Source organism: Microcebus murinus, chromosome 7 (genome assembly GCF_040939455.1).
Source record: "Microcebus murinus isolate Inina chromosome 7, M.murinus_Inina_mat1.0, whole genome shotgun sequence".
NCBI lineage: Eukaryota > Metazoa > Chordata > Mammalia > Primates > Cheirogaleidae > Microcebus > Microcebus murinus.
In genome coordinates, this window is record NC_134110.1 from 46,755,231 (window position 1) to 47,200,486 (window position 445,256).

The 445,256-nt window shown below is 39.2% G+C and overlaps 1 protein-coding gene across 4 annotated transcripts; it reads left to right on the forward strand.

Moving 5' to 3' along the window:
* Nucleotides 1–6,161: 6,161 nt before the first annotated feature.
* SAMD12 (sterile alpha motif domain containing 12) lies at nucleotides 6,162–431,252 on the forward strand. Of its 4 annotated transcripts, XR_012920166.1 has the most exons (6): nucleotides 6,162–6,324; nucleotides 47,967–48,145; nucleotides 159,532–159,661; nucleotides 218,926–219,066; nucleotides 420,173–420,263; nucleotides 430,711–431,252. XR_012920166.1 is itself a non-coding variant. In XM_020289001.2 (5 exons), the coding sequence occupies exons 1-5, from the start codon at nucleotides 6,312–6,314 to the stop codon at nucleotides 382,076–382,078; spliced, it is 456 nt and encodes a 151-aa protein (XP_020144590.1). In that variant the 5' UTR covers nucleotides 6,162–6,311; the 3' UTR covers nucleotides 382,079–390,589. The 4 variants fall into 4 exon arrangements, 3 of the variants coding, with proteins under 3 accessions (XP_020144590.1, XP_075861175.1, XP_020144589.1); XM_020289001.2 differs by lacking the exons at nucleotides 420,173–420,263; nucleotides 430,711–431,252 and adding an exon at nucleotides 382,056–390,589 and having other exon boundaries at nucleotides 159,532–159,631; XM_076005060.1 differs by lacking the exons at nucleotides 420,173–420,263; nucleotides 430,711–431,252 and adding an exon at nucleotides 382,056–390,586.
* The last annotated feature ends 14,004 nt before the right edge of the window (nucleotides 431,253–445,256 follow it).

Sequence of the window (445,256 nt, forward strand, 5' to 3'; positions counted from 1 at the left end):
TGTTTATTATGGGCCAAATACAGTGTCAGTGGCTGGAATGTCAGAAGTGAGCAAAATCAGAGTCCATCCTTGCTCCCATGGAACCAATGAAGGCACTGATACTATTTAAATGAAAACAACAATAAATGTATTCCTACAAGCTGATGTGACTGCTATAAAGGAAATATTCATAGCTCTATAAGAACAGAGAAAACTAATCTGGAATGGAAGGCCAAGGAAAGCTTTTGTAGGGCTTGTAGACCTTAACCAAAGAGCAAAGGATGCAAGCAAAGACTTCAAAATGGAGCGAGATGATTAGATTTGGGTAATATCTGTTCGCTGACAGAGAAGGGGCTGCATAGGGGAAGAATTGTATGGCAGATGGGCAATTAGTAAACTATTGCAGTAGTCTCAGGGGGAGAAAAGTCATAGCGTAGGCTTGAAGAATGTTGAAGGTGTGAACATCTTACAACTAAAATACTCTATTAAGACCATTGTACTTTAAGCTCACTCAAGGGGAAGTTTCACTCTTAGTGAATTATTTTGCACAATTAAGGTAGAGTTTTATTGAAATATTCAATACCAAGTGGGATTCTTCATATAATAACACATTTTTATATATTTTTAAAGGCCAGTAGAATCAGGTGCACTTTTACACCTGAAGTGATACTGCTGGAATGAAAAAAAAAGTACTGTATTTGGAAGTCTCAAGTGTTGAAGTCAGACTTTGCCTGGTTGTACAAATTTGGGCACATCATCTGTCCTTTCCCAACCTCTGTTTCATGCCTATAAAATGAAGTAAATAATATCCACTCACAGTCAATGTAAGGATAACATGTAACTTTATGTAAGGATTAAAAGTATAAAAGATTAGATAATTATTAACAAAGAAACAAAAGGGGAGGGAAAGGAGTAAGAAAATATTAGCAGTAGCCCGTCAGCTTTAGCATCTCTGTCTAGCAAAGATTTGTGGTTCCTTCGGGGGTAGTGGCAAAAGAAAGTCCATCAAAGCTTGATTATTCACTCCCTAACATAGAATAGTTTAGCTGTGAAAGTCAGTTGCATCCTTTCTAGTGTTTTGCTGATGTGCACAGATGACAAGTAATTCCAGATAGCTGCTCTGATGCTGTTAAAGACTGTTTACAGTTTCCGCTAGTCGGGGAACAACTCTGCTAAGAAGAACCACAGCAGATTTATTTCAGGGTGGGAACTGCAGAGCACAAAAAGTTTGTCTGTAATCAGCCATTACAGCCCACGATAATCCCACACTCTTTTCTATCAACAGAATCTATCAAAAGAATGGGCAAGTGTCCAGTACACTGCTTTCCCACAACACAGCCATGTTTTCCTGATCGTCTGGAAGGCTTTGCACTGACCAACTCAAGTTCATTCTGTGACTTAACTACACATCAGACTGGCAGACTTGGTTCAGCCCCCACAACTAGCTTGGAGGCTTGTGTGACCACTTAATAAGATATATCTATGTCTTTGGGGAATGATTTCTGAGGCTTCCTTGAATGATGATGATGAGGGCAAACACCTACTAGGTGTCCAGTATGTGCCAGGACCAAACTATGAGTTAGGGATATATACATTGTACATTTAATAAGATTCTAGTGCACAGAAATGTCAAAGAACTTTACCAATCACCAACATCCAGTAAGTATCAGTCAGGATTACCACCTTGTTCTGTACATCTATGAAGTGTTGTGAACATTTCAGTCAGATATTAAGGCAACCACAGTTAACAAACAAGTAGATTCTGTTCCCATTTTGGAAAGATAATTTGAGTCTTTGATTTTGAAAGTATAGTTTAAAACAAGGATGCTATAGAATCTCACCAACCTATACAGACAACACACAATGTGATTAAATCACACATAATGTGATTTAAGCAAAAATAACTAGGCTTTTGCTTAAACCATGTTTCCTGAAATACGCTTACTTCCTCCAACAGAAGCCTGATATGACTTGAATAGTTAGCACTTCTGTTCATGACTCAAGGATTAGAGTTATTATTTTATATTGTAATAACAGAAAATTATTTTTCCTTTAAGTTCCATCATGTCAAAAGTTTTAGTCTTGAGGGTTTGAATCTTTCCGGTTAGATTTATAAGATATCCTTGGACAGAATAGAAACATGACCAATATATTCACTTTTGAGATTTATGAATATTTTCTATGGAGATTTGTGAATATAACAACCTAGTTAGAACAATAAATACAGTAAAGTACTTACATACACTATTTTAAATCTTGGGATCTGGTGAAATCTCTAGTCTTGTCTTAATATTTCTTTTTTTCATTTACATCACTATAAGGCAAGGGACTTCTGTGCTTTCTGTGCCTTCTGATGTATTCAGAAATTATTGAATCATTCTAAATATCATATTTTCTGATATTAACATGTTTAAAACCCTTCATTTTAATATTATTGATAATTTCTAGTTAGTCCAGAGCTCATGAAATCAGATTTGTAATCATGTAATCAGTATTGGAATTGAGATAGAGTGATACTACAAAGTTCTACACTCAGACCTCAATCCCCTTGCTACTCTTTCATATTTTTGAGACATTGAGAAAATTACTTAACCTCACTGAGCCTCAATTTCCTCATCTGGAAAAGGGTGGTATCTGACAATACTACAGTGATTTAAAGGAGATAATGTATGTGAAAGTGCTCAGTACAGAGCTTGGGTGCTTGTAATCACTCAATAAATGCTACTGATAATAACAATAAAAATAATGGCAATACAAGTCAAAAACATTTAGTGTGGAAGATATGAAGCATACGGCTCAGTCCCAGCACTTGAGGTGCTTATATACCACAAGTAACAAACGATAGCATAACAATGAATACAGAATTTGGCTTATGAGAGTCGAGGGAAGAAAGCTGGACTTTGTTCCTTATTAAAATAGGGTGTATCAGTTAAGAACTATACTTGGCTGCTGATGACAGATACCAAAAGTAACAGTCATTTAAACAACATATGATTGCAGTCTGTGAGATACTGAAGCTGCAGAGGACCCAGCTAAGATGTGCCCCAATTACTGACCCACAGAAACTGAATAAATAGGTATTTTCTCAAGCCACTAAATTTTGGGGTAATCTGTTACGAACAATAGATAGCTAATGCATGTGTTTCATCCATGTTGTTGTACACAGTTTTAATTCATTCATTCTCGTTACTTTATAGCAAGGTTTGGCAAACATTTTTTTTTTTTTTTTGTGCAAAGGGCTAGGAAGGAAATATTCTAGGCTTTTCAGGCCAAGAGGCAAAACTGAGAATATTATGTAAGTATTTCTGTATAATTTCCTGTGTCACAAATATCATTATTTTAATTTTTTCCCTCAACTATTTAAAAATGTAAAAATCAACTTAAATGGTGAGCTATAAAAAAGTAAGCGACAAGCCATATTTTTCTCACTTGCCATAGTTTTTTGACCCCTGCTATATAAGATTGTTCAATTATACCATAATATATTTTTCCAATCTATTGTTGATGAATATTTGGGTTGCTTTCCATTTGAGGCTATTAATAGGCAACCATAAATATTCTTGTACATATGTTTTGAAGAAAATAAATAAAATAAGGCAGCCATAAATATTCTTGTACATGTTTTGAAGAAAATAAATAAAATAAGGCAGCCATAAATATTCTTGTACATATGTTTTGAAGAACATGTATGTATGGGTGTGTATATATATGTTATACACCTAGGGATAGGACTGCTGGGTCACAGGATAAGCATGAACTCAGCTTAATATGTCAAATGGTTTTCCTAAGTGGTTGTATTAATTTGCTTACCACCAGCAATATATGAGTCCTTATTGCTTCACAATTTTGCCAAGAATTGGTATTTTGTGTCTTTTTCTTTGGGCCATACTGGTGGTGATTTTTTTTCTTCAAAGCTTCTCAGGTGATTTTCATATTCAGCCAGACTTGAAACCCTCTGCTCAACTGTTGTACTTTTTAATTAGGTTGAACCACATGATACTGCTTTATTTATAGGTTTAACAAAAAGGTCCAATAACATTGGCTATTTCATGTGATTGAAACTAATATTTCCTTTACATATCTTATTTATATTTATGTGAAAAATGAAACTCAACTAGAATATACATCATTTGGGAAAGATATTAAATACTTGAGCCAAAATGAAGTTTTTGAATTAACAATGGTTTTCAGTGACTTTTCTATTTTAATATCACCCATATTTTTAAAAGCTTGAAAATGGACCAAATGGTTTTCATGTTCACTGAAGATTAGAATCACCTGTGGATTTTGCAAACTTAACTGTTCCTACGCAAACCCCCAGAAATCCTAATTCTATGAGATTAAGGTAAGGTGTAGGAGTATTTGTTTATAAAAGGCTGATGCACATTTAAGGTGATCAAAGAGGACATTGATACTGCCTGTCCTACGACTTTCTTTTTTCATTTATTAAATTTCAGAAAAGGCTAAACACTTTGATGATTTTTATACATGAGGGAGCAGGGACCAACCTGAATTTCAGTTCTTTCCAGATCTTAGAATGCTTGGCTGCATACTAGGTTGGAATTTTTTTTTTCCCCAAGGAAATTGTACCTCACTAAACTGGTCTCTCTTTCCTATACATAGGATGGGAGGGATTTGCACACAGCTCCGTGGACTCGGAACTAAAGTATTACCAAAAGCATCTTGGTTACACACAGGCATTTATTTATTTATTTATTTCAGGATATTATGGGGGTACAAACATTTGGATACATGTTGACTTTGCCGCACCCAAACCATGATTTAGGGTGTGCCTTTTCCCCCTTGCAATGCTCTCCGGGTCCATTAGTTGTGAGTTTATCCACTCCCAACCCTTTAATCCCTGGAGAATATTACTATCGACACACAGGCATTTTTAAAAGCACCTGTACACAGTCATTATTACTCAATAGGAAGACTAAACACATACTTAGTGACCAGAAAAACAGGTGAGCACATACATACTCAGAAACAAAGTTGTTCTGAAAAACGACAACAAAAATTCCGATGGCCAAGATAAAGAAATGACTAAGTAGTCACCACGGGAAGCATCAGAGTTTTGTACTTCTTTAGAGCTATTTTACAGAGTAGTTAAAAAAATATGTATGGGGGCAGGGAGATGGGTGCTGGGTGGATGTGGCATCACACGCTTTTCTAAGCTCAAGGCCTTTAAACGTCTTAATCCAATCCTGAGACAGATTTGTCCCCAAGGCCATTCCCTTACCCCTAGCAGCCATAATTGTTACCTGTATTTCCATATGCAGGAAAAAAAATGTTTGGAAACTTAATTTTCTCCAATATTTACCAGCTCTGGGATTCTATTTCCCACGTGATTCCCCTTCATCTGCCTGCTTACAGCACCTCCAGTACCCGGAGTTAGGGCATAGGTTTAGAAGTTGAAAGAACACTGCTTCTTAGGCACTTTTAATTATCAGGCCCTATCACAGGCTGCAGCAGGTTCCCAGGAGAGGCAAGCTGAAAACTTCCTACCCCAGACATCTGACATCCTCTGGTGGAACTCTGGTTCCTGGATTTGCTTCTAATAACCCGTTGGGATGTTGCCTGTTGGGGAATTTTAAGCCACCCTTACCACCCCATGCAAAGTAGCCACCAGAACCACCCAGCAGGATCAGAAGACAGCTGTATCAAATGGCAGGATTCCCAACAAACCCCACACACCCTGGGGTGCGAAGGAACACATTTCACCTGCGCCCTGTGCAGCGAGTCTCTGGCCCAGGTGAACCACAGGCGGCCGGTGGCTCAGGAGGCCGGGGGTCGGCGCGGGCGGCTGAAGCCAGTGGACAAGCTCACAAGAGCCCATCGCCAACCCGGCAGCCTCCTGCCTCCCTCACCACCGGAGCTAGGTGCCTAACCCTTTCTAATTGACAGGGAAGGTCTCAATCACGGGTCCCTACTCCTAGCGCCCAGAGAAACCCAGCGCACAGCTTCCTGGGAGATGTAGTCCCTGCCACCTCCGGGACACCTGTAACTCCATCCCCCGAGACCTCGGGGCCCTCAGCAGACCCCCAGGAGAGATTGTTGGGTTTGGGCGCCTGGGAGTGCGGCTGCGGGGCGGGGCCCGGGCAGGACTGGGGGTGCGCTCCCGGGTCCCCACGAACGGCGGGAACTACACTTCCCAGGCCGCCCCGCGCCGAGCCGAGCCGGCTGCCTCGCTTTGCGTGACCGCGGCAGGTTGGTCCTGGAGCAGATGAGCGCAGAATATTTAGGCGAAAGCGAGAGGAGGGGGGGAGCGCGGGGCAGGAGGAGTACCTCGGCCAAGAAAATTATGCATGCGTTAGGGAAGCTCTGAAAGAATGGCTGTAGAAGGTAAGGGACGCTTGGGGCGTTTTAAGCGCCGTCTTAACCCGCGCACCCCAATCCACACATCCCTGATGAAGCGTGGCGATCGATCGTAGGGAGGAGAGGGTGGCGGAGAGCGGGCCCCTTTCTCCCACACCTTCTCCCCACTCACCTGAGCCGCGGGAGGCCAGCAGGCGCTTTATTCAGTGGCTCTGGAAAGACCTGTCACGTGCGCGGCACTTTGGGGTAGGAGGGGAAGAAAGTGTCCCTAATGGGAAACGATATCCTGGAGGTGTGGGGAAAGCTGGGGAGTCCTGCATGAGGTTTCAGCCCCGACGTGCCCCGTTTCTCTGCCCCCTTCCGCCAGGTCATGCTGGGTGGCCACGGGGCTCGGGATGCTCGGTTTGCCCCAGACACACGTGGGAGAGGACCCTGTCGAGGTGCGTCATGGGGAAGCTAGGGTGGCGGTTGGGTCGAGGCCCCTCAGCGTCTGCACCCAGCAGTGGCGGCAGCAGATGTCCCCAAAGGGCGGAGGTGTCCCTACACCTGTTTCTGCTTATACAGCCCTCCCGGGCTCAGCAAAGTTTACAGGAATGAAATGGAAACAGCCAGGGGGGGAAAAGTTCAACAAACTCTTCCATGGGGTTACTCCTTTTCTTTGAAGACCACCTTCCTCATCCTCTTACAATTCTGCGTGTTGGCATTCCAGTTTGGACCGTGCAGTCCTGCCTCCTTTGAACTTCCTGGTTGAAAGCCGGGTCCAGCGGGTTGTGAGAGATCCCGAGAGTTTTTCATTTCAGTTTCTCTTACCTTGTAACACAGGCTTTTTTGTTGAGGGTATTTTCTGGGGAGAAAAATGTGGACCAGAAGTGTTTGTGATGTCAGATTAAGAGGTCAGACTGTGCCTGGATGGTAAAATAAAATGATCGTGGGACTAAATGGGAGCCTCCATTCGCCTACAGAATTATGGTTCCTGAATGCGGTTCGGGTCAGAGGGGAACTGAGGTAGGAGCAAGAGGGCATGCCTGCCCACTGCACCGGGCTCCTTGCCAAGGGGAAATGAGCCTGTTCCTTGTAGGCTGGAGACAAGAAGGAACCACACGGGCTCGCTTGTTTTTCCCTCCCTTCCCTGCCCCAGGAGTGAGAAACTGAACTAATCTGACTCTTGGTCTCCCTATGATTACTGTCTTAACAACATGAAGTAGCAACAATCTAGCTCCTACACTTAGCACCCATAAACTCATAAACTATTGCTTTGAGGCTATCTCAGGTTCAGAGATCCCCAGCTAGCCACTTCCAGTTTTTCCAACTGTATTAACAAAAGTAAAGTCCATTCTTCTCTCTTCTTTCTCTGTGTCATTAAAAAAACAGCAACAACAAATAATTAAAGACTTTTTTAGGTTTTATTTTCTGTGCAAATGCTCAAGATAAAGTTTATCTTGAGCTTAAGACCACATCAAGTTGACCTACTGCTATCCCTTGTACCTCACCCATCAGATGACATTGATTATGATCTCTTCTCTTTACCACTTTTATGTGTCCCCAAGTGAGGGACACTCGTACTTGTTGCCAGTCCACAATATTCTTGAAAACAATTTCCTGTTCACTGCAAGAAATACAGGATTTGCCATACTTCTTGTTGGATGGGTGATTATACCTGTAAAGCCAGATCTTACAAAAACAAAGGCCTTTGAAGGAAATACATGAGAACTGTGGACAGTTTATTTTATTTTATTGTGACTTAATTCACTTAAAGTACCTTTCTAGTAAACAAAACATCTTGAGTATGAATCACAATGAGATCGCAACTTGAAGAATGGAGAAAGTATTTTAAAGTTTTGCTGCAAATATGATTCCTATCTCTGGTCTTTGCAAAGGCCTCATGCTGGACCAGGCCTTTCCTGGTTACTCCCACTGGGTCTTTTAAGTCTCAGGGAAAACTTCACTTCCTCTGGGAACCTGTCCCGCCTCTCCCTTTTCCTCTGCCCTCCCAGTGCTCTGTCCCAGTCTATGGGAGGTGCCTCCTGCACTGAGCTTCCCTAGAACCCCTGCTTATATCTGTCCTAACAGAGCATACTTCATCTGCCCCTCACCCCTTGGGGGTCGGGAGTATGCGCTCTTTGATTTTGTATTCCCAGCCAATAGCGTAGTACTTGTTCCCTAATAGGCACTGAGTAAATGCTCTTGAATTGCATGGCAGATACATTCATGGAACTTTTGTAACTGCTTCCATAAGGATGCATGGAGTTTTCTCAAGTGCCTAATACTGTAAAATAAGTGACTTCTGAACGATTTGAAGGTGGGGGAGACTTTTAAAGGAAGCACCCCTCTCTTTAGTCTTTTGTCTTAATGCTCAAAGCATCTTTTAGAGCAGTAGTCTTCATCTACTGCTGAGTGACATTGTCTTCCTTCGGCACGTCTGGAATATGTAGGAACTGCTACTGGGGGCTGTTATTGGTATTTTGTGCCCACGTTCCGTGCCCATGTTCCGAGATGCTAAATATACGTAGTGCATGGCCATCTCATACAAGGTTTCCAAGCCAAGACCAAGTAATAACCGGCTTACTCAAGCTCGTTGAGAAACGCTAATTTGGACAATAAGGAAATTTACCAGAGAAACTGAGGTTACTTAACATCTGAGCTTTAGTTTACACATCTGGAAAAAAAGTGGGGTCACTACTGTTTACTTCCTGGGAACACTGAGGATTAAATAAATAAAGGAAGGGCTTATAGAAGGGTTCCTGGAACCCGGATCCTTGGTAAATGTTACTTGTATTCACACCTATTGCTCTCCTTTTAAGAAGCATACTGTGTGGCATGTGTTTTCTATCCTGAATTTTCATGTATTCCTGCCAGCCAGTCTTTCTAATTAGTAACAAATTAGAAGGTTTTTACTATGTGTAACACCTTTCTTAAGTAAACTTGAACTTGTAAAAAGTGTTACTAGCAACTACTTATTCATTTTGTTGAACCTTCAGCCTTGCATTAAAGATGAAAAAGAGGTGCCCCTTTGTTTATTGTTTTTTGGTTACCTTGGGTTATGTTTTCTTCTCTGAATTTAAATACAGGATCTTATTTATGTTCCTAGCCTGGTCGGGACCTGTGTTTTGCATTTATGGGCACCTGGGAAGCTTAGAGGTGTGCTTTCCAGCCATAGGACAGGGTAGTACCTTATGATCTGCATTTGCATTAGGATGATATTGGCATCCATTGTCTTTTTAAAAAAACTGTTGTAATAAATTACTTCAAATAGCTGTAGAACTAGAACCTCTATAAAGGAGGTAGCGGGAACCACAGAGTAATCCATTCTTTATGGACACACTGTGTAGATGGTTATGTGTATTGATATATTTTCCAACAGAAATTTGTTGCAGTACTATTCAGGGAGAATAAAAAAGTGGATTCATTAGGGACAGTGTTATATTCATCTCTGTATTCCTGGATGGTGCCTGGCACTTAGGACCACAGTAATTGTTTCATGAATGAAGTATAAACCCCAGAGCTAGAAAATGGTTTTCTACTCCTTATCCCCAATTCCTCTCCTTCTTACTTCATCCTCAAAACTTTATAAGAAAAATAGGGTAAATGAATATTCTATTCTATTCTAGGTCTAATAGACTAGCAGCTCTTATGGCAGAAAAATTATTTCCAATAATCAGCACTCTCCTGAAAAAAGATTTCAAATGGAAGGCTATATGCTCCAAATAACATCTCTATTAAGGGGTATCAATTTTCCTTCCTAACTGAACAAATTGGCTTATCAAATAACTTCTGATAAGTCATTGAATGCTCAGGTTCTATAGTTTTTCTCCCATAAAAGAAGGAAAAACTGCCCATCACTAACATATTGTAAATCTAAATAATAATAACTTTAGAGAAACCTGGGAGATGAGATAGAGTCAAATACTCGTAGCAAAGAGAAGCAGTTGCAGTCAATGCTTGGCTTTGGGGGTCTAGTAAATGATGACTCTGTACCCAACTCAAATTCAGAACTGAGTCACAGAGAGTCAAAGAAGTCACAAAGGGAGACACAAACATCAAATTTAATATAAGGCTACAATGGACTATTTCTTCTGGTTTTGTGTTGGATGGTAAAGCTGCCTTGCTGATATCACACCCCAGTGTGATCACACCCAACAGTGAGCATACTCCTAGCAGAGCCTCCCTCTACACCACTGAGAGCCCAGAGAGCAGAGAACATGGGCTCCTGCAGGAGGCAGGTCTACCTACAGGGAGGGCGGGTAGGGCCAAGGCACCTGTGCTTTGTGCCTTTTCCACAGACTTGCATAATTGGCTTTTCTCCCGAGAAGGATCCAGAGAGAGAGAATGCTACTGCCATTCTGATGGATTTTTCCTCATAGGACACATGAAGCAAAGGGAAGATGGCTCCCTTCTGGTAGCCCACCGATGCTTTTCTAACTACCTTTTCTGTTGAGAACAGCATTTGAATGCACCTCTTCTACTTGGTGGTGCTTCTGAGGGCGAGGACTATGTCTCCTGCCTGGCTCATGAAGTTTGAATGAATGGAAGATGAATTAATGGGTAGGATCATGGGTGCTTTTGATTTCTTCAGTAGCCACCATCCACACTTACTGAGAACTCCCAACTGTGTTCATCTACAGAGCAGATTTGAAAGCAGCAGGACTATGGACTCTCTACTAGGTACTTCTCTCTGCAGCAGCTTCATGGTGTGATTAATCAACTAACTGCTCCCCAGTCTCTTCCATTTCACTTATACTCAGGGGAAATTGTTTTCTTATTTTTATTCTGTTCTCTAGCCCATCAGATCTGGCTCTGCTGCACCAGCAGCCTCTGTTGGTCACTCTGTTTTAGAGAGTGAGTGGAGAATGGTGACTAGAAGTCCATCATTGAAAATTCCTGTCTAGTCACTGTGCATGAACAAGAATCGGGGCCTCAAACTCTGGCTTTAAACTTGCTGTGGCGTTGGCTCCTGCCACTCCCATCTCTTCCACAGCCCTCTTAGCCAGTTCAGACAGGGCTTCGCTCTAATCATACTGCATTGTCTAGCCCAGCCCTTCCTGATTCCTTTCATCCCACCCTTTCTTTCTCATCTGTCTTGTTCTCTTATGCCAGAAGAAGCAAGGGCTGGTGCTAAGAAGGGGAGATTGTGTGAAAACCTAGCTGGGTTAGCTGTGTTCTGTAATGCTGAGTCACAGTAGATGCCGTACTGACATGTTAAAAGAGGGGCACCTGGGAATCCGAAGCCCGTGCTTGAACTCCGGGGAGTGTCAGATGTTGTATATTAGGAGAAAGAGGGGAATATTGCAAATGCTCATTCACTGGCACTCAAGCAGGTTTTGCATTTTCTGTTGATAAGTAACAGAGTGCTGCCCATGTGCAAGGAACTCGAGTAGATTTGGTGGGGAGTACAATGAAGAAGGAAGCTTAGCCCACTCTGCCCCCCTTGCCAACTCCCCCAGCTTCCACTTCAGTGAAGGAGACACAGAGAAGCAGATTAGGCTGAATGATATAAGTGCTAAATAAAAGTACGAGCAACATAACGTGGGAGGTGGGAGGTCTGAGAACAAATGGAGCATTTAGTTCTAGCCGGATGGGGACAGCCTCACGAAAGGGGTAGCATGTGAGTGATCTTTTGAGTAGGATTTTGATGGGTGGGGAGGGAGGGAAAGGGATGAAACAGAGTAGCGCATGGGTAATGTGTGCTTCCTAGTGGATTTCCCCCAAGTCCTGGTGGTGTGGTGGTTTAGCCCTTTATGGGCAGGAAAGTGAATGAGGAGGTTTCTAAAGTCATGTCTGGTATAGCTCATTTCCTTAGGGCTATATTGTCTCTTGGCCAAACCTGCAGCACTCCCCACGGCCCAGTTGGATTTTGCGGATGGTCCTTTTGAAACCACCGAGAGCAAGGGAAGCGAGTTGCTCTCTTACAAATCAAGCTGATTCCTCCCCAATTTTCTGAAGTGCGATGTAGCAGCACCACCCGCTCCAAGCTGGCTCTTGAGAGCAAACGTGGCTATATTTAGTCTGGTTTTTCTAAAGTGTGGGTGCAAGAAGCTGCTTGTACCGCTCGCCTCCCTGCATGAAGAGCAGGAGCAGGACGGGCGGCAGCTGTCGGGTGACAGGGTGGCCGCCTCAGTGTCTTCAGCAGCCACCTTCCCAGAGTGCTGGGCAGGGAGGAGCCAGTTGGCAAGTTTAGTTCCTTTGCTGCTCTCTGCTTCTTGGCTGCCCTCACTGCTGTAGAAGGTGTTTCTGGTATGCAGCAAACCCCAACTCTCAAGTGATTTGGCAGATATTTGTGGACTGGTTGTGGGGTGTGGCCCTCAGGAATACAGCTGCCCTTGAGACCTGGGGTATGGAATGGGCACAGGCCTGCTCATGGTTCATCATTTCCTCCACAGTGTGCAGCTCCCCCCTTGGGGGTTATGGTGCTCACAGTGTTGTCTTTAAGTATGCAAGGTCTGCAGCCAGACCAGGTGTGAACCCCAGCTCTGCCCAGAGCTGCTGGGTGTGCCTGGGTAATTCACTGAGCAGGTCTGTGACTCCTTTGCCCATCTATCAAATGAGAATGTTCATGGTAATGACCTCATAGGCATGTCGAGAAGGTTAAATTAGTATCAAGGGACCTCTTAAGACCTGGTCTGATAGGTGCTCAGTAAACACTCAGTAAAATGTAAACAAGTTGATAATAATGATCCTGTTTCTCCCTGTCGTTCTGCCACATTAAGAAAGCATCTGAGCCATTTGTATAGCATTTTTTTTGGCTCTGTGATATAGAGTCTGGCATAATAGTGCTCAGTGAAGGGAATGTAGGTTCTCAGAGTTGGGAGATCAACAAAATATAATTGATAAAATATAAGGCATCCTCAGCTTGAAATGTATTATTTGATGTAATATCTGACTCCATGCAGTTATAAGGCAACAGAGGGAAATAAAAGTTATCATAACAAGAGTATATTCACTAAACACTCATTACTTAATTTTTTGTTACCAAAAACTTGCCACATAACACCAAAAATTTTGTAGGCTAATCTCTTTGATTATCTGATCAGCATTCAACCATATCATATATATGCAAAGTAAGTTGATTACCAAGATAAATTTCAGATCTTGCAAAGAGGAAAAGGTTCATGGACTGTATGAAAATGACATTGGAAAATGGCTGGATCATACAGCCATGGCCCAATTAACATCTGAATGAGTTAAGCCAGATAAACATTAAAGAAGAGAAAAATTGATTGAGATTTTGACTTGATAGGTACCATAGAGAAGTATTCAGACCCTGGTAAGATTAAGAGAAGTCGTTGGTGAAAAGAGATGCCCTAAATATTTTAGGGGAAAAGATAGTCTCCTTGACAATTGGGCTATGGAAAGTCAAGTGTGAAATGAAAGATATTTTCTTCTGTTGACATAAATCCTGTTTTAGAAGTTATATAACAAATAAAAAATGGATTCCTTTTTTATGTTTGAAGGATTAACATATATGTTCAATTACAACCTGAATTTGGTTAAACAGAAGATAAACTTCTCAGATTCTCTTTTTAAGATAAAGTATCATTCAAACTGTTTCAATATTCAGTTTGAAATTCCAGTCCTCATTTCAAGTGTACTGTCTTTCTTCTTCTCTCATTTAATCTTTCATGCTTTTTTATTATCTAAAAAATTTAAAAATTGGGGTTATTTAGGCATAGTATACATATAATAAAATGACCTTTTATAGCTTTTTATGTTTTGGCAAACATATACCGTCTTGTAACCACAGTCAAGATGCAGAACAATTCCAACACCCTCAAAAGCTCCCTCATGCCCCTTTGTGGTCAACTCTTCCCCCATCCACTGCCCCCACCCACTGCCCCTGAAAACTGCTCTGAATTGTCCCTATCCTTTGGCCTTTTCTTTTTCTTTTCTTTTTTTTTTTTTTTTTTTTGAGACAGAGTCTCACTTTGTTGCCAAGGCTAGAGTGACTGCCATGGTGTCAGCCTAGCTCACAGCAACCTCAAACTCCTAGGCTCAAGCAATCCTGCTGCCTCAGCCTCCCGAGTAGCTGGGACTACAGGCATGTGCCACCATGCCCGGCTAATTTTTTCTATATATATTAGTTGGCCAATTAATTTCTTTTTATTTATAGTAGAGATGGGGTCTCGCTCTTGCTCAGGCTGGTTTGAACTCCTGACCTTGAGCAATCCACCCGCCCCAGCCTCCCAGAGAGCTAGGATTACAGGTGTGAGTCACCACGCCCAGCCTATGCTTTGCCTTTTGTAGAATGCCATATAAATGATATCACATGCTATGTCACCACTTGAGTCTAGCTTTTTCACTTAACACATTGGAATTCATCCATGTTGTTTCATGTAGCAATAGTTCAGCCCTTTTAATTGCTGAATAATATTCCGTTGAATGGATATACCAATGTTTATCCATTCACCAACTGAAGTATATTTGGATTATTTCCGATAATTGGTGATTATGAATAAATCACTATAACGAGTTGCTTATGGGTTGTTGTGTGAAACTAAGTTTATTTTTCTTGTGTAAATAGCTAAGAGTGGGATTCACAAGTCATATAGTATGTTTTACCTTTATAAGAAACTGTTGAACTGTTTTCCTGAGTGTGCCTCATGTGTAGTCTTCTTTATTTTCTCTGTGCTAATCATCTTCTGTTAATGAGGACCTCACAAGAATAAGAAACTTAGATTAATGGACCTATGCAGGTAGTTGGATGGGATTAGAGGGAAGATTAGTGGACCTATGCAGGTAGTTTGATGGGATTAAGGAGAAAGTCTTCTAGAGGTGAGTTCCTTGAGCTGCATTATACAAGATTATGCAGTATAGCTATTATAAATACACACCCGATTTCCAGGTCAGTCCAGACTTCAAGCACGGACATAATCTGGAAAAGCCACTGGTTTGAGCACAGAAAAAAAAGCTTCTAAATTTCATTTTATTAATAAGAGGCATGAGAATTGGTCATTAAGTTCTATATAATGATTATATTGTGGAAAAAACAATTGGATAAGGAAAACAGGCCACAGAGGGCTTACTTTTGGAGAAAGGTATGCAAGAACACAAAGGCAGGAAAAGGAAGACCAGGTTTGAGAGGCCACAGAAGGCGAGTTTAGCTAGAGTATGAAAAACTTACCTGTCCCTGAAGAGAATTGGTTTTGCCTGCCAAGATCGGTATCGACTCCATCTGTGAAGCCTAAGAAGAGGTTCGTTGACTATTTCTAGTATTAAATTTTGAAGCTGGCAGGGTCCAGGTGTACATTTTGTAGCCCTGTGTGATTCTAATTTAGCATTGGGTCTTTCATCAGATATCCATTTAAACAGTGTGACCAATGCTTGATTCACCTGCAGAGACCACATTTTTACTCAGCCAAAAATTGGGTATGGAGCCTGACCGTGGAATTGTTTCTTAAGTGCTAAAGATAGTCTTGGAGATGCTAATGTATAGGGATTTCTAGGACTTTCCACTGATCTCCAGGACCATGAGATGCAGTATTTGAATTTGGGGTTGCTACAGAATTCCTAGACATATGGTCTAATACTGCTGTTTGAGGTCATGAAGTGCAAACATTTCAGTCAAGGGTTTGTTGTTTTTGGAGACGGTGCCTGTGCCATTCCACAGAGGTAAAAAAAAAAAAAAAAAAAAATACGATGTTATTGACCAGGCTTCAGGAGGTGTACCTTGTGCTTGATTCTGTCTGGATTTTTTTTGCCCCCTTGATGGTTGGTAGTTTATTGGTGGAGGAGAGGAAGCTACAGGTGACCAAGAAGAGGAGATGGGTGTCTACCTCTTGGCCTCAGCCAAGTCATTACCTTTAACTTCCACTTGCATCTGTAAGAGCTGCACCAGGTGCACATAAGAGCTCTGTGATGCCTGAGCTCTTGCCTGCTCTTTCTTTTCTGCTTCCTGAGAAAACATAGCTTTTTAACATTGTACTCATTTAGTAGATATCTTTACCTGAATAAACTGTAAACTGGGATTGATATTTTGTGTTAGTCATCCATGAAGTATATGTGGGTATAGAATTCATTTCCTGTCATTTACTAGAATATTTTTCCTTTTCACAAATATTTATTGAATACCTATTATGTGCTGGGATGTAGAAGAGTTTGGCTTATGTAACATGATGAGTAAGCTTCATAAAACCAGGTGTGCTTAGGACTATGAGATTTTAAGCAGTGTTTTATTGTATGACAAGATTCTCTTGGGGCACTCGGTAACATCCAGAGTCCTGCTTCCCAGTTTTGGGTTGGTTTTTTTGGTGAATCATAAATGGATCCCTGAATCTAACATGCACCCTGAATCATTCTTACTAAACATTTTGAGAGACACTGATCTAGGGTATAGGCTTCTTAATCTAAGGTCACAAGAGGGGATTGAAGGATTTCATGGGATAGTTGAGCCCCTTACAACTATAGGTGCAATTTGTATGTGGACATTATGTGTATTTTTTATGGCAAGAGGAACTAGAGCTTTCATCCTATTCTCACAGGGACTAAAGATGAGTAATCTCAGGGCCATGAGAACGTGCATTTGACTTTTTTATTCTCTGATACATATTTCCAGTGCCTACAGCCATGGCTGGCTCAGAGAAGGCACTCAACTATTGTTGAGTAAACAAAAGAACTAATGTTATTTTGTGCCTTTTCTGAGCCAGGATACTTACACTTGCTCTCTAAAAATTAGTTTTCATAAGGCAGTAAGATAGGTGGGCTTTCCCCCCACTCTAATAGTTGAGAGAATTTAGATCTGTAGAAGATAAGTAAATTTCCTAAGGCCACACGGCTGATTGTAGTGAGATTGGGCTTTTTAGCCAAGTTTGACATAGTCCAGAGTCCTTGGTTATTATTTGTTGTTATTGTTTTTAAGACACTATCTTGTTTTCTGGTTTGTCCCAGTTTGGTTCTGATTAACTAGTTTTCTTTTGGAAACTTTGGTAACTTAAGAAAAACAGCATTATAACAAAAAAAAAAAGCATTTCTTAATTTGACTCTGCAATGAGGAAAATTCTTTCAGGTTTTTGGATCAAATCTCCAGTAAAGTGTTTATGTTGGTGTTAGCTTTGTACGCTTTTGCTTGCTTGCTTGCTTTGTAGGGAGCCCCAGGCCTCAGGGTTTTGGTGGTGGTTTTTTCATGCTGCCTTCCAAAGTCACCTGTGTCCCCAGCATGCAATTCGTGTAAATTGCTATTTTATTTGGACAATAAGTATTCATTGCACACTTGCTACAAGCTCAGCAGCACTGTGAATGGCCTGGGAAGTCCAAACAGAAGCTGAGGCTATGGAACCTACTGTTCTGGGAACTTAGAGTCCAGTCCAAGATGCAAGACTCATATCAGAAATGTTTCACAGCAAAAAGGGTTCAGACGTGGGCGGGGAGGCTGTGCAGGGGCTCTGCTCTCTATCAGAGGGGAGCCGCCACACCCACAGCAACCAGTCCTCATGCTGCCCTGGACTTCCCTTGAGAAGTCATTATAGGGTTTTGTTTTGTTTTGTTTTTAAATAGAGCAAATTAACTGCGATGGAAAGTTTGGTCATAGTCTGGAAAGACTGAGAAAACAAGGGAGAAGCCGAAGTAACGTAATCATAGGGTGATAAGGGAAAGAAAGGAACAGAGAGCAGATGTTAGAAATGTTTCATAAGGGGAAACAAATATAGGATTTGGGATTGTTTATTTACAGGGAGTGGCAGATACATAATTGCTCCCAAGTCTTCCGGGGCTCTCCACCGCCAATGGAATAAAGTCCAAACCCCTCCGCATTCCGGGCCTTTCCCGGATGGCCAGGCCTTCCTGCTCCAGGCTGTGCTCCACTCCTTCCCTGTAGGAATCTTCTTTGATACTCAGTTGAGCTCAGCTATCAGCTGTTTCCTGGGCTCTCGATGTACTTGAATAATGTCCTTTCATTCAACATTGTTTCTTTATAACATTGAGAGAGAAAAAAATTGATTCCTGGCTGGGGCCACTGTCTGTGGAGTCTGTCCGTTTTTCCCAGGTATGCATGGTTTTTCTCCAGGTTCCTCCCACATCCCAAATGTGCCCTTTAGGTGAACTGGCGTGTCTACATGATCCGGCTGTGCGTGCGTGTGGGCGTGAGTGCGCCCTGACACGGGGTGGCGTCCTGCCCCGGTCGTTCTGCCTTGTGCCCTGAGCTTCTTGAGACAGGCTCTGGCCACCTGTGAGCTTTAAGTGGAACAACCAGGTCGGAAAAGTACAAATGATTGTTAAAAATTTGTAGAGTAGCTGACCATCCTACAGGTGCAAGACAATAAACGATTCAGAATGAGAGCTCTCAGCAAGCCCACCCTGTTTTTCATTGTTTTTTTTGAACTGTGTTGTGCAAAGAGGTGTGTCTGATAACTTTCACATGGCAAACATTTATTACTTGATTTAACCCACCACTGCTGTGACTGCTCTCACTCACTGATTCACCAAAAATTGGGTAAATGGTTACTTGTTTTTATTCATCTTTCTGAAATGTATGTAGAGTTCACGTGTATTTCAAAGTGAACATTAGAAGTGTTTGGGGTCTTTATTTTAGAACTTTGGTGATGTGTTTGTTTTTTTTTTTCCGGCATATTATGGGGGTACAGATTTTAAGGTTTCAATAAATGCCCATTTCCCCCCTCCCCCCACAAGTCTGAGTCTCCATCATGACCATCCCCCAGATGGTGCACATCTCACTCATTATGTATGTATATACCCACCCCCCCTCCCACCTGCCCAATACCCTATTACTGTAGTACCTATGTGACCACTTAGGTGCTGTTCAGTTAATACCAATTTGCTGGTGAGTATATGTGGTGCTTGTTTTTCCATTCTTGGGAAACTTCACTTAGTAGTATGGGTTCCAGCTCTAACCAGGAAAATATAAGATGTGCTATGTCACCGTTGTTTCTTAGAGCTGAATAGTACTCCATGGTATACATATACCACATTTTATTAATCCATTCTTGGATGGATGGGCACTTGGGCTGTTTCCACAGCTTTGCGATTATGAATTGTGCTGCTATAAACATTCGAGTGCAGGTGTCTTTTTTGTAGAGTGTCATTGGATCTTTTGGGTAGATGCCCAGCAATGGGATTGCTGGATCAAATGGTAGATTCACTTGTATGGCTTTAAGGTATCTCCATATTGCTTTCCACAGAGGTTGAACTAGTTTGCAGTCCCACCAGCAGTGTAGGAGTGTTCCTCTCTCTCCGCATCCACGCCAGCATTTATTGTTTGGAGACTTTTTGATAAAGGCCATTCTCACTGGAGTTAAGTGATATCTCATTGTGGTTTTGATTTGCATTTCTCTGATGATTAGAGATGTTGAACATTTTTTTCATATGTTTGTTGGCCATTCTTCTGTCTTCTTTAGAAAAGTTTCTGTTTGGCCGGGCGTGGTGGCTCACGCCTGTAATCCTAGCTCTCTGGGAGGCCGAGGCGGGCAGATTGCTCAAGGTCAGGAGTTCAGAACCAGCCTGAGCAAGAGCGAGACCCGGTCTCTACTATAAATAGAAAGAAATTAATTGGCCAACTGATATGTATATAAAAAATTAGCCGGGCATGGTGGCGCATGCCTGTAGTCCCAGCTACTCGGGAGGCTGAGGCAGAAGGATCGTTCGAGCCCAGGAGTTTGAGGTTGCTGTGAGCTAGCCTGACACCATGGCACTCACTCTAGCCTGGACAACAAAGCGAGACTCTGTCTCAAAAAAAAAAAAAAAAAAAAAAAAAAGAAAAGTTTCTGTTCAAGTCCTTTGCCCACTTTTTAATGGGGATATTTGATTTTTTTTTTTCCTGATTTTCGTGAGTTCTAAGTATATTCTAGTTATCAGTCCCTTATCGGATGCATAGGATGCAAAAATTTTCTCCCATTCTGTAGGTTGTCTGTTTACTTTCATGACTATTTCTTTGGCTGTGCAGAAGCTTTGTAGTTTGATCATGTTCCATTTATTCATTTTTGTTGCTGCTGTGATTGCCTTTGGGGACTTCTTCACAAACTCTTTGCCTAGGCCGATGTCTAGGAGAGTGTTTCCAACTTTTTCCTCTAGAATTCTAATAGTTTCATACCTTAGGTTTAAGTCTGTTATCCAGCGTGAGTTGATTTTTGTGAGAGGTGAAAGGTGTGGGTCCTGTTTTAGCCTTCTACAGGTGGCTATCCAGTTTTCCCAGCACTATTTATTGAAAAGGGATTCTTTTCCCCAGTGTATGTTTTTGTCTGCTTTGTCAAAGATTAGATGGCTATATGAGGATGGTTTTATATCAGGATTCTCACATCTGTTCCACTGGTCCATATTCCTATTTTTGTGCCAATACCATATTGATTTAATTACTACAGCTTTGTAGTATAGTTTGATATCTGGCATATTAATGCCTCCCATTTTGTTTTTGTTGCCTAGAATTGCTTTTGATATTCGGGGTCTTCTTTGGTTCCATATGAAGTGTAAAATTATTTTTTCTATATCTGTGAAGAATGCTGATGGGATTTTAATAGGTATTGCATTGAATCTGTAGATCAGTTTGGGTAGTATAGACATTTTGATGATGTTGAGTCTGCCGATCCACGAGCATGGTATGGATTTCCATCTGTTTACATCCTCTGCTATTTCCTTCCTCAGTGTTTCATAGTTCTCCCTGTAGAGGTCTTTTACGTCCTTGGTTAAGTATATTCCTAGGTACTTTAATTTCTTTGTTGCTATTGTGAAGGGAATTGAGTCTTTGATTTGGTTCTCAATTAGATTGTTGTTGGTGTATATGAATGCCTCTGATTTCTGTGTATTGATTTTGTATCCTGAGACTTTACTAAATTCATTGATCAGTTCCAGGAGTTTCTTGGTTGAATCTTTGGGGTTTTCTAGATATAATATCATATCATCAGCAAACAGTGAAAGTTTGATCTCTTCTGCCCCTATTTGGATACCTTTAATTCCATTTTCCTGTCTGATTGCTGTAGCCAAGACTTCCAGCACTATGTTGAACAGAAGTGGAGATAGTGGGCAGCCTTGTCTGGTTCCAGTTCTAAGTGGGAATAATTTTAATTTTTCCCCATTCAGTATGATGTTGGCTATGGGTCTGTCATATATGGCTTGTATCATTTTTGGTGATGTTTTTGTGACCAGGAATGCGCTGTAGAAATGTAACTCTTGTTTTACATCAGTTTTACATAGTAAAACCGGTTTCATTATAGTTGTTTCACTTAAAGTCTCGGTTTCCAAGAACCTATGGAGGACGTTGAGGATTTACCTTACTTTGAGTCCCTCCTCAAGTGCCTTCCTCACACATGCTCACACACAGTGATCCTCACGTCCTTATACGTGCACGTCTAAGGCAAGAGAACAGGTGGCAAGAGCAGGAGATTCTCTAGTGTCCTGAGGGCCCGACTCACAGGTAATGCAGTGTTGAAGGCAATGCAGCCAGTGGTAGCAGGCATACAGTTTCAGAGTGGAGCATGTCAGCATCATCTGGTGCACAGACAGCCAGCAAGGTGTGTGCTGAGAAGTACACACTGGGCTTGGCAAGTAGGAAGAGGCATTCAGATGAAATGGAGAGGCAGACACATATCATAATGATTTAAGGATTAAATAGGAGATGCAAATGTATGGAAATGGAAAGAAGGGAGAAATAGCAAAAAGAGATAAAGGTCCAAAGGTCTGTAAATGTGGCAAGAAGTTGGAAGAAGGAAGACAAAGGGCTGTACTTACACTGGAGACAAGTTCAAAGAAAGCTTGTTGTTGTTGTTAAAGCTGGGACATATTTAAAAGTGTTTATAGACTATATGAGTTGACTTAGTGGAAAGGGAGAGTTTGGAGATACAAAGGATAGAAGAGATAACTGATAGAGCAAGGGCCATCAGGAGTTTAGATCTATTTGCCCTTAGAGAAAGCACTGTTCTTTCTGGAAGGTGTAGGTGGTGGGTGGGGCAGATAAGGAATGTTATTACTGTAAAATAAAGACAGAACTACTAAAAAAATATTAATTCCTGTACTACACGATAGGCACCATTCTAAAAGCTTGTCATGTAATCATTATTATCTTCACATCAGTTCTATGAAGTATCATTATCATCCCTATTTACAAATAACAAAAGGGACACCGAAAGGTTAAGTAACTTGCTCATGGTCACATAGCTAGAAGCAGTAGAGCTGGAATTTGATAAAGATGTTGCCCAAAAAGATGTTCATCCGATTTCCTAGTTATGACACTTTGGGGAATACTGGATCAAGAAGACATTATCCTCTTCAAAATTTTCTTTACAAATTAGACTCTTAAAGGATGCTCTATAAGAACATGTAGGTCTTTGACAATTTCTTGCACATTAGTTTATTTTGTAGTAACTCTAGGTAGGACAGGAATGAAATAGGAGAAATTCTAATTCTCAAATGTTCAGGAAGGATATAATTTTCAGAGCATGAGTCATTCTGGAGAGGTTAAACCTTGGTGGGTGCTTGCCTGTGGAATAGGGGTTGAGTAATGCCAGTCAGCCAGGAGGTACCATGAGGTGCTCTAATTCTACAGGTTGGGGTTGGGGTTTTAGGAGACAACAGAAAGTAGGGGTAGCATCAGAAAGGAAAGGTGAAAAAGATGCTGAAAATGAACTTGGTCAACTTCACAATTTTGCCAAGACACAAACATGATCTCCATTTTCTTCTTTTATCTCCTGCCTCCTTCCTGCTCTTAAGGGCTTTAAAATATAGGTTTCCAGGGTGTTCAGGCCATTATCCCCAACTCTAAGGATAAGGGAGAGTGATTTTCCCTGGCTGGTGGTTCTGGTCTATTGCTTGCTAAGTACCACTATACGACCTTATGATGCTCCTGCCTCTTTCTGACCTGCTTTGCCTGGCCGTGGTTTCTTAATTGAAACTCAATAGCTGGTAGCTTTGGCACCTGTGTGTTTGCTGGGACTCAGCCCAAGGCCATCATCTTTGAAATCATACCGCCCTGGCTTTACACAGCACTCTGTGCTTTCCAAAGCACCACTGCTCCTTTGAGCCACAGCTGATCCACCAGCAGTTGAAACAGGTGCTCTTATCCCCATTTCACAAATAAAGATGTGAAGACTCCCTTACCGAAGGTCACATAATTCATTAGTGGCAAAGCTTAGATTTACAGCTTAATGTCTTGGGTCCTTTTATTGTGACTTCTATCATTGCTGCCATAATTGGAAGGGATGGCACAGGGCCTACTTTGAAGGGTTTTGCAAATGGATATTCTAAAAGGGATCCAGAATTTTTCTTAAATTATGGATGAAGGCAGCCAGAGTGGGGCCAAAGGTTGTGTGGTTGTCTAGAGGTGCCAGGCATCTCTCTCCATATTTATTTCTTCCAAGGTTTTTTTGTTTTTGTTTTTTACTTTCTATTTAATCATTCTGGTCTTCTTTCATGTTAAATGTTAGGTTCTCTGCTCATATTTGAGTGGCCCACTTTGAAAAGAAATTGAAAGCTCTCTAGGTATGAATGGGGCTTGTTGATCATAGCCTACTGGCTCAGTGTATTTAGGGTAAGGGAGAGGGTCTTCTTACAGTGGAATGTTTAGGTATTTTTTATTGGGCTGGATAATTTCCCAGAGAAGAGCCTGTATTTGAACTCCAATATCTGGTTGCAGAGTCTGTGTCCTTATCCACACATTTTATTAGCTTTCAAATAAGGTTCAATGTCTGTGTATATTTTATTGTCATTTCTAAGAAAGTTAGCAATCTAAATGGAGATTACATAGGCATTCTCATCTCTGAAGATGATTCCTTTAATCAGAAATTTCCTTCCACTGCAAGTGTAATCTGTATTTTTTTCACTCTTGTATTTGAGCACTTAGAAGAATACCTAGTGCCCTGGAAGTGCTCAGAAATAATTGTTGCATGAATTCGGATCTTGCACACACTATCAGACTTTCTGAACAATATGTGATTGGGTGTAGAACAGGGGTGAGGAACATTTTCATGTTGGAAAGCCGCATTAATTTAGCTGTAACAAAATAAGGCCACATTCAAGAAACATATATATTTAAAAATGTGCATACATTATTTTATAAAAATCTAAGTACTACATACTTTCAAAAAATGAAAACTATTTATTTTTAAAGTTAACTAACCTTTATTGTTGAAAATCACTTGAATATTTATTTGGTTGCAGCATGGAGGTCCACAGTTTCAGTTTGTCCTCTAGAGGGGTATCAGTCATTTATGACCTTAAAGACATCTTGATTTGGGTTAGATAGGAGAATGCAGATTCAAGAAATAAGTGGTTGAAAAGAAAGAAACTATTTTTTTCAGAGATGTTGCCAAAGGCATGGGTATTCTGCATTTTTCCATATTGCAATTGAATCTATCTTAGCATCAAACAATGTCATCTGCTGAGAGCTCAATCAGTTCCATCTGTAGTTCTTTAGGTGCTTTGGTGATATTAACTAGGTGAGGCTGAAATGCTAATTTAAGTATGATGTCATGATTCTCAAAGTCAGTGAACCTTTCATTGTATTCTCCAATTAATAATTCTGTAACAGCTGCATATTTTTCAAATGATTCTCATTTATCATCCTGCTCATCAGTGACCTTTGCCAAGTGGGGAAAATGTTCATCCAAAATTTCCTTTTGAAGAAGCAGTGCTTTGAAAAATGATAGCTTTTTTTGAAATGCTTGGATTTTTTTTGCCACGTATTATATACAACTTAGTTTTACCTTGCAAAGAAATATTCAAGTCATTTTGATTTGAGATGATATCACACAGAAATGCCATGTTCCTATAGAAATCTTCTTTCAATAACCCACATTGCTGATTCTGCTTTTCATAAAATTTAACTGTCTGTCCTTAGATCTAAAATGTTGGCTAACACCTGTCTGTGTGATAGCCAACTCACTTTGGAATGATACGGCAAACTACTTTTAATATCTAATGGTTCAACATTAGCTTGTTACAAAACTGAAGATGCCATGTTGTATTTGCATGAATATAGTTAATACTTATAACTTGTTGCAAAGTGTCACTTAAAATAGTAGATTCAGCACAGAGATTTTGCTGATGTAAGATAACAATGAAAAGAAATGAGAGAATATAGATCTGTTAATATGTTTTTTATCTATGCAATAAACTCTTCATGTTTTCCTGTCATGGAAGGTGCACCATCTCTATACATACACTCAAGAAATTTACCAAATTCACTCCAACTTCATAACATTTATCTTGAAAGTTGTTGAAGATATCTATTCCTTGTGTTCTGTTCACAAAAGTGCCCAGAGTGAGTAACTCTTCTCAATAAAGAAAATCTTATGACCTGAATGAAGTATAAAACCTGTGTTGTGTCAGTAGTATCAGTTGATTCATCCAAAACAATTGAATAATATATATTTTCCTTTTGAAGTATTGCATGAAGTTGTTCTGTTAAGTTGAAGGCAAATTCATGCTGTCAATCAGTTATGGTTTTCCTTGGAAGAGGCAGTTTGTGCTGGTCTTGCTCTTGCTCAAGCTGGTCTTGAACTCCTGAGCTCAAGCGATCCTTCCACCTCAGCTACAAAGAGTGCTAGGATTATAGGCATGAACCACCGCCTAGCTTTGTTTTTCATCTCTTAATTTCTGAAATACAACCCTTCTTGCCTCTCCCTCTAATGTAAAATATTTGTTGTCCTTATGCGTGTTATAAGGCTGATGGAGAACTGAATTTCTTTAATGTTGATATTGTTGTATCACAAAGCAAGTAAATCATCTTATCTTTAGCTGAAACAAGATAATATTGCAACTCCCAATCCTCATTAAAAAATCTTTTTTCTTCCTTCAGCATTCTCTTGGTCTTTTTTGACATGATGGGCTATTAAGCAGACAGAATTAAAAAATACTGTCAAGCTGTGCAACTATTTGAAAATTCCACTTCAAACAGAAACACAGTACAGCATTGTCAAAAGTTGATAACAGACTGGTGTACTTAACCTCCCATTAACTCTTGCCAACCAGCCTTGTGCAGCAGTGGCGCCAGTCAGGCTGGGGAAGTTAGAACTAAATAATGAGCATAGCAGCCATCAATTTAGCACTTATGACTTACTAATGTTCTAGTTGTGCTGGTCAATCTGGGAGGATTATTTTATTGCAACTTATTTTATTCTTTGGCATTTTAAATAAATTTGTTTTAAAAATAAAATATAAAAGATGAACAAAAATGTATTAATACAAATAAAAGGATTTGTTCTGTAAAATTTGGATTCCGTTAAAAGGCCATAAACTTAAGGACCTAGAAGGCCACAGGTTCCCAACCCCTGGTGTAGAAGAACGCCCGCCCGTGTTTTCCCATTCTATTAATAGTGCTGTAAGTGCATGTGTAAACACTCAGACTTGACAAAGGCAGTCATGCACACCAAAGTGGGGTTTCTTGTTTATGGAATTTCTTGGGGCAATGGTGTTTTTGTTTATATTTGGCAGTGGGAGGTATTATTGAGGTGGCACCAAGTGGAAAAAAGACTGTATTGAATACAAAACTACTCCATTTAGGAGCTCTGGGTGTGCTTGTGCGTTCAGATTGCAACATTTTGGATCTTGATTTAAGCATACAATCTGCTGACTGATTCTTGGAGACCTTCCCATCTGTTCTTTTCTGCTGAATGGGTCTTTTTAAACTTAGCACAGAGAAATGTCCCTAAGGGCCACTCCACAGATGTCTCTTTCCTTCCCCATTAACTTTCTGTCCTCTTTCTCTCTGCTTCTGCTCACTAGTTCTTCATCATTGGAGAAGGAATGGGGGCAAGAGCTTGTTAATGCTGACCTGGACTTTTTGGAAGGGCCAACTGTCAAACCAAATGGGCTCAGTACTGGCATGGCCATTTGCTCTGTCATATTGCTTTTGACATTGGGCTTCCATTCTCAGTAAGGGATGAGTGGGGTAAACCTTCCCTGAAAGAAGCAAGAAGAGAGAAAGACCACAATATTTCTAAGATTTTGTTCCTGCTGAGAATGAGCAACCATATTTAAAGATAATTGTCTAAAAAAAAAAAACCTTGAACTTACAATACCCAGTCCACCAGCCAAGTGGGGTTTGTCAGTTGATGAGAAAAAGGAGTTGTACTAGAAAATAGAATAATAATAAGGAGGGTATGGTTTCTGGAAATATTTAAATGAAGAAGAGCCATTCACTAGGCATGAAGAGAAAAATAATTTATCCCATTTAAAGCTGTACCTAGAGCAAGACATTTAGACATTTAAGAATTTTTAAAAATATGCAACATAGTAACATTTCCCTACCTTTTAAATTAACCTTTTAAGATAATGATAATTACATGCTTGTTATATATATCCTTTGGAATGTACAAAAAAATTATCCATGAATTCACCTTCAAAAGACAGCTACTGTTGTATTTGGCATATTTTCTTCTAGCCTTTTTCTTTCTGTATAGTTTTTGGTTTTGCATAACAGTCATAAGGCATTTTACTTGCCTTTTAGTGGGATTTTTTTGGTCTTCAATTGGAGTTGACTGTGGTTATGTTCTGATAATAAATGTCTGTGATTTATTCTTGTCATGAGACTAAATAACCAGTGTGTTAGTTCTTGTCTTGAATAAATTTTCTATATGCTTTTAACATAAAACATTGTTCAGATTAGAAAGCACATAATCCTTAGAGCAAAGAATTGTGATGTATGTTTCACAACCACTTTAAAAAATATCAGATCTAAAAAAAACCCCACCAAAATGGCTTGGGTGAAATGTGTATAACAAAGATAAGACTTTAAGGTTCTTGAGATGGGAAACAGTCTCCCTCTCACTGGTCCTAGGACACATTATTGATGTCTAGTAATATTTATTAAATGTACAATAATTTTTGTTACATGTAACATGGTGGTCTCAAGGCTAAGAGAGAAAAATCTTTTCATCTAGAGGCATGAAAGAGAGGACTATAGTACAATAGAGTCGCTACTAAAACCAGAGGCACTACTGATGTCAAAGCTAGAAATTTTGATCTTGTATGCCCTACTACTTGCCACTTCATATACAGCTGCCTAATATCATCACTAATAAACTGAGGCTGTTGAACTATATAGTTTTAATGAGTTTTCTTCCTGCTGTGACATTCAGTGACTTGATGAATTTATGATTCTGGGACCATAATGCTGAGAACATAAAGATTCAAAAACCTAGCAGTTATCTTGACTCTTTTTTCCCTCATCTCTCACATCTCATCAATTATCAAGTTTGACCCATTTTGACTAAGTTAGGGGTTGGCAAATGACTACCTGTTTTTATAAAGTTTTATTGGAACATAGTTATGCTCATTCGTTTATTGTTTATACGATGGCAGAGTTGTGTAGTTGCAATAAAACAATATGGTCTGCAAAGCCTAAAATATTTATTATCTGACCCTTTATAGAAACAGCCAACCCCTGATCTAAATGATCCAAAACCCCAATTCCTCTCCTCATCCTCACCACCTGTGTCGTGGGCCTTCATCTCTGCTCACCTAGAAAACTCAAGAGACTCTAAACTTAGTTTTACTAACTCCAGTTTTTAGCCTCCCAAATGTGTTCTGTACAAAGACAGTATCATTTTTAAAAATCTTGAAACACCGTTTTCTTAAAACCTTTTCGGGCACCCTTCTGTACTCAGGAAAAAGTCCAAGTTCCTTACCTAACACACAAGGCTAGAAAACCACCACCTTTTACTGATGTCTGAAGACCCAGTTATAAGAAATTAGGTTTTGTTTCACATGATATATGCCATATGAATTGCAAGTTTCAGAAAACCCAGTCCAACTCTACCAGGCCTATGTACAAAGGAGCATTATGTTGTCTCCCTTACCTGAGCTATCCATGAGTAGATTCAGCCTTGGGAAAGTCTTGATCCATATTTCTAGTTGAGTTGCCTGGACTCTGTTTCTTTCTGTTGGCTCCTCTTCTGCTCTTTTGGTCCTGTTTTCATGGAGGCTTTCCTCTTGAAAGGTCAAGACTGCTACAGCAGTCCCTGCCTTGTATGCTTCTGGGCTCACACACAGCAGGAGAGAGAATAAGTCTTTTCCCACCAATTCCCACACAAGTTCAGGAGTCTCTCTGATTGGACTGTGTAGGTCATGTGATCAAGTAACAGAACATGCTGATTGGCTTAGGGCCAGTCCACATGCTGTAGCCCTAGAGTTAGTGGGGAGATCCCACCTGAATCATAAGGACTTTATGCCCAAGCAAATATTGAGCTGCTGTGGAAGCAGGATGAATGGAGGTGGATTGGGAAAAAAACTAGTAGTAGTCACTGTGCATACAAAAGTGGGAACGCTTTGGCAGCCAGAAGCAGTAATAGCAGGACAGCAATAGGGATATTTGTTACTGCCCACCATAGTCTTGATGTTTGTTCTCTTGTGTGCACATGGTCATCACCAGGTTCTTCTGCCCATGCGAGAGAACTTTAAACTCAGAATGGTAGAACTGAAAGGAAGTTCACATGGCATCGAATCTATCTCCTCCATTTTACAGGAGAAGAACATGTGGTGCACAGAAGGGAAGGGCTACCCTTGTAAAACCTGTCCTCTGCAACTGGGAACCTAGACACGTTGCACCTACATTGCAAGGCGTGCACATCATGCCAGACTCCGTAGTTCATGCCATCCATTTTCAATTCAAAATAGAATTGGGTGGGTGCTTCTGCTGGCCAGGAATTTGAAGCTCAGTCTGGATGTTAGAACCTTGTTCTTCAAGGGTGCTTAGTAGGGTCTTTCCCAGGATAATTAAAAGAAAGGTAAAATCACCAAGTATGATCTCCTTTTCTTCACTGACAGTTTATCCCAAGGAAATGAGACTTAAATGAAGTTTGGATGGCACTTTTAGACACATGGAAGGTCACCGTTTGGGGACTGTGGGTGCCTTACTCAGTTGTTCTTAATTCTTGCTGCTCATTGGAATCACCTGATCCCTGGAATTTATGAGGCCCAATTAACTTGGGATCTCTTGTGATTGGCCAGGTAAAGGGATTTTGCAATTCATCCACTGGTTCAGTGACTTTGGGTAAATAATTTAATGCCTTGGAGCTTCAATTTCCTCATCTGTGAAATGGGAACAATTGTATTCACCCAGAAAGATTGCTGGGAGGAAAACATGGAATGATGTGGGTAAGGTATATAGACCACCTAGGTGCTCAAATAAATGGTAGTTTCTTATCATTGGTTCTTAACTGTATAGGGATAGTGTGTTAGTCTGATAGAGCTGCCGTAACAAAATACCACACACTGGTTGTTTTAAACAACAGAAATTATTTTCTCCCAGTTCTGGAGGCTAGAAGTCCAAGATCAAGGTGTCAACATTTTCTCCTGAAACATCTCTACTTAGCTTGCAGTTGGCCTTTCTTCTCTTTTTGTGTTAATACATCCCTGGTGTCTCTTCTTCTTGTAAAGACATCATTCATATTGGATTAAGACCCTACCCTTATGACTTCATTTAACCTTAATTAAAGGCCTTTAAAGGCCCTATCTCCAGTGATGGCCACATTGGGGATTAGGGGTTCAACATATGAATTGGGGGGACAGAATTCTGTCCATAACAGATAACAGAGAGTCCTTTGATACTGTGATGAAAGCTAGGGTTCCTTTAATTAGAAAAATGCAGGCACACATGTGAGTATAAAACCTTGCATATATTTATAGGGCCTTAAAGAACCTAGTTAAACAGGAATACCTGAAGCAGCCTTGCAGAGGGAAACAGATACCAGAGAGAGGGATAAGGAGAATGTGTATAAAAGAGGAAGGGCATCTCATTTTAATTTATTCCTTCCTTCAGCAGTTTACAGAGAACTGCCCATGTGCCAGCCACTGTGTTGCGGTTATCAAACTGGCAAGGCCCCTGCTCTTAAGACTGACAATTTTTGTTGGGGAAGATAGATGGCAAACAAACACATATGCCATTCAGTAGCAGAGAGTACCAACTGCCATGTAGAGAATCAAAACAGAACGATGGGGTGCTGTTTGCCTGGGAAGCAACTTAGATTGTGTGGTCTGGAATGCACCCTTACTGAGGAGACGATGCTGAGGTGACTGACAAGGAGTCAGCCATGCAAATGGAGGCATAGGGCTTGTGGCTGATGAAATTCCTGGTGTTCTCTGGTTTATTTTAGTATCACTTGGCAAAGCCACCTCCTCTCCCACTAGCTGCTTCCCAGATTCAGTTCTGCTGCCTGCAGATGAGGCTTCAGGATTTGCTTTGTGATAGGCGTGGCTATTGTGGATTGTTTCCCTAGCTTTGGATGTTTTTCTCTTATCCTGTCTTTGCAATGTCTAGGCCATGTGTTCAAAGGGGCAAAACCCATCAATTCACACATCTTTCTGAATTCTTACCAGAGTGTAGTTACTATTGCCAGAGTTTACTATTGTCTTTAGAATTAGAGCAATCATATGGGTGGGGGGAGTCCAGCATTGTGGATGGTGTGACAAATGCTAAAGCAATATTTTCACTGCAGTATATGATTCTGTAAGGGTGTGCTGGGGCTCTGAAGGATATAGAAGGATGCCAAACAGCAGCTGGTAGGACAGGAGGACTTCTAGAAGCTGAGTCCTAAGGAGCCACGATTGGCCTGAGGATAAAGAGCAAAACCATTCCGTGGTGGGCAGGCTCCTGCATGTTTATAGCCTACGACCCTCAACAGCCTGGTGTGGCATCACCTCCCACACTCTGAGCGCCATGCATGCTCAGGGCATGACTGTGTCACTGTCCTTCTAGCTTCAGGGGATTTGCACATGTGATTCCACCCTTCTAGCTGACTATTTGCCCAGCGGATTTCCACACACTCTCAGGAAAACTTTTCTAGACCCCTGGACTAGGTGGAGTTTTTCCACTTCTCAACCACTAACCTCTCTCCACCTCCAGCATACAAGCCTGTCAGTGCTCTGTGCACTTTTACAGTCTATAGAACCTGAACCCATTTCTGATGTTCTGTTTGTGTGATGTCTGCTGCTCTGCTGGGTTCACAGAAATGGATCAGGTCAGATTGGCTTGCTAATCACTCTCCAGTGTCTAGCAAGGTTCCTGACCAGTTGAAGGTGCATAGTAAGGAAAGAAGGGGAAGAGCAGGAAGTTGTCTGACAAAAGAAAAGGAGAGTAGAGAAAGTGGGGCTGAGAATTACAGGCAGACATAATAAATAAGAGTCAGGGAGGTAATAGAGAAGGAAGAGGACAACCTAGAGAGGTAAAGTGTCGGATGCCAAGGGAGAGAGAGTGTGGAGGTTACCTGTGAACAACAATGCCTAAAGTGGCTGAGTTGCCAGGAAGGCTGAAGGCTGAAACCTTCCTCTGGGGTTAGCAATTATGGGATCATTAGTGGAATCAGCCACAGGTGGAAAAGCCAGATAATAGTGGATTGAGACCTGGGTGGGAGGTGGGAATTGGATATAACAGGTGGTTAGCATTCTTGGGAAGGGAAGGATGGAGTGCTTACCAGTACAGGCTTGTTGTTGGACTGCTTATTTCAAATGTGGCCTCTGCCACCTATTAGCATGTGAGTTGGCAAATTACCTTAACTTCCTTGCCTCAGTCTGTTCATCTGTAAAATGGGATCCTAATTTATCTAGTTCCTAGAATTTAAATGTTCTTTGCATCTGTGTCAGCTACTACTGTGTGACAAATCACCTCGGAGTCTGACCAGCTAATGAGGACACACTTATTTTCTCATACATGGTCTTCAGGTTGGCTGGGCTTGGCTCCAGGCTTCTGGTCTGCTTTACTTTGTGTGTTCCATTCTGAGGTCTAGGTTCACAGGGAAGTTTTTTAACAACCACGCTGGGCATGCTCTTCCTTTGGTTATCACAAGTGCCTAAGAGGCTAAACCAAACTCTCCTGCTCATGTCTTGTGCACTCACATCCATTGGCCAAATTAACTTACATGGCCAAGGCCAAAGTCACCTATTTGTATGGGGACACACACTCTGCCCTAAGGGGAAGGGAGTGAATATTTATCAAACAGTAATTCAATGTACCCTAACACGTAAAAATGCTGAAAATAGTGTCCATAGGGGTCTGTATACACTATAAATGATAATGTGTTTTCAATAACCACCCTGTGGGGAAGGAGGGAAAGATGGGAGTAGGTTTTAAATGGACAGCAGATTTGAGGGAAGATTATTATATAGAGGGCAAGACTTCAGCATTTTAACAGACTTAGGAGAGGGAGCCTGTGGGCTGGTTGAAGATAAAAGAGCAAAGCATGAGAACTCAGCTGAGGTTTGATAACATGAACTTAGAATGGTGCTGTTTTCCTTATGGCTTTTGATAGCAGCAGCAGCCAAGGAGGCAAATGGTTGGATAGATAGACTTTCTCTGATCTGAGCTTCGTGCACTTGATTTTTTCCCCCTGCTCCCTAATCTTAAAGAGAGAGTCAGATTGTAACAGTTGGTGTTTACAATGTTTTAATGGCTGTCATATTGAGAACTGACTGGAAGCGTCTTTAGAATTAATTTACACCACCATAAAATGAATTGCTCATCTTTCAGAGTGGATTCTTTAGACTTTTTTTGTTTGTTTTTTTCTGTATACCACTCAATAAGATCTAGACCAATGAGGAAACTGTTAAAATATTTTAGAAGCATTGTCTGATTTGAAAAGCTAAGTAGGAATATAAATCCTTTCTTAAATATATAATCACGCACACTGCCATTTGCTTGTGGTTCTGTTTCTTTAGTTGTTGCTCAGAGCAATGTGCACGTATGTGATTAAGATATACGTGGGATGCACGCCCACAGTGCTCAGCTGTAGGATGCGTGGGTGGGAACATAAGGGCTGTGGAATGCGTGTTGGCTTGAACCAGCAGTCATTATTTAGCCTCATCATGGGCCCAACAGTTAAAGGGACACAGACAATGATGTTGATTAACAGCAACCACATGACTTACTGAATGCATAACTTTGTGGTAGTCGAATTGAAGTGGTGATGCACTACCCTAGCTAGTGTAGATAAATGCTTTGGGAGTTCATATTAAGAAATATAGATATGTGTTGGAATAGAGGAGAAGGTTTTAAAGACAAACTGCATCTTGAAGGGTGCTCATGTACCAACATGTGAATATGTTCATTGTGTTTATTCACCCATATTACTGAAACAACACAGGCTAAGTCTCTCCCTGCTTGAAACATTTTATTGACTTTCCAATTGTTTAGTGGAAGAAAAGAGTCCAAACTTCTCATGCTAATACCCAGGGCCCTATGCACTCATTGTGATGACACCCAGATTATTTTGTTTCTTGTGCTTTAGATTCTAAATGACTTGCTCTTCCTTGTACATGCTCCAGCCTTTCAATCTATGCCTTCTTTTAAATTGGTCCTTCTACTTAGAAACCTTCTTCTGATATATGGGTGGAAACTTGACTTCTTTTCCAAGGCCTATCAAAAATACCAGGCTTCTAGAAAGTCTATCCTGATTTTCTTGGCTTGGAAGTAATAATTTCCTTTCTCAATTTTGTAGCCTCTTATCATTACTTTCTTTGCAGCTTTTATTCCCACCATCCTTTATGCCTGTATCATCTGCAACATAACTATTGGCTAGCTTATTTTTGGTTTATAGTGTAGAAGTACTTAAACATTTAGTTTTCATAGATAATTTTTTAATGAGGCACACTTACATAGTGTTTGTGGTTTTTTTAAATTTTGCTAACATTAAAACTTACATACACAGATGTGTATATACTCCCCATCTCTTACCTAATTTCATAAAAGCCAGTTTAAAAAAAGAAAAGAAAAATTGCAGGGAAAATAATATTAGAATAAAGGAAAGGCTTTTATACTGAGAGCATTTGGGCAATGGAAAACTCATGAGGCTATCTGTTTTTCCATTTTGCTGAGGACCAGTGAGAGCTTCCTCACATATTTCTCTCTTCTCTGGAAAGGCATTTGGGAGCCACTATTTTAGTAGACTGTGAGGTTTACCAGAGCTGATTTATTTCTGAATCCCAATTTATCTGTATCTCCCTCCCAGATAATCTGGGATCTCTAAAAGCTTGTAACAAGAAAATAACTGTGATTTGTGACACAGAAGCAACCAGGTTGGGGGATAGATTATTCAAAGATCTGACAGTTGTCTAAAAAAGCAGGAATTCACTTACTTTTACAAAACCATTACTGGAATGTGTATGAAAGTCAGAGCTATGGACAAGTTACAAAAGTTGTTTATTTTCAAAGAGCTAAAAATCTTATAAAATCCCTAATTATGACATTGTTTATTTTTTTCTTTATTCCTAAAGTATAGATATAGTTACTTAGATCATCAAAAGCAATTAACTATAGAAAAGGAAATAATTTTCTAAAGTAATTTCTCTCCTGTTTTCTAAATTTTCTAAGTTCTTTTTAAACACTTACAGAGTAAATTGGCTTTAATATTGGGAAGAAAGACACTGATTTTTTTTAAAATTTGCATTATCTAATAGAACTTGCTGTGATAATGGAAATGTTCGGTAATCTGCACTGTCCAATATGATAGCCACGCCCATGTGTGGCTACTGAAATGTGGCTAGTGCACCTGAAGAACTAAATTTTAAATTGTTTTTAAACATAATTTACAATATCTACCTGTGACTATTGACCCTTACATTGGACAGTGTGATTTCAAAAGATTGAGAAATATTGTGCTATGATTTATAATGGCAACTTTGATGGCATCTTATCAGTTTTCTAAGTTAATCTAAGATATGTGAAAAGGAGCATTTTTTTTTTTTTCAGTTGAAGAGGCTTGAACAGGTTGTATATCTATCAAAGGCAACATTGAACTTTGAGTTACTCTTAGCCCTTGGATCACCACAAGTTTTTAAAGTACTGATTCTCAATTAATGAACTAAGATCTGTCCACTTCCTTCATCATTTTGTCTCTTATTTTAGGTAATATGATCTTTGATTACATATGCATATATACACATTTGTGAAGACCAAGTGAAACAAGGGATAGAGTTTGTTAAACTTGAATGTTCCTTTAGTCTGAATGTTACTATGAATAGAGTGAGCAAACAAAATTTCCTGCTAAGATTATCTTGCTATACCCCCTCTGGGAGAGAAATGTTCACATTTATTAAGTCAGACCAGAACCTCTCATGCTTTTTCATGTTTTTATGGTTTTATGGGTACTTATGTTTCTGCCTAGAATATATATTTTTTCTTGTTTCCAGGATAAAACCTTCAAGAAAACTTTGTTCTCGTTTTCTTCTCTGAAGCCCTTACCTGACCTTGTATACTCCTCTACTTCCCTAACAACGCTGACCAGTTGCCTCTTTCTTGTTTAGTAGAGTTGTATATATAGGCGCATGCAGATGTGTATCCAAATATCCAGGGATTTGATCTTGGGGAAGTCACTGTCATTAAGATGATATTAACAAGAACAAAGGAAGTAACCATTATAGCCATGGTTAAAATTTGTTGAGCACTTACTATGTGCCAGGCATTGACTGAACAATCTAAATATGTTTTCATTTAATTCTTCTAAAATATCATAAAGATGTTATGATGATTCCAGTTTTATAGGTAAGACAACCCTAACCTAAAGGGAAGCCATTTGCCCAAGGCCACACAGTCAGTCATCGGTAGAGCCAGATTTTTTGACTCAAAAGCCCTCGAGTTTACCTACTAAGCAATGATTAGCAAGTAGAAGAAAATCTTGTTCCCAAGAGTAGCATAGTGTGGTAGTAACTATGTGATATGAAACAGTCTGATTTTCATTTCCCCTTTGATATTTTCATGGTGGCTTTAACCCTTTGCACTTGGATGTCGAGTGTGGATAATGTCGAGTGGATAATGAGAAAAAAGCAAGCGAGTGCAAAGGGTTAAACATGTTGCTTAATACCTCTAAGTCTTCCCCTTCTTTTTAATACCTACCTTAGTAATAGAGGATGAAAAGGCCTTTGTATATGTTAGTGCTGTACATCTTCCTTCTCCCTTCCCAAGATACCAGACTATAATGTATAAAGTCTTCCTAAATGATTAGGGTCATCTTTTTTTCATTAGCTTCATTTGACAGAGAATGCAGTCAGCTTGTCAGTAGAAACTATGTTACAAGGTGCAGATATTTACTTTTATCTTTATTTATAACCTCATTCCCCAATTCCCACCCAGGCTGTTTTTATGTTTAAAAGGCTATTCTTTTTTACATCTTGCTTTTCTACTGAATTTCACTTTAGTTTGTCTTTTTCACTTAGGATTGAACTTTTCAAGTCTATGCTATGTTTATCTTTTAAAAGTGCATGGTTACTATTTTATCTAGCAGTTGTTAAAAGTGTTAATGCCTAATGTCCCTTCACAGTGATGGGGGTGGGGGGATACTGGGGTAAAAATAGAGAATTTATGTTTGTTGAACACATGGTAAGTGTCAGATGTCTTATGTATTATCTCTCTTTAATAGCACAACAATAGTGTGAGGGTAAAAAATAAGGTAATATTAGTATTTCCATTATACAGAGAGATGATATAACTTGCCCATGAATCTATTATCACAATAAAGATCTTTATTGAATATATTATCACAATAAAGTAGCAAAGCTTGGACTTAAATTGGTGTGTACTGGTTAGGGAGAGGAATGTAAAGGAAAACATAAGTAAAAAGTAATTTGTATACTCTTTCTGAAAATAAAGTATATCTAATCTCTATTATATTTATTATATTTTGAGATTATTTTATATACAGTAAAACATATTTTAAATGTTCAGTTCAGTGAGTTTTGATAATTTTGTAGCATCATGTAATCAAAGGCAAGAAAGTGCTCTCTACCCTTTCCAATGAAATCTTCCTTTGCTTTCTCCATTTTGCTATTGAACCCATTTGCTGAGCTTTTTATTTTGGTTATCACGTTTTTCAGTTCTATTGTTTTCATTTGGTTGTTCTTTGTCATCTTCTTTGCAGAGTCTTTCTATTTTTGGCTAAAGCTTTTTATATTTTCTATCTGTGTCAGGTGTAATTGCTCCTTGAAGCATTTTTAACATAGCTGCTTTAAAATATTTGAGGGGTAATTCTGACATTTCTGTTGTCATGGCGTTTGCATCTATTGATTGGCTTTTTTCATTCAGTTTGAGATCCTCCTGATTCTTGATTATGAGTGATTTTTCTATTGAAACTTGGATATTGTCATTGTGTGTTAGGAGACTCTGGACTTTATTGAAACCTTCTGTTTTAGCTGGCTTTCTTTAATGCCACACTGGCTAAGGAAATGAGAGGATATCACTTAGTTACTGCTAGGCGGAATTAGAAATCCCAGATCCCCACTCAACTTCAGTTGATACCTGAGAGAGGTAGGGCCTCTCCTATGGCTGGATACTGAAGAAAGTTCTGACTCCCCACCGGGCGTCCTCTGACTCCATCCCAGGAAGGAGTGCTCACCTCTTATTACCTGGTGGAGGTAAAAATCCAGCCTTGATACATCATCTTAATTGATATTGTGATGATAAGGAGATGATGAAAGTCTGAGCTCCCTACTTGGCCTTCTGTGACACTATCCTTCTATGTCCTGTCCTCTTCTATTGGGATACCTAAGTACAGCCCAGTGAAAGTGTAGACTTTCCACGTAGCCTTTACTAGTGTGATGGTTGGGTCACATTTTTTTCTGTCATGTTTGAGTGGAGCAGCTATTGTCTAAACATTTTCTATCTTGCTAGGCTACCCCTTTCCTGGTCCTTTGGCTAGACAGCAGGCTTTTGTTGTGTCTTTTTTTTTTTTTTTTTTTTTCTGTGCCCTCTGGTGTTCCAGGCTGTGGGCTTCTTCAGCTCTAAGTTTGGGATATATTAAGCAAAAATGAAGCCTAAGGAACTCACCACCATGTCATTTCTCAAGTTTCAAGGTCCTTATATGCTCTTCCTTCTCTTTACCATCCAGTCTTCTTATGTTTGTCTTATATATGAAGTCTATCATTTTTATTTTTACTTAGTGGGATGAACTGAGAAAAGTATGTCTATTTCGTCTCAGAAGGATCAAAGAGGCACTACTTTATTTACAACAAATAAATAAGAAAAATATCAGAGTAGATCACATGTAGTAAAGGAAAATAATGTTTCATAAAAACTTGGTTCAGTTCATATACATATAGATGTGCTTGGGCGTTGGTTTACAATATGAAATCTGTTTCTTATGGTATACATGGTTAAAAATATTTTAAAGTCACCAGTGTGGACCACTTACCAATCTCTCAACCTGATACCTGAAATCCCTCATCTGAAGTTTCATATAGAACCTGCCCTTGTATTCTCTTCATAAATGAAAACAGTTAATGTTCATGCCTTGGGATCATCCAAACCCTTGCCCCACTCTACTGATGTTGAAATATGTTAAGCGCTATTTTAATTTCCAATATATTGTCTAGCTATCAAGGGAAGGATGAGTAAATATTTGATGTGATATTTGATATGGTGACTAAACCTAAGTAGTCTTTGGAAAATGAGATTCCCTTATAGCAAACTGTTTTACAAAGATGAAACTGTGGACAAGTAAAGCAGAGCGAGTGTGCATCATGTGGCTTGGAGCAGCCCGTGTCCTGACACAGCTGCACGTGGTCTGAACATCTGGCTGGGGTGAACAGTCATCTGGGCAACATCTAGCTTGGGCAACCACACCATAGTCGTCAGGGCTAATATCAGGCAAACTTGTGAGGACAATAGAGTGTGTTTTGCGTGTTCAAGCCTTTATTTTCTATGCTGTTTGTTCTCTTCTCTTGTTGTAGTGACTTCCTTCTCCCTGTCTCTTCCTGCATGGAATAGGGGAGTCTCTCTTACTGGTCACTTAGGCTTGCTGGGAACAGACATGCTCACCTTTTCATGTTGCTGAATTACCCACCTGGAAATTTGCATTTTACCCCTATTTTTGATAGTGAGAAAAGAACTTCTACCTGTATTTAGGAATTTTAAGCTTTGGCATGTATATGAAAAATAAAATTTAGCTCACTTAGACGTTTTGAAATTATATTCTGTCTCTTCGTAACCTGACCAAAATGATAAAATTGAACACAATTTAGCTCACTTAAGTTGTCTGGGAGTGGGAGAATGAAGAATAAGTTAGAGGACCTGTAAGTTCTTTCTTGATATGGTTGGGGTGAAGAGGGCTGGGGTTCTCAGGTCCCAGTGTCCTTCAGAGCATGGTTGTACTCTACCCTAGAACAAGCGTCAGCAAACCTTTCCTGTAAAGGGCCAGCTACTAAATGTTAATATTTTAGTCTCTGCAGGCCACACAGTCTCTGTTACAACTCCTCACCTCTGCCATTGTAGCACAAAAACAGATATAGACAGTATGTGAATAAATGCGCATGACTGTGTTCCAACAAAACTTTATTATGGACATTGAAATTTTAATTTCATGTAATTCTCATGTGTCATAAAATATTCTTTTTTCTTCCAAGCATTTTGAGATATAAAAACTAATTTTTGATCATAAGCCATATAAAAACAGGCAGTAGGATGGATTTGGATATTCTGACCCCTGTCCTAGCAGATGTCTGCTGGGCAGGCTCCTTTGTCTAAGGAGGTCTTTTGCTCCCTTCCATTAGCTAAACCCAAGCTTCTGTTCCCATGACATACATTTATAGTACATTTGTTGTATTTTCATGTTGAGTCATCAGTGATCTCATACTCATGAACACATTCCCATTCATTCATGTGAAACTTTTTGTAGATGATCTAGGCACTTTTCTGGACACCTAAGGTCCCCAGCTGAGCAAGGGAGTCTTTTCCTCAGGTCTTCACAGTGTCATCTGGATTAATTCTACCTTTGATAAGTATTTCTTGGTAATAACATGTGTTCCTAATGCACATCTTCCTTGCTAAGCTATTACTATCCTTCTTTAGCTTACTAAGTCGTAATGGGTGTTATGAAACCTAGAGCAGAATGTGTTGCTAGGATTTCAAGGGTATTTTTCTCCCTTAAGAAGAGCTAAGCAATCATGTTATTGGTTCAAATGGAATCATGCCACTTTGCAGTGGTTCGCCTGAAAGTTACAGAAGACCTAACAGTGGCTTAATAAGCAGGAAATTATTTTTCTCACATAGTATCAACGCCAGAGGTGGGCAATTAAGAACATGGTTTGTGTAGCCCGGTGATGTCAGAGCTAATGTTAGCCTCTTGCCTTTCTCTCATGTTTGCAGCTCTGTAGTGACAGCATGTCTGTAGCAGCTCTGGACGTCACTTCTGCATTTAAGGCAGAGAGAAAAGAGAAGGGTGGTATCAAGATCTGTCCTCCTCTTTTTCAGTTCCAGAATTGTTTCTTTCTTATCAAACTTCTGTTTATGTCCTCTAGGGAAGACTCTGTCCACAGCCACTTGTAGCTGCAAGGGAGGCTATAAAATTGAGTATTTGGCTTTGTAGCCATATTGCAGGAGGTGTCAAGGAGGAGAGTATTGGCAATGTGTAGCCAATCAAAAGTGTCTCCTACAAAGCGTTGCAGGCTTTTGTAATGCTCAGATGACTTATGGAGGGTAGTCTCTGCTGAATTTGAATCCAGAACATAACGATTGAGCACCTCCATTAATTAAACAGATACTTGGAGAGTGTCTGCTATGCATATGTTATGTGAAGGAGGTTTGAAAGAAGGGCCATGTCCTCCAGGAATTTTGTCTCTAGCTAGAAGCAAGACATATATATGAAATTTTAAACAACCTGTCTCAGTTCTAATAACTAACAGTGGGGATTGAAGTATATTTGTTTCTAAGGTCATTAATTCTTTTAGCAGCATTTATTAGGTGTTGCATATATGTGCAACTATTTAGGCTTTGCAGGTACACAGATGAATAGGACAGTCTCTGCACATGGCAGTCAAGTAAATCAGTAGTTACAGGACACCTCTATGGTTCTGTGATTGAACATATTTTTGGTGAATTACACAATTAGATTGGAAGCAACTTTTATTTGCTCTTTGGAAAAATATGTTACAAGAAGGGAATGGCAGTGAATAGGATTGAATCTCAGTATCTTTCCATCATATGTATGCTTATTCTATAAACAGTGATTGAGCACCTACTGTAAGTTAGTTACTTGGTTACACACTAGGTTTGTAAAGTTCAATAAGGAGTAGTCACTTGCTTCCAGGGGCTCCTAATCATCTACTAGGAAGATATGTTAATAAATATTGCAATGCATGGTGAATTGTCAACATTGCTTAGGAGGATATATTGGGTGCAAGATTAGTTAAAGCTTCATGGTGGGGGGGAGGGGAGAGATAATTAATATTCCTGAAGGGGTTATCCATGCAAATAAGGGGAGGGAAAGGTATATTATTTAAAAAGATGAGTTCTGTCAAAGCAATGAAGCACAAAACGCTTTAGAGATCTCCTAGCTATTTCTACATGATAGCAGTGCATGTACCACCTTGCAGAAGCCAGTTCATCCTAAGGGGCTATTGGGAGTGTTTGCACAGTGTCTTTATTCAAGGTATTGCTCAGAATAAGGGAACATTCAACTTGAACAAGGCTCCATCCCTTGTTTCACAACAGAGTGTGGTGTGGGCAGGGATTGGTAGGACTGGAAAGTTGGGTGACTTTCTGGTGAGTAAGACCCGCTTGTTCTTTAGAATGAATGTGGTGATGCCAGTGCATTTGCTCGGGTCTTTTTGCATCATGGTGGAGACAAAATAAGGCCTGACACTTTGTTCCTGATAGTCTGTTACTGTAAACTGACTCATATGAGAATGGCACCCCCGCAGAGGCTAGGCCCAGGAGGGCTGGGCTCACTTCCAGCACCCAGCAACCAAAGCCCTGCTTCTGCCCATCAAGCTGGGAGCTGTTTTGGAGAACATTTCCTTTACAGGAAAATTCTGAAGTAAGCTGACACTGTCGAGCTATCATTATTATTCCTTTTGGGGGAAAAAAATTTCTAGCTGAAAATTATGATGAGATTTTTGATAAACTTTCAAACCATTATCTTTTTCTTTAAACCACCAAGTAAAGTAGAGGAAGAAACCCTCAAATCTTTAAATAAAAATATCTTTTGGAACTACACTTTCTATTATGGAGGTGGTAGGGAGTTGAAATGAGAGGGAGTGGGAGGCTTTTGTTTTTAAATTTTTTTTTTGATTGTGGTAAAATATATATATAAAATTTTAACCATCCTCAAGTGCTCAGTTCAGTGGCATTAAGTGCATTCACACTGTAACCATCACCACAATCCCTCTCTAGTGCATTTTCATTATCCCAAACTGAAACACTACCCTCATAACTAACCAATAACTCCCCATTTTCTCTCCTCCAGCACTGCCTAACCACTGTCCTATTTTCTGTCTCTATGGATTTGATCGCTCTAACTACCTCGTATAAGTAGAAGCATACAGTGTTTGTCCTTTTCTGTCGGGCTTATTTCACTTAGCATAATGTCTTCAAGGTTTGCCTATGTTGTAGCATGTATCAGAATTTCATTCCTTTTACAGGCTGAAAAATATTTTATGTATCACATTTTGTTTATCCACTCATCCATCCATGGGCATTTGGGTTGCTTCTACCTTTTGACTATTATGAATAATTCTGGTATGTACATGAGTATACAAATATCTACTTGAGTCCCTGCTTTCAGTTCTTTTGTGTATTTATACCTAGAAGTTGAATTATTGCATCAAATGGTAATTCTGTGTTTAATGTTTTGAGAGCCCACCATGTACTTTTCCACAGGGAGTATATCACTTTGCATTCCCACCAGCAATACACCTGGTTTCCAACTTCTGGGAGGGTGGGGTTTTATACATGAAAAAAAAAAGATGATGCCTTCAAAAAATCATCTTAAAACAAAGCTGAAATTGTGCGTTTGCAAAGAAAAATTTCTATTACATTTTTAAGAGCAATGTTTGTGAAATCCATTTTGGGTTTTAACTCTTCATTTCAAAAAAATTCAATATTAGTGACATTCAAATTAAATAAAAATGGCACTTCAGTAAAGACCACAAACTGCCTGCAGTGTCAATTCAATAACTAGAAATCTGTCAGGCACAGAAATGGTGGGGAAGAAGGGAAACAAGAAGAGGGTCTTGAAGCTGACCCATAAGCTGCTGAGTCCATTAAATTGAGTAAATAACTTCAGTGAAAGCAGGCAGGGGTAGTGATGAGGGTAGAAAAGCGACAGCAAACAGGGGCACCTTTTACACGATGAGCAAAGAGATGGAGGTCACACCTTATAAGAGGTCATTGGAAAGTGGCTTGATATGTAAATATTAGGGACATGAAATTTCAGGGAAAACAAAGCAAAGCCTGTCAGAAATTGTTTTAAATAAATAAGCCCAAGCACAAAAACCTAAATCAACTACTGGCTTTGCAGTTGAAGGAGGGAACAGCTATGGAGGATTAAAATATTTGTGTGAAGAATAAGGGCTACGTGTATAGAAAGTAAAAAACCTGGACGATGTCAGCTGTTTATAGATAGCTTACATTTTGAAAGCCAAGTATTTACTAGCATAAAAAAGCTTCCTTCTGGTTTAAGGTTAGATCAGGTAAAAAGAGGAAATTTCTGGTTCATTCTGCAGCTACTGGTTTATTCTACAGCTGAACAAGTGTTTCTGAAATGTCTATTATGTGCCAGTGTCTAGACTCGGAAGTGGAGGTCATGGATATGAAAAAGGCATGGTACCTGCCCTCCAGGAGCTTACAGTGGGGCCGGGTGACGCAGACAGATCTATTAGGTCATCATCCTCGATACCATGAGGAAGATAAAGAACGAGAGGACTGTTTGCATGAGGGGGGCATAGACAAAGGGGTTCTTGCTGTGGTAGCCAGAGATTGCTAGAAAGCTTTCTTAAGAAGAGATCTGGGGCTGACACAGGGTGAGTGGGAAGTTAGCTTCTCAAAACGAAAAGGTAGGACTGAGTGGAATAGAACTTCTTTCTGGGTTGAGGGACCAGCATGAGCAAAAGCGAAGGCAGTATGAGAGTCTGATTTGGTAAGGAGGTGATGGGGGAAGAGAGTACAATGTCTTGGCAGCTACCAGCAGTTCAGTGGTCTTCCTAGGCCATGAATTCCAAGTCAGGCAGCAGCAGAGGTAACACTGGAGAGAAAGATCAAAGCTACATGTTTATCTTCTCCTCATTAATGAATCCATCTCATGCCAATCCCCCACCTTTCTGCTGCAAGATGAGAACCAGAGCCTGTAGCTCTAGATGCTACAAAGAGACCCAGGTTTAGGATAAAGGTGATATTATAGATAGCAGAATGGAAAGATTAAAAATATTCAGGGTACTTAATGACACCATTGCACTGTGAAATCAGCTAAATCTGAACTTTTCCCATTACAGGATTTCCTGTTGTGAAAGCGAATAATTTTCTTTACTGTTTAATCAAGTTTGGATTTATCTGTCTGTAACCTGACATGAGGTGCATCCTGAATGATCCATGATTTTTGGTACCTTCTACAGACACCTGTATGACCCTTTGCAATTATAACCTCTTTGAGCCTCATTTTCCTTATCTCTGAAGTGAATATAAATTATGCCTCAGTTTTTCATGAAGATTATTTGAGATCCAGAACAAAGCCTGAAGGAATAGATATGAACATGTTGAGTGGCTACTGTGCACCATGAAATAGGTTGGTCCTTGGTTGGCTTTAGGAAATTTAGAGACTAGAAGAGAAATGCACCATGTCCAGATAAAATGTCAGAAATAAGATCACATGCATATGGACCTCTGTACAATCAGTGTGTATGGATCATTCAATATTTTTTGGACACATACTATTCCAGACACATGATCTGATGTGAGGTAGGTACAAGGTGGGGATCAGAAAGGGAGAGGAAAAGCATGTTTTGAAGAACTGGTATTTAATCCAAAACTTGAAAGTGAGAAGCTGTTAGGTGAAGAATGGGGAAGAACGCTGCAGGCAAAGAAACATGTACAAAGTTCAGTAGGTGGGAAGGAACTTGGTGTATTCAAGGAAGAGAAAAGGAAATGTGTGGCCAGAGTGTCATGAGCAAAGAATAACACAGTGAGAGATGAAGTTGGAAAGGTAAAAAGGGACAGATATTGCAGAGCCTCCTTGGCCATGTTAAAGACTTTTGAACGATCTAAATGTAAAACAAAGCCATTAGAACGTCTTAAGCAAAAGCCTCATATATACATTTAAATGGGACTTGGGTAGTCAGGTGAGGCGAGCATTTGATGAGTCTGGCTGGGGGATGTGGGTAGCTTGGGCCAGGGGGTGGCAGTGGAAATGGAGAATAGTACATGGATTTAGCAGTATTTTGGGTTGTAGAGCAACTGGATTTGGCGATAGATGGAAGGAACGTGATGAATCATGGAGAGAGTGATTTCAAGGATGACGCCTCAGTTTCTGAGTAACCAGGGAAGACTGGAGCAAGCAAATTTTTTTTTTTTTTTGGTAGGAAAATCAACGATTAGTTTTGAACATGTTAAATTTGAGGCCTCTGTTTTGCAATGAAATTGGAATGTTGAGCAGCAGTTTTACTTCTTATATTCATAAGAAAGCTCTGGAGTTAAAATGTGAGAGTCACCCACCTGTTGGTTGGGAACACAGGAATGGGTGGCACCTGTGTTAAGGAGGGCGCGGAGCGTGGGGAGGAAACACCTCACTTCTTCGGAGAAGGCTTCCCTCATCCCTCAGGTGTAAAGTATTCTTCAGAAGCCTGACAAAGAAGAGGGGAAGAGAAAACCATGGCTTAGATGGGGTGAGAAATAGAGGGTAGGCTTTTTAGAATCACAGAAGCTGGCAGGAGGGGAAGAACATTGACGCTGACAAAGGGGAAAACGAAAGATGTTGGGCAAAAGAAGGTCATTAATGAAGTGGGGTACTGAAGGAGATGGGGGCCAGGTGGTAGGTATCTGACCTTAAATCATCTGAGATCAAAGGGAAGGGCATGAAGATAGGAGTTTAACTAAATTTGAGGGGTTAAGATCACAGAGAGGTGAAAGCATTCACTACCAGAAGAGCCAAAATACACATACCTGCCATGCACATATGCATGCACACACCTGTGCATATGTTCATGGGAGCTGTCTAGGTGGAATGCGCGGTTCTCCTAACATTCACTGTTTATGAGATAATAATGAGTACATAGGAGGGGCTCAGTAAATATTTGTTGGATTAATAAATACCCCTAGAAGAGTGAGCTTTAGATTTCATTTGTGGGCGTATCTTTGTTAAAGGGCATGGAGAGAGTAAGATGGGAAAAATTGGAAGCCGTGGAGCATGACCCCCTTGAGCTATCCACTGTGTTTTTTCCTTCTTTTCCATGTAGAAGTGAACTCGGTTTTAAAATCATTAGTTCTTTTGTCTTCCTCTTCTATTAGATTGTGAATTTTTTGAAGGGTTAATCTGTCATATATAAATACATGTTTCCAGAATATGACCCAGGGATGGCACATAGTAAGTGCTCAGTAAATACTGGTTGAATGAACGTGAGAGCGTAGACTTGCGTGAATGCGTACAGAATGGAGAAGATTCAGAGAGGGGAAAGGGAGTGCTGTTTCAGATGGAGGCAGAGATACAAGCTAAACTGCAGGGGTTGAAATAATTGCATGTGTGGGAAGCAGTAATGGAGTTGCCTGATTTGGTATTCTCATCTGTAATGTGCCAGATTAGTAACTTGCTCAGAGTCAAGCAACTTGGAATTGATGGTTTCTGGATTTGCACTGAAGTCTTTCTGATTTCTGAGCTCAGGGTTTCCCACCATGCCATGCTCCCTCCTCACCATATTATTTCCCGTAGTTATCACACCACCTCTCCACTCGCAGATGCCCTGTTTCTTCCCACTTAGGCCTGATGAAATATTTTCTGTCATGAACACTTTCTTTCTTTGATTTGTTTTCTGAGTTCTATTCGTTCCTCTTTTCCTAGCTCTCCACTGCGGTTTGAATCCACAGGGTATTGATCACCCTGCCCGGGCTGAAGGTATTAAATTGCAGATTGAAGGTGAAGGTGTGGAATCTCAATCCATTAAAAACAAAAATTTCCAGAAGGTGCCTGACCCTAAAGGAACCCCCAAGCGACTGCAGGCAGAAGCTGAGACGGCGAAGGTGGGTAATTTTCCAGTTGATTAAGGAGATTCTAAAGCCACAGCTTTGATACGCTGTGGTCCAGCCACAGAGAAAAACTGAGAATACTTTCACTAATTGCCATGTATCTTGGGTTAAGTGAATGCTGCCTTTTGAAGATGAGTTAGAATAAATGAAAATATTAACTGCATTCCTTTTTGGCATGCAATTGAAACACGTTTGTGGCCAGTCTTATGGCATGAGGCTTTGAGCTATGGGTAATATAGAACACCTTGGACTTAAAGAGTCATCTGCCAGGCTCAGATTTACCACTTTATGATGTTGGGCAGATCATGTAACTTTGAGTTTCAGATTTTTCATCTACTGGATGGGAATCATAAAAATGAACCCCCCTCATTGTTGAGTAGTGCAAATGATTTCTTGCATGTGGAAGGAAGCATTTTGTAAAAGCCCAAATACTACATGACTATGAAAGGCTTTTGCTTCTGGACACTGTTAATTAAGAATAGCTGATATTTTATGAAATATGTATATTCCAGTTCCTGTTTGAAGGACTATTGATATTCTGGCTTTTTGTGTCCCTGTAACAATCCTCCTGAGGCAAAACATAGTAAGTAGGACCCTAATTAATGGACGATAAAATTGTTCTATTTTGCTGTAGGATATTTAGTTCTCTTTGGTCTTTAGCCTAAATGTAGATAACATGAAACTGCCGAAACACTGGTAAACATACACTGAAACATGGGTTTAGGGGGGGTTAGGTAATTCATTAGTAAGGACAGCCTTTTATAAAGGCTTTCTACAGTGGCATTGGCACTATATAGATTTTTGTCTGAAATCAGTGAAGATGTTCATGTTGGGGGCACAGTGTGGAGGATGTTTATATTAGTTTTCCTCTTGGAAATTAAGGAAACGAAACTTCACATGGCATTTGGTTTTTCCTCCTTTGTGTATTCCCTGCAAGAGAATTTCTTTTCAAATGTTTGTTGAGTGAATGAATATATGCAGGCCTTAGAAAGCAAATGTAAGCACTTAAGAAAAAATTTAAGGGAAAAGGTCACTTTGCTGTTATACAATAACCACCTCCTTTCTCCTCCAAGTAATGTCTTCCAAAATCAAATGTGAACTTTTTTTGCTTTATATTACAGTTCTGAATAATTACCATGATTGCTTCTCTTCTTTAATGTGAATAACTAAACATTGTTGACATTGTGTGTGTGCGCGTGTGCGTGTGCGTGTGTGTCAATGGGGAATGATTACCAAGGAAGATATTGTAGGTATTTTGCACTAGATATTTCAGCTGAGAGAAATTGCACTTCATAGGAAATTGGTTGATGATTGTTGAAGTTTGGTTTCTGAGAACAGTTGGAAACAAGTGAACCCTGTTAAGATATCTAAACCTGATCAATCTGTGCTACCACACAGGCAACTTGAATGAGCCAGGAAAAACACCTTAAAGGTCTTCTTTAACTAGGAAGATAAATAGTTTCTTTGAGTAAGCTATTTTCAAAAGGGTGCTTCAAATATTAAAAATTTGAAAATAAAAATTATATATAGTAGAAAATAAAAATTGATGTATTTCTGATTTTTAATTCAACTTTAAATATTTCCAGATTATATCCCCTTTATTTGTGCATAGATTGGTAATATAAACCATTTGATTCAAATATGATATTTGATTACTTCTGAATTATTTTGAATATGTGATATTGTAGTAGATCCTGAATTTTGATGTCAGTTGCACTTGCCATGGCCTTTGGATCACTTTACAGTTGTTTTACGGAGAACATATTTCGCTGAGAATACAGATGTTTATGATGAGCCTTTCTTCAGGACTAGATCACATATTGGAAATCAGGTTCATCTGAGTTTATCTAAATCATCTGCAATGAGCCCTCCACCCCAAACAAATGAGGTCGAAAGGGAAGATTCTGGGGCTTTTCACACTGCCATCCTATTCAGGGGTGAACGGACCTAGAAGCTTTAGTAAAGCTTAGACAAAGCATTCATCCACTTTGCCACAGAGGACTAGGTGACATTGGTGTTGCAAGGGGGAACAGGGCTAAAAGTACTGTATAGTGGTTACTGTGGATGTCAGAAGTGTCACAGACCCTGACATTTCTGTGCCTCAGACAATGTGAACTTGTTTTTTGCATGTACAAACACATTTACATTTTCCCTTCTGTTCCATTTATTTAGAGGGCTAGTGGAGTGGTGAGCCATCTTCTCCCCCACCCCCACCCCCCCAACCTGGGTGTATAATTGAAACTTGAGTAATTTCATCTACTCTAAACTTACCTAAAGAGGAAAACCTCTCTGGCTGGAAATGCATGCATTTAAAGCCATTCAGTAATGTAAATTGGTACAGCTTTTCAGGAGGATTGTTTGATAGTAGTTATCAAAATTTTAGATGTGTGTAATTTGATAGCCAATAATTCCCTCTCTAGAAACTTGTCTTAAGGAAATAATCCATCCAGATGTACAAAGATGGCTGCAAGAGAAAACATTGGAAATAGCCCAAATGTCCATGTATAGCACACTGGCCAAAGAAACAGGGTATATTAATGAAATGGAACAGAATTCTTTCTCTGTAGAGTTGTATGTGACCTATATGTATGCATGTGGGAAAACCAGGTAATAATATTTTAAAGTAGTGAGGGGAGGAAAAGGACAGGTTATGGCACAGTGTGCATAGTATGTTCTCATTTATGTGAAAATTTCTTTCTCAGTATAAAGGCACCAGTGACTTTGGGAGAGTTTACTCCACAATTTTAGCAACGGTTTATATCTGGAGTTGAGATCTTAGGGAAAAGTTTCACTTTCTGAACTTCTGTTTTGTTTGACTTTTTAAAAAGATTTGCATTCTTTTAAGTATATTGACTTTAAAGCCCTTTTTAGATCACCCTATTAACTTTAGTAGCTCAATCATGACTTTTCCTATTTAGGGTTAGTATGATTCCTTTTAAGGTGCTGAATTTCCTTTCATGACTTCTAATTCTTACTGCTGAGTTTATTTGCCAAAGGATGGAATTATCCTGGGGTCTTTTTGCCCATGTGTGCCTTGGGTTGGGGAACCTATCTGATGTGGTGCTTTTGCATTTATCCCTACCTGAACTCTGGGATTCAATAGCTCCAACCAGGTGTTACTTTAATGTTTCAATTTAACATTCTGTCTGTTTACTTCTGACTGGTTATGCAAATCAAGTTCCCCCAGTTGCACTTTCCTGTTTGCAGACTTCACACAGGGAACCTGGTTCCAGCTCCTTGTTGTGGCTTTGGGCCCTGCCACTTTAAGTCTGGCCATGGAGGGCTTTGAAACCAATCCCTCAGCTCACCACCTGTTCCAGATCCCCAACAGGCAGAATGAGCTTTGCACCTCCTCACTGCCGTAGTTTTCTGACATCTAGTGAATTCTCTTCCTTGATTTAGAGTTTGGTCTTATATAAATTTAAAAATGTTAAATATTTTCTAGTATCTTTAAGCAATAATAGAGCTTGAGGAATGATTGTATCATGTGCTTAATCTACTATGTTGACCCTGAAATTTGTGTGCTTTCAGGATTACAAAATGTGTGTGTTATGTATCCATATCCATCCTGGGAAAAATAATTCTTGCTTCTCTGTCTTAGAAAGTGATATTGTGGGACCATTATCCCCAACTCCTCAAAAGACTCAGAACCCTAATTGCAGATAGAGGTTGTCTCTGCCACTGGTTGCCTCCAGCTCTTTTAAACCAAAGAGAAACCTATAGAGGACCCAGATCACTTTTAAATCTTATTATTGGGCAGCATTCAGTGTAGTTGAAAAAAAAAATGAATCCATTTGAAATGTGTGTCTGCAAAAGATTTTTACCAACATGAGTCCTAAATGTCTGTGAGTGTTTGGGAGTCCAGAGAGAGAATATGAGTGTGCGCCATGCCACAGCTGTAATTACAAGTGCAGGTGCAAGAACTGTGTTTACTTAGCTTTACAGGAGAGTACAAGGCAAGAGATCTAGTAGGCACCACTCATTTCCATCTCATTGGAGGCCCAGAAGTTATCCAGGTATACAGCTTCTTTTGACTCATCACCCACACATGGGGCATGTACAGCTGCCACCAACAAGAGTCGAGGTGAGGATGGGTCTCTTTGACACAGAGGAGGCACAGCCCCTTTTTCTCACCAATCTTCTTTACCATTATAGTCACATAGGTGCAAGGCCAAGTCACAGCTCCTATAGAACAGGTGTAGGTCCACATAGCAGCTTCCAAAGAAACAGCCCTGTGAGAGACTGAGGTCTTTCTCAGACAGGCCGAGCCCTGAGGTTAATTAACCTTTTACTCACAGAGCAGTCAGGACAAGACTGCGAGAGAGGGAACTCCAGCATGAGTGGAACTCTACCTGTGCTGTGAAGTATGGGTAAAATTCCATTATGTAGCACTAAGAATGGAGGGTACCCTTAGCAGTGAAGTCTACTTATCTTGAGCCAAACGAGAGCAGCGGAGATGTTCAGGCATGTTTGACATCAGTTTCTTAGAGTCAAGGTTTCTGTTGTGGAAATTGAGGCCAGAAGAGTAGGTTAGGCCCAAACTGTATGGGATTTGAATGCTGGGATAAGTAGCATGTGTTTACTTTCTACCACATTGTTCAATATCACATAAGGCTATCTAAATTTATTAAAATTTAACAAAATGAAAAAAATACTACTTTGGTCATAGCAGCCACATTTCAAGTGCCCAGTCACCACATGTGTCTAGGGACTACTATTTTGGATAGCATGGACATAGAACACGGCTGACATGGCACACAGTTCCATTGGATGGCACGGCTCTAATTTGGGGGAAACCATTGACGTTCTCTGGGTACAGGAAAAAGATGGAAAATGAAATTGTGTTGATGTTGTCTCTGGTCCTTGCCCTTGGGCCTGGGTAGACATGTGCTTCAGTCATTAAAGAAAAAAAAAGTCAATGTCCTGAGAGTGTGTTGAAAGTGATGTTCCCAAATGCTCTGATGGTTGGAATTTATGTTTCCATGGCAACTCTGGCTATGGAATAAGATCATCCCATCATTCAGCAGTATCCTGGCTGATTCCTATCTTGGAATTCTGGGTTGGGTCCTCACAAGGGGCCTAAACTTGACATTGAGAAATTAGAAACACTTCTAGACTTGATTTTTCTAGGTGCTCACAAGGAAATTTCTCCTTGCTGTGTTTTTTGCCTGTTAAATAAGGGTTTCATAAGGTTGACAGCCCTTCCTTTTTCCCTGCCATCATGCTAATTCCTGGAGTCAGAGCTCTTTGGGTGTCTCCCCATACCTCTCCTTTATAAAATCTGTTTTCTGATAAAATAGCTGAGAAACCTGAGAATTTAAGTGACTCAACAAAACTTACTTTCTGGTTACTAGCTGGAGGAAGATGTAACTCTAAATCTAATGGGCTCTAAATTCAGGGTTTTTTATTTCCCTAACATGAAATGTATAAATGATCTATTTATTTGAAAAGAAAATATAGTCTGTTAACACTGAGAAGCTGGCCAACTAGGCGAAAAAGAAGAGGTTAAAATGCTGCATGTATTCTTTACCCCTAAGGGAGAAACACAGAAAATCTTGATTGCTGCATTATATAAGGGAGAAGCAATGCCAGCTTCTGAAACAGTGAATAATTGCCTGCACTTGGCTTTGGGCTGCATTATGTGAATCTTTGGCAGCAGATAGCCTTTTCTCATTAGGCTAATATTAGATTTAGTTTGTATTTCTTTGGCACAGAGTTAAAGGAGCTGGCCTGGAACTTGGTGCTGGAGGCAGGAGGAGGAGAAAGCTGGGAGCTTCGGATAAGCCACTTGCGGATAAATGAGAGTTGACTGCAGGGCAACTGGTGGACATTTGTAACAATGAGCAGGAGCCATTAATCTGGGATTAAAACAGAAAGCTAAAAGGACTTAGATTTAGGTAAAAAGATGAAGGGTGGATTGTACTTAACCTTGATCAAATTACATTGCTCAGCTGCCTCTGAGAAGCTCTGTGGCAATTTGGGGATAGAATGATCTAATTCTTGGCTATCTCTGTTTCTTGGCTCGAGGAGCAAAAGTGTCTCCAAATAAAGCTGCCAACCCAGGATAATGTCACCAATGATAGGAAAGGACATAATGCATGAGAAACATAATGAGCACATACTTTGTTAAGAATTCTCATAAGGGTCAGAACGAGAAAATCCAGCAAGAGTGACTTCATGCTATGTGCCTTCCAGGGCCCCAGTACATCGACATTGGGTACTTGGACAGATCTCAGAAGAAACTACAGTAAATTTATATTTGGAGAATAAACATTCTTACTAACATATCACTCTGAAAAGTGTGACAGTAAATAGGGTATGTTTAAGCTATAGATGTGTCGTATAATCAACAAAGAAGAAAACCCTAGGGAGTATCTGACCATCTAATTTATTCTACAGGTAAGAGAGATGAGATTAAATGAGTTCTCCAAGATCTTGAGGCCAGTAGTGTCACAGTCCAGCCTGAAACACAATTATTCTATTACATGATCCACACTTTTCACTCTTTTGTGCTGTCAAATCTATATACAAGCACAAGTGCTTGGAGCCATTTCGTTAATGGTGCTTTTCTGGTGGACTGAGCCTTTGTGTGTGCATTTTTAGGATGCAAATTAAAGGGTGGGATTCAGGGAGGTGGATCAGAGCCTACCAGATTCTTTTGAGTTTCCCCACTTCAACTAGTAAATTTTTAAGGTCATTCTCTCTGGAGATTATGCTATCTCTTCTGCCTGTAATGTTCTTCCCCTCGATCATTGTGCAGCTGGTTCCTTGTCCTTTAGGTCCCAGCTCACATGTGCCTCTTCAAAAGTCCTTTTCTGACCACCCTAACTAAATTAGTCCCCAGTCACGCTCTCTGACATCTCTTGTTTTGATGTCCTCCATAGAACTTATTCTGGTCTGAAAGCATCTTGTTTATTTTCTGTCTACACTGGAATTCCAACTCCTTGAGAACAGTGATCTCATCTGTCATGTTCATTGCTGTAACGTCAATGCCTGCTGTTGTGCCCAGCACATAATAAAGATTAAATGTTTGATAAATGAATAAGTTAGTTCATGTGATAGAGAATCCCCTTTCCCCTCTGGGTTTTCTTCTTTTTTGCCTCATAGTTATTTCATTATCTTCAGCTTCTCTATAAGTAAGCAGAAGGGTGAATCCTGCTGGGTCCTATGATGGTCGACTATATCAGGGGAATGCTTTTTTGGACTGGTGGGTTCAAGTGGTACATCGTCCACAGGGTGAATGAGAGAGACTTCCGTAACTGCTCGATCACCCTTCATCTTCAAATGGTCTAGGTTGTCCCTGAGTCCAGGCAGATACCTGATTATAATTTGTGGCAGTAATTCCAAACTTCACTTAGATTCGCCCTCCAGGTTAGGGCCCCGTGATCTCTGCTACCCTCTAGGGTTAGCCAAGACTTCAGATGGTGACCCACCTTCACCCTCCTCTGCAGCTCTGTTCAGGGACCTTAGTGTAATCATCAGCTGACTTCCCTGATTTCTCCATCTCCCTGATCTAGTCAAAATTTGAAGGAAATGGAAAGCAGCTTCTTCTCTTTAAATTATTGGGAACTCCTGTCTTAAAGTGAAAAATCAGACTACCAGGTAAAACCTGACATATTATTTCCAGGTCTGTATGAAATAGAAATAGTTTTCAGATGTTGCTTTCACACCTGGCCATAGATATATACTGACTTAGCTCAAACTGCTGTAACAAAGTACCATAGACTGCGTGGGTTAAGCCATAGACATTTACCTCTCACAGGTCTGAAGACTGGAAATTCCCAAGCTGATTTGGTTCCAGTGAAGGTCCTCTTCCTGGCTTGCAGATGGCCACTTTCTCACTGTGTTCTTACATGGCAGAGAGTGCTCAGGTCTCTTTTCCTCTTATATAGATGCTAATCCCATCGTGAGGGCCCCATCCTCATGATCTCATCTAAACCTAATGACCTCTCAAAAGCCCCACTTCCAAATACCATGCTACTGAGGGTTAAGGCTTCTACCTATGAATTTTAGGGGGCACGCACATTAAGTTCATGACATATACACATTGAGGATCCCTTATCCAAAATGCGTGGGACCAGAAGTGTTTTGGATTTTGGATTTTTTTTTTTTTTGGATTTAGGAATATTTGCATAGACATAATGAGATATCATGGAGATGGGATCCAAATCTAAGCATGAAATTCTTTTATGTTTCATTTATTCCATATTTACATAGCCTGAAGGTAATTTTATGTAATGTTTTTAATATTTTTGTACATGAAACAGTTTTGACTATGCATTGACTACAACCTGTCATACGAGGTTAGGTAGAATTTTCTCCACTTGTGGTGTCATGTCCGTGCTCAAAGTTTCACATTTGGGAACATTTTGGGTTTTAGATTTTCAGACTAAGGATGTTCAACCTGTATCAAATATGCATTTTGGCCAAATGCCAAATGGCTGAGTATTAAATCACTATTTGGCTGAAGTTGAGTATCACTATCATAAAATGAATGTTTGGCATACAAGAATGAATCTGAAATATTAATAAGAATCGCTATTTATTATAACTTAATTAAAATTATACCGAGCATATTTTTTTAGAAATTGGCATAATAGAGCAGTGGTAATAATTTCTCAGAGCCGTCAGCTCCTGTGGTTTTTATATTGCACATTTATGATTTTGAAAACATGCTCTTTTTCAACTGAGGTTAGTGAAGGAGCATATGCTTTTGTCAAGCTCTGCCATGACAGTGATGGTGCTAATGGTGTTATTCCCCCCAGTTCATTAAGCTTTCCTCCTCTCCAACGATAACTGACTAAAAATAAAGACGTCACTCCTGGACTTGCCATCTTGTTGAATGCTGTGATGCAGTTTCACTGAAACAGTCTCATAAACTAAAGCTTTGGGCTGTATGTGAAGAAAGTGATTAGTTAAAATTCTCAAAAATCAAGCTTATTTTTGCTGCTATGCCTTGTGTGTGTGTGTGTTTTTTTTTAAATCCCTAAGTAATATTTCACAATATCCATGTAAAACAATACTCTCAACCCAGCAACCAGAATGATCTTGTTAATGTGTTAGTCAGATCATGTCATTCTTCTCAAAATCCTCTATCCGTTCCCCCATTTTCCTCAAATGAAAGCCAAAGTCCTTTCGTTGCCTGGCCAGGCCCTGCGTGATCTGTCCCCTGGTGAGTCCCTCGCGTCATCTGCTGCGATGTTCTTCCATGCTCAGGCTGCTCCTGGTTCCAACGCGTCTCCTCCCCGCCTCAGTGCCTGTGTACCAGCTGTTCTCTTTGCCTCCATCCTCTTTCCTCAGGGAACACAAGCCGTGTCCCTTCATCTCCTTCAAATCTGTGCTCCTGCATAATCCTCTCAGGGAGGCTGAAATGGGCAATGCTATCGAAACGACAACCTCTTTCCCAACGCCCCTGCTCCCCTGATTCTTTGCTGTAATTTTCTTCTACATTGACACTTATCACTTTTTAAAACAATATGTGGTATTCCTATTTATTATGCTTATTTTATGTCACCATCTACTAGAGTGTACCCTCGGTGAGGCAGGGGCCCATTTTGTTTAATGACATATACCTAAGACTTACAACCATGCCTGGAACCTGAAAGGGCCTCAGCTATTTGTTATTTGAATGAATTCTTGTAATAATTAGTATACATTTAGTCTTCCCCTGGCTAGTAGGCTTGTAATACATAAAACCAGAAGAATTTTACTGTCTGTGTTACATCTGGAATATCTACTTTTATTAGAAAGGTAATTTTCATCAAGCAGGAATAAAACCCAAGGACTGCCAGCTGTGGTAGCTTGAGCCTGTGGTCCCAGCCACTTGGGAGGCAAAAGGAGGGTCACTTGAGCCCAGGAATTTGAGCCTACCCTGGCAACATAGGTAGACCCCCCCTCTCTTTTTAAACAAACAAGCAAAGAACAAAGGACCTCCTTGTTTGTGTTATTGATAATGTTATAATGAGTTAAATATGTCAACCTATATGATCAAATGATCAGTCATTGCACACAGTTTGGGGTTGCCAAAAATATAGTTGAAATGGCATTTAGCTACTTGGCCTGCCAAAAACCAAGGCTGAAGCCAAATTTTAACAGCATGTTTTGGCCAAATGACATAATTAAAGCTGAACTTCAGCACTTCGTTATGTAATTGAGCAGTTTAGTTCCTAAATATTCACACATCTAACTTGGGTACTGTGTCACTAACCTATTTTGAGGGAATATAATACCAGCCTCTTCTCCTGTAATACTAAATATACAAAGAGGGGTTAACCCTACACATGCCTCAGTGGTAGTAACCTCTTAGCGTTTGTCAGCAACAGGCCAGAACTAGAACAAACAGAAGATGCAAAAACATCAAAACCTGAATTTGTTATCAAGCAGACAGTTTGTATAGAGGAGATGTGATTTCGCTATTTTTTAATTTATTTTCAAATGATGGTAAAGAACACAGGGTCTGGGGCCTCAAGTCTGATCTCTGCCCTGCCACTTATTAGCTGCATCACCTGAGGCCAATTTCTTGACCTCATCTTCTGTCCAGTAGGAATAATAATAGTATCTACCTCATGTGGTGGTGGTTAGGACCAGTGGAATTTATATATAAAGTGCTTAGAATGGCACCTGGCATACTGTAAGCACTATGTAAGTTGGCTATTATTCCTATTATCATCGTTCCCCTTAGAAAACATTTTGGCAAGTATGTTGGGAATTATGTGTGTTATAATTAGCAGAGGGTCCAAACTGGCTGCCTGTAGCCATATTGAATACACCAGCAAGTTTTGTTTGCCCACAGAAACTTAAAGTTTAAATTATTTTTCAACAGTGGAGAAGCCCCACTGTTGAAGCTTTTAAAAATTTTCATTTAAAAGCTCTGGATTTCTCACTTCTCTTAAAAAATTAACAGATCTGGAAATGATAAGCCTAAATTTGGAGTAGTCTAGAAGCTGCCCCTTTTAGATGGTTTTAGTTTGGTTCTGTCCGTATCTGGCTTTCTTCATTCATGTTTCTTTTTAAGCTGCTGTGGGCAGTTTAATTTATGACCCTTGGTGTATAGGATCCTGACATATAGTATAAAAGGAATCAGTAATCCTCTTTTCTATAGTGAGAGCAGCTCTTATATCCTTAAAAATATATCATTCTACATGAGAAAGTACATGTTATGCTCCTTCTCCGGTGATACTATATTGAGCAAGACAGAAGTGGTCCCTGCCTTTATGGAGTTTCTATTCTACTTGGGTAACTGTATTGCAAACAAGTTTTACTGTGCAAATTCTAATATGTATTTAGAAGGAAGCCAACTGAGGTCTGAGAAGCTGAGATGGAAGATAAAGATGGAGTAGAGGACAGAGGAATGAGGGAAGGAAGAGAAGGGAAGGGTGTTTTCTGAGATGAAATCTAAATGTTTGAAAGGAGCAGCCATGCCTGAAGATGTAGCAAGAAGATTTCATGGGCCTGGATCCTCCTGTGTAGAGACCCTGAAGTAGGAAAGAATATATCCTGCTCAGAATAAAAAGAAAGGCATTGTGGCAGGTTCTCAAATGGCTCAGGGTGATATTGGAGAGAACATGTGGTTTCATCTGAATCGTGGTGCAATGGAAAATCAATGAAAGGTTTTTCATAGGAAGGGATTAGAAAGACCCATGCTGCTGCTCAGAGAGCTGATTAAAATCTAGCAAGAGTGTAAATGGAGAGAGTAGAGGATTAGTGTAGTTCATACAGTTGAGAGATGATGGTGTCTTGGGCCAGGATGGTGTCAGTAGAAATGGAGAGATGTATTTTGAAGATAGAATTGGTAAGACATGATTAGGTGTGAACTGTGAGGAAAAGGGAGGAATTAAGGATGACTCATAAGTTTTTGTTTTGGGAAGCTAACCAGATGCTGCCGTTATATAGTGAGATAGGGGAGATTAGCAAGGAAGAGCATGGCTAGGGGAAGCTTTGGAGTGGGTGGAATTGAAATTTCATTTGACCATGTTCATTTTGCAACTTCTGAGTTATATCTAAGAGAAGATGTCAAGTAGGCTGTTGAACTTGTAAATCCAGGATTCCAGGAGAGATCTCAGCTAAAGATATGGATTAGGGGTCATATTTGTCACACAGGGGTGTGTGTACATGTGTGTGTGTGATAAAGTGTGTAGGAGCCAAGGGGGTTCCATTGGTCCTTCCTCTGGGAGGTGGTGTCCCTTCCATTTCCCTGCTGCTGCCACCTGTTTGATGACTGTTGCCCTTGCTTTGTCATTCTCGGACTGTGGTGGGCCTCAGGGCTCTGGCTGTTCAGTTTGAAAGGCAATGGCACTAAAAAGACTTGGAGAGAAATAGCTTATCCTGGCCTTTCTCTTTTCAGTCTAATTTTGATCCCACTCCTCAACTGTACTTACCTACTGTTAACTGTTTTATGCCTCTAGTGAAAGGAGACCAATGGGTTGCATGGGCAGTTGGAAAGTGGGAGGCTAGGGTTGTTGGGGATGAGCTGACATAGTGTTTTGGCTTTAAGGCTTACTAACTTACTGTAGGGAAAGGAGGGTGTATCTACACCTCACCAGTGCTGTCACGGTAGATGTTGCTAGCATTCACCAATATCCACGTCTCCTCTCCTCCTGGGCTCATGGGAGACTGCATTTCCCAATCTCCCAGAATGACTAGTTCTAGAGTGAAAGTGCATGCTGCACTAACAGGCTAGGCAGCAAAAACCCCAGTGCAGTCTCCAGCTCTCTCTTTCCTTTGGGGAGCGAGGTGGCTGCACGTTAAGACAGCGGAGCCCAAAGGCAAAGGAACTTTGATCACCAAGTCACTGCATGGAGGAGAGCTGCCCAGGAGCTGACTTATAGCAGCCTTTGTATAGGCAAGAAATAAACTTTCATCGTGTCCCTAGATTTTAAAGAATGTTTGTTACTGCGGCATCAGCCTAGCCTAATTAGATTAATCCAAGTGGTATCTAAAAACAATGCAATATGCATACTTTTAGACTGTCAGCTCTTTGTAGGCAGGGATCTTGCTAAACCTCAGGCCAATTGCAACTGCCAACAAAGATGGGTATGCTTAACTATTACTCTAAAGTCAGTATTGATCATGACTTTCTTTTTAAGAGATGAAGATATCAGTGCTCTTTTTACCCTGAACTACTGAACTGAAGTTAAATTGCCATTTGAAGATTTTAAAGCTTTCCTCCTGGGTCCCAGCGATTGTTACCAATGTCAGGACATTCTTGGGCACGCATCTCCCTAGTGCCCCATTTTGTGTGTTTGTATGTAAGTGGCAGCAATTAACCACTGTTCCATTTCATTCTGACACTATGATTTCCTTTTATGTGGCTTGTGCTTTTTTCTGTCAAGTATAGCTGAGGGTTCCACACCTGTAACTGGTCTTAGTTGCTGGGGGTGAGAGTTAGAGATAAATGTTTTTCTAGTGTCATTTGTTTATGAGTGTGTGTATGTGTGTGTGTGCTTTAATCTGCTTAAGCAATTATTTTGTTTTGGAGAAGCTGACTTATTTTTACCTACTGCATGCAAATCTGGCATGGATCATTTACCATTTACACATCAACTTTCTGAGACGCAATTGCTTCTCCTTGAATGACCCCTCCTCCTCTTGGGCTTACTTGGCTAATATTTATCGGCAACATCTGGGCTCTAGCGTAATGAAGTTATTTACAGCAGTGCTTATTAGTGCGCCTCTGTGAGTCATGGCTGTTTCTAGCCAACTCTGCCATTGTGTTGAGGGTGACACCCAGTGGAGCCCCCGGATTTGCAGCCATTTCTCAGGAAGCAGGGGCTTCCTGGTGTGTGTTGTTGAAAAAATCACAGATAATATGGGGAAAAGAAATGATTATGCTTGGAATGGACATGAGAAATGATCTCATCCAACCTGCTTATTTTACTTGTGAATATATTGATGGGCAAAGAAGTGAAACTGGAGAAGCCTCCAAGAAGTGAATTACAGATATGCAATAGGAATTAGAATTTTTGTTTCTCAGTTTATCACTGTACCATGTCTTTTCTTTCTTGGGACTTTATGCAATACTTTATCCAGGATGCTTAATTTTCTCATACTTTTCTTCCCTGAAAGAAAACCTAAGTTGTGCTTGGATTAGGATTTTTTAGTGTTCTACAGGTTTCTCAACATTCCTTCTGGAGCTCTCCTTAGAGCCATCACTAGGTTAGGGCAGGACAGGTTCCTTTTAGCTTTATGTTCTGGGTATGGATGGTGGACGGCTCCTACTGAGAATGGAATGAAAAGGGACTACCATCTCTGACTGCCTTCAAGAGTGATTCTCAGGGTCATGCATTTATTTCTACTCACTGCTTTTAAAAATATATGATATTTGATACATATAAAACAGCATATAAAATGTTTGTATGACTAATAGTAAAATTAAACTGGTGAACCCATCACCAAACTTATGAACTGGTCTGTTCTCTCTTAAATTCATCTTCTCTTGTGTTCTCTGGATGTGATTGGCTCTCTTAGCATATTCTTTTCGTTGTTGCATTTTGTCTTTCTATAAAATGTTGCTACCTAAACTACTAAAACATAACTACCTAAACTACCAAAACATAACTAAACATATGTTTTGTACCTAAACATATGTACAAAATTCCTTTGTCTTTAAAACAGCCATAATTACAACAACCTCTCTTTTATTTTTTTAATGTTGTTCTTCAAATATAGTGATTTCTAAGACTGTCCTCAGCCCTTGTCTGGTGTTTGTCACCATTCCCCTAATCCTTATCTCTAGATAGGACTTCTCTCCTGAGTCCTTGATAGACAGTTCCACTTGAATGTCCTGCAGTTATATCAAAGGACAACATCAAAAGGAGCAAAAGAAATCTGCTCTCTCCTTTGGCCACCATCCTAATTTTTTTTTAATCCTAAATAAATCCCACTTACATGCACTCCCTGCATTTATTATATCATACACACTTCCTCGAGATTTGGTCTGTGGCTACATTGCTGAAACTATAGTTAATAAAGTCAATAATGAGTTATATTTTCTCACCATTGCACCCCTCTCCTCGGTGCTTATTCTTACTCACTTTTCTGAAGAGTTTTACATCGTTGTTCAAGTCCTGTTTTGTTGGTTTTTGGAAATGCACTCCCCCCAACTTGCTCTACAAGTTGCTGCTGTAATTGTGTTTTCTGCCTATCTTCTGGCTTTCTCTTCTTTTTTTAATGGACTCTTTTATTTTTCTTTATTCCCCAAATAGTGATTTCTGAGCTTGCCATTGGCCCTTTTCTGGCCTTTCTTAACATTCGCCTCCTTGGCAGCCTGATGCAGATGGCACCAGATCCTTATCATAGGGCCTGACCTCACCTGAGTCCACCCTCCTCCCCACCTTGAGCCGCCTGGTGGGCATTTCCACTTGGGTGTACTGCAGTTATGCCAAGGGCACAATGAAAGGAACATAACAGAGGAAAGTCTGCCTCCTTTAGGAACCCTTAAGCCTTTGACCAAAACAAAACAAAACAAAACAAACAAACAAAAAAAATCAAGGAAGAAAATCTAACTTGTATGAAATTAGATGGCAGTCAAGCTCATTTCTCATTCATCTTGTCATTTTCCAGGAAGCTATTTCTTTTAGAAATGCTGCACACCTGAATTATTTGATTAACATTACTTTTCTCAATTTTTTCTTTTATCCTCAATTACTGGGTATTGATTTCTATATTGTTGGACTGAATAGAAATTTATTCTTATATCTCATAGCTTTCTGAACAACATATATTAATTAGATAGTCCTGTGAACCATAAAATTTAATACACTAATTTATTTTTCCTCTAGTCAGGTTGAGAGTTGCAATTTAACATTTGGTTTCTCTTATTGAAGAGCAGTTTTAAGACAATAATAAAAGTTAAAGTTTTGGATATTTATAAATGGTTTTAATTCCTATTTTAAATTAATCCTACAGAAGAACAATGTAGGTGTAACATAAGCTACAGAGAGGTGCTTTTCTTAAAAATTTGTTCTTACCAAATAGATATATTTGCTATGCATTATAGAAAGTTCAGATTTTTATAATATGATGGTCAAATAACATTATTAATTCATTAAATGTGCTCATTTTTACTGTAGTTCCTTCTGTTTTTGTTTTTATACTCTGGGGAGATCCAGGTTTTGTGGAATCTAAAGCTTTATATAGTTTTGGAAATTTTGCTACAAAGTTTGAAATATAAAAATTAGTATAGTATGAGTATTATTTTAGCATAATTAATAACAAAAATACAAATTTTAAAGATCTCAAAATATCACAAAATACAGAAAAATAAATTTTTATTAACTGATTGCCATACCTCTAATATTTTTTTTGCCTTCATATTTTATCTGTTCATTGATTGCCTCTTTCTAAAACAATGATTTTATAATTTTCCTATACCAATAATAGACAGATAATTCAGTATTTTCTTGGTGTGTTTGACCAAAATTTCTTGGCATTATTGATATTTGAATTTATATCATTTATATCATTTACATCACACATACATAGTTACTGGTTGTACTAATACTATAGATTTGCGCCCTAAAAAGGGAACTATTTATACATTCTGGTTCCTACTATTTCTATAAAAGGAAAAAAAGTGTGTTTATAATTTTACATACTATATTGTCAAGTCTCTTCCATACTTCTCTTTTGACTTGGCATCTGTGAAAACTAGGTTTTCTGCTTTCAATTTTCCATGTCTAAATATTGGAAGCATTTCTCAAAGGCTCTTCGCTCCTGCTTCATTACATTTCAAAGCTTGCTTCCTCCACTGCACATGTGCTTCCCGAGCCTTAACGCCACTGCCTCTTTACTCTGAGTGAGTCCACGTGGGTGGGACAGTGGTGTAGGAGTAACTGCGGAAGTCATTGTTACACTGAGGTAGCTCATGATAACTGCACATGAAGTAGGTTGACTATAGAAACCATATCCAGGGGTGGGGAACCTACAGCCTTGGGGTCACATGTGGACTTCTGGATCCTTGACTGCAGCCTTTTGACTGAATCCAGCTTTTATAGAACAAATCCTTATTAATCTCACTAAACCCAAACTAAATGCGATTCTACCTCAACTCTCCCTTAGCTGGATCCCCAAAATGTCTATGGATACTCTAGAACTACCTGACAAAAGGAAAGTGTGACAGAGGGGAGTGGGAATTAAGAGGCAATTATCTTAACTGAGTATGGATGAAATATCTCACTGTTGCAAATAATCACAAATTTTACCAAGATACACGATCATGCGAATCCACTGGTAAGGCCCTTTCTTGGCCCTGATAAAGCTTAAGCTCCCCTAGCCTCACAGTTCATTTGCCCCCAGGTAGCCTAAATGTATATAGTGGTTCCTAAATATTATATTTTGAATCAGTTTATTATCTAGTGGTAGTTTTACATTATCTCTTTTTGAGATTTTAAAATTTGTATTTTTAAGTGTATTCTTTATTGGAAGCCACTCTCCTCAGCAAAGATCATATAATTAATTTCAACCTGAATTCTTACAAAACCCACTAGATTTCTATGTAGAAATGTACTTTAACATGCATAGTTTTGTGCCGTCATTTGCCAAGTGCAACACACTAGACTTTCCATGTGTGTTAACCTAACTTCTACACAAAAAAGGAGAAGAGGAGAGAATGTTTTTAATTGCAGCAAACACTTGTAGCAGTTATCACAGGCCAGGTGCTGCTCCAAGTGCATGTCATTCATGTCACCACCTCTCGTTCTGACAGAACTGCACAGTAGATAAGCAGAAAGCCCTCCCACTACAAACTCAAGGAATGCTAGATAAAACAAAAATTCTGGTAAATATATGGCAGGCTTTGTAAGTAAGTCAAGCAAATCACTAGATGCCAGACATAAAAAGGGAACTGCAAACCAGAGAGCTAAGCATGTGGGACCGCCCTGTCGTTAGCTTGCTAGAGAACTGACATTGGGTTTTAACACTCACTGTGGTTAGAAATGGGAGAGTTGGAACTACCACCCATGCATAAAATAGGAATCCCTTCAAAGGCTGAATTCTGTGGGAGAGAGTGACCTAGAGTGTCTTCCCACTAGTACAGGGAAGGAAAAGGAAACTTACCTGTCTTAATCTGCGTTCTAAGTCGGGGGTCTTGTGTTCCATGTACCTGTATTCCTGTGTGTTTGGGATCTATAAATACTTCCAATGTATTTCAGTAGCTAAAAGCTGAAAAAATTAATTCCCCGATTATTTTTGTGTTAATGACAGGCGTCAGAACCAAAATCCACTGTGGAACGAGTCCTCTTGAGATATTAAGGAATCAGTAAATAACTCTTCTTTCTTTTCACTTTAACTGTGACCCAACTAAAGTGTAAAGTATCAAGTCAGGCAGATATGAATCAGAATTTCTGTTTCTGACAAATGTGTTTGGACAATGTGCAGTTTGAACTTGTTAGCACTTTACCTTCAAACCTGATCAGCTTCTTTATTGCATCTTAGCTCAGCATCACTGCTGCAGGACACCCACGTGGGATAGGCCATTGTCAGCAGTCCGCCAAAGATTACGTATGGTCTAGCAGTCATCGTCATCAACGTGTAATGATAAGTGTTATCAATATGTCATATGCTATAGAAAGATGTAACAATTCTAAAGTTGCATGCACCTAATAAAATAGCTTCAAAACATATAAATAAATTGAATGGAGAAATTGGTAAGTTAAAAATCATAGGATAAGGTTTTGACTTTCTATTTTTAGTATTTGTGACCCTAGGCAGACCAGAGTTAGAATGGATATAGCAAATGTGAACAGCACTGTAAAGAATCTTGATCTAGTGGGAAAAGTTAGAACCTTGGACTAACAATTAAAAAATATACATTCTTTTTGTGCATATAAGCCAATAAGATACAGGTGACAAAATTAAAGATGCAGATGCTATGACCTAGAGATCCCACTTACATAAGGAAGAAGACATTCACAGAAATATTAGTTGTAGGATTGTTTGTAATGGCAAAAATGAGAAAGAACCTCACATTAAATTCATACAAGGAATACTAAATATTAATTAAAATGATTGAATTAGAGTGACTCAAAATGGGTTGGTTTCATAATGGTGGGTGATATAATCAAGCTGTAGAATAATATATGCAGCATTTTTATGTTACATTTAAAAATATAAAAATATTGTTTATGGGCACATATATATTAACAAGAGTCATAAAACACGTTAGAGTTTATAAACAATAATATTAGGTTATTATTCTTAGAGGTGGGGTCAAATGGAACAAGTGAGAATCAGGCTTTACAAAGATCCTTTGTGTTTGGAATGTTTTGTTTGCTGTTTTTAAAAGATCTTTAGTTCAATTAGGCATTTCAAGATGTAACAAATTTGAGTGAAACCACAAAGATGGATATACACATACCAGCTATGTGTAAGTCTGCATACCCCCAGAACTCAGGCCATGTGTTGAGATATTCTGTAGTTTTTCTCATGATGTGTCCTTGGACTATAAAACCCTTTTTGCCCTTCCTACCTACCGTGGTTATGATCACCCTTAAAGACTCATTTCAGATGTTCTTTCTCCATAAAAACTGCTCTGATCTACCCCAACCCAATCAAAATTAAGTTTCTGAAGTATTCCCTTGCTTTTTGCTTATTCCTCTAGTATGGACCTTACATCACAAGTAGCTGGGCCCACGTTTGTCTCTGTCTCTAGATTGTGACTTTCTTGAGGACAAACTCTGTGTGTATTTGTCATCCCTAGCTATCAGCGTATTTACACTTGATTCTAAAAATAACATTAACAAATGATGTAGACAATTGCTATTTAGAGAATCTTGGTGTCCAAAAATTATTCTTTGGTGACAGCCCTAGGGACTTAGGTATACATATCATTCACCAGTGGGCGAAAGGAGGTCGTTGAGATACCTCAAATGTTGTGACTCATGAGTGAGAGTTACTAATATTGGTCAGTTCCCTTACATGAGTCCTGAAGAGTGCCACGTAGAATTCTGAAGCTTTTCCTTCAATACAACATGCCTGTATCAGCCATTCTAGACGACCATGCTGAGAGGATAGGGACGGCATTTTCAGTTCTAGGATATAAAAGGATGAATGTTGGATCTTTGAGAATATCAAAGATCATACCCTAAGTGGGATTGTTTCCATTTAAATCTTTAACTTCTCCTTATAAGGTGACTGGTAGATAGATTTTTGTTGCCTACGTTTTAACAATGAGGATATAGGTAGGGCACAAGAATGAAGACTCCACATCTAAATTCCCTGCCTTTTGCTTAGTGCTCTCTGTAAGTATTTTGCGCTGACATTTTCTAGTGCCGGCTCTCAGGATGTGATTTCTTCCTCTTCTTTTTTTTCTAAGCTAGTTTAGTAGAACATCATCGCTTAGGATGCTCACTGGAAAGCATCAAATACCAGGGATTGGTAATTGTGACTAAAAATCATTTTAGTAAGTGCAAATTGACACACTGCTCAAGGATCCAATCCTACTCATTACTCAATATCATGTTGCAATGAGAAAGGGGTTTCATTGGTTGTGGCTGGGCCGCCTACAGCATAATAAATACTTTCCTATGGTTTGTTTTTCTGTTCAGAAAGTATAATAATAAACATACAGTACAGTCAGAGCTGGTCTGTACTTCATTGGCACTACTATTTAATAGAAACAGAGATTTACGATGTGCTGATTTGCAGAGTAGAAGAGACCTCTTACTTCAATATTTTAAAATATTATATTATAAAATTTATTTGGTTGCCACTGTGGGCTACAAAATTCATTCACTTTTCTGATTCATTAACAAAAGGCTTTGTATGTTGTGTCCGTGGGATAGTGTAGAGGAAGATAAGCTTGTTGTTACATATCAGAGATACAAAGTCATACACTAGAAGAAATTCTACTGGCTTCATTGTTGGAGGTGGGGGGAAATGAAGAAGAGGAATATTGTTGTTTGAGGGAAATAAATTTAGTATCTTTTTTCTGGCATCCATTCAAAAAGAGAGAAAAATACCATAAGCAAACTGTGAAACTTGGGTAGGAGTGTTTTAGTTGTTTTTTATTAGTGATTTAACAAAACAAAGAATGGAAATCAAGTGTAAAGATAAACAACATCAGGAAAGAAATTCTTCAGTATGTGCCCTGAAAAAGTTTTGACAAAAACTAATTTGTCATTCATGGATTTGAGGAGGTACTCTGTGTGTGGCTTACTTTCCTTAGTTTTCATATTTGCTGCGTTAACAAACAACAGATGAATGTTAGCTCTTTTGCAGTTGTTTAATTATTATTTTCCTTTATTTCTGTTCCAAACTTCTAATTGGCCATCTTTATAAACCTCCCTCCCCCAAATGCTCAAGCATGGAAAAATATGGTATATTACTCAGGGCTTTCCAGAGAAACAGAACCAACTACAGATCTAAATCTAGATCTATCCACCGAGAGACTGATTAAGGAATTGGCCCATGTGATTCTGATGGCTGACATGTCTGAAATTCATAAAGAGGGCATGTGGACTGGAATCTCAGGCAGGATTTCTATATTGTAGTCCTGAGGCAGAATTTCTCCTTTGGGAAACCTTTCTTTGCTTTTAAGGCCTTCATCTGATTAGGTGAGACCCACCCTTGCTGTGGAGGGTTATGTGCTTTACTTAAAGTCAACTGATCATGCACGTTAACAAAAACCTTCACTGTAACATCTAGACAAGTGTTTGACCAAACAACTAGACACCATAACCTAACCAAGCCGACACATTAAATTATCCATCACATATAGTATATTGTTTATTATAAAGTTACTGTGACCACCTGGGAAGTTATTAGGAAACTAGGAAGGAGAAAGATTAGTATATCCATTACCCCATCAGAACTTGTTTTATTTTCTTCCAGTCTTTTTAAATAAAAGGGTATATATATATTTTAAAATATTTTGAACATAGTTGCAATAATACTTTAGTTATTTGAAAGCTTTTATCTCTTGCTCATATTTGTCCCAGTTGTCAGAGCAAAAACACTACGATGGAAACTCGAGGCACCGGGTGTTTGTCTTGTCTCTGTCACTCACTTAACTTCTTCAGTTGAGAAAGAAATGGGATCTTCCTGAGCTATGCTTTTCTTATCTGTTTATGAACAGTTAGGGGTTGGTAATCTCTAATGACCTTTTCAGCTTAAATATTTTATTATTCTAGGATTTCTTCAAGTGGGTTACATATACCACTCTATTACAGTATGCCAGAAAAATGGAGGTGGTATACAGATGGACAATGTTTGATTTAATAATTTAATATTTATCGTATATTTGAACGAAATATAATTAGCACTTAAAAACCATGCTTTTCTGGTTATTATTGCTTAGAACAAGGTGAAAAGTAACAAAGGGAATCATATTAAAGAACATATTAAGAAAATACATTTATAGATTGATAGGGAAAATATTGGAAATGACTAAAGCTTGGGACATATACTGTGTTAATCTATGAATCTAACTCAGTGTGCTCTCATCCTTCTTCTCAAGAAACCCATGAAGATCACGGTTCTCTTAGCAGACAGCAGTGTAGATTGTTATTCGGTTAATACTTTGCTCAATCTGTATTGTCTATAACCATGTGCTGAATACTGTGCCAAGTGCAAGAGTCTTCCGGTAAATGGGATATGGGTTTGGCTCTTGCTTACAGTCTAGTAGGGCATCACTAGACATGTAAATGGTTAATTATCCAGTATCATATCTGCAGTAAGAGAAGTATGTTCTAGGGACCAGGCTGGGGATAACACAGAGAGGAGAGACTAGCCCTACTTTGGGGACATCACAAAAAGCCTCATTGAAATCATTCTTGACCTGGCTAACAAATTAGGGATACGGATTCAGGTTCAAGGAATGAGGAATAGATATCCAGAGAGCTTCAGCAGATGCAGGTGTTTGCTGATATATTTTTTCTTAAAGGAAATGTATGTCAGCACCTGTGGAAGATGCTGTTTTAAAGCTTTCTCTCTGGTCCCAGGTGACAAGCCTGAGCTAATCTTTCAACATTCACCAATTAGATTCTGGAATATTTGCCATCTATGAGCTTATCTGTTACCTGGCTTGGGGCTTCTATTTCTTTACTCCTGAAGGAGTCCCAAACAAAAGTCTGTATATTTTGTAAACATTCTTTTTCAATATGGCTTTTGTCATTTAAAAAAAAAAAAAGGAGGAAAGAAGAAAAATGGTTTTCAAAGATCTTGGATAAGGGAGAACTTTGTATCCTTAATTAAATGCCTGAGTTTGGTCTTGTGTTTGCTGGGAGCCTACTGTAAAGCAAACTGATGTGGCCTTCTGTTCTGTTCCAGGCGCCAAGAGCTTGCTGGGCTTGGTTCCCACTGAGTCTGTGTAATGCATTCCTTCTGTCCCACCCCATATTGCAGATCTGCGGAGGCTGACATCATCACCTTGAATAATAAAGCTATTCCCAAGTGTTACAAGTAGAGCTGCAGAGATGGAGGTTTGGGGAGGTACAGAGAAGCTTGCCAGTGAGTTCAACGTTGTGAAGTTTTTTTCACCTGCTTTAACAAAATCTCTTTTGAGACATTCTGTAGAAATGTCTCATTGTAATTAAGAAAGATTACACATTTAAATTTGAAGTAGTTTATAGGGCTAATTTATTGCTCTGTTGCCGTCTGCCCTGCAAGCAGATCTGTTCATCTGTTCCCTTGACAGCTAGTGGATTTCAAGTTTGCTTCCCCTCCCGGGGAGCCCCATCTGGACCTTGGGAGCTGATGAGAATCCTATGGACAAAGTTTGGGGGGAGGGCGCCAGGTAGAATTGTTTGATTCAGCATTGTCTCCGGTTGAGAATAGAAGAGTGCAGAGCTCTTCTTTCCAGGGCTGGGATTTACAGAAACCTCTGCCATTCCACCCCTTGATTTGATGCTATGAATAAATGCTATGCAACACTGTTCGGTCTCAGCTTAGATGTTAATTGGGCCAGGAGCCTTCCCTGACATAAGGCTTGGTTTAGTCCTTTTATTCTGTTCTCTGACAGTACCTTGTGTTTCCCCTCTCATCACGCTCAGCTCCCTCACTGCACTGCAAGCTGTGTGAAGGTGGAAAGGATGGCATTTGTGGAGAGCTTACTTTGTGCCAAACGCTGATCTAAACGTTTTACGTGTGCTCCATGGAGAGGCGCACGGCAGAGGTTAAGAGAACCGGTCTTGGAGCTCAGCTGCTCATGTAAAAGCTCTGTGGGGTGACTGAAGGCGGTACTTGGGCTTGGCTCTGCAGTTGGGAACAATCTTAGCTCCGTCTCTTACTGGCTGTGAAACTCAGGGGTCTTAATCTCGGTTGCCATGCATGAAACCACAGATGAACCCTGATTGGAGGGGGACCTTGACGCATGTTAACTGTATTTCATCAATTCAAAGATGCACATTTTAAAACCTTTTAACATTTCTGAAATTGGGAGGCTTCTTAGAATTGCTTACATGTCATGATTTAATTGTCAGTGTACTTTTTTTCTTTCTTAGTGATATATAAAATAATGGTGCATCTTGGGTGCATTAAGATTCATTGAAGTATAATATCTCTCACCCTTGGCTCCCCTTTGACAAAGAGTATGGGGTCCAGAGGAAGTGATAAATAACCTAATTCAGGAAGTCTAACAATTACCTCTGCACAGATATCTGTGTGGTATTTAGAATCACCTGGGCTGCTTGTTAAAAATGTGTTTATGTGCATGCTTACATCTGCATGTATGTATATTTACATATACACACATATATTTTATATGTATTTATATATTAATAACTGTGGGCCTCATCCCAGCTCTACTGATTTATAGTTATATGACTAAGGTCTGGGCATATAATTTTTCAGTTTCTCTAGAGAGTTCTGTCACAGCTAGCATGAAACAGTTTGAGAACCAGTGTCCTCTTGCATTTGCTGAAGGATTTAATCTACTTCTGGTTATTGCTGTGCCTTTTCTATTTAGTTTCTTTCTTTCTTCCCTTCTTTATATGTGGAAGCACCTAGCATAATACTTGGCAAATAGCATGTTCTCAATAAACCTGCCTCCTCTCTTCATTCTTTCCCCTTAATGTTTCCACGTTGCAAGGAGGCAGGGGTGGAGGATGTGCTGAGGAAGCAGTGCTGCCGTGAGGTGAGAGCTACTGACTGCACTTTCTCCAAATGGTCAGCAAGGAATGAAGTTTGGGAGAAGGGTGAAAGCTAGAAATCTCTGCTCGTGTGGTTTTCGGCTTTCTCTGTATCATGCTGTTTTTCTTCCCTTGGTTCTCTGTAATGTGCATCAAGTACTTTAGTTTCCATTTGATTTTTTTCAAAGTGTCTAGCCTGGGCTGAAATCCCTGGAGCAACTATATACCCTTTTTCACTCTCAGTCCTCACCAGTCTAAACATCATGTGCTCAGAAAACCCAAACTGTAGGAATTCCTTGTGATTTTCCTGTTCTTGGTTGTAGATAAGTGACTCCTACCTCTCACACCTGGAAACACCTCTCGTGTTCTCTCACTAACTCCCAAGCTGCTGCTTCTGTTTGGCCTTACTGGGCATCTTTCAGAGCACCTTTCTGAAGGTTTTCCTGGGGGCCTGCTTCTGTCAATCAAGGCCCCAGAGACAGGAAGGGATTCCTCTTTGTTTCTGGCATCTCATGGGTCTTTCTACCCAGTGTCTGGTCCCTTTTTAAATATAAATATAAATACACACACACACACACATACACACACACACACATACTTCTAAATCTTGTATAGCTAATATGTTGTACTTAAACTATTATGTATTGTGAAAGTGAAATAGGACCTATTTTTGTGCCCCCACATGTGTAGCACATAAGTAAAAAATTTTGTGATATCTAGTTGAATATCTGATCAGGAAATGGTAAGAATAAGTATTGTCATTTGGGGAAGAACTGGTGGACTCACCTAAGCACAGGTTTCAATCTGGGGGAGATGGGAAAGGCAGGTCAGGAACAGATAGTGAAAGACCCAGGACATCAGACCCAAGAGCATGGTGACATGCTGGAGATAAAGGGATGAAAGATGAATATAAAGCCTATTCTAGAAATTTATGAATGCCTAATGTTTTAAATGATGTCAGAAGGGATGGAAAGGGAGGGATGGATGTACAAATCTTTTCTGAAGGAAGAGTCTTTATTGCTGAAGGATGTGGAGTCAAGGTCCCTGAGGTGTCCACTGCAAACTGAAACAGGGATGTGGGAGAGGTAGGCTGACTTAAAAAGAAGGTGAGTTTTTATTTATCACATTAGGATTTGAAATGAAGGTAGCTCTTCTCAAGGGAAATATTTGTCAACAGTGAGAGACTCAGAATGAGAGAACAGGAGATAGATCAGTGGCAGAGATGAGAGAATTGGAAGTTGTATATACAAAGAGGTATAACAGGCATTATGAGGATGAAAAGGTGAGTTTAAGACTAAATGCATGGATGATGGGGAATGCCCAGAGTGAGTAGGTAGAGGCAAAGCAGCAAGGCCATAGGGCCCTAGGCAAGGAATAGAACTTTCAAGGGTCCATTTCCTCTTAGCAATTTTTTCAGGGGCAGGGAGGAACTAGACCTACAAGGATAGCCCTTTTTTCCTTAATCCCTAGAATGTTTAATTCTTTTTTTTTTTTTTTACCTTTTTATTCTTTCATCCTTTTTACTTCTTTCCATTGTCCTCTTCCTTCCTCGCTCCATTCCTTGGTTTTTTTTTTTTTTTTTTTTTTTTTTTTCTGTCTTGTCTTGGCTTCCTTTTCCACACTCTAATGCTGAGATGCCTGGGTATTTAGCTGTAGGCTAGGGACATCCTTGGATGTTAGAGGGGCAATATAGGTAGAAAGGAAAATACAGACAACCTTGGGAAGTTCATGCTTCTGTTTTTTATATTAAATACAGGGCTACTTTGTCTCTCAAGGGCAACTCATTCCTCATAATAGAAATCAAATGCATTTTGTTAGATGGTATTTACAGACAGCTCATCATTACCTGAATGTGTGTAGGCTTGGAAATTAACTTTCACTTGGATCTAGTTATAAGTAATCTCATAAAAGTGATTGTCATAAAACTGCCTTTCCTTGTTCTCTAATTTCTTAGTTCTGGAAGACCTGGGACAACTCCCTCATATTCTGTATAGTGATGTTGGGAGTTGAGATCAGAATGTTCTCTCCCTCTCCAAATCCCCTTAGAACAAGACTCCCTTAGAAACCAAACTTTAAAAGGTATATTTAAGATTGTATTTTTTAGTGCAGTACTTTAAATACTCATTTGTAGCAAGTACTATAATCTCATGGATATTTTAATTTGTATCTAAAGCAAATTTAATTATTCATTAAGTTATTTTTTAAAAAATCACTATTATTTGGAAAATTAATGGAAATGGATATATCTATTTTCTCACTGAGAATGAAATGATCTGATCATCTTTATAGATCTCAAAGAAAGAAACCATCTTTTTGATACTCTTATCTTGCTATTTGGCTTTCTTCTCCTGCTATTATCTAGAAGTCCCTGACACTTATTCTACATGCAGCCAGAGTAGCCTATTTCTCACTGGCTTAGTAGTTCTTTCATCCTTGCATGAAGTTAAAATGGACTGCCCTTTTCAAAGAACATTTGCCTACTTGCAGGATTGCCTGTTCATCTCAATTTTCTTGGGCTTATCCTCAGTAAGGTATTTGGTACAGTCCTCTTCAAGAATCAAAATACTCAAAATCACCAGGAATTAACACATTTACCACCTTGATCAATGAGTACATTCATATATTTTGTCAGTTACTGAAATAAGTGTGTGTGTGTGCGCATGTGTGCTCATGGGTAAATTATAAAATAATATAAAATTTTTTAACATACAGAATTTGTCTAAAGAGTTTACAACCTAATTGCCTAGCAAGTAATCGCTTAGAACAGCAAATTATTACTGAAAAAACAAATCCTGCCTCTTCCTGTTGCTGATTTTATAAATAAAGTTTTATTGGAACACAGCCACACACATTCACTTACATACTGTGTATAATTATTTTCATGCAACAATAGCAGACTTGAGACTTGAGTAGTTTGGCCTTTCATAGACAAAGTTTGCTTGACCCTTAGCTTAAAAGCACTGAAGGATAAGTCAACTGATGCCCAGATACTTGCCCAAGGTCTTGTGGATAGGCAGTTTCAGGTTAGCTACAAATTCCCGTAAAACATTTTGTGCCTATCTGGATGAGGTGGCAAGCCTTAGAGCCAGAAAAACATAGGTTGAAATCTTTGCTCTTCTTTTTGCTGATTACATGAACTTGGACAGTGAATTAAACTCAGAGCCCTAGTGCCCTCAGGAAAGTGAACTTAATAGCTAGCTATGTTCTGGGTCATAAAGATTTAACGAAATATTACACATATAGTACCTAAACATACCACTGCATGGTAGTTTCTCTAGTTCTGCTTCATCCTCTGGGAAAGACCAGGTCCCTGTAGCTCCAAGTTTATGCAGTTCTGCCAGTGGAGATTTAAGTAGATCTTTTTCTTTCTCCCAACATCAATTCAAGTTCTGGAAAAGGATTCTGATTGGCCTACTCAGGTCACATGCCCACCTCTGGACCAATCACTGTCCTACCAGGATCCTACAGCCCGATGGAAGGATATTTCCCATCAGAAAGGATGTAGCCAAAAAGTGACATGTACCCAGGACTGTTCTTACCTTTGTTTGGTCTCATCATTTGACTTTTACCCAATCTTTGTGTATATATGTTTCGGCTTGAGATAAAATGTTTCAAGGGCTAACGCCTAGAGAACATGTTGTAAGCACTTTTTATGTGGCCAATTGCAGGCTTAAGGAACAGAAAGGTTCCTTCCTGCAGCATCAACAGTAGCAACTGCAGCAGTTTATTGAGTTCCTGTGGTATGTTTAGAATTCTGTGAAAGAGACACTCGCTATCTGAGATTCTTAACTTTCCATCAACCTTGACAAACAGTAGGGATAATTTTCACTTATCTAACATGCCCCATGCCCCTGTGTACACACCCAGGGTTATGCACAATTCTCTGCATGCTGGTATATTAGATTTCTCTTCCATTGAGAAAGCATATGGGAATGCAAACGAGACGGACATTTTTATGGATGACCTTGAATCTGCTCAGGAAAAAATAAAACGCTAGCCAACTTTAGCACTTTATTATAATTAAAAAATTAATAATGACATACCTCATCACTGATCACAATACACCGGGGACATTTGCGAACCACTACCCTGGAAGAACTTGGAGTCACCTTAGGATGATGGAGAGACTTATAAAATGAGTGACAATACAAGGTTGAGTGCATACTAAATGGAGCTGGCATCTGGAACAGTTTTAAAAGTGTGACACATCCCACAGAGAGAAGATTCTTTTATTTGTGGGCCTCTATTAGTTATAAATCTCTTGTTATCAGAAGTAGAAACCCCTGCCAGTTAGCTTAATCAAAAAAATAAATGACCGCTTAAAGATGGAGTGGTATCTTACAGTACTCTGTCATCTCAAATAACGACTGGCACATATTAGGTGCATAGTAAATATTTGTTGAATAAATAAGAGACCCAAGTAGAAAGTAGCCCAGACAGTATTCTGTCACCAGCTTTTTTCTCTGCTTCTCTGTGCATACATCCCTTCTCCCTTTTCTTACCTGCAGTTGGTTTCTCTGCTTCCCAGTCTACATGATAGCACATGGCTACCCGCAGCTCCTGACTTTACACTGTCCAGTTTTAGCTGTGTGATGAGGCTGACCTGACTTCCTCATTCCCACATCTAAATTCTGGGAGAGAGGGAATCCGATGGCCCAGGGTGAGTTAGTGGTCCATTCTTGGCAAGTCACCTGTGACACAAACATGGTGACTGGCAGTTCTTCCCCAGGACCCTATGGCTCTGGGGCAAGGGGATGGGGTGCATTCCCACATGCAAAGAAATTCATTATAAACTAGGAGGACACTCCCAGCAGTGTTCACTATGGGCCCCAGTGGATAGAAGAGATTTTAAAAAATAATAAAACCAATTCTTTGCATAGCTTACAGCTGGACAGTATTTGCTGGGGATTGGTAGTTGAAGCTAGAGTCAGAATAGTTCACCCTCCTGGTCTGGGATAAAATGTCAGCCCTGCTCTTCTTCTATAGTTATTATCACTCAGCTTCCATGCCAGCCAAGAGAACATAGAATTGTCTTTTGAGAAAGTGTCAATTTGAGGCATCCTCATTTTCATGATAGCAGCTAGTTGGTGATGAATAATAATGGAATTCTATTCCTGGACTTCGTGATTCCATCTCTGAGCAAATGCAAAGAAGATCTTGGCAGGTATATCTATATATGATCAGCATTGCCAAGGCACTTCTTGCTGCTAAAGCAGTGCAGCAGACGTGAGTGACATTTTTAGGCTGTTTGTGCTAAATGTAATAATGTTTTAATGTGGAATGTATCATGCATTACTCTTGGGAGGTGGCTTTGTTTGGTAGAAAGGGTCGATAGGTTTATATCCTAGTTAGGTCATTTGTTACCTCTGAAATAGCAGGGAAATTTCTTAACCTTTCTGAGTTTTAGTTTTGTTATTTGCAAAATGGGGATAATGACATTTTGGGGAACAAAAAGAATAGAAAGAGATACCTTTATGCAATACACAAAAGTAAATTGTGGTTGGGTTAAAGATCTAGAAAGATGAAACAAGTCTTTAAGACTTTCAGGAGGCATTATAGAAGAAAGACAATCTTAAGCATTGTAAAATTAAATATTTCTAAATATAAAATCACTCTGAATACAGTTAAACATAGATGACAGTGTGAGAGAAGATATTTGTGACATATTTTAGTAGACATGGAATTAGTATCCATAACATGTTAAGTAAAACAAATACCCATAACAAATCAGTGATACAAACTATCAAATATATAACTAGGCTAAAGGCATGAATAGACAATTCAGAGAAGAAATTTTTATGTGACAATAAACTTATAGAAATACTCAAACTCAGTGTTAATCTAAGAAATTAATTTTTAATTAAGATTTTTTTCCATAAAATTAGCAAAAATTAAAAAGCATTAAAATATGTGATACTGACAAGCAGTGTGAAACAATGAGCACTTTTATACACTGTTAATGGGAGTATTCTTTATTAAAGCTCTATATAAGTTATTTTGGCATTAATTTCCAGATATAAAATGTGTATACCCTTTGGCCCAGCAATTCAACTTGTAGAAATCCATCAAGAATTCTTTAATTGTGCACAGATGTATGTACAAAGATTCTTATTTCAGCACATTTTGTTGTAGAGAAAGAAATAAAAGCAACTTACATCAATAGGAGAGTAGTTAAATTATGATATATCCATCAGAGTAAAAAACTGGAAACAAATTAATGCCTATCAATAAGGGGGTAGCTAAATCAATTATGGTATATCTGTTCAGTGGAATATTATGCAGAGATTTAAATGAATAAAGTAGATGCACAAATAGTATTATGGAAACTTTTCAAAGACCCTTTTTTAGAAAAATATTGAATTGTAGAATAAAAATATACTGTGATTAAATTTATATAAAAGGCACTTAGATTTATGTACATATATATAGAATAAGGACAGCAATGGTATATACCAAATTTGACAGTACTGGCCTTTGTGGAATGAATAGATGTGTAGGAAAAGGATGAGAATCAGTTTCCTATATTATTATATTAAGGTGAACCTATGTCAATTTGTTACTTCTGAAACATAAACTAATAAATTATTTTTTCAGTGGAATTAATACGAGGATAAAGTATAAAATAAAAGACAAATAGGTCCTTGATACATTTAAGTGGCTTTTCTTCTCTAAAGCCTATGCTTGAATGGATAAGAATTGTATGAATTAAAAAAATGTTCAATTAGTACCTATAGTATACCCTGGGGAGAACTTGTTTGTAAGGACCTTTCACTCTACCTATGAAGATGACAGATACACTTGAAATGTGAATTTGAAAAAGAAAATGATCATTTATTTAAGTGACTAGTTACAAATAAAAATTACTCGGCAATTGGCAGGGCTGCTGTGAGAGGGTGTGGGTTGGGCAATGCACAGCTGCAGGCAGCAGAGTGAGTGGCACCTCCTGGAGGTGTGCACTGCTTCTCTGCTTAGCCATATGCAAGCCGCTGTCGGGTGAGGTAGTAGATTGCCAGTGTGGAGTCTGCTCAAGGAATAAGCTATGGGAAAGTTGTAATTTAAATCCATGATTGGGAATAGGAAAAACTTGAGTGGGAAGAGATGTAGCAATGTGATATTCCTAATGGTGGGAATGGAAGGAGCAAAGGCTTGGGAAGGGCATGTTCAGGGCAGAGAACCCTGCCAGCCCAGCATGGCTTGTGCTTATTGTTTCCATGTGCATTTGCTTTTGTTCCCAGGTTCACTTCCTCTGTGGTTTCTGTAGTTGTCAGGATAATAAAGGCATGGTTTGGACTCCTAATGTTTCAAGATTTTGGAAACCACATGTTCTTGGTTTGAACAGGTTCTGGGTTGTTGATTTACACTAATCAGCCACATGAGGGACTGATGATGAACCAGAATGCAAAATCATTAATTTACCAGGGTAGATGGAACTGGAACAAGATTGTCATAGATTGGCCCAGAGAATTGGCAGCCAACCAGATCATTGCTTGATGAGGACAGAATGGGGGCCAAAGGAACCAGCAATCTTATATTTCCAATAGCAATTTGGATTGGTTTATCCACTCCAATTATGTGTTTGCCTCAACTCTCGTACCATTTCTTAGAACCAGGTATTTTATTCCCCACTGCCTTATCAGTGGTTGATGCAGACTAATATTCTTTACAGTCCAACTTACTTTTGTTTTTGCAGTATTCTTAACCTTACCTAAGGGTTTATGGTACAATTAGTCTCTATTATCTCCCCACACCCTTTTATGAATTGGCTCGTGTCTTTTTACCCCTATTTTAAAGTTTCATTATACTTATATCTTTTGTTTTAAGCTTCCTTGACTCCTTTTTTGAGTAGATAAGCATATGATAAATAAATGTTTCTTACTTATGAGTCATCACAAACTTCTACCATTACTGTATCTCTTTCCATTGAACACGTTACAATTAAATTGTTGATTTTCTTTAATTAGCTTCATTTCAAAGCATTTTTTTCTTCCCTCTCCAAGCAGAACAAACTCATCCTTCATTCATGTCCTTTCCTACTTTCCACATACTTATCTGCGAGAGCATATCTTATTCACCTGTGTATTCATAGCTAGATATAGGAGTTCCAGAGGGATCAGAGATGATGCGTGTTTATTCGTGGTCGAGATACCATGCTAGGTGCAGAGGCTACAGAGTGGTTTCCTCATGGCATGAACATCCACATGTTGAAAGCACACAGTAGTATGGGAGTATTCAGGAAGGACGTGAAACCAATAATGATGCTGATGGATGTGAGTGAGAGATTGAGGTGAATAAGGTAGAAAGTGTAAGCAAAACAGCATTGCTATCATCAGGAAGACAAAGAGAATGCATAGCAAACTATGTCAAAAGCCCAGAGTGAAATAAATGGAAAGTTGAGAGAGATGATGCTAGAGAAGGCAGGAGCCATATTAGAAAGACTTTGGGATGCACCTGGGCAAATGGTGGCACAGAATCAGATTCCTGCCCTCCTCCTACCTGATTGCAGTCCAGTTGCCTTCTGTGTGTCCTTAGTGAAGCAGTTATGGGTTATGCAGGGAGGACCTGTGGATCTACTGGAATCCAGAACCAGAGGGCCAAGTCAGGAGCCAAGCTCAAGCCTGGGGCACAGTGATACAGAGGCCCTGGGGAACCTTACTTCCTGGAGAGAGCTTGATCTGCAGAGTGCTGGGGGCCCTGGGACTAAAGGCAGCACCAGTCCCAAAAGTGGCTCTTGGAGGACTTATAGAACTTCCTGACCCCAAAGAGGGCAACACATTCTGGTGAGTTGCCAGAAGTGATGATCACTGTGTTTCAGAGGAGCAAGGAAAGGCCTTATGGGAAAATGAGCCACATCTTTACCAGGATTGTGGGAAACACTAACTTTAAGACCCTACTAAGCAAAATTCCTCCCTTCGATTCCATTCTATCTCTTTTTTTTTCATTCTTCTCATTAGTAGACCTTAGACCTGTATTACAAAAATAATACTCAAATTTTACTGTTTTTTAATTTAGCCAAAAAATGAATTTATGGAAATTTGTTCTTTCTCTTATTACAAATATACCTACATAATAGTCTCAATTTTGCCTCTTGTCCACAAAGCCTGAAATATTTACTATCTGGCCCTTTACAGAAAAAGTTTGCTGCCCCCTGAATTGTGCTCTGAGAGTTCTGTGGGAGACCATCAGTAACATTAATGAAAACAATGTGAACATTTACGAGGTTAAGTAACAACATAAAAAAACCTTTGTGTAAATAAAAAATATAATCTCCCCCTGACTTTTAGTATGAAAATTTCAAACATACATGAAATAGTAAAGAGTGGTAAAATGCACCTCCAGGTAGCCAACAGCCAGTTTCCACAAATATCTATTTCATATTTTGCCCCAACTATGTAATATCCACATACTGGGGTACTATAAACAAAACATCCTAACATTTCATTTGAAAATATTCCAGTATGTATCTATGACAGAGGAAGAGGATTTGTTTTTTTTTTTTGTTTTTTTTTTTTAGTGCATAGCCATAAAATTATTATCATACCTCACAAGATTAACAATACCTTAAAGATATCTAATATTAATACCAAGTCCATGTTAAATTTTCCCTAATATTCTCAAAAATGTTCTTTTACAGCGTGGTTTATTTTTAAATTTGTAATAGCTATTCCTCCCCACTTCAAATGTGTTAAAGAAAAAACCAAAACAGTTATTAATCTTGTAGAATTTTGCATATTCATTATTTTGTCTGTTTGTATCCTCATAGTTTCATTTAATGTGTTCCACTCTCCCTGTGTTTTCTGTAAACTGACAGTTAAAGCCAGAGGCTTAATTATGGTCAGATTTTATTTCTTGGAATGATTTCTTCACAGGTAATGCTGAGTACTCCTCTATCACATCAGAAGGCACATAAAGTCTGGTTTTATATGTATATATACATATATATATGTGTGTGTGTGTATATATATATCAGTTTATATAGCTAAATCTAAACAGATAATGTTTGTGATAGGAATGTTGTAATATAATACCAGATATGTTTACTTTATTATAGGGGTAACTAAAAATAATAAATAATATCAGTAAAACCAAAGCTAGGGAGAAGGACAAGAAAAGCATTTTAAAGATTTCGTCTTCTATTGGGAGAGAAGGAAGCAGCAGGGCCGGGGGAACACTGATGGAGGGTGTGTGGAGGTCACATTTGTTACTCTATTTTCATCTAATAGAAACATACCATGATCATATCATGATCATCAGGAAAGGGAAGAGATAATCACTGGTAGAATGAAAAAAACAAAAGTAAAACTTAGAAATCAACTAGGGTACAGCTAGGGAAGGCAGTAAAAGGTAACTTGATCAATCCAGGAAAAAGAAAGAAAAAGAAACAACAAAGTAAAATCAATAGAAAACACTGGAAGATAGAAAGAATAAATTTAAGTATATCAGTTGCTTCATTATTATGAACATGCCAAGTTCCTTATTATTTTATACAAATTCAGTAAACAAAGTCAAGTAACATGAAGCACTTTTAAATCAAAGAGATGAAAAATGGTTTAAATTAAGGAAGGTACAAAGAGATAACAAGAAAAATAGAGTACTAATATCAAACTTATGGGAATTTAAAATTAAAAGTACTGAACAGGATAAATAGTAATAATAACAGGCACAGGGTAAAAAGATATATTAGTCATAAGCATAAATGCACCAAACAAGGGTGAAAAATATAAAGCGAAACCTATTAAAATGCAAAAGGAGCTTGGTATCTGTAAAACTTTAGTGTGAGATCTTGGTATATGTCTTTCAGAATCACCCAGATCCAGCAAAATATGTATTATAATATACAAAATTGAATATATTTAACTTTGACTTCTATGAAAGGAAAAGTATGTATATTTTTATATTTCTGGGAATAGTTTCAAGAATTATGTTCTTAGCCCCAAATTTTCATAAGCCATGTTTTCTAATTATAATCTAATAAAAACAATTTTGAAAAAGAAGCCATAATATGGTGATGACCACAGAAGTCTTAATTATGTGATAATAAAATTCTTCTTAATTATTCTTGGATCAAAATAGAAATTAAGGCTTGAATTATAAATTATCTAAAAGCAATTAAAAGGAGAACATTTCATACCAAAACCTATGGGATATATCAAAAGCTGAACTCAGGAAAATGTACTGCTTAAACACCATTATTTAAAAAGTAAAATAAAGAAATTTAAAATGTACCTTTTCTTTTTTCCTTTTTTTCTTAAGTTCAGCATGACCAGATAAAATGTATCTTAAGAATTTAGAAAAGGAGCATAAAATAAAACATATAGGCAATGATTATTATTAAAGAACTGAAATGGTTGAAATTGAAAACAATGACTTGTAGAACAGTTAAATGAACCTAAAATTTGGTTCTTTGAAAAGACCAATAAAACTGATAAACTCTTCTTGACTATAAGTGAGAAAGAGACAGCAAAAATGTATATAATTAGAAACAAGAAAGGAGATAAAAATCTTAGAGAACAAATTAAAAGAATTCTAAGAGAATGCAATGTAAAAGTCTTGTGAGGGTAAATTTGAAAGCCCAGAGGACGTGTTTGGGATCCACATTATAAGTCATTTCTGGTACTGGCCAAGACAGAGAAGGTTACCAAGGTGATTTCTCTGATTGCTTATAACTAAAAGTTCTGGACAGAATTTAAAAAAAACATCTGAGGCCTCTGAAAGGTAAATAGAATAGATAAATTGGGAGGGAAGCCAAAACTTGAAGAAGTCCTGGTACAGTGTGGTAGTTCTTGGTTTTCTCTCTCTCATCCCTGGCTGGGGCTGCCCATGTGTCAAAGTGGACATTTCATAAACATCATAAAGGATGCTTATCAAAAACAAGACAAAACAAAAAATAATGACTAATATTTAAATGGCAAAACACTCAAATCATTTCAGTTAAAAATCAAGAAGTAGGCAAGGATAGCTACCATCACCAGTATTATTCAGCATTGTTTCAGAGATTATAATGTAGTAAGGAAAGGAAATGTAGTTGGTATAAACAGTAGACAATAGAATACAATTTTATCATCTTTGTTGATTATAAAAGTGCATGCCTGGAAAACCCAAGATAGGCTGATAAAGTACTAGAATTAACAAACACTTGGCCCATGGTAAATACATAAAAATCAATGACTCTTGTCTGTTAGCAAAATGGTGTAGAAATGGAAATGAGGAAACAGCTTGCCTTCACAGCTGGTGTCTGCACTTTACCTGTATGCTGTGGGGAGCTCCTGTGGGTACTAAGCCTGGGAGAAATATCCTCAGGTTTGCATCTTTGGGAGAAAAGAAAAAGGTTTGGCAGCCCGAGGAGAATAGTTTGGAGGATTGATAGTGGAAAGATGGAGACCAATTATAAGGCTCTTGCAATGATCCAGGCAGAGGAGGTGTGGCCTCAAGTCATAGCAGTGGCAATGAAAATGAAGAGAAGGGAAGCATCCAGGTTATCGAGAGGGGAGAATAAAGGAGGATTCACAATTAACTGATGGAAAGGAGGGAGAGGAAAGAGTTACAGATGAGTACCCACACTCTGTCCAGGAGCCTGGGAAAGGGTTGCTGTCCATTGAATAGGGATGCAGGATAACACACAGGTTCCGTGTGTGCAGGGGTGCAAGAAAATTTCATTCAGGCATGTCTCATATGCAGGACACAGGTGTTCAGCAAGCAGGTGATTATATATGGTGGAGCCAGTGTTTCTTTCCATAAGAAATGGATTCTCAAATGCCTGATCTGTGGGATGTTTTCCGTTTAGCCCTTCAGATTGTTATTTCTGTCCACCCTCTTTTTTTTTCCCTCCCCTCTGTGCCTAAGAAGGTTGTCCCATATTGACTATATCAAGACTCCCTTGCCCTCTGGCTTCTGACTGCCTTTGACCTTGACTGAACATTCAAGATCCTACCAGGCAGTCTTTTCCTGAAGCCGTAGCTACTCTGCGCCTTGCGATAACTGCTCCCTCGCCTTGTCCCTTTCCACCTAGGGTATGAACAGCGCTCTACTGGTGCTCCACTTTACCTAATCCCTGCCTGCACCTTTCTAAATAGTCTTTTCATTAAATTCCTCCTACTCACCCCATCTGATGTGTGGTTTCCTGCATGCTACACCTGGTCAGTGAATTGGCTGCAACATAATCACCTGTGGTGCCTATTAAAAATACAGATCTCTGGGCTACATCCCAGAACTACCAGAGCAGAATTTCTAGGGGTGAGAACAGTGACTGCAATTTAACATCTCAGGTGGTTCTGATCATAGCCAGGTTGGGGATCCTTTCCTGGTTTACTTAATGACCCTTGTGAGATTCCTTAATATTATAGGCCAGATGGTTGAGGTTAAGGAGCTCTGCCATTTGCCATTGTGTGACCTTTGGCATAATTATTTACCTGTTCAAACCTCAAGTTCCATAAATGTAAAGAGAGTTAATAATTTCTACCTCATATTGTTGTTCAGAGGTTTAAATGAGGTAATCCTCATTTAGAACAGCAGGATGCTAATAAGCTTCTAGTAAGTGTTATTTGTTATCTAGTGATAGTATGCATTTAATCTTTACACACTCAAATTTTACTGGTTTCAAGGCAAATAAGACTTGGTCCCTGTAATCAGTCTTGTGAAGGGCACAGAAGTAAAATTACAGTAAAATGCAATTTGATACTTCAGTATTTGTAGGCTTCAAATTTATGAACTTCCAGTGATGTTAACAAAGTTGAGTGACAGATGTGTGTCAGCTCTGTCCTCCATTTATGGGGTAAGGCTAGCAGTTGTGTGTACAGTGTTGATTTGAACATATAAACGAATGGACTTATGAATCTAACTTGATAGAGAGATTTTCTTATAAACTAGGAGTACAGAAGAGGTTGGGAGAAGCAGGGCAGGTTACAGAGGTCAAAGACATTTCAGGATTGTCCACCCATTGGAAAAGGAGGCAGGGGAAGTGATTGAGTCACAGGGAATAGCATATGGAGTCCATGGAATGTGAAAACATGCAGTCTCTGGGAATGGGCAGTTTGGTTTGATGAGAACACAACACAATGTGAGAAGTGCCTGATGAACTTTTGGGCCATTCTTTCCTTCAACTAATTTTTGTTGACCTTCTAGGGGGCCAGGCCAAGTGCACACAGCTGAGTGCAGTACAGTCAGTGTCTATCCTGATAGTGCTTACATTCTAGTAGGAGCTTTAGTCAATGAACAAACAAGTAAATGTATAATGTGAAATGATGATGATTTGCCATGCAAAAGTATTATAAAGCAGGCTAAGGGGAAAAGGGTGTGTGGGGCAGGGTGGGTGGATGGGGTGCTCAGGAAGACCTAGTTAACAAGCTAACATTTAATCAGAGACCTGAAGGAAATGCAGGAGGTAGCAGGTGGCTATCTGGGGGAAAATCATTCCAACAGAGGAAAATAGTACGAAGAGCATGTTTGATGTGCTCGGGAAACAGCAAGAAGAAAGAAAATGAGAAGAGAGTGTAACCCATGCAAAGCCTGGGAGGCTATTGTGAGCATTTTTGCTTTTACTCTGAGGTAGTAGAGCATCTTTGGGTTTTGATATAATCTGATTTAGCATCTACAGAAGTGCACTCTGGCTGCTATGCTGAGAATAGATGCTGGAGGGTGGAGGAATCCCACTCAGGAAGCTACTGTAATCAGCCAAGGGAAAGAGAGTGGTGGACCGTGTGGCAGTGAGGAGGAGTGGCCAGATACTCACTATTTTGGTGGCTCACATCAAAACATACACAAGGGGGATATACACAAGGGGGATATACACAAGGGATGAGGAGAAGTGAAAACTGACTCAAAGTTTTGGGGCTGAGCATTTGCAGGGTCACAATTATTAACTAAGTCAAAGAACTTAGTTTTTTGACTTAGTTAATAATTGGAGGAATAGGGTTGTTGTGTGAAAATAGAAACCAAAAACTCTCTTTTAGACACTTTTAGTTGGAAATGTTGAGCAGGCAGCTAGGCAGGTACGTCTGAAGTTCAGGGGAGACGTCTAGGTTGCCGGTATAAATTGGCAGAGCCTGAGTGATCTCATTCATGGAGAGAGAAGATCAGAGCTGCAGGGGGGGGGGGGTGAGAAGGAAACAGGAGCCAGAGAAGAGGCAACCAGTGAGGTAGGAAGGGAAGGAGGTGAGCTATGTCCTGGATGCTATAACAAATTGCTTCTAGCAGGAGATGGAAGAATCGGATATTCCTGATATGTCAAGAGTGGTGACGGAGAATTGCCCACAGGATTCAGCATCGTGGAGTCCTTGGTGATCAGGGAGAGCTGTCTCAGCTGAGCGCTTGTGGGTGAAAAGGCTGATGGGACTGGGCTTGGTAGAGAACGGGCTGGTGGGCTTGGAGAACAAGAGCAAGGGATGATCTCTCAGAGAGGGAGAAAGTGAGGATGTGGGAAAAGTGTGGACACATGCTGGACGGTTTGACTTAAAGGAGAGCCCATAGTTACAAGAGGCAAAATAAACAGGCCCAGAGACCAGACAAGTTGGCGGCAGAGATGGCAGTGGGAGGATTAGGGAGCTCTCTTCTAAGAGAGAAATAAGAATTAGAGTTTCCATTCCACAGTGAGGTTACAGAGCATAAGCTGGAGGGAAGAGGGTGAGTCATCGGATTAGAGACAAATAGGGGAAATACCTGGAACACTAAGGTCCTCTTGACTTGTCCCAGATTTCAAGGGAGACCAGTCAGCAGGGTTGTGTATTATTCTCTGGCCTCTTTCAGCCTGGAGGCTGTAGGTTATTGAGGAGAGGGAGCTGAATTTATGGAAGGTTGGGGTTTTGCCATGTGGGTATGTCAACAAAATGAGAGAAGCAAAAGTATGCCGTGTAAGAGGTTTAGCTTTATTCTTTAAGCACCAGGAGTCACTTCTTATTATATATGGGAAGGCAATGAAAAGGAGGAACAGTATTAGGCTAGATGACCAGAACTTATTCACAACTGTGTCTGTTTCAGCCACTCTGACATTGGTGCCCACTTTCAAGTTCATGGACTATACTATTCCAAGTCTAGACCTATCTGTAGACCTGTATCTTTTTGTCCACAAGCAAATAATGACTTCTGTTTCCACAGGAGGTTGAGGGAGCACCCTCTGGCTCCCTCCTCCCTGTACTCTTCAATAAACTATGTGCCTAGTCAGCAGTCTCTGAAAGGTTTGTGGCTCCCAGAGCTAATTTTCAAACTTTTTGTGAATCACAGGGCACACATGTTGTGCTGCCCCTTTGGTTCAACTGTGCTATTTTCAGGTATAAAATATATTTTATGAGTTAGATATATATCTAAAAAGTACATTTTGTAAAGCCCGATAAAATTACATTTTCAGCTAGAGAAATATCAAATATTGGAATGACCTCCAAGGACCAAAACAGCCCAGAACATTGTGTATTTTATTAAGTAGAGGGATCTAAACAAAATCCATTGTGTGGGTACATATAAAATGTCTTTACACCAGAATAATCTATCTTATAGTTTTCTCTTGGGATGACCTTCTCGTGGCTACTTGTTTATGTCCTGAGGAACAACAAGATGTCTTCTTTTCTGTTTTTTTAATTTGTGTAAATAAAGAAACCTTTAAAAACTGCTTGTTCCCTTAAGCTGTGTTGGGTTTGTTCAGATGCTTTTCATATCAGATGATACATTTGTTTCTCGATGTAACAAATCTGGAAAGACATGCTGACAAGGTTTATAATTAAACTGGATATTAAATTCTTTAATCTGGAATTGTCACAAATAGATTAAAAGTTCCCAGCAACTTTGTGAAAAACTGTCTCTTATGAAATGATTCTTTCCTGTTTCTCTTTGATGGAAACTTCGTTAAAGCTCAGGTTTGCTGACAGCATATGATTATTTAGTACTGAACTTTGCAAGTGGGATGATTGCTTGGATTCTCTCTAGCTCATTCTCTCTCTTGTTCTCATTCTATCTTTCTATCCCCTCTGTGCGTGCGCACGCGTGTGTGTGTGACCCAGACAACCAGTAATTGGTTACTAAGCAGTCACCACTGCTCTGGACACTGTAAGTAGTGCAAAGCTATGGAGAGACATGATTCTTATCCCTAAGAGTTCACAATTTGGGGAGAGCTGGACAAATTGTGGTACGTTGATTATGATACGAGCTAGAGACCTTGTTAGTTAAGCAGTACTTCCTTGGCACGTCGTATGTTTGGTTGACAAATATGTATACTAGCTCACTGTAAGATTCCCTAGTGAGTAATCAATCCAATGTGAATTTGAAAAACTAGGCAAAAAATACACCCCCACACAATGAAGCTCTGCTTTTGCATTTGCTCCATAGCTTCTGAGTGTGTCTGAATGCCCACAGAATCAGGTGGCTACAGGGATATGACATTTAATTACCTGGAAAAAAAGAAGCTTAATAAATTCTTGGCCTTATCACTTAGCATTATTATTACCATTAAGGAAAATAAGGACCTGCATGGCGATCGTCAGCACAGCCCAAACAGTCTTAGACGAAGCCCGAATGTGTGTATTAAGCATAGAAAGCGCTGAAGGTCACACATCATTCACTTCAGCCATACGTGTGCATATCTGGTAGTATAACACTATCAGCAATGGCATTGTCAAATATGCAGGCGGCTGGAGGATAAATATGGAAGTAGTGTGAAAGGTAAAAGCGAGAATGGAAGAATAAATGACAGTGAGTACTTATCTCTCAATAAGAGAAATGATTTCAAATGTACCCTCCTTCAGGCCAGCTCTGACAGGTCTCTAATACGAAATCCTGCATATAACACAGCACCTGTGAGCGAGAGACCTGGTGCTCAGCCACCTCTGCTCAGCAAAGGGATGAAGGAAATAGACATGGCAGCTGGTGTTAAAGGAGCTTAGCTTAAAGGGAGGATCAAGGGAAATGTGACAGACAGTGAGTGCTGGGTAGAGATAACAGCTGCATGATGGATGTTTAGAAATGTGTGAAAAATTGGTCAATGCAACAAACAGAATGGGGGGGGGGCAATACAATTTTTACATCAGCATGCACAAGGATGCTAGTTTAGACTAAAGGGGAAGAATCAGACAGGTATTCTCACAGGCACAGGCTAGGTAGCATGAAGGAAGAGAAACGTATACATATACATTTAATATACATTTTAATTATAAATCTACCCAGTCCAAATCTTTAGTGCCTCAGCAAATACAGATTGACAAGACTGATGGCAAATCCGTGCTACGTAATAGGTTTACCCTTGTCCTAATTATTTTTTATGGATCACTACCCAGAATGGATATAAAAAAGAATGGCTTTAACCTTTCTCTCAGGCTGATTGGAGTTTTACTATCTTTTTGCTCTTCTCCTTTCTAAATCAATGAAAAAAAGTTTGTATAAGAAACAGTAAATTGAGCCACTCTGACCTTTTGATATTTGGATAAAGCAAAAACGTAAGTGGTTGTCTTTAGACATCTAGCTTATTGATGAGTCTCCCAGAGAAGAAACATAAGTCACCTGGTTTTCTGATTACTTTTTCTGGGTATTTAATCCTTTTTCTCTTAACATTTTACCATTGAGATCCTGCATCTTCATAAATGGGTTATGTTTTCAGAGACAATTAATTCATGTACATTTCTTGGGCCAAAGCTATCAATATCTAGATTCCACTGAGCATTTATATATTAAAGTTATCTTTTTTTTTTTTTTACCCCTTCTATCCTCATCCTAGCAGTGTGGAGAAAAATAGACTTCTGTGAGAGTGTTTTTTCCTTCTCTGACAGTAATAATGGCCATGTTTTGAAGTATCTCACACACATGCAGCATAATTTGCCATGCTTGCCAGTTCAGACATTCCAGGTGTTAGATTGTTCAGGTACATATCTAAATGATTTAAATTGACTACATTTTCTGAAAAGTCAGGAATTTGAAGATAGAAGGATAGTTTTATATAAGTGTTTTCTTCTTCACCTAAAAGCTGGTGTTGTATTTCAGAAGCATAGGGTTTTCATAAGGTAATTAAATAATTATATTTTAATGGCATTTATTTTAGAGAATAAACCAAGCAAGGTACAGTAGGAATGAACTCACTCTTCCCTACCTCAGTTCCTCTGTTGGCTCTGTAATGCTTTCCCTGGAGTATTATCTCATGTGGGACCACAAAGAGCTCTTTCATATTGATGACAATTACCTGAAATTATCAGTAATCATGCAAGAGGTAATTATAACTTATGGAAACACCAACATAATTATTACATTTTTTTCAATACTCTGAACTTAAATGTACTGTAATAGCTTGATTACAAACAATGTTGTTGTGGCTTTATTAGCCAAATTATCTAGAATACACAGACTAGATGTTAAATCATGTTATTTAGTTGTGACCAGTAAAAGCAAGCATACAACTTTAAAAAATATATGAACCTCTTTTTTAAAAAAAAAAATTGTTAACATGTTTCTGAAGGCCATACCATAAAAGTAGATCATCTTCAGACAAAACTGTGTTATCGTCAGGGATGCATACATGATTATGCATCAGCATCCCTCAACTCAGAGATACAATTATCCAATATTGTATGTCACTTAAAAGCAAAGGTACAGCCATTGTACCTCCATGAATCATCAAAACAAGTAAAACTGTGCTCCATGTACTTTAGACTGGGCATAGATATATTTCACTACATTCATTAGGAAAGTAGCCCCAGAGGACTTTACATCTGCAAGGGAAAGATGGCAAGAATGTCAGCCAGACCTGCTTTGAAACTCTGGTATAACTTAGACTCACTCATTCTTAAGCTGTAGCCATTTAGAGTTTTCTTTATTAACTATTAATGTAATTTAAGATGCTCAGTGCCTGGCAACATGCCTGGGATATAAAAGGTGCTCAGTAAATGGTAGCTCATGTTACGTGTTGAGAGTTGCTGGCGGAGTTTCCCCTAGTTGGGGGAGCAGAAATACAACTTAGGGTGTGTAGAGAAACACAGATTTTGCCCAAATCCAGAAGGGTGTTTATCTACAGGTTGTAATTGAGGAGAAAGAGGCTGGTACTACCCTGCAGTTGTGTTTCTTTCATTCCCACATGACAGGCTTGCCTGTCTGTTAGTATAAATCAGGCTGGTCCTTGGTACCCAACAACTGTTGACCTTTTTTTCCCCACTTTTGTGATAGTTATTTGCATGTCTTTGTTTCCTGCCTCTTAAATCTTGCTCTGTTGTACAACAGTGCCATCTCAAGCCCTTGGTTCATGCATCATCATTAAGAGCCCATAATTTTCTTTTCACAAGTATTTCTCGAATGCATGCTGTGTACCAGTCCCTTGTGCCTGACACTGTGGATACTGAGATAAAGACAGCTGTGCATTCCAGGAACATGTGTCTCAGCTTATGAGCCTTGGGAAGACCTGCTGGTACTTAATGATGCTTGAAACTAACATCCTTCTGCGTTCTTCAGGAGGTCAGAGGTACTCGGCATGATGGTGGTGTGGTGTAGGGTATGAGAAAACTTATTCCAAGGAATGCACTATGTAGTAAGGGCTGAGAAGGGTGATTGAGGCTTATGGGTGGGGTGCTGGGTGATTACCCTTTACTCCCAGTTTAACACAATAAAATTTATTGATAACATTGAAAATCTTAGGCACTGTGCTTGATGCTTGAAACGAGCTAAATAATAGTCTTTGTAATTTTATAACCATTTGGCCATGGGGTATGGGGGAATATTGGAAGAAGGGGTCAGATAAAAGAGGCTACTATCTAATGTATCAAGATACAAATACTAGCCTCATACCTAGCAGGGTGTAGATTTTTAACTGTGAAAGGATGTCTTATTTTGTTACTTCCCATCAGAGTTCTTGCTTTGCAGATTCTTTGCCTGCAGATTCTTTACCCATTGTAAAGGACCTCTCTTGGCTTATCTGTCTGCCACACTTTATCCATTCCTTTAGTAACACAGGCCCTCAGCCTTATAGGGAACCCCTTCCATATGGCTTGGTGGAGCCAAGTGTGTGGCATATGACCTATGCCTGATCCTTCAAAGAACACCATCCCTTTGACCACAGTGATTAGTTCTAAAGTGGACATGAGATCCAGGCTGGGCCAATTAAGCAATCTGTTCAGGACTTTTTGCCAAAACTACTGAAAGACAGTTGCCCCTTTTTCCTTGATGTCGCTAAGTTGGTAGAGAAGGAATTTGAGGCTGCTGTTGGCCGTCTTATTTACCTGTTAAAGAGGAGGAGGGAAACAGAACCTGAATGATGTTGTTTAAGGTCCCAGATTTAATCATGAATGAAGACAACGTTTCTAGTTATGTGTATGAGTCGAGACCTTCCTTCCCCAACCCATTCTGGGATTGGTACATATGAGTTACTTTAGGGTTGGCTGAATTGCAACCAAAATATTTGTTACAAACTCACTCATTCAAAATCTCAAGGCATTATTGGTAAATGCTGGTTGATTTTATAACACTCTACAAATCTCTAGGCCATATTGCCTTTGAAAACCAGCCCATATGTATGTGGTTGCTTCTGATCTTTGCAGTGACAGTTCACATCCTCCCATGGGCAGTGCCAGCAAGTTACATGGGCCTTTGTGGTTTTGTTAATAATCCCATGTTCTGTAAGTTATTGGATGATATATCATCTGGAGTTCCTACAGGTCATCCTTATGGATGAGATATACATACTTCTATTTGTTGTTTTAAACATTTCCTAGTCACTTACCATGTACCAAGAACTATTGTTAGCCATTAATATTATAACCTTTACCTGCTCCCTAGCCCTCTGGAGGATGGTACTGTTATTACCTCCACATTTCAGATGAGGAAATTGAGGTATAGAACAGTAATTTTCCCAGTTGAGCAGCTAAGGGCACTGAGATTGACCCTTGAACCTGATGTAACCACTGTGCAATGGCATCTGACTATCCACCCAAAGTGATAATTGTTTTTGCTTATTTGGAATCCCTTCAAAGAATCTTACCCTTTTATTCTTGGCTACTTTGTTTTCCCTGGTAACTAATATGTCCAGTACTTCCTTTGAGCTAAGAACCATTCAGAAGTTAAAATTATTTCTTCCCTACTGATTATTTGAAGGGAGGTGTATGTACCCAGGTAAAGAAAATATGAGTCAGGCTAAAAAAGAAGGTTCTAGATTTTCTTGGAACTGTCTTGGAATATGGAACTTGTAGAAATATAGCCTCTGCACAAATCCTGTTAAAATGTCAGTAGATTTATCTGAAACAAACAAAAATATCAACAATAGGAAAGAACCACAGGTTAGATTTAAGGAAAATCAGTCAACAGGAAAAGATAACTAGAACCAGAACATTTGTAGTCCAAGGAAAGATAAAGTTTTGAATGCTCTTAAGAACCAAGCTGCCCCGCTATACCAAGGATAGCGTTCCGTGTCCCCTACCCTGAGCCACTACACACATTTAATGTGAACAGCATGTTGTAAACAATATAAAACATCTGACTTAAATATTTATGCAAAATTTAGGTGTCATCGCAGTAGCCAACACCAGCATAATGAAACAACTAGAGAACTATTACAAAATACTGTTTAGAGTATATAAGTAATACCCTCAGGATAGAGGGCAAGAACCAATAAGTACGTGATAAGATAAGGAAAGGCTGGAGAAGTCAGTGACACAATAAAGATCAAGTAGGAGATGGCTGTGGAGGTGTGAGTTGCTCGGCATTTGATATTTTTTTGCAGCATCCTAGGGAGCTCTTCTAGAAAATTCACTGGTCCCAGAGTAAACAGGGAACTGGGGGAGGCCACTGGGAACCACAGTTCTCTTATATGTCTCCATGGCTAACGCTTTACAAAAGCAGGACTTTGACACTGCTAATCCTTTCTTAGAACAGCACCTAGGAGCAGGATTCCTTATTTAAATAGCTTCGGGAGTTAGCAGATCTTGGGAATGACTGCTGCAGGAGGTCCGGGGGCTGTGATTTATTAGAGTCCAAATCTTGCATGAAGGCAATCAGAACACCACACCAGTTAAACAAAACCTCCAATGGGCTGGGCTTAAGATTTGACAGTTGGTGATGGCTGCCTAGAGTCATCTGTGGATGAATGAAAAAAGGATGGAGATTTCATAAGCCAGAGTGTAGGGGATGGGAAAAGCTGGGGTTAGAAAACAGGCTCATCAATGAGAAAGGTGTCCAGAAGGGGGAGCTGGAGAAGCAATGCTCTATCACCAGATCCATCCACCCACCTCTGCTGGGTGCAGCTTCAGTATGTCTGACTCTCTGGCGCTTTTGAGTTAGTACCCATAATATTAATATTTTTCTGCTCTGTGAGCTGGTGTAAGCAGCTGACCCTATATATGTGCACCCTTTTCTCAGTACAAATACAGACTAATTTGATAATGCTATTTTCAAGTGTTAAGGTTTTTCTCTCGTAAACTTGCCTGAATCTTTGTTATCTATCAATCACCACTTATCCATACTGCAAGCTAGTTCAAGGTAGGCATCTAATAAAACCCATAATTGTCTCTGTTTAATTGTCTTATATTGACTAAATCAGTATTTCATGTGCAAAGAGCATAATGATTCACAGATGGTACACAACCTCAACAATTTGTGAGCTAGTTTAAATACATTATAGATAAAGGGATAATGAATAATCTTTGACAATTTGTTAGCCTTCCCCATTCTATAGCAGTAAAGAGAGTCATGGAATGAGGATGTCTGGCTCATAGACAGTGCTCAATAAATATTTACTGTGAATGAATGGAAGTAAGGCTATGAATGACACATGGGACTCCCTTTTGCCTTCTCCAGAGCCTGCTGTAAAGCTAATCTGAAAATGAAAATACTACTACCATTCTTTCAAAACTGCTCTGAGGATAAATTGAGAGAATGTATGAGAAAGCACTTTGTAAACCTATGGCACTATATAAATGTTTAATGTTTCTACTGTGGTCCCTCCACTCATCTTGGGGTACTTGATAGCCCATTAGAGAGTAGCATGGGAACCTAAAAAAATAGTTTTAAATGCCTTGTGACTGGGGAGGGTTGCTGGCTTCAGATAGTTTATATAGCATAGGCTACACCTTTGAAGTTTGGCCAACAAGGGTGTTTATTTGGCTTGCCCAATGCTTTAAAAGTTTTATATAAATTATTTGCCAGAATTTTATGATGGAAAAATTCATTTAAAATATGAAGTGTTGTTTAAAAAGCCGTGTTTTCTGGAAACGTTGGACCTGCATTCTCACATAGAAATAATAGGCTGGAATAAAATAGTGAGGGCTCCCTGTAGAAGGGGTATTCTTTTTTGGTTAGCTATGATCCTCATTACTGCCCAGTTTCCCTGCAAAACTGACAGCAAGTCATTTGCTATTGATATCAGAGCTTTGTTTTCTCTTCTTCAACCGTCTCTGATCATTAACATTGCCTGCCCAGTCCCCTCAGAAAGTTGACTTTGTGACCTCTGCCAAGTGGCTCTATCACCACTACATCCACCTAACCCCACCCCATATCTCCTTCACCTCCAACTGTCTGTACCTGTGTTATTTGCCTTAGAGGAACTTTTTTCTTTTCTCTATGGAGCAACCAAATCCTATCCTTTTTATAGCAGAGAAACTGTGCTATAAAGGCTTTGCTCTATGATTGACTTTAACACACGTATAGGAATATGTGTGTGTGTGTGTGTGTGTGCGTGTGTGTGTGTGTGTGTGTGTGTGTGTGTGTGTGTATGATGGTTTGTCAATTGTTGTCTTTTGTTGAGGGAGGACTGTTTTGGGAAACATCTTTATTAACATAAAGCTTATAATTTTGTAGTTTAATATGCACCCTCTTAGCCATGTTGGCCTTTGCAATTCCTACAGCCTTTTCTACATCCTCTAATTTTTAATATTTTGTGATTGGTATGTTCAAACACTTTTTCCTTTTAAAAAGTTTTCAAATCTATTCATCTTTACTGGATTGTTTTAATATTTTATTTCTGAAATATCTTAAATCTCTCTTCTTGGGCAAGTTAAATTGGGATGGACAGATTATCTAATTTTTATGGGCTCTGGTTTTGCAAGAGAAAAATCAAGTGATTAGTACTTGTCTGAAATGCATCAACTTTTAGTATTTATTTTGCCAAGATAATTTACTAGGCTGTAGGAAAATAAAAGATGGTCCCTACTCACAAGATGTTCCTAGTCTAGTGAAGAAGATACCCATGTATATTAATAATATAATTATAAGAAAAAACTGATGTAAGTGCTCATTAATATTAAAAATCATTGACCTTTGTATAGCTCTCAATAATGCACAAAATGTTTTTCACATGTATTACTTGATACAAGCAAAAGCTTTGCAGAGGAGGAATAATTATAACTGACTGGAAGATGGGGAAAAGTTTCATGGAAAAATGACATTTAAACTTGGCTTTGAAGGATAGTCTGTAGTCTGAACAATGGAGAAAGCGGTTAAAGAGCACATTTCAAGCCAAGAGAATGATGTGAGCGATGTCAAAGAGTTACCAAAGAGCCAGGTATGTTTGGGTATAGTCAGTAGATAAGTGTGAATGGCTCTTAGAAGGCAGGGAATGATGTTTTGGATGAAACTATTGGAAAAATAACTGGGACTAGATCATGAAGAACTTATAATACCATGCTAAGGATTTAAGCACTAAAATGGAAAGTTCAGTGTTTCTAACAACAGTCTGGTGCTCTTATTATCCTTTGTTGTGACCTCATAAAAATATTGAATATCTAGTATAACTCTATTTTAGTGCAAGCTGATATTTGTTTAAATTCTCTAGAATTTGTTCAGTTGTAAGTGACATAAAAATAACTCGGACTATTTTGTGCACTTAATCAACTAAATAATAGGGTAGGTGTTTATTGGCTCACAAAACTGAAAAAGCCAATCAGAGCTCAGGAATGGCTGGATCCAGGGCTCACACCATGTCACAAACCCCAACTCCTGGTTCTGTTCTGTCTCTTTGCTTCACTCTCTGACGTGATCTCTGCATATGGCAATGCCCAGCCTCAAGACTGGCGGGGAAATGTCTCTTTCCTGGAAGTTCTGCCAAAGTCTTCTGAATTAAGGAAGCACTTTGACTGTATTCACTTGCCCAATTGTTATGTGGACCTAGGAGTGCTAAGTGCTCCAAAGTCAATATAGATCCTGTTTCCAGATAAAGGAGAATGGAAACAGAGTTGGAAGGTCAAAACTGTCCACCATAGTGCTCTATTCTCCTCTCTTAGAAAGGTCCAACTACTGATTTACTGATTTACTTATTATTTAGGATCGGAGGCTCAGATTTCATTGATTAAACAGAAAGGGCAAGTTTGATTTGTCCATTCTAAAATTAGGAACAGGTGTTTGGTAAAGCCTGGCTCTTTGTTCAGGGCAGATTTGGATGTGTCCCTGTTGTGTGCTTTTACACAATAAAGAGGTGCCTTTAAATTCATCACAATGGTAAATGATTTAACTACAGCCAAATTGTGTCTCTTTAATTTCCCATTAAATGGTCTCTATGCCATTGTAAAGCTCACTGCAAACCTTCATTCCATTGTGGATTTTGTGTTGCATAGCGTGGAGAAATGTTTTAAATTGTCTTTTTTTCTCTCTCTTTACTTTAGAACTTGCTATAGAAGCTTGAATGTAGGGCTTTAAGAAAGAAAGTGCCTCTTCAACCGGAACTATAGAGTTGCTGGGGCCCCGCCATGATAATTGACACAGCACAGGTTCAGCAAACATTGCTCTAAAGTTTGCATTATCAAATCTACCCAGACTTTCCAATCCATAAAAGTCTATTCATGTACTTTTTTTTTTTAAACATTGAGAGATTTCTAAATTTGTCAATTGACCTGCTAGACACTGCATATTATGTTGCCTAAAATAACACTGTAAACTGTGAAAAAGTGGAATTGTCAAATCACCTACAGTTTTTAATGGCTTTCCCTTTCATATGAACATTTCAATTTCAATTGCTGTCAGTTCCTCTAAATAAGAATCGATCTTTTTTCCCTTCCTATTCCCATCATTCTGAGTGCTTTCCAGGGAAGTAACCAAATTAAATTAATCTCCATAGCTTTGAGTTTTTGTATTTATTTGTTCTTTTCTAACTTGGTGAATCTATTGCTCTAAGACATCCCTTTTGTTAACAGTTCAATTTCCTTCTACTGTTCTAGATGAGTTGTCAATGATAAGCAAAGTAATATTTGAATTCCAGTAGGTTCTTTGTGAAGAAAAATATAATATCCCAAACTGTCACAGTCAGTTTACTTTTAAGTGACAACAGTGTTGTTACACCTTTTAACTTGAATTTCCTGAGAAACTTCAAGCTGTAATCTCGTTAAACTAGGGAATAAAGTGACCCCATTCACAATTTCTTTGCTTAGAGGAAATGCATTCTATCTACTTAATATTGTGAGTCATTAGCACTTTTAACTGTTGACCCAAGCTCTTGATAGAAACTCAGCGAAGAATTATTAAATGAATAAATAATGCTGCTCTGTCTCAACATTTTTTAGGGTAGTTGGAAAGAGTTGGGGCATTGGGTACCTAGTAGAACTAGGCTGTAATATCTTAACCTGACCAGTAGGTGCCACTCTCCAACATATGCTCCTGGCAGGGGCCTTGCAAAGTGGGAAGGAGTGGCTTTACATGATTTATGATATGAATGGCCCCTCCAAATAACGTGTCCCAACCCTATCCTCAGAGTTCAAGATCAAGTCACATAAATGAAATTATCACCCTACTTCATAGGCAGTAATAGAATATTATAAAAGAAACCTCCATAACATCTGTGTAGTTCCCTTTCCTGATTTTCATACTGAATAACTCAGTGAAATAGCTTCTCATTTCTCAGAGTATGATCAGCATCAGAATCACATGAGGTGCTTGTTCGTGAAGGTTTCTGGGCCCTACCCTAAGCCTACTCAGGCAGATTTTATTTATTTATTTATTTTTGGTGATGAGAATGGTGACTACTAAGCTTCTCAGAAGATTCTTTTGTAAAGTGGAACTGAAAATAACTGTTATAAAACATAAGTGATATCAGCTACGATGTACACTATTCGGGTGATGGGTACACTAAAAGCCCTGACTTCACCACTATACAGTTTATGTATGTAATAAAATATACTTGTACCATCTAAATCTATTGAAATAAATTTTTTTAAAAAATAAAATATTACTGATGATTAAAAAGTACTAGCCCAACACAATTAGAAAATGGCTTTTCCACTAAAATGAAGGGAGAGTGAAGAGGGAGGAGAGAAAGAGAGAAAAAGTGTGTGTGTGTGTGTGTGTGTGTGTGTGTGTGTGTGAGAGAGAGAGAGAGAGAGACTACTATAGCTAACACAGACAACTTTCACCTTCAGTATTATTACACCATCTTTAAGTATCAATTGCAATATTATTCACTTTTGAAATAATTTATTATGCTTTAGAGTACAATCATGCATTATTACACAGATACCACCCATCCATCAAAATTTATAATCTAAGACAATAGTCAGTATTTGCTATTTAGGACATATACTAAGGACAAAAAGAGAATTAAATATTTAAATTATGTATAAATATGGAGACAACTTAAAGCTGTTGATGATATTAAATTTTAAAATAATAAACTAACCATAATCCAGACTTCACCATAGAAAAGAAATGAGGGATGGGGTGTTATATATGTGATGCTCAGTTTTGAGTTTTGGGGAAGTTGTGTGTAGGATTTTACCAAATCAGATACTTCTACATTTCAGAAATAGAAGCATTTTAGAAACAGAACATGGACAGATATGTCTGTTCCTGCCCTCAGAGTCAAAGCCTGTTTCACGAGGACATTAGACAATTTTGTTTCTGGGAGAAATGGTTTCTGAAACCCTTGGGCAATTTTGCTGCAATACTGGAGCCAGACAATCAAGCTTACCCCCTACCCAGTCTGGCCTGTGGGTTTATTCAAGATAGACATGGTGACTGTTTTGGCTATGAGTCATTCCATGATGGTTAAGTAATATTAAGCTTTGGAGAGCTGGCCAAATCCATTCACACAAGAACTTTTAAAATTTTAATGCAATTATTTGGCACTTATGGTATACAAACACACAGACACACATTTCACTAGACTCGTGATCTTTTTGCCTCTTTGCTAAAGATCAATTTGGAATCGCCCAAGAAAGTGATACTTTTCTTTTGCCAATTATTGAACCTTAAGGGGAAAAGGTCTAATATTCTTGGTATATATTTTTATCCTCCTCTTGCCTCCCAAGTGCCAACTTACTGTAAATATTTAGACCAGAGTGTTATTAAGAATATGAAATGTTATTATAGAGCAAATTTTGTAAGAAATTTGATCCATCACTTTGGTAGGATACTAGACTGTCAAACATGTTGTAACATTAAAGTTTCATTTTTAAAGTTGCCTTGGCCTAGAATTACATTTAAAGTTGAAGAATAAAATGAGTTTGGGGAAAATGCATTCATCCCTTTCATATCCTCTGTCATGATCTGTCTACCTTTTTGACTACTCATAAGAATTTGGTTGAAAATAAAAGTACATATTGATTGAGCACTTGCTGTGTGCCCAAAACTGCTCCCCATACTTGACAATGATGGAAATAAGCACTGCCTGCTAAAATAAGGAAAACCAACACAAATAAGCAACAATTGTGCAAGAGACAAGGTGAGAATGTAAGATGACATGAAGATGTCTTTTTTGCTTTATCTTCTCAGACATCAGAAATCATAGGTAAATCAAAACGGCATTAACTAGTTTGTTATTAATTGTGAAAATGGTGACTTCCTAGAAATCCAAAACAAAACAAAAACACACTTAAGAAAAAGGAGGAAAGTTAACTATCTGGAAGTTTGTTCAACCAATCAGTCATTACCTTCCTTTTGAGAGCAAATAAGAACTAGCCATGACTATGTACAGTCATCCCTCAGTGCACATGAGGAGTGGTTCCAAAACCCTCATGCATACCAAAATCCACGCATACTGAAGTCCCTCAGTTGGCCCTGCAGAATCTGCATACATGAAATGTCAGTGTCAGCCCTCCAAATCTGCAGGTTTGTATCCCATGAATACTATATTTTTGATCTATGTTTGGTTGAAAAAATCTGCATATAAATGAATTCCTGTTGTTCAAGCCCGTGTCATTTAAGGATCAACTGTACTTCTCATAAACTGGAGAGAAGTTTAGGTTGTTTTCCATTTATTTCTAGGTGTAGGTCTATACTCTGTACAATAGCAAATATATTATGGGTATTATAGCTCAGAATTCAAATCCCAATTAGCCCTGGGATCTTGGACAAATTACCTAGCCTTTCTAAGTCTCAGTTATATTTTTTTTCATCTATAAACTAGGAATAATAGTAAGATATGGTTATATCATGCTTGGCATCAGGCTTGATACATAACCCTCAATATGGGCTTTGAGGTAAATGTCTGTATTACATACACTCTGAAACAGTTTGCAATCTAGTACTTAATATGGAACATGTATTCATGTGGTTATAATTTAACACAAGGTACAGTTCAGTGGAGGGAGATATCACCTCTTACCCAGAAGACTCTGATGAGCATGTGTTATTGACCTGAGCTTTGAATAAAATGAGCAATATTTCTACAAGCAGGGAAGCCTTTCTAAGGGGAAGGAAATACACATTCAGAGCTGGAAGAGTGGGAAAATACAAAACACCAATGAGATGCTCAGCATAACTGCATTGCAGAATTTGTGAATGCAGCAAGGTAAGCCAACACTGGGGAAGAAAATGAAGTAGGTTATAGTTACACTGATTATATGAGGCCTAGGATGACTTAGGTTACAAAGTTTGATCTCTAAGCCATGGCACATGGATTTTCACTCTAATCATTGAAGGATGCATAGCCAGTTTATTTATAACCACTATACTCACCTGTGCCTGAGAGCCTGCCCCTATACAGCGTCATGGTGGCAGATGATATGTGGCCAACAGTCCAGTGGTGGAAGATTCCTGATCAGCTCTGGACTTCTGTATTATCCATCTGGTCACATGTTCCACCATACCAATGTAGTCATCTAGTATTAGACGACATATTAAAAAAAAATTTTTTAGGTTATACAAGTTAAAGGCTAACATTTTCTAAATTGACTATGGCTGATGTTTTTTTGTAAATGATGTTGGCCTAGGAAACTTTCAGAGGAATGTGTCTCTAATGCCTGTCAGCCAGGCTTGGTGACGACACCAAATACATAAGACTCTTCATGCATCAAGTCATTAGCAAGTGCTTTTTTGTATCCATTTATGGTTTAGGAAACCCAGACAAAGAGATTGTGTAGCTTTTTCTAATTCTTGTAAACATTGTTGACATAGGTGAATCTATCCCAGTTTCCCTTTTCCCCATAGAAAATTGAGAAGTAATGCTAATACATGGAAGACCTAATACATATCAGCCAAACAAAGGAGAGAATGGACCCCTTCAAAATGGTCCATAGTTTTAACCATATTGGGTTTCGGGAGATGTTTTACTCACTAAAGGCCAAAGCTAAGTAGAAGCTCAAAGCTCTTAAATACTCAAGTATAGAAAAATGAGTGAGTTATTAGGTTTAATGAATAATCAAGATACTAAAAAGCTAAAGTTAATATAGAAAACTCATTGATTAGTGAGTAGATATATCAAGAGTAGATTTTAAAAAGTTAGGAGTTCTGGAAATCTCTAGGACAAACGAGATACCAACCTTCAAAGCTGGAGCTTGGTCTCTCTTGTGTTGGTGCATCCTCTGATCCATCCTGCTCATGTGTAGGGACCAGTGTCCTGTTATCAATTGACCTAGACAATAGATGTGACCACTGGTATGCGTACTGAGTTCTGTTAGTGACTAGAGCAGTAAGCAAGAGAGCTAACTTTCACTAAAAGGTTCTTTTTAGGGCTGGCAATGAGATTAAAGTGCTAATAGATATTATGCCCAGGGCACCAAGGGATACCCAAATCCTATTCATAGGCCTGAAGAAGATATTCCAGTAACTGGAAAATGGGAGGCAAAGTAATTTATCGTTTTTGCACGTGGCTTCACCACAAATCCTGACATGGAGAACTCTAGTGATTGAGTGAGTTCATGAAGAGTATTCTGTTTTTCTAAGCTGGTGGATATATTAGGACATATTACATCTGGTTGTGAGTTGCAGAAAGCCCAATTAAACAGTGCCTTAGATATCTCACATTATATGAAACCCAGTCTTCAATGTCACAGGCTGCTACTTTCTCCTCTGCCTTCCTTAGCATGAGGCTTCTTTCTTTTCATAGTTTCATGCCAATGCATCATATTTGCATGCCATGTTGGGAGAGGGATAAGACCCAAGGGTGAATGCCAGAAGAATCTTCCCTCTTTAAAAATGATTTTCCTAGGGGCCCACCTAACAACTGCCATTTCTCCCTCTCAGTGAAAACTCAATCACATGGCTAGTTGCAAAGTAGCCTGGGATGTGTATGCAAAGTAGCCTGGGATGTGTATTTTCCATGATGTTGCCTTGGAAAAAAAAAGAGTTCTGTTCATAAGAACGGAGAGAATGAATATTAGAGAAGCCAGTATCACCAGTTGCCAATGTTAAGTCTGAGTAACATCAGAACAAAGAAAGCAGGGCCCTGAGACTTGCTCAGCCTCTGTCACTGCTCACCAAAACCCAATCTCAGATTGTATCACGGTGCCACTCTATTCCAGTTAGTGCCAGAATCAGCAAAAGTTGAAACCAGAAATAGCTTCCCCGGGCCACCATTCAATCCACTAATACCCTCTTATGCCCTCTGCTAAGCACTGACTTTGGCCAAGTCACCCTAAGCCTTTTAGAAATAGCAAGTAAAAGGCATATCCACCAGACCATCTCACCAGCTGTGAGAAAGTGATTAACAGCCAGGTCCCCATTGTGAGTGGTCCTTGTAGGGTGGTTTTGAGGATTAAATGGACCTGGCACAAAATATTCTCAGTAAAGAGGATCTATCCATTATTACTGTGTTACTCTTCTCTGGGCTTTTCTATAATGCCTGGTCTAGGAGAGGAGGTCACAGAGAGGAGTACGTTGTTTTGTTATGGGATGAAGAGGCTAGTGCAGAAGTGGTTTGTGGGTGTTGAGCTGTTCTTCCCATTCAACTGTGGCTTCAGGATATAGGCGTTAGTGAATATGAACTTCATAATACACTGACAGGAAAAGGGGGGGAAAAGAGGGACTACGAAATGGCTGATATAAATGGTTGTAGGAGTAGAGATGATCTAAGAAACCGCAAGATTTAGCCTTTGAGACACCCCTAAAAGATCGTTATATAAGCGTGTTTGAGATGCAACTTCCACCCAATATGGCCAACTTGTACATTAGTGTTACTGTGCCTCTCAGACTCTCTAAAATTACCTCAGGCAACCATTTTGTGATAGGATTTTCTTTCTGTTTCTGCTGTAGGTGTTTATTTTAATTGGTAAAATATTTTAATTGGCATTTTCACCTGGTAGTGGTTAAAAAAGAAGTTGACATAGAGAATGAGAGGTAGAAGAGCCAGGAGGAGGGACACGTTGGCAATGTTGTGGTTCCCCGTCCTGCCTCCAGGTGGCGCTTGGTTTCTGACTAACGTTTAGCCTCAGAAAAGATGAAAGGCAATACATTTTGAAAGAAGAGGCCAACTACCTGTGGATTCTTTATCCCCAGAGGATTAATTTCAGCCCTATTCGAAGTTTTCTAGAGGGTTAGAAGAAGTTCTTGGCAGGATAGCCTTGGAAGTACTGTCGTCTGGTGAGAAGGGAGCCCTGAGCACAGTTCAATTCTTCATGAATGTTTGTTAAATGAATGGATGATTCTAATACCTTTCTATTAAAGAACCTGCCCCATTAAAGACCCATTCCCAGCCACAGAAATAATCACTTAAGTTTCTTAATTTCCCTTTCATAATGCACTACTGGTAGGAGAGATTATTTTCTAAGTATTAAACCCAACTGCAGTACATGATACATTTCCTTTTAGTTGCAAGAAATCCCCACAGATGGCATTAATGGATTTATTTTAAATTGCTGTTTGTAAAATGAAAGCAAACTCCAAATAATTATATAAAATTGTTTTTTAATGTTTGCATAATTTTTTCATCATTAAAAGCCACCAAGCTCTTTAATATTGAGGCAGAATCAACCATTTAACATAAAAAATTGTTACCTTGATGCTTTTAAAATTTCTGCCTCTCACACACACACACACACACACATACACATGCACATAAAGAGGCATTCTTTGCTCTGCATGTTTATTTATAATGCTTGTCACATTAATGCCTTATTCTGGCAAATGTTTTGTTTTGGCATGAACTTCAATAAGAGAGGGGAGTAAATCCTTATCCTGAAACTTCCTGGAAACCATACCTGTGTCGTTGGCTTGCCTTAAAGAATTGGGATAAGGTATTACTCCCATTTTATCATTTGAGACCCTTGCTATACTTACCCATTCCTCCCATTTTCAAAATTATCTTCTGCATAGGCCATAACTGAATGCTGCTAAAACCTACAAAAATCTACTTATTATTAGGATTGGGGTGTGATTTTTTAAAGGTGTTTTTCTCAAAATTGTAGAGATGGCTGAGGATTTCAACAGATGTTTGCTTTGAATTTAATTTTATATTTTTATTCACTGAAGACTACAGTGAAAATGTGCCCTTAAATATATTCCAGATTTAAATACACTGGACACCATAAGTGCTTTAACTTGCCCTGACTTTTACACAGTTATTAGAAAAAAGCTTTTTCTGTCATTTCTATTGCATTAACACCTAACCTAAGATTGTAAGACAAGCTGGCAAATAGTTGCAAATGGTTATTTTTTTGTCTGTACGAAATCAGGACATTCATTAGGGAAACAACATGTAAAAATAAAGTACGAATGCTAATAAGATGTATTTGTCTAACATAACCCATGATTTCAAATTTTTTATTCATCAGAAGTCTCACTGGTCTTATGAATTGACTGATTTTATTATAAAGAGATGTTACCTATTTAAATTTCTATTTATATATTCAAGCTAAAAGATTGCTTTTTTCTATTATAATAGAGTCACTGGGAAATACAGTTTTAAAATAGCCTCCTCATGAACAAACTAACAAAACAGTTAAAAGTGTGGTCATGCAGCCCAAAGTGATGTCCATATACCGACAGTTTGGAATCATGTTATTAAATGAAATGCATAAGCTTGGTCCCTGCACCAGACCTTCTGAATCAGAATCTGCATTTTAACAGGATCTCTAGGTGATTCGTATGTCTGTTAAAGTTTGAGAAGCTCTACACTGGACTAAACAATAAAAGTCTTCGCTAATACGCTTGTAGTCTATAGGTGTAACCTACTATCATGCATGATAAAGGAGCTTTCCAAATGCTGCTCAGAGGGCCAAGCTGGATAGATTCCCAGACCTCATCCACAAAATGATGACTTAGTAGGTCTCATGGAGATGGGAAATCTGTATATGTTTTTAAACTTTTTAATTAATTGATGAAGATTGTAAATGTTTATGATGTACACTGTGATTTTTGAAGCATATATATATATATTGTAGAATGGTTGAATCAAGGTAATATTTTTAATCAAGTTAATTAACGTGTTATCTTACATACTTATTTTCTGTGGTGAGAACACTTAAAATTTACTTGAATCTATATATATTTTAGAAAGCTTCTGCTATAATTTGGATGTGGTTTGTTTGACCCCTCCAAATTCCATGTTGAAATTTGATCCCCAGTGTTGGAGGTGGGGCCACATGGGGGTGGATCCTTTATGGATGGCTTCATGTTGTCCTCACGGTAATGACTAAGTTCTCGCTTCTTTAGTTCCCAAAGAGCTGGTTGTTTAAAAGAACCTGGCACCTCTTCTCTTTCTTGCTCTCTGTGTAGCCATGTGATGTCTACACATGTTGGTTCCCCTTCGCCTTCTGCCATGAGTGGAAGCAGCCTGAGGCTTTCACCAGCTGCCCAGTCTTCCAGCCAGCAGAACCATGAGCCAAATAAACCGCTTTTCTTTATAAATTACCCAGTCTCAGGTATTCCTTTCTTGCAACACGAATAGATTAAGACAGCTTCCCAGCCAATTGGGGTGAACACCTAGTTTTGTAAAAAGCAAGGCATTGGGAGAATGGTATCTAAAACTGAAAGTTTTTTTAAAGTTTGGGTGAAGAGAGTATGGGTAACGGGAAGGTTCACACGGAGAAAAAGAGCTTATGATAGATCTGCTCTAGGGCACCCAATACTAATCTGTGAGGGGCTGCTTTAGAAGAAAAATAAGAAGTGGAAATGACAGAAAAAAATGGCCAGAGGGGCATTCCTACTTCCCCACATCAGTCGGGTTGTCTGTTCCATACAGATCACCATGCCAGGCATTGCCAGACAAGAAGAACTAGACACTCTCTCTGCCCTCCAGCACTCTCTAATTTCCTGGGGGAGACAATAATATTAACTCTAGTAATAAGAATACAAGGTAAAATAATTGTATTTTGACCATAGAGGAACAATTGCTTTAAATTAAGATTCAGGAATGACTTCACAGAAAGGCACTTAAATGTCTGTAATCTAGGCATCCATCATCATCGTCATCACATTTGAGAATAATTGCTATGGAAAGAAAATATAGGGGAGGAGTTTCAAGGACTAAAGCAAAGTTCAGGGGCATGGAAGGTATGCTGGGGACAGATCAGCATCTACTCTGATGTGGAGTGAGATGGCTTGAAATGGTTTGTTGTCTCAGCATGGAAAACCATTAAACCATATTAAGGACAGTCTTCTTTGGGTGCTGGATATCCCTGACAACCCTGTTGATTCTCTTGAGAACTCAGAGATCAAGGAAACCAACATCTTTATTATTATTTTTCTATTACTCAAAGGGAGAGATCCTTGAAGCTCTTGATCTTTAACTTGGGAGTCTTGGATCCTGTGGCCAAGATTTACATTATTTGTGCTTTTAGACATGTGGCTTTTAGACGCAGGCTTTTAGAAGCCTGCAGTTTTTACAATATTTCACTAGCCCTGGGTAACTATGTCTTCCCTGAACATATGAAACTCGTATCCAGTATTATTTTATATTTCTAGAGCATGTTTAGGCTTTCAGAACAGTTTCATATATCATTGCTTCATTAAAGCTGCCGATCCACCATCTGAAGTAGGCAAGAGAGGCATTATTGCCATATAATTTTGGCGTCAGGAGGTTAAGTGACTTTGTGGGCATGTGGCTAATTAATCTTGGCTCTGGGAATAGGTCGAGTTAATTGATCTTTCCATAATTTCTCACCTCCTCTTATTCCTTACTGAAAACCATTGCGGTAATCATTAGCTCTAGGCAACAATATTTGGTCCTCCTCTCCTTTTAGGCCTTTGGGATACTGACCTTTGTGGTTTCCTACTGGTTGGGTGGTTCTGGTATATGAGATTTGAGTGGCAGTGATGTGTATCACTTTCAGACTGAAGCATTCAGTTACTAGTTTGAGACCAAGAACCCCCTTCCCATGTTTGTTGTCACCATGGAAGCCCATGTTAGGATGAGCCTCTGCCAGTGTAAGTCCCTGTAACTGTGATAAGTTGAGCCTCTGCATGGACATGTATACAGGCAGGAAACAAACTTCTGTTAGGTCACTCAGATGTAGGCGTCATTTGTTACTGCAGCATAACCTAGCTTGTCCTGACAGATAATAGCCTCCATCAAATCCTATCTAGATAAACCAATATGTACTCACAGGAGGGGGGTATAAAATGAATTTAGTAGAGTGACAAAACATGTATCTAAATCACTTCATAGTATAAGACTCTGCACTCTCTGAGGGAAGGCAGAGTTTGTCTATCCTCTAGTTGTATCTACCATATCTACCGTTTCTGCTATATACCTCATACTTAATAGGTGCCATGTCTATGTTTATTAAATAAATGAAAAAACATATACTTCTATTTTACAGTGAACTCTATGAATATGTTCTTTCTATCAAGACATATCTTGAAAATATCCTTTATATTAAATTTCATATTTTTATGCTGTATACCATGAGCCATGGGAATTCTAGGTGTGAACACTGACCTTTGCCCAGGAATTTAGTTTGGGTAAGGTATATCTGCATCACTACTAAATAGCAGCATCATAGGCTTTAGAGGAAGAAGAAAGAGATGTAGTAGGGATGTTATTAGAAATTCAGAGCCATGATTCCCTAGTTTGATTTGGTGATATGCCTACAGCGATCCATGTACCTCTAGCAGTGTCAAGGTAATAAATGTTACAGGCACAACATGCCAAGCTAGCAGATCTTAAATAAAATATATTAGTGTATATTAAGTTTTTTATTTTATATTTCATTGCAAACACAATCTCATTCTTCTTCTCTATCTTTTATATAGCATACTAATGGGCCTGTCTTCTAGGGAATGGCATATAGTTGTGTAAACAGGGTCCTTAAACAGAGACTGTTTCTGTGACTAGGTGATCGTTGAAAAGATTAAATGGATTGTGAAATGCCCTCTTTAAAAGTGAAGGTAAATTTGTCTCAGCTGTAATCAGAAGCGAGCTGGGCCTGAGGATGGCATCTGTGCCCACGGTGGTATACCCTGTTACGGCACACTCCCCACCTTGTTTCGGTTCATTACTTACCTGCTTCCTGGTCTTCTGTTTAATCACTCCAGTGTTGTTTCAGTCTCTTCATTTCCTGACTTTCCTCCTTTCTTTCATATTCTCCATCTGTTCCTGTCTTTGAAAATTTCATTTTGGTTTTTAAGCTTAATTGATGTCTCCTCTGACATTTCAGATTTCATTAGCATTTCTTATCAGATCTGTTACATTCAGTTTAGCCATTTTTACATGTCTGAAAACTTCTAAATTCTTGACTAAGTATATATATCCTCAGAAAGGCATTTTTTTGGTAAGTGTTCCCAAATACTTGTGATTCTTACAAACATTTTCTATACTTTTAAGTCTAGAGTAGATGGCTGGTATGATCTCCTTGATGTTATTATAAATTGTATTATTTCAAAACAGAATTTCAAGAAGATTAATCAGCCAACATCAACATCAAATGAGCACTTAAATGTATCAGGATACATTATTTCATTTACTCATTACTAAAACCCTAAGAAAGTGGACACTATTATTATGCCCATTTTACAGATGGGGAAACTGTGGCACAGAGAAGTAAGTATCAGTAACTGTGAAGTCCACCAAGCAGCTAGATCCAGGTCTCTATTTTCTTAACTATAAATTAAAGAGACATAAATTAAAGCAATTAGTTAAATAACTGGTCAGAAACGCACACCTTTGAAGATGATCTTCCTGCAGTATCAAAATGTATTAACCAGTTTTCAACTAGTCATCACATACATATTTATTTATTTATTAGCTGAAGTGATCATGGTAAAAATCATACCCAGCTGAATTTGGAAGAAAAGTATTTGGCCAAGTCAACATTTTTGGAACTGCTGTTCAGACTATGAGAGAAAGCGAATGTCATGATGTCACACTTTCCCAAAGCTTTGGAATTTGGGCCTTTGAGACTCATGTACTGTGGCTTGCTTAATGTCCAAGATTCAAGTCAGTCCTATTTTAACAGGGGCATAGCATCCCATGACAATCTGAGGATCCCAGCTGACATACTTGGTTCTCTTTCAATTTAATACATTTATTGCCTAAGCTTACCCTGCATTCTTTAACATCTTCCACTAGTGACAATAATGACTACAGCTAACATTTACGACAAACTTACTGTGTGTTAGATACTTGCGCCCTGTGCTTTACAGGGATTTTTTTCATGTGATTGTTATAAGTACTACATAATGTACAGACCATCGTATCCTGAGCCTATAGATTAGGAAGCTGGGCTTAGGGAAGTGTATGTGACCTGCTTATGACAACACAGGTGAGAGATGCAGAACTGGGTAACCCCTGTTCTCACCATGTGTTATTTGGGGTAAATGGAAGATGTTCATTTGTAAGACATCCATTACACCACACTTTGTGTGAGATGTTGTGCTGAGCACTAGGAGGAAGGAAATGGTTTTTGTCCTCACAAACTCATAGGGTAGACAGACATGCACATGAAGAACTGGAAGATAAAGAGGTGAAGGGTGCTCGCGAAACACAACAGAAGGATTGACCAACTACTTGGCAAAAACCGGAAACAGAGTCAAGACATTTGATGATTAGGCAGTAATTAACTAGGTGAATAAAGGAAAGGTATTGAAGACTGTGAGAGAGAGCCCTTCATTGATTGATTCAGCAAACATTCTTGAGTCCATACTTCAGTGATGACACTGGGGAACGCCCCTCATGGACCTTATGCTCCAGGCATACAACATCATGGAATGCAGTTGCATGAAAGTTTATGACACATTTAGCACACAGCAACTACTAGTATTTATAAGTGAAGGCGAGTGAAGCTATTGTATTATTTTTCTGTTGCTGCTGTAACAAATTACCATGGAAATAGTGGCTTAGCACAATACAAACTTATTATCTTACAGTTCTGGACGTCAGAAGGCCAAAATGGGTCTCACTGGCTTAAATCAAGGTGTTGACAGGGCTGCATTCCTTCTAGAGGAAATAATTCATTCTTTGTCTTTTCCAGCTTTTAAAGACACATTCTTGTAGATTCATTCTTTGACACATGGCTCCTTCCACATCTCCAAAGCCGGCAGTATAGCATCTTCAAATCGCTCTTGCTGTGACACTTGTGATCACACTGGGCAAATGCAGATAATCCAGGATAATCTTCCCTTCACCTTAATCACACTTGCAAAGTCCTTTTTGCTGTGGAAGGTAATGCGTTCACAGGTTTCCAGGGATAGAATGTGGGTATCTTTGGAAGCCCGTTATTCTGCCTATAAAGCAGGGTAGAACCAGATTATGAACAGCTTCCTTTGACTTATGAGGACCTGGGCTTTGTTTAAAGGAATCATGGGAAATAAGTAGAAGCAAAATGAAGCCAGAAAAGAGCAAGAATGTTGAGAGGTGTTTGCTGGTGAGAGTTGATGAGGTCTACGGCAGTATCAGTGGGAGTGAAAAGGATAATCTACTTGAGAGAAATTTAGTATATATGGCACTTGGCAATTAACGGGATAAGTGGATGAAGGAGAGGGAGAATTCAAGGATGACCCCAAAGTTTCTCACTTGATCAGGTGGCTAAAAATATTCTTAATTTCTGGCTTAAAATATTTTTTTAACTATTTTGGTGTCAGCATAAATATTCAGGTCAGTAGCAATCACTGGTATTAGGCCATTCAGCCAATTATTCATGTCTTCCGTTTTCTGTATTTTTTTCCTCTGTTGTAGGCTCTTGTTTAATATGCTGGATACACATTGGAAGACAGAGATGTCTTCTCCACTAAATTTCATTTTAGTGTGGTATCATTGATTGCAGATTTTAAGGTGTTATAATGCTTGATGTACATCACTTTCTTTTGGCTCTTGATGCATTTAGAGAAGTAATTTTTATAAGTATTTGTTTTAGGTGAATAAATCAATTTGTATAATCTACTAGAGGTAGAATATTAGCTGTCATATGTGTTTTATACAGCATGATTTGAACATACTAGTCTCTGAAGGACTCATCAGAATTGATTAATTCAGAATATTCAAGTTCCCTCTTTATGTCGAGTATCATGTTACATAATTTCGTAAGGTGAGGAAGAAGTATATGCTTCTCCTCTCAAATAACTCAGGTATGCTGATGCATCAGGCCCACTATAATAATGCAAGTGAAAGAGCTGAAGACATATACAAAAAGCATTAGTCATCCAGGAACAGATGTCAAAATAGAGCATTGGCAGATGGAGATGGCATGAGGCAAGGCATGGCTTGTTCAAGTGAATGAATCCCCCCCATTACCACCTAGTCAAGTAGCTTTCTTCCAACTTAATTTAAAATATAGGTATTAAATTCTTACTGCCAAACACTGTGTTTGCAGAGACTAAGATGAATATGTGCAATGCATATAACTGATGAATGATTTATATTCAGAATACATGAAGAAGTGATACAAATCAATAAAAGAGGAGAAACAACTCAATTTTTTTAAATTGATAAGGACTTGAATAGACATTTCACAAAAGCAAGTATTGAAATTGCCAATAAGTACATGAAAATGTGCTCAATATCATTACTTCCTAGGGAAATGCAAATTAGAAGCACAAAGAGATACTACTTGATACAAGAACGGCTTAAAACTTAAAAAAAAAATTAAAAAATATTGGCAACACCAAATATCAGTGAGGATGTGGAAGAACCAGAACGTCATACATTGTGAGTGATAATGTAAAATGATATAACCACTTTTGGAAACTGTTGGCAATTCCTCAAACTTAAACATATAGTAAATATAAAATTAAATATGTACTTGCCCAGTGACTCAGCAATTCTGCCCCTAGGTATTTCCAAGAGAAGTGAAAACATATATACACACAAGGACATGTATGTGAATGTTCATAACAGCCCTCCCCATAATACAACCAAAATGTAAATATCTCAAACAACAAGAGAATGCATCAACAAATTCTGGTATATATTCACAAGTGGATTATCTATAGCATTAAAGGAGAACAGATGCACTCAGCAACAGGATTGCATCCAACGATACTGTATTGAGTGAAAGATGCTAGACCCAAAAGTGTATTCACTGTGTAATCCATTTATATGGAGTACAAAACCAGGCAAAACGATCTGTAGTGATGGAAAATAAAATCGACATTACTGTAAGGTGTGGGGATTGATTGGAGGAGGACATAAGGGAACTTCTTGGGGAGGAGGATGTTTTATTATATATTTGATTGAGATATTGGTTACAGAAGTGAAAACACTTTTTAAAACTCATTCAAGTTATGTTCTTAAGATCTATTCATTTTGCTACAAGTAAATTTTACCTAAAAATAAAGATATTGTGCTAGATAACCAGGAATGCAATGATGAACACGATAGATGAATGGGTGATATAGACATTAAATAAGAAATGACTTTTGGGATGAGCCTTATGATATGGTGCCATACTAGCATAATCAAGGGGAAACACCTGAGAGATCTTAGGTGCCTGAGAAAAATGGTATTTAAGGAGACTCTTTAAGGACAAGGCAGAATGACTTGGATGAAGAGGCAAAGGAAGGGAAAGTTTCCTAAGAATTTCGCAAGTGAGAACTCACTTCATCAAGTAGCTAAAGAAGTCTGGGATGACTGGAGCACAGAGAAGGCTGGGGAGAGTGACAGCAAGGATGCACTGGACAGGTGGACAGGAGTCAGCCTGGGAAAACCGTGTTGACACCAAATCCCAGGGCAATGGGAAAACAGTGCTTGGTTTTACTTCTTAGAATTAATATTTGGTGGAGCAGAGCTTCCTAGCCTTCCACCAGCGTCCCCTTTAATCTTCACAAAATTTTTAGCTGTGCATGGTTGACCAAAATAAAGGCTTCGCTTCCTAGCCTGACTTGTAGCCCTGTGTAACCATGTAACTAAGCTCTGCCCAAGAGGATGCAAATGGAAGTGGTTTTTGGCAGTTTTGGGGGACCTTCTCTGAGAGGGAGCTAGAGTGTGCCCCTCTTCATTTCCTGCTCCTTCCTACTTCCACAAACTTAAATGTGTTATTGGACTTTGAAGATACTGGCCACGCCTTAGGGTCAGATCCTTGGGACTTCATGGAAAAGAGTTTACATGGCATTTCTCAGTTGGGAGAGGAAGGAAAGGGAAGAGAGAATAGAAAGTATTTTTGGATTTTGTTGTTGTTGTTGTTCTTGTTAGCTTAAACCTAATTCTAACTAGCACAGTCAGATTTGTATTTTTAAAAGATAATCCTGGCTTCAATTATGATCCCTGAACACAAAGTTTTATTCACTTTCCTATGATATTTTGTTTTCTCTTTTGTTTCTTTGTCCCTTAGAGATGAAGATTATGAAAATGAAGCAATCCTTCATCAACAGAATGTTTCATGGTTTTTACTTTTAATTTCTGCCAGTGGATGGTTTAAGTGGTATAGGAAAATGATAACCATGATCCACAATTATAAACTAATTGCCAAGAATATAGGAACCAAATCTGAATAAATGGGTTCCCCTGCTTCTAGCTTATATTGAATAAAAATTGATTAGGATATTAAATAGGAAAGTTACACTGCTCTCATATCTGAGTAGCTGTAAAATGTTAACATGTAATAATGTGTTGCTATATTAACAATATCAGACTCCCTATTTTAGAAACACCCTGATAGTAAAGACTTAACACATTTTCCTCAATAAATACTTTTTCTATTTGCAAGGTGGAAATATAGGCAGAGAGGTAGTATGCAAGAGAAATGTTCCTTCCCTGTACTAATCAGAATTTTCTAAGATGTTTCTGGAGAGCAGAGTTACCTCCTTTTATCCCATCCCCCCACCCCAGTGTCCACCAGGATCTCAATATTCTAATAATAACTAACAATTGTGCAGTTGTTTTGAACAATTAAATCTTGTTGCTTCCTTTCAGAGTTTTAAACAAGAGGAAATGCCAACATAAGAAATGCAATAAAACAGGAGCCATTATAACAACTGTGCTTAGAACAGAAGAACATTGCGAGCTTAAAATGTTTTAAATTAGATTTTAATGTGAAAATCAGAAGCATTATAAATCCATCACATGAGCAGGATTGTAATTTCTAGTCGACAGAAAGAAAAACATCCTGATAGGGTTTTAAAACACTGGAACAGATTCCTGAAACAAATGTGTCAAGGTGATTTCTTTAGATATCTTTAAAGGGGAAGAAGCTCATCTATTTTAGTTGGTTTAGAGGAAAGTTGGTAGGAGGTGAGAGGCTAAAATTGTTGGCATTTGAAGATTTCTTCCACTGGAGTATTTTCAGAGTTCTATGTAAAGGGAGTATCTTCATGACCTTGGGGTAGGCAAAGGTCTTTCTGAAACAAGACACAAAAAGAACTAACCATAATAAAAATGATAAACTAAATGTCGTTAACATTAAGAACTTCTGATCATCAGAGAACATAGCAGAATGAAAAGGCGAGCCCTAAACTAGGTAAAAATATTTGTAATACATAAATTTAGTAAGGAACATATATAAGGAAGTTATATAAATCAGTGAGAAAAAAGATAAACACCCCAATTATTTAATATTAACAAGAATGATCAAAATATTTGAACAGGCACTTCACAAAAGAGGGTATTGAAATGGCCTATAAACACATGAAAATATGCTCATCATTACTTATCACAGAAATGCAAATTAAGAATAAAATGAGCTATCATACTATCTCACCAGAATGTCTACAATTGAAACAACTGCCCATACCAGATTAGAGTTGAGCAAGAAAAATGAGAGGAAATCATGGGGTAATAGACTCCCAAGGTCTTGTTGGAGATTGTCATTACATTGTGTATACATATGCAAAATCTGATTGCATTATAGCTTTAAAGATGAGTACACTTTACTGTTTGTATACCTCAATAAAAAAGTGAAAATAACAATAAATTCTATATTGTGAGTCTGAATCTCTTTGAAGTGTTGTCTAGTATTTCCATTAGACATATGATGTAAAACACCTGTTTTCAAGCACTTTAGATGATGTTAACTGGTCATTTAAAATAACAGTAAAATGAATGAATGGAATATATACAACATATACCTTATTAACTGTGTCCCAAGGAACACATGTGTTTAAGATAAGGCTCATCATTATAGATAGTAGCTATAAACCCACATTTGATAATCTTGACTTTTTTTACTTCCATGCTGATTGGATGCTTTTGCTACGATAGACCCACTTTCACCATACTTACTTATGGAATTAAGGGTACTCGTATTTTAATTCATCAGCTGCCCTGTTAAACATCACAGTGAATATTCTGCTGTTGCGTGGTAGCAAGGAATTATGTTAAGCATAGCCCATTGATGAAATTAATCAAATTGCAGGAATAGAAAACCATGGTGCATTTAGTAGATCTGTCTTTCAAGTGATCGAGTCATGATTTGGGGCTGTGGTGGACCATGTCGTGATGGACAGGACAGTAGACCTGGGGCAGGAGAAGTTAGGATCAGATCCCGGTTATGTCACAAACTACCTCCTAGCAAGTTACTTTTCATCCCCAAGTTTCATTTTCCTCTTCTCCACAGGGGGACCAATAATACCTAACTCAAAAGGTCATTTGGGAAATGAGAACAAAAGAATATTTGTGAAAGTGCTTAGCACACAGCATAATCCTCATGAGGTTAAAGGCACAATAAAACTACAGTCCTTCCTTTCAGTCCTCTCAGAAGCCACATGAGGCACTCAGAGGTAGAGTTCTTCTTTTGCTAAACCACCACATTGTTGGCCACTCTCAGCCTGAATGAAGAAGCCCCAACTTCTTTAAACCTCACGTGACTAGGAGAACTTTGAAATAGGCAAAGGAATCCTTTATGCACATTAAGCGTGGCCTGGATTGTCTTCCCTCCCCTCCTGGTGCTGGTCTTTGCTTGTTCATTAAACTTAGTGTGCCTTCCTCTAACCGCCTTTCACAAAGTTCGTAGTCTTTTAAATTGAATACACTTCCCAAAGGATATTGGTGTTCAAGTCTCATATTATGTGCTGTAAATAGCACAGTTGGATAAAGTAGCTGGAAAACAACAGTAACAAGAGCCTAGAGCCACTAACCCCCTAAGGCGGTGGGATGAGCCGCCTGGACGGGAGGTGGGAAAGCCACCCAGCTGTCAGCCCTGTACTAGGTCCTTGTGTGCACTCCTGCTGGGGATTCTGTTTGCCCCCATAATCCACTGTACAGACCCTGGGAGGACCCTGTCACCCAGGTCCCCTTGCCCTCTGACTTCCAAAGGGGAAACACCAGTAGAAGACCAAAGGGCAGGTGGCGTCACCGACGCCGTCACCTCTGCTGGCCTGGGACTTGACGGGGCTGTGTTCTTGACCCGAGGCCATGGCTTCTATTGGGGATACCTCTGGTCTGGCCACACCTAACTCCGCTCGCTCTCCAGGCCACAAGGTGCTATTCGTCTCCCACCTTGGTGACACAGAGGTACCGCCCCATGTTGCTTCCATTAAACCTTCCTTGTACCTTTGCTGATGCTACCTACTGCATTAATTTTCTATATCACCATGACAAATTACCACACATTCTGTGGCTTAAAACAACACAGATTTATCATCTTATGGTTCTGTATGCCAGACATCCAACATGGGTGTCACTGGGCTAAAATCAAGGAGACAGCAGGGCTCCTTTTCTGTCTGGAGGGTCTGGGGAAGAATTTGCTTCCTTGTTGTTTCCAGCTTCTAAAGATTGCCTTCAATCTTTGGCTTGGGGATTCGTCCTCCACCTTCAAAGCCAGCAAAAGTAGGTTAAGCCCTCGTGTCACATCTCCCTGGCTTCCTCTTCCGCCACCGCCTTCTACTTTTAAGGTTGGGCCCACCCAGATAATCTAGGAGAATTTCTTCATCTCAAGCTCCTTAACCTTAATCATACTAGCGAATTTCCTTTTGCCATGCGAGGTAACAGTCACAGGTTCTAGGGATAAGGAAGTGGACATATTTGGGGGCCATTAGTCTGCCTACCGCAGCTACCTTCATTAAATTCTTGTTTACCTTTGTGCCATCTGCCTCTGCCAGGACTCTGTTTGACACGACTTTGCTTACTTCCATCCTATAGTGACTCTTTGATATAGCTGTTGTTTTCATGAGGAAATTGAGGACAGAAACAAGTTAGCTGAGTTGGGATTTACCATATCAATATTTAATAATTTAACCATATAGTTATCTTTTAAAATCAGAAAATCCAAAATTGTGTATGCCTTCCAGCTGCCAGAATTGCCTGTAAAATCCCATAAATATTGCTAGCTCATGGCAAAATTATTTGGTTCACGATATGTATACATCAACCATATATTACATACACATATCACCTACTGATTTCTGTAGCACAAAGATTATAACCCAGGATGAAGTTTAAAAGAGAAAATAGGAGGAAAGAGAAAATTTATATTGAAAGCTTTCAATTTGGGAAGGCTATAGAATGAGGTGGGTTAAACTCTGTTCTGTTCCTTTATCCTCTCTGCCCTCTTTCACCATCCAATCCGCCTGCTTAGCTGTTTCTTCTCCCCTCCTCCACCTCTGCCATTTGCAGTAGAAAAGTGTATTTAATAAGTCATTAAAGCATTTTTTTTAACTGAAGAGCCTTAGATCTGAAGGTCATTACAGCTTTGGCAGGAATTGTTTTGATATGTTACCTCCAGGAGTACCAATGTGGTAGAAGAGGAAATCGATACCTCCTGGGGGTGGGATGTGGAGGTGGGGTCTTGGCAAGCCATGCCATCTGGTTTACTGACTGAGTAGTAGTACATATCTTTGGCCCAGAGGTTTTTCAATCCTATCAGATAAGGAACCACTCTATCTGTCTCCTTATTGATCCTGTGTGCTAGGTTAACTAATACTAATATAATATAGAAATCACACTGGTAAAAGAGCACATGGAAGAGGAACAGTCTAAGTATGAAGCCAGGGCATGGGTCTGTAGACTGTGATGGCGCCATTGTAGACAATCAGGAAACAGATTCCAAGAAGGGTAGTGGAGGACCTCCCACAAGCATCGTTGGGTCGATCCATTACCATGAAAGCTGTAAAAGATCAGGGATTAGTGTCTGGGTTCTTTGACCTCCATAATCCCAATGTCTAGAATGTTCCATAAATATTTGTTAAAATGAAGAAATTAAAGAAGAGGAGAGAAAGAAGGGACATTTCAGAGTTTGTAATCACCCCTCCAGAAACACAGACAAATTTTTTCTCTGGCCTTTTGCTCCTTTGAGAATAGAACACATGAGAGTTGGTAGAAGTGTGTTGGCAGTGGAAAGAGGTAAGGCCTCCTAGGAGATTTTAGCTATTGGCTTTGTGAGGGAATCTCAACTAAAGTGTTGTTCTACTTTATAAGGAAGCAGTGGTATTTTTAAAAATCACCTTATTGAGGTATGATTGACAAAAAAAAAGCTGCATATATTTGATGTATACAACTTTATGGATTTGGAGGTAAAAATATAACTGGGTGGTTTATAAATATACCTCTCAGTTTCCTCCACCCCTCTTTATTTATTATTATTTTTATAAGAACACTTAACATAAGATCCACCCTGTGGGCAAATTTTAAAGGATACAATATAATATTGTTAACTATAGGTATTATGTTGTGTAGTAGATCTCTAAGACATTCGTCTTGTATAACTGAAACTTTGGGGACAGTGGTATTTTGAACTATATAGCTGTATTCATAACACATGTATAACTTACTTGTAATCTAATATCAAAGATTGGTTAGCAATTCTACCTGGCTAACACACCTGAGCCCATTCTTCAGATATTCCCATGACAACTTCATCCATATGACTGATTTCATTGAAGTCTCTGCTTCCGTGTTCCCTTCTTAGAAAAGATCTTCCATGCCACTGTCACCATTTTGCCTTATCCTACTCTATTTTTTCTTATAGACTGTATGATATTCTATTACATGATAGTTTTTAATTATCTCCAGTAGAATGAATTCCATATGGCTGAACCTTCTGTTTAGTTTCCTGTTGTGTTCCTAGTACTGAGAACAATACTTGACACGGAGTTGGCACTCAGTATGTATTTGCTGAATGAATGAATCTGGCTTTGGATTTATCTGGGTAACTTTCTACAGGCCAATCTCTCTGATCCTCAGTTTTCTTATCTATGAAATGGGGGTAATAATTACAACATGCAGTTATTTTAAAAATTAAATTAGAAATACTATGCAAAAGACACTGGCACAGCATCTGACCCTTAGTAGGTCCTCCCACATGTGAATTTCTATAATGTTTTCTATTTTAATTGTGTATATTCTTTACGAGTGTAAGAATTTTTTTGTTATATGAGGATATTAGGTATTTAGGAAATCTGTTAATATTGATAAACTAGATATGAATTATAATAATTAAATTTCTTCTTTGAGATAGAGAATCAAAGTTGGCCACTGACCATTGAATAAAAATGTTATAATGAAATTCACTAGATGGCAACCTTGGTCTCAATATGGCAAGAGTTAAGTGATTGACAGAAGTTCTTATTTGTTAAAGCAAATTGTAAACGGCCACATTAGATGACACAAGCAGGGCAATAAATGTACAAAGTGATTTAAGACTAGGTTCTTATAATGTCAGTCTTTTTCGATTTACAAATCTAAGTGGTATGTTTCTCCATAAAATGTACATGTTAATGCAAAATAGTGTCTCCTTAAAATGTCAAGTGCAGTGAATTACTAAGATGCTGCTGATGGTTTGTGTTTTAACCTCAAACACCCCCAGTTATTGTCTTGATTATTACGAATAGTAGATATGCTTTCTGACATGATTATTACTTTATTAAATAATTTTGTTTAATGCCCTTATACTTCTTCCATGTCTCTCTAATAATTTATTCATGAGGCTCATCATATTCTGCATAAAGCTAGCATGATTATATTTGCACCTGAAATTTTTTTTAGATTGAGATGGATGGCAAAGATCAGATACTTTAAAAATACTTTGCTGCACTGCCCTTTAATTGCCAATTTTACTGAATATAAAATGTATTTACTTTCTCTTCTTTGTGGCTTCCTTGGGAATAATTCTCAAAAAGCCAATGAAAACCACCCCTTCAGCACAGAGGAGGCTTCCAGGGATGTCCTTTTTGGAGTTTCATCACAAAAGCATCAGAATGTCCTTATTATGGGCTGAAGTGACCTCTGTGGGTGCCCTGAATTACTGATCCTTGGACAAGCTTTAAAGCAAGCAATAAAACATAGGTCATTGTCCTCTGTATCCATAGAGGATTGGTTCTAGGACCAAAATCTGCAGATGCTCACGTTCCTGATATAAAATGGTATAGTATTTGCATATAACCTACCCACATCCTCCTGTATACTATAAATCACTATAAAGATTACTTACGATACCTAATGCAATGTAAATGCTATGTAAATAGTTGCTATACTGTGTTGTTTAGAGAATGATGACAAAAGTTTGTATGTGTTCAGTACAGACGCACATTTCTTTCCAAATGTTTTCAATCTGAGTTTGGTTGAACCCATGGGTGTGGCAGCCACAGATACAGAGGGCTGACTGTCCCCATTTTCCTTACCTTTCATTTGGTAGGCATTAAGTAAAAGAGTTAAAAGTGTATGAAGAAAAGTGAGTTGTGATGAGTTAAAGTGATCGTTCACTCAAAAAATCTCCATTACTCCAGGGAAAAGATTGAAATGACTGATAATGTCTGCTTTTTGAGGGTAGGCGTCATCTTGTACCAAAGGTCTGACCTGCTGCACAAAGTGCTCATTTCATGTATTTGAATTTTGAGATTCTGTACCTATTCAATTAAAGAGATACTCATGATATTTTTTGGAATAAAAATAATGCTCATTTAACAAGTGTCATTGGGCATCTATCTTTGATGGGTAAGACTGCCTGGAGTTGAATCCCTTCTCTTCCATTAATTAGCCATGTGATTTTTGCCTAATTTGTAAAATGGAGATAACAATTGGAATGTACTTCATGGGGGCTATTGGGGAAAATAAATGCGTTAGTATTTGAAAGGCTCTTGGAACACTGCCAGGCTCAGAGAAAGTGCTTCTGTAGGTGTTTGCCAAGGCAAGCTGCAGGTCCCGCTTCCTCTATGGAACCTTCTTGTGTCTCTCCCCATGTGATCTATTGTCCAATCCCTGTAGTTTGGAGCTTTATTATATTTACCGGAACTCTTTATTGTGCCTCCACTATTTTTCCTTCATTCACGTATGTCAGTCTTGCTCACACACTTATAGGATCATTGCAGGAAGGGATGTGATCAACCATTATGAATTCCTTCCTGTGCCCTGATATCATCTAGCACAGGGCTGGTTAAGTCTTTGGCTTCAAATGTTGGGTAAAAATATATGAAATGCAGAAATATCCTCTGCAAAGCCTGTTAGGGTCTTGCTTTCTTATCCTTGTGGAGAATTAATTGGTTCTCTCTTAATGTTCCTTCATCCCATAAACTCCTCTCCTCCCTCTTTTCCTTCTTTCCTCCCTTCTACCAGTCCAACAGCCAACCACCTAACCGGCTATTCAGCAAAGATTCTTTTAGCTCCTTCTATGTGCTGAAAATACTGTTAGATGTTAAGTATATAAACCCTCAAGCAAATAGAGATGGCCCATGTTTTCGTGGAATTTATTGTAAGGTGTAAACAAATAGTTTAAAACTTAATTAAGTTGCTGTAGACTCTAGGATGGGAAAGAACTTAGTGTCCTTAATGAAAAATGGTGGAAACCTCCTTAACGTGTAGTTAAAGAAGGCTGCTTTGAGGAAGTGATATTTAAACTGAGACTTGAAAGGTAAGAAGAAACCACTGTGCCAAAATGAATAGGGAAGAAAAAGATTGAGGGAGGAACTCATGGAGGAAACTGTATGGACTTTAAGTGTGAAGGGGCCTTCACAGAACCGAAGAGCCCGTTGCTCCTGGAGCCAAGTCCAGAGGTGGTGGTTGTCATGCCCAGCCTTGCAGACCAGATCAACAGGCTGGATCTCTGAAGTGTTATGTGAAGCCAGTGAGGCAGATTTGCATTTCTAAATCATTCTGGTAGTTTCTGTGGATAGTGCTTTGGAGGGGGCCCAAGTCAACAAAGGGGGACCAGTTAGTTAGGAGGCTATTGCAACAGCTCATCCTGTATTATCCTATTTAATGCATTCAATTGTTTAATGATTAATTTACTTAACTCTTTACATTTGCATCACTGGGTCTTACTATAATGCTTTACATATGCCAGAAAATGTTGCGGAGATGAATGCCTGAGTTAAAGGCTGCCCTTCACACAGTTCAGGAGGATTGCTTCTCTTTCTGTAACCTTCTAATTTGCTCACCATGCTGTGGTCGCCTGCTGCCGTCTCCTACTTGGGACATGTGGCATGCGTGCTGCCTCACTCCACAGGCATCAGTAATCAAGTACAACGTTCCTCTTACTGAAGCCAGCATGGGAGAGAAAACCATTTGCTTCTCCTTGTCTGGAAAATCATTACATTACCTAATGCTGAAGTTTTTCAAAAGTATACACCTAATTGCTTTTTTCATTTTATAAGGTTTTTTATTTTTTTATTTTTGTTGGTGTTCAGATTCTCCAAGGACCTTGCCTATTGAATTCAAATATGACTCTAGTATTTGGCTTATGCCTTTATCCTACTACCCTCCTTCCTTCTTATGCTATTTTCAGGAGATAATTTGCACAATTGTGGACTAAGAGGCACTGTGATAGTATCTAGGAAGGTAGCAGTGAATATGACTGACAAAATACCTGCTTTTGCACAGTTTACTTTCTAGAAGCAATTATATAAGAAAATAATGAGCACTATGGGGGGGGAGGGGAAGGCAGGGAAGGGATTGCTGGTGGGTAAGGTCCTGGTCATAGAAGGCTTCATTAAAAAGGGAACATTTTAGCAAATACTTGAAAAAGAATGAGCTGCGAAGACATTGGGGAAGAGTAGTCCAGATGAGGAGAGCAGTCAGTGTGCAAAGGTCCTGAGGCAGTGGCCTGACAAGTTAAAGAAAGGGCAGAGAGGCCTGTGCGGCTAGAGGGGAGTGAACTAAGGGAGATTGGTAGGAGAGATTGATTACAGAGATAATAATAGAGGAACTGATTGGGAAAGGCCTTGCAGTCCACTGTAAGAACTTGACTTTTACTGTGTGGGAAGTGGGGAATCAATACAGAGTTTTGAACAAAGGAATTAAAGGTATATTGACTGCTTATGGTACATCAGGTGACATAGGGAAAACAACCTACCAAATCCATCTGTTTTGAAAATGGTGTCCCAGGTGTGGAATAGGAATTTGCCGACACCGGCCTTGAGTGACTATGACATATTTTCATTGGTTGGGTAGCTTAATGTCAAATATAATGGAGTGTCAGCTCTTCTCTAATGAGGTCCTGGAGCTCCCACTTACTGCTGGGAAAGAGACAGCCAGGATCATGAAAAGTAGATCAATGCAGTGGAAACTGCAATGACAGAAACTGCCCCAAGCAGCTGGTCATTAGGAAGAGACTCAGACATAACTGGTTAGTGGTTAGTGGTTAGTAGCAGGGATTCTTGGGCCAGATTACCTGGCCAGTTCTGCTATTTGCAAACTGTGTGATGTCAGCTAAGTTAAATTCTTTGTGGCCCGCTTGCCACAACCATGAAATGGGAATGATTATGGTACCTTTTAGAGTTGTCATGAGGATTTGTTACCATTTCTAAAGTGCTTTATAAATGTTTTAAATAAAGTCTACACATACTCCCTCCCTTTCTTTGGGTTTATACAGCAGGTTCATTACTTTGTGTCTTAAGTAAATGAGATGGCTCTGCACAAAGGCCCGTTGGCTCTTCCCCGGTTCCCTCTGTTTTCCTGTTTGTCTTTGGATGGTCAGTGGCACTGCCATTGTGCCTGGCAATTCAAGTCTCTCCTCCAGCCTTGATGGAAAAGTGAACAGCAGCTTTCCCTTAGTAGAAATGCCCTGTTAGAAGAAAATATTTTGGCCAAGCCATCATGCTAATTATCTAAGGCTCAAAGGAATTAATTTTCTGGTAGTTGTTGAACTCACTGCCTCTTTATAAATAGTTTATTAAATTAATGTGATATAAAGGGATTTATAGTTAAGTAATTGGATGGTGACTAGAATAAGAATGAAGGCATATTGAGGACTAGAGGTGCAGGGTTAAGTAGGCAATATTATTGAACATATATTAATTCTTCATAGGTTCTTTTGTTTTTGATGAATGGTCATCTATGTAATACTATGCTTAGAATAGTGTCCTTTAAAAAAAATCTGACTCTAGAATCAGATAGTTATAGAGAAGTATTCTGACCAAGTATTGAGTACTTTCCTATTCCAAGTACCTTTTAAAAATCTTAGTTAAGCCTCACTCAGTGAGGTAGATAGTATCATTTCCAACTCACAGTTTGAGGACACTGAAGTTACAAGGCCATCCAGCTATGATGGTGGGGCTAATCTTCATAACTTTCTACGTCTGCTTCCCAAGACCCCATTCTTTCCACTGTACTCTCCTGCCTCCCATGGTAGGTCAGTGCCAGGCATTATAAGTCAAAGGACTTGCTCTATTCCATCTGTTGGGCAACAATAGTGCCTCCCTGTCAGATTTTTAGGTCCCCATGGCCAATATTGTAGAATTGGCTCGGGAACAAGTCCCTGTGCATATCCTGTTCCCAAGTGCCACTTGAAACTTATGAACTTTCAACTGGTATTCAAACCGAAGGTACATCTGAGCCATTCATATAAATGTGAAAAATTAGAAAAATGGGAGAGTCACTAATTCAAAATAGGAAAATGGAGAAGTACATATGTTTTATGTTAGTTAAATAGTTAAACATCCCTGGGTTGTGTTACAACAAAGGACCTTTTATCTTCAGCTAACTTTGTGTAGCTGTGTCTCAGAGAACGAGCAGGAGTTGTTGTTTGAGGAAGTATGAAGCTGCCATCCCGAACTGAACATCAAACAGGCCACAGAAGCAAAGCATCCTCTGTCTCAGTACTATGACTCATCCAGGTGACTAGAGAGGCCTGCCGAGGTATGCAGGGACAGGAAGTGATGTGTCTGGGTTGGAACCAGTTAATGACAGGTTCTAGAGAATTTGCATTTGTACTGTTGCTGGCAGTTGGGAAGAGGCATTGAACATTGCTTAAGAAGTGGCAGAGAGCCACTAGAGCTAAAGGAACAAATGTCATTTTCTGAGCCCTAAGGTTACTTGGCATATGGCTTTGATATCCAGGGCTACCAGAATGTGAATGAGGGCTTGAAATAATTTTAGTATTTATTTTTAGTAATTTTAAGAACATACCTAATATTATCTTGTTCCTAGAGCCACCTGTTCAGATTTGTTGAATCGAGATGGCAACAGTGCCAGGCATCTTTAGTCTTCCTCTCTGTCACTTGTAAGCCCCTTCAAATGATTTCATTGTTTCTTGTGTATTCTTGTTATGATAATGTCAGCCATGTAATATCTCTGAACTGGAATCTGGGAGCTTTGGAACTGTTACAGGGTTTGGCAGAATTAAAGATGTCTCATTTTTCTGGGCTAGACTCTACTTTGATTCTTTATTTATCACTATTAGAGGAAAATTTCAGGCTCCAAAGGACAAAAACCATCCAAAATGAATTTACTATCCCTTCCTTCCCTAAAAAATGGAATGCATAGCAAAACCCAGAAGTTGCCCACAGTGCCCCTGTCCTGTGTCTCAAGAGGAGAATCTTCCCTTATTTGCGTGGTCCAGGGTGTGAGGATTGGCTCAGTTTTGCCAGGCTTTGGAGAGGATGGCAGAGGGCACACCTTTAATGGGCAGGTAAGACTAGGCCTTTCCCACTAGGGGACCACTCCAGTGAGGGCAGATGTTTTCATTCCTCTTATCACTTTCCTCAGGTCAGGAATTGTATCCTTCTGGTGACAAGTCACAACATTCTGGATGCTTTGGGAGCAATTTTAATAGGGACACATAAGCACAGCCTTTGCATACCATTTGGGATACCAAGTAACAGGTGTTTTATACTTAAAGGAATGGTTTCTATGAAGGGGTAGGTCTTTCCCCAGGAAATTTATAAACATGGCATTGTCCCTACCTACCTCATTGCAGGTACAGTTAGTCGCCTGGGAAGGGACATATAGATACTAGCAGTGCCTTGCTTGAGAACATGGAATAATTTGTTAATCTGGTAATCCCATCTGCTTCTCATGAGAATGGGGAAAAAATTACATGGTGATGTTAATGGAGCTCAAGTCCAAAAGATTTTCCCAAAAGTCCTCCATAACTGGATTTAGCCATACTTTCCTACTTTTTGCTTCCCTATATCCAATTTTGTGTGCCATAAGTCTCACTAACATTTATTAAATAATCCAACAAATGTTATTTAATTGCCTTTGAGAGGCAGTAGACTATGGAGTACAGACTCTAGAGCTAGACTCTTAGGTTTCAATCCTGGCTTTGTAGTTTACTATCTTTATGATCCAGTCAATCTATTTAAGCATATTATGCCTCAGTTTCAACATCTGTAAAATGGGGGTGATATTAGTGTCTGCTTATTGGGTTGTTGGAAATAGGAAGTAAATATGTGCAAAAGCACTAAGAACAATGTTTGGCATATAATAAGCACTAAATGCTTATTAGGTGATGATGATGATGATTACAACAATATTGATGATAATGATGACCGTGTTGTTTTTGGGCCTTGAATAAAAATATAACTTATTATCAAGTGGCTAGTAAAATTGGGTTAGGGATATAATCAAGTCAGTGAACAATTTCATCACAGATCCATGATGTGTCTGAATAGACATGTGCAGTAGTACTATAACAGGATAGAGAAGACTCGGTGTGTGGGGTGGTGGGAAGAGTTCTAGAGGGTGTGATGTCCAGCCGTATCTCACATAATAAGCGGCTTAGCTAGAGAGAGCAGGGAGCTCAGTGCCTCCCCAGGCTGAGAAAACGGGCTGTGTGAAGACCTGTGTGCGAAGGCCCATGGCGAGTTGGCATGCAGAGTGCGAGTGAGGGAGGGGCAAGGGATTGAGCTGGAGAGGAGGAGCACGAAGGGTCTCATATGCTTTAATGAGCAATTTGGATTTTGTCTAGAAAGTCTGAAGTTGGGGAATGCCAGAGCCCGCACAGCTACAAATCAGAGAAATGAAGATTTGTCCAAACACCAGTGACTCCTCAAGCACTTGGCTTTCCGTCATTTATAAAGATGCAGTTGTGGGACTGTAGGGTCACAGTCCCTGCAGTGCTTTTAAGTCCAGAAGGAGTGGACAGAATATTCTCTTTCTGAATTTTCTGTTAATAAGGCAGGAAACAGATGGCACACTCACTAGGGTTTTTGAAACTAAATGTTAAGAAAGGGACTACTTAGAGGTATGAGGAAGGTTTAGAAAACTACCAGGGCATGGCGAGGGACCCAGGGGGTAGCTATAGAAGGAATGTGAAGCGGTAGGAGGAAGGCACAGCAAGACAGAGCCTGATTCAGAGCTGCAGCTGTGGAGGAGGGGCCGCCTGATGGAGAACAGAAGCTGGAGGGACCAGCCACTGCCAGGACTGCTTTGAAGGGGGCACAGGGTGAGGTACCCTGGCTTCTCCCTTTTCTCCACCATCTCATCTTCTGCTAGTACTTCCCATCAGTTGGCTCATGGGATGCAGGGGAGCACTGTGTAGAGGTCAGCCTCTTATTTCCAGAGGGACTAAAAATACATCAGGTGAGCAAGTGGACAAAAGCCCAGCACTCCTCTTAGGGACACATCATTTTGAGATAATTTTAAGTCTTTCTCCCTCACAACCCGTCCCCACCCCCATCAAAATCTACAGTAAGGCAATAGCTATGGATAAGATTGGAATTTGTGGAGTTTTTTTCAAATCATCTTCCTATTCTGAGTCAGAAACTTATGCCAAGCTTCTTTCCCATAACCAGCCACTTTCTTCTATTAGAGCATCATAATGGAAAAACCACAGAATAAGTACAATAATTTCTCTTCATCTTCTCCCCATTTATTGAAAACTCAGCTGTGTGATTGGCTTTTGAGACTGATCACCCATCTTTACAACAATCTGAAAGTTGTTTGGTGTTGTTATTTACATTTTATAGGTGAGGAAATTGAGACAATGATTTTCCAATGATGCGATGGCTAGTAAGTAATGAAACTGGGATTCAAGCTCAGTTTTGGTTTTTGTCTATACTGCGCTTCCATTAAGCAATAGAGGTTCTTTAGGTAGATCTACCACCCTGCTTTGTGGCAGGTACCGGGTACCTGAATCTCCACTGTCATCACCATCACCACCACCAAAACAAAACCGATAAATAGATACCTGGAACCAGAACCAAGTTTTATGGACACTAAACCCAAGCCTCCTGAAGGATGAGTTATTTTTGCTTAACTCTAGTTTTATTTTTCAATGGCATGCTTCAATGTGGGCTTTGCAAAGGGATTTTTATGAGGTTTCTTTGACCCAGTCTTCTTGCAAATGTTTTCAGTGGTGACATATTGGTTATAATTTGGTACCATGAAGCATTTCAATGGAATTATTGGTTTAGTTACTATCTTAATGCTATTTTGATACAACTAAAATTTCTGTAGCAGAGTGCAAGATGAAATTGCTTCATGCTCAGTACTGTCCTTCCCTTCTCGCCAAATAATGGTGGCTGCTGATAGTCCTTACAACTGCAGACTAGGTAATTGAATAATTTGTATATCAAATTAAGGTCCAAATGATGCTTTTAATAGCATAATTACTCATAATAAGGAAAAGGTCAGCATTCACTAGTAATTATCTATTCTCTATAATTTTTAAAACATGAAAAAAAAATGCTTTGGCCAGCATATTCAAAGGGGGAAAGGCACTGTAAGACATCGCTGGTATGAGAAAATCATGCTTTATTATTAAATTAGTAATTTCATTTGAGAGACACAATGTATAATTGATCAGCTAATTTGCCTGAAGCCTCTCATATAAATACTATATTTCATAGATTCTTAAATGTACATTTTCTTTCACACTTTCTTATTTCCAGAATCAGGCAACATTGTGTGACATAGTTTATTTAGCATCTTTCTTTTCCAGCCTTAGTTGTATATAAAGTTAATGCATGCCTTAAAATCAATGGCATCTTGTATCAGATGAAATAAGGGATTAAGCTCTTTTTCTTTTTCTTTTTTTCCTCCCAATGAGATATTCCTAAAAGACTAAAAGAACTCTTTGGAGGGAGCTAATGCCGAATGAATGTAGAAGACTGAATTTACATATTCTAAACCAGTCATTCATTTCTCTAATTTATATTATGTGCCTTATCTATATGAGACACTGTGTTAGTACTTTATGGGAGCAATAATCACAATGATAAATAATATCTCCTACTGCATTTGGATAGTGCTTTATAGTTTATCAGGGGCTATTACATGCATCATTTTATTTATTCTCAGAGTTACCTTAGAAGATAGATATTATTCCTACTGTCTGGCTAAAGAATCAGTGCAAAACTTCTGAAGGTCGGTGACTCAGCTAAAGTTACCTGGGAAAGTGTTGACAGTCAGAACAAAAACCAGGGTCTTTCAATTCAAAATCTACTCGTTCTACTATGAAAAGAGAGAAAAATCTAACTGAAAAAGAAGGGGCTTTCAGAGAACCTAGGGCTAGTGCCAGTCCCACTTTACAACCTAATATCTAAGTCACCTAGGCCATGTCATCTGTCTTTTCCCGTGTTAATTTTTCTTCTTTGCTTAATATATGAACATAAACCCACTGTTTAAAAAAGTAAAATATGGAGTGAAAAACACAATGTGTTTGTGTAAATAGTTTTTAAACATAAGTGGAGTCATACTATATATAGTATTTTGTGATTTGCTTTTCTCATTATATCTTGGTGATTTATTCATTCATTCAACAAATATTTACTATTCTTAGCACTAAGAAATACTTGTATGCAGTTGTCTCTTTTGCTCTCTAAAAGATGAAGAATATTCCATTCTCTCTCTCCATATATATAAATATACACACACATATATACACACTCACAAATATATAATTTTGATATATATTAAAATTTATTAAAGTATTTCCCAGTCCCTGGACATGTGGCTTTTTAAAATGTAATTTCAATTACAATTAATGATGCAATAACAATGTAGAAATTATAGTACATGTCCATCTGTGCAAATGTGTATACTTGCAGGCTAGATCCCTAGATGGGGAAAGTTAAAAGATGGGTGTGCTTAAATTTTAGTTGCTTTTACCTAACTATTCACAAAGGAAGCTGAACCAATAGTGTGTCAGAGTAGGCAAACTGAATCTCTGTGAACTCCATTTATAAAATAGAGAAAATAACACAGAGTTCTACTGAAGATCCTGCAGAGTAGAGTAATGATAGCCACCCTGAGGGCTTTCATTCTCTTCCACGGATAAGACAGAGCCACAAAAAAGTACACAACAAGGCGCTAAATGCTAAGGGGCATCTGAATGGCACGTGTAATTTTAAAAGGTCAGAGAAAGACTAGAGGACTTGGGGCTTGCTGCTATGTGGAGGAAATGCAGAAGACTGACCCTTGACCTGCCTGGAGGATGGACAGAAATGTGCTGGGCTGCAGCATTCCAGGTAGAAAGAATAGCATGGGACCCGGCAAAGAGAGGAGACGCATGTAATGGGAAAATATTGAAATCTGGCAGAATCCTATATGATATGATGAAGTTGTAGCCTCTAACTATAACTTAAAACTTTTGCATTAAAACCCTTACTTTGCATCTCATTAGATATGCAGCAAAATAAGCCACTGTGCTTTGTCTCCTCAGCCAGCCATTGTTTTTCATACTTCCCTTTTCTGCATAGTAACAAAAATTATACCCCCATGAACAAAATACCAAAAGTCCTGTATATTCCTCTAGCAGGGCATAGCGTTTGTAAAAAGGTCAGTGACAGAGTTGAAACTGGAGTGAAAAAATCTGGTCTGTTGCCATAATGAAGCCGCATTTCAGTTGAACTCATCTAACGGCCGTGTGCCCCAGCATTCTTCCAGGCATCTCTGAGTCAAGGAGAGGAAAGAGCAAATGGGATGGGACGATTATCAGACCAATTCCCAGCCCACTAAAATCTTCCATATTAAAAATAGGTTACAGTTTCATATCAACAGAGCTCTATGAAATACCAAGTGCCTCATTGGCTCTCCCTTTGCTGTGGGTTATTTTCTAAAGGCATTTCTGAGCCAATGGAAATAATAGTAGAGTGATTGAAAGACATTTTGGCATTTTTAGAGAGGATGCTGCTGCCAAGAGGAGTGGGATTTCTGTGAACATGAGAAGACTGGTTGGTTTCCAGGGGCAGTTGGCAAAAACCTATCTCTCCTTACTAGTTCATGTTACCGCCTGGTGAATCTGCCAAAGATCATGCTATACTTTTTGGTCTGCCTGCTGCAGCTGTTTGTCCACCATCCAAAACCATTTTTTATTGTTAGGAGTCAGGCCTGGGGTGTGTGTGTGTGTGTGTGTGTGTGTGTGTGTGTGTGTGTGTACTTCCTATGCTAGGGTACTCTGCTATATATTGTTGTTTATGCATTTCTACATTTGTAGTGTTGACAGACTGTCTTGTTCCTTGCTAAATAGTAAGATTTGTGGTTTACAGGAATGGGACTACTGAAGGAGGAAGAGATTGTGGCTTGCAGCAGGTCTCAATCTCCCACTAGATGGGTAAATTGATCTGCAGCATGGTCCCACATTGGTCCCTATCTTCACGCGTTGGTGGGGCTCAGAAAGCCATGAGTCAGTCTCATGACCTTGTTAAGGCCTTTTGGGCTCTTGAATTGGAAGAGTGTCTTGGCAATTTCAATGTGTAGTCTAAGGAGCAACCATGAGTCATAAATAGATTGCCCCATCATAAACAGATTGGGGACCATCTGCTTTGCATTTTTGTCTTAGACCGTAATTGATGGAGCAGGATTCAAACAGATTCTTACCAACTAGCATGTTTGTCCTGTGCCAACCTCAAAACTGGTTAGGAGCTGCTGAGCCTAAGGCTGTCCTAGAGTCGGTAACCAATAGCCTATAAAGTAAAGGACTGCAGTCTAGACACCTTGCTATTATCTACTTTACACTGAACCTACATCACAGCAAAGACTGTGGCCACATCTTCTGCAGAGAAGCACACAAGATGGCCCTACCACTTTTCTAACTGAAGCTGGATCAGAGATCTTAACATTAAAGTAGAGGTAGCATAGCTTTTGATATATAAAACAACAAAAACAATAATAAAAATCATAAATATTCATATAAGTTGTTATACACAGTAGACATCATTCTAAGCACTATACATAGATTATACCACTTAATTCTTCAACCCTATGAGGTAGGCACAGTTATTGCTGTTTTACAGACAAGGGAATAGAAGAACACTAAGATTATTTGCTTTGGGTCATGTAGCTATCAAGTGGGGATTTAAGCCAGGCTTTAGGATCCCCAAGCTATAATTGGTCATGAGGGCTCAAGGGGGCCCAGAAGTAGTCATATGGACTAAGACATTTAGGCAAGGTCAGAATCAGGTGATGGCTGGACCACTTCGTCCAAACAGATAACAGAATGCACTCCTGTCATTTTCTGTTCCCAACTGCCTGGTATCCTCTTTTGTGACTGCTGCTAGGAATCATTGATTACCTAAAATGTTTTGTGAAGCAATCCAATTAAGTGAGGCAAGAATTACATGTCAAGTGTTACCATCTTTATTTGCTTATGTCAAGTGGAGTCAGAGGCTTTCTGTGATCAGCAAAGCAAGTGTAAAGTGGTTTATTAATTTCCTTTAAGTTTTGTCAAAGTTTGTGGGCTGGGATTTTAATTTTCAGTTTAATTGTCCTTCTTACCCCACATCACCCCACTTTTTTTCTTTCTCCCTCTCCCTGTTACTGCTAGGCAGAACACATCATTTGTACTTTCACTGTACTTGAGTGTTAAATTACTAATATTAATATGAATCCTTCTCCCTTTTTATCTTTAAGTAATTTGTGAAGAATGGTCAGTTACAGACCTGCTTTTAAATAGATGTCAGCCATTTTGTAGAAAACCTTAAAAAGCAAAAGGTTTTTATTAACTTGTCTTTTAAAATACCACACTTGGATTTTTTTTTGTAGTTAATATTTTTGTGTTATTCATTGTGTATCTACTATGGGCTGGAATGGAGGAAGTGAACAAGTGAATAGAACCCATAGCTACAGTTTCAGGTTTTCTTCTATATAAAATGAGTATAATAATTATATGGATATAATAATTGCATATAATTATAATAAAATGAATATGATAACTGGATTTATTTCATAGAGTTCTGGTTAAATTACATAATCTTTGTAGGTCTCAGTCTAGTGCATATTTAGATACTCAGAAAATGTTAGCCGTGGCCACATAGCTTCAAGATGATCTTGGCACTTGCACCTGTGAACTGGAATCAGCTGCCTGCCCTGGGTCAAGGTCTGCCCTTGCTCCACAGGCTCCTCAGTCTGCCTTGAGACTCCTGCTTATGCTTTTACATTGCTCATGGCTGCGCTGTGACTGTTTTCAATCCTGTATTGATATTTCATCTATAAAAACGCTGTGCTAGTTGTTAAGTACGAGTGCAATAGAGTGTTTGCTGGCTTCTCATTCTTGGTGTTGAAGAACTGAGATGTGAGATGGAGAACATTTTTAACTCCTCCTCTAATCTGCTTATTTCCCTTTAGTTGCCACTAGGTGATCAATGAAGCCTCTTTTAAAAAAATGGATCCATCTTAGAAACTAGGGTGTGTATAGGGTGACCAACTCGTCCAGGATGGATTTAGAATTGAACGTCTTGAAGCACAGAAATCCCGTAAGGTACAGTTTCCCCAGGATTGTCTTACTTTTAAAACTCAAAGTCCCAGGTTCTAGGAACCTCCTTGGCCCCAGGCAAACCAGATGGTTGGTCACCCTAGGCATAGAAGACCAAGGCAGTCAAGAATATGCCCCTCACATATTTTTTGTATAGAATTATTTTTCCATAATAAAAAAATTCTAATTCCCTTTAAAATACAATGACTGCCTTTAAAGTCCTGTAGGAGAGATGAGGCTGTTCCATAGCTTCTCCCAAGGGCAGCTCTTGAGAGCATCATGAAGAATCCAGGTCTTATCCTCTGCTGTGTATATGTCTGAAGCCATATACAGTTAAACAGATCTGGATATTCTATAGGACTGTTGAAATAACAAGACAACAGTTGACAAATGAAAAGTCCCTTTTATTGATTTAAAATGAGAACCATACTGGCAAGCAGACAGATGTCTTAGGTTAGTTCATCACCTTCTTTTAGCCCGTATGAAAAGAGTAGAAAATTAAATAAGAAAGGTCGCTTGGTAATCATGGGACCACAGCAAAGTTTAAGTAATCATATTAGAAAGCCACCAAGTTTTATGAGCCCATCTGAAGGAACATACCCGTGCAGTGTTCCCAACCTTGGCTGTGAAATATAATCACTGATCCCAGGTCTGCACCTTCAGAGATTCTGATTTAATTTGATTGGGGTAGATCTCAGGCATTTCTGTTAAGAAATCCTTCAGATTATCCTAATTTTCATCCAGGGTTGCAGCTAAGGATGTTAGGTATTACTCGCCTTGCTGGCATGTGAAAACTTCCACACTGGACCAGACACAATGAAAAGCATGCACTTTGTCTCTGCTTTAACTCCATAAAACCATTCTCTTAAGACAGCACAGCAAAGTACAGCATCTATTACTTTCTGTTTCCAATTTCCTGGGAATAACCCAGACCACCTCCAATGAACTTGGTGGGGGCAGGGACGAGGAAGAGTTTCGAACTATTTCTTATGGTGGGATAAATCTTTGAGTAGCTAATATCCTTCACGTATAATTAATTTCTATTAGCTCCAATTTTAGATCTTGCTCCCAAAGCTTGAAGGAGCACCCCACTGTGAGTTTTTAACAATTGGAACTATATTTGCTCAAAATAAAGAAACCAAGTAATAGCAAATAGAATTGTTTGTGCATCCTTTATGCCACTTTCAAAAGACTTTGTACCTGCTTGACTTGCCTTTGGCAACTTTTTGGGAAAAGCCTTTTATTTTTATTTAAATGGTCAGCATTCTATTGATTAGATTCAAATTAATAACCATTTTGCCAAGTATAAATGGCTCTGTTAATCTAATTTTTCCTCGGTTCTAACAATGGTTCAACCTTGAAGACCCTTTTTCTGGATCCATCTTTTCTCTGAAGTATTCCCTGTGGTGGTCCAACTCTCATGGGCCAGTGGAAATACAGAGTCACTCTATCCTCTTTCATGTATACAAGATTCTTATAGGTGAAGGACTCAGTCATAGCACACCACTTCACAACACAACCTATTTAGGTTCAGCAAAGTTAGCTCTATCACATATCATAAATACAAAGCAAGTGCATTTCTTTGCAATGGTTATTTGTGGAGACTTCTCCCAGCTCTCCTTTATTTTTCACAAGGCCAGAGGGTGAAGGACAATATATAATTGAAGAATCAGCGGAAACCCTAATCCTTTTAGCAGTACTGTTGTTCTTATAGGCTTCTCCTGTGAGCTGCCTCTGAAATATTATTTTCATTTTTTAGTTGTGGAAACTCAGACATAGTCTCACAGAGAGATTAAACGACCTCCCCAAGGACATTCATTGCTAGGCAGAGGTTGATCCAGTAATCTAATTAAGGCCTTATAATTCCAGCAGTGTTGCCAAAACCACACTTTTCCCTCCTCCTCCTGCCAAACCCAGTAATTGAGGATGATGACCTGCCTGGCCCCCTGCCCTGGAAGCCTGCTGATCCCCACAGCTGAAGCCATTTGACCACAGTTAAAGGTTCCACCCCAGGCCAAGGGTATGGGATGTCAGTTGTTCATCAGAGAGAATTTAAGGGACCCTCATTAAGAGTCAGGTCTTGCCACCTGGGCTTGGCCTGGGTGGGAGTAGACCAGCCCCAGTTTGCAACCTGGCACTTGTAACTGGATAGGATCACATTTCTGTTCCTCCTTGTCTGTGTTCTCCCATTCATCCTCCTGTTCCTACAAGACTGGGACTGCCTGCCTTAGATGCCTGGCCCACCTTCCCAGAGCCTATGTCCTTCCTCTGTGCCTTTGCCAAGCAGTGGGAGCCCTGCCTTCACCTGCCCACTCACCACCTGCTCACCTTCCCACGAGACGCTGGCTTTCACATGTGGCGTTGCTGTGCTCCGTGGGATTCCCGGATGAATCCTTGTCTGTATCCCAGACCTCCCGATCCGTTAATGCCTGCCTGCGCCACCCTGTCCCACCACATACCTCACACCTCTCACCTCTGCTGCCCCCGCCTGCCTGGACTTCTCCCTGTTGTCTACAGCTGGGCCAGCCCCACCTCACCCAGTCAGTCTAGGTTCAAGGTTCTAACCGTAACCCACCACCCATGAAGTTCCAGTTTCTTGGTCTGGAAAGGAGCCATTCATTCCCCACACGAACTGAAGATTCTGTTTGGACTCAGCACTTTCCTCCACTTTTCATTTATTTCTTAGAGGACTTAACCTTTTATCCTGGCATCTGGGTGGCGAACCAGCAATTGCCTTTTGTCTTCCCAAGTGGTGTTTGGCCTCTCTGCTTTTGATTTTGCAAGTGGTCCTCATTTCTCATCGTCCTTATTTTCAGCCACGGTGTATCAGGTTTGCTTGCCTGCCTGATTTTTTTTCTAGTTTGATATTGTGGAGGATTCTGTTTGATCCATCTTTCATCGTATCGATCTAGCCAGCTGAATGATGAATGTATGGACGGATGGATAAACAAACAAACATACAAATCTGTTTATCTCCTTTTTAATGATCCATGGTTGCCAGAATTTGAGTATTGTCCTGTGTAAACCTGGGTGGTGTATCTTTGTGTTTTATTACTGTCCTCTCTATAGCCCCTTAAATATAGTTAACATTCAACACATGCCTATTCTTAATAATAAGGCAAAAACTATTGTTGTCTTGCTAAATTCAAGTTTGGTGTTGGAATAAAGAGATTTGTACATGTTTACCAGAATAAGCACATTCTCCACTTTGTGTAGGAAGATAAGCAAGACAGGGCTATTAAAAATCTCTGGAAATAAGTAATGTCTCTGACAGAATCACATTTTCAGATGTACATGTAATCATGCATTGCAGTATTTGAAAGTGTTAGAAATGAGAGAGACTTGAAATAAAGCAACCTTAGGAAGGGTCAGACAGACATGGGACTGTAGTGAAATTAGGTCATTTAATACCATATACCAGAGATGGACAAAAATCAAATGTAGTTATTCCAAAATTAATTAAACCCTTATGGACATTTAGGATGTTTCCAAGTTTTCACTATGGTGAATTCCATAGCAGTACACACCTATGTGTGCCCTTATAAACATAGGTGCCTGTGTTTCTATAGGATAGAGAACTTGAAGTGGAATTGCACATTGGAAATCTTTAGAAAACACTAAGTTCACTTCAAAAAGGCAAGAATAGTTTAAGAGAGAGCACATTTCCCCACTGGGTATCATCAGTCTTCTCAATGCTTGCATTTTTCTTAAGTGAAACTCATTCGTTGTTTTCCTTTTCATGCCTCTGTTCACTGGTGAATACTATGCAGCAGTTGAAAATAATGAGAATCTATATGAATCTGCATGTTCTAGGGTAGACAATACCTCGAAAACCTACTGTTAGGTAAAAACAAGGTGAAAAGCAGTGAATGTGGCACTGTTGCATTTGAAGGGGTGGGTCAGACTCAGAAGCCTATACATTCCCATTTCACATATGCACATGTGTAAAATACAAAGGAAAAAATGTGCATAGAGCAGTAACTCAAAGGGATGATAGTTGCTACCTCTGCAGAATTAGGAGAATACTGTGAAAAGTTGAAATTCCTCATACATCTATGTTGTTCCGATTGTTACAGTGAGAATGCTTTCAAGAATTACCATGTTAATTTTTTTCAATTATTATTTAAACATCCATAGTATAGTGTCTTCTGTCTTGGGTATCTGAGCCTTTGTTAAATGACCACTGGAATGCCAAATTACGTAAAAGCAAACATATAATCAGCAACTACTATGTGGCAGTCCATGTGTTGGTGCTGTGAAGGGTAGAAATGATGGATAGAACTGTCAATACCCTTGAAATGCTCATGGTTCCATGTGGGAGCAGATATTTAGACAGATAATTAAGCCTCAATGGCAAAGGGACTCTAAACTGGAAAATATTACTAAGAACTATGGGAAGAAGGCAGGGGAAGTTGGGGAAATCCTATAATAGAGGTTATATTTGATTTAGGGCTTGGAAGGTGAGCAGGAATTCTGCAGGTAAAGAAGGTGGAAGTGACATGCTAGCCAGACAAAACATTGTGTGCAAAGGCACAGATGCAGAAGAGAGGCTGGCGTTTATGTGGCTAGAGAGAGAAGGTAGGTAGGAACCAGTCATGTCAGGTTTGCCAGAAGGGACCATAGAGATGGGTCTCTTTCACCCCTGCCTCACCAGCGCCCAGCCTAGCACGGGTAAGAGAATGCATGCCTGTGCGCGCAGGCAGCCCTGCTGTATGTGGGAGCCAGACTGTCTCGTTGTTCACAGCCTCTTACCCCCTGCTTTTCCCCAGCGCTTCTCCCATCTTCCTCCTCTCCTCCCCATCCAGTAGTGCTCCTTTCTCAGAATCTTCCAACTCTCAATTTTCTGGCTGCTGCTTTTCACTGCATAGAGACTCTCATGCACCTCTGTCCTAAGAATACTCTCTGTTTGCTCTACCTCCTTCCTGACTCCATGTCTGCACTTCACATTCACCCGTGCAGGCAGCAGACCGGGTGCATTCCTACGAGAGCCCAAAGCATCTACTGCTTTTCTCTGTCTTTGCACTTCTCCTCTAGACTTTTCCTACCTAAGTATGTTTCTCTCTCTCCTCTGCCTCTTTTGAGACCCTTGGCCTCAAGCCCCGATTGTTCATCTTTGTGTCCCCAGCAAGTAGCATACTTTCTAGCAAACGATAAGTGATAAATGTAGAACAAATGTATATTAAATTGAACAAATGAATCTTCCCTTCATTCAATGGTGGGTTTGTGTTTTTATACCTAGTCCATCAAGCAGTACAATGCCATGTATGGTTATAGGACCATATAAATTATAATACTTCATGGAAAAAAAGAATGAGGTAGGGCATTTGTGAGGGGCAATAGTATATTAGAATTCAGAGCAGATTGGAGTCTAAGTTGTTATTGCTGGAAAACACATTTCTGTTGAAAGTAGAAACTTTTCAATAAAATCAATTTTGTAACACAATTTTTAATTTTAATTTTTTTCATTCTGAGGTTTATGTATGTTACTTGTATGCAAAATACTTCTGACTTGTATCACAGCTTTTATGTCAGTGAGTAGTTGTGATAGGAAATGAACCTGACCACCCTATCTGAAATAGACATCTCCTCACAGTGCCCTTGCACCTTGGTGTCCTGGTCCTGGGCTCTCTCCTCACCCAGCTTAATTGTCTTCCATAGCACTCACCACCACTGGGCTGTTGGCCTCTGTCGTGTCTGTCTCGTGTGTTGGAACATTAGTCATGTGTGGACAAGTGTCTTGCTAGTGTTGCTCACCAGTGCCTCCCCAAGTGCCTTGCATGTAGTGGATACTTGATTAAATATTTTATGAATGGATGACTCTTCTTGTTCTTCTATAGAAAAAGCTACCTAGCCATTTGTCTCCTGCATGATGTTAAATATTCATCATATACAAGTTTTCTTCTTTTAAACTTCTAGGAGTTAGTAAGGGCTACTTATTTGGCAGATTTAAAAGTCTTTGCATGCACCTGACCCAAAATAGTCATCCACAGTTATTAATAATTATTTGCTTATTTTAAGTGGCTTTTAAATAATTAGAATTCTAATATGCAGAGGCATTTTCCTTGCTTTTAGTGCTGCCCTCTGTCCAGTCCTTCATCATTTGAATGTAGTCCTGTTTAAAGTAGAAAAGAAAGAAAAAAAGGAGCAGTGCTCCTGAATATGTTAACCCTAGAAATCAGAACGCTTTGTAAATAGGAACTGTAAAGTTAATGTGATAGATTATAAATTATTGTTTGACACCCTTCCTGTGTAGCATATTTTTTTAAAAAGCAATATATTATTAACATTGTAAAAATTGAAGTCCTGAACTAAATACACCCACCCACACACACTCTTTCTCTCTCTCATACATAGCTGAAGACTTTACTATTTGCTTTGAACAATGGGGCAGACAGAGCATGAAATTAAGTGTTGAGCACATTAAATCTACAGATTTTAAACTTTTTATATGGTCACTTTTGAGCAAGTAACAGTAACTTGAAAACTAGTTTGACTCTAAAAAGAATTATGGCCTAAAATACGTTTGATGAGTAGAAATAATATGATTGAAAAACTAACTAAGAGAGAGGTTGGCATCACCCTGCTTGCAGTGTGAAAGATTTTTGCTGCTTCATAATCAATAATCCCAAATGACTCTGAAATCCCAAATGACTTTGCTGATGTATAAAATGTACAGAAAAATAATGTAATGGAGGAACAGAGAATCAGTGGAAAATTAGTTTGGAATCCTTCTCTGGGCATTTCTTTAAAGCATCAGAAAAATGTCCCCACACTTGATTTTCTCTCGTCTGTATATCAAATGTGTAACCCAGATATTTTATTATTAAGGTAATGTGCTTTCAAATCAAAGAGGTCAAGAAATGCAGGTGATACCTTTGAACCTCCGGCCTCCTTTGCACCTGCTCTGAATGCTAAATGGCTAAAGGATCAGAATTAGACCCCAGAATAGAAGTGGAAAATAGTGTACATGCAAAGACAGAGGATGAAGGTTTTTAATTTAACAACCTGGCTACAATCAAGGGAAAAATGGAAATGGAATTTAAAAATGAAAAGGGAAGCTTATTAAAAGGGAAAATGGGAGACAGGATGAAAACATGAAAGAGGATTTTTAGATGATGTTTTGTGGAGGAATGTGATTTAGTTAAGTAGGAAACTGCATTTGTGGTGTATCTATTAGTGTCATTGTTCATGCACATGGACTCTGGGTGATGCTTGTCCAGTGGGAGAGTTTTTCTTCTTTTGCATTCGTTAAGCACTTCCATAGGATCCAAGATTTCATTTCCACAGATACCATTCATGAGCTGAGGGAGCATTGCTCAGTAAGATTCCAGATTTCTATTTAGGTCCCCAAATGATCCTCCCTGGAGAAGGTTAGTCAGCCTCAAAGACCCAGTGGATGAGACATGTTGGAAAAAAAAGTCTGAGAAAATGAAAATGTTCCTTGGCCAAGATGTGTGTACACTGACAGGAAGCTGGGATTCATGTTTAATTGGATATTCATGGCCAATCAGTGAGGATGCTGAAATTTCTCTTTCTAATAATAAGAGCAAATTCACATTTAGATCTAAGAAATGACCAGGATATGGTACAATATTTCTTATCTCTTCTGGCTATTTTTTAGAAAAGAGCTGTAATTGGGAACCATCAAATCCTTTGCATTTTTGTCTTCCTCTGGGGTCTAGGTAAATTATGACACTGGTAAATAATGAATCTGGCTTATTATGTAGCTGTCAACAAATATAATAAAATCATATTTTGATTCCGATTTCCACCTGGCTCATGTCTTCAATAACAAAAGGAATGGTAGTAGCAGTAGTGGGACTGCTAGCTGTCCTGGCAATAATAGTAATAATAATGATGGCAGAGAATGTTGTTTATTAATTATCATTAGTACCAGGGACTAAACGGCATGTTTTATATTTTCTAATTAAATATTCATAACAAACCTGTGAGATATATTTATCCCCTTTACCTTTATGGTGAAACAGAGGGCTAGGGAAATTAAACCATCTGCTTGTGATTGCATAGCTAGTAGATGGAAAAACCAAGATGCAAACCCTGGTCCATGGAAGTCCATTTGAGCAGAGTCAGGCTGAGTGTTTGTTCGCAGTGCCATGCAGCCTTGATTATTAGATTTCTTGGTCTGTTGGGCTCATACTTATGAATATAAAGTATATAAGGAAGGAAAGACCTCTACTGTGTTATTCAGTGCTTAATACTCCACACCTAATAATGTAATTCTAGGCATTGAATAAGTAGCCAGTAAATATATTTGAATGAATGAATGAATGAATGAATGAATGAATGAATGAATGATAGATATAGGGCAGATCCATCACTATTTTTAAATGCAGATGCATAAGGTCATTTCTGGATTTTGGAGGTTGCCCCCCCCCCCCTTGTCTTAACATCAAAACCTTGCTCTACTATCACACTGAGACAGGAGAATACACAAGGAGAAAAGTCCTGCATTCTCACTTCTAGAATTTATCATTCAGAAACAGTATTAACAGACAATGGAGAGAGACCCATATTTATTGTATAGTTCATTCATCTAAATAGTATTTGAGTGCCAAGGTGCCAGATGCAGGGAATGTTGTAAACAGGCATAGGAAATTATCATCAGATGGGGGTTATGATAAAAATATGTGTTAAAATATTTGGAGAATTACTTAAGATCACATGGTCAAGGAAGACGGCCTTGAAGAGATGATGTTTAAACTGAGAATCTGAACAACAAGCCAGAGCCAGCTATGAGAACATCTGAGAAAAGAGCCAACTTTTATTACTCACCCTAGAGTAAGAATGTGCTTTATGTGTTGGAGGAACAGAAAGAAGGAAGACTGTCTTAGTCTTGGAACATCAAGACCAAGGCAAAGAAGAGTAGGAGATGCACTAGGAGATAAGGCCTTGCAAGTTGGAGGATGGAGTTTGGATTTTATTATGAGTGCAAAGGGACACCACTAAAGGACCCAATCAGATTTACATATCTAAAAGCTGACTGTGGGTTGTGCTATGGACAATATAGTGTAGGTGGTGAGTGTGGGCATTGGGAGATAGGAGGTTATTGCCGGAGTCTAGGTGAAAAATAGTTGCCTTTTGTACTTGGGTGGAAGGGGTAGAAGTGGATGTAAGTGTGTGGATCCTGGAGGTGTTTTCTAGATAGACTCCACAGTCCTGTGTATGTGCACTTGTGTGGTAGGATGGAGCAAGGGAAAGCTAAGGAATGAGAGGATGATTACTGGGCTTTTAGTCAGTACCTACTAAGATGTGGAAACGTTGGTGAGGGAGCAGATCTGAAGGAAATCATGAATTCTGTTTTGGACATGTTAAGTTTGGATGGTTGGTTGGATATCCAAGTGAGATATCAAGTAGGCAGCTTGTATAGATGAATAAGATGTTGTAGAGTGGTATTGAGAAAGAAGTATAAACTTGAGAGTCATTGGCTTATTGACATTATTTAAAGCCAGTGGGGTTTAACATTACCCCTGAAGAGAGTGTAGATAGAAAGTAGAAGGAGTTCTAGGTCCAAACCCCGGGGCACACTGTTTAAATCAGAAGACGGGGACGTGGCAAAGAGAGAAGGAAGGTATAACTAGTGTGGCAGAGAGAAAACCATCAGAGAGAGAGAGACAGAAGGCGGGAAAGAAAGTGTATTCCATTGTATCATATGCTACCAAGAGGCCCCATGAAAGAAGGTGTGGAATTAGAAGAAGTAAGATTGGAAATAGCAACCCATGTGCCTCGGTGGTCGTGACAAGAGCTTGTTCAGTGGAAGGATGGAGAGGAAAGCCCAACTGGAGTGTGGCGAGACAGTGCAAGGGACTGGAGCAGATTCAATCACCTCAGGCAGCCCTTTCAAGATATTTTTCTATGAGGAAACCAGATAATATTGTTCAGTCTCAAAAAGGAAGGAAATTCTGACACTTGCCATAAACATGAATGAACCTTGAGGACATTACACTAAGTGAAATAAGCCAGTCACAAAAAGATAACTCCTGTAGGATCCCGTTTTTCTGAGATCCCTGGGGTAGTCAGACTCACAGAAGCAGAATGTAGAATGGTAATTGCCACAGAGGGGCTGGGAGGAGGTTGAAACGGAGTTATTATTTAATGGCTACAGAGTCTCAGTTTTACAAGATGAAGAGAGTTCTGGAGATGGATAGTAGTGATGGCTGCACAACAGTGTGAATGCACTTAGTACTACTGAACTGTACACTTAAAATGATTGACATTTTATGTGTATCCTACCACAATTAAAAATAAATAATTTTCTAAAACTTTAAAAAACTAAGTAAAATGTAACTAAGAAAGAGGAAGATGGGGATCCAGGAAACGGTTTTCCCATCCATCCATCCATCCATCCATCCATCCATCCATCCATCCATCCATCCATCCATCCAGGAGAGCAATGGAAGCAAATCCTGAATGGCCCCTATGTAGCAGATCTGGGAGCAGCCAGTTTAATCTGGACCAAGGAAGACTCCATGAGGTAGATCTTTGGGAAAAACAGGGAATTTGATAAATAGAGAGTATGATTAAAAATCTTTGAAAAAATTGATGCCAACAAAATGAGAGAAAATATAAGAGGAGAAAAATAAAGGAAATTAAATATCCTGAAGACCATAAAACTGCATAAGAATATTTGCTCCAGATATGAAATAGACTAAACTGTGGCATGAATTTAAGCAACTGCTGCATATAAGAAAGTCTATTTGCTTTTCATGCTGGGAAACTTTTTTGAGATTCTCTGTGGTTATGACATTGGACTACTGAGAATGTGATAGAAGAAAAAGTCCAAACCAGACTAATTGGCCCACCATTAGAACAGTATTTATACAGTCATAATAAGGTAAATGCTGCTTATTGATTTTTTTTAACTGTGAATCAATCTACAATCATGCTTAGCATTGCAGACCAAAGGTTCTAGGACAGAAAATATATGCTATTAACCTTGACAATATAAAAGTAATACTGTAAATGACAAAGGTGGGACTTTGAAGGAAAGGAACAACTATAGAAAATTAAAGGAATCCTTATTTAGAAAATCATGTAGATTTAAATATATCATTTAAGATTACAAAAACAATAAAAGAACTAAAATGAATAATACTAAGTAAAAATATTCAGAACAGATGAGAGAAGGAAGCTACCGGATGTGTATCAATTCCTGGTTATTTCTCATTGAGGTATCAATGGCTAATTCTTAGTCTCATAAATTAGAGACTGAAAAGAGAAATCATTAAGAGGTCAATCCTAGAAATTGCAACTGAAGTCTGAGAAAGGAGGTATTTGAGTTAGGACCATGTTTGAGTTCTACTTTGAAGACCAAATAATTGCCAGTGAGAAGAGATGTGACAAGGGAGTGGTACTTTTCACTATAAGTCCTTTTGTATAACTTATTTTTAAAAAATCCATATACATTATTTTCTGTGATCACAATAAGAAGATTAAAAATAGGATGATTATACAAACATAAAAATTACTTAAATTATTAATCAAATAAGGATACCTAATTATTTGATCAGTGGGAAATGTGGTCATAAAAATAATGTACATGGACATGGATTCTGGAGAAACCATTTTTAAAAATAAAAGCAATTATGTTAGTGAGGCAAATCCTCAGTAAATTTTTTTTGATTGTATAAAACTCAGTATTTGAAAAGTGAATGCAGATGTATAAGAAAAATTTATTTTTTCTATTATTATTCATCTCACCTCTAGTTTATCTTCTTCCTAATTATTGATTTGTATTTGTAGTGAGATCTTCAAAGCTCTATCAATCTTAGATTGTCAGACTATTTTGTCTGAATTGATCAGTCTGTCTGAATTGGAGTTTGCCCCTGCATTAGTCGCTCAGGGTACCATAATAAAGTACCACAGATTGAGTGGCTTAAACAACAAAAAATTTTCTCACACAGTTCAAGAGGCTAGAAGTCTGAGATCAGTGTGCCATCGTGGTCGAGTTTTGGTGAGAGCTATCTTCTGGGCTTGCAGGTGGCCACTCTCTCACTGTGTGGTGGAGAGAGAGATGGCTCTCTGATGTCCCTTCCAATAAGAACACTAGTCCTATCAATCAGGAACCTACCCTTATGAACTCATTTAACCTTAATTACTTCCCTAAAGGCCCTATCTTAAATTATAAGTTGAGGGTTAAGTCTTCAACATATGAATTTGGGGAGAAACATACATTCAGTTCATACCAGCCCCTATTGAATTAATTCGCCGTTTGGCTGAATTGAACAGATGGACAAATTGTTTTGCCACCAAGAAGTCATGGAGCTCAGGGGTGGCTAGCTTTTAAAGTCCTAGAACACTTGCATTGGAATCTTTGCATGTACCAACTCCTACCTGAAAGGATTCCAGAGATTTTAGGCTCTCCAAACTTCAGAGTCCCCTACCCTATTTTACTAGATACAATTACAGCACTTTTGTAGGGCTTCTGTTTTCTCTGGAGTGCCAACAGCATGGTGGCCCCAGCTTCCCTAGGACCCATTAGACCTCTCTTTTCTATAAAATCATCCAAATTAAACACTTAGCCTTTTGATGATTTTGTTTGATCTTCACAACTTTGTAAAATGGGCAGAGTAGGTGTTTTCATTCTCATTTTACTGGTGACATAATTGAGTGGCAGAGAGATTAGTGTAGAAAATGTGCCTCCTTCCACAATAAGGAGAGTGGAAAGAGAACTGGAGTAAGAGTCAGATGGCTGATTCTGAACTCAACTCTGCCTTGGGCATACCCAGATTAGGGCAAAGGCAGAGTTGTCTGTGATCAGATCTATCTTAATCAATTAATTAGGGAAGCAATCTAGCACTGGAAACCTCAATAAGAAGCTCACATCTCTTATCCTCATTTTTTCCTCCTATATCCATCAAGCTAGAATGATATTATGAAGTAAGCATGAAGTTTGAAATTATTGCAGACCTGGTCTGCAGGCAGCTCTGAAATTCACTAGCAGTGTGACCTTGGATTAGTTCTAAGGCCTGTTCCTCTACTAAAACTAACACCTACCTTGTAGGTTGTGGGAAAATTCAAGATGAGTTATCTATAGTTCTTAAAACAATTCTTCCTGTATTCTGTGTTACAAAATGATATAATATGTCTGAAATGGCATCAGAACATTCTTTGGCCACATTCCCAACCCCAATTTGTTCAGACTTGACCACATGTGTTCTCACAGGAATTAGAAAAGCAAGGAAAAGTGCACAAGCACACAAAACCTCCCGAGAACTCAGCTCCGACCTGGCCCATCATTGCCTCCGCCATGTTCTTTTGGTCAAAGCAAACCACATGGGTCCCCTCCCCCCCACAGTCAGTAGGTGGGGAAATAGATGCCATCTATGGCAGAGGACCTCCAGTCATATTGCACAGGGGCATTTTTGCACCGAAGACATTTTTGTTGTCAATCTGCTACATTGTTATTCCAAAGGAATTGTTGTAGAAATGAGGTAATGATGATCAATAACCATTTTTATGGTTCATATTTGTTTTCATTTTTGCTTTTGTCATGCTTTCATTCATCCAACATCCACACAGGGGTTTGCCCATAAGGTACGTGCTCAGAGAATACATGTGCCTTTGTATCTTGCACTCACAGCACTTCCCGGAGGCTGTGCTCATCTGTGTGGATGAATGATGGCTTTTCCTGCTGTACTAAGACAGAGCAGACACAAAGTACAGTGTGATCCTCTCCCTCTGTATTTCTTTTGACAGGCTGCACAATCTGGGCTGATAGGAAGAACAGGCCTTGATAACCAGAGCCATCCAGGCTGCCAGAGACATCTTGTTTCCCGTTGACTGGCTGTGCACATCTGTTTATTCCCTCTATGAGGGTTTATCGTTAGAAACCCCGATGCCCAGCAGCATGTACTCGGGGGCCAGCAGATCTTACCAGCATTGCATGTGAGCCTCCACTTCACAGCCTGTGCGCAGTAGCAGCTACACATCTGGAGAGCGCCTTCATAAATAGCTCCACACGTGCCTGGGGAATCTGGGCTGTACCTTTGGCATGGAGTTAGGACACTTTGCACGTGACTATCCCTGGAGACAGAAGGGGGATGGCTCTGAGTCTCAGAGGGAAACAAATGACAGGACTTATCGCTGGAAGACACAAGGCACATTGCAGCAGAGCCCGGCCTGTATAAGGAGCATCCTTTTGCCTCTTAATTTGACGTCTTCATTTTTCCTTTTTTTTTTCCTTCTCTTTTTCTATATTGTCTCACTTTCTTCTTCCTATGCGTACCTTTTCCACTCAAGCCTTTTAATCTTCTTCTTTTCTTATCAACTATATTTCTTTCAATCTTAGCTGATTGCACCCAGCACCATCTCATAATGCCTACAACTCAAGTCAACTGGACTCTGAAGAGTCTGCCTGTTCCACTGTGCTGCACAACTGCTTCCCCAGATCAGGATGGCAGTTGAAGAGCATGCTAATGCCATTCAGGAAATACTAAGATATACTTTCTGGACACATGTGGCAGGCAGTATTTAAGTGTTTTAGATAAACCATTTCTAATCCTTCCACAAACTACAAGATAGGTATTATTTGCAGGGTATGCAGAAACATGTTAGGATGTCTCAGTGACTGGCCCAACGTCCACAGTGCTAGTAAATGCCAGAGTCTCCAATCCAGGTCTGCAAGATTCCAAATGCCAAGCTTGTTTCATCATATCACTTTCTGTGTCAGTTAAGAAAGAAAAAAATTGAGGATCACAGATGTGAGCTGTCTTGCTAAGAATTATAGTGCTAGACTGCCTCTGCATTTTTTGGCTCAATATAAGAGAAATCTAATCAGAGGAAAGTCTGTTTGAGTCCCAGCCTGGGAATGTCAAGAGTGCAGCTGTGGCTTGAACCAGTTTTCTGATACTCAAAGGATATAGGAGCTGTGATATATGATGGCATACCAGACAGTTCTTTCATTGGTTCAACAGATAAGTATTGAGTCCCTGTTTTATGCCAGGTGCTGTTCTAAACTTTGGGATTCTTCACAAAATAAGAAATACCCCTACCTTGTGTAGGTTGCAAGCCAATTGTAAGAGACAGATAATCAACAATAGACAAAATAAGTGTATTATGTACTGTGTTAGACGATACATGCTATGAAGAAAGAAACAATGGACAAAGGTAATGAATATTGGAAACAGCAGAAGGAGAAGTGTTGCATTTTTAAATAGGGAGGTCAGTATAGGACTTACTGAAAAGGTAGCATTTGAGCAAAGACCTGAAGGAAAGGAGTGAATTAGTCATGTAGGTATCTGGGAAAAGAACATTCCAAGCAAAGTAAGAAGTGGGCATAGTTGGCATTTTGAGCAGTAGCAAATAGGCTGGTATAGCGGGAGCAGAATGTATTAGAGAAAGAATAGAAAAGATGACATCAAAAACCCAGGTGGCAAGATTGTATGGAGCATTGTAAGCCATTTAAAAGATTTAAATTGAGGTCAAGGAAAGAACAGGATGATTTGTTAGGTGCATTAGGTACCTAGATGCAGTAATGTAGGTGTGGCATGATAGTTTTTCCAATAAGGATTGTAGCAATGCTGGTAATGAAGAGATTGGAGTCTGGATATATTTGAAGGTAGAATCCTTCAAATTTCCCAGTAGATTAGAGGGAATACAAGAAAAAGAATGGAAGGAATTTATGTTAAATCTAAGATTTGGGGTCTCAGCAATGGGAAGTACAGCATTTCTATCATATGAAATGTAGAAGGCTACAGACAGGGCAATTTTGGGATGAGAAGAACAGGAGGTCCATTTTGGACATATTGAGTTTAGATATTTACTAGATATGCAAATGAAACTGAAATCATCAGTTACATATGTGATTCTGTAGTTCAAGAAAATTGGATAGGAAATACAATTTGGGATTCAGCAGCCTATATCACGGTAAGGGAAAAAAAGGCCATGAGATCTAATGGAGAATACCTATGTGATGTGTGAAATGGAAATCAGGGCAGTAGGTGGTGCAAAGATTTGTCTTACATTTTTCCAAAGGTAGGATTCAAGAATCAGTGAAAAAGATGATGGAGGTCCAACTTTGACTTCCATATGAAGGAACATTAGTGCTTATTAGGAATAGTGTGGCCTATTTTACAGGATACATTTTCTGATGCTATGAATTTTCAGGGAAAGTGTTGAATCTAGATCAGTGTTTCCCCAAATTTTGTGTAGTTAAGAAAAAGTAAAGAAAAAATAATTATTTTCAATTAGGGGATTGACATTTGGTTTTTATCCAAATAAAGAATATACACATGTACACACATACCACTTTTAATACATTCATCACAGTCCAGGTTTACTAACCACCTACTTAGATGTCTTAAATGGTTCAAGTTTAAACCAAATCCAATTCTTGTATTTGGTTTAAACTTGAACCAACTTAATACTGAGATTCCTTAGAAATTTGAGTCTGTGGTTCTCAGCATTTAGGAATTAAAAAGGCCATCAAATAAAATGTGATATGGGAAAATTAAGGGGAAAAGTTATCTCAGGTTAACCTTATCTCCTTTCTTTCATCTAATGATACTATGATAATGTTGTTTTAAAACAGTTATTCTCAAACTCCTAGGTCTCCATTAGGCTCTTAAAAGCTATTGAGGACTTGAAAGATCTTTTGTTTATTTGGGAAAATAACCAATACACTGGTGAATAATAGTTTCAGATGATGAAATGAAACATGCATAATAAAGTTGGGGCTCAGTAAAATCTACCTTCAGGAGAAGAGAGTCTAGTTTGATAACAGTTCATTTAAGGAAGACTCAGTTTTCTGTTTCCTCTAAGTATGAGCCAATGATGTGACTAGTTAATAATAAAGGTTTAGGCTTCAGTACTATATTTCACTTTTGTAGTCAGCACATTTAGGATACTGCCTTTTGAAGAAAATATGAACAAGCTACAATTCCCAGTGAAGATGTTTAGGAAATGAAAGGTCCAAAACAGATGCCCTGTGGAAAACATTTGAGAAAACGAATCATGTCTCACCATATATTTGGAAAAGTTACCAAAGTTGCTTACCCATTACTGCACTTAGGGGCTCTTACACTACTCTGAAAAGATGACCATCACAATTTAGGAAGCATGAAATGACCCAGGTGACATCAAAGCAGTGGTTAAAGATGAAAGAATGTGAAATAACAGTACATGTAGTTATCTTTCATTCACCCACAAGGGAATGTATTTGTCTTTTACCTGGAAACTTTCCGGCAGTGAGATGCCATCTCTTTGGGAGGCATAAAGACCACCTAAAGGCAATTCGGGTAACCAAAACATTTGTACCTCCGTAATAGTCTGAAATAAACCAAAATCAAAAACATAAAATTAATTAATTCAAGTGTCAAGTATTCTGTTAAAGAACCAATCCTTCCTGATACTTAGAAACCCCTTTGGGTGAGTAAGCATTAAAAGCTGCTAAAGTAGACATTAATGGTTTGGTGTGTGTGTCTTCTTCTCCTCTCTAGTCTCTCCTCCTTCCTCTTTCTGCAATCTTGAGTAAGATAACAAGCTAGAAGTTACTAAAAGAAAGGACTAGCAGCTAAAGAAATAACACTGCAGGATAGTAAGGGAAGAAAGAGGCAGTTCTTAGAGTTTGCAAACACTTGTTTATAATGATATACTGAAAATATGTTTATTGCTTTCTGGTATTTGGCCATAAAGCTCAGTTTGTTCCACCAATGGATGTAAACAATCCAAGTGTTCTATATTTTTAAAATAATAAACCAACTGGACCTCATATAAGCTCACCTAGGTAAGAGTTTGTACAGCTATTAGGAGCTTAAATTTCAGTGTTCTCTTATAAAAACTTAGTAAATTAAAAGAGAATTTATATTGGAAAACACTCAAGAGATAATTAAATTACAAAATAAAATTTAAAGGCATGATCAAACTTCTTTAAAGCACTTAATTATTTTAGTCCTTAGAAGAAAAGCTTCAGGTTTACCTTGGAGAACTTAAAACTTAATGTTTAAGAATTCTTTCCATTTAAACACAAATCTGAAATTACTACAAAACACAGTTGAAATTATTGTGTAAAAATTAAATAGAAATCATTTGCAAAAATAATTTGTAAACAGTGTTTCCCTCAGGAATATGTATTTTGCATAAAGTGTGGTCTCCCTGTGAAACAAAAGTAAAAGCATCTGAAATGTACTTTCAGTTTGTCTACAGAAAGGCTAGGACCAATTCAGAAAGGAAATGACTGGAATTCTATTTGGTGTCACATTGCGTGGGGGTTAAGATAATAAACTGCCTCGGGCCTCTTTCAGGGCAACAAAATAAACCAAAATTGTCTCCAGGGTTGTAAATCCAGAGAATGATGTGGTACACGTGAACACAGAGAAAGAGAACTGGGGAAAATGTTTTTTTAATGTTTGCCTTTGGGCAGGATGTTTTTTCCTTACTAGTTGACTGTTCCTAGCAAATGTGAAATGCTTTATTTATTTACTTTATGAACTATTATTATTTAGGTGTAGGCTCCTACTGTGGGGGAAAAAACTCAGCAGCATATCAAAGAAAGTTACCATCTAGAAATGGATTTGGAAAGAGTGTGAGTGTTGGGTGAGGAGAAAGAAGGGTGGTTGAAGGCTTTGACCGCTCTGGCCCTCCCATTCCTACCTTCAGTGGGGCAATATGTTAAAATTTGATTCATGTGGGTTTAACATGTGCTTATTGATTGTTGTTCCAAGTTGCACACTTGTTGTTCCAAGTTTAAGCTCTTCAAAGGAATCAAGTTATGACATTCACTCCCAAAACTTGATTGCTATTGTGAGATTAACCCAGGGCACTACAAAAGAGAAATTCAAGCAGAACAAATAAAAGTCAGTTCTGAGAATCTAGAAAGAAGCAGCAGACTGGGGGAGCTGGAGTCATTATGGTTCTTAATATGTAGCAAGCTGATATTAATAACAATTTCATTAAAAGGCTAGGAATCAGCTTATAAATAGGATCAATACTTCTGTTACTATCTGATTAAGAAGAGACAATGATTATTAATGGTAGAAATCTTTATCTCCTAGTTGTTTTATTTGTAATACCAGTTTACGTGGAGGCATCTCTGTAGGTTCATACAATCGTAAAAATCCATGCCTAAAACTTTGAGTGGCACCAAATTACTGCTTAGAATATATTCTGAAGGAAAAGCAAAGCATATCTTTGAATATTAGCCTCAGATTTCCTGAAATTATGATAAAATGAAGTTATAACGAAAGCATTCATGCCAGGCTAGTAAGGATGTATTCTGAGTTGACTCTGCATGTTGAGTAAATCTGCACCTGAAGCCCAGTTGATGCCGAGAGTCCTCTATTTCCTAGGAAATGAACATGTTAAAGAATAACCTTCCAGGAAGAAAGAAGTTTAGTATATTGATGTACAAGCAACTTCATCCTTCTGCCTTGCCCCTCCTAATTTATAGCCTTCTGCGGGGGTTTCCAATGATGTGATTAGCTTTACTTGCAAGAAACTTGCAAGAGTTTCAGGGTAATGATTTGTCAGCTATAAACTCATTCAGCTAATCTGAAGGAAAAATTGTAGAGCAGGAAAAAACCAGATGCAGAGGTGCTGACTTGTGAAACATGGTGGTAAGTGCATTTCTAGCTAGAAGGTCTAAAATTCTGGTTTCCTAATCTTGCAAAGGAAGGGGAATGATGATGGGCAAAAAGAAAAAAACATTACCACCACCAACAAAAAAATTACACCCTCCTTGCCTGAGGTCCTCTTCTCTCATCAAAATTAGGAAACAGTCAATTTGGTTTCACATAGGTTAGAGGGAATATGGCTGGCAGCCCGGGACTCTGGGAGGAGGGGTGTCAGGCAGGAGCGGATACATTCGGTTAGAAGCCAAGTAAGCACAACACACAGTGGTGTAGAGCAGCAAGGGCTGGGCTTGAAAGTCACTGCTGATTGAATAGTAAGGTGTGTCTGTGAACACTGACTCCATGAAAATTGTTTCATTTCATTCCTTCGTTCATTCACTTATTCACTGTGGATGTACAACACACTCTAAGGAGCACAGTTATAACAGTTATAACAGCTCTCATCCTCCCATTCTCACTGAATGTTCCAGTTACTAGGGTTGCTGAACAAATTACCCCAGAACTTGGTGGTATAAGACAAGTATTTATGATGCTAACATTATGTGGGTCGGGAACTCAGGGCACAGCAAGTATGGTTTATCTCTATATCATGGTGTCTGGGGGCCTCAGCTGGAAGATTTGAAGGCTGGTGACTGGAATTGCCTGAAGCTTGTTTAGTCGTTTGTCTGGTGGCTAGTGGTGGTGGTTAGCTGAGACTTTAGCTGGTGGATTGGCCAAAATGCCAACACATGGTCTCCTCATGTGGTCTGGGCTTCCTCACAGCATGGCAGCTAGATTCCAAAGGTGATTGTCAAAGAGCATGAGCCAGGCAGAAGCTGTATCTTTTTTATGACCTAACCTCAGAAGTCACATAACATCAATTCCACTTACTCCATTACTCAGGATGATTACATACACTACTGAAATTCTAGGGGAGGGAACATCAACTTCAAATATCAGTGAAAGAAATCTTGGTCACGTGGAATGAAAAGTAGATATATATGTATATATGTGTGTATGAGTGTATATGAATGTATGTACATATATCATTCAAGATAAGCATTGCTTGTGATTATTTTATAATTGATGGCCCAAGGACTCATAGCTGGAAACATACTAGTAAAATATAACAGCTGAGCATTATGCTTTCCAAACTTGAATCACTTGCATATTATGTCCACTATTTTTACTACTATCTTCTCACCATCTGTACCATTGTTTCCTTAGTTGTTTTCTGTAAATTGGCCTGAGTGGTTTTTTTTAAAAAAGAAAACCTCAAATTTGTTTTAAAAGAAAACTAGATATTACTAGAGGAAATAAAATTTATTTTTGTCATAACTTGAAGGTAGCCTTAAATATAATAGAAGCAAAACAGAACAGGTGTTAGATACTAGATACACTGTATTCTGCTGAAGGTTCTGAGACCCAAGTGGGCCTCCCTCTGTCAAGAAAGCATGTTAGTGGGTGTTAGAAAGATGTTAAATCACACCTACCAAATTAAGGCTCTCCCCTTGCCTTAATCTGAAAGACTAATAGAGATGTAAAAGAAAATGATGCCTAGTGAAAAGGGCAGTGATATTTAAGGTCAGGTCTTTGTACCTCCCAAGATCCTTTAAAGAACTATCAGTATTGTAGCCTTGATATTTTGGCAAATACTGATCCAGAGTGATAAAAGTGAAGCTTTAGTCTAAACCAAGTTCCTGAGACTCATGAGGGAGAACAGCATCTGGGACAGAGTTGATGCTTATTAACTAATAAATGTGTTTTTTAATCAGCCATATGTCAAAGGCTAGGTTCTTGGCACATCTGTGCATTTTTGTTTTTTGGTTTTTTTCCCTCATAAATACTTCCCTGAAATATCCAGTGAGTAATAAAAGGCTTTGACTAGTTGTCTTCTATACAAAGCCTAACTAGCCCCATTATTTTATTGCCATTCCCCTCATGCAGGTGGAAATGACTTTTTGCTTCCCCACTGTGGCGTAACTAATGTTCCTGGGCTTTACAAGGCCACCCTAAGTCCAGAGCCCCCAGGCAGACTTGTCCTTCTTATTCTGTAGCTATCTAAATTCTATAACATTCATTCCTAAAATAATTATTAGCACCTGCTGGAGCCACTATTTTTATTAGGCCCCAGAGATGTCAGAGACATCTTCTTAGAATACAGAGAAAGGTACTTGGGGATAGCTATTTCTCCCCTAAAATTTAATTAATTGCTTAGCAACCCTGTATTCTTGTTGGTATTCATTAGAAAACACTACTCCTAAGGATTTCTGGGGATTTTTCCCAGCAGAGATGATAACTTGAGATAATTGTCATGGCTTCTCCACCCAGATCTTTTCTTTGTGGTTTTCAGCAGTATCAAGAAGGTCTGCAGAGGTTAAGAGGAAGACGAGAGCCAGATATTTATTTTCAGGGAGTCCAGTTTGTAGCCTTTACCACACTCTAAGACTTTTAACAGGAGCAATGCCTTCCTAGGCATGGGGCCAGCATTCACAGATTTTCTTTTCCTTCTTTATTTGTAGTCAGCTACGGTGAAGCTGTCTAAACCAGTGGCTCTGTGGACCCAGCAGGATGTCTGCAAGTGGTTGAAGAAACATTGTCCGAATCAGTATCAGATCTACAGTGAGTCATTCAAACAGCATGACATAACTGGTAAAGTATGCAGTATCCAAGATATTTCATCCCATTCCCCCTCCCTGTCCCGATGGCCTTTCCCACACCCTTGCAATGAAAAGGCATCTCCCTGCTGAAATTTGCTGGCATGAGTATATTTTAAAAGGGGTGATAAATTCCAGATCTATGTGAGCCATGCTACTCAAGAAGCATATGCAGTTATTGTAGAAAGCTGTGGATTTTGAGTGTCCACTGTAAAAGGGTATGGGAATCAGGATGAGGAGTTGAGGGATCCTAGAGCAAGTAAGATCACACCAATCCTAAACAAAAAGAAAGAAAAGGATGTTATTCAAATGAATGTGATTACAGGATCAGTATGTAGATCTTCTAAGTAGGGAAGGTTTCTAAATAGGGAAATTCTCTTTTTCATATTTAAGATAAAGTTTGTTCACTTTTCTGACTCAGTAAGATGTATGTGTGTATCCAATGATAATGAAAGGGTCTTGGTGGAAAATCAGTTTCCTTGACCTTGAAAACATGGTGGCTGGATTCCATCCAATGACCACCTGCTTGTGTCTGTGCCCAGAGATGGTCCAGACTTCTGAAATGAAATGTAAGGATGCTAACCCACTGCCCTTGAGATGAATACCTTCCAGGTGCCAATTAAGGCTCCATTAAGGTCAAACGTATTTGAATATTCTAGGTGGAGGTCAGGAAGTACTTGGGAGCAGAAAATAGGACAGTATAATAAACCATGAAGGCTCTTCAGATCAAATCTCTCCTTCAGTGGGTGGAGTGGGCAAGACAGAGCAAATATGCCCTTCATCGCAGCCCATCAGAGTAAGCGGGAGATTCTGACTGTATGCAAGTGACACTCCTCCCCCACCCCTTCCCAAAGAGCACTGTGAAAGGTAGGAGTGAGGATACACTCTGCACCAACACTGTGTGGCTTCATGGGAAACAATGTTAAGAAGTCCTCATTCTAGTCCAGATCCTTCCTTTTTTCTTAAGGATACTGACACTGGAGGGAAGATGACTTGCCATGGAAGAGCTCAACATCCTAGATGTCAAACCTCTTTCCAAACCCATACTTCTATCTTGAGAAATCCTAACCTCTCTTGTTCTGTTCTCACCTATTACTTTGAAAAGGTACTTGTTGAGCAGAAACTATTTCTTTTTGCAGTTCAGTTCTTACCCTGTACTATGAAATCTGGGCATATCTACTTCACCTTCCTAGAGCAGGACTCAGTGGTTTTCAAAGTGTGTTCTATGGAGCCTTTGGCTGCCAGGAGACATTGGTGTGCTTTGGGTAGAAGTGGGTGCATCAACCAGATCAACTCCCTTTATGTCTGCTTTATATAGTCAAATCATATAGAAAATTTGATTTAGTTTTTAAAAGAATTCTGGCACTAAATGTTTAAAAAATGCTGAGCCTGTATGATCATAGATTCCTGCTCACCAAGTTGGTAATGTCTAAATATATCAGGAACATACCCAATCATTGCTCAAGCAGAATTAACAAATAAGAGAGTGAAATCCTCCTAACTTAAGTATAAAAATGGTCTTTTGTGAACTTCTTTCTTCCCCCAACTAGAGGCAATGGTTCTTTTGGATGAAATTTCTGAAATTCTGAAGGCAATATGGGCACTTAGCTTAGATTCCAAGTACCTAGATTTTATTTTTTCAGTTCCTCTTTTAAGAATATAAGAAAAGCTCATATGAGGTCAGTTATTCCCTGCCCCCCCAAAAGTGATCAATCAGTTAGTAATCATTTCCCTGATTATAATAGCCTTCATCAGATAATGGCTGCTTAATGTTTCTTAATGTCTGTGTTATAGTAGTGGTGAAGCCTTTTTCATGATCTTATTTGAAAGCAGTGTTATCTTTTATTAGGGGTGAGAATTATGAGGTACCCTTGAGGTAAGGATAAGCATTTATAATGGTTTAAAGAGGATGAGCCTTACACTCCTCAGAAATAAAGATCCATGCTCCAGTGCTTATGGAGTAAATGGTACCACTGTCCAAGGTTTTCTGCTCAGTGACATGAGGACAGGGCCATGGGAATGAGATATGTGTTTCAAACAGTTGTCGTATGCTTTGTGTGGCACTCTTGGTCTCCACGAAACACCTCTGGTATCGGTACATCACAACCTTCTTGGGATCTTGGGCAAGCTGCTTAACTCGGGCAAATTATTTAACCTCACTTCCTCCTCTCCAGAATAAAGATAATAATAATACCTGTCTCAGGCATTGTGAATATTAAATGAAATAATGTAGGAAAACCACAAAGTTAACCATTTATCGACACCTTCTGCGTGCCAGTATCGTGTCATCATTCATGTCAAGACTCTCCTGGAGGTGTCGAAAAACATATTGGTACTTCATCCTAAGGGCAGCCTATTTTCTGGTAAGGAAAGAAAGCAGGGAATTATTTGGGGACTTAGGGAACAGAGAGAATGATTTCAGATTAACATTTGGTCCACATCTTTTTGACATTCACCTATTTGAAGCCTCAGAAGACCACTCTCTTCCCCTGTTCTCCTGCCCCTGACTCTCTAAGGGTAAAGCATTCAAATGGTCGCAGGTGCCAAGTGGCTAGAAAATAGCTTTCAGGACTCCAGCCAGCCTATGATTACCAGCCCTGTGATGCTGGAAGCTGTGGGAATCCAAGTCCCCTTGGAGGCTGTGATAAATTAGGCAAAGAGGTTTGTAAAACATCAAGACGTGATGCCAGAGCAAACCTCGACAGGCTGTGCAGATAGTAGAGTGACTTAGGGGAGGGCAGGGGGGTGGTTAGAAGTGCCAGGTTGAAGACCAAAGCTGCAAAACAGCTGTGTGATTTTATGAAGGTTGCTAGGTGAACTTCAGCTTTCCTCACCTGTAAAAAGGAGATGATAATAGTACCTACCTCATGGTGTTGCTGTGAAGGTCATTCACGGTCACAGTAAGGGTAATGTGAATGAATGTGAACTGCTGCCATTTTCCTAAGTGCTGCCCTAATTTCTGCGATGACAAAACAACACACACAAACAATGTTAGATTCTGGCTTTATTGTCCTGAAAAGTGGTAAATGAGCAGCTAAAGGGAAACCAAAGAGTCTGGGCTGGTAAATATTCTGTGCTAATCTGCAAGGCTACAAAAAAAAAAAAAAAATGTTCACATATCTCTTATTTTTGCTTTTGCTTAGATTCTCTCAAGTGCTACTGTTCTTTTATTTTTCTTAAAGCGAGGCTCTCCAATATCATGCTCATTAAAGAAGCATGTTGTATCAATGTTATATATAAATAGGCCCTTGATTTAGAGGCAGATGATCCAGTGATTGCAAATAAAAAGGAAATATATTAAATGGAAAGAAGAAGAAGAAAAGAGAAACAGGTTTTCTGATCAGAGGTCTGAGTCAAATCTTCACAGTTGTCCTCCACCCCAACCTTTGGCATATAATAGCAGCATAATGTCACACAAGTTAGTTTCTTGTCAGTAAAATGAGAATATTTATCTTAAAGGGTTGTTGGAAAGATTAAATGGGATGATCCATGTGAAAGGCCTAGCTTAATGCCTGATACATAGTAGACAATCATTCATCCATTTAGCAAATATTTATGGACCATCTACCATGTACCAGGTTTGGAAACTATAGCAGTAAATAAGAGAGTCAGTGACCCATGTAGGGAAAAATGTGTGTTTCCGTGGAAAACTATACATCATCCTCTCTATAGCTCAACATTTTGGGCTATCTAAATCCAATTCTTGGGAGCTATTTCATAACTCTGAGTTAACTGATAGTAATACAATAATTCTTGTCTATTGACATGTAAATTCTGTCCCACAGAGGTTCAGCTGCCTTCCCTAGCCACTGGGGAAAAGGTGAGTTTCACCTCCCATGTACACATTCATTTCAGTCTTCATGATCTTTCATTGTGTCTGCTGTTTGGATTCTCCTTTGAGCTGGTTGTAACATCTGGCTAGATTCATCATCAATAAGTTAGAATCTTAAAGACGTGTTCATTTTTGTATTTGTACAAGAGTCATGATTTTAACCTTTTTTGAAAATTACCTTTTTAAATTTTTATTTATTGTTCAGAGACAGGGTCTCACCCTGTCACCCAAGCTGGAATGTGGTGGCACCATGATAGCTCACTGCAGCCTCCAACTCTTGGGCTCAAGCTGTCCTTCTGCCTCAGCATCCTGAGGCTCTAGGGCTTGAAAATTGCCTTTTAAACTGGGTAGTTGTTTAAATTTTCCATATTTATTTTTTTTTACAAACAGTTCTATTATATTAACAATTTTCTTATGTGTTTGTTTGAAGGACATTAAATTCTAAACAGATTTTCCCCAACTTGCTCCAAAATCTAAGATAATTTTAGATATGTTTTAACCTACCAGTGCTCAAAACCTTTTGCAAATTTCCTATTCAAATTTGTGATAATTTCATTATGTTCAGAAGACACCTGCTACTTTGTGGGCAGATGTATTTAGCCAGAAGAGAAGCTACAGTAGACCCTCCTTATCTGAAGGGGATGCTTTCTAAGACCCCCAGCGGATGCCTGAAAATGTGCCTAATACCAAACCCTATATGTACTGTTTTTTCCTATACAGACATACATATTATAAAGTTTAATTTATAAATTAAGCACAGTAAGAGATTAACAACAATAATTAATAACAACATAGAAGTATTATAACAATATACTATAATAAGAGCTATGTGAATGTGATCTCTCTCTTGCAAAATGTCTTCTTTTCCTCTACTCACCTATTTTTGGACCACAGTTGACCACAGGTAACTGAAACCTCAGGAAGCGAAACTGTGGCTAAGGGGGGAACCACTGTACTAGTGTTAATTCCCAACAGAAGTGCCCTTAGAAAGGAATAAGATGGTTAGAACATGGGAGAGGCACTTGGATATATAGATTTAAGTCATTAGATTAGGCTTGAAAGAAAGAAATGTGTCTATTTTCCTGTGCTTACAGATTCTTTCCCTAGCTTTCTGAGGCCTGGCCTGGAATACTGATGAGGTGGTCTTGCTGGGGCCAGGCCTTAAGTTCACAAACAACTTTCAGATTCTGTTTTATGCACAGTTAAGACTCTTTTCAGGTTTGAGGAGATTTTAGCCCTTGGCTCTGCCAGGTATCCTTCCTCCAGTAGTTACTAATGTTGCCTCACCTCATTCAGCTTCAAATCCTCCATCTGTAAAGGGCTTCTTCCCCTGCCAATTTTTAAAGACTTATTTTCATACGCAAAGTGCTCAGGGCTTTGCAGAACAAAAAAAAATTTTTTTAAAGCTACTTTGAATGAATAAAGGGTTTCCTTGTGTCCACTTCCTGGAACGACCATGGGTATCTTTTAGATGTCTGCAGGAATAGTTCCTATATGGGTATCCCCTACAAGTTGTCCATATTGATTTGTCCTTTGTCTAAATGGTCTCCTCCAAAATAGATGGTATCTCTGGTCCTTTTTTGTGCTTCAACTATTACCTATATGTGCTTCTTTTCCCTTTAAAAAAAGAATCCTACTGAGATGTAACACCTTGAAATTTGGAAATTCTGCTTATGCTATTGAATAAAGAGAAGACCACTTTGTCTTTTTCAGACCTTTGAAATGTGGCTCTGTGCATTTGCTAACATTGTTCCTCTCAGTGCCGATTTTTTGAGCTGTTCCACCCGTTTTTCGTTCTGCTATTGTCTTCTGAATCTTTTATTATGGTTCGAGTTCCCTGTAGAGACCAATGGGTCTGTAGTTAACAAGTGTCAAAAGAAGTAGAATAATTACTTCATGTGATTTACCTATGAGAATATGACTTAGGAAGAATCCAGTAGAACAAAATAAAATGTGGACATATTTAACTACCCAGTGCCTCATTGCACATTTTCTTGTCTCTATTGCTTTCCCCTCTGGATATTGTGTTCTACTTCTCTATATCTTTGTATTTTGTTACATTTCTCTTTTTTGTGAACTGCTCTATACTTTTTATTGAACCTTGATCATAATTTTATATCTATGTAGTAAAGTTCCCGATGTCATTAGGGCGTGAGTTTTTCTCATAAGTTAATTTTCCGATAATAGCATTTATTCTTTATTTTAACCCCTTTTATGGGAAGCTTACAACTTTCTAACTTACTAACTTGCTGGCTTTTAAAAATATATTTTCCTCAGCATTCTTAAATCAAGGGTATTTAACTTGGTTTTCTTGATGATTCAAGGTAATAGACTTCTGAGTGGTGGAAAGGACTTTAGATGTCATCTAAAGATTATGGGGTCAGCAAAAAATACTGCTTTCAATGACAAATAAACACAGGAGTTAGGTAAATAGACATCAGAATATAAGCTTTATGCCTGATAAAGATTTTTGGAGAATGTCATTTAGATCTTTAGATAATTGATTTGCTAAGAATTTTTCTGTCTGAATTAAACATCCCAGTAACTGTACAATTGAGCACTGTCCCTTTTAGCACTTGGCAGAAAACAGACTATGGGTCATAGGAGAGCACAGAACATGGAACCTGGCTGAGCCAGCAGCACATGGAGGCAGGAGGAGGGAGGGCGGCAGGTACTTCAGTTGGGAAGTCTCTCGCCAAGGGAATGGGAAGAATATGGGGCATGTGTGGCCCCCAACTGTCCAACCACATATCTCCCTCCATATCCTTCCCAACACCCTTGCTAGGTGGCCAGCCAGCTTTTGCTTGAACACCTCCAGGGACGAGCATTTCCTAATTTTAAAATGCAGCCTGTTTTCTGTTCAAGATGTTAGATTGTGCTGGTGTTGGTGGTGGTTATAGTTTTATTTTTTGCTTACTCCTTTCTGTTCTAAGCTGCAGGTCTCCTGAACTGCTTTGAAGGGTTCTTAAATGCCATGCTCTACCATCCTCAAATCTGCCCATTCACCTGAATAATTCTAATTTTCCTCTTATAGAAAGCCTTCTTTAGTTCTCCTTACTTGGTTAGGTATCCCATCCTGTAGTTCCCAAGATAAGGCTTTATGATAAGACTTGTCATATTAAGTTAATAGTTTAAAAGTTTAATTATTAGAAAATTTGTGGTAAGGTTTAACTCGAACACACCCCTAGGTCCTATTTAGGTTCCCAGATTAGAAACCCTTACTGAAGAAAGCCCTGCATGACACCACCACCCTCCATTACACATTCTTGCCGTCAGGCCTCAGTGATACAGTGATGCTGCCCCCCCAGTCCTCTCCTTCATTCCACTGGACTGTCAAATGGATACCGTAAAATGCTCCCTCCCATGTTCCTTCTTCATCTCAGTAGATGACCTTCTTTTCTGCTACATTAAGGAGGTAATGTAATGTCAGATGAGTAATGTGAGCAGAGAAATGAAAACCCTAATAAAGGATCAAAAGTAACTGCTAGAAATTAAAATAAAAACACTTTAACAGAGATAAAGAATACCTTCAATGGGATCATCAGTGGATTCAACACAGACATGGAAAGAATCAGTGAACTTGAACATAGAACAATAGAAAATATCCAAACTTATATGCAAAGAAGAAAGTTAATGAAAATAACAAGGCAGAATTCTAAGAATTATGGAGCAATATCAAAAGCTGTAACATGCATTATTGGAATACTAGGAGGAGAAGAAGACAGAAGAGATAGTTCAAGTTACAATGACTGAGAATTTTCCAAAATTAATGACCAACATCAGACCACAGATCTAAAAAGCTCAGAACACAAAGCAGGATAAATACCAAAACACCTACACCTAGGTATATCATAGCTAAACTACATACCACTCCGACATACACACACACACACACACACACACAAAATAAAGGTAAAATCTTGAAAGAAGCTAGGTTTTAAAAACAAGCAAACACACACAAACACCTTACATATAAAGAAAAAAAGGATAAGAATTCCAGGAAACTTTTCATCAGAAATCACTCAAGCAAGAAGAGAGTGGGTGGAAACTTAAAAGGATTGAAAGAAAAAAAAATTGCCAATTCTATATCCAGGAAAATTATCCTTCAAAAGTAAAGAAGTAAAGACTTCCTCAGACAAACAAAAACTGAAGCAATTCAGTGCCGGCAAACTGTCCTATAGGAAATATTAAAAGAAATTCTTCAGGCAGAAGGAAAATGATATGGGTCAGACTTGGAGTAACCTAAAGAAAGGAAGAACATCAGAAAAGAAATGAGAAGATAAAATACATTTCTTTATTTTTCTTATCATTAATTTAAAAGAAAGGAAGAACATCAGAAAAGAAATGAGAAGGTGAAATAAATTTCTTTATTTTTTCTTATTAATTTAAAAGATAACTGTTTAAAGCAATAATAGTATACTGGGTTTTATAGCATCTAGATAAGTAAAATGAATAACAACAATGTCACAAGAGTTAGAAGGGAGGAAATGAAAATGCTCTATTATAAACTACCTGTACTACATGTGAAGAAGAATGTTATATTTTAAGGTGGAGTTAGATTATTTTAAAATGTATATTGTTAACTCTCAGGCAACCACTAAAAAGATTTTATAAAGGAAATGTAAATGATATGTTGAGATGAGGAAATAAAATGACATTGTATCAAATGCTCAAAATCAGAAAAGGAAGAAAAAAGAAAAAAACAATAGAAAAAAGTTATAAAGTTGGTAGATTTTAATCCAACCATATCAATAATTGCCTTAAATGTAAATGATCTTATCACACTAGTTAAAATACAGAGATTAGCAGATTTGGGGGGAACCTAACTATATTCTCTCAAGAAACATACTTTCAATACCCAGTTGAAAGTAAAATGTCAGAGAAAATATATACCATGCTAACATAGTCAAAAGAAAGCTATAGTGGTTACATTAACTTGAGACAAAGCAGACTTTAGACTAAGGAAGAGGAAAAGGATAGAGGGACATTATAAAATGATAAAGGGGTAAATTCTCCAAGAAAACATGATTCTAAACGTTTGTTCACATAACAACAGAGCATCAAAATGCGTGAGGCAAACACTTATAAAATTCTAGGTAGAAACAGGTAAATCTACCACTATAGTTTTGAACTTTAACATCATGCTCTCTAGTTCATAGACAAAGCAAACATATAGCAAGGATATAGATGACCTGAACAGCATTATCCATTTACCTGACCTAAGTGACATCTATAGAATACTTTATAGAATATGTATCCAATACACATTCTTCTTAGTAAATGCAGAAAAAGAATTTGACAAAATTCATATATCAATAAGAAAAAACCTCTCAGACATCTAGAAATAAAGAAACCTTGCTAATACAGAGCATCTATGATGAACCTACAACTAATATCATCCTTACTGGTGAAAGACAATGTTTTTTCTTTACACTCCAGAACAAATTTCTCTACACTTTAGAGACAAATGCTCTCTCACCTTTTAAATATTATACTGAAGCCCCCAGCCAGTGAAATAAAGCAAAGAAAAGATTAAAGGCATAAAGATTAGACAGAAATAAGTACAACTGTTTTTACTTATAGACGACATGGTTGTTTAACTAGAAAACACTATGAGATCTACAGATTAGGTATCCTTTCTTCAAAATACTTGGGGCCAGAAGTATTTCCAAATTTGGATTTCTTTATATTGGAGGGGAGCAGATTTTGTAATATTTGTAGAATACATACCAGTTGAGCTTCCCTAATCCAAAAATCTGAAATCTGAAATGCTTCAATGAGCATTTACTTTAAGCATCATGTTGGTGCTCAAAAAGTTTTTCAATTTGGAAGATTTTGGATTTGAGGATTAGGGACGTTCAACCTATAGAAAGAAAAATATCCTACAAGAACTAATAATTTAACTTAGACTTAAGAGAATACAAGATTAGTACATACAAACTAAATAAAATATATGCAAACTCTACACAAAAAAATTATAAAACATTGCTAAGAGAAATTAAAGGTCTAAATAATGAGATATATCATATTTGTAGAATTAGAAGACTCAATATAAAAATTATGTTCAGTCTTCCAATGCTGATATATAGAATCACTGCAATTTCAATCAAAATCCCATCATAATTTTTTATAGAAATAAAAATTTTGTTTCTAAAATTTATATGGAAATGCAAAGAAGCTAGAGTAGTGAAAATAATATAAAAAATCTTTTTGATTTCAAGAGTTACTTTAAAACTACAGTAACCAAGACAATATGATACTGAAATAAAGCCTGACTTATAGATCAATAGTACAGAATAGAAATTCCAGAAATACAGCCACACATATATGGATGAATGATTTTCAAAGTAGTACCAAATACATTAAATGCAGGAAAGGGTAGCATTTTCACTAAATGGCACTGGAACAACTGGATAGATGAAATTTAACCCCTGTGTCACCCTATACACAAAATGTAATTTGAAGTAAATATGGACCTAAATGTAAAACTTAATCCATAAAATTTCTAGAAGAAAATATAAAAGAAAATCTTCACAATCTTGGGACTAGGCAAAGATTTCTTAGATAAACCCTAGAAATACTAACTATAAAAGAATAAATGTTATATTGGTCTTTATCAAAATAAAAAGTCCTTCTGCTCTTCAATGAATCCATCAATGAATTGAAAAGAAAAGTCACAGATAAGAAAGTATTTCTGTTATATATTTGAAAAAAGATTTGTATACAGAATATATAATGAACATTTAAAACTTAAGACAACAAATAACCCAATAATGGTTTATAACCCCAAAATGGCTTATAACACAAAATAACCCAAAAGGATTTGAACTGATACTTTACAAAGAAGATATAAGAATGGCCAATCAGCATTTTTTGAATATTAGAGGACTTGAATTTCAAGAACATATGTTTCCATTTCTCTTGGGAAAATACCTCAGAGTGGAATTGCAGGATCATTTCATAAGTTTCTGTATGACTTTATAAGACACTTAAAGTTTTTAAATCAGATGATGCCTTATTATACTCTCAACAGCAATGTACAAAATATTCATATGTGCCACATCCTTAACAACACTTGAGATTGCTTGATATTTGAATCTAAACCATCCTACTGGGTGCAAAGTTATCAGATTATTTGTATTCTTGAGTCTTATTTGTCTTCTGTTACTTAGAATAGCCAAAAATTCTAAACAACCCTTTGTCAATCAAGAGAAAAGTAAACAAATTGTGGCATTTTCCCAATAAAACCTCTCTTCAGTAATAAAAAGGAACCAATGCCTGATGCATGCAACATAAATGAGTCTCACATTGAGGTGGGTGAAACAAGTTGAACACAAAAGAGTACATACTGTGTGATTTTCATCATGTGAAATTCCAGAGCAGACAAGATTAACCTACAGTGATAGCAGTCAGATCAGGGGTTGCCTGGGGTAGGGGGTAGTATAGACATTTTAACAATGTTGATTCTGCCAACTGATGAGCATGCTATGGTTTTCCACCTATTTACGTCCTCTGTTATTTCCTTCCTTGTATTTCATAGTTCTCTCTGTAGAGGTCTTTTACCTCCTTAGTTAAATATATTCCTAGGCATTTTATTTTCTTTGTTGCTGTTGTAAAGGGTATTGAATCTTTGATTTGGTTCTCAGTCTGTTGTTGGCATGTAAGGATGCTACTGATTTCTGCACATTGATTTTGTAACCCGAGACTTTGCTGGATTTGTTTATCAATTACTGTAGTCTCGGGGCAGAATCTTTGGGGTTTTCTAGATATATGATCATATCGTCAGCGAAGAGTGACAGGCCTCTTCTGCCCCCATTTGGATGCCCTGGATTTCCAGCTCTCTAGCAATGGATATCAACTAAATTCAGAACACTAAAATGACAGAAAAATGTTGAACATGGATTGTAAGAAAACTCAATGATATGCAAGAAAAAATGGATACTCAACACAGATAACTCCCTCCCCCCCAAAGAAAAATCCAGGATTTGGAAGAAAAATTCACAAAAGAAATGAAATATTAAAGAAAAGTCAAACAGTACTTCTGAAAATGAAGAATTTATTCAAGGAATTACAAAACACTGTGGAAAGCATCAAGAATAGAGTACATCAAACAAAGAAAGAATCTCAGGAATTGAAGTTAACACCTTTCAATTAAATAAGTCAGTTGCAGGGATAGAGCAGAGAAATAAAAGAGTAAAACCTATAAGAAATGGGGGATTATGTGAAGAGATCTAACATGAGAATTATAAACATCCCTGAAGCTGAAGAAGAAAATACACAAGGGTTGGATAAACTATTTGAGGATATAATGGAGGAAAATTTCCTAGGCCTTGCTAAAAATCTAGATATCCAGATACAAGAAGCTCAAAGGACTCCTGGGAGATTCATTGCAAACAGGAGGACACCATGTCACATAATAGCCAAACTGGCCAAAATAACCACAAAAGAGGCCCTGCTATGAACTGTAAGGTGAAAGAAGCAGGTAACCTACAAAGAAAAACCCATGTGACTAACTACAGACTTCTCAACTGAGACCTTACAAGCCAGAAGAGACTAGGGCCTCATTCTCACTCTTCTCAAACAGAATAATGCCCAGCCTAGAATCTTGTACCCTGAAAAACTAAGTTTCTTATATGAAGGTGAAAAATACATACCTTCTCAGACAAGCAAAGACTGAGGGAATTCATCAAGTCAAGACCTGCCTTCCAGGAATTACACAGGCCTTCCAGGAAATACACAGGTCAGTGTTAAACATGGATCTGTACAATAAGCATTCACCAATTTAAAATCATCCAAAAGCTAAAGGTCTAAGGCCACATACCAGAATGGCTCAAGAAGGAAAACAAAGAAACAAAATTCAACTCAACAGATGAACAGAAATCTGTCCCATTTATCAATTCTTTCAATAAATGTGAATGGCTTGAACTTCCCATTAAAGAGACATAGGCTGGCTGAATGGATACATATACACAAACCAAGTATCTGTTGTCTTCAGGAAATACATTTAACCAACAAAGATTCATTCAAGGTGAAGGGATAGAAAACAATATTTGATACAAATGGAAGCCAAAAGAAAGCTGACGCATGAGTTATCTGATTTCAGATAACTTAGTATTCAAATCAATGAAAGTAATGAAAGACAAAGAGTGCCACTATATAATAGTGTAGGGTACAATTCAATAAAAAGACATAACAATTCTAAATAGTTATGCACCTAACACAGGTGCACTCAGATTCATAAAGCAAATCCTACTTGATCTATACAAAATGATAAACAGCAATACCATAATATCTGGGGACTTCAACACTCCTCTGACAGAACAGGACAGATCCTCCAAACAGAAAATAAATAAACAAACAATGTACTTAAACAGAACTTTAGAACAAATGGGCCCAACTGACATTTACAGAACATTCTACCTGAAATCCACTGAATATAGATTTTTCTCATCAGCTCATGGGACATTTTCTATGACCATATATTAGGCCACAAAACATGTCTCAACAAATTTAAAATAGTAGAAATTATACCATGCATCTTCTCAGACCACAGTGGAATAAAATTAGAAATCAACCCCAACAGAAACTCTCATCTCTACACACAAAGTCATGGAAACCAAACAACCTTATGCTGAATGAGTATAAGGAGGAAATTAAGATGGAAATCAAAAGATTCTTTGAACTAAATGATAAAGGAGACACAAGTTATTTAAATCTGTGGGACACAGCTAAAGCAGTCCCGAGAAGAAAATTTATATCCATAAATGCCTACATCCAAAAAACAGGAAGATCACAAATCAACAATCTAATCAATCATCTCAAAGAACTGGAAGAGGATGAGCAAACCAATACCAAACCCAGCAGAGGAAAAGAAATAATAAAGATCAAAGCAGAACTAAATGAAATCAGTAACAGAAAAACTAAATGGACTATTAATAAAGGAAAAAGTTGGTTCTTTAAAAGATTAAAATTGACATGCCTCTTGCTAGATTAATGAGAAGCAGAAAAGAAATGACTCTGATTAGCTCCATCAGGCATGAAAAGGGATAAATTACAACAGATACCATGGAAATACAACATATCATCTATGAATACTACAATATCCTCTCTGCACATAAACTTGAAAATGTGAAGGAAATGGACAAACTCTTAGAAACACGCAGGCTCCCTAGGCTCAGTAAGAAAAAATAGAATTCCTGAACAGACCAATATCAAGTACTGAAATTGAAACAGCAATAAAAATCTTCCTAAAAAGAAGTCCCAGACCAGATAGTTTCACACCTGAATTTTACCAGACCTACAAAGTACTGGTGCCTATCCTCCAGAAATTATTACACAACATCAATAAGGAAAAAGTCGTCCCCAACACATTTTATGAAGCCAACATCACCCTGATACCAAAACCAGGAAAGGATGCAACAAAAAAAGATAACTACAGAGTAATATCTCTTATGAATATAGATGCAAAAATTTTCAGCAAAATGCTAGCAAACCAAATTCAAGTGCTTATCGAAAAAAAAAAAAAAAATCCATCATGACCAAGTGGGCTTCATCCCAGAGATGCAGGGATGGTTCAACATATGCAAATCTGTAAGTGTAATCACCACATAAATACAAGCAAAAACAAGGACCATATGATCCTCTCAATAGATGCAGGAAAAGCATGCCACAAAATTCAGCACCCTTTTATGATAAGAACACTTAACAAAATAGGCATAGATGGGACTTATCTAAATGTTATACATGCATATATGACAAACCCACAGCCAACATCATACTCAATGGGGAAAAATTGAAAACATTCCTGCTTAGAACTGGAACCAGACAAGGTTGCCCTCTATCACCGCTTCTGTGCAACACAGTGCTAAAAGTCCTAGCCAGAGCAACCTAGTAATATTTTTTAACTAAAAACTACTTTTGCCACCATTTTATGAACCAAATAAATTTTAGTACACAAAACACCTCATGATTTAAAATATGGAATAAATTTTGCTTTAAGAAAAGCATTATTTTTATTTCTCCCATTTTCATCACAGAACACCATGAATTTGTAGGCGAGCATAAGGCAGCCACTGCTCCAAGGGCACATTTATCAATATTTTAAATGCAGAATTTATTTAATTCTAGTGACGATACTTGATAGGAGTGGAAATTATCACCAGATGAACTATTTGTTTCATAGATCAGAGAACTAGAACAGAAGGAATATTCTTACTATGGAGTAGTCCTGCTTCAGAAAACCTCCGACATCTTTAATAATGCCTACTGTTTCTTGGGATTTTTTTATATATATTTCAGATGCTCGGCTGAGAACCGTGTATACATTATGAGTGGATGCCTGTCAAGTACCTAGAAATGGCAGAAATTGTTCAATGTTAGAGAATTAGTAGCTTTTGATAATCTTGCAAGCTACTTCAGGTGAGGAACACTATGCTCAGAGTTTAGTGGGAGACTCAAGGTAATCAGAGAAGCTGACTTACCATCAACAAGACCTGTCACATTGGCTTATTGGGAGGATTAGGGAACTGAAACCTGGAAAATACTTAGAACAGTGCCTGGCATATTATAGAATGTCAATAAATATCACCTGTCATCATTATTAGTCTATAATTAGTGTATTGATAAGCATTTGATGACACTGCATGCATCAAACACTGCTAATAGATACAGATTGTGTTACTCCATTGCAATGAGATAGAAATGCAGGGCATCATCGGTTCTGCAGTGTCAGACTGGAAGGGACCTCCTCCTGTCTCCTATTTTTCACATGAATAAACAGAGGCACAGAGGCTAAAGTGATTTGTACTAGGGCATGAAACTTTTGTATTACCAGAAAATGTTCAAGCTAGGTCACATCGCTATGGGAGAACAGGAGACCCATTCTTATGAAAAGTCCAGTAGGTTGCCTCACTTTGAAGTAACCAGAGTAGGGCTCTGAAATGGGCAAGACACTCTTTTACTTGAGTATGTTTTTCCACCCAAATTTGAGGCGCAAAATGAAGGCCTTATAGCAATGGACTTGATGTACTTCCTCACCTTCAATCAGGTCCAGATTTCTCTTTTTTTTTTTTTTTTCTTGTTTTTTCCTGTCTTTATTTTATTCTCTAGTCCCCTGTGGGAATGTCACATGATACTAAGTCAAATATGACTACAGTCTCTGCTTATATTTTGAATGCTGAGCATTTTACACTGTCAGAGAAATTAAGTCAATTAAGCATGATCTGTTTTAAGTCCGTATTTGCTTTCTATCTCCTGTTTGCATCTTATTTCTGTTTTATTGATGACTTTTTAAATTATTCTGTTAGTTTCTTTTGCTTTTGTATGTTTCTGGAAAATATTAGAGTCAGAATGCAGAATTGGAGACCCCCTCTCTGGTTTTGCTCCCGTTTCCTATTTGAAAATTAATGTACCACATGCTCCCTTCCTGTTGAGTCAGAGTTCCCATCCTTACAAAGCCCCGAGTTGCATGGGCAGAACCTCTGTGACTGCACTTCCCCGGGAGATTAGAAATTAGGCCTTCTAGAGGCAATCAGTTAAGTGGGCCATTGACACACTTCCTTCAGATGGCATCATTCATAGTGACGAGCCTGATGCCATATGTTATTGATAGAAGAAATGGAAGCCCACACATGTGGGATTGATTATATTTAAGATCCTGGGGCACTCTTTTGATGAAGTTTGACTGTCTTCACAAGGTCTTGGCTAGCATCATTATTTCAGGACATTGCGTTTGAACTCCTGTGTTCCCTGTCAAAAGTCTCATTAGAGATACTTCTCAATCCCCATGCAGACTTTAGGGCAATGTTACTGTTAAGTGTTTAGAATACTTTTGGCAAGCTTCATATCTTTGATAGCTACACAAGATTAGAGAAAGATTAGACTGTGGCAACCTGCGATGAAGTACATTCCACTGATTGTTCACCGTACATGGCCTTGGCCAAGCCCCTTAACCTCTCTGAGCCTCAGTTTTCCTTTCTCTGAATATAATTTTGATGATGGGTACCTTACAGAGTTGATATTAGCTAGTATTATGATTGATCTGCAGTTGTATAAATGCTATGCAAAAGTTAATGAGAAGCAAAGGACTTTGCAAGTGGTAAAGAATTATATAAACATATTTATGTGTGTAAATAACACATGTGTACATATAGTTTTGTTTTTATTGTTTAGGAATATCTCAGTTATCTAATTAAGGCCTTAAAACCTACCAGTCAGCTTGAATTTCTCCAGCCCACCAAAATTTTGCCTTGCCCAGTACATTTGTTAGTAATAATGATTGTTGTGAATATCAATGCACCTCCCAAACACATACTTAGCATCGAATACTCCCAAGATATTTTTCTAGTAATGCAGGGTATACAGAATTCATAAGTTGTGATTCTTGCTCTTCCTTAAATTATCATGTTGGGGAAAACCATATACCTAAAAAAAATTTACTGAGTGTTTGCATGCCAGGCACTCCAGTAAGTATTTTACATATATTGTTTAATTCTATCCTCCCAATAATTCTGCAAAGTAGGTATTAATATTAACTTTTACAAATGAGGAAAATGAGGCTCAAGAGAACTTAGGTAGCTTTCCTTATGTCATATAAGCACAGAGGTGGCAAAATCAGGATTTTAACTTGGACTATCTGAATTCCAAGTTTATGTGTTTTTTTTTATTTTATTAAATTTATTTTTTAATTGTGGCAAAGTACACATAACATAAAATTTGCCATCTTAACCATTTTTAAGTGGCACTAAGCACGTTCATTGTTATGCAACCATCACCGCCATTCATCCATAGAACTCTTTATCTAGCAAAACTGAAATTCCATTTCCATTAAACACTAATTCCTCACTTCTTCTCCCAGCCTCTGGAAACCACCATTCTACTTTCTGTCTCTAGATTTTTGACTACTCTAAGTACCTCATATAAGCAAAGCTTATGTTTTGACCACTATACTGTGAAAGACAGCATCCTCCTGTAAGTGCAAGTAAGTGATACAGAAATTAGTCATGGGAGTAAGTTCCAAAGGAGATGTGAGAAAGAATGTATCTATGAGCCCAGCTGATTAGGGAGTCTGCTTAAAGGAGGCTGAATTTATTCTGCATAAAATTTTATAAGATAAAGCCTCTCAAGATTCAGGTAAAGCCCCTAAAATGTGAAGTTATATGTATGTATTTTGTTTGGCTCTCAGAGAAATTAAAAAGAAAATGTAACAGCATTTGAGCCATGGACTCACCACTGCCCAGTGACCCTGACCCTGCCTCTTCACACCCTTGTGTGTTACCTGCCTGAGCCCTGGGGCATTTGGGTTTCTGAATCCTAGGGAAGGGACAGTAAAGGAGGTAAAGACAGAGCAGAAGAGTCGATTGTAAATAAAGTACATTACAGAAGGCTTTGATGGCCAGGATGAGGAAATTAGATTTTCCTCTCTTGGGTGTTATTCAATACCCATAAATGATATGACATGACTAATGATAAGTGAAATGACAAGCTCAACACATTATTGATTGGTAAAAATCAAATAAATGTGCTGATGAGAGATATCACCAATGTATAAGTTGTTGGTCCAAGTGGATCCCAAAGCTAATAGATAATTTTAATCTTTTTGGAGCCAGAGTCTTACTCTGTCACCCTGGAGTAGCAAGTGCAGTAGCATCATTATAGATAGCTCACTGCAACTTTAAATTCCTGGGCTCAAGCAATCGTCCTGCCTCAGAGTAGCTGGGACTACAGGCACATACCATCATGCCTGACTAATTTTTTCTATATTTTGTAGAGATGGGGTCTCGTTCTTACTCAGGCTGGTCTCCAACTCCTTGTCTCATGCAGTCCTCCTACCTCAACCTCTCTAAGTGCTACGATTACAGGCATGAACCAATGTGCCCAGCCAATTATTTTACCTCTCCTGGGTTTGGTCCCTTTCCCAGTCTTCAAGGTGGTTTCATGTGTAACCACCTCTCCACAAAACCTCCATCCTACCCCCCATTCATTATTCTAAGAGTTAGAGACCACTGGCAATGATTTCCCTAACATCCTTCCCTGCAAGATTATCTGCATTCATACCCTTCCTTACCTGCTTCCTCTGTGTTTAAAGAAAGATGTTCTCTCTCCCAAGCCCAGGGACCTAACCTATGTTCTCCTCCCTCCATCTGTGCCTCCCTCCACCCACACCAGAATTGTGCTCATCTGTTTTTCTCTTTCTTCTGGATCTTCAGACGATCTGCCTCCACTTTTGCATTTCAGTTTGAAAATATGCTGCATCCTGTTATACATCCCCTCCTCTCTATTCTCACTGCCATTTTTCTGGTCTAGGTTTTCACAGACTAAACAGCACAGTTTCTTCTTCTTGTGATCATACCTTATGGCTCTCTAGGACAGTATCTATCATTTTGTTTTTTGTTTTTTAAGCCAGACTTAACCAGATCACTTCCTGCTAATAGAGACTTAATACCTAATGAATAAAGTCAAAATTCTTAAGCTTTGCCTATGAGGCCCTTCATAAGCATCCTTCCTTTCCATCCTATCCTGAAACTGCAAGCAGATCACTCTCATTCTTGCCTCAATATTCACCTAATGAGTTTTTAGTCATTTTTAGCACTTAACCCTAATTATTCCCCCCATCCTACCCTCCCTGGACCTCTCCAAAGCGAATTAATTTTTCCATTCTGCGTATTCTTTACATTTTATGCAATAAATAAATGACAGCTATTATTGTTAATATTATAAAGACATTACATGATTTTAAAATTATTTGGTTACATGTTTATCTTCCTCTTACCAGCCTAGAAATTCCTCTAGGATAGAAATAGAGTATGATTTATCTTACTATCTCTAGCTGTGTTGACCCAGTGCTGGCATAAAATAGGCATTTAATAAGTGTTGATTGGATTGAATTGAGTTTGTTCTTCCTTTGATACTCTTAGTACTGAACTTTAAAGCCTTTCTTCATTTCTGTTGATAAGAATACTTTGATTAGTCCTTTGGTTTTCTGATTTGCCTCCTTTTCATGAAACTCGTCCTATACTTTCCTATCTATAGCTTCTCATAATTACATTCCATTGATATTCAAGTCTATTTTCCTGTCTCATTCTTGAAGAAGCCTCATTTCACTTCTTTAAAGAACTTCTATTTTGAATCTGTACTAAACCTCCAAGATGCCATCCTGAAGTGTGCTGGAATGACAGACTACAAATTTTCCAGCCTCATGAGTCCCATATTCCCTCCAGGTAGTCTTCCTAGAATGTTCTGGTGATTGTGTCCGGAACTCAGGGCCAAGAGTGATTGTCACAGTGTCGTGGAAGCTCACTGGGTATGCTGAAATTTGAGTCTGGTGCTGTTTTGTAGGATGGAAATGAATATCCTTTATCTGAAAAGCTTCTGTTTAGGGCAGCAGGGCAGGGGCACAGAATATACACCATAGGCAATATATATTAAGTGCCAATTTACCTGTGTTTCACAACTTACAAACTGCATTACAAATATAGTATTTTGTTTCAGACATCTAAATGTCCGAATGTGGGCACACTGATGAATGCTAGATTTTGGTTTGCAGCCCTTGATGGCAATATAGCTAACTCCAAACTACTTTGATGACATTGATTGATAACTATCTCAGTGAATAGAACTTAAACAGGAGAAATGAGAACAGTGAATGACTAAAGTATTGTTATGTTAAATGAGATAAAATTGCTAATGTTGAACAATTTTGACCAACAAATGTGGCAGTTTTATTATATTTAACGTAATAGTGAAATAATGCATCTTATTTAAAGGAAGCAAGTAATAAAAATGTAGCATATATTGAGCATTTACTATGTCCCAAGCACATTGTTTAGAACTTTTTATGCATTAACTTATTTAATCCTTATAAGAACTCTAATATATATTATCTCTCTCTTCACATATGAGAAAATTGAGATGTGGAAGTTGACTTCCCCAGGCTCACACAGCTAGTAAGATGCCATGAATCACCTATTATTAGGGGTAAGCTTCTTCTAAACCAGGTTTTTGGCAAGCCTTTTTTGTAAAGGGCCATATAAGGGAGCTATTTGGCTTTGCAGGTCATATGGTCTTTGTCACAAGTACTGAACTCTATGTTTGTATTATGTAAACAGATGAGGTGTCTGTGTAAATAAAACTTTATTTACAAAAAAACAGGTGGCCAGCTGGCCAGATTGACACACAGGCTATAGTTTGCCAAGCCCTGTTCTAACCTCGTCCTTCCTATGCCTAAGTCTGTTTTCTCAGTAATATTTGTGACGAAAATTCAGAATTCATAGTTTTTAAAAACGTGCTACATTTTTCCTTTTTGTATACTAAATGTAGAAAATTAGAAACCATACATACACAAAAAAGAAAAAAAAAGTAAAATTCCCCTGTAATTCCAACATCCAGAAATAATCTCTTACACAAGCACTTGGATATTCATCCTTTCAGATCATCTTCTCTGCACACATTTATTTCTAAGAATGGCATTATAGGTGCCATTATAGGTGGCATAGTCTTCTCTTTTCCACTTAGAAATATATTGTGAATGCATTTCTATGTCAGTTGTTGAAACAAAATGTTTTCTGAATACAAAATATATTCTTTGACTGTAGTTATTCTCTGGATGTTGTATATATGGCTACTTTCCAGGGAAATTGTGTATCTGGTCTCATTGCCTTCTACATTCAACACCCTACTCCCCCTCCTTGGCTATGCCCATGTCCCAGATTCTTAGGTTGTATTCTGAATTCTTCTACTTCATAAACACACACACACACACACACACAAAACAGACATATACACAGAGGCATGTGCAAAATACAATATCCCAAACTCTCAACCACCACGTCAATTGCCCTTAATTGTAAGAGTCACGATTTTCTTTCTCTAGCATTTGTACCTCTAATATTGATCGGATTCCTACACCTTTGCCATAGTTGTAGCCAATCACAGTAGTGAAACCAGCCCTGTAGGTAAATGAGGACCATAAGAAATCATGCATTTCCAAGTCCCTGTCACTGTCATCTGTAAATGCCACCCTTGGGGGCAGTGTAATTTCTTTGAAAGCTTTTTTTCTGTGTGCTTCCCTCTTCCCCAAGGCTCCTCCAAAAGAGAAGCTTGCACAGCTTTTCTTCAATTCATTAAATTTTCAGCATCTTTCCCCAGTGGTTGGTACGCAGCAGGTAACACAGACCAGGAGGACATTAGAATTCCTTCCAGGGGAGCAGTTTCAAAAGGTCACATGTTGCCACAGTGTCCTCCTTTATAAATCTTTCAGAAGGTGATGAGGCATGTATGTGGGAGTTGGAGGGAGGGGAAATAATGGGACTGCTATAGTCATTCCAGAAAGATCTTAACTCTAAATCTTCTACTTAGTAACATGTCCACAGTGATAATCAGCTGAGCACAAAGAAGGGGGCCAAGATATACTTACCTTTGCAAAATATGCTCCCACTAAGTCCAAGTCAAAGACTAGCCTCTCTCCCAACAAGTGAAGACAGCTACCGACTAGAGAATGAAGTGATATCTGGGCACCAACATAAAGTGCTGCTGTGGAATATAAATGGGAAGCTATTTCGTTTCTCTAAACAATTTCCTGAACATGTTCAGTTAACTATTCTGAGTATGACCCTAGAATCTTACAGGTTTTGTTAACTCATACGAAATTTCTCACTGATATTTGTATCACACTTGAAATTTATAAAGTGATATTTCACATATATTATCTAACTTCAGAACCCTGCTGATAAAATACAAGTGAGAAACTGTTTTCAGATGAGGATTCTAAAACTCAGAGCTAAGAGATGTTAAAAAAAAAAAAAAAAAATTGACCCAGACCACATAGCCAGAAGATGGCAGTACTCAGCTCCTCTGATGCCTAAGGCTTTTTTTTTTTCTCCAATCCAAGGAAAATCCCTCACTTCTTCCATCATTTTGCCTTTGTTAATTAAATACTCAGAACAGTCATATTTGGCTAGGATAGCACTTTCTATGCTGTTAACATGCAAACTATAGGGGAAGAGTTTTGACGCCAAGAAGGCAGTCTTGATTCAGAACTCTAGAATGATGTGTATGTCCCAGCTGTAGTCATTCAAGATTAATACTGAAGATATTAATCACCAAGAGAAATCTTAACCTTTAATTAGAAATAGAAAGGAAAGGAAAATTATACCAAAACCCTTTTTTGAGATAATTAGCAAAATGTCTGGGACAGATGGCCTGGAAACAATGGAAAAATATATGCGGTACTGATGTTTCTCTTTGATCATGTATTGGATGCTATCGTGGCAAAAGCATTTCCTGGTTGGAAAAATTATCCTTGTCATTTCTTCTGCTTTTTATTTAAGAAACTGGCTGGGTTTTCTTTTGGGGAACTTTTACAATCTGTATCCCTCCCTCTTTATCACCTCTGGCTGCACACATTTGAGTTAGATTTTTTTTTCTTTCTAAAAAGAAAGACTGGGGAATAAATTGAATCTGCAAACAGATCTACTCTGCTTCTTGTAAGTGGTGTCAGTAGAAATGATTGTAGCGTAAACCACTAAGAGTGAAACCAGGCCAGGATTAGAAAGTAATTTGTTAGTACAGTGCTTATCTTTGAAACTTCATAGTTTGAAAAGATAAGTGTTACACATATGCCTTCATTTCATTTGGAACCCAATACCTAAGATTTCACAAAAATCAGCCTATTGCATAGAAATGACACTTAGTAGGCACTGAGGAATAGGGATTGAGTTAGTGGCAGGCAGAAGGAATAAAAGAAAAAGAAAGAATGAACCGACTGGAAGGAAAGCCATCTCTGCACCAGCCCAGCATATGTGGGCAGGCCATACATCTGAAATGTGCCTCAAACACCTCCTGTTGAAATGATGGAGTTTAAATAGAAAACCTCTCAAGTGTGTTTTAATGGTGAGATTCCAAATTGAACATTTAGCAGTTGAATATTAAAGAAATCGTTGTTGACAATAGGTTTTTATGTGAGACAGCATGGTGAATTGCACTGCTCACTAATTTATCTAATTTTGTTTCAATACTCGTATCTTATGGTGTTTGGAAATAATATTTCTTACCATTCAAATATTCTATGGTTTGAGCCTTTAATTTGGGGAGGGGGATTTTCTTCTTTTATTCTGGCCTTTTGTGTACTTACTGAATATTTTATCATTATCTCTGTTGAAGTTTAATTATTTACTGATTAAATAATTATAATTTATTATAAATTGCTAATTTACAAATCATTCATTACCTACTAATTGTTCAATTATCTTTAGATTAGTGCTCATTAATTTACTCAATAAACATTTGCTGAGCTATTACTAGATGGTCTGCTCTAGTAGAATGGAGACACGGAGAGCCTGAGAAGGAGGTTGAGCTCCTTCCTTAAAGAAGGAACTCTTTGTCTGTTATTCTTGGAAATTGAATATTCTTTAGTGCAAACACATATGTTCACAACCTCACTCCATTAACCCAGTTTCACTTAGCTCCATTTAAAAAAAAATCCAGAAATGGATGATATTTAAAAATGTTTATCTGCTACAGTTTTTTTCCATGTTTAGTCCAATGGGAGGTGGGGGAACCTTTTGAAAATCTGGAAACACTTTGAAAAATTAAAATGCAAAAAATTAACTGAATCATCAAAATTAGATTCTTATATTACATAATCATAAATGACATACATACAGTGGATTAATTATTCTTCACATACATGTAGATGCTAAGTAGCTGAGAGGTGGAAGAAGAGAGCTGAATAGACATATTGGAGAAAAATAAGCATGAGTGTGTTAAATGGAGTTAAATGGGGGCTAGGAATTATCCTGTGATTCCACTGTGCTGGTTATCATGGGTAGTACTGGTCAGGCTAGTTAAGCCCAAATAAATGAAATTATACACTGCAGAGGATTTGATTTTTCACATAGGATTATTCCATTGATCTGGAATTTTGTCAACTGTAGCATTTAGTTCAACAAACTGTATGTTATTTTAGAGATGAAACCAGTCTTTGTTATTTGATTCTGTCCAAATTTAAGGATTTCTTTGATTCCAGCTGACTCCTTAGCCTAGACCATGTTAGAAACATAATAAGGAAAAATGTAGTGTCATTGATTATCCTTTGCCAGAATTTGAGTAATATGCCCTGAAAAAAAAAAAATTAATAATACCTCTTGGCCTAAATTCTTTCCCTGGTCTGATTAACTTATTATAATTATGGTTACTAGTAATAACAATGGTTAAATATAGTTAATAATATAACTACATGTTATATATATATAACTGTTATAATAACACAACACTTACAATAACTATAAGTGATGTTATAATATAACATCACTTCCTGTAACATTTTATCTCTGTTTTCCTCTACATCCGGCATCAGATGTGGTCACACTGTGATTTAGATGGATAGTACGTACTGCCAACTGCTTCCTTGGTTCCACTTCAGCGGCTACCATTAAACTGTTACAGGAACTGACCTTTCCTAATCTGATAGAAAACCCTATTCTCCTTTTGTAACACCGATCGTTGACGTCTGTTCTTCAATGTGCTATGAGAAATGTCTCCAAAATTTTAAAGAAAAAAAGGGGCAAGCCACACCAGATAAATGAGAACATTGAGACTCTTTTTTTTTTTTTCTTAAACAATTTTAATGGAAGATCCCTTTGAGTCATCTGAGGCCTCCGGCACTGTTCGTCTGCTGCAGCCCCCTCTCTGGTCAGGCACAAGACGGGCAGATCCCAACGTGAGTCGCCACTTCTGCGTGTGGAATGTGCCCCGGAGGTTTGCTTATTTGACTTATGTGGGCAGATTAGATAGCTCATTCCTGAAACATACTTGGAAAATCTGCCTGTGTATCCTGGAGGAGAATGCTTACTTAAGACCAGACTAGGAGGAAATCTCCTAATTCTTTCAAAGCCTCAGTAAGAGTCAGCTTTATGGTATGCTCATCTTCAACAAAGAGTAGAATCTCCAAATCCTCATTTAGTCAAATACTTTTTTTTTTCAATTAATTACAACTTTTCGGCAAGAAATATCTCCCCTTCCCCACGTCATTTTCAAAATATAAAGCAACTAATTATTCATAGCAAGCTACACACACACACACACACACACACACGTATGTAACTTAGAACAGGGTTATCTTTATTTTTTTTTTTTTTTAGGGTAGTGTTTCCTCAAGTTGGTTGAAAGAGGTGAGACCTGGCTGTGACAAGACCCGCCTGGTGGTATGGTTCTTGTTAGAGGTGCCAATTAAATAGTAAAAGATCTTGGATGGAGGCCAAAAAAATGCTTTTATAAAATCAGTTTTTTGGCAGAAATGTTTGTGAAGGATTTTTCTTCTCTTTGTCCTAAGGAAGTGTTTAGCCTTTTCTTATGAAAAATAGGAGCTAAGTATGAACTTTTCAGTTGTGTCTTGCAGTTGTTTTGAGCTCCTCAAGGGGGAGCTTTCACACAAGCGAAATGGAGGATACCCATCTTGGAGGTGCAACTTGGCCTTTCGGTGTGTACCCCTTATCCATCCAATTAGTCCTGGAGAATTCTCCCTTTGATAGACATGCTTTGCTATTTTGATGGGAGGGGAACTGACAGATGGCTAATCACAAACTTTAAAAAAAAAGTCCTATCAGATTGTACGTGGATGTAAATTAATCAGCTTCGGTGTTAAGCGTCCCACAATATGGAAAGGAAGTGGTCTGTCTGGTCAATGTCTCTACTAGGTCAAGAAAGCACCAATAGCCAAGCCTTAGACATTTACTTCTAGTTAGAACATTTTTTTGTGGATGGAGTTATTCAAACCTACCATCTCATCCCGCCACATAAGCAATGCCAGTTTTGTGTGGCTAATATGAAAGGCATTAATGCCATTTTTTAAAGAAGCCCCAGAAAATATTCCCTACCCTACCACCAAACCCTGCCCCTTCAACACAAATCTATTTCAGTGATGGAATAAATACCTATTTGGTCTCATTTTAGATTTCTGTATGTAAAGACTAATTAGATACTACTTAAAGACTTCTTTTTAAAAGTAAGAGGAAAGATAAATTAATAAATGTGCTTACTTCTTTTTGCAAGTAAAATTGAAGTAGATTGGGTGTGAAGAAAACTTTATTTTTCCCCAACAGATACTAAAAGGTTATTTGCTATTTCTCCTTTTAAAAAAAAAAATAGTGTTATTTCTTGGCCTTTTGGCTAAGATCAAGTGTGGAAAAAAATGTAGATATGGTACATTGTCACTAAAAAGTAATATTTGGCAGGTGACTGTTTGCTCTAATTCAGCTTCCCCATTATCCTCAGAGGTAATTTCCTTCGCGGGGAAATGAGACAAACAGATGCAGAGTAACACTTCTCTTTGTGGTTCTTGGAAACACAATGCCTTTTCATGAGAAATACAATCATTTAAAGGAAAATGATTCTTTCTTTTCAAATGTCTAAATACAGTGGGAGGATTTCTGTGGACTGTAAATATTTGCCAATTCTTTATGAAAGCATGCTTTAACCAAACACCTGGTAAATGTTGCACAGTTTATTAATGACTTGCAAAATCTCCAAGTTGGGAAATACAGCTATGCCGTTATGATCAGTCATTTGGCAGATAGTCAAGCCTGACAGCAATTGTTTAATACCTTTTTACCCATAAAGACTCTGATTCACTGAAAACATTTGAGATTTCAGCAGATTTTCTTCCCACCCTCTGACCCTGCACCAAATTGCTCAATTATCTTCCATAAAGAGTTCTATTATTCTTTCAAATTTGAAGTAATAGTAGATGACTGTAAGCAATGTTATAAAATATGTATTCTGTTGTCTCTACCTGCCTAAGACCCTTTCAAAAGCTACGGCTCATTCTTTGCCTTCTTCCTGCATTTATTGAACCCCTATTGTGTACTTTCAATTGAGCTATGTTCTATAATGCCTGGGATGAGGGGTGAGGAGTAGTGTGCCACAAGATATCAGCCTTCAGAGATCTCAAAATATAGGTAGGAAGAAATGAAACCCAAGAGTAATTAAGTAGCATCTCAAATCTACATTTAATTGTCAAGAGGATGATACATACAATGAATTCTACAGGAATCTAAAGGTAAGACCACTGTAGGTTGGAGTGATCTAGGTTGATATGAGGGTTGCATAATTTAAGATAGGCTATTAAAAATTTGTAGGATTAGGAGAGGCAGGATGAAGGTAAAGGGCATTCTGGAAGGAAAGAGCATCCTAAGACAAAATAGTAGATTATGCCAAATGCATTAGAGACAGTGCACAAAACTATATGATTAGAAACAATGTTTTTTTAGGGAAGTGCCTTAAAATAAATATCTTCATTGTATTGATTATATATTGCTATTGAAATAGCACACATCCTGGTGAATGTGGTCCTTCTGGTCTTGGCTAGGCTCATTCACTTGTCTGTGAGGCAGCTGGCTCTTTAGGTAGGACAGACTCAGCTAGTATGGCGGGAACAACTGAAGGCCTCTGCCTTGCTGCAATGTCTCTTGTCTTCCAGCATGCTGGCCCAGGTAAACCTTCTCATAGCCATGGTGGAGGTGCAAGAGAAGAGAAAACCAATCCTGCAGGTGCTCTTCAAGCCTCCACTTGTGTCACATTTACTAACATTTCATTAACCAAAGCAAGTCACATGGCCAGTGCCCTAGCATGACCCAAAAATAGAGTATGTCCTGCATATGCATAGTAAACTGTTCCAGTTACCTATTCCTTCACAAGAAAATACTCCAAAACTTGGTAGCTTAAAATGACAACCATTTAATCATATCTCATAGATTCTATGGTACAAGAATTCAGGAAGGGATTGGGTGGGCAATTTTTCTGATCCTCAGAATGTCAGTGGTACTCAGATGGTAAAAGGATTGTTCTGGGTGGTCCAAGACAGCTTCACTCATATGTCTGGTGTCATGGCTAGGAGTCTGTGCCCAGCTGGATTGTCAAGAGTGGTTGCACTCCACTGCAGCATGGTGAGGTATGAGGATAATCAAAATCCTTACATAGAAGAGACCTTTCCTTAGAGCAAACATTCTAAAAGAATCAGATAGAAACAGCATGGCGTTTTTTACCTAGTCTTGGAACTTATGTAGTACCTGCTATACTTTATAGGTTGAAACAAACACAAATCCTCCCAGATCTCAGTATAGGGGACACAGATACCACCTCTCTATGGAAGGAATATAAAATAATTTTCAGACATGTTTTGAAATCACTATGGTCATTGCTCAAGCAACAAATTATTTCCATTTTGTGTATGAATTACTTAGCCCCTCATAAGACCCATCTCATTATGATATCAGACTCAGGCACAAGGTCTAGAATCTTGTTATCAATAAATCATGTGCAGGTTCAAATGAGAACCATACTAAGGTGCTATTCCTTGGATATAGTTCCCCTTGATCTGACTATCAGTGAATGAAAGAGACTACTTGTCTGCCCTTCAACATAAAGTGATGGAATAGGCATAGGTTAACCGCATTAGACACAAATCTGTGTCAAATTGAAATCTAGCCAGGCCCAATACTGCACCCTCGGAATGATTCTCTGTTTCTTAGCTTTACCCTCTAAGAGAAGGTCAGTAAACTTTTTCTATGAAGTGCCATAGGGTAAATATTTAGGCTTTGTTTGCCACATATGGTCTTTGTTGAATTCTATTTTGCTTTTAAACAATCATTTAAAAATGTAGAAACATTTTTAGCTTACTGGACATATAAAACAAGGCCACTGCCCAAATTTGGCCCATAAGCTATACTTTACCAACCCCTGCTATAGACTTGCAGTTCTGCCATTTGGGTCATTTTTCATTTTCCACAAGAAATAGCCTGTGTTTATAGCCGTCTCAGCATGTGTCTAGCCCATAGAATTTTGGGAGCTCAAAGCCCTCTTTATTTTATTCTGTATCTGATCCTTTTAGTCCAAGTTGTCAGTATCTTTTGCCAATACAATTCTCTTTAAAAGCTTGTAGGTTTTCTAGTAATCTTATTGGAATTTACTCTATTAAAAGAATCTCTTAGATTCTTCGAAATATTAGTAAATTTTATGTTTTCTACAATACTACACTTAAGCATGTTTCTAAAATTTCTACCAATATATGATAAAAATCTCTTCTCCTCCCACTTCCAATAATATTTTCCTTATGTTCTGATAACAGTTTCCTTATTTTCCTCACTGAAAAGCTCCTCAAGCTCTCCCCATCTTTTGCCTACCACCTAGTCTCAAAGTCAATGCCACCTGTTTAGTTTTTTGTTATATTAGCACCTTACTTCTGGTAACAGATTCTGTTGAAGATTATTAGTAGTTACATGGCAAAGAATTCCAAAATGTTGTAGCCTGTATAAAGAAGCATATTATCATATCTCAGAATATTATGGGTAAGAATTTTAGCAAGGTTCTTCTAGGTAGTTCTTCCATATGTTGTAATGTCAACTGAGGTCATTTGCTGATAGTCACCTGACAGACTAACGTAGAAGGCCCAAGGTGGCCTCACATTACACACTGCACATTACGTCATGTGGCTAGGAAGATGTGACTCATCTGGAACCATCCACCTGCACATGGCTTCTTGTGTACAGCTGTCTTAGCGTAACTGAACATCTTACATAACAGGTAGCTTCCTCCATAGCATAGCAAACCTCCCAAAAGTATCAATAAAATGATGAATGGCTGTTATTGGCAACAAAGTCTAATAGTCAAAACAGATGCAAACCCACTCAGATCCAAGGAGGAGACATAGTCCCCACTTCTCAAATTAAAAGACATGTCAAAGTATTGAAGTCCATGTTTTAAAACCACCATATGGACCATTAATGCAGGTACAATTTCTTATGAGAAATTTGTCAAAGCCTTGCAGAAATAACTGGACTTGAGCTGAGACTGTTCATACTCCTTTGTATTCAGCGAGATATAGTACAACTCTCTCCCTTTCAATCTTCATTCTCAAAATCTCTTTCATATATTTTCAATTTGTTTTTTGTTACACACCCCAATGAGTAAACACTTTTGAATATGTATCCCCAATATGCATAAATACCTTTAGATATATACTTTATAAATAAATAACATCATGATTATGTTCATTATAAAACATTTCTAAATAGAAAGCTAAAATGGATTTGATAAAGACATAAAATATTCAACATCTTGCTAATTGTGATGGCTTTTTATCATGTTATCACTAGCTAACATCTTAAGATATACTTTAAGATGACATTTGCCGTTAACAATAGTGAATATAAATACATATTTGAATTCATCTTGATAATTTTGCATTCAGGGCTATCTTGTCAGAATGGAACATCATTGCTGCTTTTACCTCATAGTTCAGCTAATTAAATGCTTTTCTTGGGAGTACAAAGTGCCAGCTTCATTATTTTATTGGTTTTCAATAACTGTTTTAGCTTTCTTATCTATTTTATGTGAGGCAGCTTAGCTGAAATTAGTTATTATAAGTTGCTAATCCATTTAACCAGACACATGTGAGTAGCATGTTCCAGTACACTGGCCAGGAGCCAGTGAATGTGGACAACGCTATCTTCTCAAGCCTGTGGAATTCTCACCATTCTCTTGGAAATACTTTAGTTACATCATGGCCTTCTAACTAATAGATTCTTATATTTTTTTAGATAAAAAATATGAATATACAGTCTAACATTTTCTTGCCACACCCTAATGAATCATCTGGCATTTCCCCCTGGGTACAAACACACACTATTGTGAAAGCAATTGACATAGGGGGCATTCAATAAATATGCTGAGTTAATTAAAAAAAAAAAACAGAATGACACAAAATAGGTACTCAATATTTGTTAAGTGAACAATGAAACTGCTCTGTCTGCAGTAGAAAGCAAATTGCAGAAATCTCAGTCGTTCTCAACAACTCATCTCCTCGATGATCTAGTCAAAACATTGTGGAAGATTAGAACTTATTTTCCTATAAAATGTGTTCCCACTAGAGGCTGCTTTGAAAAATTAACTTTCCGTATCAGTGAAAGTTAATTTTCCTTCCCTCCACACCCATCCCATCTGTAACTTCATCTCAATATGTTAGGTTTTACATTTCATAACAGCCGCATAAGTGATTTAATTTTCTTCAACAATTAGCTAAGTTGAGTTAGCAGGATTAATACCTTTTTTGTTCTTTTTAATGGGAGAGCTAAGGCAAAGTGAGTTGAAATTTCTTGCTTAAGGCTACATAGAAAACTCATAACCAAGCTACGATTAAATTTGAAAATTCTATCTTGGAGGCTTTACCTATGTTCCTTTGAGCCACTATGGCTTTTGATCTTTGCTTGAAATAAAAGAATCCTTGATGATTAACTGAGTGGACTTTCTTTTACATCAGCAAATAATAGGGCTTTCAAAACTAAAAGCAGTTAGCAAATTTAATAAGAATGATATTTTATGGAATAGAGTTGCTATAAAACAGCTTATTAAGTTGGAAGAGCCAAGATAACAGACTACCTTGGTTCTTCCAGAATCCTTCTTAGGAAGGCGAAAATGACTATGCTGTCTATTTATTTCCAGAACAGAACACAACACTTCTTTCTGACAGTAATGGCAGGTAATGGTTAGATAGAGGGGTTGATGGTTCTGGAAAATCTGGAATAGCAGTGGTGTAGAGTTGAGAAGAGATTCACAGAAAGAATTGCTAGGCAGGTGTGAGGTCTAGTCTAGGTAAGGATGAAGACCATGGCTTAACTTGTACTGGCAATAGTCCACACACTGGTGCATCTTCTTTCCAAGGATGTGTAGATTGAGAAGATTAATGATTGGTATAACCTTTGATTGACTTTTAGCTGGTTTTTCGTAGCATAACTACAAGGGACACTGAATTTGAGGATACTATCAAGGGAGTCTGGTATGCAGGTGAGCATAAGATTGGGATGAGAAAGTGAGCACAGATAAGAACTTAGAGATTTGGAGGGGGAAGTAGGTACAAGGAACTTGAGCATGGATAAAGTTGAAGGACCAGATTAGCTGGGGTGAGAGAACAGCTGGACACATAGGAGGCTGTAATGCAGTTCAAACTGTGAGCTTGAATAATTCACAGTGATAACAAAGTCTAGAGTATGGCTATGAGGGTGGAGGGTTGAAGTAGGGTAATAGTAAGATAATAGAGTCATTTGTGTGATAGAAGGATTTGTGGTAAAAATTGAGTCTGTGATCCATATTCCTTTAGGGATGTGGGTAACTGAGAAAGCAGACAATGTAAAAGGGGGTAAAGATGCAATTGGGGAATGGCATAAACATAAAAGGGAAAGGATGTCTTTTTTGAAAATGGAGTAATAATAATCTGGAAGCAGCAATGAAGCTGTCACCAAAAGTCTCTCTGGACCCACTTCATTGTCTGTCTTTCTAATGACATTTGTCAAGGAGGAGGAGATTCCTGTTTTAAGTTGAAGCATTTGTCTATACATTGTTCTTCCTAACTTAATGAAGCATAAATGTAGGACTAGTTTCTTTCTTCTACCACCAATATTTTCCACTCTGTTTATTTTGTGATTTGTTTTCCTTGAGAATACATAATGTTAGAAGCATATGAAAAGATGCTCAATATCATTAATCATTAGAGAAATGCAAATCAAAACCATATTGAATTATAACCTTATAGCCATTATGATGACCACTATCAAAAAAAAACAATGTTGGCAAGGATGTGGAGAAATTGGAATCCTTGTGCACTGTTGATGAGAATGTAAAATGGTACACCCACTATAGAATACAATATGGAAATTCCTCAAAAAAATTAGGAGTAGAATTACCATATGATTTAGTAATCCCATTCCTGGGTACATATCTGAAAGAAGTGAAGCCAGGATCTTGAAGAGAGAATTTGCACACCCATGTTTATGACATCATTATTCACAATAACCAAGATTACAAAAGCAATGCAAATGTCCATTGACAGATGACTGGATAAATAAAATGTGGGGAGTGTGTGTATCCATACACATATAATGGAATATTATTTAGCTTTAAAAAGAAGGAAATCCTGTTACATGCTACAACATGGATGAACCATGAGGATGTTATGCTAAATCAAATTAGCCAGTCACAAAAGGATTGGGGAGAGGGAAAATGGGGAGTTGTTATGGGTATAGAATTTCAGGTTTCCAAGATGAAAAAATTCTGGATTTTCATCAATGTGTATATAGTTAACACTACTGAGTTACACACTTAAAAATGGTGAATATGATAAATTGTATGTTTTATATTTTTTACCACTGTTTAAAAGAAATAATGCACAGTGTTTGTTTTAACCTCATTTCCCAATAACAAATATTGGAGGCCGACATGTTAGGGAAGGTCTTGTGCATTTTTCCTATTTAATACTCTTCTCTTTTGTTGTCAGAGGAAAATACTTAGATTTGGTTCAATCCTGTTTATATAACCTAGTTAAGCCAACATTTCCCAGCCTCCTGATGTCATTGAACCTTGTTGTATTCCTCTATGGAATATATTTTTTATGACCATGGAGAGAAAACCAAAAATAAGTCAAGGTTTTTCTTGTTATCTATTTGCACATATTATTTCCATCTGCTGTTAATATTTATTTACAGAAAATATTATCTCCACCTTGGCTTTCTTTATAGTCTGGAAATATGATGGCTTAGAAGAGACATGATAAAGTCTATGAAGTCATTAGTGGCAAAGGCCCAAAGAGGCTTTAAATTTGTTTTTAAAACTGTCAAATTCTAGGACAAAATGGCTTATCTTTCCTTCCTTTCTTCCTCCTTCCTTTCTCTCTCCCTTCCCCCCTTATTTTCTTTCTTTTTTTTTTCTTTTTCTGGTACAACTTGCATGCAGTAAAGTATACAGATCTTAAACATTCAGCTCAATTTATTTTTTACATATGACATACACTTATGTAAACCTCACTTAGATCAACACACGGACTGCTTCTAGAACCCCACCTTCTTCCCTGAGCTTCCTCCCAGTTAGTGTCTTCTGAGTTAACCACTATTCTAACCTCTGCTACCATAGATTCATTTTGTTTATTTGTTAGCCTTTTTTGTGTCTGTCTTTTTTCACTCAACACTTTCTCTGTGAGAGTCATCGATGTTGTTGAGTATAGGTGTAGTGTTTTTTTCGTCGTTGAACAGTATTTCATCATGGCACTACATCCTAATTATTCCATTCTATTGCTGAGGGACATTGGGTTATTTCCAGTAAAGCTGCCATGAGCATTCTTGTGCATGTCTTTTGGTGGGAACGAACACTCCTTTTTATGCCTAGAAATGAAATTGTTGAGTTTTACATATGTTTGGCTTAGTAGAACCCTAGAGCTTTCAAAGGTGATTATTTTCATTTGCGCTTTTACCAGCAGTTGGTGATAGCTCAGTCCTTCCACATCTTTGCCAGCACTGGGAATTGTCAGTGCTTTTAATTTTAGCCATTTTGGTGGAGTTGTAAGAACAGTTCATTCGTGGACTAAAATAAGACAAATTTAAGACAAACGAAAAAAAGTGTAGGCTCAGGGAAAGCCTTTACGAATATAAATAGTAAAAAGTAATGGATTTGTTGAGTTGATATTTCTTTGAGTATAATCCCTAGATGACCCATCTCAGCCTCATTCATGGAACCTGTGGAGAACACATTCTCTCAGGTCTCACCGCACTGAGTCAGAATTCCTGTCCAGGAAATCTGCATATATAGTAAATGCCTTTGGTAACTCTTATGCCATAAATAAAAGTTTGTATGTACGCCATTACTTAAATTTTTTGATAATAGAAACTCCAAATTGCAACTAAGAAAATTTGGGGTTAAATCTACGATGACTGTATTTTCAGGCAAACAATGGAGACACTTCAAAATCAGTACTATTTCAGAAAAACCACAGCTACCCTTCACATCAAATGATCTAGCATATGGGTAATTGGAATTCCAGATGGAAAAGAGAGAGAATGAGGCTAAGGAAATAGTTGAATTTTCTTCAGGAGGCCAAGAATTTTGCAAAATTAGTGCAGAAACCAAAGTACAGATCCAGGAAACTCAAAGAATACCAAGCAGGATAAATATCAAAAATCCATCAAACAAACAAAAAAACACATGACACTGAGTGTTACATTGCTAAAGTCCAAAAGCAATATATTGTCTCTATTCCAATGGGGAAGCATTTCTGTCCTCAAGAACTCCTTGGCCTTTTGGATTCTAGTTAACCGTTAGTCTTTGTAGGAGGACAACACTGTTGTTTCTCCACCTCCCCAGACTTTCTCCTCCCCCTGCTTTCTTTCCCTGGTGCACTTCATTGTATTACGTCATGATAGACTTGTCAAATTCCTTTCTGTAAAGTTGACCGTTTAAGGTCATTTTCTCCAAACAATCACAATTTATTTTAAGAAACTCATTTTGTTTTTGTTTTTAGTTTCATAATGGCAATTATTACTAGGGTTTTTCTGTACGGCAGGTAATAAAATATATATTCATCATCTCATTTAATCCCCATCCTCAGTGACTATTAAATAAATACTATTATTATTATTATTTAACACATATAGAAACCAAGGATAAAGGAGCTTAAAACATTGTTCAAATTTACCAAACTAATAAGTAAAACATCTAGAATTTAAATCCAGAGAATCTTACCCTAGAATCCTGCCTCTACCCATTCCGCATACTGCCTCTCATTTTTTAAAAAATTCATTACACACACCCAGACCCTATACATAACATTTTAAAAAGTATAGCAGACGTTATCCCTTATTTCCACTGAGAATTAGTCCAATTTTCTCCAACAAGTTAGGGAACATTTTATCCCTCCCTTTGTTTCCATTAGCCCAGTTGCAACAGTGACCTGGTTGAATTTCACAAATAATCTTGAATTCTTAAGAGTTGCATTAAAGAAACCAGCAGGCTGTCATGAAGACGCAGCATTCTCTGCACGGGCAGATGCTAGCCTCGATGTTTGTGTGGAGATGTGATAAATCACAAGAGAAGCTTAGTACCCAATCCACAGTGCAGAGTGTGTGGGTGGACTCTTGACAGGGATTTGGATAAGCTTTAGCGATTTGCTTACCAGCAAGTTTTTACCCCATTTCACTATGTACTCTGGCAGGCTTCTCTGTTTTAAATGACTTGTAGCAACGAGTTACTAGTGTCAGGTTTTCTCTTTTTTTTAATGAGTACAAACAAGAAAAGACCAACAAGACCATGCTTCACCAAAGATTTGTGTTATCAAAGGTCATATGGTGAGATCTGAAGATGCTTAATGTTTTTGGGTAATTCAGCTCGGATTATCTTAGTAAATGCCAGCATCTGCTCCTGTACGCTTCTGCTCTGTCAGACCAGAGCCTTTTCCTCCCATGCCTCCTCCCTCGCCTTCCCCCCAACACATGCTCAGAAGAATGTTTCCGCTACCCGTTGTTCTTTACTGGAAGGAAAACCAGGCTGGACATTTCTAAGGGTTAAGATGAAAGGTTGGGGTTTTGCACATATAACAACATCCTTCAGCCTTTGACCCCTCTGGCTTTTCTGGCTATAACAGTTCCCCTCTAAATTCCAAGCCCTGGACACTCTGTCAGTGTGGTTACCATATATGACTTGCATTTCTATCTAGAAAACTTTAGATAAATTTTATCTTCTTGATGCTTCAGTGTTATTTCTCCATTTGCCTTCCCTCTGAATCTTTCAGATTTCTCTCTGATATTTCAGAGAGAAATATCTTGCCTTTTATTAAGGGCTTTGCTCCTTAAATGTTCTTCTTTAGTTTCTCTACTTTAGCCAAAGATTAGAGGTACCTCAGATGACCCAACATCTCTGCCATCTTAAATTTAGGTGTCAAATGGGTGTACTTTCTTTGACAGATGAGCTAATAGGCCTTTTCTATGTCTAATTTCAATGATTTTGTAATACTGAATTATTTTCTTGTAGCATATGATTTTCTTCTTCTCCTCTAACTTTCTTATGTTCAGTAGGTTTTCATAATTAAATGCAGTAGATTGTTTAGAATCAAATCTTGGAAACAGTCCCTTTTTTCTTACAGAAAGACATAGAAGTGGAGCTCTATAAATCAGAATGTTAAGCTTAAAATATAATTTGTAAGGAACAAACAAAGGAAATGTAAATCACATTCAAGAAAGACTCACTTTCATCTCTAAAGGTCAGATTGAAAGTCATGTAGACTTTGTAAGTGATGAGAAGACATTCTGAAAATAAAATCTCAAGGTTAAATGTTAGAAGCACATTTAGTAGATATTTGAGCAATCCCAATGTCTTCAAAAGTTGTGTAAGAGAGAGAGAGAGAGAGAGAGAGATCCCAGCAGTGAATCTCATGACTTTACTCATTTAAAAGGTGCATTCTGATAGATCTAAAAACTCCTCATGAGTTATTAAAAACTTTTTCAATAATAAAAACATTAAAGTTTTGATGTTTTAAATAAAGCCCAAAGCTATAATAATCTAATCCAGAAATATACAGGACCTGAGGCCAAAAGAAAAAGGAGCTACTAGGACTATTGCTTTACTATCAAAATCTGAAAGAAATGTTATAAATTCACATTTCCAGCCATGTCTAGTTTGCATAATACTAGGGATATCTGCTATAAGCACTTATTGTGTGTGTGAGTGTGTGTGTTAGAAGATACAAAAATGATCGTGATGCCTTAGATTGGGGTGACGTGCCACTGAAAAATGCAGCCCAGACTAAAAGAAATTTGGTGTTCAATTAGAGATTTATGATTTTAAATCAAACAATTCTATAAAGTCATTTCAAGGATGGTGCCATCTAATTCTTCAGTTTAGGCACATTTTGAAGCTACGGTAATAGTGAAGTTGTAACATTTGACATCTTTATGTAGAAGACTTAATTTAACCAATATAGTTTTCGTTGAATTCAAGCTGTTGGTGTGACGGTTGCAATACATTTATCAGTTATGAGATGTTTTTTCAATCTCAATTCTGTTTTTAGTGGCTGATCAGTATTCATTGGAGTCCGCCCTTCCTTTGATAAAGGCCCTCCCCTGGCTTGTGAGAGTGTTTATTCTCACAGGCATGACATGGTGGAGGGTGTGTTGATTTACAGACTTTTGTAGTTGAAGGCATGTATTCTGCTGTGCTCTATTACTCTGCATACAAGAAAAGATGCAGCTTCTGCAAGGGTCAGAGGACAATGCCAAATTTCCCAGTGGCTTTGTTGTCTAGAATTTTGACTTATATATCTAAATATCTCCTGAAACTCATCATACAAAACCTAAATTTACAAAATGAGGGATAAGTAAATTACTTTTTGTTACCCTCTTGTCAAATTCACCCATTTTTGTAAGAAATTTCTTCAAAATAATGTTCAATAATGGCATAGTGATTGCAAGTTTAGGGTTTGAAATCTGGTGGTCCTAGATTTCACCAAGGCGTTGCCTCTTCAAGCTGGGAAGTCTCTGTCAAGATCCTTAAGCTGTCTGGGTTTCAGTTTTCTCATCTGAGAAAGGGAGAGGAAAATAATTATGCCTACATGTGAGTATCTGATGAGATAATTTGTGTCAAGCACTTATCAGAGTGCCTGACAGAGAACAAGTCCTCAGTAAAACAGAGTATATGTAAATGTTCATGTGTGTGTGAAAATATATGCATGTGTATGCATATATATGTATTTATGATTTACATAGTACTCAAGTACACCGTGTACTATGATTATACAGTGCTCATAGCATTTTATGGAAAATGAGCCACACTCATAAAATCAATAGATGACGTACACAGAATTTTTAGCAGCAGATTTATTTTACTAATTATGTATTACAGAGGCCACTATTCAAATTCATTTTCATTCCCTGAACACACAACTACGAACTGTACAGATAGGTGACCTAGAAGCATGTTGGATGATACAGTGAAGCCACCTAGACTGGTTTAAAATCACCACAGCCAACACATAATGTTTGTGTCAGAGAGTCAATCAGGTACCCCTTTACCCGACGAAACCCTATTTGGGTTCTCCGGGGAGCAGGCTCAGAGAAGGAGGTCTGCCTGTGGGGAGATTTGTTGGGTGGTGTCCTCATGTTCAGTGCATGTGAGGGAAATCAACAAAAGCAGGAAAGGGCAGAGGGAGAAGCCAGCCTGTGATTTACCCACAAGACCTCTAGCCTACAGGGATCTCCGGAGCTGGGATTGCCCTTTTAAGTTGTGCCAAGTTGAGACTCGGGTTCCTGGAAGGGCAGGACCTTTATACCTTCTCCTTCCCCGCCCCCACCAGTCCCTGGACACAGGCTGCTCTCAGGAAGAGGGGCGTGGCCGTGGGCAAAGTGGCTCTTCTTAGCCCAGGGAAATTCCCAGAAGGGCTGATAGCTGTCAGCAGAAGGCAGCTGGAGGCTTCTGTACTTCTTAATGAGGATCTAAGTGGCCCAGCATGAAGTCCATACCAATCATTGGAACTAATATTCTTGGCAATTGTGGTTTGGTTCAGACTAAGTTGTTTGAACTCTACTTTTCTCTGGTCTTTGTCCCCTCACCCTTCTGTTCTACTCTTCCATCAACCATTTGTCTTATTTCATTCACATCTTTATTGAAATAAATAATGCACAATAAACTGTGCATATTTAAAGTGTACGATTTCATGAGTTCTTACCTATGAATACACCTATGAAACCATCACCCAAAGCCAGTAAATGAACATGTCTGTCACTTCCAAAACTGTCCTCATTTCCTTTTTGATCCATCCTTCTCTTCAAAACTTTTCTCCCCCAGTGCCACTGATTTACTTTGTCAAGTAGTTAAGTTTGGATTTTCTAGAATTGTATATAAATGGAATTGACAGTGCTTTAATGAGGGCTAGAAATAAAAAGACAAGGAAAGATTCTCTTCCTTCTCAAAAGCTCTCTTCATCTATGCAGAGAAAAGCCAACAGCAGGAGGGGTAAAGAAGATGAGCTTTGTATTTGGAAAAATAGTAATTCAAAATTCTTCTGTCCCTTGCTACCTATGTGATCATAGCCATAGTATTTAAATTCTCAAGTCCCATTTGCCTCATTGTGGAAATGCAAATCAAAGCCACAGTGAGATATTACTTATCTCCTGTGAGAATGGCTTTTATCAAAAAGTCCCAAAACAATAAATGTTGGTATGGATATGGAGAGATAGGAACACTCATACACTGCTGGTGGGTCTAGAAACTAGAACAACCTCTGTGGAAAGTAATATGGAGATACCTCAAAGAGCTACAAGTAGAACTTTGATCCAGCAATCTCATTACTCAAAGGAAAAAATACATTCTGTAAAAAGTATGTCTGCACCAGAATGTTTATAGCAGCACAATTCACAATTACAAAGATGTGGAAACAACCCAGGTGCCCATCAATACATAAGTGGATTAACAAAATGTGGCATATGTATACCATGGAGTTCTACTCAGCCACAAAAGCACTCAAGCACCTCTTGTATTATCCTGGATAGAACTGGAGCCCATTCTACTAAATGAAGTATCACAAGAATGGAAAAACAAGCACCAAGTGTACTCACCATCAAACTGGTATTAACTTATCAACACCTATGTGCACATATAGTAGTAACATTCATTGGATGTCAGGCAGATGGGGGGGGGAGGAGATGGGTATATTCACACCTAATGAGTATGGTGCACACCGTCTGGGGAATGGACATGCTTGAAGCTCTGACTGAGGTGGGGAAAGGGCAATATATGTAACCCAAACAATTTGTATCCCTATAATATGCTGAAATAAAAAAAAATAAAAAATAAAATGAGAATAATATTAATAATTGAGCCTATCCAAAGAATTGTCACAAAGGTTACATTAAGGAATGAAAAATTATCTGCAGTTACACCCAGTCATCCTAATTGCCCAATAAATTGCTGCTGAGGATATTTTTATTATAATAATAATGTTGATGTCAAAATTTATGGATTCATTTCCATGTAACTCCTTCACCTTTGAGTCTGTTGAGTCAAACAACAAATATCTGACCTAGGAGAAAAGCTCAGTTATTGAGTGACCTAGACATGTTAGATGCTTCACTCTTCATGCAATCTGTAGACTCAGAATTTCTATGCTTCAAGGACCTTACACTGCAAGGTATGTTCTAATGACTCCACCTTGCTAGTTTTATCAATATCTAACAGATATCACTTGCTTTATCTTGAGCCATGCTCCTTCTCACACCTCATTGTCACATATTTCTTCCATGTCCCCAGCCAATCCTTGGGAGTGTCCCTGTTGGCCCACCTTACTGACCTCTCCACTCAGTACTAGATCTATCCACCACTTCCTCAAGAGGTCAGTCCTAAGACTTGTGCTCATGCTTGCATTCTTCTTGACCATGGGTTTGGATGTCAACTCTACAATGGTGGCTCCCAAACTAAAACTCCAGACCTGACTTCTCCCTGGAGCTCCAGCTGGCACATCCACATTCTCACTTTACATTTCTGCTGACTCACTCAGAGACAGAGGCAGTTCGGATTTATTACCTGCCCAAACCAGAAGTGTTGCTCTTTTCCTTCTACTTGCTCCCTCAGTATCCTCCATATCAGCAATTGCACTTTCTTTTGTTTTATTGCCCAAGCCATAAACACATGGCTCACCCTTGATAGCTTCTTCCATCTTGCCTCAGATACCTAATATCTCATCAAGTCCTTTGATTCTACAAGATTTCTCCTCTCTGTGCACCTGTCACCAACTTTCTAGTAGAAGCTGCTATCATCTGTAGGCTCAACAAAAGCTCCAGGTTCCTAGTTTCTTCCCTTCCAAATATCACATGTGCTAGCCTCTTAACAGGCACATAGTAGGACATTCATTGTTTATTAAATGAACGCTGAACTAAAGCAGGCACAGCCTTCCTAAATAAAGGTAGCATAGTTCTAGTCTTTGCTCTGACAATCACTATCCTTATGACTTAGGACAAGTCCCTTCACTTTTCTGGGCCTATTTCTTATCTGTAAAATGGAGATGATACCATTTCTTCTCCCTTTCTAACAGAGCCATTTATTCATTCAGCAAAACTTTAATGAAGATCTATCAACTGCTGAGTAATAGAGTTGCTGAGTTAAATGCAACCTACATTCTCTTCACAGAGAGCCCAGAGTTTAGAAGGGGAAACAGGCATGTGAATGCATTCACAATTATAGTAAGTACAACAGAAGCCTATACAAAGTATACCTTTATGTAATGTTTAATTTAAAACAAATGTATCAAGTCAGGTACTATGTTAGGCACTTTTTAATTCACTACCTAATTTAACTTTCATATAGAAAACCCTAAGTAATTAAAATCATTATTCCCATTTTACAGATGAGGAAACTGTGACTCAGTGGCATTAAATAAGTTACTCAAAGTCAAAGAGCTACCATGTGGAGGCACCAAGCTGCAAATCCAGGCTTTTTAGTACAAGTTCAGGTCTCTTTTCCAAAAAAAACATAATTAAAATATAAGTTATTGCTAGAAGAATTAATGAATTCACATTGAACTGGACATTTTCTAGCCAAATCTAAGCCAGAAGAGAAAATTAGACCAAAGAATCTTGCCTTTTTTCTTCAACTTCCTCCTTTTCTCTAATTTATTTTGGGTCCATTTTTATTACCATTTATGATCAATTATAGAAAGAGTTCATTGATTATAGTTTGCATTTATTTGAACTCACAGTGAACAAAGTGTTACTTAGAACAATGGTTTGAAACTCTGAAGCAGGACACTCTTGTGTATCAGTGGTCCCCAACCTTTTTGACACCAGGGACCAGTTTCATGGAAGAAAGTTTTTCCACAGACAGGAGTGGGCGTAGGGGGTGTCACTGCCTCAGCTCCACCTCAGATCATCAGGTGTTGGATTGTCGTGGGGAGCAGCAACCTGGATCCCTCGCATGTGCAGTTTGCAGTGGGGTCCATGCTCCGATGAGGGTTTTATGCTGCCACTGATCTGGTGGGGGCGGGGTCTGGGCAGTGATGTGAGTGATGAGGAGCGGCTGGGGGTGCAGGCGGGGCTTCCTTTGCTTGCCCACCTCTACTGTTGGGGGGGTAGTTGAGGACCACAGTTGTACATGATGTTTTAGTCCCAGAACACTGGCCTTAGTGTGGTTGTTGGAGAAAACCCAAGTGGGCATTGTTTTGTTTTCTTTTCAAATACTTCTTGAAATTCCTAATTGCAACTTGGAATTCTTGAGAGATGAGTTTGAGAATCGCCTTTATAAATCAGAGATACACTTTATGTACTCATAGACTATGAAAAGGGAAAAAAAAACAACTAAGTGACCCGAGCCCTTAAGCAGTGGTTGAGAATAACAGTGAGTGGAGGGATGTGCTACATAGGCTTTGGGGCTGGTCTTGTCAATAGAGCCTGGCATGGATGTACCATACGTTTCACCTGAGAAAGGGATGAGGAGGCCGTGTTGCTAATCACAGACTCAGCTGTGACTTAGGACCCCTCTTCATCACCATCCATCACTAGCTTCTACTGAAAGCTTGTGAGCCAGGAACTGTGCTAACTGCTCTGTTGTGCATCATCTAACTTAATCTTCACAAATATTCCTATGAACAGAGATACTGTTAACATACCCATTGCTAAGATGGAAAAGTAAAGACTTAAATTGGGTTAAGTAACTTACTGAAGATAGCATGTCATATAAGTGGTAGAGATGTAGTTTGCATCCGGGCAGCTGACTTCACAGGGCATGCCCTTAACTATCATAGAGCCATTTGTCCACACTTTCAGAGCCATCCAGTGCCCCCTTCCTACTCTTCAGGAGTGATCTTACTCATCATGGCATGAGTTTCCTGCTCCTCCCATTCTGCTCCTCCCATCTTCCTACCATTCCAGCATTATAATCTCTGAGATAAGAGAAGTGAAAGGATGGCACCATCATCCATCTCTGTCTCAAGCCCCACAGTCGGTAGCACCATTACTAGTGTGGACTACTAGGTGGCTGTTGCAGGCCCATGAGCCTTTTGGTAAAGTCAGGATGTTGGCACTACAAGCCATTTGATTCAAATGTACATAAAAATACAATATGGGACTGTGTTACCTTTAGGCTCTGCCACATTCTCTAACTTGACAACATTCATTTTGAAATAATATTTCACTAGTTTATTGAGCAATATCCCAGATTTCGGCAGTATATAAATGAAAAGATACAACTTTTCAGGAAATTATAATTTAATTAGGAAAATAGACATCCTCACTGTAGCTCTTACCACCTTGTATTTTACCTATAGGCTCCAAGGTGAGTTAGGAAAGGCTTGCTGAGAAAGTAAGCCCTGAGCCAATCCTTGAAGCTCATCAGACAAGAAGGGTTGAGAGGTATTAGAAGGGTGAACATGTGTGGAGACATGGATAAAGGAAATCTGTACATGTTGTTTATCTTATTCCTGCATAACTTTTGGCATGTAATCTGTTGACATCAAATTTTGGACTTCAGGCCAGGTGCAGTGGCTCACACCTGTAATCCAAGCACTTTGGTAAGCCAAGGCAGGAAGATTTCTTGAGGTCGAGAGGTCAAAAGTTTGAGGCTACAGGGAGCTGTGATGTTACCACTCCACTGTAGCCAGGGTGACAGAGCGAGACCCTGTCTCAAAAAAAAAAAAAAAAGTTGGACTTCAGTTTGATGAGCTTGTTTTTACTCCCTTGTGGGACAGAGGGAACATGATGTAGATTGTCTCTTTGGCACTGAAGCAGTACCAGCGTGAGCCAGTGCTTATAGTCTTGGTTCCCTCAAATTTTTGTCACTTATCAAACAAGGAAACTTTAGTCATTTTTCATTACTTTTATTGATAAGGTCCTTTTATTGATAAGGACCCATAAGTTAAATCTCACTTGAAATGCTATGGTTATGGGCTTTGCAACATTTCAAGATCAAATGCATGGAAATTTTTTACCTGTAGAACTGAGTTGGAATCCCTGCTGTGCTACTTGTGTGCTTTTCCACTTTATCTCCATGAACATCAATGGCCTCATCTTTAACACTGAGATAAGAATACATCCTAAGGTGGATGGGATGTGGATTGAATTGGCACAATGGATGGGAAAGGGCCTGACACATAGGAGATGCTTTTCCCAAGTGTAAGTTTTGTGTTGAGTTGCCTCCTCACCAACCTGAGTCCTATTAATATAAACCTCTAATACTTAGAATTAGTCGGCCTCTTGAATTAACATTTTGAGAGTCAGTTGGTTGAGAGCAAATTTCTAGATCAATGATTTTCAACCAGGGGCAATTTTTCCCTCCAGCAAACATTTGCCAAAAATCTGGAGATGTTTTTGCTTGGCACAGTTGGGGGGATGTACTACCGGCATGTAGCAGATAGAAGCCAAGGATGCTGCTCAACATCCTGCAAAGCACAGGACAGGCCCCACCACAAAGAGTTACCCAGCCTCAGATGTCAATAGCGCTGACATTGAGATGCCCTGTTCTACATAGATAAAGTCAAGCAGTAAAGTTCAAATCTACTTGCATATCATGTTGATGACTTTTACAATTTGGCATGTAATAAATTGAATTTTCTTTTTCTTGTGACCCCTCCCTTCTGAGAAAGTTTTCCCTGGGGTCATCATCAGGATAAAGTGTCCTTTTAAGTGTCCCCATCATAGTTTCGGAGTGAGCTACACAGCTTCTCCTAGGGTCTTAACTGTCTTCAGGGCTGTTTTCTAAAGGAGGCAATGATACTTTTTATTCTGCTTACAGTGTTGAGTCCTTTAATCAGCACAACAGGGGGATAGAGGGTATCATATCATCCCCATTTTGCCAGTGAAGAAATTGAAGCATAGAGAGGTGAATTATCACAACAGTAACCACGTAGCTAATCACTGGTTGATCCAGCCTTGAGCTTTCAACTCCAAACCTAAGAACTCTTTTTACCAAAACCTTCCTAATAGATTTCATGGTCTTCATGGTCATAGCTACAGGGTTTCATCACATAATTGATTTTTTTTTTAGCTGTTTGATTCCTGCTGGTCTTATATCTGCAGGTAATTTTTAAGCTGCATGAAGGCAAGAGCGCTGTTTCCATCTCTTCTAGTGAATGTATCTGAAGCTCGTTAGTATTTCTACCAAAGAAATCCCTGATACTAATAAAATTAAACATTTAAGGAAAAAGAAATCTCTCAGTATTAGGAAAAGGATGTGAAAGTAGATTTAAAACATTGCTTTGACTATGGGTACTAGTTCAAATTAATTCACATGTAGGAGCCAGCATGCCAGGCTCACATTCTCTTTGGCATATGAACGTTATATATATGAGTTTGGCTGTTATGGCCATAAGTAGAATATTGAGGGGTAGGAGGATGTTTGTCAATAGACATCTTACATGCTTCTTGGTAATTAATTTTAAAATTAATGCACAGTGGATTGCTCACCTAGTGACACTTGATTAAAAGAGAATCCCAAAGCAATGCATACAAATGCTGACGAATAAAAGCAAATGCACCACGAGGTCCTGTCTACCTATCAAAAACAGAAAAGACCTTGAAGGTTGTTTATTACATCATAAATCTCCAGCTATAGCTTTGTTGCGTTGGCACTAGACTTCTTCGCTTGAAAAATCTGCTCTGAGGTACAAGAGAAGTTATTACTGAGTCTACGAAATCCCCAAACAAAATGTTTTAGGGTTTTTAAAAATTAATTTGTGAATTGGATTTGGTAACTAATATGTACTATCAACAACATAAAAATATTTAACCTTTAATTCGCTATTTGGGAGCTGTGTCTTCCTTCTTGAAAGGCTAAAAATCATGCAGGGTCACAGTTTCACTGTTTGAAAAGCACCACAATATGATTTCTTTCTGAATTTATATTTCAGGTGGGAATTAATGTTATTTCGATTTTCTCCTATTAACATCATCAGCACCTGAATATATTCAGCAAAAAAAGTAGATTGTGTAAAATAGTCTTTTTACTCAAGACTGGTTTTAAAAAAATCAATTATGTAGTTCCCATCAGTATGGTAAATTACTTACAGTAACCACAGTGCAAATTTCCATTAACCCTTCTTTCCCTTGGCCCAGAGAAAGGGCCTTCAATTAACTGCTAATCATTCTAAATCTAACCAAGTAAGTGACCAGCTTTGGCAGTGGGCTGTGCTCTCAGGTAGAAGTGACAGGAGACTTATGGGTCTTGGAAGGTTTTGTGTGCATTCTTTCCAGGAAATGAGGCAATGGATTGGCTGACCTTTGAGTTCTTGCTAGCTCTGGTATTGGGTGACTCGCAGTCACCTTCAGGAAATCAGACATTGAACTGGGGGTTGCTAAGGAAGTTGGATTTGCAATACATCTTTAAGTTATAAAAAGTGGAGGGCTAGATCAGACTAGTTAATTACCCTTAGTCTCTGTTGTCTGTTGATTTAAAATAGGCTGTACAAAATGGAATCACAGAACTTGGAGTCCATTCCTAAAGTCGCTTGAAACCCTGAAGGCAAGGCTGCCTAAATCCCTTTCCATTGAATGTAAGAGGGACACGTGGGAGGAGGACAGTTAAAAGTCAGATGTTGAAAGTGGCAACTTGTGAGCCCAATGTGACTGATGTACATGATTTGTTTGGTTCTCATAGTATGGAAAAAAAAATTGAGCAAAACTTTTTAATAGTTCATGTTTAACATCTTTTATCATCCTTTTCATATATATGTATACACATGCAGAGATATGTATAAATGGTCTTTATTTCTATACATACACATATATATATGGTCTACACACATATTTATTTTGTTTACTTTTGATGCTGGCCACTATGTGGCCTTTTTGTTTGTTTCAGAATATTATGGGAGTACAAACGATTTGATTACATGTTTTGCTTTTGTGCAGTTTGAGTCAAAGTTATAAGTGTGCCCATCACTACCGGTAGCATGTGTTATACCCGTTAAGTGTAAAGTTACCCTTCCCATCCCGGCCCTGCCCACCTACTTGGTTTCTGTTGAGTTTTACTACCCACACCCATTAAAAAATAATGGTGAACTAATACCTTTTATAACAACCTGGATGGAACTAGAGACAATTCTTCTAAGTAAAGTATGGCAAGAATGGAAAAACAAACACCGCATGTACTCACTATTAAATTGGAACTAATCGGTCAACATCCATGTGCACATATGGTAACAAATTTTAAATTGAGAGATTTCACAGGACTTCTGGATTTTCAGTTGTCTTTAACTTAAACATAGAAAAAGCAGCAATACAATCTGTATTCTAGCACAGCAAGAATGTGTTGGAATTGCCCACTTTAGGGTAAAAAAACAAACTGTCCAGTCTACTGCAATCCACCTATTCCCAGTAATCCCTTAGAGCAGTTCTCTTCATACAGTGATGTTATCTTAACCACAGCATTTGAGCTTGTGACCTCTGGTGTAATTGGATAGGAGGTTGCCCAAATGCATCAAAGCAAATAGAAGTATGCAGTCAGATTTAAGGTGGATTCCAAATAATTTGTAAGGAATAATAACTATAATACCAATATTTGCCAATGATTAACTTTAGAAAACAAATTATAGTACATTCCTATTATTCTCACTTATGATGGGATTTCTTGAAATGGGAATGGTGTGGCTGTACAGTGACTTATCTGAGAATTCCACATACACTAGGATCTGTAAGTCAAGATTCTCTTTGTGCAAGTGGTACAAATGAGCTGAACTAGCTCATCCTCTCCCCCCACCATAGATTGACTTACATAACTGAGAATGTCCGGGTGCCTGACTTCAGGCAAGGCTGTATTCAGGAGATCAAATAATGTTATCTTTTTCCCTTCCTTCTCTGCCTTCCTCCTCTCAACCTACTTTCTCTTTCTCATTTTCAGCTCTGTTCTCTCTGCTGGCTTTATTCTGTAGCAGAGTCTCTCCATACAGTAGCAGACAGCCACTAACAGCAAGTCCAGCATTATATTATCCCTTGGGACATCACTGAAAAAGGAGAACTTTGCTCTTAGCAACCATGACAATTCCACTAAAGAACTTTTATTTACTCTGCCTGGGTCACACACCTATCATCAATTTTAAAAATAAATTTTTAGTGCCGACATTGAGTCAGACTCTAGCTAGGTGCTTGACAACCTCAAGGAAGCCCTCCTCTCATGGAGCTTACATTAAGGGAGGGGTTGGGAGGGAAGTAGAAAATAAAAGTAAACATCATATACAAGAAAATTATATAGTACTTTAGAAGTAAAAAGTACCACAGGGAATTTTTTTAATTAAGAAATTTTAAAATATTATTAAAAATTTAATTTTGTTAAAAACCCCACCAGGTAAAAAAAAAAAAGAGCAACCCCCAAAAGACAAAAGAGGGATTCTTTGTATCAGAAATGAGCAGGGATGCAATGTAGCCAAAAGTGAGGTATCCATAATATTAGTTCTACAAATGGAGTGTTTTACTACTGTGAACATCATCTCTTGTGTCTCATATATGCTTCTTTGGAGTGGGATGAGAAAAAGAGGAAAAGACTAATGCCAGCTTGCCTATAAGGTGAAGACCAAGCATCATGAAATGGCACATATGTCCCTGCACCTTCTCCTCCCTGCCACACGCTTCACCCCCAGCCATGTAGAACTTCATGGAGTTCTCGTAACGTACCTTCCGATTCATATATTCCTGTCTTTGCCTGTGCTGTTCTTTGTGCCTTGAATCCCCTACCACCTCCTACTAACCTTCTTGACTTTTGGGTTTTGTTCAGGGCCCCTAAATAAGTTAGGTGCTCCTCCTATGGTTCTCAAAGGTCCTATTTTGTCCCTCTGCATGGGCATTATTTATCTTCCTAGTTCTTAGAAGTATGACAAGTTTAGTCCATGGTACACACATAGAGAGTCTGTGATAAAGGAGTGGGTGAATCTGTTCAATGGCTGTTTTCAAAGACCTCTCAGTCTCCCCCTATTCTCTGCTGCATTGAAGACCAGCACACCCTTGTGCAGGGCGATGTTTTGCCAATGTTTCCACTGCTTGCCATTAAGTCCCCAGAGATGGTGACCTTTCCTGATGCTCAGCCTCTCACCTGCCCATGAGTAGTGTTTCCTATTTGAGAATTGACCAAAGTGGCCTTGGGGAGTATGTAAGTCTATGCAAAAAATTCCTGGATGGCAATTTAGGGAGGTGATTAAGAACATGACTTCTATCTATGGTTGTATCCAAGATCTGCAGGTTATTAGGTATATGGCTTTTAGCTGTTTTCATTGCTCTTAATCAATTATATATTACAATAGTACCTTTAGACAATTGCTGAAAATTAGATAATCCATGTAAAGCTCTTAGGACAGTGTCTTTAACTCATAGCAACCACTCAGTAGATGTTTGCTATTATCATCATTGTTATGAGGAGGAGGTGAAGGAGGAAGATGATGAAGTCTTGGTGGTCACAAGAAACATTAGTACCCAAATTGCTTCATTATAGTGGTTCCAAGCTGCAAAGGGTGTATGTATGTATGTATTTCATTTGATCCTCACAGTCATTTTTGAAGTAGTGTAATTTGCATCCAGAGTCAGACTTTACTGGGCATTTGTGTACATCTTTTAGCCTTGGTCCCACACTTCTGTGATTTTTGACCTCCCTGTTATTTCTTTGTTCTAAAAATTCCAGTCTTGGAAATGGCATGATTGAAGAAATACAGGCTCAGACTGTGGAACACTGGTTGTATGCCCGGCGCCTGTCACTCTGTCACTCTGTCACTCTGTCGCTCTGGCCCAGTGGGACTGGGTAGAGTCAGGGGCATCTGCTTGGTGTGGGTGTGGACCTTCACCCAAGAGCAGGTTTGGCACTAACACAGCACACAAATGGTCATTTGTTTGAGGAACTGTCCAGTGTTATCTATTTCCAGCAGAAAAGAGGACTTGTAGTTCACCTATTTTCTGGAAAGAGTGGTACTAAGATAGGGTCTGAAACTGCTCTGTAGCCACATCCAGCTCACTCTGTCATTTCCAATTGTGCCGTGTGGCATGCGATCATTCATCTTGACAGCTATGCCAGGCAGTCTGTTACAATTCTCCGAGCAGAAGATGGAGGGTTCCTGGCATAGAGATCAGAGAGCAGGCTGGACTTGAAGCTTAGAGACACAGTTCTAGACCTAAGTCTTCACCTCATCCTCTGTGCTGTTTTAGGCAAATCACTTTCTCAGAGTCTCACTTCTCCATGTGGCACTCAATCCTGTGCCATACTCAGAAGATGCAAAGGTTCCTTTTGGCTTACAATAGACTGAAGGATAACACCGAATGATATCAAGTCCTAAGCCCTGGAAGCTGTCAGTGTTACCTTAAAAGGAAAGAAAGGTCTTTGCAGATATATTAGGGATCTTCACATGGGGAGAGTACCCTGGATTATTTAGGCGGGCCTTGGATCCAGTAGCAAGTGTCCTTAGAAGAGAGAGGCAGAGTGAGATGATATACACACGAAAGGAGAAGGTGATGTGAAAATGGAGGCAGAGATTAGAGTGATGTGGCCAGACAAGCACAGGAATGCTTGCAGCCAGCAGAAGCCGGAGTATCAAGAGATTGATTCTCCCCTGCAGCTTCCACAGGGAGCGTGCCCTTCCTGACACCTTGACTTTAGCCCAGTGAAACTGATGCTGAACTTCTGGCTTCTAGAACCACAAAGAGTACATTTCTGTTGTCTTAAGCTCCCATGTGTGTGACAATTTGTTATGGCAACCATAGGAAACTAATAAACTGCTCTATGATTCGATTATCCCTCACCTGTTCTTGCTGTACCACTGTTTAGCAAGGCTTGTTTGTCTTACTTGGTGTGAATTCAAAACTGAACAAGGCACTTTTCTTTCTTGAAGCCTGAGGGGAGGCAAAATGCCCATTTAGTCTCCTGTTCCTTTTTTTTTCAACGTGGCATGTGTTTCTGTGGTTACTACCAACAAAATGTAGACTCCCCACTCAACTAAATTCAATTTTTCATTGTGGTGGTGTTTTACCTGACACCCAGTTTCCAATCAGTTCTCTTAGATCAGAAAAGATAGTAATTTAATCAATATGTGGGCAAAGAAGACAACATTTACACTAATTTAGTGACACTAGTATGTGTTTAGTAAATGTTTATGAGCACTACTATGTGCCACCACAGAGTCACATGACAGGGGACTTGACCCTGTCATGTTAGGGTTCTACAAAAAACCAAAGCCAATAGGGTATATGGATAGTATATGTGTGCATATATATACATAGAGATTGATTCACTATAAGAAATTGGTTCATGCAGTTATGGAGGCTGGCAAGTCCAAAATCTGCAGAGCCAATGGCCCAGTTCAAGTTCAAAGTCCAGAAGCTGCTATAGAACCAGAAAGAGCTAATGTCTTCATTTGAGTCCATAGGTGGGTGGGCCACCGCAAAACTAAGAAAAGCCAATGTCCCAGGTCGAAGGCTGTCAGGCAGGAGAATTCTCTCTTACTCAGTGGAAGGTCAGCCTTTTGTTCTATTCAGGCCTTTAGGTGCTTCTGTGAGGCCCACCCACATTATGGAGAATAATCTGCCTTACCTAGTCTCCTAATTAAAATATTAATTCTCATCCCAAAACACCCTGACATAAAACACCCAGAATATATTTGGCTAAATATCTAGGCACCTCATGACCCAGTCAAGTTGCCATAAGAAATTAACCATCACACTTACTTTTACAGAGCTGGCGTTCTAGTGGGGCCACACACAGGAATGCTTTCATGTATATGCTCAAGCTTCAGATTGCAGTAAAACTCTGATTTTCCAAATTTGCTACCAGAGCATCACATTTCTGCTGGGTGAACATCCTCACTGACTATTCCATGGCCTAAGCCTCTATAAGGGGTCCTAAGGAATATTTTGACACTAAAGGCAGCTGATGAGGCTAATAAGTACAGAGCTTGGGGTTTAAGAGGTCCCTCTTATTTCTCTAAATTTCATCAGGATATGCCTAGGCTTACCTTACCCCTGGTCAAATCAGAGCTTTGGGATTAGAGAAGAATCTTGAGAAATGAGAGCATTAAAAGGAAGAAAGAATTAAACCAAAAAGAACAATTAAAATATTCTCCTATCTTTTTTATTACTTCTCCAAATCCCAAGTGCTCTCAAAAGAAAAAACAGCAATAATGCTACCAGGATTTCCTCCTTCCAATGCATCCTCTCTAAGAGTAGTGACTTAATTTCTTGCTTAGAAATGGTGCCACCGGCCGTTGGTGGCTCAGACTGAAAACATGAGTCATCTCTGAGGTCTGCCTTTCCTTCAAACTCCACTTCTGGGCATTGTAAAGTCATTCAAAATATATCCAGAATTCTATAACTACTTCCTCTCCACCCCAGTCTGAAGGCACCATCAGTTCCTGTTGAGACTACCTTGGTAGTTTGTTGACTCCTCCTCGCTGCTACACTGATCTCCCCAACCCCAAATCCCTTCTCCACATGGTGACTAGAGGAATTCTTTTAATACCCCATATCATGCACAAGTTATCCTTGCTCAAAACTTTCCACATGTGGAATAAAATCCAAAGTCCTCTCCAGGGCTTCTGAGCCCCCATGTCTTCTGGCCCTGCCTACTCTGAGACCTCATGTCCCACTGTTCTCTTATCTTGCCTGCACTGCCTTGACACTTCTATTCCCTCATGCTTCTTTCTGGTTTCAGTGTCACTCTTCAGAGAGGCCTTTCCTAACTGCCCTAACCATGATAGCGCCATCTTTTTAGTAAGGGTCCCTGTCTGCAACCCCTCCCCACTCTGCTTTTTCTTTTGAGCACTCATTACTATCTGACATCACATCAGTATCTCTAGATCTGGATCCAGATCTTGGTTTATTTGTATGTCTCCTTCCTCTGCCACTCAATGGTGAGCTCTGTGCAGGCCACAGACACTATTCACCTCCACATCCCCCACACCCAGATGGTGGCAGGCATGTGATGCTGCTTGAGAAATACTTGATAAAGGAAAGAAGAAAAGGTGAGGGGGGAGATCAAAGTGAAGGACTTTTAGCTTCTTCCAACCCCAAGAGTCTGTGAAGGGGCCAGTAGCCTGGGTCACCTAAACAGCACTGGTAACCAGTTTGAGGGTCTCAGGAAACTCAGCTGGTTCTTCTTGTTTGAGATGGAGTTGATTTTGACTCCTGTTTCCTCTCTGTGCAGGCAGCTGTCTGCAGAGCAAGGTGGCCAAGGCACTCCTAGAAGAGGCAGGGAGTAACAGAGCTGTGACCATGCTCCTTTGTTGTCTGTGTATGATTCCAACCTCCCTCTTCCTCCCTGTGGCTACTGAACTTTTTAAAAACTATTTTATCAGTAGTTCTTGACTAACTCTTGCCTACTCCCTGAGTCCTAAGGTACATGTGCTTTACTCAATGACAGCTTCCCGATGCCCAGACTAAGCTAGGTCACCCCATTGTGAGTTCCCATATTTGTCCCTTCTTAGCATTCATCACACATCTGTAGACATTTATCATGAGCTGCCTTCCTTGTCAGCCTGAAAGCTTCAAGAGGGACCCTGCTTGCCCTGGTCATCATTATACCCAGAGGGAGTAACAAAGTGACAGGGACATAGTAAGTGCTCAGTAAGTGTTGAATGAACAGTTAATCTTTTATGATAAGCAATAAAAATTAACAATATAAATTACATAAAAAAATGAAATTAATGACTGATTACTTATCAATTCCATGATACTTGCATCTACCACACTTGTTGGACATTCTTTTATTTTTGGTCAGGAGGAGATAAAGGGATAGGAGATGGATGAGCCTTTTGATCCTGGAAGTGATTATTATAAAATTATTATAAAATAATAATTATTATTATAAAAATTTTCCATAATCACCAACTTGGATGGCACTGTTGAAACCATCAAAGGAAGACAGTGATCTGATTTTGTTCAAAAAGAAATGCTACTGATTTCTGTACATTGATTTTGTAACCTGAGACTTTTGCTGAATTTGTTTATTAATTCCAGTAGTCTGATGGCAGAATCTTTGGGGTTTACTAGATATAATATCATATCTTCAGCAAAAAGTAATAGTTTGACCTCTTCTGCCCCCATTTGGATGCGCTTAATTTCCTTCTTTTGTCTGATTGCTCTGACTAGGACTTCCAGCACTATGTTGAATAGAAGTGGTGATAGAGGGCAACTTTGTCTGGTTCCAGTTGTAAGCAGGAAGGTTTTCAGTTTTTCCCCATTCAATATGATGTTGGCTGTGGTTTGTTATATATGGCTTTTCTCATATTTAGATAAGTTCCATCTATACCTATTTTGTTAAGTGTTCTTATCATAAAGGTGTGCTAAATTTTGTCAAATGCTTTTTCTGCATCTATTAAGAAGATCATATGGTCTGTATTGGCACTAAGATCATGATCTTTTTTTACCTTTTACCTATCTTCTTGAAGTCTAAACCTTTTATTTTCCAACCAAGGAAGATAAAGCACAACTGAGGGTATAGGGGAAGAATTAGGAAAAGCTGTCATGGTTTAAATATTCACTAACTTCTCAATTTCCCTTTCTACAAAATGGAGATAATAACAACATCTGTAGTCTCTGGAGTTGGATAAAATAATTTGAACAGCTGGGCATTTAATATGTGAACTATTCATAGAAATGTTTGTATCACACAGGCAAAAATGCACAGAATTTTACAACTGATGAAATTTTGTAACTCATGTTATTCGAACCTGATGCTATTAACCCACTAAAGTATTAGTAGAAAATAATATTCTAGTTGGACTTCTGTATCCCTACTTTGACCAATCAGTGCATTTAGGGAAAGGCTGAGACTGGAGGTTTATAGGGGAGCATCTAACAGACCAAAGTTGAGCTACATGCACTGTAATAAAACCTTCTCTCTGACTTGTTAACACTGTGTTCTAATGACAGACCAGACAACTGCTCAAGAGTGAAGCTGCTATGTGTCTTACCAACGCCTCAGCAGTTCTTGTTATGAAATGTCACAGCTTGTGAAACCTCAGCCCAAATAATTGGGAACACAAAGAAGGGAGGGTGATCTGCATTTTGATGTTGGTAGAGATTTAGATATTCTGAACGTCAAGGAGTGTTTTATGCAGTGTTTGTGAGTTTATGGCATGTATAAAGAGCTAGATGTCTGTTATTTGGAGACCAATTATACACATAAGTGATATGTAAGGCTCATTCTCCTTTTGTCTTGTTTTGTTTTGTTTTGTTTTGTTTTCCCCCAAGTGAAACTTCAGGACAAGGTCTGGCAGTGAGCAGAACGTGGGAGGGCAGGGCTGGCCCGGAAGCCTGGAACTGGGGCCCCTCGTTGTTTAGCTCTCCTCTGCTCTCTACCCTCGAGTATGCCAGTACCCAGAAATTGGGAAAGGACATCTATAAAGCCATCTGTTTGACTTCTTAAAAACATGTAAATTCCAGTCACAAGGCCAATTACTGCTGCAACAAATGATCACAAACTTAGTGGCTTAACACAACACAAATTTATTATCTTATAGCTCTGGAGATCAGAAGTCCCAAATGGGTCTTATGGAGCTAAATTCAAGCTGTTGCTAGAGCTGCATTCTGGAGTATATGGGAGGGAATTCATTTCCTTGTTTTCTCCTCCTCTTAGAGGCTGCCTTAATTCCTTGCCTCTTGGCCACTTCACTCTGCCTTCTGCTTCCATTGTCACATCTCTCTTTCTTGCTCTCACTCTCCCTCCCTCCCTTCTCCCTCTTTGTTTTATGAGGACTCCTGTGATTAGATTGGACTCATCTGAAGACTATAGGATACTCTCCCACCCCCAGATCCTTACCTTAATCACATTTTCAAAGTCCCTTTTATCATGTAAGGTAACAAACTCACAGGTTCCAGAGATGAGAACATGGACATCTTTAGGGGATCATTAATCCACCTGCTGTTAGAAGCAGTGGGAACTCCTCAAGTCTGATTTGGGGAACTGCCATGACCTTCCTGGGTGTGGCCAAGTCTGACCTGCAGGTACCTAGGATTCCCCTTTGCAGATGCAGCTTCTACAGAAGCTTCAGACCACCACCCACCACCACCACAAACATGCGTACATCCCAAAACTCACTCCCTGCCAGGCTTGGTCCAGGGCCATGTCTGTATTATTGCAGTTCTCATCAGTGCTGCCCATTAAATATTTCTGTTCCCCACCCCTGCTTCTGGGCACATGTCAGAAATACAATTTATGGCCTTTTTGTGGGTGGAAAGGTTCATGTGATTAGTTCTGGCCAACGATTTATGAATGGCCCTAAGCTGAACATTTCACTGATGGTATGAAGATGTTCTAGTACCTTCTTTTTTCCCTCTGCTACAATGATCAGCAGTGTTCAAGATGGGTAGACTTGCAGTCAACATGTAGAATAAAATCGAAGAGAACTTTGTTGTCATCACTGATATTTTGGCATAGTTTATTACAGTAGCACATAACCTAACTTATCATGACTGATGCACTAAGCAAGGGCTAAAGGGAAGGAAACAAGAATCATAAACAACACTGACTGCTCCTAATGCTCCCTCCATTCGTCTGTCTCTATTTCCAGGCCTCACAGGCTTTTGTATGGCTTTGATGAAAATGCCCATCAACCCTACCTTCTTGTTGTTGCTTGATTATTTTAACAAGGAGGTAGAGCATTTAGTTTTTGAAATATATATGATAATATACTCACAGACTTATTTATCACACGTAGTTGACTCTGTCTCTTCTTCCTCTGTGGGAATGAGAAAGATCTGCAGGTGTGATGACTAGGGACGTCAGGGAGAGGAAAGGCAGTACTGTGGGCATTTAACCATGATTGTTCTCTTTATTTCTTGTGTAAACCTTCAAAATGGAAATATGCTTATCTTAGGGCAAGCCCAGAGTCAGGGAGAATTTAGAAATTTGATAGAAATCACAGTAGGAAGGGAAGTCTGCAGGGAAAGAAATGGGTTGGAAGGAGGCCACGTGGGGCTGAGCCTGGGGTGTCTGCACATTGCAGACACCCACACCCTGGGGTTCGTTAGTCTTGTACTCTTTAGATGCCTATGCTTATTTTGCTCTTTGCCCTGATTCCTGCTGGAATCCTCACCTTAGACCAGTGATTGGGATTGAGGACTAGCTCCCACCAGCTAGTTATGGAAGTCCAGCCCAATGCCAGGGATGCAGCAGGAGAGTCAGATGCTTGCAGATTAAAAGTTGACTTACAATGCATGTTTCACAGAAATGTTGTCATACCCAGGCTTAAACATTGCCCGAGTTTCTGTATAACCACAGTTAGAACACCCAGTTCTCCAGCTGGATTTTCAGTGACTTGGGCTCCAGCGGGCCAGCCTGAAACCCCATCCCCCAATGAAGAACATTGTTTCTATGGAAACCTGCAATCTGTGACCCAAATATCCAGGTTAAAATTTTTGCTATTTTATCCGACTTAATGTGTGAGTCACTTGAGGATTGCCAATATTAGATACAAATCAGGGTTCTCTTTTAAATGTGCTTATTTTCTTCATACAGATTATCCATTTCTGTCAGCAAGGATGACGGAGGAACCTCTATTCCAAAATGTTTGTGTTTAGATGGAATCTTCCCTTATGGCAGGGTTAGCCAAGATCAAGACAGAAGCCCTTCTCCAGAAAATTGTTCATTTGCTTTTCCTTTTATTTCTTAAAACCCCACAGGGCGAGCCCTGCTGAGACTTACTGACAAAAAGCTGGAGCGAATGGGGATTGCCCAGGAGAACCTCCGGCAGCACATCTTACAACAGGTGCTCCAGCTGAAGGTGCGGGAAGAAGTCAGAAATCTGCAGTTGCTCACACAAGGTATTCTGTTGCTTTCTAGTGGGTAGATGGAAGGGGAGATGGGAAGAAAGAAAACCTTGCCATCGTAACGGAGGGCAGCCAGGGAAAATCTGTTATTGTTTGTTTGCAGAATTTCCTGCATTTAAAAAGTGTATGGATTTAAAGAACATTTTCCTCCCAAAATGTTTCTTTTTCATAGCTCACCAGAGAGAAGGATGTACAAATATGTGATGGATGAACAAGCAGAATTATCTGCACTAACTTCAAGGTCATTGCATATAACTACATAGATTGTGTGCCACACAACCCCAGAGAGTACCAGTCATACAGATCAGGGTATCATTGCACTCACTAGAGTTGTACAGTGTGCAGTCTGTACAACTGTACAGTGCAACCCTAGCTATCTTTATCTGACACCAATTGTGAGTGGACCTTAGAATTTGAGTGATTCAGTAGTTAAGATTACCAGTGATATAAATGGAGTTTTTGTTGGGTTTTTACTTTGTTTTTCACTGGCTAGTGGGAGAAAAACATTTTAGCTGTGTATGTCTATATGTAAATGTATTTGTACACATACACTTTAGAAATCATAAGAACCCTATTTATCTTCTCAAAAATAGAATAAAAAAGAGACTACAGTGAATTGAAGACTATTATAACCATATAATTCTTAACAGGAGTTATTAATAAATTCAATATGATGAGAGCACTTAAGATCTTTGTAACTATGGAAGTGACAGAATAAAGCTAGAAGGTAAAGAAAACCTTAAGTTACACTGTATGTAACTTATGTGTCTACATAAGATTTGGTTGCTATCAACCTCCACTGACTATAACCTTTATTTTATTTTAGTGACCATTGTGTATCATTTTAAATGGAAGGATGCTAAAATATGTGTTTTGAGAGCCTTCGGTATTTTTCAATCTGCAGAATATTGTAATTGCATGCATACCGATAACTGGGAAAATCTAGGTCAGCCAAGTTTTATGTTATTGCATTTAGATTAACCCAGTAATAGTCCATTTGCCTAGAGGAAGTAACGTGCTGACTGAAAGATGGCTGCTCTAGAAGGATAAATATAGACTGCAAGTGAAACGAAAATAGTATTGTTAATTTTATACACATTATTTGAGGTTTGTCCCCAGAGACTTCCAATGGTGAATTTATAGGTACTGGTACACTGAGTGATTTAAGTTTGAATGTGACACACTGATATACTTTTAAATTTCTTTTAAGATGTAAATAGGGATATGAAGATTCTGAAAATCCATCACAGGGCTATTTATAAAATGGTAATTTTAGAAACAACCTAGAGGTCTGGCAATATGGAAGGAGTCCAATAATTCTGCCTAGACTCATAAGGTGCAATATAATGCAGTTATCAAAATTACATCTTCAAAGAATATATGAGAACATGGGAAAGTGCTCAAGAGGTAATACAAAGTAGGGGAAAAACATGTATAAAATTGTATTTATAATATGAGCCCAATTTTATAAAAACCATATTTTCTTATATATACACATAGAAAAAGGACTGCAAGTGGATATGCCAATATTTTAGTAATGGTTTTCTCTGGGTGGCAGGATTGTGGATGATTTTGTTTTCTTTCTTCTATATAAACTTATATTACAGTTATAATCAGAAAATATAGCTATGCACATTTGTTTAAGCTTCACCAACTACCGTAGGTTTGCCCAGGTTCTATTTAGTGTCTGAGGTTTTCTCAGTGCTTTTGTTTCCTACCGTGATGGTATAATGACACCTAAACTCATCACGCGTGCCTTTGACACTTTTCCTCCAGTAGTGTCAGCCTGCAATGTGTTTGCTCTGCTAAATCATTTTCTACAGCTTTCATTGCCCTAGATGCATAATATGTAGGATTTTTCCTGAGATAGTACTCAAGTCTATTAAGCTAAATATATGTTTGTGTTCTCGGAAGGTAAGGCTCAGTTCAGCCGTCACTTTCTTTAGCTTTGAAACACTGTGCATTTTGAATTCCTTCATTGGATTCCCTTTAGAAGAGATCACTGTTCTTGAGCTCTTGGATATTTTGTCTGCACTTAAATTACCTTTTTTATTGCTTGTTTATTATTTACATGTTAATGATCAAACTCATTTTATGTCAGGCATCCTTTAGAAAATCCATAGCTTTATTGAAGTGATAGTTTCTTTAAAGAAACAAAATTACAAAATTGATAAGTTGGTGTTTTTTTTTTTTTTTACTAATAGAAATTCTGAAGACAATTGGAATAGCCTTAAAATATTTTATGTCAAGGTTTTCTATAATAGGAATTGGAATTCCATTTCACTCAAGCAAATTGATTAGTTTCACATATATATCATATGGAAATTTACCATTTGGGTGATAGTGATTCAATATTGAATATTATCTGAGTATGGTGGCTTATGCCTATAATCCTAGAAGTATGGGAGGCTAAGGTAGGAGGATCACTTGAGACCAGGAGTTCAAGACCAGTCTGGGCAACATAGACTCCATCTTTACAAAAAGAAAAAAAAAAAAAAATTAGAAATTAGCCAGGCAAGGTGGTATATGCCTGTAGTCCCAGCTACTTAGGAGGCCAAGGCAGAAATATCACTTGAGCCTAGGAGTTCAAGGTTATAGTGAACAATGATCATGTCATTGCACTCCAGCTTGGATGACAGAATGAGATTCTGTCTCTAAATATATACATACATATGCATAGGTTTCAGGATGTTAGTTTTTGGAAATTCCTGGGCCTCCCTTTTGAAGAGTATGAATCATACTTCATCTATAGAGTTGTAATATTCTTCCATAGCCCACATGTGGCTGTGACTCTCTTGTAATGCATTTATTTATTTTGTTGGTTGTCTAGTGGGGCTGCTATAACAAAATATCACAAACTGGGTAGCTTATAAACAAAAATTTTTCTCACAATTCTGGAGGCTGGAAAGCCCAAGATGAACGCACCAACAGTTCAGTGTCTGGCGAGGGCCCACTTCCTCACACAGCCTCCTAAAATCATCTTGGTGGCTAGAATTTTAATAAATGAATTTGGTGTGTGTGTGGGGGGGTGTAAACATTCAGTCTATTGCATTGATGGTTTATAAATACTTAGCAACTAACATATTTAAAAAAGAGGTTATCATCCTCAAAGTAGTCCAATTTTTAGGAAAGGAATTTATTTCAAAAAATATTGAATTTTTAAAGAGTTTCCTTCTTTCCTTTGGAGACAGTTTAAAAATGTAAGTTCTTAAGAAGAACTTATGTCCATCTTTAGGGGACCAGCTAATTAAATTGTGGTATATCTGGGCACTGGAGTACTCTGAAGCTATAAACACAAGAATGAATAATATCAATATAAAAAGATACAGATGCCATGAGAAGTGAAAAAGCAAGGTGCAGAACAATGTGTATAGTATTCTACATTTGCCAAAGAGGGAGAAATAAAAATGTATACCCATATGTGCTTTGTTTTAAGGAAATGCTGAATGATGCACAAGAAGCTAATGCAAGCTGCGCCTGTGAGACAGGGGAGATGGTGGATGGAGAAAGGGTGTATGCCTCTTATGTCACTTTGTTTTTTGAAATATATGCATGTATTAACTATTTAAATTAATAAAATTTTTACAAACGAAACAAGAAGGAGAAAGTGAATTTTAGCTTCAGATAGGCCTGTATTTTAAATCCTGGCCCTAACATGTATTGCTGTGCAACTTGCGGGAAATTGCTTTATCTCTCTGCACCAATTTTCTAATCTCTGAAATGGGGATCAATAAATTTGCTCACCAAATAAGAATGTTTCAAGAGTTAAAGGAGATAAAATATATAAATTGTGTAAGTTGCTCAGTGCAGTATGACAATAAATATAGAATATTGTTAGCTATCAGTAACAGAAGCCACATAATTAAATCAATGTCATAAATTTATAACAAGCCTTATATTGATATTATATTTATGGAGATATAATTCACATAATATACAATTTAGCCACTTAAGGTGTAAAATGCAATGATTTTTAGGATGTAAAATGAATGTGCAACCATCACCAGAATCAATTTTAAAACATTTTCATTATCCCAAAAAGAAACCCTTTACCCATTAATAGTAACTTCCCATTTCCTTCCAACACCAGCCCCTGGTACTACAGTCACACATCACTCAAATAAAAGGGATATGTTCTCAGAAATGCATTGTTATGCAATTTTGTCACTGTGAAACATCACAGAGTGCACTTCAACAAACCTAGATGGTATATAATCTACTAAACACCTAAGGCAGTATGGTATAGCCTATTGCTTCTAGGCTATGAAACTGTAAAGCATGTTACTGTACTGAATACTGCAGGCAGTTGTAACACAATGGTAAGTCTTTGTGCAATGAAATATATCTAAGCATAGAAAAGGTACAGTAAAAATATGGTATAATAATCTCATGGGACCACCATCGTATGTGCAGTTTGTCGTTGGCCGGACCATCATTCTGTGGTGCATAACTGCAATCTAATTTTTGTTTGCCTATTCTGGGAATTTCCTGCAAATAGAATCATACAGTATGTGGTCTTTTATGATTTGCTACTTTCACTTAGGATAATGTTTTTAAGGTTCATCCATGTTGTAAGGATGTGTCAATATTTTCATTGTAGAATAATATTCCATTGTATGAATATACCACATTTTATTTATCTATCAGTTGATGAATTGCTTCTGAATTTTGGTGATTAATAATGCTTCCCTGAACATTTTTTGCAAGTTTTTGTGTGGACATGTGTTTTCATCTCTCTTGGATATACACCTAGGAGTGGAATTTCTGGGTCATATCATAACTCGATGTGTAATAAAAGCCAAAATGGCCTCACTATTTTACATTCCCACCATCAGTGTAGAATAATTCCAATTTCTCCACATCCCTGCCAATACCTGTTATTGCCTGCCTTTTTGATTATAGTCATGCTAGTATGTGTGAAGTGGTATCTTGTGGTTTTGATTTGCATTTCCCTAATGGCTAATGATGTTGCACACCTTTGCTGTGCTTACTGAACCTATGTATATCTTCTTTAGAAAAATGTCTATTCAGATTCTTTGCTTATTTTTTTAATTGGGTTTTTTTTCCAAGCTTTATTTTTGACCCACAGTGTTTCACCGTGCCTGATTGCCCACCTTATGTATGAAATCTGGAGTTAAATATATGGCTGTCATATTCAAAGAGGAACTCAATCCATAAAGGATGAAGTCTTTCCCATACTGAAGACATTCAAAGGAACCTGACCCAGGCTTGAAAATCAATTCCAAAACGAAACAAATGAATGCATTCTGAAGATTTTCTCTCAAGATTTTCTCACTCTTTTGGATGTAGAAATTAAACACACATACACATACCCCAAATCAGTTGTATCAGTCTGTAATCAGACTTCTAAATTAGACCCATCTGAAAGCTCATTCTGTAGTCTTTCTAGATCAAATACTAGATAATTAAACCTACTTTTCCATCTTTCAATTGCTGTTTTAAAATTGTCTTAAGCTTTTGATTCTACCCTCGTTTTTACATAGGTGGCCAGGAGCCCCATGACAGTGGCCAAGATGGTCACAGACCAGACAAGCTCTATTCAGCCACTGTGTGTTTTCTGAACACGGGGAAAAGAATTTATTTGCCCTCCTTTTTCTTGCTCTCCTCCTTGTGGATGCTGACCAAAAGACAAAAACTGTAAGGCATTTAAAAATTTTGTATGGCAAATGCATAGCATATATATCAGTTTGTAAACACTAGCAATGAATCATAACAAAAATTCCTGAAACAGCTCATCATCTAAAGCCGTAATGGTACTTCAGCTGAAATCCTGGCCTCTGATTCTCCTGCTCTTGTTCACAATGGCTCTGTAACTACCTGACATTTGCAAGTAACATAATCAATGTTTGACCTTGCTCTCATGTCTTCCCTTTGGTGCTTTTAAGGTTGTTCTGTCCTCCGTGTAGCCTTTTGATCTTCTCAGTAGGAGTGGCCAGGATGTTGCTCTGGTAGTCTTGCTTGCTTGCATGTTCCCGCTGGAAACTCAGCCATGTCAGGGTACTTCTAGTTGTCTCTTGGGAAACACAGTATGAAGCTGGAAACATCATTATTATACTTTCCTTCTGCTTGATTCATGAGAGATGGGAAGAAAGGCACCTTGTGTAACATACAGCAATGGTACAGATTATTTCGGGATCCTTCAAATTAATCCATAATCAAGGATATGAAGGGCATCCTCAGTTTTTTAATAGTGAACAATATTTTTAGAAAGACAAACTCCCCTGGGATGCTGAATTGTTTCTCATATAGCTAATGAGTAATGAATGTTTACTGTATACAAGGCATGCATTAATTTGTTATATCAACTCTGACATTTACACTACTGTGGCCGATACTATTCGTTAGCCCCAATTTGCATGTGTGGAAAGTGAGGATGAAGAGCTTAAGTAACATACCCAAGGTCAGACAACTGGAAACCAGCATAACACAGGTCTGACTCCACAGCAAGCTCTTACTCATTAGGCCTCTGATCTGTCAAATGGGCTGATAATTCCCATCTCGTGGTAGTATTAAATGAGATTTTATACAGAGGCCATATAGCATAGTTTATGGCATATTCTATGAAAGGGGCTCACAAACTTTTTCTGTAAGGGAACAGTTAGTATTTTAGTCTTTGCATGATGGGATAGTTGCAACAGATACCATTTGGCTTGCAAAAGCAACCACAGATAATATTTAAATGAATTAGGCATAGCAGTGTTCCAGTAAAACTTCATTCACAAAAACAATTGCTGGTACACAAAGGAAACAATCAACGGTGAAAAGGCAACCTACAGAATGAGAGAAAAATATTTATAAATCATATATCTGATAAGGGATTAATATCCAGAATATATAAGGAAATTCTACCACTCAACAATAACAAAAAAATCCACAAGTAATCTAATGAAAAATGTACAAAGGACTCAAATAGACAGTTTTTCAAAACAGATATACAAATGGCCAACAGGCATATGAAACAATGCTCAACATAACTAATCATTATAGAAATGCAGATCAAAACCACAAGGAGATATCAATCTCATGGTCATTAGAATGGCCACTGACAACAGAAAATAACTAGAGTTGGTAAGAATGTAGAGAAATTAGAAACTTTATACTGTTAGTGGGAATGAAAAATTGTGCAGCCATTATGGAAAACAGTATTGATGTTCCTTAGCAAATTAGAAATAGAATTATGTTATCCAACAATCCCACTTCTAAGTGTATATGTAAAATGATTCAAAGAAGTGTCTTGAAATCTTTATACAGGCATGTTTATTATAGCATTATTCACAATAGCCAAGAGGTAGAACCAACCCAAATGTCCATCAACAGATGAATGGGCAAAGAAAATATGGTATATATAATACAATGGAATATTATTCAGCCTTTAAAAAGAAGGAAATCCTGCCACATGCTACAACATGGATAAACCTCAAGTGCATTATGTTAAACAAAATAAACCAGTCGCAAAAGGACAAATAATGTATGATTACATTTATATGGAATATCTAAAATAGAGACAGAAAGTGGAGAGACTGCAAAGAGCTGGGGAGAAGAAGAATTCATGTTTAATGGGTATAGAGTTTCAGTTGTGTGAGATGAAACCTTACAGAGTTTGTCATACAACAACTTAAATATACTTACTAATAAACTATACACTTAAAAAAGCTTAAGATAGTAAATGTAATGTTATATGTTTTTTACCACTGGGCTATAGTTCATGAACCCCTGCTTTACAAAGTAAAAAGCATAAGCTTTTGACATCATCATCAGGATTATTATTTTTATTCTTATTGTCCATTTTTAGCTATAAAATTTCCTTCCCTCAATCCCAGTGATGCTAGTTTGGAACCATTCCTAGGATGTCCCTCTCAGTGACTTTTTTAGCTACAAATATATGGACAGTGTAAAAATGTATCTGCAACTATGAGGGGTGGGTAAATTCAGGCAGTAGAAAACAGTGTCCCAACTGGAGGATAAGGTAGTAGGATGGTATCAAATGCTACCATCTTCAAATGCCTTCATAACCAGTGCCTAGAAGATGAAAAAAGAAGAGTATGACTGTTTACCAGGTCTGGTTATAGCTCATTAAACGTTAGTATTTGCTGAAGAACTTTTTCCACATTGTCAAAATATATGTGTCAAATTTTATTTGGGAATTGCAATGACCAGATGGGCTTTCCTGAAGCTCTAAGCTTTTGGAATGACAAAAATTAGAAACACTGCTTTCTAATCCAAGACTCTTCAGAACTATGTGTGCAGACTGGCTATTTTAGTCCAGTCACCTCCGCAATGATACTTGAGCAACTCAAGTAGGCCATCTGAACTGAAATAGGCCATCTGGTCCACTACCTTGCTTAAAGAGAGAAGTCTTTGTAGAACAGAGCAATAGGTTCTTTGAGAAATTGTCCAGTCTCATTGTACAGATTTCGGCACCAGGACCTAAAGAGGGTTAGAGGATTGTCCATGGTTGCCCAGCTAGTTAGTAGCATAACCAAAACCAGATCCCAATTTTCCTAATTTCCCAATTTCCCACCAGTATTCTTTTTTCCTCATTTTTTTATTAAGGTATAATTTACATACACTAAAATCATCAACGCTTGCCTAGTTCTGCAAGTGTTGATGAATGCACACAGTTGTGTAACTACCACCACAATCAAGAATAAAAGAAAAAGTTCCATTGCTCCAAAAAATATGCCCCTGGTGCCTCTTTGTTGTCAGGCTCTCTTATTATGACCAGCCTCTTGCAGCCACTGGTGTTTTCTGTTCTGTACCTTTTCCAAAATGTCGCATAAACAGGATCATAGGGTCTGGCTTCTTTCATTTGCTGAAACACATTGAGACTTACAAAGCTGCAGTGTGTATCACTGGTCCATTCACTCTCCTTGCTGAGTTTCCCATTGAGCATATAAACCACAGTTTGTTTATCCATTCCTCAGGTGAGGGACATTTGTGTTGTTTGCAGTTCTTGTTGAATGCTACTAAAGCTACTCTAAGCATTCACATTACAGGTTTTTGTATCAACACTGGTTTTTGTTTCATTGAGAAAATATCGAGAAGAAAAATTGTTGATTTGTATCTTAAATATTTGTTTGACCTCATAAGGAACTGCCAGGTCAGTATTCTTAAGGTGACAAAAGCAGAAAAATAGGATTGGAGACTGGCTTCATTTAATACATATAGAAATATTGAAAGATTTTCCAAAAAATCACTACGTCTTTGTAGAAGTCCTACCTACCTAGCACTTCCTTGAGCCATCACTATCTTAAGGGCCTTTTGATTTCCTGAGAGTCTCTTGTAAACTTTCTCAAAGTAAGTTCAGGTCAAACTTATATTTACTGTCAACTCATTTATTCAGTAAAAATTGTCTCAGCATCTCTTTGCCAGGCGATAGGATATGCCTTCGTACAGTGTCATTGAGAAACACTTCCTTTTGTCTCTGTTCTGAGGAAGAAAATCTAATATTTCCTGCTCCTGAGAAAGAAAATATGAGCCATTCAGATTCCCTTTTATGCATATGTGAAGTGCATCCGATGGCTGCTTGGCTAGTCTGTGCCAAATTACACTATGTGCATATCCAGGCTCCTCCAGGTCTTTTATTTAGCTGTGGCTCTGGTGTTACAAATCTGGCATTCACCTATCAGTTCTCTTCATGCACAGCTCTCTGCCGCCTTAACGTGGGAAGACGTGAGCTTTTCCTCACCTCCCACTGGTGCTTACCTGTCTCCATGCATGTGATCATGGCTCTCTGGGTTCTCTTCTTCTCTTTGTAATGGCTCCTCCAGGCTAGTGGCAAGCCGCCTTCTACCACTTCCCAAATGTTGATGCCTCCTGGCAATGGGGCCTCTTAGTAGTTCAAATTTTTCATGCTCTTTGGAGAATCATGCGCACGCCATTGCTTTAGCTACTTCACAGTGACTCTCAAATTTACTCTTCAGAAGTCTCTGAAACTTCAGATCCCTATTTTAATCTCCCTAAAAGATCTGAGCCCCTGCATATTCTACTAACATCTTTCTTTTCTTTTTCTTTCTTTCTGAGACAAGGTCTCACTCTGTCTCTCAAACTGGAGTGCAGTGGCATGATCACAGCAAACTCAAACTCCTGGGCTTAAGTGATCTTCCCAGCCTCAGCCTCTGGAATCACTGGGACTACAGGCATATGCCACCATACCTGGACAATTTTTTATTTTTATATTTTGTACAGATGAGATATTGCTATATTGCCCAAGTTAGTCTCAAACTCCTGGCTTCAAGTGATCCTCCCAAAGTGCTGGGATTACAGGAGTGAGCCACCACAACCGGCCTTCAAATTTAGAACATCCAAATTTAACCCCATTGTCATTCCCACCATCCCCCAGCCTGTCTTCCTGCTGTATTTCTTCTCAAGGTTAATACTACCATTACTCTCTCCATTGCCTGACATAGAAGGGTCAGAGTCACTTGTGAGCACTCCATTTTCCTGGCCACTCACATGTAATCCCTGACAAAATCCTCTGAGTCCTGTTTATAAAGTGGGTTTCTGGCCTTTCGTGGCCTCACTACCCACCCTGGCTATCATGCTAATCCATCCTTCTTCAGCTCCTTCCTAGGCCGTTTGGATAACCTTTAGCTACCATCTGACCTGGGGTCTCTGCCCAGCTCCTCCAATTCTTTCTCAGTTAACTTCCTACTTCTATTGCCAGAGTTAAATATATTTCTGATGACGTTATTTCCATCCCTAAAATATTTGATGGCTCCCAATTACTTAGAGAATGAAATCCAAACTCCTAAGCATCCCATAGAAAGCTATTCTAGTCCTTTCATAGATGTATTAACTTTGGGCAAGTTGCTTGTCAGAAATTAAGATTTCTTAGTTGTAAAAAATGGGAAAAGGATCTACTTCACAGGATTGTTATGAATATGACATCATAAAACTCATGAAAGGACCTAGCCTTGCTGAGATTTCACCTCTTGTGAGAAGCCTGACTTCATCTTTCAGGCAGAACCAATCATTCCCCCTTCACATTACTAAGTACTTTGTTCAGATGAAAAATGTTGTATGCATCACACAGTATTTATTTGTTCTTCCATCCAGTGAGCTCCAGGGTCTGTGTTAGGTATGAGGGATAGAAAGGAGCACCCATCGGGTGTATGTCATTAGAGAGATGCACAGAAGTATAATGATGGTCCAGAGCTGGAACTTAGCCTCACCTGGGAATAGGTAAGATAAGGAAGACTTGCCAGCGTTATAATACATGAGCTATTTTAATAGTTTTGGAGGATAACAGCTTTGACAGGTGCACGAAGCTGGCATGAGGCAGAAGGAGGATCCTATAAAGTTGTGGCAATGCTCTGTATACCCTGTAGAAGAGCAAACCTCGGTAATCTAATTTTGCCTTGCACTCCTACTCCCAGTATAGTGCTCCACATAAAGTGGATTCTCTGAATGTTTTTGCTGATATAATTGTTGCTTTCTCTCATTTCATTGTTGTGTTTTTATTTCTTAACTCTGTTTCATTTTCCACTTAATCTTCTCAAAGCAGTGAATGCAATATTATTTTATGGATTCATAAGAAAATTAGCATAGCTACAAAGCCATCTTGGATCATCTTTTTCCATGAGCAACATCACTCAGAATCATATTTTTCTTCTTCTTTTTTAAAGAATCTCTATATCCCCTTGTGATCTTTTTGTATTGACTTGACCAGTAATGACAGTGTCATAGGCTCTTAAATATAAAAGCCATTCACCTGCTTTGAGTTGTTTTGTCTAATATTTTCAATCCTGAAGTATTCTCCTGAGTGACACTCTCAAGTGACTATAAAGTGAATTTCCTGCCATGATCCATGAGCTCAGAGCTCATCATGGAGAAGGATGTTGGATCTCCTAGGATCTTATGCAGACTATTCTTCTGTGATGGGGTCTTTCATTACTACGCCTTTCTTTGATTATGATCTGCCAACCACATGGCCCTTCTGAATTTCCTCCAAGACAGCATTTCCTCACACTGCTACATTCTCAAGCTCTCCCCCGACCCGTTTCAAAATCTTCACACCTGTTACAGAAATGTCGTGGCCAGGAATATTTCTAATTTTATCAAGTCTTTAAGCCATCAGAAAAATTATCTCTGGTATGAGCTTTATATTTTGAGACCTAAACACAGACTTCCTTGGGGAATTATTAAAATCATATGTCAGTTTCTCAATAAGGGTTAGAATTATGAGATATATATCTTAGTTAACATCCACTCCTAATTCATTTTCATTCTTAGAATCCACTGTGGTCAGTTAATTCAAGAAGATGTTTTGTTTGAAGTAATTTTCTTCATGGTAGAAAAATATCTGCCTCATGGTCTAACTAGCATATGGGAGAAGTGTCTATACATCTTTCTAATTTGGATTTGTTCTATCAGAAATTATCCTTGTCATTGTTTCTGCACAACTCAATGTTCCATGTCATTCTTTACATGGTAATGAGTAACTTTTAGGAAAACCCAAAGACTTAAACCTCTGCAGAGCTCACCAACCTCAAATGCATTGACCATTGCATTTGAGTATCCTAGAGGAAACAATATATTCGATGCCTCTTGTTTGGACAGTTTCAGACGGTCATGGGGTTGCATTGTTATATCACCTTGACCTTGTGGTTTGACTATGGATTTTGAAGGATCTTAAATGATTGATGTTGCATTGAAGAAAGATGAATTATGGGTTTTCCACAATTGACATTGGTTTCTTTCTTGGGGTACGTCTAGACCCTGCAATCTGGTCTCTGTGGTATTCAGATGTCCTGTGGGCTATTTAGAAAGATAGTTGTGTTAGGACAATGACACATGGATTGGATGAGAGGAAATTAAAGCCATTTTCAGGGATGCACCAAGCTGCTCTGGCTTTTCTAGGGAGCAATAGAGAAATACACCATCTAGGTCCTTTAGGATTGCTCTCCGTGGTAATATATTTCAACTAATTTCTTTGGGGCCACCAATTCTCATGTCTTGCATAAAGCTCAATATAATATAGGTGTTCAAGCCTCCCATTGCATCAAAGTTTCTACGTACCAATTCCAGAGGACACCACATCCATTGACTACACTATGGATGGACGCTAAAGTTGTATAGCCATTGGTCCAGCCTTGGGCCACAGTCAAGAAGAAAGTCCTCTATCCCCTTCTGAAATAATTTCTCCTTTCCTAGTATCTCCTTTTCATTTTGTTTATCTTGTTATAGTAGCAATTATACAGTCATTCATTAAATTATTTTTTTAAATTTATTAAGAACTTACCCGATGCCAACCACTATCTATATGCTACGTGTTAGAGATATAGGGACGAATATGACAGATCTTTCCCTTGAAATCAAGTGAAGGAGACATATATATGTAAAATGCTATAGCAAAGAAAGGTGTGTGGAATGACAGAGGTAGTATAGATCTTTGTAGAATCGTGTAGGAAGTGCATCCAATCCAGAAGAAATGTATCAGGAAATGTTCTGAGAGAAAGTGACCTCTGAACTGAGCCAGCTATTATAGTTAGCAAGGTGTGTTTATTTCTTCTTTAGTCATGAAACACATATAAAATTGCCAAGGTGATAAGAGCTTTAGAGAGGTACAACATGTTATAAAAGTATATTTACTGTTAGACCATATATTTACTGAGTGCCTGCTATGTGTCTGGCCTTTAACTGGGTTTTGGTGAAATATAGTAACAAGGTAGATGTGGTTCTCATATACAGGGATTTTACATTTTAATGGGGAAGACGCTTATACACGAGAAATCATAGTAACGTGGTAATTGATATGAAAGGGTCTGTTAATTATGCATTGGGAAGAGAGGAAGCAGAGGGACTTCTCCAGCTCCAAGAAATCAGGAAAATCTCCCTCAGAGGGTTGAGATCCAAAAGAGGAGGAGGATTTAGTAAGGATAGGTGGCACTTGGGGGCTATAGGAAGACAAATGTCCCAGGTGGAAGGAACAGACTGCTCTGAGGCTGTATTAGGGTTCTTCAGAGGAACAGAACCCAAAGCATATATATAGATATATAAGAGGAGATTTATTATGGGAATTGGCTCACATGATTATGGAGCCTGAGAAGTCTCACGATCTGCCATCTATAAGCCAAAGAACCAGGAAATCTGGTGGTATAAATCAGTCCAAATCTGAAGGCCTGAGAATAGGGGGAACTTCTGGTATAAGTCCAACATCTAGAGACCCAAGAACTAGTAGCTCTAATGCCCAAGGGCAAAAGGAGATGAATGTCCCAGGTCAAGAAGAGAAAGAGAACTTGTCCTTCCTTCACCTTCTTTGTTCTGTTCTTGCCCTCAACAGATAGGATGAAGCCCACCTACATAGGTGAGGACAGATCTTCTTTACCCTGTATATTGATTCAAATGCTAATCTCTTTTGGAAACACCCTGGCAGGCACACCTAGAAATAATGTTCCATCAGCTATTTGGGCATCCCTTATCTCAGGCAATTTGGCCATCCCAGTGGCCAAGTTTGAAGAGGAAATTTAGTGTCCTCCAGGAATATTAGGAAGGCTAGCATAGCTAGAGGGTCAGGAGTTAGTGAGAAAGGAGGGGAGATGGCAGGGGGAGAGGCTGGAAAGGTAAGGAAAGGACCAGGTAATGAAGTGTGAATGCCTTATTTGTTTGCTCTTCTTAAGGAATCTAGAATTTATTCTGAAGTCAGTGGAAACTACTAAAAGGTTTTGAATTGAGACTATCCTAATCAGATTTGTATAACAAAAGATGGGAGATTACACTGGAAAAGGAGAGACAGGAGGCCAGCCACCCAGGTAGGAGGCCGTTGCATTAGTCCACGCAGGAGACGATGACAGCCTGGATGAGGATGGCAGCAGATGGAGATGGAGGAAGCTCAGCTCAGGAGACTGGGCAACCTGCGATGATAGATGGAGCAACAGTAAAGAAGAGGATTGTCAAGTTTCATTCTTCATTCCTCCTCACCACATTTTCCTTCCCCAAATCCAAGACCTCCTTGCAGCAGAATATTTTGATTATACTTCTTCAAAATGTAGATTCTTGGACCTTACCCTGGACCTGCTGAATCAGACTCTCAGGGCCAGGCATTGGTGTTTTCACAGCTTCACCACAGATGACTCTTGTGTATGTAAAAGCACGAGGGTCACTGCCCTGCCCTGTGCAGATTCAGTGTACCAGGCATGTGACCCAGCCCTTCAATAGTGTCAGAGTAAAACTCCCTTTGCCCTAAATGAGTTTGCTTGTCATAACCAGGTGAATTCAGAGGAAGGCTTCAGCCCTGGGGGTGCATGAAGGTATGTTAAAGCCCAAACTAGAATGGAGCCTATCTAACACTCTCACTAACCTTGCAGGTGATGTCTTCAAGATCTATGAAAGTGGTGGCCCACTCTCCATACATGATCACCCTCCATAGTTCTCAGGAAACAATGCCGCTGAAATCCCACCTTCTATTTCCCTGGGCAATATGAAACAGATTCTCCTGGGCAGCCACAAAAGGCAATAAACAAGGTACTTTACACAGGGACTCTACCATTTCCTGTGCTTGGCAAAGTTGTCATGGCAGCATCTGTAAAAGTAGAAAAGGGGAAGAAGAGAAAGTATTAATTTCTTTCAGTTCTATGAAGAGCGGTTTGGAAATTCATATTTGAAACCATCAAAGTTTCACATAGTTAGGAATCAGTTTTCAAAATCATTAATATATAATATTAACATTAGATACTATTTTTAATTTCTATAAAAGGGCACAGGTTACCAGATCTCCAGGTTATCACCAATTGTCAGGTTTTAGTCTGAAACATCAGTTCTTGGTGTGCTCATGGCTAAAGAATAACCAGATGCACCAAAGTAAGGCAAGCACGAAAATGAAACTTATCAGGAGAGAAGATAGGATTTTAGAGCAAGAACAAGACAGAGGTTTACAGAGCATGATACATATGCCACAGATGACAACCAGACCCATTGTAACAGCAAGGGAGAGCAAAAGGAAGGGTGCAGAAGGGGGCTGGTTCTGTGTCTTGTTTTATAGTGCCTGGATTGGGACCTCCCTCATGGCTCAGACGTCACCACAGAATCACTTTGGTTGGACACTTGGGAGTTGCATTACTATGCATGTGGGATGCTCTGGGTCAATTTCCAGACTCTGTGGTACCTATGCTGCTTGGCCCATGGGCTAGAGAGTCTTCTGTATTCTTTTGCAACTGGTATGCTAGGTTCTGATTTGTGGATTTGTAGGGTCTTCCCTCCTCCCCCAGGTATGGCAGTCACTCCCAAGAGGATTAGGGTGGGGCAGGACCAAGATGGGGGCCTGGGGCCCACCCTTGTCCTTCTTCCTAGGTGGGACAATGCACCAAGGCAAAAGCAACCACTTTTGTCCCTAGGAGATCAGGAATACCTCACTATCTACCTAACACAATGGAAGTCTGGAGCTAATATTGTGTGCCTATTTATAAATTTGCCATTTTAAATTCTATATTTAGTCCTTACAATTTTGCAAAATAGATATCATGAACCCCCTTCTACAGATAGATAAACTAAGGCCCAGACAGCTGCAATGCCTGCCAAGATCACACAGATAAACAGTGGTTCTATTAGTCAAGATTCCTCAGAGAAATAGAACTAACAGAGAGAGAGAGACAGAGTGTATGTGTGTGTGTGTGTGTGTGTAAAAAGAGAGAGAGATTTATTATAAAGAATCAGCTCAAAAAGTTATGGAGGTAGAGAAGTCCCGAGATCTGCTGTCAGCAAGCTGGAGACCCAGGAAAGCTGATGGTGTAGTTCCAGTCCAAGCTCAAAGGCCTGAGAACCAGGAGAACAGATGGTGCAAGTTTCTTGCAAAAGCAGGCATGCTCAATGCTAAAGAAGAACAGATGTTTCAGTTCGGGTCTGAAGGCAGGACAGAAACAGTGTCCCAGCTCAACGCAGTCAGGCTGGAGGAATTCCCTCTTACTCACAGGAGGGTCAGCCTTTTTGTTTTATTCAGACCCTCAATGACTGGATGAGTCCCACCCACAGTGGGGAGGGCAGTCTGCTTTATTCTGGCTACCAATTCAAATGTTAATCTCATCCAAAAACACCCTCACAGATACACCCAGAATAATGTGTGACCAAATATCTGGGCACCCTGTGGCCCAGTCAAGTTGACACATAAAATTAATTGTCACAGTGGGTAAGACGTCAAGTTACCTCCAAAACCACTGATCTTTCCTCTCTACCTACCTACCTGCTGTGAAATAATATTTTTTCTTTTACAAAAAACCTCTTAGCTGTGATATACTTTTAAAAATTAACACTTGAGGCTATTCAAATAAAAGATTTAATAGTTTACTTATCAAAACATAGTTATCACCTCAATCTTCCATTTTCAGGCTGCCAGGAATGGGTAATGTGTGGTTTTGCTGAGATGCCTCCTGCATACCTAAGCTGTTGGGCATTAGGAAATCAAGTTTGTTTATTTTCCAACTTGATGACATAATGAAGCAGAGATGTCAGCCTTGCATTTCCTGATGCCTCCAATATCCTGAGTAATCTTAATCTTGTTATATCAATGATATGAAATTTTGTTGCCATTTTAATTGATTTAATTGAAATTGATTTGGCATAAATGAGTGCACAGAAAATTATTAACAGTGACCTCAAGGGTTTCAAGTATCTGCTATGTAATAGGTGATGTGGCTTTGATCTATATGTCTGAAGACTTACTCTTTCCACGTTAGAGAAACAAAACTGACATTTAGCACTAAAAGCTATTAAACATCGTTGAAGGTCGTATATGGAGATTCTGAAAATACATGAGAAGTGTATGTGCTTTTCAATTCATCCCATTTCTATCATGCGATTGGTTGTAATTATTCATGTTTACTGGAAACTGCCTGAGTATTTATCCTTATCTTTATATATAAGGAAATTTGATTTTTCTTTTGTCATTTGTGTCCCTGAAATTCAGACCACACCATAGACAGGAGGATGAGATGAAATAATAGAACAAATTTCGTTGATCTAAAATTCTGTTGTATTTTTTTAAAAAAATTAATTAATGTTCTCCTGAGACTTGGATTTGTTTTGTTCCACAAAAAGTTTTATTATAATAAATTTTGGTCTAGCAGGATTTGACATGTTTTAAAGCATAAATAAATTATCTCTAATTTTCTATTTTTAAAAGTTTAAGCATGAGGTGGCTCATGCCTGTAATCCTAGCACTCTGGGAGGCCGAGGCGGGCGGATTGCTCAAGGTCAGGAGTTCAAAACCACCCTGAGCAATTACGAGACCCCGTCTCTATTATAAATAGAAATAAATTAATTGGCCAACTAATATATAGAGAAAAAATTAGCCGGGCATGGTGGCGCATGCCTGTAGTCCCAGCTACTCGGGAGGCTGAGGCAGGAGGATTGCTTGAGCTCAGGAGTTTGAGGTTTCTGTGAGCTAGGCTGATGCCACAGCACTCACTCTATCCTGGGCAACAAAGTGAGTCTCTGTCTCAAAAAAAAAAAAAAAAAGTTTAAGTATGCATTATCTTTTGTGCTTCTTCTCTTCCTTTTCCTCTCCTTTTCTCTCCAGCTTCTCTTCCCTTTCCCTCCCTTCATCCACCTCCCCACCCACCCCTGTGCCATGTCCTCCCTCATTAAAGACTTTTCTCAGCCCAGGGAAGAGCTATTAGAAATTTATTAAAGACCAGTTTCTGCTTCTTTGTCAGGAACAATCATATGTTTTAGAGCTGATTTTCTGCCTTAATTAAATGAAAATGTCACTTAGTCAAATGAATTCATTTATATTTATTTATCCAGTTCTCCAGGCTTGAATTTCTTAGTAGGGACTTGGGCTCTTCTCATTTGCTCGCAGAATGAACTGAAAAATGTCACTTACATCAGTTTAAAAGACTCACACATGATTACTCCACCCTGTAGAAATGCTGTATAAACAAAGCTGTGATTAACAAATGTGTGAATGGTTGTTTTCTCCTGTAGATGTTATCTTGGCACATATAAGGATACATATTTGATTATGTTTGTGTGCCCACGTGCACCTGTGTGTGCTAAAGCAGGGAAGTAAGGAATACCCATCACTACAGTCCCTTAGGACTTTGAGAAAATGTCAAAGGTAATATTTTAACCACCTGTGTTTTTATTTGCCTCTTCAAAATGCTAATTGGTAGTGCAAGGTTTAAAATTCTATCCGATTTTTCCCTTCAAAATTTATAAAGGCTTACTTATTGAGTATGGTCTATGTATCTAACATTATAGTAAGTGCTTTAAGAGATTAAAATGTAATAAACATAGTCACTTTTTCAACAACTTTTACTGAGTACCTACTATGTGTCAGGTGAACTACTGGGCATCAGTGATAAGCAATGCCGCCTGAAACTATGCTCTTATGGAGTGTATAGCGCCAAGCACATAGTAGGTACTTCACAAGCTGAATGGGCAAATACATAAGTAAATTGATCTTGCAAGAGAGAAAAACAGTAAACTAATAATTATTAAGTTATTAGTTGCCTTAAGTCCTCAAAGGAGAATATAGGGACTTATGACATTGCATAGCGGGGACCAGCAAAATCAAGGGTTCGAGAGCAAAGGTCAGGGAATGCATTCCCAAAGGAGGAACATTGATGCTAGGATATTTTGCTACAGCAAATAGAAGAGCTGGCAAGTGGTTGTTATGAGGTGATACTAGAAAAATATGCCAAAGCTAGACCACCCGAACACTTTAGACCACATTAAACATGTCAGCGTTAATCCTAAGATCTTTAGACACTCATTGAAGAGTTTTAAGCAATGAAGTAACATGATTAGGTTTCATTTTGAGATAACTCTGACTTCTCAGTGGAGAATATATGATGTGTTGGGGAGGAGGAAGCTCATGTTATTTTTCTATGTCTACTATAACAAACTGCCAAAAACTTAGTGGCTTAAAACAATACAAATTTACTCTCTTACAGATCTGGAGGTTAGAAGTCTGACATGGGTCTCTCTGAGATTAAAACCAAGATGTCAACAGGGCTGTCTTCCTTTCAGGGGGCTCTAGAGGAGAATCTATTTTGTTGTTCTACCCATATTCTAGAGGCCACCCGTATTCTTTGGCTAGTGGCCCCTGTCAAAGCCAGCAAAGTCAGGCCAACTCTTTCTCTGGCTGCCATCTCTCTGGTTCTTCCTCTTCTGCCACCTCCTGCTGCTTATACGGACCCTGTGCATAGAATAGATTGGGCCCACCTAAATAGTCCAAGCTAATCTGCCCTGCCCTTCTCTAGATAAGCTGATTGGCGGCCTTAATTCCATCTGCAACTTTAATTTCCCCCTTGCCACATAACCTAACATATGCACAGAGTCTGGAGTTTAGAAATGGGAACTGATGCCCACCTGGCATGCATGGACTTTGATTTAGACTTTCTGGTCATCTCACAACCACAGATATGAACTCCTTAGTCATCCACCCTTTGTGGCAGAACCCCCATGGGTATACAGAGCAGCTCTGAGAGCAGTTCCCACATACACACATCGCCATTTTCCTCCTGTGGAGCAAGTAGAACAAGCATACTTTTGATTCTACCTTTTTTTTTTTTTTATTCTTAACTAGTCTGGAGACAAAACTGGGTTTAAAGGGCTAGAGAGTTGAGTTTCCAACAATTAAGGGGTTACTCCATAAAACAGGCACAATCTTAATCTTTACTTCATCCTTTTGTTTTCTTCTTTGTATAATAATAGAGGTAAAGTTATAACGGCATGGCAGTTTCTATTGTGAGAGGTAGTTGTACTGGGAGTCAATTGGTCCCTTGGGTTAACCAGGCATTGAGGTCAGGAACTACCAGTACTTTTGTTTCCTCATCCTTAAAATAGCTCCTGGTAGATGCTCAGTGCTGTAACAGTAAAGATAATTGAAATAATTCTCACTTAGACTCCAGGGTGCCCATCCTATTCAAGCCTCAGACCTAAAAAGAAAAGGTTGAGAAAGAATTGACTTCTTTGTTCCTTGACATGAATGTCAAGGGTGTTCACTCTGGCTGAAATCCCAGTGCCCAGGTAGAGAGGAAAAGGTGCTCAGGTGTCTCCTGAGCAGGGTAGGAAAATGGTTTCAACCTCGGAGCTTTATCTCAGACCCTAGAAGGGCAGTTCACAGAGTATTTAACTAGATAAACATTTATTGAACACTTACATGCTATATACATACTTACTAGGCCCAGGACAGTCCCTACCTCCATGGATCCTTCAGCCCAATAAGTATTCCAAAAACTTAGGCCTTTAAATTCTCTAAGTTTTATCAGAATTGGTCCATGAACTCAGGATACTTAGCTACACATGTGGCCAGGGTGAACAGCAACATCAGCAATAATCACTATTATTTATTATGTGCTTATTATCTATCGCTCTATTTACATTGTCATCTTATCCTTACAGCAACTATTATTATCCCTAGAAGAAGCTATTATTATCCCTATCCTGGAGATCAAGGAATTGAAGCACAGAGAAGTTAAGTGATTTGAACCAGGTCACACAGTCTAAGAAGTGATAAAGTAAAGATTTGAAATACTGGCTCTCTCCAGGAGCATGATGCTGGTAGATGCCATGCTACGATTGTTGCTATAACTCTGGATACTAGGAATATAATATTTCATCATTGCTTTGTGCCAGGTGCTAGAGTTATAGCTGGGAACACAATATAAATGGTCTCTGTCCTAGCTGGTTTTGGAAACTGGTGAGCGATTATATTAGCTTGCTAGGGCTGCCATAACAAAGTACCACAGACTGGGTGACTTAAACAACAGAAATTAATTTTTTTCACTGTCCTAGAGGCTAAAAGTCTCAAGTCAAGATGTTGGCAGGGTTGGTTTCTTCTAAGGCCTCTCCCCTTGGCTTGTATATGTCTGACTTCTCCCTGTGTCTTCACATGGTTTTCTTTCTGTATTCTGTGTGTTGTCTGTGTCCTAATCTCTTCTTCTAAGAACACCAGTCATACTGGGTTAGAGTCCACCCTGCTGAACTCATTTTAACTTAATTACCTCTTTGAAGATCCTATTTCCAACTACATTTTAAGGTACTAGGGTTAAAACTGCAACATATAAATTTGCAGAGGGAATAATTTAGCCCATAACACAGATAGATGTTAAAGAATAAAAAGAAAAAATATATATATATATACACACACACACACATACATAACTTAAAGCCATACCCTACATCCTACATCATTGATCCATTATGACTACTACTTATTATTTTTTTGTTTTTGAAAGCAGGGTCTCACGCCATTGCCTGAGCTAGGATGCAGTGGTGTCATCATAGCTCACTGCAACCTCAATCTCCTGGCTAAAGTGATCCTCCCAACTTAGCCTCCTGAGTGGCTGGGACTACAGGTGCATGCCACCATGCCTGGCTAATTTTTCTTTTTCTTTTTTTTTTAAGAGAGATGGGGTCCTCCCACTATGTTGCCTAGGCAGGTCTTAAGCTCCTGATCTCAAGCCATCCTCCCACCTGGCCTACCAAAGTGCTAGGATTGTAGACATGAGCCACCATGCCTAGCCAGTTAACTACTTTTTTCTTAAGTGTTTTCTTTAAAAATTTGTTTTATCTATAACCATTCAACATCGGTATGTTAACATATTTTCTCTTTTCTGAATACTACCATACTCTTTCAACCAATGAGTTGGTCCACTATACTTTAAACCCTTGAGTCTCCATATACTACTGTAAACATACTCAGCCAGTCAGCAGCCTTTCTTAACATTCTAACTAAAATGTGATCCCAGGTTATATTTTTTCTGCATTGGCCTCTCCTCCTACCATTGACTTTGTCATCTGGTGACCAGTTTTGACTCATAATAGCAGAAAGAAAAGGCATGCAAGGGATAATGCTGAAACTTCAGCAAAGACACAAAATGTGTGTGTGTGTGTAAAATCATGAGATATTAAAATTAAGGCTTTAGACTCAAATATGCTTTTAAGGTAATGAATAATGAACAAAGATATGATAAATAGGAAATTAGGAATGATTTGGACTTAGTCAACCTGAATATCACTACTGTGTGAAATTGGCTACTGGTTGCTGGAAAACTTTGTCATGAGAGGTGTGTGAGACTTAATGGGATTTGAAGGAGTAATAAGCATTGCTGAATGCCAGGGAGGTTTTTCAATTGGAGCTGTGCTGCACTGCTCCCTAACATTGCTCAGTTAACACATCCCTTTTGAGATCCTGCCCACAGGAAATGACATGTGCACACACACACACACTGTTACATTGTGTTAAGGGCAATGAAGGAAAAATATAAACTGCAAGGAGAACGGGGGGGGGGGGGGAATAGTAACATGTAAGTAATAGTAAAGATAAATGAGGCTGTACCAAATTAAGAATAAGGGAAGAGAAAATGCACAGGTGGAAAAGCACATGCCAAGCTCTGAGGCCCAAGAGCATTTCTAGGGACTGAACAAAGGCCACAGGTTGAACCACAGGACTCAAGGGAGAGTCATGGGGCTAGGACACAGGCAAAAACCAGATCCTGCAGGGCTTGGAGTCTACGTGAAGGATTTGGAATAGGATCTCAAGAAGTGCAATGAGAGGCCATTGAAGAATTTTTTAAATTCATCACTTTATTTTTAAATAACAAATAATTATGTATATTTATGGAGTACAATGTGATGTTATAATCTGTGCATGTATTGTGGAATGATTAAATCAGGCTAATTAACTTATCCATCACCTCACATGCTAATTGTTTCTTTGTGATGAGAACATTTAAAATCTATTCTTTTAGCAACTTGGAAATATACGTTATTATTAACTATGGTAACCATGCTATGCAACAAATCTCTACAACTTATTCCTTCTAATAGAAACTTTGTCTCCTTTGACTAATATTTCCTCTCTTCATTTTAAGGAGGGGAGAGATCTCTCTGATGTTTTTAAAAGTTATGCAGGCAGCTGTGTGGAGAATGGATTGGAGGAGGGCAGGAATGATCCTGGGTAGGGGGAGCAGATAGTCCAATTGTGCAAAAATCCAGGTGAGCACAGGTTATGGTTAGAACTCAGGTGGTGGCCAGAGCTGAACGAGGACGGACCTGTTTGCAGGTAGGGTCCGCAGGATGTGGTGCCGGAGTGGGTGTGGAAAGGGAGAGAGGAGATCGAGAGTGAGTCCAGGATTCTGCCCCAAGCTTCCGCAGAGGAGGAGGGACCTGTGCTGAGGAAGAGCCTAGAAGGAGTGGCACGAGACCAAGGGCTGTCCGGCCACATGTGAAGTTTGAGGTCCCTTGGAAAGTGGTTCAACATCTGAGGGGTCTGCACTGAAAATGTGAACTTGGCAATCATCAGAATATCTGCGTCAAGTGTGCCATGGGGATGGTGCGGTCACTTGACCACCAAGCATCCCTGCCCTTTACCCACGTTAGCTTTTGTTTTTGTGAAGTAGGAGGTGGAAGTGCAGGTGCCAAGCGTCCTCTGTGTAACTTTCTTCGTGAGCCGCAGGTCGGCGTTTGTGCACAAGTCTCTTCCAATGAAGTTTTGTTCAAGTTAGTATCAAAAAAGGCCTCGAGAGGGACAAGAAGCTGTGCTGAGGGAGAGAGATCACAAATCAGCATCTCTGGGCCAGGCAGTGCCCTATGCCAGCTCCCCATGCCCCGCATCACTTTTGTCAAAGTTGGAATAAATTGTCACACAGTATGTGACACAGTGGCACACAGTGGCTCAAAGCATGGTCTTTGGAGTCAAAATTCTAAAGTTGTTCTCCCAGCTCTAGCACTCACGACCTACATAACCTTAGGCAAATGACATGCTTTCTGAAAGCTAAGTTTTCTCTGCCATAAAATGAGAACAAAAATATCTAGCTCCCAGAGTTACTATGAGGATTAAAGGAGGTATTTTTGCAAAGTGATTATTAACACAGATCTCAATAAATGGTAGACAGTAAATGGATCTACCTCTACGAACACATTCTTTCCAGAGATTAGTGTAAGGATGAAATATGTATTTTATAAAGCTATTCCAATAAATCAAACACTGAATTTTTGGTAAAATTCTGCAATCATCTCAAGCCAAAAGGGTGAGAGCGCACTGTATAGGAGATATAACTTTATCACTTCTATTAAATTGCTTCAGACACAAGCCAGTTTTGGTTTTTTTTGTCAACCAGAATCATAGTCAGAAATGCACCAATATCTAAAGATAGCTTTTCATTGTTTGGTAACAAGTCTAGAGGATGGTACAGAAGCTTCTATATAAAGCTGTGCATTTGAGTTTTTTGATGATTTCATTTGATCAAAATATGTAGTAAATTAATGAACTTCTAATGTTTTAGAAACGTTCTTTCTGAATACACAAGGAGAACATCTTATAGGATGCAGAGGTTTTTCTGGTATTATTGTGGGACTAGAAGAATCCCCACCACCACTACCTCCAAACTGCCCAGTCTATATCCTTGCTATATACCTCTGTTTCAGTTATGAATCATTCCTTATTTTTGAATGTTCTACTGAGAAATATTCATGGTTATTACCCAAGTCAGCAAGTATTTTTACTAAGTATCGCCTGTGTGCCCAGCAGTGTTTAGACTCAAAAGAAGGCAGACTCCTACTTGTTATTTCTTGTCTCTGCAAATATAATTTAACTGGAGAACAATATAAGAATATTTATGATTTAATGCTCATTTAAGTCATATGTAAGTGGTACTCTAAAACACATCTGTCCAATAGAACTTCTGAAAAGATAGAAATGTTCTAGATCTGCACTGTTCAGTACAGTAGCCACTACTAGTAACATGTGGCTATTGAGTACTTAAATTGTGGTTAGTGTGACTATGGAACTAACTTTATGGTTTGATTTCAATTAGTTTAAATTTAAATAACCTCATGTGGCTACCAGTGACCATATTGAACAGAACTATGGTAATTGTGAGGCAAGGTGGTTGTGGCCTCCTAGGATTCAGGAAGGTAGAAGGGCTTCAGTCTGAGCTTAGAAATGAGAAGGAAACTGGAGGACACTCCATCCAGGGTAATAGCATACACCAAGGCAGGGAGGAAGGGGAAAGTATGTGGTTTGTGGAAATTATAGAGGGAAGGGAATTGAAGGAAATAAGATGAGAGAGACTTTCTGAAAAATACTAGAAAAGAAGATTCTAGAATCTAGACCATTACTCTATAAGTTTATTATGAGTATTTTACTGCATCAAGCCTTCCATTATCTGAAATAGGGGTTGCATAATGTTGACTTTGATACTTTTTCTAAATAAATGATTTCCACAGTTGTCCCATGCAATGTACAAGTTGTTCATTGAAGTTTTCAATACCACACAGATGGGCATCTAAAGAGACGCTAAAGAAGTGAATACTTAGCAGACTTAAAGGAACTCACCAGGGTTGTTGAGTCAACAGGAACTAGCAGCAGCAGAAGCCTGAGGGGACAAAGTGATGGAGTGTGTTAAAGAAGTCAGGGGAGAGCTACAGCCCTGGAGAAAGGCTCAGAGGACCAGAGGGAGGAACCAGGCAGAGTAGGAGGAGGGAAGGCTGGCCTAACCTCTCACCTCCTGCCTCCCATGAAGCCTCTTTCACTGTCTGAATGCAGCCAGAGCTACAGGGCCAGGGATGGCCAGCAGCACAGCCCATGGGGTCACCTCCCCTGGCACAGAGCTGGACAGAGGAGGTGAGAATGATTGAGGGGGAGGGGCAGGGAAAGGATATGGAAATAAACAGCACTCTTTTATTTTGGTAATGTTTTAAAAAGTATCTTAATTTGGGCTGCTATAATGAAAATATTGACTAGGTGGCTTAACCAACAAAAAATTTATTTCTTATAAATCTGGTGGCTGGGAAGTCTAACATCAAGGTGCTGGCAGATTCCATGCCTGTTGAGGGCTCTCTTCTCGGTTTGTAGGCATTTGTCTTCTTGCTATATCCTGATACGGAGGAAGAGGGCAGGGAAATCTCTCTCTCATGCCTTCTTACAAGGGCACTGATCCCATCATGAGGGCTCCACCCTCATGACTTAATTACTTTCCAAAGGCCCCACCTCTAAACACCAGCACATTGGGGATTAAGGTTTTAACACAGGAGTTTTGGGAGAAACACAAACATTAAGTCCATAGCAAATAGTAAAATGGAAACTATTTAAATATCTAATATGTTGGTTAAATGACAAAAATCACAAACTGGAATGTGAAGCAACATTGAAATTACATGTAGTGACAAGAGAAACTTTCACTAGGTATTAAGTAAAAAGAATATGAAAACATTCAGGAAGATCAAAATATTTTAGTAGTGTATATGCAAATATACATTCATGATGTTATTCTCACAGAGAAAAGCTAGAATGAAATATAACAACATTTTAACAGTGGTATATCTGGATGTTGGTTTAGGGTGATTTTTATTTTCTTTATATTCTCTTGGGATTTCCAAATTTTCTAAAGCAGCATAATTCCTGTATTTTTATGATCTTGAACAATGTTTCTGTTGCTTTTTTATATATCTGCAGGTCTATACTGAGTGTAGAGAGATATGTAACCAAGTTCCTTTTTATCAGTCATTCACTGGCTCTACAGTTAGCTTAAGGCTCATTGTGTACCCATTTCTGCAGTGACCAGGCACCTGAGCTGCATTTCTTTGTGCATTAAAAATTAGACAAGTCAATAAAATGCTCTTCTTTAAAAATATTCCACTAAGAAACCCTGAAGTCCTGGAGAATGGCCTGATTTCCTATTGATCTTTTTATTGTCGCAATTATTTCCTCAAACATGGTTAGTTAATTCAAATCCCCACCCCCCACCTTACCCTGTCGTCTATTACATTTGGTCTGTTAAATATGAATCTTTGGTGGCACTTCCATTACTAAATTGACAGTTGCATAATGCTTTATTGGCTTCTGTAAGAATGGAACATATTTCTTAGGAACCATGGAGACGATAGCCAATTTTTTTTTTCCTGAACCACCTAAGCATAGTCACTTTTGTGTGCTCTTGTCATTTTAATAACAACAATCTGTCCGTTTCATTGTTTTATTCTTTCTTAATAGAAAGAATTTCCCTTTACTGTCTTACTGATCTACAATCATCTGACCATGATGGCCTCTTGTAAATGGAATTATCTCTAGTGATTTGATGACTTCTCATATTACTTATCATTTCAGTAAATCCATTCCCTCTCCCTGGCTTGCTTTTTCACCTCCAGCTGCTTCCCAATTATTAGTTCTTGGATGACTGCTTCTGCAGCATTACCATAGTCCTTGCTTGTAGTAGATATTAATAATACTAAGCAGTTTGTAAATGTGCACAGTGTTAAATGCATATAAAAATTATTGTTGATAACCCTAATTGTAATCATAGTTTTGCCATTTGTAAGATTTTTGTGGTTGCAAGGAGCAAAATTCAACTCAAGGTGAGTTCAGCAAAACAACGAGCCTTGGTGGGGTAGCCCTAATTCACATACAGGAGGAGTCTTTGACAAGGCTTCAGGACAAAGACCTCCAGAAGAATTAGAACTGTGAACTGGAAAACCAAAAAGAATCCAAACAATAGTTTACTCTTTTTCTCTTGTTATTACTTTTCTCTCTGCTTCCTTCTTCATTCTTTAGACACAGTATCTCTGCAAGTCAATTCTCAGAATGGCAGAAGATGACTTCCCGCTCCTTTAAAGGTGACAGGCTATAGCTGGAACCCACCAAACTCTCTCAAATTCTCTTTCAGTTTCTCAACTTTTCACTCCCACTTATATTCTGCCTGTCTCCATCCCACCTCTAAATTCTCTGGACAAGAACTCCAATTGACCCAGCTTTGATTTAATCAGCAACAGCCAGAGGCAGGGCTGAAATGTGTGTCTCTCGTTGCCCAGACACTTCCTCTGTGCCCTGTGATCATTATGCGGTGCTCAGACTCCTTAAAAGGTATTGACCATAGTTACTATGTGGTTGGTGCCATCACTGCACTTAATTACACAGATATAAATTTACCAAACTAAGCATCTTTTTTTCTTTTTTACATTAACATTTAGAGAAAGAAGTATATAGCTCATGAAGATGAAGCCATGGAAAAAGTAAATTTTGAAGACTTGTATCCTACCTGGCAAGAAAGAACAGTTTTCTTGTGTTCTTGACATTAAGAGATTGTCACAGAGATATTTCAGGGGGATGATGTGATGTGATAAAGGGAACCAAAGTAAAATATCAGAACTAGGAATGACACAGAGAAAAGTAAAACAGAGAAGGAGTAGCTTATAAGAGTGGTATCTCTCGGTTGTGGTTTCCCATGGCTAATATGGCTGTCTGGGTACCACATTTATTATGAATCCTCTAAGGCTGTGGTCTAGATACCAGCCTACACATATTTTATAAAGCTTGCATTCTGGAAAGAAGAAAAAGGTCTGTTTTGAAGCAGCCAAAATACAGTTCGCTTTTCTGTGTGGGTCTTACTGCTTCAGATCGCCCAATAAAGACATGTATATATTCATTGATTTAATAGACAGCTGCCAAAGATCATTGTGCCTCAGGCAAATCCTAGGCACTATGGTATAAAACAGACCTTTAAGTGAGTATTAGTATTAATTAAGCTCCCTGGTAGGCACTTGAGTAAGTACTTCACATTCTTTAACTCATTATTCTTATAACAAACACCATGAAGTAGATTCTTCTATAATTCCCATTTTATAGAGAAGAAGCCAAAGTGCCAAGAGACTGAAATAACATGGTCAGGGTCACACAGTTAGGGGTGAGAGGGCCTGGAGTTTGACAGCAGATCTGTCTGACCACAAAATCCTTGGTTTTATTTATTTAGTTAGCATCTCTATCAGGTTAGCATGGACATACACCAGTGCATGGTTAAACCGTGATAAGCCACAGCATGACATGGTAAAATGCTATGACTTAGGCAGCTGGGGAGGAGACTCTGCCACTCCCTAGCTGTGAGACCTCCAGCAAGTTCCTTTCTTCTCTGGGCCTCTGTGACCTGTAATATAAAAGGAGTGAAGGACCTGCCTTATGGGTAATTGTGTGGAGTGGGGGAGCTGATACGCGTCAAGATCCCAGAGCAGTGCCTGGAATGAAGGAAGGGCTTCCACAATGGTAGCTTTTGTTATCCACAAAGTGCTCTGTGCTGTGGGAATCGGTACTGCCCAAGGGAGTCAGGAAGGAATCAAGGAAGAAATAGGGTTTGACGCATCTGGTAAATGTTGGACATTTAATGCAGAAGGATCTGTGAACAAAGACCCTTCATTTATTCAATGCAGACTTATTCAACGTAAACTATGTGCCATGCACTGAGCTCATTGTTAGTTAGGGGTAGATAGGCACAGCGCTGTTAAAGTATATGGAACATTCTAAATTCTGACTTCAAATAACAGAAGAATCGTACACAAACAACCATAAGGAAATATCTGTGAGAGCAGTTATGGACATGACGAACCTAAGATTGTATCAAGGAAATACAGCAAGCAAATTTCTTCAAACCCTTTCAAAATTCTTTATTCAAGCAACTGTTTTATCATAACCTGTGCACTAAGGAGTCCCCACCCCCCACTTTTTACAGCCACCTGTATCTACACACTACAAAATGTATCACTGTCCATCGTTTTCCAGAATGACCCTGCTGAATCTTCATATATCTTGATGAAGGGTTATTCAGTTATATAGAACATTCCTCAACTGTAGATAGCTTGAGAAGGGATAAAGAAAAAGTGTTAAGTCATATTAAAAATTGGCTTATTCCTAGTGGCAGTTTGTCTTGTTTCAATTTGGCATCTTTCCTTGTTCTTTCTTCTGCCATGAAGATCTGTATGAGTCTTGATTCAGAGGGGATTTTTTTGTGTGTGTGTGAGAGAGATACCTTTCTTCAAGCATATGGATAAAATTGCCAGGTTTAATTGAAGGCTATTTAGAGGCTTGCTCTATTTACAGTCAAAAGCAGATCACTTCTGTTCTTGGCTTCAGTCCTAGACTCCCAGGAAACTAATGGTGCCTTTTGACCTGTGACAGTCTGTTTACTCCCCGGAGTTGGCCCCTGGCTTTAACTGGCCTTGGGTGTCAGGGCTTCCTTGAACCTAAAGCCAGCTCCACCTGGGACTGTTCTGGTACCCCCAGGCCACCCTCATCTATCAGCCAATCCCATATTCTCTGAAGCCACCAGAGTGTTGTCTGTGGTTTACTGTGATACATGGCGTAAGTGAAGAATCAAAACTGCTTGAGTTGAAATTTTTAAAAAAATTAATAAGCACATTTGTAGCACTTACTGTGTACCAAGCACTGTTCTCATTTTACAGATAAGAAAATTGAGGCACACTGAGGTTAAAAAACTTGTTATATAGCTGATCACTGGCAAAGCTGGAAAACTAACTCAGGCAGTCAGATTCAGAGTCTGCACTCTTCACCCAGAGTGCACTGTTTTGCTGTGCTCAGAGATTACCTCTTTGTTCAACCTCTTATTTTATTAAATGAATTATTGCATAAAAAACTCTTAACACACAGTAAGAGCTATTTAAGTGCTAGCTGTTGCTATTAGTGTGTTTAACGATGGTGGAAGCTGAGGCCAGAGAAGTCATGGAAGTTCATACATTTAATGCAGAGTTTCTTATATTGTATTCTGTAGAATACTGGTATCAATAGGATGTTGAAAGTGTTCTATTTTTTTAAAAATGATCATGGTCAAATAGGTTTGGAAAGTGTTTAAAACAGTCTTTTATGCCATAGTACTTTATAAGACTTTTAAATATGCTGATGTGCATTATTATAAATATTTAATAGGTGGCATGGTATACAGGGTTTTACCACTCTTCCCTCCACTTTTTGTACTTATTAGACCACCGTGGAGAAAAAAGTTAACATAGCAGGCCTGAGATTGCTTTCCTGAGAAGGTCCTGATTGCAAGGTTGATCCTTGCTGGTGTCTGGAAACTTGGGGTTCAGGAGAGTTCCCACAAGTCCACAACCAGAATGGCTTCCTGTGCCCAGATTGTTCCTACAAACAATGTCATCTATGCTGAATACCCACTTTCCTTCTGGAAGCCTGGAATTTTGGTACATACTAGGCAGGGCACCCCCAATAAAAACTCTGAGGACTGAGTCTCTAATGAGCCTTCCTGGTAGACATTTCACGTGTGTGGTCACAACTTCTTGTTAGAAGAATTCAGTGTATCTTGTGTGACTCCACTGGGAGGGGACTCCTGGAGGCCGGTGCCTGGTTTCCTCTGGACTTTGCCCTGTGTGTCTTTTCCCTTTGCTGATTTTGCTTTGAATCCTCTTGCTGTAATATGTCTTAGCCACAAGGACAACTATATGCCCCGTCCTGTCAGTCCTCCTAGTGCATTACCAAACCTAGGGGTGCTCTTAGGGACCCCCCCATCACATCCAGAAAGCCCTTTCCCTCACAGTGTCTTTAAACATCTCATGGCCATTGGGGTTCTCCAGGGTACAACATGGGCCAGGATGAGCTGTTCAACCCCACACGGTAGAAGCAGAGAATACCCATGTCACTATTCTGGGCTTTGGTGAAAGCCCAGAATAAGGCCCATGTGGGGGTCATTACCAAGTAACAATTCCTTCCTGGCTGGGATACTAGACAGATATACACTTGAGAGAACACCACTAACTGGTAGTTTCCTCACCCTTTTGGAATAATTGGGTGGGAAGGATAAGGATGGAACCAATAGCCCCAAGATATAACCATCTTTCATGTTCTTCCACTTTTAGACTTAGCTCTTTAGCCCAGATTAAAATTATTTATATAAATGTATATTAACATTTATATGAATTGTATTAAGATTATATTTTTATGAAATGTTTTTAGTGTCTCTAATCAGAAAACCCCACTAAAGGGACTATACGACATTTTGAGCCTCCTTGCCAAACCCGTGCTATCCCTCAGTAAATATGATTTCCCTGAATCCATTTCACAGAATAAACAGATGCACCGAGGGTTTCCTGAGCACAAGTGGGCCACCATGGTGCATGGAAAAGCAAATGGAGAGGGTGATTGGCCCCACTGTACATTCTAAACATCTAAGCACTTTTCCTGATACTACTACTCCCCCATGGTCTGCGTGGCTGCCTTGTCTTCCTTTTATGTTCTTCACAGCTGCCAAAAGTTATATCTGCACAACCTCTATCATGAGTGGAGAACCACATCTTCTGCAATGCAGGCTGGTCCAGTTTACGCCCCTGCACTGTATGTCTAGAACAGCCTACCCTGTTTTCCTTTGACCTTGTTCTCACTGCCCTTGGTGACCTGTTTCCAGATGACGGACAGTCTTACTCCAAGAACACCCACCAGTTACTAATTGGTCTAACTGGCTCCTTGCCATACTGACTGGTTGGGTGGATAATTCTCTAGGCAGTTCATCCTAATGGACTCAGCACCCCATGCTTATGCTGCATCATGCCTCCACTTATGTGTTTCATCTACCTCTTTGCCCTTTTTGACCTCTCCAAGTCCCAGTTCAGGTTTCACTCTGTCCACAAAGCTGGACATCTCCATTGTACCCTATAGGCCTCTCTGGACCTTTTAATTCTCACCAATATCTCAGTCTGTAACATACACCTTAGCACTTACTGTTTTAATTTGCTTGTATAGTCACATGTCACTTAAGAACAGGGATGCATTCTAAGAAATGCATCATTAGGCAATTTTATTGTGTGAACATCATGGAGTGTACTTACACAAACCCAGATGGTTCAGCCTACTACACACCTGAGCTATATGGTATAGCCTATTGCTCCTAGGCTACAAACCTGTGCAGTATGTTACTATTCTGAATACCATAGGTGATTGTATTAATAGCAAAATGGTAAATATTTGGGTATGTAAACATATCTAACCATAGAAAAGGTACAGTGAAGATATGGTATAAAAGATAAAAAATAGCACACCTGTATAGGGCATTTACCATGAATGGAGCTTGCAGGACTGGAAGTTGCTCTGGGTGAGCCAGTGAGGGAGTGATGAGTGAATGTGAAAGCCAAGGACATTACTGAGCACTACTGTGGACTTTATAAACACTGTGGACTTAGGCTAAATTAATTTTAGAAAAACAAATAATTGTATTACAATGTTATGATGGTTACATCACTAGGTAATAGAAATTTTTCAGTTCTGTTATAATCTTATGGGACCACCATGGTATATGTGGTTCATAATTGACCAAAATGTCATTATGCATGTGACTGCACATCCAACATGCAATGATTGAGCTACTGCTAAGAGCCATTCATTGCACTAGAAAATGGGGATACAAAAGAGAATGAAACAAAGTGCCTGTCCTCAAGGAGTTTACTGTCTAGTTGAGCTGTGACACACTATGTTATACAATTCTTTGTCATATGCCAGTGCTATTCTTCTTACAACTCTTGTGCTTTCTGTGTTTCCAGAGTGATGATCACTGGTAAATAATGGGTAAGAATTCAGGAACAGACCCAGTTTGTTTCCCACTTCTGTAGTTTATTAACCATGTTAGCCTCCATCTCCTCATCTGTAAACTGGGAATAGTCATATCTGCTTCTTATTGTGCTGCAAGGACTGACTTAGATAATGTTTATAAATGCCCAGCACCAGGCCAAGCACATACTAATCACATAAGTAAATGATAGCTGTCATTCTTACTAAGCCAGCCTATCACACAAGAGCTTGTGATATTTTTCTTAGAATTTTGGCCTTAGAACAGCACTGGGAGATTTTTCCTGGTGAGCAAGGTCCCAGTATTGTACTATCAACATCCCCTCATTAGTTCCAAATTGAGCAGGATGGGAGGAGTTAAAAGAGTACAATTGTGAGTCAGACATTAACAATGCATGTAAAGACCTGCAGTGCTTCCTCTGCACAAGGACGTGGATTTCCATATCCATTTTTGGCTTGAAGGTCATTGTCCCTGTCTTGCTTCATTTCCTGGCAGCCACTAGAGGCAGAATGGAGATGGGAAGGAAAGGATTTTCTTGTAATGACCTCATACTATCTGCCAGGTGCCACGTATACATAGTTCTCAATCTTTACAACATCCCTGCCAGGAAAGTGTTCTTATTCCCATTTTACAGATCAGAAAACAATACTTAAAGAGGTTAAGCAACTTGACCTAAGTTGCATGGCTAACTCAATACAGATCCAAAGCCTTTGCCCTTTACATCAAATGCTCTTCAGTAAATCAAATCCATGGAAGTCCTAGCCTAGTCTGGCCTGATCTGTTTATATTCCCCCCACCCTACACAACCCATTCCCATTCAGCCCCAAGGGGTCTATGGTGGAGACAGAAACTTCACAGCAAGCTTACCACCCCATTGTTCTAACACCCCTCCTCAGGGCTGGGGCTAGGGTGATGCAAGTGAGGTACTTGGCACGCAATGTAAAAAATCCCAAGTTCATGCACATGCAGACCCACAGCTTTGCTCACGCTCATCCCAGCCCTGCCCCTGTTAACTGTCCTGGGCTATCGCTGCTGGGCTTCTCCATCACAGTGGTGACCAGGACAGGGCTTAGTCTTGTAGACTGGAGCCCCTATCTCTCTCAGGTAGGGGGTATGTTGCCATTTCTGAATAGCTTCTGCCACCAAAACTATTTCCCACTTTCTAAAACTACCTTTCATGATTTTTTCCCCTCCTGCTTTTTCTTCTAAAACCATAATAAAGTCACACAAGCAAGAAAAGGTAGAGACCACAGAGATCTTCCACTAATTCTAAAAAACTGGTTTCAACCCATTTGCTAACCCCAGTCTGTTGGAAATGGCTAAGTAGACGAGAATCGTGAATCCAGGGCTCAGTGGAAACATTAGTGCACTGGGTGAGCAGGAGCCACTCCAGCCTGGGCTGTGGGGAATTGCACTTGCCATTGTTGGAGCTCAGGCCAACGCTTCTTATTTTTCAGTTGAGGAAATGGAGGAACAGAGAGGGGAAAGGACTTCCCTGAGCTCACTTAGCTAATGCAAAATTCAAGCTAGAAACCCCATCTCCTATTCCTAGCACATTTACTACACTGAGTCAGAGAAATGGAGCCCACCACATACATTCTTCTCTCGACTCTCTGTCACCCCCACTACCAACTCATAAAAGGAGGCACTGTCCATACTATAGCTGTGCCCGGTTTGGTTCTTTCTCAAAAGCCTGTTCGTGTAATTCAATACCAGCAAGGTAGTTCGTGGACTACCTACACGAGAATCATCTATAGTATTAACTTAAAATGCAGATTCTTGGGACATTTTCTTGTTCTTCTGAATCAGAAGGTGATTCTGTCACTAGAGTTTGAGAACAGCTCATCTGGATTTGGGGCTATTTATATCAGTGACTTTCTTATTTAGTTTCTAGGCTTTCCTTTGTGTTTCTTTCCTTTGGGGCATTAAGTCAATATCTCCATTATCTTATATTTCTAGTTTTTAGTCAAATTCAACAAGAAATGAAAATCACTCTATTTTTCATCAAAATTTGATTTGGCTGGGATAGAAACAGAGAAGCGAATTCTCAGAATAGTAGACATTCAGTTTTCTCTTGTGGGTCATGGTGGAGTTAATATAGAAAGCGCTCTCATCCACTACTGGTGTATTTTGAATAAAAGTCTCTTGTCAAAGATGATGAAACATTCTTAAGATTTTCATTTTAAGTTGCAGGCAAAATATTTCCCAATACATGTCAGTATTTTCTTAAAATTCCTTTATAAGAATTTGATTTAGTGCTTGAAGCAGAGGGTACCTACTGGTGAGCATGGGCAGTTTCTTCAAATGTGCATGTCTGGCACATAGAGGGTTTTGGAAAATTTGAATTAGTTGGCAACATTTAAAAACCAGGATATTTCAACATTTTAAAATATAAATTTGCTTTTTTCTATCTTAAAAATTCAAAATATTGTCACAATGGGTCTGTTATTTCTGTCTTCCCCTGCCACCACCACAAATGCATAAGATAAAACACTAATCTCAATGCAAAGGTATTTGGAGCTGAGTCTTTTGGGAGCTGAGTCTTTTAGGTTCTAAAAGTAGAGCCCTCATGAATGAGATTAAGGCCCTTAGAAAAGAGACCCCAAAGAGCTCTCTCACTCTGTTTCTACCATGCGAGCATAGAATGAGGAGCGGGCAGTCTGCACCCCAGAAGAGAGCCCTCACCAGAACCATGCTGGCACCCTGATCTCAGGCTTCTAGCCTCTAGAATTGTGAGAAATAAAATTTTGTTATTTATATGCCACCCAGTCTATGATACTTTGTTATAGCAGCCCAAACAGACTAAGACACTGTACCACAATCCAACAATCTTGTGCACAGAAGCTGCTCTCTTAAATAAACTATGGTGCTTTAAAGATGTTTGTAAGTTCTTTAACACTCCTCTTAGAGCGGTGGGTTCTAGGTGTCCTCCCCTTGAACCTGGATAAGGCTTAGTGCTCTGATTAGTAAAAAATGGCAGAGGTGACGCTAAGCCAGGCTCTCATCCTTGGCAGTGCTCACTTTCTAGCTCTTGGAACATGTGTTCAGGGAAATGAGCCACCGTGTTACAAGTGAAGCTACCCTGAGACTGCCACACTGTGAGAAGGCCAAGCCATGTGAAGAGGCCCTGGAGGAAGAGACACCACTGGAGAAAGAAAAGCCAAGGATCACCAGGGCACCAGACGCATGAATGAAGAGATCATCTTAGAAATGGATCCTCCATCCCTGGAGGGGATGTCACAGGAATCAGCGAGGAACCACCCAGCTGAGTCCTCCATGGATTCCTGACCCACAAGAGTGTAAACAAAATAAAATGATTATTTTAAGCCACAAGTTTGGAATCGATAACTGAAACGAGAGACTGTTTCTATTGTGCTCTGTTCTGAACCTTATTCCCTCCCCTGGCTTTTTAAAAATTGCTTTACATCCAGGCTCCTGTAGGAATTTGAGTTTATGATCTTTATTTAAACCAGGGTCTAGAGACCCTTTAATTATGTAAACTTTTGAAAATTAAAATATTAAAAATAAAAATTTATAAATATATACACATATGTGTGTATGAAAAAATTATAGCTTGTGAGGGCAGGAACAATACAGAGAGCAATGGAAATTTATACTCGAAGTACTTTATCTCTATGAACCACCTTGCTCAAGGTGAAAAGAACACAAAGTCAAGGACTGGTCAACTCTGAGAATTGGTTTCCTTATCTATGCAAAAGCACATCCCATTCATCTTTGACATCAATGCGTCTACCAGTAAGATAGCTCAGCTTTTGTATGTTTTGAGTGTATATTTGTGTGCTTTGTATTAGAAATTTATTTATTCCATGGCCTTCCAGCCTGTGGGGCAAATGAAATGTCTTACTTCTTTGTTGAAGCGTGTGCCGTATTCATCTTGTACCTCCAGCTCTCAGTAAATATTTGTTGGGGAAAAAAAACGAATGTACAAATGAATGTGTGTTAGTCACTGAGAGTACAAAGACAAATGAGACTCGGTCCCTGCCCTTGAGGAGCTCACAGTCTGTTGAACACAGGCAGCAAATTAAATACCGGTCGTGTCTCCTGGGAAGCACATGCTTTTATTCAGAGACACTGTTTCATCAGTGCCTGGCTGCCGTTCATACCCATACGCAGATGAGAAGACAAGATGTGTGAAAATGTGCCTCCAAGGAGCTGGGGATGGGGTGGGGGGCTGCAAACCACCTGCTCTGAAGAGCCAGCCTCCTTGTGCTGAAGTGAGCACATGGGAGTGAGGAAGAAAGCAACGCCCCATCAGAGCCGTGGGAGCTGAGGACGCACAATTCCTCAGACTCGCCCTCAGGGACCCATCAGAAAAGCGGGAGCAAAATCACTGGCGAATCATTCCATCAGGCTCTGCTTGCACAGACTGCAGCGAGGCAGCGGGGCCAGCCACTCCATCAACACCGCTCCTCCAAGCTCAAAGCTGGGGCTGGAGATTCAGGGCAGACACTAGAGTTTTGTTTAGTCTTTCAAAAGAGACGTGAGGAAGTCCCTGACTGTAATCAGCCTTCGCCTCCCGCCCCACCACCCCTGTGGGATCCCAGGAATTATCTTTTCTCCTTCTCAAGTATGTTTGGCAAAGTGTCAGCTTGTGCACATTTTCCACTTCTTTCCTTAGGAGGACTTTAGTGAAGTATGACAGAGAGGAAGCAAGGACCTTTGTTTCGTCCTAGAGATAAGTGGCTTCTCATTCTTTGTTCTCCCAGTGAGATAGAATATCAGTGTCCATATTATTGATGTGATCAAGGTTGTCTGAAGTGTTGATTAAAATTCATTTGGGTTTTGAAAGATTTCTTCTTGTTTATGTTAAATAAGGAGATCATGAGGTGTTCAGGAAATTGTTAGGGAGGGTTGCCTTCTGTCAATTCCCAAGCAGCAGGGCTGTGCTCTAGCCCAGGGAGGCTAAAGCTGCAGGTGGAAATGACTGTTTGCAAAGTAGAACCTGGTGAGACACTTAACCAGTGGTTAACTTGCTGCCTTTGTTCAATAGACTCTGAGCTCCTTCAAGTAGAAATCCCATAAGAAAAGGTAAAAACAACAATGGCAACAAAATTCCTCTCTTCATCACCGTCTAAAAGTTTGTCAGCATCTTAACATTTTGAGGAGAAAATGTCATCTTACCAAGGTTATGTTCTTCTTTAAAAAATAGCATTTTAGTCTCTTTCAACATTGGAATTCAAAGTAAACATAAACTCACTCTCTTGGTAATTAGGTAAAATGATAAAAATTAAAATATTGCTATAATGAAATAGCAACTACAAAGAAACTATCTATAGTAAGTAGTTACTAACTCACACGCAACATGGCCTCATCTTATTCTTGCTGAAGAGATCCACTTTGAAACAAAGGAAGAACTTTATGTCTTTCTGAAAACATAACTTGCTAATTTTTGTTTCTGTTCTTTTAAGTTTCACAATCTTTCTTTGGAGGTTAGTTGTGCATTGCTCTCAGCTGTGTGATCTGCTATCCTGGTGATTTCAGTACACTTAAATGTAGAATCTCATGGTCTAAGATTTCTGTCTTTAGGTAATTTGTTCTTACTGTAGATCTTAGCAACCTCAGCATCCATTTTTTTATTCTTTCCTTATTGAGAATTTTCACCTAAAGGAATTACTTTACAGGTTCTCTAATTGCCAGCATTGCTACTCTTGCACTTTGGAGCCATTATTAAGTAAAATAAGAGTTATGTTAGTGCAAGCACTGTGATACCTGGACAATCTATCTGAGAACCAAGAAGGCTACTAAGAGACTAACAGGCAGGAATGTCTATAGTGTGGATATCCTGGACAAAGGAGGGATTCACTTCCTGGGCAAGATGGAGTGGGATGGTGCAAGATTTCATCACACTTTCAGAATGGTGTGCAATTTAAAACTTATGAATTGTTCCTTTCTGGAATTTTCTGTTTAATATGTTCGGCCCAAAGTTGACCCTGGGCAACTGAAAGCAAAATCATGGATAAAGGGGGACTACTGTATTGCCTACTGTGTAGGACATGACTAGAAGGTGAAATAAAGTTAAAGAAAACATGTCAGAACAGCACACTTGGTCTCCCTGCTTCTAAAGGGTCTGAATCAATCAATACCTTGAAACCCAGGGCATGTACAGAGACACTAATGTGCAAAAGCAAAGCTGGCATGTGACATGGTTTGCTGGTCCCAAGCCAGCAATTACTAGGGACCTGTTTGATTGCATAGTCTTGTCCTTTAGTCTAGAGCTCCAAAAATTTCAAATGAGGCTGGCATGGAAAGAATTCCTGAAGCATAAGCCTCTTTCTTCATCAATTCATAAGGAAAATTCTACCATCAAAAAACCATAGACCCAAAAGGAACTTTGAAAGATTATATTGTCCGTGTTCCTGACTTCAGGTGAAAACCATATGTAACCTATCCGTGAAAGATAACAATATGCCTGTTTTTAAGTCTTCAGGAAAATGATCATGTCCAGCTTTGTCTGATAACCTAGCCTGATGTTTCTTTACCTTCTGCAAAAGGAAAATCCTGGTATTGCTTCAGAGTTACACAAAGCTGGGTTCAAATGTCTGTTCTGTCATTCTCTGACCAAAGGACTGCCAGGTTACTGATCTTGCCAAAACTTAACTAACTTACAACATGGGAATAAACAGTCTCCTTGCCTCATGAGGTTGTTTTGAAGACCCTCAATACATGTTATTTCCCTGTTCCTCTTTTACCTAACCTGACATTCTCATATTGCATTCCTCATGTGGGAGGAAGAATGCCAAATGTCTGATCATTCCCTAAGGTGGCAGACAGCATGGCGTAACTTCAAGGTTTGGCACAAACTTTAAAAGGAAGCTGGCTTGCCACCCATGGGATAGCAAGATAAAGCATTTAGTATCTTGCACCAGGTTGTGGGAGAATCAGTTCCTAAAAATCCTTTACCAGGTACTATCTGACACTGTACTTGGGACTTAGGACAAAGTATAATAGCTTTGTGGCCAGCCCCCTATATAGTGATGGAAGATAATTCCTTGGAAAACCAACCTCAAACACTTTGCAGTGTTAGGGTGGTGGGGAAACAGGGTCATAGTGGAGAGGCTTGAGTCACACAAATGGAAGAGAAGGGAAAGCCTGGGTTTGCAGGCAAGACAACAAAAGTGGTCCCACATGGGCCACTTCAGGAATGTGGCACAATTAAGGACCTTTGAGTCAGTGGATGTGTACTCTCAACAGTGTGGGAAGCTCCTCTGCCTTTACTGGTGGGGCTGCACCTTCACTAGGTATAGGAAGTTTCTGGATCCATGACTGTAGTATGATGCAAAGATCTTCAACTTTACACAGGAGAAAATATTTTAAAAAGAGATGTAGACTTGAAAACTGGTCTCTATGCGCAGAATAAAGTTCATGGAGATTCTCACACCACATTTTTTGCAAGTAGGACTGGCTCAGATGTTAGAATAATTTCCAAATATATGAAGAATTATGATGACCAACATTTGCAATCTCAAAGGGAGATTCCAGATGATGCTTGAATTGTGGGAGATATGATTTCTATTAGATTTGCAAAGAATTTCCTGACTGTAAAGTTTATTAAAAAGAAGAAGGGCAAGGAAGGAGAGGGAAGGGAAAGGGGAGGGCAAGGAGAAGAAGAAACTGTATGGTGACTTTCCTACATATCTTGGATACAAAGGCAGACATCTCTCTACTATAAAATGAGCATAGTCATTCCTGAATATCAAAGAGCTGGGTTTATATTTCCATCATTTTTTCATGCACCAAAAAGATATTGTGTGCATAAACTATGCCAGGTGCAGTGGTAAGGTCTAGGGTGATGGAGATGATAGACACAGGCCAGGTCCTTAAAGAACTCACTGACTCAAGCTTGATGCTCAATAGCTAATTGTTGAATAAATATATAAATGGAGTTCTGTAAACAGATAAATTATAATACAGTGACATAAGCACTAATAGCTTCCATTGTAGTACTAGGTTTATATTTCTAACTATGGGAGTGCTTTGCAGAAGACATGGCATTTGGGCTATAGCTTAAAAGAAGATTGATTGGCAGGATGGACATTGAAGGGTGGGGTACACACACACACCCTAGAGGCATAGTTCCCGGGCTATCTGGCACTGGGTACAGTGTGATTGGAGTAGAGGTTATATAGTAGAAGTTGAGAAGGCCAGTGATCAGTGAGGAGGCCAGAGGAGAATGAAGTTCATAAACCCTGTGTGCTACTCTGTTTTTCATTGCTATAAAGGAAATACCTGAGGCTGGGTAATTTCTAAAGAAAAGAACTTTATTGGGCTCACAGTTCTACAGACTGCACAGGAAACATCATGCCAGCATCTGTTTCTGATGAGAGCTTCAGGGAGCTTCCAATCCAGGAAGAAGGCAAAGGGGGTGCCAGTGTGAGACATGGTGAGCGAATGAGCAACAGAAGGAGGAGGAGGTGTCAGGCTCTTTTAAACAAACCAGCTCTTGGGTGAACTAATCAAGTGAGAACTCACTCATCATCTTGGGGTAGACACCAAGCCTTTCATGAGGGATCTGCCCCCTGATAACCCAAACACTTCTCACCAGCCCCCACATTCAACACTGAGGATGAAATTTCAACATGAGATTTGGAGAAGCCAACCATCCAAACCGTATCACCCTCCTTCTCCAAAATGCCTCTTGAGCTCCCAGCAATGAATGCATTCATAAATAAGGCAAGTCCTACTGTATTTAACACTCTTTTGGCCTGTCATGAAAACAGAACACTCCTTCTTGGCCCTCATTCATGAATTTGAAAAACAAAAAAATCATTACTTATTTATATTCTAAAAGATGGGCATGGGTAAGGAAATTCTTCATCTTGGGAATATTCTACATCAACATCAGCTGTTTGTGAACATCCCTTCTCTTTCAGAAATGACACACTTGGGATCATGATACAGAAAGCTGAAGAAGCTTGGTGTTAGCTTCTACCCAGAGAGTGGCAGGACTCCATGTAGGAGGTGGATGAGAAGGATCTTCAATAAGGTTGGAGCCCCAGAACACAGCAGACTTGCCACTGAGCATTTGGCAACTTATTTTGTCACACAAAAGTCTCAAGTGTGCACAGGGAGGGGGTGGCTCTATTGGAAATCAGAAGCTCAAAGAACAAGCTTCTGGGAAATGCTGTCTCTTAGATCTTAGGGTCTCTCCCATCAGAAAAAGAAACATGAGCAAGAGAAAGAGGGGCTCAGAGCTGGAATGAATCAGCTCAGAGAAGCCTCCATGCAATAACTACCTGTCCAGTACCTTGTATTTTTCAGACACTGTGCTAACGCTGGAAGGCAAATACCACACATTCCCTGCCAGCAAGAATCCTGTGTTTTCCTCCGTGAGACAGACATTTCCTCGGGGAGACAGATTCCTAAGCAGTCACGATAACATGTGAGATGAATATGAGGACACTATAAAGGGCCCCTAACTTCTCCTGGAAAGGGGAAGGTCCGGAGGTCAGGGAGCGGGGGATTCTGGAGCAGAGACTGAACAAGAGAAAGCATCCCAGGCATGAAAGCAAGATTCAAGAAGTGACTTGCTTGGTATGGTTGGGGTTTGAGGTTTGTGATGGGAGCAATTATGAGAGCGGAGACTGAAGGAGAGATAACAGTGTGTGTGGCTACTGTATTGGAATGTCAACAGTAAACCTGCCGAGCACTGCAGGGGCTGATTCCGTGGTGGAGCATCCAGTCTCCTGCAGCTGGAAACCCAGGTCCCGCACCTACTGCACAAGTTCCCAGGAATCAGCCCAGGCCTCCTTCCCATCCCTGCAATGCTTATGCTGAGAAAAGCAGGGACAAGCACAATTGTAACTTGTACCAAGTAATTAGTGTTGTGACTAAATAAACGAACGACACCTGCACATCCTGTTTTGCAAAATGAGTCAAATTAGTGAAACAAGTTGAATAATCACAGCCAATGCCAATCTCAGCCATCGCAGCTACGCTGGTCATTTCTAGTTTTAATGAGAGTGGCTTGGTGATCAGTGTTCATTGAGATGAATGAAGAAGAATTTGAAGTTTATGTTTTATTTTCAGTTATATATATAATATATAATCATTGTCATAAAATAAAACATTTAGTTTTGCAAAAATAACCTAAAGTTACTCTAAATCTACCATACAAAAATGACTGTCAACATTTTGATGTATATACTTTCAGGCTTTCATAAATACATATATTTACAAAAACTGGTTATTATCTTATTTCTTCTGTTAGTTTACATTTGACTTTTTAGTGTTTTTTTTTCCTCCTTTGTTCCCTCTATTTTTTTTTTGAAAAGGGAGCTCGTTTTGTCATATGATCTGAGTTTTTCTTTGATTCCTTCTCCCCTCCTGAGGAATTTGGAAGGCACAGTACCTGTTATAAGTTTCTCTGATAGTTACTAGCAAATTTTTAAATAATGATGCATGTTTCACATCTATGTTCTAAACTTATGTTTCTCAAATTATTAAGAACAATCCATTGATTCGCCCTATGTACAAATAAGAACAGACCATACTTTCTCTCCAGCATCCCACACGCCACCCCAACCTCCCAGTTTTTGTTAGATTTTTGTCTAGTCTGTAATAATTGAATTGTTGATTCTCATATATTCAGACCTCTTGTTTCAAGAACTTTATTAATACATTTTCCTTAGAAAGTGTTATTTAAAAATGTTTGCTTTCCCCAGTTTCCATACTCTGGGTTCATCCCAGTTACCACAGAGAACACTAACATTCTAGAGCCCTTTCCCAGGCTCAAAGTGTCTCCTTGCTGCCTTCACGTATTACCGACAGCTTGGGCAGATAATAGAATTTCTGAATCATAGAATAGCCATTCTCCCTAAACACCACGTAGACAAATGTCATTGCATCTTTTATTTTGTAGGACACCTGTTTCTTTTTCCAAGATTTTGGGAAGTTATCTTTTTGTCGACTTAATATTCTGTGGATCTAAATGTTTATCCATTTTCATTAAGTCCACAGTTAAACCTTTTAAAGTAGAGATACTTTTTCATTTCAGGGAGATTTTCTCCCACATACATTTTTGAAATTGTTTCTGCTGCCTTGATTCTGACTATGTTGTCATTTTCTCCCCTCGTGCTGGTGCTACATACACTATGCCCAGGTACCCGATTCGTCACTTTTCTTTAATCATTTTCACTTGCCTTTTTTCTCCCTGTGAACTCTGGTGATTGTCTCAAGTTTGTGTTTACCTTAATAGTTTCTAAACAAGTTTGATTTTCAGAATCATCTCGGGAAATTTTTATAAATGCAGATTTCTTAGCTTCACACCCAAGGCCTCCTGAATCAAAATCTCCAACATATGACCCTCGGAATGTATATCTTAAGCATCTCTCCTCACTGTCATATTTTTAATGATCGTGTAGATTATGGAGCCACTGTCTTACTGTACTAGGCTAATCTGTTTAATTCAGGGATGATTCTCCCTCTTACTGCTTTTCATGCAGTTTTACATTTGGCAACAGAATTATTTGCTTGCTTATTCTTTTTATAAGATCCCTTTTTATCTCAATCTGTTGCCTCATTACCCACCTTTCAGCAAGTTTGTGTTTTGAGTAATTACCTTGAGGATGCATTAAACTTTTGTCTTTCTCTTGTGGTAAATCTTTTCCAAATATATGGTTCTCCAATCTTTTGTATGTTATGTTTATTTCCTTCTTTTGTGTTGAGAAACTTTTCTTATTCCTCGTTGGGGACCTAATAACTCACTCTTCAGTGGTACCTTAGGTGACTCCTTGCATTCCCAGGCACTCTTAAGTACATAGTAAGTTTTGTCATTCAGCAGTCTGAGGAGCCTGGAGAGAAGCCAAGTGCATGAGCAGAACTTTGCTTTTGCATTTTTCTACGCATCTGGGAACTCTTGCATCAAGACCCAGCTCTGCGTACCTTGTGTATACTTCACTCTGCCCACTACTCTTTGTACCCACCATAGTTACATTTAGTAGCTCACATAAAACATCTATCCATGGGAATTCAATAGAATTTACATGAATTGGGACAGTTTCCTGTCTAGTTCCAGAATGTTTTTTTTTTCTCACTCTCTCATTAGGAATGGCTACATTAGTGACAATTGAGTTAGAGAAAAATCCCCATTTTCACATGAATTCTGTGTGGTTGAGCCATGTGTATTTTCTCCCCGCAGGGCACATTCCAAATTGTTCCACAGAAGTGAATCCTCCTTCCTCCTACGCACTTGCCCTTACCCCCAGATCTCAGCCCTCAGTGTTAAGAATCTCTCCCATAGATGTCAGAGTAAGTGCACAAAAAAGGCAAATAATAGCCCAAACTGTAAATAAACCCATCATTCATCTGCAGTTATAGTTAAATACATGGTGCTAAATGTGCACAATGGGATACAAACCCTAATTAGCCACATGCATCAATACTGACAAATGTTAAAAACAAAGTTAAACAAAAGTCAAATCATGGAAAGCAGTCAGTGATGATCCCTTCACATAAGTTTCATAGACAGGTAAAGCTAAGCAGCAGATTGTTTACACTAGAAAGATATACATAGGTGGTAGAGGTGTCTTTTTTTAGGAAGTGAGTGATGAACACATGTATAGCACAGTGGTTAGCACAGGTGGAGAGTGGAGGATGGGAACAGGGAGAGGCACTCCAGACCTTAGAAGGTACCGCTAATATTCTGCTTCTGATGCTGATGCATAAGTATTTGTTTTATTCTTTTTCATAGGAATACTAATTTTAAAAATTGTATTATTGACTGTACACTTAAAGTTAATTTAATTTTAACTCTAATGATTTTAATCACAATACATTTAATAACTCTTTCATATGTATAATACATTATAATAAAGTATTGCACATGGCACTGTTAGGCAACCTAGTTCAGCAATGAGAAGCTTTTCCTTATTCCTGCTTCACTTTGGATTTCTGAAAGGAGGAAAGTGGGAAGCTTGCTTTCACATGAGATATACCCTCAGAAATACAAAAATGGATGACTAGAGTTCACACAGGGTGACGTTACTAGTAGCATAACAATGAACAAAGCAGAGCATTGTCTCAAGCAGCACCGTGTGTATACACTATCCTCAGAGGTAGGGTTCATGCCATCATGCTTAGAGGTGAGAACAGTGAGGCTCAGTGTTATGAAGTGATTTGCCACTCTGCTGTCGAGGGAAGAGCTAAATTCAAACACAGTCCAAAATCCACCCACTGTGCACTTCATCACACTGCCTGAGGCTTCAAGTCTATGGTCAATTAAAGTGGAAAGATATTATCTTTCAGTCATTCAACAAATATTTATTGAGCACCTCCTATGTGCTAGGCCAGGTGCTAAGGATACAACAATGAACAAAACATACCTTTAACTGCTGTTACGGCATTTAGAATATATAATGGAACATAGGAACTAAAGAAAGAATTACACAAATCATTATTCAGTGACAGTTGTGGAGAATTTGATGTATAATCGTACATAAGGGGAGAACCTAGACTACAGGCTCACAGAAAGGATTTCCCAAGGAAGTGGCTAATAATCTGGATCACCATTGAAAAACAAGACAAGCAGAGAAGCAGGGAAAACAGTGGTATAATAGAGGGTACAGCCTGTAGGAAGAGCCAGAGACTGGCAAGAACTTGGGAAGAAATTAGCAGAACGGCATAGAAAGGCCCAAGATGGGAAGAAGCACAATTTGCAAGACTTCATAAAACCATGACCATGATGTTGGTTTTATCCTAAAAGTAAAGGCAAATCTCTAAGGGGTTTAAAGAAGAGAAGTGTATGGTCATTTCTATTGCTTTGTGTACTCGAGAATGTGAAAAGAACAGACTGTGTTATTCCTGAGCCAAAAAAAAAAAAAATCAGGAGTGATTAATATATACTATTTATCTGTTATGTTATAATAGATTTGCTCATAAATATATAATATCTATAATAAGACTCTTTAAATGGATGGAAATATGTCATGCTCAGTCTATATACTGAAGATTGAAAATAGTAATAGATCTGGCAAACCTTGAAAGACATCCCTGGCCTTCATGACTTTTCAAGTTGAAGACGCGTCTTCTGCATAGGAGATGTCAGAACCTTGGTGTGAGCTCTGTCAGTCCTGTCTCAGCCCATCCTTGGCAGTGAGACTTGCTGCCCTCTTGCCAATAAAAAGGTTGGGGCTGCAAACCCTGAAGATGACTTAAGTTTTTCCGGGGCCAAAGAAATGTATCATATGGAAAAATGGATGGGCCTTTATTTGAAATTGAAATATTGTTATAGATCCCCATTCAGTGAACATAAAGGACCCACTTCATAGTACTTTCCTAGTATCAAAGAATTAACAGATAAAACTTCACTTGAATTCCTGCCATCTTTTCCCCTTTCCTCTGTCATTTGTCTATTCTTTTTCCATGCACTAGGAGACTACTAATTATTCTCCAGAATAATCCCACCTGTAGTAACTAATGGTTTCACTTGCGCGTGTGTATGGGGTGTCTCTGGTGTGGGGGTGCTATGTCGTATGCTTTGGGTATGGATGACAAAGATGAAGGAGTCGGGTTTTCTGCCCTTAGCAGGCCTCCAGCCTTAGAAGAGGAGATCAGAGGATCACAAAACACTGTGATGATGTGCTATAGAAATGGTGAACACACTCTGGATTTTCAGAAGCAAGGAAGAAACCAGGAACACTTCCAATTGCTTCAATCTCTGTTAGTGGGAATTATTTTTTTCACCAGGTCATTTAAAACAAAACACTGCAACCCCATGCTCCAGGAAAATCAAACAAATTAGAATTCTGTGCAGTCCATTCTTATATTCCCTGCATAACTCCCTTCACCGAGTCAATCGTTTTAAACAAAGCTCTGAACTAGCAGTGCATCTATGGGGGATCATTTGTGCACATTTGCAGGCCACTGCATGGTCACTTTTAGAAGGGACCAAAATAGCTATTTTCTCATTGTTTTCATCTTTGATTTGCTTCACTATGAATATAATGTAAAGCTGGCTATGTTAAGCTAATTATACCTAAGCTTTTATTTGCTGCTGCTAAGTAGAATCGTGCAGAAAGCATCCCCCCAACTCAAAAGAATGGAACATTTTAACCACAACAATCATTTTTACATTAGAGGAAGCACCTTGCTGTCCTTTATGGAGAGTGACTTATTAGGCCTTTTTGTACCCGATTGCCATGAAGTATCTGACTAGCCAGGGAAACATATGTGGGCTCCACAGTATTAAACTGTTTGAATACTCAGAATAAGCCCCCCAGATACCATAAAGAAACAGCTCCTTAGTTGGGAAGGTCTAGGGTGGGGTGGAGGGAGGGGGTTGGTGATCTCCACTAAATACTAATTTTCATATTTATAAACTTTTAAATTTCACACGAATATAACTCTTCTAAGTAGACCAAAATGGTTCTCTTTCCCTCTTCCTTGGTATTTGTCATTCTCCTAGAAATCTGAAGCAACGCAAGTCCCTCCCCTCAGTCATCGGAGCAGAAGTAGAGTATGATCTGCAATATGCTTTGGGTATAAAAATAGACAATCTTCCCCAAGCCACCCCCCACGTTGGGACTCTGAGTTTTGGCCTATTTCACTGCTTACCCCTAAAGTCATGGTAAATTTATGCATATCCAGGGCCTGGGATGATTGCTCTCAAGTTCTTTATGAGAAAATTCAGTTGTCATTTGCATTTTAGATCCCTGCAATGGATTGATAGGCTTTAGAGAGTTAATCCATCCTCTAGCTATAATTCATAAATATATACATATATCCATCCAATTTGACAGTAGAGCGGGATGCCGTTATGGAGAAATTGAAGCACCAGGTGTGATTAAATAAGATCACACGTTTCATTCTCTCTTTAATTTCACATCACTCCACAGCAGCTGAATCCACGCACTCCCCACGTGGAGTCAGCCGGCACCATGCATTTTTAGTGTGCCCAGCAGAGCGCTGGCAAAATGTTTCCAAAGTAAGCCACCCTGCTGAGCTCTTGTGAGTCGAAGCTGGTTTTTGCCTCCAAATTATTCAATATTGCTAGAACTGGTTTATTAATCCATTCATCTCCCTTGAGAGTAAGGTTTCTGGTACTTTTACATTATTGATATTCAATTTCAGCTAAACGTAGTTTCAAAAATAGGACTAAAATCAAGGATAAAGAAAGAATGAGGTTACCAGGGGTCTGAGGGTGGGGAAATGGGGGCATGATGGTCAGAAGGTAGAAGTTTTCAGTCACAAGATGAATAAGATCTGGAGACTGAATGTACAGCATCATGACTGTACTGAATAGTATTGTATTGCGTACTTGAAATTTGCTGACAGATCTTCACTATGTGCGGTGATGGATATGCTAATTTGTTTGATTGTGGCAAGCATTTTACAATATATACATATATCAAAACATCCTATTGTATGCCTTAAATATATATGTGATCCTTATTTGTCAATTATACCACAGTAAAGCTGGGGGGGGGAACAATTAGGAAAAGTTCACAGCCTTCCTTCTTACCCCTCTCCTTGTTTCTTTAGCCACCCTAACTCTGCTTCTAAGACTAGGAATTAGAAATGGCATTAATATCATTCATTTCCTTTGTAAGCATGTCCCAAGAGTATACATGTATAGCATTCTTGATGCTATTAAAAAGTGAAATTGGGGTAAGGAGGCAAAATTCTCAGATAGAGTTCAATGTGCCTCACCCCTGCCATTTAACAGCAGGCAGCTTGGACTGGCAAGAATAAAGCAGCGTCCCTGTGCTGAGACGCGGGCTGTGGTCACGTGGCATACCCAGCAGAGCCGTGAGTACCATGATCGATGCAGTGGCGAGAGAGGAGTAGTTGTCCCTTCCCAGCTGCGAGTCCTCTTCCTTTGCAGCCAGAGGCCAATCACTATAACCAGTCATGAGTCAACCACATAACATGGTGTAGGTTAATTCATTCCACAAATACGGGTTGAATGCCTGGGTGCCAGGTACTAGCCTAGGTGGTACTGAACAAACACGCTCTGGTGAAGCTCATCCATTCCTATGATCTCACCCTGCTCATTGCTCCATTCTCATCTGCTCACCCCCAGTGGACTGTTAACAACCAGGCAGGTAGAATGACTTACAGTCCCAAGAACACCATGTTCTTTCTTCTGTTTACTCCGGCCCATGTAGCTGGGGGATCTCCCTACCACCGCTTTTTGCCTGACCAACAGCAAGCCAAATATCAGGTCTCACCTTCCTCCAGGGGCCTCCCCTGGCCTCACCACTACTCTGAGCTCACAGCAATATCTTCTTGTTTTTCATCCCTGCTACCCTGCTATAACATTTCCCAGGATAGAGATGATGTCTTAGTCATTATACTCCACATTCTGCTTGAAGTGTAGCAGGCACTCAAAAAATTTTTTCTTGAGGCTGAGCATGGTGGCTTATGACTGTAATCCCAGCATTCTGGGAGGCTGAGGTAGGAGGATTGCTTAAGACCACAGGTTCAAAACCAGCCAAGGCAATACTGCAAGATTCTGTCTCTACAAAAAATTTTAAAAATTAGCTGGGTGTGGTGACCTGTATCTGTTGTCCTAGCTACTCTGGAGGCCAAGGTGGGAGGATCACTTGAGCCCAGGACTTAAAGGCTGCAGTGAGCTATGATGACACCACTGCACTCAAGTGTGGGCAACAAAGTGAGACCAGACCCTATATCTAAAAAAGAAAAAAAAAATTATTGAATAAATCATTGAATTCATTTATACTCTTGAATACATTCCATATGCACTCTGCCCTCCATGTAATCCTTATGAGACCTACATGACAGTTCTCAAATAGAAAGTAGGAAAATTGTGATATTTATAATCTTGATCACCCTAATTATAGTCAGAATTACACCCCCATATACTTTTTTATGAAAATCTCCTTCTCTCCCTAGTATGCTTTTTAATAAAAATGGACCCCTTGGAAAGATTAAATTGGAACTATTAGAAATATTAGGTTGTTCTTTGTTGCAGTTTCTTCTGGAGAATTCCTAAGCCTGTACTTTTCTTACTAAGTACAGATTAAAATGTATTTAAAAAATAAGAAAAAAAACAGATTTACAACTTTGAAAAATAGGCATGCAAGTAGGTACATATTAGAAGGCAATAGGCAAAAATAAAAGAGTTGTCTTTGGGTGGTAGGATTAAGAGTTAAGAGCACACTTTCCTTTTGTCCAGATGTGTTTTAGTATTTTTGTATTTTTCATGGAAGAAGCATTAAGAAGAAAACAAGATGCTCCTTGAAAGAAACACATATCCAGCAGGTTTTTGTTTTACTTGTATGAGTCTAAGTGAATCAATTAAAGATTTTCCCTGTGCAAACAAATATCCTGCCAGTTCTGTGCATTTCTTAAATATTTTTTTAAATCTCTGGCTTTTTTTCAGCAAGATCTTCATGCATTCATTCAATAAATATTATCTATTCCATGTCAGACATTCCACTTGACATTTGTGTTCTGTGTATGAATAATGATGTGGGCCTGGCACAGTGGTCACACCTGTAATCCCCAGTGCTTTGGGAGGTTGAGGCAGAAGGATTCATTGAGGCTAAGAGTTTAGGACCACCCTGGGCAACATAGCGAGACCTCATCTCTACAAAAAATAAAATTAGGTGGTGTAGTGGCGTATACCTATAATCCTAGCTACTTGAAAGGCTGAGGCAAGAGGATTGCTTGAATCAAGGAATTTGAGGTTGCAGTGAGCTGTGATCGTGTCGCTGCACTCCAGCCTGGGTGACAGAGACACTCTCTCTAAAAGTAATAATGAGAAATTCTTGTAGCACTTGTTACCTCCCAAGGCTATTTCCTATACAGGCTGTTTTCCTATAGTACATCTACTATCTCTCACAATTCCATAAAGTAAATAGGACATATGTATTAGAGAAACACTACTATAATAAATATATTCACAAAAGTGAGTGGCTTAGTTCTCTCTTATTTAACAGTCCTGCCTGAAGCCTGCAGGTCAGTGGGTGACTCTGTTCCACATAGTCATTTAGGGATCCAGTCTGACAGCACCTCTGCCATCTTTAACACACCATTTTTGAAATTTCTCCAGTCCTCACCATTCCAGCCAGAAAGTAGAGAGCCTTGAGCAAGTAAACAGGGGCTACTAACATCACTTGTGCTTGCATTCTGTTGGCAAGACCTGAATAACAAACACCTGCCTTAAGGAAAGTTTCAAATTGTGGCCTTCTCTTGGGAAGGGAAGAATAGATTTTGGTGAATAGCTAACATTCTCTGCCACAGCAAATACTTTTAAATTGCCATTTGTAAGACACACACACACACACACACACACACACACACACACAAACAACTAAGGCCCAAAGAGGTTGACTTGTGTAAAATTGCCCAGTTAAACATGGTCAGAACTGGATGTCTGGCTCCTGAATGCTAGATCAGTATCTCGTCCATCACTTTGATAGCAAAATACTGGCTTGGTGGAAACATTACTCATGGCTATCAAGTGCACTGCCTACATGAATACAAACTGTTACACCACAGCTCAGAATTTTATATTCATGTATTGCTTCACTTGGTTCAGCCTAGGACAGAGGGAGGGTCCTTCTAGTGCATGAAGAAAGGCTAAATGCTATCTCATAAACATTTTAATATACGCAATGTGTTTGGCTTTCCATCAGCTCCAGAACATGACTGAGAACAGAGTAATAAAACCCACACTCACATGGAAAGTTGACACCCTGCCCATGGGCACAAATGTAGCCTGGGATCTCCCCTAGCTCTTCAGTTGCTCCCTATTCAATGGTTCATTGAATGAATATTTATGGAGAAATTATGGGTAGGCACAGGGTTATGGAGGAGATTAAGACAGACAACCCCAACCACTATGGAGCTCACCACAGACACAACAAAACTATCACAAATTGTGACAAAGGATGCTGAGAGAGAGGGAATAATGGTGGAGACCTGTTTCAGACATGGCCCCTGGAAAGCATTTCTGAGAAGGGGTATTTAGGCTGAGTCCCAAAGGGTGAGAATGAGTTAGTCATGTGAAAAACAGTGCGGAATCTTCCAGATTGAAAAACACAGTGTGAGCAGCAGCTCTGCGGGAGGAATATGGCACGTTTAGGAACTGAAGGTGTCCCTGTTGCTCAGGATATTGAGTAAGTGGAAAGTGGTCAGGATAATAATAGCTTAATGTGTTCATATTTAACTCTCACAACCACCTATGAGATGGATTACTATTATCATCCTCATTTTACAGAAAAGGGAACTGAGGCATCAAGAAGTTAAGTGGATCAATAGCTTGCCTAATGACACATAGCTAATAAACAGGAGGGCCAGGATTTAAATCCAAGGAGTCTGGCTCCAAAGTCAATCTCTAACCACTGCATAATATTGCCATACTGTCAGAGAAAGATGCAAAACCTTCCAGTCTATCTATAAACAATTTTTCTCTCCTTCAAAAAAGAGAGAGAGAGAGAAACCCTCTCTTCCTTTAGCAAGTGATTCTTAATCAGAAATCCCTGGACCTCTTCCTCCCCTAAGAAACCATGGATAGAATTCAGGAGTGTTGGTGAATGTGCATGGGGGGTAGGGTATGGAAATACATATATCTTTAATCAACTTTTTATTTAAAATTAACTTTTCTATCTATTGTGAATGTAGGTACAAAAACCTCAACACTCCTAGCAGTACACACATGACTGTCACCAGAATCAATCACCAATAATTTTTTATCCTGTAACAGTTGCTGAAGATATCTTAAAATATCATTTGCATTCATCACTACTTTCAACATTAGGATAGTATTCCTGCCAATGAATCCGATTAGTTAATGCATTGATAAGGACACACATGCATTATTCCATCACATACTTTTAAAAACTATCTTGGTGTTTTCCAATGTAACTAGTTTATTTGATAATCTTATATATTTTCCTTTTTACACTTAAAAACATTCTTGAGAAGGGAGGGATCCATAAACTTCACCAGATTTTTTTAAAAAGTTAAAAAAAAAATGAGGATCCTTTTTCCTAACCCTTTTTATATTTAAGCTTTTCCCTCCTCCACAGTGCCAGAGTCATCCATATGGGCTTCTGGATCATCCATATGGATTGATTGTACTTTCTTATGCCCCATTTGTTCCACAGCCCATGTTTTTGGAGTTTCACTCCCAACTTCTTTTCACAAGATGAAGATTCTAATATCACTGTAGTCCTCCAAAATTAAATCAATACCACTCAGTATTTTCATTCTGTGACATCTATAGAATTCTGCCACAGTCACTTTTTTTCTTCAAGGGACTCTCTCGTGCTTCAGCTCCAAGAAACTCACTCTTCCCTTTTCCTTTCCTACTTTGCAATTTTTTTACATGGTTCTCCACTAATTACTGCTTAAAAATTAATGTCCCAGCATTATTCTTAGGAAACCACATTTACTCCTAAGATATCAGTACACTGATGATTCTAATCCCAGCTAGTTCTTCTAAGCTTCCTTCCTGGATGCTAATCTATCCAAAGAAAATGTTTGCTTTCATATCCCAGATGCACCTCAAACCCAGCACACTAAAGTTCAACTCATGATTATCGATCACTCAGGGTTACCCTCAACTGCTCCCTATCCCTCACCCATGAACAAGCAGCTCCTACAGGTCCACATCTTTGGTGAAGTGGGGTTGATCAGGCCAAGAATGATGTGTAGCACTGGGAAAGTAGTACACACTCTAGGTCTAAATGTTATGAGTATAATATCCATTTATAGCCCCTTAAAATTTGCTCTAGAATTTTAACTCTCTTTCCTCGGGCACAGCTTCTATCAGGCAACTGATGGCTGAGTTATAGATTAAAATTCAAATTTTAGTGGTTTCCTCTCTTTTCCAGAGTGGAGCATGTTAAAAAACAAGCCACCTTCCTATGCTCTGTGTCATATAGAACTCCTTCCCTTGCTAAGTAAGGACTGCTCACCTTTTCGTGTTTGGGCCAGGGCAAGGGGAGGCAGGTGAGTCAGGAAAGTTCTCACTTCGTGGTACTGTCATAAGCTGGCCCTTGCTCCTGAGGGTTGCACCTGTTTACTCTTCGATGGGTTCTTCAGATGCCAACCCCCCCCCACCATCCCCGTTACTGGAGAAGGTGCACCTGTGGCAAATAAATCTGTGTCTTTCTGCATATTTCTATTTTATTTAATTCACAGTACTCAGTGATGCATCCAGCTTTTTGGCTGAGGTGTGTTTTCTCCTTTTAAGGGGCTTCCCTGGGGAGACCTTCTCTGCTCCACTCAATTTTTCACATGCAGGGTGGCCCAGATCTGGTCCACAGGAAATGCCACCGTAGTCCTTGCCCTGACAAACTTGAGCGCAAACTATACCCAGCATCAGTGTCTCTCCTTTCCTCTGCCACAAGATCAGTTAACAAGCCATAGTTTCTGGCGAGATCTCTCGCCTTGTCCCTCAAACTCTGAGAGACCCGTGCCACCTTGTTTGAAAGTTACCTGGGAGGCCCCCATCAGACTTGGGGTTAGGAAGCTGAACCCCCCTTCCTCTCTCTCTCAAGCAAATACAAGCAATTTAGGGTGAGAAAGATTTGTGTCCAGATTTCTTTATAGAAAACTTCCTTCTAAAACCTTCTTCATTGAAATACAACACAGAAAAGTACACCTACATTAATTGTACGTTTCACTGAATTTTCACAAGTTGAATACACCTGTGTGACTAGCACCCAGTGCCCTCTTTGTGCTCCCTTCCTCTACCACCCCAAAAGGTAAATATGGTGCTAAATTCTAAGAGTGAAGAATAGCTTCCTCTGTTTCTGCACTTTATGTAAATGCAGTCATACATGACGTACTCTTTGTGTCAGCCTTCTTGCATTCAACATTTTCTTTGAGAGATTCATTTATGTTATTTATTCATTACTCTAAATTGTTCCTCATGTGAACATACCACAATTTATTTATACATTCCACAGTTCATGGATATTCAAGTAGTTTCCAATTTGAGGCTACTCTGTAAAAAAAAAAAAAAATCGCCACTCTGAATATAACTGGATGTGTCTTTGGGTGAACATATTTAGGCAACTTTGTTGGTTTGTATTAGGAGTGGATTTGCTAGGGCATAGAGTGGATATATTATATTAGTTTGCTTGGGCTGCCATAACGAAGTACCACAGATTGGGAGATTCAAACAATAGAGATTTTTTCACACTTCTAGAGGCTAGAAATTTGAGTTCAAGGTGTCTGCAGGGTTGATTCCTTCTGTGGTCTCTGTCCTTGAGTTTTAGATGGCCATCCTCCCTGAGTCTTCACGGTGGTCTTCCCTGTGTATGTGTCTGTGTCCAAATTTTCTCTTATTAGGATATCAGTCATACTGGATTAGTGCTCATCTTAATGACCGAATTTTCATTTAATTACCTCTATACAGTCCCTATCTCCAAATACAGTCACATTCTGAGATATTGGAGCTTAGGATTTCAACGTATGAATCTTGGGTGGGGAGGTGGGAGATAATTCAGCCCATAATGTATATGTTCAGTTTTAGTAGATTATTCGAGTGTCTCCAAGTGGTTGTCCCAACACTCCCTCCAGGAGTGTACAAGAGTTCTGATTGTACTACAGCTTCACCAAACACTCGATATTTTCTCCATTTTAAATAAATCTTCCTTAAATACAAGCTCCCAACTTTCATCTGCTCTTGCCGTGACTGAGGTTCAAGATAAAGGAATTGGCTTTCACACCCCTCTTGCAAACCTTGCCTGGTTGTCTTCTATTGCCTTTCAGTATGTGGCATCAGTTACCTTCAAGTCTCATGGAAACGTTCATTCTGACAGCATGTGAGATAGTTCTAGAATTGTTGCTTGTTTTTCATGTCATTAGGCAGAAAAATTAGGCTGGCAACATTATTATAATACTAGTTCTTTTATTTTTGAAATTTGATTGGCCCTCCTTCAGCCTTTCTAGGGTAACTCACATAGAAAAGAAGCAAGGACAAGAAATCTCTAAGTAGTGAAATCTCTTCATTCTGATGCTGGGACCACAGCTCTCAGGGTGAAGCCTGGTAATAACTCCTCTCGGCAGATGTTTCCCCCACCAGCACCTCCTTCAAGTTTCCAACAGTCCTGACAGTGGTGCATTTTCTTTTTTGGCCTGGAGCAGTTTTTCCTTCCTCAGCCCCATTAGAGCTGGGGCGTTCAGTTTTGCTTTTCCAACACCATCTCTAAGGTAGGCTTCTGAAAGGTTTTTTTCTGACCTTCTGATGCCATTTAAGATGCCATGAGGTTTATTCCAAAATAACTATTTTAAAACACTAGTCCAAAGCCCTCTAGGACCCAATATGAGCAACAAGTCTATGTAATATCCCTCCCACCTCCTAGAATTCCACTACTAGTGTTCCACACATCACAGAAGTCCACAGAGCTCTCTTGGCTCAGAAAAACTTCTTCACATATGTCTCACTAAAGGGCAGGATGATAAATCTCATTTTTTCCTGGGAAAATCTAAACTCAGATTTAGGAGATCTGGGAGAAGCTATTTATGTAAATTATAGGAGTAGCCTATAATTTCAAGGGTATCTAAGCAAATATATATTGACCTGATATTTTTATGTGGTTAAATTTGTCTTTTTTCTGGGCACCTGAGTTTTAAGACTTGAAGACAGAAATAGGACTTTGCACATTTTTGGTTGGTACGTTGTTGTTTCAAAAGAGCTACAAAAAATAGTTGGGAAATTAGCAGCATGCACCAAGAGCAAGTAGCAATGGTTTTGTGTGAGCTAACTCCATAAGAATAAGGCACTAAGCCAATTTTCTAAAGCTTCTGGTCAGAAAACAAAGGAAAAGAATCTTGCTGAAATACTGTATAACATAGTTATCCTGTTAAGTGTAAGTAGGGGGACAGTGAGTAAATATGTACCTTAAATTGATCTAGTTTTATTATTCTACTAACTACATAAAGCAGAAATAAAACACACCACAATTTTTAAGAAGTTTCTTTCCTTTAAAAAGAAAGCTGTTAGACGTTTATCCCAGGGAAATGAAAATCCATGTTCATATAGAAACCTGTATACTAATGTTCTTAGCCACTTAATTTGTAATAAGTAAAGACTGCAGTCTTTACTTAAAAACAAATGCAAATATCCTCCAGTGGGTATAAGATTAAATAAATTATGGTACATGATCACCATGGCATACTATTTAGCGATAAAAAACTATTGATACATAGCAAAAAGTTGGACAGATCAAGGAAATTATGTTAGATGGAAAAAAAGTCAATTTCAAAAGGTTATGTACTCGATGATTACAACTATATAACATTCTTTAAATAACAAAATTACAGAGATGGAGAAAAATTTAGCGGTTGCCAGGGTTAGGGATGGGGAGTGGGTGATGGATGTGATTATTAAAGTATAGCACAAGGGAGTCCTATTGGTGATGGACCAGCTCTGTATCTTGATTGTTGTAGTGGTTACACCAAGCCACAACTGTGATAAAATTCCATAGAAATGTACACATGCACTTGTAAAATTGACAGATTACACCAACATCAGTTTTCCTAGTTTTGATATATACACAGGATTCTCCCTGTACATTTTTCTGTAACTTCCTGTAAATCTATAATTATTTCACAATAAGTTAAAAAAAAGGAGAAAGCTGTTTTATTTTATGTCTTCAGGTTTCCGCTGGCAATGAAGTCACATTATCCTACGTAATAAATGGCATTTAGATTTCATTTCATGCTATAGAATTGATGAATTAAAATAGTTTAGAGAATATAGGAGAAAAATATGTGGAAAATGCCAAGCCTTTATTTTTTCCTGCTGCTTAATTTTAAATTAATGGGGATAGTGAGATGTAGAATTAGGGGCATTTGAAGATGTTTAAAATTATACTTTCTTTTACAGTTAAGCAAAACTATAAAAATCACCTCCTCAAAAACCTTCATCTTTAATCTCTTTGAAGTGAATTTCAGAAACATTTATCAACATGGGATTCCCTCTCTCCTTCCTCCTTCCCTCTCCATTCACACATGTCAAAAAACAATAAGCCACATTAAAAACTAGATATTGCTAACTTACTATCAGGAGTGAAAACCGTTACAAATTGGAGCATTTGTTCTTTCCTCTGAATATTTCAGACTTAGGAAAGATTCAATAAATGCGGTCATGGGAGATGTGCTTTCCAAAGATGTGTAGGCTACCCCTCTCTGCTGCACCTCTACCCTCAGCCGCCACCTTCTGCCTGGAAGAACCACATTGCTCTTTAAAGTCACTCATCATACATCCTGTCTGCTATTCTTAACAGTCCCAAAATAACATGCTTTCTATAGAAAAAGAGAATTCTTCATTAATTTCCATGTACTTCTTGATAAGCCTTGGTACTTTCAGATTGCCAATAGAATCACTGCAGGTAGGTACCTGCAGGAAGGGAGGAAGGAAGATCGGCAGGTCTCACATTTACATCCCGAAGGGACTCCAAAACCTCCACCTCCACTATTGTTTTCTACCTGGCCAAGTGAAGAAACAGGAGTGAAGAAATTCCAGAATGCCTTCTCCCAACTTTTAAATTAGTAAATTGCCACCAAATTAGCTAATTTTCCTCCCTGCTGCTCTCACACCTGCATTCTGTCAGTGTTTTGAACTAATATGTCAATACAGGGGCATACATCGGTTTAGATTCTATATGTAGTTCTAGTTTGTGTATGAGAATGTTTGTAATAGAAAATGTCTTCCTTAATTTCCACAGCAGACATGTGACAGGGGTTGAATCTCTTAAATATCTTTGTTAATGGCTTTGTATCAATGGCTCCTGATAGAAAACTCCAATCTTGACATCTGTTTGGTGTAATTTACTCTTTGTGGAAGCAAATTCTCAATTATTCTTTCTATGGTTGTCTCCTGACTGATTTGGTTTAGTCATCTTAAGAAAGGACAAGATTCCTTATAACTATGGGAATTTTATTATTTCATTTAATATTAAACAAAGGCAACTAAATTTCCCTTGCTCAGTCTGTATGTCATCTGTGAGTTTAGTTTGGAAAGAGCAGGATTTTTGAAGGTAACTCTGCATTTGAACCTAGCTCTGCTTCTTTTTGGATGATTCTTACTGTTGCCTTCCTTGAACTCATTATTTAACCTTTCTGGACTTCAGTTTTCTGAATTGTACACTTTAGATAAAATTGTTGCCAAAAAGGTTGTTCTATTAGATATAATACATAAGAAACACATACAGCGTGTCTTACACAGATAGTCACTCTACATATGGTTTAATAGAAGCCATAGTTGGAAATGGTCTTGGTGGGGAGATGGTAGAAGCCATTGAGGAAAGAAAAAATACACATATTTAACAAGGAGGAGAAAAGACTAATCCGCATCACACAATGTTTTAAGACAATAATTAATTAATTGTTGTAAAGGCTATAGGAGCTCAAAGAACAGAGCAAAAGAGAGGACGAAGTGGTCATGCAAAGATTCATGAAGTGAGAGGTGATCTGGGCCTTGGAGGATGTGAGGACTGGAGACATGCAGGAATCAGGAAGGTCATTCAAGTAAAAATGGGCACTATAGGCTGGGCTGGCCAGAGTTTGTCTAGGGAATTCTGAAGTGCTTAGACAGAGACATCATGTAGAGCAGGAAGAAATGAGAAGTGTGGTGGAGCCACAGTGTCAATAACTTCGGTAGTCAGAGTAAGTTTATGTTTGATGCAGGAACAAACAAACTACCACAAATTCTGAGCAGCTATAAATGATGAAAGTAGCAATTGTTGAAGATTAATACTTCAGGGTGTGTCGGGAAATGGTTATTAAAATAATCCAGGTATGAGATAGTGAAAATTTGTAAAAGAGTAGTGACTCCAGGAATGAAGAGGAAATAGCAAAATGCAAGCACATTTCTAAGGCAAAATAAGATAGAGGAGACCACCTGATTTCAAGCTCAAATATGAGTAGAATCATGGGATGGTAGTAAAGACAGAACACTGAAGAAAAGACAGATCATTAATTCATTTTTTGGACCTATTGAGTTTGAGGTAATAGTAAAATATAAAACCAAGAGTGATTAGCACACTGTTGGGTTTATGACTGTAGTTGTCCAGGGGAATTAGCTAGAGAAAAAGCCCTTGTGGTCAAGAACATGGTGGTGACTATTGAAATCAACTGAAAGAGAGAGAGAGAACAGAGTTTCACAGAGAGAGTATCACAGTGCAGGAAGGAGAAAACTAAGCCAAATAAGAAAACCAAAAAGAGAGATATCTTCTGAGATACTTAATGAGGGCTGAGGCATCTGTATAGACTCTAAGTGCACGTGAACCTCAGAATTTATGTTTTGTTTTCAATCACCTGGACCTGCTTTAGAATTAATTTGATACTTTGGGATGAGTTTAGCATAACTACTTCTTACAGAAGAGCTCTAAAACCGAGATCAGCAAACTTTCTGTAAAGAGCTAGACAGTAAATATTTTGTGCTCTGTGGCCAGATAATGTCTGTTGCCATGACTCAACTCTGCTGTTGTAGCACCAAAGCAGCTATAGACAATATGTAAATGAATGTGTTTGATTCTGTTCCAATAAAACTTTATTTATAAAAATTGGTGGTGGGCTTGATTTGGTCCACAGCCCATAGTTTGCTGACCCCTGCTCTACAGTGTATGTGATCCCACCCCAGGTCCTGTTTTGTCCTCTGCCACTCTCAGTATCCCCTTTAGGTTCCTCTATAATCCACAGGGAGCCAGAGCAGCCTCTATAGGCAGTTTCTCCAAATCATACTGTCCATGTTTGCAATACTATAACTTGATGTGTCTCTTCCTATAATAAGCAAGTACTTGGCATATATCTGAAAGATGTTTTGAAATAGTAGGAAATTCAGAACTTAGCTGAGGTATAGTTGATAAAGATGTAATTTGAAATGTAAAATATTCCATTCCCAGCCACTATACTATGCTGCTTTAATTTATAAAATATAAAATTATATGATATTAAAATACTGATATTAGTCTAGTGACAAACCTTAAGTGAGAACATATAAATATGTTCAATCTGCTTAGGTAACAATTACTATAATGGAAATGAGAAATAGTGCACATTTCTAAGGATTATTGTAAGAATGCCACTTTGAGTCCTCCAGATCAATGCCCCAGAAATTCTCTCTATTTGTCACAAGTATCTTCCACTAGGAACCACGAAACCCTGAAAGGCCTCAAATTCCTTTAGTTTTCACTAAGGCAGTTCATGGCAAGAGAGCTTCAGCAAGATCTTAGTTTGCCCACGAACATTCTATTGACCACTTTGTGACTATGATTGCAAAGGCATGAAGATGAGTTAACATTCCAAGGAAGACTCTAGATCACTTACTGCAGGATGTTATAGTAGCAGACTGACTATTTTCAAAAAGGCAATCCCCTACTCATCCTCAGGAATCAACTGTTTCAACTATGTGATGATGTTTCCAATGACTCAATAAGAAAATAAGTAATACCTTTTCTGGTTTTTTTCTTCTTTAGTCCCTTGATCATATAAGGAAGCAATGGCATAATAGGAAGAGCAAAGATTTTGGAGATTGCAAACTTGTGCTGGAATCTGATAATAGCTACCAGGTCCTGTATCAGATGTTTTGAGCAATTTGTTAAACACCTTTCTGAGCCTCACATTTGTATTTATAAAATGAGACTAACCATCCTGGCTTCCTAGGGCTGTTGTGAGAATTAAATGAGGTAATAGATAACATTTAGTGCATTGTCTGGGACCATTAAAATGCTTACTCATGTCAACATGCATTAAAATCTTCCTCCTGTGTAATAGGCACTATTCAAGACACAGAGGATACAAAGATTTAAAAATATAGGCCCTATCCTCAACAAACTTTCTATCTAATAGAGATATCAGTCACGGCTCAAATGTAGGAAATAGAAACCACTCTAGCTATTTTAAACAGAAAATGTTAAATGCTTACAAATTGTTGGAAGGGCTAGAGGAATTCTGAGTTCTCAGATGACATCCTGGACATGACTGCATCTGGTCTTGTGAGGGCAGAGACTGTCTCTGCCTCAATTGAGAAGGTGGTGATTCAGGAGAATATCAGGGAAATTTACTGAAGTCAAGGGCATTATCACCTTAGTAGTGATCCAGGGATCAGGAAATAACCAACATTGCAACTGCTTCTAGACACTTGTGGAGTCCTGTCTGTTCCTTGGAACTCCGCCACAGAAAAGGCCAGTTTCTCTGCAGCTGTGGATGTGCAGCCTCTACCTCACTTCCCCTGCCCAAAACTCATGAAAGAGTATCTAATTTGCTGGACCTACAATCTAGCTGCAAGAGAGTCTTGCAAATGTAGTTTTTTGGCTTTACAGCCTCTTCAGTACAATGAAGGCACCAAGTAGAATAGACATTGAACACCACAAACTTACCAAGGTAGAGAAATAAGCAGATATATGGACAATATTAAGACTAAAGCTTAAGTGGAAAAAGGAGACAGTACAAAGGAAACAGGTGGCACAAAGGAGGGAGTGATTGTTTTCTAACTAGAGAGGCAGTAGGTGGGGTTGAAGGATGAATAGAGAACTAAGGAGGCCCATAGATAAAAGAAAAACATTCTGAGCAGAAGAAAACATGTAGGCAAAATGTTAGTGTCTCTTCTGTTCTCACAATAAGCATGAAGTTGACTTTTCTTTCATTTTTGTTTTTAGAGACATGGTCTTGCTCTGTTGCTCAGGCTGGAGTGCAGTGGCATGATCATAGTTCAAAGCAGCTTCAGACTCCTGGGTTCAAGTGATCTCCTGCCTCAGCCTTCTGAGTAGATGGAAGTACAGGTGTTCATCACTATGCCTGGTCAGTTTTCCTTATTTTTTTTGAAGAGGCAGGGTCTTGCTATGTTCCCCAAGTTGGCCTCAAATTCCTAGCCTCAAGCAGTCCTTCCACCTTAGCCTCTCAAAGTGGTGGGGTTACAGGCATGAGCCACCATGCCCTGCCTAAATTTGATTTCCTTTAAAAACAAGAGAAGCTTTAAAGATTTTCTTTCCTTTAGTAATTATCTTAAAGTGTTCCCTGCCACCAGAGAGTATGTTTCATAAGTGCAGGGAGCAGGTCTGTTCTGTGTCATGGATGCAGGGATATGCCAAGAATAGCATAGAAAGGACTCAGCAGATGACAGTAGAATTAATGTCATTAAGCATGAGCATAAATTATGAAAAGACAAAACAGGAAATATGGGGCTAATGTCATCAGAGACCCAGGAGCTAAGTGAAGATGATAAGAGAAGCCTTCACAGAATGCTTATGAGAGGGAGTAGAATTGTCAGCAAAGAGAATTCCATAAGCAAAGACTTAGAGTTTGGAAGTACAAGACATTCATGGATTATGGTTCAATCGTGAATACAGTTTGATTTTTTTAGGCTTTTGATTAAATAGGGAAGTAATCATATCCAAGGCTAGAAAAAATAATTTGGAAATCAAGAAAGTTCTTATCCTTGAAGCATTTTTGTCACCTACAATTTGAGCTTATTCTAGTAGTCATCCTTTGAATTATTGGGTAATTACCAGAAGCATGACCATCATCAAAAAGAATTTTAAGAACATATACCTGGTGGTGCGATAAGCAGGATGCAGAGGAAAATGGGGAGAGACTGGAAGCATGTTAAACAACTCAATCCATGCAGAGAAAGGGTTTGAACCGAGTCAAGATGGAGAAAGTAGAAAGGAAAAATATTGTGTGCGACATATTCCTTTTTGGAGTGAAGTGAATTTTTTTTCAAATACCAATCTGAAAAATAAGTGGCATAGACTTTTGGACATCTTTATTTTCAAGAATTTTACTCACACATTTAGCTGGGAAAATATTGTGTGATGGCCCTGACGCCTGGTAGGAGGAGTAAGTATTGCTCATATCTTTGTACCATCCCTTACCGGCTCTGATAGGGGCAATTACTTAACCTTTCTGGACCTCATTTTCATCCTCTACGAAATGAGGGTGGAGCAGTGCCTAATACATAAGGTAGTTGTGGAAATTAAATGAGAGTGTTCATGTAAAGCATTCAGCACACCTTACATAGAATAAGTGCTTGGCCAATGTCATGGTTGTCATCACCTTGCCACTGTCAACACCACCGTCTTTGTCATGGGGATAGGGCAAAGCGAGGGAGTATAGAACAGCAGAAAGAGGAAGATTTCAGGGCCAAACAGCCTGTGTCAGTCAGCTTCCTGGCAAGAAACAGATGGAACACTCAAATGGAGTGATCTGGAGAATAAAGAAACTACTGTGTTTGCAAAGTCAAGGACAAGCCATAGAGAAGGAAAAGGGTTAGCATACTACCTCATCCTAGTTTCAGAGAAAAAGAGGAATTACTAATGACCAGCCCCAGGCCTGATGTTTCCTCTAACAGAAGGAACCAGTTACAGGAACTTGGAAGGAGACAGGCGTGTGGAAAGAGCCACCCACAAGAGCTGTGACTTTGGTCAAGGGCAGCAGCCTTGCCCACCTGCAGCGAGGGAGTCAGGGGGAATAAATATCTTGACCTCACTCTCCTCCCTCCCTCCAGAACCCAACCCAATAAAAAGGCCCTGTGATGCTTTTCGTATAGCCATTGTCTAGGAGCACAGAGCATGACGAAGACGTGTGCAGAGTGAAACTAGAAGGGTAAACAGAATGCATTCAGCACACATACCCCAGGCTTTGAAGCTGCGCTTTAACCTCAGGCAAGTTGCTCAATTTATCTGAGCCTCAGGTTGCTCATTGTAAAACAGGGGTAACAATAACAGTTATGCAGGTTTATTGTAAGCATGAACTAAGATGATGTCTGAATAATGCCTAGCGGAGCTCCTGGCACAGAGTAGGCATCAATTAATGTTCTCTAATCCCACCCCTAGCTGATGACAGCTCTCTCTACTTGTGGCTGTTTTACAGCCTTTCCAAGTTCCCCAGAAGTGGTGTTTCTCATAATGTGGTCCATACACCATGTGCTTTAGAGGCACCTGGGGTCCTTTTTAACAGACAGTTCGTGGTCCCCTACCCCACTCCAACTAAATCATGAGCGGAAGGATGTGAATCCTCATTTCGGACAAGTTTCCCCAGAAGATTTTCACACACAATAAAGTTTGGGAACCACTATCTTAGGAGTCCATGTTTCTAATTGACACCCACTTGGGTAAAGTATAGGTGAGATTTATCTGGGTTTGGCAGTCATTAGGTGCAGTTACAGCCCATCAGCTTCATGAAGAGGGGCTATCAGACCAGGACACTAACGACCTGTCTTGTGATGTTAGGTCATGCTGATTCTCCATTTTACTGACTTTATTAATACCTGAGGAACAATGTTCCCAGGCTTTTAATTAAAAATTCTCTAACATTCAGGCTTTAATCATTTTCTAGGTTGGATATCTGCTTGGTGAGTGGCCGGATCTTACTCCCCCTTTCAGAGAAAACTTAATAGGCAAAGCAGAAGCTGTTATTAAAGGGAATAAAAATTTTTAAAGCTCTGTAAATGAGCCTACATCAATTCCAAGGATAAACAGAGGGAGGCCAAAACTTTTTATCAGATTGGAAGATCAAGGTCCTTACTTTAATTAAGTAAGGACAGGTACAAGAAAATTCATTAGCAGCCTGGGACAGACATAGAGCCTATGATTTGGGTCCTGAATTGGTCAGGATTTGGCCGCAATAAACACAGACTCAAAATAGCAGCTTAGACAAAAGAGAATTGTATTTGCTGTACATGTCAAATTGCAGATCAGGGCTGGGGGGGGCGTGGCTTTGCTCTACAGAATTTTCAAGAACTCAGGCTCCTTCTAGTTCTTGCTCCTGCCCTCCCTAGAATATGGTCCACATTCTCATGTTCCAAGATGGAACTCCAGTTGTCACATGTATGCTTCCAGGGGAGGAAGGTGCAGACAGTACGGAACAGCTAACTTTTAAAGAAGGTCTGCCATCCCACACATCTGATTATATCACTTTGGTCAGAACTATTCACATGGCCATGCTAAACTCTACGAGAGGGTGAGAATCAAAATCACAGCTAAATATTCTATTAGATGGATGACATCTTGAGGGCAAATAGAAGTCACTTCCATAAGTCCTTAGGCTATAGGCCTAAGAAACTTTGAACCTTCTATTTCCAGTAGAACAGTTATCAGTGAGGTTCTGGTCTGGAAAACAGAGACCACGCCAGGTATTTCTAAAAAAAGAAAACTTTGGGGATGGGATGGTTTGAAGAAAAAACTACATAAAAAAGAAAGTTATATTAAAAAGGGAACTTAATGCAGGGAATTGGCAGCACAAATGTACAGGCTGTCTGGCAGAACTTGGAACCCAATGGACTATTCCAGTGGGAGCTGGAACCAAGGGGAGATGCAGCCAGTGCTAAAGATGCTGCCAGAAGCAAAGTGATAGAGGTAGAAATATGCTGGATTTTCTAGCATATTTCCTTCTGCCCCCTGGGTCTCCTTCCAGTGCCTCTCATTGGCTGAAACTACCTGGGAGTCACAGTATAAGGTAGTCTGGGAAATGTAGTTTAACACAAGCAGAGTAGGCAAAGAAGGGTAAAGATGGATCTGCGAGCCAATAGGTGAGTGACTGGAGCAACACTCAAACCCAAGTTATGGACCTGGATAGATTAATTGTTGAGACATCCCTAGGCATTATTTCTGGATGGATTGTGGAAATTTGCAAAGCAATAGAGAGTCTTTCTATGGAAAGCAGGAACTGGAAGAGATACTTCTACGCTATTGTTCACAGCAGCATTATTCACAATAGCCAAAAGGTAAAAACAGCCCAAACATTTATCAATAGACAAACGAATAGACAATATATGGTATATACAGACAATGGAATATTATTCAGCCATTAAAAGGGATGAAATTCTGCTACGTGGCATAACATGGATAAATCTTGAAAACATTATGCTAAGTGAAATAAGCCAGACATAAAAAGATAAATATTATACAATTCCACTTATATGAGGTACCTAAAATAGGCAAATTCATAGAGAAAGAAAGTAGAATAGAGGTTATCTGGGGCTGGGGGAGAAGGCAATGGGGAGTAATTACTTAACGGGTACAGAGTTTCCATTTGGAATGATGACAAAGTCCTGAAAATGGATAGTGGTGATGGTTGCACAAGATTGTGTATGTACTTATTAATGCCACTGAACGGTACCTTTAAAAAAATTACTGTTTTAATCTTTTTAAAAGTTTCAAAAGTTAAAGCATAAAAGTAAAGAAGTTCCTGTGCTTCCCAACTGTATTTACTGATTGAAAAACTCTTTATGGAGAAGGCGAGTGTTGGTAATGAAACAATAGATGCTGACTAGTGGACAAAACAAGTGAGATCAAAAGACCATGAAGACTTAAAATCAAAACTCTTTCAGTGTCCGAGATTTGCTGTGAAGTTTCAGTACACTTTCTGGTGGAAGAATATTACCTCCCCTTTCCCAAACTGAACTTATGGCCGGGATAAGCATAAGCTTGACTTGGAATGAGAAGGCAAACGCAAAATCAAAAATACAGTTAGGGCTGAGTGTCGCTCTTTGCAAGGGAGCATCTGAAGACTTGGGAACAGGTACCCTCACAAAGGAACAGGAGAAAAGTGGAGAAGCCAGAAGGCCCACTGGGGCATAACTAGGAAGAGGCTCTGTTTCTGGGCACTGTGTGAACGGGGAGTAGACTGGGGTCAGGATATAGTCAGCTGCGTCACAGGCAGCCCATAAGTGTCATCCGGGATAAGCACTTGAACATGATTGTTAGCTTTTACAGCCAACGGGGTCGAAGGTCAGTGGCTGCTTAGCGAAGGCCATTTCTGCAAAAGGAAGAGGAATCTAAACTGGAATGGAATGAGCAGAACATTTCCCCATTTGCTGGCTCGACAGAAGCAGTAAACAAACCCTATTCCCAGAACTGTGCTGACAACATTGATGGCGGCACACAAGTTAGGAGGTAAACAAAAAGCCATGTTAATTTCAAGCTCCATTAGAAACTCAGGCAGGAGGAAAAAAAAAAAAAAAAAAAACGCCTGCCAAAAAGGTCAAAATTCAAAGGGAAAGAAACTTTCTTTTTGAGATCCTGAGAGGATCCTGCCAATGGTAAAGACATGGGAGGATTTTGTTTCTTCTTTCATTTTTGTCAATCATGAAATTCTAAAAGAAACCCTCGTGTTGATGTCTCCTCTAATCAGAAATGTGAGATGGTAGAGTATGGTATAAGACAGCATGTTCTTTTTCCTGGAAAAAGAAACCACATAATATTTGGGGTATAGCTATATGATTCCATTCCAGAGCTATCTTCTATTTGTCTCTTGCATTTAGTTGTTTTGTTTTGTTTTTTAAAGAATGTTCAATAATGTTCTTGACTTTGGCAGGATGCATAAGTATCGGTCTTTTGAAGACTCCACAACTTAAGTTGTCTCTGACATGAAATTAGCATAACATGTCTAGAAGACCACAGGCCTTTTAATCCCTTTGTAGAATGGGTTGCATGCCCCAGATCGGGTCCAGGAAATGCACACTTATCCTTTCTCTTGCTTGCCTGTGTTGAAGGGGATGATACGCAAATGAAAACTGATATCCCTATAAGTTCTTTCTAATGTCAAGGCAATGAGCATTCTGGGTCTTTGATGACGGATGAGTCTTCATTTGTAAATTTAACGCCATATGTATTAACTTAGTTTCCTTCCAGGCATTTTGTATTAGTGAGCATCACATATGACTTCATAATGCTCAAATACCAGATGCCTAGTTGCACTTTGATTCAATATATGCAGGAAGAAAAGATACATGAGAATTTCATTATAACTTTTTGCCTAGGTAATAGGTCAGAGGTTCCACCCCACTGGGAGGTAAAGGATTGGCATTGCTGATTTCTCAAGTTTTACTCTGGATTTTTATGAGCTTATGATATCTTTTTCCTACAAGTATTAGATCTGAAGAATCCATCATTAAATGCAATCAAATTCACCTTCCTTTCCCCCAAAACTAGATAGATATTTTTAAACACACATACACATTTTAAGAAAAACAGATTTCCCTTTGAGCATGGAGATATTGTCATTGCTAAATTATATTACTGAATTGAACTCCAGGTATTAGTTACAGTGGAAAGTAAGAGATTGTAGGAGGCTCTTTTCTTAGAACCAGGACATGGATTATGGCCTGGATTTAATTAAGTGCTGCTCATGGCACCATGCAGGCTGACACTTAATTATATTCAGTTTAGCCCTTTATTATATATCATCTCTTGTTATTCTCCAAATGTTTCAAGTATGCTGGTCTTGTTTTTCCCAGCTCTGTTGTAAGCTCTGCAGATCAGAGCTAATGTCACAGAGTAGATACTCAGTAAGTGTATTATAAGTGAGTTTATGAGCAAAGAAATAAATGAATGTGGCTTCAGATTTAGGATGCTACCATTCACATTACAAGATGTGACCTGAGAAATTTAAAGGAAGAGTGAACTGAAGAGGTTCTCTGTTCTTCCCTGGAAGGCATCCAAATTCCCTTGGCTTCCACGAATAAGATACAGGTTTAATTTTTCTCCCTCTGGTCCTTTGCCACACCAGCAAAGAACTCTCCAACATATGGTGCTAGGAAATATTGTGAAGAGGTCTACCTGATTCCAGCATTTGTGTATTTATTTATTTTATTCTTGGCCCTAGCCTGAGCTTTTTAAAATTTTCTCAATTTCCACTGACATCTTCTCAGTATATTTATCTTTGCCTTTTTTGTGACAGCTTATTAACATACCTGTTTTAAATAAGATGTTCCTAAAATACAGGTCATGTACTCTCTACCTGTAGAAAAATTCTCTAAAAATAATATGCAGAAATAGTAGCTGTGGCCCCGAGAAATGCACATATGCAGGAAAGAGAATGTTTAATTTTCCTTCTGCATCCATCTTTACGGATCATGTTTATCCAGGAGCCTATGTAACGTCTACAATTTAAAAACTGGTTAAAAAATAAAATATCTATACACATCATGAAACATGCCATTCTACAGGTCTTAAGAGTAATTAATGAAATATTAAGGCAGTTTGCCTATGCATGTGTTTACCATGAACAAGCTCATTGTTTTAGGAGACAACATTTAATGAGTGTAGTCCTACAGCTTTCAACGCAACTCATAGGTGTCTGTGATTAAGTCTGGTCAGTGATTCATTCTGGGATCCATTTACAGGCTTTTGATGGCAGAGCTGCTTTTGTACCTGTGGTTTTTAGATTTGAATGACCCATGCTCAGTGAGCATTTTAATAAGATAGAAAGTATTCCAGTCGGTCTGTGGGTCAAGAGAACCACTTTCATCATGACAGCTTTTCATATTTTTACTTCACATTTTTACTCTTGATAGTGCTCACGGTTGTAACACATTTACCATGCTATGGGTCTTCTGCATTGCCTACAGCTTGCTAGTTCTTCATATCCAGAGACCCTACCACGTTGCACTCTTGGCATTTCCAAAGTTTTTCTTTCTCTTTAACCACTTCGGTACCAGCGTCGACTATAGTCAATAGCCACAGATGAACGCACACAGAGAATTTAGCCGACAGCTGTGATACGATTTTTCTAATTTTTCATTTATCAAAATAAAATTGTGAACATTTAAAAATAACGTAATGAAAACATATGTATATGTTACCTATTCTGATGTACATTACAAGTAAAGCTGCCTGTAAAGTAAAACAAGCTTTCAGTGCTTAAAAGCTTTCCTCATCACACAAGAGCAAAATGGATTCGTCGTCAATGCACAGCACAAACTATCCTGTGCACTATGAGTGCCGGCTGTTGGCAAGGTTTCCCTGCTGGTGAGCGCCGTGCCAAAGTGGTTAAGGTTTTTATGTCATTTTTGTCCCGGGGTTTTATTTCCATGTCAGTCTATGTGACCCTGCTTCTAGTTTATCATTAGCATTGCTACTCTGGCTTGTTTTGAGTTTCTGCAAATGGTTCAACCATTGTTTGACATCTTTAAACCTTTTGACCTTTAAGTAAAGAGATGCTTACAAGTGCATAAAATTATTTGACTCCGTAAGTGAATGCTGAAAAATGCATGCAATTTTTATAAACATCTTTATGCACTGTGTTAAGTTTAAGATAGGTAAAATGTGTTTGTTTGCACAATGAAGAAATTATAATTTTAATTCCCAGTAGAATAAGTGCATACATGCTCAGAAGCATGTACAATTTTATGAACATGCACTACCTATCAGTCAAAAAAAGATGTGAAAAGAGAATGTGTAATCACTTGTCCCAGTGGTTCTCCAACGCTAATGTACATCAGAATCACTTGAAGGGCTTGTTGAAATACTGATTGCTGAGTCCTTGGACTCGGTAGGTCTGCAGTGGAGTCTATGAGTTTTCATTTCTAATAGTTGATTCTGATGCTGTTGATCTGGGACCACACATTGAAAACTACAGCCATCCTATTTCTCTTCCTGAGCACACAGAAAGACTACATCTCCCAGCCTCACCAAATACCTGGGGGGTCTGGGGCCAGTGGCATGGGTCCACCATTTCCAAGCCTGGCCCTAAAATTCCCTGCATTACCCTCCACACCATTCCTGGGCCACTATGGAGACCATATATTGAAGATGGCAGCCTGTCAAAATGGAAGGCAGCTAGATCTGTGAGTCCATGCATAGAGGAAAGCTGCCTTATTCACATAAAACTATCATTTATAAAAGGAATAAGTCTGTTATAAACAAAGCACTGAGGTTTGAGGATAGCACTAGCTGATTTATCCTAATACAGGCAACTTCATGAGATGAACCATGCCCAGCTCCAAGGAAACTTTTACCATGTAAATTTGAGAGCAGATTGAATCAATCTACCACGCATTCCCCCTAATCAAAACAAAATCTATTTAAATTGGTTTAGATATACTCAGACTAGAACTATATGTCTGTTGGCCATAAAGTGATTTTTCCCAACCTTCCTGAACATCTCCTAAATCCACCTTACATTTTGGGGTGATCTTTTATCTGAACTTTTCCAGCTGCCTGCTTCTTTGACTCCCATATTCTTGTATTCTCAAGTTGGTTTTACTCACACATCACTGGCCTCATGTTGGATGGGACCAAGGCCCTTTTCCTCCCATTCCAAGCCCATTCATTACCTAATAGCTTTGTGTTGTTTCCCTCTGTTCCTCTACTCTGTTCTGCTAATAAGGCCATCCCAGAATTCCTGACCCTATTTTATTGTGGCAGAATTTCCCCTTAGAAATCTTCAAAGTAAGGCTAATAGGCTGGACTGGCATACATCTTTCATCAGTCATATGCTGTGGAGAGCAGAGTCTGCCCTGTTCCTTAACCCTATAGCTAGTACTACTTCTGCTGATTCTCTGGCCACCAGCTCTCTGAGCCCTGCCTAGATGTGCATGTTCCCCTTCCCTGCCGCACTGACTTCACTGAGTCTGATCTTTGCCTAGCTTGTGTCTTGGTATCTACCAGGCTCTGGCACCCCATTTATTTGTCAGTTCTCTCCAGACCTCCCCACACATTGTAACCTATAGATTAAAGTAGACTCTAGTCAAACCATCTTCGTGCTGTTATGAAAATGCTGTATCATTGCCCCATTGTCTCCCACACACAGAATTAGACAAAACACAATGGCTTTTCCCAAATATACTTTATTAAAAGTATGTGTTAACCCTTTTGGGGGGTAAAAAAAAAAGGTATATTTTGCCCCTTTAACCCTTTCCTAGCATACTGTCTACACTACCTTACATAAAACCAAAGCCCAGAGAGTACATAAAATGAATTCACACTTTTAAAAGTGTTCATTTTTCTGGTTATAAGCAAACATATATAAATTTATTAAAGAGAATTTCAAAATTAAGGAGAGTACACCAAGAAAAATCAAACTACTAGCCCCTATCCAAAGATAATCTCTATCAATATTCTACTATAAATTTGTATAATTTATATTTATTTATTGCCATGTATTTAAATATACTAATATCTGGCTGCTTAATATTTTATTGTACGTTTAGGCTATCATTTGTTCAAATAAGCCAAACAAGTGTTGCTTCTAATTTCCTTGTTGTAACTCACAATAGGATGAACATGTCTATGCTTAAATCTTTGTGTGCATACCTATTATTTCTAAGGCAGATTCTTAGCAGATGAATTCCTTGATAAAAGTGTATTAGCAATTGAGGTAGATACTACAAAAAATAACTAAAATAGTTAAAAGTGGTAATATCTGAGAAGCAGTTCACTAGGATGGGAAGAAATGGGGCAGACAAATGCTGTTTTCTGTTATAAGTACTGCATTTGGACTTTTTATGTATTATTATAATTGAAGGCAATTATTAAATTATAAAAAATTGATTTTTCCCCCAAAATTTGCTAAAATTTATCTTTTTGCAAGGCACAATTATGTACTCAAAAAAGTATATACATATTTTAAAGAATTCATTATATACCCACATATGAAAAAAACTGCTCTACTGAAAATTTATTAATATAATAATTTATCCCCCCACAGAGAGGGTATAACACTTCTCTTCCTGTAAAAACCTCTGCAAAACTTTCATTTTTAATCTTTTCTATTTAGGAAAATGTTAATTTGCATTTATTTGACTGATAAAGTTGAATTGTTTTCACATCTTATTTACTGGCCATTTATATTTCTTCTTTTGGCTTCTTAAAGGAACATAACAGCTTGTACATCCTATGTATGCCATTCCTGTGCAATTAGTCCTTTTGGAAGGTCCTTACACCAGTGACATGACCTTGGCGTAAACATCGGGGTAACTCTTCTTTGTGTGTGACTGTCAGAGCTTTAGTGATATTCTTTTGGATATTCTTAGGATCAGTTCCATCATCAAGGTGGGGACAAATATGCAAAGCAACTGCATGGTGATAACCTCAGGTTCTGTCTGTGATACATAAACCAGCCATGAAAGCCACTGTCAAAAAGGCATTCCAGTTACATGGTGAGCCATGAGAGCATCAGTGGAATAAATGCCTGGCTCCAGAAAAGCACAAGTCATTTGCATACATCCATCATGGAGGGCTTCTCTCTACATCCACCTTATTAGTTCATAGACAGACCTCATATTTAACATATCTGTATTAATTGTTGCCCATTAGTCTGCATGTCAATATGCCATGCAGCCTCATACACATATAGCCATATACATCAGACACTTAAAGATTGGATCAAGATTATAAACTAGCATATTTTAGATTAGAATGTCATTTATTCTAAGGATTTGTGTGTGTTTTGTGCACTGTTGTATCCTAGGCACCTAACAGAGTGCCTAGCACAGAGTAGATGGTTAAGAAATATTTGTTGAATACACGATGAACAAATGAATGAACGAACAAACCAACATTTAACAACTGGGCATCAAGACTGGAGCTTTGTTATTATCCTTACATTATCCTTATAACATCCTTATTTTGTAGGATAATACAAGTGACAAATATACAATAAAGGTAGAATGGCATGGAGGAAAAGCAGGCAAGCTTTAGTTCCAGCCTTGGCTCTGTCAGGGAATAGCTGTTATGATTCTCTCCACCTGTGTTTATTGAGTACCTAGAATGTGCAACTTCACTTTGCTAAATGCTGGAGATACCTGAGGAGTAGGACACATGCAAGTGTGCCCTCAGGAAATTTATAATCTAGCGATTATAAATATTCCTACAAATAAAGAATAATGGCTTTTGTTACATACTGGGCATATAAGAGGAGAGATTAAGCTGGCATGAGTGCTCAAGGAAAACTTCCTTTTCTAAGGAGGGGGTATTTGAGCTGCATCTGGAGGCAGAGAGAACATTTCGAACACAAGTTCAAACACAAAAATGGGAGCACTGTGCATTGGAGAAACCGAGAACAAAGGAGTGTGGAGAGGGGGTGGAGAACAGTGAGATGAAATTGGAGAGAAGGTTCTTGTGGTTCTCTGCTTTGTGACGGCCCCACTGGTCCTCAACCTCCTTACCAGTGACATGGGTGTGGTCACACCTACCTGGTAGGTTTATAGTGAGTGTGAAACATACAGTTGTATTTCCTTGCTAAACTCATGCCCATAGGACATGCTCAGTTATGGTCATTTCCTTTTACTCTTTTTTTCCTTCTATTACTTATATTTTGAGTTCATAAGAGCAATATTTAGATTTTGTGTGTCAGTGGATCTCCTTAGTTCCCATCCCAGTGCAAACTGCTTAGAAAAGGCTCAGTGGCAGCTGGGGTTACCACTATGATTATTAAGAAGTCTTCTGTATGTTAGGATATAACATTTATTTTCTCACCTAGATTTTTATTTCATAAATATTGCTGTGGGTTTACAATACTAAATTGAATTTCCAGCATCTGATTCTTTTAAATGTAGAATTATGCATCTTTATTATCCATTCATATTTCAGGTTTGAATGTACAGTTGGACATGATTTTATTTTTGAATGAGCAGAATATTGGTTAGTTCAGAGGTTCAAAGCATCCCTAAGATTTAGAATGATAAAAAATGGAATCTATATATATTGGATTGCAATATGTATTTGCATCACAGCATTTTTCTGATAGCCATGAGAAAAGTATATAAATATTGAGATTGAATGAATGTATATAAATAAAAATATCCCTTTCACCAATAATTTGCAGCACAAACAACAAAGCAGTAATTTAGAGCTCTGACCTTGTATTAATAATTCAGCTGATTAGAGGAAACCAATTGTCTCTTTATTTCATGTTCTGTTGCAGCTAATTTCTGGAGAATTCTAAGTGAATCAGTATGCCAAAAATTGACGAGTTCCATTCCTTTTGTGTCTAGATAGCTTGTTTGTCCTGTTTTCTCAATTTTCAAGTAAAAAAAAAAAAGTTTTCTTCTTTTTAACTGCCAACTCTGGACTAAAGCTGGGTCCTCCCTTTTTCTTTCTCACATAATTACATAATCAAGTTCCTGCTCTCTGAACTTTGCTGACAATTCTGTTGACAATGCATGCAACAGAGTAAAACACATCCCAGTCTTCCTTAACGAACTGAGCCTAAACAGTTGTAGAAACTCCCTTTAATCAGACTGATGTGCCCAGAAAGCAGATAATAGGAGAAAGAAGGTATAAAGTATCACCTTTCATTGCATGACTCTACATGTTTTTTTGTTTTCTGATTATTGCCAGTAGGTAGATAGATGATATTTATACTCTGCATATTACTCACAAGGGTTTTTTTAATTAATTTTTTTTTTGTCTTTTTCATCCTTCTGCTTTTATTAAGAAGTTCCTGTTTATCCCACCACTTGGTCCCTCATACAAATACAGTTTTGTGCACTGGCCTATTCATAAATTATTAATGTCACATTGGAAAAAAAACCTTTCAGAAACGCCACTCCCCACCCCAACACCAACATGTAACTACTGGCTATTTCGCTGAGCTTCGGGGCACATGAAGCACACTCAACTTTACTAGTGAAGATAGCCGCTGAAGCTGTTCTTCCTCTGGTGAAACAATTAGCTTTATGTTCCATTTGCTGATGATGGCACGCGCTAAACTGATCATGTTTGTTAAACCCCTGTCAGTCTTTTCAGCCTGCTCAGCTCTGGGGAGAGTCAGGATGTACAGCCGGGCTCCAGAGCTGTTGGGTAGAAATAAAAAGATCTGCACTCATCGCACAAGAAAATGGCATTCCTGGCTGTCAGTGTGGAAGGAAGAGCTCGTCTCTCCAGTGTTTCACAGCAGACTCTCGGCTCATGTCCCAGAGTGTCAGCTCACGCCTTGTTGCTAAGTGTGTGTTTTCCCCACCTCACCCGACAGGTAGACGTGCCCGACATGAAAGAAGGCAGCTCTCAGACTGGGAAGCAAGTTTACCCCTAATTTGGGGCCAGTTTTGATAAGCTGAGTAGTTGCACTAATTCTTACTTTGGTGTGGGTTTATTATTAACCTTGAGATGTGCCTTGAATGCCTAAGAAATCAAATGTGGAGATGGTCCACTTCTGTCTGAAGACCTGGTAAGAGGCACCTCCTTTGTCCCAAAGACATCCCATCCCCTTCACCTCTCCCCACTGCATGGATGCGAACCCAAATTCTCCAGTAGACTGGTTGTGAAGGGAGATGGAATTGCCTGAAGGAATGGGCTTTGAGTCCCAAGAGTAGGAATATCATGTTGGGACCTATGATCTGACCATGCATTGAGGGTATTTGGCATTTTGCATCTTCAGCTAGTTTCCAGTAGCATACATCTGGCTAGAATGCTTACCATAGCGTTAAAATTAAAAAAGAAAAATAGACAAACTGGCTGTTGTAACCCTAAAGATTTCCTAAGAAGGTAAATCACAGAGGAAAACCATGTATTTTAAAACAAAATATAAATAGATTTGTCTATTGTACGCTTTCATTATTCTGTATATTTTTATTCACAAATATTAAGTGCCTAACCTGTGCCACCATGAGTATGAACAAAACAGACATTCTTCTGGCCCACAAGAAGCTAACTGTCTAAGCAGCATCCCGTTTAGTCAGCATGAATCATCAAAGTTGTTTGTATTAAGAATCCATAGCCTTAACACTTCACTCTTGCTATATGGTCTTGTCTAAATATCTCGCTGCTCTAAATTTCAGCATCTCCTGTATAAAACGAGGGAAATAGGTCTGGATAATCCTTTAGGGACCTGAACAACATTCAGCCGGCTTCTGCCATTAGCGCCTGTGTGGTCTTAGGGATGCTGCTTAATGTTTCTGAGCTTCAAATGCTGCATAAGTAAAATGAAATGCTCAATTTGCAAGGTTTTTTATTGTCATTGTTATTGTTGTTTAATGAAACAAAGGCTAAAGTCTAGCCTGGCCCAGTAGTAGTGCTGAATAGAAGTAGTTATTATTGTATTGTTTTTTTCTGTGAATCTGTGACTATTGCTTGTGATCCAAGGATTCCAAAATGTATTTTATTAGATTTACCAAGATCTCCTAATTCTGGGATGCTGCTGTTTATAGTAGACAACAGAATTCAGTTTCTAAAGAATTACCCTGTAGCATTTTTCCTTTCTTTAATAAATCCACATGCAGGAGCACAGATGAGAAGAGAAACATATATTGGCTTTGGCCAGGTGACACAGAAGCATGCTTAGGACCCACTGCCGAGTGCCTTAGGTGTCAGCAAAGAGTCAGCTGCTCTTTGTTGACCTGATACCAACTTCCAAAGTCACTCTATTGCAGTTTCAAGCAAGAAAATATATGACAGTTTACACAGCTCTTCTATGTTCCTCTAGCTTTTTCCTTCCATGGTAGAAAAATAAAGATTTTTCTGAGAACTAAATGATAATAGATAATAGGGAAACTTCAGGAAGTTAGTAAATATTTCCTTTTGGAGCTGTGGACATGCAGACAGCAGGCCACTGAGACATCAGCCAGACACTGGAAACTCGCCTGATTTGGTTTCAGAAAAGATACCAAAGAATAATTAGACCATAAGGGGAATTCTGTTTTCCATTCCCCAGGGACTATGATTAGTAAGTGACTTTCCATGTCATTCTTTTTTCCACTTCCTGTTTTCCCCCTTGGAGAAAATTGTTTACTAAATGACGGGAACAAATGCGACGAGAGCACCCAGGCAGCCTGGGCTGGACGGCTGACCCGGGCAAGGCTGCTGGTTTCAAACCTCTCTGGCGCACGGGGCCTGGATGGGAACTCTCTTTTCTCTTCATCTGAACAGCCAAATGGTAAAACTTGAGAATTTTTTCTGTGTGCTATTAATACAAAAAAAAAAAAAAAAGAAAGAAAGAAAAAGAAAAGCTGTATATATAAAGTGAAGTTACTTTATTTGTTAATATCTCTAACAAATAAACATAGTGAAACATTGTCACAAATAGCAAAAGACTTTTCAGGTTTTCACTGTACTAGGAACTGTGTGCACAATTAAATTGAAATATAAATGTAAGCCAGCATTTCAGTTAAGCTGCTTATTAAAATAATTAGGCCAGTGAAGCGGGGAGTGAGTAAGCCAAGGAAATTGTGAATTTGGTTAAAGTGCTCTCTCTGCAGGTAGATACAGAATCGAACAAATGGGAAAAGAAATAAGGCATGGGTTTAGTAAATACAAACAGTTCTAAACAGAAACTCAAAAGATACTGGAAAGAGACTAAAGAATTTTTTTCATGTTTATATATTTGTAGTCATAGAAACCCTAAACTTGAAGGAATTTGTGTAAAACCATTTCTAAACTGGCCATCACCAAGTTTGAAACTTGTTTGTCCCCATGAGTTTCACTTTTTGAAAGGTTCTCTTTATAATTTGCACTTATTAAGAGATAACTAACTTGATTTCTCACTAAAACATCCTCCAATGAGAGCACTGGATTGGCATGAAATAACAAGTATTACCTCTTTCAGTGAATATAATTTAAACAAAAGCAAATAAATGTAATGTTCTGATTAACCTCTGTAATCATATTATGGGTAAATGTATGATTGCTAATAGGCTTTTTTGAAGAGGCAAAAATAGTGCAAGGAGACCCATTGCCAACTGTCAGGGTGACTAGTTGGTAACCTTTGTTTATTCCTGCCCACTTATTGTATGGTTGGTTCAACTGCTCAGACTAAGGCTCTCTAGAGAGGTCAAGGATAGATACAGGTCTCTCAATGTCTAATCTAGCAATCTCATTGTTAAACTACACTGCTGCTTTATAAACTTATGCGGCCAAGGGGTTTTGAATGCCATTAATTCCAAGATTTTGAAACTTTAACTGCATTTGAAAGACTGTAGAAATAGCACTGTGGTAACCCATTTTCCTCTCTGGGTTCCTCATTAAATTTTCTTACTCGCAAGCTGGTCATTTTTAATTTTCGATCTTATGTGCCATGCTGTTATTTAAAGGCTATAATTTTTACTTAGTTGATGCTTTGCAAGTTCACAAGTCACTGAATCTTCCTTATTTGAGTCCTTTAGTGTGAGAAGTGCCCCCCTCTAAACCCTTCCATTTGATCATAGAAACAAGCAAGAACTTAAACATTAGCTCAGAAAATACCTCTCAGATGAGTAATTTAATAAATTTGCTTCTTTCTGATTATAGTTACATTTGGAACCCAACTCAACTCTCAAAAGAAGCTAGCGGGTAATTCCAATGTGCTGTTGGGGACTTAAAGAGTATTTGTAAGTTATTTGAGAGCAAAGTTTAGGACCACCTCCTTTCAGAGCTCTAGGGAAAGTGGAGTTGACATAAGAAAATTGACAACAAAAAATACAATGTTCCCAAGAATGAAAGCTGGTGACAACAACTTAAGTAGAGTGTCAGCAGCCCCAATTCTGGCTAGCACCGCTGGAAATTGAGAAGCCAGCATGAATGACCAGTGCATTACAGATGGCAACGTCATATTTTTAGATTACCTGAAGCATGCAGTGAACGCATAGGTGGTTGCCGAATGTTTCTCACCTTCTTTGGAGAATGTGGACTTGCTGAATGCCACACAGACCCTTCATATATCGTTCAAATTGCATTTGGAAAACAGAACATTTAACTGCCTGCCATTTTGAGCTGCTGCTGCCAAGGAACCCATACACCGAGGCTGCTTCAGGGAGGTGGGAGGGGGGGATTTGCATGATCTAGCAGGTGTCTCTGTTTCAACCTATCAATTAGGAAAAGAGCAGAGGCAGATGTGATATATTAGATGGCCCTAAGATGAATCACTCTGAAAAATCTCATATTGGCAAGAGGGATTCAAGTTGCCAGGAATCCCAAGTTTGCCATGTGACATCCCCCGAAGTCTGACAGGGTTTGACTGGTTTACTCTGCTAAATGAAACTGCTGAGATGACTGTCTCGAGGTGATTAATAAAGTGCATAAATCTTAACTATGGGAAGAAAAGAAGATGAATTGATGCATGCACATATTGGAAATGTAATGAAACCAAATTGAAGCTACCCGGATTTGCTAATATATTACAAAAAAACAATACTGTGTTTATTGTTCCTCACTGGTCTTATTATGTTGGTCTCATTTCAAAAATGACCAGGAAGACGTGTTTGATTTTATTTTTCATTTTTCTAGCATAGGAGACCAGATTGGCAACAAAGTGGGAGAGTAATAATGACATCATATATATATGTTCCCCTCATATTCATCATTTATTATATATTTCTCCCATGTTAATGCAGTTAATAAAAAGAAAGATTGGTTCAACTTCCCTTGAAGCTGCTATTGAATGCTGTTAGTCAACATATATGAAGTTTTAGTAGTTTTTGAAGTAATTAGAACCCCGGAGCAAATAAACACTAAATGGGCTTTCATCTTTGAAGTTATTTTTTCTAACTAAATAGCTCTGTTCTGTTATAATTATATACTAGTCGTTATAAAATTAAAAATCATTTTAAGCTAATGGATGCCTTTTTTTAAGAAGTATTTGTTTCTTGCTAATTATTGTGAACTAATTGTAGTTTATGATGGTCTTCAAGAAATCTGAAATCACTGCTTTAGAGTCCTAGTCTCCAATGGTTGCAGACTTTAGTTCCAGTAGGAAAAAAAAAAAAAAAAAAAACATTTGTAGGAAAGAGTGTCTAAGTTAATCAAAATCAGAATTTTCACGACTTTGAAAAGATTTGACTTTTTATAATGATCACCACAGACAGCTGTACAGGGTGATGGCATAAAAAAGAGCTTTATTGTCACATGGTCCTGAATTGCACTCCAGCTACAGCAGACACGGTGACCTTTGGCACGTTACTTAAGGTCTCTGAGCCTCAGTTTTGGCATTAGTAAAGTGGGGATAATAATACTCACATTGCAGCCTTGTTTTGAGGATTAAAGATAATGTCTAAGATTTTTAGCACAGAGCCCGTCACCACAGTTAGTAGCTATTATCATTTTTTTTTACTTCTATTTTTATTTTTATGACAGAAAATAAAAAATTGTTACTGCTCCCAGGCCCAAGCTTGGCCTTGGAGGCAGTCAGCCCATGGTGTCATGTGTCGGTGTTCTAATGGCAAGTTTGGATCTACAAAGAACACTGGATTTAGGTTGAACAATCCAGAAAAGAAGAAGTTTTCCGTGTCATTTTCCTATCCTTATGGGCTGACGTCAGGTTAAGCGTGGGTAGAAAGTGTGACTGTCAGGCTACATATGTGTCAGGGGCTTGAACCAGCAAGTTCTTGAGTGCCCACCCACTCATGAATTTATGAGGGCCCACGCTTCGCCAATACCTCCCTAGGACAACAAGGAAGACAGAGGAGTAAAGGGCAATCACAGAAAACCAAAACATCAAACTACAAGAAAAACCCCTAGAGACATGCCTCATAAATATCCCTTTCCTCCCAGTTCTCTCTTCCTTTGCTCTGTATTGTACATTGATATAAGTTACACGGGTGAGTAAAAACGGGGCACCAGGTGTTTCTGTCCAGAGGCAGAGGTGATGACTATCCACTTCGGGGTTTCCCTCCAACTCCCAGCAATGGCCCAACTGTTTTCATCAATAAACTATTTCCTTTTCCTCTCCTTAGCTCTTTGTTCTCACTTCTCATTTTTCATTTTGCTGTTGGTTTAAAGAACATCCTTCCTCAATCTGTTTCTTGGTCCTATGTACTGAGTTTGCCTATTGTTTCTCATACTCCAGGCACAAAGTACTTTACATATGTTATCTTAATCCTGAAAAGAACTCAATTTTACAATGGAAAAAAAACTTGTGAGTCACAGGAGTAGCAATTACAGCAAGGGCAGGAGTGAGTGAGGTCTTTCAGGCCCACGAGAGCAGGCTGCCTTCCTGTCTTCAATGTGGTGGGGACAGATGTGTGATTTCAGATGGAATTCCTACGAGAGATACCAAATCCGGATTCTTAATGTAGATTCTGTGGGGGGCACTTCAACTGTGTTTCCTTAACCTGACTCCTCCAAACCTTCTTTATCATCCTCAATGGAATCTACCCAGTTCCACTGGGGCAAAGGCGTTGATCAAGAGATGCAGATCCAGCAACCTTTCATGTTTTCTTTCTTCCATCCTCCTTTGATCAATCCCCTTCGTCCTCATGGTTTTCCCATCCCACCATCCTGGCTTCCCAGATAAAAGGAGCATGGAGAACCCTGCCAAGCTTATGACACATTGCCTCAGGGGTAACGGAAGAAAATGTTCTCATCTCAATAGGGTAAGGGAGTGGTAGTGTTAGCCTTTATTAGCTTTTTTAAGATGCTGGAAAGAAAAAGAGGTTGGATGGGTTTCAGAAGAAGGAAGGAAGAGGCATTTCAGAGAAACAGGAAACAAACCACGCTTAGAGATGAACAGGCCTCAACAAAGACAAGAACATGGCCATCCCTAACTTCATCTCAGACAGAAAGGTCTAAAACACAGCTTTCTGACATGTGCCCACCCCTCCCCCCTGACCAGGCTCAGCACTGCAGTTAGGTAGCCAGCCATCTCAAATCTTTCTCCAAGTATCAAACAAGGGTTCTCACAGGGTCAGGCTTTTAAAATAGTGATGGTAGCCACCAATTGTTGTACACTTGTTGTATGCCACCTACTGGTTTAGGTCCAGGACATATGATGTCCCCTTCAATCTTTACAAAAACTCCATGAGAATGATAAATTATTTTTCCCAGTTTACAGATAAGAAAACCAAATCACAGTTAGAAAGGGGCAGATCAGGTGTTGAAACTGAGCCCTGTTATTTCCTAGGTCTGTGTCCATTTCTGCTATGCCACATTATCTGAAGCATGCCATTCCACATTAGTGGGTCTTTAATGGAGCAATGGCTGTGGGTTGGCAAAGACATTATTTTAGGGAAACCTGTTGATGCCACCATGACCTAAGAAAAAAGCATTGGTTCCTTATTTTTTAATGACAACATTCATATTTCATTAAATACAACAAAACTTCAAAGCCGCTATATGCATTAGTTTTGTCTATATGCATTTGTTTTTTTTACCTAGTTCTAAAAAAAAAAAAAAAAATTTCTGTATCTTCCCCAAAGTTTATATACTCACTGTAACATGGGCACTATTCAATCTCCCATGGAAAGTGAATTTAAGACTCATGAATGTTCACTGCACAATGTGAATAATATTATTTACAAACCACTCAGAGTTGGGAAATCCAAACTTAAAGCCCACCCATGCAACTCATATTCCAGGCTCTTTCTTGTGACCATTCCTGAATAAGCATGGCTAAGAACAGAGTAGTGTGGGAATCAGGAAGAGCCTCTGGATGTAACAGTACAGGGCATCACACAACACCGACTTCTGCATCCACTCAAAAGTTATAGGAATTTGGGCAAGGTCATTTGTCATCCTGGGATCATGCAGTTTCCAAGAACAGGTTTTGATTCACCACTGCTTCTTCAACACTCTCTGATAGACCATTTTCCTAGAAAACAATGGTGCTGAGTGTGTATGTGTCAACTCTGGCAATTGCAAGAGAATTTGATGAATTTCAAACATCATTTCCAGTCAGTCTTGATGTTCCATTTTTGTCTAGATCAAAAGAGTAAGAGGGGATATTTCAGATTCCTTGTGGATAAAGATTGGAGGGGACAGGGGTACATCAGGCATGCAGAATCACTCACTTGTCAATCTAATTGTGCAGATCATTGAAAACAGGATATGCTGATTCTTGTTCAACTCAGTGTGAACACTTACAGAATCATATTGTTGGAAGGGAAGTTATGAGGTCATCCCAGGCAGTTCTGCCTCAAACCAGGTGCACACCCAAACTGTAAAAGACAAAGATTGGCTAATTGTCTCATCTATCTTTGAAAAGTACAAGAAACCTGGAGCTTTCTTCATTTTATCATGGGGGGGGGGGGTGGAAAGTGGCCAGAGTTTCTCATAATAAATCCAAAAGACTATCTGCGGAAGGACTACATTTAATGAGCATGGTAGAAGGAATTTTTGGCAGTTTTTGGAAGTTACCTTTATTTTGCCCATTTTATTGTCTGAAAGTTATGACTCATAGTCATCTTTGTTCTTTGCAAATGAGTTCCCACACCTTCTAGAATGTGGAACAGCTTACTTTAGGCTGCCAGCAGGGATCTATAGACCAGAAACCATTGTTTCTCCACCCTTAGTATTTATGAATGGGAACATACCCTGGTAGGTCAAATGTCTGAATGAAACTCCCAGATAATTAGAATAGAAAATAAAACCCTACTCTCCAACCCCAAGACCCTCTGTTTATTCCATATTCATCTGCTCTGTCTCCTCTGTTCCCCACATTTGTTCTCTGGAGTATTTGCTCATTCTGTTTCTCTCCATCTCCCCAAGTTCTAACCTTACTACAAGACAGAGTGGCCCATCCCCGGAGCCCAGGCTGGCTCTCTCTTCCCTGGAGTTTAGTGCTTGTTTGTTCATCCTCTTGTCTTTAGCTTTGCCTCACAAATTACTTCAAGTGTGGTCCCCGGGCTTCATCTTATGTGCCAATTCAGATTGGGAATGGCTGATTAGAGGAAGATTGCAAAGCCAATTACAGAGTTTACAGGAAGAGAGATGTGATGGATTAGCCATGTCTCTCATGGGCATGGCAGCAAGGAATGGAACATTTCAGCTATGTATCTGCACTTCCAAAACTAGCCCATAGTACCTAGGGAATACGAATCTCTTGCTTTGGGTTTTATATCCCATGCATGACTAATATGGTTCTGACCCCATAGTAGGAGCTCAAACCATATTCACTGATCGATATCCCAAAGGGTGCCATTAACACATCAGCAATAAGATCTAAATGAGCCTGGAAAGCGTATCTTGTTTTTGCCTAGATATATTTCCTGTAAAAGTAAAGTGCCAGAGAATGTACTATGTATTGTCCTGTGTGAGACCTGGTCAAACATGCAGTTAGTGTGAAATTCCACATGCAGCCACACTTAGAACTAGATTTTATTTGTGGTGCATCTAGGCCCATTGAATTTTTTTTAAATTTCTGTATTTAATCCATGAGAACAGTTGTCTACCTCATTCTACCTGATTTCTAATTTGGGCTAAAATGATATGCTTAAAGGAACAAAAGGAAATAAAATATACAAATATATGTGTATACATACATGCATACACATATGTGCACACACATTATGTGTATTTTTAGATATATATGGAAGATATAAAAATAAAGTGAAAAGATTGCAGGGAACCAGAGCTAATGAAAACAGTCTGCATGATAAATACAGTCATAGTTGCTTTAAAATCTATACCTCTTCCCTGTATTTCCAGTGTGAACAACTTGTTGGTGTCAATTTAAGAATCTACATCCTGATCACTGTCCAGTTTCAGCAAATTCCAGTAGTATTTTAAGTTTGTTCTCATTTCATAAAGAATTTTTTTTAAAAAAAATATATAGTTATAGCACTTACTACTGAGGTTAATTGGAATTTCAACTTCAACAATTTCTTGCAGCTTAGAGCAAAATATTATGTATTTGAAAATCAAAAGAAATAAATTGTAGGAGACCAAAAGGTAGGGTTTACACAGAAGCATCTCTTTCTTTGGACCATAGAAGGAATAGGCAGCTGCTGGAGCCCAGCTTTCAGCAAACGAGCTCCACAAACCTCCACTAGCTTATAGAGGAGAGCTGAGAGGAAGAGAGAGCCTCTACTGCCTTGGACCCCATGTCCTTAGGAAAATGGCAGGAACAAGGGACTTGGAGTTAGAAGACCTGAGTTTGAGTTCCTTCCAGATGTTTGACCTTGAACATGTGTCATAGCCATTCTCACCCTTGATTTCCCTCTTGGAAAAAAAAATGAAATTATTTTTACTTAAACCATAAGGTCATGGTGGTCAGATAACAAAATGAAAGTGCCTGATGAACTGTCACCAATGCAAATTAAGCTACTATCATCAAATGTCACTCAGTTTCAATGGCTTACCCTCTTCCCCAAATAATTTTCCTTAAAACAGAAAGCATCGCATCTTTCTTTAGTGCTTACTGATCTCATTTCTACCAAAAGCACCTGCAGGATACAACTCCTGTCTGTAACAGTGGCTTTCTATACCTAACTGGTGGGAGAACAGAAATAGTTTGAAATGACCCACTGGTGAAAACAAGAGCTTTTCGTGTTAAAAAAAAAAAATAGATGAGCAAATTTGGGGTGAGGGGTAGAGGAGATACACGTTTAGAAGTTGGGGAAGGGCTTTTACTAATCCCTTAATCACACTCCATAGGGGTTCTGCATTTAAGGCTACATGGCTGAGGCTACTGGACCTCTACCAGCTTGTCTCAGGATCTGGTTCAGAACCCATCCCCACATCCACCCCAAAGCGGATTTCCAAGCTACTTCTGGATGTATCATGTCATTTACAGAAAAGACTGGCATGTAAATGATACATTCTCTCCTCTCTTTGGTCTAGAAATTGTCACTTTATCCCAAATGTCAGCAGATCTATTCCTAAAAATGCCTAGTATCCATTAGAAGACATCCATTCATTCGTGAAATATGTATTGTGTACCCGTTACAGAGTAGGCACTGGGATTGGAAGTGACAAGTCAGTGGTGAGCAAGGTGGAAACAGTCCCTGCCTCACGGCATCTACATCCCAGGCCCTTGCAGCCACCGACACGGAAAAGCTCTTGAAGGAAGGGGACCTCCTCTCCACTAGACACGTGAGATGATACAATTTCAAAGAGTACTAGATTCCAAGTCTTCACGGAATCTCAGTTCTTTCTAATTCACCATGTGATTGTTCTCATCTTCTATTTCCTAATCTGTGAAATCAGAGGCTAAAGTGAGTTCTCTAAAGACCTTTTCAATTTTAGTTTTTTTCTCCTTTTTTTCTTCTTTTTCTTTTTTTTTTTCACCTAAGCTTAACTATAAATTAGATGTTTATTCTTGCTTCAATTTTAGCAGAATGTATAGTGTTCTGATAGGGGCTCTTTTCATAGTGATGTTTTATCCTTCTTAGTGTCTCAAACTTAATTCTATTCAGACATATTATAATAATGATTTTTTGACCTTAAGAAAATCTATGCCTCAGTTTCCATATTTGTCAAAGAGAAGGACTATCCACCTTGCCGACACCACTAGCTGTTTCTGAAACTGAATTTGGGTAACACGTGAATGAGTTTTAACAATATAAAGTGTCCATGTAAACTTAAGGTGCTGGTAAGACTAAGTAGGATGTAATCTTTAACATGGGACAAAGGAGGGCAGGCTTGCCATTTCTGCTTGGGGACGCAGAATGTACACTCCTGCCACTTAAACAGAAAGCATGGGGATTCCTGCCCCTGCACAGGTAGCTGACATAGCCTGAAATTATGAAGAGCTCTTTTATCTAGAGAACCTCCCCCACCAAAGTGCTTGGGGCACAGTGCATATATAATACAATTGAGATAAGATTCAGTTGTCTAATGAGAAAATAACCTGCTGTCACCATTTGTGTGTGTTCCCTAGAAGCTAGGCTCAAACCAGTTTCTTATTTCTAAAGAATGCTTTTCTCTTCCCCTTTTGTTGTTGCTTGCAGCTTGCTTTCTGGAAGCTGACCTACAATTTTTTATTTCTTCTAAGTTTGATAGTCCAGAGTCATAACTCCCTCCAGGTCATTCAATACTATCAGCAACATCCAGGCCACCTTCACAATATTTCTGTTGAAGGCTGCAATACAAAAATCACCCTGGAGGTATCAGCAATGATAATTTTGCCCTTGATTCTATCTCAGACTAGAGCTTAGCCATGCCCACGTGGCACAGAGTGGGCAATGCAGCTGACTGGAGATAAGCTCAACGCACTCCAACTGTGCTCCTCTCCGAATTGCTTGGCTACAAAAGGCACTGAGGGAACGTTTTGCATCTACTGTGACACCATAACAACTGGACCAAAGAGTAAATTTTGACTAATAAGAAGGACACTGTGCTACCATTGACACAGAGGTTTGCTTTTGGAATTCCTTGTAAAGTGTTATGGCTACCGATCTTGTTTATCTGAGCAATTGAAACAGAATAAAGCCCACAGGCATTTACTATATTCCGGCCCCCGTAAACCCCCACCCATCACCACCACCAAAAGGACAAAATGGTTCAGTCCCACATGCAAGTGGAGAGGAAGTGCAATAGTCAACTCTGAATCTCAATAGTATTCTTTAAAAGGGAATCGTGTGCAGACAAGAAACTTGACAGCAGAAGCCACATGTGTCCATGTGTTTGTGTTTAACCAACTACACCTCTTTGGTGAAGTGAATCCCACAAGGCCAGGATGTTCATCTCCCATGATTTGCCTGGAAAAGAAATATTGAAATTCCAGGGGCATGGGAAACAGGATTGTGTTGCATGGAAATCAGCAACAATGTGTCAAATATTCATGTCCAAATTGCAACATGAAAACAGACTTCTTCCCTCTTATGCATAGAAAGCTGGCAATGTCAAATGTCAAAACAAGGAAATGGTGGGCAAATTAACTATTTCAGTTCTGTATCCTACAGCTGTTGTCTTGGCTACAGTTCAAAGCATAATTCAAATGTGAACTAGAAATGGGCGATTCAAATCAAGTTTAAAAAGATACAGCATTTGTGTCACTTCTCACGTAACCATGTCTTCTTAATGTTAATCACAAATGTTAATGCAAAGATGGTAACATCTGATCATTGCCACATATTAAAAGACACCTGACACACCCGTTTGATCTAGATTTCCATCCCAGTTAAAATCATGGGAAGGTGTTGGAGTATTTTTCTTTTCATGTGCATTCAATTGATAAAAGACTATTTCTGATCAGTAGAAAGTTTTAAAAACAGAACTTACACCAGCTGATTGCAATTTATATTTCAGAAAAACAATCCTTACGCCTTCCATTCCAGCAAGGGGAAAAGATTGTCAGGGGTGAGCAATTTTGCTTTTTGACCACTTGGAATTCATCTCCATTTTTGCATCAGAGGCTGAAAGCCACCCCAGACCCAGATGTGCAGTTGGTTTCTGTTCAGCTTCAACTCCTTTGGGAAAGTTATACTGAATTGTCTAATTTTTTTTCCTGAATGCCCAGATTATGTAAACACACCCATTTCATTTTAACAGTAGAGCTAGGGATGCCCACTAAGTAAAGCATGCTAATACTTTCTTCTCTAAGTTGTTTTTAGGGGCAAACCTTGCGCAATAAAGGATTTAGAGCCTTTTATAATCCCGGGTATGACGACATCTTATGAGCCACTTTGCAAACACACATGGGTACATATAATGGAAACAAGGCATCTTTACTTTCCTTTACCTTCACTTTATACAGCCTATGGGTCTCTTTGATCATGTATGAAGCCTCCAAATAGAAAACTTGCCCAACTTGGTTTCGTATTTGTGTTCACCGACCCTTCAAAAAATCATAGTGCACCAAACTCTGGCCCTTTCCCATATGGCTTGAGAGTGGGCTGGCTCTAGGTGCGCTGCTTCCAACCTGGTTTTGAGCAGAAATGGTTATGTTCCGCTGGAGAGAACTTAACAGCATACAGCCAATGACCAGTGAAAATTGGCCCATGTGCCATCTTTATGGTTTGTTCTCTAGGGTTCCCAGATGCTGAAGCTCTCTTAATCTCCTTTAGGCATTCACATTCAGCCTGGGAAATGGGGACATGTGGAAAGACAAGGAGAGAAAATCTTTTCCTCAATGCTTTGCCTGTAGTAAGTTCCACAGTTATGATAAAGCACAGTGATAAAAAGATTAGTTTATCTATGGCACTTGTGGGTCATCTGTGGGCATTAGCAAGGTGGTGGCTTTCAATAACAGTTTAGCCTTAGTCTGCCAGGCTACACAGGCTCTTGCATAGACAGATTTCATGTGCTTTACTATATGAGCCAACATCGGGGGTTTTATAGAAGGCTTAATTACTCAGAGGTTTAGAGTGTGTTAAATATAGGATATTTAGTCAAAAGTAAAAATGACAATTCAAAATAAAAATTGCTTGACACTAGAACCCAAACAGAGGTTTGCTTTGAAAGCATTTGTTTATGTTATCACTGTTTACATTTTCCCACAATCTGGACTCTTCCTGGAGTCGATAAATACCATGTTTGCTGACAGAATGTGCGCTAGCAATTAGCAGAATTCTAACCGATGCTGGGTAAATAACTGCATTGTTTGCTATGAAAATTACCAGCAAAAGACTAACCAGGATTGTTATTCCTAGTTCTGAACAGAATCCCTCATAGTTCTCTCCCTGGTGCAAGGCAATGTGATTTAGGAGAAATGTCAAACTATGGCATCAGGATGGGGAAGAGTTTGAGTCCCAAGTCAGCAATTTAATAACCTCAAAATATGGTCTAAGGTACCTTATCTAGAAAATGGGGATAATAACAATTCCATGGAGTTCTTATAAGGATTAAAGTGAATGTATGAAAACAATATACATAGTGGACAGAAAATACTTTTTTAGAATTAATACCTTTTGTTTCCTTGATTCCTAAAGAATCTCATTTTAGAGTGGTATTCTGCAATTTTTTTTAACTCAGGAAACATACAAATCAAATATATTACATTTTTCCCCTTTGCCCCAGGCCTGCATAAACCTGTCAAAACTATATATGGAAATGATTGCATCAAAACCAAAGCATGATCTTCTGTTTTTAGCAAGATGAACTATCAGATGTTTAAAGAAAACCCTCCTAATTTGCACTTGAATATGCTAGATCGTAGACAGATGATAGATAGATGATTAATAGATAGATAGGTGATAGAATAGTCAAAGACAAGAAGCATCCAAAAAGCTGTATTTCACAGAGACAAGCAAACTCTAGAGCTCACATTTTGTAGTCTAGGTTTCCAGCTACACACTGTGTGACTGAGGGGTGCACAAGAGTCTGGCCTGGGTCCAGAAACCCAGGAGTCCAAAGGGTGACATTTTCAGTAAGTGAATGAGGAAAATAAAACAAAACACAGAATATTTGTTTTTCATGACTCTAGGTGGTGGAAGGTACATGTAGTCTATAATTTCTAAACTTGTAGGAAAAAAATGGGAAAGAGGGAAAAAAAAACTTCAAAAAATCCTCAGGAAGTCAATAATGGAAGGCAACAATAGAAGAAATATAGAAAAATGAAACAAAAACCACAAAATAGAAACAAATTCAGATACTTCAGTCAATAAAATCAATACAACTGTTATTATCCTCTCTCATTAGAAGACAAAAATTGTCAAACTAGATTAACACACACACACACACACACACACACACACACACGACAAAATCCAGCTATATATTGTTTAGAAGAGACAGAATTGTTGAAAGGACAGAAATTTTGTATTCCAGCAGATAAAGAAAACCTTAATATATAATATCTAAAAAGTAGAATTAAAGGCAAAAAAGTAATATTAGAGAAAGATGTATACTACATTTTCTTAAAAGAAAAAATTCTTCAGGAAACTATAATAATTTTGAATTTATGTGTACTGAATAGTATAGCTTCAAATATTAAAGGCAAATTAACAGAATTAATGAAAAATTACAACTTCACATTAAAATAGGAAATTTTTTATATAGAGCTTTCAGTAGATTACAGAAATCTTGAACAATGCAACGAATAAGCTTGGCCTCAAGGACATATATGGAACACTGTTCCAACAACTAGACAGTAGTTACCCCTTTGAGGGAGACACAGAAAACTTATAAAAATTAATCATGTTCTAAAGCATAAGGCAAGTCTCAACAAATTTTAAAGAATCTACTTTACACATAATGTAAACTGATTGGTTATAAAAAGATAAATGCATACAATATAGAAACTTAAAAACCTACTTTTAAATAACATAAGTCACGGAATAAATCATAAGAGAAATTATGGCAATTACATAATAAGTATTATTTAACAAAATATGTGAGCTGAAGATCAAGTAATACTTAAAGTGAAATTTATAGATGTGAATGGTTATAATAGAAAATAAGTATAATGAGTTAATTATCAACTGAAAAAAAGCAGAATAAATCCACAAATAGCTGGGAAAAATTAAGACAGCAAAAACTAATAAAAGAGAAAGCAAAAATAGGGAGAGGATCATAACACTAAAAGTTGATTTTAGAACCCAAAGGTCTGCTTTAAAAGCATTTGTTTATGTTCTCACCATTTATATTTCAGTATTATGAAAAGAAGAATATATTAAGAAGGTTGATCTGGTCAATTAAAAAAAAGAGGGCCAGACATGGTGGCTCACATCTATAATCCCAATACTTTGGGGAGGCTAAGGTGAGAGGATTGCTTGAAGCCAGGAGTTCAAGACCAGCCTGGGAAATATAGCAATACTCTGTCACTACAAAAAAAAAAAAATTTTTAAATTTTCCCTGAATGGTGACATGCACCTATAGTCCCAGCTACTCAGGAGGCTGAGGCAGGAGGATCACTTAAGCCCAGGAGTTTGAGACTGCAGTGAGCTATGATCAACACCACTGCACTCCATCCTGGCCCACAGAGTGAAACCCTGTGAGGGAGGAGGAAGGAAGGGAAGGAGGGAGGAATTGTACAAACAACATAAAATATATAACTAACACTAACAAAGTCTATAATTATATATGAACAGGAAGTTAATCAGGTAAGAAAGCAATGTTATAAACTATGTAAAGTTGTAAAAGCTATGAATCTGGATAAAATGAACAATCTAAAAACAAATTATCAAAACTAATTTGAGAAAAAAGAAAATCTAAATGATCCTATAACTATGAAAGAATTAAAATCAGTAAATTTTCCTATTGGAAAACACCAGATCAGAAAATTTTGCATGTGAGTTCCACCAAATATTCAATTTCAATATACATGAATTTTTTGAGACAATAGAAAAAAAGGGAATATTCCCAAACTTATTCTATAATACAAGCACAGTATTTACCTTGGAACCCAAACTTGACACAGGCAGTGTAAGAAAATGAAATTACACACTAGTCAAAACTACAACCTTAGCAAGTGAATAGAATATTAGCAAATCAACTCAGTGGATTTTTTAAATGATAGATCATATATTTGGGGTTATCCCTGGAAGCATAGTTAATTATTAGAAAATTATTTAATATAATTCATCATATCAACTTATTAAAGGAGAAAAACCATATCATCTCAAAATACATCAAAAAGTCATTCAATAAAACTCTATAACCATCTGTAATAAAAAAAATTTTTAACTAGGAATAGAATGGAACTTTCTTAACCTGATAAAGTACATCTACAAAAAAATATATGGTAAGTCACGCAATGGTGGAATATTTTTAAAAGCTCATTTAAAATTACGAACAAAAGATCAACATAATTTTGGAGGTTCTAGCTTAGAGAGAAACATGGACTAGCAGATATCAGGAGACACACACACAGGAATATTCGTAGCAGCTTTGATTTTAATAGCAAAGAACTGGATGTTACCCAATTATCCTTTGACTTAAAGCAGGTAAGTCAGTTGTGGTATCTTTTCATAATGGCCTCTTATATAGCAGGAAAGCACATGACACATATCTACATGTGGGTTCACGTGGATGAATAATGCTGAGCAAAAGTGCTAATCACAATATATATGTAGCATCATTCCATTTATACAAAGTTTATATAAAGTTTGCAGACAGGAAAATTTTAATGTGTATATGTACACATGTAAACTATTTAAAAAAATGAGTCAGTGATTAACATAAAATTCAAAATCTTGGTTCCATCTGAGGAAAGGCTCAGGGAAATGCTCATATACAATTTTCCGTATCTTAACCTGGTAATAGATACATAGATGTTTATTATTAGACTCTACATTTTATATTGTCCATATATTATTTCATAATATATAAAACAAAACAAAATGTCACAATAAATGTGGATGAAATACACATTCTTCTTTGATATACTGTCCTTTTTGCCTGTCAAAGGCATCATTTCTAGAAAATTGCCAATATGCAAGAAACTTCCCAAAGTAATTTAATGTCCTTTTGTACTTACTTGGTCTATGGCCAAATTCTCTTATTTTCCTTCACATTCTTCTAAATCCATGCTTTAAGTTAAATGGAACCACAGGTCCCTGCCATATAGCACTCTTAACAGTATGCTCAACTCAGTCCTTGGCAAATGCTTTAACTTCCCTACCTTCCTCATCTGTAAAGCAGAAAATGTAATATCTGCCCCATACTATGGGAGTGACAATTAAACAAAATGATATCAGCCTGGAATTTAGTGAGCACCAAATAAATGTTAACTATTATCGATTATTAAGAAATGAAATTGCTCACATGGAGTGCCAGCACAACATTGGCCACAAAGTAGACATCACAGTCACTCTTAGTATCATTGATCCAGGCCTTGTTTGTTTTGCTTTTCTTATGACTTCCCGGAGACAACTGTCCCTACCTTAGGACTATACCCATTTCCATGATGCTTGGCCCTGTTTCTGTAGGACACATTCCTTGAGGCAGGTTTTCTGGTTTTTCCATCTGTGTATCTGCATTGCCTGGTATTGTTCATTGTTGGAGAAGGGTGTCCAGAATGTTCACCGTATTGGATTTCCCCACCCCATTCCCTTAAGGCCATGTATTGACAGTCTGTTTCACAATAATCCTTACCTAGTAGCATAGTTCATCACAGGACCATCGTGGAGGGTTCCACTTTCCCGTTCTCCTTAACTTTGAGCTGTAGGTACCTTCCTGACTACACAGGCTGTTTTATTGACCAACTACTTTGTCCACTCAGTCATTGCAGGTCCTTCCCCTTGAATAAAATTCAGTGGGGAAGCTTATATAAACACTGCTACTATACAGATAGCTTATAAAAGATCTTTAAAAGTTATTTTCATTCCACCCCTTCTCAGCCTCACACTCTTGCATTTAAGCAGTTCCCAGAATTCCAACAATGAGTCACAGCTCCCCAGCCTAATAAGAAGAGATGTGATAATTTACTCTTGCTCCATTTGGTTTAAACTTGAAACTCCTGTGACCCTCACTTACATGATAATTATATTCAGCTGATGCAATAACCCGTTGGCCTTCTTATGGTATAAATATTTTATCTTATCTCTTCTTTATGCTTGTTTGTTCTCTGTTCATTTGCTATGCATTCTTTCTCTCTGTGGTTCAAAATATACGTCACTGTTGTTGTCTTTTGGATTATAAGATCAAATGTACAATCTGGAAAGTGGTCAAGGATATGCAGAAGAGATTGCTAGGAAAGAGTATCTTACAGCTGTGTCATTAATTTTCCCTTTAATAGCCAAGCCCACAAAAGTACTAATAGGCAGCACATAGTGTATTCTTTGACTTCCTAACTCCCCCCAAAAAGCTTAAATAAAAATGAGATATTTCCAATGTGCTATGTATAAGTGCAAAAATTATAATCCACGTAAACATTTTAGAAGAGAAGCCTGAAAACTCAAGACCATCATACTCTGTGGGAATTTACAATTTAAATATGACAACCATATAGAGTGAGATAGGAGAAAAGAAAGGGAGTGGTAATCATATTGCTGGCACTAATGTCTATTCAGGAAATGGAAATATATAGAAAGAGGAATCCGCTAGTTCTTGGGCATTGATCAAAGAAAAAATACAAAAGCATATAGAAGGAAATAAAGGTCACTTTATTTTGTAACATTTTCCTTCTGATATTAGGTGGTTACATAGCCAGTCTACTTCTATCACCCCCAAGATTCTAAGATCTTTTGGCTAATGTAATTTGCAACGTCCATAAGCTCAAAGAAGGTTAGTGCTAAAAGAGATATGAAAGAACATTTAGTCATTGTGCAAGAAAATTCAAATACATTTAGGGAGCAGACAGTTCATAGGAATTTGTGAAGCAGTTCGTAAGAATTTGTGAAGCAGCCTGGCCGTGATTCTATAATAGGAAATAGCAATTTTTGCAGAAAACTATATGGTTCTTTATTCTTCCCCACCACCACTAAAAGCAATCTCATTCAAAAAAAATTTTTTTTATTGTGACAGCCACACTAAGTATGTCTGCTGACCCCCCATTGGCCCATAGAATACCAGGGTGTCAGCCTAACAACTCCCATTGCACAGATGGGAAATGCCTATAAGGATGGTGCTTTACCCAGGGTTGCACAAATGGAGAGGAGTCCAGGATCCAGATCTGAACTCGAGGATGGATTCCACGTGGAGCTATGAAGGGCTGCACAGGTGTTTTTATGCAAGCCATTCTTGCTAAGTGGAATAAAGCAAATTAGATGAGAGGAATATAGAAGTTTTATAAACACTACCAAAGTATCAGGGTCAATAAAAGAGACAAAAAACTTGATTGAATAAAACATCTTGCTTCCACCTCATTGCATCCTTGTCCATATTGATCAGCTGTAATAGAGCTTGACAGAAGGTATTGATTGACGGAGGCAATTCTCAGGTACTCGGGACCTGAAAGCAGCCATAGACTATCAAGAAGGCAATGCTCTACGGAAGCCTAAAATTAGAAAGGTTAAGTGAGAAGGGGCTGGGCCTAAGGTGTTCAATAGCTACATCAATCTAGCAAATGACTTACTTGAGGCAGAAGGGGCCTCATTTTCTTCACATTTCCTCCTCATTTTCTGAAGTTGCACATAAGCATATGTTGGTTATTGTCTTATAAATAGCTGTTGATAAAATTCCTGCTTAAAGTATTTGCCTAGGTTTCTGTATTATTGATTTCTAAAACACTCTCAAAAACAGTGAAAGCATTTTTAAAAATAAATAACAAACAACAGCAAAGAAAAACGTTAAAGGCATAAATCCATCAAGACATAGAAAACAAGAGAAAAGATGACAGTATTAAAATTGGGGGAGCTGGAAGGAGATGGATCATGGTCAATACATTAGCAGACCCAAGACGATGATATCTGAGCTAAAATAAGGATTATTGGGAAGTTTGAGAAACAATCAGATCCTCAGATCCCATCATCCACTCATATTCAGGAGACACCCCCCCCCACTGTGGTCAGTGGCTGAAGCTTTATCCTGAAGAGGGTAAGAGTCTCTGGGAACAGGGTACACCAGGCACAGCTGAGAGCCAGGCTCCAAGGGAGACTTTCCCTGGAAGATGAAATTGATAGAATGCCTGAAATGTGGACTATCTTAAGAGGGAATTTAGACAAAAGGTGAAGAGTTTGGAGCTGATAAGTATTTAGAAAACCAAGCAAATTGAAGAACAAGCTCATCATTACTTATCAGGAAAACACTAGTTATGCAGGAAAGGAATTGTGAGGATTAGTTTACTTCATGCTCAGCCTTGATAACATTTAAATAGTCAACACTGAAGAGTAAACACTGAATATTGATTTAATGAAAGTTAATGTATTAGATGAGGGGGGGGTGGGAAAGGAAACGTGCCATGGAAATGGTGGAAGGAAAGACCATCAAGTCTTCTGCTTCTATAGTGGGGAAATCAATTTTTTTTTTAAAGGTAGCAATGTAAGTGTATCATTTTGAGATATGGAGGTACATGGCAAAATAATCAGTGAATTAGGTTAGGTAGAAGGAGGAGGGGTGTTGTAGGATTTTTTTTTTTATATAGGAAGCCTTGCAGAGAAGTTTGATTCTTTATAGGCTTATGTATCTTTGAATATATATATGCACAAAATCAATGGGAAATGCTTGTAAATTATGTAAGATTTTTAAACTGATTAATAAAGATGGGAATGTGTGTCAAAAAGCCAAATTAGTGAGAGTGTTTGTCTTGACAGCCAGAGGAGAGGAGGAGCCAAGAGTTTTATCCTCCCTATCTCCACATCTTTCCTAGCAACTCACTCTGAGCTAATGAGACAAAGTACCCCAAAACTTGGGGATGGAGGAAACAGACTGCCCTCCACTCTCTGAGTATCTTGTTCTCAACTGCTTTTATTTATCCTCCATTTTGGTTACATTTCTTTAGGATACATTCTGATCTTGCAGGTAAGTAGAAATTATTTTCTGAGAATCATGACATCACAAAGACTTGAAAAATTCTCAAGTGTTTATGGAGTCTACTTACCTACCTTCTTCAGAATTAATAGGGTGTATGCCTTTTACTTACAATGTGTGGGTGAAGGAGGGAGGAGTCAATTGCTTACATACCCTGGCACTGTATGTCTTAGGGTCTTGGATAAGAAGCTCTATGGTTTTTTTGGTTTTTATCTGACAAATACAAATTGTACATACTTATGATATGCAGCATGATATTTTGATATAGGTATATGGTGTGGAATGGCTAAATCAAGCTAACCAACCATGTATTACCTCACACTTATCTTTTTTGTGCAATGAGAATATGCTTAAAATCCACTTAACAATTTTCAAGTATATAATATATTGTTATTAACTATAGTCACCATGTTGCACAATGGATCTCTTGGTTTTATTCCTCCTATTTAACTGAAATTTTGTATCCTTTGGCTAATATCTTCCCAACCCCTCCATCTACAGCCTCTGGCAGCCACCATTCTACTTTGCCTTCCGTAAGTTTTTCTTTTTTAGATTCCACAAATAAGAGATCATGCAGCATTTTCACTTAAGACAATGTCCTCCAGGTTCATCCAGGTTGTCACAAAGGACAAGATTTCCTTCTTTTTTAAGGCTTATTCCATTGTGCATATATGCTGCATTTTCTTTATCCATTTCCCCACCTATGGACACTTACATTGATTCCATATCTTGGCTACTGTGAATAGTGCTGCAGTGAATGAACATGGGAGTGTAGACATATCTTTGACATACTGATTTCACATCCTTTGGCTATACCCCTAGTGGTGGGGTTGCTGGATCATATGATAGTTCTATTTTTAATTTTTAAAGAACCTCCATACTGTTTTCCATTAACAGCTGTACTAATTTACATTCCCACCAACAGTGTGTGTAAGGGTTTACTTCTCTCCACATCCTCCCCAAAACTTACTTTTGTCTTTTTGATATAGTCATCCTAACAGGTGTGAGGTGATATCCACACACCTTGGTGTCTTACATTGTATGATGCCTTATGGTTTTGGATATGGAGCTCCATGGTTCTCCACCTATTTTTCAGTCATGCCACTTCTAATCTCATTAAAGCTGTAGACCCTGTCCTTCAGAAAAATTCCTATATACAGATTTTACACATACTTCAGGAGAATCACAGAGTCCCTAATGCCCATTCATGGATCACTTAAGTGTCCATGAGCCTATTGTGAGTCTCATTTATATCATACTAGATCCTAAATAAGTGTTGAAAGTGACTGAATGGATCCAAAGATAGGGCATCTACTTCCAACTGATATATTGGGTGAAAACAAGGACACACAATCAATGCACTATTTTAGTTTATGTCTTTGATATTCCTCTTGCAATAGGGAGATTTGTTTCTGAATCTTTTTCCTTCTTGCACTTTGGATGGTGCCTGTCCTTGTATCCACTTCCATCCATCCTGAAGCAGTACATAATATGTCTTCTCTACTGCCCAAACTCCTGAATTCCTAGCTCAACTTGTTAAAAAAAAAAAATGCCCTCAACAGTACATCTTGCCATTCTAAAATAAATAAATAAATAACACTTCATTATGCCTCATTTGTTCTACATATTCAAGGCTGCCATATGGCTTCAATGGATGTCTAGTGAAAATGTATTTAATATCTCATAAAACCTACATAAAGATGTCAAATGCCCATAATTAAAGACGAATCCTCTTTGAGATATCACTTTACCAATTAGCCACCTGGAGCTGTCTGGCCAAGTCCTAATCAATTAGCCAGTTGTGGATGTTTTGAAGATGTACAAGTCCTAAGGAGAGTTGGGAATACTTAGCAAGCTTAGTAGTGATGATAGTGCTGGGATGACTGAATTTGGGATGTTCTCATTATGAAAATGCCTAATCGCAGTGCAGTTCTACTCCCTCAGGTAATCACCATGGGAAGTAACTAAGCAACATTCCCCAGCCCTGTCCTTTGCAAGATAATAGAACTTTCAGTGGGCACTCAAGGAGCAATAGAGCAGAGGTCATAGGAACCGGAACATACTTGCTGAATCAATCTTACTCTCTTGGTGGTCCCTTTTTACAAAGGGCAGTTATGTCTCAGTTTAAGTCCTCAGTTTGCTATGCTGCCAGGTCCACACAATTTCATTGTCACTCCCTTTCCATCAATTCTCCAACTCTGTAGAAGCAGCTGAGAGAAATGCAAACTTTGGTGTGCCTAGCTTCTCAGAGCTCGTGTAAGACAATGCAAATACCAGATCATACTCCCAGGAACCCCAATTCTCATTCTAGTACATTTACTTAATCTTTTTGTCTTCCTCTAACCTTCCACATTCACCTGTTTCACTCTAGTGCATAAGGTAACAATATTGTTTTCCACCTAGTGGTCCTAACCAACTTTAGAGAACATCCACCTCTGAGTATCCTAAATACCTTGTGATGGGTCACCACGCCTTGCAGAATGTTTTCTATAAAAACAATTGTCTTCCCTTTTTGACTTTAAAAAACAAAAAGACTACTCCAACACATGATTATTTATATCATTAAAGTGGAATATGAGAATATGCTTTAGCATGAAAAAATTTGTAAAAGACGGCCAGAAGTCCAAGATTTGAGACTATCCCATAGTGGAACTCGGGAAGGACAGAAGGCAGGGGAGGATGTTAATCTGTGTTGGTACTACCTAGGCACCTCAAAGGGTGATAAATGTGCTGATAGAACAAAAGCTACAGCAGTGGTTACTTGGGAACTATTTGCCTTATGGATAGAAAGATTGTTTAAGACGACTTGCAAAAATCAACACAGAGTAAGAAAGTTGGACTAGAGACTGAAAATAAAACTGAAACTTATGTTTAGAAACAACAGAATGTAGCACTACTTCATTTGCAACGGAATATAGCTATAACTTTCACAAAGTAAAGGAAGTCTCAAATTACATGATGAAAGCCATCTTCTCGTGGCTTAAGAAAGGAGTGCTCGGTGCATTTGCAGTTTGTGGAAGCTTTTTAAGGACTGTTTATGCGTTTATTGTCAGTGCCTTGACTGAGAGCTTGACAGGCGGGGCCCACTGCTGTCCACGCCACTGGTGCTACCTATCTGAGCAGGAGTGATTATTCAGCATCTTTTAAGCACTTACATATACAGTTCTTCATTTGTATTTTCACACATGCTCCTCTTCATGTTTGCCAGAACCTTCTGTAGTTGCTCTGCCTTCACCATGGAAATCTAAAATTTCTGGAAGCTAGCAGCAATGTCTTTGAGTTGTTTTTTTTTTTTTCCCCTCCATCTTTTGGTAACATTTAAGGCAATACAGTGAATAAGAAGCCAGCCTTTAAATATAGGAATTGACTCACTAATAGATTTTTTTTCTGGGATACATGTGTCTGTGCCTTTGAACAGAATGCTGTTATTCAACTTCAGTAAAACGTGTGCCTGGAGCATTTCGCATTCCCCAATATCCAATACTGAAAACAATCCCAGGTCCCTAAAAGCACCTGATTTTCCTGTCCTAATCTTTCCATAACCTCTGCTATTGTTTTTATATGTCCACACATAAGATTACAATGAATATGTATTTTAAATACTTCCCTTTTGCAGGGTTCTGGGCTTAATACTTTGCAGCTTCTCTTCTAACCATCAGCTGGAGGAGTAGGAATATTTTACAAACGGGAAAACTAAGGGCTTTTTATCAACCCTGCTTTAAAATATTAAAACAATAAGAGAGGGAATAAGAGATAAAACAAAGGTGGCAGATGTCGATGGCACACTGGGTGACAGGTTCATAGCACTGTTGTCTCTAGTTTTGTATGTTGGACAGTGTCCATAAAAGCAAATGTTTTAAAATTATAAAAATAAAATTAATGCAAAAAAATTTCTTGGAGAAATAACATCTCATACATCTAATGTTTGGTTAAAATTATTTGAGGGCCTCCCCTTAATATAGAAAATACTCATAATAGCTGAGCTCTATTCTGGACGTCTATCAAAACCTTGGTAGTATGTTTTCAACTCTCACTACATACCATGGCCTTAAAGTCTTCAGATTGCTCTCAGCTTTCCTCCTGAGCATTCCACCAAAGCCCATTTTGTACCCCAGGAGGATAAAAGGGGATGTCACTTCAAATGCCATGAAATAATCTTTGTGCACTATTCAGTGGTGATAACACATTTTCCAGTAACTTTTCTCCAGTGTAAACTGCTTATTACCATTGTCTGTACCACCACCTCATTTTCTTGTTAGTTGAAGAATTGTTCGTCTCTATTTAGACTTCAGATCTGCATCTGCTTTATGCTGTTCCATCTGTTCTGCATTGTAGTTTCTTTGTAATATATTAGGTGCAGGGTAACATTTAAAGAGACAGTGAAGTTAGCATGGGCCTCGAGCTTTCTATCTCTTTATGAGGAAGTTTCTTAGACTATCAACAGAAATGTAAACAGTGTTTCGTTACCATGTAGAAATCGCTTTACCTTTGAGCATTTGTGAAATTGCTTTTCTTTCTTTTCCCCTCTCTTTTTACCTTCTTCCTTGGCATCATCCCAAACCTACTCCCAGAACTAAGTGACTTGGTCCCCCTGGACAGACTTTGAAAAGTCAAACACTTCTCTACACCAAGAGAACTGGTATCTAGTGGATTGAAAATTCAGAAGTTCCTACGTATCCACCTCGGTCTCTTTGATGCTAGAGGTGAGTGGCTGTTGATCAGAGGAAGGGCAGTTCCAAACTAAGACTTCTGAGTCAGCATACTTGGATTCAAATCCTCCCTCTGTCTGAGTCTGGCTTATTTCACACTTAATTTTCTCCAGATTCATTCATGTTGTTGCAAATGAATAGTTTCATTGTTTTTTAAGGCTATACTATTGTGTTTATATACTACATTTTCTTTATCCATTCATTCACTGTTGGACACTCAGGTTGGTTGCATATCTTGGCTATTGTGAAAAAAAAAAGTGTCAATTAAAAAAAAAGAAGAAGAAGAAGAAGAACTACAAATCCTACCTCTGCAACTAGACTCTGCCAGGCTTGACTTTGCCCTCTGTAAAATGGCTAATACCTACCTTATTTTCTAATAATTTTCTAATAAGGTAGGACTAATACATACCTTATTTTCTTTTTGTGAAGATAAACTTGGAGAAGTTTCCAGTATAGGAGGACCTGTCACCTATCACTAAAATTTTATAAGTGGTCAGTAGCTATCATGACTATTAACTCTGCTAGTCACCTACAGCATGTGGACAGTAATAGCCAAAATAACCAACTAACTGTGTTTTCTTGGTTGCCACATTAAGTTGAAATCAATTTTCACATTAACAGCAGGCATTTGCTAACTTGGAAAACACAGCTACCAACGAGGCTCCAAAAGAAGGGCTTTGAGTCTGATGCTCATTTAATGTGTCATATTTACTTTGGGTGAAAACTTTTGCTGAAATATGAGAACTTTGTTGAATTTAATCTTTCCCTTTCTTGTCTACTCAACTGTCATCATGTGTATCCTCAGAGGTGGAAGTTTTCTGACTGGGGCTTGGTTAGGACAGGAGTTGCATGCTTTGATTTTGTTTTGTGTTTGAGGTTAGTAATGAAGAATTCAGGAGAATTATTAGATGCTCTAGGGAAAAGTACAGATGTCATCTTACTTCTGTTTTCTGTGAAATTGAAAATGACAAAGAACAGCAATGCTAATAAGTGGTACTGTGTCTAGTTGAGTTCCAAAAAAAATAATTCACTACTTCTGAGGAAATTGAAGTCTTTGATGAAAGCAGCTTTTGGACAAATGAAAATTTCTAAGACTGACTAAAATTTTATTGTAGCATCTGTGTTCATTCATTTACACTTTTAATAAACGTTTATTGAGCATCTTTTTTGGGCCGAGCACTTTGTTAGACACTGGAATATTAAAGTGAATGAGACTATTGTAAAAGGAAACAGAGAGCTCGATTAAATTCTATAATTTGAAGGGAGTCTCAGAAAGGGGCTCATTGCAAATGTATGGACTGGGGTTAGGTCAAGTCATAAGAGATGGTGCCCTACCTTAGAGATTATAAGGGCAGGCGTCTGTTACCACTCTTTGGCCTAAATGAGCCAGGGGAAGGGTAGGGTACTATAACCAGGAGGGAGGCCAGTATGAAGAGGGTCACCTCTGGGAGTTGCAAACAACTCAGAGACAGCCTACCAGGGAGGTAAACAAAGAGGATAAACACCAACATCTCCATGTGACCCTTTCTCCTGCCTTCTGAAACTCCTGCTGGTACTGCCCATTAGCCAATCACCACCACCACTACCCGCATCCCTGACTGGGAGCCAGAGAGAAAGAAAGGCCATGCACTAGTGGTTCACAGAGGTCATCTCCCCTCACACAAAGCAGGGTGGAGGGGGTTGAAAATGGAACTGGAAAGAACAAAGGGAAGAGTCCAGCACAACTATGAACTCCCTCAAGATACTCAGTCTGGGCCCAGCACAGTGGTTCATGCCTATAACCCTAGCACTTTGGGAGGCCAAGGTGGGAGGATCACTTGAGGTCAGGAGTTCGAGAGCAGCCTGAGCAAGAGGGAGACCTGTCTCTACAAAAAACAAAAATAAAAATGGAGTTGGATGTGGTGGCATGCACATATAGTCCCAGGTACTTGGGAGGCTGAAGCAGGAGGATGACTCAAGCTCAGGAGTTTGAGGTTGCAGTGAGTGATGATGATGCCACAGCACTCTAGCCTGGGAGGCAGAACATACTCAGTCTAATGGTAGAACACTGACACACAAGCACATAAGTTTTAATAATCACAGTCATTAACATACTGATATTTGCAAAATATAATAACATAAGAGTCCAGATAATAAAACTGCTAGCTGTAGTATTAGGGAGCCTTTATTCTGGATCTCAAAGGATCCAGAATAAGGTATAAGCTTTTTGGGTCCCAGGACAAGGAGGAGGAATATCTTAAGGGGCAGAGGAAAAGGCAAATACATAAATCACACAAATATACAAAGCTTAGAGCAAAAGGTATATGGAACACAGACAAAGGATTTGCGATTTTGTGAGGCTTTGTTTCGGTTGTTGTAAAATATTATCCAGAATCACCACAATGTGTTTAGCAACAAAGAAGAAGATACTTCTGGTCTGCCAGCTTCCTGAAAGGAGATGTCTGTTTTGTTCACCACCATGCACGAAGCACCTAGAATAGCACTTGGCTCACGTTAGGTGCTCAACAGCTATTCAGAGAATAAATGAACTAACCAACAGAAGAACTCTTGGACCTGAACCTAAGTCCTACATCTTCATTTTAATTTATTAAGATTAAACTTGATATATACTAGCCACTGGTACTATTTTTGTTCTTCCTTTTTCTTCTAGAAATAAGTAGATCTAAATACAGTAGTTTTGTAAAGCAAGCACAAAGTGGGGAGTAAGCCATCTCTTCGTCACTGGAAACATCATTTAGCCTTCTGTTGCTCAGCTCCTCTCTCTAAAGTGAAAACTGTGCTCTCCCACCATCGGCTATCTCCTAAGCTTATCATAAAGATCAAATGAGATCAAAGGGGCTTTGAATGGTATAAATTACTTGACAGTGAAGATGCAGTGACACTTCCTTCTACTGCATCAATAGGGACTGAGATGGGCCACATAAGTGAATTTTCCAAATAATTAAGTAGCATTCTATTAAACCAGGGTGTCTCAATCTCATCACTATGCACATTTGAGGCCAGATACGTCCTTGTTGCGGGGACCTCTCCCATCATCATAGGGTATCTTGCAGCATCACTACCCTCTACCCACTAGATGCCATTGGCACTCCCACCACTAGCACTACCTGCTGTGATGACCAAAAATGTCTCCAGACATTACCAGACGTCCCTAGAGGGCAAAATTGTTCCCCGGTTGAGAACCACTGCATTAAACATTCTTTCTTCAATCTTAACCATCTATGGAAATCTTTCTAAAATATGTTGCTTGCCTCTCTGGCCTGTTAAACATAAGACTCCTGGATTATTATGCTGGAATACTGGCTGTAACAATCAAAATCTTTAAGACATGTTAGAATTATTTGGCTGCATACCTAGTATGCTATATTTTTGTAGGCCTTGTGTCTGTGTTTCACGTTTTTTTTTCCCTCTCCCACTCTCCCTGTGTGGCTGACAGCTGTCATTTTCCTGTAAGCATCGAAGTGTACTAATTTGCTATTTCCAATCTGTTGAAGATTTAAAATTGGTGGAGCCAGCTTTCATAGAACACATCTAAAATGAGAATCCATAGGCCCTGCATTTGTGCCTGAGTGTGCAGGAGCCTGGCAGATCAAATTGCTTTATGTGACCCCTGCAGAGACTTCCTTATTCTTCAGTTCTCAACTCTTTTCCTCTTAGGGGCACTTGCCAGGTAAGGAAGGTGTCATGATGACGATGATGATGATAAGCACTTTATGGTGTTACCCAGGTCAACTTCCCCATATACTTGATTTAGAAGGAGATAGGAAAGGGATGGAGCATCCAATAATGGTTCAAAAATTCCTGCCAATTGTGTACAAACATTTCAGAGAGTAATTAGTCTATTTTCTCACCATCCTCCTCACTCCTACTTCCATTTAAAAATTATATGAGAGGGGTAATCTATCATTTATATAGACCATGAGGCTGTACAGAGCCTGATATAATATAAGCCCTTAAGAGGTTCTTAGATATTTTAAGTAAAATAAGCCCAATGTATTTGTACCTAGCATAGTGACATGGTACCAGAGACATAGTAGGCACTCAAAAAAATATTTGTGGAAGGAAACATGAATGAATGACATAAACATAATCTAACTTCCCAATTGCCAATGTGAAAAAAATTTATGTAAGGTGTGGCAAGCCAAAGATAAGGACTTCAAAAACCCAGATGAGGAAAATGGTTGGTAATGAAAGCACAGACTGATCTTTCATGTTATGGATACAGAGAGAACTGTAATAGTCCCAGAGGGGGGAAAACGAAATGACTGAACTTCAACCCGTTTCCTGTTCTGCTGCAGTTCCCTTTTAAGTTCACAGATTGGGGATGACCCAGTACCTTCCACCTCCTAGCACAAATCCACCTCCTTTTATTTTCTCCATTCTAAATGCTTGTGTTTTTTAATGGACAGATAGAAAGGTTAAGACACTCAGTATCAGCCTGACACCGGTGAATAGAATCTCCGGTATCTCTAACAGCTCGCTTGACCAGGTTGTTAGGCTATTTCTGTCTGCGGTAGCAAGGAATAATCCCTCCTGCCAGCATAAAGCAACCTGTAGCGGAACACTTACCTGAATGGCGAGCAAGGTCAAGGGGAAGCATTTTATTTAAAAATGGCTCTGTACATAATAAAAAAGGGATCAATGTCTAATATGATTCTGAACACGAGGAGAACAGCATTTGACTTGCCACGTTTTTTCAAGGTCATGACTGGTCTTAATAGTCCCCCTTGGTGACAGGGATGCAGATGGTGATTTGGACCAGCCAGACCTTTGAGAAAAGAGGTCAAGACTGACCAGTTTCCACCCACCCAGCAGTATGAAACCCAAGACATTCCTGCTAGCAGATTAGGCCCAAAATCCAGACTAACCTGAGAGCATCCCCCAAACTGAATGGACCCAAGGATGCTGTCACTTGTACTTACAGATTTCATATGGTCATTTCAAAGAGGGGTTCTGTTGAAGAAATCAAGGCAATCTAACATAACCTGAGACAAGAAAATAGCCAGGCCTCAAAATATAAAGAATTCTTAGACTATAGTAACCATCTATTTGTATTTTCAAGACGGTAATAGTCACAGAAGATCTCTGTGTATCTCTTGGATTCTGTAGTCTCAACATTTCAGGTAGGTCACTGGTTAATTGGGCTGGGTTAATGGTTCCTTTTATTATGGTGACTTTTAACCATCTTTCTGGCAGAAGGTGTCGGATTAAATCACGGGCTGCTGGTGGTGAGAGATAATCACTTCTCTGGCATTTAGCCTCCCCCAAACAGAGCAAGAATTATAAGGAGTGGCTTTGGAACATGGTGCGTGTTTAGCTTTGTTTTGTCTACGTGCACAACAGAGCAGCTGGTAGTGGTTCTGAATGCTTTTTCTAATAGGATGATTACACAGGATCTGGGGCAATGTCTTGAGGCCAGGGTTTCTGGAGTGTGAGCAAGTAGTAGTGCTCTGAGATGAATTGGGCTCAGGTGGAGCTCAGGATTAGTAATCAGGCAGGAAATAAGGGATGATGGGCTTAACAAAAGTGGAAATGATACTGTTGCTAGATTCTGGATTGAATTCTTGCAGCCTGCTTGAATCCAAAGTGTCCCAAAGGAGTCATTGAACCAAGGGTTCTGTAGTTAAAATGTATATAATATATACATATATATATATACATATATATAATATTATCCATATATGTTGATTTAAGGAGGTCCTGCTGCACATTTTGTAATTATTTGTTGAGTAGTGCTGGGTGCTGGCCATTTATTAATACATATATGTGATTTAAGAGATTTATAAGCCTTTAAGATATGAATTATCATCTTTACCTTAAAGATGGGAAGATGGGGGCTTCATCTCCATTAGTCTTACACACTTTCAACTAAAACTTGACCTATACCAGGGCTTTATTTGGGAATGGTGCAATGGAAATTGGAGAATGATTCTTTCTTGCTCATTTTTATCACAGATGAAGTTCTTCTTATACTTCATAAGTTAAATTAATTTTGAAGTGTAGCCTGGGAAACTGAATACCAGGAATAGCCATGTTTCAGGGAAGAAATATGTTCTCATAGCAAATGTGAAAAGGAATTGTTAAAACATAACCCATTTGTAACCTGTAGGCTAAGCACGTACGTTCACGCTAGTTATAAAGAATAAGTTCTGTATGTAAGTAAATATATGTGTACATGTGTATGTATATGGATTTACTAATCCTGAATCCATTATACCCAGAAAAAATTATGAAAAAATATTGAAATGTTAACAATAGCTATCTCCAGAAGATAGGGTGTAGGGTAATATTGTTTTTGTTGTTGTTTATCTAAATTTTTCTTCTGTAGTGGGAAAGGAATACAAATTATGCTTTTTTAGAAAAACTAGAAATAAAGGATAAGGGACACACCTGGCTTTCAGATTCAGGTGTATTTGACTTTCTCCTTCTCTAGCCTGCTTCCCCCATCTGTACTGTTTCATCACAGTGATGCAGCTTAAGCTGTGGATTTGAAGGTGATTCTGTGAGCTTATTAATTTACAGTCTGTGCAGGTGTCAGCATTCCAAAGGTATCGACTCAACAGAATTGAGCCACATCGTGGTAATTAGGATTGAGGGAATATTTGGGGAAGGTACTGGGAAAGAAATAAGGGAAACCAAAGGTAAGGAATAGAAATATCTGATATGGGGGACCCTCAAGCAGGAGACATTGGTTTTGGGGAGGTGGTGAACAAGAACCAAGTGACACAACAGAACTGCCTGTCAGCCTCTAAATTCAATGTGCCTGACAGAGGGAAAATCTCAGTGCATGAAAAGGGCCAGAGAAAGATGGAAAAACATGAGCCAAGGAGACCAAGTAAGGACAAGTCTCATGCTGCGTGGTGGAAAGTCATGCAGTGGGCACTGGAGTGTTTGAATGGCCTATCATGTGGTTAGATCATATTTGAAGCAGAGGGACTCTCATGACTCATTTGTCATGGGTAGAAAGGGGTTGGGGGAGGCTTATATGGGAGGAGGAGCAAGGCCCCAAGACAGAGGGAATGGAAACAATTTAGATATATGTTATTAATTATTGTCTCCAAAGAGCCTGATGTGGCAAGATGGATGACGACACAGGAGGTATTACTTAAGTTCGCTTCCAACATAGCTCTCGCTGTGTCTTTCGATGCAGCATGAATCATCATCTCTGGAACTTTGTTTCAAGCAAGGAGGCTGCAGCACTGATAAAGGCCATTGGGAAGATGGAGTGTTACATCACTGCCATTTTTGCAACTGTTCTTCACCCTCCTGTCAACCCTGGCATGAAAGACCGCAGGGTGGTAACATTCACCACGGCCTAATACTTGACATATATGGAATTGTCTCTAGAATGATTTTTCAAACCCTAAGTTATATTCTAAAATAAGTGGTTAATGGCTCCATTCCCACCACCCTCCTCTGCATCTTTCATCTTTTGTCGACAACAGATGTGGCCAATTTTCCCAGGGATGAAATCTACTCTACGTGCAGGAGCCTACAGTTTAAGATTATTGTTATGGTGGTAGTTGTCATTGTCATTTAAACTTCACACATGTCTGAAGAGTGTTTGAGACAATTTTCTTGAATACAATAGAACCTTTCAACAAGATTGAAATGTAAGAACTTTTTAAAGGAAGGGATAGTTATAAACTGCAAACCCAAGTGTTATATTTCTCATTCTGGGCATTTTTTTTCTTGGGCAATATAGCAGGCATGCCATAAATATTTTGGAATTAGAATAAGTGGGTTTTGCTTTCACATAAATCACCTCTGGGTTGCCTTTTAATATTACTTCCATTGATCAGATTGTCTTCTTCCTTTCCTCGGTCCCGGCCTTGGTTAGGGGATATGTTAGTTGGTTAACTCATTTGTTCATATGACTAACTGAACACATCTAAATGTCAGAAATTATGCTAGGCACAATGTACCACTATGCTTTCTCATCTTAGCAGCAAGATCAGGAACATAGTTTCCTAAAATACCCACCATTGCTGGCATTGATAGCAAAGGCATATTGATGACCTACTGTTTACAAGGCAACTTGTTAGGTCCTGAAAAACCAAAAGTTTATAGTATAGCCTCATAAATACAAAAAAGTAGGACATTCTATTTAAAAAGATATGTAGCATACAGCATTATAGTTTATGATAGTTTACTATAGATAAGCTATTTAATCATGGGCACAGAAATGATGAAAAGTATTTACTGCCACTATTCCCATTTTGGCATTGAGAAAACTGAACTTTATGACCCAGAACTTAGAAATTGAGTGAGATCCTCCCAAGATCTCACCTCAGTACAGAGGCAGAGCTAATAGCACACTGTCCTTCTACAGGGTTTCTATTTTAGTTGAAATACCAACCATACCCACACACTACTTAGTTGTGCCAAACCCAAAGATTAGGTGCCTTTGGACATGTGCAATCTCTAGCTGGTTCACAAAGGAATCTAGGTAGTGCCCCATTTCTCACCAAAGCAGCCGTGTTGGCCAGGACATTCTCCTACCTCCCTAATGGGCTCTGGGTCTTGCTGTCAATGCTGTCTGTGAGGAACCCTGCTCAGCTCAGATTTTCTCCACGTGGGAGCCCTCTTCACTCCTCAGCAATGCCACCACTCTACTCACCCATTGCCACACCCGGCAGGGACACCCACATGCCCAGGACTGTTGCAGTGACTGGCAGGACAGCCAGAGTCCCACAGAGGATAAAATAGCGGGACTTGCCTTACCCCCAGAAGCTTTGGCTCAGATTCCTACTCTTTGCAGGCAGGACAGAGACTGCCTGGGCTGCCAGTGAGTTCCCAGCGCCTTGTACACCCAACTGCCTGTAAGAGGCAGGCAGTCAATGTTTGGAAAATTAAAGGGTGGGTGGGCTGGGGCAGGGGAGGAAGAGCGAGAAAGGGAAGAAGATGGAGAAAGAAGGAAAAGAGAATGGAAAGAATGGAGAAAAGGAGGAAGAAAGAGAAATAAGAGCAAGAGAAGGGAGAAGGGAGGAAAAGAACCAAGCAAAGGCAGCTAGAAGGGGTTGCTGAGCTGGATGGGGAGAAGAGATGGCTGAGCCTAGATAAGGAGCACGGCCCAGGCAGGAGAAAGATGACAAGGCACTGATCTTGGCTCTGCGAGTGACAGCCTGTGGAACCTTGCACAGGTCACTCAGGCTTCCCCAGACCATGGAGTAAGGCCCATTTGTGACACAAGGGAATCAGACCGGATCATGGGCCAGACCCCTCTCTACATGAGCACCCCTGTCTCCATCCTGGTCCTCCAGGATCCCCAAAGCTGCCCACAGTCAGCACTGACTCAGTTCCTCTGCACGGTACCCAGTCTTCATTTCTTATCAGGCACCTAAGCGTCCCAAATGAACGCAGAGAAGAACACACAACTACAGTTCTCCCGGGAGCGAGATTGCAGAACGTGGAAAGGATGCTAGAAGGACAAATCTTATTTCATTTAGCCTCTTCTTAAAGCCAAGATAACCTGTAAACACAAACCTTGGGTCCTGCCCTCTGTGGCACCCTGGCAGAGCCTGACTAGGAAGCTTCAGAGAGGAGAATGTAAAATGAAATATAGATATTTATAATTGAAGTGTCTTTCCCCCGGTATCTTTCTTTCTTTCTTAAATGAAAATTCAGTCCACTGAATATTTAGCTCCCCAAGGAAGGCTCCTCAGCTGTCGATTACACCGAGCGCGTGGGGGAGAAGCTCTAACAGAAAATGACGCCGGCTCCCGGCTAATGATCACCTTGCTCGGGATCAGTGCGAGACAAGGTCTTTGAGGTTGGCCCCCTTTCAGCTGCGAATTAGGTATTACGTACAGAATATAGCTAAAAGCATTTTGTGCAAGTCTGCAAACCAAATGGTTGCTGGATCCAATTTTGTACATGTACAGGTATATCAAATACATTTAATTTCCCCATTGAAGGTGCTTGCTTTTAATTCTGGGGCCAGCAGTGCAGAACAGTTTCGAAGATTAAATTTTCATTCCAAGAGAGAAGTAGTTGGGGATGGAACTTCTAAAGCACAAGTAACCAAAAAGCAGAAGGGTTTTGGCGCGCACAGTGGAGGCGGGGGCGTAAAGAGATCTAGGGAGCACTGGACAGACAGGAAAGCTTCAGATGCAAGATTACCTTTGCCACCTCATCTCAAACCACATAATCGCCTTATTTATAACCAAAGCATGGCTGGCTTTGATGTCCTGGCTGCAGCAGCGGGGACCCTGCTATCATCTGAGATGCCTGGTGTTTCTGTTATGTGTGGACTGAAGCTTGGCAGTCCAGCTGCTGCAAATGTGTCCTTAATCGCTGCTACCAAATGCACCCAGATGAAGTTTAATTTGAAGACCAAACTCAAGGGGTTTTAGGAATAATCCTAGATTACTTCATGAAGCCTTTTCTGATTTCTGCCCCTCACTCACGACAACTTGGCCACACCTCCTACGTCTTGCTCCTCAGCCCCGTGCACATGTCTGACTACAGCTGTACTAAGAGCTGGCGTCGCCTTGGCATTAAAGTTCCATTAGCTCTGTGCATCTTTATTTCTGTGTATTTTAAATGTGTATTATTTCTGTGGTGAGGACCTATTGAGAAGTGCTTAGAACACCACAGGCACAAGGTCTCTATGTATTGAATATCATAGGCCAGTGGAGGACAGACTGTCCTTGATTCTTTAGGACTCAGCTCAGTGCCTAGCATGTTTTCACAGCTGGGGCGGGGGGGAGACAAAAAACAGCTTATTGACTGACTTTTAATCTCAATCTTTTGCCTTGCTGGCACTTTATACTTTAAGCCCTTAAGTATTTGAGGGTATTCACCACACTGAAGAAGTTAAGATTGGTCCCATTTATTGAGCACCCATGCTGCATGCCAAGCGCTCTTTCAGGTACTTTATATAAAATATTCTGTTTTATTCTTACAACACCCTCTTGTTTTTCCCATTCTAAATATCAGGAAGGTGAGACTCAGAATTTAAATAACTTGCCTAAGATAGTAAGCTGGTATTTGATCAGCCAGGATTCAAACACAGGGCGTCCTAGCTGCACGCTAATTCATCGGGCTCCTGCACATCCCACGGATGTGGTGATTAGACGATGTGTTGGCATGCCCTACCTTGCTCTGCCCACCCACGCAGACTACTCTCCTCACGTGCCTAGAGAAATGACCAGTTAGCCTCACTGGCTAAGCCTCCCATCCCAAAGGCCAGAAACTCAGCCTAAGGTGAGACACAGGGGACATTTGCTCAGCTAGTCCTCTGGCCTCCCATCCATGCCACCACACCAGCACCTGGAGCCTGGATGCCCCTCGTTCACTCAGAGGCTGCTGCCTGCTCATGGTCACCCAATCAGTGATGAGGCCAACAGCACACTGGACCTTATTAATGACCCCTAACCCCCAGGAACATCCACTCATGATTCTATCATAAGTTCATCATATTGTTGAAAAATAATCCTGTTTATAATTTGCATGACATCTAAGATCATTTTTGAGAGCCTGTGGCTGCTGCTTAGAGCAAAAGCAAAAAAGGCCTGTTTTCTCAGATAATACATAGGAATCCTGGAATTACTGCATATCTTTTATGAGTGAGAAGCTACCTGTCATCAGAATTAAGTTTCTTACTTTCAAAAACACAAAGTATTTTAGAAGATACTGTTGTAAGAGGTATCTACAATGACTTAAGAGAACAGAAACTGCAGCTGAAGGAAATTGTGTGTGATACGTACATACATACGTATATACAGTCAGCCCCTCCGTATCTGTGGGTTCCACAACTGTGAATTGAAAATATTTGGAAAAAAAAAAAATTCCACAACGTTTCCGAAAGCAAAAGTTGAATTTGTCATAGGTCAAGTACTACGCTGAATCTATATGAACGAAGTGATGTGTAGGCATTGTATTAGGTGTTCAGTAATCTAGAGATGATTTAAAATATATAGGGAGACATGCGTAGGTTACATGCAAATTCTACGCCATTTCCTCTCAGGGACTTCAGCATCTGTGGATTTTCATACCCATGGGAGACTAAAGGATGACTTTACACATGCATATGCCATTTGCTTTAAAAAATAAAAATAATTGTTAGTTCAAGTAGTATGTTGGCAATAGCAGCAGTTCCGTTCAGCTGATGGTCCTTGAGTATGAACAGATTCTCATGAATAAAGAGGTGCTCATAGCTGTATTTATCTTAAACTGGATTTGTTTTAGAGAGTTGAGTATTTTAAAGCAAAGTGTATGTTAACAAGTTAAAAGAGTGTTTTAACAAGAAGGCTTTCTGGGGCTTTTTGTCAGCACTGATCATATTTTAATTGGCCTCTATTTGTTGCCCTTATGTTTTCAGAAGAGGGTGTATGTCTTCTGATGGATAAAAAAAATAAAGTTACCTACTCACTAGTTGTTTTATCAGATAGTGGCCAATACAAACAGTGGGCTAAGGCCAGGTGAGCAAACACACAGTCATGATCACCATCAGATCCTTCCTGTGCTCGTGGCAGACATCGAACATCAGTCTGAGCAATGTTAACATTTTTCTCAATGCCATCCTCTATGCAGCCACCAACAGTCCATTGATGTTGGCCACCAGTGTGACCCCTGGGCTAACAACCCTCTTGTCTCTCTGGGTAGAGCCAATGTTCATATGACAGTAGCCAAGAGTAAAGACAGGACCCCATGTGTCATGTGGAATAATGAAGACAGGAATATTCCCTCTGGAAATCACACCACGTGATCCCTCTGTGAGCAGAAATGGAATAATCATTTTTGGTGTAGGCAAATGATTAACCATTTGCAACTGGGCTATATTTGGGTAAGGAAAATGCAATTCCTATAGTATATAAATTTCATGTCTTCCACTGGTGAAGTGCCCCTACCCAGTCCATGTCTAGAGACACTGTCCCTTTCTGCCTCTTCATCTCTTCCCTGCACCCCTACATAATCTCTATCATAAACAGCGGACTCTTCAAGGGCAGGGTCTGTTTTCCTTCTCCTCATTGTATGTGAGTGCCTAGCACCAGGTGGCATACTCAGTGAGTGTGAACGAATTAATCCTCCTAATGAGTTCCCTGCCTCCAGGCTTTTTTCTTCCCATTTTAATGTGTCTTAATTTATTAATACATCAATCTTTTCAAGTTTTATTTCATTTTTAATTGACAATTATATACATTTATGGGGTACAACATGATGTTTTCACATATGTATACATTATGGGATCATCAGGCCAATTAGCATATCTATCACCTCAAATATTTAAGACACATTTCTTTGTAGTGAGAACATTTAAAATCCATTTTTTTATTTCAAAATATTAAGGGAGTACAAATGTTTGTCTTACATAGATGTCTTTTATAATGCTTAAGTTGGGGCTTTTAGTATGCCTATCACCAGAATAGTGGTCTTTGTAAATAAGAGGTAAGATTTTACCCCTCCCCCCTTCTTGGTTTCCAATGACTTACTTCTTTTTATGCCTGTGTGTGCACACTGATTAGCTCTCAATTATTAGGGAGTACATGTTGTATTTGTTTTTCCATTCCTGAGATACTTCACTTAGGATAATAGTCTCCAGTTCCATCCAAGTTGCTGCAAAAAACATTTCATTCCTTTTTATGGCTGAGTAGTACTCCATAGTACATATATACTACATTTTCTTAATCTACTTGTGAATTGATGAGCACTTATGTTGATTCCACATCTTTGAGATTGTGAATTGTGCTGCAATAAACATCCACGTGTAGGTGTCTTTTTTAAAAATTACTTCCTTTGAGTAGATACCCAGTAGTGGGATTGCTGGATTGAATGGTAGGTCTGCATTTATTTCTTTTAGGAATATCTTTTAGGAATACTGTTTTCCACAGAAGTTGTACTAATTTGCAGTTCCACCAACAGTGTGTAAGTGTTCCCTATCTCTCTGCATCCATCTACTGTCTTTTAACTTTTTAATAATGGCCATTCTGACAGGGGTAAGGTGGTAGCTTATTGTGGTTTTAATTTTCATTTCCCTTATGATTAATAATGTTGAGCATTTCTTCATTTTTTTGGCCATTAGTCTATCTTCTTTTGAAAAACTTCTATTCATGTCTTTTCCCCACTTCTTAATGGGATTGTTGAAATCCATTCTTTTAACTATTTTGAAATATACAGTAATTATTAATTGTAGTCACTTTGCTGTACAATAGATCACCAGAGTCCATTCCTCCTGTCTAAAACTTTATACTCTTTAACCAACATCTCCCCTTTCCCTGTCCACCACCCCACTCCTCAAAAGCCTCTGGTAACCACCATTCTACTCTCTTTTTATGAGTCTGACTTTTTAAAATTCCACATATAAGTGAGATCATTCAGTATTTGTTTATGCCTGGCTTGTGTCACTTAACAATTTTCTCTAGTGCATTCATGTTGTCTCCAGTGATAGAATTTCCTACTTTTTAAAGCCTGCCTCCAGTCATGCTTCCTTTAGTCTTAACCTCGTTATTCAGCCATATGCAAATCTAGACACATCCTCCCCTGCTATAACCTTGCACTTTTTCACCTCCTGAGGGAAATCCAAGCATCTCTTCAGCCATGTTGCCAGCCAGCCAAGCATTGCACTTGACTATTTATTAACACTAAACTCTTTGAAGTTCCCTACAAATATGCAGTTCCTGCCTTTGTGCCTATACTCATGCTGTTCCCTCTAGCTGGAATTTTTTCCTCACCTAACTAGTTCATCCTTCAAATCTCAGCTAAAATCATCATTTCCTTAGAAATACTTTCTTGTATCCCAGAACTGAAGTCAATGCCTCTTCTGTAAAATCCCACATCACTCTGTTCATGTTTATATTACAGTGGTCACCATATTAGAATAATCTATTTTTATATCTCCTTGAAATGGTTATGATGTTTTTTCTGCATGTTACAGAAAATTCAATTCAAACTGGAATATATGAGGGCACATAAATGAAAAGAGATATCTAGGCTTCAAGTATAGTTTGGTCCAAAGGTCCCTAGATTATTGGGGCTTCATTTTTCTGTGTTTCTCTTGCCCCTGTCCTCCTGGCTAACTCAGATGAATCCTTTCATGGCATCAAAATGATTCCCACAGCTCCTAGCACAAGTTTCCTCATTGACATCCTAATGAAAACAAAGGATTTCTCTTCCCCTTACCAGTAGACAAAAGCTCTCATTGGATCATTAAAGACTGGTGCCCATTCATAAACCAATCACTGATGCAAAAAGAGTGTGATGATTGGCTGAGACTCCATAGCTGAGAAGTTCAGGTTTTCCTAAGATGGAGGAAGGAATAAAGGATACTTTGGAGGCCACCAACAATATCTACCATACTCACCAGTTAGACTAGGTTTCTAATGGTCTGGGGCCTCTACTATTCACCTTTGGATCCCCAGCCTGTATCACAGTGCTTGCTATTTGCATAGTAGATCATCAAGACACAATTGCTTAGCTGAAGGGAATCGAGCCTTCCTGGAACTAAAAAACATGTCTACATCCATGCGCACTTCTCCACTTTAATTCTGAGTTTCCACTCCCACACTGGCTGCCTTCTGCAGTTACTTCTCACCTTTCCTCCTCTAAATGAATGTTTATGCCTGAAATGGGTTTCCATTTTCCTTAGACTGGGTTAACTTCTCTTAAGCAAAATTCATCTTAAACCCCATCCCCCCCCCCAATCCCAGAAAGATCTGCCTGTTTAGAGATGCTCCAGACTTCTCTTACAACTGGAAGATTCTGTGATAAATGAAACATATCACTAGAAATGATGCGAACATCAAAAGAATGGTTTTCCAGTCAGTTCCTTCTTATTAAATATTTCCTGAAGGCAGTTGTTATATATCTTTTGATTGTTCCTACACAAGAAAGAGTATAACAGAGAAGAAAGAGACCAGATTTTGGAAATGGGTCTGGGTCAAATCCTGGTACCACCACTTAACTCCAAAATGTTGGCCAAGTGATTTAATCTCTCTGAGCTCAGCTTCTTCTTGTGTAAAATGGGGATAATAATATCCACCTCTCAGGATTAAGAATTAGATAAGATGAACTATATAACATGGCTGGGAGTTTATGGCCAATAGATACCATTCCCCTTCCCTCCCTGTGGTGTCCAGGGTACAATACTGGCATGCCTAATGTTTTTGGTTCCATAATTCCCACTCCAGGTGATCCAGGTCATTGAGGAAGCTGTTACTAGAGAAGCACATTTGAAAGCTGATCTGGCCCCAACAGTGTCTAATCGCAGAAACTTGAGGCTTCTTAGCAATCTGTGATATCTTGTCCAGGTCCCAAAAAAGGTAGTTATCTACCTACCTTGGCATGCCTGGGCTTTGTTTGCCTGGTGAGGCAGAAAACAAACAGCCTGCCAGCTGTGGTCACGATGAAGACCTAGATAGGGTGAGTATAAGAGTCAGGATTGCTGTAGATTCTAAGGAGCCTTAAGTGTTCTCAGGGTTCCCTTAACTTTGGGCTTCTAACCATCCTACCTCCGTGATAACAAAATTCATCCCCATCTCCTATTTTCCAAAAATAGACCTTTCTGATACTTTATGTTTGGGAAGGGAAGTTGTCTGTAGACCTCAAACAGCTTCAGGTTTATCACTGGACATCCCTGATTTTAAAACTCTAATCAGGACTAGTACCTGGTTATTCCTACAGACCTTTATACCTCCGCTTTCGGTTCTTCTCTACATAGTCTCTTTCTCCTTCCCTTTATTAGTTTTTGCTCTGACTTTTCTTTTGGATACAAAATTCCCTTTGCTATCTCATGTAGGGCATGTTATCATCAGTTTTTGTGGTTTTGACTACTAGTCTCCGTCTACCCTCTGGAGCTCATCAGAAATTTTTATCAAACAAAGATAGTTCCCTCCCTCAGAGGAATTCTAATTTCAGCTGTGATAATTATAAATAACATTTATTTCACATGTATAAATGTGAATGGATTTTTCTTGCAAAAATTTACAGAAAGAGCCCCACCATAGAAAGGACTACAAATGCTCCAAAATCCCAAGTGATTAAAAAACAAAAGCCAATGGCATTATTTGACACCCAAATGGAAAAAGGGCAGATACATTAAGTGTTCCTTGGCAATGGATTTCTAGCAGGGGAAAGAAAGACCTGGCAGTTCTCAGAGATAATAGTTTTTAGCCATATACTCTTGAGCTACTTGGGGGAGCCAATGAAAGAAAATCATTGTCCCAGCGTACCATTCTCTCTCTCTTCATGCACAATCCTTTCTTTCAGTAAATACAGCTGCCAAAAGATCAGCTCTTTAAAGTTTTACACCTCTCCATTTTCATAAGAAGGCTTGTGTCATCCTTCAGTAACATAATTCTTCAAAGTATCACACCACGGGTATGTGTTCAGACTATTGAGACAAAAAACAACATATCTTTAGCATTTTTAAGCAAAAGTTGTTTTCCTTTGTATAACAGGAAGCATGTTCGCTGTTGAAAGTCCAGAATATACAGATAAAAGAAAATAAGAGTCATACCCCATACCGGCACCCCAAAATAATAAGCATTAATATTTCATTATATTGCTTTTGATCTTTTAAGTGTCTATGTATACCTGAGTTTATAGTTTCAACAAAAATGGAATTGTACTGAATGCAAGTTTTCTATTTTTTCAAATTTCACATCTGTCCCACCCATTGATGTGAAAATGCCAATGTAGTTGATATATTTTTAATATATACTACTATTTTGAATGTAGAGGTATTTGTAATCCATACAAATGATATTGTGTTGTAGACCTCAGTTTCTTTCTTACAGGGTAGTATTCCATGGAATATATACACTACATTTTGTTAATTCACTCATGAATTGATGGACATATGGGTTGATTTCACATCTTTGCAATTGTGAATTGCACTGCAATAAATATTCAAGCGCAGGTATCTTTTTGAGAAAATGACTTCTTTTCCTTTGGGTAAACACCGATTAGCTGAATCAAATGGTAGGTCAACTTTTAGTTTTTTGAAGAATCTCTATATTGTTTTCCATAGAGATTATACTGGTTTGCATGCCACCAACAGCATATAAGCATTCTTTTCTCTCTGCATTTATGCCAGCATCTATTGGTTTTGGATATTTTAATAAAACCATTCTAACTGGGGTAAGGTGATATCACATTGTGGTTTTGATTTTCATTTCCCTGATGCTTAATGAAATTGAGCATCTTTTCATGTTTATTGGCCATTTGACAATCTGCTTTTGAGAAGTTTCTGTTCATGTCTTTTGCCCACTTTTTAATGGGGTTGTTTGATTGTTTTCTTGATTTGCTTGAGTTCTTTGTAGATTCTCATGATTAGTCCTTTATAGGATGTATAGCTTGAGAATATTCTCTCCCTCTCTGTAGGTTGTCTGTTTGCTCTGTTAATTATTTTCTTGGCTGTGCAGAAGCTTAATTTAGTCAATTTCCATTTATTTATTTTTGTTGTGCCTGTGATTGCCAGTGGGGTCTTCTTCATAAATTCTTTGCCTAGGCCAATATCCAGAAGAGTTTTTCCAACATTTTCTTCTAGAATTCATATGGTTTCATATCTTATATTTAAGTTCTTTATCCATCTGAATTAATATTGGTGAGTGGTGAGAGATATGGATCCTGTTTCCTTCTACATGTATGTGGCCATTCAATTTTCCCAACACCATTTATTGAATAAGGATCCTTTCCCCAAGTATATTTTGTTGTAGGCTTTGTTGATCATTTAGCTATATGTGGTGGCATTTTATCTAGGCTTTCTATTCTCTTCCATTGGTTTATGTTGCTATTTTTGTGCCAATACCATGCTATCTTTGTTACTATATCCTCATAGTACAGTTTAAAGTCCAGAAATGTGTTGTCTCCCAATTTGTTCCTTTTGCTTAAGATTGCTTTGGCTATTTGGGCTTTTTTCTGGTTCTACACAAAGTTTAGAATTTGTTTTTCCTAGATCTGTGAAATATGACATTGGTATTTTGATGGGGATTGCATTGAATCTATAAAATCATTTTGGGTAGTATGGCCATTTTAGCAATGTTGATTCTACCAATCCATAAACATGATGTTTTTCTACTTGTTTGTATTATATGTGATTTCTTTCCTCGGTGTTTCATAGTTGTCTTTGTAGAGACTTTTCACCTCCTTAGTTAAGTATATTCCTAGGTATTTTTAATTTTCTTTGTATTGTGAATGGTATGGAGTCTTTGCTTTGACTCTCAGCTTGACTGTTATTTGTATACAGAATGCTACTGATTTGTGTACATTGATTTTATAACAGACTTTGCTGAATTCATTTATCAATTCCAGGGGTCTCTTGGTGGAATCTTTGGAATTTTCTAGATATAAGATCATATCATCAACAAAAAGTGATAGTTTGACCTCTTTCTTGATTTGGAAACCCTTAATTTCTCTTGTCCAAATGCTTTGGCTAGGACTTCCAGCATTATGTTGAATAGAAGTGGTGACAATGGGCATCCTTGTCTCATTCCAGTTCTTAGTGGAAATGCTTTTGACTTTTCTCCATTCAGGATGTTGGTGACTATGGTTTGTGATATATGGCTTTTATAGTTTTGAGATATATTCCTTCTATGCCAAGTTTGTTGAGGATTTTTATCATGAAAGTATACTGAATTTTGTTGAATGCTTTTTATTCATCTATTGAGATAATGTTTTTGTTTCTGTTTATGTGGTGAATCACATTTATTTGATTTACATATTGTGAACAATTGTTGCATCCCTGAGATGAAGGTCACTTGGTCATGGTGGATTATTTTCTTGATGCGCTGTTGAATTCAGTTTGCTAGTATTTTATTTAGGATTTTTTCATCTATATTCATAAGGGATATTGGTCTGTAGTTTTCTTTTTGTTGTTGTATCCTTGCTTTGGAATCAAGGTAATACTGGCTTCATAGAATGAGTTGGGGAGGATTCCCTTCCTTCCTTTTTGATGTTATGGAATAATTTCTGCAATATGGATATATGAAGCAATGAGATTGAAAAAGCAATAAAAAAAAAAATCTCCCAACAACAAAAAGCCCCAGACCAGATGGATTCAAAGCAGAATTTTATCAAATCTACAAAGAAGAATTTCCCATTCTTAAGATTAGCCTATTCATATCCTTAGATATGGGGGAGGGGGTTCATGCCAGTTTTCTGCTTACTGTGGTCCTCATTTATCCTCAGGGATATGTTTGGAGACTCCCAGTGGATACCTGAAACCACAGAAAGTTCCAAGCCCTATATATACTATGTTTTTCCTATGCACATATACCTGTAATATAGTACAATTTATAAATTAAACACAGTAAGACATTAACAACACTAACTGATAATAGAACAATTATAATATACTGTAATAAAAGTGATATGAATGTGATTTATTTCTCATAAAAAACATCTTATTTATTGCACTGAAGGCAACTGAAACCATGAAAACAAAACCTCAGATAAGGGGGAGATTATTGGTATTTGTCTGACTTCCTTGCAGATTTGATATGATATCTACTTTAAGGTTTTCTACGTTGCCTATATTTTGACAATCTGTTGTCTTTGTGTTAACTTTCTTTCTTTAGAGTCTTTTGCCAAATATAAATTCTTAATTTTTCTTTTGTCCGCATACATGTACACTTATGGCATATATCTTTCAAATGTCATTTTTTAATTTTGTATGTTGAGGGGTGTGCTAGTTAAACTTATTTAATTTGCTGCAGAATTTCCTATGTTATAACTGGAATGTTTATATAAATTGAAGGTATTTAAATTATTTTCAGAGTACTTTTGTTGGTATAATCTCATTTGACCTTTATGAAAACCCTGAAAAGTAGATGAAGCAGGTATTATAATCCCCATTTTATGGATGAGGAAATTACTTTGACTCAGAGAGATTTAGTGACCTGCCCAAGATCACATCAGTGGCTAATCAGTGGCCAAACCAGGATCAACAGTATAGTTTCTCACTCCCAATCCAACAATATCCTCACAGGGATAATCAAAAGTCAGGATTATTTCCAGTAAGGTACAATCATCTTAAACTTCTCCATGAGAAAGTTAACATATGCTAAGTCACATCAAAACATATTTTAATAAGTCTGGATTGATCTACTGTTTTGGTCTAAGGAGTGAGCCCAGTGATCTTCTCAAAAGAGACAAAGGTGTTAGTGTGAAAAGTGGTCACTCATCTCTTTGAACACTGTTATGGGAAATAAGTTTCCCTAATGAGTCCAATTCTGAAAGTGGTCAGTGAAGATAATTTATCATTTTCCAGGTAAGCCATCTTCTAAACCTTTCCTCAGATTGTAGAGAAGGAATGAACCATTAATCCAAGAAGAACAGAAACTTGATTATGAAGAATGGGAAGTAAAAAGTAGTTTCTAATCATTCTCACACATCAGAAAATGTCCTCCCATAAAATAAGTATGTAGTTAATTTTGACCTCAGTGCAAACCATAAAAAGACAGATGCAAGAGAAATATTGGACTCTGGCCCCTAAAAAAATCAATGAATACTATCCCAGGGATGGGACTAATGAGCTGGGGGTCAGGTGATTGTTTGTAGAGGAATGTAAAACTGCACTTTCTACTCCTGCTGGGGTAGGAAAAGGTGATTGAGTGATAGGGTGATGGAGGACTCATTCTTCAGTGCAATCTTAATTACATTACAAAATGCTCATCAGCATTTTGTGGTCAAGGAGGAAAAAGCTCAGTTGGCTAATGCTCTTTAATCTTGGCATGTCCTTTAACACTACAGGCAATAACAGATGAAACCTGTATTCTCTGACTGAGCATGTCTTCCTCATAAAAATATTCTTTTTGCATAATCCAATTGAGCGAGTCTTGTAGTCGGTACTTTAAGAAGAATCAGTATTTCAAATATTTGGCAAATGAGCTCAATAATTATAGCTTATATTTACTGATTGCATACTATGTGCCAAGCATTGTGTTTAACAAGCACCATTTCATTTATGCTGGAGAAAAAAAAACCCTAGGGCATAAGTACCATTATTATCTCCATTTTGCAAATGAGGAAATTGAGACTAAGAGAGGTGAAATGAATTGCCCAACGTTACAAAGCTAATCACTGGTAAAACCAGTATGTAAATCCAGAATTATCTGACCCCAGCAATGAATTTCTCTGTTCTCAAAATTTGTATGAGTTATCTATTGCCGCTTAACAAATTATTCCAAAGTGTAACCACTTAAAACAACAAACATTGTTGCTCACAGTTTCTGAGGGTCTCAAGTCTAGAAAGGGTTTAATTGAGTGTTTCTAGCTCAGTCTTTCTTGCAATTGCAGTCAGTGTGTCAACCAGGGCTGCAGTCATCTGAAGACTCAACCAGAGTGAGAGATCTGCTCCAACATCACTCATGTGGCTGTTGGCAGGAGGCCTTGGCTCCTCATGTGGGCCTCTCTACAGGGCTACCTGTGTTTCATCTATAAATAAAGATGTCTTCCAAGGCTTTTATGAGGACCACCTGAGAACCTTATGAGATAGTGCTATGTAAGCTGAAATAAGCTGCCCAAATTTTAGATAATATTTAAATTTACCACCATCTTGCTTAGGATATTCAGAAATGTGGAGATATTCCTGACTCCTGCAAAAGAATGACCAAGATCATGCCTAATTAACTCCATGTCCTGGGGAAGCCCAACTCTAATGGAGGTAGCATCTTATCCAGGGCTCTTTAGGGTAAAGAAGATGAGGAAACCTGGTTTTTGCATAGAGTTCCCATGAAACAATTCATAGCTGGTAGTCTGCTTGGGAATTCCTGCTTGCCTTGATGTTGGCTAGAAAAAGGTGTTCTTGCTTACAGAGACCTGGTAGCTATTAGAAAGTGAGCACCCAAACTCCTTGGCGTTCTAGCCCCCATGTAGGGATCCAAACCCAGGATGGGAGTAACAAATGATCTGGGTAGAAAATGAAGTCAGGGCTTAGCCTAAGAAAGCAGAATGTGGCAGAAAGTCTTTAGTGTAAGACAAACCCATTTGTGTTCATATTTGTTGTGAGGAAACTGGTGCTCATTGAGGTTCTGCAGTCTGTAGAACACCACAATTGGTTGTTCTAGAAGCATGCCTGGCACATACTAGGTGCTCAGTAGATAGAAGTATAATGGTAGTTTTGTTATTATTGTCATCATTCCAACTTTTGTTTTGAGGAAAAAATATTTGTAATTGTTTTTTTAGTATCCTTATTACTTATAAGACTGTAAATTCCATAAGAATGGAAATTTAGATCTTGTATTTCTAGTACCTAACAAAGAGAAGATACCTAGCAAATATTACATGAATGAATATACATAGCTTGGAGTCTAGTATGCAGTAGGTGCTTCATGGTTGATAGTTACCAACATTATAAACATCACTACCACCACAAGCATCCCCATCCCCACAGCATAAGAATATGCTGGTATGGTCATTCAACAATGTTCTCAAGTTTACAACCATGAGACTTCATTTCCTCTTCTACTTCAGGTACCTTTGGTTCACAAGAGAATCTTTCTTTTTCCCATAGTAACAAAAGATCTGCTCCACCATATTGGTATAATGTGGCTTGGGGGAAAAAAATCATATTTGAAAAACCTTAATAAGCTCTGTAATCAGGTTCCTCCAAAAATCTCTTGGAATTCAATACCAGGGGAGTGTGACTCCATCTTCACTCTTGACTATAACCATGTGGGCTTGGATAACTTACCAAACATCTCTGGACCTCTGTGGCCTCATTTCTAAAATGACAAAAATGCTAACCAAATACGAATAAGGCTAATGTACGAAATAACAGATTCTTTTTGCCAGATTCTTTGCATGTGTTTTTTCTATGTTAGACGTTCAGTAAATATTTATGGAATGAATGTGTTGACTAAATCAATGATGTAATTTATGTCCCCAACTCCACTATTCATTCCAACATCTGAGTCAGCAGGAGAAAAAATCCTTCCAAATGTTAGGGAACTGCGAAGGGATGCAAGATGTAGGTTCCAGGACTCGGTGTGACTTTGGGCAAGTCATGAGATATGATTCAGAGTCTCAGGGCTCTTATCCACAAAATAAGAGGAAATGGCAGTTAAGAAACAATGGGTGCACTTACTACCACTAATCTGTACACTTAAAAATGGTTAAAATGGTAAATTTTATGTTATATATATTTTACCACAATTTTTAAAAAAGAGGAAATTCTGGCTGACTAGAATACTAGCTTTTTTATATTGGAATGCTAAAGCTTGAAACCAACAATATTAGCTAGCACATAAAATTCCTTCTTATTGTGGTCCTAGGAGTGAGGTGTTATTACTACCCGTTTTACAGATGAGGAAATGGAAGCTTCGTGAAATATTTCCAGAGCTGGGGTTTGAATCAATGTGTGTCTCAATAGAGCGCTGAGCTCCTGAGCTTTGCTACTTAGTTTTCTGATGGCTTCTTTGGACAAGTCACCAAATAACAAATACAGGCAACTGAACTCCTGATCATGTGAGCTTTGGTAGAAAAGATGGTATTGAGAATGTTAAAGTTCATGAAAGGCCTTGTCTTCTTGCATTCTTTGAAGCTCCCAATATATTGGAACAGAGGAAGGAGAGGATGAAAGAGATAAGAAATGCCAAGACACAGTTATCAATATCTTTCTGGGTATTCTTAGTGTTTATGTTAAATTATATTTGTTTGGTTACAACAAAAAATACTTGATTGGGCAATGACATCAAATCAAAGCCCAACAAGACCGGGAGGCCTGACCACATGGCTTTCCAGTCTTCCACCTCCTCTTTCCCTCCCTCCAGTTTCTTCCACAGTGAAAGGCCCTGAGGGGCATTGTAATGTGACTTCAGCTGGCTCTTGGCATACCCGTAGACAGGGTTTCTAGGACACTACAACTGGAGAGAAGAACAACAAGTCCAAGACACTCATATCATCAGATTGACAAGACACAGCTATTAGGACCACAACCCAGGAAGGGTTGTTCCCCCAGTCTCTCATAGACTTGATTCAGTCTTAGAATAGCTGCAGTGGTCATTGTAATAACAGTAATAGCAGCTAACACAGAGAGGGCTGAAAAAATGCACCGTACATAACTCATTGATTCCCTCCAACAATTTGGTAAGGTAGGTACAATCAATCATCTTTTTTTTTTCCATATGAGGACACAGGCACACCTGAAGGTCAAGTAATTTTTCCAATTTTATGAAGATTTTAAGATAGGGAGCCAGAGTGTAATCGTGGAAAATGGCTACAATTTATGGAGCATTTATAGTAGGTCTGGTGCAAGGATTGAATGGAATAACTCACATAACCATTTAACCTAGAGCCTCACTGCAACCCTATGAAGATAGTATTACTACCACCATCCTCAATTTACATATGGGAAAAGCAAGGCTTAGGGAAGCCAAGGAATTGACTAAAGATACACAGCTCAAAAGTGGCAGAGCCATGAGGTCAGAATGTGCCAAAGCACAAGTGATTATCTCTTCTGCCCTTTGGTTGTCTCAGTACCTGATTAGAAAAACAAGAAGGTAAATTTCTGACTGTTTTGCAGCATCACGTTGCCTGGTCTCCTTAACAGTTCAGTGCTGGGAGTTTTTGGTTTTGGTTTTGTTTTTATTTTCATCCTAGTGAAGCATAAGGGAGGGGTCTAGTCTCCTAAAGCATGACATTTCTTCTTAAGGGCCAAATTTGGTAAATAACATATTGTTCTGTTCAGTCCTTATATCTAATTTCTTATAGAAGATGGATATCATTTGTGGTGTCTTTCATAGGGACAAGTTGCAATTGCTTTTCAGTAATCTTTCCTTATAACGATGAAGAACAAATTCCAGCCAGCCAGGCAAGGTTGTTCTCATAATTGTGTCTGCAATAATCTACCATTTTATATTTATTGCATCAGTTTCAACAGTTCACAAGAACACCCATAATCTTAGATCCAGTAATCAACTGTTTCAGAATTGCCCCATCCTAAATTTAGGCCTTGTACTTGGTAATTTAGCTAGAGAGCTGCATTGTCGAGTGCCACTCTTTCACGGATGAGGAAAGTGCTACTCTTTGGGCTGTATTTAATTCTTATTATTTAGGCAAGTTGAACTGGAGACCACGGAGTTTAATAATGCAGAGCATAATTGCTTTAATGCTACCAAGGCATATGGCTGCCGACTTCTCTCATCTTTGCTGGGACATGCTCACAAATGAGACGTTGCTGCTCAGTGGGCCTTTTCTGCTTCAATATTTTAAGAAAACAAATATCGTTGCAGTGTGGCACTTGTGGAGGAATCACTCAAGAGGATGAAGTAGTCGCCAGATAGAGCTATGCATAACCGCTAACATCTATTGGTCGAGGACTACTAAGTGTTTGGCACTGTGCAGTTAGCTTATTTAATCTTGCAATAACCCTAGGAGGTAGATACTATTACCATCCATTGATAGTGGCTTAAAGAGATTACTTTATAGTCACAGTCCAAAGCAGAGAATGCCTGCTCCAGAGTCACACATTTGCAACCACTATGACATTGTCTTCCCAGCACAAGCTATTTTCAAGTTCTTTTGCAGAGTATTAAGGAAAGAGAGAGACAAGACTCAACGGGTTCTTATGAAGAAAATCCCAAGTGAGTTGTGAATTCTGGATGTGTGTTTGCGCCTATTTCCCAGGTGGCCTGTCATGACACTAATTGCCAGTCAGGTTTGTCCTTAGTTCTTGTCCCCCTCCACTCTTCAAACATGACCCAACAACCGAGAACAAAATGAATTTTACTCTGAAGTTTAAAGCATCTTATGAAGCTATATCAATTCCCACTGCTAAGACTGCTTTCACTTTATAGTAAGACTCACATTTGATTGCATGGTAAAAAAAAAAAAAAAAAAAAAAAAAATCACTCTTCTTTCATCAAAATGTTTAAACCCTGCTGACACCAGTATACATGTTGATAAAAAATAGATTTATGGTAATCATGTTTATTTAAAGAGTATATAATATGTATGTTATTTGTTTATAGACAGAGTGGCTTCTGACTGACCCTAAATTTGAGGTTTATACATCTGAGACAATCGAGCAGATTTCAAGATAAATCATGGTAGAATTAACAGCATATTTGGATTATACCTTCTGATCACCAAGAAGTGGGATAAAATCTAAAATGTGAGCATATTTATCTAAACAGAACTTGGAATTCATCAACAATGAACTTTGAGGATACTTACACAAGTAGATAAAAATCAATTCTGCTTCTAAAAATATTTAGAAATAAAAAAATGGACTTCTCTGCTGAGAAATCACCCATTTTTAATGTTTCATTTTATAGCAATAATTTTGTTTTGACTTGTGCTCCTAACCTCTGAACAAAAACAATCACTATATACAATATGGACTGTTTTGTTTATTGCTTCATTCAATAAATATTTCTTGATGCCATGTCAGACATTGTGCTTTGGAGAGACAGCCGTAGTGAGATGCAGTACCTGCTGTCACAGGTGCATTCTACAGGGGAGACGAGTTCTGAACACAAAACCAAATCAATATGTGTAATTTCAGATGATAAGTGTTGTGATGAACATAAAACAAAGTTAGAAAGTAGACAGTGCCATCTTGGGGAAGCGGAATAGTCGGGAAAGGCCTTTTAGGGAGGTAGAGTCCCAGCTGAGACTAATGAATGGGGAAGACTGTTCCAATCCCTTTCATGTACGAACCTCTCACCAAGAGGAGTCAGGAAACCACCAGTCCTACATGAAGGAAGATAATTCTCTCTTACCTCCTCCCATGTTAGTTTTCCTAGTCCTGTTTTCTTTGGAAAACATTTCTCTAAAGTAAAATGATCTCAGTCCATCCTTCAACATTGCTCCCGTAGCAAGGCCAAAGCATTTCGCTTGTCCTGCAGATGAGCTAAAGTTAGAACGCCTCTGCAGTGTTAACCAGCTCTGCTAATAACAAGCTGGCAGCCTCTGTTTCTGATGGCTCCTGTTTGAGTGGGGCTGCCTTAGCCTCTGGATTCATCAGAGACCCCTGTCCCCATGGCAAATGCCTTACCACCTCACAAAAAAACATGACCCGCTAATCTGGCTGTTTTGCCCTGATGAGAAAGTGTTGGCACCTTTCCCATTCGCCAGGCTGGGAGTTAGGAGTTCCTAGGCTAACCTGCAAATCGTTCTTTATTCTGCTATCCGAGGCTTCACAATGCCTTCTCTCAGCCTTTAGAGAGAGGAGGGGAGGGAAGTGAAATGCCACTGGATTGGATTCTCCTAAAAGCCAGGTACTGTCCCAGGCACATGGCAGCTGTTACCTTACTACATCTACCTAGGTGCTCAGGAATGTCCTCGTTTTACAGGTGAGAGAAAACTGAAGCCCAAAGTGCTTAAACCACTTCTTCAAAGTCTTCCAGTTCATAAGTGGTAGATTATGAAATGATATGATCCCATTTCAGGTTCCAAAACCATCTGTCTTCTTTCTACTACAGAGGACCAGAAAGCTGTCAAATTCTCTTGTCCCAGGAAAAGATTAACATATGGAACTCTCCATCACTCAGCATATCCCAAAACCTACCTAATTCTAATGGTCAGTGCCTGGCATATGGGGCATCCAAGCAACATATTAAAGTCTCAAACAAAGAAAGTTATAGTTTCTAGAAATGCTTTCCAATAAGAGAAGATATTTCAGGCAGGAAACTGACTGCCTTAACAGTGGGTGCCAAAACCCTTTGGGCAATTTATAGAGAAGTTGAAATAAGGAACAAGACAAATACATTTAGACTTTAACCAATTCCTCACAGTTTTGGAAGAAGGAAAATATTATTTTCTGGGAATGGAAAAAAAAAATAGATTCATTCCTCTCTGCTATTACTTGGGTCCGGCTAAGCAATAATGCACTGCAAAACCGAATGCTCTGATCAGTTTCTCAGCTGTTACTAAAGTTTGCAAAATTTTGCTCAAATTCTTCCTGGAGGAGTTTCAATATCGTCTGTTTAAACTGGAAGTGAGCTGGTATTCTTCATTTCTGTTAAATCTGCCAAAGCTGGTGCCCACTGCACAATGTCCCAGTGCTGTGGACTTCACCCCATGCAAGCTGGCAGCCCCCTGAGAGCCAGCACCCTCTGTCATCTCTCTGATGTGACTCAGGTTGAGGAGGACTGAGCCGACCTTTTCTCATAGCTACTTCAAATAAAAAGCTGCAAACTACCAAAGGTCAGAGAGACAGGTAAAAATCTCTATTGCCTTAGCCATTTTTCTTGCTTGCTAGTCAAATGACAGTGCCTGGTACAGGACCCAGCATATTATTTATGCTCAGTGAATATGGGTTGAATGAAGGAATTATTGGAAATCAGACTATTGCGATTAGAAGTGACCTAGGCATCACCATGTTTCTATTGTGCTTGCCAAGTGACCTTCAGCTCCCCCTTGCTAGGAAGTACGCTCATTCCCCAAGTAGCACCTGCCACCTTGGGTTGTGCCTGATGGTTAGAATCTCCTTCCTTCCATTGAGCTGAAACCTGGCTGCCTGCTATGGTACAAGGTTGAAAGAAGGGAATTCAAATATTTTAACATCTGCTATGTGCCAGGGATTATCCTTGGTGCATTTACATGATCTCATTTATTCTTCATAACTCAGAGAAGCAAGTAACTGCATGTGGTTCAGTCTGCCCTCATCCCACCCTGCGTTCCTGCATTAACTTTCTAGTTGTAGACTCTTGCTTTCACTTTTGCCCTCTTAGGGTAAGTCTGAAGATAAGATTATCTTTTGAAATTATAAATTAAAACTCATCGCTTCCTTGCTTGGCTTTCCATTGTACTTGGAATAAAGTCCAAATCCTTTACCGTGACCTACAAGCCCACTCGATTTGGCCGCTTCCTGCTCCTTGACCTCATATCTCAGCCGCTCTCCCGCTTGCTCACTGTGCTGTAGGCACACTCACTGTCTTTTCTTTCTTGTACACATAAGTTTGTTCTCACCTCAGGACCTTTGCACTTACTGTTTTCTCTGCCTGGAGCCCTCTACCCCCAATTCTTTCTTTGGCTAATTCACTCCTTGTTGCCATTCGGTTTTCAATACAAATGCATTTTTCTCTGTGAAACCTCTGATCGTAGAATTTATAGTCATTCCCCATTCCCAACCAGTCATTCTGTCCCCATAGGTCTTACAAATCATGTTTCCTCCAAAGGTGCTCGAACCTGGCTGTGTATATCAGAACCACGGAGGAAGCTTTTAAGAAACTACACGGTCCCAATATCCTTAGAAATTCTGATTGAGTATATCCTCTAGGTTGTTCAGAACCTAGTAGTTTGAATAGCTCCCCAAATGACCCTGGTGTGCAGCCGGTCTAGGAAAGCACGTGTCTGATGTTTCTGTGTGGGTTAGAATCCTGCTTTCATCACTGGTCAGCTGTGTACTCTGGGAAAGTCACTTAGCCCCTTTAATCCTCATCTCTGAACCTGTGACAAGAATAGTATCCGTGTTGTCAGGTTATTGTGAGCACTGGGGAAGCATTCAACTGAAGCCCTTAGCATGGTGCCCGGCCCACTGTAGGCCCTCATTAAACATGGCTGCCATCGTGATCATCACCCTCTTACTCCTTTTACTCCCCCATCCCCCTTGGCAGCTCTTCAGGGATGTCAAGACAACTGTCACAAAATACTTCTTTTCTAGGCCAGTTACCCTCAGTTTTCTTCTTTTTCAAATCCTTTTCCATATTGCAGATTCCAATTTCCCCTCTCACCGACAAATTACATCCCGAGAGGAGGTGTAGTATTTCTGCACCCCAGAACTCATAAGGGTTGAAGCATCTGATGCAACACATGTAGGTAATTGGGCTCCAGCCCTGAATCTCAGATGGCAGTCATTATGGGCCCTCAGAGGGCAGCAGTTCCTGGGAAGTTTCCTCACAGGAGAACTCCGTGTGCGAGTGTCTGTAATGAAGGGAGCGACCGGAGAGAGGGTCTGGGAGTTTCTGGATGCTTTTCATCCTGACGTGCTTAGTGGAGAGTCAGAGCCCAGCTCACATTAACTCATTAAGTTCCTGGGGGGTTTTGTAGATTTTTCAGCCTTTATTCGTCATAGTTAACACCATAGGAGTAAAAATAATGAAAATGGTGCCTCGGGAAGTGGGAAAAGCAAGTCTAAAAGTTTATTGTGAACTTAAAGAGGACGAGGAGGAGGAGAAAAGGCCAAATGTAAAAAGTAATATGAGCACTAGTTAATAATGAGGTATATGTGGACTTGAGGGAAGATGTAAATAAGTCAGGGAGAAAAACATCCTGACATCATACAGGAGATTGATTTTGTTCTAAGTCTCATTTCTTAGTCATGGGCCACTTTTCTTTCTCTTGAGACCTCTCCTTGTATGGTAAGGGCCTGTTGGGGAATGAGGATTCATTGATAATCATATTTTGTGCTGGTAAATTGTTCTTCATGCTCCATAACATGTTCAATCACATTCCTGTGACAGATGTCAATATTCTTGTCTAAGGATTGATAAAATTAAGTCTCGACAAGGCAAATTGAACTATCCCGTGTCATGCCCCATGTAGGGCCAGGCCCAGGAGGAAAACCCATGTTGTCTAATTCCTAGTCCAGTGTCCTCTTCTAGTGCTATCAAAGGTTTATGGAATGTTCTACTCATTCATTCTCACTCTTCCTCAGTTGCCCCTCTCCCCCCAACCACATACATATCCAAAGCTATTATGTTCCTCTAAGCTCTCATCAGCCATCATATCACCTCTCTGGAAGTTCTTGATCCATGGAGCTTTGCTCCTAACCCCCACTTACAACACAGATCTTACTGGATTCTAATTATTTTCCTTTGCAATTCTGCCCCCCCCCACCCCCGAATGACCTTCTTGAGGGCAGGGCTACTTATCTTTGCTTTCCCAGCTTATTACTCTATGCAGAGCATGGAATGGATTCTCCATAAGCATTTGTTGAATAGTTGGATGGATGGATAGACTGACGAATGAATAAACAGATGGATACAAGTTCTTTAGAGATTGAGATTATAATAAATATCTGAGAAGCCAGCTTGCTATCAAAGAAGGGTTTTCTTGACTTTCTCATAAAGATAGAATCTGTCTAATGCTTTTGGTTTAGATCTTCCACCATAACTACCTACCCATATTCTGTTACAGTTTCCATTGGTGAAACATTTACTTGATATCAAGCTGCAATATGCCCCCAGAAAGGGAAATAGCCTGTCCAAGGCAGCAGTGTAGTAAGAATAGCATGGTCACCAGCATGAGGATTTGAACCCTGAATTATTGAGTGTGTGAATTCTTGCTATTACTAGTAACTCAACTTCATTTCTCAAGTTGCCCTTGTGTTAAATGGGGACAACATTGGTACCTCCTGAACAAATGATGTGTGATTTGCTCCAGCACTTTGCACAGTGCCTGACACGGAGTAAGTGCTCAATGTGTGTGAGCTCTTTTGTCTTCCTACTGCACACATGAATCTCTGTGACCCCGAGGGTTTGGCTGAGTCAGCCGTGGATCTGGAGACTCCTGCAAAGCCTGAGGAAGTGAATGGATATGCTCAAGGAACTAAACCCACTATAATTCATTGCATCCTTAGACAGGTTACTCCCCATCTCTGAGCCTCACCCTCATCTGTCCCTGCAAAGCTGCTTTGATGTTTTAGTGAGCTGGAGGTCACACTCTGAGTATGCTCAGTGCATTTAGCCTGTCCCATCATATGCACTGGACTGTAAGCTCCTTGAAGGAAGGGACTGTTTTAGCCTCATCTTTGCACACTGGGCCCAACTTGCTCCTCAGGAGGTCCTTGATAAAGTTTTGCTGAGTTGAAATAAACTTCCCTAAATTGCTTAACATGCTCTTTTGGGAGACTTTATCAAACTCCTGAACGCTGAGCTCCAGAAAGGTTCTGGCCCATTAACCCTATTCCCCTGCAAGCAGTTAGTGAACTTAATGATCCTGCTGCCCCCAGCATGGTACAGAGCCCACCCCTCCCAGGTCGCCCCAGGATCCTTTCCCGGAGCCAGACTCTGGAAGCCCTGGCAGCAAAACCTTCCCAGCAGCGTTTGGCAAGCTAGGCCAGCTTCTCTGTAAATGTAATGGAGTGACCTTCCTTTAGGTGAGAACCTAGCTCATGTTTAGAGGTAGAAGGATCTCCTTGGAGTGTTGAGATCTTACTTTTTACACCTGTGCCTACCTAACACTGCAACTGGGCACATAACACTCAACGTATGGTGAATCAATGGATAATGAATGAGGCATAGTTTTTTGGTAGTATCAGCCTCAAGGTGTGTAGCATTTAATAAAGGAGGATGACTTGGGAGAACTACTTTTACTATTTTCTAATAAAAAAAATGTCTCATCCCATGAGTGATTTTATGACCTCTATAAGCATAGGGCAGAGGAAGCTGCAACCAAATCTTCTGGTCATTTCAATAAACACTCTCTCCAACCCTCTGCCCTTTCATGAATTCTCAGTTGAGAAATATCTGTAATAGGTGAGCAATGATAATGTCATTGAATAAAGATTGATGGAAACAGATATAAACCCAAAATGTTTTTAGTGCCAGAAATACTGTTTGCTCAACAATAAGTTACATCAAAGGACTTAAACATTTCCCACAGAGGTCAGCAGTTCTGCAAATGATGCACTGAAATTCACACCTCTGCCAGAAGCACTCTGTTCCTGGCATGAAAAGGAAAAAGTCGCATCTGTTAACGTCAGTACCCGAAGGAGGCAATTTTGCCTTTTCTGATTATTGTTCAGGTGCCTCTTTCTCCAAAGAGCCAGCCTCTGGAGGCTTGTTGGAACATATAAAATTTAAAAGCTTTGTTTTAAAATTTATAAATCTTTTTTTCGTTTTTTTAAATCCTGGAGCTACAAACGTAGACTGAAGATGTCTCTCATGTATGAATCGTAGAGGTACTCCTGGTGCAGCAAGCATCCCTGTTGCTCCCGTAATTGGCCACATCTTTAAGCAACTCACATGGCCAAAGCTATATTCTTGGTTTTCGTTGTATGTTAAAATATTGTCCTTTGTCATCCTAGCACCTGCTATTTGAGATTCATGATTCTTGGAGTCAAGGTATTTGGAGTTAGACAGTTAGGATGATGATGGTGACATGTGCGTGCCAAGTGCTTTTTCTTTCCTTATGTCATTGAGTCATCACAACCCCCATACGACCTGAGGGCATTATTATTTTGTTGTAATGAGTGAGAGGAATAACCAGCAAGGGTTAGAACCCAGACCTCTCCGGAGCCTGCAACCAATGTGTCCTCGCCCGTTCTCAAAATACAAATCCACCTCCCCAGTTCCATGTGTTTTCTTTGAACACAGCACCTATCAACTTCCAACATACAAAATAATTTCCTTATTATGTATATTGTTTATCGTCTTGAATCTGAGTCCCACGAGCACAAGAATTCCTCTTCCTTTTCCTATCCTGTTCACTGATGTATCCTATGCTTGTAAACAGAGCCTGGCACTTAGTAAGGCTTCATCATATATTCCAATTTCTTGCCTACTGTATCATGTGATTCTACGTATGTTTCACTGGTAAAAACAGAGGTCAAGAGCCACCTGGTGATCTACTAACGATGACACAGTGGGCAAGTTGGCAAGGAAAAACAGATCTCCTCACCTCCAGCCCAATTCTTTGTCTAAACCCCAACTCTATCTTGCCGCACTTTTATTATGCTATAAAACAGGTAACTGTTTATGAGTTCATTCCCGGGCACATTATTGCTTTTATATTATATGGAAGAACTTGAGACGAACAAAAGATATAGCCCTATCGATTGTTCTCAGAAACTCAACTTTTCTATCCCTCAAGGAATCCTTGCTTAACACTCATTCTGAGGCCAGGAGCCAGTGTCTAACAGAAATCTGCCTCCGACAAGTCCAGCTCCACACCAGGACAGGGTTGCTGTGGTGTTTGGTTTTAGGAATCTTGAGATCCATCTGAATTGATGACTTTTCTGTTCCTAGCCACCAGATTCTTATAGAACCTTAGAGCTGACCAAAAGGCAAAATGCCAAGACGTTTTTGGCTCCTGGATACTCAGTGAGTCTGTCATGTAGGTAAAACCCAGATGCTACCAGAAATAGCATGGGGATGTCTCAGTGCTACTATGAATCAAGCATTAAATCTGTGGGCCTGATAGATAGGGGTGAAGTCTTGCATAGAGACTGAAAAAAATTAACAATTGTAGAAAGTAAGGGTGCGTTAAACTGAACAGATTTGTGTTTGGCTTTCTGAAAGAGACTCCAGAGGCTGTCACAAGAGAATACATTTCTTTGAGCATAAATTGTTTTTTCATTGCCAGTAGCAGAACACACCTCCTAATCCTCAAATGAATCTCTCTTTATTTTGGTTAAACTGGAATAGGAATATGTCATTCTTAGAAGATAGAGGTAAGAGAGATTTTTCTAATTCTATGATGAGGCTACACTACTCGGCTGTGACACCCATTCCCAAGGTTGCTGGCCCAAAGTGGGGATTTATCTGTAGTTTTAACAGGTCAGAAGATTCCTAGGCATTAAACTTTGATTTTGACCAGTCCCCTGTCCTGCTGAGGGATGCACTGCAACCGTTCAGTGCAATGACAGTAATAATAACTGTGTCTACGTAAAGCTCTGTATACTTCGGAAGTATATTTAGATTTTGGATTATTATAAAATCATCCTGAGTTAGTTATGGCAGAGATGCTTATCATCTCTATTTTATAAATTAGAAACTTGACTTGAGAAGTTCATGACCCACCTAGGTCACATAACTGGTAAATGACAAAGCCAAAATCCAAGGTCCTCTGGCTTCTCTGTTCTCTCTGCTATGACATTCTTCCCCCTGCCCACATGGTATCTCCACCTGGATGTCCTGCAGGCATCTCAAATATGTGTCCAACACCAAATTATTAAGTTCCCTTCTCAAAAAAGCCATTCCTCCTGTTGTCCCTGCTTATTTAACAACTATCACCTACCCTAGAAACCTCAGGGTCCCCTTGAATATCTGCCCTTTCTCCTGCCACCCTTGTTAGAGTCAACGCAGGATTTTCATTTGTGAAATGTCAGCCAAAGCCCTTCCCTCTTGCCTGTTGTCACTGGCACTGCCCTGATTCAGGCCTTCATCATCTCTTGCCTGGCCCACACTAATATTCAGTAGTTTGACTCATTCACCAAATCACTGAAGCTCTTCTCTGTTCCAGGCACTGTGCTTGGTGCTTGAGAGATTGTTCTGAGCAAAAGCAAAACATGGACTTTGTTTCCAGGGTGCTCTGGGTCTTTAAGTGGCAACCAAATAATCACTGCAATAAATGTCAAAGGGCCACTGTGACAACTGCTACAAAGATCACCCTACCTGCAATACCAATGCAGAGAGATGTGTCTAAACTATAACTATGTTCATGGCACACCCTCTGCATTAAAACATTTCTAAATGCCCGCTGCCTACATGATAAAATCCAAACCCTTTAGCTTGGTGGACATGTCTCTTCATGACCTGGCTCTAAGATTAGCTTACAAGCCACTACAATCCCATTTCTCCCCCACCCCTTACTCAATTAACTCATCCTATGACTAAGCCATATCTGATATATACATATTTTTTTTTACTTCTTGTGATTCCAGAAACAGCTCTGCTCCTTCATTCTTTCACATCTTGGCTTTAGCAAAACTCTTCCAAAAATGCAATTCCTCTTCTAGCAATACAAGGAAAGATCCTACTCATGCTTCAGGCTCAGCTGAAATGACTCCTCCCTCTCCCTGGATATAATTATTCTTTGTGTTATCCAACTCATTTTCTATACCACTAATATAGCACTTCTCTTATTGTAATATACTTTCCTTTTCTACCATACCCCAAAGCCCCTAGATTGTAAACCACTTTTGAATAGAGATTGTCTTAATATAGATTTTAATTTATGTTTATTTTATTTGTATGGAGCCATACCATAAATACATGATAGAGGAGACAAAAATATTTTGATACTTATTTCCTTTCACCGTGAGTTTCTAATTTCTCATAGGCACTCCCTTCACCCTAATTTAACTTCAAGAAGTTTTCCCTTTGGTAATTTTTTTTGGTTTTTTTTGGAAATCATGTGCAAATAATTCCAGAGATATTAATATCTTCAGATTCTACCACGTGTCCTCTCTTCTCTATGCACAATACATTCCCTACCCCTCCTGCTTTTTAAACCCCTGAGGCAGTTGGCACAAGGACAGGTTTGCATATTTGCATAATCACTGGTTAAATGATTACAGAGTGGCCATATCAAAATATGGAAAATTTGTTCTTTCGGAAAAGCTTTGATCTGGGTTTCTTTGTATTTTTGTTTTTGTTTTTAATGGGAATAAAGCATCAGGAATTAATGAAGCAACTGTCAACTCTGTTTCTGTTGCCTTTTCAACCTTGGCCAAGTCTAGATTTTGTTTCTCTTCTAAAGTAGCTTGAATCATGATTATTACCAATTGGCTCCCGGAGTTTGTAACAAGAAATCAAGAAACACATGAGAATAGTGAAAATAGTTCTTTGAGAAACTGATTTTATAACATAAGAATGGTAGGGAAAAAATGTAGTGATTAATAAAAAAAAAAAACCTCGTAGGAAGGAGGTAAGCTGTTATTTAAAATGTACACATCTTAAGGGCCTATAGCTTCCTAGGATTTAGCAACTGAGATGACACATTTCTTAGAAACTATCATATTTTGTATTTCACAACCTAACAGTCACAGAAGTCCTAAAGTACAGAGTCATGGCCAGATTATTCACGCAGATCTAAATAACGAAGGGCACGGCACTGGAACTGTCCGTGCCAAAGTGCTCCTTCGCACTGGGGTATATGCCAAGAAAAACTGATCCTCTCAGCCCTAGAGACAGAACTCCCAGATTCGTCTTTGTGCATGAACAGCCTCGACCATTTACCCAGGATGCCAGCAAGTATCATCATGTTCAGTGTGTGCCATGGATTTAAAAAGTTTAATACGTCCTTGAAGGTGGATAGTAAGGAGAGCATGCAGATAAACAGAAGAAACTCAGGGATGAATTCTGTCTCATTTTATCCATTACTGGGCAACAAGCTAGCCCCAAAACTTAGCGGCTTAACACAACAACCATTTTATTATATCTCACGATTTCGAGGGTTAGGAATTGGGGCAAGGCTCAGCTGAGCAACTCTTCAGCTTCATGTGTCACTGCATGTGGTCCCTGTGTGATAGTACACTAGTGGCAGGGCCAGCCCAAGACAGCTTTACTCAACATTTCTGTTGGGAGGAAGGGTCGGAGACTATGCTTAGCTGGGCTCTCCCCATTTCCATGTATACTCAAGGGCCTCTCCCCATGGTCTCTCCAGCAGGGTAGTTGGACTTCAACAGATCTGGTGGAAGTTGCCAATCCTCTTACACAGGCCAGGCAGAGAACCATTCTATCACCATTCCACCATTCTCCTGGTCAAAGCAGTCAGAGGCCAACCTGTATCCAAGGGGAGGAAAAGCAGACGCCCGCCGTTCACTTGGAGGAGTCATTGCAGAATTTGTAGCTGCCTTTCATCCACCCAGGGGTGTTAACAAAATTACCTTGCATATTTGACTTAGGATTTGTACTTTAGATGTACAAGCTAGACGAAATAAATCATTTGCTCATTCAGTTATTTAAAAGGTATTTTACAAGCACTTGCTTATCATGATAGCATTGCACTGTCTACTGAGAGAAACCAAGAAGAAATACAGGACACAGTCTCTCCCCTCCAGGAATTTGCATCTAGAGGTGAACATAAAACAGACACACAAAAGCAATTAGAGTATGTAATAATTAAAGTGACAAAATGCACATCATAGACTAGTGTGGCCAGAACAAATGCCTCCAGGGTACAGGAAAATATAAGAAAGAGTGAGGTGAGTTGCCCTGCAAACAGTGGGAAGGATGATGGGTCCCCGGGAGTTCACACCACATCAAAAGGAGATGCTATGCTCAGCTCTGACTATCACATTGGACAACATAGGATAATGATGCCACGAATGCCAATTTTTCAGAGAACTATGAATCTCCCAACGTTTAAACATTGGTAATTATTCACATTTGGCCTACTGACCACCAGTTTTCAGCCCCTAAAATGAACAAGTATTTTAGGATTCATGAGGAGATGAAGGTAAACTAGAGCAGCACTATTTACAACGTGGGCTGACAAGCTGTGGAAGCAACCTAAGTGTCCAACAGAGGAATGGGTAAAGAAAATGTCATATATACACAGACACACACACACACAGACACACACATACACAAACACACACACAAAAGAATACTATGCAGCCATAAAAAGGAGATCCTATTGTTTGCAACAACATGGAAGAAACTGAAGGACATCATGCTAAGTGAAATAAGCTAGACACAGAAATACAAATACCATTTGTCTCATATATAAATGTAACTTTAAAAAGTTGAACTCATTGAAGCAGAGAGTTAGAATGGTAATTACCAGGGACTAAGGCGAAGAGTAGATGTTGGTCAAAGGATACAAACTTAGATAGCAGAAGTAAGTTTTGAGCTCTGCTGCACAGCATGGTGCCTACAGTTAATAACAGTGTGTTTATGGTGATTTCAAAATACAGTATATTTTAAATGCTCTCACTACAAAAAAAAAATAGATGAGTGATGGCTATGTTAATCAGCTTGATTTAATCATCTCACAATGTATAAACATATCAAAACATACATTCTACCCCATAAATATAATTGTCAATTAAAAATAAAAATTGAAAATGAAACATTGAGCAGTCCACCAGTCCCATGCTGTGAACTGTTTATGACTGATCCACAGTGGGATAAGTAAATGACTTAATAAGCATTTAGGCTCTCATAGCAATTTACTATCCAAGCCTGCCATCAATGCACTTGTCTTATTGGGTATAGACCAACTTGGGTGTCGCAGAACTTGGGTTATGAGCTGCATTTGGTATGAGCTGAGTGCTAGTCATGCATGATACAATCACATGTGACCAAGCACTGGGACAGAACCCCATGGTGAGGGCCCACAGAGAAGGTGGACCTCAAATAATGGGGTAGTGTTGGGATAAGCACAAGCACAGCAGTCCCCAACCTTTTTGGCCCCAGGGTCCAGTTTCATGGATGACAATTTTTCCATGGAAAGGGTAATGAGGAGGTAGAGCCCAGGCAGTGATGCAGCTGTGGGGAGCAGCTGTAAATACGGATGAAGCTTTGCACTCCCTCCCCAATGCTCACCTCCTGCTTGGGCGGCAGGGGGTGTGGGGGCAGGCAGAGCTCTGCCACAAGTTCCCTAATGGGCCATGGACCGCTATCGCAGACTGGTATTGGTCTGTGACTCTGGGGGTGGGAACCACAGCACAAGAGGCAGAAAGGTTTTTCTAGGTATTAGGAATAGCAGGCCCAAAAATCAGTCAGGGAAACACTGAGAAGAATCAGTGGGGGGCTTATTTGTGAAGGGTGTTGTAGAAGGTGCAGATGGGTCATAGGGAGCCTCGGATATAGCCACATACATTTTCGTTTATCTTAAGGAATGCGGAGCCACTGGAGGTTTTTTTAAATACAGAGGGGCATCACTAACTTCAGAAAGTACATTTTCCCCTTTTTTCTCCTTCATTTCAAGGTCTATTTCAAATTTCCTTCTCTCCAGGATCAGTCCAGTACAACAGCAATCACTCCCTTATAAGAAATCCAATAAACCTTTTTGTTTTTCCTGCAACAAAAACCTTATACTGTTAATTATCTTTCTATAAATAAATATATTGTCTTTCCACCCAAATATTTTAAGCACTTTGTGGGCAAGAAACCCCCTTACCCAGTTCTGCATCTCCCTCAGAATCTAGCACAATCTCTTGTCCATAGTGATCTGGTTTAAAGTGTTTTGAATAGAGCAAAAAAGTAGAGAGTAGAGACTAGATGCAGACTATTACAGAAGCCTAAGAGACAAATGCTGAGAACAAATACTGGCAAGGGAAAACTAATGTAGAAGGTAGGGATAGGGAATGGACGTTTACATAAACGTGTTACGCACACAAAGTCATATTGGCAGTTTTCTGCAGTCTCACACCACCTTCATGCATGGCTAATACTTTATCAAGAAATGTTGAGAATAGGCTCCAATACTTTAGAGTTTTCCAGATTGTTGAAAATTACCCTTTTAAACACCTAGATTTTTTTTACAAGTCTATCATTATGCATATCTGTTATTTGTTATGCTATGGTACATATGCTTCTACACTAAATGGTCCCAGACTGCTGTAAAGTAGTACTTTTTCTATTTCTTCAATTCTCTACCAACTACTAGTAATTGATACTACCTGTAGGTCCCATCTGCTTCCATCCTGCTACCTTACTTCACAGAACTTGTTCTGAGTGAAGATAAAAGGATAGCTCATGCTTAGTCTCTGGAGTAGAAAGCACTCAGTGACAGCTATCTTCCTTGCAACAGACAAATGTCTCAAAGCCTTTTCACTAACATTTAGCTATATTTCAGCATTATATTGTCAGGTGTCAGCAAACTTTTTCTCAAAGAACAGTACGTATTTTGGGGATTTGAGTTTTATGAAGTCCGTAACAACTAGTCAACTCTTCCACTGTAATTTGAAAGCAGTCATAAGACAATACTAAACAAATGAGTCCATCTGTGTTCCAATAAAACTTTATTTACAACAGGTGGTGGGCCAGATTTGTCCTACAGGTGCTATAGTTTGCCAATACCTGTTTTAGATTATCAAAATTGCCAGAACCTAATTTTTGAAATAGAGGGCTTTGACTATATAACCTGGTTTAAAAAGGAAATAGGAGAAATGAGATTTTTTCACATATCTACTCCTCTAACTTGATTATTCATATTCAGAATTTTAAATAGTGCTTTGAATAAATTCTCCTAACATAACAACTGCCGTAACAGCCCGGCACCTTTGTTTAACCTCTCATCTGAGAATGAGTCTTACCTAACCTCCATCTTCACCTCCAGCCGTTCCAGGGAACTTTATGCTCTTCTCTAATTTGTTATGGCCCTGTGTTTTAAGGCCCTGTCTCCTCCACTTCTGATTTCTTTAGGAAACAGGAGCTTTGCCATCAACTGGCAAGTCATGGGAAAGAATTACAATATCATGAGTGCTGTAGCTTTAAAGCACAACACTTGTATTTAATTCAACACTAAGTTAACTTAAATTACTTTCCCCTACTCCTCCTGATTTTGAAATTAAACACCAACTTTCTAACATCTATACCCATAGTAGCATAGTACCTTGCACACATGCCTATTAAAATGCTTCCTGATTCTTCAGTGATATTTGGAGTTGCTCTGAGACAAAGAAGATTTGTCTCCTTGGGCCTCTTGAACTGGATGCCGCACTGCAAGATGAGAAGCTTGACAGCGTTGGGTCTTTAGAGGTAGATGACACTACCAAGGTAGATCTACCAAGGTAGATGACACTCCAAGGCACACACTGCTACCATCAACTTTAACATGCTGCAGAAATCATAACCTGGGCACACAGACTGCTACATGTTGAAACAAAAGATCTAGACATCCTGGCAGAGAAGATGAAGAACAATGTCAAATATACTTGGTGGCTGCCTAAATGACACTGTAGTCAGCCAGACTTCTATCTCCGCATGGAAACTGCCTGTCAGAAGGACAGGACTGATTCTGGCTCCTGTGTTTTATTCTGTCAACAAGGTATTCTATGTCGTCTTCTTGGTATCACATTATGAACAATCCACGTAGAGATGAATCAATTCCTAGCAATTCTTGCCTATTTCCACTACAATATTATTTTGAGGGGCTACCACCAGATATCTTAAGAAAAAAAAAAACACACACACACCTTAGGGATATCACAAGTATATTTGCATCTAATTCATGAACTCTACTTTCAATTTCCAAGTAAGGGGCAGGATCTTGGGGGGGAAAGCGGTTATGCTGAAATATTTTCCTTCTTGAATTTTTTGTAATTCTCTATTTCTTTCCTGAACCCACCAGAATTGACCTAGACTCCTGTGGTCAGTCAGGTGAGAGCTAAGGAGTGAGGTGGAAGGAGCTCCATAAGCCATACTTAGACTCTAATGACGCCAGTGTATCAAATAATTATGCAAGGGCCTTAGTACAAGAGTCAGCAGATCTAGGCTCACTTCCAGGTTCTGCTCTTTGGGATTCTAGAACAAGTCTTGCTCGGCATCTGCGAAAATTAACAAGGTAGTGAATTTTGATGATCTATTGCCTCATAACAAACCACCAGATACTTTAGAGGCTCAAAACAGCAACAATTATTTGGTCATGATTTTGTAATTTGGGTACAGCTTAGCAGGGATGTTTTATTTTTTCCCTTCCTGCTATCATCTGGGGCTGAGGATCCACATCCAAGATGGTTCGCTGAGATGGCTTGCATGTTAGTCCAGGCGATTGGCTGCTTGCTTGGCTGGGAACCTCAATTCTCCATATGGGCATCTCCTCCATGTAGCTTCTTGGCTTGTTCATGGCATGGCTATTGGGTTCAAAGGAGGAAGAAACAGAAGCTTTCAGTCCTCCTAAAGATTAAATCCAGAATTGGCACAATATTCTATTGGTTAAACTAGTCCCAAGCCTGGCCCAGGCTCAAAGGAGTAGGGAAAAAAAGACCCCACCTCTCAATGGGAGGTTAGGAGAAAAGCCATGACAAAGAATTTGCAGCCATCTCATAGTACATGGAGACCATTCATGGTTTTGTAGTTCCTGAAATATTAATTTTAACCAACATGATTCAGATTTAAATCCAGTATTTTATCTCTTTGCCAGAAGATAAGGTCCAGCTTCCTTCTACTCTTCCGTGTGTCAGCGTATTCCCATTCTTTATTAAAAGGGAAGGGATTTGAGATTTAGAGGTAGCTATCAAGTGCAAGACCCATAATGTATGCTCTTTCATTTACTATGTTTCTTTGCATCTGAGATTCAATTTTTTCCTATTTTAACATTTCTGAATTATACATTTTACAATCTAGGATTTTTTTTTTTTTTTTTTTTTTTGACACAGGGTCTCACTCTATTGCCCAGGATTAGGTACAGTGGCTTCATTACAACTCACTGCCAGCCTTGAACTCCTGGGCTCCAGCTATCCTCTGCATTAGCCTCCCAAGTAGCTGGGACTCAAAGCATGCCACCATGCCTGGCTAATTTTTTTTATTTTTGTAGAGACAGGGTATTGCTCAAGCTGGTCCCAAACTCTCAGCTTCAAGTGATCCTCCCACTTCAGCCTCCCACAGTGTGCTGGGATTACAGGCATGAGGCACCATGCCCAGCCCTAGAAAATCTTATAATCATTACAGGGCATATGGCAGTCTTGCACACATGAATTTGGCTGTGATTGTTTATATTTTCATCACTTCACTCAAGTTCACTTGAGTTTAATATTGAAAAATATCTTCAGAAATATTACACTATAATTTGGCATTGAGTGAAGATATTTTATATGCCCAAAGTCATGGAAACTGAGCACTATTAGTAGAATAAACTTGGACATTGACTTTTCCATCCTTTCATGTTTTTGCAAAGCAGCATTCTGAGCTTTGTACTACCTAAGATAGAAAGATATCACAAGTAGATGAAAGTGTGATGTGTTTTGAGATACATGCAAAACGATTACCTATCACACATGAAGCTTATACTTGAAGGTAGGGAAATTGCCAGGTTCTTCAGAACGGATGAAAAGAAATCTCAGAGCAACAAAAGGCTAATATTGTGCCTTGTGCAAGATTATCAAAAGCATTGTATCATAGTTTAATTAGCATTTTCTTTCTTTCTTAGTAGCACATTTATTTTAAAAAAAAAAAAAAGTGCATCTTGGGCCAGGCAGAGTGGTGCATGCCTGTAGTCCCAGCTGCTCAGGAGGCTGAGGCAGGAAGATGGCTTGAGCTCAGGAGTTTAAGCTGCACGGCAGTATGCTCATGCTGTGAATAGCCACTGCACGCCAACCTGGGCAACATAGTGAGACCCAGTCTCTACATTAAAAAAATGCATCTTGGATTTGATGAAATACAGTAGCTCTCACAAAAAAATTCTGCAAAACACACATGAATTCCCTCCTTTTATGGATGAGAAAGCTGTGGCTCATAGTGGTTAAGTAACTTGACCAGTCTCAAAACTACCAAGTTAGAGAATTTGTTATTTTCATAATCCCATACAAATTCCTTAGAATTGTAGGGTAACACAAGTTGATGGTTCTAGAAAGATATGAATGTTGTGTGGTGGCAGCCATTCCATCTCCTGTCTCCAACAAACTTCTAAAATACAAATGAAATGCTGTTGCAGACCCCCCCCAAACCATACTCTAACCACCTTGTGGGAGAGCTTTTCATGGGTCTGGGCCACTGTCCAGGACTCCCTCATAATCCTGTTCAGAAGGGTAGCTACTTGCGCAGTGTCTTATAAGGGCCACATAATTATACAGAATCATTCACTACTCTGAAATAGGAATTTCAAATAAATATTTTCCAACCCTTGACAGGAGTAGATTTAGGAAAGAATTGCCCAAACTGTCATTTTAAAGGTACTGCAGTATACATTATTTGACACCTTGCAAAAGAGTTGTTTTAGGCCACTGCTGCTCACTGACCCCATGGAAACTCTCAAAGCTTCCTGTCTTCCTCCCTGGGCCAGCAACATTGTGGGGCCACTGTGGGCAGCAGCAAGGGCCTATTTCCCTCCTCTTCGTTTCCACTGCAAAGATGGGAGGGGAGGATTCTAGACTGCCCCTGCCAGCATTAAGGAGACCTCATCACTTCTAATGCAGTCATTCTTTTTGTTTGGTTTAGGAGACTATGCTGAGTGCTTAGGGGCTGTGTGCAAAGATACATAAAATATAATCCCTTCCCACATGAAGTTTCCCTAGCTAGAAGGGGGATAAGGCTTGGGCAGAGTTCCCAGCCATATCTATAAACAGCCATGGGAACTCCTCCCCTCCTCTCTGCACTGCTGGAATCTTGCCCTTCTAAAATGGCTTGCAGGACATCATATGATAGTATTTTCTGTCTGTGTTCTCTCTTTAGACTGGGAGCTTCCCAAAGGCAAGGGTAAGGGTTAATGTTTTGTTCATCTTTATATCCCCGATGTTTAGGCATCAAGAAATGATGTTTATTCCATTTGTTCATCCATTCATTCAACAAAAATCATACAGGAGTTCAGAACAGAGAGAGAGGCTTTGAGAGGATGGGTGATGCCTTCTTGCAGCAAGTAGCCTGTAAGCTGGCTCTTGTAGAAAAGATAGAATTTGGGCAGGAGGGTGAGGAAGGAAGTTAGGAACCATATAAACAAAGGTAGAACCATAAGGGACAAATTTCATCAAGTGCTATATCTGGAATGCATCGTGGAAAGGGCTAGAAGGGGAGGCTGTGGTGCTATCATAAAGAGCCTGGAATATTAGGCCAAGTATTTTTTTCAAATGGAATACCATTATAAATGGAATCCCCCTCCAAGCTGCATTGCTCTGGAACAAGGGTAGAGGTGGCTTCTCATTAGGAGAATGTACATGGGGTTTGTCTTGCTCCTTGCAAATGATGTAAAAAGAATGCTACATTAACAACAGACTCCAGATCTTGTCTGTGATGCTGACAATCCTTCCTGAGGGAGGTGGCAATGCATATAGCTCAGAGCCAGAACAGGTCCCAGCCTGGCTCCAGTTATTAGTGGTGTGACCCAACCTCTCTGTGCTCGAGTTTTTCCCATTTCAAAGTGGAGCTGATAATCATATCGACGTCAAAGCTGGTATGAGGCTTAAATGATGCACATAAATTCTATGGGAACAGTACTTCTTGGCACATAAGGGTTCCACGAATGTTAGCTATCATTATCCCTTCTTTTCTGCGTACCTTAGTTTCTTCATCCAAATGAAGATAATAATACCTGTCCCAGCCCATTTCTCCTGGACCCCGACAGAATAAAATGCAATTAAATGTGCGAAAGCAATTTGGAAGTTGAGTGCTGCATAGCAGCAAGGTGGTGGTAGGGCTGTTAATTACCATCTCCTTGGCTGAAAGGTGGTCCCAGGAGGCTGGGCTGGAAGGTAGAGAGTTCTTGTCTCTGGGCGCTCTCTGGGCTGTTGGCCACAGGTGTGTGTATGTGAATGGATTCTCTAGATACCGTGTGTCAAGGTGAGGGTCTTAACATTTGAGTGGTCCAAGATTATATAAAGATGGGAACAGGAAAATTACTAAGCAAGAAATAAATAAGATTTAAGCCCCACAGCCTTGCAAGCAGTGTAATTTCAAACATCATAGTCTTGGACATCTGGGCTCTATTACCTAAAATCTCATTAAACCTTCAGCTTCATAATTCTGTGAAGAACCTGGTAAATTGCAAGATCTTGCTGATGGCCACCAGCCAGTTCAAGCAATTAATCACAAGGGTCCCCAAGCAGGTTTGTGACTCACGCCAAGTGGATTCTTTAAGGGGAAACTATGTACACAAAAGAAATAGCCCAATCCACACAGTTTCATAGCAACGGGCTTTGTAGCTCTGCCCACACACAGAAATTATCTGTTATCATTAAGACATCCAAGCCTCATAACTTTTTCCTCAATGGAAATTAGTACTCACCAGCCCAGGGAAGCTCTCCAAACCTCGTTAACTGTAATACAGATTGTAACCTGCTGAGAGCTGACAGCTCCAGTTTATACAAAACCAAGCCCTATCCTTTTCCCACTCTCAGCATTTTTTTTTTTTCATTTGGGGGAACTCAACTTGAACTGAGCTCTTTTCTTCTGTCAAGCTTTTCTGGAATGTCTGGACTATTTGCATTTGCCCCTGTGTTCTGGGCCGAAGGGCCAGAACCCACAGAGTAAAGGAACCTCGGAGCCTGTCTTCGGAATCCTCTAGACATAACCCGAGGTGAAAGGGCTCCTAACAAAGGAACTATTTCTCGTAAGATTTCTTGCTTGATTTTGCCAACTCAAAGAGGTTTATGTAAACGAGATAATCTTCTGCCCTTCAGAATGTTTATAGGGCCTTTGCTAATTACTATTTTGTATATAGAGAGTGATTCTGGGAACATGATGGGGAACAGAGGGGAAGTCTTGAGCCCTCCCTATGTAAAGCAGGAAGTAGGAACAAGGATGAATTTATAGTATGAGTGAAAGGGATTTGAAATTTCATCTTGCTATGTAAGTTTCCTCTCTTTGAAATTTTTTTTACTGGATCTCACAGTTTTGTCCTCTACAGAGTGGTGCTGTCAAATATAATAGCCACTAGGCATACAAGCTCATTTAAATGTAAATGAATTAAAATTAAGTAAAATTTAAAAGTGATTTCCTCCATAAACTAGCTTCCTTTCCAGTGCCCAATAGCCACATGTGGCTAATGGCTGCCATATTAGAACAGATGTATTAATAGAACATTTCCATCATTGCAAGAAGTTCCCCAGACAGTGCTGGTATAGGTTAAGGAACTCTATGGCCTTGCTAATCAAAGTATGGTCCACAGACCAACAGCATTGATATCACCTGAGAACTTGTAGAACTAAGTGATCTGCATTTTTAACAAGATATCCAGATGTTAATGAGAAAAATTTGAGAAGCACTATTCTAAGCTACCTTTCCACCCTGAGAACCTATATGGTGAAATCTTCTCATTGTTATTATTTGTTAATACATGTTTAGCCAGCATCCATTTGAAGTGTCATTCAAAAAAAGACACCTCTAGCCTCTTGAGACTTGGCATGCAAAAGGAAAAACAGACCTTTCTTATTCCTTTAAAAGTGTGCTTTTCCCTTTCTCTTGATAAAGCTGCAGGATGTGGGGAATTTTTCTGAATATATTTTTTCTAAAGTAATGAATCTTAGAGAACGTTGTTCCAATGAAGAAGCTGTTGGATCAGTCAACAGAGAAGCCCTGGAAATTAAAATAAAATTAAATAGAGCGAAAGACAGAGAGGAGACTAGATGAATTGGGGGGGGAGGGGGGAGGGAAAGGAAAAGGAATGAGAAATTTACTTACTCATGCACTTGAGAAACATGCAGGGCACCCTGCTCTGTGACCAAGTGAGATGGGGCATAGAAGCAGTGGGAGAAATTAGAAAATAGTCCCTCAGGATATTATCTGCCACCCAATTTGACATTGCGGAGATGGAAGGGAATTTCAGTGGCACCTTGGATTAAACTTCAAGGTATTTATGCTCTCTCATGGAGATTCACTGTTGCTTGTGCCAGGGACAGAGTTTTCTTCTGGAAGGTCCTATGGGCCTTTACAGTGGCTGTCAGAATGTAATGCCTTGAGAAACCTGCCTCTGTCCAGTGCAGAAAACGGAATCACTGAGGTTACCTCTGACTAATTGGCTGTACAAATGCATCCCTGCTGAGAGCATCTGGCCTGACCATGCATTTCTGGGAGAAAGTATCATCTCATACTCATGTGCTACGAGGTGATCGTCTACTACTGTCTCAGGCTTCCAGCGCAGGGTGGCCATTAAGCCGGGTGAGGTTTTACCATTTTTCTGGGGAAATCATCCCTGGAGACTGAAGTTAATACATGTCCTAAGTGATCATAAAACTTATTGAGTTTAGATACCTGCATACACTAAAATTCCTAAACCAGTTCTGATTATAGATCAATATATGGCCCCTCCCCTAACAAATTCTGCTCACACTTGAAGAAACTGCTATCTTCATTCATGTAGCTTTCTCCATACATTCATGTATTCATTCACTTATTCAACAAACATTTCACGAGCACCTTTGATATTTCAGACATTCTACCACATACTACAGAAAGAAGAGTAAGACACACACTCTTTGCCTGGAAGAACTTGAGGTTTAGAGCTGCAGTGCCTAAAGAGAAGTCTTCAGACCAGCAATAACAGTGTCTCCTACAACATTATTATATATTCAAACTCACAGGCCCACCCCAGATCTACTGAGAATCAGATTCTCTTCGTTTGGGGCCCAGAAAACTGTGTTTTAGCAAGGTCTCCATGGGATTTCTAAGCACAATAAAATTTGAAAAGCCCTCGTCTAGAAACTGTTACATCAGGTGATTCTGATATGGTATGATACAGATTCTAATGCAGTGTAATGCTACTGATTTGAAACTCCTGAACCCCTCCAACCCCCAAGGCAGTGCAGGACACATTAGTAAGTGTTCAGTGGAATATATGTTGGTTGATGTATGAGGAACTTGTAAAAAGTAAACAATACTAGGATGACGGAATGTGCCTACATCCCAGGACTTTGAATGGGTTGGACAACTTGCTCAGGTCTTAAAGCACTCCTGTATGCCTCACTCTAAAACCCAGTATTTGAATCACTGCTCTGTATTATAATCCAGGATTCTTGGTATTTTATGAGAAGAACAAGGTCATAAACCAAGTTTTCCCTACAGTCTATGCTACTTTTCTCTGTCTGAAGAACAAATAACTACTATTTAAGTACTGTGGGGGGTGGGGAAGACGCAGGGGTTTCCATGGACTTTTGCCAAGTTGCCTTCATGAGAATTAAACTGCTTGTTACACAGTTTTGCAGTCCTCCTCCTAGATATTCTGAAGCAGCAGAAATGGAGAGACAAACTAAAAATTTTAAGAAGCTCCTTGAGATGAGTCTGATGCAGCCAAGTTTGAGAATCTCTAGTCGAAATGTCATTCTTAAACCCGGGAATCCAGAGACTCAATTTAACCCACCATAGTTAGGGTCCACTTCTGGGAGGTGTTTGAGCCTCAGTGTAGATTGACAGCTTTACTTGGAGTAGAGAAGTGAACAAATACAATGTCTTTGGGGTTTTTTTCCTAGGGCTGAGGAAAAGGACACAGTTTGCACACAAATGCACTCTTAATCTCTCACTCTCTCTGTCAATGTTTGTGGTCAGGGGAGCTTCGCTTGACCAGAACCCTTCAAAACTCCCAAGAGAGGTGGTCATCCAAGCAACAAGAACTACAAAGCCAGGCAGCAGAAACACTCCTCTTATACTTGTATAGTATCAGAGCCAATCACATTCTAATGGAAATAATAAAACCAAGGGGTGAGAAGGTGGGAGATCGAAGCCAACGCCTTCCTACGCCCCCTAAGGATAAACGGATGTCTGAAAATGTTTCCATGGGGCCTTGAGACCTCGTATTTCCTGCTTAACATATCTGGAATCAGCAGGCCCCTGACATTCCATAACCAGATCAACAGTCATGGCCTAGCCTGAAGGCCACAGCTAGTCTTAGGTCATTTCTCTCTCCAAGTCTGGCTTTCTTCATCTGTGGGCTGAGGGTCATGGTAGCTGCCTACTTTGGTTCCTGCAAAGTAGACACAGGTTCTTAGCATGATACTAGTCACATGTCAACTACTTGGTTAACGATAGTCCTTACTACTACCACCATGGTTATTGTCTATGGACTCTGTATTACTCAGGGTTCTTCATAAGAACAGAACCAATAGGATGGAGAGAGAGAGAAGGAGAGACTTATAAAAAATTGGCTCAAGTGATTAAAGAGGCTGAGATGTCCCAAGATCGGAAAACGGGATCCAGGACAGCCAATGGTACAGTTCTAGTGTGAGTCCCAGTCCAAAGGCAGAAGACCAATGTCCCAGCTCGAAGACAGTTAGGCAGAAAAAGTGAATTATCCCTTACCCAGCCTATTGTTCTATTCAGGCCTTCATGGATTCAGTGCCTTCCACTCACATTAGGGAAGGCCATCTGCTTTGCTCAGTCTACTAATTCAAGCATTAATCTCATCTACAAGTACCTTCACAGCCACACCCAGAATAATGTTTAACCAAATATCTGGACGCTCTGTGGCCCAATCAAGTTGACACATAAAATTAACTATCAGAGACTCATTATGGTTTCCAATTTACTAAGGATTATGAGAAGTTTCAGGCTAATTTGTATGCATCAGCTGTTTTATTACCCTTAACTCAAGTTCTCTGCCATCCTAATTCCCATCTTGTCAGAGATTCTGACCTCTACACCTTCATGTAGGTGGAGGATAGAGCTCATGCCTTCATCCAACTCTCAGTGAGCAAACAACCACCTACCCTAAACTCTTGCAGGGCAGGGAGTGGCAGACATGGGACTAGTGCCACTGAGAACACACATGACTTCTCCCACCACATAGGCTGGCAGCAGAGTTTAGTTTTATTGCCACATAAATCCTCCTTTGTCCTTCTATCGCCTGCCTTCTCCCATACATATTAATTAATTGAGCATACCTGTATAAATCATCCAATCTTGATTCTTATAATGGCATGCCTACAAGGGTTTTAAAAGTTAGAAATGATTTAGTATTAGAGGTTTTGATTACATTGAATATAAAAATCAAAAAATGAGCAAATGATGAGTAGAGGAGGGGAGTGAGGTTTGAAATTAGCCTTATTTCCTGTAAATACAAGAGGCACACTTATGTTGGTTTTTATCTTGGCCTATTCTGGGAGTGATATATTTGGCTCACAACCAAGGATAGAAAATAGAATCAAGGATCTGTATCTTTCAAACCAACCTCAGCACTATTGACATTTTGAGCTGGGTAACTCTTTGTCATGAGGGCCCACCCTTCACATTCTAAGATGTTTAGCAGTGTTCCTGGCATCTCCCAATTAGATGCCAGTAGTCTCCCCCACGTTGTGACAACCAATGTCTCCAGACATTACCAGTTTCTTCTAGAAGGCAAAACTATGCCCAGTTGACAACCACTGCTCCAAACAGGAGAAATTTTAGACTGTTAAAAATAAAAGTGTACTAACTTTTTCTAGGTCAAACATGGCATTCCATGTATAGGATTCATGTTTGATGAAATTCTTTTACACAGTTACTTGACTTCTGTCCTGCATCCCTGTTGAAGTTAAAGAATTTGTTTCCCTAACATTCATTTCTTATTGAATCAGGAAAGCATTGTGGAAGTATAGATTTAGGTTCTAGTCTCAGCTCTATGCATTCCAGCAGTATGGCTGTGACAGCTAATGACCTGCCTGGTTTTTCTCCAGGTGGGTTGAGGGGTAATGCAATTCCTGCCTCAAAAATGGTAGTAAGGATTCAATGAATGAATGACTGCCTATAAAACCTTAGTTGGCACATTGTAGCTGCTTAATAAATGTTAGTTCTGCTTATTAGCTGTTATGAAGCAACCATGGATTTCACTCCTTTTGGAGTGTGCATTTCACATCTGATATAAATTGTCCCACACTTAAGTGCAGTTGAGGCCCACCTCAAAAGTCCTCAAACTCTAGTTACATGAAAAGCACTTTCAGATAGAAGATATGGCCCCTTCTCTCTGAGTGGTGAACACTAAATAGCCCTTTAAAAGGGTGAAGTTCCATTTCCTCCTATCAGCCCATGAGACGTGGGACTGCCTGGATATAATGTCCTTCACTCTCCCTCAGACACACCAAGCCCTAGCTGCTGGAATGAGGAAAGGCAGAGCTAGACACACTCACAGTCCCAGATCTGTTCTTGAACCTTCTGCCAGGCTGGCCATCTTGTACGGGGCCAGGAACTTCCTGTCTTTGAAGTGTTTCAAACACTCCTTATCATGGAACTGTCTGTTAATATCTGCACTAATCTGGGGGAGAGTGGAAGCCAAAGTGTGTTGTCCCTGGCCTTGGCAGGTGGGAAGAGGGTGAGAAGGCTTGACCTCTGGGCACGTTGTTTCTTTTCCTGGCTCCTAGTTGTAGCATTAGAACATTGACATGTTTATATCTCAGATTTCTCAAAGGAATTTTGGGGATTTGTGATAGTAATAACACAATAGTGGCTATCACTTGTCAGTTATTTACTGTTTACTAAACACTATGCAAAGTGCTTTTTCCTGTGATCTCGTTTTAACATCATAGCAACTGAGTGAGGTGGAGATTGTGATTGCTACTTTAAAGGTGAAGAAATTGAGGTTTAGAAAAATTTGAATTTTCAATATCACATAGCTGATAAGTGGTGAGCCTGAGAGGTGAACCCGTATCTTCCAGAGCCCATGCTCTTAACCAACCACTGGACTCTAATGCTTCCCTACTCACCCCGGACTCTGAGACGCCTGGGCTACTTATGATTGAGTCCAAGAATGCCTAAACTAGTAATGTTGTGCCAGCAGAGATTTGAGAAACAGGCCTTTTCTATTTGTTAGCTGCAAAATCCATACATGGAAAACTCTAGCATGTACATCTTCCTTGAGTAGTTGTTGGCTGCAGAGAAAAAACCAGAACAATCCCCCTCTGCACGTGAAAACCCGAGTTGTGGGATTACATTTCATGCAAAATTAGTAATTTCATTAAACAACACCCCCCCCCCCCCGCCAAAAATCCCCCTTCTCCAATATCATTTCTTTCTTCATTAATTTCACAACTATTAAGCACTTTCTATATACTTGACACTGTTCATTTAGAAAGACACAGAACAGTAAGATATGACACCACACTCAAAAAGTTTAAGAGGAACAACAGATACATTAAAATAAAGTGTTCATTGTGGGTTTGGTGGTAGAAGTTTAAGATGTCACACTAGCACACAGGAGGGAGTTGTTAGTTGTATCTAGGGAGAGAGAAGATTTCATTAAGACATGACATTTGATTGAGGTGGTCTTGAAAAGGTGTTCACTAGTGTGAACTAGGATGTACAAAGAAGGCATTCTAGGCAGAAGGAAATGAGCAAGACCATGACCAACCCCATATATGAAAAGCTAGGAGGCGGCTGGAATGGCTGAAGCATGGGGGACAGAACCCAAAGACTGTTCCATATAAAGACCACATGTTTCCTCCTTTCTAGACCAGAGATGTCATTTTGCATTTCAATCTCATGTAGCTTTTTTGTAACTGAAGATGTGATTTCTGTTGCAGATAACAAAAGTCTTTAGCAAAGTGATACCAGCAGAAACCATCACCATACAAGTGCAAAAGAAAGACTAAGGCTCAGGTTTTACTTTAGCCACCTGCCTTGCACATACAGCCTGAGTCAATAGGGACCTCTTGTTCCCACATAAAACCCGTCTCAGTATGGTGACCCATTCAAAAGAAACAATGCTGACTCCAAAAACGTGGAAGGGCGATGAAGAATCACCGAATGCCATGGAAAGGTGGCAAAGGGGACCCTATGCTACAGCACACTCGCTCTGGCCATTCCTCTTCCCAGTATCCCAGCCATTAAGGCCACCACCAACCCAAACCTCCATCATTAACTAAGCCCCCAATTTTCTCTGTGACCTTTACTTCTGTTTGTATTCATGTCTCACAGGAGTATCTCGCTGCTCTGACATAAGTTAATTTCAACTCTGATTTTCTTCCCTGCCCAGCAGGGCTCTTCGTTGTGCTGATTTAGCTTAAGGATAAATACAGAATCCTGCTCAGGAGATGTGCAGGGAAAGGCTCGGAATACTTACACTTTCTGTATTCATCCCTGTCACTCCTATATGTCACTAGAGAGGGACACACCCACGTCTGAATACAACTTTGGTCCCAACCAGCTATGTGACCTTGGGCTTATATCACCTCTGGGCCTTGATTTCCTTGTGCATAAAATGGGAACAATTCTTCCTATCATAAGAAGATTATCAGACAACCACAGATGAAAGAGCTTTAAAGTGTAATGGGTTCAGCTTATATCCATGGTTACAAGTGCTATTATACGCTAAGATTAGACACGTCTGCTTTCTATGAGCTACCAGAGGCCCATGTAGAGAACACGGTTATTTAAAGAAACAGCAACTGTGATAAACCTAGTTATCAAGTCATGACTCAGGATCCAAAGTATAGTGATTAATTAAGGCTCACTATCATGATTATTCCCTTTTAAAATTTTATTTTATAGGTTATTCTTAATTTTTTTCCAAGGTCTGATTTTAGCGAATGTCTCAAGGATTGTGTACTATGTCAGATTCCTAGAATCAATATTTTTTGGTTTGTTTTTCCAGGCTATACTACTGCTCCCTTGTAGGATGCCCTGGTCAGAAGATTGTTACCCACATTGGTTTTTATCCCCCATTTAATAATGCTGTAGTGTTTTCTCTTAATGAGACTATACAGTGTTTGTTTATGAGGTAGTATTATTGAGTGAAAACAGTCATGATGCTTTAGTCACTGCTCATGGGTGGGACCTGTGCCCGAGAGCTTAATTTTTGCTGTTGTTTTGCAAAATATGACAATAAAAATCCTAGCACTTTTCACTTACAGTTCTCTTCTATGCATATGTGTAAGTTTTATATTGCAGTATATCATATTTACCATGTTTTTACCTAATCGTCATAATTACTTTTAATGGCTATGTAATCATCCATCTTGCTAATGTACCATAATTTACTTACCTAAATTTTCAAGAAGACTGGTTGTTTCCAATTTTTCCTCTATTATAAATAACCTCCAGGTTACATATTTGTATATATAGCATCTTTCATGTTTTAAGATTATTTCCTTAGGATACACTCCTAGGAATATGCATTTTTAATCATCTTTAAATAAATTGACATTATTTTCCCAGTTTACAATGCTATCAGCAATATGTTGGTATTCTACTTTTATTCCAACCTTATCAGAAGTATGTATTATTGATATTTAATGCAGTTACATATTACCTTTGTTTTTCATTTTCTCAAAAGTAGCAAGTTTTAATCAAATATTTGCTTACAAATGATACATTCATTTGTGTTTTAAAAAACCAGTTAGATTTGAAAACCTAGATAGATTTTTCTTCTTTTACATAGGGAACTCTTGCTGTGCTTCTTTTCCCATTGCCTAATACTTCTGGTGTTAAATAAAACTAATACTGATGTTTTTCTGAGGAAAACATTCAAATGCACTCATATAATTAATTCTTAAGGACCCATATATAAGAAACTGTAGGGAGTACCCAGGTAAAATGACAGGACAATTAGAGAATTTAAATTAGGAAAAAAAAAAAATCAGGAAACTATATCTGTAACAGCATTCCCAAAGCCAAAAGCAAGGTTGCAATTCAAGTAATTCAATCTCTGGTCAGATTTTAATGACTTTCGCTATCTAGTTCCTAACCTGCTCAGCCAATCTGACTTTGCAAAGAGTAAAACTCAGGAGGTCCAACCATACTGCTTCCAATATTTCCTGCTAGGTTATATCCCAGGAGACCTTCCTGATGAATGAAACCCTCTCCTCCCCAGACCACAAAAAAAAAAAAAAAAAAAAAAAAAGCCTCATGCCAATCCCCAGTCTGATCTTGCATTATTAGATCAAGTAAGTAAATGCATGAACCCCCATAGTGTATGAAATGGTTTCACAAACTGCAGCCCGGTCACAGGGCTGGATGCCAGTTCCAGGGATGTGGTTTTGCCCTCCCTTCAAGGCAGCTTTGCCCATTTCTGAGTTGAGTACCTCCCATGCCCTGCCAAATGGTAAAAAAAAAAAAAAAAAAAGTCATTCCATGAATACACGCCCATAAATCCATCCTGGAGTTGATTATTAGTAATTATTATTATTAATGTTCTAACCATTATCCTGGCTAGAGCATTCTCTTTGACCTAACGGTGTTACGGTTTGTTTGAATAAGGTAATTGCTACATATCAGTGTCTGGAAACAAAGGCAAGAACTAATATTTCCCTCTTTTTCTTCTTGCAGCCTCAGCTGAGGGGTCTCCATAAACACGGTTAGCCTTCCAAGCTGCTGTCCTGCCAGTTGATATGAACAAGGCCTGTCCCTCACAGAAAGACTAACTCATGGCACTGCCAGAAGATATCCTTGGAGCATTGACAGATTAACTGGATTAACTGGAAAAACACCCATTCAGTCAAGAATATGGGCTTTGGAAAAGTCTTAGTTTGCTGCAGATTTTAAAATGAGGTGCATAATATGCAGTGCCAACTTGTTCCAAGTGGTCATTGGCAGACCATTAGCTGGAAAATTGCTTCCAGTTGTCATCACTGTGCATAACACAAGTTCCCTTTGGGGAGCTGTCTGTGCCCTTCACTAGAAGTCCTGTTTTAGCATGGCAACTGCTGGATTATTTTATTATGTGTGCAGATGGCATGATGTTTTAGAAAAAAAAATTACAGCAGTTCTGCAATCTCAGTGGAAGTGTTCACAATATTATGCCCTGGTAGGAATGTAAACGTGTCTCGATTATGTTAGTTATGTCTAAAGGTGTTCTGTCCAACTCTTAAGCACTTTATATGAGAACACTATGCCGAGATGCATTAGCACGTTCAGTTCAGCACATGTGAGAAAACAAGTATTTTCTCTTTTCTTTTATATATCTTTTTTTTTTTTTCTGGCTCAGACTGTCCAAGACAAAGTTCACTACTAGCATATCCCTAGTGGTTTGTGGTAGGTTGATGTAAATATGGCCACAATACTGTTATAGACTTGACCTTTTGACACTTTACTGAACAACTGGATTAATTGTAGCACCAAAGGGAAGCAGGAGGCCTGGTGACTGTAATATCTTAGCTCTTGGCTCCTAGCACACCTAGGCACAACTTACCACATGCACATACAGATACTCAAATATAGGAGGCTTCTATTTGGCTAATGTACATATTTCTCGCATTCTGTAGGAGAGTTCTTCCAGAGGAAATAAAAAGGGAGTGGCCTTCTTTTAATCAAAGACTACAGTGGGTGAATGGTAAGGGCAACTGAATGCAGTTTTCCTGTGTGGTCTAACTTGAACTTGAACACATGGGAAAAACTTCTAGGTCAAGTTTAAGTCACAAGTCTCTGAAAAGAGAAATCATCAAGTGAGCCCACTGTGTGCCTACAGAAGGAAAAGTGTCGAGTCCCATACTAGGTTCCTTCCTTAGTATAAAGCCTTCCTTTTAATCCTTTCTGGGATTATATCCATGACTAATTGTTTTTTTACTGGGACTTACAGCAAAAGCACAGTCCTGGGAAACCTGTCAACTCAGTTATTTATTGCTTGTCTTTGAGTATTAGAGAAATGTTCATATTGACTGACCCTCCATAACACCGTAGTTTTTTTTTTCCTGAAAATACAAAGTCGGATGAATCAAAAACTCAGCAAAGTACGTTCTGTGTGCCCACTGTCCCAGCCTGGGACTGGAAAACATCAGAGGCTTTTCTTTAAAATATATGTAACAACTTCTGGAACATTTCCAGCACAAGCCAGCTTGGCCTTCTAAGGTGTTTCCAGGTACATACTCATTGTCTGCCTCCTCTCGAGGTCTCAGGAAATGCACAGCCCATTGGAAAGCACCTCTGCCTGAGATTTGGAAACCTGGCAGGGAAGGGGGAAGATCCCAATGTGATTCCGGTGAGTCACAGGAGGAACTCACCACAGCCTGGCAGGCTGTAAGAGCCAGAGAAGGGGGCTTCCCAGGGGGAACTCAGGCGTTTCAGTTACCACCAAGCTCCGGCCTTTCAACAGGTCAACACTGGGACCCACCCAGGCCCTCAGCAAACCATGATTTTCTACAAGTCTAGAGTTAGGAGGCCAAACCCTGGCTGCCAGCACCACCCCTGGAAGTAACATTCCAGTTTCCACTGCCTGTCTCGTGAGGTCCAGCTCCAGCAGCAGGGCTTCCTCCTCCTTCCTTCCTTCATTTAGCAAGTGCACGTTAAGCATCTACCAGTAACGTGCCAAGCATTGTGTTGGGGTGACAACAGTGTACACAGCAGACTCTCCCCTTGCCTTTGTGAAACTGTCTCCTCTTCCCAAACATCATCACCCCACCTTTTCCACAATGAAATCTTAATTCAGACAGGGAGTTCGCCCTCTGCCAGAGTAATCCAGGCAAATCCTCTGGGAGTGGGCGGCAGAAGAAATATCAAGCCACAGATTTGTACCTTTCATGTATGACCCATCCTTACAGTGCTGAGCTGGTTGGAGCTATCCAAAGCAACTCTCAGTTGCCTTCCTTGATATCTAACTCCAGCCCCTAGATTCCCATCCTTTATACAAGCACAACCATTCATCACTATGCCGAATTCTCTAAAGCTCTAATGCTATAAATATTTCCTGGGGACACAGAATTGAGCCTGACAAAGTCTAAAGAACTACTGCCAGGTGCTGAGATACTGTAGCTGGGATTAACTGGTTTAGCCAGGGACATTCTGAGACTACTGGTAACCCCCTTGGAAAACTGGACATGCTCTATATGGTACTGATGTTCACTAAATGATGGTGGTTCATTGTTACTTTGGCCTTGCCAAAATATTCTGAACAATTAAATAAGTAGAGTCTCCTAGGTTGGTTTTTTGGGTTTTGGTGGTTTTTTTTGAGCCAAAAGAGTACCGGAAAATTATTGAAAGATGGGTGAGGATGGAGATGAGAGAAAGCAAAATAGCAAAACAAAAGCCATCAAAGAGCCCAGTTGAAGATGGCATCTCTAAAAGCGCCTTAATGCCTGGCACATACCACATATTTGCATATGAACTGCTACTGTTTTCCAAACTGTCAACCTCTGTTTGAAATCATTTTGGGGGATAGTTTTAGAAACATGATGGCATAAAATCTAAGCTAAACCAGCAAAATGGAGAAATGACTATTCAGTTTTTGGCTTCTTTACTACACAGTGATCCTCCGATTTCCCATGGTTACTTCCGGCTGTGCTATACCTTCCCTCCCAAGATGTGCATATGACATTTTACCTCTCAGAAATTCAGAAATGGCAGTGGTGAGTTTTGTTTAGTAGGAAGCAAGAGATAGGGAGAGATAAGAGATAAATATTTTGATGTCTGAAGACTGTCAATTATTGATGCTTAACTTTTCCTTTTATTAAAACTGTGCTACACCTTTTATTAAAAGGCTGACACCCACACTTGTGCAGGAAAAGCACTCTTGGGAATGAACAGAAATGAATAATTATTAGACTCTCTATGGTGCCAAGGGGATTAGCTTGTTCCAGCTCCAGAACTGAATATGCAGAGCATTAGGCAGTTCTTGCAAGCTTGAAAAACAGATCACTTCAGTCATCTGAGACATAGCTAGGGGACAGAGATCCTATCAGCCGTCTTTGTGGGTAATGGTATACCTTCAAATCCCTGCTCAGGCTCTGTGAGGTGTATACCCGCAGGTTTGACTTCTACCTCCAGAAACCAGGCGAACGTGCCAGATTTCTCTCCAGAGTCACTTCTGAGTTGCTCAGAAACCAACAGTCCTTAGTTCTGAGGAAATTCTGCCATTTTAACATTCAAGGGGAAAAGGAATATCAACTGTATGTGAGCATATAAACTAAAGATAAAAACCTCTGATTTGCAAGTAACAAGGGGGAAGCCATGTTTTATCTGAAAATGTCTCGTAATTGATTTTGGATGGGAACAATAAGAGTCTCAAGAAAGTAAAGTTTTCAAGACCCCCTTTAGTGCTTTAGGTTCACCAAAACCTCCTCCTTCCCAGTACATTAGCAACTTCATTCTTTACAGTGTTTTCCTCCACATTCTTTAGAGAAATTGTTACTTGACAACTAGACTTTCCAACTGCCATAGACTTTTAAAAACCTAATCTTCGAAAATGACATAAATTCCTTTATTACTTAAAAGCTGTTTTTATACACCTCCCCCACAGCCCCCTCCACTCCACTTTTTGTCGTGTTTTATGTGGGGTTTTTCCCCCCATTTCTTTCTTTTCACACAGGGCTGTGGGTAGATTTCGAGTATTCTATAGAACTCAAACATAAACAGTTACCACCTCCCCCCAACCCCAAGTCCTGACTAATAATTCCTTCTTAAGCTTGAGCTTGGTGAAAGCTTGTTGCCCAAAGAGCAGTGTGGCATGGATTTGCATCCCAGGAGATGCCTGGTCAGCACTGCTGATCGAAACCAAGCTCTGATCGGGAAGGAGGACAGACCAGCAGATGTTTCTTCTCAGGGCACCCCTGGGGACACTATTTCAAAGATAGGCAGGTTCTGCCCCTTAGTCTACTTAGATCTGCATCTAATCCTGAAGCCAGAGAATTCTCTCACCAATTCTGGTTCATCAGTGCATGTGATTCCTGGTACCACTGCATAGCTTTGAGGGAAGACAGGGCCATGTTTTCTTCATTTTGCTCTGGTGACTTTTGGGGAAATAGGGAACGTTCATTTAAAGCCATGGGAAGCTTGAGAGAAAGCTGGCCAAGGTCGCAGGAAGGTTCCTCCACACCTAAAAAGAACAGAATAGATGCTTCTCATTTGGGAAGATGTCTAAAGGTATGGTATTAGCACCAGTGGCCTCTTCGAGGAAAATTCTGGGTGGGGGACAAGCACTGTTTCTAAAAGCTAAAATTTTTAAGGGTGGAATTTACCAGTGACAAATGTCAAGGGGAAGTGCCACCAGGCATGGGACTACTTTTTGGACCTCCCTCCCAGCAGCAAAATGACTGAGAAATAACTTCCATGAAATAGCAGAAGATAGATGTAAAAGACTTTGTAAAACTGAAGTTTGATTTGCCATGTAAGGCTATTTAAAAACCCTAAAGCACCCCAAACATTCTAACTTCAGAGCCTTCCTCTCCCAATTATATCAAGCACGAGAAGGCACCAACAGCATGCACCCAATAGTATGTGAAAATAACCACATGACTTGCATTAAATGGCCATTGGCAGGTTGATACATTAAGTGTTATAGATATTTAGACATTTCTGATCATAGAAAATTCTTTTCTATTTTGGAGCCAATGGTTTGGGAGTTTTTTCAGTGGTTTGTTTTGTTGCTGTTGTTTTCCAAACCTCAGATATTACCAGGAGCCTTAGAAAGGCTCTTAAACCCAGGCCGTTTTGCCTCACGTGCAGCATTAGAAACAGCCCTACTGACAAGAACCACAAGGAGGCTATTAAATTAATCCGAAGCTGGAGATACTAATACCTAAAACAATTAAAACACTGAAGACTCTGCTGGTTGCCTTCCACATTGTTTATAGCCTTTTAAAATCCAGTCATTTGGATCAAAGGAAATAAGCAGTTGTTTTCACGTGGTTTTACCACATCAGCACATACACAGCTACCAAATGTGGAATTCTAGCCGGGGTTGATATGAGAACAAATGGATATGTTTTGTGTGATTGCATTTAATCACCACCACCCCCTAAATTCCATAAAAATATATTTGAGTACTTTGTGCTAAAAAAAGTTAAAAACAGAAGACTCTTATTTCGCTTGAAGTAGAGGAAATGATTTTGAAGATAACCTTGAAGAATTTGCTTTGTTTAAATGCCTCAAGCACCTGGGGTTTGGGCCTGTCCCATTCACAGACTGACGGTGGTCTTCTCCACTTCTGAGAGGTTAGCCCGGCCTCTAGAATAGCACAAAAACACTTTTTAAGCTCTCTAGACTCCCCATCCAGGCATAATTCCAAAACTATGATTTGGAGTTTGAGCACGGTTGTGGTCCTTGGTTCTATGATCCCTAAATCAATTCTAAGTCTTTATATGTATTTCCAGTATTTTTTTCCCCAACCACAATTATGTGCATTTAGTCTGTTTGCCTTGCCAGCTGCCTGCTGACTCTGTGGCAGTTTTTGACAATTCCTCTGCCCAGATCCCACACAGAGCATTTGCAAGAAGACCAAGGATGCCTCCCCACATACCAGCTGCAGAGGTTTTGAAGTGCATGGCCTAGTTCTTTTTCACATCAAAAAGGCCTCTGGTTACAGGTGGAAACCTTAAAGAGAATGTGGGGTGGGGGAGGATATTTGTGTTCAAATGCTGGAAACTTGGTCTTTTTCATTCTTATTCAACTCTCACCTCACATCGCCAAGTAGGCCCTCTTTGTGGGGGCCGGAGGGGTGCCACTTGCTCAAGCTCACACTTGGTGATTTTAAGACTCTCTGGGGGCTCTGAATGGTTTCTCCACCAGTACCTTCCCTCTACCAGTAACAAAATGCTGTCTTTACAAGGCCATTCTTGAGAAGACCATGGTTTGGCTGGCGTGAGAGGCTCACATCACAAGGGGCTGAATGACACCAGGCCCTTGATGTTGTGCTGTCTCAGTCCCGACTGGCACAGAAGTAACTACCCTGCTGAAAAGCCAAGCTGGCGCGCATGCTTTGAAACCAATTCCACTGGAACTCTTGTATCACTAAATCACACTACTGTAGTTTCAGTAAATCTAATTATTTAATATCATTAAGCACTAAATTAAATAGCTTTGCACAAAATTTTAGAAAAGCTCATTGTAACAGAATTCCATGTTAGCCATAAAAAGCACCTGAGAAGAGAAAATATTGATCTGTTGTGGTTTCTATACTTGAGTTATTCTTAGGACTTTGTAGAGATCGGCACTGTTCTGATAAAAAGGAAGAAAATGTTTTGAATTCAAGAATGCTGGACTAGAAATCGCCCAATCTCTCTGGGCCTCTACTTGTCTGCTTAGGATGTTATCTGTCCCTCCTTAGAAGATGGAGTCTATTGGAGGCTAAAACAAGCTAAGGGAAGAAGCTGTCCTGCGCCACCAACGTACTGTATGTGTAATTGCCATGGCGAGCTGGGTTATGGGCTTTGTTCAGAAGTCCCTTTCCCATACTTGAGGTTTTCTTCTCAAAGCTGTTACTACTGAGCCTTCATTGTAGGATTTGGAAAGGAGAAAGAATAAGGAAGTAATTTTCAATGTTTTACACACACGTGCTCGCGAGCGCTCCCAGTATTTAGGGACCAGTCTGCAGAGTCCAAGACCAAAGTGTCCATTTACCTCCATTTCTCCACCTCCCAAAGGCTTAGAGCACCATGACGTACCGAGGGAGATAACTCTGGACTTGGCATCATGCAGGTGAACACCGCCAGTCCCAGGTTGGAGAAGACCAATAACAGTATGAAGTTGACAAATCGAGGGTCCCAGGAAGCAGAGAGCCACATTGAACTTCCTTGATAAACTACTGCATATTTATGTTTGTTCTAGGAAAGAAAGAGGAAGAAAAATCACGCAATGTGAATTGAATATAAAACCAATGCTTGCTCTCTACAGTGTGAGGGAGAAAATCTGAAGGGAAAAAACCTTATTCAGTCTTTCACAAACACTAGCAAACATGGCTAAAAAGCACATCTCAGAACAGAAGCCTATATAGATGGTAGACATTTTTATAGCTTCCTTTAATGAGTAGTTAAACCAGCGGTCCGAATTCTGTTAGTCTACCAAGAGTGGTTAATTAAATAAGAATTTCCCTCATTTCATTTCCCAAAACTATAGGGTTTTTTCTTTCCTCTATGCACCCTAGAAAAACTCCTAACTCTAGACTTAGGAGGACACAATCAAGTTATGTGGTAAAACAAGAGTGCCTTTTCTTTTGGATGTTCACTTTACTTTCCTGGGTTCCCAGGGCATAAGATGTTTAGAAACTTTTTTCTCTAAACATAAGAATTATTGTGCACCACAATTTTGAACCACTGATTTCCATTTCTTAAGCAGCTATCAACTTGCCAATTCCCTCTGGGTCTCCTTTATATTTTCTTATATTTCCTTCCGTTTTGTGTTGTCCTCAAAAAGAAGTGGGGGGGGGCATGACTCTTAAAATTGATAAAAATAAAACTGTACAGATTTTTGCCCCCTTGTATCTGTGAGCATGATCTCTAACAGGCTTGAAAAATCTGCTTTATCATTTTGTATATCTGACTATTTTGTATTCAGCATTACTTGACTCCTTATGTGCATGGCAATGTATTAAAATGTGGGATTTCTATTACCGTGTAAAAGTGTTTTGATTCTGATTTTCAACATATATCCTTGGGAAAAAAAAATTACATTCAACTTTTCATTTCTATTTTCTTCAGCTCATCAGCTTTGCAGAAGAAAAAGAAAAGTTAACAGCATTTCACTTTCCCTGTGTTAGCTAATGATGCAATTCATGGTGGAAAATTGTCCTCAATTATGCCGTGTTTCCTGAGAAATAATATATGTGAAATGAATTGATGGACTCCCTCCGGCTCCCAGCACACAGAATTCCCCCAGCACCAAATCCCACCAGCGTAATTGCTATTACTATTGAACGCTTTAGCGTTGAGCACAGCTGGACCAAAGACACAATTCTCTTCCTCCTCAGCCGTGGTGACACACTTGGAAGAGATGGGACAACAGATCTTGGCTCACCAATTTCCTCTCACCCCAGAGAGTCTTAAGTGCCTATGATAGCATGATTGATGGCATTTCCACCACTTCCTGTCGCCATCGCTCACAGGTGGAGACCAGGTGTGAGCTGTCGGTATTATCAATAGAGACACCGACCTTCAAGTAATACCTGCCCAATAGATCCGAGGCAAGAAACCAGTGCTCCCAGGCAGGTTGGGCATAGCCACCTCTCTAGCACAGCAAACATCTGCACACCCCTCCACTCTCACCCACATGTTTTTAAAAAGTGCCAATAATTTTTTTCAAACTTAAAAAAAAAATCTCCTGAATAATATGATGCACCAAATATAAACAACAGACTATTTTCCTGCTCTAAACTACCATTTTCACCCTTCCTTTTCTCAAGGAGACATCATAATGAGTACTTATAGACACTCTGACTTTACTGAATATGATGAATTGCCTCAACCAGTACAGGAGAGACACTTCTTTCCCAGAAAGGAGAAAGCACTTTTAAATCGCATAAAAAAAAAGAGACACTCGTTGCCTTTTTTGTTACGTGCTTACTATAAATCTAATGTTTGTTTTTATTTTTTTTTTCTGAAAAAGGTTTCCAAGAGCAAAAAGCTGTGATAAGGTTTTAGGTTAGCTTACTGATTCAACGTATAAAACTTCTCAATCTTTCTACATACCTTGTAACTTTAAAAGCACAATTTTCTTCCACTTTGTCTAGAGATTTCAAACATGGAAAATGGAGCAACCTTTTTGTCAGTTAATCTCCTTAAACAGTGTTAAAACTAAAGCCCTCAAAACCCAACGTTGCTTTTGTCTTGGCCTTTCTTGGATCATTTCTGACCATTCCTTCTCTGAGAATACTTTCTTGTATCATTGTCTTTCTTTTCCTCTATCCATCCTCTAACGTCTCCCGTTTTGTATGCTCACCTGGAAACCTTTCTTTGCCATACCTTCCCTCTCCCTTTGTCTTATTCTCCTTCACCCTCTTTCTTTCCCATCTCAATTTCTCTCTTCCAACCCATTTAACCCTTCTCCTTTTGAAGGTAGAGCACTCACCTCATCTGCATGTGTGTCCCCAACTCTTGGTACATTATAGTTGCTCGACAAATGTTAAGTGAACTGATTAGACTTGATGCCATGTTTTTCCAATTTATTTTCCTCTGCCTAATAAACCTGGCAATCCCTACTAACTCCATTAAGCAACAACTCATAGGAACAAAGATGAAAGCCAGATGTGTTTTCCAAGGTAGGTGAAGGCTTTAGGTAGCAGATTCCCCTACATACCACTTTGTCAATAGAAAGAAAAGCCTTCCTGCCATCTCAGTGTTTGGGGAACTCACACTTGCCCTGGCAAACACGTAGCTTTATTTGGATCAAGGGACAGTGAGGTCTGTGAAAAGTTCAGCTGATACCACCAAAATAATTTGTCGATCAAAGTTTATTTGGAATCTTAGGAAATCTTTTTGTGAAACCTAGTTAAGTGTGCACTGCAGTGCTAGATATCTTGTGCTAGAAAAATCCTAAAATGTATTCCAGTTTCCTGTTGATTTGTTTTGCCAAGAGCTGTCCCTAGCTGAGGCAGTTTCCTATGATTATGGCAAAGAATTCTTAATACTTTCTCTTTCTCCTATATCCATTTGTAAGGTATATAGATGTGGGTAAATTATGAAATAGCTCTGCCATTACTTTCCATAAGTATTGTACAAATATTGAAAAATTAACTAAAACAAGCTTTAACAAAGATAACCATATTCTTCTGTTTTTGTATAGCACTTGGAAAATTTCAGGTGTGAGTGGGTAACAAGAATTGTATATAGTTATTTCACAAGTGAAGATGTTCCCCTTCTCATGACAGGTGGGAAACTTTACAAGGTTTTATTTTTTTCCTCATACCTCTTCTCCTTTTGCTAGTGTAACCCAAATATTAGGCCCCCATGGCCACACAGTCTTTGTAGGGAAGTCCAAAAGGGGGATAAAAATTCTACGAACGCATTGCCCGATTTTACTTTGTCCTTCGTGAAACTTCCAAAGCAGAGTGTGTGGGTGGAGGTGTGGGTATGTGTTACACAGAAAATGTCTAAAAAATCCTTCTTCCCACCTATACGACTCTTATTATACTCCATCCAAAGGCAGTTGCTTCCTTTTCCATTCTTCTCTTGAAAAGAGGAGCTCTCCTCAATTTCAGCCCTTTTCCATGTAATTTTCCCATTTTCATTTTTCCATCTCTTCCTTTCTATACCTCTTGCCCTGATTCTGCCTCAAAAGCATGTAAACCAAGCTAAACAGACTAGATTTTCTTTAAAAAGAAAAGAGGCTATAACGATAAAAATAGATAAAATTATTAAGAAATATTGTATCTATTTTTTTCTTAGTAATTTTTGCCCCAGAACCATAGAATCAACAACAAAATGGAGAGTAAAAGAAGGTTAATGTGGTTGCCACTGGCTCAAATTCTAGCTCCAGAAAGTCAGCCTTATGGCACTTTAAATCTTTTCATGTATTAATTTAACAAACACAGGGGGATCTTGTTTCCTGTGTCCTATGTACCAGCAACTGTGCATGGCATTGGGGTAGGTGTTAGTGATTCGGAGATGAATGATATTTTCCCTGACCTAAAAGATCTTACATCCTAAGATAGAGAAATAAGCAGCTGAACAGATAAGGGATAAAAAAATTAAAATACAAATATTCCTGGAAGGATAACTTAATCCCCATTCATTCTCAGATGCTGGGACTGAGGAAAGAGGCGAGAATGTTCCGTAGTCAAGTAAGCTCTGAAAACATGACGTAAGCACTTTGCCCTTCTAGAGACTTGGGATGCACTTTAGCATGTTAAAGGCTCGGAGGAGTGTCGCAGGAAATCATCGTACACATTTGTTCAGTGCAGCATTTTCAAAATTCATTCAAGCATCAACTGTTTTCCCCCAGAAAATACCAATTATCAGCCCATAAAATAAACATTTTTAGAAATGCTATTCTAAGCCACTCATAGCTTGATGGCAATGTTATATCAGGTGCATGTAATGCACCTCGGAAAAGAAGTGGTATAAAAGATGGGTACTGGACAGGCAGAGAGGGACCTGGTGACCAAAAAGTGGGCTAAATACAAACCTTCCAATTTCTATTAATAAAAATAATTACGGAGTAGCTACTATATGTTCAACCATGTGAGCCTATCATACCCTGGCTGTGGCACCAGCCATGGCTGGGGGATGTTGTGTAACCTTGGCCAAGCCTCACATCCCTCTAAGCTTTTAATTTTCTCTTCTGGAATATTAAAGGTTTGGAATAGATGGACTCCAATAGCCCTTTGTAGCACACAACTTTCAGCCCCGTTGTAACTTTGTGCAACCTTATCTCCAACTTTGCTTTTAAAAGTTAAACATATCTAGAAAATCTAGAAGCTTCTAGTATACCATAGTTCACTTTTCTTAAGACTAAGGAGTATTTTACATATTTTTGTCTCACAGGTGTTACAGAAGCAATTTTTCATGGAAAAGAACTGGGACCACAAATTTGAGCAACCATAAAGCACATAGGCCCATAGTTGATAAATTCATCAATACAAACACGTGTTGATTTTTACTAGGTAAGCCAAAATTTTTAAAATTAGTCTTGGATACAATGAAACTAGGGAAACAAGTCTTTCAAATAATTTGAAAAAAACCCAAATGCTATCAAATTTGATACTGTGGCAGTATTTTTCCTTTGATGACATCCTATTCAAAAATTAGAGTAGAGGGTGAATTCAGAACTGTATTTTTAAAAAGGATTCGGAAAGATTCCCTGGCTAACTAACCCTCAGGAGATACTATTTCAGAAAGCGTTGGGGTGAATGTGTGTTCATTCGAGTGTGGGCACACAAAAAAGGAGGTAGAGATGGGAGGGAAGGAGGGAGAGACTGGGAGAGTTTTAAACAGATAATTCTCCTTCAGTCAAGTTCACTTCTTCTCACCCTTGACAAGACAGATAAATCTGTGCCTTTGTTTTCCTTTTGTGTTGTTTCTATTATATTTCAAAACCATTGAATGATGCTACTATGTGAAAAAATAAAATCTTGAAAAACAAGATGACAAGAATCAGTCTTGCACATATGTGACATGGTCTCCAAAATATAATTAATTTACTCTAACAAAGACAATAGCTCCATTAACTGACCACTCACTATGGCATAAGCATTCTTTATATTACCTCATTTGATTTTTTTTTTTTTTGAGACAGAGTCTCACTTTGTTGCCCAGGCTAGAGCGAGTGCCATGGCATCAGCCTAGCTCACAGCAACCTCAATCTCCTGGCTCAAGTGATCCTCCTGCCTCAGCCTCCCAAGTAGCTGGGACTACAGGCATGCACCACCATGCCCGGCTAATTTTTTGTATATATATTTTTTAGTTGGTCAATTAATTTCTTTCTATTTTTAGTAGAGACAGGGTCTTGCTCAGGCTGGTTTTGAACTCCTGACCTCGAGCAATTCGCCCGCCTCGGCCTCCCAGAGTGCTAGGATTACAGGCGTGAGCCACCGCGCCTGGCACCTCATTTGATCTTTATAAAACATTCTGTTAGATATTATGCCCATTTCACAGGTAAAGAAATGAAGGTTTAAAAAGGATTCAATTCTTAGGCCAGATCGCACAGCTAACCCAGCTATTTCTGACTGGGAAACACAAAATCTCAGCTATTAGATGATAGACCCGTTTACTGAGCACCTACTACACACAGGCACCATGGCTACAATTACTCTCTTGCATCAGGTGTCCTTGGCCTCTTCAAGATCACAAAGTATATTTGAAACACTGCTGAAAGCTGTGGATGCTCTCTTCAAAAAAAAAAAAAATAGGCGCATATATATATATATGCCTAACACGTAAATCTTGACGTACATTTCCCGTGAGTTCAAGAACTTTACGAACCCACCCCATTTTAAGAACTACTGCCTTAAGTAATGGCACAGAATCCAGCCAGTGAAGAGACGACAGGAGAAGAAATGTAGCCGGCAATGACTTGGCCTTCCGTACACAGCAAGGTTCCTCTCACAGGAAGAGGGGAGACGGTCATGATTCATGCTACAAGTAATAATTGAGGGGCTCCCACAGGAGGCCCTGGAAATACAACAGGAAATTGTGCAAACAATGTCCAGTCCTCATGGAGAATGTGGTCCAGGTAAGTGAATAGGCATTCGATTTTTACCCCTCATTCTGCATTTTTGAGCTCTTTGATACTTCTAAGAGTGTCCAAGAGACCAGCTAATTTTGTATTGGATGTTCATGATAAAGATATTGCTATTGTGAAATTTCTGTCCCAATGTGTGAAGTTGAGAACATAATGAGCACTTCTGCTAACAAAAATATTTTTCCTGTTGCCTTTGGTAAAAAGCAAATAGACCTGTTCTTCCAAATGCCGATTCCAACATCTGTCCTCCAAAATTGGTATTAATGTATTCCCTTCAAATTAGGACTTTGAATTTCCTATGTAGAATTGAGAATATCAGCTATGCCTTTTTGTGTCCTTTCTCTTAAAAATTTAAACCCCTTTTTTGTTCAATCTGTTATTCAATGCAGCTAAGGTTGGAGTAAGATGGCTATTAGTAGGAAACCAAGTATACATCCTGCGTCCTCATAAGGTACAATTTCAAGCTCGTCAAGTCTTTTTTAATGTTCATATGAGTGCTTTTATTTATTTATAACCATTTCCACAAAGTATTTGAGGCAATAAGAAAATATACCATAAAATAGAAAGCTATAAATAAACTGAAATCAGGACCAGAGAAGATGTAGAGCAATTAGAATACCAAGATAAGGATGTAGGTTGTAGCCTATACATTTTGGCCATCATTATTTAAGAGGAGCCATAAATTTTATGCCAACCTTGCAGGCCATCAAAGCGATATGATACAGGATTTACAACAAAAACATGGATGTATAGTGGAGAATATAAAAGGCACATGAATTTTTAAAATGCAAGGGAAGAAACTGTGCTCACCATGCTTAGGGCTACACCTCCGACCCCTGAGAGTATGTGTTCAAGTCTTCTCCCATGAGGAGGGCAAAAAAATTGGAGAGGCACCAACTTGGGGGAAGTCAAGTTTTCCTTTCCACATGATTTCAAGAACAAAGTGTCTTAGTGTGTCTTTGGAGGTGGGACCCTGTGTGAAGCAGTGGACAATGTCCCTGTAGCATATGCAATAAAGGTCTTCAAATGTGATGTCCCTCCAAGGCTGCAAAGGGCAAAGCAACTATGTGCCACAAGGTGGCAAAAATTCTGTGGTAGCCAAAATAATGTGGTCTCAGTTTATGAGCTCAAATATTAGGGTTACCTAAAAGGATTGAGAACAAAAGAATAAATAAGACAAATGCTGCCTCATGGCCTTTGCTGTTGTAGATATTTGAGGGTATGAGGAATAACCCAGAAAATTCTATGCAGTTTTGATCCCAAACCTAACTCCGTATCTGCATGAACTGGACTGTGAACTATAAGCACCCTTTATTGCCTCTTCTGGCCTAAACCAGAATTGGATATAACTGGTTGACATCAGGCATCCCAAAAAATTCATTATTGAGAATCCCCTACTTTTACTTACAGTATCTGTGTAGAAACCACGGACACTCAGCAAGAATTCTAAGCGCTTCCCTACATTGCCCAGCCATAGACTGGCTGGGGTCTCTGGACTGAACAGAAGTGATGGTGCCCCTCCCAGTCCCCTGGGCAGAAGCAATGAGCAGCAGAGTGCTTCTATCCTTTTATTCTTTTGTTCTGGTTTGATTTTGTGTTCACTTCAGAATATTAAGGGGGTGCAAACGCTTTTGTTACATGGCTGCACTATATGATGCTGAAGTCAGGGCTTCTAGTGTGCCTGCCACCAGAACAGTGTTCATTGTACCCGATAGGTGAGTTTTTATCACCCCCCCCCCCACTCTCTCCCGTTCTTGGTTTCCAATGTCTCTTCCAATGCCCACGTATGCCCATCACTTATCTTCCACTTGGTAGCAAAAGCGAGAACGTGTGGTGTTTGTCCATTCCCTAGTTACTTCCCTTGGGATAAGGGTCTCCAGTTCCCTCCAAGTTGCTGTGACCATCCTTCCCTTCTGAGCATCCAAGGCCATTTTGAAGGCCACACATGCCAGATGGTGAGGCTACAAAGAGGAGGATGAGCCAACCACATGAGACTTTACGTGAGAAATAGAATGTGTGTGTAAAGCCATAGAGATTTGAGGATTTGTCTGTTGGGCCAGTTAGCATTAATTACCCTGACTAATTCAATATGAGAAATGTGTGAAAAATCCTAATGTTTAAAGCAATCGTGCAACAGGCTTACTTTTTTAGTAAGTACTTTGTTCCAAAAGAGCTCAAACAGGATACAATTCCTAACTGCCTCACTTTTTCAGGTGTCTCTTACTACATATTTCCATAAACGTGTAAATGGTCTATAGTTTTTATCTTTCTCAACTGAACCCAGAATTGCTTGGCTCAAGATAAGATTTACCACTTCCAACTAATGAATAGCTTCCATTTGGATCTTAACTCTATTAAACTTACAGGGCTTACACTCCTTAACTCTCATCCCAAAACATTGTTTTTCCATTTGTTTTATAAAATAGTAAGAAAAAAACATAAGAAAATACTGACTTCAGAGAATTGCCTAGACATATACTTGGGTGGCCAGATCTGAACTGCTGGTTGACAGGCTGGGCTGCTGTGTAATGGCTTCAAGTTTTTAGATTGTGAACGTTTCCCATTCAGCATAGGCACAGTGGTTGGGAGGTTTTGAGCAGAGCGCGTGACAGTACGGTCACACCTGTTGGGCGCAGTTAAACCTGCGTGAACACCAGCCACCTGGGCTCCTGAACGGGCCTTCCCCACGCCCGCTCTCACCCAGCTCAGTTTGTTCTCCACGTGGCAGAGAGAATGCTCTTTTTAAAGCATTAATCAGATCATGGCACGACCCAGTGTTTAATTCTCCAAGGGCTTCCCCTTTAGACTTAGTATAAAGCTCAACTCCCCACCAGCTCCCGAAGGCCCTGCATCTCTGCCACCAACCGCCTTCCCCAGCGTCACCTCTGACTGACGCTTTCCCTCTTGCTCACACACCCGACTTGTAACTTCTCAAACACACCCATTCATTCCCACCTCGGGACCTTGCTTCTTCTCCATGCCTAGAAGACTCATACACCACATCACGTAACTGGCTTTTCTCAAATGCCACATCTGTGGAGAAACCTTTGTCACTCAAATAACCACTCTCCCATATAAATAACAAAAACAATTATGAAAGGACATTTATGGGACAAGTGAGGAAAATTTGAATTTCATTCTGCATTAAATAATGCAATTTCATACTATTAAATTTTTAAGGCCAGGCACAGTGGCTAGTACACCTCAGCACTTTGGGAGGCTGAGGCAGGAGGGTTGCTTGAGGCCATGAGTTTAAGACCAGGCTGGACAACATAGCAAGAACTCTGTCTCTAAAAATTTTATTTTGTGTAAAGTTATAATGACATTGTGATTACACAGGTAAAATCCTGTTCTTGGGAAATATTTCCTGGACTATTTAGAGATTAAGTTTCATGATGTCTATAATTTAATCTAAGTGGCCCAACAACAAAAATTCACACATGTGTATGTAAATATGTACATAAATATATGTACATATAAATATGTACATAAAGACATGCACACAAAAAGCAAATTTGGCATTATGTTAATTGGTGAATTTAGGTGATGAGAAAATGGGTGTTCATTGGGTACTATTATTTCAACTTTTCTTTACATTTGAAGTTATTCAAAATAAAAAAAGGGAAAAAGAAAAGTCTTCACCCCTTTCTACCCTTTTACCTTGCTTTGTTTTCTGCAGAACACCTAGAATTCTCTGAAATTATGTATTAATATTTCATTGATTTGGGTCTTCTTCCACTGAAAAATAAAGCTCCTGGGAGTGGAATCTTATCAGTCTAGTAAACCACATTATCACAAGCACCTAGACCTGCATAGCACTCAATGAATAGTTGTTGAATGAGTAAATGAATTAGTGGCCTACCCAGATACCCTTGATCCCTGCCTCCTTAGGCATGAGTCAGGGAACAGTGCTCTTGAACACCTGAACATCTCCTGCTCTCCAACAACCAAAGGGCCTTTAAGACAACCAACACATCAGCACATCTGACCTGGGTACCCACCCTCAGCCCTGTGACTCTACATACAAACGGAGCCTTCAGTCCCACCAGGGACATTAGGTAAGTCCACATACAACAAAGAACCACGAGAGCCCTTTTCACGTTACAAAAGCACTTTGGCAAATGAGGCCACATTGAACCCTCAGACCAACCCCACAAAGCAGGTAAAACCATTACCCTATAAACAGAGGAGGGGCAAAAGCCCAGAAAGGGCTCACCAGGACTTGCCCAAAATCTAGTAGTTTTCACAGGCAGAGCAAAAATTTGAATCCCACTTTTCTGACTTAGGATAATTTTCCCTTTTTGCTATATATCAAACCGTCTGAAGATATTACTTACAATTACTAACAGGCAGCATTTTTAATTCCCAAAATGAATTGCAGATATCTCTCTCTATATATATATAGATATAGTGATATAGATATATATAGATATAGTGGTCAACAGCACATCCACAAATAGCCCATCACATGAAAGAAAACAGATTACTTGTCGAAAAGAGCCTTGTAATGTACGATGACAACTGCTTACTCTGTCAATAAGACGGAGGTTCCAGGGACACTGGTTTGGAGCTAAGCCTCTGGGTCCTTTAAGGCAAGTGCTTCTGTTCCTTAATCCACCAGCTTACCCTTCTGCTCTCCCCCTCCATAAAGACAGTCAGCCCATTAAAGCGGCTGGCCTTGGATCTCTAACGTGACAGTCTGACAACACCTAACACCTTGTAAGCTACACGGAACCCAGCCTCGATCAATACTTGGATGGAAGGCAAAGAAGTGAAATGAAATTTCGAGCACTGCAAGGAATAGTGTCGTTATGCTCTTAACCATAAGTTGATACTATACCACTTGCCCAGCGGGAAAGGGGGCACTGCTTGAAAAGCATCTTTGCTTTCCAGGCCAGGCGCAGTGGCTCACACCTGTAATCCGAGCACACTGGGAGGCTGAGGCGAGAGGATTGCTTGAGCTCAGGAGTTCGAAACCAGCCTGAGCGAGAGTGAGACCCTGTTTGTACAAAAAAAAAAAAAAAAAATAGAAAAATTAGCCGGGTATTGTGGGGCTCACAGGTGGTCCCACCTACTGGGGAGGCTGAGGCAGTAGAAATCACTTGAGCCCAGAAGTTTGAGGTTGCTGTGAACTATGATGATGCCACTGCACTCTACCCAGGGTGACAGAGCAAGAATCTAGAAGAAAAGAAAAGTAAATTTCCTGTGTTACGTGAGGGACAGAAAGCCTAATTCCTAAGAGCTGACACATTATGCTAAGATAAGCTAGTCATAGAAGGACAAATATTGCATGATCTCTCTTACATGAGGTGTCTAACATAGCCAAACTCCTAGAAGCAGAGAGTAGAATGGTGGTTCCCAGGAGCTGGAAGGGGAAACAGGAAGTTGTTCAGTGGGTATAAAGTATGTTATGTAAGTTCTACTATGTACAACATAATGCCTATGGCTAACTATATTATACACTGAAGAATTTAAGAAATTAGTTCTCAAACATTCTTACCACAAATAAAAAGGTGGGGAGGGAGCAGGAGGAAACTTTTGGAGGTTATGGATATGTTTAATACCTTGTTCAGATTCATCAAATTGTGTACATTAAATATGCAGATTTTGATATATCAATTACACCTCAATAAAGCTGTTTTTAAAAATCCAATAATACCTTCTAGTTAGAGTAGAATGCCTCTTGGCCAAGGTTCAACTCAGGTAATTACATTCTCATCGAAATTTACAATGGTCTCCAATTTACTCAAATAGGCATGCAGGCTTTAACGCTGTAAAATATAGGGTTAGGCTAAACCAATGCAATGATCAAATATCTATTTTACATTTTAAAAACCTGTACTTAAAAAACTGACTATGAAGTCTAACATTAAAGACCTGTTTTAGGTTTGTTTATTTAAGCTGTTTTATTTGAGGTAAACAATACATTCAATTTATCCATTTTACATGCACAATGTGTTTTAATATATTCATAGGGTTGTACAACCATCACCATAATCTAATTATAGAACATTTCCATGACCCCAAAAAAGAAATTCTGCACCCATTTAGCAATCACTCCCCATTCCCTCCAACCCTCTTCTCCCTCTAGTCCCTGCCAGCCACTGATCTACTTTCTATGTCTGTAGATCTGCCTATCCTAGACATTTCACATAAGTGAAATTATACAATATATGTTTTGTGATTTTCACTTAGAATAATGTTGTTCAAGGTCCATCCATGTTGTATCATGTATCAGTACTTTTTTCCTTTTTATTGCCAAATAATATTCCATTTAATGCATATACAACATTCTGTTTATCCATTCATCACACGATGGATGGACACTTGGGTTGCTTCCACTTTTGACTACATTATGAATGATGCTGCTATAAATACTCATCTACAAATTTGATGATAGGCACATGTTTTGGGGGGCTATATAATAAGAAATGTGATTGTTGGGTCATGTGATAAATATGTTTAACTGTTTGAAGACCTTCCAGACTATTTTCCAAAGTGGCTGAACCATTTTACTTTCCCACCAGCATTGTGTGAGTCTTAATTTCTCTACATCCTCACCAAAACTTATTTTACAACTTTTTTATAATATCCATTCTAATGGTTATGAGATGGTATTTCAATGTGGTTGTGATTTGCATTTCCAAAATGACTAATATTGAGCACTTTTTCATGAACTTATTGCCATGTGTATATCTTTGGAGAGATGTCCATTCATATCCTTTGATTAATTTTAAATTTGGTTGTCTTTTTGTTGAGTTTTCCGAGTTATTTTGGTTGTAAGTCCCTTATCAGATATATGATTTGTGAATATTATCTCATTCTGTCTGTTGTCTTTTCACTTTTTTGATGGTATCATTTGCAGCACAAAAGGTTTTTGATTTTGGTGTAGTCCAATTTGTCTATTTTTTTCTTTTGTCACTTGTGGCTTTGTTGTTCTATTCAAGAAACCATTGCCTAAGCCCAAAGGTTTACACTTACATCTAGGTCTATAATACATTTTGAGTTAATGTTTGTGTATGGACTCACAGCTCAAACCAAGTTTGTAGTTTTGCACATGGACATTGAGTTGTCCCAGCACCATTAGTTGAAAAGTCTACTTTCCCCCATTGAGTTGTCTGGGCACCCTTGTCAATATCAATTAATCAGAGATGTAAGTTGGGTTTATTTTTACGTTAGCATACCTTACATACTCCTCTAAAAGACAATTAAATTGATCTGTTTTATTGGTTGGGAAATGTGTATTCATAGAGATTTGCAAAGGAATTTGCAAAGTAAACAGACCATAGACGATGACATTTTAAAGATGACTTCAAGCCGCCTCCACATTTTATGAGGGGTATTTGTTTTCAAATCAAAGTATTAAACTAATATCTGAAATAATTATAAGGATAGCAATAGCTACCATGCACTGAGCCTGGCACTACGTATGGATAACATTTTATCTTCACAGGAAGTCTGAGTTCCATATACAGTTGTTTTCTCAGATGAGGAAACTGAGGTTTAGAGAGGTTAAGTAACTTGCTTCACTCAGCACTTGTGCATTTCCGACTTTAAAATTAACTGATCATCTTCTGTATAATGGATATAACTTATTAGATGTTGCCTAATAGTGTCTATAAAAGTCTAAATGTTTCCTTAGGATCTGAGATCATGGCCCAATGCAGCCCACCACAACCAGAAATTTCCTTGAAGGCTCCAAGGAAATTAAGGCTCCAAAAAAAATTAATCTTTAAATTCATGCAAAATTTTCCATTCCTATGATGTATTTAATATACTTGTTTTTTATGAAAACGCTTCACGGAGGGGGTGCCACAGCTTTTCTCAGCCTTAGAGGAAAATTACCCCCAAAGAGGCAGCCCCAGGTAGCTTTGTTGACTCCTAGAGGTAACACATTAAAAATAGGAAATTCCTTTGTTGTTCTACCACCTTATTTTTTTAATTACAATTAAAATGTTTCAGAAACTATACATATTTATTGCCTCTTCTGAAAACCTCTAGGATTATACTTAGGTCTCCCTAAAATCCTTGAGGCCACAGGACTTCTGCTCCTAATGTTGGTGCAGCTGCCTGAAGGTTCCAAGCATGGCAATAAAGCAATTTCTTTTAAGCAAATCTTATTTTCATCCTGCCTTACATTATACAAGTGAAGATATGTTCCCACAGGAACAAAGAAATGTAGCCCCAACATGCAATTTTGAAACAATTGCATCTGCAGGAAAGCTTTTCAAAAATCACATGTTTAAAAAGAAAGTCTATCATTTTTGGTAAAACAATAATAGAACCAAACTAACTCTGGAGGAGAACAAATAGTGTGCTACCACTCAAAATACTGTGTCAGGATCTGCATTTCCTTGTGGAGCAGCTTCTGTGAAAGAAAATTTGTCTACCAGTTTCCCCTAGACTTTATTTATAATCAGTCTGTGGCTGGTTTTAAAAGGGAAAAAAAGTGTTAAAATGCTAAACATCTTTAAACATGTTAAGAGTAATCTCTTAGGTAATCCCTGGTTAGGGCCATTGATGTGTTTAATATCTTTTGCATTTTCTTTCTAGTGAACATGGGTTTATTCTTTCACATGCACATCTTCAAACCCCTAATTTTTTTCTTCTAGCACTTAACTTTCCACAACTAATATACAATTGTAGTTTTCTGATATCACAGTTGGAAAAGCAAAAGACCTACCAGTCAGTTGATCTTAAAATTTAATGATTTCTGAAAATCTTCCTTAATCTTATTAAGTTAGGGCAGCAAAAGAGACAACTTGTCAAAGCATGACTCTGCCCTATCTAGAATGTGCCTGGCTAGCTGGTGAGGCAAGCAAACCAGAGGGCTATTTGCAATAAGACTGAAAAGTATTTGGGGAAGACTACAATGAGGGGTGGGGAACCTGCAACCTTGGGGCCACATGTGGCATTCTGGATCCTTTAGTGCTGCCTTTTGACCAAACCCAAACATTAGAGAGTGAGAGGGCCCATTGTTGTGTCCATTGGGTGTCAATGTTCTCTAACCAAAGACCCCCAGGAACACACCCGGGTTTGTCGTGCATTACAGTGAGCGAGAATGCACACCATAGATAGCCTTGGGGAGTCTCAGTGAAGGCATGTTCGGAAGGATTTATTTCTCAGATTTGAGCTGGTGGTGGGTAATTCGGGGAAGGGTTGAGAGAAGGGAGAGGCTTTGCCCTGGATTGGAAGCTGTCAGGAAGGGGAGACGAATGCAGCTTCTTTACCCCTTTGTAGCCTTCATCTCACTTCATTGCTCCCTCATTCTAGACAAGATTTATTGAGGTATCTGATTATAGAATTACCCCTAATTCCCGACAGCATTTCCCTCTTCCTGATAACAGGACCAGCTATTTTTTTGTGGCTTGGACAACATTCATGTTTTTTGTCTGTGTTCCAACATGATACAGAGTGGTCTTATTTTTGTCTTGATGCACTCCTGTCACAGAGTGGTCTTGTCTGATGAGGTTCTGTGAAAGTTTCATGTTTAACAAGACAGTCCCAAATCCTAAGCGGTTGTATCAGGCCAGGTCCTGGACAACAGGGGCTGCTTTTCTCTTGCTCACAGATCAGCCTCCTGGAACTCGCATCAGGGTGCTCATGGAGCAGCCGACCATGGTATAAGTTCTGGGTCCAACGGGATGTTCATCAGACCACATCCCTGAGCCCAGCTCTCCAGGAGGGAAAGAAAGAAATGATAGAACTGCCATTTCCCTTGGAAAGAAAAGCCACTTGCAAGCTGGGGCTTAAGATGCCCTGCCTTGGACTGCCTCCCAATAGAAAATAACACGCAGGGAAGAGGACCTCCTTTCCCACCTCACGGCAGGTCGCTGGACACTGAAACTCAGGCATCCAGGGGGCATGATTGGCTTTGTGAGAGTGGCAGAACAATGGGAGAAAACTGCATTCCAGCACCCGATTGGAAATCAATGCTCAGTGAGGCAGAAGAGGCCCAGCAGGGATGGGTGGTGCTTGCATACAGAAGAGATGCCCAGATATGCACAAGGGGCTTTGCAGAAAGCTGAGGTCTTAAATCATGTGGGAGGAGGGAAGAGGCAGAGACATTTGGATTTACCATTATTGTGACTTTGTTAATATCCGAGGTCTGATAAGAACCTAGAGAAACCTAGTGCACACATTTTTTAAGCACCAACTAATTTTATATGCATGAAATTAAAAGGAACTTCTTGAGCTTGGCAACAATGCACAATACACTTTTAACAGCTTTGTGTATCATTCCTGACCTGTAAATGTGGATAATCGTGCTTACTTATTTATAAAGTTCTTTGAGGTTTTTGGATGAAAGGCTCTTTTAAAGTACAAAGCATTAATTTTTTGTGACAGAGCAATATATGAGAAATGAACATGAAGCAATATAAAAATGTTTGTGCTGTTCTTAAAGTTTTTACTTGCTTTCTTTATAGAGCCACAAAAGCTAGTCTCCAACAGGAGATCTGGGGTTCAAGATAACAGAAATAATAAAGGTATTGTAAGTATAAAATCCCAGATAGGCTTGAATCAGCTACTTCTTTTGAAGATGTGAGAAATAAATTGATAGACAAAGAATTTTGTACAAATGAACTCATTTCAGTAAGTTGCACTGATAATCTTGAGGGTATGTAAATGGATCTCTATTTATAGACCCCTGACATCCATTTTTGACCAGGACAAGCGAGAGAAGCGATAGCAATAGTCAATCATTACAAGTAACTAGACCACAAGAAAAAAAAATGTGCCAGTTGCTAGGTGATGAGTTTCAATCTATCATTTTAGGCAATAAATATAAGATGAAGTTATGAGGAGAGAAGCTATTCATAGCTAAAACTCTAGCTAAAATGGCTATTATTTATTACACGGAACTGAAACCGGATGAAGTTGAAAAACCCAACATACCAATCCAGAAACCCAGATGCCATACAGAGCAGACCTATTTCAAGGGCAAATCCAAAGACAAATAGAAACCAAGGGTTTAGGAGGCTAGTGGAGAGGATAAAAGGTTGGAAAAAACTGGGTTCAACTATTATGATGTTTCAAATCATAAGTTGTGGATCTGGGGAAAACACATTTGGGAGACACTGGTCTAAAAGATGAGTAAATTTAAAAGTATGAAAGGACACTAATGACAGCATTTACTGTGCACCCACTAAGCCACTATGCTTTAAATACTGTTAAATTATATAGATATAGATACTGTGATTTATAATCAGAAATGTATATTTTGGTCTTTGTCCCTAGTTCCTGGTACACAGGTCCTAAATCCTTTGTAGTGTGCTGAACAATTAAGGTGATAGGAGTCTTTTGTTCTAATATTTAGTATTTGACCCTGGTCCTTGACACAGAGATCCTAATCCCTTGGAATTTCCTAGGTGATAGGGTCCTCTTTTGTTGCAATGAGGTGACTCACGGTGGACTTCTGGATAGGACTGGTCACCAGAGAGACAAAGCCATGATTAGAAGCTTGGAAATTTCATCCCCACCCGTCATTCTCTGAGGAAGGGAGAAGGGCTGGAGATTGAGTTACTAATTGATCATGCCTACGTGATGAAGCCTTCATAAAAATCCCTGAACTATGGGGTTTGGAGACTTTCTGGTTTATTTACCATGTGGAAGGCGGCATGCCCCAAGAAGGCATGAAGGCTCTGTGCTCCTTTCCCCATAGCTTACTCTGTGCACCTCTTCCATGTGGCTATTCCCGAGTTGTACCCCTTTATGAGAAGTAGGTAAACGTAAGTAAGGTGTTTCTCTGAGTTCTGTGAGACATTCTAGCAGATTATCAGACCTGAGAAGGGGTGCATGGGAAACTCTGATTTACAGCCAGTCAGGAGCATAAGCCACAACCTGGAAGTTGCAATTGGCACGTAGAGTGGAGCAGTCTTGGGGACTGAGCCCCCAACCTGTGGGATCTGATGCTGTCTCCAGATAGTGTCAGAATTTAGTTACATTGTAGGACACCCAGTTGGTGTCTGCAGAGAATTGATGTGTGGGGAAAATACTCATATCTGGTGTCAAAAGTGAAGTATAGAGAGCGAGTTCAAATATAGAGTAGGAGAAAACCAACTGTTTTCCCATAGACACATACGTATATATAGCATCTCTAAATTTTCATGCATGAAGGATATTTACTTTTATTTGATAGATTAAAAACCTAGAACTAGGCTCAGTGAAGTTAAACTGCTCATGGCATGTAAGAGCCAGAACAGAAACATTGAACCCTGGTCAGTCTCCATCTAAGCCCAGTCTCTTTCCACCATGTTATTCTGCATCTCTGCCGGAGAGTTAGCCACCTGCTAATGGCCAAAAAAAAATTGCAGCTTACAGTTGGCAGAGTTTGCAAATGAACTAAAACCAGATAGAAGAACTCAACATGCACAGCAGCCTGAGGCCTTTAAGACAAAATTCCAACCCTCTTTAGGCTAGAGACAGAGCACCAGTGCTGGCCTGCACAGTTTTATTGCTTGGGACAACCTGGACATGTGGCACAGGTAGCTGTGCCTCAGTGGCTCTCACTTGGTTACAGCTAAAGCAGAACCAAGTGTGACCTTCAAAACCCTGGGAAGGCAAGAGGAGATGCTTCTAAATTACATTTTCTCTTTAACTTGGACCCCAAATAATTATACGTGGAAGCCAAAGGAATAAGGGTCAGTCTCCTGAGCACAAAAAAAGAAACACCAAGTTGTAAAGGCAGGGGTTCCTGCACCAAGAGCAGTCATGTAACACTGGAAGGGAAACCTTGCTCCTACCAGAGCTCACTCCTGCTGATGCTCTTGCTCCCTCCTTGAAGATTCAAGTCCCTCTCCCCCACCCCTAGATTTTGCTCCAACCGGAGATTCTGCTTTAACTCACCAAGGCACCAGCATTGCCTCAAAGCTTCCCCAGGTGGTTCTTATGTGTAGCCAGTATGCGGACCACCATGCAACAAATTGCTTTGGCTTTTATCTACAATTCCGCCTGCTGCCGCCTTTCCTTCATGCCCACATTACCCAAACTCTAGTAGAGAATACTTTCATTGACCCTGAATCTCTACAGACTACCTCTTCTTCTACACATTCTTAACAAATGTAGGAAGCTATGTACCATGTTTATTCAAATCCATTCAATATTTAACCCTTCAAAATCAGAGCTTGGTTTTAAATATTCTGCGAAAGCTGGCTTGTTTGTTTGTATTTACCCAGATTACTAATAGCCTACTTTTTTCCCTTAGTCCTCGTTTTCTTCAACTTTAATGCTCCGTTTAATGCCAGAGACCATTTAATCTTTGAAACCCTCACAGTCTTGAATTTGTGACCTTGATCAGTACTGCATTTCCTAACTTACTAACCATTGCTTCCATGTCACTTTTCTCTCATCTACCCCTGTCGAAGAAATTCCTCAAAGTTCCATGCACTTGTTTCCCCTGAGCAATCTGATCCATTTGCAGAAATTCAATCAGTTGTGTCTGCAGTCTGTGCCTCTTGAGAAGTCTAGACCTAGATTTCATCTGTCTATTGGACATCTCTACCTGAATATCCCACCCGGATCTCAAATTTAACATGTCTCAAATGGATTCATCGTTATCCTCTACCAATCTGTTTCTTCTCTCTTATGGAGCCACCATATTCATCAGTCACTTAAAGTTGAAATTTGGGCATTATCTTAGAGTCATCTCTGCTTTCTTTTCTGCCAGTAAGACTGAATATTCTATAATTATATTAATGTCTTTATTGAAGTACGATTTACATACAATAAAAAATGCACCCAAAGAATGTGATAAATTTTAGACATGGAAACATTCATGAGACACACAAAGAAAGTGAACATAGCTATAAGCCTTGAAAGTTGCCTTAGTCTCTCCTTCCCCACTGTCTTTGTCTTCCATATCCCTGCTTTTTAATCAATGTAGGTTATTTTTGTATTTTTAAGAATGTTGATATTTTCCTGTGCTTATTTACCATTTGCACTCCTTCATGAATTTTCTGTTTAAATCCTTTGCTAACATTTTAATTTGTTGATTAAACTTACTAACAACCATAATATAATCCTAAGTTATTATTGGATTTTGAGGCTTCTTTATATGTCTTAGATATAAGTCATTTGCCAGATATATAATCTATGTTTTCCCCTAGTCTATGACTTGTCTTTATTCTCTTCACCATGTCTTTTGAAGTTTGTAATATTGATAAAGTCCATTTTTCCTTAGATACAGCACGCACCAAACACATAAGAATTTTTGCCTAATCAAAGATTATAAAGGTTCTGTTTTCTTTTAGAAGGTATATAATTACAAGTTTCACATTTAGATCTATGATTCATCTTTAGTCAACTTTTGTATGCTTGAAGCATAGCTAAATTTTTTATTTGTAGATGTGAATTGTTTAGCACCATTTTTCAGAAACTCCAGTGAAATTTTTTTCCAATTTTCCAAACATGTATGTGTTGGTTTGTTTTGGTTTCTGGACTATTTTGCACCATTGATCTATTTACATTAATATTAGTGTCACACTGTCTTGATTACAATAACGTCATGATAAATCTTGAAATCAGTAAATTTTGATCCATGTTTTGGCTAGTCTAGGTCCATTGTATTTTTATACAAATATTATAGATTTTGACGGGGCTTTTGTTTAATCTATAGGTCAAGTTGGAGAAAATTGATATATTAAAAATATAGTATATCTTTCCATTTGTTCAAGTCTGCTTAACTTTAACAATGTTTCATGATTTACTATGTTTCATGTATTATACATCTTTTGTCAATCTGTAAATATTGTGAGCTTTCCTTATTGGGTGCTGTATATTTTTATATTCCTATAAATGTTAAAGATTTGTTCTGGAATATGATTTACTTGGAAGATAGAAACAAAAAATTGGATCTTGCTATAAAGTTTTGTTAGGTAGGACCAGAGGAGCACTTAGTCTAGGATTAAAATTTTCTCTACTGGTGAGATGAAACCCTTTTGAGTACTCTATCTGCTGCCTTATTAGGTATGACATCTCTGTTCTTGCTGGTGTGAACAGGCAATCCTCAAGGCCCATGTGATGTCATAAAGACAGTTTCCTCTAATCCTTTCAGATGGTTCTCCTGGCCTCGGGTAGTTTCTGTGCATATGTTGATCATTACCTGGCTAAATACTCAAAGGGTATCCCTAACTGATCCGAGCCTTCTCTCTATGCGGCTATCTCCTTGTGTGTCTGTCCTGTACACTTCAGCTGCTTGGGAGCTTGGCCTCCCTGGACTGTCAGCTCTGTCTCTAACTCAGGAAGACCACTGGGATCCACCTCAGTTCCCTGTCCTGCTCCAAGGCCTGGAAACTCTCTCCAGTCAGCCAGCTGGGACAATTGCAGGGCTCACCTCATTTGTCTCCCATCTGTCTGATAACACTGCCCTTCATTGTCTGATGTCTACTAATTTGATAAACTTTGTTTCTCACATATCATCTGGTTTTTAGGTTGTTTTAAGGAGCAAGGTAAATTCAGATCCTGTTATTCTATTTTGACTATGAGTGTAAAGCCTCCAAGCCCTATATCAGGCGTCCTCAAACTACGGCGTGCGGGCCACAGGCGGGTGTTTTTGCCCGATTTTTTACTTCAAAATAAGGTATGTGCAGTGTGTATAGGAATTTGTTCATAGTTTTTTTTAAAACTATAAGTCTGGCCCTCCAACAGTCTGAGGGACAGTGAACTGGCCCCCTGTTTAAAAAGTTTGAGGACCCAGGGGTCCTATACTCTCATGCCACTTCTTTCATCCTACTTATGTTTTCTATTCCACTACCCTCATTGTAATGTAAAAACAGCAATAAAATAGTATTTATGAAAACCTACTATGTGCCAGGGACTTATCACACTTAGTCGTGGTTACTGGATATACTATTAAGTCAGCCTTATTTTTTGATTTATGAAATATTTCAAACATTTACAGAAGTTTAATGTAAATATTTTCCACACTCAGTATTGGTGATGCTTCTCTTTTGCCATTTTTGCTTCAGCAATAGTTGAAGTTTCCTTTGCACCTCCCTTCTCTGGTCCTAGTACCCACCTTCTCTCGCTTGAGGTAACCGTTATCCTGGTGTTGGTGATCTTCATGTCCATGGATTTATACATTCATGGTGGGCTTGTTATCTTCACTTTACCTATGATCTCTCTAAGCCTCAGGGTCTTTAGGTGACATGCACAGAGCTATTCAGTTTTTAAGTGGTGGGGCTAATATTGGAGCCTAAAACCATGTACTTCACTACAAGATCACACGCATCTTCCTGAAGCCCTGCTTTGATTTCTACACTTGAATTAGATACAAGTTTCTCATCGTGACTGTATAGTCCTGACAAAGCATAACTTACATAGACCCCTACTCTATGCAAGTCTCTTCAAGTCTAACAAAACAGCTGGGTTTTTCCCCCTAGTATTGCAGTGTATTTTCTTGCTGCCGTGGTATTGCTTGTGTTCTTTTCTGTCTGGAATGCTCTCTCCTCTAAAATTTTCATAGGTCAAAAATCATGCTGACCCTTCATTTATCTGACAAAGCACATGGTTAAATTATTCATGCTAAATATGGATAGCTGTGTAAAGAGATGATCAGTGAGGCCGGGCGCGGTGGCTCACGCCTGTAATCCTAGCACTCTGGGAGGCCGAGGCGGGCGGATTGCTCAAGGTCAGGAGTTCAAAACCAGCCTGAGCGAGACCCCGTCTCTACCATAAAAATAGAAAGAAATTAATTGGCCAACTAATATATATAATATAAAAATCAGCCGGGCATGGTGGCTCGTGCCTGTAGTCCCAGCTACTCGGGAGGCTGAGGCAGCAGGATCGCTTGAGCCCAGGAGTTTGAGGTTGCTGTGAGCTAGGCTGACGCCACGGCACTCACTCTAGCCTAGGCAAGAAAGCGAGACTCTGTCTCAAAAAAAAAAAAAAAAAAAAAAAAAAGAGATGATCAGTGGCTGTTAGAGTCTTATTCCTTCCCTCTGTCTGGGAATGTCACTCTACTCAGAACCCTTTGCCAAAGCATTGTTCATCCCTTTCCCCAATGTTTTGCCATATTTTATGGTATTTTGTATACATGCCCTCCCTTTTCTATATGGCAACTTTACCTTTGTATTACCATGAGTATCTAGCATAGTGCATAATAAGTGCCCATTTAATGCTTACTGAATTGAATCATGGGAAATGTGGGAATTGGTGGATATAGTAGTATTTGTTTTTAATTTACTTTCAAGCCATTTAAGAAAAGCTGAGTACAAAGGTTTTCTTAGATTAGTGCATACATAGAGCCCTTTCAAGACACGCTCTGGGCCCACAGGGACCCTTGATAGCCAGTGTTTCTTCAGCGAGCCTCTGAAACACAAAGGGAAATCTCACCTCCATTTCTTCACCCACAGAAAATGGCATTAACATCTTAAAGCAAGTTTGTTCAAAGACATTTGGATCCTGTGGGGGCATGGTGGCTCAAGCCTGTAATCCTGGCACTCTGGGAGGCCAAGGCAGGTGGATCACTCAAGGTCAGTAGTTTGAAACCAGCCTGAGCAAGAGTGAGACCCCGTCTCTACTAAAAATAGAAAAAAATTGGCCAAGTAAAAATACATAGAAAAAATTAGCCGGGCATGGTGGTGCATGCCTGTAGTCCCAGCTACTCAGGAGGCTGAGGCAGAAGGATCGCTTGAGCCCTGGAGTTTGAGGTTGCTGTGAGCTGGGCTGACGCCATGGCACTCTAGCCAGGGCAACAGAGTGAGACTGTCTCAGGGAAAACAAACAAAAAAAAAAGACATTTGGATCCAAACAAGTGATATTAAGCCAAATTTTCACATTGATACAATCTGATGTTGTCTTATACCACAGCTGTTTTATTCTGTGTTAGCTTGTGTTATCACATGTTATTACCATCTGAAGTACCACTGAAATGAAAGTGGTCGCCACCAATGGGTCTTTGTGCAGTCACTGAGCCACAGAGCAACCCTACTCAGGCTGCAATAATGGACATGGGGGATTCCCCAGCTAATTCGTGGAAGTTTGGTGCTATTTTATAGTTTCCTTTGCATTCAACTAAAACAAGATAGTGACTTTGAGATTCTTCACTGCATAAGGCTGATAATAAGTCGTGTATTATGCTACGTATTATGAAAAAGGAATGCTTTATGAAGAATTTGATGCTGGATAGAAATGCTTGGAATTACTCCTATGCTGTGACAGTTTCACTGAGCTAGGTGGATTAGAGAACAAAAAGGAGAAAACAATTTAAAACCAGAATAAGAATTCCAGGCTGCTTCACCTTATTCGACTTTGTGCACATGAATACTGCCAATTTTTACATATATCACTTCCTTTTAATTATTCATCATCCTAGAAGCTGGACAGACTAGTGCCAAGATGTGTTGTGAAAAAGCAACGAAATCTGTCATAGGTGCCATTCCCACCCTACATTCCATTCACCTGGTGTAGAAACACAGAAATACACTGAGACTCTTGTCCAAGGAGCACCCTAGCATTCCCCTCCTTTGGGGCACACATCCATTTCCAATCCAGCCCAGTGTGCATCAGTGGGCATCCTTCTGGTATCCCTGCAATTTAGACCAGTGAACACCAATGGGACACCTATAGTATGCCAGACAGTGCTAAGTTTTACAGTGGATACAGTATGATCACTGGCTTTCACAACTGAATAAAACTATAAAGACCTTTAAGATACTGTACTATGGACTGTTAGATGTGGCCCACCCAAAAAGAAAACACCTTGTTCATTGACCATATTCTTCAATGATGTATCCCTGGCCTAGTTGTTTTGGGTATTTGATTGTTAATTTAGGGTCTATTTTAACTTTGGCAAAATGCAACAGTCTCCTAGCTAGGACTTAATGAAAATAAAAAGTATTAAATAGCTTGGTTGAACCTATACCTTATAATAGATTAGATATAATATACTAAATAGATATAAATATGCTTATTAAACTTAATACTGTATATACATGTGTAATAACTAAGCCATAGTTATTAATGTGCAGATTTAAAAATTATAGTGTCCACTCTTGCTAGAAGTGTCACCCAAAGAAATGTCACTGCCGTGGTGGGGTCCAATTCTTCCAGTTTATCTCCTAGGTTCTGTGTGCTCAGACCCTTTGGTGTCCAAAATTGGTTCCTTACTGGGCTATTTGCTTATTTTATTCCAAGGCTGGCATACTATTACAGAGAATAGCCATTCTCTTTCTGTCATTGCTCTCAAGGTTCAGGTTTTAAATCTTCATTAGATGATATTTCACTATAATCCAGGCTATTATTCCTAATACGGTTCTAATGTTTGCACTGCTGGGTCATAGGATGCTCACCTTCTCCACTGCCTGTTCTGCACTATCTGGTACAGCCATATATATAGATAGATTCTTTGTTATACTCAAATTTAAAATGGTATGAGGTCTTCTATAGAGCACCCTAGATCTCAGGAAGGGAAACAATATTCCAGGATAAGTGCTATCTGAAAAGTTTTTTGCATTATGCAAAAAGTTACCGATGCTCTTTTTTTCTGGGGCCCCCGCGAGTGATCAATACATTCACTTTTATGTGAGATCTACATTATGATAACAGAACAAAATGCTGTGGGAACACAGGAAATAATGGTTAATTCTGAGAGGACAGTAATGATTGATAATGAATAGATATTTTGGTTAAAGGAAGTAGGGAAGGGCATTCCAAGCATAGGGAACAACAGTGCGAATATAAAGAATGTATTGAAGTTGGGTAGCATGTTTAAAGAATAGGTAAACTCAGTGATTGGAATACCCATGGGTTGAGAGGAGATGAAGCTGGAAAGGGAGCAAGATTTTGGAAGCCCTTGAATGCAAATATGAAGATTTTGGCATCATTTTATGTATACATAAAGAAAACTACACCAAGGTACCTTTTAACTAACTTCTTAGAACTAGCGATGAAGAGAAATTTTAAATGCAGCTAGAAAAAAAACATGTGTGAAGAACATAGGTAAGGACAATAGCAGATTTCTCTTCAGAAATGAGAGCTAGAAAGTAGTGGATAAACATTTAAGTTACTATAACAACAACCACCTGTCAATCTAGAGTTTACCCCCTCCACACAAAAAAAAAAAATTCAAAAAAATGAAGGCAGCACACTTTTTTCAAATGTATATGGAGGTGAAAGAATTAATCAGCAATACATTTGCACTTCAACCACAAGGAAAATACTACCATATGGAAATTTGGAACTCCACAAAGAGGCCCGAGTTTGGTAGATAGAAACACGTATTTTAATCTCTTCAAAAGATCAACTATTTGAAGCAATGATAATGTATTATGATACTTGTAACATATGTAGAAGTGAAATTGCAAAGATTGTTCAAAGGCGGGAAGTGGATAAATGGAAGTATCCTGAAGATTCTTATGCGAGGGGTAAAAGATACCACCACTTCAATGTATGTGATCAGTTAAAGATGCATATTATCAATTCAAAAGCAAAGATCTTCATAGTGGCACTATTGACATTGGGAACTAAATCTTTGTTGTGGGGACTATCCCGTGTATTGTAGCATGTTTAGCAGTATCTCTTGTCTCTACTCACTTTATTTCGGTAGCACCTCTCCAGTTGTAACAATATTAAATGTATTCAGACTTTATCCAATGGCCCCTGGTGATGGGGAGGAAGTGGGGGCAAAAATCTCTTCCAGTTGATAACTAGTATGAAGTAATCAAAGAATGTGATATTGATGAAAGATAAACAAGTTGATCGGTGTTACAAGAATAGGGAATCTAGAAACAAACCCATTCATGTACAGTTAATTGATTTTCAACAAAGGTGCAAAGGTGATTCAGTTCAGAATGATGGTCTTCCAAAAAAAAAAAAAAAATGACACTGGAACAATTGGGGTTCAGAAACTGCTAAACCCTAAAATATGCTACTTTGACATGCTGAGCTGAAGAAGCCTCAAGGTCTCTCTGACCCTCCCCACATCCTTTGTCTTTCCCAAAGCAAAGGATGAAATTGTTCTCTAAAGTTCCCTTATCTGTCCGGAATTCCTGGCTGACAAAATAATTATTCTCTTCCATGAGTTTTCATTACCTGAACTCATTGTGATATGAGAAAGAAAGACTAAAGTCTGTCAATAAACTTGGACAGACTTATCAAGAACCATGTCTGCTCTGCAGACCCAACATGTTTTGTTTGAGGCCATTGTATGTTCTTAGAACCCACTGAATTCCCCTAAAAAATTGTTTACTACTACTCTCTAACATCCACACTTCTCCATATCCTTTCCCCTTAAAAATGTACCCAATTTTGGGTTGGGGGGCAATAACTGATTCTCCATGTCCATTAATAGATTTGCATGCCCTTTCTTCTATTAATATGCCTTTTTTCCAGTCGATTTTCAGAAAATCTTCAGAGGATGAAGCAGAAGTTTCTCCTTGGCCCCTACACTATATGAAAAAAAAAAAATCCTTCAATCCATACTCACATTATAACAAATTAAAAAATGGATCATAGGTATAAATGCAAAGCTTAGAACTGTAAAACTTCTAGAAAATAGGAGAAGATCTTTGTAACTATGGATTGAGTTTTTTAAAAAAGGGTACCAGAAGCATAATCCAAAGAAAAAAAATCATATCTTCCACCAAAACTAAAGACTTTTTTAAAAGACTGTTAAGAGAAAGAAAACTCAAGCCAAAAACTGGGAGAATATATTTGTACATTATGTATCTGATAAAACCACCTTATACCCAATATACAGTTTGGTTGGCAGGTATAATAAGAGCCTAGGTTCATGTGTCCACTGTGCCAAAAGGAAAAAAAAAAAAAATAAGAGCCTAGGTTTCACCACTATACCATTTATCCATGTAAGAAAACTTCACTTGTACCCCTTGAATAATAATTAGATGATGTTTAAACATTAAGACAACTTGTACCTACATGATATACTCAAAATTCGATTATAACAATCCAATAAAAATGGGCAAAAGATTTAAAGATATACATGTGGCAAATAAGCTTATTTTAAAAATGTGGATCATCATGTGTCTTTAAATGCAAATTAAAACCACTGTGAGATATTACACTTCCTATCTACTAGAATGACTTAAGAATACATACAAATGTTGGTGAGGATGTGGATAAACTGGAATCCTCATGCGTTGCTGGTGGGAATTTAAAATGAAATAAGCACTATGGAAACCTGTTTGGCACTTTTTTAAAAAGTTAGACATTGGGAGGTCAAAGTGGGAAGAGGAAGATTGCTTGAAGCTAGGAGTTTAATATCAGTCCGGGCAACATAGCAAGACCTTGTCTCTACAAAAAATTAGCCAGGTGTGGTGGTGTACACTCATAGTACTAACTAATCAGGAGGCTGAGGCAGGAGGATTACTTGAGCCCAAGAGCTTGAGATTACTATATGACCTATAATTGTACCACTGCACTCTAGCCACAAAGAAAAAAAAAAAGTAAATTTTATAGTGTAAGTTATACTTTAATGAAGCTTTAAAAAGATGATCTTGGAGTATATATAATGTTACCTTCCACTTTTTCACTAAAATCATACAATACTTGTTAATGCCATTAATGATAATTTGAAAACATTTTATGATAACTACTTTATCTACACATTCCCAAGATTTACTTAATAGTTACCTTTTGATAATTTACAATTTTTTAAAATAACGCTTTACCTCCTCTGTGCCTATTAACTGTGTCCCCAGACATGAGATGGCTAGTGACACAATAGCAAAATTTCAAGCCAAAGTTAATCAAATACATACCTTGAAAAAAACAAAATCCAAGCACTTCAGCACAAATTCTTATTATACCTATGTGTCTGAAAGTTCAATACTCAAGCTTGAGACAAGGAAGTAACTGAAGAAATGAAATGCAATAGATTGACATATAAAATATTGGGTTTTTATGCTAAAAATTGGTTTTTTGCAATGAACAATTAACATTATTTAACTTCTCTTAGCTTTGATTTTCTCAGGAAAATGGGCATCATTAATACTTCCTGCCTTTTTAGGTACAATACAGTGGTTCTGAGCATTATACAAAATCAAGTGTGAAGACTTAGCATAGAAAGGGCAAACGCCAATTAGATGTTAGCCATCATTACTGTCATCAGCAATCGTTATAAAACGTTATGATTTTTCCTCAGAATAGAATCAGAAGTGAAATCCCAGGGCTCATTTTTAAAACACTGCTCTCTAAATTAGAAGTAGGCAAAACACACTCTTGTGTTTCCTCCACTTCCTTGTCCGATTCTGGGAACCCAATGTGGTGCTTTAGAGTCTGGCTCTGGTGCCTCTCAGTTCCATGGCTCTGTGCTTCCTAGTCCCCCAACTAACCCATCAGCCCGATTTCTCTCCTATTGGGGATGGACTGGGTAAGCCTTGGATAAAGACATCGGACGAGAGAGCAAGGGGTGATAATCTTCCCTGTAGGTAAGTAACATTTACCTTTTCATGAGGACCACTGAGATCTGAACACAGAAGTGGAATATGGAGTGTTTGGGATTCTCCACAAAGTCTGATGAAAAAAAAAAATATATATATATATATTGGGATTTGTGTGTTCCAATCACAGATGACTTTTTTTTACATGTGGTTTTGCTGCCTAAATTCCTTAGCAGGGTGCACATGGCCCTTCATTATTTACCACGTTTTACTGCTCCAGCTTCCTCTCTTGCTACCACCTCCCTGCAATGTGATATTAAAGTCATACTATAGGTCTTGCTATTTGTTCCCCTAAATGTACCATGTTTTCTTCCCACAAGGTTTTGTACATCACGTTCCCTTGCCTTGAACACCCCCCTACCTACCCATGCCTTCATTTGGCTAACATCTGCTTATAGAGCAGGCATCCTCTTAAATACTACATCTTCTTGGAGGTTTTCCTGTCCCCAGATCAGAGTTTGGTGCTCCAACTTTAAGCTCCCATGGCACCCTGTCATTATCGTTACTGGATTTAAATTGCCTGTTTATTTGCTTCTTCCTGATCACGCCATGTGGCAGCCATGGGGTTGTGTCACTTTGATCCCCCTTCAAGAAAGAACTGGCTATTTAACTGCAAGAATTTCAGTTAGCTGACAGCTTCCAGCTGTTAATGCCTTCAAGATCTGCCTCCGCTCTCAAGCCAAGGCCGTGATCTTTCTAGGCAGCCTCAGCCAATGACCACATGGAACAGTGGTACCAGGGCCAGCTCAGGACTCTTTTACTAAGAAGTCTTTGGGTTGGCTGAGACATTGTAGGATCCCCACATGGTGGTCTGGGGCTCTTTCTACCTCATGCTGCTTCCTGCCTCTTTCCTTTCACACTGCCACATTTGTCTTTTTGGCCTCAAGCCTTTCCCTGCCCAGTCCTGCCTTAACCCTTTTGTGTTCATAGGCTTACTCTCTAATAAGCCTTTCGTAATCCTAACTTTGTCACTGCATCTGCTTTCTGGAGAATCTAACACAGATATGGAGCTCTTTAAAATTAGGGGCCACCTTCTTATTCAAATTGTATCTCCAGTTCCCAGAACCACACACAATAGGATCTCAATAAATAACTATGGAATGATTGAATGAACCCTCAATATAGTGTTCAACGTTGAGTGATATCTTGATCTTCTATAATTCACAGGGGCTGGTCAACATTCAAGAACATTTTGATTTGAAAACTCAGATCCATTTATGAAATGCACTGCAAGATTGACATAATTGTACATTTTCAAGTGAGCATTTTCCAATGGTTGGATTTATGCCAGGTATATAATTTACCCCTTAGGATAATCCCATGGGCTAATGTAGTTGAGCATGAGTCATAATAGTTATTTGTACTTGAAATTACATAACAGCTATGAAATTGTTATTTACTATCAAAATAGCAAATTTTAAATATTACAGCTTATGCTTAGAAATCTCATCTTAATGTTGCTTTACAGAATAAGATCCAAAGGCATTAGAAGCCTTGCAAAGTCTAGGCTCTGTTTGGCGCTTGCCACACTGCCATCTGTGTGAAGTGTCTAGCGAGCCAACTCCCCCACTAGATTGGAGACTCCTTGAGGGCAGGCATACCAGGCACTTCTAATCCCATCACTCCCTGCCTGATCCAACCCTTAGCACCTACCAAGGTCTGTGTGGTATTAGAGAATGTATGGATTTTGAATGCCTCACTTGAAATACAGGCTTCATCACTTACTAATCTGTAGCCTTCAGCTTCTAAAACATCCTTTTGTAGTCTCACTTTTAATCCAATCTCATAAGAATGTGCCATAGAAGTTGAAGATATTTTTCCCTTTTTTCCTCTTTCCCTTTCTTTCCCCTTCTCCCCTACCTTCCTTTCTTTCCTTCCTTCTTCCAATTTTGTTTTATTAGAATTTTCTTAATTTACTATATCTTGGTCAGTTTTAATAAGTTATTGACCTACCAAGTATTTATTAAATACCTGCTATGTCCCAGGCACAATGCTAGGTGCTTCGGAAGCAGCAGTGAGTAAAACAGACAAGGCTTAGCCCTCCGTGGACCCTCTCAGTTGGGGTTGTCAAAAATAATTACCCAAATCATGAGTGTGTGCAGTAATAGAAGCAGAAGGGTATGGCTGGCTAAAAAACAACCCCCCCAAAAGATATTTATGTCAAATCCCTGGAGCCTGGGAATGTGACTTTATTTGGGGAAAGGGTCTTTGCAGCTATGATTAAGGACCTTGAGATGAAGAGACCACCTTTCACTACCTGCATGGGGCCCGACTGCCATGACCAGTTCCCTTATAAGAAAGGCACAGAGGGAAAAGCCACACCAAGGAGGCAGCGGCAAGATGACTAGAGCAACAACTGGATGCAGCCACAGCCAAGGAATGCCTGGAGCCACGGAGAGCCGGAGGAAGGAAGGGTTCTCTCCTAGAGCCCTAGGAGGGAGCATAGCCCTGCCTACACTTGCATTTTGGATTTCTTGCCTTCAGAACCGTGAAAATACATTTTTGTTTTAAGCCTGAAAGTTGGTGATGATTTGTTGCGGCAGCCACGAGGAACTAGCACAAGGGGGTAAACAACCAACCTAAGCGGGAGCATCTGAAATGCCTGTGCATAGACCTTGGTTTTTCCTGCCCACGTTTTCCTGCCTTCCATGTTCTACTGCATGTTAGGATGTTGTCTCATTTTCTGGACTGTACAGTTTGTCTTCCCTGATTGACACTCTCATCTTGCCCGGAAAGTTGGAGATTAATTCTCATAGGTTTAATTTTACCTACTTCTTGCTGTGGATTCTCTGTGGTCTATGCTCCACATTCTTAGAACACCACTGTCTTCCATCAGTCTGGATATTTATGATTACAGATAGTAGTAAGAGTGTCTTAGCAGTGTCTAAGATTTTTCACACTTTACCATAATGTGGAGTAAAGTACACAGGTAGGTGTCATGAGTTCTACATTTTGAGTTTGGTTTCTGATACCAATTGATTCTGTGATCTTTGAGGAGTCGTTTAGATTATTTATGCTTCAATTTTCTCACGTTTGAAATGAGGGTTTGGAATGGGTTTAACCTTAAAGTTCTTCATTAGCTTCAAAAATAAATATAATTCCACAGAATGCCTCTTACCTCTGTACAAAAAGATTTATATGAATTGACTGGGGATCCTATATAACCAATTCTATAAATAAGTTCTGCAGAACATAGTACCTAAAAGGAAGAGGATCTATATACATTGTTATGGGCACTGTGTCCCTATTGGTTTTGCACAGCCCAAACAATTCCTAATAAATCAGGTATACAGGTAAATCAAGTCTTGACTATGCCCCCCAAAAAATAGAACTCAAAAGCCAAACTTTGAACATTCCTTTAAAAAAAATTTATGAGTTTTATGATGTCGTTTCTACTGGTAAGCTTAAACAAGTAGTACAAGCTAAGGTATTCAACAAGAGGTTTACCTTTATACTTCCTTGATGAGTTTGGCAATAAACAGGCCCTGGCCAGTACCTGAGGTTTATTCATTGTGATTCATTATTCTAGTAAATCTTTGGGTCTGTGCTGTAGGCAGACCAGGTCTAAACACATCTTTTCTTCCCTCATTCTTCCTCCCAACTTCTCATAAGCTCTGTGACACAAGATGATATTAGTCATATATGTATACACCAATAGATAGGCATAAGATAAGCCCACACTCCTTTGCCTGGCACTGCAGATATCAGAAGTATATGACACATGAATGGACCCTGCCATCAAAGAGCTCACCTGTGCAAAGATAGTCAAGCATTCATGTTAGCAGCCTATTGTAAGGGCCAAAGTAGGAGTACTTGAATTTGTTGAAGCAGAAAGCAGCAAGCAAATTCTCTGATCTGCTAGACTGCAAGTTAGCCATGGATCTAAGCCGTCCAACTCACCATTGTGTTCCCAGCACCTGACAATTTCTGCAATAATGTAAGCACTCAATAGATACAAATTGAGCGGATAGATGTATGGTCTGAAGCCGGTAGGGGCAGTCAGAGAAATGTTCCCAAAAGAGATTTGAGTTAGCATTTGAAGAACTAAGAGACATTAGGTGATAGAAAGCAAGAGGGAATATTCTAGACAGAATGTAATTAAAAAGGAGGATTTGGATGCTAGATTTTGTTTTTGAGACAGGGTTTCCTCTGTCACCCAGGCTGGAGTGCAGTGAAGTCCTCACAGCTCTCTGCAACCTCAAACTCCCGGGCCCAAGCAATTCTCCTGCCTCAGCCTCCCAAGTAGCTGGGACTACAGCAACATGTCACCATGTCCATCTAAATAGATGCTAAATTATTGCTGACATCAATTCTTAAAAGGTTAATGCCATTTCAGTTTATGGCTTATACACTGTCAAATAGCCAGAGTCTGCATTTAACGTTTGTTAGTTTTGGCAGTGGAAACAAGAGGTTCAAGGACCTGGGAGAGATGTACAGCCTCCCTCTGAGGCTGACTTGGAAAAACTTTCCTAAATCGAGTGCCAAGGTCTCTTGTGTCTCTAAAACTTCCAGATATATAGTGAGAATCTTTATTTTGGCCAAGATTTATGTGGCTATTAGCTGTAAGAAGGTATCATTTCATGTTACGATGAACTGGGCCTGTAATCCTAGGATAGATGTCACTGAGAACTGTCCTAGGGAGAGGCTAGTTCCCAAAGTTTTCTAGAAACTGTCACAAGAGATGACCAGCACTATGGCAGAACCCTGACCCTTTTTAGCCCTGTTACTCTTCTCCCTGCATTTGGTTCCATAAATTTGGATGTCCAAGTCTGGTCTTTCTTCCTTGCTCACATCCTAATGATTGCAGTGGAGCCAGGTGGCACCACAAAGGTGAATTCAACATGAAGATGCTCCTTTTAAGATCCACATGGTATCTATTACTCACTGAATCAAAACTAATATTCTTACTCTTTTATGTCAAAACTATTCACCAGAGATCCTTGGGCTACACCATTCCTTCTCTTAACCTACATCTCAGTTTCTGTGCTTGTATGTTTGCATCATGGAAAGTTAAATATTAGACTATCAAGCAAGTATATCAGTGTATAGGGCATTGGCTTAGATGTCATAGGCCTTGGCTTAAGACTTAATTTTTTCATTTGTCAGTGATGTGTCTCTCCCTTCCTGCCCCCCACCCCCCAAGCTTCACTTTCCTCCATGGTAGTGGAGGAAAGATGAGAGAATCATACCTAACCCATCATCCTCATAGGATTGATGAGTTTCTGATGAAATTGTGCATTTGTAACAGCCTTTGTGTGAGGGCACATAACATGTAGGAAATTATTTTCATTTCTGAGTTCTCTCTAAGCATATGGCAGTCACAAATTACTGACTATTTCTGTTCCATGATACAAAGCTACTGAAATCCCAAGACTTTCATAAAACCTGAGTCAGAAAAGTCTTCATGGTGTCCCTTGAATTTCATAAGTTTAGAATTTGCTTCCATAGCTTCTTATCTTTTTGCCAGTTTCTAAAATTTCTCACCCCTATGATTAACACTCTTGAGTACTCAATTTCTATTGAATATATGAATAATTCAGTGTTTATCAGTCAAGATAGCCAAGGCCATGCTGCAATAACAGGTATACCTTGAAATCTCAGTGACTAAGCCTAATAAGACTTTTTCTCTCACTCATGTAAAATCTTATGCAGGTTGTGGGGCACAGGAAGGCTCTTAACAACCCAGAGGGCCACGATTTCTCTGTATTGTGAATCAAGACAGTTTCCAAAGTTGCCGCAAGGAAGGCAGAGAAAAGATGAAAAAAGCCCAGAGCTTTTAAGAGGCTAGAAAATGTAGGAGAGCAAATGAAGTGTTTGTTGAGTGCCAACTGCGTGACACAATGCCCTCCATCTCAACAAGAGTCACTGCCCATCACATCCCACATGCTGTACTAGGTGCAGAGAAATATAGCAATAAACGTCCCGATTTCCAGAGGGTATACTGAGGTGAAGGAGCAAGAACATTTGTTTCACACTAGTTTTCCAGTAGCATGTACTGTCTATCCTTCCACTTCGATTATTATTTACCCTCCTACTTCAATTGTGCCATTTTCAAGGGTGTCAGTGGTTTTTGAAAGACTAAGACCATTCTCACAGTTCTGTGCTCCTCCCTAGGGAGGCAAGACTCACTTATCTTGCTGCAGCTCATGTCTGCTGGCCATGAGGTTCACAGGCCCTGTGGTTTCAGCTGGGAGGAGGGCAGAGGAAAAGAAATCCAGCGCCTTCCAGCTGTACTTGTTTGGATTGGCACAGTCTCTGTAGCAGCCGTGACTCTAGAGCTCCTGGAAAATGTGCTTGTCACCCTAGAGGACTGAGTGGAAAGGAGATGGTCCCAGCCGATGGAGTCTGAATGAGAGCTCATGGAAAATGGGCCTCGGCCTTTTGGTAGCTGAGCAGGAAGCAGCTATGGTGGTCCAACTGCAGGGCGTGACCAAATTGTGATATCATCTTCACCATCCTAAAGATGGAAGCTATTAGTTTCCATTGGATGAATGGGAAAAATACAGTACGTTTCTTTCTTTCCCAGTTTCTTCTGATGGTCTTTCCCTCCATCATTGAGGTTCCCTCCAACCTAAAGATTTTTTTTTTTAATGTCTGCCAAAACCCTGACACCAATCTCTGGGCTGACTGCACCCAGCCTGACTTCCTCCTCCAATGCACTAGTGTTTCTCAATTCTCTGCCCTGCACTTGATACTTATACAAGATATTAACATTTATTTCCACCACCTCAATCTCCATTTGTCTTGTATCACATGGGCTAAAGGCTAAAAGTTACGTTACTCCCTGGCTGTTAAATTTCATACTATTTAGGATTTGCCAATGAGTTGTACTCTCCTGAGATTCCAGAGTGGAAGGGAGGAGAAACATTCTTCAGTGGTGGTATCGTCTTATTCACACTCATCAAATGGGAGCTTTGGGAGTCACCAGGAAGCTGGTCTGGGAATCAGATTTGAGGCTATGGGGCAGCTGTAATGGTGAATGTGTTTTCCTGGAGCTTTCTGAACTGGGATGGAGGTTGCAAGAGAAGCCTAGAAACTTATTAGCCCTGTGTCTTCAGTCCCTGCCATCCTGCCTATGATTTTGTAGCATTCTTTCCCTATGTTAAACCCTATTCTGTGTGAAATTCTGTCGTAGTCCATTTGGGCTGCTGTAACAAAATATTAATAGCATAAGTTGGATAGATTGCAGGCAGAAATTTCTCAGTTCTGGAGGCTAGGAAGTTCAAGCAAGGCACCAGTGGTGAGGGTCCACTTTCCTGGTTCACCGGTAGCACCTTCTAAGTGGTTTTTGTTTGAGACAGGTTCTCATTCTCACCTGGGCTAGAGTACAGTGGTGCTATCATAGCTCACTGCAACCTCAAAAAGGCCTGGGCTTCAAACGATCCTACTGTCTCAACTTCCTGAGGGACCTACAGGTGTGTGCCACCACACCTGGCTAGTTTTTTGTAGAGAAAAGTTCCCACTATGTTGCCCAGCTGATCTCAAACTCCTGACCTCAAGAGATCCTACTTTGACTTTTCAAAGTGCTAGGATTACAGACATGAGCTACCACTCCCGTCTAACAGGTAACACCTGTCTAGAAGTGTCCTTACGTGGTGGAAGGGCCTCTTTTATACAGGCACTAATCCCACTTATAGGGGTTCTGCCCCCTTGACCAAATCATCACCCATAGGCCCCAACCTTTTAATTTTATCATGTTGGGATTAAGGATTATAACATGAATTTGGGGGCTACACATTCAGGCCATAGCAAATACCTAGAATGGTTTCTGTTTTCTGCATGTATTTTCTGACTTTACACAGTGCTTCTATACACAATCTCACTCCGATATTCATTGATTTTACTGCCTGCTTAGAGTCATTCACTCAATAAGTGTTAAAATCAGGATACACATTCAAAGACACATGCTCTCCTCACTGTTCTGTGCTGCCTCCTTCCTTACCCTTTAAGACTCAAATCAACTTTCACCTGCATTCTCCTTTTTGTTTCCTCCATTCCCAACCTGTCCCACACCTCTTGACTCATTCCACCTGATGTTGATATTTCGTTTCCCCCTCTACTCTTAGCCCCAGAAAAAGGAAAAAAGAAAAAAGTTAACTGTTAGAAAGAAAAGTACTTCCTGGTATGCGATCTTAATGCTTATTGAATAGCACTTTGCTAGCCTCCAAAGCATAAGAGCACAACACAGAAAGAAAACTTCTGCTCTTCAATTTAGGCTGATATTCCTCTTCCAAGCCACCTAACTCAGCGACTATAGGGCAATTATAAGCACTACTGGGATATGGGGATGTATATTCCGGTAGAGAAAGAACCTCTATTCCTAAGTAGATGGAGGAGTAGGTATATGCAGAAAGAACCAGTCTTACAGTCTAGGAATTTGCCCATAACTAGAAGCCCTGGGTTTTCTTCCTTGCCGATTACTCCTTTGCTTTGTTTTCCATGTCTTCTACAGTCCCTTTCTACCATTATTCTACAGCACACGTCGAAGTTACTCCTTCTCCCCCAGTTTACACATCTGCAACTGGGCTAGGGGAGCCAGATCCAGGAGCAAAGATACCAGCTGTGTAAACCCCCAACTCTCCTCAAAGGGAAACTTTGAAGTAGTTTTCAAAAGGTCCAAGGAAACTTTCCAGTCTTGAAGGTGGTAGAAAAGTTGAATTCACACTTGATTCCTTTCCCATCTAAGGAGGTGAGCCCAAAGGGTGGAAAAGGTATAGACCATTGGCTAAAGAACATCAAAGAAATCAGAACTCAGGGTGAGTACCTGGATTGCAACTAGGAACACTTTAGGTGGTAAAGTTATGTCTTCTCCTTAATTTCTACCTTATATCTTTCCCCCTTGACCCCTCCAAAATTTTGGCAACTAGTTCTAGCTTTTCACTTCATGAAAATTGACGTGAATGTCAACAAGGACGACAGTTAAGGCTTCAGATTGAAAGAACCAGGGAGAGGCCTAAAGTAGAGGAGTGGGAAGGAAAGAATGAGGACATTGTGTGGGAAAAAATAAGAAGCAAGTCTTGTCTTGAGTGGGGAACTCAAAGAGGAGGAAAGCAGAAATAAAGAACATTTCTACAATAGAATAACCTGTATTCAATCCCTGTTGCTGCTTCTGGACTAAGTAGTGAAGAAAAACAATAACTACTCCAAACATACAGAGTTGCAAGAGAAGGAGAGAGGCCATAAACCTAAAGGAGAAGAGGGCCTTCTCAGCTAAGGGCCTCCTGTATTTATTTCCAAGGACACGTGCAAAGGGGCATGGCCGTTTGCTTATTTCTTTAACAACTTCCATTCAGGTCAGCTGTTTTCAGCTGACCTTTGCACTCAGCAAACAAGCAACTTTGGGCAGGCGGGGGTTTTTTTTTGCCTGACCCTTCATTCACCCTGCTCACGTTCTTTCCATCCATCCATTCTTCTAGGCCCAGCCCCTGCAAGTCCCCTCCTTCTAGCACCCACCTAATAAACTCTTATAATGTTTACTGTTTAGATCTGTCACTTTGTACTGATCAACTGGTAAGTGCTCTACAATTGTCTGTCATTTTCTGCAGTGTGTACTTTGTCTCACAAATGCCAGCTCTTCCAGTCACTTCTGTGTGGTTTCTAGACCAGCAGCAGCAGCAGCACCTGCAGGCTTATTAGAAATGCAGAATCTCAGCCCCTACTCTGGCCATGCTAAATGAGAATCTGTATTTTAACACGATCTTCATATAATTCGTGAGCACAGTACAGATTGAGAGGCACTGCCTTCCAACCTCAGAAATGAACAAGCAAAAGAGAACGACAGTGAATGAGGGAGGGAGTTTGCTCTGAGGAGGGTGGTACGAAGGCAAATATGTGTACTTTGCTGTACACGCTACTTCTAGGGAGACTAATGAAGATCAAGCAATACACAAGCTGGTAGTAGACTAATAAACCTGGTTATACCCTAAGCTACTGGTTCTCAAAGTGTAGTATGCATCAGAATCACCTGGAAAGCTTGTTAAACTGCAGATTCCTGGACCCTCCCCTCTCCAGGGTTTCTGGTTCAACATGTTAAGAGTGGGCCTGAAAATCTGCACGTTTAACCAGTTGCTTGGTGATGCTGACAGTGCTGGTCCAGATGACACATTGAGAACAACTGCCCTAAGCAATAAAGACATTCAGATAAAAGAATCTTGCTCCTATAAATTATTTGGGATAATTATGGTCTCAAATCCCCTGTTGAATTTGTCGTTGGAGACCAGAGCACTTTACAGCGCCTTCCAGAACAAGCCCCTCATGGGAGAGCCCTGATGCATTTCAGCCAGCTGCGTTGGGTTGAGAGCTAATTAGGAGGGAAGCTAGAATGGTCCTGCTTTCCCAGGCATGTTATCCAGCAAACCCAGAGACAGTGAGTTGTTGAAGAAAATTATACAGATGAGACCTGGAAGCTGCCATTTCAATGGGGGAAGATTTTGCCTTTTCATTACAAGAGAAAGCTAACATTTCCCATCTTTCCCTCCACCAAAAGTAGGCAAGCATAAAACCAAAATCAGTTTCTTACAATTTAGTAACCTCAGTACCAACCAATTATATTCTGGGACATGAGAAACAGCTGCTGTAACATTAGAGCTCAAACAGTTTCATCTCAGCTATTTAAGAGGATAAAAGAGCCAATATTTTCATTCCCTTGTGATATTATCAAGACATGATAAACAACCAAGACTATAGTATTAATTACATTAATTTGGAGAGGAGAGAGACCACTTTAATTGCTCCAAGCTGGAGAATAATTTTTTATGGGCAATCATTCCAAAAATTCACATTAGAAAGGGTACTGTGTCTTATTCTATCAGCAACAAAACTTCTAGAAGTAAAAAACAACCACCATCCCCTTTTCAGGTGGACTTCAATAGAAAAAAACTTTCTCACAATTGCCATGCATGTTATTGAATCCTGACATGTTGAGCTGTTTGGTAAAAAGAAACATAGGGCAAGTATTTGTCCTGAAAGAATTCATAATCTAAAAAGGAAGCAGTACTGACATAGCTAGATTTAAAGAGTGTATTGCCTCCCTCGCAGGGTTAAGAAAACCAAATGAATGATGGACAACAAAATGCTTTGTAAGCTATAACATTCTATAAAAGCAGAAGAGGAAAGGGAAATATAGTTTATTGAGTGCCTTCTCCATGAGGCACTGAACTAGGTGCTTGACTTACATAATCCCATTTTAATACTTAAAAGAAAATTTAGAAAGAGAAATAAAAACATAAACATGATAGAATGTAATAAATAGGTAATGAAAATGTCAATTTTTGTCAATGTGGAAATTACTCAGGTAAAACCATATGACTTATATTAATAAGATATATACCACATATCGTAGGAATCCTCTTTCATCCCCAGAACACACAATGGATGTTTGCTGACCTGATAGATGGTCACACTCTGAAATCACCCATGCATATACTATAGTTTAGGTAATAAACATATATGTAAGTATATCTAGTCTAGTAAGCCTCCTGTCTTGGCTCCAATGGTCGGGTTCAAAGAAGATGGACAGAAAGGCCCTGGAGAATTTAGGGTGGCTCCAGGAAGTAGTTGCAAAGAGCTGTTGGATGTAGCAAATGTTGCTGTGGCTTTGAATTAACCATTTATAATCTGGGGCTTAGGGGACTCCATCTAGGTTTGTAGAAGTACTTATTCTAGAACCTCTCTATGAACAGTGCTAACATTGCCCCATTTGCCAGATTCTCCTGCAGATTCCTCCAGAGTTACCATGGAACAGTTGACAGGAGTGATTCTTCCAATCCTTGAATGCTCTGGAAACTTGAGTCAAGGATCAGAGCAGTTCAACATGAAAGTAACAACATACACTAAGGAAGAAGGGATTGGAAGAAATCAAAAGGACACTCCAGGATTGTGCATTCCCCAGTTACTGGAATTGAGAACATTGCTATAAACAGGAAACACTTACCAGAGTATGAAACACTCTGAATATTGCAAAGTTCTGAACCACAGGGTTCCTTTTCATGTAGAAATACTTTCTTAATATAAATGTCCAATAGGGAATTGCCTGAGTAAAATGTGGAGTAGTTATGAACACAAAAAAATCATGCAGTATTGTATATATCAATATGGAATGATGTATGAAATATTGACAGAGAATTTCAATTGCAAACAGTATTGATCAATATGATATCACTTATATTTAAAAATGTATAAATATGAATAGAAAAATGTTGGAAGCATATATGTGGAAATGTTAACACTGGTTATCACTTGATAATGGGTACAAGTCATTTTTATCTTCTCTTTGTCTGTCTACATAGGGATCAAAGACACCTAGCTCCCCAAAAGTTTGCCAAACTATAGAGAGCAAAGGCCTGTGTCCCTATAAATGTTCACTGAAAAATCACTGACATGAGGCAGATTGACTAATAGGAGGAGAAAGATACACATTTATTTAGTGTATAAACCTTACAAGTAGCAGTCCTCAGAAAGAATAAAACGTTTCTTTTCAGACCTTTAAAATATGCCACACTTTCAGTTAATCTTCCCTGGTTTGGGTAAGTTTAGACCTGGCTATATTAATGCAGATTTTCTACAGATGTAAATCCCCTTTCCCCCTAAAAAGACAAATTTGCAAGGTTACCTCTATCTGTGAGACTCAAGACAGCTATCTCAAAATATGTCAAAGAAATATATTTGGGGGTAAAATATTTCTAATTTCCTTCATCTATGTTTTCTGAATTGTCTACAGTATAATATAACTTGAGAAAATAAGAAAAACAAATGATGTTTTTCTTATCAGGACAGTAATAAATAACACTTATTGAAAGCATACCATGACACATAGTATTTTACCTTTGTTAAGTTATTTTCTCTTCACTATGGCATTATAAGGTTGTTCTTTAATGAGAGAAAGTGTAACTCCAAGGAAGCAAATGAATCAACATTAATTGTAGAATTTCATGTGTTCTTTTTACTACCACTCTGGAAATTCAGCTCTTTCTGACTTCTGCCTATGGGCTTCATTTTGGAAACAGACAATAGAATCAGGAAGAGGATGAGTTATGGAGGAAGATACTGGCATAAAGTCATAACTATATTAATAGAGATACAGGTATATGCTCATGCCTGTTCTAGAGTCTGAATTACCTTGGCCAAACAAAGCTTTTTCTAAGTGAAGGCAAATGGAAATTATATGGATAATACTAAAATCACTTTCGAGGAAATACCGTTATTTTAGTTTAAATATCCACAGAGGGATGAAATACAGTATACTCAAAAAGCTAAACACCCTGTAGACCTGAAAAGCAACCAGACCCCAGACTAATATAATAGATCTTCCAAGAGACCTTGAGCATGTCCATACCCAAATGATCCCCCCAAAATGCCATTTACTCCTATTTCATGATGCCCTAGAGAGACAGTGGTATCACTATCATCCAAATTTGCTTTTGGCTCATTGTTAACCAATTTTTAAAAGCTTAATTGTCATAAACACTGATATCCGTGCAGAAGAAACTATCTGTGGCCTATTCAATATCCCACCTCTCTTCCTTGCTAACACAATTCAAATTTTGTTTGGGTATGGAGCAGCAATGTGCTGGGGAAAGTAGGCTTTGCTCTGATGGGCTGTTCACAGTCTAAGTCAGGGGTCCTCAAACTTTTTCAACAGGGGGCCAGTTCACTGTCCCTCAGACTGTTGGAGAGTGTGGCGCGCATTCCTCACAAGCGCACTGTGGGTCCGGGACGAGTAGGCTGTTAAGCAGGACAGGCAGCCCAGCAAAAATACCCAGAGGGCCGGATAATGTGCTAGGTGGCCTGCATGTGGCCCGAGGGCCGTATTTGAGGACACCTGGATGGTCAGTGTATTTTCTTCTGCTGGTGATTGTTAGTCACACGGTATGCTTTTGGCAATGACAAGTAAGGAGAATGCTGGAAGGGTGGGTGTTCTGAGACAATTTTCCTCTTTGACAAGAAAGTGTCTAGCCTATACAGAAGCCACTGTGACTGCCCTTTTTCTTCATGTTTTTGGTCGGGGCTATGTGACAAGATGCTTGGAGGTGGGGTAGCATTAGTGCAGACATCACTGATGTATAAGGATTGCAAAGTTGGAAATCTGAAAACAAACCAAAAAAACCCTGGGTTCTAATTATATTGCCAACCTGCTTCACCAATCAATGCAAATTTTGAGAGCACCTGTTAAGTGACAAGCAAATAATAAGACCCTTTGTTTAAACCACTTTTAATTTGGATATGCTGTTACTTCAATCAGAAACCAGCCGGAGAAAGATACAAGTATAACTCATTTGTTACCCTATTTTGTTAGGTAATCTGTTCTGTAAAGTTTGCTCTTTATAATCATTTTAATCATTTGAAAGTTTTATCTCAATTAAGAAACTTTAAAAAGTTTACAATGTATCGTTTGCCCACAGGACACATACCTGTAGTTGGAAGGCGAAGGGGCAGAGGAAGAAGACTACCTCCTTTCTGCTGACCGTGAGTGGCTACAGTACTGCCGAATCACTCAAGAACTCCAGAGTTAATGGAGGAAAAACAATCATTCCAGCTTCGAACGGGTGAAACCGGTTTTCTTTCACAGTAAAGTTTTATAGAAAATTTCATCTTTTCTTGTCTCCAAGAGAAACTTTTATTTTAAAAGGTTTAAAGTGGGAAACACTTTATTGATGATGTTGACCATGAAGTCAGAGGAGGAACACGCACATACGGCCTTGGGCCTTGGCAGCTTGTCTGGGAGCCCTGCCACCTTGGGATGCCTGGGCAGGGCCAGGGACGTGGCTGGCATGCAGGACTTGATGTTGGTTTCATGGCCACGGGGCCACTTTGTTACTCAGAAACACACACCCTGGGAAAGCTAATGACCTCCCCCTAAAGCCAAATAAATTGAACACTTGGGTGAAGGATTTAGCCTTGAAAATGAGCTCCAGCCAGTAGTAAACCTATTGAGGATAAGGCAAATGGGCTTACAGAAATAATACAGCAATTTCAAATGTGTGCCTCTGTTTCCTACAAGCAGCACTGAAATACAAATGAAAATAAATTTATTGTAAAGAAAATTCCACTTTCCTACTGGACTGTATATTTCAAAGATGATTTATCAAGAGGATTAATTTTCAGGTGGTATTTGTTTCCAACTCTTTAACTTAATTTAAAATTTTTCCTATCACTTCCCAAACTTTCTCTCCCGCAAATTAAATCCCATTACATTATATTACATTGCATTACTAGAGGAATTTGTTCACCCCGTCATTCATTTATTCAACAGATATTTAATGAGCACTTACAGTGTGTCAGGCATTATGCTAAGTTCGCAAGAAACAGAGGTGAAAAATAGATCATCCTGGTTCTCACAAAGTTAATGGTTCTTCTGAGACTTCTAGTATGTAAATCAACAACTAGAATAAGATGGGAACAGCATCACTACAGAGGCATGAACAGGGTACGGAACTGAGCTGATGAAATGATCAACTTCACATGGAGAGGCCTCAATAAATGGAAGCTTTTCCTTCCAACCAGATTCCTTAATGACAGCAATAAACCATTGCCAAATTGATCTGTTTTTAGCCATATTTCAAAAAGCCACATTTCATGTTTTAAAGTTGGACTTGGCTCGGGCAATATATCTACCCTATTTTATTTTAATTAGCTTTTCTTAAGAATATGAGTTTATTCATTTAGCCATTCACTCAAAAAGCATGCATTGCATACCATTATGAGGTAGGTAGGCAGGACAGTTCTGGCTCCCAATGTAGGTAAAGAAAGAGGAAACAAGGACGGGCTTGAAGGGAGTGAAAATAATAGTCGTAGAGTTAGGTCAATTCCATACTGGTAGCTAAGAGACTATTTAGGAGCCTGGTCCTCGTACATTTGAAAATCAATTTCTTACCTTAAGAGACCAACTGGTGCAAGCCACTTTCTTTTCAATTAAGGAAAGAGTCTCAGTGCTCCATTCAAATCAGTAAACTGAGCTTCCTAATGGAAACATCCCAATCAACATAATATTAATGATCTGATTCAGGACCATACATTTACACACAAACATCCACACAAAATACATATACATGCGCTTTAAAGAGACTCATGCATACATTTTAAAGAGACCCTTTCCCCCAGCCGTCTCCAGGGGCCGAGTAAACCAGAGAAAAGCTGGTGTTCAAAATGAGCTTGGGAGGCTCAGAGACTCAGACCCAAGCGTTGTGTGTAGTAGGAGTGGTAGAATGCACCAGAAGCTGTCAGAATGTGACAAGAGGTCATTTATTTTAAGGGTGTAGGGAGAAAACTATATTAAGCTGCGATTGGATTATTCAGTTAGGGGCCAGGAGCAGAGAGGTGCACTGTGCTTGTATATGAAATTTTTTTTTTTTAAAGAACACCCAAGTGGAGAACAAGGAGATATAATTTTTCTTGACACACCAACGTACAATAAGAACATATATTTAGTAACATTCGCCTCCCTGCACCCAGAGCAGCTGTTCAGCTCCAGCAAACACTCCTCCTTCCAGGCAGGGCAGAGAAGTGTGTCTGCTCCAGTCTCTTGAGTTATCAGAGAGAGCTGGGATCGGCATTCCAGAGCCTGTCCCCTCCCTGCCAGGCAGCAGGGGGTCAAACACAGCCCGTGCTTAGCCAGGGAGGTCAGAGAAGTTGCTCCAAGGAAAGACCAACTGGAGAGTCCTGTTTAATTTAGGTAGGAAGAGTCTAAATTTGGCAATCACTCTCTGATCAGGCTCTTAAGGATCCCAGTAGAGTTAAGGTTCACTCTTCTTACTATACCTTTTTAAATGCGGGGAGCAGCAAAGAGAATCTCTCAAAATTATTGCTTCCTGCTCTGTGAGTCTATAACTCACTAGGCAAGGTTTTTGGCTGTCAGGGAGAGGTTTTATAGCTCCTGCAGGTGAGACTTGCAGGAAGTGGAAGGCAGGATGTATCCACTTCAGGTGAGCCCACCGTTTTTACAGGCAGTGACAGAATACAAGCCTGGTTTCTTAGGTTCGTCGTCACCTCTTGACAACTTTTGATGGAAGACTTGTGGGTGCAAGTGGCAGAGAAAACAGCCAGGGTGGGGAAAGGCCTGTGTCATTGCAATATTTGATCTAGCCAAGGACAGTCGTGCATTGGGTCCTGGTTCTTTCTGTCATTCATCCATTGTCATATTGAGTGCAGTATATTGGTCCTACTCAAAGCATGGCCCTCCACTGTCAGCACCATCACCACTGGAGAGCTTGTCAGAAATACAAATTCTTGGGTCCACCCCATCCCTAGCGTGGCAGTCAGTCTCTATGACTTGGCAAATAGGATGGGATGTCACTTGGGAGATGAGGTTGCAAAAAAACTTGGCTGCAGTCTTGGCTGCCTGTTTTTCCTCATCTGCTGTGAGGGAGGCCAGCTGCCACTTTGAGGACAGCCTTCTGGGGAAGCCTACGTGGCAAGGCCCTGATGTCTGCAGTCAACAGCCAGCAAGGCTCTGAGTCCTGCCAACCGCTGTGTGAGTGAGCATGGAATTGGTTCCTCCTCCACGTGAGGTGGCAGTGGCCTCTAACATCTAGACTGTGAAAGACTCTGAGCCACAAAACTCAGCGGAGTGGTGCCCAGATTTCTGACTCACAGAAACTATGAGGTGATAAATTGTTGTTTCAAGCCTCTAATTTTGTGTTAATTTGTTACGCAGCAGTAGATAACTACTACAACTTCTGAATCAGAAATTCTGCAGGTGGGACCCTGGAATGTGTATTTTAGTATGTCCTTCAGGTGACTGTCATGCACAGTGGTTTGAGAAACACTGCTGTGACTAAGTTAAGAACTGCCTGGGTTCAAATCCTGGCTCCAGTACTTCCCAAGTATAAGAGCTTGAGTGGGTTACATACCCCTCTGGGATTTAATTTCTGCTGTAAAATGTCGCTAATAATAGTACATACCTTCTGGGTTGTAAAGAGAATTAATTGGGTTAAGATATTTAAAGCACTTAGCATATTGCCTGGCAACAGCGAGCACAATAAATTTAGTGATGATTCATTCATTCAGCAAACATTTATAAGGCAACAACTAACGGTAGGCATTGTGCGGGATGCTGGAGTTACAAAGATGCAGTAGACATCTGCTTATCCTGGCATTATTGTCCTATAGGTGAGACAGACATGCACGAGAACAAACACAATGATGAGTTAAAGACACTAGGATTGACTTCTGCACAGAGTGTAGGGAAGCCCAGCAGATGTCAGTTCTATCCTGGATGAGTGCATTTAGGCAAGGCTTAGTAAATGGGATAGTTGGAGGGTTGGAATGGAACAGAGGATATGGGCTTGACCCCCTCCAACACCTCACTTCAATTTCTCTGAGTCTCTATAGCTTCCTTTTCGAATGGAGAACAGAGAAACCTTTGTCACAGACAGCCTCTTCAGACGGGAGGTATTTGACTGCAGGGCTTGGGTGTCTCACTCAGGAGGCTCTGGCCACTTGGTTCTGGTTTCTGCTCCTAGATCAGGCAGCTCAGCTCAGCTAGCCTTAGGATAATGGCATCTGCTCTTCCCTCTCTCTGAATGGTTCTGCCTCCCACTCCTGTAAGGTTGGCTCCTTCCTATCCTTCATGTCTCTGCTTGCACACCTCCTCAGGGAAGTCTTCCTGATTCCTCTGTTTCAACAGCACCTCCATTTCAGAACACTTTGCATTTCCTAAACAGCACTAGCATTTCACCCTTAATTTGTTTATTGACCTGGTCACCATGGCCTCCCTGAGTAGACCACATAGTTCCTCAGGGCTAACACTTGGTCTATTTTGCTTATCATGTGCATACCATGAGACATAGTAGGCATTCAATAAATTATTTGTTACTGAATGGATAGATGGATGAATGAACATATCTTTTCATAGTCACTGTAACACTTCAGCATGATTTGCTGAAATGTCCATCTTAATTATGAGGGACATTAATTCAAATTCTGGAAGACATAAATGCTAAAAAAAAAATACAATTTGAAACCATTCACTTTAACTCTAGGAGGCTGCTAGAGAGTGAGGAAAAGATGGGAGAGTGGGAGGCCAGTAGAATAGTTAACATTTATTGAGTACCTCCTCCCTGGTGCTGGGCGCTGTGTTAAGTGTATTATATGCATTATCTCATATACATCTGAAGTAGTCATCTTCATTCTGTTTTGGATGGGGGCATATAAAGAAACTGAGCCCTTAAGTAACTGGCCTAAAGTCATAGGCAGTATGCCATAGAGCCATGATTAAACTCAGGCTGTCAGACTCCAAAGCTCTTGAGTTTAACCACTATACTCGCCTGCCTCCAGTGGAATGCTCATTAAGTAAATATTCTGCATGAATTGAAGTGTACACAGTTGAACAACTATACAACACTAAAACACCAGACCAGGCAAGGAAATACCAGAAAGGTTTCTCAAGGTTGCAGCCAGGAAATGATGCCCATGCACATAGGAACTGAGCTGTGACCAAGTGGCAGCATATTCATGGTGGCCCCTTCCCCTTGCCCAAGGGTCCCATGTTATTTGGAAGGAAGTAGTGCAGAAGAGTATCCTATCACCTCCAATTGACTAGCCGGCATGTTCTCGCCCTTGAAAACAGGTTTGGTAGTCTGTTCCTAAGCCCCCAAAGGATTAGCATTCTCCTTGTCAAGGCAGCATGTAATTTACAGCAATTGGCAGTTCCTGTTGCAAGGAATTCCAAGATCAGACAAGCCAAAGGGGGTGGCAGGTCAGATCAGAGCTTTGGTGGAGAAGCTGGTGGGGGCTGGGGGTGGAGGGGGTCAAGAAGCAGGAGGAAGGGAATCTTTACAAAGCCATGAAGCATGTCTGCATTCGGCCTGGAGCAGGGTTTTGATTGAGGGTTCTCCATTAGCAACAAGTCTCCACAGGCCAAAAAGAACAAAAAAGGAACCAGGCTTATCCAGTCTCAAACAGAACTAAAGTCTGCATTTTTCCCGTGTCGTCATGAGGAATTATTGGGGCAGCAGCCAGAGTAGGCTGTCGCAAGCTAAAATCCTCAGTAAAAGAGAACAATTAGGGAAACCGTGATTTGTGCTTCTTTGGACAATTCCAATTCCCTTCCCAAAGCTTACTTAAAGCCAGAATGTATATTTCTGGTCTGCTTTGGTGAGATTTAAATATTGAAATTTTCACAAAGACAAGGCCTATGCTAAAATTTACATATAAATATAAATATATTTAAATATTGATCTTGTTTATACCTCTTTTTCTTTATAGTTCCTGAGTTGCCTGTACTTCCACAATGTGATTGGTCTCTGGGAAATTAATAATACAAGTGTCTGAAGAGACAGAAGTTGAGACAGAATAGCTGGGAGGTTGACATACTGGGCTGGACCTAAAGTTATATAGAGTTCGTAATTTGAGAAATGGTTTGGTTTATTTAGATTACAAGTTTTCAGAACCATAGCTTACCTAGGCCAGAGTCCTCAGTCATGCAGACTTTTGAATACACACACACACACATTTTTATCTATTTAGAAAGGCCACAGCCATCATGAAAATGGCCTGGAAACTTGCTCTTAAGACTTCAAGAATGCAGAATTCATCTAGCAGCCAAGAGTCCTGATTAGAAAAAAAAATAAAGAATGCAGGATTCAGAGACATGCAGGAAATTCAACCGAAGAAACAACCTTGGGGCATCCAGGGATCCTTCGGATAGCTATTCCTGTGGTCCATAATACCAGTGTGCTAATGACAAGTTACCCTATATACTATACACGGATCACCAACTATAAATGGTTTGGACAATCACAAAACACACTTAACTCACTGAAGTAGGACCGGACGTGATTTAACCTCACTTGAGTGAGCCGGTGAGTACTTTGAGACCTTCTAGTGTCTCACGGTTGTCATTGTGAACACCAATAATTATTGTACCATAGTAGCGTAGAAGTGCTAGATGATAAAAAATGTTCAGTTGACAGTGTGGAAGACAAACCTAATTCTGCTGGGTACCAGAAGTTTAAAAAAAAAAAGAAAGAAAACAGAAGTCAAGGTAGTGTTGATAGACTATTGGGTAATAAAAAGTGTTAAAATCTAATGGGAAAAACAGACTTAAATTGTGGGTGACTTCCTGATTTTGTCACCTTCCATAGTTGACATTTCCATTTCTCATTTTTTCTCAGTTTATCTATAGATGGATCCACAAATGTCATTAAAAACAGGGACCCACATTGAATGTAGCCACTTCCTCCCCTCTTGTAAATGGTAACATGGAGCCAGTCTTACTGCGATTATTTCTTTCCATGTCTTTTTCTCCTCCTGGAGTGTGAGTCCCTAGGGAGCAGGGGGCGTGTGGCACATACATTCTTAAAGGAAGGAAAGTCTTCAGGGAAAACAGAAGTTACAAGCAAGCAAGGTAGAGCTTCTTTACCTTCCACTAGGGGTCAGTAAAACTTTAATGAGGCTCCTATGATGGCAATCCAGACTTGAAGGGCAACTTATTTGTCACCATTTGTCCCTCAGAAAACACTCACCCACAAGAGGCTGTCCTATCACTGGAAAGAGTGGCCAGTTCCAAGTTGTTAAACACACAGGACAGGCCCAGCTAAGTATGACTTGGACTAGCGTGTCACTATGTCAAGCACTAGAGTTAACTTCCTAGAATTCCCAGCTTAAATGTGCAGTTTTGATAAATACTAAGGCAAGCTATCTTGCCTAATCAGCAGTGACTAGCTAACTGTCCAGTGACCAGGGCTTATTGGCTTGATCTGATGGTCATAGTTTCCTCTATCATGAAAATAGGATTTGAAGTTTCCTTTCTCTTTCTGCCCTGCTATCCTGGTTTACAATAGTCCTTATTGTAATGTTATACAGGAATGTTAATGGGATTTATTAGGAATAAAGACTTTCAAAAATATGTACTAGATAAATAAACTTGACTCCCTGCCCTACCAGTAGCTAGAGTGGGCTGTTAAAAATGGAAATCAGATCACTCCCCTGCTTGAAATCATCCAACACCTTCCCACCCCTAATAAAATCCCAACACTTTGCCAGGCCTGCAGTGCCAGGGCATACCAAGGTTCCTGTAACTTCTCTGATTCATCTCCGGCCCCTTGTTCTTGCATTCACTGTATTCCAGCCATAGAATCCTTTCTGCTGATGCTCTAACTCAGTGGTTCTCAAACTGTGTTCTCTGGATCTGCAGCATCAGCCTTGCCTGGGAAGTTGTTAGAATGCAAATTCTTGGGACACACCCTTGTTTTGCCTTTGGTTAGCTTTCCTGCTTGGCCATCTTGGGGAAGCCTGATGGAGGTTTACTGTATGATACTTATTCATTTTCCTTCCCTTCTCAGTGGGGTTCTGTCTTCCTTCTTCCCAAGCTCTTCCCCTCCTCTACCCACGTGATCTACACAGGGCATCCTGGACTGTTTCAGCTGGAAAGATACCATCATGTCCTAGCTTACATTTTCTGGACAAAGCTCTGAAGTCCTAGCACTCAGAAACAACACGCTCCAGGTTTCCTCAAGTTCCTGGCAGAGAAGGAACTGGGAACCAGTCTTCTCTTTTCTGGGTGGGAATCTTACCACTCTGTCATGATGCCACAACTTTCCTTGATCTGTTTGTCTTTTCCCACCTTCTATAACCAGTCAGTATATACCCAGCAGAGATTCCTGGCCATTCTCAGAGCTGGGAATAACTAATCCTAGAGACCATATCAGATATCACCAAAATAGTAAAATGCCCATATCAAGTAATAATTTGTATAACCTTATAAAGGTTAGGTTGTCTTGCCGGTCAACTTAAGGTTACATTTTAGAGAATTTAAACATTTATTAATTTCAATATTCCAGTTTGTTTTCATATTTTGAGGGCAATCAATTTTATTTCCTATAGCAAATATAATTGTAGACCTTTGAAAAGCATTTGTGCCTATGGAACTTCATACAATAAAAAAAGAAAAGTCTGCTTTGCTTTTTTTTCATTACTGTCTTCCCTTCTCAATGACCATTCTGGAGTTTGCAAAGCATCTGGAAACTGTTGTGTTTGGGTGATGCTTTATGTATTTAATGCTGTTGACTTGCAAACATGATCTCCTGTACTTGTGTACATATTTGTCCAGGAGTGTGATGATCATATCTTACACCTGCCAAGTGCATTGTGGACTGCAAAGGGCTGTCTCATATATTATTCACTTTTTCTCATTTGATTCTCACAGTACCTCAGTGGGCTAAGCATGATGTATATTTTAGTTACTCTTGATTTAACCAATGAGAAACCAAAGCTTAGGGAGGTGCATTGACTCACTCAAGGTTATAGACTAAGTGACAGAGTCCAGACAAGAATCCACATCTTCTGGGTTCTTGTGAGCCATTCTGTTTTCAGGTCTTTAGTCAGCCATGGGGAAAAATTACTACTGGAAATGGAAATTAAGCAAGGTTTGAATGATGGGAGACCTTAGCTTTGTGTGTGTGTGTGTGTGTTATAATAGAACTCTAGCCTTAAAAATTCTCTTATTTGCCCTACAGACAATGAGATCAAATTAATTAATTCAACAAATGTTTGTTTAGTAACAGACACAGTTTTAGGTGCTATGGATATAGCAATGAACAAAAAGACCAAGGCTTCGCCCCAAGGAATTCACATTCTAGATGCAATAGATAAATAATCAATTAACAAGTCAATTATAGAATGTCAAGTGTTGACTAGTGTTGAGAAGAAAAATAAAGCAGAGTGAAGGGATGGGAAACTAGGAGAGGTGCTGCTATTTTATTTAGGGTGGTCAAAGAAGGCCTCAATAGTCAGGTGGCATCTGAGAAGAGACTAGAAGGGAGTGAGGAAGTGTGCACGATTGATACTGGGGGAAGACTGGCAGAGACAAGTGTGTGCAAAGGCCCTGAAGCAGGGACATGTTTGGCATGTATAAGAAATAGCAAGGTAACCACCCTGGCTAGAGAACAGTAAACAGATTGGGAGGGAGGGAGAGAGTTATGGGCAGGACATGCATGAGGAGAGAGGGGTCTGGTGAGGAGAGATAGGGGGCAGTTAGGAAAGACCCTGCTGGACCTTGTAGGTCATTGAAAGGGCTTTGTCTCTTAGTCTGTCATCCCCATGACAGGGATCCCTTCAGGGCTTTGACCAGAGAGAGGAGTTACATGATTTGACATACATTGTTAAAGGATTTACAATGGTCAACTTGTCCTCTGTTAAGATATTCCTGGTTAGTAATATTTCCACCTCCAATGACAGACTCCGCCCTGATTTGGGGGACTACAAAGGGAGCTTTCTTTTTCATTTTCTCCCATGTTTATTAAGGTATATAGACAAGTAAAAATTGTGTACATTTAAGGTATACAACATGATGCTTTCATATATGTATACATGGTAAAATAATTACCATATCAAGTGAATAAACACATCCATTACCTCATATAGTTACCTTTTTTGTGTGTGGTGAGAACATTTAAGATCTACTGTCTTAACAAATTCCAATATGCAATACAGTATTAAATAGTCACCATGCTATATGTTGTATCCCCAGAACTTATTCATCTTATAACTGAAAGTTTGTATCCTTTGACTAACATCTTCACATTTCCCTAAACCCCCACCCCCTGTAAACCACCATTTTACCCTCACTTCTGTGAGTTTGACTTTTATAGATTGCACATACATGCAGTATTGTCTTTCTATGTCTGGCTTATTTCACCTAACATATGTCCTCCAGGTTCATCCAAGTTGTCTCAAATGGCAGGATTTTCTTCTTTCTCATGGCTGAATGATATTCCATTACATATATACCCCACATTTTTTTAATCTATCAACAGACACTTAGATTGTTTCCATATATTAGTTATTGTGAATATTGTGCAGATATCTCTTTGACATGTTGATTTCATTTCCTTTGGATATATACCTACAAGTGAGATTGCTGGATTATATGGTAATTCTATTTTTAATTTTTTGAGGAATTTCCACACTGTTTTCTATAATGACTCTTCTCATTTAGAGTTCTACCAACAGTGTACAAGAGTTCCCTTTTCTCTACACCCTTGCCAACACTTGCTGTCACTTGTGTTTTTGACAATAGCCATTCTAATAGGTGTAAGGTGGTGTTTCATTGTGGTTTTAATACACATTTCCCTGATAATTGGTGATATTGAGCACCTTGTCAAATACCCATTGACCATTTGTATGTCTCTGTTAGAAGATGTCTGTTTACATCCTTTGCCTATTTTTAAATTAGGTTATTAGCTTTTTTGCTATTGAGTTGTATGAGTTCCTTATGTATTTTGGGTATTAACTCCTTATTGGATATATGGTTTGCAAATATTTTCTCCCATTCTGTTGGTTGCCTTTTCAATTTTTGGCTGTTTGCTGTCAGAAGCTTTTTAGTGTGATGTCGCCCACTTGTTTATTTTTGCTTTTGTTGCCTGTACTTATGGGATCTTTTCAGGTTTGTTCCAGTGCTGTGGTGAAGTTGAATTTTAAATTCACTCATTCATTTGAATCCGTGATTGAACTCCACCTAAGTGCCAGGAAAGGCCCTCGGCATTGAAGATTCAGGACTGAGTAGGGCAGGCAGTGCTCCTGCTCTCAAGGAATACCACTTATCATGAAGAAAGACAGATAGAAAATGAGCAAACAAAAGAGATTTCGGCTTAGCAGAAGGGCCAGGAAAAACTAAAACAGAGGGAGATGCAATGATGGTGCCATTGTAGGGGCTACTTTAGATACCAGTTGGATTTTGGTTTTCTTGCTGGTTTTTTTTTGTTTGTTTTGTTTTTGAGACAGAGTCTCACTTTGTTGCCCAGGCTAGAGTGAGTGCCATGGCGTCAGCCTGGCTCACAGCAACCTCAATCTCCGGGGCTCAGCAATCCTACTGCCTTAGCCTCCCGAGTAGCTGGGACTACAGGCATGCACCACCATGCCCGGCTAATTTTTTGTATATATATTTTTTAGTTGGTCAATTAATTTCTTTCTATTTTTGGTAGAGACGGGGTCTCACTCAGGCTGGTTTCGAACTCCCGACCTTGAGCAATCCGCCTGCCTCAGCCTCCCAAAGTGCTAGGATTACAGGCGTGAGTCACCACGCCCGGCTTCTTGCTGTTTTTGAGACAGAGTCTTGTTCTGTTGCCTGGGCTAGAGTACAGTGGCATCCCATAGCTCAGTGCAACCTCAAACTCCTAGGCTGAAGCGATTCAGCCTCCAGAGTAGCTGGGACTATAGGCTCACACCACCATACCCAGGTAATTTTTTAAAACTTTCTGTAGAGACAGGGTCTTACTATTGTCCACGCTGGTCTTGAACTCCTAGCCTGAAGCAA

What these genes read in the sequence shown, in the direction of transcription:
- SAMD12 (XM_076005060.1), top strand. An exon ending in CAGAAGCTGAGACGGCGAAG is followed by an intron (nt 48,146 to 159,531) that starts GTGGGTAATTTT and finishes CTTTATTTGTAG; the next exon opens with TCAGCTACGGTGAAGCTGTC. An exon ending in CAAACAGCATGACATAACTG is followed by an intron (nt 159,662 to 218,925) that starts GTAAAGTATGCA and finishes AAAACCCCACAG; the next exon opens with GGCGAGCCCTGCTGAGACTT.